The sequence below is a fragment of the Neoarius graeffei genome, chromosome 3 (genome assembly GCF_027579695.1).
Source record: "Neoarius graeffei isolate fNeoGra1 chromosome 3, fNeoGra1.pri, whole genome shotgun sequence".
Classification (NCBI taxonomy): domain Eukaryota; kingdom Metazoa; phylum Chordata; class Actinopteri; order Siluriformes; family Ariidae; genus Neoarius; species Neoarius graeffei.
The window spans coordinates 94,299,391-94,876,106 of NC_083571.1; the positions used below are offsets into that span (position 1 = coordinate 94,299,391).

At 42.1% G+C, this 576,716-nt stretch overlaps 7 protein-coding genes across 10 annotated transcripts in view; 1 reads left to right on the top strand and 6 right to left on the bottom strand.

The window, feature by feature from the left end:
* Positions 1–105,178: 105,178 nt before the first annotated feature.
* Positions 105,179–318,263, bottom strand: kcnh5a (potassium voltage-gated channel, subfamily H (eag-related), member 5a). The gene is made up of 12 exons (XM_060917674.1): positions 318,191–318,263; positions 296,415–296,538; positions 273,294–273,400; positions 272,166–272,294; positions 253,281–253,396; positions 252,435–252,827; positions 239,898–239,978; positions 233,574–234,003; positions 179,665–179,864; positions 176,580–176,832; positions 174,149–174,345; positions 105,179–106,354 (listed from the first exon to the last, which is right to left on the bottom strand). The coding sequence occupies exons 1-12, from the start codon at positions 318,261–318,263 to the stop codon at positions 105,179–105,181; spliced, it is 3,279 nt and encodes a 1,092-aa protein (XP_060773657.1).
* A 3,384-nt stretch (positions 318,264–321,647) lies between these two features.
* Positions 321,648–391,219, top strand: rhoj (ras homolog family member J). Its single transcript, XM_060917675.1, has 5 exons — positions 321,648–322,225; positions 365,477–365,535; positions 380,340–380,504; positions 388,460–388,555; positions 388,650–391,219. The coding sequence occupies exons 1-5, from the start codon at positions 322,018–322,020 to the stop codon at positions 388,794–388,796; spliced, it is 675 nt and encodes a 224-aa protein (XP_060773658.1). The 5' UTR covers positions 321,648–322,017; the 3' UTR covers positions 388,797–391,219.
* Positions 391,220–396,533: 5,314 nt separating this feature from the next.
* Positions 396,534–458,464, bottom strand: ppp2r5ea (protein phosphatase 2, regulatory subunit B', epsilon isoform a). 2 transcript variants are annotated; one of them, XM_060917677.1, is made up of 14 exons: positions 457,869–458,464; positions 409,588–409,748; positions 406,698–406,894; positions 406,251–406,352; positions 406,020–406,112; positions 405,698–405,828; positions 405,519–405,578; positions 405,299–405,407; positions 404,863–404,916; positions 404,729–404,779; positions 404,216–404,335; positions 402,432–402,559; positions 398,077–398,178; positions 396,534–397,967 (listed from the first exon to the last, which is right to left on the bottom strand). In XM_060917677.1, exons 2-14 carry the CDS (start codon positions 409,742–409,744, stop codon positions 397,865–397,867), a joined length of 1,407 nt encoding a protein of 468 aa, XP_060773660.1. In that variant the 5' UTR covers positions 409,745–409,748; positions 457,869–458,464; the 3' UTR covers positions 396,534–397,864. The 2 variants fall into 2 exon arrangements, with proteins under 2 accessions (XP_060773660.1, XP_060773659.1); XM_060917676.1 differs by lacking the exon at positions 457,869–458,464 and adding an exon at positions 445,616–445,786.
* Positions 458,465–470,990: 12,526 nt separating this feature from the next.
* sgpp1a (sphingosine-1-phosphate phosphatase 1a) lies at positions 470,991–510,893 on the bottom strand. The gene is made up of 3 exons (XM_060917678.1): positions 509,859–510,893; positions 489,849–489,938; positions 470,991–473,478 (listed from the first exon to the last, which is right to left on the bottom strand). Exons 1-3 carry the CDS (start codon positions 510,534–510,536, stop codon positions 472,927–472,929), a joined length of 1,320 nt encoding a protein of 439 aa, XP_060773661.1. The 5' UTR covers positions 510,537–510,893; the 3' UTR covers positions 470,991–472,926.
* Positions 510,894–520,803: 9,910 nt separating this feature from the next.
* On the bottom strand, positions 520,804–526,169 carry snapc1a (small nuclear RNA activating complex, polypeptide 1a; the record flags this gene model as incomplete). Its single annotated transcript, XM_060915718.1, is given in 10 exon segments — positions 520,804–521,446; positions 521,560–521,622; positions 521,790–521,931; positions 522,250–522,312; positions 522,445–522,483; positions 522,620–522,763; positions 523,052–523,156; positions 524,012–524,152; positions 524,237–524,396; positions 526,021–526,169. Coding segments are annotated over 10 exon segments (1,044 nt in total), but the record flags the coding sequence as incomplete, so codon positions are not given.
* A 2,346-nt stretch (positions 526,170–528,515) lies between these two features.
* hif1ab (hypoxia inducible factor 1 subunit alpha b) lies at positions 528,516–554,709 on the bottom strand. The gene is made up of 15 exons (XM_060917679.1): positions 554,341–554,709; positions 542,791–542,993; positions 541,912–542,057; positions 541,743–541,827; positions 541,515–541,624; positions 539,776–539,978; positions 534,869–534,975; positions 534,540–534,687; positions 534,167–534,429; positions 532,456–532,679; positions 532,225–532,344; positions 531,793–532,115; positions 531,183–531,288; positions 529,996–530,113; positions 528,516–529,852 (listed from the first exon to the last, which is right to left on the bottom strand). The coding sequence occupies exons 1-15, from the start codon at positions 554,370–554,372 to the stop codon at positions 529,698–529,700; spliced, it is 2,343 nt and encodes a 780-aa protein (XP_060773662.1). The 5' UTR covers positions 554,373–554,709; the 3' UTR covers positions 528,516–529,697.
* A 20,192-nt stretch (positions 554,710–574,901) lies between these two features.
* Positions 574,902–576,716, bottom strand: part of prkchb (protein kinase C, eta, b) — a 78,036-nt gene continuing 76,221 nt past the window's right edge. For all 3 annotated transcript variants that reach the window (XM_060917682.1, XM_060917681.1, XM_060917683.1), the window contains one exon: positions 574,902–576,716. This exon is cut by the window's right edge and continues 1,000 nt beyond it. The gene's annotated coding sequence lies outside the window, so the exon portion shown is untranslated.

Here is a 576,716-nt window from a genome sequence, read left to right on the forward strand (position 1 = left end):
GCTGAACCAACTGAGGATGAAATAAAAACTCTACTCGAAAATAAAACCCTAAAGAATAAAAAAAGCAACAAAATATGGAATAAAAGTATTTGATGGTAAGAACGTACCTTTTTTGTTTTAAGCGGCTAGAGATAATGAGATGAGAAGAATTATTATTATAACATTTTTTACAAATTGCTACTGTCATTTTGCCAGTTTGTTTACATCTCATCTCATCTCATCTCATTATCTCTAGCCGCTTTATCCTTCTACAGGGTCGCAGGCAAGCTGGAGCCTATCCCAGCTGACTACGGGCGAAAGGCGGGGTACACCCTGGACAAGTCGCCAGGTCATCACAGGGCTGACACATAGACACAGACAACCATTCACACTCACATTCACACCTACGGTCAATTTAGAGTCACCAGTTAACCTAACCTGCATGTCTTTGGACTGTGGGGGAAACCGGAGCACCCGGAGGAAACCCACGCGGACACGGGGAGAACATGCAACAGTTTGTTTACATTCTAAGCAGAAATTATTTTGTCAGATGTTTTGTACAAAGTTTTTATTCATCAAATTTGCAAAAAAAATTAAAATGGCTCTGTTTCTCAAAAGCCAGTGAATGTGGATAGAATAAATCAGTTACTCCACTCAATCTCATTGTACATGGCTATGTGACTCTTCAGTTGTCAGCTCATGTATGACTTGATTTCATGGAATAACTGGTTTTATGAAGGGGTTTTTTCAAGCCACCACACACACTTGGAAAAAAAAAATCTTATCCTGACAGTACATTCACTATCGATATTTCCAATGTACTGCTTAAGACATACACAGCAAGTCATCATTGTACTGTATGCTGCATCTCCATAACTGCAGTGGCAGAATGGTACCAGATGGGGGAAGTAAGTTCTTATGGATTCACATTATAGAACAGGTATAAGAGAAACACAGGATTTTGCACATTATTCTCACATGGAGTTACATTTGAGTTAAGGTACAAGACAAAAAGAATCAGAGACACCATTTTATAATTAATTACATAATTTGTATAAACGATATGACACCTCAGCACTGTTACATGTATAACTGACCCACTTATTGCAGAACTTATTGTACACCTCCAAGCTTGCTGCCATGCAGTAAGTCACGATCCACACGCCCCCTGTGTCATGATATTGTGGTGAAATATCATGACTTGTCTCTCTTTGCTGAAATGAAAGTGATGAGTTTCTCAGGTCCCAATATTGTCCAGTCACACCACTCTGGGGAATATACAGATATCCACAAGCAATGTACATGAGATAAAATAAAATAAATATGCCATGAAAGGGGATCTTGACTTTGAATTGGCTAAACTACATTAAAAAAGATGTAATAAAAGAGATAAACAGAAGTATTTGATTAAATCATGATTTCTAAGACTGTTTGTAGTAGTTAAGAGCAAAACTTTAATACTGAGTGTCTTAAAAATGCTGGCCCAGGTGCACCCTGCAATGAAAACACGCTTTCCTGGTGTGCCCTCATATTCTAGGATGATAATACATACTGATAAAATTACTCAAAAGCACTGTGATGAACACCAGAATTAAGTCAAATTCCTTCCACGTATTTGCTGTTCGCAAAATTTAAATATCATGTGATGATCTGCAGTGCAGATGAAAAGTATCTTTACACCTGTTTTATCCCTCAATTAACTCAAATACTTTCTTCATGAACAATGGTCCAATATTCCACCACAAACCATTCAGAACAGCATGACAGCATTCCAAGAAGAATTAAAAGCTGTTCTGGGGGCACAGGATGACCTTGCACTGTATTAAGTGCAGTGATGTTTCTGTGCTTGGTTTGTGGATCCATGGAGCAGTGTTCCAAGTGCTGTTGCCTGGTGGCAATGCAGCAGCTGTAGGACATGTTGTGCCTTTCAGTGGAGCTGTCCTCAGCTACGCCACTGGAGTTACATCTTGACAACTTTTGGAGGACTTTTTTTTCTGTTTGTTTTGTAACTGTAAAGTGACCTTAGGTGTGAGAAAGGTGCTAAATATCCATCCATATGGTACATTATCTGTAGCCGCTTATCCTGTACAGGGTCGCAGGCAAGCTGGAGCCTATCCCAGCTTGCCTGCGAGAGGGGGGGTACACCCCGGACAAGTCGCCAGGTCATCACAGGGCTGATACACAGAGAAATTTAGAGCCACCAATTAGCCTAACCTGCATGCCTTTGGACTGTGGGGGAAACCGGAGCACCCAAAGGAAACCCATGCAGACACAGGGAGAACATGCAAACTCCACACAGAAAGGCCCTCGTCGGCCACTGGACTCGAACCTAGGACCTTCTTGCTGTGAGGCGACAGTACTAACCACTACACCACTGTACCACCCCAGGTGCTAAATAAATTATTCTTCTTCTTATTATTATTATTAAAAAAGTCCTTGATATTAAGATATTGTTACAGGCTTACACTATTTTGTGTCTCACTTAAATTATCATAGCCCCTGGTACTGGCCCATAATGAAAAGTATTGGGGGGGAAGTAGTTTTATAGTATCTTTGAAAGAAAGATCATCAACATTACAGTCTGAAGTTTCTCACTGTGTCTTAATTATGGTCATTTCAAAATCAGAGATGCATGCAAGCCTACATAAAAATAATTATAGCCTGAATAATTAAACAGTCTAGATTTCATGAATAAGAATGACAGTGATCTCTCATTTCTAATACAGCTGAGGTTCGTTGATCTAAATGTAGTGCATGGCATTGTATTACGATGTTAGATAAGTGCTAAGAAATTCAGACAATGTTTCTAATCATGTATTAATCATGTTTTAGCACTTAGATGAAATGATTTTACAAAATTTCAGATAAGAAACAAAAAGGAACAATGTTACTGTTGTATTATCAATTGTATTATCAAAAAAGCATTTGACTACTCATTTTACAGGGGGTGGTGTGGGGGTTGTTGGTTTGAGGGGCGGAACAATGAAGAAACAAAGTTGAAGCATGACTTTGTTTACAAAAGTAAACCCTTAGTGGAAACCTAAATCAACAAGAAGGACACTCGGTAGAGTGCATATCTCCGCCAAGCCACGAATTTGGATTTGCATCAAAATGTAATCAATTGTTCCTTGACCCATGAACCACCTTTTCTCAAAAGTTAATCAAAATCCATTCACTACTTTTTGAGTTACATTGGGAACAGGTGAACAAACAAGCAAACAAACAGAGGCAAAAACATAATCTCCTCCAGAAAAGTTGGTGGAGGTAATGATAAAGCATTTAGTGTGGAAAGAAAGTTCTACTGTTTGATTATAGACATGGATCTGTATTAATTCTCATAAGGATTTACATAAATACTGGCAATAAATACTGGATTTACATAAATACAACCCCAAATCCAAAAAAGTTGGGACACTGTGTGAAACATAAATAAAAACAGAATGTGAAGATTTACAAATAATGGAAACCCTATATTTTATTGAAAATAATATAAAGACAACATATCAAATGATGAAACTGAAAAGAACATTTTTAGAAAAATATATGCTCATTTTGAATTTGATGTCAGCAACACATTTCAGAAAAGTTGGGACAGGGGCATCAAAAGACTGAAAAAGTTGTATAATGCTAAAAAAAAAAAAAACTAATTTGGTTACTTGGGAACAGGTCAGTAACATGACTGGATATAAAAAGAACATCCCAGAGAGGTAGAGTCTCTCAGAAGTAAAGATGGGGAGGGGTTCGCCGCTCTGTGAAGGAATGCATGGGCAAACAGTGCAACAATTTAAGAATAACGTTCCTCAATGTAAAATTGCAAAGAATTTGGGGATCACATTATCTATGGTACATAATATCATGAAAAGATCCAGAGAATCTGGAGAAATCTCTGTATACAAGATACAAGGCTGCAAAGTGACATTGGATGCCTGTGATCTTCAGGCCCTCAGGCAACAATGATATGATATATACACGTTTCAGAACAATATGCTGCCATCCAGAGAAAATCTTTTTCAGGGAAGGCCTTCCTTCTTTCAGCAAGCCAATGCCAAACCTCTTTCTGCACATATTAAAACTGCATGGCTCTATCATAAAAAAGTCCAGGTGCTAAAGTGGCCTGCCTGCAGTCTAGACCTGTCTCCCATTTAAAAAATTTGGCGCATTATGAAGCACACAATACAATAAAGGAGACCCTGAATTGTTGAGCAACTGAAATTGTATATCACGCAAGAATAGTACAACATTTCTCTTTCAAAACTACACTAATTGGTCTCCTCAGGACCCAAACATAATACAGAGTGTTGTTAAAAGTACAACCCCAAAGTACAGATTGTAAATAAAAACGGAATGCAATAATTTACAAATCTCAAAAACTGATATTGTATTCACAATAGAACATAGACAACATATCAAATGTCGAAAGTGAGACATTTTGAAATTTCATGCCAAATATTGGCTCATTTGAAATTTCATGACAGCAACACATCTCAAAAAAGTTGGGACAGGGGCAATAAGAGGCTGGAAAAGTTAAAGATACAAAAAAGGAACAGCTGGAGGACCAAATTACAACTCATTAGGTCAACTGGCAATAGGTCATTAACATGACTGGGTATAAAAAGAACATCTTGGAGTGGCAGCGGCTCTCAGAAGTAAAGATGGGAAGAGGATCACCAATCCCCCTAATTCTGTGCTGACAAATAGTGAAGCAATATCAGAAAGGAGTTCGACAGTGTAAAATTGCAAAGAGTTTGAACACATCATCATCTACAGTGCATAATATCATCAAAAGATTCAGAGAATCTGGAAGAAGCTCTGTGCGTAAGGGTCAAGGCCGGAAAACCATACTGGGTGCCCGTGATCTTCGGGCCCTTAGACGGCACTGCATCACATACAGGCATGCTTCTGTATTGGAAATCACAAAATGGGCTCAGGAATATTTCCAGAGAGCATTATCTGTGAACACAATTCACCGTGCCATCCGCCATTGCCAGCTAAAACTCTATGGTTCAAAGAAGAAGCCGTATCTAAACATGATCCAGAAGCGCAGACGTCTTCTCTGGGCCAAGGCTCATTTAAAATGGACTGTGGCAAAGTGGAAAACTGTTCTGTGGTCAGACGAATCAAAATTTGAAGTTCTTTATGGAAATCAGGGATGCCGTGTCATTCGGACTAAAGAGGAGAAGGACGACCCAAGTTGTTATCAGCACTCAGTTCAGAAGCCTGCATCTCTGATGGTATGGGCTTGCATTAGTGCATGTGGCATGGGCAGCTTACACATCTGGAAAGACACCATCAATGCTGAAAGGTATATCCAGGTTCTAGAGCAACATATGTTCCCATCCAGATGACGTCTCTTTCAGGGAAGACCTTGCACTTTCCAACATGACAATGCCAAACCACATACTGCATCAATTACAGCATCATGGCTGCTTAGAAGAAGGGTCTGGGTACTGAACTGGCCAGCCTGCAGTCCAGATCTTTCACCCATAGAAAACATTTGGCGCATCATAAAACGGAAGATATGACAAAAAAGACCTAAGACAGTTGAGCAACTAGAATCCTACATTAGGCAAGAATGGGTTAACATTCCTATCCCTAAACTTGAGCAACTTGTCTCCTCAGTCCCCAGACGTTTATAGACTGTTGTAAAGAGAAAAGGGGATGTCTCACAGTGGTAAACATGGCCTTGTCCCAACTTTTTTGAGATGTGTTGTTGTCATGAAATTTAAAATCACCTAATTTTTCTCTTTAAATGATATATTTTCTCAGTTTAAACATTTGATATGTCATCTATGTTCTATTCTGAATAAAATATGGAATTTTGAAACTTCCACCTCATTGCATTCCGTTTTTATTTACAATTTGTACTTTGTCCCAACTTCTTTTTTGGAATCAGGGTTGTAGAGGTGATGCAACACCGTGGTAAACATGCCCCTGTCCCGACTTTTTTGAAGCGTGTTGCTTACATCAAATTCAAAATGAGCATATATTTTTCAAAAAACAATAAAATTTCTCAGTTTCAACATTTGATATGTTGTCTTTGTACTATTTTCAATGAAATACAGGGTTTCCATGGTTTGCAAATTATCGCATTCTGTTTTTATTTACAGTTTACGCAGCGTCCCACCTTTTTTGGCATTGGGGTTATATATATGGATCCACATGTTTTTGAAAACTCTGTGATATTTGTATGACACGTCAGCCTATGTAGTAACATATCACTGTGATATTATTATTCTCTTCATCTATCCTCTCCTCATTTCTCTCTTTCAACTTTTAGTTCTACCTGTATATTGTTAATCCTGTCTTCTTTAGCACTTGGTCTCCTGGTGAGAGCAGAGCAAAAGAAAGACTTTAGGTGAGCATGGAAATATTTGGCACTCATTCAAACAGACATTCACCTTCATTCTTTCTGACCACTGGATTACCCAGCACCATGTATTTCTCATTCACTCTCCCACCCCTCTCTCTGTCTTTTATCTCTACTCCTATTCAGCCATTGCTCAGTTGGGGCTCTCCCACAGCTCGCAGCATTGCTCCCTGACCTTTCCTGGGCCGTCTGTTTGCTCTCTCCTGGGAGGCAGGCATGGGTATCCATTAAAGCTCAGTGACTGCTCTTTTACAAACAGCGTCTGCCCCCTCACTCTGTTTTTCCAATTAAAGCACATTAAAGTTTCAACTGAATTGACCTCTTTAAAAATGAAGGAGAGTAAAACCATTGATCCAGTGTCATCCACTGATGACTTCCACTTCAGTAACTGTCATCCAGTGGTTTGATTCACAGCTGTTTGAAGTGAGAATTGCACTTGTGTGTTCTCAAATGTCATAAATCTGAATAAATTGAGCATGAATAAACCTGAGACAAATACTATTGTACTTTATTATACCACAACATGATTAATAGTTAATGGAAATCAGAATAATTTATTTTTGTCCCCATGTATGTAATATTCATTGCTCCCTAGTTTTATTTCATTATTAAAATGATGTATGGTGGTCATGATAAAACTATAGAAAAGTGTTTCTTAATTTAGCACATTGCATCCATAAGAACAATGTATTCTAATAGAGTGCTGAGAAATAGACAGACATGATGGATATCACTTCAGTGTAATTAGGTTGTTTAAACTCATGCCAGATTGCAGAGAATATACTGCTCATAATATAGTTCAGACTGAGGGTCCTAAGTTTAGACTGCAGCCAGTGTGCTCTGCAGGGTCTCATTTTTCCCTCTCCCATATACATTCTCTATCTTTAGCACAATGTAATAAAAAAAAACTGTAGTGAGTGACATCGTATGTTTTAGGTCTGCAAGTAATACAAGATCTCCATATTCCCTGCATAAACCCTGACAGTCATGCAGTGACATGTTATTTTATCACCTCAGAGCTTGCTGACATCTCGAAAGGTCAACAAGGGAAGATCTTCTTGGTGATACTTCTTGATGAATACAACTTTCTTAGTACAACCCCGATTCCAAAAAGTTGGGACAAAGTACAAATCGTAAATAAAAATGGAATGCAATGATGTGGAAGTTTCAAAATTCCATATTTTATTCAGAATATAACATAGATGACATATCAAATGTTTAAACTGAGAAAATGTATCATTTAAAGAGAAAATTAGGTGATTTTAAATTTCATGACAACAACACATCTCAAAAAAGTTGGGACAAGGCCATGTTTACCACTGTGAGACATCCCCTTTTCTCTTTACAACAGTCTGTAAACATCTGGGGACTGAGGAGACAAGTTGCTCAAGTTTAGGGATAGGAATGTTAACCCATTCTTGTCTAATGTAGGATTCTAGTTGTTCAACTGTCTTAGGTCTTTTTTGTCGTATCTTCCGTTTTATGATGCGCCAAATGTTTTCTATGGGTGAAAGATCTGGACTGCAGGCTGGCCAGTTCAGTACCCAGACCCTTCTTCTACGCAGCCATGATGCTGTAATTGATGCAGTATGTGGTTTGGCATTGTCATGTTGGAAAATGCAAGGTCTTCCCTGAAAGAGACGTCGTCTGGATGGGAACATAATTGCTCTAGAACCTGGATATACCTTTCAGCATTGATGGTGTCTTTCCAGATGTGTAAGCTGCCCATGCCACACGCACTAATGCAACCCCATACCATCAGAGATGCAGGCTTCTGAACTGAGCGCTGATAACAACTTGGGTCGTCCTTCTCCTCTTTAGTCCGAATGACACGGCGTCCCTGATTTCCATAAAGAACTTCAAATTTTGATTCGTTTGACCACAGAACAGTTTTCCACTTTGCCACAGTCCATTTTAAATGAGCCTTGGCCCAGAGAAGACGTCTGCGCTTCTGGATCATGTTTAGATACAGCTTCTTCTTTGAACTATAGAGTTTTAGCTGGCAACGGCGGATGGCACGGTGAATAGTGTTCATAGATAATGTTCTCTGGAAATATTCCTGAGCCCATTTTGTGATTTCCAATACAGAAGCATGCCTGTATGTGATGCAGTGCCGTCTAAGGGCCCGAAGATCACGGGCACCCAGTATGGTTTTCCGGCCTTGACCCTTACACACAGAGATTCTTCCAGATTCTCTGAATCTTTTGATGATATTATGCACTGTAGATGATGATATGTTCAAACTCTTTGCAATTTTACACTGTCAAACTCCTTTCTGATATTGCTTCACTATTTGTCGGCGCAGAATTAGGGGGATTGGTGATCCTCTTCCCATCTTTACTTCTGAGAGCTGCTGCCACTCCAAGATGCTCTTTTTATACCCAATCATGTTAATGACCTATTGCCAATTGACCTAATGACTTGCAGTTTGGTCCTCCAGCTGTTCCTTTTTTGTACCTTTAACTTTTCCAGCCTATTATTGCCCCTGTCCCAACTTTTTTGAGATGTGTTGCTGTCATGAAATTTCAAATGAGCCAATATTTGGCATGAAATTTCAAAATGTCTCACTTTCGACATATGTTGTCTATGTTCTATTGTGAATACGATATCAGTTTTTGAGATTTGTAAATTATTGCATTCCGTTTTTATTTACAATTTGTACTTTGTCCCAACTTTTTTGGAATCGAGGTTGTATGTCTTTTCAAATTTTCTCTGCATGTGAGTTACAAAGTGCATTCAGAGTTCAACATCTAAATCTTAGAGTTACATTTAAAAGCTAAGTAGGCATTTGGCGAGCACAGATCTCCACCAAGGGCAATAGTCAACTCTTCCATGACATGCAAATCTGGATATATTTTTAAAAATATTATAATTATGTGCCTACATGTGTTTCCCAGAGGATTACTGGTCCCCATGAATGCAGATTGTGATATCGAGTCATCACATTTCTACATTGGCTATATTTTGTCGCTATTGAACTTTACTGCAGGTGGCACGGTGGTGTAGTGGTTAACACTGTCACCTCACAGCAAGAAGGTCCTGGGTTCGAGACCAGCAGTCGACGATGGCCTTTCTGTGTGAAGTTCACGTGTTCTTCCCGTGTCTGCATGGGTTTCCTCCAGGTGCTCCAGTTTCCCCCACAGTCCAAAGACATGCAGGTTAGGCTAATTGGTGGCTCTAAATTGACTATAGATGTGAGTGTGAATGGTTGTTTGTCTCTATGTGTCAACCCTGCGACCCTTGTCCAGGAGGTATCCTGCCTCTCGCCCACTGTCAGCTGGGATAGGCTCCACCTTGCCTGTGACCCTGTACAGGATAAGCAGCTACAGATAATGAATGGATGAAACTTACTACCATCTACTGGATTTTAAGATGTATGGCATTGTTGAGCACTGACTTCAGCCAAGGGCAAATACTGTAGCTCACAACATTGGTGAAATTGACACAAAATTCATGGATCTGCCCAATGACTCAGATCCACTCCAAAATATAATGGGTTCTTCATGGGCCCATGCTACACCCTTCCACCAAGTTTCATGGAAAAAAGTATATATATATATATATATATATATATATATATATATATATATATATATATATATGCATAAATTTGTACTTAAAATGCCTGGCTGAGTTTTTGTTCCCTCCATAAATAATAAAGGTATTGTGTAAAATATTCTTTTCCACTAGTACTAAAATAGACAAACTTGAGCTTGAGGCCCTTCACTAATTCATTTTGTAGGTGGACATTTACAGTAAGAAGTTTTGTATATACTCCACTATTGGCTGGTGCCTGCAGTTGCCAAGGAAACCAGTCAGCATGCAAGGCTTCATGAAGAAGGCAACACCAAGGAATCAGAAGTTATAGATTAATTAACACCCTTGTTTTGGCTGAATACTGGGCTTTGTGTGTTTTTGGAAGTTTTTTAATACTGCAAACCTGCAATTCTCTAAAATGTCCAAATATATCGTACTGTATACAAAAAGCATACCATGTTCGAACAAATCCTTTGACAAGTTAATTTAGCAATGCAACAAAATGCTGCAAAGTAGAGGTCTGCACGGGACAGAATCTTCAGTCCCGCTCCCGCATTGTGCAGTCCCGCTCCCGCAAAGAATTATGATTTTCAGTCCTGCTCCCGCCTGCGCCTGCCATATTTTGTCCCGCTCCCACCCGCAAATCCCGCATGATGCAGACGTTCGCGTTATTTCTCACGAAAGTTCTTGTCACTGGCTTGGGGAATTAAACATGCTGAGCTTAGCTGAGCTCTCCACTGACCGATCCTTCACCTAGCGCACGTAGCGAGGGTGCGCGTTGCCAGGTGGCATGCGCAGCTGAGGCTTTACAGAGATACCCAACACACCTACCAAAATCTACAGTGGATATTAAGAATATTGTACATTGCACATTCCTCACATTTACATTCTAGGAAATACAAGTAGGCCTATAAGAAATTAATATAATTTAAAGACTCAGCGTGATGGTGCCCCACCCCCTACTTTGAGTGGATTTGAGCATAAATATCTACAGCTCACGTTCAGGGGTGCGTTTCCCAAACAACCAACCAAGTTAGCATTAAACCAATATGGTACGATGCAAGTTTGAACTAACTAACATCCAAAAAACGACTGTTTCCCAAAGCTGTAGTAACAACTTGGTCTGAACCAAGTTGATTTGAACCAACACACTTCAAACCACGATGTTTTCAGATGTGTTCAGATGGTCTCATTTATTGTCGGAATTCAGAGAAACAACCCGAAGTTGGCTCACAGTGCAAACAGCATTTCACCATTAAATGACCGTTAAGCCAAATTTGGTGCGTCCATAATCTTCCCCTGATGCTTGCAACTTGGTGTAGATGCTCATTTAGACTAATATAAAATTGCAATACCCCTCATTTGGAAATCACGTGTAAACAAAAGGCATCTCCATAAATTAAAGCATCATATACTAGTTTTGGCTATAAGGCTATTTGCCCTGATTAAAAATAGCTAAGCAAACTGCTGTGAGATGGCACAGATAACGTTATGTAGATCTACATGTTGTGTATTTATAGGTGGCATTGTTAGGTTTATTGTAAATTTATTGTTTAGACTCTGACATTCTGCTGACACATTCCAAGTTGAGCGCTGCATGCGCTTATGATTGACAGCTCTCGCTTTGATTGACAGCTCTCGCTTTGCGCACTCGCACTCCCACTTCTGAGTCTGTGGCGTTATGATTCCAACCGCAATTTCATTCTCCTCTCATATGAAGTGTTGCACAACCACAACCAGCTCCTCAGATTATACACTGTCTATTTCTCGCTTTAAATTGAACAATCTGTGCAATACACCGTCAAACAACTGAGATATTTAAACATCGAGACATTCCGTCCGCCATGTTGAATGCAGTTGACATCTTCAGACAAAGTTGGTTAGGTGAAACTAAGCACTGAGAGGTGCTGAAACTAAGCACTGAGAGCGGAAAGGAATCGGAAATGTACGCGAGATTAGACCACATCCGCAAATTTAGGCATCTTAAAACGTTTTTATTAATGCCAACTAAAATATCCAGTACAAATTATATATGATAGACATAAATTAATCATTTATAAATTTTATTTTAAACACGTTTTTAGTTAGCGGGACTGCAGCTTATCACCTCTCCCGCCCGTGCCTGCAATGAGCTTTCAAAATTTGTCCCACGCCGCACTGCTTTGCGTTGGGTCCCACGGGACTCCTGCGGGAGTGCAGGGCTCTACTTCAGACAAAGTTGGTTAGGTGAAACTAAGCACTGAGAGGTGCTGAAACTAAGCACTGACAGCGGAAAGGAATCAGAAACGTACGCAAGATTAGACCACATCCACAAATTTAGGCATCTTAAAATGTTTTTATTAATGCCAAATAAAATATCCAGCACAAATTATATATGATAGACATAAATTAATAATTTATAAATTTTATTTTAAACACGTTTTTAGTTAGCAGGACTGCAGCTTATCACCTCTCCCGCCCGCTCCCGCTTTGTGCACTCCCCCTCCCACCCACGCCCGCAATGAGCTTTCAGAATTTGTCCCGCACCGCACTGCTTTGCGTCGGGTCCCGCAGGTCCCGCTGGACTCCCGCGGGAGTGCAGGGCTCTACTGCAAAGGCAAATTCACAAAGTTGTAAGCCATTATTGCTTTGTACTGCACAAATGCTACACTCTCATTCAGGTTTCTCAGTTCTAGACTTAACTGTTTAATCAGTGGAATTTGATTAAGCAAGACAAGATGTGCTTAACCGAATTTGGACACTATGCATGTTTCCTAAAAACTGTTTCCACATACATGGATTCATGACAGCCTTATAAAAGACAGAGTAATGAAGAAGATCCCCATTAATCCTAACCATTTTACTTAAACTTTCATCAGGCTAGAAGGAAATAAAGCATGGAAATGAGCATGACTAGGGTTAATGATCAGCATTATAAAGTATAGTATGTCAAATCTGAAGCATGAAGATTGTTTCAAATTCTGTATGATTTTAATACAAGTACTTCAGACAAGGGTACACTTTTGTCTCATTCCTTAATTCTGTAAGTCAAAAATGTTTGCACTTATTTACTGAAAGCAGAAGTGCTGATAATAGATAATACATGGTGGGAAATTAACACAGGGGCATACTTTTACCTTTTAACATATATTATACATATTTTTTTTTTACCTTTAACATATATTACAATGTTTAAAAACAAAATAAGTAATATAGACATATTGTACAGGCTGTTCTGATACCTCAGCTCTTTCACCATAATTTTTTTTCTTATCCAATTCCCACTCACCAGTCAGCTTACTCCTATCATACAACAGCTACCAACTAGCGAAGGTAAAGGTTGAGAGGTGTTTCCTCTGAAACACATGAAAACAGGCAACCGCATAATTTTGATCTGATCCTACATGATTTTTTTTATTCATGTAAAGTAATGTTATTTTTTATTTGATTGTTTTTATTTCATGAAGATTTAATGATTTATGATTATTTACAAATATTCTGAATCTGGAGATTGAGCTCCTGCTGTGTAACAGTACTGGAATAGGTTTCCGGATAAGATTACACTTTAGGGCTAAAGAGCATGTTTAAAGATGATCTAAGGCAATAAACATTGTCACTGTACATGGTTTTCCCAAACACACCCATAAGATCTCTTAAGAGCAACTTTGCCAAGAGCTTCTTCACAGCACATGTCCTCGCTAAAGGCATTAGTCGTTGCTAAAGCCAGTCGATGAGGTCACATGGTGTTTATTTTTATTCAAAAATCAATTAAATATAAAGTGCTTAAAATATGTTAATATATTGTATCATTAAACATTACATGTGTAATATGGGAATTAATAATTGAAACTATGTTACATTTTTGGACAATAACATTTTATTCCAAGCATGTTTTTTTTTAATTAAACAAACAAGCGTTCACATAAAATAATGAGCAAACAGTAGAGTAGAGTGGGGGAAAAGCCCCCCTTAAGGAAAATTCAGTTTTTCTCCAAGTTGAAATGAACCATGTGTTTAGTTTTAATCATAGTTTTTGACAACAGCGACATGAACAATAATGCCACCTAAAGTTTGCCTAAAGTTAATACTTAATTTTTTTTTTTTAACAAAAACAAACATTGTGCCAAGGGGGCCTTTTACCCCCCCAGTGGGGTAAAAGGCCCCCTGAGGTGGGGCAATAGGCCACCTCACTCAAAAAAAGCTGTTTGGATAGCAAAAGTGTTTACTTAAGCCTATAATGTGAAAGAAACAAGAAAATATCCCTGAATTAATGAATAGATGCATTATTTTATTATATTTTGCATTTTAATTTCAATTTTTTTTAATTTCAATTATTTTTAATATTAAGTTCAAATTACTTGCTTTACTCAACCAGGTAAGCGAGATGTTATTAAAAACTATGTATCTGCTATTCAGAAATGTATGAAATACAGTAATTATGATAAAAGGAAACGATGCCCCCTGGGGGCCATTTACCCCGCCATTAAGGGGGCGTTTTACCCCACAGACTACACTTTTACAAAAAAGGGTCTTACTTTCAAAATGTGATTCAACTTTTTATACCTAATGTATTTTTTTTAATGTACTGACTTGTCTACTCAAACCACATACACAGCTGTGATAGCTGACGAAATAGCAGCTATCTAAATACAGTTTTACTGATATCTGAAAATTATATCACTTACCATGAAATTTGATTTCTCTCCGCTGCGTTGCTGATATGCGATCCACAGTGGATATTTGTATATCCCCGTTGTCAAGCCAGTCCATAGCAACAATAGAAATGTAACTTTGCGCCATCTGGTGGTTATTTTGGGTAAAACAGGCCGGGGGCGTATTACCCCACGGGGGCATATTACCCCACTCTACTCTAAGCGAAATAATTAAGTAAATATTTTCTCTGTGCCTGCTCATTTCATTGTTACCCAATCAAGAGCTTAATTTCCCCTATAAGTCACCATACAGCTGAGTGGTATTTGGGATATGAAGGAGGTACAGTATCCATACAGCCACCTGCCTCCTCCTCCCCAGATCGTAGTCCCCCCCCCCCATGGCCCCACTGACTCCTCATCCCCAGACCCTCTTGGCTGACCACTTCCCAGTCTGCAGGCAGCCAGAGTACAGCCGGCCGAGAGTGTCAGTGCAGCTGGGAGCTGCTCAACACTGAGAAGCAGTGGCTCCAGTTACACTGAGACCTCCATGACCAAAAGGAGTGAATGATGCTTAAACAGACAAAACTAGACCTGTTGGCCTGAAAAGTGGAGCTTCAGAGTGGATTTACTGGAGTGCAGTCATGATTATTTTAAATATTTAACTGTTCTCCACAGTGGTAAGTTAATGCATATATATATATATATATATATATATATATATATATATATATATATATATATATATATATATATATGTGTGTGTGTGTGTGTGTGTGTCAATATCAATGTGATTAGGATGCATGCCTAATAGACAAGCACTTTGGCCTTGATGGTGAGAGAGCTGTTTTCCCACACACACTCTAAGTCTTGACATTGTACCTGCAGCTTTGGCTATCCTTGTACTAACTTTGGTATCTAGGGAGAGGTTCTTGGTAATGATTGAACCCATGTAGGTAAAGCTGTTGACCACTCTGATGCAGGAGCAGTTGATATTCAACATGGGAAGAGCTGTGGTGTTATGAACTAGAATGTTGGTCTTCTTTAGACTAATAGATAATCCAAAGTCAGCATTGCATTGGCAAATTTACCCAGTAGATTTTGGAGATTTGCCTCACTGTGATCACTGTGAGCTACCAAGGCTGCATCATCTGCATACAACAGTTTCCTGATGCACACAGTCTTGACTTTCATCTTAGAGTGCAGCCAGGAAAGATTAAATAGTTTTCCATCAGTCCTCGTATGAAGGTAGACGCCCTTGATTCTGCAAAAGCATGCTGCAGAAGAAATGAAAAGGATATGCCAAAAACAGTGGGCACCAAGACACCCTTGTTTAATGTCACTTGAAACTAGGAAAGCATCAGACATTGCACCATTGAGGCAGATGATGGTGTACATGTCTTTGTAAAAGGATGAGATCAGGTTGAGCAGCTTTGGAGGGCAACCAATCTTCCGAACATTAGAAGGCCCTTCTGACTGACAAGACTGAAAGCTTTAAATGTATTATTACTTCAGTTATTACGCCTATTATTACATTGTTACATTATAATTATTACTTTGTAATTACATGTTATTGCGCCTGTTATTACATTACAATGCCTGGTATTACACTGCTTATTACAATATTTTAAACTGCTTGACATTTTATATTACTTACTAGATTATTACATTGTATTACACTCTTATTGCATGCATTGTATGGTAATACCTGCTATTACACAATTTATTACAGCTGTTATTACATTTGTATTACACTGTTATTATAGCTGTTATTACATTGTTTATGCGCTTATTACAGGGATTGTTAGGCCTGTTATTGCTTTGTAATAACACCTGTTATTACACTGTTATTACACCCTGCATTATCCCACTATTACTCCTGTTATTGCATTATAATTACACTGCTTATTACACCTGTTACACTGTTATTACATCACTTAATAATTAGTGAGCAAATTATTTATGATGTAAGATAATGTATACCATCAAATTAACTCATGCTTCAGGAACTATTTTTAGTGTAGAATTATCTCTGGTGAGCACTTACATTGCATATAGTTTCAAATAAAATCAAAACAACATTTAATTAACATTGAATACCTTTTAATTTGCCACTTAATCACTTGACACTTTAACTTAGTGCATTATTTTGTGGAGTGTACCTACACTAATTCTGTTTCATTCCCCCTTGCTGTATATTGTCGGTGAGACTGGGGAAATTTGCAATGCTTTTTGATTTTCTCTCGGTTACTCAGAGACTATTTGGATGAGCCCGACCAAATGTTTATATATTAAATTTACATGTCTCAGCTAATGACCCATACTGTTATTTTGCTGAGTGTGTGCTAGTGCTGTTTGATTCCCCCTTATATTTTATATTACTCTGTTTTAATAGCCTTACTGTACATTCTATATTTGATAATTTCTTTAAGGTGTTGTGTGTGAGTGTGTTTTGGCCATCTACTACATGTTGTATACACAGTACTGTGCAAAAGATTTTTTTTTCACAAGTCCTGTTATAGATGTTTATTTTAGGATTTGTGCATTATTGAGTCAGTATGAAAAATATTTGTTTGTCAGAAAATAAAGCCACACATTATGTAAGAGATCACTTTTCAGACAACTGCTAGGTTTTACTCCAAAAAATAAGGAGGACATGTGACAGTCAAAATGTCTAGAAGAACTGTGGCTGTGTGGCAGCGGGGGCGTGGTCAAGCACCGGTCTGTGACAGGAGGGCGGAGTCAGGGAAGGTAAGTGGCAGAATCACTACACCTGATGTCAATTAACCTGTGTTTGTGTGTCTTCCCAGTGACCGCGCCCTACTTGAGGAGGGAGAGCGAGAGCAGAGGGAGCTCTTCCCCGAACCAGACGCCGATTGTGTAACAATAAACAAACGCTTTACCAACCTGAACTCTGTCCTGCCATCTTCTGTGCTCCAGATAATCCCGGGTTTCGGCACCACTGTAGCGGTTCTCACAGGAGGGCGGAGCACAGAAGACGGCAGGACAGAGTTCAGGTTGGTAAAGCGTTTGTTTATTGTTACACTTTTCAGTGAACATCTATCATGTAATCACAGACACACACACACAATCAGCGTCTGGTTCGGGGAAGAGCTCCCTCTGCTCTCGCTCTCCCTCCTCAAGTAGGGCGCGGTCACTGGGAAGACACACAAACACAGGTTAATTGACATCAGGTGTAGTGATTCTGCCACTTACCTTCCCTGACTCCGCCCTCCTGTCACAGACCGGCGCTTGACCACGCCCCCGCTGCCACAGGCTGGTTCTATAAGATGCTCAGTAAAACTTGCAGCTCATTTCCTTACAAAACTGTTCAACGTTTTTGGACCAAGGGCTATTAATTCTTTTTTTTTTTTATAAGCAGTGTTGTTACACTTTGTTTCATTCATTACTGTTTAATGCTCCTTATAGTATTTCTGTTTAACAAAATATAAAAACAAATGCATGGTAAAATGTTTAATTTCATAACTTTTGAAGGCATCTTTCATCTAGTGTTGTAATTCTTGAGACCGGTCTCAAGACCACTTTTTGAAGGTCTCAGTTTTGTCTCAGAATTGACCACATTTTTACTTGGTCTTTTCTCAGTCTCAGACATAGAGGACTTGGGATTATATTTCAAGACCAGTCAAGACCACAACTGCAGAGATTTCACTAAATTTCTTGTGCATTGCCTGATTTATTTGTTAACATCATTACTGTGTTTGGATGTAAAAGTTTTCTGCTCCAAATGCAACCAATAATGTGACTCATTGCTAATTTGAAAATTTTCTTCTTGTTTTCAGCTGTCACCCCCCACCACCACCACCACCACCACCTCCCTTCACACACACTGGCATGGTCCTGGTCTTGACTTGGTCTTGCCCTCCCTTTGTCTTGTTTTTGACTTGACCTCAACTTCTCAAAGGCTTGAGCTTGTCTTGGTCTCGATCCACTTTGATCTTGGTCATGACTTGGTCTCAGTTTACGTGGTCTGGACTACAACACTAGTGTTAGCCTTTACCCTCTGAAGTTGGAAGTTGCCATGTGATGGGGAGAAAAATAATTAGACTAATTAATGCCAACCATATTTTCTGTAAACTCTGACATTCTTTTTTTAATAGACTTTCCTAGAAGCAAATATAAGGAATCCTTTTTAGGATTGATAATGTTCAGCAAGATGGTCACACTAGCTCAATCCTAATAGCAGGTGGTTATAAATTAACTGTGTTCTTTGAACACAACATCAACACTATTAATTAACCAATTTCACATCTTGTTGCCTTCAGCAACAACAGCCTTGCCAGTTAATTAAGTTAGAATGGCAAGTTTGGGCTATCTATCTCTGGATGTCAAATGAGAAGAATGGCAGACCTATCTTTTGCTCTTTATAAGAGTTAAAGGTGACACACATACACAAACACACTTTATTAGGAACACTATACTAACACTGGGTAGGGCCTTAAAACAACTTCAATTCTTCGTGGCATGGGTTCTACAAGATTTGAGATTCTGGTCCATGTTGACATGATTGCATCACATAATTTCACTATTATGTGATGCAATTACATGCAAACTCCACACATTTGTACTATGCTTTGTACACAATATAGTTTGTGAAGGATTGTAATTGGAAAAAAAAGTAATTATTTAATCTTTTTTTTTTTTTGCTTGTTACTTTGTTTTCTTCAACTCTTTCTGTCTCCCGAGATGTGTAATGTTGATTATCATACAATGGTTGTGGCATGGTTTTTTTTTTTTAAGTTTTTTTTTTTTTAAACTTTATCCCAATCATGTCACTTTACTGATGTTGTCTTACTGTCTTTCTCTGTAAACCTATACATGTCCATGCTTTACACTGAAGAGGTTCCACCCATGACCATAGCTACATTATAGCACATAAACAGCAACTTCCAGTTGATGCACTGTGACTACTTCATTTTACTTTGATGTCTCAGGTTGACCCTTGTGTGTTTCCTGAACAGCGGTAGAATTGTCTCATGGGTTGAGCCTATAATGGGACTGAACTCTGCAGCCCTCAATGAGTGAAACTCTAAAGATGGATCTATGATTACTGGAGCAGGTAAACAAAGGGGAAGCACACAGTCAGGTCTCATTAATCTGCCATTGCTCACTACACACACACACACACACACACACACACACACACACACACACACACACACACACACACACACACACACACAATATGGTAAAGAAATCAATGGCTTGGGAATATTGTTGAAGCTTTACATGACATGTAAAGTGATGTGGTGCCAGGATTGAGGACTCTATGAGTGAAATCTTACATGGCCAATTCTGATTCTGCTTAAATTTGACAAATAATTAAATGCCACAGTGACAACATAGAAGCCCATAATAGCTCAGAAGCACAGCATGTGCTTTACGTATCATGAACAGCTTGTATATTTTCACAAAAAGCTTGTATATTTTCACAAAAACTAGACTCACAGCTGTCTTTGCACAACTTTTTATGGCTTAGCTATATTAGTAATTCTCTGATGAGCACAGTAATACAAAAAACAACAACAACAACAACTTGCTTGTCTGATTATTTAGCACAGTATTCAGGATCTTTAAGATGCAATTTGTCCAAGTTCAACTTAATGTTTCAACCTTCCATCATTCCACAGTCCATTGAAAGTTTTGAAAAATCTAGCCCCTTTCACATGAAATTCATTATTGTATGAGGTGTAAACAACACAGGATATATCGCAAATTTTCATTCCTACTCAGTCTTCCACAATGGAAATGTAATGGATATCATGTATCCCACCTGACCGTATTTAACAGAATAGCAAGATGTGTTAAACATGCGAGACTGGATATGGTATATCATTCATGAGGTCACAGAAAAAGACCAAGACCTATTTGAGACATGAGACAGGTAGCAGCACCATAGCAGCATGAACAGTACCAGATAACTGATGAGCAATTTCATCTTTGGCATCACTCCAATTTCCAGCCATATCTGCTGAATTTTTTTTCTTGTTACTTTGAGTTTGCAACCGGTTGTTTGAAATTGAGGCAGCATATCACTATATCATCATTTACAACTCCAAATCAGAAAAAAAGTTGGGATGGTCTGGAAAATGCAAATTAATACAGAAACTAATCATTTCTAAATATACTTTGACTTGTATTTCGTTACAGACAGTATGAACCCAAAATACTTCATGCTTTGTTCAGTCAACTTCATTTAATTTGTTAATATACATCCATTCCTGCATTTCAGACCTGCAACACATTTAAAAAAAAGTTGGTATGGGGCAATTTATAGTTAGTAATAAGGTAAAACAATTAAATAATGATGTTATTTGAAGCAGGTGATATCAACAGGTGATGGTAATCATGAATTGGTACAAAATCAGTATCCAGGAAAGGCGTATAGTCTTTGAGGAGCGAAGATGGGCTAAGGATCTCCAGTTTGTCAACAAATACATGAGAAAATTATTGAAATGTTTAAAAAGAAATATATGAAAGGATTTGGATATTTCACCTTCTACAGTGCATAGTATAATTAAATAAGTCAAGGTATCTAAAGGAATTTCAGTGCGTAAAGGGCAAGGGTGCAAGCCTAAGCTGAACACTCGTGATCACTGATCCCTCAGATGGCACTGCATAAAAAAAAATCTTTCATCTATACCTGATATAACCACATGGGCATGGAATTACTTCTTTTCAAGAGATATTTCAAAAAAACAATGCAAAACCATATTCTGCACATATTACAAAGGCATGGCTGTGCAGAAAAGGGTGCATGTCCCTTCTGCCTGTAATAGAGAATGTGTGGAGAATTTTGAAACCAAAGATATGACAACAATAATCTCATACCGTTGCACACCATAAGACTGGGTTGCAGGAAGAATGGGACAAAATAACACCTGAAATGCTTCAGCACTTGGTGTGTTCAGTCCCTAAACATCTTTTAGTGTTGTGAGAAGGAATGGCAGCAGTACAAAGTGGTAAATGCTTTACCATCCCAACTTTCTTGAAAATTGTTGCAAGAATCAAAATTGAAATATGTGTTTATTTTGGAGAAAAAAACAATGAAATTCATGAGGTAAAACATCAAATAATGTGCTGTTGTATTGTTTTGAGTGCAATACAGGTCAAGGATTATTTACAAATCATTGTTTTCAGTTTTTATTTCAATTTCAACACACTGTACCAACTTTTTCTGATTTGGGGATGTACATTGTAAGTCATGACCAGCAATGGCACTGCCAGTTACAACACATTGTTCCAAGGGTTTTGATTCCCACTGGAGCTGTGGCAAAAAATGTCTGTAATTGTTGTATAGAGCAACATTTCAACTTTGCTGTTTTGCCCCCATTCCCACATGATAGATGACAGCATAAGGGGGAAATATACAGTTTTCAGTGTGAGTGTTAATGGAGTATAAGAATACAGAGTAATGAATTATAAGTTTCAAAAAGTAGTTCTCTATTAAATTTCAAGAAAGACACCAGTTGGGTGACACTTCAAGCTCAGCTGGTTCAGGGACTGTGATGCCAAGAGAACAGACATGCTTCAATGCTCCTGACAGCCTTCTAAGTCACAAAGTCAGTTGCAAATGTGTCCTCAGGAACAACTTCTTTCCCAGATTAGGTGCAATTAAATCAAGCAATCAGGTGAAGAGACCCAACTGTCTAGTTCCCACTAAACAGTGGTTATTCGGTCAATTGTGAATTAAAGCAAAGGCTTGCAGCTACAGAAATAACCTCAAAGGCTTGAGATTCCCTTAAATGTCCATGTTAAGTTTCTGAATGTTTTTGCAATTTGATTGTGGCAGCGGGGGCGTGGTCAAGCATCGGTCTGTGACCAGAGGGCGGAGTCAGGGAAGGTAAGTAGCAGAATCACTACACCTGTCGTTAATTAATGTGTTTGTGTGTCTTCCCAGTGACCACGCCCTATTTAAGTAGAGAGAGCGAGAGCAGAGGGAGCTCTCTCCCCACCCAGACAACTGATGTGTGTGCGTGTGTCTGAGTGTATGAAAGAGTGAAGATAGAAGCTAAAAAGCTAAATAAAAAGAATTTTGTGAACTCAGTTCTGGCCTGCCATCCTTCTGTGCTCCACCCACCTATACGAACTGTTACAGTGGTGCTGAAACCCAGGATGAGCACAGAAGAGAACAGCCCCATGGAGTCCTCCCCCTTCGCGGACCTGATCCATGCCCTCACCATGGCCCAACAGAGCCAGCACCAGGCGCTGCTCGCCCTCTGAAAGGAGCAAGAACAACGGTTCGAGGCCCTGGTGCTGGCGCAACAGGAAGATCGTCGGGCATTCCGGCACCTCCTCGCGTCGCCGGGGTCTACCAACGCTCCCACAGTGGGCCCGTCCCCCCTCACCCTAACAAAGATGGGCCCGCAGGACGACCCTGAAGCATTCATTACACTCTTTGAGCAAGTCGCGGAGACCTCGGGGTGGCCGATGGATCAGCGCGTGGCGCGCCTCCTCCTCCTGCTAACAGGAGAGGCGCAGCTGGCCACGCTACAGCTCCCCGCCGACCGCTGGCTGGCCTACGCGGACCTTCGCCGGGCCGTCCTCCAGCATGTGGGGCGCACCCCCGAGCAGCAGCATCAGCACTTCCGCGCTTTGCGCTTGGAGGAAGTCGGCCGGCCGTTCGCGTTTGGCCAGCAACTCCGGGATGCCTGCTGGCAGTGGTTGAGGGCCGACAACTGCGATGCCGAGGGACTCATCGACCAGGTGGTACTGGAACAGTTCATCGCACGTTTACCAGCAGGAACCGCAGAGGGGGTCCAGTGTCACTGCCCGGCGAGCGAGGACCATTTGGGTCCTCGAGCTGGCGGAGGACCATTTGGTGGCTGTCCCGATGGCAGGACAGCAGACAACCTCTTCTCTTCTCTCCTCTCTCTCTCTCTCTCTCTCTCCCCTCCTCCTGTGTCTCCTCCTCACCCCATTCCCCCACCGCGGAGACGGGGGCCGGCACCACCCCAGCCGGCCTGCCACACCCACGGTGCCCTTCCATTTCTCCCTTCTGTGTCTGTCTCTCCCCCCTCTCAGGTGAGTGAGCCCCAGAGCACTAGTGCAGAGAGGAAGCCCGGGCCGGTTTGCTGGTGCTGCGGGGAGCCGGGCCACCTCCAACAGCAGTGCTCGGTAATGGAGGTGGGCGCGGTGGTTTGGATCCCCGACACACCAGGAGCCGCCCCTGATCGGGCCGGAGCATATCGCATACCGGTGAGTATCCAAGGGGATACATATCAGGCGTTTATGGATTCTGGCTGTAATCAGACCTCAATCCACCAAAGCCTGGTGCAAGACGAGGCATTGGGGGGAGCACAATTGGTGAAGGTGTTGTGTGTGCATGGGGATGTTTACAAGTACCCTTTAGTGTCGGTCCACATTCTTTTTCGAGGGGAAAAATTTATAGTGAAGACGGCGGTTAATCCTTGCCTTACCCACTCTATAATTCTGGGGATTGATTGGCCGGGATTTCAGGATTTAATGACACACTTAGTGAAGAGTGGGTCCTGCCATTTAACAGGGGGAGGTCCCGGTGTCGCTTTGGCGGGAGCAGCTGTCACAGAGCTGTCTACGTCATCTCCGCGTCAGAGTGAGGAGCCGCCGGCCCCTCCTCTCTCTGTTGGGGAATCCCTCGTGGATTTCCCATTAGAGCAGTCGCGAGACGAGACTCTGCGGCATGCGTTTGACCAAGTGAGAGTAATCGATGGTCAAACGCTCCAGCCGAACGCCACCCCGTCCTTCCCCTACTTCGCAATTATGAAGGATAGATTATACCGAGTGATGCAGGACACTCAAACTAAAGAGCGAGTCACGCAGCTTTTAATTCCGAAGAGCCTCCGGGAATTGGTATTCCAGGTGGCTCACTTTAATCCCATGGCTGGATACTTAGGGCAGGATAAGACACTAGCCTGAATAATGGCCCGATTCTATTGGCCGGGGATTCGCGGCGATGTCCGTAGGTGGTGTACGGCGTGCCGCGAATGCCAGTTAGTAAATCCAGCGGCCATTCCAAAAGCGCCTTTGTGCCCTCTACCGTTAATCGAGACCCCGTTTGAAAGAATTGGGATGGATCTCGTCAGGCCATTAGATTGGTCAACACGAGGGTACCGCTTTATATTAGTTCTGGTGGACTATGCAACGTGATACCCGGAAGCCATGCCTCTTCGCAATATCTCAGCATGCAGTATTGCGGAGGCACTCTTCCACGTCATCTCCCAAGTTGGAATCCCGAAAGAGATTCTGACTGATCAAGGCACCTCGTTTATGTCACGAACACTGAACGAACTGTATGGGTTATTAGGTATTAAGCCAATCCGCACCAGCGTGTATCACCCACAAACGGATGGGTTAGTTGAACGGTTTAATCGCACCCTCAAGAACATAATTAAAAAATTCGTGAGGACGCACAAAACTGGGATAAATGGCTCGAACCCTTGTTATTTGCAGTGCGAGAGGTCCCCCAAGCCTCGACGGGGTTCTCCCCATTTGAATTATTATATGGGCGTAAGCCGCGCGACATTTTAGATGTGCTGCGAGAAAATTGGGAGGAGGGACCTTCACCAAGTAAAAACGAAATTCAATACGTTATTGATCTGCACGCAAACCTAACCCAGGAGAATTTGCGGCAGGCCCAAGAATGGCAAACCCGCCTGTACAACAAGGGTACGCGCCTTAGAGAGTTTTCACCGGGAGATAAAGTACTCGTACTGTTGCCCACATCGAGCTAAATTAGTCGCCAAGTGGCAAGGACCCTTTGAGGTCACACGGCGAGTCGGGGACGTCGACTATGAGGTGAGGCGAACGGACAGGGGTGGGGCGCTACAGATTACCACCTCAATCTGCTCAAACTCTGGAAAGAGGAGGTCCCCGTGGCATTGGTGTCGGTGGTTCCAGAGAAGGCGGAGCTGGGGCCGGAGGTTCAAAAAGGAACAGTAGCATCACGTACCTCTCCGGTCCCCTGTGGAGACCACCTCTCCCCAACCCAACTCATGGAGGTTGCCCAGTTGCAGACCGAGTTTTCGGACGTGTTCTTGCCCCTGCCCGGCCGCACCAACCTCATAGAGCACCACATTGAGACGCCCCCGGGGGTGGTAGTGCGTAGCCGCCCTTACAGGTTATCCGAGCACAAGAAAAAAGTGGTTCGGGAAGAACTCGAGGCCATGCTCGAAATGGGCATCGTCGAGGAGTCCCACAGTGACTGGAGCAGCCCAGTGGTCTTGGTACCCAAGGCCGACGGGTTGGTCTGGTTCTGTGTAGACTATAGAAAAGTCAACGCGGTGTCTAAATTCGACGCATACCCAATGCCTCGTATTGATGAGTTGCTCAATCGGCTAGGCACGGCTCGTTTTTACTCGACACTGGATTTAACAAAGGGTTATTGGCAGATCCCCTTGACTCCATTATCCCGAGAAAAAACTGCCTTTTCCACACTGTTCGGCTTACACCAATTTGTCACACTTCCTTTTGGGCTGTTTGGGGCGCCCGCTACGTTTCAGCGGCTGATGGATAGGGTCCTCCGCCCCCACGCCACCTATGCGGCCGCATACCTCAACGACATTATTATCTATAGTAATGACTGGCCGAGGCACCTCAAACATCTGAGGGCCGTCCTTAAGTCGCTGAGGCGAGCGGGTCTCACAGCCAACCTGAAGAAGTGTGCGACTGGGCGGGTGGAAGTACGGTATCTGGGCTTCCACTTGGGCAACGGGCAGGTGCATCCCCAAATTAACAAGACAGCAGCAATTGCGGCCTGCCCGAGGCCCGAGACCAAAAAGGGAGTGAGACAGTTCCTGGGGCTGGCTGGCTGGCTGGCTATTATCATAGGTTTATACCTAATTATTCGGACGTCACCAGCCCGCTGACTGATCTGACTAAAAAGGGGGCACCAGATCCGTCCAGTGGACAGAGCAATGCCAGCGGGCTTTTTCTAAGGTAAAGGCTGCACTGTGTGGGGGCCACTTTTACACTCCCCTGACTTTTCTCTCCCCTTTATGTTACAGACGGATGCATCGGACAGAGGGCTGGGGGCCGTTTTGTCCCAGGAGGTGGAGGGGGAGGATCGCCCAGTACTGTATATCAGTCATAAGCTGTCAGTGTGTGAGGACCGCTACAGCACGATTGAGAAGGAGTGCCTGGCGATCAAGTGGGCGGTCCTCCGTTATTACCTGCTGGGATGCCCTTTCACCCTCTGTTCGGACCACGCCCCCCTCCAGTGGCTCCACCGCGTGAAGGATGCCAATGCGCGGATCACCCATTGGTATCTGGCACTCCAACCCTTTAACTTCAATGTGATCCACAGGCCGGGGGCGCAGATGGTTGTGGCGGACTTCCTCTCCCATCGGGGGGGAGTTGGCTGCAGGCCAGACGGCCGCCCGGCCTTAGTCGGGCAGTGGGAGTATGTGGCAGCGGGGGCGTGGTCAAGCATCGGTCTGTGACCAGAGGGCGGAGTCAGGGATGGTAAGTTGCAGAATCACCACACCTGTCGTTAATTAATGTGTTTGTGTGTCTTCCCAGTGACTGCGCCCTATTTAAGGAGAGAGAGCGAGAGCAGAGGGAGCTCTCTCCCCACCCAGATGACTGATGTGTGTGCGTGTGTCTGAGTATATGAAAGAGTAAAGATAGAAGCTGAAAAGCTAAATAAAAAGAGCTTTGTGAACTCAGTTCTGGCCTGCCATCCTTCTGTGCTCCACCCACCTATACGAACTGTTACATTGATTATGGCCATAAATTTGGAGGTGTTTAGAGGAGAGTGAAAATAACATTTACCTTCACTCAGTGGCTACTTTATTTGTTACACCCACCTTGTACACTCATTAGTCATTTTATCAAGTATCATGGGTCTAATTTGTGTGTATAAAACCAAAAGTATTTATAATGCAGGGACATGGACATATTAGGGGCATTTTGTTTGTACAAGGGGTTTCAAAATCCTAGTAGTGGTGCTGCAACCAATATACTTGTACCAGAAACACACACACCACCACCAACAACAACAACAAAAACAGAATGTGGTTTTGCAGTATCTTGTTGAAATATCCCTGGAAAAGATGTCATCTTGAAGGCAGCATATGTTCCTCCAAAATCTCAGTGTACTTTTCTGTATTAATGCTTCCATCACACAAGTGTAAGTTACCTTTGCCAAAAGCAAAAAATATTTAACAAGAAATCAGAGCTCCCTTTTTACAGACTGTGAAAAGAAAAAGAAAAAAGAAGCAAATGGAGGCAATACAAATGTTCATAAAAGTTTAAGAAAATGCTTTTTTCATCTTAATAAAAGCAATGATTTAGTTAATTGGCTATATTTCATGCCAATGTTTAAAAATGTGGGTAAATAATTACTGTTGGTTATTAAGAAAATGAAACAAAAGGTTTTTTTTTTTCAATTGAACAAAATGAATGTTAAAGTTGATGAAGGACAGGAAAATAAATGTTGCATTTAAAAAAAACGACTGAAGTTTTCTTCATTGAATATTTTTTTCAGAAATATCATGAATCAAATCAAGTCATGAATTGGGTGAATTGTTATATGGCTTCTGTTTATTTTGAGAATGTAAATTAAATTCAACAACAAAATCTCACCTTCTGGTTAATATATTCTGGTATCTGGTAGTATATTGTACTACAGCTGTAATTTAACAGAAGTGATTTTTTTTCAAAATTCCTCCCCATGCTCCCTGGCCTCACCTGCCTCAAACATTTATAATACTGAGATATTTCACCTAATGAGGACAAATGCCAGTGCACTGTTCTAGTGGGAACAGGGATGTGACGACAATGCCATGCTGGGTGAATGACAATGCAGTTATTACATCTCTTATTGCACTATTATTATGCCTGTTATTACACTAGTTATTACACCTGTTATTACACTGGTTATTATAAATATTATTACACCTGTTATTACATGCCTATTGTGCCTGTTATTACAGTTACTGCACCACTTACTACACCTATTATTACATTGGCATTACACCTGTTATTGCACGTTATTACATTATTACATGTGTTACTACCCTGTTATTACAAGTTATTACATTGTTATTACATGTTCTTGTACCCACTATTACCTTTTTACATTGTTACATTTCTAACACATTACTGTTATTAAACCTGTTAGTACATGGTTATTACACCACTTTCACACCTGTGATTACTACAGGTGTTATTACATTGATATTACACATTATCATATGTTATTACATTGTTACTACACCTGCTAATACAGATGTTATTACACATGTAATTACAATATTTCACCTGTCATTATACATATTACTCTGGTTGCTATATAGTTATTACACATGTTATTGCATTGTTATTACACGTTATTACCATACCATTACATTACAGTTGCAAATGTTATTATACCACTTATAACACCTGTTATTATTTTGTTATTATACCATTCATTACAGATGTTATGTTTCTGGCTTTTGGACTTGTTGGTAACAGTCTGAGTGGTCTTTTTTGTCTTTGGTCCAATGCACAGGGTATCAGTTTATTCCAAAAAAAGATCTGGAACACTGATTCACCTGACCACAATACATATTTCCAATGTGTGATGGTCCATCCCAGATGCCTCTGAGCTCGGATAAGTTGTTTCTGGACACAGTTACCATAAGGCTTCCTTTTTGAACAGTCAAGTTTTAGCTGGCATTTGTGGATGTAACTCAGTATTATAATGCTTAACAAAGGTTTGTCAAAGTAATCCCAAGCCCATGTGATTGTCAGCTAGTAATGAAGGATGCTTCTTGATGCAGTGCCATTTGAGGGATCAGAGATTATGAGAGTCCAGTTTAGGCCTGCACCCTTGCCCTTATTCATCAACATTCCTCTTGATTCATTGTGAATCATTTATGCATTACTGAATCATATTTTGCACTATCGAAGGTGAAATATCCATATCCCTTCATACCTTTTTTCAAGGAACATTGCTTTTCAACATTTCAATAATTTTCTCATGAATTTGTTGAGAAACTGGAGATCCTTGGCCCATCTTTGCTCCTCAAAGACTAGGCCTTTCCTGTATACTGATTTTGTACCAAATCATGATTATAATCACCTGTTTCAAATCACATCATTATTGTTAGGTTCAACCCAGTTAGAAGGTCAACGTCTCGAGACCACCACCCTTGTGCCACCCAGAGCTCTGGAGGTCAGTCGCAAAGAAAGACAGGAACCCCAATGTAGTTCACATCTTTATTCGCAAGTTCCCCAGTTGGACAGGAATACAGAGGGTTATTATATGTGGATATTATCTGATGAAATGACATCACGGTTTGATATCTATGTGTGTATGTGCATTTTGATATCTGTGTCTATTGTGTGTGTGTGTGCGTGTATATGAGCAGGTCTTAATTACTTCATTGTTCAGACATCTTAAAGGTCATTGCTTACGTACCCCCCTTCAGGTCAGGGCACTATGTACTTAAACACAGATAATATATCTAGTCTACGAAGTCTAGTCAAAGAAAAATACATCAGACATTAATACCAATTTAAACAGCAATAGTTTTTAAAGGATCTAAAAGCTAAAAGATGAAAAGCTAAAAATATTAAAATCATAACTCTTAACACATGAATGTGTGTCTCGTGCTAAGTCAGCAAATTACATCTTGATTTCAGCAATATGTAGTAAGACAATCATAAGCAAAATAACAAACAATTTTAACAAAGATATGTTATAAATATATGTTATATGTTATAAACAAAATAAGAACAAACTTAAACAAAACAGTCATAAGAAAAATAAGAATATGTCTGGCAAAGCAAAGAAATGCTACTTCACCGGAGGACAGGATTCAGGATTAAACTCATAAAATCTTTAACATTAGAATCATAAAGTCTTAACAATCCTAAGTTATATTCTGTAATTATAAAACTAACTTAAAACTATAAAACTAACTTAAATCATTGAATGCATCTTAGATCTAACAATTAAATTTAAATCACTGCCATAGTATATGCAATAATCCAAAAATATAAAGTCTTAACTCTTTGTTCAGCAATAAGGCTACCATTACATCCAACATTAAAGTGTGTGGGTCGATCTGACATCAAAACAGACCTTGGTGTCATTCAGACACATCTCTGATCAAAAATACACATTTCATATCAAAATAAACAAAATGCTCCCAAACAATGTCCAGCCGAGACAGAAGGTCATTTTAACTGAATCCTTAATTTTGTCACCATTTTAATAAATTACTGCCTTCTTGGTCAAGAATAATACTTATATAAACCTAACAATTATTTAATTCTTTTATCTCATTACTATCCCTAAATGACCCTCATCTCAACTTTTTTCAAACGTGTTGCAGGCCTGAAACACAGGAATGGATGTATATTAACAAATGAAATGAAATTGACCAGACAAAACAAGTCAATGTATATTAATTTTTTTTAAATAAATTTGGAAATGTGGTTTTTTTTTTTTTTTTGGAATTTACCATACCACCACAATTTTATTATTTATTTATTTATTTGGGGTTGTAGGTTGTCAGTGTTATTGTTGTGCTTATAATGGTCCCCCAGCTGAATAATGTCTGGTCAGTGACAGTCCTACTCCCACTGAGGCAACAGAATAGAGGTTATCTGACAAATTGTTCATTTAGACAGATGTACTAAAATCAGTAATTCAATATCTGCTTGGTTTTACAATTCATATAGTGTGATGTCTAGCCTAATATAAATATTGTATCTGGCTAAAACTATGTTGGCATGACCAATGGTCATGATCTTGCCTGGGGCTGTGTAAACTCTTGGGCCAGCTCAGCTCATTAAAAAACGTAAACAAAACAAGAACCTGAGGAGTCATATTCAGTTGCTCACATACTGTACCTTATTCATTCCCTCCAGCATAAATCTTGAACATGGGTGTGCTATTAACAAAATGAGAAATAAACAGGATTCCTTAGATGTCCTTTGATCAAGAGGAACTCTAAAAGGGAACACTATGTGTATCGTTCAAGACATTAAGTAAATCATCAGTCTCAGTACCAGGGTAGCTTTCAGACATTCCATTTTCCTTATAGAAGTGTTGAGGAATATGATATGGCGTCCAGTAAAAAAAATCTAGTTTGTGCTACCACTCAAGACACTCTATATTACTACAGTGGCCATGGATGCAGGATACAGTATCTGTCTGAGGATCTCATGTGAGGTAAGGAAGAATAGATAAGAGATAATGAGGAGGCAAGGAAAGATAATGGGTTAGAAGAGACAATAGACGTGGTCCATGCTTGTTTTATACTCGTTGGACTATTATGTCATGTTCCTGAGGTGTAATTATGGGCCAGTTACAGGAGACGCCTTCTGATAAATTAGCTAATTAACATACATACCAACATATCCTACATTGTCTCACAGGTACATCATGACACTTATCTATCTTTTTAAGACAAAGTGCTAAGTAAATCACTGCCTGAAATCACTACACTCATGTAAATTGATCTTTCAGACTGCATAAAAAATACAATATACCTCCACTATACCATGATTTGATTATGGATAAAAACCCAATATTGAGAGATTACAACTGTGCAAAAGAGTTCAAAATCCACCTTCAAAATGTACTTATGTATTATATTCACCTGTTGAAGAAACACTGAAGATAATCATTTGGAAACACCTGCTGGCCAGTGTTTTACAGAAGTGTAAACATTCCTCTATCATTATTGAACCATGCAATGACTTGGGCACAAATACTCCAAGACTCTAGACTCTGACAGCTTCTTCACTAATTGTGGTCATAATTCATAGCAGGATCCAAATCCCCAACAGGCACTGTTGTCACAAGCAAATATATTTTTTGAGGTCCAAACTAGAAACAAAGAGAGAGTGTTCAAAATTGGACAGTCTAAACATAAACTGATGCAGGAGGAAGCCTCCCAGCCCTTATGTCATTGTGATTACATCAGTTTACCTGTCTAAATAAATTTATCTTCATTACTTTAATTACTACAAGGTGTAAATTCTTGTCATGGTGGTTGAACTATTTAAGGCAGTATTATTTGAAACAGCACATCACATGATTATGTTAAATACTTTTCATTTCATACCTTTTTAAATAAGCAAAGTAAAATTACAGTGAATACAGTGAATACAATCTGACACAAATAAATTGAGTAGAAAGAGTTTTAAATAATCTTTTAAATTAATCCACCAAGATTACTTACACTTTGGGTTAATTCTAAAATGCATACTTCAGGTCACTAATCTTCTCCCAACTACCTTGACATTTTTTCCACTTAGGTTTCCTGCCTGTCTAGTATTTCACAAAAAAAAAAAAAAATTACCCAGACTAAAATTTCCAAAATGGTGAAACATTATTTGCAATTTCTGCTATCCATCCATCCATCCATCCATCCATCCATCCATCTATTTTCTTCCACTTATCTGAAGTCAGGTCAGGGTGGCAGCAGGCTAAGCAGGGTATTCCAGGCATCCCTCTCCCCAGCAATGCTTTCCAGTTCCTCCTGAGGGATCCTAAGGTGCTCCCAGGCCAGATGAGCTATATAATCTCTCCAGCATGTTCTGGGTCTACCCTGAGGTCTCCTCTCAGTTGGATGTGCCCAGAAAACCTCCAAAGGAAGGTGCCCAGGAGGCATCCTAATCAGATGTCCAAACCACCTCAGCTGACTCCTTTTGACATGAAGGAGCAGTGGCTCTACTCCAAGATCCCTTTGGATGTCTGAGCTCCTCACCTTATCTCTAATGGTGAGCTCAGCCACCCTATGGAGAAAGCTCATTTCAGCCACTTGTATCTGCAATCTCATCCTTTCATTCACTACCCAAAGCTCACGACCATAGGTGAGGGTTGGAACGTAGACTGACTGGTAAATCGAAAGCTTTGCCTTCTGGCTCAGCTCCCTCTTCACCATGATGGACTGGTACAATGTCTGCATTACTGCTGATGCTGCCCCAATCTGCCTGTGCATCTCATGCTCCATTTTACCATCACTCATGAACAAGACCCCGAGATACTTGAACTCCTTCACTTGGGGCAGCAACTGACTCCCAACCCAGAGGGAGCACTCCACCATTTTCAGGCAGAGGACCATGGCCTCAGACTTGGAGGTGCTGACTCTCATCCCAGCTGCTTCACTCTCAGCTGCAAATCATCCCAGTGCTTGCTGAAGGTCACGCCCTGAAGAAGCCAAGAGAACCACATCATCTGCAAAGAGCAGAAATGCAATTCTGAGGTTCCCAAACCAGACACCCTCCTCACCCTGGCTGCACCTTGAGATCCCATCCATGAATATCACAAACAGGAACAGCAAGAAGGGGCAGCCTTGGCAGAGTCCAACACCCACCAGGAATGTTTGACTTTGTGCCAAGAATTCAGACACAGCTCACACTTTGGTTGTGCATGGGCTGTATGGCTCATAGCAATGGCCCTGATACCCCATACTCCCACAGTGCCCCCCCCAAGAGCCCCCAAGGACAAGTCTTAAGCCTTTTCCAAATCTACAAAACACATGTAGACTGGCTGATCATACTCCTATGAATCCCCCAACAACCCTGCCAGGGTAAAGAGCTGGTCCACCATTCCATGGCCAGGATGGAATCCGCATCGCGCTTCCTGAATCTGAGGTTCAACAATTGGTCGGAGCGTCCTTTCCAGCACCCTGGAATAAATTTTCCCACGGAGGCTGAGCAGTGTGATACCCCTATAATTGGAGCACACTCTCCTTTCCCCTTTTTTGAAAAGCGGAACCACCACCTTGGTCTACCAATTTCTGCTAACTAGACAAAATAACAAGAAACATTTTTGTGAAGAGTATTTTGTAATATACCTGACACTGTCTACCTGTAAGTGTCAAGGTGCAGGCACTTACTGGATACAGATGCAGGGGAGAGCAGGTGCATCACAAACTGGAAACCAAATCCAAGACGTAATCCGGGTATCGTAGTCAGGGGCAGGCTAAGGTCAGTCGATGTGCAAACAGTGTAACAGAGACTAGATGAAATCAAGGTCAGGAACAAACAGAGCAACAAGGTCAGAGTCACAGGAAAATGTTAATGAGAGGAAAGGCTTGGTGAAGTCAGGTCAGAACACTGAGTGATATGTCGCATTGTCCGTTTGTTTGTCTGAGGCTTATAGAGGAGCATAGATAATTCGGAAGCAAAAAACAGGTGTGTCAGTATTCTGGGGAGGAGGGCCGCTGTGGTGCTTGGGTGTTGTAGTCCACTGTAGCCATGTTTGGAGGCTGTTCTGAACTTGTACTTTCTGCACTATTACTGACAGTAAGTAGTTATGAACCATGTATTATTATTCTTATAATCAGCACATTTTACGGACCATACAAAATATCACATTTTATGGTATTGTTTGTTGTGACTAAAATGTTAATAAACGTCTTTAGGTTATTAAAGACCTGAGGGATGATTGAGAAACATCTATCCATTAACAGACGGATGTCCTTGCATATTCAGCTTAATAAGATCCTTCTACTTTGTATGCTTTGTTTGCCACTTTTGCTCACGCAAAGTGAAAAGTGTTTCACATTGCCCATAAAGTATATTCTTTTGATTTATCTTTTCTCAGCCATTAAATATCATTAACCAAATTGAAGAAACCTTTCCAAAACACTGGAAAATGGTAGGTAATGTACAGCAATATGTCTGTCTTATGAACACCAAATGTGTTGCACTGCTTTTGGTGTTTTTAATTTCTAACTTCACCACTTCACAGTCTTCAAAACATCCATTCCAAAAAGCGAGGATAAAAGGTTTGGAAATACTCTTACTAAATGAAAGTAAATTTTGTCCAACTTGTTATAATTTGATATATACTGTAGCATAAGGTGTGGCTATGTAAGAGATTTCACTGATAGCAGTAATTCTTGTTCATCTGCATTCGAGGAATGTTTGCTTTTTATATAGATGGATCAGGTAGATTAGAATGATGAAGATTATGTCACTGTATCCATGAATACTCAGCTGACTGATCAGAAATAATTGCTGTGGTACAATTTGGTAGTGGGTGGCATGGTGGTATAGTGGTTAGCGCTGTCGCCTCACAGCAAGAAGGTCCGGGTTCGAGCCCCGTGGCCGGCGAGGGCCTTTCTGTGTGGAGTTTGCATGTTCTCCCCGTGTCTGCATGGGTTTCCTCCGGGTGCTCCGGTTTCCCCCACAGTCCAAAGATATGCAGGTTAGGTTAACTGGTGACTCTAAATTGACCGTAGGTGTGAATGTGAGTGTGAATGGTTGTCTGTGTCTACGTATGTGTCAGCCCTGTGATGACCTGGCGACTTGTCCAGGGTGTACCCCGCCTTTCGCCCGTAGTCAGCTGGGATAGGCTCCAGCTTGCCTGCAACCCTGTAGAACAGGATAAAGCGGCTAGAGATAATGAGATGAGATGAGACAACTTGGTAGTAATGGCACAGACTGTAGTTTTTGTCTAATCTAAGCTTATTCAAACACTGTCTTGGTTCCATCCATGACAAATGATGTCTTTAAATGTAACCTCATACTCAACCTCATACTGGGTTGCCTGTGTTTGAACTCCGCATGTAGAATCTTATATGGTAAGCTTTCATTTGCTCTTAAACACTTTTTGATGCAAGTCTGGGGACAAAAGAAAGGCAAAAAAGAGATGTCCTTTATAAATAATTGACTTTTAACCTGTTTAAAATGAATGAAAAAGTGCTTGCAAGAAAAGATAGGGTGCAAGGAAAGAGCACAGGGGAACAGAACACAGACCGAAAAGAATTAAATATGAAGGGTTTGTTTACTTACAATGAATACATAAATACATGTACAGTATATATTATTGGGGACATGAGTGAGGATAGAGCTGACACAAACACCATAAGAGCTTGGGCCAAGAGAAATATACCAAGACAGTGCAAAAGAAAAGAAAACAAAATAAAACCAGGCTACTCCTATGGAGAAATGACATGCCAGTGCCAAAAACAAACAAACAAATAAACAAATAAATAAATGATGATTATGATGATGCTTTATGATTATGATTAAGTGACCCTGAGTTTGAGAAAGGCACTATATAAATGTAACTTATTATTATTATTATGCTGATTATTATTATTATTATTATTATTATTATTATTATTATTATTATTATGTGAGAGAGAGAGGATATTACATGGTGGCACGAAGATATGAAGTGTATCTTCAAACAGTGAACATATTCACGAGTGAGCGAAGCGAATGAGTGAAATATTTTTCAACAAGAGAAGATAAACTTCATATCTTCTGTGTAATGTTCTTTATATTATATCGACACATACACAAAAAAAAAAATACGCAAGTTAATCAAAAGAATTTTAACTTTGAACCGGTTCGCCATTTTGACAATGCACATCCAGTCAGTGGGAAAACACTCAGAGTGACATCATTGGAGTGAAATATCGGGAATTATTTTTTCGCGGTGTGGTTTCCATCAAATCCTGCACTCTGATTGGCTGGCGAATGGGTCCGTATCCTACGATACGGACCCCAGTTACAGACCTCTGGCAACTCGCTCGTTCATAACAACAAACATAGTAGCATTTTTTGTCAACATTTTTTATAAGATTTATTTATAAGATTATCAAAAATCTTATAAATTTTTGCCAGCATTTCTCAGGAAAATAGCATTAATTTTACATCATGGACAGTGATAATGACAGTGTTCACAGTGAAAGCAAGTTTTACTACCCTGAGGAAAAAGAAATAAAATAAAACATTTCAGGAGAAAGCTAAAAACCTCTAACTTGCTAATGCCGAGCAAAAACATGGCTGAATCATTAATGACTGCTTATTTTTATAAATAGGGGACTACATAGGCGGCAAAATGTAGTTTTTTTCCTGCCATGGAAGTGCACTTGTATACTGAGGAGGAAGCCATTTGCATTACAGCTGTGAATGAGGATTCAAAATAGCATTAATTTTACATCATGGATAGTGATAACCACAGTCTTCACAGCGAAAGTGAGTTTTACTACCCTGAGGAAGAAGAAATAAAAGAAAACATTTCAGGAGAAAGCTAAAAACCTCTAACTTGGAATGGTGGTTACATCATGAGAAGATGCAAGCTAGGACGAACTCAAGCACCCTGCTCATTACCACCAAGGCCACAGAAAAGTGATTACAACATTGGAAAAAAACATTCAGTATATTAGGCCACTTGAGCTCAACACACAGAAACACAGAGAATAGGAATGTTCATCCATTAAAATTCCCTCACATTACTTTTTTACTTACTGTTACTCATTCCTTTCATGAAAATGCACAATATACAGTATTGAATTAGAACATAATTCAAGATACATAGATCAAAGTGACTCTTTTCATGATTGGAAAGGAGCAGCAAGAAGAATATAATTCTTATTTTTGTCTGCCCCTTAGTAAAACATAAAGAATCTTAGACAGTCTGTAAATTCCAATTACCTACACTGCATATCAGTTACCTACCGGTACACCATCAGCTACATATACCAACAACGTAAAGGAAAAAAATAAACAATAAAAACAAAAATTTATAAGCTCAAAACAATAAAAATGATCATCTACAGTGGTGCTTGAAAGTTTGTGAACCCTTTAGAATTTTCTATATTTCTGCATACATATGACCTAAAACATCATCAGATTTTCACATAAGTCCTAAAAGTAGATAGAGAGATCCCAGTTAAACAAATGAGACAAAAATATTATACTTGGTCATTTATTTATTGAGGAAAATGATCCAATATTACGTCTGTGAGTAGCAAAAGTATGTGAACCTCTAGTTAATTTGAAGGTGAAATTAGAGTCAGGTGTTTTCAATCAATGGGATGACAATCAGGTGTGAGTGGGCACCCTGTTTAATTTAAAGAACAGGAATCTATCAAAGTCTGATCTTCACAACACATGTTTGTGGAAGTGTATCATGGCATGAACAAAGGAGATTTCTGAGGACCTTAGAAAAAGCATTGCTGACACTCATCAGGCTGGAAAAGGTTACAAAACCATGTCTAAAGAGTTTGGACTCCACCAATCCACAGTCAGACAGATTATGTACAAATGGTGGAAATTCAAGATCATTGTTACCCTCCCCAGGAATGGTCAACCAACAAAGATCACTCCAAGAGCAAGGCGTGTAATAGTCACAAAGGACCCCAGGGTAACTTCTAAGCAACTGAAGGCCTCTCTAACATTGGCTAATGTTTATGTTCATGAGTCCACCATCAGGAGAACACTGAACAACATTGCTGCTCATCTGCAGTGCTAAAGATCACGTGGACAAGCCAGAAGGCTATGGGAAAAATGTTTTGTGGATGGATGAGACCAAAATAGAACTTTTTGGTTTAAATGAGAAATGTTATGTTTGGAGAAAGGAAAACACTGCATTCCAGCATAAGAACCTTATCCCATCTCTGAAACATGGTGGTGGTGGTAGTATCATGGTTTGGGCCTGTTTTGCTGCATCTGGGCCAGGATGGCTTGCCATCATTGATGGAACAATGAATTCTGAATTATACCAGTGAATTCTAAAGGAAAATATCAGGATATCTGTCCATGAACTGAATCTCAAGAGAAGGTGGGTCATGCAGCAAGACAACGACCCTAAGCACACAAGTCGTTCTACCAAAGAATGGTTAAAGAAGAATAAGGTTAATGTTTTGGAATGGCCAAGTCAAAGTCCTGACCTTAATCCAATCAAAATGTTGTGGAAGGACCTGAAGCAAGCAGTGCATGTGAGGAAACCCACCAACATCCCAGAGTTGAAGCTGTTCTGTACGGAGGAATGCTCTAAAATTCCTCCAAGCCGTTGTGCAGGACTAATCAACAGTTACTGGAAATGTTTAGTTGCAGTTATTGCTGCACAAGGGGGTCACACGGGATACTGAAAGCAAATGTTCACATATTTTTGCCACTCACAGATATGTAATATTGGATCATTTTACTCAATAAATAAATCACCAAGTATAATATTTTTGTCTCATTTGTTTAACTGGGTTCTCTTTATCTACTTTTAGGACTTGTGTGAAAATCTGATGATGTTTTAGGTCATATTTATGCAGAAATGTAGAAAATTCTAAAGGGTTCACAAACTTTCAAGCACCACTGTACAGTTGATGCCAACAACATAAAACAAAAAATAACCCATAAAAATAAAATTTTACGAGCTCATAACAAATAAAATGAACATCCAGTTAAATTTCATGTGCATATTGTCTCATTTGTCTCTCTTTATACATTTTTTAAAACTGAAAAATATCTGTCCAACACTTTAAATCATTCTGTTGAGAATTCCAAAGTTTTATGTCAACAACAGAAATACACATTTGTTTTAAAGTGGTGCGAGCAACTTGATGCTTAAAATCAAATCTCCTTCTATAATTTTCATCTTCTGAGGTAAACACAAACAACTTCTGCATCTTCTTTGGCAATATTCTGTTCTTGGCTTTAAACATTACTAATAATGTCTGCAGTTTGATTATCTCTTTAAATTTCAATAACCCTGACAATAAATAATCTATTGGTATGTTCTCTAAACTCAACTTTGTGAATTATTCGAATTGCTCTTTTCTGCACTAAAACCAATGGCATTATATTGCTTATGTATGTGTTACCCCACACTTCTACACAATAACTAAAATAAGGCAATATAAGTGAACAGCACAACATTCTCATTGTTTTACCATCCAAAACATACTTGACTTTGTTCAAAATAAAATATTCTTTGACACCTTTTGTTTAACATATGATGTATGAGATTTCCATGTCAATTTTTCATCCATTATAACTCCTAGAAACCTAAACTCAGATACTTTCTCAATGTTAACTCCATTAATAGATAATGAAACTTCATCCTTTCTTTTATTTGCAAAAACCATGAATTTTGTTTTTTCACATTTAATGATAACTTATTTTTATCAAACCAAGACTTAAGTTGAACCATTTCATTTTCAATACTTTCAGATAATGATTTTAAATTATCTTCAGAACAAAAGAAATTTGTCATCTGCAAACAAGACTGTAGAAGCCATTCTTATTAGTGATGCAGTGCACAGCACGCATCACTATTGTTCTACTACGTGTTTATTATTATTATTATTATTATTATTATTATTATTATTATTATTATTATTATCATTATTATTCATCTTCCGTACAAATTTTGATTGCGAAACAGTGAACTGATTTAGAACCTTTTTGGAGTTGATCATAACGTGGATACCTTTTTTGAGTTTGTATTGAAAATGGAAGAGAACATAGAAGAGGAACAGAACATAGAGGAAGAACAGAACTTACAAGAGCAACAGAACATGGAAGACGAAAAGAAACTTTTACAGTTAATTGCCAGCCGTAGGGGAAAACTTGGATACTTGACAAGGAAAAGAAACAAGATTGACGCTTTAATTACGGCTGGAGAAAACAAGGCAACTGTTCTAAAGCAAATTGATTTTTTGAAAGATTCTTTAATGAGTTTAAAGAATTGCAAGCCAATGTACAGAGTTTGATGAAGGAAGAATATGAAAGAGCCGCTGATCAAGCTGATTGGTTTAACCCGAAATTAACTAATTTCAGTACATTTCTGGATGATGTTACTAAATGGGTAATGAGCAGTGATGAAGTGCAGGAGGAAGAAGATCTGGTAGACCCAGGAGACAGCATATCTCAAACTGGCCAAAATGCAAAGAGCAAAGCCCCTAGCGAGCATGGCTCAAGTAGTATGCATAGCGCTGCATTCAGACAGTCTAATGTGCATGTAATGGCTGAAGCAGACTGCGCAGCATTGGAAGCAAAACGCAAAACGTTGAATGAAAAATTGGAACTGGATGTTGAGGAGGCCAGGTTAAAGGCACGTAAAGAAAAACTTGCCATGGACTCCGAGCTGGCTGGCGCACAAGCAAAAGCAAAGGTGTTGCATGAGGCGGAGGAAAGATGCTCACTGATTGGTGCCTATCAATACAACACACCGACCGAATATAAAATCCCCACGACAGCGCAGAGGCCGGTGAAACCACCAGTGCAGACTCCAATGTCTCCGCAAAGACAAACACCTCAAGTACAACAGCCTGTTCCTGCTGCTGAGGGCAACAAACAAATTACTGACGTTTTGAAAAAACAAACGGAAATAACTGAATTACTAGTCAAACAACAAACACTGTCTATGTTGCCAGATAGGGATGTGCCAATTTTTGATGGTGATCCACTTGAATAAGATGTTCATCAAGGCATTTGAACAGTGTGTAGAAAGGCGCACAACTAGTTTGTCTGATTGTCTTAATTACCTCCAGCAATATACCAAGGGCCAACCAAAAGACCTTGTGAGCAGTTTTTTGCATATGGACCCAAATGTAGGCTTCAGAGAAGCAAAAAGGCAACTTGAGATACAGTTTGGAAACTACTACAAAATAGCATTTGCTTTCATGTCTAAAGCATTAAATTGGCCAGTCATAAAACCTGAAGATGGCAATGGGCTGAGGTCGTATGCTCTGTTTTTAAATAGCTGCTACCACACCATGAAGGACATTGACGGCCTAAAGGAACTGCAGAACTCCACCAACCTCAGACAATTAGTGTCTAAACTCCCCTACAGACTGAGAGACAAGTGGCGTGGGCATGTATGTGCATTGCATGACAAAGATCAACAAGTGGCATACAAAGACTTGGTGGACTTCATTGACAAACAGTGCAGGGCAATGCTTGACCCGGTTTTTGGAGACATCAGTAGCACTGTGGATGCTAAAAGGGCCCCTAAAACAAAACAAACTGTGGCCAGTAAATCCAATGCCAGATCCAGCTTTGCAACCACAGTCGATCATGTACCTGCCAACGACAATGACACATCTGGACATAAACAAAAAACAAACAAGAGTGCATTTGGCAAACCATGTTTATTCTGTGGAAAGAACCATACATTTGAAAACTGTCAGCTGTTTACAAGAAAACAAAACAATGAAAGAATTCAATTCTTAAAAACGAATGGAATGTGCTTCGGATGCCTGGAAAAGGGACACATGAGTAAGATGTGCACCAACAGAATGACTTGTGACAAATGTTCATTATCTCACCCAACTGTCTTGCATATTCACACAGGAAAGCCAAAGGATGACGGACAAGCTGATCATGCCTTACCTGCAACAAGTGCTCTGGTGTCTGTGAGAGAAGACCACCTGCAGGACAGTGAGTCACAATGCACCCTAGCCATTGTCCCTGTAAAGGTGAAAGTTGTCAATTCAGACCAATTCGTACATACTTACGCCTTTTTAGATCCCGGTAGCTCCCCCACGTTCTGTACCGAGTCCCTGAAAGGAAAGTTAAACACTAGTGGAAAAAACTGCACAATTTTACCGTGAACAATGGGACAGGAGAAGCCTGTCAGCAGTAGTGTAGTCACTGGCCTGGAGGTCAGTAGCATGGAGGGCAACAAGTTTCACAGACTCCCAGATGTTTACACACAACCAAAATTGCCAGTATCAAAACAACATATACCCAAACAGGAGTCAATACAGAAATGGAAATACCTAAAGGAGGTCAAACTGCCACAACTGGATGCGCAAATAGAATTGTTAATTGGAACAAATGCTGCCAAACTTATGGAACCCTGGAAAGTCATTAACAGTAGAGGTAGTGGGCCGTACGCTGTTAAGACCCCCCTAGGCTGGGTCCTCAATGGACTCATGCAAGAAAGCACATGTGACCTCAAAGGCAGCCATGCATGCGCAGCGGTAGTAAATCGCATTTCAGTGGCCAATCTGAACGAGTTGTTGGTAAAACAATACCATCACGATTTCCCAGAGAAGCAATCTGAGGAGAAAACAGAAATGTCAATAGCGGACAAACAATTCATGTCAGTTATGGAAAATTCAAAAGAATGGAAAAATGGTCACTACTACTTACCTTTACCCTTGAAGGAGGAGAATGTAAATATGCCAAATAATTACCAGCAGGCACAGCAACGCGTTCTTTCCCTAAAAAGAAAATTGGAAAGAAATGCAGAATATCATTCTGAATACACAGCCTTCCTACAGGGAGTGATTGAAAGTGGCTATGCAGAAATGGTACCAGATGATGAGCTAAACATGGAAAATGGAACGGTCTGGTTTATTCCACACCATGCTGTACACCATCCTAAAAAGGGCACTCTGCAAGTAGTTTTCGACTGCTCAGCATCCTTTCAAGGAACATCTTTGAATAGTGCACTCATTCAAGGCCCAAACCTCACCAGCAATCTGGTGGGTGTTCTCCTGCGTTTCCGCCAAGAGCCAGTAGCATTAATGGCGGACATAGAGAGCATGTTCCACCAGGTGAGGGTAGCTGAGAAACATGTCAACCTCTTGCGCTTTCTCTGGTGACACAAGTTAGCCACTCAGACAGTACAGAATGACCGTGCACATATTTGGTGCAATATCTTCACCAAGCTGTGCCAGTTTCGCACTTAGACAAACAGCAGAGGACTTCAAAGATCTCTTCTCTGTTGAAGCAATGGAAACGATAAAGTCCAATTTTTATGTCGATGACTGCTTAAAATCATTGGCAACTGAGAATGATGCAATGTCATTGTACAAGGAACTTGAAACTGCATGTGCAATGGGAGGCTTTCGCTTACACAAATGGCTATGCAATAACAGAAATGTTCTTATGTCCATCCCACAGGCCAACAGAGCAAAACAAGTGAAAGATCTTGACTTGGAAAGTAGCGAATTGCCTGTGGAGAGAACTCTTGGAATTCAGTGGCATGTGGAAAAGGATAAACTTACCTTTGATGTGAGCCTAAAGAATCAGCCACGCACAAGAAGAGGTATACTGTCTGTGATAGCATCTGTCTATGATCCTCTTGGTTTCATCTGCCCATTTGTCCTTACAGCTAAAAACATCCTGCAGGACCTATGCAAACAAAACCATGCCTGGGATAAAGACCTACCAGCGCACCATGTGCAGATGTGGCAGGAATGGCTGACTGGACTGAGGCACATTGGAGAGCTTGCGGTTGCCAGGTGTATGAAGCCCGAGCACTTCGGTCAGGTAACATCTGCACAATTACACCACTTCAGTGATGCTTCAGAGAGTGGATATGGTTGTGTCTCCTACCTGCGTCTTGAGAATGCAAAACAGGAAGTGCACATCTCCTTTGTAATGGGCAAGTCACGTGTAGCACCCCTGAAGCAAATAACCATGCCAAGACTGGAGCTTACTGCAGCAGTGCTCGCAGTTCGAATAGACAAGCTCATCAGAACAGAGTTATAGCTCACACTAGAAAGTTCAGTCCTCTGGACCGATAGCACAGCAGTGCTAAAATGCATAAGAAATGAAAACAAACGATTCAAAACATTTGTGGCCAATAGGGTGCACACAATAAGAGAAATGACAGAAGTCAAACAGTGGAGATACATTGAGACAAAACTTAACCCAGCAGACTGTGCATCTTGTGGGTGTAAAGCCAGTGCACTTACCCAGTCCACCACATGGCTAAGTGGCCCACACTTTCTCAGACAACAAGAGTCTGAATGGCCAAAGTCTGACATTGACCCACAAACATGTGACGATGGTGATGCTGAAGTGAAGAGAGATGTTGTTGTCATGGCAACCACAACAGACCAGAACCCAACCCACAACTTCATACAGTACCATTCAAACTGGAGTAAGCTCATTAGAGCAGTGGCGTGGATGCTCAGACTGAAAACAGTGCTCTTGAACCTAAGTCGAAAAAGAAGAGAGATGCTGAATGTTGATTCTGATGACAAGAAACCATGGAAAATGAAGGAAAAAATGACACTTGAAACAAAATGTACAAACACACAACTTACCTTGGATGAGCTAAAGGCTGCAGAACATGCCATTATTCAATTTGCTCAGAGTGAAAGTTACCCAGAGGAAGTGGAAACCTTGAAGAAGGGCATCACACATGTTAGCCATCATAGCACAATTCGCAAGCTGGACCCTTTCATACAGGATGGACTTCTCCATACTGGAGGAAGACTGAACAGAATGACTATTCCTGAAGATCAAAAACACCCTGTGATTCTTCCCAAACACCACCATGTGTCCAAACTTGTGCTTAGACATATACATGAACAGCTAGGCCACAGTGGAAGAAACCACATGTTGTCCAAACTGCGACAAAAATACTGGATTCCAGCAGCAAATGCTCATGTGAGAAAAATATGCTCAGAATGTTTCCTGTGCCAGCGCAATCATTCCAACTTGGGACAGCAAAAATGGCAGATCTTCCCAAAGAAAGAGTCACGTCAAACTTGCCCCCATTCACCTTTGTTGGAGCAGACTTCTTTGGCCCAATAATTGTAAAGAAGGGTCGCAGTGATGTTAAAAGATATGGCGTAATCTTTACATGTCTGACCACTAGAGCAGTGCATCTAGAAATTGCCAATTCCCTGGACACAGATTCATGCATTAATGCAATACGATGATTCATAAGCCGACGTGGACAAGTGAAACAAATCAGATCCGACAATGGCACAAACTTGACATCAGCTGACAAAGAACTAAAGAATGCCATTAAAGAATGGAACCAAAGCAACAAACTGCAAGTTGCCTTGCAACAAAAGGGAATAGAGTGGACTTACAACCCTCCTGCTGCTTCACACTTTGGGGGGGGTGGTAACGCCTCATAAAACAGATCAAACTCATACTCTTGGCCATAACCAAACAACAAACATTAGATGATGAATTATTACATACTTTCATCTGTGAGGTAGAAGCCATTCTCAATAGCCGCCCACTTACCACAGTGTCTGATAGCCCCACTGATCTCGAACCTCTTACACCTAACCACCTTTTGCTGCTTAAAGGTCAAACTTTGCTACCCCCAGGTTTATTTGACAAGACAGATGTGTACAGTAAGAAAAGATGGAAACAAGTGCAATATTTGGCAGATTTATTTTGGAAAAGATGGGTTAGAGAGTACCTCTCCACTTTACAAGAACGACAAAAATGGTTTACAACAAAGAGAAATTATGTATGTGGAGATATTGTTTTGATTGCAGATCCCAGTGCACCAAGGGGATCCTGGATGTTGGGTAAGGTCATTGATGCTCATAAGGATTCAGAAGGTATTGTTCGCAGTGTAACCTTAAAAACTAGAACAAGTGTCATTGATCGTCCCATCTCAAAGATTTGTTTATTGTTGGAGAGTGACATGTAAATATGTAAATAGATGTGTGATGGGGAATGGTGATTTGTACATACTTTAATGGATATGCTTGTGTCGTGTGTGTGAGTTCACAGGTACATTATCTCATAATGGACTATGCCTCAAACAAGGAGCTTGCATGCGCACATGCTTACACAAACACAGATCCTGCAACGTGCACACACAAGCATACACAAATAAGGACCTGGCAATCTACAACGTGCACACACAAGCGCACACAAACACTGCATTACAACATATTGCGCACACACAAACAAAATGGACTCTTGCATGAGCAATGCCTGTAATGGCAAATGGACTTTATGGACTGAACCTTGAAATCAATGATTGTAAAAAAAAAAAACCTTTGTACAACTTTGATGTTTATTGTGAATGATTGAATTGAATTGTATATGGCTCCATATTTTATTTGGTTTGTTATTGTACCTGTCCTTAGCCAGTAGCAATAATGGGGGGGGTGGGGGGGGGGGGGGTGATGTGTAGGAGCCATTCTTATTTTGTCTTGGCATTTTGGGTTATTCGGTTTTTTGGAATTGTGACACCTGCTGGCGGAAATTTGTACCTGTACCTTGGAATTGGTTAACCTGTCTGGTGGTTCACCTGGCTTAATCAGCCACAGGTGAATAATCAGGCCACAGCGTTTTTAAAACAAAGAGCCCTCCTTGAGCTTTGGGGCTTTTGGAAAGGAACAAAGACATGCCAGCAGGCAAATGATTTTCATTATCGCATACTTATGTTTACTTGACGGTTTTGCTTTTGGAAACTTTGGACTTTGTTTAATTATGAAACTTGGAACCTGGACGAATCTTTAGTTTATTGGAACATTGGAATAAACTGTTTTGTCAAACAATTGAAAACCCTTTGGCGTGTAGATGTAAATGCTTAAAAGAAAACACTACAAAGACAAACTTGAATAAATCTGAGACTTCACAAATGTCATTTATATATAAAATAAAGAGTTTAGGCCCCAAAACAGAATCTTGTGGAACTCCACATTCAATTGTCAAACATTCTGAAGTATTACCTGCAAAATGCACATATTGTTGTCTGTTCTGTAAATAGCTGGTTAACCAGTTAAGGACAACTCCTCTCACACCATATGCATTCAACTTTTGAAATTAAAATAGAATGATCTATTGTATTGAGAATACCCCTATTGTATATTTCTTTTTGTCAATAGCTGTCGTGATTTCTTCTATTATATTCATTATTGCTAGAGTTGTAGACCGTTTTGTCCTAAAACCATATTGACTCTCACTCAGTAAGTCATTATTTTCGATAAAACTATGTAATTTTTGAACAAACAATTTTTTTCTAGCACTTTTGAAAATTGTGAAAGCAATGATACTGGTCTGTAATTATTAAAGTTGCGTTTGTCTCCTGTTTTAAAAAGTGGTATGACATTTGCCATTTTCATCCTATCCGGAAAAACACCAGTTTTAAATGAAAGATTGTAAACATAACATAGTGGTTTAACTATACAATCAATGGTCATTTTTAATATGTTCATATCAATTGCATCACTATCAGTAGATATCTTACTTTTTGATTTAGCTGCCACAGAAATGATTTGATTTTCATTCACTTCACCTAGAAACATTGACTGCATCACTTTATTTTCCCCTTTCCAGACACTTTTTGTTTGTCCACATTTTTTTGTAATTTCATTTGCCAAACTAGGCCCAACATTCACAAAAAAAGAATTAAATTCAAAAACCACTTCATGTTTTTAATCACCTTATTTTCCTTTATAAAAATGCTTGGGTAGATCTGTTGATCCCAATTTGTTCCTTATTTCATTGTTCAATATATTCCATGTACCCTTAATGTTTTTATTTACTAGTAAAATTTTATTATAATATTCCTTTTTCGCTTGTCTCAATATGTTGGTTAACTTATTTTTGTACTTCTTGTATTGTTTTGCAGCAGTCTCTGTTCTCGATTTTATGAAGTCTATAAAGTTTGTTTTTCTTTTTACATGCATTTTGCAACCCTTTTGTTATCCAGGGCTTTTTATTATAACAATGATTAGGCATATGTAAAATTTTTGGACAATGTTTATCATAGAGAGCTAAATAACAATTTAATAATGACTCATATGCAGTATTCATCTCATCTGTATACACCCCATTCCACTCTTGCTTTAAGAGATTATTTCTGAATACATTAATTGCCTCATCAGTCCTTACCCTTATGCATATGTGGCAATTTTCTGGTTTCTTTCTCTGTAATTGATAATTAAATGTTACAAATACAGGTAAATGATCACTTATATCATTTATTAGTAAACCGCTTCTAATTTTATTCTCTAAACCATTTGTAAAAATATTGTCAATTAATATTGCACTACTTGTTGTTACTCTACTAGCCTTTGTAATCAGTGGGTACAACCCTCTACTATATAATACGTCCAAAAAATCAGAAGTTTGTTTATGCGTAGAGACCTTTAAGAGGTCAATGTTGAAATCACCACAGATAAGTGTTTTATTGTCATTTAAACCATTCATTAATTCTTCTAAACTATCCATAAAAGTTTCCACATTTGACCCTGGTTTCCTGTAAACACGTAACAACAATATTTCTCATTCTTTCTAATTCAACTTCCACAGCAATACACTCCATTAAATCATCAATTACAGATGTCATGCATTCAACTGGTCGACATTTTAAGTCACTGGCCACATAAAGGGCCACACCCCCTCCTCTCCTGTTAACTCTACTGGTAACATATAAATCATAGCCATGAATATGCAAATCAATATCTTTCTCTTCATTTATCCAGGGCTCAGATAAACCAACAAGGTGAGGATGCACCACCTGAAGAGCTGCACACTTTAGAGCAACAAGTGGTTCAATTTTTGACTAGTAAAAACATTTATTTGGAGAGTCAACAAATTTTAGTCTGTCACACACTTCCACGTAAGGACAAGAAAACTAAGACCACAATTGTAAAGTTTGTAAATAGGAAGCACAAGGTGGAAGTGTTGAAACAGGCAAAAAAACTGAAAGGTACTGGGGTGTATGTAAATGAACATTTGATGAAGAAAAATGCAGAAATAGCTTGGAATTGTCGTATCTTCAGAAAGCAAAGCAAAATCCAAGCAACTTGAACAAGAAATGGAAAGGTGTATATACGGTTAAATGGACCACCAGAGCATGCTATGGCGGTTGTGGTAAGAAATCTGAGAGACTTGGATAAATACAAGTGACAGTGAATTGACTCAGTGAAATTCTCAGTTAATATATTTTGTTTTTAGTTAATGTTTTGAATTATTTTTTTCCCTTACAAAAGGGTTGTTAAAGAATATCTTTGCTTTTTTCCTGGGAATATGGTGATGAGAGTTGTGAGAATGAAAACAATTAAGAAAAAACTGTGATATGGAGTTAAACATTGTTTTGCAAATTTTTTTTTTTAAATGGCTGATTCATTTAAGAGCCAGGTTTTTTCAAGATCTGAATATACAGAACATAGACTCTGTGATTTTGAAAATGATGTGGATTCAGAGAATTATGTTTTTAACCATATCAATGACTCTTGTGCATATTATACTGATGAGCAAATTAATGATAGTGTTGAACTTGATAAGACATTTTCGTTGATACATTTTAATTGGAGAAGTTTACCTAAAAACTTTACTAAAATTACTGAATATTTGGACACATTTAAAAGTGAATTTAAGTTTTTAGGTAAACTTTCTCAGTATAATAGCATTAATTTTACAGCATGGATAGCGATAACGACAGTGTTCACAGCGAAAGCGAGTTTTACTACCCTGATGAAGACGACATAAAAGAAAACATTTCAGGAGAAAGCCGAAAACCTGTAACTGTTGCTAATGCCGAGCAAATCCAGCAGTTTGTTGAGGAGCAAAGGGCAGAAAATACAACAAAAAAGACGACCTACGACCGCAATGTCTTTGTGAAGTTCTGTCAAAACCTAAATGAAGGTCGAAAGGTGGAAGACATACCTGGCGAAGAACTAAACATGCTGCTGTGCAACTTTTTCATGTCCGCAACAAAGAAAAATGACGATGTGTACAAGTCATCCTCGCTCACGTCTTTCCAGAGGAGTATCTAGCACTATCTGAAATATGGTTTCCCTTTCGGGCACTCTCATTTTCTGTTAGAATTTGGTAAAGAAAAAAATATATATATTATTTACCAGCTTAAGATTGGTCCGTATTGTGAAATGCCATGACCTTGGCCTTGAAAATACTGACTGAGGCCTCTGGGCTGAGGTCAGTATTTTCAAGACCTCGGTCACGGTATTTCATGATATGGACCTCCCAGCTGGTAAATAATATATATTTATTTTTTTCGCGGTCCGGTTTCCATCAAATCCTGCGCTCTGATTGGTTGGTGAGCGGGTCCGTATCCTACGATACAGACCCCAGTTACAGACCTCGGTTACGGACCTCTGGCGACTCGCTCATTCACAACAACAAACATAGTAGCATTTTTTGTCAACATTTATCTTTTTTTATAAGATTTATTTATAAGATTTTTATCAAAAATCTTATAAATTTTTGCCAGGATTTCTCATCATAATAGCATTAAATTTTACAGCATGGATAGTGATAACAACAGTCTTCACAGCGAAAGCGAGTTTTACTACCCTGAAGAAGAAGAAATAAAATAAAACATTTCAGGAGAAAGCTAAAAACCTGGAACTGTTGCTAACACCGAGCAAAAACATGGCTGAATCCTGAATGACTCAATTTTGTATAAATAGGGGACTACATAGGCGGCAAAATGTAGTTTTTTTCCTGCCATGGAAGTGCACTTGTATACCGAGGAGGAAGCAATTTGCATTACAGCCATGAATGAGGATTCAAAATGGTGGCTTGCCTCAGCTCAGCTCGGTTTTCCCTTTCAGGCGCTCTCGTTTTCTTTTAGAATTTGGTAAAGAAAAAAATAAATATATTATTTACCAGCTTAAGGTCGGTCTGTATGGTGAAATACCATGACCTCGGCCTTGAATACTGACCTCAGCCCAGAGGGCCTTGGTCAGTACTTTCAAGACCTCAGTCACGGTATTTCACGATACGGAGCTCCCAGCTGGTAAATAACATATATGTATTCTGTTCCCTTCTAGCGGGTTTTATTCATTTGGTTTGATAACATGCAATATTGTTAGCATATGGCTTATCCTACTTGTATTACGTCACTCTACCCAATGGAGAATAAGTGCTGAATATGGTTTACGATATTGCATGGTTGTCAAGACAACATGACATTGCATGTGGGAGGTGAATGAGAAAGGTTTCTGCTGTGTCTGTACAGAAGCATTCCTTTGCTCACCAGGAAAGAGAAAGACATGTTGAGCACCTGAAAGGCTACCAAAACTTCATTAGATATTCTTCAAACATATTTACAAGAGAAAAAAAATACCAATGGACATCGAAAAACTGGAAAAGAGAGTATGTATATCAATGGCGAACCATTACCATTAGAGCTAGGACTTCAGCTCAACCAAAACTTAGCCAGACACACTATAAAAGCAACAGTGCAAAGGATTTTGCAAGGGATTAGCGGCAGGCTGCCAGGTCGCTCTGTTGTGTGTAGATGTCGATGCTGATTTTTAAAAGTAACAAAAGTAAATTACATAGGTAAATTAATACTTAAGTCTGAGTGAAAAACACTATGGCAAGCATGCGTGGAAGAAGAGTCTGGAGACAGAAATCTTAGTTTCTTGGTCGTTAGTCTCTGCTACTTGCTCTCGATAGCACTGGCTTGACTGCTTTATTAGCATTTGCTAATACTACTGATGGTCCTGCTGACAATAAATCAAAATCTGATTGGTTAATTCATCTCTCACTTCCTACATAAACATACACTGCCACGGCCTTCTGTCCCAGCAATGAAGTCAGAACCAATGAGTGAGCCAGCTCTAAATCCTTCTCTGCTTCGAGACAACAAACAAAAATCTCATTGCATAGCTTTTTTTTCCCATGTTTTCAGGACAGTAACCCTTTCATGTCTGAAACAAATTTGACAGAAAATGAGGTAAAATTAAAATTAGAAGAGAATAATTGTAATGAGGCGGCACAGTGGTGCAATGGTTAGCGCTGTTGCCTCACAGCAAGAAGGTCCGGGTTCGAGCCCCGTGGCCGGCGAGGGCCTTTCTGTGTGGAGTTTGCATGTTCTCCCTGTGTCTGCATGGTTTCCTCCGGGTGCTCCGGTTTCCCCCACAGTCCAAAGACATGCAGGTTAGGTTAACTGGTGACTCTAAATTGACCATAGGTGTGAATGTGAGTGTGAATGGTTGTCTGTGTCTATGTGTCAGCCCTGTGATGACCTGGCGACTTGTCCAGGGTGTACCCCGCCTTTCGCCCGTAGTCAGCTGGGATAGGCTCCAGCTTGCCTGCGACCCTATAGAACAGGATAAAGCGGCTAGAGATAATGAGATGAGATGAATATCATCTCATTATCTCTAGCCACTTCATCCTGTTCTACAGGGTCGCAGGCAAGCTGGAGCCTATCCCAGCTGACTACGGGAGAAAAGCGGGGTACACCCTGGACAAGTCACCAGGTCATCACAGGGCTGACACATAGACACAGACAACCATTCACACCTACGGTCAATTTAGAGTCACCAGTTAACCTAACCTGCATGTCTTTGGACTGTGGGGGAAACCGGAGCACCCGGAGGAAACCCATGCGGACACGGGGAGAACATGCAAACTCCACACAGAAAGGCCCTCGCCGGCCACGGGGCTCGAACCCGGACCTTCTTGCTGTGAGGCAACAGCGCTAACCACTACACCACCGTACCGCCTATATATACATATATATATATATATATGTATGTATGTATACACACACACACACAGAGTGGTGCTTGAAAGTTTTAGAACCCTTTAGAATTTTCTATATTTCTGCATAAATATGACCTAAAACATCATCAGATTTTCACACAAGTCCTAAAAGTAGATAAAGAGAACCCAGTTAAACAAATGAGACAAAAATATTATACTTGGTCATTTATTTATTGAGGAAAATGATCCAATATTACATATCTGTGAGTAGCAAAAGTATGTGAAGCTCTAGGATTAGCAGTTAATTTGAAGGTGAGATTAGAGTCAGGTGTTTTCAATCAATGGGATGACAACCAGGTGTGAGTGGGCACCCTGTTGAATTTAAAGAACAGGGATCTATCAAAGTCTGATCTTCACAACACATGTTTGTGGAAGTGTATCATGGCACGAACCAAGGAGATTTCTGAGGACCTCAGAAAAAGCGTTGTTGATGCTCATCAGGCTGGAAAAGGTTATAAAACCATCTCTAAAGGGTTTGGACTCCACCAATCCACAGTCAGACAGATTGTGTACAAATGGAGGAAATTCAAGACCATTGTTACCCTTCCCAGGAGTGGTCGACCAACAAAGATCACTCCAAGAGCAAGGCATGTAATAGTTGGCAAGGTCACAAAGGACCCCAGGGTAACTTCTAAGCAACTGAACGCCTCTCTCACATTGGCTAATGTTAATGTTCATGAGTCTACCATCAGGAGAACACTGATCGTCAATGGTGTGCATAACAGGGTTGCAAGGAGAAAGCCACTGCTCTCCAAAAAGAACATTTCTGCTCATCTGCAGTTTGCTAAAGATCATGTGGACAAGCCAGAAGGCTATTGGAAAAATGTTTTGTGGACGGATGAGACCAAAATAGAACTTTTTGGTTTAAATGTGAAGTATTATGTTTGGAGAAAGGAAAACACTGCATTCCAGCATAAGAACCTTATCCCATCTGTGAAACATGATGGTGGTAGTATCATGGTTTGGGCCTGTTTTGCTGCATCTGGACCAGGATGGCTTGCCATCATTGATGGAACAATGAATTCTGAATTATACCAGCGAATTCTAAAGGAAAATATCAGGACATCTGTCCATGAACTGAATCTCAAGAGAAGGTGGGTCACAAGACAACGACCCTAAGCACACAAGTCGTTCTACCAAAGAATGGATAAAGAAGAATAAAGTTAATGTTTTGGAATGGCCAAGTCAAAGTCCTGACCTTAATCCAATCAAAATGTTGTTGAAGGACCTGAAGCGATCAGTTCATGTAAGGAAACCCACCAACATCCCAGAGTTGAAGCTGTTCTGTGAGGAAGAATGGGCTAAAATTCCTCCAAGCTGGTGTTCAGGACTATTCAACAGTTACCGAAAGCGTTTAGTTGCAGTTATTGCTGCACAAGGGGATCACTCCAGATGCTGAAACCAAAGGTTCACATAATTTTGCCACTCACAGATATGTAATATTGGATATATATATGTAATATTGGATATATATATATATATATATATATATATATATATATATATATATATATATATATATATATGCTGTAGACCAAAAATGGCCAGAAATGTTTCAACATTACAAAAAATACTATAAACAGCAGTAAGCCATAATAAATGAATCAAAGTCAATATTTGGTGAGAGACGACCCTTTGCTTTAAAAAAAAAATAGTAGTCTCATGTACAGTGAGTGCAGTTTTATAAGGAAACTAGAAAAGCACTCAGAGAGCGCAGACCTCCGCCAAGAATCCTTTAAAAAATTCCGGGATCCAGACAGTGATCCGGATCACCGCCAAAATGTAATGGATTGTTACTTGTGCCCAGTCACACCTCTGAAAAAAATTTTAGAGCAATCCGTTCATAACTTTTTCCGTAATGTTGCTAACAGACAAACCAACCAACCAACAAACAAACAAACCAACGCTACCGAAAACATAACCTCCTTGGCAGAGGTAATGAGCTGTAGTTTTTACTGACCATCTTGCAGAACCAGCCACAGTTCTGGGCACTTTGACTGTCACACTTGCTTCTTACTTTTGCAGCAAAACCCAGTACCCTTCTTTATATTTTCTTTTTTCATCTGAAACGTGCTCTCTTATGGAATATGCTGCTCAGATACAAACTTTTTTTCTGTAACATTTAATTTTGTGCTGGAAAACAAATGTTTGTAACTCTAAAATGTTTTTGTACTGACTTCATAGCGTTGAAGTCACAAAATAGAAATCTATAACAAAGTTTGAATGAAAAAAATAGGATACTTAAGACTTTTGCACAAGACTGAATATAATGTTACAGGCATTGATTTTTATTAGAAATATGAAGAAAATGTAGCACACTGAAAAACAAAATCTAGATTGATTGATTAATAATTACTGCAATGACTAACAGTAAATGCTTCTCCAATGTTAACTCCTGAGCACATGGATTGTCTGGATGGAAACAGTGTTGCACAGTTAACAGCAGAGATCATCGACTGGACAGCATAACATCTTTAAAACATGAAACCGTGACAGGTTGGGTGGTGTAGTAGTTAGCACTGTTGCCTCACAGCAAGAAGGTCCTGGGTTCAAGCCCAGTGGCCAGCGAGGGCCTTTCTGTGTGGAGTTTGCATGTTCTCCCCATGTCTGTGTGGGTTTCCTCCAGGTGCTCTAGTTTCCCCCACAATCCAAAGACATGCAGGTTAGGCTAATTGGTGGCTCTACATTAACCATAGGTGTGAGCATGAATGGTTGTCTGCATTTATGTTTTAGCCCTGCGATGACGTGGCGACTTGTCCAGGGTGTACCCTGCCTCTCGCCCATAGTCAGCTGGGATAGGCTCCAGCTTGCCTGCAACCCTGTCAGACAGGATAAGCGGCTACAGATGATGTATGGATGACCGGTCTAGTGCCCCTGGTGGCTGGCTGCAGTACAGTTTTAGCACCGCTGTTTCAGTGACAAAATAGCCGACTTTCCATGTCATTTTTCTCATCTAAGCTATCTTTCTACCTACAGTCTCTAATTCAAGCAGTTAATTTTTCTTCTGCTGATAATGTGACAACCTAGAGGAATTTTGGCAACATTCTATAGAATGGAAGGTAATGGAGCCATGCCATCAATTTATTTACTTATTTATTTATTTTGTTTTATAGTCATTGGCAGAGATGAACTGAAACATCTGATTGGCTCAGAGCTCTGACTGGCTGAAGGTGTTTGAAAACTAAATTTGTAAAAAATCAATCAATCAATCAATTAATTAAAAATAAATAATAATAATAATAATAATAATAATAATAATAATAATAATAATAATAATAATACAGGCTTTCCCTTCAGTTTTTCCTCTAAATATGTGCTGAATTGTCATGTAACATGACTGACAACCAAATAGCTACATATGCCTCCTTTTTCTCAGTAGTCAGGTGCTGGTGGTCCGCATCATCTGGTAATTTTTTTCTTTGTTTTTTTTCTTTAATATTGTTTTCAGAGCCTGAAAGAGTTTAATTGACAGTTAATGGAATCTGAGAAGAGCCTAAAATATTACAAAATATATTCTGATTTATTATTATTGCTTGAGGTATCACACTGAGGAAGGATGATTTTAAACCAGCAGCTCAGTCATATACACCGCGCTGAGTCAGCAGATCAACTCTCATCAACTCCAACTCCCACTTACTTTTTCTGCATACAAGGGACAGAAGGCCCTGTCATTCAGCAAGACCTTAGATAGCCCTCATTACATTAGTCTCAAATAAGCTGTAACTATTCTTTAACTGGTATCTCCAGAAAAGAAAAAAAACAAACCTGTGAATGCAGTGTTTTCCAAAAGGCGGTTTAGGATCTGATAGTTATTACCATCATCAACTGTACACTAACCATAGAATCACACTGTCATTTGGTGATGCCAGTGTTAAGCAATTCTTATAGTGACATAAAATCATGTTCTTCGGTTAAAAAAAATTATATGTTATGATTAGATAATAAAAATACATTTAGAAGCCTAACAATAGTCTGCAACTGTCTATGTTTTGGATAGTCAGTCAAACACATATGGACATATGTTCTTACAAGGCAGAATTATACATTTAAATTAAAACAGATTTCAGGACAAATCAGACTATAAATGTATCTATACATATGGCACCATTACCAGGATGAATAGCAATATGTTTCACAGAATCGACAGACGTGAAACATTTTGATGTGCTAATTAGATTAAAATAAATCATTGGCCGTCTGCCTTTAGAGATCTGGCAGACAGCACTGCGTCCCACTCAAGTCAGTATTTAAACAAGAATCCTTTCTCTTTCTGCAAAGACTGTGTTATTTGGCAAAGCATGATACAATGTTAAAAGATGTGGGCAGAGCAGGATATTCTGAGAAAATATGATATTCTCTCACACTCTCAACAAACATCTTCCATCACCAAGCAAATAAAGAGTAAACAGTAATTTAATATCAAGGCTGCACTTCTCTCCCTGAAATTATTTCCACACTATCATAACTGTGACAGTGCCGAGCATCACGTAGGTGGTACTTTCAGTTCCTCAGAAAAGCAAAGCTCTAAAAATACAACAATGCGCAAGTAATATGTATTGTGCACCCAGAATATTCTGCATGGAAAGTCCAGAATACTATTTTTGAGAGTTTTTATAGAAGCATGTTCCAGTTTTATATAACGTTACATTCTTTGTCAACCAATTAGGTGGTAAAAGAGAATTAAAACTAGAATGCAAAAGCAGAAGGGCCGGTTTAGCACCACAGTGCCAGAAGTTCTTAAAGGCAAATAATTCACCCACTAGAATGTTCTGCCAAGAATTCACCCACTAGGATTACCTGCAGTACATGCTGCTCTTTATCTCGCTCACTGTTTCTAAATTAAAGACCAGTACAGGAGTGATAACGATGCTGGCTTGTCAGTTTCTGACTTTAATTAGGAATATTAAAGCACCTGCTATCACTGAACCTATAGTGTGCAGTATGAACCTGCAGTGTGCATGTTAAACCACAAAGGGTTTTATGTTAAACCACAAAGGGTTTTATGTAAGCCATCATCATCATCGTAGTTTCCCACCTGGCTTCCCATAGTTTCCGGCCTTGGGGCGCTTCTGAATGGATGGAGGTAGAAATCTGACATCCATCAGTCACAGGAGGGCTGCCTTTTCCATGGCTTTTCTTGCCTGTTGGGCGTCAACTCCCAGTAGCTTTTCAACGTTCGTCCATACTCTCCGAGATGTTCTTACTTCAAAGAGTGCCTGTTTCTGTAGGGCATCTATGTCAAGTCAGCAGATATGGCCAATATACTTCAAATGTTGGCGGTAGCAGAACTCATGGATAGGTAGTGTGTTGGTGATCTCCCGCAGGCATTGGTTTGAGATTGTAAAGCTCCAATCTATCTCTCCTTCAAGCTGGACATCACTCTGTTCTTTTCTGCTTGGGACATTTTTACGCAGGTATCCATCTTTCACCATTTTCCTTAAGAAACCATGCTACAAAGTTTCAATCTTATCCAGTTCCTTCTCCGTTAGAGGTCATGCTTGGATGCTATATAGCAGGCAAGACCACACACGTGGTCAGAAATACCACTCTTGTAGATAACTGTATTCTATGGTCTGTCAACGCATATTTAAGCTCATTCCATTTCTGGAAGGCAGCTCCAATCCTGGCATACAGGAAACGAGAGGTATCTATTTCATCGTTTGCAATGGTGTAGCCAAGGTATTTGAAACTTCGCACATTCTTTATTTTATTGTTACCAACAGTTATCAGGCATTAATGGTTCTTGACTTCATCGTTGACATTGAAGGCCATTGTCTCAGTTTTGCTGTATGGCATCTGCAACCCAAACCATGTGAACGTTTGGTCATAAATTTCAAGGATGTTCTTCAGTTCCTGGACAAAGTTAGCAAAAATGACATCATCTGCGTACAGGAGTTCAGTGACGTGAGTGACACCAGCTGGTGGGACCTTCTTACGATAGTCCCTCGATGACACTTCATTAGGTATGTAGCACTCTACTCTAAGGCCTGCTTTTGGATGTTTCTTCAGTACTTCATTGCATGCAATTTGTACCACAAGGTCTATGTATACCACAAATGTTTCATTTTAGTGCTTAACAGATTTTGGCCTAACCAAACATTCTCTTACTGCAAGATGACTGTAAGACTCAGAAAGCATTAATGTATTATTGTTTACCTACCCAACATTGTGCATATCTCAGACAATTATGTGAACTGTTTTGACAAATGCATGACATTATTATTTTTCAACAACCACAATCCTCTTTGAGATGACAGGAAGGTATGCAAAGACATCCCAGCTTCATTTTAACAAGCAGAAGAGTCAGAGTTGAACAGATCCGCTATCGTGTTCCAGTTAAAGAGTGCATGGAAGAAATGTGACTTATGACAGGAATGCCAAGCTCAGGTCCTGTTAGACCTATTTCTGTTTTCCCTCTTCTAATACACTGAACTCAGCCCATGAGGGTAATTTAGCTGATGAGTTGTGTCAAGTGTGTTGAATGAGGCAGACTCATAAAACTCTGCCTTGCTGAAGCCTTCTAAGACTGGAATCTGAAACCATTATTTTGTCAGCTACAGTGCCATGAGAAAGTTTGGGCACCCCGTCTGAGGTTGTACAATAATTGACTCTGTCTCCACAGAAAAACACCCTAGTGGCATGTCCTTCCTTTGCCCATCAGAGCCAAGTGCTGGGTTGTTTTGCAGACACTGATTTTAATTATTGGTGTATTCCTTTGTATGAAATTAAATCAAATGTGAAAAATAGGCTGTGCAAAAGTATGGGAACCCTTGACATTTTGTTGCTTTGAAAACCTGTAACTAATCATCACAGAGTAATTGAAAACATCAAGTTGGTTAAGTGAGCTCATTAAGCCTTGAACTTAATAGGCAGGTGCATCCAATCATGACAAAGGCTATTTAAGGTGGCCAAATGCCAGTTCTCTTTCTCTTTGACTGTCCTCTGAAGAGCTGCAAGATGGGGGCCTCAAAACAACTTTCTCATGACCTCAAAACGAAGATTATAGAGCAGTATGGACTAGGGGAAGGCTACAAAAAACTTTCCAAAAGATTTCAGCTGTCAGTGTCTACCGTGAGGAACATTGTAAGAAAATGGAAAGCCACAGGCACAGTCCTTGTCAAGGCCAGAAGTGGTAGGCCAAGAAAAATTTCAGGGAGGCAAAGACGAAGGATGCTGAGAATTGTTAAAAACAACCCACAGACCACCACCAGAGACTTGCAAAGGGATCTAGCTGCAGATGGGGTCACTGTGCATAGGGCAACAATACAGCGCAATTTGCATGAGGAAAGACTGTACGGGAGAGTGATGAGGAAGAAGCCCTTTCTTCGCAGTCGCCACAAATTGAGTCGCTTGAACTATGCAAAAGCACATTTGGACAAGCCAGTATCCTTTTGGAATAAGATCTTGTGGACTGACGAAACAAAAATCGAGTTATTTGGTCACAACAAGAGGCAATACACATGGCGTAAAAAGAACACAGAATTCCAAGAGAAACATCTGCTACCCACAGTGAAATTTGGTGGAGGTTCCATCATGCTGTGGGGCTGTGTGGCGAGTACTGGTACTGGGAACCTTGTTAAAGTTGACGGTCGCATGGATTCCACTCAATACCAGCAGATTCTTGAGGATAATGTGCTAGAGTCTGTAACAAAGTTGAAGTTGCGCCGGGGATGGATGTTTCAACAAGACAATGACCCGAAACATTGCTCAAAATCCACTCGGGCATACATGCAGAGGAACAAGTACAATGTCTTGGAATGGCCATCCCAGTCCCCAGATTTGAATATCATTGAAAATCTGTGGGATGAATTGAAGCAAGCTGTCCATGCTCGTAGACCTTCAAACCTCAAGGAATTAGAGATGTTTTGCAAGGAGGAGTGGGCCAAGATGCCTTCGTCCAAGATCCATACACTCATTGGTGGCTATAGAAAGCGTCTAGAGGCTGTAATTTTTGCAAAAGGAGGCTCCACTAAATATTGATGGAATGTTTCTGTTAGGGTGCCCAAATTTATGCACGGGCCTATTTTTGTTTTGCTGCATATTGCACTTTTTCTGTTAGCCCAATAAACTTCTCTTCAATGCTGAAATATGTCTGTGTCTTTTATTTATTTCATATGTCAAGACTAAGTTGTAGAATCAAACACCCAATTATATATGAATGAAAAATACTGGGATTTGTCAAGGGTGCCCAAACTTTCTCATGGCACTGTATTCCTGCTTACATGTATCAGAGATACAGTCTGAACCATCATACTTGTCAAATTGTAAACACATTATACAAAGGACAGATTTGGTTCAGGAATCAAATATCTGGTTGTTTTGAGTCATCAGATAGCTGATTATAGGCTCTGTGCCCTGAGTCAAAAGCTGACGGATCACAAACGTAAGGCAAAGATGATGCATAAACCTTGTCATCAAGTAAATTAAGTGTGCTGTCGGGATATCCTGTTAAAATAATAATCTTAAGATAAGAATCTTGTCTTTTATCTGTTAAGAAATATTATGTTTCTTGTCTTTCTTATAAGAAAGATTCCACTGGATAACTGTGGGTCACTCTGTCAGTTAGTCAAGTTTATTTGTATAACGCTTTTAACAACAGACATTGTCACAAAGCAGCTTTACAGAAAATTAAAGGCTTGAACCATGAGCTGATTTTATCCCTAATTTATCCCCAGTGAGCAAGCCTGTGGTGACGGTGGCAAGGAAAAACTCTCTCAGACAGCATGAGGAAGAAACTCAAGAGGAACCAGACACAAAAGGGAACCCATCCTCATTTAAGTGATAACAGATAGAGTGATTATTTATAATTCGCTTCTGCAACCGTGTCCTATAGAGTCACAAAGTATAAGGTAAATGTCCAGAGCCATCTTCCAAGTGCGACTTTCGATTGTCCATATGGGGCTGTCCTCCACAGGAGCAATGTGATAAGACTCCAGCCAGACATAAGGCATCAGGATGGATCAGGCAGGTCTGAGGACTGTGTCATACAAGTCTTATTCTTTAATGTGCCAAGCAAAGATTTAGAGCAATAGCTTTGGTATTCATTACTTTTCTGATGCTACTTGAGAATCAGGATTTGGACTACTACTGATGTATGTTTCTGCTTAAATCTGCTAATAGTAAATTTTATTTGAATGCTGGATGTACAACACTCTTCAATTTTCTACATAGAACCCAACATCTGAGATTTTCATATCCATATCAGAAATGATTAGTATAACCCTCTTCAGAAGATAAATATGTTTACTTTCTAGTAACAGCATGTCCTGAACACGGGCGATTGCTCTAAGACAACGAGGGAGGCTCAGCCTCCTCTAAAAATGCCCTTATAACTTTAATGTGTGCGTGAGTTTCTCCCCCTCGTGACAGCGCGATGCAGCGCAGCCTCAGTGGACTTCAATGGCATTTGGGAGCTCTGCGCTTTTCAATCTCAAAATGCAAGACGATTATTGGACAAATACTGCGAAAATGCCCGCCTACGGACTCCCACGGACTCCCAGCCTCAGTGGACTTCAATGGCATTTGGGAGCTATGCGCTTTTCAATCTCAAAATGCAAGACGGTTATTGGACAAATACTGCGAAAATGCCCGCCTACGGACTCCGAGCCTCACATGGGAGGGACATGGCAGTTTCCGCGAGGAGACTGGTGATTGGTGAAAGCGGCCGGATATTTTCTTTGATTGACAGCTCGTTTCAAATATAGACAGGCAGCGGTGAATTTCAGTTCAGTCCCATGCGGATTCGCAAGTGCTGTGGTGTATTGTAAGAGATCAGCTTACATTTCGATTTCATTCATTACATACGGTTTCTACCAGCTTTTTTAGCTTGTATATATTTTCATTGTAAATAAAGTGTAAATATAGTGTTGTCAAGTTTGCTATCTTAGTTCCAGAAATGTCATTTATTTGAGTGACTGAACTTGAACTTGAGGGGGCTAGTCAGCTAGCAAGAAAGCTGCGCACGGATGCCAAGCATTGCTGATTTAATTTTGGCGAAGCCATTTGCCAGTCTTCCTTTCAAGGAAAAAATTAAAATTAAAGAGACCAACGCCTCAAACTGACTTGGTGAAAAAGGTAGGGAATAATACTCGTTCCTTTCAGCTCTCCTGGTACAAGAAAGTGAATTGGCTAACAGCAAGTGACCCACATCAACAACAGTAAATAGGCTACTTTAGTAATATGTCATGGATGGACCAAAAATATAGAATCTATTTAAAATGTTTATGCTGAGTATATTATATTGGAATATATATTTTTCTGGATATGAATTAAACACAGCTACAATTTGGAAAACATTTTTAAACAAAAACACAGCCGAGAACATTTCACACTACAGACCTGGATTAAAAGTGAAGGGTTATCAAAATTGTCAATAAAACATTTCTCAGTCAAAATAAGTAAAATATAGGGAAAGTGTCATTGAATGAAATGTGTGGCACCCAGCTCTACTGCTGAGGTTCCTGACAAAGAGCTGCTTTCAATAATGATCAATTTTTAAACAACATGCCACAATTTTAAAATATAAAATGTTAAAATATAACCCCCCCCCCCCCCCCCCCCCCCCAACACCACCAGCATGTATATTGGACAGTAGGCTAATGGGCCAAAAGAACCTGTTATTTCACAGTTTGTGACGCTGCCAACAATCAGCCAGATCAGAGGCAAGAGTATGGGCAAAATTGATGTTTTTTCTTTTAAAATCTGGAAATATCGTAACCGACCAGCCTCCCCTGTTTGAAAGACTACCAGCCGCCACTGGTCCTGAAGTGTATTGTTCCTCTTATTACAGAGTAATTTATACCAGTGATTACATTTTTGTAGGTAATTAAACAATGACAAGTCATCCTTTATAGTTAAGACATCATTTTTAGAGTGATAGTTTACTGTTGTGTAATGTCTGCTATAAATAGTAGTTTACATACTTGGGTGTGCATGTAGAAGAAGAACAACTTTATTTATCTCACACAAGCACATTGAAATTCCTCTCTGCATTTAACCCATTTGAAGCAGTGAACACACACATGCTACAGCCATGCTACAGTACCCAAGGAGCAGTTGGGGGTTAGATGCTTTGCTCAAGGGCACCTCAGCCCAAGGCCACCCCATATTAACCTATAACCACATGAACTGTGGGGGAAACTGGAACACCTGGAGGAAACCCACACAGACATGGGGAGAACATGCAAACTCCACAGAGAAAGGCCCCCTGTCGGCCACTGGGCTCGAACCCAGAACCTTCTTGCTGTGAGGTGACGTGACAGTGCTAACCACTACACCACTGTGCCACATGTACTTTCATGCTGATACATTTACTACAAAGTAATGTGGTACCTATTTAACTTCTGTTATAAAATATCACCATCAGTCTGTCCCTATTCTTCTTGCCTTTTTGAATGTTTTGGAGCTATCTTGTTCACAGTTTGTGACTACAGACAGCACTACAGGTAACCTGTCATCCAAATGATGAATTCCTTCTATCAACCTCTCAATTAGCTCTCAGTTTTTACAGAGGTCTGGTGGTGCGTTGAGCTTTTCTTCTCACATCGTTTCCCTCAGTTTACCGCACTCACTCTGCTTATGCTGTGAGGTTAGTGGCTTCCATGCATCCATTCATCCATCCATTATCTATACTGCTTATCTGTCAGGGTAGTGGGAAAGCTGGAGACAATCCTAGTTGACTTTGGGCAAGAGGCAGGGTGCACCCTGGCCAAGTCACCACTCTAATACAGAGATTAACAACCATTCACACTTCCATTCACACCAACAATGTAGAGCAACTAGTTGACTTAACCTGCATGTCTTTGGATTGTGAGAGGAAGCTGGAGTACCCAGCGGAAACCCACACAGGAACATGGAGAACAAACCCCACACAGAAAGGCCACAGTTGAGGCCTTCAAACGCATAACCTTCTTGCTGTGCTAACCAACAGTGCTAACTACTGTACCACCATGCCACCTAGTGACTTCCATTAATACACAAATACAGGTAGGAACAGGATGCCCTTCATTTTCTCCTGTGTCAGCCCAGAGTGGGGCCTCCCCCTCTTTTTTTTCAGCATTGCCCTAATAATTTGTTCCAAACTGTCATCTTGTATGGAGCCATACCTTGGCTGCCTATACCAAATTAGTAGAACATTTATCTTGGGACATTTATTTCCCTCAAGAGTAATTCCATTTTACTTTTTAATTGTACATAACCATTTGTCTTGAAACAACAGACAACAGAGATCTTGGCACAATCGTCTAATAATTTCAGGAAGAGCATGTGACATTGTACATGCTGTTACCACAAGACTACAAACAAAGAACCTCATGGTGTGAAGGTGTACTGAACATGTGCAGAAGGTTACAGGAGCAGAAGACAATCTGCTTGAGCGGTTACATGGCTAATATTTTCTGATCAAACAGATTATCAGAGGTCTGTACCACCTGTTTCAATCCCATTAAATTCTCAATCAGAATGGGCTATTTCATTCCAGTCAAGCTATTTGCATGAAGAAATTTCATTCTGATTGAACTTGAATTTGATTATTAATCAATTATTCAAAGTCAAACTTAAAGTCCCTCCTGTGTCAGTCTTCTCAGGCAGTCTCCCATCCCAGCACTAACCAGACTCTTAAGGTGCATTGGGCAGTGCTGATCTCTGTTTCTATAGCCCTCAGCCTCTTGCCTATTACATAGCTAGGGTTACAGTGGAGTAACCCTCTGATAACCACAAGAGTTGACTCCCTACTCACATCTGTATTGTGGCGTGCCTTACCAGATGGCAGTTGGTAACATATTTATAATGGTCTTTAGTATGACCCAACCACAAGTACAACTTTCAATCTCCCAGTCAAGAGGTGGACACGCTAACCACTAGGCCAGCTCATGGTATAATGGATTATTAGGATCCATGTAAATATAGCTACTGATAGCAGACTGAAATTGGACGTGATCTCTATGCCAATTTTTTCTCTGAGTTGTTTTTTTTTTTTGTGTGTGTGTGTGTGTGTGTGTTTATTTTTCCCCCTCAGCAATTCATTCAGTTTCCACATTCCTGAAGAAGTTGCCTAAAGAAGTATCTTGTGTTTTCACTCATTTCTAGGTGAATTTCCCTCAGAATTCCACTCCTTGTAGTGAATCACAGAATCACTGGTTCCCAGTATATAGTCTTGGCTCCAAGGGAATAATGAGCTAAAATAAAGGTTTCACACTTGTATGGTCAATACCTGAACTCTCTGGGAGCTGAGGACAGGCACAAGTTCTGTGCTAATGACTTGAAGGTGATCATCTCAGAGAGCAGTTGTCAGAAGAGTTGTTTCATATGCAGAATCCACACCCATGCCAACGCCTACATGGTGTACAGGTTTGGCAGATGTGGACCAAAATTCAAATCTGGCCCAAGCAGTTCAGCCCAAAAGGTAGCCATAAGCACTCCTAGACAATGATGGATGATAAACTACTTAAGAAGCCATGAAAGTGCTTGTAGTCTCTTTTGAAGCATATCAGTGAGATGACATCAGATGTGGCTCAGGTGAAAATCAATGATGTTACAACTGAAGCTGTCAGCGGAGTGCTCAGCATAGCCCAGAAGCTCATTCTGCTGCTTGCTCAAAATCTGTTTTCTCTGCTGAGCTATTTTTTCCCTCACTCACCAAGTTATTCAGCTATCACATCTCCCGACATCTGATGACTACCAGGCCTATGCCATTCTACTAACTCGGTGGGTTTTCCCAAATAGGACACACACTTCATGGTTAACCACTGAGTTAGCTATGGTATTCACTAACTGTGGCATTCACTACACACACAGCCTTGGCTCTGAGTGATTATAGGCCATGCTAAAAAATTTGTACTCCTGCAGCCAGTGCTTAAGCTCTCTGGAAGCTGGAAACAAACATCAGCAATGTGTCTGCTACCTCAACATTGATCATATCAGAGAAACAGTGTGCTTTTTCTAAAATGTTGGTTTGCCAACAGGTTGGTCTGGACTGTGTACCTGCCACTGACACTAGCAGAGCATCACTGTTGGTTTCACCAGAGGAAGCATTATGTTAAGATATACAATGCCCAAAAACTGAATGCAGATGCACTGATGACATTCTGCTGAGGTCTTATGACATCACATATTTACATTTAGACAGTTCACTAATCCACAGCTATCAATCCCTCTGTGGCAGAGCTCAAAGCCTCACTCCTGACAGATACCTAGGACAGGACACAGGATTAATCTTCACCAAATTGGTTTATGGATGATGCAGGCCAGGTTGGCACAAAAACTCTTAAGGCCTTCAGCCAAAGACATTCTGAAAAGAAGAGCAAGGGATTCAGTCTTAAAAACAGCTAGATGGATCATCCAGAGCACCTACAAACTGCCAAAACCTGGCTTATTGGCGAGGCACTCACATGAGTTCTCATCTCATCTCATTATCTCTAGCCGTTTTATCCTTCTACAGGGTTGCAGGCAAGCTGGAGCCTATCCCAGCTGACTATGGGCGAAAGGTGGGGTACACCCTGGACAAGTCGCCAGGTCATCGCAGGGCTGACACATAGACACAGACAACCATTCACACTCACACCTACGGTCAATTTAGAGTCACAAAAGGGACTTTAAAGTCACATTAGGGACAAAATGCTCTGAATGCCCCCCCCCCCCGGGCCAACCCACACACACACCCACCTCTCTTATCCCAGTCTCTACTCACTCCAACCCTTAAATGACAGGTATTCAAAAACCATTCACTGAATCTTTCCCCCCTGTACTGTAACGGAATAGGCGGTTACTGTTATTTTGTATCCTTTAACCGAACGCCATTAAATGTATTCCGTTACTAGAGATGCGCGGATGGCGGTTGCAGCCGCGGAGTCCGCAGATAATCCGCGGATCGGGCGGGTGAACTAGTGAAAAATAAAAATTTAATTCAATTCGGGCGGGTGGCGGTTGAAGCACTGAAATAAATAACAAATATTGAATTTGTGGATGAAGTAGGGGAGTATTCCTCCACAAACTTCCATATCGATGGATCAGCAGAGGAAAATCTACTTTCCTTTTGGGAGAAACACGGGCAGGCATTTCCACGACTACAGCACCTTGCCAAGAGAATTTTATGCATTCCAGCAACAAGTGCTGCGAGCGAGCGCTCCTTCAGCGCAGCAGGGCGTGTTATCGACACAGTAGATGCCATTTTATTCTTGCATAGTGCAAAGAAAAAAATCTAGACACACCTTTTGTTGTTTGTTCTTTAGACACATTGTGTGGTATTTGATGTCGTTTATGTTCTGAAGATTGTGTCGGGTGATTGATAACGGTTTATAAGCTACTGTAGGCACATAGGCCCATGCCGTTTATTTTATTTTATTGTATTAACATATTATTATTTTTTAAAATAAATTCAACAAAACCTAACCTGCATGTCTTTGGACTGTGGGGGAAACCGGAGCACCCGGAGGAAACCCACGTGGACACGGGGAGAAAATGCAAACTCCACACAGAAAGGCCCTCGCCAGCCACGGGGTTCGAACCCGGACCTTCTTGCTGTGAGGCGACAGCACTAACCACTACACCACCGTGCCGCCCCCACATGAGTTCTGTAGGCCTCATATAAGTTCTAAATGTACAGGTGTCACATTCCACCTGACAGATATCTGAGTGACATTGACTTACCTATGAGTCACCAGTAGACTCAAAGTGGTTCCAAGAAATGGATTTTCATTTGGACAGAGGCAAAATTGAAAGGGTAGACCCCATGAACAGATCAATGGGTTCTAGAAGACAGACAGTGGTCTTTGACTGATTATTTAAAAACAACAACAAAAAAAAAACCTTTCCTTTACATATGGCCTTTAGATTTTAATTAGGTTGTGCAACCACAGACAGGTCACATTATTGAGTCATGCTCTTTCATGCCCTCATTACACTGTAACACGGGGGGTTCTTTTTTTTTGGGGGGGGGGGGGGGGGGGACAAACAGCCCTTGCTTCCGACATAAGGGTATATAAGGGTACTCCCATACTTGGATGATAGGTTCCAATTGCCTTCAGTAAGGATCAGTCCAACTGGCACATGCCCACCATCCTAGTACACATTATGGCACTGCACTCCAAACAATAATGGCAGACCATGTGATTCATCACAGTGAAGGTAGATTCATTGGTAATGCTAGCCACTCTACATGTGGCAGAGATTATCTTGCTTGTCAGTCATTTAGGTAGGTTGGTATGAGCTGTTCAGGTTCCTGCTAAAAATTCTTGGACACTTAATTCCAGCTGCAACAACAGTCTACCTAGTGATAATTAGAATTAAGGAATTTGGCTGAACCTAAAATTAAACCATAAATACCAAGGTGGGGACAAATTCTCATTTCAGTGAGAGGCACACCGGCTCCAACTAGGTTTTACCTCAAAACAAGGACACATTAGCCTGTCAGAACTGAAGGTGGAATGGCTGTACTTTCCTCCCTGCAAAGAGACACATCCTGATCCTTTCTAACACTGTAGTAACCAGGTCCGCTGACAGCTTTGGCTGGGCCCGGGACAAAATGCTCTGAATGGGCCCCCCCCCCGGGCCAACCCACACACACACCCACCTCTCTTATCCCAGTCTCTACTCACCCCTTAAATGACAGGTATTCAAAAACCATTCACTGAATCTTTCCCCCCTGTACTGTAACGGAATAGGCGGTTACTGTTATTTTGTATCCTTTAACCGAACGCCATTAAATGTATTCCGTTACTAGAGATGCGCGGATGGCGGTTGCAGCCGCGGAGTCCGCAGATAATCCGCGGATCGGGCGGGTGAACTAGTGAAAAATAAAAATTTAATTCAATTCGGGCGGGTGGCGGTTGAAGCACTGAAATAAATAACAAATATTGAATTTGTGGATGAAGTAGGGGAGTATTCCTCCACAAACTTCCATATCGATGGATCAGCAGAGGAAAATCTACTTTCCTTTTGGGAGAAACACGGGCAGGCATTTCCACGACTACAGCACCTCGCCAAGAGAATTTTATGCATTCCAGCAACAAGTGCTGCGAGCGAGCGCTCCTTCAGCGCAGCAGGGCGTGTTATCGACACAGTAGATGCCATTTTATTCTTGCATAGTGCAAAGAAAAAAATCTAGACACACCTTTTGTTGTTTGTTCTTTAGACACATTGTGTGGTATTTGATGTCGTTTATGTTCTGAAGATTGTGTCGGGTGATTGATAACGGTTTATAAGCTACTGTAGGCACATAGGCCCATGCCGTTTATTTTATTTTATTGTATTAACATATTATTATTTTTTAAAATAAATTCAACAACTTACCAAACCACAAGTGGCTATAGGCAATGCGCAGATATTTTGTTTGTTAGCCGATGCTATGCCATTTATTTTTTGTATTGAGGTATTTCACCTGACGTCACAGGGTCACGTGACGCCCCGGTGTCCGCCATTTTGAACGTCAAGCTACATACTAACGCTGCAGACAGAGAGGGAGAACCGGCTTGAAAAAAAAACGTGTTACAGACACCTAGAATAGATTAATTTGTCAGTAAGCACTCTAAATAACCATGGTGTTTGCTTGTTGTGCTGTGGGCTGCCACAACAGACAGGGACAGCGTGCAGGACGCTCCTTTTACCGGTTTCTAGTGATGGGAATTTCGGCTCTTTTTCGGGAGCCGGCTCTTTTGGCTCTTCTTACTATAAGGAGCCGGCTCTTTCGGCTCCCAAACGGCTCCTGAGATTTTATCTTTGATTTAATTGCTGCAGTTAACTAGTTAATTAATTACATTATTATTTATATTTTATCAATAGGATGTTTTCCATTTTATTTTTTAGTTTTTGTGGCCATTGTAAAGCTTTGTAAAGTATAGCAGTGTAACAACGTTCTAGCTATAGAAATAAAACTTACTTACCAATTAATAAATTATTTTCTCACAAACATAATGCAAAACTGTGTTATATTACCAATATAAAATACACAGCTGATTTTCCCCTCCTCAGGTGCCTCACAGACTCCTCTCCCCTGCGCTCCACAGCTTTAAGCATTACACCAATTTTCGTATTTTCGCAGCTATGAATGACATCAACCCCCCCAACCAAAAAAAGTAGGCATACACCATGCTACTTTTTTTCCTTTGAATGGTAATAGACAACACAAAGACGCAATCGGACAGCAACTTTTTTTGTGAAAGTCTCTCTCTCTCTGAGGCACCTAAGGACAAAAAACTAATTCGGCTCCCCAACTCTGCTCCCACCGAAGAGCCGGCTCCCGTCGTTCACTTCAAAGAGCCGGCTCTTTGAACCGGATCGTTCGCGACCGACACATCACTACCGGTTTCCTACTGACCCAGACAAGAGGGCCAAATGGATTGCAGCTTTGAAGAGACAGGATTGGGAGCCAACAGAGTACTCCAGACTTTGCAGTGTTCATTTCATTTCAGGTTAGTTTATCAGTTAACGCAATTTTGATAAAATATATAGCAAAAAGTAAATGGGTCAGTGTTTGTTAACCCATCTGAGCAGTGAAACAAGGCAGTGTTAATTTGTCTAGGGTTGCATGTAGCAGACATCAGACATAAAACACAATAACAGAGGCTAGAAAGAAACGGGACACAGAAATAAATAAACAGGGCTCCATACCAAGGCTGGGTACAGTGTTTGTGATAAAAGACAGATCCAATTTAACATGAATCACAGCTTACTTTCTTGTTAAAATGTGCAAAGGTCTCCACCATCTCATACCGCCTTGCACTGAAGGACTTAAGCGTGCCGTCCAAAATGGCTGCGTCATGTGACTTGGTCACGTGGGTGAAATACCTCAATTGGCATAGGCCCACCATTATTTTTATTTAGCCTAAACTGTTCAACTACATACGTGGCTATAGGGCATGTGATATATTTTCTTTTGTTAGGCCTATTTATTTTCATGTTTTTCTTGCACGTCATCCCTATTTGACAGATTTGGCATTGCTCGATATCAATAAAGGTTCATCAGTCTTGTCGTGCATTTGGTCTTTTCCGATATTAAACGGAGCACACCCTGCTGCCCCACTGCCTTTGCTAGTACCTGCTGCATCATCCGAATCTTTTTTAAAATATTTATGCAGTGAGCCCCTGAGTCTCTTGGTTTCTTCCTCTCTTTTTCTCTTTTCTTTTCTGTGCTCCTGACTTGTGCATGTTGGCAAATGGCACGCACGCTGATTGTCGAAGCGCTATAATCGAACGATGTCGTTTTTTTCCTCTTAATCAAAGAGTCAGATCAAACCATTTTTGCATTAGGGGTGGTAGGGGGTTCTTGACACCTTTTTCAAAGACAATAAAGGCAAAAGATCTAGAAATCATTTAATGAATGCAAATATAGCACTGTGGCAGCGGGGGCGTGGTCAAGCGCCGGTCTGTGACAGGAGGGCGGAGCCAGGGAAGGTGAGTGGCAGAATCATTACACCTGACGGTAATTAACCTGTGTTTGTGTGTCTTCCCAGTAACCTCCCCCTATTTAAGGAGACAGAGGGAGAGCAGAGGGGAGGCTCTTCCCCGGACAAGAACACAGAGTGTGTGTGTGTGTGTGTGTGTGTGTGTGTGTGTGTGTGTGTGTGTGTGTGTGTGTGTGTGTGTGTGTTTCTCTCCAGTGGTTATTGTTAGACTGAAAAGTGTGGCAATAAAGCCTTCTAATCACCTGAATCTCTGTCCTGCCGTCCTCTGTGCTCCACCCACACCTAAGGGAATTTCTACAGTGGTGCCGAAACCCGGGAGAAAGGTGGAGCACCAACCCAGTAGCCCCATGGAATCCTCACCATTCGCCCACCTGGTCCACGCCCTCGCCACGGCTCAGCAAAGCCAGCACCAGGCGCTCGTCACGCTCCGAAAGGAACAAGAGCGGCGCTTCGAAGCCCTGGTGCTGGCCCAGCAGGAAGATCGCAAGGCGTTCCGGCATCTCCTCGCGTCGGCGGGGTCCACCAGCGCCCCGGCCGCGGGCCCGTCTCCCCTCACGGTCACCAAGATGGGCCCGCAGGACGACCCTGAGGCATTCCTCACATTGTTTGAACAGGTCGCCGAAGCCTCGGGGTGGCCGATGGAGCAGCGCACAGCGCGCCTCCTCCCCCTCCTGACGGGAGAAGCGCAGCTGGCCGTGCTACAGCTCCCCGCCGGCCGCCGGCTGGCCTACGCGGACCTCTGCTGGGCCGTCCTCCAGCGCGTGGGGCGCACACCAGAACAACAGCGCCAGCGCTTCCACGCGCTGCGATTGGAGGAAGTCGGCCGGCCGTTCGCGTTCGGCCAGCAGCTCCGGGACACCTGCTGGTGGTGGCTGAGGGCCGACGATCGCGACGCCGAGGGAATCATCGATCAGGTGGTGCTGGAACAGTTCATCGCCCGCTTACCAGCAGGAACTGTAGAGTGGGTCCAGTGCCACCGCCCGGCGTCGCTGGATCAGGCAGTCGGACTGGCGGAGGATCATTTGGCGGCTGTTCCGGCGTCAGGACAGCCGACGACGTCCTCTCTTCACTTCTCTCTTTCTTTCTCCCCTCCCTTCTGTGTCCCGTCCTCGCCCCATTCCCCCACCACGGAGACGGGGGCCGGCTCCACCCCAGCCAGCCCACCGCACCCGTGGTGCCCTCCCATTTCTCCCTTCTGTGTCTGTCTCTCCCCCCCTCAGGTGGGTGAGCGCCAGGGCACTGGTGCAGAGGGAAAGCCCGAGCCGGTTTGCTGGCGCTGCGGGGAGCCGGGCCACCTGCAACAACAGTGCACAGCAATGGAGGTGGGCGCGGTGGTATGGATCCCCGACGTGCCAGAGGCCACCCTCGATCGGGCCGGAGCGTATCGCATACCGGTGAGTGTCCAAGGGGCTACATAGCAGGCGTTGGTGGATTCTGCTTGCAATCAGACCTCGATCCGCCAAAGCCTTTTGCAAGACGAGGCATTGGGGGGAGCACAGGGGGTGAAGGTGTTGTGTGTGCACGGGGATGTTCACAGCTACCCTTTGGTGTCGGTCCACATATTTTTCAGAGGGGAAAAATCTATAGTGAAGGCGGCGGTTAATCCTCGCCTTACCCACTCTTTAATTTTGGTGACTGATTGGCTGGGATTTCGGGGTTTAATGACGTGCTTAGTAAAGAGTGGGTCCTGCCATTTGACGGGGGGGGCCTGGTGTCGCTTTGGCTGGAGCTGCTGTCGCAGAGCCGTCTACGTCATCTCCACGACAGAGTGAGGAGCCGCCGGCTCCTCCTCTTTCTGTTGGGGAATCCCTCGCAGATTTCCCATTAGAACAATCGCGAGATGGGACTCTGCGGCATGACCAAGTGAGAGTAATCGATGGTCAAACGCTCCAGCCAAACGCCACCCCGTCCTTCCCCTATTTCTCTATTATGAAGGATAGATTATACCGGGTGACGCAGGACACTCAGACGAAAGAGCGAGTCACGCAGCTTTTAATTCCAAAGAGCCGCCGGGAATTGGTATTCCAGGCGGCTCACTTTAATCCCATGGTTGGACACCTAGGGCAGGATAAGACACTAGCCTGAACAATGGCCCGATTCTATTGGCCGGGGATTCGCGGCGATGTCCGTAGGTGGTGTACGGCGTGCCGCGAATACCAATTAGTAAATCCAGCAGCCATTCCAAAAGCGCCTTTACGCCCTCTACCTCTAATCGAGACCCCATTCGAAAGAATTGGGATGGATCTCCTCGGGCCATTAGATCGGTTAGCACGAGGGTACCGCTTTATATTAGTCCTGGTGGACTATGCAACACGATACCCAGAAGCAGTGCCTCTGCGCAATATCTCAGCACACAGTATTGCAGAGGCACTCTTCCGCGTCATCTCCCGAGTTGGAATCCTGAAAGAGATTCTGACTGATCAAGGCACTACATTTATGTCACGGACACTGCGCGAACTGTATGGGTTATTGGGGATTAAGCCGATCCGCACCAGTGTGTATCACCCACAAACGGACGGTTTAGTAGAACGGTTCAACCGCACCCTCAAGAATATTATTAAAAAATTCGTAAGTGAGGACGCACGTAATTGGGATAAGTGGCTCGAACCCTTGCTGTTCTCAGTGCGAGAGGTCCCCCAAGCCTCCATGGGGTTCTCCCCATTCGAATTGTTATATGGGCGTAAGCCGTGCGGCATCCTAGACGTGCTGCGGGAAAATTGGGAGGAGGGACCTTCACAAAGCAAAAACGAAATCCAATACGTTATGGACCTGCGTGCAAAACTCCACAGTCTCACCCACCTAAGTCAGGAGAATTTGCGGCAGGCCCAGGAACGGCAAGCCCGCCTGTACAACAAGGGTACGCGCCTTAGAGAGTTCACTCCGGGAGATAAGGTACTCGTACTGTTGCCCACGTCGAGCTCCAAATTGATCGCCAAGTGGCAAGGACCCTTTGAGGTCACACGGCGAGTCGGGGACGTCGACTATGAGGTGAGGCGAACGGACAGGGGTGGGGCGCTACAGATTTACCACCTCAATCTGCTTAAACTCTGGAACGAGGAGATCCCCATGGCGTTGGTGTCGGTAGTTCCAGAGAAGGCGGAGCTGGGGCCAGAGGTTCAAAAAGGGACATTGGCATCACGTACCTCTCCAGTCCCCTGTGGAGACCACCTCTCCCCGACCCAACTCATGGAGGTCGCCCAGTTGCAGGCCAAGTTTTCGGATGTGTTCTCGCCCCTGCCCGGTCGCACTAACCTCATAGAGCACCACATAGAGACGCCCCCGGGGGTGGTAGTGTGTAGCCGCCCTTACAGGCTACCCAAACACAAAAAAAAGGTGGTTCGGGAAGAACTTCAGACCATGCTCGAAATGGGCATCGTCGAGGAGTCCCACAGTGACTGGAGCAGCCCGGTGGTCTTGGTCCCCAAGACCGAAGGGTTGGTCCGGTTCTGTGTGGACTATAGAAAAGTCAACGCAGTGTCTAAATTCGACGCATACCCAATGCCTCGTATTGATGAGCTGCTCGATCGACTAGGCACGGCTCGCTTTTATTCGACACTGGATTTGACGAAGGGATATTGGCAGATCCCCTTGACTCCACTATCCCGGGAAAAAACGGCCTTTTCCACTCCGTTCGGCTTACACCAATTCGTCACACTTCCTTTTGGGCTGTTTGGGGCGCCTGCTACGTTTCAGCGGCTGATGGACAGGGTCCTCCGGCCCCACGCCACCTACGCGGCCGCATATCTGGATGATATAATCGTTTATAGTAACGACTGGCAGCGGCACCTGCAACACCTGAGGGCCGTCCTTAGGTCGCTGAGGTGGGCGGGTCTCACTGCCAACCCGAAGAAGTGTGCGATTGGGCGGGTGGAAGTACGGTATCTGGGCTTCCACTTGGGCAACGGGCAGGTGCATCCCCAAATTAATAAGACAGCAGCGATTGCGGCCTGCCCGAGGCCCAAGACCAAAAAGGGGGTGAGATAGTTCCTGGGGCTGGCTGGCTACTATCGTAGGTTTATACCTAATTATTCGGACATCACCAGCCTGCTGACTGACCTTACTAAAAAGGGAGCACCAGATCCGGTCCAGTGGATGGAGCAGTGCCAGCAGGCTTTCTCTGAGGTAAAGGCTGCACTGTGTGGGGGGCCACTATTACACTCCCCTGACTTTTCTCTCCCTTTTGTGTTGCAGACCGACGCGTCGGACAGAGGGCTGGGGGCAGTGTTGTCCCAGGAGGTGGAGGGGGAGGACCGCCCCATCCTGTACATAAGCAGGAAGCTGTCGGTGCGTGAGGGGCGCTACAGCACTATTGAAAAAGAATGTCTAGCGATCAAGTGGGCAGTCCTCGCCCTCCGTTACTACCTGCTGGGGCGCCCTTTCACCCTCTGTTTGGACCACGCGCCCCTCCAGTGGCTCCACCGCATGAAAGATAACAACGCGCGGATCACCCGTTGGTATCTGGCACTCCAACCCTTCAATTTCAAGGTGGTCCACAGGTCGGGGGCGCAGATGGTCGTGGCGGACTTCCTCTCCAGCCAAGGGGGGGGGGGAGTCGGCTGCGGGCTGGACGGCCGCCCGGCCTGAGTTGGGCAGTGGGGGTATGTGGCAGCGGGGGCGTGGTCGAGTGCCGGTCTGTGACAGGAGGGCGGAGCCAGGGAAGGTGAGTGGCAGAATCACTACACCTGACAGTAATTAACCTGTGTTTGTGTGTCTTCCCAGTAACCACGCCCTATTTAAGGAGACAGAGGGAGAGCAGAGGGGAGGCTTTTACCCGGACGAGAACACAGAGTGTGTGTGTGTGTGTGTGTGTGTGTGTGTGTGTGTGTGTGTGTGTGTGTGTTTCTCTCCAGTGGTTATTGTTAGACTGAAAAGTGTGGCAATAAAGCCTTCTAATCACCTGAATCTCTGCCCTGCCGTCCTCTGTGCTCCACCCACACCTAAGGGACTTTCTACAAGCACATTTCTCCCCCAAATCAACACATTTTGAAATGAAATAAAATAATCGCAACTTCATGAGAGCCGAGTTCTGGGCCCTCCCCATTCCTGGGCCCGGGACAACATACCCGTTTGTCCCCCCTTGTCGGCGGGCCTGGTAGTAACAGTCATGTACATAAATTGCCAGGGCTCCATGAGGTTAAGTGAATGTTCTATACCTTACACAGAAGCTCCACGAATGGGCACACTGATGGTCAGCCTCACTGAGAGCTACTGACCTACTGGTTTAGCACAGTAGTACAGCAGTCTTACTGTTAAGCAGATGCTTCCTGTGGAGTGACATTTGCACCCAGAGATGTTGAACTACAGTGGTGCTTGAAAGTTTGTGAACCCTTTAGAATTTTCTATATTTCTGCAGAAATAGGACCTAAAACATCATCAGATTTTCACACAAGTCCTAAAAGTAGATAAAGAGAACCCAGTTAAACAAATGAGACAAAAATATTATACTTGGTCATTTATTTATTGAGGAATATGATCCAATATTACATATCTGTGAGTGGCAAAAGTATGTGAACCTCTAGGATTAGCAGTGAATTTGAAGGTGAAATTAGAGTCAGGTGTTTTCAATCAATGGGATGACAATCAGGTGTGAGTGGGCACCCTGTTTTATTTAAAGAACAGGGATCTATCAAAGTCTGATCTTCACAACACATGTTTGTGGAAGTGTATCATGGCACGAACAAAGGAGATTTCTGAGGACCTCAGAAAAAGCGTTGTTGATGCTCATCAGGCTGGAAAAGGTTACAAAACCATCTCTAAAGAGTTTGGACTCCACCAATCCACAGTCAGACAGATTGTGTACAAATGGAGGAAATTCAAGGCCATTGTTACCCTCCCCAGGAGTGGTCGACCAACAAAGATCACTCCAAGAACAAGGCGTGTAATAGTCAGCGAGGTCACAAAGGACCCAAGGGTAACTTCTAAGCAACTGAAGGCCTCTCTCACATTGGCTAATGTTAATGTTCATGAGTCCACCATCAGGAGAACACTGAACAACAGTGGTGTGCATGGCAGGGTGGCAAGGAGAAAGCCACTGCTCTCCAAAAAGAACATTGCTGCTCGTCTGCAGTTTGCTAAAGATCACGTGGACAAGCCAGAAGGCTATTGGAAAAATGTTTTGTGGACGGATGAGACCAAAATAGAAATTTTTGGTTTAAATGAAAAGCATTATGTTTGGAGAAAGGAAAACACTGCATTCCAGCATAAGAACCTGATCCCATCTGTGAAACATGGTGGTGGTAGTATCATGGCTTGGGCCTGTTTTGCTGCATCTGGGCCAGGACGGCTTGCCATCATTGATGGAACAATGAATTCTGAATTATACCAGCGAATTCTAAAGGAAAATGTCAGGACATCTGTCCATGAACTGAATCTCAAGAGAAGGTGGGTCATGCAGCAAGACAACGACCCTAAGCACACAAGTCGTTCTACCAAAGAATGGTTAAAGAAGAATAAAGTTAATGTTTTGGAATGGCCAAGTCAAAGTCCTGACCTTAATCCAATCAAAGTGTCGTGGAAGGACCTGAAGCGAGCAGTTCATGTGAGGAAACCCACCAACATCCCAGAGTTGAAGCTGTTCTGTATGGAGGAATGGGCTAAAATTCCTCCAAGCCGGTCTGCAGGACTGATCAACAGTTACCGCAAACGTTTAGTTGCAGTTATTGCTGCACAAGGGGGTCACACCAGATACTGAAAGCAAAGGTTCACATACTTTTGCCACTCACAGATATGTAATATTGGATCATTTTCCTCAATAAATAAATGGCAAAGTATAATATTTTTGTCTCATTTGTTTAACTGCGTTCTCTTTATCTACTTTTAGGGCTTGCATGAAAATCTGTTTTTGTTTTAGGTCATATTTATGCAGAAATATAGAAAATTCTAAAGGGTTCACAAACTTTCGAGCACCACTGTAGGTCTGGGAAATTCAGAAATTCATTCAGGCACAAACTTCACTTTCTCAAAATCAAGTTAACTCACTCACTATGTTGACATGCACATAGAGATAATCGAATTTCTGCCGTTGCTCGACTGAAATCGAAGTTCAAAATGCCATGTATACACCTTAATTCGGCTGAAATTGAACCGAACTTGATTTCTCGGAATCGAGCTACACGACCTAGTTTATGCGATTTCTGCCGAGCTACTTTGTGCATGTATACCCTATCGAGCTAGTTGTCGAGCTACTTCCGGAAGTGACGAGTGACGAGACCACAAGCGGGAAACACAACAGCCTCGGTCGGCATGACAACAGTAATAGCGAGCAGCAGAAGAGGTCAGGAGGAACAAACGAAGAAGAGAAAATGGCGATGTAGAGCTCTCTGAAGTGTGGGTGGAGCACAGAGGACGGCAGGACAAAGCTTCTGGTACTAATAGGCTTTTTATTGTCAGACTTTTCAGTTTAACAGCCTACTTTTATTCTTGAGAGAAAAAAAAAAACACACACACACACACACACGCACGCGCTGTGTTCTAGTCCCGGGATGAGCTGTCCCCTCTGCTCTCCCTCTGCCTCCTTAAATAGGGCGCGGTTACTGGGAAGACACACAAACACAGGTTAATTACCGTCAGGTGTAGTAATTCTGCCACTCACCTTCCCTGGCTCCGCCCTCCTGTCACAGACCGGTGCTTGACCACGCCCCCACTGCCACAGGCAAGCAGAAACGTGCACTTCTGGAGCAATGAGGAGACAGAGTTCATGCTCATTCAGCTTAAGGAGTTGAATATATTAAAATTCATGGAAGGGAGAAAAACGCGCAATGGAGAACACGGAACTGATAACTTTGTTTACACTCTTGAATAGCTCTTCTTCATGACGGCAACCGGAAGTGTACCAACACGATGGGGCATGTTGCGCCACCTGTGGCTCGGGTGCACAATGCACCTCACACAATAGCCCGATTTCAGTTGTGTGCATGTAGGATTGGATTTCTCTGGCACCCTGCTGGGACCTTCAGCTCGATTACCGACAGCAGCTCGATTTGGATGTGCATGTAAACGTAGTCACTGACAGTTTTGGGTCTCCCTAGTGGGCCCAAAGAGCCCTAGGGATAAGGTCCAGTTGCCCATGACTGAGCTTGGGGACTACTGTATATGGTCACACATCTAATAATGATTTTTCCCACACTACACAAAAATAAATATAAATCTTGCATAGCACATTATAACAGTACATAGAGCACATTCGTCATTGGATACCACTGTGAATAAACAAAAATGTATACACACAAAAAATTAACTCTGAATGCCTTTAAAAAAATTAATTGTGAGATAAGGTCATTTATTTGAAATCTACATGACTGACAGGTTCCTTCATAACCTGCATTGCAAGCTTGTAGTACTCGAGTCCAGGACTCGTGCCCTAATTTTAAGGACTCATGACTTGACTTGGACTTGATCACTGATGGCTTGGACTTGGACTCATCCATTAACTGCATTCAGACTCGTAAATTGGAGTCAAGGACTCAGATTTTTTCTTTATTTTTTGTAACATGCCATAATAACTTGGCATAAGATATTTATATCTACATTAATTTTTATACTAATTTCATGCAAGGGAATGCACATTCACCTGTTCATACGTTATGTTCAGGAACAAACTAACATTTATGGTGCTAAAATGCCTGGAGAGAACGCCTCTAGGATTGTCTGCTTTGCTTATACAGACATCTTGTGCAGTGGGAAAAAATGTACTGCTATGTGTTCCATATGTAGAAGAACTATCAAGGAGACGACAGGGGCAACCTCAAACTTCAATAGTCATTTGGCAAGCCTCCACCCAGAGAAGTAAGTGACATGCTATGTTCATTTCTCTGTTGATAGCGGGGCTTGCTTGCTGACCAATGAACTAGCTAGTGTTAAGCCTCTCTCATGTTATTTGCCCTGTTGATAGTGGGGCTTATGAGTGATGAACTTTTTATCTGTAGCCTATTAACTAAACTGGGGCAGTCAAGCAGTATCATTAGTCAAACATAGTAGCAGAGACTGTTTCACGTAAAGGCAGCAACAGCCACCATCAAATGGTTGGAGTCCTGTTTTCAGACTCAATCAGACTCAACTCAGATCAGTATTGGACTCGATTTGGACTCGACTCAAAATTTTCTTTCATGACTTGGACTTGACTCGGACTTGAACACTGGGAACTTAAGACTGGACTTGAAGTTTAGTGACTCGACTACAACACTGCTGCATTGTAGACAGACATCTACAAGTGGCAAGGCACTCACAAAGGAAGGGGGAGGGAGATATTTGTGCTGCATGTGGTGTAGACTATAGGCCCCCAAAAAAAGCAGCATTCCTAAAAGGAACTAGATATCCTTGATCTGTGCCTCAAGAGTTAGGTATAGGATCCCCCTTGTGATATAGTTCATTATTAACACATCTCTGTATGGACCCTTACAGGATACTGATTTGAGATAGGCACCCTTTGTGCTGGCAATCACTGCACTGGCCCAAAACCTCTATTTGTTCTTCTGTCCACCCAAACTACTCCCCAGCTTTTTTCTGATCTGACTCAGTTACTCACATTAATCAGTAGCTCTAACTCTTCTGTACTGTTATTAGATGATTTCAATATCCTTGTTGATACTGACTCTGCTACTGCAAGGGAATTTTGGTGTGCTTTAATATTAAGCAGCATGTTGACTTCCCCATTCATGTCTGTGGTCATATCCTTGATCTAGTATGTACCTCTGGGCTTGATGTCTCTGTCTCTGGGTCTCTGTATGGCATCTCTGATCACTATCTCATTCAAATCTGTTTTTCCTTACCAATCACCATACACAGACAAGATAAACTTGACTTATCTTCTCCTTCTGAGAGTCTCACTGTGCACAACTCGTCTGTGTCTTCAGTCTTAAATATGCTTGCTGACAAGAAGGTTCAGGTTGTGCCTCCTTCTTGTTCCTCCTCTTGGTTCACTCCAGAGCTCAGGATAATGAATGCAGGAGGTCGGTGTCTGGAGAGGCTTTACAAAAAATCTGGTCTTGTTTTCCACTCACAAGCCTACTCTGATCATATTCAGAAATACAAAATTGCCTTAAATGCTGCCCATGGATCTTACGTACATGTCCTCTGCTATTAGTAATGCCAGCTATAGGCCTAGATTGCTCCTTATTATTAACAAAATTATTTAGCCATCTGTTACTGGTTTAAGTAGTTCTGTAGAACTATCTGATTCTTTCCTACAGTTTTTCCAGAATAAAATAACCTCTATTTACAACTGTAAATAAATGTAACATTGCCTCTTCCTCTCCTGAAATTCTAGTAGAGTGCTCTGTACACTTGCTATCTTCTTTCACTCTCACTACTCCTCTATCTGTTGCTGAGATAATTAAAACTTAAACTCATCTTACTGTCAATTACATCCTGCTCCCACCCTCCTCACAGAAAACCTGATATCCATTATTGCTGAGCCCGTGTCTCATCTGATTAACAGATCCCTTATCTCTGGTATTGTCCCACTTGCTTTAAAAACTGTGGCAGTCAGTCCAGTATTTAAAAAAAGGTCTCAGTCAATCTGATTTTAGTAACTACAGACTGATCTCTAATCTACCATACATTGCAAAACTTTTTGAAAGGGTAGTTGCCTCCCAGCTGCAGTCCCATCTTGCCACTAATAATCTTTAGAAACAATTTCAGCCTGGTTTTCGTCCATCTTACAGTACAGAGTCAGCGCTTCTTTGGGTAGTTAATGATATCCTCTCCTCTGCTGATGCTGGACCTTAGCTGTGCTTTTGACACTGTCAGAAACTGATTCATTCCCATCTCTCTGATAGTGGTATTCCTGGTTCTGCCTTTTCCTGGTTAAAATCATATATACAGATAGACAGCAGTTTCCATCTTCCATCACCAAATATGTCTTCCATGACATCCATCAGTTGTGGTGTCACATAGGTTTCTATCTTAGGACCTCTCCTGTTCACTATCTACAGCTTGCTAGCCCTGGGCCAAATCATCCACCGTCATAGTTTTTCATTGCTATGCAGATGACATGCAGATTTATATCAATGACACGCCTTCTATATCTGCCTAGCTCCCATCCTTCTCAAAATGCATTCAAGACCTAAAGCTGTAGATGAATTTTTAATGCTTAATGCTGATAAAATGGATCTTGTACTAATTGGTTCCAAATCAATAACCTCCTCGAATAGTAGTCTTAATCTGATCATTGATAGCACTGTCATTGAACCTTCACCCACTGTACCTAACTTCTGTGTTATTTTTAATTCTGCCCTCACTTTTGAAAACCACATAACCTGATTGTCTAAGACTGCTTATTTTTTCACTTCTGCAACATCTCGGCATGTTTCTGTCCTGCCCTCAGCACCAAGGATGCTGAAATGCTCATTCATGCTTTCATTACATCATAACTAAATTATTTTAATGCTCTGTTAATTGGTGTCTCAGCCAAGTCCATTGCTCGGCTTCAGTATATTCAAAACTCTGCAGCCAGAGTCCTCACCCACACTGAACACTCAGCACACATCAACCCTATCCTCCATAGCCTCCACTGGCTCCCTGTTCTATATCACATTCAATAAAAAATTCTTCTGTTTACATTTAAAGCACTCCATGACTATTGCTCCTCAGTATCTTATGGAGCTACAGTGCTGAGCGTAAATGAGTACACCCCCTTTGAAAAGTAACATTTTAAACAATATCTTAATGAACACAAACAATTTCCAAAATGTTGACAAGACAAAGTTTAATATAACATCTGTTTAACTTATTACGTGAAAGTAAGGTTAATAATATAACTTAGATAACACATTTTTTCAGTTTTACTCAAATTAGGGTGGTGCACAAATGAGTACACCCAACAACAAAAACTACTACATCTCGTGCTTTGTATGGTCTCCATGATTTTTAATGACAGCACCAAGTCTTCTAGGCATGGAATGAACAAGTTGGCGACATTTTGCAACATCAATCTTTTTCCATTCTTCAACAATGACCTCTTTTAGTGACTGGATGATGGATGGAGAGTGATGCTCAACTTGTCTCTTCAGAATTCCCCAAAGAAAATAATTTCTTTACACCACAAAGGTGAAGGCTACAAGAAGATCAGCAAAGCTTTACTTATCAGTCAGAATACAGTAGCAAAAGTGGTACAAAAATTTAAGAAAGATGGAACTGCAACCGTCTCACAGAGATGTCTAGGTCATCCATGGAAGTTAACACCTCGACAGGAGCGTCTTCTGATGAGAAGAGTTGAAGAAAAGAACAGTGGCAGCTGGTAGTCTTTCAAACAGGGGAGGCTGGTCGGTTACGATATTTCCAGATTTTAAAAGAAAAAAGAAAAAACATATCAATTTTGCCCATACTCTTGCCTCTGATCTGGCTGATTGTTGGCAGGGTCACAAACTGTGAAATAACAGGTTCTTTTGGCCCATTAGCCTACTGTCCAATATATATGATGGTGGTGTTGGGGGGGTATATTTTAACATTTTATATTTTAAAATTGTGGCATGTGGCATGTTGTTTAAAAATTGATCATTATTGAAAGCAGCTCTTTGTCAGGAACCTCAGCAGTAAAAGCAGAGTGTTCTGAAATAGGCACAAGCACTGACCTTGGGGAGCCAAACATAGAGCTGGGTGCCACACATTTCATTCAATGACACTTTCCCTATATTTTACTTATTTTGACTGAGAAATGTTTTCTTGACAATTTTGATAACCCTTCACTTTTAATCCAGGTCTGTAGTGTGAAATGTTCTCGGCTGTGTTTTTGTTTAAAAATGTTTTCCAAATTGTAGCTGTGTTTAATTCATATCCAGAAAAATATATATTCCAATATAATATACTCAGCATAAACATTTTAAATAGATTCTATATTTTTGGTCCATCCATGACATATTACTAAAGTAGCCTATTTACTGTTGTTGATGTGGGTCACTTGCTGTTAACCAATTCACTTTCTTGTACCAGGAGAGCTGAAAGGAATGAGTATTATTCCCTACCTTTTTCACCAAGTCAATTTGAGGCATTGGTCTACCCTGGTCTTTAATTTTAATTTTTTCCTCAAAAGGAAGACTGGCAAATGGCTTCGCCAAAATTAAATCAGCAATGCTTGACATCCGTGCGCAGCTTTCTTGCTAGCTGACTAGCCCCCTCAAGTTCAAGTTCAGTCACTCAAATAAACGAAAGATAGCAAACTTGACAACACTATATTAACACTTTATTTACAATGAAAATATATACAAACTAAAAAAGCTGGTAGAAACCGTATGTAATGAATGAAATCGAAATGTAAGCTGATCTCTTACAATACACCACAGCACTTGCGAATCCGCATGGGACTGAACTGAGATTCACCGCTGCCTGTCTATATTTGAAATGAGCTGTCAATCAAAGAAAATATCCGGCCGCTTTCACCAATCACCAGTCTCCTCGTGGAAACTGCCATGTCCCTCCCACTGTGAGGCTGGGAGTCCGGTGGGCAGGCGTTTTCGCAGTATTTGTCCAATAACCGTCTTGCATTTTGAGATTGAAAAGCGCATAGCTCCCAAATGCCATTGAAGTCCACTGAGGCTGGGAGTCCGTGGGACTCCGTGGGCGGGCGTTTTCGCAGTATTTGTCCAATAATCGTCTTGCATTTTGAGATTGAAAAGCGCATAGCTCCCAAATGCCATTGAAGTGCACTGAGGCTGGGCTGCATCGCGCTGTCACGAGGGGGAAAAACTCATGCACACATTAGGCGAACTGGGGAAAGTTATAACGGAATGATTTCGCACTGTAGTTGGGTTGAGCACATATATTTCTATGATTCTGGATCTGAAATAGCAATGTTATAAGGTCGGCTATAACATAAGCCTAGCGCAATTCATCCTACACGATGTTCATCATTTTTAGAGGAGGCTGAGCCTCCCTCGTTGTCTTAGAGCAATCGCCCGTGCTAAAGAAGTAGAAAGCCAAACTGGGGTGACTATTTCCCATGACACAATATGGCATATACGGCAGAGGAATGGCATGCATGGATGCCGTTCACGAAAGAAGCCTCTCCTAAAGCCCAGGCGCAAAAAAGCCCGCCTAGAGTTTGCCAGGGCCCATGCTGACAAAGACAAAGACTACTGGGACTCTATACTCTGGAGCAGGGGTTAAATTGGGATTGGTTATGTGGGGGGGCTCTGCCTTGTACCCGCCCCTGCCCCCGCCGCCCTGCCCCAATATACTTTTTGGAAAATAACCCTCTAATTTGATAACCATATCATATTGCACAGAGATATACACCTTATCTGTGTGTTGTAGGCCTATGTGTGTCTTGTAGTGCCCCCCTACACATTATGGCAGTTTGAATGTAGATTGGTTGTCCAATGTAACAGATTGTACAGGTTGTTGTACATTGGTTTGAAGGAAATGATTAGTGGGGGGTCTGGGGGTCCTCCCCCAGAAGTTTTTTATTATCATACATGTTATTTGCTGAATTCTGGTGCATTTTAATAAGTTGTTAGCTGACTTTACAGAGGTAGGTTGAGCAATATCATGTTAAATCTTGTCACATGCCTACAGGTGAAAAATGTGAAGGAGAAATGTTCAGTGAGAAAATTTGAAGGCTTGCACAATCTTAAACCAAAACAGTTTATTTATTTTGGAGGATAAATGTTAAATATGCCTAAACACTGTCAGTCAAATTGTCAATCAAATATATTCATGCAGTGAATGCAACCAAATACAAACAACACTATAACATTGGAAGCATTTATTATTATTGTTATTATTATGTATTCAGTTATTTATTTGGCATGTGGTGCTTTTTGTATTGTCTAGAACATACATAAGATGAGCATATTATAGCAGCAAAATAGAAGCACAATCATTTGAATGCAGCAAAAGTTTTGCTGCATTCAAATGATTGTGCTTCTATTTTGCTGCTATAATATGCTCATCTTATGTATGTTCTAGACAATACAAAAAGCACCACATGCCAAATAAATAATTGAATACATAATAATAACAATAATAATTACACTAATAATACACTAATAATATTAACAATAAATAATAATAAATTAACATTAAATTAAATATTAACAATAAATAATAAAACACTAATAATATTAACAATACAGTGAACATAATCATTATCATATTTTTTATTATTAAAAACAAAATATCAAATAATACTGAAGAGCGGAAAAAATAATACTGATCTAAATATGTTGTGTTTTTATTTTTAGACAGTATGTGTTTTGCTAAACACATACTGTCTAAAAATAAAAACACAACATATTTAGATCAGTATTATTTTTTTCCCCTCTTCAGTATTATTTGATATTTTGTTTTTAATAATAAAAAATATGATAATGATTGGATCGTATGCAGGTAAAAGGGGAGACGGTGTACGGAGAAAATTATAAACAAGTCACAACGCTGAAACACAAGCCCAAAAACCCGCAAACCACGACTTCTGATTTTTTTTTAAAGCGAGCTCACAAAAAAAGAAACCCCAAAGTCGCTTATAAAAAGCAGAATTGGCAACCCACGCAGTGTTCCAGAAACCAGAATCTCTGATCGCAAGTTCTGTTCTAAATAGCTTTGACAGGTCGTCTTGTTATCAGGAAAACTATGATCTATCTCATAAAAGTCATGGGTTTATTGATTAATAAAACGATATTTAATTATTCAGAACTGAAAATCGTGAAAAGGGTTTGTTGCTTTTGATGTGTGCGTGATCATATGCCATCCGCTCCAAGCTTATGTGCCGGGGCTCAGCCCCGGACAGCCCCGGCCCAATTTAACCCCTGCTCTGGAGTGATGAGACCAAGATAAATGTTTTTGGAATTGATGGCTTCAAAATTGTATGGTGTCACAAAGGTGAGGAATCGTCTTCATTTTTATTATACTGTCGCTTTCATTTTTGTACTTTTCACTTTCGCTTTCCTTTTTCCGGTTTTTTTTTTTCCGGTTTTTTCTCTTTCTTTTTTCGGAAGAACCCCGAGACCGGAAGCTTTCTTTTTTTCTCCTCCACAAGCGGAGGCCATCTGATCTGCTTTAATATCAACAGATCTTCATTTAAGGGTACGTGAATCTTTTCATCATGGCACACCTTCAGCCTGTTCAGTGTGCTGAGTGCAGGATGTTTAGTCATTCTTTCTCCGTCACTAGCGATAGCTCTATTAGCTTTACTTGTGATAAGTGCAGATTAGTTAGCTCTCTGACGGAGAAGATTTCAGTGCTAGAAGCGCGTGTCCAGGCTTTAGAGCAGGTTAGTGAGCGTGAGAACAGTGTAGTTTCTGTTAGGGAAAGTCTGGACGCCCTAGGTGGAGTTAGCAATCCCCCAACTCCGGCATTAGAGCCCTTACAGCGGGGCGAATGGGTGACGGCTCGGCGGCATAAGCGTAGAGCCAAAGCTACCGCTGAGGCTCGCCCACGGGAGCACCACTCCTCTCCGCGTCACGTGTCGAACAGGTTTGCTCTCCTTAGTGATGCACCCACTGAGAAACCTGAAAGAGCTCTGGTTATAGGGGACTCTATCATACGGCACGTGAAATTAGCTCAGCCTTTAGGGGCACCAGCAGCTTTAGTCAGGTGTATACCGGGAGCCAGGGCGCCGGACATAGCAGGTAATCTTAGGGTCCTAGGCAAGCATAGGTTCTCAAAGATAGTTATCCATGCAGGAGCTAATGATATACGCCTTCGTCAGTCTGAGGTTACTAAGAGTAACTTTGTAGAGGTGTTTAAATTAGCGAAGGCGATGTCCGATGCTGTAGTATGCTCTGGCCCCATCCCAATGCGGCGTGGCGATGTAGCTTACAGCAGGTTATGGTCGCTGAACTGCTGGCTGTCCAGGTGGTGCTCTGAAAACAGTGTGGGCTTTATAGATAATTGGGCTAATTTTGAGGGCACTGCTGGCCTGTTAGGGCGGGACGGTATCCATCCCACTCGGGAAGGTGCTGCTCTCATTTCCTGCAGCATAGGTCATAGTCTCAGAACAGGCCTAGTTAATTTCTGACAATCCAGAGCCAAGGCCAGGGAGCAGACGAACAGGCTAAACCGACTGTCTGCTAGCTGCACAGAGTCGTCACTCAGGGCCCACTACATCGAGACTGTGTCTGTTCCCCGAGCTCAACAAAAAGGTAGAAATTTTCAGAGAGTTTGTTCCAGTAACCTAATCAATATAAAATTAGATCAGACTGACTGTACAGCCGCTGCCAGCACCTTTGATCTAAAGGTGGGGCTATTAAATATTAGATCTCTTACATCTAAAGCGCTAATGGTTAATGAACTCATTACTGATCAGGAGTTTAATGTACTGTGTTTAACAGAAACATGGATTAAGCCAAATGAATATATAGCATTAAATGAAGCGAGTCCTCCTGGATACAGTTATATACACCAGCCTCGTCTAACTGGCAGAGGAGGAGGCGTCGCGGTTATTTATAACGATTATCTAGGTGTAACACACAAACCTGGTTATAAATTTAATACATTTGAAGTTCTTCATACTCATATAATGTATGTAGCCTCAAAAAATAAGTCTACCCAGTTAATTCCATTGCTTATTATTTACAGGCCCCCGGGGCCATATTCTGAGTTTCTTTCTGAATTTGCAGATTTTATCTCAGATTTGGTTATTTCCTTAGACAAAGCTTTAGTTGTCGGAGATTTTAATATTCACTTTGATAACCCAGAAGACCCTTTAAAAACAGCGTTTGTGTCCATCTTAGATTCAGTCGGGATTAAGCAGAATGTCATAGGACCGACCCATAATGGTGGTCACACCCTTGATCTAATACTAACATTCAGATTAAACGTAGACAATATAGTCATACTTCCACAGTCTGAAGTTATCTCAGATCATTGTCTCATCTCATTCAAAATATGTCTGAGTAATAATATATGCACCTCACCACGCTACTGTATTAAACGTACTTTCACGTCAACTACTGCACAGAGCTTTATAAATGATCTCCCAGAGTTATCAATTTTGATTGGGTCATTGTCAGCCCCTGCAGAACTCGATCAGGCAACTGAATGCTTAGAGTCAACATTCCGCCATACTTTAGATAATGTAGCTCCTCTAAAAAGGAAAATGGTCAGAGACAAAAAATTAGCACCCTGGTATAATGATGACACTCGCACATTAAAACAGACCACTCGAAAATTGGAACGTAAATGGCGTCAAACAAAATTGGTAGTGTTCAAATTGGCGTGGAAGGAGAGCTTCCTGAAGTATAAAAAAGCTCTTAGTGCTGCGAGATCAACATATCTCTCCTCCCTAATAGAAGATAACAAAAATAATCCTAGATTCCTATTTAATACTGTAGCAAAATTAACCAGGAATAAGTCCACTATCAACACATGCACACCTGCAGTATGTAGTAGCAACGACTTCATGAATTTTTTTAATGACAAAATTGAGAATATCCGACAAAAAATTCAAACTACTAATTTAAGGTTAGACAATGAAAGCGACCTTGTAGTTAACAATATAACTGTATCAGATCATCAGTTAGAATGTTTTACTCCCCTAAAAGAAACTGAATTACTCTCATTAATCTCTACATCAAAAGCCTCAACTTGCGTACTAGATCCCTTACCGACACATCTATTCAAACAGATAATGCCTGGAGTAATTGAACCGCTTCTAAAAATAATAAATTCTTCTCTTATGATTGGCTATGTACCCAAATCCTTTAAACTAGCAGTTATCAAACCCCTGATTAAAAAACCTGACCTTGATCCCTGTCAGCTGTCCAATTATCGGCCAATATCAAACCTCCCCTTTATCTCCAAGATCCTTGAAAAAGCTGTGGCACAGCAGTTATGCTCATATTTACATAGGAATAACATCCATGAAATGTATCAGTCAGGATTTAGACCTCATCATAGCACAGAGACAGCTCTGGTTAAAGTAGTAAACGACCTACTGTTGGCGTCTGATCAGGGCTGTGTCTCGCTACTTGTGTTGCTTGACCTTAGTGCAGCATTTGATACCATTGATCATTCCATTCTTCTGGATAGACTAGAAAATGTTGTGGGAGTTAAGGGAATGGCCCTCTCCTGGCTCAGGTCTTATCTAACTGATCGTTATCAGTATGTCGATATAAATGGTGATATTTCTAGACGTACCGAGGTAAAGTTTGGTGTTCCACAAGGTTCTGTCTTGGGTCCACTGCTTTTTTCTCTATATATGTTACCTTTGGGCGATATTATTCGTAAACATTGTATTAGTTTCCACTGTTATGCTGATGACACACAGTTGTATGTCTCTGCAAAACCTGATGAGAGACACCAGCTTAATAAAATTGAGGAATGTGTTAAGGACATTAGACACTGGATGCTTATAAATTTCCTTCTGCTTAACTCTGACAAGACTGAAGTACTTGTGCTAGGACCACATAAAGCTAGAAGTAAGTTTTCTGATTCCACAGTAACTCTGGATGGCCTTTCTGTTTCTTCACGTGCAGCAGTAAAAGACCTCGGAGTGATTATTGACCCCAGTCTTTCATTCGAAACTCACATTGATAACATCACCCGGATAGCTTTCTTTCATCTCAGAAATATTGCAAAGATAAGAAATTTAATGTCATTGCATGATGCAGAAAAACTAGTCCATGCTTTCGTTACCTCCAGGTTGGATTATTGTAATGCCTTACTGTCTGGATGTTCCAATAAGTGCATAAACAAGCTCCAGTTAGTTCAAAATGCAGCAGCAAGAGTCCTTACTAGAACTAGAAAATATGACCACATCACGCCTGTCTTATCCACACTGCATTGGCTCCCAATCAAATTTCGTATTGATTATAAAATACTACTATTGACCTTTAAAGCACTAAATGGTCTCGCACCACAGTACCTGAGTGAACTTCTGCTCCTCTATGACCCGCCACGCCTACTTAGATCAAAAGGTGCAGGCTATCTGCTGGTACCTCGTATAGTGAAGGCTACATCAGGGGGCAGAGCCTTTTCTTACAAAGCCCCACTGTTATGGAACAGCCTTCCAAGTAATGTTCGGGAATCAGACACAGTCTCAGCATTTAAGTCTAGGCTGAAAACATATCTGTTTAGTCAAGCCTTTTGTTAATGGTGTTTATGAGGTAAAGGAGTAGATCTGGAGGGTCCTCAGACATAGAGTGTTTTGGTAAACTGGGATGTATGGATGCTGTCAGTCCCCACTCGCTTGCTCACTCGAGTTTGTTGACGGTGCAGTGGCTGGCTGCTTTATGTCCCGGGGCTCCCTCATGCCTGTGTTACCTTCTGGCTCTCTCCTTTTAGTTATGCTGTCATAGTTAGTTGCCGGAGTCCCTGCTTGTACTCGGTGCAATATGTATACTGTTCCTACTTATTCAGGTGACATTGGGCATACCTAACCACCTGTGTTTTCTTTCTCTTCCCCCCCCCCACCCCAAATCTGTCCCTCTGAGTTACATGGAGTCAACAGGAAATCTTTTGGTGGAGACGGTGGGGACCTCGACTGGCTATCGTAGCCTGCAGGGAATCGGCCATCAGACGTTCTGTCGCATGTCCCAGACCCGGTGAAATGTAACTGAATTGTCTTGGCCAGGCCTAAGGGTCCCATCTGCATCTCATCATTGCTGAGGAGTGTGCTCCCATCACCCAATCAAGCATCCAGCCAGAGCAGGTCATGATATATTTTTTACCATATTAACATGCCATTGTGCGTCATGCCTGATGTAAAGACTCTCGTCTCTGTGAGCCTACCACACAGATTTAATACTTGTCATTTTTAGGGCATACCTAACAACGTGTTTTCTTTCTCTCCCCCCCCCATCTGTCCCTCTGAGTTACATGTTGATCCTGGGATTGAGATGCTGGCCTCTTCTGCCCCTCGGACCTGCTTGATCCATCCTGGTGCCCTGTGTCTGGTCGGAGTTTTATCGCCCCACTCCTGTGAAGGACGGCCCCATGAGGACAGTTGAGGGTTATACCTGTTAAAAGTGTTAATATTATAGTCAGGCTGTCTGTTGTTGCCCAAATGAGGATGGGTTCCCTTTTGAGTCTGGTTCCTCTCGAGGTTTCTTCCTCATGTCGTCTGAGGGAGTTTTTCCTTGCCACCGTCGCCACAGGCTTGCTCATTGGGGATAGATTAGGGATAAAATTAGCTCATGTTTTAAGTCGTTCAAATTCTGTAAAGCTGCTTTGCGACAATGTTTATTGTTAAAAGCGCTGTACAAATAAACTTGATTTGATTTGATTTGATTTGAATACAAAGAAAACTGCATGGTGCCTCCAGTGAAACATGGTGGTGGCAGTGTCCTTATGTGGGGCTGCATGAGTTCTGCTGGTGTCGGGGAGCTGCATTTCATTGATGGCATCATGAATTCACAGATGTATTGCTCTATACTGAAAGAGAAGATGCTACCATCACTCCATGCCCTTGGTCATCGTGCACTTTTCCAACATGACCAAACACACATCTAAGGCCACTGTTGGATTTCTGAAGAAGAACAGGGTGAAAGTGATTCAGTGGCCAAGTATGTCTCCTGATCTGAACCCAATTGAACACCTATGGGGAATTCTGAAGAGACAAGTTGAGCATCACTCTCCATCCAGCATCCAGTCACTAAAAGAGGTCATTGTTGAAGAATGGAAAAAGATTGATGTTACAAAATGTCACCAACTTGTTCATTCCATGCCTAGAAGACTTGGTGCTGTCATTAAAAATCATGGAGGCCATACAAAGTACTAGATGTAGTAGTTTTTGTTGTGGGGTGTACTCATTTTTGCACTACCCTAATTTGAGTAAAACTGAAAAAAAATGTGCAATCTAAGTTATATTATTAACCTTACTTTCACGTAATAAGTTAAACAGATGTTATATTAAACTTTGTCTTGTCAACATTTTGGAAATTGTGTTCATTGAGATATTGTTTAAAATGATACTTTTCAAAGGGGGTGGACTCATTTACGCTGAGCACTGTACTATGCTTCAACCCTACTCTCCTATTTACATTCTTAGGTCTTCATCTTCTGGTCTGTTGTCTGGTCCCAAATTTAAACTGTCCACCATAGATTTCAGGACATTTAGGGTTGCAGCCCCCAATCTGTAGAATTCTCTCCATCATAGCCTTCAGGATAGTACGTCTCTTCCCAAATTCGAAACTCAGCTTAAGTCTTTTTCTTCTCTTTCTGCTATCCCTCCTCTCCTGATCGCTGACTGACTCCTTCATGCTTTGAGCAAGTCTGTTGTCTTTATGCCCACATAATTTGTGATTATGTTGTGTTCCTTTTCTCTCGGTCTCTTATCTGTAATGAATTAAATTGGTTGATTTGTTTTTTGTTTGCAGTTCTGTTTTAGTGTCCTTGTGTTGGAGAAATGTGGTTGTTGCAGCAAAGGGTGGGATAAGCTTGCCCTGTATGCATTGGTATCCAGTTGACACGTGGCCGAACACAGGGTTCTTGCATAAAGTCATTTTTCTCAAATTTGAGAACCAGGTGATAGATCTGACTGACCAGTGCTTTGCAAAGAGCTAAGCAGAGTTTGGCCAACAGGGTCAAAGGTCATCACCACATTGTACGAACAAGCTAGAAGCCCAGCATACCAAAAGTAGTTTTCATCCTCATGTCCATTACTGAAAGACATGCCACTGAAATGCAGGTGATTGCTTTAAGACTACACAGGAAGTCTGACTTCCCCTACAATTTTGTTAAAATGCAGCAATGAAATGTTTACAAATGTGTTGATATTATTCATCAATCTTGGTTGAAATGCAATATCATTTTCGATACAGCACTCATTGGACAACAAGCTTTTTAAAGCATCATTTTGAGTTCTGCCCAGATGCACAGAGAGTGAATGGAGTGTGGATGAATGCATTTTTACACAGGAAAAAACATCTCAACATTGATTGGACAGTGAGCTCTTCACCTGACCAGCCTGGATCAGAATAGTAGAAAGAACGCAACAGCTCTGGCCTGGATGCATGGCTTCTCTTATGATGATTGGTAGCTCTATCAAAGAAGTGGAACTTCGTAACCACCTAAGCTAAGCTGTGTGAAAACCTTCTTTAAACACTAGAAGAATTAACAGTTTTAAGATATTCTTCAAGTATCCTAAAAGTTTACGAAATGCTAAATTTCAGTGTATTTACTTATAACTTTAAGAATTCTTAGTATAACTTTAAGTGACTTTCCATGACTTCTTAAATATAAGGAAATGCTGTTAAATAAAATGGTTAAGATGTCACTTAAAGTTACTAAATTTAACATGCAAATGCACTTAGTCATTCCTACTTTTAAGAATACCAATAAAGGGTCTTAAAATTACTAGTATATTTCATTAATTTTAAAAGTTCAGTAGGCGGCACGGTGGTGTAGTGGTTAGCACTGTCACCTCACAGCAAGAAGGTTCTGGGTTTGAGCCCCGTGGCCTAGTTGGCCCAGTGGCTAACATGGAGTTTGCATGTTCTCCCCGTGTCTGCGTGGGTTTCCTGCAGGTGCTCCGGTTTCCCCCACAGTCTAAAGACATGCAGGTTAGGCTAGTTAGTGGCTCTAAATTGACCATGGGTGTGAATGTGAGTGTGAATGGTTGTCTGTATCTATGTGTCAGCCCTGTGATGACCTGGCGACTTGTCCAGGGTGTACCCCGCCTTTCGCCCGTAGTCAGCTGGGATAGGCTCCAGCTTGCCTGCAACCCTGTAGAACAGGATAAAGCGGCTAGAGATAATGAGATGAGATGAATAATAATAATAATAATAATAATAATAATAATAATGGTTTATTTCCGGCTTTCCAAATACAATTTTGGCTCAACTCATCTCAAGTTCAGTAGGCGGCACGGTGGTGTAGTGGTTAGCACTGTCACCTCACAGCAAGAAGGTTCTGGGTTTGAGCCCAGTGGCCCAGTTGGCCCAGTGGCTAACATGGAGTTTGCATGTTCTCCCCGTGTCTGCGTGGGTTTCCTCCAGGTGCTCCGGTTTCCCCCACAGTCTAAAGACATGCAGGTTAGGCTAGTTAGTGGCTCTAAATTGACCATGGGTGTGAATGTGAGTGTGAATGGTTGTTTGTCTCTGTGTGTCAGCCCTGCAATGATGTGGCGACTTGTCCAGGGTGTACCCCACCTCTCACCCATAGTCAACTGGGATAGGCTCCAGCTTGCCTGCAACCCTGCACAGGATAAGTGGTTATGGATAATGGATGGAAAAAGTTCAGTAAACGTACTGTACTTAAATGTACTACTAAATTTAAGGGTTGGTCTTAAAGGTAACTTAAATATGGTACACTACTAAATTTAAGGTTCCTTTAAGGTTGAGATTAAATACAATTAAATTCATATTTTCACCTCATGAAAGCCCCTGACATAGCTGTAACAGACAGCTATTGAAGCTTGTGTATCAGTTAGTGAGTATTAGGTGTTCATGTACTCACTGTTTTAATAAGACAAAAGATTAGCACTCATTGGACAACAAGCTTTTTAAAGCGTCATTTTGAGTTCTGCCCAGATGCACAGAGAGTGAATGGAGTATGGATGAATGCATTTTTACACAGGAAAAAACATCTCAACATTGATTGGACAGTGAGCTCTTCACCTGACCAGCCTGGATCAGAACAGTAGAAAGAACGCAATAGCTCTGGCCTGGATGCATGGCTTCTCTTATGATGATTGGTAGCTCTATCAAAGAAGTGGAACTTCGTAACCACCTACCAGTCAGTAACTTGGGAATGAACTTAAACATACCCATGCCAGCTGGAATTGTTTGTAGCCTGCTGTAGGTGTAAACTGTGAGTTTATTTTTTTTTCCCAAAAAGCAGCTAAGCTGTTAAGTGACAGATAGCTAGCTAGACTTATGACAAATTTCAGTCAAGAATGCAAATAACTAAAGAGAACTTTATACTTATACTTTATTTATGAGATTTATAAATCACACAAATGGCACGGATATGTTTAAGTTCAAAAGTGGAAATGGCAGTCGCTGCTAATGTTGACATGATTATAAAAAAGTTTTTTGATGCTCATGCTCATGAGGAGAGACTGAAAATTAAATAAAAAAGCAGACCAACACCCAAGATTTTAATTCAAAAGTCGGAGGGGGGGAACAAGGTCCTTTTAGCTCTCTTGGTATACTGTAGTATAAAATTGATTGAATGTGTTTATTATTAGCCTTAGGTCCCTGTGGCTATAAAGTTGTGCTAGCCCTATTTTAATAGCCACTGTATGTGCTGCAACTACCTGGTTATGACCATGTACCTGTCCAGGTTCTGCAAGAACAGCATCGCCTGTCCCAGTGGTATGAGGATGGTACATTTTCTGTCAACGCATCATTGCATTATTGCCACAATGCTTACAATACCTAATGCCATTACCAAAGACAGAAATGTGAATTCACAAAATGAACACATGCTGTGCTATCATGGTGGTTTAACATTAAGCTAGCTAGTCAGTGAAGCTCCACCTGACATGCTAGCAAACTCTTTTCAAACTCGAAATCATATTGGGTAGCTAATGTTACTAGAAAATAAATATTTCTACATTCTGTTTATTTGGCAAGGTTATGCTAAAACATATTTCTGAAAGCACTTCAGATAAGTTAACGTTATTCATGTTAGCATAACTCCATTTTTACATGCTAACTAACAGTGTCCAAGTTAACTAGCTATGTGTTAACATTAGCCATGGACAAGTCTATGGCAACTTGGCAGGCAAATCATAGAAAGTCATTTGACTAACCAGACTGCATAGCTATTTCAACATTATCGCTAGCTCTAAAAGCACAGACAACTTCATTGAAAGCTTTCTCTTGGAATAAAACATTTACATTCCTCAATATGCTTCTGCAAGTTGGATGGTGAGTTTTTGTAGGCCATGATGTGGTTCGTTTTTGGCAAACAAAGCAAACATTTAAAATGAAACAAATCTTAAATCCTTTCAGAAAACTGAAATATGGGTTCTAGCTATAGCCATGAGTGTGTGCATTTGCCAGAAAAAAAACGCCTCCTTCCATTCTGCTATCAACTGATCGTGTTCAAATAATGCTGCTGAGAAATCACTGAAGTTGATTTTATCCAGTCTATGGATGAGACATGACCCTAGTGATTACTGATAAGCTGTCTCAGTGTAACCTGCGAAAAAACCAATCAAGTTTTAGAAAAGAAAAAAACATCCACTTTCAAAGCTGCTTCATAGTAACGAGTAATGAGGACCTTGATAGAAATGTAGTGGAGTAAAAAGTACAGTATTTTCCTTTCAAATGTAGTGAAGTTAAAGTCATAAGTTTCCAAAAAAAAATAATGCTCAAGTAAAGTACAGATACTCAAAAAGTGTACTTAAGTACAGTACTCAAGTAAATGTATTTCGTTACTGTCCACCTCTGTTCCAGGTATTGATAGCCATTGACAATACTATTTTATAGCAAAATAGAAAGTATTATGGTCAGTCTGTGACTTTGTGGTAAAGGTCCTTTTTATCCAGTCTCGTCCGTAGACTGGATAAAATCAACTTCAATGATTTCTCAGCAGCAGCAGCATGTCAGTACATCAACACAAGAAGGTATCCACGTGTTTCAACACAGTTACATACTGTACCTAACTAGCATGATTTCTTCCTCTTTGTCCTCCTTGTTTTTCCTAATTAAGCAACACCTTTAGACCCATCAGATTTCTTTCAAGAGTGCTTTAGTACAAATATAGATAACCTGCTTTTCAATAACGCGTATTTTCCAACATATGTGCTTCAAGCTTACAATAAAAAAGAAAATCAATTTCAATAAATCTGATATATTAATGTTGCAAGATAGAAACAAAGAAATGACATGAGCACAAAATTAGCACAATTATGTTTATTTTTAACACCAGTGTAATACACTGTATATAACAAATTATAGTTTTAGTCATGCCAGTGTGGTAAAAATAAACATTTTGTCCCCACCCTCTAATGGTTTTGTAATATCTTTTTACACTCTGATAAAAAGGAAGTCTCAGGTACTTGAAAAAGTGTTTAATAAATGCAGTGTCTCACACAATCCAAAAGGAAGAGCCTGGGCAGAGTCCTTCAGCCAAAGGACAATGTCCTTTTGCAACAAGTAAATGCTGTACCATGCAGCAGAGCTGTCTAGTGTATTAATATGATTTAGAATATGGGGGAGAAATAGCATGCTATATTGTAAAGTCCCCCCTCTTTAGAACAACACCCAGCTATAGATCATTTATAATACTTGGCTGCTGTGTTTGCTGACTATACACAATGGTACAGTATCACTTGCTGCATCGTCTATGCTTCCCAGCACTAAAAGCCTTCTTTTCCAGGCCCCCTTGCATTTCGTACATGTATGAAAAAATTGCAGCAAAGTACCACTTTGGCAGGCAAACATCATTCTCATTGGCATCATGTTTTCTACACATCAAAAATGCAGCATGCAGTCAAACACCCACTTCTTCCCTGTGCAAATTTCTGTAGCTTCATTGTGCACCAGGGAAATGGAGACAGACCTTCCCATTTAGCAGTTCTGATGGCTGCCAGGGCAAAAAAAAAAACAGGCTGGATTTCAAACGGTTTATTCTAAATTTACAAGGGGGAGGCTGACAAGTGAATCAATTAAAAATGAGTGGCCCATTAAAAATGAACAATATTTTTGTTAAAACAAATGATCGTTTAGCATGTTATCTCAATAGCTATAAAATATTAATATTCATGTTATAGTCTTTGTGCTACTCTCTCGTGTCATGTAGAGATAAACAGTAACTCAATTGGAAGAGGACAAGAAGCAAAACCGATGCCCCTATGCTACTTTGTGTTCTCTCAGTGAAGGCAAAGGCCCACAGTAGAAAACATTAACTTCTTTAGATTAGTAAACAATTATGCAAAAAAATGCTTTAATATAGCTATTATTTCTTTAATAAGATAAATTTGCAGCAAAAAGATTTCACTCATTATTCTCTGATCTTATATACCTGTATCTGTGTAGAAAGTACACTCTCAAAGCCTGAGTAAAATGAATCATGAAGAATGATGCACAGTAAGAAATGCTGAGGCAGTAAGTTTATCAAGATAACCTTTATGAAATCGTTAATAACTGCTAACCACATTTATCTTAAAAAGGAAAAATAAGCATTCAATCCCAGAATATCTGACCCAGAATAGAATAGCTGACCAAGTGTATTATGAGGTGAAGATTAAGGTTATGCTGACAGATGTCAGATTTATGAAAGCTATTATATTGTGAAGATATTATCGCTAATCATCCTGTACATATCCACCTCTTCTCCCTCATCTGCACCAACAATTATATATTTTGTTTATGCTATTTTGGTTACTCAGCTTGTGTAATACAATAGATATCACCAGCTCACCCTGGTTTTTGGATGATACCTTTTTTTTCAGCAAAGTCATGACTGTTTTGGTATTCCTACATTAACAGCAATCACATCATGAATCTATGTGCATTTGCACCTTTGAGGGGAAATTAAGCCTCTACAGAGCATCTAATATTTTACATCTGTAAAGGTCAGTGTCTTCAGCATGTATTCTCCCACTGTTAGTTATGACATGATTGTATGTACCCAGGACTCAAAACTAGAGACCAGCACTACTTCAACTGAAAGGTTATTGCTTGTCATTTTAAGGCCAGGATAATTAGGCAAATTTGATGTTTCCACAGAAAAACAATAAGGAAATTTTAGGATGAAGGTTTTGAGAAATATTTGGATTTGGTAAATGGATGGTTCCTCTTACACAAAATTGGGTTTATACTGCATATTTAATTGTATTTGAAATGTCAATCAATTGAACAGCTGAACAATATCTAAAAAAAAAAGTATAGTTCAACATTGTGAATATTGAGTGTGAGCCAGCTGAATTTAGCTCCTCAATTTATGCTAAACTATTCACAATACAGTGTGAATAATATGGGAAATAGAATAAAAAATATACAGGGTGTTTAAAAAAATTTATATCGCTTCAAAATATAATAACTTTGCCAATTCTCATTCAGTTGACCTCAAATTTTAACAGCATGCGTGGAAACAACAGGTCAAAATGTTATATTTAATGTTTTTTGTTTTTATCTTTTTAGGTATAGAAATGCCATTCACTGGAAAAGAAAAGGTGTTTTGTGTGTTAGAGTACGCTCGAACACAGTCGAACAAGACTGTGCAGCGTGCATTTATGAGAGAATTCTCTAAAAATGCACCAACTGCAATGCAGATTTGGACACGGTACAAACAGTTCAAAGAGGAAGGCTGGGTTAGGGATAGGCACGCATATTGAAAATTTGTGAAATCATTCATGGAATCCACATCCCTTTGAATTTCTCATTCAAATTTTGAAGAATAAATCTTATATTGCTCAACATTAAACCTGTTCAGTTTCATTTGCCTCGACTATGTAGTTTCTGGGATATTTCCATCTCAAATAATATCTTTTTTTTTTAAACATCCTGTATTTTAATCATTCAGCTCACTACAACTACAGTCATACTGGGTTTGTGCTGTTACCTTTCTTGACTCAGATTTCTAACAATCTACTTCATGAACTGGAAAAAGGAGAACAACTAAACCTCACCAGCTCCACAAGGAACATGCACCGTGTTGCTAGATAACTGTGCACTGAGGTTACTGTCAACTTTAAGACTTCATTTAAGATTCTAAGCTGCCTTCCTGTGAACCCCATGTGAGCTGAATCAAAGTTTCAAAGCTCAGGTGTTTGCTGAGAGAAAGAAACAAAGCACAATATTACTGTTTGAAGAGGATAGCATGCACATACTGTATTCCTTGCTTTTCTAATTACTGTATAATGTTCCTTAGTACCTTCTTCAGCTACATCACCAAACAAAAACATGAAGTTTCCAGTCATATACTATTCTACAAATTATTTTCAGCTTGTTAAATATTTCAATGTAAGGGTAACGTGAAGCAAACAAAATAGGAAAACAATAGGAGAACAGCTCCATTTACCAAATTAACATCTTCAATGTTACATTAATGTACCAAAAGAAACTATTACCCATGCAGAAAAAAAACATGTTCATGCTTATGATAATATAGACATGGATATGTTCATGCTTCTAAGACTTCTTCCAAAATTTAGCCCATACCAAAGTTGGACATGTTAATTTGTACAACTGAATGATGGCTTTGTTCTTCCTTCCATGCCAATTAATATTACAAATCCAACATGCACTCACATCAGAACGAAACATTTACCCCATCCCGCATTCTCTTTGTGTCAAATTTAATTGAAAATATTGCTTTATGGATATAGGTTGAGAAAAATAAGAGCTACATATCTTTTTTCTTTCTACATGAGAAGATAAAAATAAACTATTTTGGATATCCATCTACAGTCTTCATGCTTTGATTTGTAGGGCTTTAGACACACTTGAAATAAAAATAAAAAGACATGGATACAGTGGTGTTTGAAAGTTTGTGAACCCTTTCGAATTTTCTATATTTCTGCATAAATATGACCTAAAACGTCATCAGGTTTTCACACAAGTCCTAAAAGTAGATAAAGAGAACCCAGTTAAACAAATGAGACAAAAATATTATGCTTGGTCATTTATTTATTGAGGAAAATTATCCAATATTACATATCTGTGAGTGGCAAAAGTATGTGAACCTCTAGGATTAGCAGTTAATTTGAAGGTGAAATTAGAGTCAGGTGTTTTCAATCAGTGGGATGAGAATCAGGTGTGAGTGGGCACCCTGTTTTATTTAAAGAATAGGGATCTATCAAAGTCTGATGTTCACAACACATGTTTGTGGAAGTGTGTCATGGCACGAACAAAGGAGATTTCTGAGGACCTCAGAAAAAGCGTTGTTGATGCTCATCAGGCTGGAAAAGGTTATAAAACCATCTCTAAAGAGTTTGGACTCCACCAATCCACAGTCAGACAGATTGTGTACAAATGGAGGAAATTCAAGACCATTGTTAACCTCCCCAGGAGTGGTCGACCAATCACTCCAAAAGCAAGGCGTGTAATAGTCGGCGAGGTCACAAAGGACCCCAGGGTAACTTCTAAGCAACTGAAGGCCTCTCTCCCATTGGCTAATGTTAATGTTCATGTGTCCACCATCAGGAGAACACTGAACAACAATGATGTGCATGGCATGCTCTCCAAAAAGAACTTTGCTGCTCATCTGCAGTTTGCTAAAGATCATGTGGACAAGTCAGAAGGCTATTGGAAAAATGTTTTGTGGATGGATGAGACCAAAATAGAACTTTTTGGTTGAAATGAGAAGCGTTATGTTTGGAGAAAGGAAAACACTGCATTCCAGCATAAGAACCTTATCCCATCTGTGAAACATGGTGGTGGTACTGTAGTATCATGGTTTGGGCCTGTTTTGCTGCATCTGGGCCAGGACGGCTTGCCATCATTGATGGAACAATGAATTCTGAATTATACCAGCAGATTCTAAAGGAAAATGTCAGGGCATCTGTCCATGAACTGAATCTCAAGAGAAGGTGGGTCATGCAGCAACACAACAACCCTAAGCACACAAATCGTTCGACCAAAGAATGGATAAAGAAGAATAAAGTAAATGTTCTGGAATGACCAAGTCAAAGTCCTGACCTTAATCCAATCGAAATGTTGTGGAAGGACCTGAAGCGAACAGTTCATGTGAAGAAACCCATCAACATCCCAGAGTTGAAGCTGTTCTGTACGGAGGAATGGGCTAAAATTCCTCCAAGCCAGTATGCAGGACTGATCAACAGTTACCGGAAGTGTTTAGTTGCAGTTATTGCTGCACAAGGGGGTCACACCAGATACTGAAAGCCAAGGTTCACATACTTTTGCCACTCACAGATATGTAATATTGGATTATTTTCCTCAATAAATAAATGACCAAGTATAATATTTTTGACTCATTTGTTTAACTGGGCTCTCTTTATCTATTTTTAGGACTTGTGTGAAAATCTGATGATGTTTTAAGTCATATTTATGCAGAAATATAGAAAATTCTAAAGGGTTCACAAACTTTCAAGCACCACTGTATGTGGAGGAAAATAGTGTGAAAAGATGAAAATAGCAAAGTAAGTCTGCAGAGGTGTTTTGTTCAAGCAGTGCTACCAAATACCACACCAAGCCTCCATTACAGCCATAGAGCTCCTGGGTACACCGTGCAGTTCTTCTGCTCTTGAAGATAAATGCCCTGAAATATTAGTCAGTCAAGAGATAGTCCAGCACATGGGGACAGTATAAAAATTGTGTCTTTTTAAATCATTTTGCATGCAGTCATAAATATACAAGCAACTACGATTCTTAAAGTGGACTTCATTGGCAGGCCAGATTCCAGCTGGACATGCATCTATTTACAGTAGAAATTATTTTTACCTCTTCAACAGATTTTTCATTTCTTATTGAAAAGAGGTAATATTATAAATAACCCCGCCAACCTATAATAAATAAATAAATAAATAAATAAATAAATGTTTCTCTCTTGATTCAAAAAGGTCCACCATCTCTGTCTGCCTCAGGAGTAACAGGTCTTGAGACAGTGAAAATGTCCTGACATTTGAGTTTGGTTTTGGGTGTTAAAGTCTGTGGTGGGTTTGATCTCCTCTGCTCTGAGAGCAGTCTTAAAATCTCTCCCACCTGGGCCTCCAGGACAGACAGACGACCACTCAGGGTCTGGATGTCTCCCTTAAGTTCCATCTTAGCCTCCTGCAAGGTGCTTTGAAGCAGAGCCTGCTCAGGCACAGGTAGGAAAGAAAGACCTCTTGTGGTCAAGACTCCTATTCCAGGGCTAGGATGTTCAAATGGGCTCCGCTCCATGGGGCTACGAGTGTCACCTATCCTGTCAATGCGTAAGTCACTTTTGGTGATACCGCTGTCACAAGAGTCAGTCTTGTGTAATGCACTCTTATCATCTGCTCCTTCAGTGCCACCATTTCCACTGTCACTCCCATTTCTGTCTGAACTGACTGTAATGGATCCTTTCCCCTCAGCTGCCTGGGTTTTGGCATCTTTTGGGAGCAGTCTCAGGGGCTGTGCAACATCTCCCCATTCCTCCTCCTTCTGTGGCCAATCTGCATTAGATGGCGGTGTGACTGAGGATCCATTTGCTGTGTTCCTGAGACGCATCCATCCCCGTCCACCGTTACCACCACCACCCCTTGGTCGGATAGGACTGGTGAACTTTCGACAGTTCTGGTCAACCACACTAAGGCTGGGCTTAAGCTCCATGGCCTCATGACAGGCCATCCCACTGGAGTCCTCTGTTTGAACATATGCCAGGGAGCTTTGAACTGGGGTTATCTGTGAAACAGTCACAACTGTGGAGCCACCATTACTACTCCCTCCACCCAAACCAGGAGCCCCATTTTGCATAGAGGGTCCATGGTGATGATGGAGTGAGTGGTGCGCCTGGTATTGGGTCTGAGGATAATGGTGATGCTGATGGTGGTGGGACAATGGATGAAGCTGGTGCTCCATATGGACCTGGTTCCTCTCTAGGTCTGGCAGCAAGGACCCCTGTGCTCTCATCTCTTTCTGCTGTTTAAACTTCTGGAAGAGTTTACGGACTGGATGGTCCACAGGAATGGAGAGTGTCACCTCATTTTTCTGGTGCCTTCTCTCCTCCTCCTCCTTCTTCACATCTGCGATTTTACGGAAGACAATCTGTGAAAAGGCAACAGTTTCTTAATTCAGGTCTGCACACCATTGAAATCTATTTGACTACCACATTTGTTAATGGCAAAAAACATATTTCTAAATCTAAATTAATTATATATACACAAGATAATAAATGTTATATAATGTGTTTAGTATTCTGTAGCATGTGTCTCATTTTACATTTTGACTTTTGACTTCTCCATGTCACTATAGCACCCAGCATGCATTATGGAATTAGTATGAGCACACAACCTCCACTATGAGCCAGCATTAGTAATATATTACCTATAAGAATGCTTGATTTACATTAATAGTATAAATATGTAGTAACTCAACAGCATCCATGAATTTGGAGATGAATCTTCAAAATGTGTCTCCTTTCACAGGTATACTGAGAAGCATCACAGCACATTATGGTTTGGTGCAAACATGGTGGCAACTGGCCTTTTTTGTAAGAAAGATTTTTGAACACGTAAAATAACATGGAAATATCTCACTGCTTTTTCATTCCATTTGATAGTTAAGTACCTATAGTACATATGTACATAAGTAAATTATCTATCTTTTTTAACACAAAAAGTGCTGCATGTATTTCTGCAAAACACTAGTTCTAGAACGCTGACAAGTAATACTTTGTGACACTTGCCCTGTATAAGAGCACCGATTCTCTTTCTATAATGACTAACATGCTTGGAGACATTTGGAGAGAGTTCTTAGTCCACTCCTCCATGCAGAACATTTTAAGCTCCTTTATAGTCTCAGGTGTATGCAGGTAGACTTCCTTCTTCAGACCAATTCAGGTTTTCACTCGGGCTCAAATCTGGAGGCAGAGACGATCTTTGCAACATTGATTTGGTCTTTCTTTAACTATTTTCAGAGTTGCTTTTATAGTAAGACTGGCTCCTCATCTTATTGAAAGTTCTGTCTATGGCAAAGTATGTGCCATACTTTGCCATATACAATATATGGAGACAACCATATATTGGGCTGAAATATCCTGGTGCTTATCAGAATTCATGATGCCATCAATGTTCACAAGAGAACCAAAAACACCAGCCTTAAATTTTTAATGACCCCTTCCACAGTTTACAGTGGGGTATCAGGTGTGTTTTCTTGTATGTAGTCCCCTTTTGTTGCCAAAAGGCTGATGGTGTATGTGACCAAAACATTTGATTTTGGTCTCATTTGACAACACATTGCTAATTGAAGTTCAAATTATGCTTGGTAAAGTTCAGGTGGTGTATTTTATGAAATGCTTTCAGGAATTTTTTTTCTTGCAATGCTTCCAGACAGTGTGATGTTAAGTTTTACAACCTCACAAATCCACCAAACTTTGCAATTCTAAAATGGTGACCTTTTGGCACTCAGGTCTAATTCTGGGTAAATTTCCAACTGATTCATATACAACCCCAATTCCAAAAAAAGTTGGGACGCTGTGTAAAATGTAAATAAAAATAGAATGCAATGATTTGCAAATCTCATAAACCCATATACTTTTCACAATAGAACACAGACAACATATCAAATGTTTATACTGAGAAAATGTACCATTTTAAGAAAAAAAAGTAATTTTGAATTTGATGGCAGCAACACATCTCAAAAAAAGTTGGGACAGGGCCATGTTTACTACTGTCTGTGTAGTATCCCCTCTTCTTTTAACAACAGTTCCTAAATGTCTGGGAACTAAGGAGACCAGTTGCTGGAGTTTTGGGAGAGGAATGTTGTCCCATACTTACCTGATATACGATTCTAGCTGCTCAACAGTCCTGGGTCTTCTTTGTCATATATTTTTTGTGTCATTATGTGGCAAATGTTTTCAGTTAGTGAAAGGTCTGGACTACTTTAGGACTGCAGTTGACTTGCTAACTTTAGGACTGCAGTTGACTTTGGGACTACGGTTGTTGTGAACGGTTTTGCGCTCGGGTTTCCGTCGGTGGGGTGTTTATAGCATCAACGAAGCTGACTTTGTTAGGATTGTTAATGTTATAGTCATGTTGTCTGTTGTTGCCCAGATGGGGAGGAGTTCCCTTTTGACTCTGGTTCCTCTCGAGGTTTCTTCCTCATGTCATCTGAGGGAGTTTTTCCTTGCCACTGTCGCCACAGGCGTGCTCATTGGGGATACAGTGGTGCTTGAAAGTTTGTGAACCCTTTAGAATTTTCTATATTTCTGCATGAATATGACCTAAAACATCATCAGATTTTCACACAAGTCCTAAAAGTAGATAAAGAGAATCCATTTAAACAAATGAGACAAAAATATTATACTTGAACATTTATCTATTGAGGAAAATGATCCAATATTACATATCTGTGAGTGGCAAAAGTATGTGAACCTTTGCTTTCAGTATCTGGTGTGACCCCCTTGTGCAGCAATAACTGCAACTAAACGTTTCTGGTAACTGTTGATCAGTCCTGCACACCGGCTTGGAGGAATTTTAGCCCATTCCTCCATATAGAACAGCTTCAACTCTGGGATGTTGGTGGGTTTCCTCACATGAACTGCTCGCTTCAGGTCCTTCCACAACATTTCGATTGGATTAAGGTCAGGATTTTGACTTGGCTATTCCAAAACATTAACTTTATTCTTCTTTATCCATTCTTTGGTCGAACGACTTGTGTGCTGAGGGTCATTGTCTTGCTGCATGACCCACCTTCTCTTGAGATTCAGTTCATGGACAGATGTCCTGACATTTTCCCTTAGAATTCGCTGGTATAATTCAGAATTCATTGTTCCATCAATGATGGCAAGCCGTCCTGGCCCAGATGCAGCAAAACAGGCCCAAACCATAATACTACCACCATCATGTTTCACAGATGGGATAAGGTTCTTATGCTGGAATGCAGTGTTTTCCTTTCTCCAAACATAATGGAGAAACCAAAATGTTCTATTTTGGTCTCATCTGTCCAAGAAACATTTTTCCAATAGCCTTCTGGCTTGTCCACATGATCTTTAGCAAACTGCACACGAGCAGCAATGTTCTTTTTGGAGAGCAGTGGCTTTCTCCTTGCAACCCTGCCATGCACGCCATTGTTGTTTAGTGTTCTCCTGATGGTGGACTCATGAACATTAACATTAACCAATGTGAGAGAGGCCTTCAGTTGCTTAGAAGTTACCCTGGGGCCCTTTGTGACCTCGCCAACTATTACACGCCTTGCTCTTGGAGTGATCTTTGTTGGTCGACCACTCCTGAGGAGAGTAACAATGGTCTTGAATTTCCTCCATTTGTACACAATCTGTCTGACTGTGGATTGGTGGAGTCCAAACTCTTTAGAGATGGTTTTGTAACCTTTTCCAGCCTGATGAGCATCAACAACGCTTTTTCTGAGGTCCTCAGAAATCTCCTTTGTTCGTGCCATGATACACTTCCACAAACATGTGTTGTGAAGATCAGACTTTGATAGATCCCTGTTCTTTAAATAAAACAGGGTGCCCACTCACACCTGATTGTCATCCCATTGATTGAAAACACTTGACTAATTTCACCTTCAAATTAACTGCTAATCTTAGAGGTTCACATACTTTTGCCACTCACAGATATGTAATATTGGATTATTTTCCTCAATAAATAAATGACCAAGTATAATATTTTTGTCTTGTTTGTTTAAATGGGTTCTCTTTGTCTACTTTTAGGACTTGTGTGAAAATCTGATGATGTTTTAGGTCATATTTATGCAGAAATATAGAAAATTCTAAAGGGTTCACAAACTTTCAAGCACCACTGTATATTCGGGATAAAATTAGCTCATATTTTAAGTCGTTCAAATTCTGTAAAGCTGCTTTGCGACAATGTTTATTGTTAAAAGTGCTATACAAATAAACTTGACTTGACTTGACTGCAGGCAGGCCAGTTCAGCACCCATACTCTTCTACTATGAAGCCATGCTGTTGTAATAGATTCAGTATTCAGTTTAGCATTGTCTTGCTGAAATATGCAAGGCCTTCCTGGAAAAAGACGTCATCTGGATGGAAGCATATGTTGCTCTAAAACATGTATATACCTTTCAGCATTGATGGTGCTTTTCCAGATGTGCAAACTGCCCATGCCATAGGCACTAATGCACGCCCATATCATCAGAGATGCAAGCTTTTGAACTGAGTGCTGATAACAAACCAGATGGTCCCTCTCCTCTTTAGTCCAGAGGATGCAGCGTCCATGGTTTCCAAAAAGAATTTCAAATTTCGACTAGTCTGACCACAGAACAGTTTTCCACTTTGCCTCAGTCCATTTTAAATGAACTTTAAATGAGTTCAAAGACATGCGGTTAGGTTAACATGGCCTTGGCCTTGGGCTGAAGTGCCCTTGAGCAAGGCGCCTAACCCCCAGCTGCTCCCCACGTGCTGTAGCATAGCTGGCCACTACACTGCACCGTGTTCACTGCTTCAGATGGGTTAAATGTAGAGGACGAATTTCACTGTGTTTGAGTGTGTGAATGTGACAAATAAAGGCTTCTTCTTCTTCTGCTTCTTCTTCTTCAGCCCAGAGAAGACAGCAGCGTTTCTGTATCATGTTCATATATGGCTTCTTCTTTGCATGATAGAGCTTGAACCTGCATTTGTGGATGGCACGGCGAACTGTGTTCACAGACAATGATTCCTTGAAGTGTTCCTGACCCCATGCAGTGATTTGCATTACAGAATCAGGACTACTTTTAATGCAGTGCCACCTGAGGGCCCGAAGATCACAGGCATCCAATATTGATTTTCAGCCTTGTTCCTTGCGCACAGAGATTTCTCCAAGATTCTCAGAATTTTTGATTATATTATGTACTGTAGATGAGATATTCAAAGTCTTCATAAATTTACACTGAGGAACATTATTCTGTAATTGTTCCACAATTTGTAGATGCAATTTTTCGCATATTGGTGAACCTCTGCCCATCTTTACTTCTGAGAAACTGTGCCTTTCTAAGATGCTCTTTTTATACCCAAACATGCTACTGACCTGTTGCCAATTAACCTATTTAGTTGCAAAATGTTTCTCCAGCTGTTTCTTTTTAGTACCACTTACTTTTCCAGCCTTTTGTTGCCCCGTCCCAACTTTTTTGAGATGTGTTACTGCCATAAAATTCAAAATGAGCTAATATTTTTCATGAAATAGTAAAATGTCTTGGTTTAAACATTTGACATGTTGTCCATGTCTATTGTGAAAAAAAAAAATGGATTTATGAGATTTGAAAATCATTGCATTCTGTTTTTATTTACATTTTACACAGCATCGCAACTTTTTTGGAATTGGGGTTGTATGTGAAAATTTTTGTTACAGCCATATTTGTGATTATTTATTATTGGGTTTTCATGAATGACAATCTTTTTTTTTTTTCAAATATTTGAAATATTTGTTGGGGTGTCAATAAAATTTTTAGCACAAATTTCTGAGAGAAAATTCTGTTATTTAGAAAAGTAGTTTGAATGAGTGGTTTTGACAGAACAAAGATGAGAGTTTCTCTTTTAGTTTCAATGGTATTTTTTAAATTATTGTGTGTCATGTTTAATGCATATTATTTTTGTTCATTGTCATGAAGGGTGCCGAAGTAGTTTTGCAGGGTTTACAAGACTGAAGCTGCAGTTTAGGAGGGGTCTCTACATTGTGCTGCATTGAACATGCCTGCAATTTTGCCAAACAAAATGCAGTGTTTGCTCAATTCCCCAACAGACAGTGATCTTTTAAATATTTAAACTGCAAATAGCTAACAAGCAACACACTGTCCTTCAAGAAGTTAAAAAAAAAAAAAAAAAAGCAGTACATGAGTAAAACTTCTGTGGGCAAGAAAAAGCAATGCAACCTCTGGCAAGCCAGGACTTCATTTATACCCAGGCTATGGACCTCTCCTTCTATATTTTACCTCTTTTCAACTATGGGTATGCATGTGACAGAAGCTTTGATCACATATGGTATTAATTAGGCAGTGCTAATTAGCCACTTGGGTTTCTCTCTATGTGCCCCAGGGAAAGCTGTGTGGCCCAGCCTGACATACTATAGAAGACATTTTCCACACAGCTTGTTATTTTTAATAAGGTTCCAATCACACTATCTAATAACTATCCCAGATTAAGAATTTGGATTTTTGTTTTTACTTGCCCCCTCTATGTTCTCTGCTTTGGGATACAATTCAAAAAAATTGGCATGCAAATAAATAACTTTCATCTCTGTTCACTGGGGCTTGCAACCAGAATTAATAAAATAGAAGAAGAAAAACCTCTGTCCGCAAGGTTTCAAAAGGGTAAGATCTTGAAATGTATATACTTATCCAATTTCAGTTAGTAGTGAATTATATATGATATAATTATTTGTCACTACACAATAATTCACTGCCACAATATCCAGTGACATTTACTTTGATTATATTACATTATCAGGTATGCCAACCGTTATGCATTTTGCACAGAAGATTTATTTAAGTTAATATCACAGCATGCTAGTAAAAGTTATCACTCAAGAATAGGAGCAGTATTTTTTCTCCCCAGTAAAACTGGAGATTAGCCAATTGACAAATTAAACTTGAATGATTTGCTAAAATAGTGAATGTTTTGATCTCATTAATATGAAATAAAATCAATGTAAATCAATTAATTATATTTATTAATAATGCTACCAAAATATTTCATCCAAAAATGTAACCATTTTTCAATACGGTTTTATTAGCCACCACCCAAGAAGGTTGCGTCAAGAAGATTAAAGTGTTGGCTGATTTTTGTAGCTATTCCGGCATGGTTATTAACCAGTTGAAAACAAATTTTATGGTGATTAATGATACTGATGCAGACAGGGCACTTGCATGTGTATATGACTTGACGGTAGAAAATTGTATAACTTACACATATTTAGGAGTTGTATTTATGCAGGATGGAAAAGTAGAGTCATCAGTAAAAGAACATTTGCTAAGTAAGCAAAAACATCTCAGTAAATTTGCAGCCTTCGTGAAGAAGAATTCTGATTTTCCATTTTGGGTGAAACAAAAAGTTTTGGATGCCGCCTTACTAAGTACCATTCTGTATGGTTGCGAGTCCTGGCTGGGATCAGGTAAGAACGCAGCCCAGTCTGTACATAACACAGCCTTGAAATCTCTCCTGGGAGTCAGACAGACGACGCCCAATTATCTGGTTCTTTTAGAACTGGAGTACCCTTCGTTACGAGCGAAAGTGTCATCACTTTCGCTCGTAACGAAGGGTACTCCAGTTCAGTGAAGATTTCTGTCACGCATGTTAAATAACAGAAGCGGGTTACCTGATGACCTGTTTTATACCATATGGGAGATTTGTAGTAATGCTAAAACGTCTGGTGCAAGGTATCTATAAAGTCTCCTAGATGCAGATGATCATGTGATGGTGGATATAACACGCTGCAAACATTCTGTTATAACGTCATAACAGTCTAAGATGTACTGTAACTTGAATCTAGACTTGTCCTTGCCAGGTATATATACCTCATTTGACATTGCAGATCACAAGAGAATATCAAACACTAGGTTATGCCTTTCAACTTACAATCTTGCTGTAGAGACTGGTTGATAGGCTAGAATTCCACACAATAAACGATTATGCCCTTGTGGTGTAGTTCAAACTGAAGAACATATCCTTTGTAAATGCCCATTGACTGCAGATATCAGAGCAGAGAATTCAGGTATGAACTTTTCAAACATTCGTGATTTTTTTAAAACTCTGATAAAATAAGAGTGTGTAAAGTACTGTATGTGTGAATTCCATGAAACGGTATTAGTAGTCTTTCTCGTGATCCCAGCATTTTCTTTTGAGTAGTAGGGCCTAAGGTTATATCTTGCTGTCTAGCCTTAAATCCTATGAAATTATACTGTTGCAGGTTCATATTTGTAGCCCTTGAGATGTTTTTGTTATTTTATTTGTGCTTATTTCCTCATCTTGATTTGATTATTTTCTTTTTTTGGTAAAAGCTGTAATAGTCATGTTTTTTTGTCCGTCCTGGTTGCTGTACATATATTGGATATTATAGCAATAAACTAATCTAATCTAATCTAAAAAATAAATAAATAAAATAAAAAAAACCCTGCCCTCTTGGTTTAAAACTGAAAGAGAATATGATTTCTGTACAGTGGTATCTTGAAACAATACAAAGCCAAACATTCAGTGCTTTTTTTTCACACATTGAAATTTGAAAACATTACATATTTCTAGAGTCATGGTACTTATAGGGTGACGCTAAAAAGTACTAGCAAATTCAATCATGGAAAAGGAGTCTTTTTGGTTTCTGTGGTTGGACTAAAGAAGGTAGATCGCATAGCCCTGATCCATATATATTGAATTACCTAATATCAACTGTTACTCCCATAAAATAAATCTAGTCTCACCTGACTCAAATTGGTCAGAAGAATGCAGTAAAAATAAACTTTCAGAAATCTCAAAAGTGAAAAGACCAACATCCATTCATCATCTGTAGCTGCTTATCCTGTTCTACAGGGTCGCAGGCAAGCTGGAGCCTATCCCAGCTGACTATGGGCGAGAGCCGGGGTACACCCTGGACAAGTCGCCAGGTTATCACAGGGCTGATACATACCGTAGAGACAAACATTCACACCTACGGTCAATTTAGAGCCACCAATTAGCCTAACCTGCATGTCTTTGGACTGTGGGGGAAACCGGAGCACCCAGAGGAAACCCACGCGGACAACATGCAAACTCCACACAGAAAGGCCCTCGACGGCCACTGGACTCGAACCCAGGACCTTCTTGCTGTGAGGCGACAGTGCTTACCACTACACCACCATGCCGCCCAGACCAACATCATTATTTTTTTTATTTTTTTTGCACAGTCTACAGTAAGACCACCCCAGAAGCTGTAACTAATAGTTAAAAAGCCAACCATGGAAAAATTTAAAAAGCCAACCATGGAAAAATTTGCCAGGGATTTAAAGACAAATTTACCACAGCTCTTTTTTTAGTTACCATCACATGCTGTGTAAAATAGCATCACAGTAGCTTTACTGATTTTAAAAATGTCAGCTCCTCAAGGCAAGCAATGGGCTATGATGGTAAAAATAGAATCGCTGAGAATGTCATGTGACACTTCATTATCCCTATGCAGTCTTCCAGCACACTGCATTGCTGCAATAGAATGTCATTTCCCATCTTTGAAAAGGTAAATAATGAATTTAGCTCCACTTTGCCATCAGATTATTTAAGTACCACTTATAACTGACCCAGTGAGATGGGTGTGAAAGACAGAGTAAGCAAGGAGGAAAGAGGGAGAAAGAGATGGCACAAAGGGTAGAAATCAATAATAATGGAAGACATAAATGAGAGCTAGAAATGATATGAAGTTGCAATTAAACACCCAAAAGGGGGTTCTTGTTTTAGAAAAATAATTGTGAAATGTGAATAAAAATGTGAACAGGAGTCAGCAGTATGACAACCCTGAATCAGAAAAACTTGGGATGGTATTTTGAAATTGAAATTAAAACTGAAATCAATTATTTTGTAAATAATTTTTGAGTTGTACTGCACTCAAAACAATACAACAGCACATTATTTGATGTTTTACCTCATGCATTTTTTTAAATTAACAGTTATTTCAATTCTGATTCTTGCAACACATTTCCAAAAAAGTTACGATGATCAAGAATTTAATCACTTTATAATGTAGCCATTCCTTCTAACAACACTTAAAAGATGTTTATGGACTGAAGATACCAAGTGATGAAGCGTTTCAGGTGTTATTTTGTCCCATTCTTACTGCAAATGGGTCCTAATGTATGCAACAGTACGGGGTCGTCATTGTCATATTTTTGGTTTTAAAATTTGCCACACATTCTCTATTGGGGACAAAGGAGACAGACACCCTCTTCTTCCACAGCCATGCTTTTGTAATGTGTGCAGAATGTATTTTTTTCATTGTCTTGTTGAAATATCTCATCTCATCTCATTATCTCTAGCCGCTTTATCCTTCTACAGGGTCGCAGGCAAGCTGGAGCCTATCCCAGCTGACTACGGGCGAAAGGCGGGGTACACCCTGGACAAGTCGCCAGGTCATCACAGGGCTGACACATAGACACAGACAACCATTCACACCCACATTCACACCTACGGTCAATTTAGAGTCACCAGTTAACCTAACCTGCATGTCTTTGGACTGTGGGGGAAACCGGAGCACCCGGAGGAAACCCACGCGGACACGGGGAGAACATGCAAACTCCGCACAGAAAGGCCCTCGCCGGCCACGGGGCTCGAACCCAGACCTTCTTGCTGTGAGGCGACAGCGCTAACCACTACACCACCGTGCCGCCCTGTTGAAATATCCTTGGAAAAGATGTCGTCTTGAAGGCAGCATACGTCACTCCAAAGTCTCAATGTACTTTTATGCATTAATGTTGCCATCACAGAAGTGTAAGTTACCTTTGCCAAGTTCACTGACACAACCCCATACCATGACAAACCCTGGCTTTTGGACTTGTTGCTGGTAAAAGTCTGGATGGCCCGTTTTGTCTTTGGTCTGAAGCACACGGCGTCCATTTCTTCCAAAAATGACCTGGAACACTGATTTGTCTGACCACAATACATGTTTCCACTGTTTGACGGTCCATCCCTGAGTCCAGAGAAGTCGACGGCACGTCTGGACATAGTTAACATAAGGATTCCTTTTTACACAGTAAAGTTTAAACTGGTATTTGTGGATGTAATTCCGTATTGTCATGCTTGAAAATAGTTTGCCAGTGGTTATATCAGCTATAGATGAATGATGGTTCTTGATGCAGTGCTGTCTGAGAGATTAGAGATCACGGGTGTTCAGATTAAGCTTGCACCCTTGATCTTTACACACCAAAATTTCTCCAAATTCCCTGAATCGTTTCATGATATTATGCATTGTAGAGGGTGAAATATCCAAATCCCTGTGGATCTTTTTTTTGGAACATTGTTTTTAAACAGTTCAATGATTTTCTCATTTGTTAAAAAATTGAAGCTCCTTGGCCCATCTTTGCTTCTCAAAAACGAGCTCTTTCCTGGGTACTGATCATGTATCAAATCATAATTACAAATCACCTGCTGACATCATCTTAAGTAATCATATCATTATTTAATCATTTCACCTCCAGTGACCCTAACACCTCCAGGATGACTGAGAGGGTCAATGACCCATGTGACCTCAATGACTCTCCTTAGGGTTGCTTTTGGTCCACTAGAGGATAAATACCTGGAACTCCCCACTAATCAGACAAAACTGAAGAAGGCTTTAGGATGAGAGGTGAAACATCTTCAAGAATTTCAAGCAAGTCCATTTGTCTATTTTAAGACCTACGGTTTACAATGACCTTGATGACTGAGAACCTTCACAGACATAAATAAGTGAGATGAAGTCACCTTCCCACATTGGTGGGGCATTAGTTAGGCCATAGGGCATTACTATGTAATCGTCATGTCCCTTACTAGTGCTAGAGGTAGCCCTCTTCTCATTAGCTTTAGGAATGGAAATTATCTCATCTCATCTCATTATCTCTAGCCGCTTTATCCTGTTCTACAGGGTCGCAGGCAAGCTGGAGCCTATCCCAGCTGACTATGGGCGAAAGGCAGGGTACACCCTGGACAAGTCGCCAGGTCATCACAGGGCTGACACATAGACACAGACAACCATTCACACTCACATTCACACCTACGGTCAATTTAGAGTCACCTAACCTGCATGTCTTTGAACTGTGGGGGAAACTGGAGCACCCGGAGGAAACCCACGCGGACACGGGGAGAACATGCAAACTCCACACAGAAAGGCCCTCGCCGGCCACTGGGCTCGAACCCAGGACCTTCTTGCTGTGAGGCAACAGCGCTAACCACTACACCACCGTGCCGCCCGAATGGAAATTAGATTATGTTATATCTATATATTCTATCCACATTCACTGGCTGTGAGCAATTGCATGCTCTGATTGGCTACTCTACTACGAGACTATCAGCTCATATACCATGAGTAGAGAAAACAAAACGTCAGAGTTTTTATTTCATCCCCAACTGAGGACGAAATAAAAACTATACTTGAAAACAAACCCCCCAAAAATACAAAAACAAGCAACAAAATATGGAATAAAAGTATTTGATGGTAAAAGCATGTCTTTTTTATTTTTAAGAATTATTATTATTGCATTTTTCACAAATTGCTACTGTCATTTCCCTGGGTTGTCTCATTCTCATCTCATTATCTCTAGCCGCTTTATCCTTCTACAGGGTCGCAGGCAAGCTGGAGCCTATCTCAGCTGACTATGGGCGAAAGGCGGGGTACACCCTGGACAAGTCGCCAGGTCATCACAGGGCTGACACATAGACACAGACAACCATTCACACTCACATTCACACCTACGGTCAATTTAGAGTCACCAGTTAACCTAACCTGCATGTCTTTGGACTGTGGGGGAAACCGGAGCACCTGGAGGAAACCCACATGGACACGGGGAGAACATGCAAACTCCACACAGAAAGGCCCTCGCCGGCCACGGGGCTCGAACCCGGACCTTCTTGCTGTGAGGCGACAGCGCTAACCACTACACCACCGTGCCGCCCTCCCTGGTTTGTTAACATTGTAAGCAGAAATGATCTTGTCCAACATTTTTTATAAAGTTTTTATATATTGAGTTTGCAAAAAATAAAAATTCTCTGTTTCTCAAAATCCAGTGAATGTGAATTGGATAAAACAGTTATTCCACTCAATCTTGCTGTACAAGGCTTATAGCCAACTCAGCACTACACACTTTGTCGGCTATCAGCTCATGTATGACTCGATTTCGTGGAATAACTGTTCAATATACTATTTGCATACTCTTATAACATTATACTATTTGTATTCATCATCAAGAAACAAGTGATTAGAGTCATGTGTGGTGATGTTGAGCTGTTTTCAAAATCCCTATCCATGAAGTCCCCTATTGTTCTGGAGTCTAGGTGGGCGAATGTACACAGAGATTGATCACAGCAGCAAACTGTTACTTGGTAGCAGAAAATATTTGATGGTAAAAGGGGTCAGATGAGAGAAACATATCCCAGATAACATTGTGTGGGTTGTAACTCTCTGGGGAGATACATACATACATGATATAGTCCCAATTCTCATTGTTGTTTTCTAGCAAGTGGCTTGTGACCTCTTTGCAGAGTTCAGTGCTTTTACTCAACCTAAACTGCACAGCCCCATCAGAGCTAATCACTGCCCATGTTCATGGCAAAGTATTCTCAAATATGAAGATTTGAACCAAACAAAAGTGTTCATTTTAAATTGCAAAATTAGTACACAGTCCAACCAACAGGTTAAAGTGCTAGTCTTATGAAAATAGCATCACCCCTGGAAACTATACCTTATAAAACTAGACATGTTAAATACTTTACTATCTAATTTGTATTTTAATACAAGACTGGGAACATGTTCTATTTAGCTGGTAAAGTTTGGCTCTTTGAGTCTGCCATTGCACTAATGTATTCCAGGGGCGGATCTAGAAAAATATTTATGGGGTGGCAAGAGGGGGGCAGGAATTTTTGAGGGGTGGCAACGTATTACAGACGTATATATACTGAATTTAATCACAGTTATCACAGTTTGATGACAAATAGTATGTACACACTACAAAAGGGCACGGGCTGCCATTTACAAACTCATACAGACAAACTTAATCTCATGCTTTTATTGTTCACGAAAAACACACATTCTCAGATGAGGTCTATACCGTTTCTGGACAGTTTTATACTGTATATGCAAAAGAACAGACACTAAAAAACAACAACAATAACAACACTGCTTCAAGTTCAGCATGATTTAAACCATTTACACCAGTGTCACATTTTATAGGTTTTTTTTCCTCACGCTTTGTAAAGGCTCACCAGTGAGCATAACATGAACTTGTCATGCCTACAACAGCTGAATGAGGCGATTTCCATGTTGCTCAGCAAAACGCTTCACAAATTTATAGTTAGCTAAATAACGTTCTCCAACCTGATTTTTATCCTCTCAAAATCAGCATCGCAACTATGCTAGCACTGTTCATTCATTATAATTTCATTTCTTGATAGTTAATCAGCTTTTACCTCTTTCCTCCTGTGTCTCCTTTCCTCGCGACTCCTGGTTCCCTCGCTTCGCGCCTCTCAATTTTCCAAAACAACCAATCTCTGGCGTTATCTAGTGCTGCATTCGCCGCAGTCGGACATTGGAAATTCGCGCACGTAAATGTCAAATTGGCCGTAATTTTTCTTTGAATTCGTCACTGCCAACTGGGGTGGCAGCAGGGGTGGCAAGGCTTTCTTTTAGGGTGGCATTTGCCACCCTATGCCACCCTGGTAGATCCGCCCATGATGTGTTCCTGATAAGCTACTGTTAATTTAAAGGAAGTGATGTCATATGCGCAACGATGTCATATGGCATTTCTGGCTTCGGCTGCTTTGCAAAGCGCAGCACGTTAACAATTTTTTTTTTAATTCCACAACAAAACTAAAACCAAAGCATGCCTCCTAAGAGGTGTGTTGTTCAAGGCTGTTCAAGTGTAGGCAATAAAAAAGTAGACTTTAGCTCTATTATAGCCCAAAGTCGGCAGGACACTGACAGAATGAATAGGTTTGATTTGTACACACAAAGAGAGGTAACTTCAAGCTGACAGGACGGTTTGGTGTCTGCTCCATACATTTTGAAAAAGATACATTTGTGAGGCAAATTCACATAGAAGGATTTGAGTGACATCTGGTACGTGGAGCAGTTCCTACGATCTGGAAACAGAAGTCAAAAGTGCCATCCCAAAGAGCTCACTGCCACACAGGAAGTGTCAAGCTTGTGTTTAACCTGTTGCTTGAATGTATTGGTTGTCCTTAGTCTTCTATCCTTTTAACTGATAGTAGTTCTGAAGTTTTATACAAGGCTAAATAATGGCAGTAATTAGCCACTTTCACTTTCAGTGCTGGAGCTGGCAGGAGTGGGTGGCGCGTTGTGCTATATGCCTTGTGCGCAGCGAGTGTGCAGCAGCCAGGAATTTGTTCAGGTTCACCTCCAAAATTAAGTTGCTCATAAAACTACAACCTTTTCTGGTTCTAACAGTACCATTTAGGACCATGTAGACCCTTTCTATTTTGTGCTACAATATCAAGTATTGTTGTTTGTGTGTGTGTGGAGGGGGGTCAGCGTGCAATTACCATTATTTATTTTTTACCAAAATCACAGTATCTCTGCAACCATAAAAGACTTTTCAAAATTCCAAAACCTATGATCTTGTTCCTGTCACACCTGTGCGCCGTGGTCCAGGGGACCGTTTTTGATATCTGCTCACCAAATTGGATTGTTTGCTTGTTGTCACCTTTATACGGTAAATAAAACCATCTTCTGCACATACATCCGTCTCCAACCCTTTAATCACTCTGTAATAAACTTCCCTGTGTATTTCTGAATGTTGTCATTGCCTTTTTGTCCACTGAAACACATGCGACGTTATATTGCATCTAAAAACATGACTTCAATATCAAATGAATGGACATGCCATCCCGTTATCTCTCTCAACTAACTCATCGTTGTTTTTTTTCTGTATTTATAGGCTCTGAAAGAGATTCTCTCACAACATGAGCGAAATGTAAGAAGATCATAGGTTTTGGAATTTTGAAAAAAAAATCTTTTATGGTTGCAGAGATACAGCAATTTTAGTAAAAAATAAATAACAGTAATTGAGCGCTGAACCCCCACACACACACACACACAACTCTACTTAACATTGTAGCACAAAATAGAAAGGGTCTTCATGGTCCTAAATGGTACTGTTAGAACCAGAAAAAGTTGCAGTTTTATGAGCAACCTAGTTTCAGAGGTGAACCTGATCAAATTCCTGGCTGCTGCACACTCGCTGCGCATAAGGCATATAGCACAACGCGCCACCCAATCCTGCCAGCTCCAGCACTGAAAGTGATAGTGCCTAATTATTGCCATTATTTAGCCTTGTGCCTACCAAGTGAGGTTACAAAGATGACAATTACAAAGAGACACTGCTTTATCATTACTGTAAAAGTTGAACACCAAATCAGTAAAAAAAAAAAAGAATATGAAAACCATGATTTGTGTAATGTATTAACTTCCTGGGTTCCAGAAAACCACTGGAGCAGTTGTTGCTCTGCTTCTTCACGTGCGACTTGGCTTGCATATTCGTCTACCTCTTTCTCCGTGGCTATAGGTTCTAAATCGTCCTCAGACAACCAACCAAAGATTGAGGACGAATTTGAGCTTTCGTCGTCTTTTTCAAAAGAATCAGTATCAAGAACGCACGCCATTGCGGAGAATAGTATAGAGTCTGTGTGGACACAAAAGACGGCAGTGGTGCACATGATGTCATACATGCAGCGCCACTGACTTGTAAATCGCTGTGATCTAATAATGGCGGACAAGCTTTTAGTGATTTTTGGAACAGAATTCAGATGCAAAAAATGGATTTTTCGAACCATTGTTTTTATTTATCGGTGAAATTTACAACCTTTTAGAGCATATCACACACAGAAAACCCAGGATTTTATGATGTAATTTTCATCAGACTAGTACTTTAAGTTGACTGGAGCTTTGGGATGTGGGATATGAATGATCTTTAAACTTAAAAAGTAACTATAAATAGACTTTTACAGCTGCTTATATTTCCTGAATATTCTCATAATCATTTTAAAAGGATGGCTAACCAAGACAAAAGCGCCTTTACATAATGAAATTCTTGTTATACAATTAAAGCTTTTTTTTTTTGTTGTTAACAGAAGCGTCACTTTATGAACACTAATATACTAGTGGCATCATTTTGGTGCCATGATTCATAATTCTGCTGAGCATGTAAATTTTACAACAATTTTATGTCTATTCTCATTTTGATTACAAGTTTAGCATAATGATGCCATTACTGGCACAACAAGAGTGATGCTTGCCAATGCCTATTCATGCAGGATTTGTGGAAACTAATCTTCACCCATGGAATACAAATCCAAACCATGTATAATTCATGCAGACAGATTTAGCAACGCAAGGCAAGTAAGGCAGTGTGCATTTCCAAAATATATAAACCTTTCGCCTAGTCACTCCATTTGTATGCTTTTATCGTACCTACAGTGTCATAAGCTAACAAGCTAAACCATAATGAATGCATTTGCATTACAGATAAACACTGTTTTAAAATGTGATCATATATAATGTGTGTAATACAGCTTTAATTTACACACGATAATCCAAAATCATATACTACACGAACACAGATGTGAGAATTGATATAACAGAGATGTCAATTAATAATATAACAATTGCCTAATGTCTGAATAAAAAGAGGAATTTACACCTTAAATCATACACTGAATAATTAGTTATTCCAGCTATTCATAATTATGCCAATTAGTGCAATGCCCAGGCTCATGTCAAATGAAAAAAAACAAACAAAAATTAAATTAAAATGTCAAGAGCTTTCACTGCTGCATTGGAGAAGAATGTTTAAGTGTGACAATCTTAGTAGTTAAATATTTATAATGATCTCTAGGCATCAAGAGGGAATTTAAAATGAGAATTATTCTTTGCTCATGCTCTCTAGACAGCATTATTATTTTCACAATTTAAAAAACATATATGCAATACAGTATGTTTAAAATCGTTCAGGTAATTTGATTTTTCTTCACCTCAAAATGATTCAGCTGACTGATTTTATTTGTGAACTGCATCACGGCAATATAGCCACCTGGAAATAGAAACTGGTATTGAAGCAGCCTATGTCTGAGAAGAAAAACCATGAAAGAACGAGGTAAGTCATGTCAGCACTTCATTTTAAAAGACACAATCAGACTGTGGTTAAGGATTCAGTGTTGTCAATTATTATATATACAGGCCACTTTTTCGATGCAATAAAACCATGTATTCTCTTCCCTTCTAGAGGGTTTATTGATGGCATGTTATCATATTGCTTATCCTCCGTGTATTACGCCACTCCCCCAATGGAGAATGAGCATGCAATATTGTTACAATATTGTATGTTGTCAAGACAACATGACATCACACGTTGAAGACATAAAACTTCTGCATTAGCAAGCAACAGTGCCAGTTTGTAAACAAACATGGCCACCAGATTTGCTTCGCTAAAAACAGAAGGTTTTGAGAGAATTTTGGCTGCCAGGTCGCTCCGTTGTGTGTAGCTGTCGATGTTGATTTTGAAAGTAACTAAGTAAATTAAACATGGAAAATAATAATAATAATAATAATAATAATAATAATAATAATAATAATAATATTTGGCTTGACTGTGCTAGCACTGGCCTTCACTAACACTACACCACCGAGTCGTGGGTAAGCTAGCATTGGCCTTTGTTAATGCTACTGCTATACTGGCTGGAAGGTAACTGGACCGCTGTGTTAACAGCACCGAGTCGCGGATAAGCTAGTGTTGGCCTTCGAAAATGCTAATATGAAGAGAGTGTGTATGTATAATACTGGCTGGCTTTGAGTAGTCAATCAGATATATTCCATTCAGCTAGCATGATATTGAACTCTTCTTTGACTCATTCACTATCATGCTAGCTGATATACCACACAAAGCCAGCCAATATTATTTAAATCTACAACATTCTTCAGCTTATTCCCAAGATGAAACCAGAGTGATAATGGAAAAAAGCAATTTTCCAATTCAGCCATCTGAAACAACAACTGACACACAAAAGAGCACATAGAACTATATATACTTTTTAAGATCAAGGATAGAAACATCTCATCTCATTATCTCTAGCCGCTTTATCCTTCTACAGGGTCGCAGGCAAGCTGGAGCCTATCCCAGCTGACTATGGGCGAAAGGCGGGGTACACCCTGGACAAGTCGCCAGGTCATCACAGGGCTAACACATAGACACAAACCATTCACACTCACATTCACACCTACGGTCAATTTAGAGTCACCAGTTAACCTAACCTGCATGTCTTTGGACTGTGGGGGAAACCGGAGCACCCGGAGGAAACCCACGCGGACACGGGGAGAACATGCAAACTCCACACAGAAAGGCCCTCGCCAGCCCCGGGGCTCGAACCCAGGACCTTCTTGCTGTGAGGCGACAGCGCTAACCACTACACCACCGTGCCGCCCCGGATAGAAACATAATTAATAAAATAAATCTGATACCACTGTGGTAGCTAAATTAGACAGCTACAAAGTACACAATATCTGATAATCAATAAATGAAAAGGAAGGTGGACACCAAAACACACACTGAGATTAAAGAAAAAGAAAAAAATGGCTGGCAAGGTGCACAAAGAATGAAAAATATCCATATGAAACAACTATTTATGATCAGCCTACAATGTGATTGTGATCATATTTAGCCAGAGGACCTATTTAAAAGTCCACATAAACAGTATTTTAGTACATTTCTTCTTCAGATAACTTGTAACCCTCTGTAAAACTATTATAAGGAAAAGAAACAGCTGCATTTTTTAAAAATTTAAAACAGAACGAACACTCAGCATCTGAGACGCTTGCAGTGTGCTGTAAGTAATTTTACTCTAATCAATATCTAATTTCATGCACATTCAGAGGGGAAAGGTCAGACCTTCAGAGTGAAATGTGTTTATGTTACTCGTTTATGCCTGTGAAATCTGAAATTCCACAGTTATCAAGTAAAGTCGAAAGAGATGATGTACCATGAAGAGAAAACAAAAAACAAAGAAAAGAAAAGTTTTGTTGCAGCCGCCTTTTAAGGCAACACCTGGGAGTAGAGAGGTTTTTTGTTTTGTTTTATAAATGGCATAGTTGAACTGAATGATGTCATCTTATTATATTCCGTTCTCAAACCAGATTTAAGTACAAACTTCAGTGTTCTGTTTAGATTTTCATTTGATACTAACAAACAAACAAATAAAGTGACATGCAGTTTCAGTGGCTAACTACTTCCTTTCATTCCAGAAAACCAGGGAATGTTCTGGAATGAACTTCCATTTGGTCATTTCCTTACCAAGTATCAATAGCAAAGTTTATGACGTTGTGACCATGACCATGATATTCAACACCTATTAAAGGTCCCCACTACATCAGGCTTATCCTCTTTCCCATTCTCGCCTTATCAAGAAGTTGAGGAAATATTGATAATAATCCAAATCTTGTGTGTGTGTGTGGGGGGGGGGTTGTTTGTTTGTTTGTTTTTTATAAATTTGCTTTATCAGGACAGCACATCATATTTATACATCACTTCCTATTTATATAAGGAGACAGAAAAAAAATCTCATCTCATCATCTCTAGCCGCTTTATCCTGTTCTACAGGGTCGCAGGCAAGCTGGAGCCTATCCCAGCTGACTACGGGCGAAAGGCGGGGTACACCCTGGACAAGTCGCCAGGTCATCACAGGGCTGACACAGACACAGACAACCATTCACACTCACATTCACACCTACGGTCAATTTAGAGTCGCCAGTTAACCTAACCTGCATGTCTTTGGACTGTGGGGGAAACCGGAGCACCCGGAGGAAACCCACACGGACACGGGGAGAACATGCAAACTCCGCACAGAAAGGCCCTCATCAGCCATGGGGCTCGAACCCAGACCTTCTTGCTGTGAGGCGACAGCGCTAACCACTACACCACCGTGCCACCCGACAGAAAAAAATATAAAAAATAAAATAAAAAATAGAAACCACCCACCCTTCCACCCCAATTTGTCCAATTTTTACAATGTGAATTAGTGTTTCACAGCATATATATTAAATAGCTAGCACACAAACTCGTGGTCAGGTCATACCAAAGACCATCATAACAATGGTATCTACTGTCATCTGGCAAGGCATGCTTCAATACAGATGTGAGTAGGGAATCAAACTCTTGTGGTTACCAGAGCACCGGCCCCTTACTATAACCCTAGCTATGTAATAGGTGAGAGGCTGAAGGCTACTGAAACAGAGATCAGCGCAGCACCCATGTGCCTCAAGAGCCGGTTAGTCCTGGGACAAGAGACTGCCTCGGAAGACTAGATCCTGATATGGGAGGGACCTTGACCTGACTTAACACATAATTAAACATTTTCAGCATCTTAAAGAATTACAAATACTTGATGCGACTACAGAAGTACAGTTGGATACAAGGTGATATGAAAGTGCATTTCTAAGCAATGTGAACTGCAAATACTTGGTGAAAATATGAAAGTTTAGATTGCCATATAGTGCAAAATTTCTTAGTTGACACTCAGAGAGAATTTGATTTTTTCCAGTTTAAGGATTCACATTGCAACAGTCTGCCAAGAGCATTCTGCGTAAGGCTTAGACCAGGGGTTTTCAAAGTGTGGGAGAGTCAGCCCCCCCTCGGAAAGCAAATAAACAACAGCACCCCCCTCACAATTTTTGTTGTTGCTATACTTAATGTTCCATTCGTATTTTTAAAAAATGGTTGTTGTACACATTTTTCTTTTTTTCTTTTTCACATTTTAAACATCTGTGCTTTTTAAAACATCTTGTTTTACACATTTTAAACATCTCATAGCATCATTAGCTAGCACCTCTTGGCAGAGAACACACTGTGGCAGTGGAGCATCTTCAGATCCAGTCCATGAAAATCCAAACTTTAAAAAATAATCGTGGTCATACTTCCTTCTTTTTTCAGTCCCCCCAGGATTCCGCGGGCCTTTTTTGTGATTGTTGCAGGCTAAAATGTCTGATGTTGCGAGGGGGTTTTCAAAAAATTGCGATGAAGGTTGCGGTGTTTTTTAGGTTTTTGTTGCGATTACATTGCGGGAGGAAGTGAAAGTTGCGAAAAATTGTTGCGATTTTCTCTTTTTGTGATTAAAATTGAGTGATATGTTAAATATTAAGTTATTACTGAAAAACTATTGATTAAAAAAACAAAGACACTGAGAAATGGCCCTATAAACAACTTTACCAATATAAAAGATTACCAGGACTACAAAAATGCAGAAAAATAGGCTTTACTTATCCAAATGCACCTGTTGGTTCAAAAGTTAAAGTGCATAGAACCTCACAGCACAACATGAAGTTACCTTAAAATATAATATAAATGCCTCAGCTTTCATGTAAGAAAAAAAACTATTAATACTATTATGTGCAGGCAGTCTCTTCTGAAGACTAAATTAAACAATAATTATAAACTAATAAAATAAATGGCTTAGGCTTCATAGGAGAAAAAAAACAATTTGAACAGAATCTCACAGTATGATGCTGAAGCTGCCTAAACAATGGAAAATAAAATACCATTTTGGCAAAAATGTTGGCATCCATTAATTTCTTGTATTAAGTAAAAAAAATAATAAAGTGCACACAGTCCTTCACTGTAAACATAACACACTTTCAGTAACAGAATTTAAGCCTACATAAACACTGACTCGCACATCATGCAATGTTGCCAGATACTGCTGATGTTTTCCAGTCCAAAATATGTTCAAAACCCGCCAAAATGCACTTGAAACCACCCAATCTGGCAACACTGCTCGCATGCTGCTTCTCTTGAACGTATACACGGAAGTAAGGCGGAAGGTAGTTTGTCGACATCACCTCAAGACGACACCAACGATTGGTCAAATTTGCGGGAAAGTTGCGGTGATTGGATATAATTGCAACACCGCCCTGAATTCGCGGGGATTGGTTGAATTTGCGTTGAAGTTGCAAATCGCAACATCGCGAAATCCTGGAGGCTCTGTTTTTTTGCTTGGCCCAGACTCTGTCTCCTCACTCACTGTAGCTTTAGGTACTAAAAATCGATCCATTTTGTCTCTGGTAAAGGCTAGCTGAAGTTCGCTAAATGTCCGCAATAGTAACTTATTCTGGTTTATTTTTCCTCACGTCGCGCCCCCCCCCGAAGAACTCTGGCGTCCCACACTTTGAAAAGCCCTGGCTTAGACGATTTCCAGTGTAGGAGGATGCATCGATGGGCGATGAGAAAGGCAAAGGACAGGACATTTCATATCTTTTTAGTTAACTCAGGGTAGATAAAGGGCACTCTAAAAGTAGCAATGAGTGGTCAGAGTGCAATATCTGTACCTAGGACTTCTGACAGGATTTAAAAAAAAGTTTTTCCAAAATCCTGTTAATTTTGAACATGACCAGAAGGTATGGGCTAGACGAGAGGAGGTACAAGCACATTGATTACAGGTCTCACCAGTACCTAGCTTTGCTTAAGTGCATTCTATGGAGCACATTAAATTTTATAAGATTTAGATGGGTATAAGAGGAGGAATAATTAACCTGTAACTTGGCTTTTTCCCACCAGGCATTCTTAAACAGTTCAGCCTCCTGCTCATGTTTGATTTTGGCAAACTGGGGGGGGTGTCATTTGTTTGTGTGTCAACAGTTGGTATTTCAATATTACTTAAGAATATGTATCCATGTTTGAGTCTTTTGAGGGTTCTGATATATAAAGTTTAGAGTAGTATGATTTAAAAGTGCCATTGATTTCCAGGGGACACGTAAATTGGTTTGATTGGTCATAGACCTGAGGGATGCATCATGATGCTTATTGGAGTTTGAGTTGAAAGGACAACTGGCTTTGTCACTGTATTCATAGTGTCCTTTTAGACCTCAGTATAATTTGCTTTGTCATCTATGTGGAGGAAAGATCAAATTGAGTTTGGAAACTCACGTTTTGTTGGTACAGATCTGGAGTTGGATTTATTGCATATTGCTTATCAATATCAGATATTTTATTAGTTATATCCTTTTTTGTCTTTCTGCGTTGTCTATTATGGCAAGCAGAAAATTTTACCCCTTAGAAAACTTTTAGGGTGTCCCAAAGTATTGATGAATTACTCTCATATGAGCTATTAAAGCATAATTTCCTCAACTGCTTATAATTTTCTAAGTGCAGAAAACACAACAGTGTGGCTTCATAGACAGAGTGTGTGTGCTTGACTGGCCTGCTGCCAGTCCAGATCTGTCCCCTGTGGAGATTGTATGGCACATTATGAAGAGGAGAATCAGACAACAGTGACCACGGACTGTCGAGCAGCTAAAGTCTTGTATCAAGCAAGAATGGACAAAAATTCCAATTGCAAAAGTGCAACAGTTAATATCTTCAGATCCCAAAAAGTGTTATTAAAAGGAAAGCTGATGTAACACAATGGTAATAATGCCTCTGTCCCAACTTTTTTTTGAGTGTGATGCAGGCATGAAATTATAACTTCGTTTATATATACAAAAAAACAATTTATTTGGTCAGTAAAACTCTTGAAAATCTTTTCTTTGTACTTTTGTCAGTTAAATAAGCCATGACCTAATGGTTAGAGAAGCAGCTTTGGGACTAAAAGGTTGCTTCCCTGGACCAGCATAAATGGCTGAAGTGCCCTTGAGCAAGGCACCTAACCCCCAACTGCTCCCCAGGCTGCTCTGGGTATGCTGTACATCGCTCTGGATAAGAGCATGTGTCAAATGCCATTAATGTAATGTAAATAAAGGTTCATGTGAATTCACAACTTGCAGACTTTTGTTTTTATTGCATTTTGAAAAATATCCTAACTTTCCTGGAAATGGGGTTTGTAGAATTCTAGTGATAACTTACAATATTGTAATGTGTTGTAATGCAGAAAACATCAACAGACAGTAATGATGTACGGAGTCTAAATGATGTATTGAGTGGGGTGGCACGGTTGTGTAGTGGTTAGTATTGTCGCCTCACAGCAAGAAGGTTCTGGGTTCAAGCCCAGCAGCTGACGGGAGCCTTTCTGTGTAGAGTATGCGTGGGTTTCCTCCAGGTGCTCCGGTTTCCCCCACTGTCCAAAGACATGCAGGTTAGGCTAATTGGTGGCTCTGAATTGACCATAGGTGTGAATGGTTATTTGTCTCTATGTGTCAGCCCTGTGATGATCTGGTGACTTGTCCAGGGTGTACCCTGTCTCTCGCCCATAGTCAGCTGGGATAAGCTTTCCTGCGACCCTGCAAAGGATAAGCGATTATGGATAATGGATGATGTATTGAGTGTAAATTTACAGCTGATGGTCAAGTAATAAATAGGAATGGTCTGATATGACTACTGCTGAATATTCAGACGAGTGCACAGATGGTAGTAAGACTTTGTCTATAAATAAAAAAGCTATGTGATGTACAGCTCTGGCATCTAGGTGTAAAAATCTCCAAGGATCATAATCTCCATCGTCCTTCGTAAATAATGTTAGTGCCACAGCCAAATTCGTGAGCATGGTAGCCTTGGAGTTTGAGTCATCCAGCTGGGTGTTCATAACACAATTTAGGTCTCCTCCAATAATTAAATAAAATGTATCTGTATTTGGAATAGAGGATAGAAGAGTAATCAATAAATTTGGGACCATCAAAATTAGAGGCATATACACATACTAATATAACTGGTATCTACTGCAAAACAGTCTACTCGAGACAATGATGAAATGCCCATTACAATCAGGTACTTTTTTTTTCAGGTGTAAATTGAAGTTTTGGGGTTTTTTTTAAAATCAAAATAGCTGTTCCTCTGGTCTTTGAGTTAAATAATGAATGGAATACCTGTCCCACCTGTCTTCTGTGTTCACTTCATTTAATGTGAGTTTCATGGAGGAAAATAATATTGGCTCTATGAATCTTAAAGGCAGAGTAGGTGATCTTGGAGAAATCAGTAAGAGTTAGAAAGAATTTGAAAGTATCCAACAGAAAAATCCCACCCACCCCCTTCAAGCCTTCCTCTAAAGCCACGCCTCTAAAACACATGAACACATACACTGCTTCACTACTGCTGGAGGGTGAGTCCTCGAAAGAGAGCATTGGAGAAGAAGAGCGTAGTGTGTTGTTGTTGTATCCAACTATCAAAATTTCCCCCAAAAAAACAAAACAAAACAGTTAAACCAAACTCCCTCAGTTGGCACCATTGTTGAAAAGCCCTACCAATGTTCACTCTGGTTTGACCTCTTGCTTTTGCCCCCCTCAAATACTAGTTGGAAGGTCCAGCTTCCCACTTGTGAAGTTGGAATTACAAATATGTCATGTTCAAATGCTTTGCTGTCAGAACGAAATGAAAGAAGCGAACACAATATTCCTTCTTATGAAGCCCCAAAAGGGACATGTGTAAAAAATAAACGAATGAATGAATGAATGAATGAATGAATGGAAAGTATTTGGTGTGCATGAGAAAGTATCCTGTGTACACAAGAAAGTTTATGGTGCACACAAGAAAGTATGTAAAGTACAGTGGTGCTTGAAAGTTTGTGAACCCTTTAGAATTTTCTATATTTTTGCATAAATATGACCTAAAACATCATCAGATTTTCACACAAGTCCTACAAGTAGATAAAGAGAACCCAGTTAAACAAATGAGACAAAAATATTATACTTGGTCATTTATTTATTGAGGAAAATAATTCAATATTACATATCTTGCTCTTCTTACGAAGACATAGTGTGTTTAACTATATAACATGGATATATTTAATTTTAACACGCAACCAGGAGCCAGTTTTCTCACTTATTTGAGAGAGGAGCTGCTGGCCCTGAAAACAATGGGACGAGCCGGGATACGACACCCCATCCCGGCCGAGCTGAGGAGGAAACCCAGGGGCTGCAAGGCTGGAGCTAAGCTAAAGGCTAGGCTAGCGGACAACTGGCGGTGCTACAAACCATCCATTCCCTCTGTTATCATGGGGAATGTGAACTTGCTGCCGAATAAAGTCGACAAGCTTTCCGCTCTGAAAAACCAGCGGATTTACCAGGAGAGCAGCTTATTTATCTTTACAGAGACATGGCTAACACACCTTGTATCATTTATGTGAACAACCGCTGGTGTAACCCGGGACATATCTCCGTAAAGACAGTTTTATGTTGCCCGGACTTGGAGCTGCTAGCCGTTAGCCTGCGGCCATATTATCTGCTGAGGGAGTTCAGTCACGTGATCACCATCTGTGTTTACATCCCTCCGAGGGCAGACACAGCCGCTGCATGTGAGAGGATTCACTTTGTCACAGCAAGGCTGCAGACACAGCACCCTGAGGTATTTATCATCATTTCTGGGGACTTTAATCATGCTACTTTGGACTCTACCTTGGCTGCTTTTTACCAGGCTGTGGATTGTCCAACAAGGAACAACAGGACAATTGACTTGCTGTATGCTAATGTGAGGGATGCATACATAGTCACACCCCTCCCCCCACTAGGGAAGTCTGACCACAACCTGGTTCTTCTACAGCTGAAGTACACCCCCCTGGTTCAAAGGCAGCCTGCAACAACTAGCTCCATCAGGAGGTGGTCCCCTGAAATGGAAGATGCCCTCAGGGACTGCCATGACATCACGAACTGGGATGTGCTGCTTAGCCCACACTGTGAGGACATACCGGTAGAGGGGCTGACACACTGTCTGACGGATTACCTTAACTTCTGTGCAGACGTGGTCTCCCCCGCTAAGACTGTACGGTGTTACCCTAATAACAAGCCATGGGTAACACAAGAAGTCAAAGCTGTCCTCAACAGGAAGAAGGCCACCTTCAGGAGCAGGGATAGGGAGGCAATGAAAGCAGCACAGCAGGAGGTAAAACGCTGCATGAGGGAAGCTAAGGACAGCTACAGGAGAAAGGTGGAGCAGAAGCTGAAAGAGAACAGCATGAGGGAGGTCTGGGAAGGTGTGAAAACCATCACAGGCCACAATACAAAGACCAGAGTCGTTGAGGGGACAGTGGAGAGGGCGAATGAGTTGAATGACTTTTTCAATTGGTTCAACCAGCCCACGTCCCCCGCACCCTCTCCCTCATGGCAGCTATCTCTCCTTCTTCCCTCAACACACCTCCCCCCAGTCATCACAACAGCCCCCTCCTCCCCCACCTCAACACAGACTCCTCCATGCATTACTGCAGACCAGGTCAGAGGTCAACTGAGGAAGCGTCACCCCAGGAAAGCAACAGGCCTGGACAAGGTGTGTCCCTGACTACTGAAGACCTGTGCTGCTGAACTGGGTGAACCACTCCAACGCATCTTCAACCTCAACCTGCAGCTGGGGAGAGTGCCCACCCTCTGGAAGACATCATGTATCATTCCAGTTCTCAAAAAGAATTGGCCCAGTAAGCTGAACAACTTCCGACCGGTGGCACTCACTTCACATCTGATGAAGACGTTGGAGCAGCTCTTCCTCAGCCTCCTCAGACCCCAGGTACAACATGTCCAGGACTGTCTGCAGTTTGCGTACCGGGCAGGTGTCGGTGTGGAAGACGCCATCCTCTACCTGCTACACCGAGCCCACTCGCATCTGGATAAGGGAAATGGCACAGTGAGGATCCTCTTCTTGGACTTCTCAAGTGCCTTCAACACCATCCAGCGCCTATTGCTTCAGGACAAACTGAACAGGATGCGAGTGGACCCCTGCCTGGTCACCTGGATCTCCAGCTACCTCACTGACAGGCTGCAGTACGTAAGGCTGAAGGACATCACGTCTGACACTGTGATTAGCAGCACCGGAGCACCCCAGGGCACGGTGCTGACCCCTCTTCTCTTCACCCTGTACACCGCGGACTTCTGCTACAACTCGGAGCTGTGTCACATTCAGAAGTTTGCCGATGACACAGCCATTGTTGGGTGTATCAGTGACAACAGAGAGGAGGAGTATAGGAGCCTGGTGAGAGACTTTGCTGTGTGGTGCAACAGGAACCACACCTCAACACCTCGAAGACCAAGGAGCTGGTCATTGACTTTGGGAGGTCCAGACCAAGGTCACAACCAGTTCTGATCGAGGGAGTCAAGGTAGAGGCTGTGGATTCCTACAAGTACCTCGGGCTGTGGCTGGACAGCAAGCTGGACTGGACTTGCAACACCAAACACTTGTACAGGAAGGGACAGAGCAGGCTATACTTCCTTAGGAGGCTGCGGTCCTTTAACATCTGCAGGAAACTCCTGTGGATGTTCTATCAGTCTGTGGTTGCCAGTGTCCTGTTTTACACCATGGTGTGCTGGGGGGGCAGCACATCCAAGAAGGACACATCCAGGCTGGACAAACTGATCAGGCGGGCCGGCTCTGTGGTCGGCGTGAAGCTGGACTCTCTGGTAACAGTGGCAGAGAAGAGATCTATGGACAAACTATTGAACATCACGGACAATGCCATTCACCCTCTGCACACCGTCATCAGCAACCAGAAGAGCCTGTTCAGTGACAGAATGCTCCTTCCCAAGTGCAGGATGAACAGACTTCAAAACTCCTTTGTCCCTCATGCCATCAGACTCTCTGGGGGGGAGAACGGGTAACAGGAGGACAGAGGATGGGAAGGAGCAGTAGCCTAGCCTAACAATAAGCAATACCGGACAATGTGCAATATAAGGTGCAATATAAAGTGCAATATCTTTCCTGCCGCGGCCCCCCCCTTTTTTCCCCCCTCCCCCTTCCCCATATCTTATTCTTTTTATATTTGTATATGTAAATAATTTATTTTAATTTATCTCAAAGTTTTCTCTTTTTATTTTCTCTGTTTATCTGTAATGATGCTGCTGGAATCTTAATTTCCCTGAGGGAACCCGCCCAAAGGGATCAATAAAGTTTTATCTAATCTAATCTAATCTAATCTAATCTAATCTAATCTGTGAGTGGCAAAAGCAGGTGAACCTCTAGGATTAGCAGTTAGTTTGAAGGTGAAATTAGAGTCAGGTGTTTTCAATCAATGGGATGACAATCAGGTGTGAGTGCGCACCCTGTTTTATTTAAAGAACAGGAATCTATCAAAGTCTGATCTTCACAACACATGTTTGTGGAAGTGTATCATGGCACGAACAAAGGAGATTTCTGAGGACCTCAGAAAAAGCATTGTTGATGCTCATCAGGCTGGAAAAAGTTACAAAATCATCTCTAAAGAGTTTGGACTCCACCAATCCATGGTCAGACAGATTGTGTACAAATGGAGGAAATTCAATACCATTGTTACCCTTCGCAGGAGTGGTCGACCAACAAAGATCACTCCAAGAGCAAGGCGTGTAATAGTCGGCGAGGTCACAAAGGACCCCAGGGTAACTTCTAAGCAACTGAAGGCCTCTCTCACATTGGCTAATGTTAATGTTCATGAGGCCACCATCAGGAGAACACTGAACAATAATGGTGTGCATGGCAGGGTTGCAAGGAGAAAGCCACTGCTCTCCAAAAAGAACATTGCTGCTCGTCTACAGCTTGCTAAAGATCATGTGGACAAACCAGAAGGCTATTTGAAAAATGTTTTGTGGACGGATGAGACCAAAATAGAACTTTTTGGCTTAAATGAGAAGCGTTATGTTTGGAGAAAGGAAAACACTGCATTCCAGCATAAGAACCTTACCCCATTTGTGAAACATGGTGGTGGTATCATCATGGTTTGGGCCTGTTTTGCTGCATCTGGGCCAGGATGGCTTGCCATCATTGATGGAACAATGAATTCTGAATTATTAAAGCAGTACACTCTCAACTATATGACTATCTTTCTGGCAACAATCTGCTTTCTCCTAACCAGTATGGATTTAGACTTAATTCATCAACAGTTACAGCCTTATATCTTTCCAGTCAAACTACTGTCTGTGGTAATGTCCATTGACCTTGCTAACATACCTATCGGAGCTCCCCAAGGTTCTATCTTGGGTCCACTGTTATTCATCATCAACGACTTGCCTGATGTTCTGGAACATTGCAATGTAACTATTTATGCAGATGACACAGTTTTATATATATCTTCTAAGTCTCTGCATGACATTGAATCTACTGTATGTTAAATTCTGATTTTTCTAGAGTTTGTTCTTGGCTTGAGTCTAATCAACTTACTCTTAGCATTAAGAAATCTAAGTTCATCCTAATAGGTAGTAGCCAGTGCTCAAGTAAAGTGGGTTCTGTTTCTATCTCTGTTAGCAATAATGTTCTGGAAGCTGTAACCTCATTTAGCTATTTAGGTGTGGTTATTAATACTAACTTAAGCTGGGAAGATCATATCGATTTTATAAGTTCCAAGATAAATAAGAAGTTGGGTCTTCTCAGGCGAATTAAAGCCTGTTTGTCTCTAGAGGCCCGGATATTGTTTTTTTTACCAGCTATATTTTTATCTATTTTCGACTATGCTGACATCATATGGGGTGATAGGGGGAATTCTACTCTTGTGGCACAACTTCAAGTTCTCCACAATAAAGCAGCACATATAATCTTAGATTTACCTTTTCCTTCGTCAGAAATGGAGGCCTTAAAAATCTTAAGTGGGTACCGCTTAGCCAAAGACATGCCAAACATCGAGTTATTTTCATTTACAAGTGCCTAAATTAGCTGTTCGCTCAGTCAGGAGTGGCGAGCTGAGGTGAAGTGAGGACCCAAGAGCAGACTCAGAACAGGCAGTGTAAAGAGAAAACTTCTTTAATGAAGTAGATGGCAGAAAGGCAAAAGGTACAGTAGGGCTCAGGCAAAAATCAGTAGTCAAAAAACAGGCCAGGAGGTCAAAAACACAGAGGAGCAGGTAGACACGATCAGGGACAAAAAACAGGACAGAAAAATCTTAATAAAAACTGATGAACACAGAGACAAGGGAAATCCAGGCAGAGGTAGCAAAGGACACAATTCAAAAGAACAGGCAGGCAAAAACAGGGACAAAAAACAAGGAGAAATTCAGGCAGGGGGAATCAAGAAAATACAATGCCAATGAGCTATAGTGAGGCAAGGAAAGTCTACAAGAGGCAGTCTGACAAATGGAGAAGCTCCAAACAGTTCTTAAAAAGCCTTGGCTGACGGGAGAGGAGTGGTACTAGCAGGTGTGGGAGTGCCGCTTCAGGAAATGGCCTTCAGCAAGGCAGGACTGAATTGCTGTCCTGGAGCCGGCGTGGAAGCCCCATAATCTAAGGCATGGATGGACTGGACCGGACTATGACACTCATAAGTTTAATATTAATTTTAATAAGGATTATCATAACTATAACATTAGATTCAACAGTAGTATTCAAAAAACAGCAGTTAATAAAAACTGGGGCCTGTGGACATCCACAAATTTTGCTGTAAATGACTGGAACAAATTAGATAAGTCATTAAGGGAAGAGACATCATTAAGTAAATTTAAAAAAAGGTCTCAGGAATATAGTTTTCTCGTAAAATTAGTAGTGTGATATTCATTAACTCTTGAAATTCAATCTATTCTTTTTAGTCTATTGTGCTTTAGTCATAGAATTTTTTTTCCTGTTCTTTTTTTATTGATTTTGATCGGACCTGGAATTTTTTTTGTTATTGTTGTTGTTTTTCCCCTCAGTTCACTCATTATTCATGGGTTGATGTAAACCACTTTATTAAATTATGTGTTTTTTCATATTTTATTTTGTATCACCTTTATAGTTTATATTTAATTTCTTTGTTATTTATTATTTTGAGGACCCTTCTGTAAATCACTCTGTGACGTTGGCATCCTCAATAAATATAAAAAAATAAATAAATAAAATTATACCAGCGAATTCTAAAGGAAAATGTCAGGACATCTGTCCATGAACTGAATCTCAAGAGAAGGTGGGTCATGCAGCAAGACGATGACCCTAAGCACACAAGTCGTTCTACCAAAGAATGGTTAAAGAAGAATAAAGTTAATGTTTTGGAATGGCCAAGTCAAAGTCCTGACCTTAATCCAATTGAAATGTTGTGGAAGGACCTGAAGCGAGCAGTTCACGTGAGAAAACCCACCAACATCCCAGAGTTGAAGTTGTTCTGTATGGACGAATGGGCTAAAATTCCTCCAAGCCGGTGTGCAGGACTGATCAACAGTTACCGGAAACGTTTAGTTGCAGTTATTGCTGCATAAGGGGGTCACACCAGATACTGAAAGCAAAGGTTCACATACTTTTGCCACTCACAGATATGTAATATTGAATCATTTTCCTCAATAAATAAATGACCAAGTATAATATTTTTGTTTCATTTGTTTAACTGGGTTTTCTTTATTTACATTTAGGACTTGTATGAAAAACTGATGAAGTTTTAGGTCATATTTATGCAGAAATATAGAAACTTCTAAAGGGTTCACAAACTTTCAAGCACCATTGTATATGGTATACACATACCATATACCTGTTAGTTGATTTATGATATACTCAACTACATTTCACGTTCTTAAGATATATATTGTGCATTTTGCCTTCTGGGCGGCACGGTGGTGTAGTGGTTAGCGCTGTCGCCTCACAGCAAGAAGGTCCGGGTTCGAGCCCCGTGGCCAGCGAGGGCCTTTCTGTGCAGAGTTTGCATGTTCTCCCCGTGTCCGCGTGGGTTTCCTCCGGGTGCTCCGGTTTCCCCCACAGTCCAAAGACATGCAGGTTAGGTTAACTGGTGACTCTAAATTGACCGTAGGTGTGAATATGAGTATGAATGGTTGTCTGTGTCTATGTGTCAGCCCTGTGATGACCTGGCGACTTGTCCAGGGTGTACCCCGCCTTTTGCCTGTAGTCAGCTGGGATAGGCTCCAGCTTGCCTGCGACCCTGTAGAACAGGATAAAGCGGCTAGAGATAACGAGATGAGATTTTGCCTTCTCGAATATATCCCTCACTATGGCCATTCTCCTGTCAGAAATGCTTTATTATATTTATGGAGTTCAGGTTTTTCTCAGGTAGTTTCACAAGGAAGATTCTGGTGCACTCCAGATACTTTATATATATATATAAATATAATTTTTTACACATGTTCCATGGGCTCATGTGTAAAAAAATCCCATTTTGATCCCATAACACACATGCTTAGTAGCATTGTTCAATATCAAGTAAAGTGTACACAGATTACAGATTCGATTATGTCCACAAGCAACAGCTAATGATAGTTGTATTGTTAAAAATAAACTTAATGTGTACCATCCACTACTGAAACTGTCCTGTTCTCCACCATGTGGAAAGGCCATCCTAACTTGGGAACTTCCATAGCAAAATTATTTCTGAAGTTCCCACTCAAAATTACAAATTGAGGAGGCATTTATGTGCAATTTCCAAGTCAGCAACTCGTATTTAACATAATTCTGATAACATGTGAAGGCAGTGTTTATCCAGCTTCTTTTCTCATAGCCTTTTCTACTTCAGTATTTCTTTTCTTGCTTTGTTTAGCAGTGAAAGTTGCTATAGTTATAATATTAGTTGTAACTGGAAATTTTGGGTGCTCTTTCTCTGCCATTCTTGTGTCATTAGCTCACTAGCTTTTGCAATATGTCTGCCTAGCCTAGTGGAACACTCCAGTCATACACAGTGAGTGCCAGGGCAGAGTCTGCAAAGGTAGGCAGGTAGGTAGATAGACAGGCATGTAGATGATCCAATCATGATGGAAAAAATGATTGGACAAGCTTTTTACAGCCCTGTGACTGCCACAATTGATGATTTTTTAAAAATTGTCTGAGCATTTGATTCATTCATTCATATCAATACCTAAAGAGAATTTCAAGAAATATAACAAATATGTTTCTGGAAGAAAAAAAAATCTACCATGCTTTTAATGTGTTGGAAGATTTTTGCCCTTTTGATAGAACCATTTAAACTTCTCATGCTCCATGAAATCAGTTTCACATGCAGCTTCTTGGTCATGCTATCATTATTGGTCTCAGCCATGAATCCTATTAAATATAATCAGTGGAAAGATATAATTTACCAAATATATATATATTTAGTGTATGAAACCAGCTGTACTTATTGACATAATAAACACTTGTGACATGTATATCAAAAAGTGCAACCGATGTGTAAATCCCCACATCCCATCCCAAAAATAGAACTAAAAAAGAGCAAGTTTAGCAGCAAGAGAACAAGCTGCTTAACCTTCTAAATCCTATCCTCGTCCTTCCTTAGAAGCAAGTGGCAGATCTCCTTATAATCACACTCTCAATGAACAATGCAGTGTCAAAGTTAACCTAACCTAACAAGCAGCAGGAGAGCTTCCGCGTACATGTTTAGCCATACATTCCCTGTAAACAAGTGCACCTTATATTGGTACAGTTAAAGTTTAGCTATACTTGAGTTTGCATAAATATTTAATGGCCATTAAATACAGAATTTTAGACTTTCCAAGAACCTATACATTCAGAACCAGTCCTTGACGTGTAGTAAGCTATGTGGCTTGCTAGTGGGTGTAGTGTTGGGTTTTTAGCTATTATTCACATAAGGTCCTTCAGAGACATAAAGGAAGTGTCAGATATTGGTATCACAGACATAGCCCTCCAATGGTTTCGGTCCTACCTCACCAAAAGACGACAGTTTGTCACATTGGGTCTACCTAAGTCCTCCATGTCCCCTATTACTCGTGGTATCCCCCAGGAGTCTGTTCTTGGGCCCCTCCTTTTCCTTATATACATCCTGCCCCTTGGCTAAATTATTCGTAACCCTGGTCTTAACTTCCATTGCTACACTTATGACATCCAATTATCTCTCACTACATCTTCCCCCACTGACCCCCCTCTTAGTTCCCTCAATGACTGTCTATCAGACCTAAAGTTGTGGATGCAGAATAATTTTCTAAAACTTAACACAGATAAAACAGAAATCATGCTTATTGGCTCCAAATCTTCATTGTCCAAATCCTCCAGTTTCAGTCTTAACATCGACAGTGCACTTGTTAAATCTTCACCTGTTGTTAGAAACTTTGGAATATTGCTTGACCCCTCACTCAACTTTGATCCCCACATTAAATCCCTCACCAAGACTGCTTTCTTCCACCTCTGGAACATTGCCTGCCTTTGCCCCTTTCTTTCCACTAATGATGTTCAAACGTTGGTCCACTCCTTCATTATGTCCGCCTGGATTATTGTAACTCCCTTCTCATTGGCCTCCCTACTAAATCCCTTCAAAGATTACAATACATTCAGAACTCTGCAGCGAGACTCCTCACCCATACCAAACCATCTGCTCATATCACCCCCATTCTTTCTCAGCTTCACTGGCTACCTGTTCTGTCCCAAATTAAGTATAAAATCCTACTACTCACCTTCAAAGCTCTCTATAACCTTGCTCCTTCTTACATCTGTGATCTCCTGACCCCTTATACTCCATCCTGCTCTCTCAGACCGTCTAGCTATAATCTCCTTGCTGTTCCTCGCACTAGACTCTCTACCCTGGGTGGCAGGTCCTTCAATGTCATGGCCCCCAAGCTCTGGAATTCCCTTCCTCAACCCCTCTGTGACTGCTCTTCTCTTCCTTTCTTCAAATCTCAAATCATTTCTGTTTCATGAACATTTCTCCACCAGTGCATAAACTCACCACTCTTTAGCAACTCTTTGTGTGTGTGCATGTGTGTGTTTTCTCTGACCTATGTAAAGCAACCTTGAGTTTGAGAAAGGCACTATATAAGTGTAACATTATTTTTTTATTATTATTATTATTATTATTATTATTATTATTATTATTATTATTATTATTAAGTGTAATTACATAAAAACATTAACACTTTTAATATCAAAAGCTGCCTTTCCAGCCAGTGTTGACCATAGCACCTTTTAGCCATCTGCACTAATTGGCACTGACCACCTCAAGTTTTCCTTTATCTGTTCGTAGAATGTTTCTGTTGTGACAGGGGTATCGAAGTAGTGTTTCTTGCTGTTAATGATAATGCAGAGACAAGCTGGGTGGTGCAGTGTGAAAATGATTCCAGCTTTGTGTTTAGCCTTGATATTTTTGAACCTGCTGCTTGGCCAAGATTACACTCATATCAGGGAAGAACAGGATCCTGTTGCTGTTGAACTGTATGTCCCATTTGTGTGTCCTGCCTCAATGAAGCACACTCTCCTTGTCCTGAAAGAGTTAGAATCTTACGATGATGGCCCTGGGACATTTGCCTTGGGTAAGCTTTTACAGCGTATGTTCTGTGTCCAATTCCAGTAGTTTGATAATAACAATTGTTATTAATTTATTACAGTGATAGCAGGAGGAGACACTGGTACAGAGTAACATCAGTTCCTCTGGTGAGTGTATGCAGATAGTAGAGTTAGCCATCTTTAATAATCTGCCATCAAAGCAAGTATGAAGCCTCGTAGATAATGTAAATCAAACAACAAATTTTCACAGAGATTAATGCATTATTTAATTTGTGTTTAACTACTTAGCTTTAGAAGCTATATATCCTTGACTTGTAAGTGACGTCAAAGCAAAATAGAAACCCGGATGTCAGCCATGTTGGTGGATATACAAATGCGGGGTCAAGCGACATTCCATACAAAACACAGTCATGCGTGCACAACTCTCTTTGTTTTTCCACTGCTTTAAGTGTTCGTTTAGCTTTGCCATATCATTGTGCTGTATATGGTTGTGGTCACAACAGTACTCTTGACCGTGGCATGTTCCGATTTTTTAGAATTTCATCCAGGATTCGGAAAGAGGGCAAGGAAACTCTGAGGTTTAGTATGGAGAGGAGACGAGCATGGCTGAACAACGTCGGTAGGGCTGATCTAACAAAGGCTAAAACCAAAACAGCTCATGTCTGCAGTAATTATTTTATATCAGGTGAGATTCAAAAGCTTTCTTAATAATATCATGGAAGAATTTAATTTCATGTTGCTAGAATTTTGCAATAAAATGAGCGTTCTCTTGTCGTGGTTCACTCGGCCATTGTTATAATTTTAACACGTATACAGTTAGGCCCATATATATTTGGACACTGACACAAATTTTGTTTTTTTACCTGTTTACTGAAACATATTTAATTTATAGTTATATAATGGGCGGCACAGTGGTGTAGTGGTTAGCGCTGTCGCCTCACAGCAAGAAGGTCCTGGGTTCGAGCCCCGGGGCCGGCGAGGGCCTTTCTGTGCGGAGTTTGCATGTTCTCCCCGTGTCCGCGTGGGTTTCCTCCGGGTGCTCCGGTTTCCCCCACAGTCCAAAGACATGCAGGTTAGGTTAACTGGTGACTCTAAATTGACCGTAGGTGTGAATATGAGTGTGAATGGTTGTCTGTGTCTATGTGTCAGCCCTGTGATGACCTGGCGACTTGTCCAGGGTGTACCCCGCCTTTCGCCCGTAGTCAGCTGGGATAGGCTCCAGCTTGCCTGCGACCCTGTAGAAGGATAAAGCGGCTAGAGATAATGAGATGAGATGAGTTATATAATGGACATGGACATAAAGTCCAGACTTTCAGCTTTCATTTGAGGGTATCCACATTAAAATTGGATGAAGGGTTTAGGAGTTTCAGCTCCTTAACATGTGTCACCCTGTTTTTAAAGGGACCAAAAGTAATTGGACAATTGACTCCAAGGCTATTTCATGGGCAGGTGTGGGAAATTCCTTTGTTATGTCATTCTCAATTAAGCAGATAAAAGGCCTGGAGTTGATTTGAGGTGTGGTGCTTGCATTTGGAAGATTTTGCTGTGAAGAAAACATGCGGTCAAAGGAGCTCTCCATGCAGGTGAAACAAGCCATCATTAAGCTGCAAAAACAGAAAAAAACCCATCCGAGAAATTGCTACAATATTAGGAGTGGCAAAATCTACAGTTTGGTACATCCTGAGAAAGAAAGAAAGCACTGGTGAACTCATCAATGCAAAAAGACCTGGACACTCACAGAAGACAACAGTAGTGGATGATTGCAGAATAATTTCCATGGTGAAGAGAAACCCCTTCACAACAGCCAACCAAGTGAACAACACTCTCCAGGAGGTAGGCGTATCAATATCCAAATCTACCATAAAGAGAAGACTGCATGAAAGTAAATACAGAGGGTTCACTGCACGGTGCAAGCCACTCATAAGCCTCAAGAATAAAAAGGCTAGATTGGACTTTGCTAAAAAACATCTAAAAAAAAGCCAGCACAGTTCTGGAAGAACATTCTTTGGACAGATGAAACCAAGATCAACCTCTACCAGAATAATGGAAAGAAAAAAGTATGGCGAAGGCGTGGTACAGCTCATGATCCAAAGCATACCACATCATCTATAAAACACGGTGGAGGCAGTGTGATGGCTTGGGCATGCATGGCTGCCAGTGGCACTGGGTCACTAGTGTTTATTGATGATGTGATACAGGACAGAAGCAGCTGGATGAATTCTGAGGTATTCAGAGACATACTGTGTGCTCAAATCCAGCCAAATTGATTGGTCGGCGTTTCATAATACAGATGGACAATGACCCAAAACATAAAGCCAAAGCAACCCAGGAGTTTATTAAAGCAAAGAAGTGGAATATTCTTGAATGGCCAAGTCAGTCACCTGATCTCAACCCAATTGAGCATGCATTTCACTTGTTAAAGACTAAACTTCAGACAGAAAGGCCCACAAACAAACAGCAACTGAAAACCGCTGCAGTAAAGGCCTGGCAGAGCATTAAAAAGGAGGAAACACAGCATCTGGTGATGTCCATGAGTTCAAGACTTCAGGCAGTCATTGCCAACAAAGGGTTTTCAACCAAGTATTAGAAATGAACATTTTATTTACAATTATTTAATTTGTCCAATTACTTTTGAGCCCCTGAAATGAAGGGATTGTGTTTAAAAAAAAAAGCTTTAGTTCCTCACATTTTTATGCAATCATTTTGTTCAACCCACTGAATTAAAGCTGAAAGTCTGAACTTCAACTGCAGCTGAATTGTTTTGTTCACAATTCATTGTGGTAATGTACAGAACCAAAATTAGAAAAATGTTGCCTCTGTCCAAATATTTATGGACCTAACTGTATTACCATTTCACTTCTAGGATCGCCAGAAAAATTATACGATAGAAACAATCCAGACTGGACACCCACTCAGAAAATGGGCTATGTTTCGTCCAAGGTTGGTAGAAGCGTCTTATCTTCGGAAAAGTCTAACTTTTTAAAATAATATGGTTCAAAACCACACATATCTATCTTCTCTTTGTATGGAATCTTCACTCAACCGTTCAAATAGTGGTAATACTGAGAAAATTCAGCATTGTTTACAAACACGTTTTCAGTGGCTGCCATCCTAGTTGCTTGTATATCCACCATCATGGCGGACACTCATGACGTTGCACATTTTGATGACGTGGTTGCAAGTCACCTATAGCTATTGCCATTTCTTATTGGATATAAAATAAACACTTGACAGTGTACTCCCAAAATAGACAACTGTAAAAGTCACTACTCACCCACAAGAGACAAACTACAAGTGACACAAGCAACTTGTCACTTGCTAGTGTTAACCTGAGGTTTGCTCTGTTCGGCCTTTATAAGGTTAGATGATGGACATCTTCGCAGATTCTTCATGCAATAGAGCTGAGCAAATGCCTAATCAATTTCATTGCTTCATCCATGCCTAATCCATTTCATCCACACAAGTGAGTGACTGGGCAATTCCACAATGTACTGATTTAATTGGTGAGCTCTTATGTGTACATAAAGGTGCCATATAATAGAAATCTGTATTTACCTTGACATAGTTGAAAAAGAAGAGTTCAGTGCACGGAACTGACATACTGTGATCCTCAAACACTGTTGTCTCTTCTTTCAAATGTGAATCATGCATATGCAAAAGAGGGCAGTAAAACGGGCCAATTCCAGAATTCTGGAGGGTGTCATGACAGTCCAGCCTCATTAATATTCATTACCCAAAATTTGAATACACCAGCTCATATTCTAGCCCAGGCTATATTACTTCCACATCTGGCGCCAGTGGCTGCCTAGCCATTAGCTCTGTCCTAAATTTCCTTCTGGATCAATAAAATATGTATCTATTTATTTATCTATAATAGACCTGCATAGCTGAAACTTCAACAGTTCTGTAGGTATTGTGAAAAACAAAGCAACAACAAACTCACTGACAAATTCACTAGTCATCCACCCCAAAACAAAGTGACACTGAGCCGGACAGCTCATGAAACATGCCTCAGAGCATTTGTGCAAATTTCAGAGACATGGCTTTTGACCGGAATGAGCTCCTATACATCAGGGGCTTAACAGTGTACAATAATCTTCCAGATTTTGTCGGCATATCTGGGGAAATTCTCAAAATAAACTCACTGGCGGATTCATCATCTATCTTCCCCTGAAACAAAGAGGAGTCGAGCCAGTGAGCTCATGGAAGCCGCAGCAGAGTGCTTGCTTGAACTTTGGTGACATGGTTTTTGACTAGAATGAGCTCTGAAACATCAGAGGCTTAACACTGCAAAACACTCTTCTGGGCTTTGCATGCGTACTTGTGGAAATTCTCTGAAGAAACTCATAGGAGGATTCACCAGCTGTCCTCCCCAGAACAAAGCGACACCCAACCGGAGAGCTCACAGGTCACGCCATGGCTTTTTTCCAGCGCTCTCTGGCATACTTCTCTCCAGCTTGCACTCACTCAGTAACAAAACGGTTGAATTGAAACTGCTGGTAAGCATGACAAAGGACTTTTTAACTACTTTCTGTTTCAGTCAGATATGGTTAAATGAAACTACTTCCAATGCCATGGTGGCGCTCCCTGCAGTGGACCACGACCCCACTCTCAGTGAGAAAACCAAAAGTGGATGTACAGCACCAGTCAAAATTTTGAACACACCTTCTAATTCAGTTTTTTCTCCTTTATTTTTATCAATTAAAAGATACTTCATGTCTTAAAGTGATGATGGACTGTTGTTTCTCTTTCCCGAGTTGAGCGGTTCTTGACATAATATGGATTACTACAGTTGTGGAATAGTAATAATAATATGTTCAATTTATATAGTGCCTTTCTCACACCCAAGGTCACTTTACAATTAGGGAAGGAAGGGGGAAAAAAGTCCACCAAAAGATGGTCAGGATGTAATTCCAATGGCGTAGCTACCACAGTCCCACCTAAAATTTGCTATATGTACAGGGCTATTTACTGTATTTGTATTATTTACTATTTACTGTTTTATCTCAAACACATTAAGAAGGCAAGCAATTGCACTAATTAACTTTTGAAGAGGCACAGCTGTTAACTGAAAAGCATTCCAGGTGACTACCTTATGAAGCTGGTTAAGATAATGCTAATAGTGTGCAAAGCGTCATCAAGAAAATATGAAACATATTTTGTTTTTTTGACACCTTTTTTTTTACCACATAACTCCAGATATGTTCCATATGTTATTTCATAGTTGTGATGTCTTCAGTATTGTTCTACAATGTAGAAAATAGTCAAAATACAGAAAAACCTATGGATGAGTAGGTGCGTCCACTTTTGACTGGTACTGTCAGTAGCTAGCCATGCTGTGTGAATTTATTTACTTTTTGATGGTTGAAACTACACAATCTTAAATTGAAAGTTTCATAGTGAGCTAACAACTTTAATTTACTTTGTGTTGTTGTTCAGATCAAAAGCAAGTAGCTAGTATAGGTAACATTAGCTACTAGCAAATTCCAAGTAACTAGTATAGTTAACTATACAGTATGATAGCCTAGCTTATGAACACGGAGGATCATTTTATTTTCCTGCCTACGTCCCATTCAAATAAATAGCCTGCATTTTAATATAAATCTACTGTTATGTTGGCGCCAGACGGCATTTCCAAGCAGCATTTCCAGACTGCATTTCAAAGATCACACTGCAGCTTGTGGACATAGCCACTGCAGACAATCACGCCCTAGTGACACACACCAGTTGCAAACCAGCCAGTCAGAGTGTTCATCAACATATTAATGAGCCCACCAAAAAAGGGAATATACAGTGTCTTGCAAAAGTATTCATCCCCCTTGGTGTTTGTCCTGTTTTGTCACATTACAAACTGGAACTAAAAGGATTTTTGGAGGGTTAGCACCATTTGATTTACACAACATGCCTACAACTCTAAAGGTGCAAATTGTTTTTTATTTTTGTTTTTTATTGTGATGCAAACAATAATTAAGATGAAAAAACAGAAATATGGAGTGTGCATAGGTATCCCCCAAAGTCAATAATTTGTAGAGCCACCTTTTACTGCAATTATACCTGCAAGTCTCTTGGGGTATGTCTCTATTACCTTAGCACATCTAGCCACAGATTCTCAATTGGATTGAGGTCTGGGCTTTGATTAGGCCATTCCAAGACATTTAAATGTTTCTCTTTAAACCACTCCAGTGTAACTTTAGCAGTATGTTTAGGGTCATTGTCCTGTTGGAACGTAAACCTCTGTCCCAGTCTCAAAGCTCTGGCTGACTCAAACAGGTTTTCATTCAGAATTGCCCTGTATTTAGTGCCATCCATCTTTCCTTCAGTCCTGACCAGCTTTCCTGTCCCTGCAGATGGAAAATATCTCACAGTATGATGTTGCCACCACCATGCTTCACTGTAGAATTTATGTTCTCAGGGCGTTGAGTTTGCGCCACACATGGCATTTCCCATGATAGCCAAAAAGTTTAATTTTAGTCTCATTTGATCAGACAATCTTCTTCCATGTGTTTGGGGAGTCGGCCACATGCTGTTGGGCAAATTCCAAACGTGTTTTCTTAAGCAATGACTTTTTTCTGGCCACTCTTCCATAAAGCCCCGCTCTGTGGAGTGTACAGCATAAAGTGGTCCTATGGACAGATATTCCCATCTCCACTGTGGATCTTTGCAGCTCCTTCAGTGTTAACTTTGATGTCTTTGTTGCATCTCTGATTAATGCCCTCCTTGCCCAGTCTATGAGTTTTGGTGGGCAGCCTTCTCTTGTCAGGTTTGTAGTGGTGCCATATTCTTTCCATTTTGCTATAATGGATTTAATGGTGCTCACTGGGATATTCAAAGTTTGGGATATTTTATATAACCCAACCCTGATCTATACTTATCCACAACTTTGTCTCTGACCTGTTTGGAGGCTCCTTGGTTCTCATGTTGCTTGCTTGGCAGTGTTGCAGAGTCAGGGTCCTTCCAGAACAGGTTGATTTATACAGACACCATGTGACAGATCATGTGACACTTTGATTGCACACATGTGGTTCTTAATCAACTAATTATGTGACTTATGAAGTGAATTGGTTGGACCAGCTCTTATTTAGGGATTTCATACAAAAGGGGGTGAATACCTATGCATACTGCAGATTTCTGTTTTTTCATCTTAATTTATTATTCATGTCACAATAAAACAACAATTTGCACCTTTAAAGTGGTAGACATGTAAATCAAATGGTGCTCACCCTCCAAAAATCCATTTTAATTCTAGCTTGTAATGTAACAAAACAGGACAAACACCAAGGGGGATGAATACTTTTGCAAGACACTGTAGTTTGTTTCATTGTAGAGCCAAATCATAGGTTTGTGAATGGGCATGTAAAACTGCATCTGGGCATTTTTTTTTTTTTGCCTTGACCAAAGTCACATACCTTCTATTTAGACATTAGAGAACAATTTAAAATACTGAATAAATGGCATACTATGGCACCTTTAAGTGTACGATATTAAAGTTGCAACCTGATAAAAGAGTTTGCATACTCATCACACTAATTGATGCAGAAGCTCTAGACTTGAGATCAATACCTCTGATAGACAGAGCAGCGGTCCCATAAGGGGAACAAGTTGATGAAGCATTGCACATAAATGCATACAACGTAATGGCACCAACGTAACTTTGCGTGTCTGATTAGTTTTAGTTTAGTTTTGTTTTTAGTTTTATTTAGTTTTACTACATTTACTACTTTTATTCCCTTTTTGGGCATCTTTTTGTCATGTGTTTGTTGAGTGTATGTGTTATTGTTGTGTGTAGGGAGAGCAGCAAAGTAAGAATTTCATTGCATTGTCTGAACCTCCATTTTTACTATGCATATGACAATAAACTTATTGAATCTTGAATCTACCACTGGAATATAAGGGCTGACATCCTGTTTTGCAAAAAATGTGTGGATGTCTGGGAAAACCCATCAGTGTCACTCTGGCTCAGATTTGGAAAACAGGCAAAAAGGACAAAACTGGGGTTTTGACCAAAATTGAGTTTTCTGCCAATTACTGAGTTACATCATTGTGGCAGCGGGGGCATGACCAAGCGTCGGTCTGTGAATGGAGGGCAGAGTCAGTAAAGGTAAGTGGTGGAATCATTGCACATGATGGGAATTAACCTGTGTTTGTGTGTCTTCCCCACTGACCGCGCCCTTTAAAAGGAGAGGAGAGCAGAGAAAGGGAGCTCTCCCCAACCAGAACACTTGTGTGTGTGTGTGTGTGTGTGTGTGTGTGTGTGTGTGTGTGTGTGTGTGTGTGTGTGTTGGGGGGGGGCTGGGAATTGGAGAAAGGCTGAAAAGCTTAAAAAAATAAAGATTTTGTTGAGAACTCAGTTCTGGCCTGCCGTGCTTCTGTGCTCCACCCACCTGGTCGAATACTACAGTGGTGCCGAAATCTGGGAAAGTGCAGAAGGGAACGGCCACATGGAGTCCTCCCCCTTCAAGGACCTGGTCCATGCCCTCGCCACGACCCAACAGAGCCAGCACCAGGCGCTGATCGCCCTCCGGAAGGAGCAAGAACAACGCTTCGAAGCCCTGGTGCTGGCGCAACAGGAAGATTGCCAGGCGTTCCGGCACCTGCTCGAGTCGGTGGGGGCCCCGATCACCACCGCCACGGACCCTCCCCACCTCACCCTAATGAAGATGGGTCGGCAGGATGATCCTGAAGCCTTCCTCGCTCTTTTTGAGCAGGCAGCAGAGGCGTGGGGTTGGCCGGTGGAACAGCGTGCGGCGCGCCTCCTCTCCCTGCTAACGGGTGAGGCGCAGCTGGCTGCGCTACAGCTCCCCTCCGACAGCCGGCTGGTCTACGTGGACCTCCGCAGGGCCGTCCTCCAGTACGTGGGTCGCACCCCGGAGCAGCAGTGGCAGCGCTTCCGCGCGCTGCGCCTGGAGGAGGTCGGCCGGCTGTTCGTGTTTGGCCAGCAACTCCGGGACGCCTGCCTGTGGTGGCTGAGGGCCGACAACCGTGACACAGAGGGAATCTTTGATCTGGTGGCGCTGGAGCAATTCGTCACCTGACTTCTGGAAGGAACCGCGGAGTGGGTCTAGTGCCATCGCCCGGCGTCGCTGGATCAGGCCATCGAGCTGGCGGAGGACCATATGGCAGCTGTTCTGACGGCAGGACAGCATGTCTCCCCTTCTCCCCTCTCTCTCTCTCCCCCCTTCTGTTCCTCGTCCTCACCCCATTCCCCCACCGTGGAGGCGGGGGCCGGCTCCACCCCAGTCGGCCTGCCGCACCCGCGGTGTCCCACCATTTCCTACTTCTGTGTCTGTGTCTTCCCCCTCTCAGGTGAGTGGTCTCTGGAACACCGGTGCAGAGAGAGAGAGCCTGGGCTGGTATGCTGGCGCTGTGGGGAACCGGGGCACCTCCAGCATCAGTGCTCGGCGATGGAGGTGGGCGCGGTGGTCCGGATCCCCGACACACTGGAGACCGCCCTCGATCGGGCCGGAGCGTATCGCATACCGGTGAGTATCCAAGGGGATACGTATCAGGCTTTGGTGGACTCCGGCTGTAATCAGACCTCAATCCACCAAAGCCTGGGGCAAGACGAGGCATTGGGAAGAGTACAGTTGGTGAAGGTGTTGTGTGTGCATGGGGATGTTCACAACTACCCTCTAGTGTCGGTCCACATTCTATTTCGAGGGGAGAAATTTAGAGTAAAGGCGGCGGTTAATCCTCGCCTTACCCACTCGATAATTTTGGGGATGGATTGGCCGGGATTTTGGGAATTAATGACGCACTTAGTGAAGAGTCGGGCCTGCCATAGTTCAGCAGGGGGAGGTCCCGGAGTGGCATTGGCAGGAGCAGCTGTCACAGAGCCATCTACATCATCACCGCGTCAGAGTGAGGAGCAGTAGGCTCCTCCTCCCTCTCTCGGGGACTCCCTCGCGGATTTCCCGTTAAAGCAGTCGCGAGACGAGACTCTGTGGCACACGTTTGACCAAGTGAGAGTAATCGATGGTCAAACGCTCCAGCCAAACGCCACCCCATCCTGCCCCTATTTTTCCATTATTAAGGATAGATTATACCGAGTGACACAGGACACTTAGACTAAGGAACAAATAACCCAGCTTTTAATCCCAAAGAGCCACCGGGAATTTATATTCCAGGCATCTCACTTTAATCCCATGGCTGGACACTTGGGGCAGGACAAGACACTAGCCCGAATAATGGCCCGGTTCTATTGCCCAGGGATTCGCGGTGATGTCCATAGGTGCTGTACGGCGTGCCGCGAATGCCAGTTAGTAAATCCCGCAGCCATCCCAAAAGTGCCTTTGTGCCCTCTGCCATTAATTGAGACCCCGTTCGAAAGAATTGGGATGGATCTCGTCGGGCCATTAGATCGGTCAACACGAGGATATCGCTTTATTTTAGTTCTGGTGGGCTATGCAACGCGATATCCGGAAGCAGTGCCTCTTCGCAATATCTCAGCACATAGTATTGCTGAAGCACTCTTCCACATCATCTCCCGGGTCGGAATCCCCAAAGAGATTCTGACTGATCAAGGCACTACGTTTATGTCACGTACACTGTGCAAACTGTATGGATTACTGGGAATTAAGCCTATCCGCACCAGCGTTTATCACCCACAAATGGATGGCTTAGTCGAACGGTTTAATCGCACCCTCAAAAACATAATTAGAAAATTCGTAAGCGAGGATGCACGGAACTGGGATAAATGGCTCGAGCCCCTGTTATTCACAGTGCGAGAGGTCCCACAAGCCTCCACGGGGTTCTCCCCATTCGAATTACTATATGGGCATAAGCGACGTGGCATTCTGGATGTGCTACAGGAAAATTGGGAGGCGGGACCTTCAACCAGTAAAAACGAAATTCAATACGTTATTGATCTGCGCACCAAACTCCACACACTCACACACCTAACCCTGGAGAATTTGCGGCAGGCCCAAGAACATCAAGTCCATCTGTACGACAGGGGCACGCACCTTAGGGAATTCACACTGGGAGATAAAGTACTCGTGTTGTTGCCCATGTCAAGCTCGAAATTGATCACCAGGTGGCAAGGACCCTTTGAGGTCACACGGCGAGTCGGGGATGTCGACTATGAGGTGAGCCGAATTGACAGGGGTGGGGCGTTACAGATACAGTATACCACCTCAACCTACTAAAACTTTGGAACGAGGAGGTCCCCATGGCGTTGGTGTCAGTGGTTCCGGAGAAGGCGGAGCTGGGGCCGGAGGTTCAAAAAGGGAAACTGACATCGCCCACCACTCCGGTCCCCTGTGGAGACCACCTCTCCCCGACCCAGCTCACAGAGGTTGCCCAGTTGCAAACAGAATTTTCTGATGTGTTCTCGCCCCTGCCCGGCCGCACCCACCTCATAGAACACCACATTGAGACGCCCCTGGGGGTAGTACTGCGCAGCCACCCTTACAGACTGCCTGAACACAAAAAAAGGTGGTTCGGGAAGAGCTCGAGGCCATGCTCGAAATGGGCATTGTCGAGGAGTCCCACAGCAACTGGAGCAGCCTGGTGGTCTTGGTTCCCAAGGCCGATGGGTTGGTCCGGTTTTGCATGGACTATAGGAAAGTCAACGTGGTGTCTAAGTTTGACGTGTACCCAATGCCTCGTATTGAGTTGCTTGATTGACTAGGCACGGCTCATTTTTATTCGACACTGGATTTGACAAAGGGATATTGGCAGATCCCCTTGACTCCGCTATCCCGAGAGAAAACAGCCTTTTCCACACCGTTTGGCTTACACCAGTTCGTCACACTTCCCTTTGGGCTGTTTGGGGCGCCCGCTACATTCCAGCGGCTTATGGATAGGGTCCTCCGCCCCCATGCCACCTATGCGGCCGCCTACTTGGACGAAATTATTATTTATAGTAATGACTGCCGCGGCTGGTCCAGTGTTCCGCGACCAGGACGAAAACCGCATTGTTCCTCCTGGATCCGAGGTTCGACTATTGGTCGAATTCTCCTCTCCAGTACCCTGGAGTAAACTTTCCCTGGGAGGCTGAGAAGTGTGATTCCCCTATAATTGGAGCACACTCTCCGGTCCCCTTTCTTAAAAAGAGGGACCACCACCCCAGTCTGCCACTCCAGAGGCACTGTCCCCGACCGCCACGCGATGTTGCAGAGGCATGTCAACCAAGACAGCCCCACAACATCCAGAGACTTGAGATACTCAGGGCGGATCTCATCCACCCCCGGTGCCTTGCCACCGAGGAGCTTGCAAACCACCTCAGTGACTTCGGCTTGGGTAATGGACGAGTCCACCTCTGAGTCATCAGCCTCAGTCTCCTCAGTGGAAGACATGACGGTGGGATTGAGGAGATCCTCAAAGTATTCCTTCCACCGCCCGACAATGTCCCCAGTCGAGGTCAACAGCTCCCCACCCGCACTGTAAACAGTGTTGGCAGAGTACTGCTTCCCCCTCCTGAGGCGCCGGACGGTTTGCCAGAATTTCTTCGAGGCCGACCGATAGTCCTTCTCCATGGCCTCCCCGAACTCCTCCCAGTTCCGAGTTTTTGCCTCCGCAACTGCCCGAGCTGCAGCACGCCTGGCCTGCCGATACCCGTCGGCTGCCTCAGGAGTCCCGGAGGTCAACATGGCCCGATAGGACTCCTTCTTCAGCTTGACGGCATCCCTTACTTCCGGTGTCCACCACCGGGTTCGGGGATTGCCGCCACGACAGGCACCGGAGACCTTGCGGCCACAGCTCCGAACAGCTGCATCCACAATGGAGGTAGAGAACATGGTCCACTCAGACTCAATGTCCCCCGCCTCCCTCGGAAACTGGGAAAAGCTCTCCCGGAGGTGGGAGTTAAAGACCTCCCCAACAGAGTGCTCGGCCAGACGTTCCCAGCAGACCCTCACCATACGTTTGGGCCTGCCAGGTCTGTCCAGCTTCCTCCTCCGCCAGCGGATCCAACTCACCACCAGGTGGTGATCAGTTGACAACTCAGCCCCTCTCTTCACCCGAGTGTCCAAGACATAGGGTCGGAGATCAGATGACACGACTACAAAGTCGATCATCGACCTCCGACCTAAGGTGTCCTGGTGCCACGTGCACTTATGGACACCCCTATGCTCGAACATGGTGTTCGTTATGGACAAACTGTGACTAGCACAGAAGTCCAATAACAAAACACCACTCGGGTTCAGATCGGGGAGGCCGTTCCTCCCAACCACGCCCCTCCAGGTGTCACTGTCATCGCCCACGTGAGCATTGAAGTCCCCCAGTAGCACAATGGAGTCCCCAGTCTGAGCACCCCTCAGTACCTCTCCCAGGGACTCCAAGAAGGCCGGATACTCTATACTGCTATTTGGCCCGTAGGCACAAACAACAGCAAGAGCCCTCTCCCCAATCCGAAGGCGCAGAGAGGCGACCCTCTCGTTCACTGGGGTAAACTCCAACACATGGCAGCTGAGCTGGGGAGCTATAAGGAAGCCCACACCAGCCCGCCGCCGCTCACCACGGGCGACTCCAGAGAAGTGGAAAGTCCAGCCCCTCTCGAGGAGCTGGGTTCCAGAGCCCAAGCTGTGCGTGGAGGTGAGCCCAACTATCTCTAGCCGGTACCTCTCAACCTCCCGCACAAGCTCAGGCTCCTTCCCCCCCAGCGAAGTGACATTCCATGTCCCAACAGCCAGCCGCTGTGTCCGGGGATCAGGTCGTCGAGGCCCCTGCCTTCGACTGCCACCCAATCCACACTGCACCAAACCCCTACTGCTACCTCTGTGGGTGGTGAACCCACAGGAGGTCGGGCCCACGTCACCTCTTCGGGCTGAGCCCGGCCGGGCCCCATGGGCAAAGGCCTGGCCACCAAGCGCTCGCATACGAGCCCCAACCCCGGGCCTGGCTCCAGGGTGGGGCCCCGGCTGCGTCCTACCGGGCGACGTCACGGTCCTGGATTTTTTCTCCATAGGGGTTTTTTGGTGAACTGCTCTTGGTCTGGCCTGTCACCTAGGACCTGTCTGCCTTGGGAAACCCTAACAGGGGCATAATGCCCCCGACAACATAGCTCCTAGGATCATTCAAGCACACAAACCCCTCCACCACAATAAGGTGGCAGTTCTAGGAGGGTTCTATACCCTTCATAGGGTGCTCGAGGGTTCATGGGAGTTTGCCCAACCAGTCCACATGTGCTTTGTGGATCTGGAGAAGGCATTCGACCGTGTCCCCCGTGGTATTCTGTGGGGGGTGCTTCGGGAGTATGGGGTTCGGGGCTCTTTGCTAAGGGCTGTCCGGTCCCTGTACGAACGGAGCAGGAGTCTGGTTCGCATTGCCGGCAGTAAGTCAGACCTGTTCCCAGTGCATGTTGGACTCTGTCAGGGCTGCCCTTTGTCACCGGTTCTGTTCATAATTTTTATGGACAGAATTTCTAGGCGCAGCCAGGGGCCGGAAGGAATCCTGTTTGGGAACCACAGGATTTCATCTCTGCTTTTTGCGGATGATGTTGTCCTGTTGGCTTCTTCAAACCAGGACCTTCAGCATGCACTGGGGCGGTTTGCAGTCGAGTGTGAAGCGGCTGGGATGAGAATCAGCACCTCCAAGTCCGAGGCCATGGTTCTCGACCGGAAAAGGGTGGCTTGCCCTCTCCAGGTTGGTGGAGAAGTCCTGCCTCAAGTGGAGGAGTTTAAGTATCTCGGGATCTTGTTCACGAGTGGGGGAAGGATGGAGCGTGAGATCGACAGGCGGATCGGTGCAGCCTCCGCAGTGATGCGGTTGCTTTACCGGTCCGTCGTGGTGAAGAAGGAGCTGAGCCAAAAGGCGAAGCTCTCAATTTACCGGTCGATCTACGTTCCGACTCTCACCTATGGTCATGAGCTTTGGGTAATGACAGAAAGAACAAGATCGTGGATACAAGCGGCTGAAATGAGTTTCCTTGGCAGGGTGGCTGGGCGCTCCCTTAGAGATAGGGTGAGAAGCACAGTCACTCGGGAGGAGCTCGGAGTAGAGCCGCTGCTCCTCCACATCGAGAGGAACCAGCTGAGGTGGCTCGGGCATCTTTTTCGGATGCCTCCTGGACGCCTCCCTGGGGAGGTGTTCCAGGCATGTCCCCCCGGGAGGAGGCCCCGGGGAAGACCCAGGACACGCTGGAGGGACTATGTCTCTCGGCTGGCCTGGGAACGCCTCGGTGTTCTTCCCGAGGAGCTGGCCGAGGTGTCTGGGGAAAGGGAAGTTTGGGCTTCCATGCTTAGACTGCTGCCTCCGCGACCCGGTCCTGGATAAGCGGAAGAAGACGAGACGAGACGAGACTGCCGCGGCATGTGGAACACCTAAGGGCCATCCTTAGGTTGCTGAGGCGAGTGGGTCTCACAGCCAACCCAAAGAAGTGTGCGATTGGGCGGGTGGAAGTACGGTATCTGGGTTTCCACTGGGCAATGGGCAGGTGCGTCCCCAAATTAATAAGACAGCAGCAATTGCGGCCTGCCCGAGGCCCAAGACCAGAAAGGGGGTGAGACAGTTCCTGGGGCTGGCTGGCTACTATCGTAGGTTTATACCTAATTATTCGGATGTCACCAGCCCGCTGACTGATCTCACTAAAAAGGGAGCACCAGATCTGGTCCAGTGGATGGAGCAATGCCAGCAGGCTTTCTCGGAGGTAAAGGCTGCACTGTGTGGGGGGCCACTGTTACACTCCCCTGACTTTTCTCTCCCCTTTATTTTGCAGACGGACGCATCGGACAGAAGGCTGGGGGCTGTTCTGTCCCAGGAGGTGGGGGGGGGAGGAGCACCCAGTGCTGTACATCAGCCGGAAGCTGTTGGTCCGCGAGAGCAGATACAGCACGATCGAAAAGGAGTGCCTCGCCATCAAATGAGTGGTCCTCGCCCTCCGCTACTACATGCTGGGGCGCCCTTTCACCCTCTGTTCGGACCACGCGCCCCTGCAGTGGCTCCACCGCATGAAGGATGCCAACACGCGGATCACCTGTTGGTATCTGGCACTCCAGCCATTTAAGTTCAAGGTGGTCCACAGGCCGGGGGCGCAGATGGTCGTGGCGGATTTCCTCTCCCGTCGGGGGGGGGGGGGGGGTTGACTACAGGCCGGACAGGCGGTGGGGGTATGTGGCAGCGGGGGCGTGGCCAAGCGGCGGTCTGTGAATGGAAGGCGGAGTCAGGGAAGGTAAGTGGTGGAATCATTGCACCTGATGGGAATTAACCTGTGTTTGTGTGTCTTCTCCAGTGACCGCGCCCTTTAAAAGGAGAGGAGAGCAGAGAAAGGGAGCTCTCCCCAACCAGAACACTTGTGTGTGTGCGCGTGGCTGGGAATTGGAGAAAGGCTGAAAAGCTTAAAAAAATTAAGAGTTTGTTGAGAACTCAGTTCTGGCCTGTCGTGCTTCTGTGCTCCACCCACCTGGTTGAATACTACAATCATTAATACTGAGAAGAGTACTTTTATTGTATACTCTTGTATTTGTACACCTGAGAGTGAGCAAAGCTTTAAAATGTTTAAATAATGTAACAAAACACAGTAACTTTAGTCAACAGAGCACAACTCAATGAATTAATCAGTGTTTGTTTCCCCATCAGTGTTAGTTGCAAACAGTGATCCGTCAAATGTAGAGATAACAATGATTGTTCTGAAATGCCATATAAGACAAATATGCATGAGGTGAATGATAGAAATATCTGTTTGGCATGCTTGCAACTGGAACCGTCTGTTCTGTTTGCTACTTGTTTTGGTTAGTTAAATCCTTGAGATTGATCTTCACTTGCACATTCTACTCTCTGCTTAATGAAGGTTATGTTGATTAGTAATGTCTTTCTTCTTAGACTATGATCCTTATGGGTGATGTAATTTTACATAATGTCTCTCTTCTTTCATACAGTAGTGTAGTTTAAGCCAGCAATGTAATGCTTCATCACTCATTTACGTTATACATAGATAACTTAGCAACATCAATTAAATCATCATCGTCTAATCACAGAGCTACAACACACTCTTGAATGTGAATATATATTCATGTTTGTCCTACAATAAACTGAGAAACATCTCTGAGCAGCTGTGGTCTGTATCAGTGACTGTTTGCTCCCGGATCGATCCGTGAGGCAGAATCTCTTAGGTGGCAGAGGTCTCCATTCCTAGATCATACGTTGTCAATTCAACCTCCTTCGGTACAGACAGATCAAAACCTAACAGTGAAAAATTAAATAACATTTCTCATTGTAAAAGGATTTAGGATTTTAGCCCATTCCATTCCATCCATTATCCGTAACCGCTTATCCTGTGCAGGGTCACGGGCAAGCTGGAGCCTATCCCAACTGATTATGGGTGAGAGGCGGGGTACACGCTGGACAAGTCGCCAGATCATTACAGGGTTGACACATAGAGACAAACAACCATTCACACACACTTTCACACCTACGGTCAATTTAAAGCCATCAATTAGCCTAACCTGCATGTCTTTGGACTGTGGGGGAAACCCACACAGACATGGGGAGAACAAGCAAACTCCACACAGAAAGGCCTCCGTCAGCCACTGGGCTCAAACCCAGAACCTTCTTGCTGTGAGGCGACAATGCTGACCACTACACCACCATGCCGCCAGATTTTAGCTCATTTTGCACCCGATTTGGTCATTTGCCATTTCCCACCACCAGCTAGCTCTCCTTTATCATTCAGCAGCTACCACCTGGGAAGGATGAATGCTGCATAGATGATTTTACACAAGTCATATGTTCTATTGTAACCTCTACATGCAGACATGTACATCTACGTCTACTTGCAGGCAAGTGGAAAGTTTTCTCAATATGGTGTAAAACTTTAGGCAGAAACCCCTTATCTTGCACTACAAACAATGCTTGGGAGTTTCTGCAGAGTTGGCTAGAAGTGATCTTTTTCAGGGTCTACCCTAAAAGTTGATGTTGCTAGCATTGTCTGTGCACTGGGGACAGATTGGTGGTTTGCCGCTGGGAGCTCTTAAATCAGACAAAACCTTTCTTAAAGTTGAAACAATGGTTCCACTGGTCCACAGTCTGGCCGGGACTTGGTGCTAAGCAGTTTGTACGAACCAAAGGAAGTATATATAAAGGGTTTTTCTCTTAACATGGCCAGCTTTTTTGCTGACCATCATGACAGCCACGCAAATCTTGTTGGTCAATACAGTGTTCAAACGTGGGGGCAGTGGTGGCTCAGTGGTTAGGGTTCTGGAGCAAGGCGTTTAACTCTCAGCTCCTCAGCTCAATTGTACAGTAGGTCACTTTAGATAAAAGTATCTGCCAAATGTAAATATAAATATCACAGTCTGGCTGAATCCAGCATTGCTGCTGAAGGTACTGATGCCATGGTATATTTAGAAACATATTAATCTATCTACTTTTCTACATGAGAATGTGAGAATGTGCTCAGATCAGCATCTGTCCAGTGAGAGCGCTTAAGCGCTATCTGAGCATGAAACTGCCAGCCAGCAGGTCACTGATGAGCTGTTCATCTGTTTGTGTATAAATGCAGGATAGCCTAGGAAATGACTGTGCTAGCACACTTGAACACAGGTCAAGAGATGCCTTAAATGCTAATCAGCGCACACACTATGGCTAGATCCTGGGGAGCAGTGGAGAGTTGACATGGAGCTCACTACTTTCCTTTGCCATATTTTAGACACTGTATATTGCTTCGTCATAGCTCGTGTGATCTGTGGTATGTCTGAGTGAATCTCAGCCCCAAAAGACACTAATCTCACAGTGCTGAGTGATTATTATCCTCAACAAAAAACAACCTTTAAGAGCATTTAATGATTCTTATCCTTAATAGTAAACAGTACCAGAATGTTGAATGTTTCTCAACCACAACTGAGAACACCATCATGAATGCACAAATTTCAGTATCAGCACTTGAGTGATTTTCATCCTCAGTAGGAAGTGGAATCATTAAAGTAGCAGTATCATCAGGAAAATGCACACACACGCACACCACTCAAGGGCTGATACCAGGCTTGTAATACTTGAGTCCAGGACTTGTGCCATAATTTTAAGGACTCGTGACTTGACTTGGACTTGAGCACAGATGATTCGGACTTGGACTCGGACTCATGCATGAACTGCATTCAGACCCGTAAATTGAGACAAGAACTTGGATTTTTTTCTTTTTTTTTGTAACATGCCACAATAACTTGCCATAAAATATTTATATCTACATTAATTTTTATTTTAATTTCATGCAAAAGAATGCACATTCACCTGTTCATACGTCATGTTCAGGAACAAACTAACGTTAATGGCACTAAAATGCCTGGAGAGAAGCCCTTAGGATTGTCCACTTTGCTTATCAAGACTTCTCATGCAGTGGCAAAAAATGCCCTGCTATGTGTTCCATATGTAGAAGAACTATCAAGGAGACGACGGGGGCAACCTCGAACTTCAATCGTCATTTGGTAAGACTCCACCCAGAGAAGTAAGTGACACGCTATGTTCATTGCTCTGTTGATAGCGAGGCTTGCTTGCTGACCAATGAACTAGCTAGTGTTAACCCTCCCTCATGTTATTTGCCCTGTTGAAAGTGGACGGTGCTTGCTGAGCGATGAACAAGCTTTTTATCTGTAGCCTATTAACTAAAATGGGGCAGTCGAATAGTAGCGTTAGTCCAACGCAGCAGCAGAAATTGTTTCACATAAAGGCAGCAACAGCCACCATCAAATGGGGCAGTTGAAGTCTTTTTCTCAGACTCGATTTGGACTCGACTCGGATCAATTGTGGACTCGACTCAAAATTTTCTTTAATGACTTGGACTTGACTCGGACTTGAACACTGGGGACTCGAGATTGAACTCGGACTCGAGATTTAGTGACTAGACTACTACACTGGCTGATACTGAGCCTCAGGCTGAGTGAATATTGGTGAATGATAATCTCGACTTCGTCTCAGTTATTATTGACCGATACGTGTGTGTCTGTGTTTGTGTGTGTGCGTGTAAAAAAATGTAGGGCGGCACAGCGGTGTAGTTGTTAGCACTGTCACTTCACAGCAATAAGGTTCTGGGTTCAAGCCCAGCAGCTGACAGGGGCCTTTCTATGTGGAGTTTGCATGTTCTCCCCGTGTCTGCGTGGGTTTCCTCCGGGTGCTCCGGTTTCCCCCACAGCCCAAAGACACACAGGTTAGGCTAATTGGTGGCTCTAAATTGACCATAGGTGTGAATGTGAATGGTTGTTTGTCTCTATGCCCAAGTTTACATTAGACCATATCAGCGGATCATCAGATTAACGTTTTTAAAACGATTAGTGTGCACACAGCAACACCAATACACGGATACGCTCGGCTCCGCAGGCATCCTGCGCTCCAAATCACTCCGCCCTGAACAGCGAGTGCCCTCTGGAGGGTGCGCACTCCGGCCTTGCGCAGCTCACAGAGCACGCGAGTGTAGTGCACAAGCTGTGATTCGGGACTGAGCCGCTGTGTGTGTGATCCCAGCGCATATCACTTACCACTTGCAAGTGGAAGGATGGCAAGCCTAAAGACAATCATAACTACACAATGGGCAGTATTTGCATCAGTATTTGCAGTATTTTCATACTTTTATACTCTTTAATGAAAGGTGATACAAGGCGGAAGTCCGCGCCGTTTTTCAGCAGTCGCGTCACATGACCAACGCCAGCGAATCAGGAAGGTGGATGTCACAGTGACGTTGTCCAATGACGACGCCAGCTAGAGCTCAGCACAGCGTATCCGCGTATTCTTAATGTTTACACAGCACCGGAGCTGACACGATCTGGATTGAATACGTGGACCCTGGCGGATTCCCGTTTCCCGGCGTTTACAGGCAGTTTAATGTAAACGGACAGTGCATCCGCGAAGAAAACGAGACAGATACGGTCTAATGTAAACTTGGCCTATGTGTCAGCTCTGCAATGACCTGGCGACTTGTCCAGGGTGTACCCTGCCTCTCACCCATAGTCAGCTGGGATAGGCTGCAGTTTGCCTGCGACCCTGTACAGGATAAGCAGTTACAGATAATGAATGGATGGATGTTAATAATGTGAATAATTAACAATTATTTGCCAAAGGCAAAGTGAGTATCGGTCAATAATAACTGAGATGAAGTCGAGGTTATTATTCACCGATATTCACTGAGCTTGAGGCCAATAATTGTTTTAGTACAAATACACAGGTGTTTATTTAAAAAAAATTAAAAATTGTATTAAAAAATCATTTATTTCAATGTTCAAAAGCGGCATGCAAATGTAATAAAGGCGCACACAGACTTGTGTCACTTATCTACACAGACTCACGTAAAATACTTTGTTTTGAAATAGATAAAATAAATCACAATTCCACCTTACCTTTCAGTAGTTTTAGACCAAACTTGATAGCATCTTTAGTGCTTTTAGGAACAGCATTTTCTTTTATAATTTGTAATTCTTCCTCACTTATGGTGACAAAGCGATTGGCTACCATTTTGCTGAATCTCTCAAGGTGATCATCAAGAAATAGTCTGAATTTCTCGACCAATCAGCGTGCGTGATTTTCTATAATCATGTGCATATTTATACTAATTTTTGTTAATACTGCAAGTCAGTATTAGTAAATGGAAGGAATTAAAAAGATGTTGATACCTGTTACCATTGTTCATGTCTATTTATATATGACAATGTACAGTAGGTGCTTCATTATTTCCCCGATGTGCTAAGGCTTAGTGTATGCATTGATTCATTACTCTGAAAGCATTTGTCTATATTTGTATGTGTTCAAGAATAGTGCTTATAACACAGAAATTTCTCTTTGGTGCAGCAATGTATTATGCTAAAGTACCCATTTAATTATTATTTTTTGTTTACTTTGTTTAATTTCTGTCAAAAGAAATTAGCAAAAGTTCATCACCTTGTCACCACAACTGTGATCATACCTGTGCACGGTAACATCTTCTACTTTTGAATGTCTCCTTTGTCAGTTAAATGAAATACTATTTGTTGTCCTATTCCTCAAAAGTTTTCAAATGCCACTTTCCAAACCAGTTACCATTTCATCATAATTAAGAGAAATTCTGGGCACCTAAAGAGCGTGTTCTAGCTGACAGAGCAGGAAGAACAGACACAAAACCAGTCTGACATGAGCAAACTGGCATAGAGGTTTACATCATGCAGAGCTTTATATGAAACTGGTATCAAATTAATTTTCTCTGGGATCACAAAAACCACGCAAGCTGGATTTTATTGAGTAAGATATTACCAAATAGTGCTCAGGCTAACATACATTATAGCAAGCAGGCATCAAGGGTGTAGTGATTCAGAGTTGACACGATACAGTGGTGTCTCAATATGATACATTTACAATAAAACAAAAATAAGCCATTGATTCAAGGTACCTTATGGTTCAATTGATTAAAACACTCAACAAAGTTTTTTGTTTGTTTATTTTCCCTTTACTTAAAATTAAATTATATCCCCAAACAAGTACAACTTAGAAAATTTACATTTAGGAGAAGCAGTGAGGAGCTCGGCATGTTTAGTAACTTTAAGAAAAGTGCCTTTTGGATGAAGCTCCATCATGAAGCTGGTGGAAAAGATGCCAAGAGTGTGCAAAGCTTGATCAGGAATACTGTTATGAATTTAAAGTAGATATATAAACTATATTTGATTTTTAATGCTTTTTGCCTCTCCACAAACTGTGCGTTATTTCACATTGTTATTTTCTTACTTATTATTGTAAAATATTCCATCCAGTCATCCATTATCTGTAGCCACTTATCCTGTGCAGGTTCGCAGGCAAGCTGGAGCCTATCCCAGCTGACTATGGGCGAGAGGCGGGGTACACCCTCGACAAGTCGCCAGGTCATCACAGGGCTGATACATAGAGACAAACAACCATTCACACTCACATTCACACCTACGGTCAATTTAGAGCCACCAAATAGCTTAACCTGCATGTCCTTGGACTGTAGGGGAAACTGGAGCACCCAGAGGAAACCCATACAGACACGGGGAGAACATGCAAACTCCACACAGAAAGGCCCTCATCGGTCACTGGGCTTGAACCCAGGACCTTCTTGCTGTGAGGCGACAGTGCTAACCACTACACCATCATATAAATTAGTCAAGAATAGTTAAAATGAAGAAAACCTTTGTGATCAAGTGTGTGCAATCTTTTGACATCTCATCTCATTATCTCTAGCCGCTTTATCCTGTTCTACAGGGTCGCAGGCAAGCTGGAGCCTATCCCAGCTGACTACGGGCGAAAGGCGGGGTACACCCTGGACAAGTCGCCAGGTCATCACAGGGCTGACACGTAGAGACAAACAACCATTCACACTCACATTCACACCTACGGTCAATTTAGAGCCACCAAATAGCCTAACCTGCATGTCCTTGGACTGCAGGGGAAACTGGAGCACCCAGAGGAAACCTATACAGACACGGGGAGAACATGCAAACTCCACACAGAAAGGCCCTCATCGGTCACTGGGCTTGAACCCAGGACCTTCTTGCTGTGAGGCGACAGTGCTAACCACTACACCATCATATAAATTAGTCAAGAATAGTTAAAATGAAGAAAACCTTTGTGATCAAGTGTGTGCAATCTTTTGACATGTAGTGTATATTATGTGAAATAATATTACATGAATTAGCCTTCTTAATGTAGCCAAAATAGAAAATTCAATGGCCAATAGTCAAGCTTACAAATTCTTTATCAATAACTAGCATTTCTGGTTACTTACATACCACTGGTTTTCAAAGGTACACTGTAAAAAATGATTTGTTTTAACTTAAAAAAGTTAGTACCTGGGCTGCCTTAAAATTTTGAGTTCATTGAAATTAATATAGTAAGTTAACACAACGAGGTGAACAATTTAACTTACTATATGAATTTCAATGAACTCAAACTTTTAAGGCAGCCCGGGTACTAACTTTAAGTTAAAACAACAAATCATTTTTACAGTGATATGCAAATTTGTTGAGATAATTACAAAAATAGTTCAATTGTGTTCATTTATGATATTTATCTGTGGCATTATGGGAAATAAAATATGGAAATTTTCCGCCCACTCTGTCTATATGAGTCTTTTTACCGCAGGATAAAGCCTAAAGGTCTGGAAAACAGAAAAAAAAAATTTTCTTTGCATCCTCTAATAAGCAAAATGTGACAGTCTCTATTAATGAAGCTTGGCAGGTATTTATCCTTTGTTCAACTCCTTACCCACTCAGGAAAGCTTACTCTGGTACCCAGCCCATACTCCATCCTCACACAGTGATAGCAGCCCAGCTAGACTGCGTACAGCACCTCCCACTGCACAGCAGGCCAATCATCAGATTAGCACCTGCCGCTAGCAACCACAGAGAGATCTATTATAGTCTCAATCAGATTCACACATCCATTCTTCCTTATTAAGACATCCTCTAGGAGGCCCACACTGAATGGTTGAAGATGGAGCTTGCCATCTGAAGGACGGGGTATTGCCTTGGTGGAGGTGATGCCATTTAGAATGGCATAAATTAGAGCAGTTTGTTTGGAGATCAATGCCTAGTTTGGACTTTGGAGTATGAGCCAAAATGATGGTGTAATCAATCTGACGATTGTACTGGCTGGCAGGAGTTGAGGGGAAATTCAAAAGGAGAAAGGGATATTTCTGGAAAAGGCCAGTTTAAAGGAAGGATAATCAGAATAAATTTTCTCATTCTCATCTCATTATCTCTAGCCGCTTCATCCTTCTACAGGGTCGCAGGCAAGCTGGAGCCTATCCCAGCTGACTATGGGCGAAAGGCGGGGTACACCCTGGACAAGTCGCCAGGTCATCACAGGGCTGACACATAGACACAGACAACCACTCACATTCACACCTACGGTCAATTTAGAGTCACCAGTCAACCTAACCTGCATGTCTTTGGACTGTGGGGGAAACCGGAGCACCCGGAGGAAACCCACGCGGACACGGGGAGAACATGCAAACTCCACACAGAAAGGCCCTCGCCGGCCCCGGGGCTCAAACCCAGGACCTTCTTGCTGTGAGGCGACAGCGCTAACCACTACACCACCGTGCCGCCCAGAATAAATTTTAAATCTGAAATTTAGTATTGGAATTAGAAATGTATGAAATATCCAAACTGGCTAAATAATTAAATGTACTAAATGTAATATAAATTTGCTTATTCAAAACACACAATCCTGCATCATCCTGTTGATCATTAAATTAGCTTCTTTTCTGTTGTTCTTCATTTTGCACATAAAACCTTTTGTAATTCAGGAACTCGGAGTACTCTTTCGGAACATCTGAAATATTTTCATTAAATAGAATTAGTTGTATCTACATGCACTATGCAAGAGAACAAATTCATAATTGAAGAATATTAAATACCTAAATTCTGCTCAAGTATATAGTAAGAAGACTGTTATAAACGATGTATTCATGTGATAAATAGGAAATATAACTGCATCGTTCAGCTTTTACCAGATACTGAATTTCACTCTAGTTCTTGAGTTAAACTGATTCTTCTAAATGGGATCACATAAACCGCCTGATCTCTACACAATCAGAGCCATAATTATACTTGTCCTGCACAAATACCGTAAATGCAGATGCAACAAGTACTTTCATGGACTAGCTGTATTTTTTTTTCTGCAGTGAATGAACCAATCAACTCACAATAAGTTCTTGCTTGCTGAGCATAGGGTCAGGTAGGCAGCCATTTCCATACTCATTTCTCAAATTCTTCATGTTCATTCCCTCCTGAAGCTCCAAAAGGCATGTGTACATGCACATTATATAGGCTAACTGAGTATCTGCTGTATCTGGAAATTTGTAAGAACAGAAAATGTCTCATCCCAAATATTCCCTGCATCATGATTGTGTACTCACATTATGCAATCTCTTTCAGCATCAAAAATTCAGCCATAGTTTTGAAGACACTCACAGATATGTACAGGTTCTTAAAATTGGGATAGTTTACTGTACACCATGTCCATCAAGTCTTCTTTTAGGACACTTCAGGCTCAAGAAAGATGATACAGCAAGCACATAACCTCCCTTTTGCTGCTTCTGCAGATGTGTGAATTTCGTAAGTCTTAGTCTTTCCCCTTGCTGCTGAAAGAGCAATTCTCTGTTTTCTCATTTACAGTAATGGATAGAATGAAGAACCTGTGCTGTTCAGCTTATTGGCAGGAAGAGTGGTGGTTCCAAGAAGATGCCTTTAAATCAACCAAGAGAGATGGCCTAATTTCTGGAATTAGGTCTTAAACCCCAAACCCTAGTGAATAATAATTACACAAAAAGGTACCTATTTTTGTCTCATCTCATCTCTCATCTCATTATCTCTAGCCGCTTTATCCTTCTACAGGGTCGCAGGCAAGCTGGAGCCTATCCCAGCTGACTACGGGCGAAAGGCAGGGTACACCCTGGACAAGTCGCCAGGTCATCACAGGGCTGACACATAGACACAGACAACCATTCACACTCACATTCACACCTACGGTCAATTTAGAGTCACCAGTTAACCTAACCTGCATGTCTTTGGACTGTGGGGGAAACCAGAGCACCCAGAGGAAACCCACGCGGACATGGGGAGAACATGCAAACTCCGCACAGAAAGGCCCTCGCCGGCCACGGGGCTCGAACCCGGACCTTCTTGCTGTGAGGCGACAGCGCTAACCACTACACCACCGTGCCACCTGCCTATTTTTGTATTTCTGAAAAAATAAGACAAGAGAGGACAAAATAAGATAAGATTTTCTTATACCATATATAGGTTGCAGGCTACTGTATGTAATAGATGAGAAGGATTTAGAAAAATAGTCAAAATACAGCAGTTAAGAAAAGTCTTGGACGCGGATCTAAAAATCAAACTCTGACAGATGGTTTAGCTCGCTGGTCTGTTATATGCCTACTGGCAATTATTTAATCAGTATTTTTCTCCACAAGATGCTTAGCATTTGTAGTTTCACTGGTACCAGGAGACTAGTTGCCTCAGGAAGCCATTTTCTTGGCTTTATAGCCTATATAAAAAATAGCAGTTTAGCCCTCATAACAGATCATCGCAACAGCTACCAACCTGAGAACGTGCTGCCAAACTTGCTTGGAGGAGAGTGCTCATCAATGGTAAGAGAAAAATGCTGTACTTTCCACACTGAGACCAAGGTAAGTTATGCATTCTTTGACTGATGGTCATGGCTGTGACATTTGAATTTGCAAACTCCTGGCAAAAGGGTGTATGCATTTCTTCTGAACCACACAAGAGCCTGGCTTGGGAGTTTACCTGCCAATGTTGCCTATGGCTTGCACAAAACATCTAGTTCTCGGATTATTGATTTGACTTGAATTAGATTAAACTGAGTTGAATTTACAGATAAAGATCAAGAATGTATGAATTCAGCTGTGTATGGTATGAGACTTTCATGCTGTAAAATCTTTATCTGCTGAATAAAATTTCTAGGACTGTTTTCAAAGTGAGCTGTTTTCTGTTCAATTATAAAAGCATTATAGGAGTAGTATGGATTAATCAATTGAGAAGACAATTCATGAGCTACAAAAGATAAGCTCCAACTCCAAACCATATTGAACTGAACAAGATTCATAATCCAAATGGATACCGACTCTGGTTCCAAAAACCTGAAAGACAAGATCCAACTAACCCAGTCACTGACTGATGACTGTAGATACAAGCATTCTAGCCCCTGTCCCAAATGTTTCAGAGTCATGTTTATTTTTTTTTTTCATAAAAGTAACTGGACTACCGATAAATCAATAGGTAATGGAAGGTTAAGTTTTTGGAGCTCTTTCACAGCTAGCCTTTCATTGCAGAGATATTTCTTAAGCTTTCACTGAGCTTTTCCCTCACAGCGAGGACACTGTGAGGAGTGATAAAGAGAGTCACACCATACAGGGTGATGCAAAAAGCTACCAACCAGGGCAAATGGTGCATGGTGAGAGGTTTTGAATGACAGTTAATAGATAAAAGCTGCTCAGTTAAGGCAGTGGAAAAGAGAATGCTTTAAATAAGTGGCATAAAGAATGGATGGGGATTATGTTTGCCCATGTGAGAGTGAATTCATCCAGACAATTATGCTTAATCGTATTGTTTGGGTTTCTGTATATGTATTCTGAATTATGAGAAATATGGCCCCTCAGGTTAATCATATGTAGCATATATAATGTCGGCTTGTTTAATAGTGTACATCCTGAGGGTAATAATAAAACTGCATTTGTGGGCTGGTGTCTGTGTGTCCTTCCCAGTGATCTGACTCATGCTTTATTCAGGAAGTGCTCTGTAGGGGGTATTTCTTCTTAGTAAAGCCAGCTCATCAACCAAGCCACCCAGCTAATAGTGCACAAAGGGGAGGTAGGTTGCCTGTGTAACTCTGGTGAAACACCATTGATCCCTAAAACCTTACACACACACCTCAACTCATATCTCACAACAGTTACTTCTTATTCTATACTACTTTCAACCTACACCACGCAGAACATTGCTCTGAATACATCCTACTTTCAATACATACAAGAACACACAACCACGCCTACTATTTTAAGTTTAGGCATTAAGCACAGAGCAACCTACACCTAGCATGACTCACGTGTTGGTGGAATTTTGTATTTGTATTTAAAATGCAATGGCACTTGCTATAATGTTTCTTAATATTAATTAATATTATAATAATATCAATAATTTCATGTTAAAGGTTGGAAACATCTACTTGATGTTTAAATCAATGAGTATTAAAATACAATACGTAGAATGGACACCTAGCCACATATATCGTTCATGACAGGATCATATCAGCATTATAAACTTTCCAAAAAATACAGTTCCATTTAAATGTGACAAATACTAGCAGATATTCCCTTGTGAGCAAGATCATCTCTTTGCAAGGATTGTGGATCATGGCTGTGGGGATTTGTGATTACTCAGCCACAAGAGTATTATTGAGGTCAGGTACTGATGTTGGGTGAGGAGGTCTGGGGTGCAGTCAGCGTTCCAGTTCATCACAAAGGTGTTCAGTGGGGTTGAGATCAGGGATCTGTGCAGTACACTCAAGTTCTTACACTCCAACCTTGGCAAACCATGTTATCTTGGACATTGCTTTGTGCACAGGGGTATTGTCATGGTGGAACAGGTTTGGGCCTCTTAGTTCCAGTGAAGGGAAAGCTTAATGTTACAGCATACAAAGACGTTCTAGACAATTGCTTGCTTTCAACTTTGTGGCAACAGTTAGAGAAAGAACCACACATGGCTGTGATGGACCGTACACATACTTTTGGTCATTTAGTGTATTTTGACAGTTTTAGGATGATATACTCTAGTATATTTCCCTTTATATTTTCACTGCCTAAATTAATTTTAAAAAATGCAGTTTAGACTGATATTAACAAATTTCTGAAGCCACACTGCTCAGCACTCAATGCAGACTGTCAGTCAAACTGAATCACTCGTGCTTAACCAGCATGAGGTGAAGATTCAAATCCATAACTGGGCCTGACGGCTCTGCCCCATCACTTAACCAGTAATAACATGCCATCATGCCACAGATTAAGGTGAGGACAAACTGCAAACCAAATGCAGATTTTTGGCTAACGGCACTGAGGGAAATACAACCCCAATTCCAAAAAAGTTGGGACAAAGTACAAATTGTAAATAAAAACGGAATGCAATGATGTGGAAGTTTCAAAATTCCACATTTTATTCAGAATAGAACATAGATGACATATCAAATGTTTAAACTGAGAAAATGTATAATTTAAAGAGAAAAATTAGGTGATTTTAAATTTCATGACAACAATACATCTCAAAAAAGTTGGGACAAGGCCATGTTTACCACTGTGAGACATCCCCTTTTCTCTTTACAACAGTCTGTAAACGTCTGGGGACTGAGGAGACAAGTTGCTCAAGTTTAGGGATAGGAATGTTAACCCATTCTTGTCTAATGTAGGACTCTAGTTGCTCAGCTGTGTTAGGTCTTTTTTGTCATATCTTCTGTTTTATGATGCGCCAAATGTTTTCTATGGGTGAAAGATCTGGACTGCAGGCTGGCCAGTTCAGTACCCGGACCCTTCTTCTATGCAGCCATGATGCTGTAATTGATGCAGTATGTGGTTTGGCATTGTCATGTTGGAAAATGCAAGGTCTTCCCTGAAAGAGACGTCGTCTGGATGGGAGCATATGTTGCTCTAGAACCTGGATATACCTTTCAGCATTGATGGTGTCTTTCCAGATGTGTAAGCTGCCCATGCCACACGCACTAATGCAACCCCATACCATCAGAAATGCAGGCTTCTGAACTGAGCGCTGATAACAACTCGGGTCGTCCTTCTCCTCTTTAGTCCGAATGACACAGCGTCCCTGATTTCCATAAAGAACTTCAAATTTTGATTCGTCTGACCACAGAACAGTTTTCCACTTTGCCACAGTCCATTTTAAATGAGCCTTGGCCCAGAGAAGACGTCTGCGCTTCTGGATCATGTTTAGATACGGCTTTTTCTTTGAACTATAGAGTTTTAGCTGGCAATGGCAGATGGCACGGTGAATTGTGTTCACAGATAATGTTCTCTGGAAATATTCCTGAGCCCATTTTGTGATTTCCAATACAGAAGCATGCCTGTATGTGATGCAGTGCCATCTAAGGGCCCGGAGATCACGGGCACCCAGTATGGTTTTCCAGCCTTGACCCTTACGCACAGAGATTCTTCCAGATTCTCTGAATCTTTTGATGATATTATGCACTGTAGATGATGATATGTTCAAACTCTTTGCAATTTTACATTGTCGAACTCCTTTCTGATATTGCTCTACTATTTGTCGGCACAGAATTAGGGGGATTGGTGATCCTCTTCCCATCTTTACTTCTGAGAGCCGCTGCCACTCCAAGATGCTCTTTTTATACCCAGTCATGTTAATGACCTATTGCCAATTGACCTAATGAGTTGCAATTTGGTCCTCCAGCTGTTCCTTTTTTGTACCTTTCACTTTTCCAGCCTCTTATTGCCCCTGTCCCAACTTTTTTGAGATGTGTTGCTGTCTTGAAATTTCAAATGAGCCAATATTTGGCATGAAATTTCAAAATGTCTCACTTTCGACATTTGATATGTTGTCTATGTTCTATTGTGAATACAATATCAGTTTTTGAGATTTGTAAATTATTGCATTCCGTTTTTATTTACAATTTGTACTTTGTCCCAACTTTTTTGGAATCGGGGTTGTAAATACATTTGCTATTTGGGAGCATAACCCCAGTCCAATATTTCTGCAAAGGATTATTTATGGTTATACATAAGTGTGGGCCTTACCCGCTTCCGGAGGTTGCAGGTGAGGATGAGGTTACGCGAGAAGGAGTTGGCGAAAGCTGTGTAGAATTCCAACACCTTGAGCAGGGCCTCTCTCTTGATCACATGCAGGTCACAATAAGTCAGCGCCCGCACATTGGCACATGCATGAGCAAGCGTGGTCTCTTTCCAGAAAACATCACCAAACACATCACCCTTACCTGTGAAAAATAACAAATTGGCAAAAGACTAAAGAAAACACAAAAATGACTTTCGTGATATTTAATGCTGACTACATTTATTGTTGGAATGTAATTGAATCTTGACATGCAGTTTAATTTTGCCACACAGTTTCTATAAAGATCCTAGGTCTACATTTCTAAAACCGAGTTCCTTTGGGCTCAGCCTTAATCTGGTTTCCTCCAATGTACAATGCTGTCTTTTGAAGAGTGGTGTCATTAGGAGCTCAGCAGGTTCAGAGTGCTGGGTTCAAGTAAGTGCCTCAAGCATAATTAACACACAGCATTCTCATTTTATTTTATTTCAAAATCATTAAGGCAGGAGAGCATCTGATCTGCTACGCCATTAGAACAATGAGACTTTAAGTTCCTTATTGCAGCACCCAATCACACCTAATGTGATGTCATTCGATAAAAATAGGGGAATCAACGAAGGGCACATCATATTCTTATGGCAAGAGGATATAACCATTACCGAGTAATGGTTACTCTATTAGAGGATGTAAGAAATGTTGTTTTAGAAAATAAATGTGTGTATTTGGATACAAACACACAGTTCAGAATTGTTCTGTTCTTATTGTTTGGAGCTTGGCCAAATCTCACCATGTTCCTTTTACAGCCGTAATAATCTTCACTCAATTCCTAACAAATGACAAATAAGAAGAACACTATTACCGAATTAGATGTGTAGCATAATAAAATACAAGCAATGAAATGTCTCACATTTAGCAATTTGAGCATTCAAAAATAACAGTTTGCTTCTATGCTTTTTTTTCTATGTTCATGTTCCTCTTCTTCAATGTTCTGCTTAATGGCAGGTCTGGCTCTGATGTCCATCAGAGTTTCTTGGGAACATTACAGTAGTGGTTTTCTGTTACCTTCTACTGGATTATTTATAGATGTTTTCTCCTCTCAGCCATTCACACTTATGGACAATTTAGTAGCCAGTAAACCTAACCACATGTCTTTGGACTGTGGAGGAAACCAGAGCACCCAGAGGAAACCCATGCAGATACGGGGAGAACATGCAAACTCCACACAGAAAGGCCCCCGTCAGCCATTGTGCTCGAACCCAGAACCTTCTTGCTGTGAGGCGAAAGTGCTAACCTAGCATTCATGTTCCTATGTCTACAGAATCAAGTGAATCATGCATGATCCTAGCTACTGGTGATCTGCAGTGGCCAGAGCACAGGTGTCTACAGGTCCATCCATCCATCCATTATCTGTAGCCGCTTATCCTGTGCAGGGTCACGGGCAAGCTAGAGCCTATCCCAGCTGACTATGGGTGAGAGGCAAGGTACACCCTGGACAAGTCGCCAGATCATCGCAGGGCTGACACATGGAGACAAACAACCATTCACACTCACATTCATACCTATGGTCAATTTAGAGCCAACAATTAACCTAACCTGCATGTCTTTGGACTGCGGGAGAAACCGGAGCACCCGGAGGAAACCCACGCAAACACAGGGAGAACATGCAAACTCCACACAGAAAGGCCCCCGTTGGCCACTGGGCTCGAACCCAGAACCTTCTTACTGTGAGGCAACAGTGCTAACCACTGCACCACCATGCTGCCCTAGCAGTCATGTTTCTATGTCTACAGAATCAAGTGAATAGTGCATGATCCTAGCTACTGGTGATCTGCAGTGGCCAGAGCACAGGTGTCTACAGATCACTTATGCAGAATAATTATGCATGGAAAGCAGTGGGGAAAAAACTGTATGCATAATTCACTGTGGTCTGAAAGAGATTTTTACTTGGCTTGGAATGTAACCTTAAGGCAAACAAGGGCTATGCATCAAAAAGTTATAGTCTGAACCTGGAAGACAATCTCGTCTATTCTATGAATTTCCTTACAGAGGGACAGAAACCAGCCAGGTTCTAGACAGAGAGTACAGATTTGTTTAAATCTTTCAGCACACTATTGTACTTGGTGAGTAATTATGCAGATCTGTGCTTCCTTGAATATAATATATATGAGCACAAATTCTCCATCTCAGTAGGATTCAAGGAAATCACACAAAAAAAAGATTCCTAACAAGATTTTCCTATGCTGTTAAAGCTCAATTAATCAGTATGCTGAGCCGGGGCAGGGTTTCTTATAAGACTTTCTCTTGCTAAAATTCTCCGGTGTGTATGCTGACTGCAGTGACAGTCACTAAACAGGTGTCATGTCATTTTTATATAAAGGCCACAAAAGTAACCTGTCTTACCTAGGATGGCAATAACTTCATCATCCTGAATGACCTCAAGTGAGCCAGACACCACAAAGCATAGCGTGTCAACACTTTCTCCAGCATGGAAGATGAGGTCTCCTGGCGCGCAGTGTGTTGTCTGAAACTCCACAGCCAAGGAGCGTAGACAGCCGTCACTTGCCAGTCGGAAGGCAGGATGCTCATTAAACACCTGCCGGTTCAGGTGGACGCAAATGTCTGCCCGCATGTCTTTGGGGCAGATGGACAGCACCTAGGAGAAGAGAGAGGGGGTATATATGTCATAGCAGAGTCGTGACACATTGCAGTGTCAGTTGATGTGTGTGAATCAGGATGCATGAGACAGTGAATCAACACTGTGTAATGAGTGGAGAAGTGTAGACTTGCACTGATTCAATGCAATTTGATGGCAGCAATAAAATTCAAGAAAGGAACAATTCAGCAAGCATCACACCAATAATGTACACAAGTCAAAAAGGTGCAGAGCTATACAGCCGTGTATCAGTGTGTACAGAATTTATGTACAGGACAAGCGCTACACTGGTGGTCAGGGATTTAGCTTCTCGTAGATAAAAGAAAATTGCTCAGCTGCTTTTGGAAGCTGGAAGTGATTTGGAGTTTCTTAGTAGATATGAATATTTCATTTTGGTGCAGTATAGAGCGATAATTAAATCAACCGTCACCTGAAAGGTTTTTCCCCTGTCTTTTTTTTTTTAAATAGAAAGGTACTGTATTATAAAAACAGCAGGCACAGTGGTGCAGAGGAACGCAGGCACAGTGGTGCAGTGGTTCACACTGTCACGACGCAGCAAGAAAGTTCTAGGTTCGAAACTCGCAGCCAACTAGAGCCTTTTTGTGTGGAGTTTACATGTTCTCTCCATGCCTGCATGGGTTTCCTCCCACAGTCCAAAGATGTTGATTAATTTAACTGACTACTCGAAATTACCCATGGATGTGTACACTCACTGGCCACTTTATTAGGTACACCCATCCACCTGTTTTATGCAGTTATTTAATCAGCCAATCCCTTGACAGCAGCACAACGCATAAAATCAAGCAAAGAGCTTCAGTTAATGTTCGTTTCAAACATCAGCATGGGAAAAATTGTGATCTCAAAGTGTGACTTTCGCTGTGGCATGGGTGTTGGTTTGAGCAAGATGGACTGGTTTGAGTATTTCAGAAATTGCTGATCTCCTGGGGTTTTCACACACAACAGTCTCAACAGTAGAGTTTACACAGAATGGTGCGAAAAACAAAAAACATTGAGTGAGCGACAGTTCTGTGGGTGGAAACGCCTTGTTGATAAGCGAGGTCAGAGGAAAATGGCCAGATTGGTTTGAGCTGCCAGGAAGGATATAGCAACTCATAGCAACTCTTTACAACTGTGGTGAGCAGAAAAGCATCTCAGCATGCAACAGCAGAAGGCAACACCGGGTTCCACTCCTGCCAGCCAAGAACAGGAATCTTCGAATCAAGAACAAGTTTCTATTAAAGTGGCCAGTGAGTGTATGGTTGTTTGTCTTTGTGTCAGCCCTGCAGTGGATTGGCAAACTGCTCAGGGTGTACCCTGCATCTTGCCCAAAGTCAGCTGGGACTGGCTCCAGCCTTCCTGTGACCCAGATAGGTAAGTGGTATGGATGATAAATGGATGAAAAATGCTGAGTAAGACAAGACAGGTGCACTTTAATGCTGATCACTGACATGTTCCATATCAAGTATCTAAAAGTTAAAGTTCAGCTATTATAATTATTATCGTGTTGTTCTTTAAAAAGCATATCATTTAGCACTCAGGTCCAAGCAGGACTTTTTTTTTTGTATAAGATTGTATTATGACATTTTCTGGATTGACTTACAGTAGAATGTTATGAAAACATGCTGTATATCATTATTAGACAGTAAATGTTTTGACTTCATTCAACACTCTTCAGTTATTCAGCCATGAATACAGCTAAGCACAGCTGTCAGTCTTATGATATGATAAATGAGATTCCATCTACAAATACAGACAGCTGCATATTCACTCAGTATGCTGTAAGTATACAGTCCTGCTTTCAAAATGTCTTTTACTTAAGCTTCCCTGGAATTAGCTTAATCGCCATAATTTTCAATTTCCTGAGAACAATCTATGTGCAGCTAGTAAAGCTGACTTTAAAGGTAAAGCTAGCCGCACACTACGCCGATTTTCAGCGTACCGAACCAACTGAAGTCGCGAGTCAGGCGTAAAGACTAGTTTTCGATGGTACCGACTCATCTCACAGCCGATTCGAAAAACTAATCGGGAGCCAGACTGATCGGCGAGAGTCGCTAGCAATAGCCAATCATATCTTTCGCATATAACACATGACATCATTAAACACAATTTCTAGCGCGAGAAATACGCGTTGGTAGCACCTAATGCAGGTATATACTGTAATTCCATAGACTGAAGCTTTATCCATAGACACAGTGGGCTGGAAAGCCATTCTGCTCAAGTTGTGTGGCTGAATTCCAAATCGCTTTAACTCCCCTATATAAGTGCACTATTTAAGGTTGGAAATAATAGCTCATGCAGCCTAGATAGTGCGCTACATATTCCATGTTGTGTCATTTGTAATTCAGCCTGTAGCATCTTCAAGTGTTGGATTTAACAGTAACTATATCCAATAGCCAATCACAAAGCTATTAAGTTGTCACGTGATATTTAGCGGACTGTTTGTTATGATGCTTAGTTCGCATAATCTCGTTTGGTGTCGCTTCAATCGCGACTGCACTCGTCAACAGTCGTGAGTTAGTCGGGGATATGTGCGTGCCCTGTCGGGAGTCGGCTCTGAAATGGGTCGGTTCGGTACCGCATGGATCGGCGTAGTGTGCAGCTAGCTTAAGAGCTTCTTTCCTGGTGTTCATTGGAGCTTGTCACTATGACCCACTGCACTTGGGAAAAAAATGGCTTTTTAAAGTTTTATTTAATTTAATTTTGGTTGATCAGATGCTAAGGTATATATTTTAACAACATTAAGTTTTTTTGTTTTTTTTGTTTTTTTCAAAATGTGATGCAAATGGAAAATATGAAATGAATGTGATACTGAAAAGGCCGAGGCTTTCTCACCTTCTCTGTATCAATGCCTTTTGACATGGCCCATGTGGAGACAATGTAGTCCATTACTCTTTCACTCAGGCCTTTTGGCACCTGATAGAGCTTCAGAAAGTCCCGTACATTGTTCAGCATTTCATGATAGCGGTTGGTATTGGTATACATCTGCTGGAAGATGGTGGTCACGTTTCCAAAGATGGTGGCATACAGGAGAGCTGTGAAAGAAAGATGGCCAGCAAAGGCATTGTAATATACATGTGGTGAGGTGAAAAGCCACTCAATATACTACTTACAGAAGAATCACTAATCTAATCGAGAGAAGGTATCTGACCCTTTATTTTAACTTTTAAAACATAGAACTTTACATAAAGTCTTGAGCGACAGCGTGAAAAACTATTGCATATTGTGATTTTAGGAAATACATTTTACCTAAAAATGTCATAGTTTGTGGGTGATTATTTAAAAAAAAAAGTCTTTTTTTAGTTTATAGTAACAATTAATATTAGTGAATGTCAGTGAGATAAGTTTATAATATTACTTACATTCTAACAACTAAACAGTCATTCAAGTTTAAGAAATAAATGAGATTTGCCCTGTTGTAGTTAAAAGAAAGAAAGAAAGAAAGAAAGAAAGAAAGAAAGAAAGAAAGAAAGAAAGAAAGAAAGAAAGAAAGAAAGCGCCATGGTTCTAAAGTTGATTTTTGTGTGAAGAACTTAGTCATATAAATGAAAGATCCTGGAAGATTAGATAAACTTCAAAGAAGCTCACAAACTTTGCAGTGATGCCACACCCGTACAGAGAAAGCACATTTTTCTTTAAAAAGGAATAATCAATAGTAATCAAGGTTAATTGATTATCAAAATATATATTCAGCTGCAGCATTGCAATTTAAATCTGGTGCATCATTGGTGCATCAACACTGACTGAATGTAATCAAACTATCCCTACAAATCACTCACTCATTACCTACTCCCTATATACTGTACAGTAAGTATATGAGACATTCCACCGAATGGGTGCCATTTGCTTGTTGTACCACTCCCAAATTAAACTTAATTTGTTATACCTTTTCAACACTGATTATAATAACACACATACTGTATTTAACTATTCAAAATGTGTATTGGTCAACCTCAAGCTACGTTATTTATTTTTTTACAAGGTTTGAAAGTCAAAGATGGCTGCATACTCTTTATATGAGTAACAGGACTGAAAGTAACAGGACTGAGTTTTTAGCCTAGGATTAGCTAATACATGGAATTAAGCCACATGGCGTAATCGCTAATAGCATGACCACACTTAGCACATTCAGGTGATTTACCAAAAATCTGTATTTTTAAAATAAACAAATATCATCTAAGAAATAATTTAAGTAACAGGACAGTATGTTGACATTGATCTTATCAGTCAAAGTTAAAAAAAAAATCATCAAAGATACAGAAAAGTAAATGAGAGAACTAACTTTTGGTCTTCCCATGGCCTTCAGAAGACACAACTGATGTAACTTCCTGTTGAGCATGTGATTTATAGAAATGTTCCAAATTTGTCAGATGGGGTAATATGTTTGGGTAACAGGACTGAGTGAAAACCCAGGGACACGACTAAAATGTGTATTTTAACTAAGATATTGTGGATTTCTTATGAAAAAAATATATTTAAACCATGGATAGGATATGGAGTCACACAACAGTGCAAAAGAAATACTGTTTCCAAAGGATCTTAATCATAATATTTCATAGTTAAGTATAAAGTTAGAGTGCGGGGACAGGTAACACATGCTATTTTACAGTGTTTTAGGTAGTTTTTATTAATCCTTACAATTATATATCTTAAATTTGAAATCAGATCAATGTGCAGGACATTCTGCGTAATAAGGAAATGTATTTTAAAGTACATTTTTATATGCATTTATACATATAATTTTCTAGGGACGGAAATAGCACCGATTCGGTAGAATGGCTCATATAGTATATAAATTGAGGCTCGGCAACATTATGTAGCAATAAAATGAAGTCAGCTGACTACCTGAATGTACTGAATGACCAGGTTACCCCACCAATGGATTTTTTCTTCCCTGATGCCACAGGCATAAAATTAGGGCTCAAATAGTGAAAGAGTGGTTCAGGAAGTATGAGAAATCATTTTCATACATGAATTGGCCACCACAGAGTCCTGACCTTAACCCCATTGAAAGCCTTTGGAATGTGCTGGAGAAGATTTTACAGTGGGGTTCAACTCTCCCTCCATCAATACAAGATCTCAGTGAAAAATTAATGCAACTCTGGATGGAAGTAAATGTTGTGATGCAATATTATTCATTTATTCTTTCATTCATCTTCAATAAACACTTTGATAACCAAGGTTGTGGTCAACCCAGAGCCTATACTTGGAACACTGGGTATGAGGCAATAATACATCCTAATTGGGATGTCCATTCATCACACAGCACCATGCACAGACACATTAACCCCTTTTACACAGCCTGTTCAAGACAGAATTCTTATGCCTCTATTGGGTGTGATGTTTTTGACATTGACATTATTCTGTCCGACGTCACCCTAGATCACATCTCTGGTTGGGGAACGCCAGCTTGCAATGTAAAAACACACACTGCTTCAGCTTCATGCCAGCTTTATTTGGTTCAGTGTAAACAACCAAAGCCAAACTATTGAGGGATCTTCTTTACGGCAATATTGTGGAATATCTGTGTAAAAAGGGCTATTTAGTACATACTTAACACCTATGGGCAACTTAGGGTCACCAATCCACCTACTGGAATGTTTTGGGAGGTGGGAAGAAACTGGAGAACCTAAAGGAAACCCACACAGTCACAGGACAAGCACAGTAACCCAGGGTCAGGATTGAACCACTGACCCTGGAATTGTGCAGCAGCGACACTGTCTACTGCATTTGTTATAGAATTTATCAGAGAATTATAGGTTTATTGTGGGAAATGAGTTATATACTTATACACTCCCTATATATAGAGGACTATATAATGAGCTCATTGGTAAAATGAAAAAAAAAACCGCTTTTGAACACTAGCCCTTCGCGCTGGTATTCACATCATTAGTGTCGCACAATTAAAACGTGCCAGATCAGTCGGCTGGTGGGTTTTCAAAGTAATAAATACCTACATGTATTTTTGTGATAAATCCATATTATACTGAGCATATTTCCCATGTTAATAAATACAAAGTACCTGCATCTTTCAGTTCTTTTAAATCAAGGCTGAATACTTTCTTCTTTGCCACTGCCTTTTATTAAATCAAATTTGAGACTTTTAATTTGATTTCTTTCAGTGCGACTGCAATGCATGATGGGATATATTGCTTGGTTAGTGACCATCAGTTGTACACTACTTTTTGTGATGCATTGTGGGATACCTAGAGTGCACTATATAGGGTGCAATAATCCTCACTATCGTTTCAGACAGCACTACAAAATGGCGTCCTCACTAGTGCCCTATATAGTGAGTAGGGAGCGATTTTGGACACGGGTATGTATTTAATCCATCGCTATTTTTATTTATCCCTGTTTCATCTTCCTTGAATGTCTACTTAATACGAATAAGGTGGAAACACTAATAAACAGGACATATGCTGTCAGCTTGTAAATAACTGAAATCTGCAGTATGCAACTGGTAGCGGGCCTCAGGATGTTTCCATGGGAACAAACCTAGACCAAAATAGTTCCTGAGCTCTGTGCTTGTGTTATTACCAGAATGTTTACTGGTGCAAAAGAAAGAGTTTAGACCCAGAGAAGATAAATATAAAAAGACACAAATGTGTCATATACCAAAAAGGAAAGGAACAAAATTGACAGTACATTGGATGGTAGATCTGATTACAGTCTACCGCTGTTATAGACCAGCTTCTCTTCAGTTAGTAATAAAAACAGCAGGCTACTGAGGACCAGAATAATATACAAATGTGCGGCAAGTGGAATCTTCTGGATTGAAGGAAGGAGTCAAAATAGAAATAGAACCATATTATGTGTTCTCAAAGGTCACTTCCTTTCCATAACCACTTTGATCCATGTCAGGATCGCAGTGATTCTGGAGCCTATCTGAAGCTCGCTGGGCACGAGCTGAGAATACACTATGGATGTACGATCAGTCCATCACAGGGCACCATACACACACATTCATGGAGCAATTCCCTTGGGACATTTTCATCTTAGTAAATCCATGGACATGGTTTTGGGAGGTGAGGAGAAAAAGCAGAGAACCCTAAGGAAGCTCACATGGACACACGGAGAACATGCACAGAAACTCCACACGGAGAGTAACCCAAGCTCAGGATCAAATCACGGATCCTGGAGCTGTGACCCTGGTGGCAATGCTACCTGCTGCATTGTGTTAACATTTCAAATAATAATTGTAGTGGCTAGACATTTTATATCTTTAACTTAAATCTGAAATTCCAAGGAGCTGTTAGCAGGTCCAGACCCTTGTAACTATGTAGTTTTCCTATTAGTTGCAACTAATATCAGTACAGTACCTTCGTCAGTACCTTTAAACAATTTAATAGCTTGCTTTTTACTTCAAATGCTCCTGAAGGTGCAGATTACAACTCCCATCATCCTCAGCACACAACCTCATCACATGACCGCCAATCAAACTCCTGTCCCCCTCACAGTCACCTGATTATTCATGGAACTCCCCATTTGCAATCACATTATTTCCTTTAACTCTTGCTCTAGCATTGCACCTGTGATGACAGCAAGCCTGTGTTATCCATCTGTTGCTGTTATAGCTGTAGCCTGGCCCATGTTTAATGATTTAGTCTTGTCTAGTTTGCATGTCTAAGACTAATTGCCTGCTTCGCATTTCTGCATATTGTCAAGCCCTCTGGTTTGTCTTTGAAACTTTGTAGCTCAAACAGCACAAACCAGATAACTGATATCCACAATGAGTCCAAGGCTAGCAGTTTTTCAGAATGATATGTAGCAATGCACCACTGAAATCATGTTTTCTTTCGACAGCTCAACCTTTGTTTAGTATGAGTTTAGTTAAGAGTTATTGGTGTTTGTCGTAGATGGACACGAAACTACTAAGTCATTATGAATAAGGGAGCAGGCTGAATTAGAGTAACGGCTTTTGTGTTAAAGCAGCGTGTAATTTAAGTAAGACTTTGCCAATTAACACTGATGCAGATCAACACTGAACCAATAATTCATACTTCATGGTGAACAGAAGCTTTATATATCCATCCATCCATTATCTGTAGCCGCTTATCCTGTTCTACAGGGTCGCAGGCAAGCTGGAGCCTATCCCAGCTGACTGTGGGCGAGAGGCGGGGTACACCCTGAACAAGTCGGCAGGTTATCGCAGGGCTGACACAGAGGCCAAGTTTACATTAGACCGTATCTGTCTCGTTTTCTTCGCGGATGCACTGTCCATTCACATTAAAACGCCGGGAAACGGGAATTCGCCAGGGCCCACGTATTCAAGCCAGTTCGTGTCTGGTCCGGTGCTGTATAAACATTGAGGATACGCGGATACGCTGTGCTGAGCTCTAGCTGACGTCGTCATTGGACAACGTCACTGTGACATCCACCTTCCTGATTCGCTGGCGTTGGGATCACACACACAGCGGCTCAGTCCCGAATCACTGCTCGTGCGCTTCACTCGCGCGCTCTGTGAGCTGCGCAGGGCCGGAGTGAGCACCCTCCAGAGGGCACTCGCTGTTCAGGGCAGAGTGATTTGGAGCGCAGGAGGAAGCGCTGAGCCGCACTGACGTTTATTTACACATTTCAACCTCCTTCAGGCGCTTAAACTCAGTGAGAACATGAACATCACAGCCAGGTGTGTTTATCTGCTGGAGAAGGTGTTCGCTTGCCATCCTTCCACTTGCAAGTGGTGAGTGACTTGCGCATGCCCGATATGCACTGGGATCATGTGACGTGCCGTCTAATTAGTCATGTGATTAGCGTATCCGTGTATTGGCGTTGCTGTGTGCATGCGAATCGTGTATTGGCGTTGCTGTGTGCACGCGAATCGTTTTAAAAACGTTAATCTGATGATCCGCTGATTCGAAGTAATGTAAACAGGGCCAGAGACAAACAACCATTCACACTCACATTCACACCTATGGTCAATTTAGAGCCACCAATTAACCTAACCGCATGTCTTTGGACTGTGGGGGAAACTGGAGCACCCGGAGGAAACCCATGCAGACACGGGGAGAACATACAAACTCCACACAGAAAGGCCCTCGCCGGCCACTGGGATCGAACCCAGGACCTTCTTGCTGTGAGGCGACAGTGCTAACTACTACACCACCGTGCCACCCTATATGGTGGTGTAGTAGTTAGCACTGTCGCCTCACAGCAAGAAGGTCCTGGGTTCGAGGTCGGCGAAGGCCTTTCTGTGTGGAGTTTGCATGTTCTCCCTGTGTCTGCGTGGGTTTCCTCTGGGTGCTCCAGTTTCCCCCACAGTCCAAAGACATGCGGTTAGGTTAATTGATGGCTCTAAATTGACCGTAGGTGTGAATGTGAGTGTGAATGGTTGTTTGTCTCTGTGTCAGCCCTGTGATAACCTGCCGACTTGTCCAGGGTGTACCCTGCCTCTCGCCCATAGTCAGCTGAGATAGGCTCCAGCTTGCCTGCGACCCTGTAGAACAGGATAAGCGGCTACAGATAATGGATGGATGGATGGATGGATGGATGAATAGCAATATGAAGCAGGCATTAGACGGTCATCAGCAGAAAAACACAAACATACAGCCCCACTAAACCAGATTTCCACACAAAAGCAAATCATGTCAGAGCCCAGTGTATATACAGGTCTGATAAGCTAAGTAATTAGGCAGGGATCACCCACAGATTATTATTAATTGATACCACTAACATTTCAAAAGGTCACACAAACGTAGTCAGAAGCCTTTTGCCACAGATCTGGAAAAGGCCAAAGAATAGAAATGTTGAATAAATAGTATGGACTAAAATCATTATCAGCATTTTTTCTCTGGACATTGACAAATAACTGAGCATGGCTTCAATACAGAACACTATAATAAAGGTTTCCTTTTCAGAAAAGGTTAATGATTCTAAAGTAGAAACTCTTTAGAACCATTACCCATCCAAAGAGCCCTTGATGAACCCACAGAAAAGTTGGGAGAGAGAATAGCTATCGTCAAGCTCAAATGAACAGCCTGAAGAGAAATTCTTTTAAATTTAAACAGATTTTCACTTCAACATTTCACTTTCAGCTTTGAGCACATGCTTTATGATTGCCCTAAAGGCACATTCTGGATTTGTGAAAATGGGTGTATAAAAGTTTAATGGTTGTCTTGTAATGACAGTATACCCACAAGTGGAGAGCTTGTAATATCTCCCTGCTTAATAACCAAGTGCCAATGTAATATTCAGCAGGCTGAGTCACCAGTCTAGCACATGTGCTGTAGGCTGGTTCACAGTCCTGAGACAGATCGATACAGAAAGCATACACTTGCAAAACTAGCCATCAAACTCATCTTTACTCCTAAACCCAGACACATTCACCCCCCCAAAGCATAATAACTAGTTTAGGATGAAAGCCAGACAACACCTAGGCATGGATGGTACAAATAAACAGAGCAAACTATTTTAGCAAAATCTAGGACATTAAAATGCCTGAGCCTGGACAGCATGTTCTAAGTGATTTCTCTGAAATTCCTCACTGCTGAGAAGCCTGTAGATGTCCCAGAGGGTTTCACAAAGGCCGTACAGATAGAACATTTTGATGAGTATGATTCTAACTGAGTGAGCCTGCTGGGTTGGCACAAATACATACATAAATACGTACACACCAGCATACGGATAGCAAATATCTAATCCTGACTGAAGCATGCCAATTAAAACATTTACTCTACAACCAGCTGTGGATTGGTTTATTATAAGCTCTCAACCCATCAGTTGGCTAGGGAATTTAGAAATGGATGCCAAATTAAACAAACTCTAGGATTTATTTTATTTGTTATTATACAGATTTCTCAACACTGATATCTGGGAAATATCATTCCATGACATTTTCTGTCGGATATTAGCAGAGAAATTAATCAAGTTGATAACTCATTTCCCACAATAAACCTATAATTCTATGATATCTTCTATAACAAATGCAGTGGACAGTGTCACTGCCGCACAGTTCCAGGGTCAGTGGTTCAATCCTGACGCTGGGTTACTGTGCTTGCCCTGTGACTGTGTGGGTTTCCTCCAGGTTCTCCAGTTTCTTCCTACCTCCCAAAACATTCCAGTAGGTGGATTGGTGACCCTAAGGCCAAGTTTACATTAGACCGTATCGGTCTCGTTTTCTTCGTGGATGCACTGTCCATTTACATTAAAACGCCTGGAAACGCCGGGAAACGGGAATCCGCCAGGGTCCACGTATTCAATCCAGATCGTGTCTGGTCCGGTGCTGTGTAAACTTTGAGAATACGCGGATACGCTGTGCTGAGCTCTAGCTGGCATTGGACAACGTCACTGTGACATCCACCTTCCTGATTCGCTGGCGTTGGTCATGTGACGCGACTGCTGAAAAACAGCACGGACATCCGCCTTGTATCACCTTTCATTAAAGAGTATAAAAGTATGAAAATACTGCAAATACTGATGCAAATACTTCCCATTGTGTAGGTATGATTGTCTTGTAGGTAAGGAGGCTTGCTATCCTTCCACTTGCAAGTGGTAAGTGATGCGCATGCCCGATATGCACGGAGATCACACACACAGTGGCTCAGTCCCGAATCACTGCTTGTGCACTTCACTCGCGCGCTCTGTGAGCTGCGCAGGGCCGGAGTGCGCACCCTCCAGAGGGCACTCGCTGTTCAGGGCGGAGTGATTTGGAGCGCAGGATGCCTGCGGAGCCGAGCGTATCAGTGTATTGGCGTTGCTGTGTGCACGCGAATCGTGTATTGGCGTTGCTGTGTGCACGCTAATCATTTTCTCTCATCTCATCTCATTATCTCTAGCCGCTTTATCCTTCTACAGGGTCGCAGGCAAGCTGGAGCCTATCCCAGCTGACTACGGGCGAAAGGCGGGGTACACCCTGGACAAGTCGCCAGGTCATCACAGGGCTGACACATAGACACAGACAACCATTCACACTCACATTCACACCTACGGTCAATTTAGAGTCACCAGTTAACCTAACCTGCATGTCTTTGGACTGTGGGGGAAACCGGAGCACCCGGAGGAAACCCACGCGGACACGGGGAGAACATGCAAACTCCACACAGAAAGGCCCTCGCCGGCCCCGGGGCGCGAACCCAGGACCTTCTTGCTGTGAGGCGACAGCGCTAACCACTACACCACCGTGCCGCCCCGCTAATCATTTTAAAAACGTTAATCTGATGATCCGCTGATACGGTCTAATGTAAACCCCACCTAAGTTGCCCATAGGTGTTAAGTATTTAAATAGCCCTTTTTACACAGATATTCCACAATATTGCCGTAAAGAAGATTCCTCAATAGTTTGGCTTTGATTGTTTACACTGAACCAAATAAAGCTGGCATGAAGCTGAAGCAGTGTGCATTTTTACATTGTGAGCTGGCGTTCCCCAACCAGAGATGTGATCTAGGGTGATGTCGGAAAGAAGACTGTCAATGTCAAAAACATCACACCCAATAAAGGCGCAAGACTCCTGTCTTGAACAGGCTGTGTAAAAGGGGTTAATGTGTCTGTGCATGGTGTCGTGTGATGATTGGACATCCCAGCTAGGCCTCACACCCAGTGTTCCAAGTATAGGCTCTGGATCTACCACAATCTTGGTTATCAAAGTGTTTACTGAAGATGAATGAATGAATGAATAAATGAATAAGATTGCATCACAACATTTACTTCCATCCAGAGTTGCATTAATTTTTCATTGAGATCTTGTATTGATGGAGGGAGAGTTGAACCCCACTGTAAAATCTTCTCCAGCACATCCCAAAGGCTTTCAATGGGGTTAAGGTCAGGACTCTGTCGTGGCCAATTCATGTATGAAAATGATTTCTCATACTTCCTGAACCACTCTTTCACTATTTGAGCCCTAATTTTATGTCTGTGGCATCAGGGAAGAAAAAAAAAACATTGGTGGGGTAACCTGGTCATTCAGTACATTCAGGTAGTCAGCTGACTTCATTTTATTGCCCCATAATGTTGCTGAGCCTCAACCTTCCCAACTGAAGCAACCACAGATCATAACACTGCCTCCAGAGGCTTGTACAGTGGCCATTATGCATGATAGGTGCATCACTCCATGTCCTTCCCTTCTTACCCTGATATGCCCATCACTGGTTCATTGCACAAAGTGGATGGAATAATGAAGAAGGAGGACTACCTCAGAATTCTTCAGCATAAACCATAGGAAACTTGAACATGACTTGGGACTTACTTGGATGATGAACCCAAACACGCATCAGAGCTGGTTGTGGAGGATTAAGCAGGCTAACATTAAGCTTAAAACAAGTCCTGACTTCAACCCTATTTAAAATATATGGACTGTGCTTATAAGTCGAGTCCATGCCAAGAAAAAAAAAATTAATTGAACGCTACCAATTCTACCATGAAGAGTCATGAAATATCCAACCAGAATTCTGCCAGAAGCTTGTTCATGTTAAACAAAAATGTTTGGTCAAGGTGAATCTTGCGAAGAGACATTTTACCCAAATATTAGGTGTGCTGTACGTATATTTTTGACTCTGAATGTATAATTTTGACCCTGTGTTGATTTCAGAAAACCCAACGAAAATTAAAACTTGTGCACCAAATTCTAGTGTTTTTTTTTTTTTATTAAAGATGTATGTTGTACATTTTGCCAAAGAAAAAGGACAGTTCAAAGAAATTACTGAAAGGCCAAATATTGCCATGACATTCATATCCAAGATGACATTCATGTCACTGTACGGTATGTAAACTTCTGACCACAACTGTAAATCTAATAATCTATCATACATTAATTGCCCCTTTGTGTTCAAAATAGAATAAAGTATTTTAATATTAAACATGGCATGACTATTGGATGGCTTGGACTTCTGAACACAGGCCTTTTATCCTCTGCAAGTGAAGTAATTTATTTTTAATCCATAAATTTACTCGTGCTTGAGTGTGTGCCAAACAGACGCGCAGCTTGTGAACAGGCAAGGCAGGCAACTGCTTGGGTCCCCCTCGAGAGTCGGGGCCCGAGGGCTTATTTATTTTGTTTTTTATTGTTTTTATTGTTCTTTACCATTGTATTTTCACATTTGGAATTTAAAAAACTTTGGTTTCATACATTTTTCGTTGGTGTCAGATTATTTATAACATATTGGTGATGAACACTGGTCAGAAGGGCCCCCTGGAAATTTTTGCTTGGGGCCAAAACAGACTCCAGAATCGCCTCTGGTGCCAAAGAGAGACATTTCAGTTCAGGAAAACCTGTAGATTTCAGAACTTTATATAGTAGAAATGCTTTAAAAATTCATCATGTGAGGGTTTTCCCAGGTGCACACAATAAATAAAACAGTAAACAAACACATCTGTCTTTAATAATTAAATATACTCATCCAGCAGTTAACATCTGGATTGACTTAAAAAATACATTTTAAAACTCATTACGAAATGAAAGCTTTTCTCAATAAAGCTGTGTGTAGCTTTTTTACCATCTCATCTCATCATCTCTAGCCGCTTTATCCTGTTCTACAGGGTCGCACGCAAGCTGGAGCCTATCCCAGCTGACTACGGGAGAAAGGCGGGGTACACCCTGGACAAGTCGCCAGGTCTTCACAGGGCTGACACATATGCCGCTTTTCCACTACAAACGCGGTTGAGTCGGGCTGAGCCGTGCCGTGCTGTGCTGAGTTGGGCTGAGTCGAGCTGAGCGGGGCTGTTGGAGTTGCATTTCGACTACCACCGCGCTGAACCATGCTGGCTGGAAGTGGGTGGACACATTGGGTGGAGTTAGCGAAAGTGGGTGGACGTCACGTGATGTCGTTAAGCGGCGCAAACAGTGACATCAGTGATCTTTTAAGCGGTAGTCTCACGACCCGGATAGTAAATAATAAACATGGAGGACATGGAGTCGTTAGTGTTGCTGGTCTTGGTGCTGTGGCTTGTTGTCACCAACAACGCCAACAGATACTGGCAAGAGCGTATAGATGAGGCGAGGCGCATAAGGCTTCAGAAATTCTTGTAATTCTCCTTCTTCCGGGTTTACGGTGTTTACAGATCCCAGCGCGCTCGCGGGGCGTGTGTGGGCATGTGAGGACACTCCTCCTCACCAGTCAGTGCACAGGGGAGTGTCTGCTCACGCCCCCAGCCTCACTCAGCTCGGTTTGGCTCGCTTCAGCCCTACTCCAAAACGGTGCGAGTTTTGGGTGCTAAGCAGGGCTGAAGCGAGCTGAGTCGTGCTGTTTTGAGATAGTCGAAACGCGAGCCGTGTCGGGCTGAAGTGAGCTGAAGCGTGCTGAAGTGAGCTGAAAAAGGGTAGTGGAAAAGGGCCAATAGACACAGACAACCATTCACACTCACATTCACACCTACGGTCAATTTAGAGTCACCAGTTAACCTAACCTGCATGTCTTTGGACTGTGGGGGAAACTGGAGCACCCGGAGGAAACCCACGCGGACAACATGCAGACTCCGCACAGAAAGGCCCTCGCCGGCCACGGGGCTCAAACCCGGACCCTCTTGCTGTGAGGCGACAGCGCTAACCACTACACTACCGTGCTGCCCGCTTTTTTACCATATTATTAATATTATCCATGTTTTCTGTCCCCCTGATTTTTTTTTTCCTGATTTGAAGTCAAATACTTGTTTAAAATTGTTGGTCTAGACGCTACTGAAAAACCTCACGTCAGACATCATTTTTTATTGATTTTAATAACCTGACTGAGCCAGTGAGAAAATCAGCCTACATCCCTGCATAACCCAACTCTGAATATGTGTAATTTTATCTGCACTATAATACATAGGGCCAAATTACTCAATTCTGATTGGTCAATCAAGGAGGGCTTTTTTCCTTAACACGGGGCTGTATTTCTGAAATGCTATTGGCTAGTTTGTTGCTTGGTTATGGTTACAAAAATTAGCAAATTTTGTCAACAAAATGGCTGACTCAGCAATGCCGCGTTTCGCTATATTTGACGAAGAAATGATAAACCAATTGAAAGCTGCAAGCGAAAATGAAAATACCAAAGAAAGTACGAATTTTTGGCTTTCCGTGTTTAAGAAATGGGCCACAGAAAGACAAATAAACGACTCTCTAGTGGCATATGAATGCTGTGAGTTAGACAAGGTGCTATCGCAGTTTTATGCAGAAGTGAGGAAAGAAAATGGGGAAAACTACGAACCAGACTCTCTTAAAGTAATGCAGGCCGCATTGGATCGGCATCTGAGACAAGAGAAATATTCGGGATCAATCCTGAAAGATGTTAAAATCCTGTCCAAAATCCTCGTGCCGTGTCGCTGTGTCATAATGAAAGACACTTTAGAAACTGATTCAAACGTGCAAGATAGTCTTGCGCCCTGATTGGTTCAGAAAACGTGAATGACAAATGTTGTGAACTTGAATGGCTTCTGAAGTATGAATTTGGCCCTATATATTATACAGTAAACAAGTAATTGTATGGTTCCTTGTAAAATTAAGGATCAATTTCACTCGTGAAATTAATCCTTAATTTTACTCAGCCCCATATGATTACCTATACTTATAAATTGGCACATCTTTTAAACTTGTCGTAAACTCTGAATATAGCCCTAGGAGCGTACAAAATGTTTAAATCCACCCAGGTTATCATCACCTATGCCAAGACTACAGTAGTTCACTGTGTAATTTGTGTATCAAATTGTGCACCATAATTCTTACAAACATGTAATCTATTTTATGTACACGATTCTTACAAATTATGCTATCTATTTCAGTTACAGGTATAGCTGTTGTGTGCTTTGAGATTCTGATTTTATACCAAGTCGTCTAACAATTTACTCACAACCGCGACCAACCCAGGAGCATAAGGACTACGTGAGATTTCTCCTTCATATGTGAACTGGCCACTACATTTTTTTTTTCAAACTAAGCCCACTATGTCACACTTTTGCCGCTTTTCCACTACCAACGCGGCTGAGTTGGGCTGAGTCGAGCTGAGTGGGGCTGTTGGAGTTGCATTTCGACTACAACCGCACTGAACCGTGCTGGCTGGAAGTGGGTGGACACATTGAGTGGAGTTAGTGAAAGTGGGTGGACGTCACGTGATGTTGTTAGGCGGCGCAAACAGTGACATCAGTGATCTTTTAAGCGGTAGTCTCATGACCCGGATAGTAAACAATAAACATGGAGGACATGGAGTCGTTAGTGTTGCTGGTCTTGGTGCTGTGGCTTGTTGTCACCGACAACGCCAACAGATACTGGCAAGAGCGTATAGATGAGGCGAGGCACATAAGGCTTCAGAAATTCTCGTAATTCGTAATTATTCTTCTTCCGGGTTTACGGTGTTTACAGATCCCAGCGTGCTCGCGGGGCGTGTGTGGGCGTGTGAGGACACTCCTCCTCACCAATCAGTGCACAGGGGAGTGTCTCCTCACGCCCCTAGCCCCACTCGGCTCGGTTTGGCTCGCTTCAGCCCCACTCCAAAACCGTGCGAGTTTTGGGTGCTAAGCAGGGCTGAAGCGAGCTGAGTCGTGCTGCTCTGAGGTAGTCGAAACACGAGCCGTGTCGGGCTGAAGCGAGCTGAAGCGAGCTGAAGTGAGCTGAAAAAGGGTAGTGGAAAAGGGCCATTACGGTACCAACACTGTGGAGCTCTATAGACAGCTGTGACACTCTGTATGTTAGAATAAAGTATTGGCATTGAAGTAATGAATTGCAAGTTTAGAGGTGGTGGTACATTTGTGTTACACCTAGAATGGAAAAATGGTCAAATGCAGACATATGGTAAAGAATGCGTGTTGTATTTTTGCAGATTAATGCTTAAATCGTTAAGCACAGTATGATATAACTGCACATAAACCCACAAAAAATGTCTTGCTAAGAGTTTTTCCTCTTTCCAACTTCTTAGCTGCGAGACTTGCAGCAGTGTGAGCAGTGTTTTAAGCTTACTTGTACATCCTTGACCCACCTTACCAGTCTGGTCTCTCTGTCATACATACTGTTTAGTCCACACAGATATCATTACTTAACTCTTCACCCCTTAAAGCAGTTGCTACAGCCACCCTTGTATATGTATATACTGTTCACCCTTAGAACATATTTACAAGAAAAAAAGTCTAAAGACAAGGTTTTGACAAGGTTTTAGACAAGGTATCATATGTCATTATCGGATATACACAGGGTCGTCATATGTCGTTATTAAGGGATATACACGGGGTAAAGAGTTAAAGCTCATAGGCAACAGTTCTAATTTTATGCACATTTGAAACTTTATATGTTAAAAAAAAACCTCTGTAATTTTCTTCTGGTCCCAAGAAGTATTGTTAATAAGTAATAATTAAAATAAGTTAGTGCGGATCGTGGCGAATTTCTGTTCAGCTATTTTCATGACCACTTGGCGCGTGACATCATTTAAGACAAACAAACTGCTTGAGTTGAGTCCACTTCCATGCAACCAGGACCCAGTTTTCTCACTTATTCAAGAGAGGAGCTGCTGGCCCTGAAAACAATGGGACGAGCCGGGATATGACACCCCATCCCGGCCGAGTTGAGGAGGAAACCCAGAGGCTGCAAAGCTGGAGCTAAGCTAAAGGCTAGGCTAGTGGACAACCAGTGGCACTACAAACCATCCATTCCCTCCGTTATCATGGGGAATGTGAACTCGCTGCTGAATAAAGTCGACAAGCTATCCGCACTGAACAACCAGTGGATTTATCAGGAAAGCAGCTTATTTATCTTTACGGAGACATGGCTAACACACCTTGTACCAGATGCTAACGTGGACCTGCGGGGATTCACTGCTGTGAGAGCTGACAGAGACACTAACACATGCGGGAAAAGCAAAGGTGGGGGACTAATCATTTATGTTAACAACCACTGGTGTAACCCAGGACATATCTCCGTAAAGACAGTTTTATGTTGCCCAGACTTGGAGCTGCTAGCCATTAGCCTGCGGCCACATTATCTGCCAAGGGAGTTCAGTCACGTGATCACCATCTGTGTTTACATCCCTCCGAGGGCAGACGCAGCCACTGCATGTGAGATTATTCACTCTGCAGGGCTTTACATTAACTTTTTTGCTCACCGGCCACTGTGGCTAGTGGTTTTCCAGAGTCACTAGCCATTCAGCCTTTTCACTAGCCACAATTTTGTTGCCAGGAAATCGCAGTTTTTTTCTTCACCATGATACGTTAAGTTCAGAAGATCTAGATTTAATTATGAATGACAGCGTATAATGTATCTCTACAGTAGCACTCAAGTATTCAGTGCTGTTAAGGTACTGTAGCTCCCTATATGAAAACATGCAACCAATTCAGACAAAAATATAAACAGAGTATTCTGTTTCTTGAACTCAAATTCAAGCCCCTTACAATATGAAATATCGTATAATATGAAAAATAACATTCAGTACAACTGAACTGATTCTAATATTAAAAGTCCAATTCAAAACATTTATCATTGAAAAACATTTGATGTTTTGATATGCAAGTATTATGTGTATTATCAAGTATTATTATGTATATTATGTATTATCTATTAATAGTGTGTGTGTGTGTGTGTGTGTGTGTGTGTGTGTGTGTGTGAACATGTGTAGAGAGAGACATTAAATGTCCTCATTACATTCATCACCAGATGAGTCTGTATGGTCCATGAAAAATGGTCTTCGTGACCTGAGGCTTCCAGCAGGCCATAAGTTGATAAGTTGAGTGGAAAGTTTCAACTTATGTTTGGCTTGGATAACTTTGCCTAAAACATGGTGGTATATACTGATTTTTTTTCCCAGAATTTTTTTTGTGTGTGTAGGTGTAAAAGATGGCAGATTGTTAATGTTAATTGTTAATTAGTTCCACAGGCTACATGGTTAAGGTATCTTTTGTCCTCATTCCTTGGGCCAGATCAAACCATTAAACAAGCTTAAATTATTCTTACTCTTGCCACATACATGATTTTTTTTTTTCAAAAACTGATGATATTCAGTTCAAACACCATTAAAAGTAATTTCAGGAATAGATCTCTTGTGTGGCGTGTAATTCACCCCTCTCATTTAAATATGTCAAAAATTTTCGGCACGCGCTTTGTGCATCACGGACCTCGGTGATTTTAAAATGCTGCCTCCAGCCCTGCTCGTCTCTGCCCCTTTTTTCCTGAGCAGCAGGATTTGAAACTCCAACTATATGCCACCACATAGTGCGCTTGTCAGTTGGCAGCAACTTTTGTTGCTTCGTTCATTAACCGCAGGTTAGTGTACCACTGATTTTATCTGAGATGTTAACGAACGTTCTAAACAATTCTAACATGTTGTCAGAATGTTTATGCAGGTGCTCATGGGAGTTGTAGGCGCATAATATTACATTGCAATGCGTTTATTATATCAGATGCCTTCAGAGAAAACTACAATTAAAATATATTTTCATACCACAGAATAAACCACCCGCAAAGTGGCTAGTGGGACTAAAGTTATTACCCGTCAAAACCGAATTTTACCCGCATTTGGCGGGTGCTAATGTAAAGCCCTGTCACTCTGTCACAGCAAGGCTGCAGACACAGTACCCTGAGGCATTTATCATAATTTCTGGGGACTTTAATCACGCTACTTTGGACTTTACTTTGGCTGCTTTTTACCAGGCTGTGGATTGTCCAACAAGGAACAACAGGACAATTGACTTGCTGTATGCTAATGTGAGGGATGCATACAGAGTCACTCCCCTCCCCCCACTAGGGAAGTCTGACCACAACCTGGTTCTTCTACAGCCGAAGTACACCCCCCTGGTTCAAAGGCAGCCTGCAACAACTAACTCCATCAGGAGGTGGTCCCCTGAAATGGAAGATGCCCTCAGAGACTGCTATGACATCACGGACTGGGATGTGCTGCTTAGCCCACACTGTGAGGACATAGAGGGGCTGACACACTGTCTGACGGATTACCTCAACTTCTGTGCAGACGTGGTCTCCCCCGCTAAGACTGTACGGTGTTACCCTAATAACAAGCCATGGGTAACACAGGAAGTCAAAGCTGTCCTCAACAGGAAGAAGGCCGCCTTCAGGAGCAAGGATAGGGAGGCGATGAAAGCAGCACAGCAGGAGGTGAAATGCTGCATGAGGGAAGCTAAGGACAGCTACAGGAGAAAGGTGGAGCAGAAGCTGAAGGAGAACAGCATGAGGGAGGTCTGGGTGTTAGGACTGGGGACTGTTTTGGCCTCTAGAGGCTGCTGATATTGCTTTATCTTGTCATGTTTGTTTTGGCCTCTAGAGGCCACCACTGTTTTCTGTGTTTTGTGTTTGTTTTGACAGCCTTTGTTTTCATGTGCTTTTGCCTCACCTGGGGCCTCATGTACAAAGCTTGCGTACGCACAAAAAAGCTACGTACGTCACTTTCTGCGCAAACATTCGCATGTACAAAGATTGACTTGGCGTGGAAAAGTGCGGTACTCTACGCAAACCTCATGGCTGGCGTACGCACATTTCTGGTGCATTTTGGTACTTGGCGACAGAGGCAGAGCAACGCAACTACATTTAGGCCTACTCGGTCAAGAGTCATGACATGGCGATAAGAGGCATCCAAAAATGCATCGGAACATCAGGATGCGTGAACTGAAATGTATGTCAGTCATACGACATTGTCGAGACACATAATGCAAGACTGTTGGGTAAATGCCAACAGATCCATCAACCATCCCTTCCATATTGTAATTACGGGAAATGAGAAACCCCAGCAATATCATTTCGATATTATTCCCATTGACTATTGGTTAATTAATTAAATTAAAGAATGCACATGTAGGACCATGCATTGCAGCTAGCTTAATAGATCTTCCTCGCGCATTTGCCGTGAGGTGTCAGACTGAAATATTATTAGTTGATGTTGCGTGGGGTAGCCTTATCACATAATTACCAAGATCAATATATGAAACGATTTCCAAGTGCGTACAAATCAGACACAACCGCGGTGTGTGGCATGTTACACAATGTGGCGCAGCGGCACGGCGTCCCAATAATGGAGCGAGACCTGCCGGAGGACCCAGACCCTGGGCCTCACAACGAGGTGCCACAGCGACATGGCATACAAACCCGGCAGCGCTTAATAGCCACAATGTGAAAAGGTAAGGACAGACGGGACACCATTCATTTTTTAAGATATTCTTTTAATGTGTTATTCAGTTCCTTCAATTCCTCGCGGATTCCCTCGAGGTTGTCGTTAATCGCCTCTATCCCCTTTAAAATTTCCCCCTGCAACTCAAGGACCGCGCGCGTCAGCACCTGGCCTGTGGACCCGGCGACAGGTGCAGGCGGTGGAGAAGGGGGGCAGGTGACAGTGACGCTGGATCCGCTCGGCTGGGGGTCCTCTTCCTGCTCGGGTGGGATGGACTGGGGGCCTCCTGTTGTTCCCTGGCACCCTGCTAGAATACATTTGTCATTAAAATCCTATTGTGGAAAATATGTGCACATGTTTTATTTCTGGTTACATGTGGCTAGGAATATTGGGCCTACTAAGAGAGGAAGACATTTCCTCAAATACAGGGTGTCCCCGAAAAAATGTACACATTAGAGCACTAAAGGTGTTTTTTTGTTTTCAAAACCCATGTAACTCAAAAAGACACTTATTGTGGCGCAGGCACTGCGGACGATGCGAATCATACCGTTATCTTGGTATAGGCTACATTCACATTCAGTGGCATACAATCAGTGACCGTTGCATGTCTCATAGCATACACTTTGAACATCACTTTAATTGGAGGTGACAGAACAATTAAGTGATGTATGTGAATTCTATTACACTGTGCTAAAGGCAGGGATTAACGCGAATAAATGTTAATATTAAATGTTAATAATAAATGTTAAATGTTAATTTGATTAACGCGAGATTTCTAACATTTAATTAACATTAACGCGTTAGTAAAAGTTGCCATGTCTTTTACCTAACGCGGGCCTTACTGCAGGTCTGTTTATACTAATTAACATATTCAGTGTGGAATAATTGAGGGAGGAGACGGGGCGGGGAACGGGGCTCGTGCATGTGCGCCGAATTCCACGTTGATTGGGATGTACAACAGGAGAGTGCGTGGAAACCTTCGTACACACTGATTGATACATCCGGATTTTTTTGGTCATACGCAAATTTCCCGATTTTGATGTGCGCACATATTTAGTGGGAAATCCACGCAGGTCTTTGTACATGAGGCCCCTGTTCCTTATTTCCTGCCCCGCCTAGTTCTAATTGCCCTGTGTATAAATACTTCCTCAGTTTGGTCCCTAGTCACGGAGTCTTTGTGCTGTTATGTTATCACCTGAGATCTCTGTTTCAAGTTCCTTGCCTTTGTGGTCTTTTGTACTTTGTTTTCTTGTGGACATTTTGGACTTTGTGTTTACCATTTTGGGATCTTCTGAGCGTTTGGATTTTTGCCTTTTCTTTTCTTATCTTTGGCTTTTTGTTTTGACTTTGAACTTTTGGATTTTTTTTTTCTCGTATATCTTCTGAGCATTTGGATTATACTTTTGTTTTTGCCTGGGATTTTGTATATTGTAAATAAACTGTTTTTTCTACTCTACTTTTGCCTCACTCCTCTGCACTTGAGTCATTCCCCTGGTGGCCTAGTGGGGGTTTGCTGGATCACTACACCAGTGACCCGGGTTCGATCCCCAGCAAAACCCTAAAGGCCAATTTATGCTGACAACCCAGTCCTCGCAGACAGTGTCTGCGTAGCCCCCCCACCTTCGCAGATGCTCTGCGTGCACCTCCCAAAAATTGTGACCACCGCAGAAGCCTCGCAGACAGCGCCGCAGACAAGAGGGCTCTGATTGGTCCGCTGTACACGCACTTCCGCTTCCCTACTTTCCCGGTTTGGTTTGTTTTCATAACCGGCATTTTTAAAAACACGAGCGAAGATGGAGCAGCACGAAGAGCGGTTGATTGAGGAAGTATGTACATCTATACGACACCAGTTCTAGTCATTATAAAAAAAAAAAGTTCTAGTCATTATAAGTAACCGGAGGATAAACACTCCACTAACCACACCCACCAACTACTCCTAGCGACTTCACGCCCCCTTGCGTTGTGCCGGTGAATAACATCGCGCACGCCTATTACTCCCTGCTCAACGATAAATTACAACTGTTGCGCCCGGCTCTGCTGTGCTATGGCTGCCTCATTCCTCCTACATATTAGTATGAGTTGCCCAGTCTTCCAGCTCCCAGGCTGCAGGGGGAGCTGATCAACTTGGCTGGCTGGCCATGGTGGCCAATAGGCCAGCTGATTGGTAGTTGGGTGGAGGCGTTTAAAAGCACCTCCTCCAGGTCTGTCGGGGGTCTCATTCGTGCTCTGTCTTGGCTGCTCTGGCCCTGTGGCTACGAGGGCTGGCTGCAGCCTCTTCTTTGACTCTCTCTCTCTCCCTCTCCCTTTATCTTTTTACGCACTACACTGCATGAAGCTGACTTTCACTACACATTTGAGTAGCTTACATTTACTGACTGGGTTTGAATCTCTTTTAATAAATGATCATAGTATAACGTTACGTTCGGTGTGGTCTCCTCTATGTTATCTCCACTTTGAGCCAAGTGGGCATAACATATGGGGGCTCGAGCCGTCTTTGTTCCCGACGTTTTCGTTGTTTAAAAAGATACTGTATGTAGTTCCCTAGAGTTGTGAACCGGCATATGTTTTGACTAGGCTGCTCTCATTGCTATTGGTAGAGCGTGAGGTGTGTAGAGCGACGTCATTGGTCTCAAGTTTTTGTGAATGAAGGAGACGTATGTTTGGCCTGCCGGCTTCTCACAGTGTTTGTTTTGGGGGGATTTACATCGTAAGTGTAACGTTATACATGTTTGATCGGGGAAGAGTTGAGCAGAATAGAGCATTTAGTCCAACCAGTTTTGTTTATTTTGTTTCTTTTTTTGCGAAGTGTATTTGTGATCCCGTAACAGGGTATCAGCGTGCAGAGCCTAGCCATCCCCATTCTAGAGCGTTTCGGCGCTTGGGTAGGCCGTAGTGTCACTGGAGCCTGGACCTTGGGCACCGCCGTGGATCTCCGTGCTGGATCGATTAACGGGACAGCTTGGCTCCAGCGGTATAGGTGAGTGAATCCTTTTGGTTCGCTGATCCTCGGTTCTTGGGCTCAGTGTGAAGATAGGTTAGTCTAGTGGTGGGTAAATGTTTAGGGGGAGCTCTGCTGTTATTTTGTTGCGTGTATTACAGATCACTTTGCCTGTAGTTTATCGTGTTTGGTTGGTTAAGTTAACCTGAAAGGCAACGTGTGTTTCTGTTTGTTGCGCATTTTTTTTTTTTTTTTTGATCGTTGAGTGTTGTCAAATTAGCATTAGAAAATGAGCGTGTTTGATGCTTTCGTTGCGTCCCCATCTGAGGCGTTATTTGCGGCTTTAACTAAAGAACAGTTGAATAGTGTAGCCGACCATTATGGGATCGAAGTAATGTTGCCTAAATCAGCAAAGAAAGATGAACTTGCTACATTTATTTCTGAGCGCTTGAAGGAGAAGGACGTATTGCCTGGTACCAAGCCACAGGAGCAGACGAGTCAGGGGGCGTCTTTATTGAAAAGTCCTTCGAGTCCAGTAATGCAATCGGGGCAATCTAGCAAATTATCTTTCGAGCAACAAAAAGAATTGCTGCAAATGCAACATAACTTGTTAATGGAACAAAAACGATTGGAGGCTAATGAAAGAGAAAAGGATAGTCAGTTGGAGTTGAGACGTTTAGATCAGGTCCGTGTAGTGGAGCGAGAGAAGCTTAAGGTCTCCTCGCCATCGGGCCTGGCTCATATGGTTAAATTCCTTCCTAAATTTGATGAAAGAGATCCTGATGTGTTTTTCTCTTTGTTCGAGAATGTGGCTCTTGATCAGGAGTGGAGTGATGAAGAGAAAGTGTTACTATTACAGACAGCTCTGATTGGGCGTTCGCAACAAGCTTTTATTGCTCTGTTGCCTTCCGAAAGGAAGAGCTATAAATCGGTTAAGGAGGCAGTGTTGAAGTGTTATGAATTAATTCCCGAATCTTACAGACAACGATTTCGTTCATGGAAAAAATCTGATAAGCATACACATGCCGAACTGGCTAGAGATTTGTCTAGTTTTTTCAACCGTTGGCTTGTAGCTGAAGGTGTTGAGTCATTTGAGGCATTGCGCGACTTAATGATTTTGGAGCAATTTAAAAATCTGTTGCCTGATCGTATGTGCACTTATGTTAATGAACATCCAGTAAAAACAGCGTCGGAGGCTGCTGCTCTCGCAGATGGGTTTGCTCTTACTCATAAGAATCAGGTGCGTGATTTTGTGCCACGGCAAGGGTATAACCGCGGGGGGCAGCGCTTTAACTACTTTAATGCTGTACCATCTATGTCTGATTTAGCCACTCCAACAAATTCTGATCAAACACAAAATCGTAACGCAGAAAATTGGCCTGTTTGTCATTTCTGTCTGGAGCCAGGTCATTTCAAAAGAAACTGTGCGAAAATGTTGAACGAACGTAGAAAGAAGAATGAGCGTGGTAAAGTGGGGCTTTGCGCATCTTCTATCTGTGCTACGCGTCAGTGCAAGGGGGTGGTAAAAATTGATGGGCGTTCGTTCGTTCCAGGAAAATCTGATCAGACGTCTTGTGCTGTATCGAACGAGTTCAAAAGTGGTGTAAAGGGGCAGTGTGATGAGCGTGACAAAGCAACTGTGGCCGATATGACGGACTATGCTCCGTTTGTCACAGAGGGTTTTGTCTCGCTGGTTGGTGACACTCGCCGTGTTCCGGTAAAGATCCTGCGCGATACTGGGGCGTCTGAGAGCTTTATATGTCAATCAGTCCTGCCTTTCTCGTTTACTTCAGACACGGGGAACGTTGTGTTAATTCGGGGAATTGGGCTGCAGGCTTTTCCAGTGCCGTTGCATAGAATGCAATTATTTTCTGGTTTTGTGAATGGCGAAGTAACCATGGCTGTGCGTCCATCTTTGCCCATAGATGGAATAGACCTCATTGTGGGAAACAATCTGGCTCGTGATTGTGTTTTTCCCGAGCAGGTTGTGCCGCTGCCAGTGGTTAGAACCAAAGTTTCACCATCAGTTGAGCTAGTTAAGTGCGGTTCAGATTTTCCAGAGGTTTTTCCAGCGTGCGCTGTGACGCGCGCCATGGCGCGTCGGGAAGCTGCGCAACCGTCTGATGAATCTAAAACCACTTTAGCTCGACTTTTCATTCCTGAACTTCCGGCGTCATTGTCTCGTGATGACATTGTTGTGGCCCAAAAACACGATCAGGGGTTGCAGAAATATTTTGATCTGGTTGCTGATAAGGATAATACGGGTCATGGTTATTTTTTGCAGAATGATTTGTTACTTCGTAGGTGGTCGCCTACTGCTGACACTGATGTGGCAGGTCAGGTCGTGCAGGTGGTGATGCCTGAGGAATGTCGGGACAAAGTGTTGGCTACTGCGCATGGGGACATTTCTGGTCATTTCGGGGTCAAAAAGACTTACAATCGTGTGTTGCAGTATTTTGTCTGGCCACGCATTAAAAGGGATGTTGCGCGGTTTGTGAAGTCGTGTCATGTCTGTCAGATTGCAGGAAAATCTGACACTGTCATTAAACCGGCTCCATTACAACCTATAGTGTCGGTGGGCACTCCCTTTGAACATCTTATCATCGATTGTGTAGGTCCTTTGCCCCCCTCAAAATCTGGCTGTGTTCAGTTGTTCACGGTAATGTGCCAAGCCACCAGGTATCCCGCTGCTTATGCGCTTCGAACCATTTCAACAAAATCCGTTGTTAAGAGTTTGACTCAGTTCATTTCAATCTTTGGGCTACCTAAAGTCATTCAAAGTGATCGCGGCTCGAATTTCACTTCAAGGACGTTTGCTGCTGCGCTCAAGCAGTTGAAAATACAACACAATTTCAGCTCTGCATATCATGCGCAGAGCCAAGGCGCGCTCGAACGTTTTCATGCCACACTCAAGTCTCTTCTCCGCGCGTATTGCGTGGAGATGAAACGTGAGTGGGAGGACGGTTTACCGTGGTTACTAATGGCTGCGCGAGATGTGGTGCAGGAAAGCACCGGCTTTAGTCCCAATGAACTGGTGTTCGGCCACAAGGTGCGAACTTCCTTGTCTGTGTTGGCAGATGATTTGGATACATCGGATCCTCCTGAGAATTTGGCCAGTTACGTTCTGGGCTTCAGGCGCAGACTGTTTCTGGCGTGGCAAAAAGCCAGCGAAAATTTGACTGACGCGCAAAAGAAAATGAAACACAACTATGATCGCAAGGCTGAGGTGCGTGTCTTCAGCCCTGGGGATCAGGTTCTCGCGCTGTTACCCTTTCCTGGTTCTCCATTCGTTGCCAAATATTCTGGTCCATATACAGTCGTTCGGCAGGTTTCCGATGTAAACTATGTTGTCGCTACTCCTGAGCGTAGGAGAAATACGCAACTGTGTCACATTAACCTTTTAAAGCCATACTTCTCTTCAGCTCAGGTGGAGAGGAAGGCTGAGGTTAAAGTTGTTGGTTTCGCTGCGGTGGAGTGCGCTCCTCAGGCTCCGGTGGCAGGGGAGGATGGTGTGCGCTCTCCTGATGACGCGATTTTGCATGCACGTTTGAATAATTCTGAAACTTTAGCTGACCTGGATGTTTTTTTCAGTCATTTGGAATTACATAGGCGGGAGGAATTAAAAGTTTTGATTTTGGAATTTTCTTGTTTGTTTTCAGATATACCGTCTTGCACCAACTTGATGGAGCACGACATTGATGTCGGAGATGCAACACCTATACGACAGAGATTCTATCGCGTGGCACCCGACAAGCGTCAGAGTTTAGATGAGAGTGTCCAGTATCTACTTGATAATGGGCTAGCTAAGCCATCGTACTCTAGTTGGTCGTCCCCGTGTTTGCTCGTTTTGGAATTTTCTTGTTTGTTTTCAGATATACCGTCTTGCACCAACTTGATGGAGCACGACATTGATGTCGGAGATGCAACACCTATACGACAGAGATTCTATCGCGTGGCACCCGACAAGCGTCAGAGTTTAGATGAGAGTGTCCAGTATCTACTTGATAATGGGCTAGCTAAGCCATCGTACTCTAGTTGGTCGTCCCCGTGTTTGCTCGTTTTGGAATTTTCTTGTTTGTTTTCAGATATACCGTCTTGCACCAACTTGATGGAGCACGACATTGATGTCGGAGATGCAACACCTATACGACAGAGATTCTATCGCGTGGCACCCGACAAGCGTCAGAGTTTAGATGAGAGTGTCCAGTATCTACTTGATAATGGGCTAGCTAAGCCATCGTACTCTAGTTGGTCGTCCCCGTGTTTGCTCGTTTTGGAATTTTCTTGTTTGTTTTCAGATATACCGTCTTGCACCAACTTGATGGAGCACGACATTGATGTCGGAGATGCAACACCTATACGACAGAGATTCTATCGCGTGGCACCCGACAAGCGTCAGAGTTTAGATGAGAGTGTCCAGTATCTACTTGATAATGGGCTAGCTAAGCCATCGTACTCTAGTTGGTCGTCCCCGTGTTTGCTCGTTAAGAAATCAGACAACACCTTCAGATTCTGTACTGATTACAGGAAAGTGAATGCGGTGACGAAACCAGACTCTTACCCGTTGCCTAGAATGGAAGATTGTATCGATCAAGTTGGTGCAGCACGTTTTGTTAGTAAATTTGATTTACTTAAAGGTTATTACCAGGTTCCGTTGTCTCCTAGGGCTCAAGAGGTGTCCTTTTTCATTACCCCTACTGGTCTCTACTCTTACACCCGCATGTCGTTTGGGCTACGCAACGCCCCCTGCAGTTTCCAACGACTCATGAACCGAGTCGTTGCGGGACTGGAGGGGTGCGCGGTGTATATTGATGACGTCGTTTGGTATGCAGATACATGGGAGGTCCATCTGTCACGCATTCGGGCACTGTTTGAGTGGTTGGTGGCAGCAACCCTCACAGTGAACTTAGCTAAATGTGAGTTTGCTCAAGCTACAGTGGAATACCTTGGTAAGATAGTTGGTCAGGGCCATGTTCGACCAGTTAGGGCCAAGGTCTTGGCGATAGATAATTTTCCACCTCCAGCGACAAAAAAGGAACTGATGCGTTTCTTAGGGATGATCGGGTATTACCGGAGTTTCTGTTGTAATTTTTCTTCTGTTACGGCACCTTTGACTAATTTACTCAAAAGTTCAGTGAAGTTTCAGTGGTCTGCTGAGTGTCAGCAGGCCTTTGATAATGCCAAAGCACTGTTGAGTTCTGCGCCCGTCCTGGCGGCTCCTAGGCTGGATGACCCGTTCCAGTTACAGGTTGACGCTAGTCAGGTTGGGGCGGGTGCAGTTCTTTTACAGCGGGATGCAAATGGTGTGGATAGACCAGTCTGCTACTTTTCCAGAAAATTCAACTGTCACCAGTACAATTACTCTACGATCGAAAAGGAGGCTCTTGCCCTGGTCTGGGCCCTCCAACATTTTGAGGTTTATGTTGGTGGTGGTGTGCACCCACTTATTGTTTACTCTGATCACAACCCTTTAACTTTTCTTTCTTCTCTCCAGAATCCCAACCAGTGCTTGATGCGTTGGGTACTTTTTCTACAGCCCTATGAGTTGTCTATTAGGCACATTAGGGGCGTGGATAACATCATGGCGGACGCCTTGTCTCGGGCGCCCGAGTAAAAGGGGTGTCCTCCTTCGGTATCGTCTTCACCTCTTCTCACTTGGCTGTCTAGGCGCCAGGTTTAGCTGGGTGGATGTGGTGAAGGACTGTATGGGTGGGGGGGGGGACACACTGTTGGGGTGGTGGAGTGTGGGTGTGTGAGTATATGTGTATGCATGTAGTTAATGGCTTTCAGGATAACTGTGTCTAATGTACTGTAATGTTTTTTAATGTTTTAGTCAAGTGTGTGTTTGTATGTTGGGGTTAGGATTGCGTGTGGTCCCTGTCAGAACCCAGGCATGGGTGTCTGTCTTATGGGGGGAGTGATGTTGCGCCCGGCTCTGCTGTGCTATGGCTGCCTCATTCCTCCTACATATTAGTATGAGTTGCCCGGTCTTCCAGCTCCCAGGCTGCAGGGGGAGCTGATCAACTTGGCTGGCTGGCCATGGTGGCCAATAGGCCAGCTGATTGGTAGTTGGGTGGAGGCGTTTAAAAGCACCTCCTCCAGGTCTGTCGGGGGTCTCATTCTTGCTCTGTCTTGGCTGCTCTGGCCCTGTGGCTACGAGGGCTGGCTGCAGCCTCTTCTTTGACTCTCTCTCTCTCCCTCTCCCTTTATCTTTTTACGCACTACACTGCATGAAGCTGACTTTCACTACACATTTGAGTAGCTTACATTTACTGACTGGGTTTGAATCTCTTTTAATAAATGATCATAGTATAACGTTACGTTCGGTGTGGTCTCCTCTATGTTATCTCCACTTTGAGCCAAGTGGGCATAACACAACTGTCTGCGAAAAGCTATCTGCGAAAGCCTTGTCGCAAGAGCATGCAGAGGCCTTAACACTGGGAAGGTGTGAAAACCATGACAGGCCACAATACAAAGACCAGATTCGTTGAGGGGACAGTGGAGAGGGCGAACGAGTTGAATGACTTCTTCAACAGGTTCAATCAGCCCACATCCCCCCCCACCCTCCCCCTCACTGCAGCCATCTCTCCTTCTTCCCTCAACACACCTCCCCCCAGTCATCACAGCAGCCCCCTCCTCCCCCACCTCAACACAGACTCCTCCATGCATTACTGCAGACCAGGTAAGAGGTCAACTGAGGAAACTTCACCCCAGGAAAGCAGCAGGCCCGGACAAGGTGTGTCCCCGACTACTGAAGACCTGCGCTGCTGAACTGGGTGAACCACTCCAACGCATCTTCAACCTCAGCCTGCAGCTGGGGAGAGTGCCCACCCTCTGGAAGACATCATGTATCGTTCCAGTTCCCAAAAAGAATCGGCCCAGCGAGCTGAACGACTTCTGACCGGTGGCAGTCACTTCACATCTGATGAAGTCATTGGAGCAGCTCTTCCTCAGCCTCCTCAGACCCCAGGTACAACATGCCCAGGACTGTCTGCAGTTTGCATACCGGGCAGGTGTTGGTGTGGAAGACGCCATCCTCTACCTGCTACACCGAGCCCACTCGCATCTGGATAAGGGAAATGGCACAGTGAGGATCCTCTTCTTGGACTTCTCAAGTGCCTTCAACACCATCCAGCGCCTATTGCTTCAGGACAAACTGAACAGGATGCGAGTGGACCCCTGCCTGGTCACCTGGATCTCCAGCTACCTCACTGACAGGCCACAGTACATCAGGCTGAAGGACATCACGTCTGACACTGTGATTAGCAGCACCGGAGCACCCCAGAGCACGGTGTTGGCCCCTCTTCTCTTCACCCTGTACACCGCAGACTTCTGCTATAACTCGGAGCTGTGTCACATTCAGAAGTTTGCCGATGACACAGCCATCGTTGGGTGTATCAGTGACGACAGAGAGGAGTATAGGAGCCTGGTGAGGGACTCTGCTGTGTGGTGCAACAGGAACCATCTGCAGCTCAACACCTCGAAGACCAAGTTGCTGGTCATTGATTTTGGGAGGTCCAGACCAAGGTTACGACCAGTTCTGATTGAGGGAGTCGAGGTGGAGGCTGTGGATTCCTACAAGTACCTCGGGCTGTGGCTGGACTGGACTTACAACACCAATCACTTATACAGGAAGGGACAGAGCAGGCTATACTTCCTTAGGAGGCTGCGGTCCTTTAACATCTGCAGGAAACTCCTGTGGATGTTCTATCAGTCTGTGGTCGCCAGTGTCCTGTTTTACACCGTGGTGTGCTGGGAGGGCAGCACATCTGAGGAGGACACATCCAGACTGGACAAACTGATCAGGCGGGCCGGCTCTGTGGTCGGCGTGAAGCTGGACTCTCTGGTGACAGTGGCAGAGAAAAGGTCTATGGACAAACTATTGAACATCATGGACGATGCCAGTCACCCTCTGCACACCGTCATCAGCACCCAGAGGAGCCTGTTCAATGACAGATTGCTCCTTCCCAAGTGCAGGACAAACAGACTCAAAAACTCCTTTGTCCGTCATGCCATCAGACTGTACAACTCCTCTCTGGGGGGGGAGGAGGGGTAACAGGAGGACAGAGGATGGGAAGGAGCAGTAGCCTAGCCTAACAATGAGCAATACCGGACAATGTGCAATATAATGTGCAATATCTCTCCTGCTGCCCCCCTTTTCCCTTTTTTCCCCTCCTCTCTCTCCCCCTTCCTCTCTTCCCCATATCTTATTCTTTTTATATTTGTATATGTAAATACTTAATTTAATTTATCTAGAAGTTTTTCTCTATTTCTTTTCTCTGTTTATCTGTAATGATGCTGCTGGAATCTTAATTTCCCTGAGGGAACCTGCCCAAAGGGATCAACAAAGTTTTATCTAATCTAATCTAATCTAACTTCCATTTACTTACATTGCCGTTCGGCTTGAGTGCAGACGTGCCTTCGGGAATTTCCAAAGAAAAACCATGCCTTATTGTTGTGCAGTGAACTGTAACAACGGGACCGGTTCAGGAAGAAGTTTTTACCTTTTTCCGAGAGAGGAGAAGAGGCAGAGAGAGTGGATTGGCTTTTTCCAGAAGAGGAGAAGAAGCGGCACGAGAGGATTGGCTTTTTCCGAAAAAGGAGACAAGGCGGAGAAAGTGGATTGTGCGCATGAAGCCAGAGGGTTGTTTTTTTTTCTGGAAGAGGAGACGAAGTGGAGAGAGTGGATTGTGCGCGTGAAACAAAATCAAGCAGTCAAAGAAGAAACAGACCAGCAATGCTCAAGCAAAAAGGAGAAGATTGGAGGTAAACATTTTTACTTTCGCTTGCAATTGACAAGTCAAGAATCCTGAGGGATCCTGTACAATCATTGTGGAAATGAGACAAATGGATATTTCCTCGCTAAGAGTAGGCTATAAATATTATAATGCCGCGGATGGCAGGCTAATGTGGCCTACCGGCGCGCTGTCAAGTAATCGTTACCTATATCCACTAGGGAGGGCAGTTTAATAATTCTTCAAAAGGGCTCTTACTTAGTATTACAACAAAAGTAAGAATTTATCATAACTACCAGGATAAATTGTTTGGGCGCGAGTCTTGTTGAGGTCTGGGGCGCCGCGATCAGAGTCGGCCGAGTCGCTGTCTGATTCTGAGGCTGCACGGTCAAACCAGTGAGTCACATTCACAGATTGCTTCACAACGGCCATAGGTTCATACATATATGGTTTCACCTCTCGATATTCAATTTGGAGAGTTCCTACTTCAAAATTGCTTTCGCTTTCAGACATTTTACACAACCTCTCACGACCAAAGTCCATATACGTGTGCTCGGTTCCCAAGTAAACAAAGAACTGCTCCCAATCTGTTTGGCTTAAATGACGTCACGACGACTGTCCCCTGGCGGTGAAAGTGTGCATAAGTGAGATGTAAACAAACCTTCGGAAATTGGGCAAAACAGTATATTTTAACCGTTTTATTCAATTTTAGGGTGCAAATTAGACACTAGGAAGATTGAATTCGCTTTTTGGGTTGTTCTTCTAGACAATAAAGTTGATAGTCTACATTTCACCTCCGACCATTGTCTATGACCTTTAATGTAAGGGGGGGAGCCATGGCCTAATGGTTAGAGAAGCAGCTTTCGGACCAAAAGGTTGTTGGTTCGATTCCCTGGACCAGCAGGAATGGCTAAAGTGCCAAGACACCTAACCCCCAACTGTTCCCCAGGTTGCTCTGGGTATGTTGTACGTTGCTCTGGATAAGAATGTCTGTGTGTCTGTGAATCGCCATTAAAACCTACTACCATCTGGCAAGGCATGCTGTAATACAGATGCAAGTGGGGAAGTCAAACTCTGGCAGTTACCAGAGGACTAGCCCCCCACTGTAACCCTAGCTGTATAAGTGAGATGCCGAGGGCTATCAAAAGGGAGATCAGTGCCGCACCCATACGCCTTAAAGAGCTGGTTAGTACTGGGACAGGAGATTGCATGGGAAGATCAGATTCTGGCATGAGAGGGACTTTTATTCATCACATTTATTTGTAGATGTGCAATAATTAGATGTGCAATAAACAGTTCCTATAAACAAGACATGAAAGAATGGTGTTTTGGTGTGTATGGTGTTTTCTAAATTTTAAAACTGGTTTTGTATACAGTTTTGATTAATTTTGTTGTCATTGGACATCAATATAATGTTATTGCAATACAGCAGTAATATACATCAGCTATGAAAAAATCCAGCAATTCTTTGCTAAATGCAGTAAGATATAAATCTGAGAAGAGGGCATAAGTCCAAAGAAACAAAATCAAGATCTCACACTTCATGAAGATGTTCACACATTCCTCTCATCTCATTATCTCTAGCCGCTTTATCCTTCTACAGGGTCGCAGGCAAGCTGGAGCCTATCCCAGCTGACTACGGCGAAAGGCGGGCTACACCCTGGACAAGTCGCCAGGTCATCACAGGGCTGACACATAGACACAGACAACCATTCACACTCACATTCACACCTACGGTCAATTTTAGAGTCACCAGTTAACCTAACCTGCATGTCTTTGGACTGTGGGGGAAACCGGAGCACCCGGAGGAAACCCACGCGGACACGGGGAGAACATGCAAACTCCACACAGAAAGGCCCTCGCCGGCCCCGGGGCTCGAACCCAGGACCTTCTTGCTGTGAGGCGACAGCGCTAACCACTACACCACCGTGCCGCCATGTTCACACATTCTTCTGAGGAAATAACAAGTCACATTGTCATTAAAAGACGCTCTCACCTTACTTTAAAAAATTGCTATTTTATAAATCATTACTCCATCAAGTGAAGCAAGAGATCTTTTTTTCCTCTGTCCTCGATTAATCATCAGTGAGAGAGTGTTTCATATTGTTCGGTCCCAAAGGACTGGAGGGACAAGAAAGCTCTGAAAAAAAAGTGCCCAGTTCCAGTACACAAAAATAACAGAGTTTGATATGTTATCCGTTATTTCTAAACTATATTTTAAAGACCCCTAGCATGCGATAATTAGAAAAGTACACAAGTCTAGTGCATTGATAAATTTGTCTACGCATGTCAGTATGTGGGCGGCATGGTTGTGTAGTGGTTAGCGCTGTCGCCTCACAGCAAGAAGGTCCTGGGTTCGAGCCCCGGGGCCGGCGAGGGCCTTTCTGTGTGGAGCTTGCATGTTCTCCCCGTGTCCGCATGGGTTTCCTCCGGGTGCTCCGGTTTCCCCCACAGTCCAAAGACATGCAGGTTAGGTTAACTGGTGACTCTAAATTGACCGTAGGTGTGAGTGTGAATGGTTGTCTGTGTCTGTGTCAGCCCTGTGATGACCTGGTGACTTGTCCAGGGTGTACCCCACCTTTCGCCCGTAGTCAGCTGGGATAGGCTCCTGCGACCCTGTAGAAGGATAAAGCGGCTAGAGATAATGAGATGAGATGTCAGTATGTATAATTCTACAGATTAGCAGATCTGCAGATGTCAGTCAAGCAGGACAATAGTTAGGAGTGATGCACATTAGCATTCCTTTTACATTCAGACAGACAAAACTAAGCTCATTTGTTGTTTAATTAATATCCTTCTGCTAGCTTTTCTAACTCTGGCCACAACAACATTTTAGTGAGCCTGAGAGATTGGATACATTTCCATTCATCAGATATGGAAAAGAACTGCAAAAGAAAAGTACTTTTGTGGTTTAGGACAAAGAAAAAAAATGCAACAAAGTGGTTGTTCAGGCTATTAGCTGATTTCTTCCATTTGTATGGTTGGATGCTCACTTCATCACTCTTCATGCATTTATCACACTATATCCCTTATTTCACTGTTCATAAACAGTATTAAAGAAAGTATGGTATTCGGCATAAGACTCAGCTCAGTTTCAGACTGTTGCATGAATTTTCATCATGACAGCAGTTTTTAATGCATCAAGGACAAATAATCCAAGTATATGCCTTCCAAATGACTGCATCTGATGCAAAATAAATGTGGTTCTTTCCAGTCAAAGTCTGCCAATGGGTACCACAAAGATAAACCACACAAATACAAGCAAACAATAGTACATTAGCGCTTAAGTTTGGTGCACAATCATTCCAAGAGATTTTTCTGCAAAGCCTCTTAAGTACAAGTGCATATAACTGCTCACTTGCCTGCCCAATCAATTATATACATACGTAGCCTGTAGTGTCAGTCTTAATGTAGGTTTATTTCTCAGTAGGCTTTATTTAATGGTCCAAAGAAAAACAGATATTGTTTAGCATGAGTACTAAGGACGCCTGCATCCCGCAGGGAGACTGACTAATTCACCCGGGTGCAGTAATTACAGCACAGCCTGCAGCCAGAGTTCATTTCTGTCCATCATGTTCTCTTGTCTCTACCAGCATGAACTTATTCCCTGAGCATTACTTCCCTCCTTTTATTGAACTAGATATCGCCAAAGGACATGACAACCATGCCATCTAGTCACACAGTCTCACCTCTGACCAACTCAGCATTTTATCGATATAGAAAATGGGTCTGGCATTCAGCATTTAGCATGATGCACTTATGTATGTGAGCTTGTCAGTTATAACGCATTATTGCTAGTTAGGAATTAGTTACTAACACTTGACTTAACGGTTGTGTTCATAGGACTATATGATGCCTACACAAATAATTCATGATAACTGGCATAAACCTACAACAAGCCTGATTCAAACAATCATCAACACTCATAATTACTGCTTTTGTCAGTTTCGGTTTAAGTTGACTTGACACATGAATTAAGTGACAGACATTTTTTGACATGACACTTTCAGGGTTGACACAATTACAACTGATTTTGTAGCACAGTGTAATTCCAGCATACCAGAGCACATACGGTACTCATGATGATGTGACGTGAGCTTGCTTAGTGAGGTTAATTTGAAAAATGTAAGACGTGAGCATTTCCAAAGGATGCTTTGCAGTGTCACCTGAACTCAACACTTTGTTGAACATGAACATTAAAACTGCTGTATACAGTGTTTTCATAGTGAAGGTTTTTAACAATGACAATAATTTCAATGTAAGACTTCATTTGTTTTCAAAGATAGTTTCTTATTTCACCTTATAGATTATTTATGAACACTTCAGACAATATCTTGACACAACAATGACAAAGTTATATATTTTTCTGGCCCTAAAGTGTGTTTATTATTTCTGCATATATGTTTTTTCCTGCTTAAAGGTTTTTATGAATTGTCCTGAAAATGTTGACAATGACAGATATGTACAGTGTCCTCCATGATTATTGGCACCCCGTGTGAAGATTAGTAAAAAGAGTTAAGAAAAAAATCCACCTTTGGGTGAAGTTGGGTGAAACCTTTAACTTAAATAAATTCATTCAGACAAAAATAAATCCCTCATCAATAAATAATTATTTTAAAACACACACACACACACGTGCTACCCCTGGAACTTACAGTGAACACAATGTAACTGAAGCATGTTTCCCATTTAAATTGTACATTTTTTAGTTGACTGGAGTGTGTAGGAACTTTCAAGCTGTAATCCATGACTTCCTGAATAACTGGGGTACAAATATGATGTGACACAGAGGCCAAATTCCCTTAGTCACCCATCAATATGAGAAAGATAAGAGAACACACAAACCATGAGAAACGTGTTGAGCTTCATACCGTAAGTGAAGGAATGGTTATTTTAAAAAAGCTACTTGCCTGAAAATGTCCATTTCTACTGTTAGGGCAGTAATAATAAAAAAAAAAAAAGTGGACACCAATTAGAACTGTTACAAACTTGCCCGGAAGAGGAACCAAGTTTATTTTGCCCCATGTTCAATGAAAATGATAGTAAGAGAGGCAAAAAAGAAATCCTCAAGGATCACTATTGGTGAATTACAAGAAAAAGTAAAATCTTGGGGTTTCCAAGTCTCCAAAACCCACCATCAGATGCCACCTCTATGCCAACAGATTATTTGGAAGGTTTGTCAGAAAAAAAGCCTTTTGTCAGTTAACCACAAATGTAAGCACCTTAAGTTTGCAAAACGCTACTACAACTTTGACTGGAACCATGTTCTATGGTCTGATGTAACAAAAATGGAGCTTTTTGTTAATAAACACTCAAGGTGGGTTTGCTGTAAAAAGAATAGCTATAATGAAAAGAACCCAATCCCAAATCCCAACTGTAAAATATGGTGGAGGCTCTGTGATGTTGTGGGGCTGTTTTTCCTCCAAAGGCCCCGGAAACCTTGTTAGGGTACATGGCATCATGGACTCCATGAAATACCAGGACAATTTAAATCAAAATCTTGCTGCCTCTGCCAGGAACCTAAAACCGGGTCATCATTGGATCATCCAACAGGACAATGATCTGAAGTATATGTCCAAATCAACACAAAAATGGTTAGCTGACCACAGAATCAAGCTTGTGCCATGGCCATCTCAGTCCCCTGACCTGAACCCCATTGAAAACCTGTGGGGTGAGCTAAAGAGGAGAGAGCACAAGAGAGGACCATAGACCCTGGATGATCTGGAGAGGTTCTGTAAAGAGGAATGGTCTCAGACACCCTGCTCTGTATCTCCAACCTTATAAAATATGCTAGAGGACAGATTCAGCACTGCTTTACTGACAAAGGAAGGTTATACAAAGTATTAAATGTAGGGGTACTAATAATAGTGGCATTTGTGTTTTTGTTGTAAATAATTATTTCTTGATGAGGGATTTGTTTTTCTCTGAATACATTTATTTCAATTAAAGGTGGGGTACGAGATTTTTTTCGGGAGTATTTTTTACCATATTGCTTGAAAAGCTCCTCACACCCATGTTGCAAGCAGTACAATAGAAGGTTTGACCCAAAAACGAAATATTTTAATCCAGTCTACAGTGTAAAATAAAGGAAAAACGCCATCCAATCCTATCGAGGTACCACCTCAAAATGATTGGATACTGACACGTCAATCAGACTGAAGCCCGCGAGCAGCCCGTCCCTTCTGTGTGTGTGTGTGTGAGAGAGAGCGAGCAGCCCCTCCCCCAACCCGCGCTCTGCGAGCAGAGTGTCACACAGAAAGCGCAGGATTTTCTCAGTGCGCTCCCTCCAAACAACGGGGATTCACATGAAAACGGAAGGAGATATTCACAAAATTCTTTCACAGTGAGTGCCACAAGGCTCTCCTGAACACACTGATGTAATTTTTTTGTCTGTAGTGTAAAAAATTAGGTCACTAGAGTGAGTTAAAAACGAGTGACTTTTCTGCCAAGTTTATAATGGGAGTCTATGGGGCTGCGCGGCTGTCCTCTCCTCACTTTCAGGCTTCTCATTCAAAAACTGCAAGTCCTATCGTGTAGGTAGACACATTGTGTGAATCAGGACAAGTGTGGCTACTACTTTTGAGAAAATTATGTGTGTGGAATGAAAATTGGGGCTGAAAACACAGTTTAAATGAGAAAGTTTGAGCTATTTTTTCAAGCTCTCTACACTCTAACTTAACGAGCTCCGCTGGTGTGTAACGCAATAGACACCCATTATAAAGGCTGACTTTCTCAGGCTTTATAAGGGGGAGGGGGTGGAGACGCGGGGGGGTGGGAGCATGGCGAGGGCGGGCGTGTTTCTTTTCAAAATATGGCTTGCGGGAACCGTTATTCCAAAATCTCGTACCCCACCTTTAAAAGGTTGGATTTTTCTCATTTTTTCAGTGTGAGATGAAGGTACTTCACCAAAAGGTAGATTTTTTTCTAACCATTGTTGCTAACCATTTTTACAAGGGGTGCCAATAATCATGGAGGGCACTGTACATAATTTTATTTAGCCTTAAGTAAGATAAGTTTAATTTCATTAAATATAGGATTGTTATGAATACTAACAACAATGCCATTAGACTGTAATAACAGAGTTATGAATATTTCTCCAATGTTAAATTAAATTTTCAGGGCTGGTGACATCACCAGTATGCTGGTATAACCACCTGTTAGAATAAGCCTTTAATAATATTTATATAGGTTTGTATTAGTTGTCACTGAAGTTTTATGAACTGTATGTGTCATGAAGCTGTATGAGCACTGCCCTTAAGTAATGTGTTACCAGTGATGTGATCTTGGTCAGTACCTCATAAGTACATGGCAAACTATGGCTTAGTGTGTTATTGTGTGTTTGTTATTGGGCTGCTGATGTTATGCTCAGATTACAGAGTACATGCTTTACAGGCATTTGGTCAAAGATGGTTTTATATCAGGGGTGTAGGAGTCACTGCAATGCACTTAAGCAGAGTAAGCAAGGTCATTAAAGTTGGAGTATATAATCACTCAGCTCAGTTTGACCTTTGAGTGCAGATTACCGGTAGGCTCTACAGCAGCTGAAACAACTATTGCACAAGATCCATTATACAAAATCACTCAACCTAGAGGGAAAGCACTGGCATAGACTGGAGATTCCTCAGACATACTATACAATGTGTAAAAACACTAATCTCACTGGGGCGCTATGATTGTGCTTTTAAGGAGCTTGTGTAGCAAACTTGATTCATAGAATGCTGTGAAAATTATATTAAAAAGCTCAAAATGTTTGTGATGTAAAGCAGGGGTTCTCAACCTTTTCTACTTTAAGGCCCACCTATTCATACTTGTAACAAGTTGGGGGCCATTAAAAAAAATCCCCAATTATTTTGGCTCATCTATTCTATTAGAATCTAATAATCTATTGTAAAGTGTATTAATGGGATGCAACATCACACCCTGTTACAGATGGGAGCCCAGGAATTAAATAAATGCAGTAAAACAAACTGTTTTTAATCGTAGGTATTGCATTTAAAACTGTATGAATGTACCAGAAGCCAACATAAAACCATGCACGCAGGGCATTCTCAGTCAAAAGGGGTTAATGATCCAAAAGTGAAGTCTGGTCCATTAACACAAGAACTTATTGCCATGTTTGTGTACAGCACACAAGCAAGTTATTAAAACCAAGAAGTGCACTCAGAAGAAGTGGATATAGGAGCCACTCAATGGGATAGATCCTTACATGTTAACAAAGTAGGATTTTTTTTCCTTTGAGTTGGAAAATCATCCATCCATTGATTTCCCCGACATCTCAAACTACCTCGTGCTGCAGACATCGTTCTACACGGACAAACAGATGAAACCTGGGAGAGCACGGAGGCATACAACTTTTTATATGGGGCTGGGTTAAAGATCTGGGGATTAGGACACTACAAGATAAATCCTGTATCATTTATGCCCAGGTAAGTAGCACTTTTGGGCTCTTTATACGCATCTTCACGATGATTGCTAAGACACTACAAGTTTTATTATCGGGAATAAACAAACCACAGCCGCTCGATTCTCAATCCTCCCTGCTCTTCTCTTCCAGGTAAATCATTCACAAAGATCCACAGAAACCCCTTTAAAGATCTGGGTATTATAGGTATTATATACCTGTTAGTTTACAATATGGGGACCACGATCAAACAGTAAACAAAAACACATCTGAGGACTTAAGTGTCTTCTGAACTTCATGAAAACATCATGAAATAACAGAAAATGGTGAGAAAAGTAATTTGCAAATCCAATCAAAATAAATCAGAGGAATTTATAAACCTTTTGCAAAGTGAGCACTGCAAACTCGAGTGTTCTTTGACTTGGCTCCCTTTGATCGCAGCAAAAGGTTCAAGAGCCACCTTTCTCATCGTGTTTTGGTAAAATCCTTTGCTCTTTCACCCTTCATGGGGAACCCAGAAGAAACTTTTTATCAGTTTCATGGTTTGTTCAATTTGAGCAGCCCAAAACAACGCAACCTTAGGTGATTTTAACAACTAGCAAGGCGCTCCAGCAACAGTAATGCTTTGTGAACAGTGAACTTAGCTGACCACCACTTCATGCCTTGCATCTCTAATGAGGCAGATGTGATGTCAGATGCAACCCAGCAACTGTACCAAAAAAATTAGCTTCAACTTTTTAAAAAAGTGCAGCCCACTAGATGGCGCTTCGCGGCCCACTAATGGGCCATGGCCCAGTGGTTGAGAAACGCTGATGTAAAACACTTATTCTACACTATTTATATAGTGTACTGTCTTTCCATTTTCTATATTCACACCAAGCTTCTCCTGACAGTGAAGAACTCCCTGTACTGTACTGTGTTTTGCTCTGTTTATTAAACCAATAAGTTCCAACCTATATCCTGCTCTCTGTAATTCCACAAACAAGCTCTCTCCCCTATAAATGCACACACACCCCATTAACCACATCATCTCTATCTGCAACACAACACAGATCGATATGTAGCATCGACATACCACTTAGACCCTAAGGCTAAAAATTGCCTAACCCAGCATCTCTAGTCGTCTCTATTCTTCAGTGCACTTCCTTTGGCTTCCTCAGGCTCATCTGTCTCATTCTGTCCAATAACCCCAATGTCTCTAGCGACAACTTCCACACCACATCGCAACAAATTCCTACACACATACCACATGGATAGGGTAAATCGAAACGTGAGCAAATGTACAAGGCAGGTTAGATAAAAGACTGCAAGCTCTCTAAGGCTCCAGTGTCAAGATAGTCAAATTGCCTACTGCTAAAAGAGTGGTTCCATTTATTTGCAGCAAAAAAAAAAAAAAGATTGGTATCTATTTACAAACGTGGGCTGTCTTAACACAGTACAAAGAAAAATTTAGTTTCTAGAACACACTGACAGGTTTAAAATTTGTTTAAAAGTAGTTTAATTAAAAAAAGCAACTTTATCAGTATTAGTAATGGAAAAAATAGAAAAGACAACAGCAGCTATTAAACACTGCGTAGAACAAATAGAATGTATACATAAGTCCAAGTCCCTTTATCCACGTCATTAAAAAAGTATTATAATTAAATTTCAAAAAAGTGAATTTATTGCTTCAAATTAAGTAAGGGAACTCAGCAAATCTTGTTGTAGGTAATATTTTTTGGCCTAAGGTCAGACACTGTATTGCTGCTCCAGTGTAGGAGGTAACCAGCAGTCTGAGAGTTTCTCTATAAACCAAGAGCTTATGAGTTTGAACAGCGATGGCTGGTCGGGATATTACATGGGAGGGATAAAATCTAATATCTATCAATAGCTCCATTAGATTTGAGCAAAGCATTGTATCACAACAATTTCATAGATGGTCTAATAAGAATGATACAGGGAGAACTATTACATACACACACTTGTGCAGTTGCAGTAGTGACTTCTATTTATTTAAGTGTTTTGTGTCTATAATGACCTACTGGGTTCATGCCATGTTTCTTCTGAATACTAATGTGGTGAACAGAAAAGCTGTGACACTTTCATTCAAACCAATAAACACAAAACTTATGTTTCTGTTGTCTGTCTTTTTGTCCATTTAGTCCATTTACTTTTTGTTTCTCCTCTACTTTATGGAAAAAAAGAAGACTAAATAATCCACCTCATGTGCTTTCATTACATTCATCACTGTACATTATATACAAACTGAAAAATATTAGCCCAAATGAAGATCAAATCTGTTTCACTCTGTGTACACATCTGACTTGACTATCACTGATTGGATGCATAAATCTAAAGTCCATCCATCCATCCATTAGCCATAACTGCTTATCCTGTGCAGGGTCGCGGGCAAGCTGGAGCCTATCCCAGCTGACAATGGGTGAGAGGCGGGGTACACCCTGAACAAGTCACCAGATCATCACAGGACTGACACGTAAAGACAAACAACCATTCACACTCACATTCACACCTACCGTCAATTTAGAGCCACCAATTAGCCTAAGGCCAAGTTTACATTAGACCGTATCTGTCTCGTTTTCTTCACGGATGCACTGTCCATTCACATTAAAATGCCGGGAAACGGGAATCCGCCAGGGCCCACGTATTCAATCCAGTTCGTGTCTGGTCCGGTGCTGTGTAAACATTGAGGATACGCGGATACGCGGATACGCTGTGCTGAGCTCTAGCTGACGTCGTCATTGGACAACGTCACTGTGACATCCACCTTCCTGATTCGCTGGCGTTGGTCATGTGACACGACTGCTGAAAAACGGCGCGGACTTCCGCCTTTGTATCACTTTTCATTAAAGAGTATAAAAGTATGAAAATACTGCAAATACTGATGCAAATACTGCCCATTGTGTAGTTATGATTGTCTTTAGGCTTGCCATCCTTCCACTTGCAAGTGGTGAGTGACTTGCGCATGCCCGATATGCACTGGGATCACACACACAGCGGCTCAGTCCCGAATCACTGCTCGTGCACTTCACTCGCGCGCTCTGTGAGCTGTGCAGGGCCGGGGAGTGCGCACCCTCCAGAGGGCACTCGCTGTTCAGGGCGGAGTGATTTGGAGCGCAGGATGCCTGCGGAGCCGAGCCACTGAGGAGAAATTTACACATTACACATTTACACATTTCAACTTACATGCCGTCTAATTAGTCATGTGATTAGCGTATCCATGTATTGGCGTTGCTGTGTGCACGCGAATCGTGTATTGGCGTTACTGTGTGCACGCTAATCGTTTTTAAAAACGTTAATCTGATGATCCGCTGATACGGTCTAATGTAAACCCCACCCAACTTACATGTTTTTGGACTGTGGGGGAAACCGGAGCAAACCCACGCAGACACAGGGAGAACATGCAAACTCCACACAGAAAGGCCCTCGTCAGCCACTGGGCTCAAACCCAGAACCTTCTTGTTCTAAAGCGACAGTACTAACCACTACACCACCGTGCTGGCCAATACCAAAAATAAAACCTTATATTGATGTATTTTATCCTTGAAAGACAAGGGAGCTTAACCCAACCAGCACCTTTACCAGTCTCCCCAGGGTTTGAAACAGTGAATGCTGCACCACATTTATATCAACCTGCTGCACTTACTGAAAAAGATTTTGTTTTTAATCTTAATGTTCATATTGAATAGTCCAATTATTGTGTGTCCTTGGAAAAAAAATACACTGCCTGGCCAAAAAAAAAAAAAAAAAAAAGTCACCATTTGGATTTAAATAATCGAATACTTAAGAGTGTTTGATTGGCTAATTACTGCAGTGATTAATGTTTCAGCTGGCAACAATTCTTTTAACCCTAACTGATGCAGTGAGTAGCTTCTCATTTCTTAAACAACCATGTTGGAAAACACATCCTGTGGTTGTGAAAAAGATGATACTGTTTCAGAAGGTCAAATTACTGGCCTTCATCAACCAAAGAAAACAACTAAGTTACTGAAATTACTGGAATTGGGTTAAAAGCTGGCCAACACGTTTTTAAAACCTGGAAGGATAGTGGTGAACTGTCAACTTGAGGAAGACATGTGGTCAGAAAAAAATCTTAGACCATGATCGGAGATCACTTAAACGCTTGGTGAAGTCAAACCATAAAAATTTGGGAGCAGAACTCACAGCTATGTTTAATAGTGAAAGTAAGAGCATTTCCACATGCACAATGCAATGAGAACTTACAGGATTGGGACTAAACAGCTGTGTTTCCATAAGAAAATCACATGTTAGTGAGGATAATCAGAAGAAAAGGCTTCAATTTGCTAGGGAACAAAGATTGGACTGTGGAGTAATGGAAAAAGGTCATGTGGTCTGATGAGTCCATATTTACCCTATTCCTGAGTCATGGGTGTGTCAGGGTAAGAAGGGAAGTACATGGAGCGATGTACCTATTATGCATCGTGGCCACTGTACAGGACTCTGGAGGCAGAATTATGATCTGGGGTTGCTTCAGTTGGCGATAAAATAATGATCAACTGAAGTTAGCTGATGACCTGAATGTACTGAATGACCAGGTTACTCCATCAATGGATTTTTTTTTCTTCCCTGATGGCATGGATATAAAATTAGGGCTCAAATTGTGAAAGAGTGGTTCAGGGAGCATGAAGAATCATTTGCACACATGAATTGGCCACCACAGAGTCCTGACATTAACCATTGAAAGTCTTTGGGGTATGCTGGAGAAGACATTACAGAGTTGTTCAACTTTCCCATTGTCAATACAAGATCTCAGTGAAAAAATGAATGCGCCTCTGGGTGGAAATAAATGTTGTGACATTACATAAGGTTGATGAAACAATGCAACAGCAAATGTACGCTGTAATAAAAGTTAAAGGTGGTCCAACAAAATATTAGAGTGTGTGACTTTTTTTGGCTGAACAGTGTACATTTACTAGTGCATCTCAAACAATTAGAATTTTGTGAAAAAGTTCAATGTTTTCCATCAGTTATTTAAAAAAGTGAAAAATTTTATATATTCTAGACTCATTGCGCATGAACTAAAATGTTTCAGTCATTTATCTATTTTAATTTTGATAATTATGGCCTACAGCACAAAAAAACATCTCAAAATATGAGAACATTTCATTTTGAGTTTCAGTAAAACAGTACAGTGTATCTCTCGGTCTAGTTCAGTTCACACAACCACAATCATGGCGGAAGACTGCTGACTTGACAGTTGTCCAGAAGACGATCATCAACACCCTCCACAAGCCGGGTACACCACAGTAGGTCATTGCTGAAAAGGCTGGCTGGAAAAGGTGCACAAGCAACACGGATGACCACAGTCTTGCGAGGATTGTCAAGAAAAGTTGATTCAAGAACTCGAGAGAGCTTCACAAGGAGTGGACTGAGGCTGGTGTCAATGCATCAAGAGCCACAACACACAGATGTCTTCAGGAAAGGGGTTACAACTGTCACATTCCTAATATCAAGCAACCACTGAACCAGAGACAACATCTAAAGCATCTTACGTGGACTAAAGAGAGAAAGAACTGGACTGTTGCTCAGTGGTCCAAAGTTCTCTTTTCAGATGAAAGTAAATTTTGCATTTCATTTGGAAATCAAGGTCATAGAGTCTTGGAGGAAGAGTGAAGAGGCACACAATCCAAAGTGTTTGAAGTCCAGTGTGAAGTTTACACAGTCTGTGATGATTTGGGGTGCCATGTCATTTGCTGGTGTTGGTCCACTGTGTTTTATCAAGTCCAAAGTCAATACAGCCATCTACGAGGAGATTTCAGAGCACTTCATGCTTCCATCTGCTGACAAGCTTTATGGAGACGCCGATTTCCTTTTCCAGCAGGACTTAGCACTTGCCCACAGTGCCAAAACTACCACCAAATGGTTTGCTGACCATGATATTACCATGCTTGATTGTCCAAGCCAACTTGGCTGACCTGAACCCCATCAAGAATCTATGGGGTATTGTCAAGAGGAAGATGAGAAACACCCGACCCAAAAATACAGACGAGCTGAAGGCCACTATCAAAGCAACCTGGGCTTCAATAACACCTCAGCAGTGCCACAGGCTGATCACCTCCATGCCACGCCACATTGTTGCAGTAGTTTGTGGTAAAGGAGCCCCAACCAAGTACTGAGTGTGTAAATGAACATACGTTTCAGAAGTTGGACATTTCTGTATTGTAAATCTTTTTTTTTTTTTGACTGATCTTAGGAAATATTCTAATAATTTGAGAAACCGGATTTCTGATTTGCATGAGCTATAAGCCATAATCATCAAAATTAAAATGAAAAAAGGCTTGAAATATTTCACTTTATGTGTAATGAATACATAATATTTGAAAGTTTACCTTTTTGAATTAAATTATGAAAAAATTTACTTTTTTATGATATTCTAATTGTTTGAGATGTACTGGTAAAATATTTATTTTGTATACAGAGCATAAACCTAGATGTCAAATTCACAAACAGTTATGCTTATGCCTTAGTTCAGAACAGATTTACACACCTGCTATGAATCATCACAAACAACACACACATCTTTATGTGTTATCTAGCACACATACTCATGTATGTGGAAGACGGTAGATAGTGCTTTAGTGAAAAAATGTGGTTGGCTGTCTTCATGTGTCCCAGAAGAAGCTTGTGTTAGACTTCACCATCCTCAATTAGCAGCTGTTGTATAATAAGGGTAGATGATGGGTGTTAATTCGCAGATGACCAAAACAGGGGAGAAAAAATGGAGGGGAAACTGGTGACACCAACATATTTTTATGAACTGAGGTAAGGTGGGGATGGGGTTCCTTGTGTTACATCTTGAATTCTGCACATCATCCCTTTTGCAAAGCCCAACCTCAGCTACTACACAGGCCTGCATGAAATGAGATTTTAATTTTCTATTCACAAGTAATTTTCAAGTAAAAGCTAAGCAAATATCACAAAACTAAAACTTTGCTGACTTTAAATTAAGCCATTTTCTCCAGTTAGGTCAGGCCCTCTGTAATTTATCCTGATGCTCTATTTCTGCTTGGTGCTTTCTGTACTTGTGACCCACCTTCTGCTGTTGTGGATGGTCCCACACGGATACTCTGAACTTCTCATAAACAGTTTAAGATGCGATCCTGTTTCAGTGGATAATCTTCAGAGGATACTGTAGATTTGTGCCTTCTAAGAACTGCTGCCATAATCTTTACTGTCCAGTGCTCATCCCAGGACTCCTATCCACAATATGCTCATACTGCACATCTTTTGAGGACTGTTTGCCTTTACTTTTCTAAAGCTGTATACTGTAATGATTATGGGTTATCTTTGGAGTCTGGTTCCTCTTAAAGTTTCTTTCTATACCATCTCAGGAAGTGTTTCCTTAATGCTGTTGCCTTTGGCTTGCTCATTAAGAATCTGAATCTATATCAAATTTATGTAAAGCTGCTTTACGATATTGTCTATTGTTAACAGTGCTATAGAAATAAAATTAACTTGAATCACAACTCAGTTTTAAATATACAGTGCCCTCCATGATTATTGGCACCCCCTGTACAGATTAGTGAAAAGGGTTAGGAAAAAAAATCCAAATTTTGGTGAAGTAGCTTCATCTCACTTTGGAAAAAAAAAAAAGAGAAAAAGCCAACCTTTAATTGAAATTCATTTGTTCAGAGATTTTAAAAAAATCCATCATAAAGAAATTATTATTTTCAACAAAAACACATGCGCCACTATTATTAGCACCCGTGCATTTAATACTTTGTATAACCTCCCTTTGCCAGTAAAACAGCATTGAGTTTCTTCTATAACATTTTATAAGGTTGGAGACACAGAGCAGGGTGTCTGAGACCATTCCTCTTTACAGAACCTCTCCAGAACATCCAGGGTCCTCGGCCCTCTTTTGTGCTCTCTCCTCTTCAGCTCGCCCCACAGGTTTTCAATGGGGTTCAGGTCAGGGGACTGAGATGGCCATGCCACAAGCTTGATTCTGTGTTCAGTTCACCATTTTTGTGTTGATTTGAACATATACTTCAGATCATTGTCCTGTTGGACGATCCAATGATGACCCAGTTTTAGGTTCCTGGCAGAGGCAGCAAGAATTTGATTTAAAATGTCTTGGTATTTCATGGAGTCCATGATGCCATGAACCTAACAAGGTTTTCAGGGCCTCGAGAGGAAAAACAGCAACAAAACATCACAGAACTTCCGCTATATTTTGCAGCTGGGATTGGATTCTTTTCATTATAGCATCGTTATTTTTATACCAAACCCACCTTGAGTGTTTATTGCCAAAAAGCTCCATTTTTGTTTCATCAGACCATAGAACATGGTTCCAGTCAAAGTTGTAGTAGCATTTCACAAACTTCAGGTGCTTACGTTTGTGGTTAACTGACAGAAAAAGCTTTTTTCTGACATACCTTCCAAATAATCTGTTGGCATGGAGGTGGAGTCTGATGGTGGTTTTGGAGACTTGGAAACCCCAAGATTTTACTTTTTCTTGTAATTCACCAACTGTGATCCTTGAGGATTTTTTTTCCCTTTCTTACCATCCTCCTCACTGAACATAGGGGCAAAATAAACTTGGGTTCTCTTCCAGGCAAGTTTGTAACAGTTCCAGTTGGTGACCACTTTTTTTTTAACTATTGCCCTAACAGTAGAAATGGACATTTTCAGAGGAGTAACTTTTTTATATAGCCATTCCTTGACTTATGAAGGTGAACACACTTTTTTTTTTTCCTCCATGCTCTCACGGAAGGCCGTCGCATCTCTGCTCTCCTCTCCTCTCCTTTTTTTTCCTGCTTGTGCTCTTTGTTCGTCTCGTCTGCCTATACTTTTTTTTTTGAGAGAGAGACTCTCTCCACATTGAATTTCTAAACTAAAAAAGCATGGATTTGATAAACTGGTCTCCCAACGAAATTGACACAGTTTCTGGGTTCGGGGGAACCCACCTGTCCTGCCGGAACGTCTGTGGAGGACATTGAAGATATCTACCTATTCTGAACCATGATTACAGGACTTTTGCTGATTGGATTAGGCATTGCCCTGGTATATCGAGGAAATCAGACAACGGTGACAGCTGTTCAAAGCCCCACAAAGCGGCCCGATATGATTGGAGTGGTGGGCAAAGCTGTTTGCACTTGGACTGTGGACATTCAGAACTTTAACCACAAAATGGTTGTTATCTTGGAGCAGCTTTCAGCTTTGCAAGGAATACGTATTTCGGAGACCAAATGGAATTGAATTGAACAGAATGGATGAAATGGACAGATATGGACGAGTGGTGTGGACGTGTAAAGACTGCGTCTGTTTGAAAGACTAAACAATCTCTATCTTATCGACATTCGACTCCCTGAACAGCACTGGCCTTGATCAAGGCTGTTGCTGGGTAACATTTCCCCCAGAAGGTCACTGCTGGGAGACACTCTCGCATTCCTTCCCCAATTTTCCACGGTCGCAGTTTTTCACCCCCAGTGTGACAAGCGGGTGCGTGACCAGCGCCGTTTGCATGGCTGCAGGAGCGGACGGCTGCTTGCTTGCGCTGGGTTACCTCTACCTCCTCCCCTCCCCTCCTACCCCCTTACCCCTTCCCCCCCACCCCTGATTACCCCCTCCTTCCCCCCTTTCCCCCCCTCAAGTCCCATGTTTCAAAGTGTACTTGTGTTATTGTGTGCTTTTGCGGAGGTTTTTAAATGTTCCCACACTGTACTCCTGATAGGAGCATAGTGGGGGGGGGTGTTCTTTTTTCTTCATCTTTCCTTTTTTTTCTTTTCTTTTTCTTTTATCCCTGTCTTGTTCCCCCTCTGTAAGGACAGGTTGATGGTCAATTTCACTGGTAACAGCGACAATAAAGGGTTCATTCATCATCATTCTCCCTCATTTGGTTTGTGTGTTCTCTTATCTTTCTCATGTTGATGGATGACTAAGGGAATTTGGCCTCTGTGTCACCTCATATTTGTACCCAGTTAATCAGAAAGTCATGAATTACAGCTTGAAAGTTCCTACACACTCCCATCAACTCAAAAATGTACAATAAAAATGGAAAATGTGCTTCAGTTACATTGTGAAGCTACTTCACCAAAAGGTGGATTTTTTCTAACCCTCATTATACATACATTTTATTAATCTTTACAAGGGTGCAAATAATCAGGAAGGGAACTGCATATTAGACAATATATTAAATTTATATTTTTCAATGTCAGACATCTAAACCAAATGTTCATGGCCTGCTTCTATTGCAATACCAGTGGGATGAACAGATTCCCCATTTCTTAATCTTCTGATAGCAAAATTATACCTCTCACTTGAAATGAAGGAATATAATGATACACTGTGTAATATGTGCCATTCACTCTCTATGCCTGCCATGATGTATGTATAATGAGGAAATTTTTCTTCTGCTGTTGATGGCTGCATAGTGGGAAGATAAGGCGTAGGTGCAAATGTTAAATTGTTAAATGAAGAGGGACAGATGATAATCACATGTGCATAGATATGGTAAACTGTGCAGCATGATGTAAGATTATGCTTGTATTTTATGTAGTTCCTTTTTTTTCCATCACAGTTTCACATGCTTGTCATGCATTTATCTCATCATCTCTAGCCGCTTTATCCTGTTCTACAGGGTCACAGGCAAGCTGGAGCCTATCCCAGCTGACTACGGGCGAAAGGCAGGATACACCCTGGACAAGTCTCCAGGTCATCACAGGGCTGACACATAGACACAGACAACCATTCACACTCGCACCTACAGTCAATTTAGAGTCACCAGTTAACCTAACCTGGGGGAAACCGGAGTACCCGGAGGAAACGCACGCGGACACGGGGAGAACATGCAAACTCTGCACAGAAAGGCCCTCGCCGGCCACGGGGCTCGAACCTGGACCTTCTTGCTGTGAGGCGACAACGCTAACCACTACACCACCATGCCGCCCGTCATGCATTTATATATTTTCAAAATTCAACCTAGCTCTATGGATGCCCTTTTAGCTCACTGTACTTACTGGTGATTTTCCTGTTCTAGTGAATCTGACAAAGGTAAGACAAAGGTCCTTCTGAGCAGGAGGTGGCATGGGGCTTCATGACATGGATAATTGGAAATGGAGTGGGTGATGTTAACAAGTCCATATGGAGAGGTGGGGCAGGATCTTTAATTAGCCAAGCTATGTCCTAGTCTTCTGGCCAGATCAATGCTTCGACTAACAGGAAATGTATCACTGTTGGGCACCAAATTAACAAGCCTACACTACCGTTGATTTATGAATGCTACCAAGTTATTGACTGAAAGGAAACACACCAAAAAGACTGCATGCTCTCCTGGGCAGTTCTCATCTCATTCTCATTATCTCTAGCTGCTTTATCCTTCTACAGGGTCGCAGGCAAGCTGGAGCCTATCCCAGCTGACTACGGGCGAAAGGCGGGGTACACCCTGGACAAGTCGCCAGGTCATCACAGGGCTGACACAGACACCCATTCACACTCACACCTACGGTCAATTTAGAGTCACCAGTTAACCTAACCTGCATGTCTTTGGACTGTGGGGGAAACCGGAGCACCCGGAGGAAACCCACGCGGACACGGGGAGAACATGCAAACTCCACACAGAAAGGCCCTCGCCGGCCCCGGGGCTCGAACCCAGGACCTTCTTGCTGTGAGGCGACAGCGCTAACCACTACACCACCGTGCCGCCTGGGCAGTTCTTAGACAATGAAATTCATGCAACTGTCTCTCCAAATTTGATGTACTAACTAGATAAACCCACATAACACTGACTCATATATAAAACAAGAAATGGCTTCTGTTACACCTTCCATCTCCTTGAATATCAATCACTTCTATACTTCCAAATTACAATAATCAGGAATAAATCTCAGGGCCAGTCATATTCTACAGTGCTCGTGATTGTTCCCAAAAGAGCCAGCAGAAACACTGATGGCCTGATGAGCATTTTCATCACTACAGTTAAGGTGCAGACCTGTACAGCCGAGTCCAATCAGTTCAAATACAGCTTAACTTGGTGAGACAGCACAAGCAAGTTAGACGAAGGGACAGAGAGAGAAGGAGAAAATTGAAAGAGAGAGAAGGTGAACAATAGGGATGAGATGAGTGATGGAGCAGAAAGAGTCAATTTGGCCAGAGAAAGGACACTTGGAGAGAATAGACAATGGTTTAAAAATAGAAAAATGAAAGGCAAAAAAGCAAAAGAATGAGGGAAAGACAGAAAGATAATTAAATTTGCACAAGGACCTATATAGTAGGTTTTATCCAGATTAGTGATTTTGGAAGTGGAGGAATGTAACCAACACCTGGTAATGATTGCCTAACCTAGACTGTGTGAACATAGAGGAGGTTTTTCCCTAAACAAGATGATAATAATAATAATAATAATAATAATAATAATAATAATAATAATAATACATCTCTGAGCAGGTTGTACAATTTTCTTAAATGGTTTACTGCCAAGCCTCTGACTATTGAAATTTCAGAGGATTTGATTATTCAGTCACTCAGCAAAGCCTAAAACAAAGCTAATTAAACGATAGCAAGCTGGTCTAAAAATGTAGCATGCCAACAGCGGTTCAGTTTTTAAATGAACATGAATGTGTTCTTCACTAACAGCCAGTGCTGCTTCCAGGCTATTCCTAACAGTCCATTGTAAGGCAATCTGTCTGCGAATTTGACCAACAGATACCTGTGTTCTGTTAACATATAGAGGAAGTACATAAAACATCTGTAACCAACTGTGACCCCAGTATATGTATTTGCAATTCCCTTAGACCTGGATCTTTCCTTTCTATTAATTACAGTTTGGTCTCGCCAACTGTATTCTCCTTAGTTTTCAATGAGAGAATTGCCTTGGCATTATCGATGCATCCATGGATGGAAGCACCCATTCTCTATAATGTAATCTCAAGGCAGGCTTGTAGTACTCGAGTCCAGGACTCTGACTCAAGTCCGACTCATGCCTTAATTTTAAGGACTCGTGACTCAACTTGGACATGAGCACTGATGACTTAGACTCGGACATTAACTGCATTCGGACTTGTGAATTGGAGACGAGGACTCAGATTTTTTCTTTATTTTTTGTACCATGCCATAATAACTTGCCATAAGATATTTATATCTACATTAATTTTTATATTAATTTTGTGCAAGAGAATGCACATTCACCTGTTCATACATCATGTTCAGGAACAAACTAATGTTAATGGCGCTAAAATGCCTGGAGAGAAGCCCCTAGGATTGTCCGCTTTGCTTATACAGACTTCTCGCGCAGTGGGGAAAAATGCACTGCTATGTGTTCCATATGTTGAAGAACTATCAAAGAGACGACGGGGACAACCTCGAACTTCAATTTGGCAAGAGTACACCCAGAGAAGTAAGTGACACACTATGTTCATTGCTCTGTTGATAGCGGGGCTTGCTTGCTGACCTAGCTAGTGTTAACCCTCTCTCATGTTATTTACCTTGATAGCGGGGCTTGCTGAGTGATGAACAAGTTGTTTATTTGTAGCCTATTAACTAAAATGGGGCAGTCAAGCAGTAACGTTAGTCCAACACAGTAGCAAAGACGGTTTCACATAAAGGCAGCAACAGCCACCATCAAATGGTGCGGTTGGAGTCTTGTTCCTAGACTCGACTCGGATCAATAGTGGACTCGACTCGGACCCGATTCGAAATTTTCTTTAATGACTTGGATTTGACTCGGACTTGAACACTGGGGACTCAAGACTGGACTCGAAATCAGGGTTTAGTGACTCGACTACAACGTTGCCTCGAGGTTGCCTGGAGCACAGAGCATCACACTCCTCCTTACTCCGTACACATACCATCCTCCTTACCCTTTGCTTGCATTAAAATGTAATGCAGCTCCAGTCAACCGAAATATCCAACAGGACTATAATTAAGTACTCTATAAGTTGACTATTTCCACCAGTATAACTGTGAAGGTGGTCACTGAGAAAAGCATGTTTTATTAATTTCCCAAGGTAGGTCTCTCTAAGTTCAGTGCTGTTGCTTTTTCAAACAGACCCACACATACACAAAATCCTCATCTACCCCCACAGACCTGACGGAGTAAAGGAATGAGAGTCAGAAAGAACAGAGAAGAGAGACACGGTAGGGAATTTCAAATTAAAGGAGTTTTCTGAGCTCTTAGCATTGTGGTTAGTTCAATGCCAAGTTTTCATTTCTTATCGTAATCTGATCATTTGTCTTGTTATCCATTAAAGCCCAACAGTGTGCATAGGTCGAGGATGAATGCTAACAGATTTATTTTATGGCTTATCGCTGACAGCTAATTCAACCACCTCGTACTACTTCATACTAATCATCAATTATATGATAAACCTCAATTCAACTTTTTCAAATCTCACATAATATGGTATTGCTGTATTTGCAGTGCTATAGAACATGGGTTCTTATTCAGTATGTAAATGGGTGCAATAATAATCTGGTTATTTATAGGAGGCATGGAGTTTTTTTAAATTATTATTTTGCTGCATTTACATTTATTGATTTTATTATAATGTTTATCTTTATGTTTATTTGTTAGTTATTACCATATCAAAACCAGGTCATTTTTGGTTTAACTATAATATCATGAAAGTACTCTCTATGCCAATACTATGCTTTCTAAACTTCATGTTTAAGTACAGTACTGACGCAGTAAAAGAACATATTGAAGAATACTTACAGCCCACCATCATCATGGCCACAGAGAAGATTTTCTCGCCATCTGTGGTAGGCGCGATGTTACCAAAGCCAATGGTTGTCAGACTGGTCATTGTGAAGTAGAGTGATGATATGTAAAGGGTGTCCTTACTGGGTCCTCCCTCCCACTGGCCTGATCCGCTGGTATTGTACCGATAAGGTGTGCCGATACTGACTGCTAGCTGATAGAGCCAGCTGTCTGTCTTAATGGTGTTGGTGACTTCATCAATGACCTCGTAATCACCAATGCTGTACCAGATACAGGCCAACCAATGAGCCACCAGGCCAAAGACGCAGACAAGGAGAACCAGAACAGCAGCGCCATACTCCAGATAGTGGTCCAGTTTACGAGCCACACGGCCCAAACGCAGCAGACGTATCACTTTAAGTGAGCTGAAAAGGCTGCTGAGACCCTGTAAAGTACAGAGAGGGAAAATACAGATAATATTTGACCTTGATTGTCCAGCAAAGAAGGGTTTTGCAAAAGCAAGCGCGAATTAACATCAATATCAACATTTCACAATGATTTTCTCTAATATTGTGTAACCACAAAGTATAAATGGTGCTATAAGGTACAGCAGTCTCCACATCCACAATTAAATTGTGAGAAGCATTAGCTTTGGGGTATTTTAAGCAGCTACAGTATCTACTCAAGTTGCTGTCCATGAATAATTCTAATTTGAGCAATGATTCAGCCATCTTTTACTTTGAGCTAATCATTTTCAACCCAGAGAAAGAGGAGAACAAAGGTTGTAAAAAGCAGCTGGACTTCCCCTTCTCTAGTCCCATCAAAGTCTCCATTTCTCCTTCAAGTAGGAGGAAACAGGGGATCATCTTAAAGTCGATGTGTTAGAGAGTGGCCACCAGCCTGAAATAATTTTCAACAGTCTAAAAATAACAACACATCTCATGCAGAAAATCATGGTTTCATTATAATACTGTACCTACTCACTACCATTGCACTCCTCAACTCCTCATAGCTCCATTCTGATTTGTAGTAATTTATGCATTCATGTATTACAATATTTATTCACTGTTACTATGACAGTTTATGTTTGTTTATTGGATTTTTACTTGATGTGTGTTGCCTTTCTTCTGAACTGAATATATATTGGATTCAGTTTCTTTTTATATTCATCCAACCATCCATTTTCTGCCAAGCCAGTTGCGAGATATATACCCTCTACAGTGTGTCCTCGGTCTGCCCCATGGTCTCTTCCCAGTTCAACATGCCCTGAACATCTCACCTAGGATGCATCCAGGAGGCATCCTAGACAGACGTCCGAACCACCTCAGCTGGCTCCTTTCAATGCAATACTCTGAGCACCTCTGAAATGTCTGAGATCCTCACCCTGTTTCTCAGGGTGAGCCCAGACACCCTTCAGAGAAAGCCCAATTCCACCACTTGTATCCCAATCGTGTTCTTTTGGTCATTACCCATAGCTTGTGGCCATAGGTGAAGTTAGGAATATCGATTGATCAGTAAATTGACAGCTTCATCGCTTTTACATATGCTTTGTTAATTGTGTTTCTAAGTATGCTCTGTTATCTGTTTTTAAATATGTTGTGTTGAAATGAACTGAAAAGAATTCCTCTCGTCAAGCTCAGACGAATTAAGCATATTCTGTCAAATCGTCTAGTTTTAAAAACTGAAATTGAAATAGTAACCAGCAAATGGACTACTGTACAGAAAGGCAACATATTGCAAAAGATTTCAGGTTTCATGCTTTTCGTGAAAGACAGAAAAAGGATGCTCTGTTGCAAGTACACCCACACAGACTAAAACAATAGATCCTTAGACAAAACAAAAATTAAATATCCCTTGCCAACCTCAGACAAGTGAAAATAAGAGATTTGAAAGAAGCCAAATTAACTTGCAAAACCATGCAATTCTGGTGTTTTCTTGCTTACTCTTTTAAAAGGCTTAAAGCCATCAAAATAATGGCTTCTGGTTAATACAACATAAAACCTGAATTTCCTTTAATACCAGGTTCCACGTGCACACCTGACAAGATTTATAGGAATAACAAGGGAAATAAATGAACTAGCAGTGGCTAGTCTAAGTGTTGCATCTTCATTAGCATTAGCAAGTGGCAGACTGTCAACCTGGAACTGTTTATAAATAGCTGCATCAGTGTGCACATCACATTTTTAATTAATGTTCCCTCTACCATAGTCCTATGCTTTTTTCTGTTCTATCTGTCAAATAATCATGAGGGCAAATTCTCAAACATGCAAAAGGAGCGATTTTCCCACAACAACGTCGTGTCTGGGGACGCTCAAGTAAAAATAGATGTTTGTAGTATGCAAACACAATACTCCAAGGTTGTTGCTTCTTTATGCTAGCAAATGACAGTCACTGATTCTGCTAGCCAATCAATGTGTTGCCTATGCACACTATGGATCTTTGAATGGAAAGATCTGCATAGTAATTTATCGTTGAGAGAGCTAATTTACATTTATGCATACTTAGCGTTTAGCAAACTGCAACATGATTATTCTTTCCCAGTGAGGTATCTATACATCTGATTTAAGTCTGGAGAGAACAGTGAGGGGCAGTAACTCAGAACTGGTGAGTATTTACAAGTATTTGTTTTATCATGATAAGAAAGGAAAATGATATTGGTGATAATTATTCATAATGTTTTGCTTTGGCAATGTTGAAAAAAAAATCACGATTTTTGGAAAATATGCTTAAAATAGGAATATTTTATTTTAACAACTATATATATATATATATATATATATATATATATATATATATATATATATATATATATATAGGGCTGTCAATAGTTAACACTGTCGACTTCACAGCAAGAAGGTTGAACCTGCCAGTTGACTGGGGCCTTTCTGTGTGGAGTTTGTATGTTCTCTTCCTCCCTGTGTGGGTTTCCTCTAGGTGCTCCGGTTTCCCCTACAATCCAAAGACATATGGATTAGGTCAGCTGGCTACTCTAAATTGCCCATAGGCATGAATATGAATGTGAATGGTTGTCTGTCTGTGTTAGCCCTGCAATTGATTGGCAGTCTGACCAGGGTGAACCCCACCTCTCTCCCAACATCAGATGGGATTGGCTCTAGCTCACCCGTGACCCCCAATGGATAACTGCTATAGAAAATGGATGAATGGCTAATGTATTATTATCCATCCATTACCCGTAACTGCTTATACTGTGCAGGGTCACGGGCAAGCTGGAACTTATCCCAGCTGACTATGGCCAAGTTTACATTAGACCGTATCTGTCTCGTTTTCTTCGCGGATGCACTGTCCGTTCACATTAAAACGCCGGGAAACGGGAATCCGCCAGAGCCCACGTATTCAACCCAGTTCATATTTGATCCGGTGCTGTGTAAACATTGAGATACGCGGATACACTGTGCTGAGCTCTAGCTGACGTCGTCATTGGACAACGTCACTGTGACATCCACCTTCCTGATTCGCTGGCGTTGGTCATGTGACGCGACTGCTGAAAAATGGCGAGGACTTCCGCCTTGTATCACCTTTCATTAAAGAGTATAAAAGTATGAAAATACTGCAAATACCGTATTTTCTGGACTATAAGCCGCTACTTTTTTCCGAGGTTTTGAACCATGCGGCTTATACAAAGGTGCGGCTATTCTGTGGATTTTTCTTCCACCGCTAGGGGCGCTCTAACCGGAAGTAGAATCAAAAATAAGATAGATGAAAAATCAATGCAAAGAAGAATTAGCAGATCTTTAGCAGATAGAACACGCACGACAAATTACTAACTGGTAATTATTTTCAAATCCAGCGAAGATGATTAAAGTGACTTGTGGTTTCAAACACAGGAGAAATGAAGGTAAATAAATACCGGTTATTTTCTCTTGGTTCTGTTCCGTTTTAATCAGCAAAGTTGCTGCCGTGTTAAAAGGCACTGTTCGGAAAGAATCTGTTCAGGTACATACATGTACATTTACAGTAAAAAATCGTTCTGTACATGCAGTAAATATCTAATTTTTCAACATAGATATCTGCGGCTTATAGCCCGGTGCGGCTTGTATATCTTTTTAAAAAAAATTTTTTTTAAATAGAGCGGATGCGGCTTATATACAGGTGCGCTCTATAGTCCAGAAAATACGGTACTGATGCAAATACTGCCCATTGTGTAGTTATGATTGTCTTTAGGCTTGCCATCCTTCCACTTGCAAGTGGTAAGTGACTTGCGCATGCCCGATATGCACTGGGATCACACACACAGCGGCTCAGTCCCGAATCACTGCTCGTGCGCTTCACTCGCGCGCTCTGTGAGCTGCGCAGGGCCGGAGTGCGCACCCTCCAGAGGGCACTCGCTGTTCAGGGCGGAGTGATTTGGAGCGCAGCCGCTGAGGAGGAAGTGATGAGCCGCACTGACACATTTCAACTTACGTGCCGAATTAGTCATGTGATTAGCGTATCCGTGTATTGGCGTTGCTGTGTGCACGCGAATCGTGTATTGGCGTTGCTGTGTGCACGCTAATCGTTTTTAAAAACGTTAATCTGATGATCCGCTGATACGGTGTAATGTAAACCCCACCTATGGGTGAGAGGCGGGGTACACCCTGGACAAATTGTCAAATCATCACAGGGCCAATACATAGAGACAAACAACAATTCACACCTACAGTCAATTTAGAGCCACCACTTAGCCTAACCTGCATGTCTTTGGACTGTGGGGGAAACCAGAGCACCCGGAGGAAACCCACACAGGGACGAGGAGAATATGCAAACTCCACACAGAAAGACCCCCATCAGCCACTGGGCTCGAACCCAGAACCTTCTTGCTATGAGGCGACAGCGCTAACCACTACACCACCGTGCCACCCCCACCCTGTATTATTATTATTACAACACTTTTGTCTCATCTCATTATCTCTAGCTGCTTTATCCTGTTCTACAGGGTCACAGGCAAGCTGGAGCCTATCCCAGCTGACTACGGGCGAAAGGCGGGGTACACCCTGGACAAGTCGCCAGGTCATCACAGGGCTGACACATAGACACAGGCAACCATTCACACTCACATTCACACCTACGGTCAATTTAGAGTCACCAGTTAACCTAACCTGCATGTCTTTGGACTGTGGGGGAAACATTCACACCTATGGTCAATATAGAGCCACCAATTCGCCTAACCTGCATGTCTTTGGACTGTGGGGGAAACCGGAGCACCCGGAGGAAACCGACGCGGGAGAACATGCAAACTCCACACAGAAAGGTCTTCGCCAGCCACGGGGCTCGAACCTGGACCTTCTTGCTGTGAGGCGACAGTGCTAACCACTACACCACCATGCCGCCCTGTATTATTATTATTACAACACTTTTGTATTTCATTCATTTTATAAAGATAATCTAGCTATCCAAATATTACGCTCATTATTTATGTTTGTACAAAATAATGATTATAATTCAGAGTCATGAAGATGTTGGTTCCTGAACATTCCACCAACAGAATACAATCGGTCCAAATGATCTTTTTTTTTTTACGTTCTACTTGTTTTTCTCTTTTTTTTAAGTTCTACTTGTTTTTGCATTATTGAGATTAAATCTATACAATGCAAGTGAAGAATCAAATACACTAACAAATATAAGAACTTTGGTAAATGTGGACTGGGATTTCCACTACTGTAATGAAAAAAAAAAAAAATCACAGATCCCCTGGCTATACTCCTTGGGCCACTGGAGGACTCTACTTTGAGTAACACTGTGAACAGTCAACAGTGTTACTTTGTCAACGGCACCATGGTTTAACAGCTGTTATTTCAGAAATACTGAAGAAACATGTTATAAACTGTGGTAACCATATTCAACCTTCCTGCACAAACGAGCACACACAAATGTATCACATCCAACCCTTGATGCTACTCCAGAACTATGCACCACAGCTCTTCATTATACAAGAAATGAAGCCAAAGAGAGCAGGGCACAATGCTTCAGAAAGAGTTCTAGTAAAATCAACTAGTGTGTGTGTGTGCGCATGCGTGTGTGTGAGAGAGAGAGAGAGAGAGAGAGAGAGAGAGAGAGAGAGAGAGAGAGAGCAGGTGCCTGCAGTGTCTGCTTAGAGAGCAGGAGTTTAATGCGGCAGGCTAATTTGGATCGTCTCGCATCTAAAATCACTTTAGACAAACAAACACATGGGTGAATTGTTCAAAACATCATTAGCATAAAATTACAATACCATTAAATGCCTCCATACTCAATAAGCCGAAGCATAGAGGAGTCACACGCTGCAGGGAGGTGGTGGAAAAAGAATGGTGAGACAACCACGACAACGATTTAAAAAAAAAGAGAGAAAGAAATATGAATTACCGGCAGCACAGAGTCTTCGGTGCGTGTGCCGTTTCGTGCCGCTGGTATGTGGCCCACTGCAGAGGAGTCAGAGATGGAGTCCTGAAATAATGGCGAACATTACTGAAGGTCAGAAAAGTCAAACAAGTAAAATGTGTTTAGCTATCCAGTGTATTTGAGGCAGGATACTCGCATCAAATAAACTTGGTCCATTTTAGAGAATATTTTGCTTCTGAAATTGATGAAATATTAAGGAGAAGGAAAAGCGGTTACTAGTTTTTGACATCAAAAATTTTATACGAAGTAATTTTATACTAAGGTCCATGAAAAGCAATAACTTATTGATAAAGATATTTGTTTGGCATGTTTGCAACTTGTTTGGGCTAATTTCAGTTAAATCCTTGAAGCATATCTTTACTCGCACAGCTGCTCTCTGTTTTTCATAAGTCTATCCTGATCACGAATTTTCCATCACCTACTGAAACTACCTTATCACACTCAAACAACTTGGTTTCCTGAAATAACATATTCCAATCATATCGCTACAGCACACTCTTAAAGGTAGACTGCCTTTCAGATTTTTCAAGTGTAGGTCATAAAAAAAAATTTTCCCTGAGACCCAATTATTTTTGCTTCGTGGACTGAAAGCTACTGAATTCAAATCACAGACTTCCAATTTTATTAGTTTTTTTTAACAGAACAATTAATGAATTTAGGGCCACATGGCCCTAAATTCTCTGTTATTTTTTCCTGCTTCACCATGACCCAATTCAAGATACTACGTCATGAATCACGTGGTGGACTTTCCCCATTTGCATAAGGCATTGTGGGAGACAAATTTGAAACGAGAGAAAAATGGAGAATGCGAATGAAACTGTAAAGAGTGACTACAGTAAAAGAAAGAGAAAAGAAAAGATGTTCTGTTGCGAAGGAAAGGAAACGCAGGACCAAACTAATAAATATCGGCAGTCAGCGAACACCTCGGTGTGATCAGCTGTTCGTTTAGCGACAGAATGATGTAACTGTCAATGCACGGTCAAGGTAAACCTGTAGATGGCAGTAATGCAACACTGGATGCCAGCTGCCATAAAACCCAAAAGAAGAAGGAAAAGAAGAAGAAGCAGGTAAACCTGCGCATGCACAGACGGACTTCCTCTGTCTGCTTGACTGCACGAAGTGAGCGATTTCATGCACATTATCTGCTCAGGAATCCTCTCAAATTAAATAACTTCCCAGCCATAGAATGGTCTGATATTTTGTGAGATATTACAGAAATAAACATATATCACAATGACCAACTTTCAGAGGGAACTAAATTTCACCAATTTCATGAAATCGAATGGCCGTCTTGATTTAAATCTGGACATATATACTCATGTTTGTCTTTCAATAAACTGAGAAACATCTCTGAACAGCTGTGTCTGAGTCAGTGACTGTCGCTCCCAGATCTATGAGGCAGAATACAGACAAATCACAACCTATCGCTTCGCACAGTTCAAGAGAATTTCATTAGCTCCTGGTCAAATAGTCAACACACCCTTCATTGATACATATCCTCACAAAAGTAGTCAATAACTATAAGTTCAGACCCCAAAGCATGTCAGATGAACCCTGCCTGGTCACAACAGTTCGAGGCAGTTTTGTGTTTGTTGGTGAAAATGACTTGATTTATTATTTGAGAGTCAACAGGAGAATGGCTGCTGTGTGGACTCCCACTCGTTCATTTGATCTGCCAAAGTATATAAGATTTGATTGAGTGGCTGTGAAAGGATGAGAAAGAATGTGTGAAAGTATCTGATGCTCCTGATGCAATAAAATAAATCAGTGAACAAAAACTGGTTCAGGTGAGAACACAGGAAATGATTAATACATTAATAAAATGGCCTCAGGCTGCTTCTAGGAAAACTTTGAAAAGCCAGAGCTGTACTGCAATTGGGAAAGGGGATAAAACACAACTGCAGACTAGCACATGACAGCTGCATGCCAAGAAGATGACATGTTGAAGCTGTGTGTTGTGCAACAGCCTCAGAGCCTGTTTTAACATGCATAGAGTCAGTGTTCATATGTGCCTGACATGACCTTTCTATATTCATCAGCAACAGATCGGGCAGGTTGTGAGAAAGAGTTACCGCGGAATGAGCGTAATGTAGGTCTGTCATAGCAACACACGGTGGCTGCACATAACACCTGTCAAGTCAACAAATGTGCTGATGAAATTGACAACCTGTTATAAACTCAGGGGATACAGAATGCAGCAGGGTCACAAGCTGTGACATTTTAACAACATGTGTTTCAGTCACACCAGGTCCATCTCATTGGGCTCAGGCTTCAATAAACAAAGAAACATTCACTTCCCTGAGTCCGTATCTTATATATTAAAAATCTTTTGAAAGCTTTGGGTGCATTTCTGCTGCTCTACAGTGTATTTCATTTTATTTCATTTTATTTCATTTCCAAAACATAGCTGACATTTTAAATCTCTCTCTCTCTCTCTCTCTCTCTCTCTCTCGTATATTCTCTCCATGTCTTGATTTTTTATCGTAGGGACACCATGGATTGGAAAGATTCTCTGAATGCATGCTAGGGGTTGCACAGACTAATCAACTAGTTACCTAATCCATTCACTACTCCTCACTCTTGGGAGAGGTTGACTTCTCAGACAGTAAAGAAAGCAGGTTAAATGGACATTGGTCATTTGAAATATTCCATCCATCCATTATCGATAGCTGCTTATCCTTATCGCAGGCAAGCTGGAGCCTATCCCAGCTGACTATGGACGAGAGGCAGGGTACACCGTGGACAAGTCGCCAGGTCATCACAGGGTTGACACATGGAGACAAACAACCATTCACACTCACATTCACACCTACCATCAATTTCGAGCCACCAATTAGCCTAACTTGCATGTCTTTGGACTGTGGGGGAAACCGAAGCACCCGGAGGAAACCCACGCAGACACAGGGAGAACATGCAAACTCCACACAGAAAGGCCCTCGTCGGCCGCTGGGCTCAAAACTTCTTGCTGTGAGGCGACAATGCTAACCACTACACCACCGTGCCGCCCATTTGAAATATTTCAAACTAATTGAAGCCAGTTTATAATCAACTGCACAAGACCCCCCTGGAAAAGACAGAGTGTCTCCAGGACATTATGCTCATATATGCTCCTCCTTCTCTCCCACCACCACTGGGGCCAGGCTTCATCAGGTACTGGGGTGAACTCTGGTCAAAAGCTGGCTGATTCAAATGATCCAGCAATTCCAGAGGCTAAAGGACACATGTCTCCATCCCGCAATGTGTCCAACATTAGTGGTTCAGCCCTCCGCCAGCCTCCGTCGTCTTGCTTCCTTGCTTGCCATGGAGACCGTAGGTGCTCAAGAAGGCAACTGAACTTGCTTGAAATCCTTGAAGATGTTTCACCTCTCATCCAAAAGGCTTCTTCAGTTCTGTCTGACTAGTGGGGGGTTTCAGGTATTTATCTAGTGGACCAAAAGCAACCCTAAGGAGAGTTGTTGAGGTCACATGGGTCGCTGACCCTCTCAGTCATTCTGTGGGTTGTTAGGCTCACATGATGGCAGAGAGAGCCAAAAACCCACAGATCACTCTAACAACCCTCTTGGCTGCTAATGCATTCACACCCAGCCTCCAGTGGCCCTAACAACCTACAGGATGACTGAGAGGGTCAACGACCCATGTGACTTTTTGGTCCACTAGAGGATAAATACCTGGAGCTCCCCACTAGTTAGACAGAACTGAAGTTGTTTCCGATGAGAGGTGAGACATCTTCAAGGATTTCAAGCAAGTCCACTTGCCTTCTTTAGCACCTATGGTTTACGATGACCTGGATGACTGAGAACCTTCACAGACATATTGCCATGGAGACTTCCATCGGAGAGTGAAGAAGTGTGAGTGATTATTGCACGACCTCTCTACCATTTTTAACAACAACTCTTCAGGCAGGTTCTGTCCTACCTCATGGAGATCGATGAAGATTAAGGTGGACAGCATCATCGTCAAGTAAAAACGAAAAACAGCCAGCAACAGCAGCAGATGGACCATTAACACTGTGATATTACATTGCACGAAGTGTTGAGGTGTGCGTGAGAATTTTTTTAACCTTCTCCTGAAGGAATTCCTCTCACAGTTATTTTTGCTGTGATTTAAAGCGGACTAAAATCTTTGCACCGTGGCATAGTGAATTCCATTGTCACCTGTCCTGTTTAAAAATAGCACTTTCAGAGCCCCACGTTGCACCCCACTGTTCAATCCCACTCAGAAAGTTTAATCTCAGATCAGCAGCACATGCCAGCTCAGAGAGACGGTTTCAGACTCATTTTCAGAGCTTACTAACACTGGAGTTGAAAATGGAGGAAAAAACCTCCAAATGCTGCTGTAGACAGAGCATCCACGAATATGATCATTAAATAGTGTAATGATGATGCACAGACTTGTTATTTTGCAGATTTATTGTTCTGATTTATGTCATTAACAGTGTAGCCTAAAAAGCACTGAAGCTGGAAATTTTATTTGTAGTTTGTGTTACAAATGCTCTTGCCGCTAAAGGTAGACTGCCTTTCAGATTTTTCAAATGTAGGTCATAAAAAGAATTTTCCCTGACACCCAATTATTTTTGTTGAGTGGACCGAAAGCTACTGAATTTGAATCACAGACTTCCAATTCTATTAGTTTTTTTTTTCTAATAGAACAAATATTGAATTTAGGGCCACATGGCCCTAAATTCTCCAGTATTTTTGCCTGTTTCATCATGACCCAATTCAAGATACTACATCATGCATCACATGGTGGGCTTTCCCCGTTCGTGCAAGGCATTGTGGGATACAAATTTGAAACAGGAGAGGAAAATGGAGGACGTGAGTGTGCGAATGAAACATGAAAGACTGACTACAGTAACGGAAAGCGAAAAGAAAAAAACATTATGTTCAGAAGGAAAGAAAATGCAAGACCAAACTAATAAATATCGGCGGTCAGCGAGCACCTCGGTGTGATCATCTGTTCGTTTAGCAACAGAATGATGTAACTATCAGTGCACGGTCAAGGTAAACCTGCACATGTGCACACGGACCTCCTCTGTCTGCTTGACTGCATGAAGTGAGCGATTTCATGCACATTATTTGCTAGGGATTCACCTCAAATTAAATAACTTCCCAGATACAGAATGGCCTGATGTTTTGTGAGATATTACAGAAATAAACATATATCACAATGACCAAATTTCAGAGGGAACTAAATTTCACTGATTTTATGAAATCAAAAGGCAGTCTAGCTTTAATTGCAGAGCAGTTTCAGTGCATGTTCTTTGCTGCGCAAATTAAACAGCCCAAATATAGTGATGCCTTGAAACAGATTTTGTTTTTTCACTATGAAAAAGTCGAGTAATTGGAAACAGTCATGCAATCCCTAATGCATGCAGGATGTATTGGACTATGATGTATTATGACATGTAATCTTCCTCCATAAATCTTTAAATAAATCACCTACTCCATCTTTAAATATGAAAACAAACAAAAAAAATCAAATCATTTAATAATTACATTTCTTACTGTATTTTACAAAATAATGAAAATTTATTTTAAAAGGAATTGTATGATAAATATGATAATGTTCATTATATATAAAGGATTTGAATACTTTGACTCAGTTTCGAAAGGCGGATGAGTGACTTAGTTTGTCCCATTGAGAGAACTCTGAAAGGGTCTATGTAGAACAAGTCAACACAATCCGACTCAGAAGAGAGCACATCCTCTTCTAGGAAACACAAGATCATATGAGTTGAATTATTTCAGCAAGTTTCAAATACTCTCACACACTTTCAGTAACTGCTTTAGTCTGGTCAGAGCCTCTCCGACAACACTAGGCACAAGGCAGGAGAATTCACTGAGGTTGGCACCAGCCCATCAAAGGGCACCATGCAGTCATACATTCACACTTAGGGGAAATTTAGTGGAAACTCACAACCCTAGTTCAGGATCAAACCCTAGACCCTGGAGTTCTTAGGTTGTGGTGTTACAGAAAGACAAAAAAGTACAAAGCACTTGGGAAACAGAGGGGAATCATTAGGGCCTTCTAGGACTTCAGAGATGGCCCAAACATATCAGCTTTTCAAATGTTATATTTAATTTCTTTCATTCTTTAATTTATTTCATTCTTTCACACTTTCATTATAATTATTCCCTTCTAATTTGGCCTCATTTTCTATCAAATTTGCTTCAGAAATGAAAGGGTTACTGTCTTGAAAACATTAAAATAGTGTTATCCAATGAGATTTTTTTGTTTGTTGTCTCTAGGCTGAGAAGAATTTAAAGCCGGCTCAGTCACTGGTTAGGACTTCATTGCCGGGACAGAAAGCCATGGCAGTGTATGTTTATGTAGGAAGTGACAGATGAATTAACCAATCAGATTTTGATTTATAGTGGGCAGGACCAAAAATGTATTGCCTTAGGCCTTTTCGAAGACCAATGTGAGCTTAACCGTGAGTCGGCACCGTCAGTGCAGCAGTGAAATCACCTTCCAGCTGGTGCAGTGTTCATCGGTAGTGTTAGCGAATGCTAATAAAACAGTCAAGGCAGTGCTATCAAGAGCAAGTAGCACAGACTAACGGCCGAGAAACTAAGGTGGGGTTTACATTAGACCGTATCAGCGGATCATCAGATTAACGTTTTTAAAACGATTAGCGTGCACACAGCAACGCCAATACACGATTCGCGTGCACACAGCAACACCAATACACGGATACGCTTGGCTCCGCAGGCATCCTGCGCTCCAAATCACTCCGCCCTGAACAGCGAGTGCCCTCTGGAGGGTGCGCACTCCGGCCCTGCGCAGCTCGCAGAGTGCGCGAGTGAAGTGCACGAGCAGTGATTCGGGACTGAGCCGCTGTGTCCTAGTGCATATTGGGCATGCGCAAGTCACTTACCACTTGCAAGTGGAAGGATGGCAAGCCTAAAGACAATCATAACTACACAATGGGCAGCATTTGCATCAGTATTTGCAGTATTTTCATACATTTATACTCTTTAATGAAAGGTGATACAAGGCGGAAGTCCGCGCCGTTTTTCAGCAGTCGCATCACATGACCAACGCCAGCGAATCAGGAAGGTGGATGTCACAGTGATGTTGTCCAATGACGACGCCAGCTAGAGCTCAGCACAGCATATCCGCGTATTCTCAATGTTTACACAGCACCGGACCAGACACGATCTGGATTGAATACGTGGACCCTGGCGGATTCCCGTTTCCCGGCGTTTCCAGGCGTTTTAATGTAAACGGACAGTGCATCCGCGAAGAAAATGAGACAGATACGGTCTAATGTAAACTTGGCCTAAGATTTCTGTCTCCAGACTCTTCTTCCACGCAAGTTTGCCCCAATATTTTTCACTCAGACTTAAGGATTCGTTTCCCTATGGACTAATTTACTTAGTTACTTTTAAAACCAATATTGACACACACAATGGAGCAACCTGGCACACTGCTACTAATCCCTTACAAAATCCTTTGCCCTGTTGCTTTTTTGGTGTGTCTAGCTAAGTTTTGACTGATCGGAAGTCCCAGGTCTAATAGTAACAGTTTGCCAGTGTTTGGAAATATACAGGTTTTAAACGATAAGAAATCTTGGGCTGAACATATATGAATAGGTTCTAAGCAGAAGCCTTGTAAACAACAAGAACCATCCATCCATTATCTGTAGCTGCTTATCCTGTTCTACAGGGTCGCAGGCAAGCTGGAGCCTATCCCAGCTGACTATGGGTGAGAGGCAGGGTACACCCTGGACAAGTCCCCAGGTCATCACAGGGCTGACACATAGAGACAAACAACCATTCACATCTACAGTCAATTTAGAGCCACCAATTAACCTAACCTGCATGTCTTTGGACTGTGGGGGAAAACGGAGTACCTGGAGGAAACCCACACAAACGCCATTCAAACTCCACACAGAAAGGCCCTCGCTGGCCACTGGGCTCGAACCCAGGACCTTCTTGCTGTGAGGCAACAGTGCTAACCACGACACCACTGTGCCGCCACAACAAGAACTAGTAACCAAAAAGTAAAAAACCTGAAGGGTGTCATTTTTCAAAGAGTGTGTATTTATTCTGAATTAAATAAACATATAAAAATAAATTGCATTGTGCCCAATATTAAGAGACATTCTGAGAAGAGTCAGTGCAAAATTTAAAAAAAAGTTACTAAACTAAAGAGTTTGTAATAAATTTAATTGTTGGAAAATGACAAAAGTAATCATTCATTTCCTCTCATAAGCTCAAGACAAAAGATTAAACTTCTGGCTATTTTTTTTTTACACTTCAGAGTACAAGCTAAATTTCTTTGATTTGTTTGCAGTCAAAAATGTGTTAAATCTTTTAAGGAAAATGTGAAACAATGACTTAACCATTGTCAAACGGATATTGGATGCTAAATATGTACCCTGAAGTATTCTGTTATGTTGTCATAATAATAAATTGTTATTATATTTGTCTGGCTTTTCCCGCACCTGTAGCCTACAGCTGAGTGCTACAGACCCGGAGATAGCTGTGAACAGCCTGCCTTTGTACGCGCTCCTGCATGCCAGTCTCTGTGTCAGACTCTATTGCACTTTAAGCACATCAGATTGATTAAGTCATGCAGGCAGAGCCCCAGATGCCACAGCAACGAAGCTCTTTATTGCAAACCAGTGCACTGCAATTTGGTGGCTTTATTGCGTTCATCTTGTTGCTCAGCCGTACGTACACTGATGGCATCAGCATGATGGGAGATGACGCCTGTTGCCAGGGTGACCATAAAACTGATGCAGACTGGAAGGAAAATGTAATGTTTGCATTATCTATGTATAACACTGTGTGTATTTATAGCATGGTGAAAAGAATAATGAGAACTGAAAATCACACTGTATTTTGCTTCATGGGGCCCACACTGTCCAAGTTGTAGATAAATGCAGTAGGCATGCATAAATTCAGCATAATGCACTGGAATTGTGCCTAATGTGTATTCAAATTTTTTTTTTCTGATGCCCCACAGTGCCATGCAACCTTTTATTTCAAATGTGTAGCTGCATCCTAAGCTCTTGCAACTGAAAATGGAAATGGTCAGCATATATTCAGTACTTACATATAATGCATAGGGCATTTTTAAGCCCCAAGTGGATGATAGTAATCTAACTTGCCATATGCTTTTCCTTGAGTCATTTAATTTTTGGCACCCTCTGTGATATATGCCAGCCCACACCTTATAGTTCAGCCATGCTCTTTCAGGATAGTGTTAAGCTTCTTCAGTTCTTTATTTTGAATCATATTATTCAATAACAAGTATAAATTACTTAGAAACTAATTACTGTGAAACTAATAGGAAAATTAGTGGTTATGGGGATAATTAATGCAAGTCAGAACCTACAGAGAGGTTCTGGGAGTTTAAAAGGTTAATAATTCTGCTGGGCCTGTTCTTCCAACTCAGCATTTAAAATAAACAACAGACTAAGATGCCCTCAAATGACCATATGACCACCAAGCTAAGAAATGCCCTTCAGCCACTGTCCAGCCTGCTTAAAATCACTCTGCATAATGTACTACTTGTATGCGAGTAGCCACTGTAACAGAAGATAGAAATAATGGGAAGAAGTGGGCGTTTTAGACTGCGGAACTCGTACAGTTTAACACATTCCATGCAGAGTACTGTATATACAATAGTTGAATACACATAATAGCCACACAGCACACTGTCTCACACATCCACATATATGTTGCAAGCTTGGGAAGTGTGTGAGTTCACAAAAGGCCTGCAAGAGGCCACTTAACCCTACAGTATATATATCTTGATTTTCACAGAACATAATATAATCAGTAATGACACTAAATGTATAAGGGGTTTGACTATGTGATGTTTTTGGTATCTTTAACTTCTGGTTCATTTGCAAGTAAGAGTCCAAAAAGATGGTTTTGACAACCATTCAGATTAACACTTTAAATGAGTAAAGTGACCACAAATGTTGAAACATGATTAATTAAAACTAGATTGCATTTCCTCTGCAGAAACTGCTGGAGTGTGCTTGCTCAAATGAAGCCACATTCTCTGCTTCTCTTTCTCTCCCTCTCTCTCTCTCTCTCTCTGTGTCTCTCTCTCTTTCTCTACATCTCTCTCTCACCCAATCGCTATCCCCACCAATACACATTGTCACACAGTGTCTTGTTTTAAAAGAAGGATTTCAGAGCACTTTGCGCTCTGAAATCCTTGTTTTAAATGGCTTTGGTCAACAGCTCTCACTCCTTCTCTGGCTCAAAGTCTCTTTCACATCATTTTGAAGGGAGATTTCACTGCGCTCTCCACCCTTTTATATGTTTTTCAATTTAATTCAGAGGTTTTACAGGGTTTAAAACATGGATTTTGGCTGTAAAATCGCAGTTTTAATTTTTTTTTCTGTTGCTCCCACTCTAACGTCTAGAGTGGAGGAGCTCCTTATGACATCATCACTCCAAAGTTCTACCCATTCATTTCAATGGCACGGAATTTTGCTGAAAACAGGAATACCGAACGAATGACAAGGGGTAGTGCAACCATTTTAACTAGCCTGCCATTCCAGATTGGGCCCTATGTTTCAGCGTTGGAACGGTGTCTCTATCTCGAAAGCCCTAGGAGCAGTAGTGGATTCAAAAAACGGGTGAAATGGAATAATAATAATAATAATAATAATAAAACTTAAGAAGAACAATAGTGTGCTTTTGCAAGCACACTAATAAATAAAATGACCATGGTGGCATGGTGGTGCAGTGGGAAGCCTTGCTGCTAAAAAATGGCTTGGAAAAAAGTGTAGAAATGGACAAAGGTATGTTACATGTCGGAAATAAACAAGAAAACTGTGTACTTTTGCTCCCAGCAGGTGGAAAGTCAATTAATAATAGATACCACAATGAAAATAATCATGGTATATATAGTGTGGGCAGCACGGTGGTGTCGTGGTTAGCACTGTCACCTCACAGCAAGAAGGTTCTGGGTTCGAGCCCAGTGGCCGACGGGGAGCCTTTCTGTGTGGAGTTTGCATGTTCTCCCTGTGTCTGTATGCATTTCCTCCGGGTGCTCCGATTTTCCCCATAGTCCAAAGACATGCAGTTAGGTTAACTGGCTACTCTAAATTGTCCACAGGTGTGCATTGTTGAGAGGAGAAAACCTCTATAGAGATCTTGCAGTCACGTGACCGGAAAGTACACAGCCGCCATCTTGTCGGTCAACAGCACAGCTGAATATTGCTGCACTTGTGTACAGAATGGATCAATTTCAACCGACGGACTACACGGCTCATTTTTCTAATGAACAGATAACTAGATATATATCTAAAATAAACAATCTACAGATTAGTGACCCTTATGGCTTTCCGGACGGAGTTTCCACGACCGTGTCAGTGGATATGGAACTGCCAGAGGTGGAATACCCGGACGTGTATAATTACCTCATTAACTTTCCCTCGCTGTTCAGTGGTGAAGCACTGCGTGCTTATAAATCTCTGGACAGTTATCTTTACAGAAATTCAGGATTTGTCAGTGACTCAGATGTGGCATCTTGTAAACAAGAAAATGATCCTCACTGGATGGGTAAGTCACTTAAGTATTGAGTATAGCACTGACCAGCCGATTATAGAATAGAATAAGGTAATTCCAGCTGTAATTCCAAATCGTCCGTCTTGTTTACCTGGCGTTGGAGAGGTAGAGGCTTAGCAGTGGAGATTTGAGTGGCTGTTTTCTGAGCTTAGTCAACAGGCCGGCTCTGCAGCCTCGCTTTTGCTTCCTCTCCCGGCGCCGCCTCCTTAGCTTTGCTTCCAATAACAATCCACGGAGACCCCGCTGGTCTCGCTATCTCGTCTGGAATGTTTTTTTTTTTTCTCGTCCGGAATGTTGTGCATGCAATGGAAATCGCTACAAACCGTCATTTTCTGCTGGAAACCCATGTCCAGTAAGTCCATACAGTTGTAGTGGATATTGAAGTCCGGTACAGACGAACAACACACAAAAATACACACAAAAAACATAAAAAACGTGCACAGGTAGGGAGAGCTTGTAGCCGCAGCCGTTGTAGTAGAATTGTATATAGTAGGGTTTTCCAGAAGAAAAGGTAGAAGTAGAACCAGACGTAGAAGTAGAAGGCGGAAATATGGCGTTTGACCGACAAGATGGCGTCTGTCACAATCTGGATCGGCTGTGACGTCACATGCAAGTGCTCCATAATGATCCAGTAGAAGGCAATGGTGAAACCACTACTGTAATCCTTCCCTAAAGATTTTGATGGCTGGTAAAAGCTGTCAGAGCGGCTGCATCACTGCAGTGATATGCCAAATAGAGAGAGATTTATAATGTATTTATTTTTTATAAAGTTATAGCACTACAAAGTTTTATTGTTATATGAATAGGCCAGTCACCAAAACCAATTTTAACCAGTCTGGCCCCTAACCATGAATAGTAGAAAGTGGTTAAAAAAAAAAAAGGCCCAGACTCTGTAGTGAAAGCTAGAAGTCTGGCTTGTGAGACTACTTACACAGTGTTATAAGGTGTTACTACATCTTACCTCATCCACATTCTCAAAAGCGTTGATGATGTCATACGGCAGGCAGGAAAGCAGGTCTATGACAAACCAGGTTTTCAGGTAATTCATGCGTATGAGTTTAGGATCTGATATGACCTCTCCACCAGGCCCCACAAATGTGGTGTGAAAATTAAGCACAATGTCCACCAGGAAGATGACATCTACCACACTGTCCACCACCAGCCAGGCCAGGTTGTTCTGTTTGGTCTTGAAGGAGACGTTATAGGGCACCATGATGGCAGTATAGAAGGTGAGGATGAGGATGACCCAGTCCCAGGTGGTTTTGAAGGTGCAGTAGTGCAGGATGATATGAGGAGGAGTTTTAGGAGCCTCCTGTTTGTATTGCGGGAGGATGTCTGAGCCTAACTGCAGAGCCTGTATGAGGGAAGAGAGAAAATTATGAGCCAAAGTGTGAGCTGATATCTTGTGTGTCCAACAGCAATGAAACTGCTTATTTGTGTTTTTCATGTGTCGGTTCTCTAGAAAATGAGATCATTTTTCTAAGTGTGGTTCCTCTTTGTAGCATCATTCACTGTACTTTAGGACTGCCTTTAGCTTTCCTCTCTAGAGGTACCATGGTAAATAACACAAAAGCAGTAAAGGGACATAAAGGCTCTTTGAAACACACTTCATATATCAGCACTTAGAAGGAAGTGGAGTCGACTTTCTATAGTCTGAGAATGGTAATGAAGTAAAAAAATTGTGTATGCAAAAGGCATAGACCTTTGAAGAAGGTGACTCATCAGTGATTTTGCTGTCCAATGTAGAAAGCTGACCTTTCTGGTCTGGATCCGATAAAGAGCACTACACAGAGTGAGAGATACTCACCTCAGCCAGTCGTGAGTGCTTGTGGCTCACTTCAGTTTTGTTTAACGGTGTAAGTTGTTGGAGTGTGCCTCGGCTGTTGGTCAGCGCTCTGGTCAGTCTTGCAAATTTGGTCCATCCTACCACAGGAAAATCCATCCAGAAAGCAGATAAACAACCAGAAAATCCTTCCTTTTCAATATAATCCTCCTGTATATGTTAAACACCCACACACACATATATATATATATATATATATATATATATATATATATATATATATATATATATATATATATATATATATATATATGTATGTATGTGTGTATGTGTGTGTGTATGTGTGTGTGTGTGTGTGTGTGTGTGTGGGCCATGAATTATAACAAGTCATTATTTGTGCGTGCAATCTTAATACTAATAAATTATGTGTGGGGTTAGTGAGCATGCTGTGTATGATTTACAAAAAAACTTGTGTGAATTGTGTGAATGACATCAGTGCAAAACAGACAGAAAGAACTATACACTAATGAGGGGGTTTTGTATGCACTAAATGTTTAAGTATCTGTGTCAAGTTTGAATTTCAGAGAGCCTCCAAGAAGAGTAAACTGAAGTTAAAACTTAATTATTACACCAGTTACAGACAGTGAGACACACTGATACATAAAATACAGTTTGCACATATGAATTATGTTAATAAGGTTAATGGGAAGGAAAATTTCAAATCAAATGTTCTTTTTAAATGCTCTTGGCATTGGATGTGTAAATGTGTGGAGAACATGTAATATGAAAACAATGGTAATATGAAGTCATTATTTTGAGTAACTTTCAGTTTGTTTTAATGAGGCACATTATTATTGTATTATCATTAAGGCATAGTAAATGGTATTTTTTTCTTCAGCTGCTGGAAAAGGCCTTCTGGAAATTCAACCCTTTATTTATAGGAATTTGTAGCATTGACTAATCTACAGTATTTGCACTGATATTCCTTGTATTTGACAACTTTAGGCTAGAAACAGCTCAAATGAATTCATGAATATTCCTGAAGCCAAATATGCAAAACATGTGGCACTGGGGGCGTGGTTGAGCATCAGCTGTGGACAGAGAGGAGGTAGGTTAAACTGGCAGGTAACATGTGATGAGTCTCACCTGTATCAGACTGCTGGCAGTTTATTTATGTGTGTCATTTATGTGTAGAGAGAAGCTGTTAACCAGAGAGTGAGAGAGAGCTGAGCATCCTAACACCGTGTGTGTGTGTGTGTGTGTGTGTGTGTGTGTGTGTGTGTGTGTATAAAAAAGCTGGGCATTTCCAGGACTAGTGTCCCCTTAAGGAAGTGGGGGTAATGATCCGCATTTCTGATGCATATCGGGTGCATCACAACAAGTATCCACTGGTGCCTATCATAATTAAATTCCAGGGAGAAGAGCATAGTGTAGAGGCGGTGGTTAGCCCTTGCCCCACCCATCCACTAATTCTGGGGACAAATTGTCCAGGGTTTCAGGCATTAGTCAGAGAAATGCTTGTGGACAGTCCTTGCAATCCCAATACACAGGGGTTTTCCAGCACTGCATTAGCTGGGGAGGCAGACCCAGGGCCATCTACATCAACTCCACATCAGGGGGACATGGAAAGTGGGGAAGGCTCCACCCCCCCATCCTTCATGAAGATTCCCTTTGGGGATTTGCTTCTGGAACAGACTTTTGATAAGACCCTGAGACCTGCTTTTGACCAAGTGAGAGTAACTGATGATCAGAAAACCTAGCTTAATGTTGCACTTTTCCATACATGCTTTTCTATTATTAAGGAAAGGTTACATCAAGTAACACAGGACACTCAACCTAAGGAAGAAATGACCCAGTTGTTGGTTCCAGTTGTTAGTCCCTAAGAGCAATAGGGGACCTTTGTTCCATGGGACTCATCATAATCCCATGGCAGGGCATTTAGGATGGGATAAAACTCCCAATTGGAATTATTGTATGGGCACAAGCCTCATGGCATCTTGGGCATCATTAGGGAAAACTGGAAGGAGGGACCTTCTGCGAGTAAAAATGAAATTCAGTACATTCGTGACCTGAAAGGAAACTCGACACACTAAGTCAGCTAACCCATGAGAATTGGCTACAGGCACAAGAACGGCAATCTCAGCTGTATAATGGGGTGTTTGGCTACAGGAATTTGCACAGGAAGAAAAAGTGCTGGGCGGCATGGTGGTGTAGTGGTTAGCGCTGTCACCTCACAGCAAGAAGGTCCGGGTTCGAGCCCCGTGGCCGGCGAGGGCCTTTCTGTGTGGAGTTTGCATGTTCTCCCCATGTCCGCGTGGGTTTCCTCCGGGTGCTCCGGTTTCCCCCACAGTCCAAAGACGTGCAGGTTAGGTTAACTGGTGACTCTAAATTGACCGTAGGTGTGAATGTGAGTGTGAATGGTTGTCTGTGTCTATGTGTCAGCCCTGTGATGACCTGGCGACTTGTCCAGGGTGTACCCCGCCTTTCGCCCATAGACAGCTGGGATAGGGTCCAGCTTGACTGCGACCCTGTAGAACAGAATAAAGCGGCTAGAGATAATGAGATGAGATGAGAAAAAGTGCTTGTTTTACTACCCAAGTCAAGCTCTAAATTACTTGCAAAGTGGCAAGGACTCTTTGAAGTCACAGAGAGTCAGAGAAGTTGACTATGAGGTCAAATGAACAGATAGAGCACTTCAGATACACCACCTAAAACCATGGAGAGAGGAGGTCCCTGTGGCTCTGGCAAAGGTGGTTCCTGAGAGGGAGGAGCTGGGACAGGAGTTACAGTAAGTCCAAAAAGTGTGGCCCAATTTACCCTGATCCCCTGTGGAGATCAACTCTTGTAGTCCCAGAGAGCACAAGTTGCAAGGAGGAATCATGGCACACCTTCAGCCTGTTCAGTGTGCTGAGCGCAGGATGTTTAGTCATTCTTCCTCTGTCACTAGTGATAGCTTTATTAGCTATATTTGTGATAAGTGCAGATTAGTTAGCTCTCTGACGGAGAAGATGACAGTGCTAGAAGCGCGTGTCCAGGCTTTAGAGAAGGTTAGTGAGCGTGAGAACAGTGTAGTTTCTGTAGGGGAAAGTCTGGATGCCCTAGGTGGAGTTAGTAATCCCCCAACTCCGGCATTAGAGCCCTTACAGCGGGGCGAATGGGTGATGGCTCGGCGGCATAAGCGTAGAGCCAAAGCTACCGCTGAGGCTCGCCCACAGGAGCACCACTCCTCTCCGTGTCACGTGCCGAACAGGTTTGCTCTCCTTAGTGATGCACCCACTGAGAAACCTGAAAGAGCTCTGGTTATAGGGGACTCTATCATATGGCACGTGAAATTAGCTCAGCCTTTAGGGGCACCAGCAGCTTTAGTCAGGTGTATACCGGGAGCCAGGGTGCCAGACATAGCAGGTAATCTTAGGGTCCTAGGCAAGCACAGGTTCTCAAAGATAGTTATCCATGCAGGAGCTAATGATATATGCCTTCGTCAGTCTGAGGTTACTAAGAGTAACTTTGTAGAGGTGTTTAAATTAGCGAAGGCGATGTCCGATACTGTAGTATGCTCTGGCCCCATCCCAATGCGGCTTGGCGATGTAGCTTACAGCAGGTTATGGTCCCTGAACTGCTGGTTGCCCAGGTGGTGCTCTGAAAATCGTGTGGGCTTTATAGATAATTGGGCTAATTTTGAGGGCACTGCTGGCCTGTTAGGGCAGGACGGTATGCGGGACGGTATCCATCCCACTCGGGAAGGTGCTGCTCTCATTTCCTGCAGCATAGGTCATAGGCTCAGAACAGGCCTAGTTAATTTCTGACAATCCAGAGCCAAGGCCAGGGAGCAGACGAACAGGCTAAACCAACTGTCTGCTAGCTGCACAGAGTCGTCACTCAGGGTCCACTACATTGAGACTGTGTCTGTTCCCCGAGCTCAACAAAAAGGTAGAAATTTTCAAAGAGTTTGTTCCAGTAACCTAATCAATATAAAATTAGATCATACTGACTGTACAGCTGCTGCCAGCACCTTTGATCTAAAGGTGGGGCTATTAAATATTAGATCTCTTACATCTAAAGCGCTAATGGTTAATGAACTCATTACTGATCAGGAGTTTAATGTACTTTGTTTAACTGAAACATGGATTAAGCCAAATGAATATATAACATTAAATGAAGTGAGTCCTCCTAGATACAGTTATATACACCAGCCTCATCTAACTGGCAGAGGAGGAGGCGTTGCAGTTATTTATAATGATTATCTAGGTGTAACATAAAAACCTGGTTATAAATTTAATACATTTGAAGTTCTTCATACTCATATAATGTATGTAGCCTCAAAAAATAAGTCTACCCAGTTAATTCCATTGCTTATTATTTACAGGCCCCCGGGGCCATATTCTGAGTTTCTTTCTGAATTTGCAGATTTTATCTCAGATCTGTTTATTTCCTTAGACAAAGCTTTAGTTGTCGGAGATTTTAATATTCACTTCGATAACCCAGAAGACCCTTTAAAAACAGCGTTTGTGTCCATCTTAGATTCAGTAGGGATTAATCAATGTCATAGGACTGACCCATAATGGTGGTCACACCCTTGATCTAATACTAACATTCAGATTAAACGTAGACAATATAGTCATACTTCCACAGTCTGAAGTTATCTCAGATCATTATCTCATCTCATTCAAACTATGTCTGAGTAATAATATATGCACCTCACCACGCTACTGTATTAAACGTACTTTCACGTCAACTACTGCACAGAGCTTTATAAATGATCTCCCAGAGTTATCAACTTTGACCATTTTCATGGTCACTGTCAGCCCCTGCAGAACTTGATCAGGCAACTGAATGCTTAGAGTCAACATTCCGCCATACCTTAGATAATGTAGCGCCTCTAAAAAAAGAAAATGGTCAGAGACAAAAAATTAGCACCCTGGTATAATGATGACACTCGCACTTTAAAACAGACCACTCGAAAATTGGAACGTAAATGGCATCAAACAAAATTGGTGTTCAAATTATCCGACAAAAAATTCAAACTACTAATTTAAGGTCAGACAATGAAAGTGACCTTGTAGTTAATTATATAACTGTATCAGATCATCAGTTAGAATGTTTTACTCCCCTTAAAGAAACTGAATTACTTTCATTAATCTCTGCATCAAAAGCCTCAGCTTGCGTACTAGACCCCTTACCTACACGTCTATTCAAACAGATAATACCTGAAGTAATTGAACCGCTTCTAAAAATAATAAATTCTTCTCTTACAATTGGCTATGTACCCAAATCCTTTAAACTAGCAGTTATCAAACCCCTGATTAAAAAACCTAACCTTGATCCCTGTCAGCTGTCCAATTATTGGCAAATATCAAACCTCCCCTTTATCTCCAAGATCCTTGAAAAAGCTGTGGCACAACAGTTATGCTCATATTTACATAGGAATAACATCCATGAAATGTATCAGTCAGGATTTAGACCTCATCATAGCACAGAAACAGCACTGGTTAAAGTAGTAAATGACCTACTGTTGGCGTCTGATCAGGGCTGTGTCTCGCTACTTGTGTTGCTTGACCTTAGTGCAGCATTTGATACCATTGATCATTCCATTCTTCTGGATAGACTAGAAAATGTTGTGGGAGTTAAGGGAACAGCCCTCTCCTGGCTCAGGTCTTATCTAACTGATCGTTATCAGTATGTTGATATAAATGGTGATATTTCTAGACGTACTGAGGTAAAGTTTGGTGTTCCACAAGGTTCTGTCTTGGGTCCGCTGCTTTTTTCTTTATATATGTTACCTCTGGGTGATATTATTCGTAAACATTGTATTAGTTTCCACTGTTATGCTGATGACACACAGTTGTATGTCTCTGCAAAACCTGATGAGAGACACCAGCTTAATGGAATTGAGGAATGTGTTAAGGACATTAGACACTGGATGCTTATTAATTTCCTTCTGCTTAACTCTGACAAGACTGAAGTACTTGTACTAGGACCACATACAGCGAGAAGTAAGTTTTCTGATTACACAGTGACTCTGGATGGCCTTTCTGTTTCTTCACGTGCAGCAGTAAAAGACCTCGGAGTGATTATTGACCCCAGTCTTTCATTCGAAACTCACATTGATAACATTACCCGGATAGCTTTCTTTCATCTCAGAAATATTGCAAAGATAAGAAATTTAATGTCATTGCATGACGCGAAAAAACTAGTCCATGCTTTCGTTACCTCCAGGTTGGATTATTGTAATGCCTTACTGTCTGGATGTTCCAATAAGTGCATAAACAAGCTCCAGTTAGTTCAAAATGCAGCAGCAAGAGTCCATACTAGAACTAGAAAATATGACCACATCACGCCTGTCTTATCCACACTGCATTGGCTCCCAATCAAATTTCATATTGATTATAAAATACTACTATTGACCTTTAAAGCACTAAATGGTCTCGCACCACAGTACCTGAGTGAACTTCTGCTCCTCTATGACCTGCCATGCCTACTTGGATCAAAAGGTGAAGGCTATCTGCTGGTACCTCGTATAGTGAAGGCTACATCAAGGGGCAGAGCCTTTTCTTACAAAGCTCCACAGTTATTGAACAGCCTTCCAAGTAATGTTCGGGAATCAGACACAGTCTCAGCATTTAAGTCTAGGCTGAAAACATATTTGTTTAGTCAAGCCTTTTGTTAATGGTGTTTATGAGGTAAAGGTGTAGATCTAGAGGGTCCTCAGACATAGAGTGTTTTGGTAAACTGGGATGTATGGATGCTGTCAGTCCCCACTCGCTTGCTCACTCGAGTTTATTGACGGTGTAGTGGCTGGCTGCTTTATGTCCCGGGGCTCCCTCATGCCTGTGTTACCTTCTGGCTCTCCCCTTTTAGTTATGCTGTCATAGTTAGTTGCCGGAGTCCCTGCTTGTACTCAGTGCAATATGTATACTGTTCCTACTTATTCAGGTGACATTGGGCATACCTAACCACCTGCGTTTTCTTTCCCTCCCCCCCCAAAATCTGTCCCTCTGAGTTACATGGAGTCAACAGAAAATCTTTTGGTAGAGAGGGTGGAGACCTCGACTGGCTATCGTAGCCTGCAGGGAATTGGCCGTCAGACATTCTGTCGCACGTCCCAGACCCGGTGAAATGTAACTGAATTGTCTTGGCCAGCCCTAAGGGTCCCATCTGCATCTCATCATTGCTGAGGAGTGTGCTCCCATCACCCAATCAAGCATCCAGCCAGAGCAGGTCTTGATATTTTTTAACCATATTAACATGCCATTGTTGTGTGTTATGCCTGATGTCAAGAGACTCGTCTCTGCAAGCCTACCACACAGATTTAATACTTGTGTCATTTTTAGGGCATACCTAACAACCTGTGTTTTCTTTCTCTCCCCCCCCCCATCTGTCCCTCTGAGTTACATGTTGGTCCTGGGATTGAGATGCTGGGCTCTTCTGCCCCTCGGACTTGCTTGATCCATCCTGGTGCCCTGTGTCTGGTCAGAGTTTTATCGCATCGCTCCTGTGGAGGACGGCCCCATGAGGACAGTTGAGGGTTATACCTGGAGGATGCTCTGGACTCTTACAGTAATGTTTTTATAGCTGAGGACTACAGTTGACTTGCTAACTTTAGGACTGCAGTTGTCATGAACAGTTTTGTACTCAAGTTTCCATCAATGAAGAGTTATAACAACAATGAAACTGTCTTCATGTTAAAACTGTTAATGTTATAGTCATGCTGTCTGTTGTTGCCCAAATGAGGATGGGTTCCCTTTTGAGTCTGGTTCCTCTCGAGGTTTCTTCCTCATGTCGTCTGAGGGAGTTTTTCCTTGCCACCGTCGCCACAGGCTTGCTCATTGGGGATAGATTAGGGACAAAATTAGCTCATGTTTTAAGTCGTTCAAATTCTGTAAAGCTGCTTTGCGACAATGTTTACTGTTAAAAGCGCTATACAAATAAACTTGACTTGAACTAACTAAAAGGGGGGGGGGGGGGGGGGCAGATCTGTTCCAGAGCCATGTGAAGTGCAGACTGGACAACTCCCTGGCCTGAGTCAGGCAGTGGGGCTATGTAGCAGTAGGGGTATGGTCGAGCGTCAGCTGTGGACGGAGAGGAGGCAGGTTGAACCAGCAGATAACACGTGATGAGTCTCACTTGTGCCGGACTGCCAGGAGCTTACTTTTGTATGTCCTTTGCGTGTGTTTGTAGAGACAAGCTAGTAACCAGAGAAAGTGCTGAGCAGCCTAGTGTTGTGTGTGTGTGCTGAGAGTGCATAGAGTGAAATAAAATTGCTGAAAAGCGGAACTAAGGAAGAATATAATGCACCTTGAATTGTCACAAGCCTGTCTCTCATTTCCTTATTTTCCCCTGAACTGCAAGTGTGTTACAACATGCCATTTTGCCCATATAAAATATGCAATCCTCCATAAATCCTGTTAATAAATTAGATTGCATTATCAAAGTTCTTAGTGTTTTTACACACATGCAAATCAGGGCTGAGAGCCTGAAGACCTTCGGCTGAAAATAATTAAACCAATCTTATTTCCCTTGACTGCAGTGTTTCTGACTCCTGCTGTAATCTCTAATCTCTGAGGGGAGTCAAGAGCTATGTTCTTTTGTCTTGTTCCTAGATCTCAGTCCTGTACTACAACCTCAAATCAGAAAAAGTTGGGACAGTATGGAAAATGCAAATAAAAAATGAAAGCCATGATTTCTACAACCCCGATTCCAAAAAAGTTGGGACAAAGTACAAATTGTAAATAAAAACAGAATGCAGTGATGTGGAAGTTTCAAAATTCCATATTTTATTCAGAATAGAACATAGATGACATATCAAATGTTTAAACTGAGAAAATCTATCATTTAAAGAGAAAAATTAGGTGATTTTAAATTTCATGACAACAACACATCTCAAAAAAGTTGGGACAAGGCCATGTTTACCACTGTGAGACATCCCCTTTTCTCTTTACAACAGTCTGTAAACGTCTGGGGACTGAGGAGACAAGTTGCTCAAGTTTAGGGATAGGAATGTTAACCCATTCTTGTCTAATGTAGGACTCTAGTTGCTCAACTGTCTTAGGTCTTTTTTGTCGTATCTTCCGTTTTATGATGCGCCAAATGTTTTCTATGGGTGAAAGATCTGGACTGCAGGCTGGCCAGTTCAGTACCCGGACCCTTCTTCTACGCAGCCATGATGCTGTAATTGATGCAGTATGTGGTTTGGCATTGTCATGTTGGAAAATGCAAGGTCTTCCCTGAAAGAGACGTCGTCTGGATGGGAGCATATGTTGCTCTAGAACCTGGATATACCTTTCAGCATTGATGGTGTCTTTCCAGATGTGTAAGCTGCCCATGCCACACGCACTAATGCAACCCCATACCATCAGAAATGCAGGCTTCTGAACTGAGCGCTGATAACAACTCGGGTCGTCCTTCTCCTCTTTAGTCCGAATGACACGGCGTCCCCGATTTCCATAAAGAACTTCAAATTTTGATTCGTCTGACCACAGAACAGTTTTCCACTTTGCCACAGTCCATTTTAAATGAGCCTTGGCCCAGAGAAGACGGCTGCGCTTCTGGATCATGTTTAGATATGGCTTCTTCTTTGAACCATAGAGTTTTAGCTGGCAACAGCAGATGGCACGGTGAATTGTGTTCACAGATAATGTTCTCTGGAAATATTCCTGAGCCCATTTTGTGATTTCCAATACAGAAGCATGCCTGTATGTGATGCAGTGCCGTCTAAGGGCCTGAAGATCACGGGCACCCAGTATGGTTTTCCCGCCTTGACCCTTACGCACAGAGATTCTTCCAGATTCTCTGAATCTTTTGATGATGATATGCACTGTAGATGATATGTTCAAACTCTTTGCAATTTTACACTAACTCCTTTCTGATATTGCTCCACTATTTGTTGGCGCAGAATTAGGGGGATTGGTGATCCTCTTCCCATCTTTACTTCTGAGAGCTGCTGCCACTCCAAGATGCTCTTTTTATACCCAGTCATGTTAATGACCTATTGCCAATTGACCTAATGAGTTGCAATTTGGTCCTCCAACTGTTCCTTTTTTGTACCTTTAACTTTTCCAGCCTCTTATTGCCCCTGTCCCAACTTTTTTGAGATGTGTTGCTGTCATGAAATTTCAAATGAGCCAATATTTGGCATGAAATTTCAAAATGTCTCACTTTTGACATTTGATATGTTGTCTATGTTCTATTGTGAATACAATATCAGTTTTTGAGATTTGTAAATTATTGCATTCCGTTTTTATTTACAATTTGTACTTTGTCCCAACTTTTTTGGAATCGGGGTTGTAAATTTACTTTGACTTGTATTTCACTGCAGACAGTACGAACCCAACATATTTCATGTTTTGTTTGGTGAACTTCATTTCATTTGTGAACATACATCCATTCCTGTGTTTCAGACCTGCAACACATTCCAAAAAAAAGGTGGGACTGGGCCAAAAACATGTTGTTGATGCCTCTGAGCTCAGAGGCATTTGGGGTGGACCATCACACAGTGGAAACATGTATTGTGGTCAGATGAATCAGTATTCCAGGCCTTTTTTTTTCTGAAAGAAATGGTTGCCGTGTGCTCCAGACCAAAGATTAAAAGGACCATCCAGACTGTTACAAGCAACAAGTCCAAAATCCAGGGTCGGTCATGGTATGGGGTTGACATTGTACTTGGCAAAGATAACTTGCACTTCTATGATGGCAGCATTAATGCAGAAAAGTACATTGAGATTTTGCAGTCACACATTACAAAGGTATGGCTGCAGAAGAAGAGGGTGCGGGTGCTAGACTGGCCTGACCCTGTACTGTTACACACTTTAAGACCTGTTTGCAGGACGAATGGGACAAAATAACACCTGAAACAGTCCATTACTTGGTGTCTTCAGTCCCTAAACATCTTTTAAGTGTTGTGAGAAGGAATGGCAACATTACAAAGTGGTAAATGCTTTATTGACCCAACTTTTTTTTAAATGTGTTGCAAGAATCAAAATTGACGTGTTTGTTTGAAAAAAAAATCCTAGTGGTAAAATATCAAATAATGAGCTGTTGTATTGTTTTGGTGCAATACAAGCCAAAGATTATTTACAAAAAAAAAAAAAAAATCTGTTTTAATTTCAATTTCAGTATACCGTCCCAGCTTTTTCTGATTTGGGGTTGTATATACCTAAAATGGTTTACTGTGTGCTCCCTTTTTCTTCTCAAAGGAATGGACTACCAGATACACCACATAATCCTCATACCTCAGAAAAGTGGCTGTTTTCTGAAAGTCTAACATTTAGCCTACAGTACTGAAGAGATCAAAAGTCATCATCTTGGAACTGGTGCTCTACCCCATGTTTCTTGAGTTTGAAATTGCAGTAGACTAGATTCATTCTGTTTACTCCCTAAAAAGACTGAGATTTACAGTGTCAGACACTAAAAGCAGACTGGAGGAAAGACAGAGATGTACCACCGTTTTCCAATTTAAGTCAGATGAATGTGCAAAAACAACAACAAAGGGAAAAGCAGCACAGAGTGGAGCAGAGCTCTTGTGACCATTTCTTGCATTTCACAGCAATAGTACACAGGGGCACTCTTACTGTGCAACCACATGCCACATGAGAGGACAAGAAAAAGGAAATCAGTCTTGTGTAGTGATTGGCTCAAGCCCTTCCAGCAGAGCATGGAAACATAAAAAAGGGCCTTATGGCAAAGTAGAGAAACCAGACAGACAAGTACTAAGGATTTTAGGATCTAAAATCCTTAGTACTAAGGATTTTGAGTAATCTAAAGAAGATTAATATGAATAAGGTAGAAGTATTTCCACAAGAGATTTGAATATGAATGGAGGCAACTAAAGGGAAGGAGGGAGGTAAATAAGTAAATGAGAAATGCGTAGGTGGCAGCACAGTGATTGGATAAGGAGGGGGGGAAGAGAAAGGAACAATTGTCCAAATGATCTAGCTCTCCCTGAGGGCACGGTGATAACTCAGTGAAACAATCAGAGGACCCATGCAGCTCCCCACTAGGGAAATGATATTCCCTTCAAATTTCCACTAGGTTGATCTTAGCTTTCTTTGCCTGGGTTAAGTAAATCTGCCAAGCACAGGGTCAACAGTAATCATAACAAATAGTGACAGTGTAAGAGATAGAAGATGACACAGAAGGAGAATGAGTGGGAGAGATGACAATGTCTATTTGGCTTCTCTGTTCCCTCTGGGTTTCTGATTCAAGATTTCTCTCAATCTCACTGCTTAACTTCGTAACCTGTCACAGTTGTTGGGGTTGAGCAGCTTCTTCTGTCAAGATTTCATATTATTTCTGCATTTGAGGTCATTTTGATATTGCACAGCTCCTAACAGCCAATGGTAAATGGTTCAGAGATTCAGATACACACAGATGCTGACGCATTCATATATAAAAACTAATAACTTGCATTTGGTACACCAAGAGGTTTAAAGATTTCTGTAATAGTAGGTAAAAAAAAGCACATACAGGTGTTTTGCAACTAAAGGCTATAGCCACAGCGTATACACTGATGTATATTCACTCTACACAGCAAATTCCTCAGTGTTGAATTAACACCCAGAGTGTTTATATTGGTCCAATTGGACCAATATAAACACTTTGGGTGTTAATTCAACACTGGGGAATTTGCTGTGTAACAGTTATGAAAAGCTGGTGCATATTTTAAAAGCACTTCAAGTACTCCAGATCATGGCAGTGCATGCTATCCACGTGGGACTTCGTTTGCTTCTGAAACCAACACACACATCTTGGTCTGTGTACCCAGAGGCAAGTAAAGGAAAGTACACTGTGATATGGAATACAGCTCCTAAAATAGCTCTTTACTACATGACTTCCTAATTACAATGCAAGCTTTATAATGAGCATGTAATAGAAGCTTTAGCACATGAGGAGGGCCTCTTGAACATAACATCAGTAGTAAGTCCACAGACCAGCCTTTCCACTACATTACATTTACTACAAAACAATAGTAGTATACAAGAGTCTTAAAGACAACCTGAAATTAAAACCACCTTTTTTACTTTGTTAGTTAATAGTGTGCATTGATTCATCAGTATCAATCGCTAAAAAGACAAATTTCTTGCACGAAAATGCAATGACTATTTTCTTGCCTCTAAATGTCACATAAACCAGGAAAAATAATAAACAGATTTTCATCAAAACTAGATTTTGCCAAACGTTATGGAAGATTTTTTTTTTCTTCACAGTGAGGAAGCAATTTGAGATGACCAGGAACATGAACTAACAAGGAAGGTGAAGTCCAAACATACACTGCTTCCCACCCAAATTTCCTGTTTCACTCAGAAGTACATCATGTTTTAGAAGAAAAAACTGTGTTGTGTTTCATGTACCTTTATGTTTTATGGTTGAAAAAAATATTGTCACACTGAATATTGCAAAGTTTATTTTTTAACTGTTTGTTTCTTGATCCATTGTAATCTACTGGAAGGCACAAGTGATGCATTCCTGCACTAAAAGGAAATAGGTTCATCGAACCCCAAGCTCCACCCATGCCACTGTTGAAGCCGGTCTAGCTAACTTACTTATACATGTCAACCCCTACGGATTTCCCGTATTCCCTACGGATTTTGGCATTTTAAAAATGGTACGGGCGTAGTGGTATTCAACTACGGATTTTTCTACATTTTCACCTTAAAATTATTTAGATTTATTACCATCAAAAAAATCGTCATGAAATACGAAAATGCATGGGAGCCGCCATTTTCTACATTTAGAATTACTCAGCCGGTACTTCCGCTAGTACCAACAAGCCATTCTGAATGTCTGAGCATGCGCAATTGTGATTTTCCTGCACACCGAGCGGGAAATAACAGCACATGCAGCGTAACAATAGACAGGTCAAGAGGTCAAGATGTCGGCACCACCGAAGAAAAAACTCAAAACATCTAAAACTGGAGGTTGCTTTCTTCCCGAATGGACAGAAACATTCAATGGAATAATTATTGCTTCCAAAATGGGTGCTGAGTATGTCAACTGCACAATTTGTTGTAGAGACGTGAAAGTGTTTGCCTCTGGAATTTACGACGTGAGGGAACACATGAAATCTCAAATGCATGTGAAGAATGCAAACCAGAAAAAGAGACAGCCGTCAATTAATTTCTTCACGCAAAAGCAATCAGGAACATTGCTGAACAATGTGCCAAGTGAACCCCAAATTATTGGATTATGTGAGAAGAGACACTAAATTTTGTTGAACTGATATAGGGTTAAGAAAACACTGACTGTTGTTTAATTGAGTGTTAACAGTACATATGGATGTACAGAAATAAACCAGTGCATATATTAGGTAAGATCTGATACATTTTTATTATGCATGAAATATTACTATGGATTTGGTATGGAAATTATGGATTTCTTTACCAGGGAGTACAGGTGAGAGCCGTGAGGGGTTGACATGTATGCTTACTTCATCTACTTAATTTGGGAAAAACAGTAGTCATCACTGAACATCCCACATAACCCTTGTTTTATAATAAGTATGATTTAAACATTAAAATATTTAGCACGCCAGTTATCTCTAGCTACATACTGATTGTTTTTTTAATGCACACAGTGTTTTATTTAGTCAAATCAAATGTATTTATCTACCTAAAAGAAACTAAACAGACATATTTCGATGATATTGTCTGTGTTCTGCTGAAATTTACCACACAGACCAACTTTTCTGACTTTCACTTCTGAAATGATATGTTTTTCTTTTTACATTTTATAAAGATTATTTACAAATCTTTCTTTTCAGTTTTAATTTCAATTTTAACATACCATTATTGAAATTTTTTCATGTGTTTCACTAATACACATGGAAATGAAAATGGGAAAATACAGCTAAAACTTCACCCAACATTTCACATTACAGTGGGGCAAAAAAGTATTTAGTCAGCCACCAATTGTGCAAGTTCTCCCACTTAAAAAGATGAGAGAGGCCTGTAATTTTCAGCATAGGTACACTTCAACTATGAGAGACAGAATGGGGGGAAAGAATCCAGGAAATCACATTGTAGGATTTTTAATGAATTAATTGGTAAATTCCTTGGTAAAATAAGTATTTGGTCACCTACAAACAAGCAAGATTTCTGGCTCTCACAGACCTGTAACTACTTCTTTAAGAGGCTCCTCTGTCCTCCACTCGTTACCTGTATTAATGGCACCTGTTTGAACTCGTTATCAGTATAAAAGACACCTGTCCACAACCTCAAACAGTCACACTCCAAACTCCACTATGGCCAAATCCAAAGAGCTGTCAAAGGACACCAGAAACAAAATTGTAGACCTGCACCAGGCTGGGAAAACTGAATCTGCAATAGGTAAGCAGCTTGGTGTGAAGAAATCAATTGTGGGAGCAATTATTAGAAAATGGAAGACATACAAGACCACTGATAATCTCCCTCGATCTGGGGCTCCACGCAAGATCTCACCCCGTGGGGTCAAAATGATCACAAGAACAGTGAGCAAAAATCCCAGAACCACACGGGGGGACCTACTGAATGACCTGCAGAGAGCTGGGACCAAAGTAACAAAGGCTACCATCAGTAACACACTACGCCGCCAGGGACTCAAATCCTGCAGTGCCAGACATGTCCCCCTGCTGGAGCCAGTACATGTCCAGGCCCGTCTGAAGTTTGCTAGAGAGCATTTGGATGATCCAGAAGAGGATTGGGAGAATGTCATATGGTCAGATGAAACCAAAATAGAACTTTTTGGTAAAAACTCAACTTGTCGTGTTTGGAGGAGAAAGAATGCTGAATTGCATCCAAAGAACACCATACCTACTGTTAAGCATGGGGGTGGAAACATCATGCTTTGGGGCTGTTTTTCTGCAAAGGGACCAGGACGACTGATCCATGTAAAGGAAAGAATGAATGGGGCCATGTATCGTGAGAATTTGAGTGAAAACCTCCTTCCATCAGCAAGGGCATTGAAGATGAAACGTGGCTGGGTCTTTCAGCATGACAATGATCCCAAACACACCGCCCGGGCAACGAAGGAGTGGCTTCGTAAGAAGCATTTCAAGGTCCTGGAGTGGCCTAGCCAGTCTCCAGATCTCAACCCCATAGAAAATCTTTGGAGGGGGTTGAAAGTCCGTGTTGCCCAGCGACAGCCCCAAAACATCACTGCTCTAGAGGAGATCTGCATGGAGGAATGGGCCAAAATACCAGCAACAGTGTGTGAAAACCTTGTGAAGACTTACAGAAAACGTTTGACCTCTGTCATTGCCAACAAAGGGTATATAACAAAGTATTGAGATGAACTTTTGTTATTGACCAAATGCTTATTTTCCACCATAATTTGCAAATAAATTCTTTAAAAATCAGACAATGTGATTTTCTGGATTTTTTTTTCTCATTTTGTCTCTCATAGTTGAGGTATACCTATGATGAAAATTACAGGCCTCTCTCATCTTTTTAAGTGGGAGAACTTGCACAATTGGTGACTGACTAAATACTTTTTTTCCCCACTGTATTTTTATTACTGTCCATGAACGTCAATTATTTTTCAAAGGGATGTTTGTCTTTTGACCATATCAGGAGCTTCAAATTCAAAACATGTACATGGGAAATGGTGGCACACCTGCTCAAGTGCTGAAAGTTTGACCGAGGTCATGGAGGATAGCAACGGTTACTAAGCATCAATTGGACAAACAAATAAGGCAGTGCTTGGGATCAATCAGTCAGTGATTCTGTGATATGGTGACGCTCCACAAGTCATATGACCATTTATTAGTTAAACACCTGTGCAACTCTTTCACCTTAATAAGAATAGCAGGGGTGAGTTCCAAACTTAATAATCAAATTGGATTAGTACATGTACAATAAAATGACCATGTATCATTTCACAGATATTTCTGGCTCATAAAGTAATGCCCAGTGGTCTATCTGTAGACAATGCACATATGGCTTAACAAAATAATAAAATTTAAAAAAAAAACACAGTGACTCAGGCTGCTATTGATTCAGAAAAGTCGTGTAAAGTTTAAATTACATTTACATTATTTCTGTCTGAGAAAATGATTCAGTTACAAGTAGACTGGCTTTCATATGTTTCAAGTGTAGGTCATAAGAATTTTCCCCGACACCCAATTATTTTTGCTGAGTGGACTGAAAGCTACTGAATTCAAATCACAAACTTTCAGTTTTATTATTATTATTTTTTTAATAGAACAATTTAGGGCCACATGGCCCTAAATTCTCTGCTATTTTTTCCTGCTTCAACATGATCCAATTCAAGATACTACGTCATGCATCATGTGGTGGGCTTTCCCCGTTCGCGCAAAGCATTGCGGGATACAAATTTGAAACAGGAGAGAAAAATGGGGGACGTGAGTGTGCGAATGAAACGGGAAAGACCGACTACAGTAACGGAAAGGGAGAAGAAAAGATGTTATGTTGCGAAGGAAAGGAAACACAGGACCAAACTAATAAATATCGGCGGCCAGTGAACACCTTGGTGTGATCAGCTGTTCGTTTAGCGACAGAATGATGGAACTGTCAGTGCACGGTCAAGGTAAACCTGTGCATGCGCACACGGACTTCCTCTGTCTGCTTGACTACGTGAAGTGATTGATTTCATGCATATTATTTGCTAGGGAATCCCCTCATATTAAATAACTTCCCAGCCACAGAATGGCCTGATATTTTGTAAGATATTACAGAAATAAACATGTATTACAATGGTCAAATTTCAGAGGGAACTAAATTTCACGTATTTTATGAAATCAGAAAGCAGTCTCGCTTTAAATTATCATCAGAGTCTGATGAATGCAAGAAATTGAGCATATGTGCAATGTGTTTCTGTGCACCATTATTTGGTCCTTTTTTTTTTTTCAACAGAGCCATGTATGCCACAGGGGTTTGAATACAGAAGCTGTTTCATGACACAGAAAATTCTTTATGATAATTTGGACAAATAGGTACAACACACTAAGGAAAGGAGCAGCACATAGCAGGTGGAATAGAAAGGATGAGAAAGCAGGTTCACTCCTCATCCTCTTTAGCCTTGGATGTCTATTTGAGTAGGAAGCAGGTGTGATTTCGCCTCATTTCCACAGCTGACACCTTGCACCTGCTTGTCGTTCTGCCAGTCTAACAATGACAGAAACTACCAGCCTACTTCAAAAAACTGCAAGTGTGTGTGTGTGAAGTTTCAAGAGCGTGTTCTGCAAGTCAGGATCATGTCAAAGTTCTGCTTCAACTTAGAAGATTCACAAGCTGATACAGAAAGTAGCCACCAAATAGAGAAGGGCATAGTGGTGGGATCAGAGGGTAAGGAAAATATAGAGAGCTCTGACACTTCCCATCAATCACACACACAAGTGGAGTCCTCCAATGCTAATCCCTGTGCTGCTGGAAAAGAGATCCTTCTTAAACACAAAGTGACATTTCGTCCGTCTTCTGCTCCATTCTGCTAACGCAGGCTGCAGCTCGCAACACTGCACAAATCAGCTCGAAAACAGCATCTCTAATTGACCTTACAATAGCCCTTTCACACTGTATCTCTTTTTAAAGTGGAACTATGTAATTATTAAGACAGTTTTGAATTTGCAGAAGAGGTTGTGAGAGTAATGTGTGCATTGTGAAACCAACATTACCACCAATTTTTTGTTTCATTCTTTGAATGATTACTGGATTCATTGAAATGTTCTGTCAGTAAAATGAATAGGAATCACTAGCTTTAGGTATGAACTGTATTACATATCGTATATTATAGGAAAGGGAAGTAAGGAGTGGGAGATCTGGATGGTACACTCCCAATTAGCCAGTTATGTTCAACTCACAGATCCTTAACCAAATCTCCAGTCCAGTATATTTTACTACAAGTGCAGAACCTTTACCTTCCTGCAAAATTCACATCAAAGATTACATTTTGAGTCTTCTATCATGTGTGTTGTCGTCTTACCTTTGGTGGTCTCATCCTCGATGGGTTGTTTGAAGACGGTTATGTCCTTGAAGGTGCAGAGGAACAGAACCACTTTATCATTTTCATTCCTGATCGGGGCCACTTGCATGTATAGCCATACTGGGCTCCCTGATTTGGCCGAAGAGAGGAAGTATGAAAATAAAAAAAATTGGGATGAGATGATATGAGTGGTTGTACAAGAACCGGGATGAAATAAAAGGAGTAGGAATGAGAAAAGGTAATTTGGTGGATATAATGGTTTTATGGGTTAGATATAGAAAATAAAGGGATGAAAAAAGGAGTGGAGAAATGTGAAACTTTCAGCAGCCGATTCATCAATATGTGAAATCTGCAGTGTAGTTGCCTAAAGTATCCTTACGCCACAGATTACCCAGACAGGCTTATCTTTAGAATGTGTTTTAGGTCTATTGATCCTAATTGCCGACACAGAGAAATGGGACGTGCAAGTTAACCACAGGCCTTAAAAGCATTATGTACGTTAGACTGTCCTGCATGTTCCTTATTACCCAAAATACACAATGAAGAATTGTGGTACTTCTGAAAAATATTATGGAGACTCTCTGAGCTACACCACGAAGTAGCAACAACTAATTCAGAAATTATTAAACCATGAAGAACACACAAATCTATAGGTGCAAATGGATGAATACTGTACATCAATTACTGGGGAAATAGTTTCAAAGAGTCTAAGCACAATATTTGAGTCACTTTAAAAGAAAAAGACAAGTCAGTTCTTGCATTTATTGTTGCTCACATCACTGGATTTTGCCGCATATATTAATTTTTTTTGTGTGTGTGTGTGTGTGTGTGTGTGTGTGTGTGTAGGTACTACTTAATACTAATGGTCCTAGGGTTTTATTCTACAATTCACTGTAATGATCAATTTAAATTGAATCATCATTATTTTTGCTTGTGTCTGCCAGTGCAAGACTGAATTTAGATCTCAGAAAGCTCTTCCTGTAACAGCTAAAGTACATAATAAATAAAGGACGGTTTGTGCTTGAAAGTGCGTCGATAGATTATGCTCCTGTTGACGCTGTACACTGTATACCCAGCTAAAAGCCTTAAAACACAATGATTGCCTGCAGGAAGTCCTGTTATACTCACTGTTCTTCTTATAGAGCAGAACTTCAAAGCAATTGGACTCATAGTTGTCAAAAGTCTGCCTGACTTTGTCTATTGTCTTCTTGTCTGTCAGTTCACCGTACATAAAACTGCCAGAGGTGAGGGGGGGGGGGGCAAAAAGATAAAGGAGAAAGGAAGAATTGGGTGGGTGGGGGTGAGGAGGGGTGGTTGAAGTACAGATAGGAAACAGAGAGCAAGAGAGAAAGAGAAAGAGAGTGAGTTAGGTGAGTGAACACACCTGCATATCACAAACACAAACAGTCACTCAACGCTTTGTCTGTCAGTGTCAGTTAATTTAGTGTGTGTGGGTGTGTGCTGGTTATGGTGGTGATGACACTGGCTGAATGATCCCATAGTTCCACTGTTTGTCTTCATCAAATAAGAGGTTGAATAAATACGCACATGGGCCAGTCTGCTCAAAACACACTGATCTCACTCTTAATTCTTAAAGCCACTTGAGTCTTTTAATGGGCTCATTTACTGCATTTAAGCCTAGTGCTAAAATAAATTACACAGTCAAAAGGTCTCTGCTGAAACCCTCATGGACACGGCTGAATCAGCATGTGCTAAATACATATTTTGACGTTAGTACTCAATAATTTGACGAATATATTAGCAAGGCCATCTCATTCATCTAATTATACAGGTGCTTGTAACTACTGTATTTACCAGCTGTGCTTTTATGATCACATAAAAGAACTTTTCTCAATGCAGCCAATAATGAAGAGTAATAAAACCAAGCCAGGATTTTCATCACAAACTGACTGCAGTGTCACTGGATTCGATGAAAAAATGTACCTCAGGGGTTCCTTGGATGGCTTTCTAAAGGGGGTTTTTGAAGAATCTTTTCTGAAAGAGAAACTATATGGTTCTACATGTAAGGAACAATGTACACTAAGGCTACGTTTACATTAGACCGTATCTGTCTCGTTTTCTTCGCGGATGCACTGTCCGTTTACATTAAACCGCCTGGAAACGCCGGGAAAAGGGGAATCCGCCAGCGTCCACGTATTCAATCCAGATCGTGTCAGCTCCGGTGCTGTGTAAACATTCAGAATACGCGGATACGCTGTGCTGAGCTCTAGCTGGCGTCGTCATTGGACAACGTCACTGTGACATCCACCTTCCTGATTCGCTGGCGTTGGTCATGTGACGCGACTGCTGAAAAACGGCGCGGACTTCCGCCTTGTATCACCTTTCATTAAAGAGTATAAAAGTATGAAAATACTGCAAATACTGATGCAAATACTGCCCATTGTGTAGTTATGATTGTCTTTAGGCTTGCCATCCTTCCACTTGCAAGTGGTAAGTGATATGCGCTGGGATCACACACACAGCAGCTCAGTCCCGAATCATTGCTTGTGCACTTCACTCGCGTGCTCTGTGAGCTGCGCAGGGCCGGAGTGCGCACCCTCCAGAGGGCACTCGCTGTTCAGGGCGGAGTGATTTGGAGCGCAGGATGCCTGCGGAGCCGAGCGTATCCGTGTATTGGCGTTGCTATGTGCACGCAAATCGTGTATTGGCGTTGCTGTGTGCACACTAATCGTTTTAAAAACGTTAATCTGATGATCCGCTGATACGGTCTAATGTAAACTTGGCCTAAGCCAGTCATTATTGTGAAATAAACCCCAATGAGAATTAAAGGTGTCTTGAATCATCCTGAAGGGGTTTACTTCACAATAATGACCGGTTCACTGAACATTATCCTGTTTAGTACATGACTATTTACGAACGAAACCAATAACTTGACAGGAAATATTGATTTTAAAAAGGTCATTAGATTCGACGGTTGGAACTGCATCTATAGGAATGTAAACTCTGAAGTCTTCTTAAGATTAGCCTGTTTAGACTTATAATTCATGCTAAACTGAACATTAAAATTAATATAAGAAAAATCTTCCATGGTGTTTTCTGATGGAGTAAGTTTCTTTTTTTTCCCATAAGGGCTCAAGAATGAGCTGACATTGTTAATTTGATTATTAAATCAACAAAAACTTTCTACAGATTGAAATGATTGGTCACGTTCCTCTAGAATCTAGTGTCATAGCAGCGGTCTACTATTCAAAAATAACAGACCATAGAATCCCATAATTGACCAATCAGTACCGAATATTCAACAAACCCGTGTAAAAGAGTCTTAGGCCCTGTCCACACGACAACGAGATTTTTTTTTTTTTAAATATCGCGTCCACATGGGCAACGGATCAGTAAAATTTCAGGTACATATGGCAACGCAACGCTTGCTGAAAACGATGCAATACACATGCCACACCACTACGTGCACTGTAAGACGGTCCCATCGGAGACACCAGAACAATAGAAGAAGTAGACGCATGCACATAAACCCCTTCTTCTGTAGCATCAGCCACATAAAGTTTTGATTATTAATCAGTAGCGTAAAACGAAAGACGCGGAAAGAGGAATGAATGGGGGTAGATGGAAGCCGGTACGCCAACATTCTGATATCCTCCAGAATTCTTTAATGGTCCGGAATAAATTGAATGCTACACGTTGATGGATTACTTTGTTCTTCTACGCCCTTTTTGAGGAATGTATTGTCGGACTTAAACCAACATCTGAAGAGGTGAGATCGCTCCTTTTTTTTTCCTATGTTTGCTGGCAGGATTGTTTTTGTTTTTGGAAAGCGCACGGGCGGTGCGCGGTTTGGTACTGCTTCTGCAGTGTTTGGACTAAAGACTCTGCCCTAAGGGCTATTCTCTCTCTCTCTCTCTCTCTCTCTCTCACTTTGCACCATTACACAATAAATATTCACAGTGAAAATATTTTGTAAGCGCGTTTCATGAACCAAGTTATAGGATTTGTTGACAACTCGCATCGAGTTCGTTACACTTCTACCTGGCGTGAAGCACTTCTACCTGGCGTGAAGCACTGACAGTCATGTGGTTGTGACGTCATCGTAAACAAATCCGTTCTACTCATCCAGACGACTTTGCAACGGCGCCATTGCCAGATTTTTTTCACTCTGGAATCCGTTCTCAAAAGATTTTGTTTTGGGGCACCCAAAACGCCGGTGCCGTGTGGACGCCAGGCCGAAACGATAAACAATTTTATCAGATTCACCTGAATCCGTTGCCGTGTGGACAGGGCCTTAGAGTACCCCAGAAGGACAACCCAAAGAAAGATCAGTTTCAACTCAGGAGTAGTGTTCCAGAGAACATTAGGAATGCTAATTCAATAACTGGTTTTAAATCCAGATTAAATAAATAGTTCTTTAATCTTACTTATTCCTCTTCTTACTCCTTGGGGCATACTGTATCTTGTTCATTATAATTTTGTCATTGTTCATTATTAATTCTCATAGATTTATGGTAAATTCATTAGTGTTTTCATTTAACCTGCTTAAAGCGCAATTTGAAATTGCGAACTAAACAACGAATAATGAAAAGGCATGAATTTTGGGGAAACCCCCCCCTCAAATTTCACAAAAAAGTTTTTATGCCCACATGGGGTGGTTTATCAGTTGGTTCAATAAAGGAATATTTTGCAAAAGTGAAATGGAAACACTTTTTTTTGCATTTAAGTCACATGACATGACATGAGCAAATGGAAATGCTAGCTTTCTGAAGAAAAAAAAAGTGCTCTGCAAGAGCTATCAGGAGAGCAGAAAACACAACTTTATTCATGCAACATCACTCAATGGAAACACAGACCATTCACATTGTGTTTTGTCAATTTTTTTAAACTATTGCTTCAATTTTGCAATGGAACCCCAGATCAGAATCACTTTTATTGCCAGGTATGTGGACACACACGAGGAATTTGACTCCGGTGTCACTTAGCTCTCATAGTACAAAACAGATAAAAAGCATATACACAAAACAAACAAACAAACAAAAATGGTGCAATAGGTGCATAGTGCAAAGTAATCCAGGTAAGTCAAGTATGAAATAGATAAATAAATATAAAGTATACAGTGTGCACAGAATGACGGTATGAGTGTACAGATATTTTACAAGTGATACTGATATATGAATCTGGATTTTAGCTGTTCATCACAGAAAGGATTTTCCCTTTTGGTGCAATATGGTGCATAGTGCAAAGATGAAATAGTAAATATAAATAAAGTATAAATATAATATAAGTAACAGTGAGTACAGAATGACAGTATGAGTGTGCAGATATTTTGCAAGTAATATTACTGATATGTGAATCTGGATTTTAGCTGTTCATCACAGAGACAGCCTGAGGGAAGAAACTATTCTTGTGTCTGGTTGTTTTTGCATACAGTGATCTATATCGCCTCCCTGAGGGGAGAAGTTTAAACAGTTTGTGACCAGGGTGTGATGGGTCTGCACAGATGTTACCTGCCCGTTTCCTGACTCTGGACAAGTATAGGTCTTGGATGGAGGGCAGGTTAACACCAATAATTTTCTCTGCAGACCTTATTGTCCACTGCAGTCTGTTCTTCTCCTGTTTGGTGACCGATCCAAACCAAACAGTGATGGAAGAGCAAAGAACAGACTGAATGATGGCAGAGTAGAATTGTGTCAGCAGCTCCTTAGGCAGGTTGAGCTTCCTGAGCTGGCGCAGAAAGTACAACCTCTGCTGAGCCTTTTTGATGATAGTGACTGTGTTGGTCTCCCACTTCAAGTCCCGAGAGATTGTGGAACCCAGAAACCTGAAGCTTTCAACAGCAGTCACAGTGTTGTTGATGACGGTGATGGGCAGCAGAGTGGGGGGGGCTCCTCCTAAAGTCCACTGTCATCTCCACAGTTTTGAGTGTGTTCAGCTCCAGATTGTTCTGGCTGCACCAACAGACCAGCCGTTCAACCTCCCATCTGTATGCAGACTCGTCACCATCTCGGATAAGGCCGATGACCATTGTATCGTCTGTAAATTTCAGGAGTTTAGCAAAACGGGTCTCTTGAGGTGCAGTCGTTGGTATAGATAGTTTTCCACTGACGTCACGGCATTCCGGGGAACGCCCCCCAGCCGCCATCTTGTGGGGCAAACAAAACGGACCATCGCCACTACTGGCTACGTTATCTCGGACGAATTAATGAAGTTATATAGTCAGTTTTCTAAAATAAAGATCAATGTCGGCAAAATCAAGCAAACAGAAGTATATAGATACATTGGACGACATCTCACGACAACGGTATGCAGCCAAACTGGCCTTGATTGGGGGAATTGACTCTTACGAAGTGGACAAAGATGCATTTTCAAGCGACTATGCAGGGCTGCCAAAGCCTGAAACTGCCAAAGCCTGCTCCAAAGCCTGAAACTGACTTCATCAAACTTTAAAGGCTGTCTGATATATACAACTTTATATATTCACAGCGCGCCTTTTGGCGGATGCCGCCTGAATCGCGCAGATCCGATTTTTTTTTTTTTTTTTTTGGGGGGGGGGGGGGGGGGGGGCGTTGGAGTGTCTGATTATAATTTCAAAGTAAATTCTGTATTAAAATTACTAAATAAGCAAATCCGTTACAGTCCATGAAACAGGAAGTATAAGGATGAGAAAAAAACAGTTTAAATCGGAAAGCTGTGCACATTTGCGCAGTCCTGCACACCGCTCGGGCTGCGCAAATGTGTGCAGCTTTGCGATTTAAACTGGTTTTTTCTCATCCTTATACTTCCTGTTTCATGGACTGTAACGGATTTGCTTATTTAGTAATTTTAATACAGAATTTACTTTGAAATTATAATCAGACACTCCAACGCCCCCCCTAAAAAAAATCGGATCTGCATGATTCAGGCGGCATCCGCCAAAAGGCGCACTGTTTGCATCCCAAACACAAATCAAATCATACAGAATAGACCTAAAATGTTTTTCAAAAATGACCCTTGCGTGAGTGAAGTGACAAGTTTCAAATAGAAACGTGACAAACGAGCGATATTAAGTGTACATTACAATGTAAATGTACACTCAGCGGTTCCAGTTAGGCATTCTCCAGAGATTGTTCACATGATGTTTTGGTTTCCAAAAACAAACTTAAACACAATTGATTGTTTATTTAAACAACTTACCACTTATAAAATGATCGGAGCAGACTTTGCTGTGTTTGGAAGGCTGATAATCCTTGCGCTTGATTCTCGCAAGCCATAGATTTCTCCTTTGTATGCTAAGTTTGCTTGCTCGCCTTTGTGCTCCCGTACAGTGGGAATTCCATAAAAGCTCCGTTTGACGTCATCATCTGACCTATTACAACAGCCGTGAATACAACAGGTGTGCACCATTGCTAGCTTTAAATAGCCTGCTTGGGTTCTATTGAAGACTTTGCACTCGCGCATTACAATGTGTGCTCAGTCACCCGTACGGTAAGCTTGACCCGCAAGATGGCCGCCACTAGGGAATCCCCGACTCTGTGACGTCATGTGAAAACTATCTATAAAGGGAGAAGAGCAGTGGGGAGAGCACATACCCTTGGGGGCTGCCAGTGCTGATAGTCCGAGTGCTGGATATGATGCTCCCCATCCTCACCTGCTGCTTCCTGTCAGTCAGGAAGTTTGTAATCCACTGAGAGGTGGAAGAGGGCACAGTGAGCTGGGTGAGCTTGGTGTGGAGGATGTCTGGAACAATGGTGTTGAATGCCGAACTGAAGTCCACGAACAGGATCCTGGCGTACGTCCCGCCAGTGTCAAGGTGTTGCAGGATGTAGTGTAGACCCATATTTATAGCATCATCCACTGACCTGTTTGCCCAGTAGGCAAACTGCAGGGGGTCCAGCAGGGGGTCTGTGATGTCCTTCAGGTATGACAACACCAGTCTCTCGAAGGACTTCATGACTACAGATGTGAGGGCAACAGGCCTGTAGTCATTCAGTCCTGTGATATTGGTTTTCTTAGGAACCAGGATTATTGTGGAGCGTTTGAAGCATGAGGGGACTTCACACAGCTCCAGGGATCTATTAAAGATCTGGGTGAAGATGGGAGCCAGCTGGTCAGCACAGACCTGCAGACAAGAGGGTGACACACCATCTGGGCCAGGTGCCTTCTTGATCTTCTGTCTGCGGAAAAGCTGACAGACATCCTCTTCACAGATCTTGAGTGCTGGTGGGGGGTCAGAGGCGGGGGGTGGCAGAATGGCAGGGGGTATAAATGGGTCTTTAATGACTGAAGGGGGAGAGGTGTGAATGTGTCGAATCTGCAGTAAAACACATTCAGCTCGTCAGCCAGTTGATGGTTCACTGCAGTGTTGGAGGATGGTCTCCTATAGTCAGTAATGTTCTGCAGGCTTCTCCACACTGACGTCGGATCGTTTGCTGAAAGGCTGTTTTTAATCTTATCAGCATAGCTCCTCTTAGCTGCTTTCACCTCCATTGTCAGTGTTTTTCTGGTCTGATTATACAGAACTCTGTCTCCACTTTTGTAGGCCTCTCCGTTGTTCTGACGAAGTTGCCTGAGTTTTGCAGTGAACCAGGGTTTATTGTTGTTGTATATGCGGAAGGTTTTGGTAGGCACACACATCCTCACAAAAACTGATGTAAGATGTCACAGTATCAGTCAGTTCATGCAGGTCTGAGGCTGCAGCCTCAAAAACACTCCAATCAGTGCAGTCAAAGCAGGCTTGTAGTTCCACTTTGGCCTCATCGGACCATCTCCTCACCATCTTAACTACAGGCTTAGCAGCTTTCAGCTTCTGCCTGTAGGTCGGGATAAGATGAACCATACAGTGATCAGATAGTCCCAAGGCTGCACAGGGGACAGAGTGGTATGAGTCCTTTAAAACAGTGTAACAATGGTCCAGAGTGTTAGTGTCCCTGGTCGGACACTTAATGTGCTGTTTATATTTTGGCAGTTTGTGGCTGAGGTTTGCTCTGTTAAAGTCCCCCAAAACAATGAGCAAAGAGTCCGGGTGTTTTTTCTCCATGTTGTTTATCTGCTCAGCCAGGTGTTGTAACGCCTCATTAACACGCCTGAGGGGGGATGTAGACTCCAACCAGAATAAATGAGGAAAACTCTCGTGGAGCATAAAATGGTTTGCAGTTTATGAATATCTCCAGATGAGGACTGCATGATTTGTTTAGAACTGTGACATCAGTACACCAACCTTCGTTAATGTAAAAGCAGATTCCGCCTCCCCTCATTTTCCCTGTGAGCTCCGTTTCGTGGTCCGCTCAGTGCAGGAGAAATCCAGGTAGGTGGAAAGAAGTGTCCGGGATGTGCTCACCGAGCCAGGTTTCGGTGAAGCACAAGGCAGCAGATCTGTTAAAATCCGTGTTAATTGTGTTGAGGAGCAGCAGTTCGTCCATCTTATGGGCCAGAGAGCGGACGTTAGCCAGGTGACTAGACAGGAGCGCAGTGCGAAACCCCCACTGCCTCAGCCTGACGAGTGCGCTGGCTCGCTTCCCCCGGTGACTCCGGCGTCCTCGGCGTAATCCATAGAGAGCTGCTGCTTCTCCAACAAGTAGCTCTGGAAAACTTTTGCAGATCAATGAAAGCCGATGAAAAAACTTTACTGGTGGTTATTCCAATGTTTATAAGTTCTTCTCTGGAGTATGTGACCAGCGAAGGAGCACAAAAAACACAACAAATACACAAAAACAGAGAAAATACAAGAAAGCGAAGTACCGAGGCAACCATCCGCGGCGCCATCTATAGATAGTGATTTACATTGGTTCTTTAATGTGTTTTATACCACAGCAATGTGCAATTCTTGATTCTGTGTAGATTACAAGGACTCAAACTCTGTAACATGTGCTGTTAAAGGAAAACTAATCAACAACAGGGTGGTGTGATGTTGGGTGTGTGGACCGTTACCACCCTGAAGTTGATTATTTTCCAATAACAGCACATCCTACAGTGTTTTATTTTTCTTGTACCACAGCAATTTTCCAATGCAAATAAAAATAACCAATTATTTATGGTAGTTATTCAAAAATGGCATATCATAGTATGTTTATAATTTAACATACAAGAAACAAGTTAGTCCTTTTTAGCACTTACATCATAGCACCTATAAACAGTTGTTCCCTCACCAGCCTCTTATTTTTAAGTTTATAAGGGAAAAAAATCCAGCCTGTCAAGTTACTAAGAACCCAGAACAAGCCATCCATCTGAATGACTTCTCTATGTCTGAAAACTTAAAGTTGCAGCTTTACCTCTCACTGTTACAAAGCACTGACACTGAAGAGTCCTTCTAAAAATACTAAATAAACCTCCGCTCACATCATATCAACAACTACATACTTTATTTTTGTTCAGTCCAGTTATGTGAAGCATCTGCCATAACATTAGGTCCCTGTATAAGTTACCACTATAGTAATGATAACATGCATTAATCCATCCATCCATTATCTGTAGCCTATTATCCTGTTCTACAGGGTCGCAGGCAAGCTGGAGCTGATCCCAGCTGACTATGGGCGAGAGGCGGGGTACACCCTGGACAAGTCACCAGGTTATCTCAGGGCTGACACAGAGACAAACAACCATTCACACCCACAGTCAATTTAGAGCCACCAATTAAACTAACCTGCATGTCTTTGGAGGAAACCCCCGGAGGAAACCCACGCAGACACGGGGAGAACATGCAAACTCCACACAGAAAGGCCCTCGCTGGCCGCTGGGCTCAAACCCAGGACCTTCTTGCTGTGAGGCGACAGTGCTAACCACTATACCACCATGCTGCCCAACATGCATTAATATAAACCTGTCATTTGAATTACAGCTGGAACTACCTTCAGCGCTGCTTTTATAAAAAAAAAAAATAATAATAATCTTTTCATCAGTCAGATTTGAGAATCGAACAGTGCTGTGGTATAATTTTCTATAACAGCAGCGTAGTGCCAAATCACATCATTTCTATGCTAAAAGCTGATTCAAAGATGTTTTTTCAATTTTGTTAATATTTGATTAAAATGAATAGGGGGGAAAAAACATATGCTCAAGCTTTGTGTAAGGAGAAGGTTTATTTAAAATTTATGGAAGGAGAACCCAGTGTGTATGTGACTCCACAGTGTAACAGCCAAAGGTAAAACTGCTCAAACTGCTGTGGTAGGAGTTAATATATAATCAAACAGGATATGCTATTACAAGAAAATAGTCAATGATATCAAATTAACTTCTTTTTTTCACAACAGTACATCCAGATGTGTTGTATTCCTCTTCTCATTACAATCACATTTATTTTCTAAATACATTTACATATACTGTACGAGGAATTAAACCTCAGCTTTTGGTTAGAAACAGACCACATTCAGCACAATTACATCTGTACTTGTGATAAGTGTGCATATCATTTATGAGCTACAGTGGTGCTTGAAAGTTTGTAAACCCTTTAGAATTTTCTATATTTCTGCATAAATATGACCTAAAACATCATCAGATTTTCACACAAGTCCTAAAAGTAGATAAAGAGAACCCAGTTAAACAAATGAGACAAAAATATTATACTTGTCATTTATTTATTGAGCAAAATGATCCAGTATTACATATCTGTGAGTGGCAAAAGTATGTGAACCTCTAGGTTTAGCAGTTAATTTGAAGGTGAAATTAGAGTCAGGTGTTAATTTGAAGGTGAAATTAGAGTCAGGTGTTTTCAATCAATGGGATGACGATCAGGTGTGAGTGGGCACCCTGTTTTATTTAAAGAACAGGGATCTATCAAAGTCTGATCTTCACAACACATGTTTGTGGAAGTGTATCATGGCACGAACAAAGGAGATTTCTGGGGACCTCAGAAAAAGCGTTGTTGATGCTCACCAGGCTGGAAAAGGTTACAAAACCATCTCTAAAGAGTTTGGACTCCACCAATCCACAGTCAGACAGATTGTGTACAAATGGAGGAAATTCAGGACCATTGTTACCCTCCCCAAAAGTGGTCAACCAGCAAAGATCACTCCAAGAGCAAGGCGTGTAATAGTCGGAGAGGTCACTATGGACCCCAGGGTAACTTCTAAGCAACTGAAGGCCTCCCTCACATTGGCTAATGTTAATGTTCATGAGTCCACCATCAGGAGAACACTGAACAACAATGGTGTGCGTGGGAGGGTTGCAAGGAGAAAGCCACTGCTCTCTATAAAGAACATTGCTGCTCGTCTGCAGTTTGCTAAAAATCACGTGGACAAACCAGAAGGGTATTGGAAAAATGTTTTCTGCACAGATGAGACCAAAATAGAACTTTTTGGTTTAAATGTGAAGCATTATGTTTGGAGAAAGGAAAACACTGCATTCCAGCATAAGAACCTTATCCCATCTGTGAAACATGATTAGGTAAAACTGGGGGCCATATGTATATTATCATGTGATATTTTATGCCACTCTCGATAAATTAAGTTTTAACTAACTAAACTAACAAACTAACATGGTGGTGTTAGTATCATGGTTTGGGCCTGTTTTGCTGCATCTGGGCCAGGACAGCTTGCCATCATTGATGGAACAATGAATTCTGAATTATACCAGTGAATTCTAAAGGAAAATGTCAGGACATCTGTCCATGAACTGAGGCCCTGTCCACACGGCAGCGGATTCAGGTGACTCCGATACAATTGCTTATCGTTTAGGCCTGGCGTCCACACGGCACCGGCGTTTTGGGTGCCCAAAACGCAATCTTTTTGAGAACGGGTTCCAGAGTGGAAAGATCTGGCAACGTTGCCGTTGTGAAGTCGTCTGGATGAGTAGAACGGATTTGTTTACGATGACATCACAACCACATGACTGTGAGTGCTTCACGCCGGGTAGAAGTGTAACGAACTCGATGCGAGTTGTCAACAAATCCTATAACTTGGTTCATGAAACGCGCTTACAAAATATTTTCACTGTGAATATTTATTGTATAATGGTGCAAAGTGAGAGAGAGAGAGAGACTCTGCCCTTAGGGCAGAGTCAATCCCGCCAGCAAAAATAGGGAAAAAAAAGGAGCGATCTCACCTCTTCAGATGTTGGTTTAAGTCCTACAATACATTCCTCAAAAAGGGCGTAGAAGAGCAAATTAATCCATCAACGTGTAGCATTCAATTTATTCTGGACCATTAAAGACGCCGCCTTCCGCGTAGAATCATACGTCATCCTCGCCGCCATATTGGATAGGTCAAAGTGGAGAATAAAGATTCATGTGCTGCGTTTAACTGTACCAACAGGTTTACCGTCCAAATGAGATCACATGGGATTACCTTTCACAGGTGAGAAACAACAAATTAATCCATCAATGTGTAGCATTCAATTTATTCCGGACCATTAAAGACGCCGCCTTCCGCGTAGAATCATACGTCATCCTCGCCGCCATATTGGATAGGTCAAAGCGGAGAATAAAGATTAGCTGCATTTAACTGTACCAACAGGTTTGCCATCCAAACGAGATCACATGGGATTACCTTTCACAGGTGAGACTGGAAAAATACTTTTCATTGTATTTGGTCATTATAATGTAATTTTACAAACAGATTTTCCTGACTTTGTGGCTAATATGAAGTCTCGCGCATAATAGTTTATGCGCATGCGTCCTTACTTCTTCTATTGTTCTGGTGTCTCCGAAGGGACCATCTTACAGCGCCCCTAGAGGTGTGGCATGTGTATTGCATCGTTTTCAGCAAGCATTGCGTTGCCATATGGACCTGATATTTTACTGATCGTTGCCCATTTGGACGCGATATATTTTTAAATAACATCTCGTTGCCGTTGTCGTGTGGATGTAGCCTGAATCTCAAGAGAAGGTGGGTCATGCAGCAAGACAACAACCCTAAGCACACAACTCGTTCTACCAAAGAATGGTTAAAGAAGAATAATGTTAATGTTTTGGAATGGCCAAGTCAAAGTCCTGACCTTAATCCAATCGAAATGTTGTGGAAGGACCTGAAGCGAGCAGTTCATGTGAAGAAACCCACCAACATCCCAGAGTTGAAGCTGTTCTGTACAGAGGAATGGGCTAATATTCCTCCAAGCCAGTGTGCAGGACTGATCAACAGTTACTGGAAATGTTTAGTTGCAGTTATTGCTGCACAAGGGGGTCACACCAGATACTGAAAGCAAAGGTTCACATACTTTTGCCACTCGTAGATATGTAATATTGGATCATTTTCCTCAATAAATAAATGACCAAGTATAATATTTTTTGTCTCATTTGTTTAACTGGGTTCTCTTTATCTACTTTTAGGACCTGTGTGAAAATCTGATGATGTTTTAGGTCATATTTATGCAGAAATATAGAAAATTCTAAAGGGTTCACAAACTTTCAAGCACCACTGTAAATATTTATACAGTACATACATACATAATATTATGTACTGTATATAGATATGTGTAAAGTACAATACATGCACTATATATTTACAAATGTGTACAATCTTTTGTTATTACATGTAACAGTTATTCCATGAAATCGAGTCGTTCATGAGCTGATAGCCAACGAGATGCGTAGCGCAGAGTTGGCTATAACCCATGTACGACGAGATTGAGTGGAATAACTGTTTTATTCTATCCACATTCACTGGATTTTGAGAAACAGAACATTTTTTTTTTTTTTGAGAATTCGATAAATAAAAACTTTATACAAAACGTCCAACAAAATCATTTCCGCTGAGAATGTAAACAAACTGGCGAAATGACAGCAGCAATTTGTGAAAAATGCTATAATGATAATCCTTGAAAAATAAAAAAAGATACGTTCTTCCCATGAGGGTGGCACGGTGGGATAGTGGTTAGCACTGTTGCCTCACAGCAAGAAGGTCCTGGGTTCGAGCCCAGTGCCCGATGAGGGCCTTTCTGTGTGGAGTTTGCATATTCTCCCCCGTGTCTGTGTGGGTTTCCTCCGGGTGCTCTTGTTTCCCCCACAGTCCAAAGACATGCAGGTTAGGCGAATTGGTGGCTCTATATTGACCATAGGTGTGAATGGTTGTTTGTCTCTATGTCTTAGCAGTGCGATGAGTGGCAACTTGTCCAGGGTGTACCCCGCCTCTCACCTATAGTCGGCTGGGATAGGCTCCAGCTTGCCTGTGACCCTGTACAGGATAAGTGGTTATGGATAATGGATGGACGTTCTTCCCATCAAATACTTTTATTATTTTGTTGCTTTTTTTTATTTTTCGGGTTTTGTTTTCGAGTCGAGTTTTTATTTCAGCAACAGGTTGGTTCAGCAACACGCTCCACTATTTTGTTTTTCTCTACTCACGGTATATGAGTTGATAGCCTAGTACTAGAGTAGCCAATCAGAGCGCGCGATTGCTCATATCCAGTGAATGTGGATAGAATAACATCTCATCTCATTCTCATCTCATTATCTCTAGCTGCTTTATCCTTCTACAGGGTCGCAGGCAAGCTGGAGCCTATCCCAGCTGACTACGGGCGAAAGGCGGGGTACACCCTGGACAAGTCGCCAGGTCATCACAGGGCTGACACATAGACACAGACAACCATTCACACTCACACCTACGGTCAATTTAGAGTCACCAGTTAACCTAACCTGCATGTCTTTGGACTGTGGGGGAAACCGGAGCACCCGGAGGAAACCCACGCGGACACGGGGAGAACATGCAAACTCCACACAGAAAGGCCCTCGCCGGCCCCGGGGCTCGAACCCAGGACCTTCTTGCTGTGAGGCGACAGCGCTAACCACTACACCACCGTGCCGCCCAGAATAACATATTATATACAAAATAACAACATCAACATAGTATAACTTTATTCAAGATTATCTCTTGAAAAATGGTTTCAGAAGGCTTCTTTGGATAGTTAAAGGTTCTTAGCTTCCTAAAATGGTTTTATTTGGAACCCTTTTTGGATCTGGTATGGAGATCCCCTTTAGGCCTGTAGATTCCCTTAGTCAAGCCTTAATGGTATTCGACTTAAGCTTTTTTACTAATGAGGTTCAAATGGAAAGGATGCATCAGAAACAAAGATGCTCCATCATAGACCTCTCACATCTCACTAGCCATCTTTCAGATCTGTCACAAAGTTCTCCAAGTGGTTTTATAAGGAGGAAATCAGAAAGTTGCTGTCCCCATGGCAACTGGACAGAGAGAGAGAGAGAGAGAGATTTAGGACCCAGTCGGAGACTGCAGACAGGTGGCTATGACTCACTACAAAGGGAGACACAGTTATCGTGTTCTCCTCCTTTTATTCTCTCTCCGTTAGCCTGATTATGGTTGGGTAGATAAGTGGTTACAGAATTTTACACGATTTACAGCACTCTTTAGCACAAGGCAGATCCTCTTAAGTTCTTCTCGCTTTAAAAGTTTGTGCTTGTTTTCATACTCCACTCATTACTTTGCCCTCTTTAAGAGTGGAATCACAGGCGTAATGACTTCAGTGAGTTGTTACTGGTGGGTGCTTTCATAGGATACAGTATCAAATCCAAATTAGTTTTATTGCTTTAGCTGACAAGTCTCATGCCAGCTCCATTTCTGAAACCCCCCTCTGCACCCTAAGTTGCTTGGGAAGGCTATCTATTTCAGTGGGTGTTTCCACCCAGGTGACTGGCAGCCTACTGGTCTTGTTGGGGAATAATAAGACACTCCAGTAGGCACTAAAGAGAAGACTGGGGAGTTTAGCATGTAAGTGGCCAGGTGTAATAAAATAGCACAAGTGTGGTTCTAAACATTGCTGGACTGCAGTGAATTTAGAACCACCACTTACTGAGATAGAGGGCAAGAGTGTGGCATTTCCCCATTTGGCACTGCACAGAAAACAGATAATTATGGCTCAACTAATCACTGCTGACCTGGAGAATCAGCAAGTCGGTGCACAATGAAATTGGTCACTTTTAATTTAAACACAGTGGAACATGCAATGGACCGTTAACAACTCCTTTCTGTCCTCTCAATATCAAACCCTGATTTCAGCTTAATGATACTGCAGATTCTCTCCATTTTATAATCGGAGAGGTTTTATATATACACTTACTGGCCACTTTATTAGGTGCACTCATACACCTGCTGTTTTATACAGTTATCTGGATCCCTTGACAGCAGCGCAATGCATAAAATCATACAGATCGGGGCGTCGTGGCTCAGGTGGCTAAGGCGCTGTACCATAAATCCGGGGACCTGGGTTTGATTCCGACCCGAGGTCATTTCCCGATCCCTCCCCGTCTCTCTCTCCCAATCATTTCCTGTCCTGTCTCTACACTGTCCTATCCAATAAAGGTGAAAAAGCCCAAAAAAAAAATCTTTAAAAAAAAAAAATCATACAGATACAAATCAAGAGCTTCAGTTAAAGTTCATTTCAAACATCAGAATGGGAAAAATTGTGATCTCAAAGTGTGACTTTCACTGTGGCATGGGTGTTGGTGTCAGATGGACTGGTTTGAATTTTTCAGAAACTGCTGATCTCCTGGGGTTTTTACACACAACAGTCTCTAGAGTTTACACAGAATAGTGCGAAAAACAAAAAAACAGAGTGAGCGACAGGTCTGTGGGTGGAAAAGTCTTGTTGATAAGAGAGGTCCGAGGAAAATGGCCACATTGGTTTGAGCTGCCAGGAAGGATATAGCAACTCATATCATCACTTTTTACAACTGTGTTAAGCAGAAAAGCATCTCAACAATGCAACAGCAGATCACATTGAGTTTCACTCCTACCAGCCAAGAACAGGAATCTTAGAATCAAGAACAAGTTTCTATTAAAGTGGCCAGTGAGTGTACAGTATATTTAACAGTTATTCCACGAAATTGGGTCGCATATGAGCTGATAGCTGATGAGGTGTGTAGTGCTGAGTTGGCTATAAGCCATGTACGATGAGATTGAGTGGAATAACTTTTATTCTATCCACATTCACTGGATTTTGAGAAACAGAGCATTTTTAGTTTTATTTTTTTGCAAATTCGATAAATAAAAACTTTATACAAAATGTCCGACAAAATCATTTCCACTCAGAATGCAAACAACCCAGTGAAATGACAGCAGCAATTTGTAAAAAATACTATAATAATAATAATTATTGAAAAATAAAAAAAGATTCGTTTTTACCATCAAATACTCATCTCATCTCATTATCTCTAGCCGCTTTATCCTGTTCTACAGGGTCGCAGGAAAGCTGGAGCCTATCCCAGCTGACTACGGGCGAAAGGTGGGGTACACCCTGGACAAGTTGCCAGGTCATCACAGGGCCGACACATAGACACAGACAACCATTCACACTCACATTCACACCTACGGTCAATTTAGAGTCACCAGTTAACCTAACCTGCATGTCTTTGGACTGTGGGGGAAACCGGAGCACCCAGAGGAAACCCACGCGGACACGGGGAGAACATGCAAACTCCGCACAGAAAGGCCCTCGCCGGCCACGGGGCTCGAACCCGGACCTTCTTGCTGTGAGGCGACAGCGCTAACCACTACACCACCGCGCCGCCCCTTAGCTATTTCTGTTTCTTTTAAATATTTGAGAACAAAGTGATATATCTGATATGATGTGCTCTGCCATTTTGTTTTTCTCTACTCACAGTATATGAGCTGATATCCTAGTAGTAGAGTAGCTAATCAGAGCGCACAATTGCTCATATCCAGTGAATGTGGATAGAATAATATATCACACATACAGTGGTGCTTGAAAGTTTGTGAACCCTTTAGAATTTTCTATATTTCTGCATAAATATGACCTAAAACATCATCAGATTTTCACACAAGTCCTAAAAGTAGATAAAGAGAACCCAGTTAAACAAATGAGACAAAAATATTATACTTGGTCATTTATTTATTGAGGGAAATGATCCAATATTACATATCTGGGGTGGCACAGTGGTGTAGTGGTTACCACTGTCACCTCACAGCAAGAAGGTCCTGGGTTTGAGTCCAGCGGCCGGCGAGGGCCTTTCTGTGTGGAGTTTGCATTTTCTCCGCGTGGGTTTCCTCCGGGTGTTTAACTAGGTTCTCTTTATCTACTTTTAGGACTTGTGTGAAAATCTGATGATGTTTTAGGTCATATTTATGCAGAAATATAGAAAATTCTAAAGGGTTCACAAACTTTCAAGCACCATTGTGTGTGTATATACACACACACACACACACACACACCAGCAGTGCCACTGCAACAGAAGAGTGCGCTCTTCTTTTTAATTAAGGGGATACAATCAGGTCATTTTGTTCTAGTTAAATAAACACTAAAATGTTTGTGCTACTCTAAGGCATACATAGTATGTGCAGCCTCAGTCGATCAGACTCCATTCCATGTGGAGAAAAAGTGCTGAACTGAATTGCTATTTTAAACCCTTCCGTTCCGTCTGCAAATCTTAAACATAACATTCATAGTCAACTTGGCAGAAATTGGAAACATTTATAGGCACAATGTATCAGGGTGAAATTTAGACATAGTGGAGGAGAGTGGTGCTTCGGTAACTTTGCTTTATGTGAACGGCAGATTGAGCTGAGCTCTGCTGCTATAATTAGATAAAAATGTAAATCATACTATGGCACAGTGATGATATATTTCCACACTGCTTTATAGAGAAATGAAAATGATAAAACAGTTTCCTTCCACAAAGGCAACTGTTAAATGCACAGCGTGACCTCCAGAATTATTGGCACCCTTCATTAAAACGAGCAAAATGAATCTGTAGAAAAATAACGCATGCAATAAGGGTTTTTTGTTGTTGTTGTTTCTTTGTTTGTTTGTTTTCCAAGGGCCACTTTTGATTTTTAAAATTGTATGTTTGAGGGACGTAAATTTATGTTCCCTTTTTTTTTCCTGCAAAACATTTGTTTAAAATTACCCTTATAGTATATAATGTGTGCCAGTTAGCCTGGAGAAAACTATAGTCTCTTCTTGTAATGTCTAACAAGGTTGGAGACTCTTGTAGAGAGATCTTAGGCTACATCCACATGACAACGGCAACGAGATTTTTTTTTTTTAAATATTGCGTTCACATGGGCAACGGATCAGTAAAATATCAGGTACATATGGCAACGCAACGCTTGCTGAAAACGATGCAATACACATGCCACACCTCTACGTGCGCTGTAAGACGGTCCCATCAGAGACACCAAAACAATAGAAGAAGTAGACGCACGCACATAAACCCCTTCTTCTGTAGCATCAGCCACATAAAGTTTTGATTATTAATCAGTAGCGTAAAACGAAAGACGCAGAAAGAGGAATGAATGGGGGTAGATGGAAGCCGGTACGCCAACATTCTGATATCCTCCAGAATTCTTTAATGGTCCGGAATAAATTGAATGCTACACATTGATGGATTACTTTGTTCTTCTACGCCCTTTTTGAGGAATGTATTGTCGGACTTAAACCAACATCTGAAGAGGTGAGATCGCTCCTTTTTTTTTCCTATTTTTGCTGGCGGGATTGTTTTTGTTTTTGGAAAGTGCACGGGCGATGTGCGGTTTGGTACTGCTTCTGCAGTGTTTGGACTAAAGACTCTGCCCTAAGGGCTATTCTCTCTCTCTCTCTCTCTCTCTCTCTCTCTCTCTCTCACTTTGCACCATTACACAATAAATATTCACAGTGAAAATATTTTGTAAGCGCGTTTCATGAACCAAGTTATAGGATTTGTTGACAACTCGCATCGAGTTCGTTACACTTCTACCTGGCATGAAGCACTGACAGTCATGTGGTTGTGATGTCATCGTAAACAAATCCCTTCTACTCATCCAGACGACTTCGCAACGGCGCCATTGCCAGATTTTTCCACTCTGGAACCCGTTCTCAAAAGATTTCGTTTTGGGGCACCCAAAACGCCGGTGCTGTGTGGATGCCAGGCCGAAACGATAATTTTATCAGATTCACCTGAATCCGTTGCCATGTGGACAGGGCCTTAGTCCACACTCCTCCATGCAGAATATTTTAAACTCCTTTGTATACTTAGGTTTGTGCATTTGGACTTCCCCATTCACTTCAGGCCATAGATTTTCAAAAGCATTCAGATCTGAGACTGAGATCATTGCAATACACTGATGTTGTTGCTTTCTTTAACTATTTCTGTGTTGATTTAGAAGCCTGTTTGGTTCATCAGCATGTTGAAAGCTCAATCTATAGCCTGAACCGTTTGGGCTGAAATATCCTGGTATTCAGCAGGAGCTTTTTTTTTAAGGTGCTATTTCTTGTATGCAGTCCCCTTTTAACATGCTGATGTTGCTCTTAACCACGACATTCAAGTGCTGCATCTTCCTTTTGACACTGTTTCAGACATGGGAAATTTTTTGTTAGGACCCTAACTAAACTATGCTTAATGTTATTTTCTAAAGAGATTATGTATTTTTTAATATTAATTATCTAATTTGTGCAGGTCAACAACCTTTGTGTTGAAACTGATCTGTTTCATTTGTAGTAATGAATGACAAATGTGTGCAACCCCCAATTTATACCCCAGAAAAAAAGGACATGGTTAAAAGCAACAATGGAGATCCTACGGACTGAGAGCAAATTAATTTGAATTTTTTTTTTTTTTTAGAATCACCATTTGTTTTCATTTATTTTATATATTTGACAGGGGTGTCAATAATATTGGTATATACCAATATTACCAGTCAAGTACCAGTCAAAAGTTTGGACACACCTTCTAATTCAATGATGTTTCTTTACTTTTATTAATTAAAGGGTAACTGAAGGCATTTTTTTATTATCAAAATTCTATTTCTCTCATTTTATTAAATATAGGAATGCATTTCTGACAGCTATTTTGTCACTGCTATAGCAAGTTATGAGTGTTTGAAATATGCTATGTAATATATCAGTCCATATATCAAAGCAGTGGCCATAAATGAGATTCGTTGAGACCTGTGTGAGACATCGTAGGACAGAAGTAAAACATACAGCAGAAATCAAAGTGGCCAACATCTGCCAATGTTGTCAAAAGACGCGCACGCCCTCTTTCAAATGCTGATGTAATCAAACTGGAAGTTTTGTTTGTTTTGATAGCAATCAGGAAAGTTTGAAAAAAGTAGGCAGTAATCGTTTTAAACTCGTTTTTGTGCAATAGTTGTTTGGAAAACAGTTTTCAAAATGGCGGCGCTGACACCTGGCTGACACTTCACATTTCAAAGTCTTGCACAAGTCTCGTGAAGATCGCGTGGATAAGCGAGGCCTGCCGTGGACCAAACAAACTAAATTCAACATGGCTAAAAACCAAATAGGCCGATAAGTATAATATTTAATTGCAAATAGTTGCTAATATGAGTCACGATATAAGGTTACTAAAACCGAAAGCGTAATTGAATAACACATTAATTAAGAAATAAAGCAAGTTTAAAAATGACTTCAGTTCTCCTTTAAAAGACACTTCATGTCACTAAAATGGTTTGTTGACGGTGTAGTGGCTTGCCGCTTTATGTCCCAGGACACCCTCAGGTCTGTGTTATCTTCTGGCGCTCCCTTTTAGTTATGCTGTCATAGTTATTCTTGCTAGAGTCCCTGTTGCACTCAGCGCACAATGTATACTATTCTTAATTATTAGGTGACAATGAACATACCTAACAACCTATGTCTGTCTCTCTCTCTCTCTCTCTCTCTCTGTCAAGCTACATGTCAATCCTGAGACACCAGTGATGCTCTTCAGAGCTGCCTGATCCATCCTGATGCCCTACTTCTGGCTGAGGTTCTCATCGTTTCACTCCTGTGGAGGACAGCCCCATATGGGCAGTTGAAAGATACACTTGGAAGATGCTCTGGACACTTACAGTTTTGCTATGATGGTTTAGGACTTCAACTGCCATGATAACTTTAGGACTGCAGTTGTCATGAACTCAAGTCTCCATCAATGAACAGTTGATAACTTCAACAAAATATACTTCATTTTAAAACTATAATGAATTTACTGTTTACACAATTGCACTTTTTGACCATAGAGGACACACTTATAGAAGTGAATTATTTATAATCATGCTATCTGTTATTACCCAGATGAGAATGGGTTCCCTTTTGAATCTGGTTCCTCTCAAGGTTTCTTCCTCGTGTCATCTCAGGGAGTTTTTCCTCACCACCATCACCTCAGGCTAGGATAAATTTATTAGTTCATATGTTTATAATCTTTATTTTTCTGTAAAGCTTCTTTGTGACAATGTCTGTTGGTAAAATCACTATACCGATAAATTGACGACTTGAAACATATTTTGATTTTTTTAACACTTTTTTTGTTTACCGCATAATTCCATACATGTTCCATAGGTTACTTTCATAGTCTTGATGTCTTCAGTATTATTCTACAATCTAGAAAATAGTCAAAATATAGAAAAACCTATGAATGAGTAGGTGTGTCCAAACTTTTGACTGGTACTGTATATTTCTGAAAATATTATTACTTAGTCCCAGTGAGCTCTAATCTAATGTGAGCACAAAAGTAAATACTTTCTCTGATTTGAAGTTTTTATTAAATTAGTGTTGAGAACTCTAATACATACGAAATAATAGTACTTGGAAGGAAGATAGATAGATAGATAGATAGATAGATAGATAGATAGATAGATAGATAGATAGATAGATAGATAGATAGATAGATAGATAGATAGATAGATAGATAGAATTTATTTTCAAAATGACCCTACACATAACAATGGACAGTTAGAATAGTTTTGAACAAAACTGCTGTCCAAATATTCAGGCGAGTCTGAAACTTAATAATTTTCAGGACATCAGCAGGGGGGGCGGCACGGTGATGTAGTGGTTAGCGCTGTCGCCTCACAGCAAGAAGGTCCTGGGTTCGAGCCCCGGGGCCGGCGAGGGCCTTTCTGTGTGGAGCTTGCATGTTCTCCCCGTGTCCGCGTGGGTTTCCTCCGGGTGCTCCGGTTTCCCCCACAGTCCAAAGACATGCAGGTTAGGTTAACTGGTGACTCTAAATTGACCGTAGGTGTGAATGTGAGTGTGAATGGTTGTCTGTGTCTATGTGTCAGCCCTGTGATGACCTGGCGACTTGTCCAGGGTGTACCCCGCCTTTCGCCCATAGTCAGCTGGGATAGGCTCCAGCTTGCCTGCGACCCTGTAGAAGGATAAAGCGGCTAGAGATAATGAGATGAGATGAGATCAGCAGGGGTGAAGAATAGGAGGCACAGTAACATTAAACTAGCACCTGTATGTTCAATCGAGCTGAAATTATATTGATTTATTGTGCATTTTTGATGATAGTTTTATTTGGAAAAACACCACCATCAGCTAGTGAGCTTTCAGTGGGTATTTGACAGGGTTAGCACTGAGCTATCATCCTGAAATTTGAATGGCATGTCCTCCTCGTGACCCTCTAGGAGTGTAATAATGGATTACACTCACCTGCAAGTACTGCTCTTCTGCATGACCTCAGCCCTGTGGTAGCCAGAAAGCTTGCAGAATCCGTCATTACTGTACACTATAGGCCACTCGACGATCTGAGCATTACCCAAGAGAAAACTGGTCTCTGCAAAAGAAAGAGGGAATTAAACTTAAATAATGTACAATAGAGATCCATAGTCGTGCCACTGGCACTGTTTGATAATGAACACCTTCTCAGAGGCATTATGTGGAGGCAAAAATGACAAAAGAGTGCACAGCAAGCACCTGGCATTTGAATATGAATATTACAATCCAATAAAAGAAATATTAACAAGAGCTCCTGCAATTAAGTCGTTAAGATCTGATCTGTTCGGTTATTTCCTAGGAACTCTTACGTCCATTCCAAATATGCCCATACCATTATGTTCATGGTGGCACGGTGGTGTAGTGGTGAGCACTGTTGCCTCACAGCAAGAAGGTTCTGGGTTCGAGCCCAGTGGCCGACAAAGGCCTTTCTGTGTGGAGTTTGCAGGTTAGGTTAACTGGCTACTCTAAATTGGCCATTGATCAAGCTTGGAGAGGGATGGGCTCCGCCAAGTTTAAATGCCCTAGATATACCTAAATGCCCTAGATATACCAATCATGGACTGTTAAAAAATGTCATCAGTGGTGCCTCTATGGCCCTTGCTGGCTATGGGATGAAGAAGATTATGCTCATGGTTGCACCAGTGCAAGGGAAAACAGTTCACACTCTCATGTATGCAAACAGACACACACACACACATGCATGCAAACATTCCATCCCATGTTCAGCACCTCACAGTGTTGGTTAATTCTAACTCTTTACTGAAATAACGTCAATCATTTCAAACTAATTAATGCTCTAAATAGCCAAACGTATACAGTAATTGCAGTTTTGCCATCACAACAAATGAAGCCAGAGGCATCTGCGATAGTGACTGAAATAATACAATAGGAAGGAAAAGAGGACTGATGGAGTAGAAGTACTCCTAGTAAAGCTGAGCTCAGCCCAAAAACGAATCCTTCTAAAGCACAGCCTTAAAAATAGATGAACAACAAGGACATTTTGGCAGAAGAGAAAATACCAGTGCGCATTCTGTAACAGACACATCAAAGAGTATAAATATTCTCAATTCAGCTTGGTCATAAGCCTCAGTGCAGAGAGTCAACCTGCTGAGTTGCACCCAGCCAGGAAGGAAAGGTGGAGGGAGAATGAGAATGACAGAATAAGAGAGGTAAACAATGAGAAATAGAGAGAGAGGTAGAAGTGGCAAGAAAAAAGCAGCGCTCTTGACAGCCATTAGTGGTGGTGGCTGCTTTTCTTCATGGTTGAATACATTCTATTCTGTCCATTCTCCACCTCCCACTTCTGCGCAAGCCTGGCTGTAAGGGGGAAAGTAAAGCGATGGATGCATGCTGGGGCCTTATGACAGAGACCTCCACAAGCAGGACTCAAGTATCAAGTTATCATGGACCAATAGGAAGCAAGCATTCCTAAAGGGCCTGGATGATCCAAATCTTGCAGATAGATTCAGTCCCTGATATACATCTCTATCTGAACAAGCAGACCCTCCTTGCTAATGGAGTCACTTCCAAACATGAACCAACACTGCACGGGGAAAGGGCAGGACAGCAGAACAGAAGTGCATTGTAGAAGAAGCATGAAAGAAGGGTGGGAAGCCCAACACTAGTGATGGCCCAATACTTGATAAAGTCCAGATTACATCCTAAGCGCACAGTAAAAATAACAAGGCTTTTGCAATCTAGAAGTGATGCATGCAGGCCCGCAGTGTATAACAGCCAGGTTCAGATTCAGGACTCCCCAAACCTCACATAAGCCTAAACCAAAGTTTTCCCCCTTATTTTTCTCCTTAATTCCCACCTAAAAGTTAGGTCTTGACTATTATACAACAGCTACCAACCTGGGAGGATGAAGGTTATCACACGCATCCTGCAAAACATGTGAAGCCAGCCAACTTCCTCTTTTCAAACTTCTTCACAGGCCGGCATAACACACTTGAAGGAAAGCGCTATCACCCTTTCCCTTTCCTAGTGTCCCTGTGATCAGTGTTGTAGTCAAGTCACTAAACCTTGAGTCCGAGTCCAGTCTTGAGTCCCCAGTGTTCAAGTCCGAGTCAAGTCCAAGTCATTAAAGAAAATTGAGTTGAGTCCGAGTCAAGTTCACTATTGATCCGAGTCAAGTCCGAGTCGAGTCTACTACTGATCTGAGTCAAGTCCAAGTTGAGTCCACTATTGAGCCGAGTTGAGTCTGAGTCAAGTCCAAGAATAACACTCCAACCGTACCATTTAACAGTGGCTATTGCTGCCTTTATGTAGGCATATCAGGTGAAAATTCAAATTCAGTCTAAATTGCTTATAACTGGTCTCACTGAATTCAGAATTGAATGTAGAACATACTTTTTACATAATTAAAATAATTTTATCCGTTCTTGAGATATTACAAATCAAAGATTGAAAAAATGGCTTAATTTTTAGAAAACTACTGTAATATTATGTATATTAGGATAACATGGTCCAAAATGGGCCTCACTTTTCTATTTTTCAAAATATTTACATGGAAATTGGCAGGCACACAGATGGTTGTATACTGAATGCAAAGTTTAAAAATTAGTCAAAACCAATTATGTAAATTAGTATTTAATTTGTATTAATTATGCTAATTAGGTAAAATGTTAAATCGGTACGCTCTCTTCTTTAAAGTTTCACCAAATTACCTTATTTGTGCAATATAAAGCTGATCTTAACAAATACAGTTATAAAATATGCATAAATAAGCATTGAATGTCACACATCTACCATTCTCTATCAAAATAAAAAAGTAAAAAAAGAATATTTCTAATATCGTTTGTGCTCTGTAGGCCTTTGTATATCTAAGCAGGGCCTACTAGTGTTTATATGAAAGAATATAAATTATTATTTCAATTAATATTCACAGCTTTCAAGGCAAACCTCAAAAAAAACGTGTGAGCCACATCCAATAAACAATTCCATTTAATTGAATTGAAATTGACACTCGCATTTCTGACTTTTTTTTTTAAATCTCATTCTGACCACTAAGATCTCAATATTTTTCATCAAAACAACTACAGTTATATTCTAAAATGGTTGTTTATTTACATTTACAGTTTTATTTTAAAAAATAAGTAGGCAAAACTGTGAAAACTCACTTCAAAATCTCCCGTGAATCATAACAACAAAACTAGCTGATGGAAAATTTTGCTGAATACTTCATCAGAAACAGTGAGAGCGAGAGAACATCCCTATAAAAGTTATCTGATTGATATTCACAAGTAATCCAGTTGGAAATCGATCAGAAGAGAGAGAGAAAGAGAGAGAGAGAGAGAGAGAGCCTGAGCACTTTCCCATGACTCAAAAAGCACCGGCAGTTTCCCGATGTCATGTGAGCAGAGAGTGTACTCTGTTGTACCAACTTCAACCTGCCGTTACTCCCAAAGTACTGAACAGATCTTAAAGAGATACATTTCTTTGGAAAGCAGAAATAAGCTTTTTAATGATAGTACTCATGATATACAGTGGGGCAAAAAAGTATTTAATCAGCCACCAATTGTGCAAGTTCTCCCACTTAAAAAGATGAGAGAGGCCTGTAATTTTCATCATAGGTACACTTCAACTGTGAGAGACAGAATGGGGGGAAAGAATCCAGGAAATCACATTGTAGGATTTTTAATGAATTAATTGGTAAATTCCTCGGTAAAATAAGTATTTGGTCACCTACAAACAAGCAAGATTTCTGGCTCTCACAGACCTGTAACAACTTCTTTAAGAGGCTCCTCTGTCCTCCACTCGTTACCTGTATTAATGGCACCTGTTTGAACTCGTTATCAGTATAAAAGACACCTGTCCACAACCTCAAACAGTCACACTCCAAACTCCACTATGGCCAAGACCAAAGAGCTGTCAAAGGACACCAGAAACAAAATTGTAGACCTGCACCAGGCTGGGAAAACTGAATTTGCAATAGGTAAGCAGCTTGGTGTGAAGAAATCAACTGTGGGAGCAATTATTAGAAAATGGAAGACATGGGGGCGTCGTGGCTCAGGTGGCTAAGGCGCCATACCATAAATCCGGGGACCCGGGTTCGATTCCGACCCGAGGTCATTTCCCGATCCCTCCCCGTCTCTCTCTCCCACTCATTTCCTGTCCTGTCTCTACACTGTCCTATCCAATAAAGGTGAAAAAAAGCCCAAAAAAATATCCCTAAAAAAGAAGAAAGTGGAAGACATACAAGACCACTGATAATCTCCCTCGATCTGGGGCTCCATGCAAGATCTTACCCCATGGGGTCAAAATGATCACAAGAACGGTGAGCAAAAATCCCAGAACCACACAGGGGGACCTAGTAAATGACCTGCAGAGAGCTGGGACCAAAGTAACAAAGGCTACCATCAGTAACACACTACGCCGCCAGGGACTCAAATCCTGCAGTGCCAGACATGTCCCCCTGCTTAATCCAGTACATGTCCAGGCCCGTCTGAAGTTTGCTAGAGAGCATTTGGATGATCCAGAAGAGGACTGGGAAAATGTCATATGGTCAGATGAAACCAAAATAGAACTTTTTGGTAAAAACTCAACTTGTGTTTGGAGGAGAAAGAATGCTGAGTTGCATCCAAAGAACACCATACATACTGTGAAGCATGGGGGTGGAAACATCATGCTTTGGGGCTGTTTTTCTGCAAAGGGACCAGGACAATTGATCTGTGTAAAGGAAAGAATGAATGGGGCCATGTATCGTGAGATTTTGAGTGAAAACCTCCTTCCATCAGCAAGGGCATTGAAGATGAAACGTGGCTCGGTCTTTCAGCATGACAATGATCCCAAACACACCGCCCGGGCAATGAAGGAGTGGCTTTGTAAGAAGCATTTCAAGGTCCTGGAGTGGCCTAGCCAGTCTCCAGATCTCAACCCCATAGAAAATCTTTGGAGGAAGTTGAAAGTCCGTGTTGCCCAGCGACAGCCCCAAAACATCACTGCTCTAGAGGAGATCTGCATGGAGGAATGGGCCAAAATACCAGCAACAGTGTGTGAAAACCTTGTGAAGACTTACAGAAAACATTTGACCTCTGTCATTGCCAACAAAGGGTATATAACAAAGTATTGAGATGAACTTTTGTTATTGACCAAATACTTATTTTCCACCATAATTTGCAAATAAATTCTTTAAAAATCAGACAATGTGATTTTCTGGATTTTTTTTTCCTCATTTTGTCTCTCATAGTTGAGGTATACCTATGATGAAAATTACAGGCCTCTCTCATCTTTTTAAGTGGGAGAACTTGCACAATTGGTGACTGACTAAATACTTTTTTGCCCCACTGTATTTTTATTACTGTCCATGAACGTCAATTATTTTTCAAAGGGATGTTTGTCTTTTGACCATATCAGGAGCTTCAAATTCAAAACATGTACATGGGAAATGGTGGCACACCTGCTCAAGTGCTGAAAGCTTGACCGAGGTCATGGAGGATAGCAACGGTTACTAAGCATCAATTGAACAAACAAATAAGGCAGTGCTTGGGATCAATCAGTCAGTGATTCTGTGATATGGTGACGCTCCACAAGTCATATGACCATTTATTAGTTAAACACCTGTGCAACTCTTTCACCTTAATAAGAATAGCAGGGGTGAGTTCCAAACTTAATAATCAAATTGGACTAGTACATGTACAATAAAATGACCATGTATCATTTCACAGATATTTCTGGCTCATAAAGTAATGCCCAGTGGTCTATCTGTAGACGATGCACATATGGCTTAAAAAAATAATAAAATTTAAAAAACCACAGTGACTCAGGCTGCTATTGATTCAGAAAAGTCGTGTAAAGTTTAAATTACATTTACATTATTTCTGTCTGAGAAAATGATGCAATTACAAGTAGACTGGCTTTCATATGTTTCAAGTGTAGGTCATAAGAATTTTCCCCGACACCCAATTATTTTTGCTGAGTGGACTGAAAGCTACTGAATTCAAATCACAAACTTTCAGTTTTATTATTTATTTTTTTTTAATAGAACAATTTAGGGCCACATGGCCCTAAATTCTCTGCTATTTTTTCCTGCTTCAACATGATCCAATTCAAGATACTACGTCATGCATCATGTGGTGGGCTTTCCCCGTTGAGGTATACCTATGATGAAAATTACAGGGTTCTCTCATCTTTTTAAGTGGGAGAACTTGCACAACTGGTGACTGACTAAATACTTTTTTGCCCCACTGTAAAATATTCAAGAGTTAAGCATTGACAGATTTGGAAACTTAAATGAGTGTCTATATGCACAATATTCACAGCACAGCCAGCAAGCATCTGATATGCCTAGTTTATGTGAAACCATTTACTGCGCGCGCGAGAGAGAGAGTCCGCTTAGTGTGCACGCGCTGTCCGGAGCATGCACGAGAGTCGATCTGATGCACGCGCCAAGTGTGACACTCTTGCATGAAATTCATACAAAAATTAGATATAAATATCTTATGGCAAATTATTATGGCATGTTACAAAAAATAAAGAAAAAATCAGAGCCCTCATCTCCAATTTATGAGCCTGAATGCAGTTAATGTACGAGGCCAAGTCCAAGTCATCAGTGCTCAAGTCCAAGTCAAGTCACAAGTCCTTAAAATTAGGGCACAAGTCGGATTCGAATCCGAGTCCTGGACTCAAGTACTACAGGCCTGCCTGTGATTGACACTGGAGGGAGAGTACGTATGTCCCTCCCACCCAGAGAGCACAGACAATTTTGCTGTCTTTGACTCCTCGTCCCAGATAGCTGTGGCATCATCAGTATTTGAACTCTCAATCTTCAGAGGATAGGGTAAACACTTTGTGCTACCACAAAGCCAAACCTACATTTTTAACTCATCTCATCTCATTATCTCTAGCCGCTTTATCCTGTTCTACAGGGTCGCAGGCAAGCTGGAGCCTATCCCAGCTGACTACGGGCAAAAGGCGGGGTACACCCTGGACAAGTCGCCAGGTCATCACAGGGCTGACACATAGACACAGACAACCATTCACACTCACACCTACGGTCAATTTAGAGTCACCAGTTAACCTAACCTGCATGTCTTTGGACTGTGGGGGAAACCGGAGCACCCGGAGGAAACCCACGCGGACACGGGGAGAACATGCAAACTCCGCACAGAAAGGCCCTCGCCAGCCACGGGGCTCGAACCCGGACCTTCTTGCTGTGAGGCAACAGCGCTAACCACTACACCACCGTGCCGCCACATTTTTAACTGACAGATTTTATTCAAATCATCCTATTCCAGTGTCCCACTTGGACCAACACCAACTTACCCAGGGGGCAAAAATGACATATTGAGATGATATTGCAATTATATTGCTGTGTATGGGGTGACACAGTGGTGTAGTGGGTAGCACTGTCGGCTCACAGAAAGAAAGTCCTGGGTTTGAGCCCAGTGTCCGACAACGGCCTTTCTGTGTGGAGTTTGCATGTTCTCCCCATGGCTGCATGGGTTTCCTCCGGGTGCTCCGGTTTCCCCCACAGTCCAAAGACATGCAGGTTAGGTTAACTGGTGACTCTAAATTGACCGTAGGTGTGAATGTGAGTGTGAATGGTTGTCTGTGTCTATGTGTCAGCCCTGTGATGACCTGGCGACTTGTCCAGGGTGTACCCCGTCTCTCGCCCATAGTCAGCTGGGATAGGCTCCAGCTTGCCTGCGACCCTGTACAGGATAAGCGGTTACAGATAATGGATGGATGGATGCTATGTATGGTGATTTGGTCAAAATTTGCTTTAGGGATCATGCCAGTGCCACAAATTATCAACACACCCATGAAAAGTTGAACCTCTAAGATCAATCAGAATGCTTACAGAACTCATCAAGTTATACTTTTTTAAAGGATCTATTTGCATATTGAAAGCTTCTGCATTATTGTGATAACATTTAATAAACAGTGCCTCATTCTCTAACTGTGGTGAAAGAAAAATCAGGGACAAAAAGTGATGAACTCCTAAAAACGGACAATACAGGTGAATTTCAAGCCACAGTAGTAGCAGTGTGTTATCTGTATGCATTACCCAGCTCAGTCGACACCTGTACCTTTACTGAATTACCTCAATCTATCTTAGTTTCTCAAGACATCACTGTCTTCTCATGCCAGCTGATGCCTACTTAAAATAAACCTTTAATGTATGCACTAATTGCGAGTCTGGTCCCAGGTGAAGCTCAAGGCACTCGTTCTGCACATGCAGGAAGTGCTTTCTGCCTCCAGATGGGATGCTGGCAAAAGCTTATCATTTGTATTGTGAATATGAGCCATATTGAGAGAGATGAAAGACACAGCACCATGGGTTCTGGCTCCATGTGGGAGGCCAACAGGCAGCTCTCCATCGCTGGCAGTTTGTTAAAAAAAGAAAGAAAGAAAGAAAGAAAGAAAGAAAGAAAGAAAGAAAGAAAGAAAGAAAGAAAGAAAGAAAGAAAGAAAGAAAGAAACATAGGTTTCCTCATATAGACACATGTAGTTTGCCAAGCAATTGATACAGATATTAAGTAAATATTCTATAAATGGCATTATGGGAAAGTAAGTCATGGAGTATCTTCATTGGTTTCGCACATATATCACTCAAAAAACCATAACATGGACTCTGAACTCTTGAGCTGTTCTAATCAAGTCAGATAAAATAATAGGCCTTATTTCTCAAACATGCATTCCTTATTTTCTCCTGTTTCAATTGACCCTTTCCATGTGTCAGCATTTCATAAGGAAAAGGGTCTGCTGGCATGTGCCAAAGGAAATAGCCAATGCCAAGAAGTTAGCAGACTGCAGTGAGATGGGTTGTTGAATTATCTGTATACATTCAATCTCCCAACAATCTCAAAATTAGTCATCACCTAGATCTAAAAAGTAAACATTTCCTCAGGTCTAATATCATGTCTAAGCTCACTTTTTTGTCAGCTGTACATTTTAAATCAGAACATATCCCTTTTTTGTATGCATTTGTATAACACAGTATTTTAAATCATATTCTACACTAAAATTAGCAAATAATATTTGTTAACAAGATAATCACAAGTAGGTGGCACGGTGGTGTAGTGGTGGTCACTGAAGGCCCTGGGTTCGAGCCCAGCGGCCAACGGGGGCCTTTCTGTGTGGAGTTTGCATGTTCTCCCCGTGTCCGCGTGGGTTTCCTCTGGGTGCTCTGGTTTCCTCCACAGTCCAAAGACACGCAGGTTAGGCTAATTGGTGGCTCTACATTGACCATAGGTGTGAATGTGAGTGTGAATGGTTGTCTGTGTCTACGGTATGTATCAGCCCTGCGATGATCTGGCGACTTGTCCAGGGTGTACCCCGCCTCTTGCCCATAGTCAGCTGGGATAGGCTCCAGCTTGCCTGTGACCCTGTAGGACAGGATAAGCGGCCACAGATAATGGATGGATAATCGCAAGTACACGTGGCTGACCAATCATGTGTCACTCTTCAAGATTTTTTGGATAATTAAGCAGTGTTTGTTTCCAAAAGTGTTTTTTTTCTTAAAACCCATTCATGTAGAGAACCACTTTATTTTAAGGTTCTTTGTTGAATATTTAAGGGTTCTTACAGAGGGGCAAACTGAAGAATGAGTCCCAATGATGGCACAGCCATCCATGGACTACTCAAGAGAACAACACTAGCAGTGCTCTCTAAGTGGGAGGGATGGTATTTAACAATTATTCCCCGAAATTGAGTCATACATGAGCTGATAGCCGACGAGGCGCTATAGACCTCTTGCAGTCACATGACCGAATCCCGGCTGGAATGTAAACAGCCGCCATTTTGTCAGTCAACAACACAGCTGAATATAACCAACGGACTACACGGCTCATTTTTCTAATGAACAGATAACTAGATATATGTCTAAAATAAACGACCTACAGATTAGTGACCCTTATCAATTACCGAACGTAGTTTTCACGACCGTGTCAGTGGATATTGAACTGCCAGAGGTGGAATACCCAGATGTGTATAATTACCTCATTAACTTTCCCTCGCTGTTCAGTGGTGAAGCACTATGTGCTTATAAATCTCTGGACAGTTATCTTTACAGAAATTCAGGATTTGTCAGCCCCCCTCAGATGTGGCATCTTGTAAACAAGAAAATAACAATCCTCACTGGACAGGTAAGTCACTTAAGTATTGAATACTAGTACTGATACTAGATATATCAGTAGTATCTAGTATAGCACTGACCAGCCAATTATAGAATAGAATAAGGTAATTCCAGCTGTAATTCCAAATCGTCCGTCTTGTTTACCATGGATCTGGCGTTGGAGAGGTAGAGGCTTGGCAGTGGAGGTTTGAGTGGCTGTTTTCTGAGCTTAGTCAACAGGCCGGCTCTGCAGCCTCACTTTTGCTTCCTCTCCCGACGCCGCCTCCTTCGCCTGCCAGACCCAATAACAATCCACGGAGACCCTGCTGGTCTCGCTATCTCGTCCGGAATGTTGTGCATGCGATGGAAATCGCTACAAACCGTCATTTTCTGCTGGAAACCAATGTCCAGTAAGTCCATACAGTTGTAGTGGATATTGAAGTCCGGTACAGATGAACAACATGCAAAAATACACACAAAAAACATAAAAAACGTGCACAGGTACGGAGAGCTTGTAGCCGCAGCATCCCCATCATGCGCCGCCATATGCACTATTATGGTTGAATATTTTATATTATCAGTTAGATCAAGTATCAGTAGTATATCACTATTACTGTATATATGGTATACCTGATAGCTGCAATCCATTTTGCACGCCTGTCAGGGTCCCGTGGCAGCCTACTGTCAAGAGCATCATGGGTTTCCCACACTTGAAAGGGAAGGACTCGGACACAGGATTCCACTCGTCTTATGTTTTATTGATTTTCAGTGGAGTTGACGTTGTAATAGAATTGTATATAGTAGGGTTTTCCAGAAGAAAAGGTAGAAGTAGAAGCAGAAGTAGAAGTAGAAGGCGGAAATATGGCATTTGACCGACAAGATGGCGTCTGTTTACAATCTGGATCGGCTGTGACGTCACATGCAAGTGGTCTATAGGCCATGTACGACGAGATTGAGGAGAATAATTGTTTTATTATATCCGTATTCGCTGGATTTTGAGAAACAGAGCATTTTAATTTTTTTTTTTTGCAAATTCGATACATAAAAACTTTCTACGAAACGTCTGACAAAATCATTCCTGCCTAGTGGACACTGAAACAAACCGGCAAAATGACAATAGCAATTTGTGAAAAATGCTATAATAATAATTTTTTTAAAAATTAAAAAAAGATACGTTTTTACCATCAAATACTTTTATTCCATATTTTGTTGTGCTTTTTCTTTGTATTTCTTGGGGTTTTGTTTTCGAGTAGAGTTTTTATTTCATCCTCGGTTGGTTCAGCAACACATGCCGCCATTTTGTTTTTCTTTACTCACGATATGCAAGTGATGTCAAAGCAAAATAGAAACCCAAATGTCGGCCATGTTGGTGGATATACAAATGTGGGGTCAAGTGACATTCCATACAAAACAGTCACATGTGCGCAACTCTCTTTGTTTTTCCACTGCTTTAAGCATTCTTTTAGCTTTGCCATATCTTTGTGCTGTATATGGTTGTGGTCACAACAGTGTTCGTGACCGTGGCGCGTTCCAATATTGTAGAATTCTGTCCGTGATTCGGAAAGAGGGCGAGGAAACTCTGAGACTTAGTATGGAGAGGACACGAGCACGGCTGAACAACATCAGCAAGGCTGATCTAACAGAGGCTAAAACCAAAACAGCTCGTGTTTGCTGTAATCATTTTGTCTCAGGTGAGATGCAAAAGCTCTCTCAATAATATCATGGAAGAATTTTATTTCGTGTTGCTAAAACTTTGCTATAAAATGAGTGTTCTCTTGTCGTGGTTCACTCGGTTGTTGTTATAATTTTAACACGTGTATTACCATTTCGCTTCTAGGAGCGCCAGCAAAATTATACGATAGAAACAATCCAGACCTGGCACCCACTCAGAAAATGGGCTATGTTTCGTCCAAGGTCGGACTTGATTCTTTGGAATCCAAACCAGATAGAACACAATATCTGGGTACTCGATGGTTGGTAGAAGCGTCTTATCTTCAGAAAAGTCTGACTTTTTAAAATAATGTGGGTCAAAACCACACATATCTACTCTTTGTATTGAATCTTCGCTTGACCGTTAAAATCGTGATAATACTGAGAAAGTTCAGCATTGTTTACAGACACACTTTCAGCGGCTGCCATCCGAGTTGCTTGTATATCCACCATCATGGCAGACGCTCATGATGTAGCGCATTTTGATCACATGGTTGCAAGTCATCTATATGAGCTGATAGCCTAGTAGTAGAGTAGCCAATCAGAGCATGTGATTGCTCATATCCAGTGAATATGGATAGAATAAATATATATGTTATTTATCAGCTGGGAGGTCCATATCGTGAAATACCGTGACCGAGGTCTTGAAAGTACTGACCGAGGCCCTCTGGGCCGAGGTCAGTATTCAAGGCTGAGGTCACGGTATTTCACCATACAGACCGACCTTAAGCTGGTAAATAATATATTTATTTTTTTCTTGACCAAATTCTAACAGAAAACAAGAGTTCCCGAAAGGGAAAACCGAGCCGAGCTGCCATTTTGAATCCTCATTCACAGCTGTAATGCAAATTGCTTTGTCCTTGGTATACAAGTGCACTTCCATGGCAGGAAAACAACTACATTTTGCTGCCTATGTAGTCCCCCATTTATACAAATAGGAGTCATTCAGGATTCAGCCATGTTTTTGCTTGGCGTTAGCAACAGTTACAGGTTTTTAGCTTTCTCCTGAAGTGTTTTATTTTATTTCTTCTTCCTCAGGGTAGTAAAACTCACTTTCACTGTGAACACTGTTGTTATCGCTATCCATGTTGTAAAATTAATGCTATTTTCCTGAGAAATGCTGGCAAAAATTTATAAGATTTTTGATAATCTTGTAAATAAATCTTATTAAAAAAAGATAAATGTTGACAAAAATTGCTACTATGTTTGTTGTTGTTGTGAATGAGCGAGTCGCCAGAGGTCCGTAACTGGGGCCCGTAACTGGGGTCCGTACCGCTCGCCAGCCAGGATTTGGACCGCGAAAAAAATAATACTCTTTATTCTCTGTCAAATCAGAGTGATGTTAGCCAATTGTGGGTGTCTGTGAGATCATATATGCAGAACAGGGTAGACGTCGCTTTCCTCTGAGCAGTAGTTTGAAAACATGCACTTGCTTACTTTGAAGACTTTGCCCTCTCCAGTTCATGTGATAGGAAGAGCTGGCTAGTGACTGCTGAGAGAGAGAGAGAGAGAGAGAGAGAGAGAGAGAGAGAGAGAGAGAACTAGGTCCTAGATTTAATCTTTTTTCTAAGTTAATAGTGCTTTTTGCTAATCTGATAAAATTCTGCTGTTATAAAATCCATAAAACACGAGCCAGCCATTTTTCAAGATATTTAGCTTGTTTTATCAACACCCAAGGCAGCCAGCGTTAACACCCCATTACACATTAATCTTTCATCTCAAACAGTTCTCTGTAGCACCGTTAAGTCAGCAATCATAAAAACAGAGTTCACCAAGTTTATCAAAGGAGTGAAAATGAGGTAAGTTCAGGGGCGGACTGGCAATCTGTGCGTTCTGGAAAAGTCCAGAACGGCTGTCCGGTCTACGGCCGTCAGCCCTGTTCAATAACCAAAATTTTCAGTCTATCAACTAACAACAGGTGGCACTAAGACAATTTATCCGTCAATCATTATTCCATAGGCCTAAAAGCCAACAAAGAAGAGTAACGTTAGTGTCTGTCAACAGAAAGATGGCAAGCAGAAAACGTAAGGAGAAAGGTGGATGGGAAAAGTTAAAACAAAAGCAAGTGAAGTCACTTGAAGAAGAGGCTTCAAAATGTAGAAAGCTCACAGAGCTTTTTGGCAGCAGTGCAACTGCAAGCAGCAGCAGTAACGTTCATGTCACATTATCACCGAGCGAGACTGAGAACCAGGTGGACATTCAACCTGACCAACCGCATGCTGATGATGATAGTCACGATGAGGGGCAGGCAGCTGAGGGAATTTCACCAGAGGAGGTGGTACCGGTAAGTGACAACGACATAAAACCATAGCATAAATCAGGTTACGTAAAGGTCACTCATAGACCCCTCTCATAGTAGGCCAATCTTCTACTGGCTGGATTTGCGGTGTGATGATGAGAAATATGTGGTTTATTGCTGTCAAAACAAACACGTAACTACCAAGCAAGCCAATTATAAATAGATAGGCAAGCACAAATGGCCGCGATTTCAGATGTTCACCTCTGCATAATTCATGCAGATTAGGCTCTTTACGTTCAAGAGAACCAAAGCTAGCCTATCATTAACCAAAAGTTTGAGGGGGAGAAGTGTTTTCCATTTTGGCACTATTTATCTTTGTCTTCTCTTTCGTGGTGCGATGTCTGTGGAATAGGCTACAAATGTTGTTTGAAGGATGATTGGTTGAATGGTATCATAACTAATCACAGCAGCATTGCATTGTGCAATTTGTTAATAGCCTAATTTTAGATCTGTTTGTCAGGCTTACCTACCAAAAAATCAGCATAATATTAAAACTATAAAATGTGTCAAGCAGGCCAGTTCTTACACAGAATAGACCTAAAAGGCTAAAAATGTAATTGGGATTTAGGAAAAACCTCCAAATCTGTTTTATTCTTCTTGTTTGTAGCCTAGGTATCAAATGCTATGTTTATCCAAAGTTTTGGCTGGTTTTTAAAAATAGAATTTTGAGGTATAAGTACAGGCTTAAAGGCTGTCATTCCAAATAATACTATTAAACAAATGTTAATCAAGCATATGTCAGTGCACAGTGTGAAGGGTTTCCCTAGATGCCATTGCATAGTTTAGATATAATCAACAATAGCATTAGCATCCAACTTCATCTTTTCAATTGCTTGTTTATTCAGGTTGAAGATAGTGGCAGCTCAAAAGATGACAGGGAGAGTCCAGGAAAGTGCCAGAATGAGGGATCAGTGCCCCAATATTTCAGCCGCCCCAGTTCAGACAGTTACAGCCTGGAGCAGTTTTTCAGTTATCACCCCCAGCAAAAGCCCAAAAACCTGTTCATCTGTAAATGGGTTTTGTTATGACAAAAAAAATGTTATGAAAATAGTTCATCTGTGTGGGTTTTGTTATGACAGACAATATACCACTAGAGCACTATAGTATAGTATAGTATAGTATAGTATAGTATAGTATAGTATAGTATAGTATAGTGGGCCTATTTGGGGGGAAAGTCCAGGGCCATTTTTTGGTCCCAGTCCGTCCCTGGGTAAGTCAGTGTGTTTACATGCACATAGAGAAAATCGAATTTCTGCCGTAGCTCGACTGAAATCGAAGTTCTAAATGCCATGGAAACACTTTAACTCGGCTGAAATCAAACCGAACTGGATTTCTCGTAATCGAGCTACGCGACCTAGATTATGCGATTGTAGCCGAGCTACTTAGTGCATGTATACCCTATCGAGCTACGTAGTCCAGCTACTTACTTCAGCACTGCCCCTTCCGGAAGTGACGAGTGACGAGACCACAAGCGGGAAACACAACAGCTTCAGTCGGCATGACAACAGTAGTAGAAACGTGCACTTCTGGAGCAATGAGGAGATAGAGTTCATGCTCATTCAGCTTAAGGAGTTGAATATATATATATATATATATATATATATATATATATATATATATATATATATATATACACACACACACACACACACAGTATATATACATATATAAAATATATCTCAATGCTGCTGTCCTCGTCGTCGTCGTTCTTCTTGTGAACACGGAACTGATAACTTTATTTATACTCTTGAATAGCTCTTCTTCATGATGACAACCGGAAGTGTACCAACACGATGTGGCTCGGGTGCACAATGTACCTCACACAATAGCTCGATTTCCTTGTGTGCATGTAGGATTGGATTTCTCTGGCACCCCTGCTGGGACCCTTAGCTCGATTTGGATGTGCATGTAAACGCACTTCTCCTGTATAATAATACCTTCCTTTAAAACAGTGATGTAACCCAGCAGTCGTACATACATCTGAGGGGGTTGATGTCTACAAGCAATGCCTCAGAAGCAGAGGGAGACGCACAATAAATCCCATTAAATAAAATACACCTGCAATTGCACTTCACATTTTAAGTGTTAGTGACCTTTGTGCATGTCAGCAAAGCAAGGGGTATAGACAATATAGCACAGAGTTTTTAAGATGTTAATAAATGAAACATCCAGAGAGCCAGACCTCCTCAACAATCAGGAGCAAACAGGAAGTGACAACATCTCGTTAAAGATTTCCACTTGTCCAGCTCACTCTCTGCCCCCTGTCATTAGTTTCCTTCATTCTTCTTTGTCTGGCTATTGACAGTAGGTATCTTTTGCTTCATTGAAAATATGTCTCTGTGACTCCAAGATTTTTTTAGTCTTTTTGATGGATACATTTCTACCTCCAGCACTCTCTCCTCTTGGCTTGTGTTTTTTCTCACACTCTTGTAAGACCTTGGATTTCCTTTTTTTTATCCTCCCCCCACATCCTCTACTCTAACGGTGCAACTCATCCTCCTCTTCATTTTCAATGTCTCCGTCTTCATTCATGTGTGTGCGCGCCACACACTGTGCCTTCCAAAAGAGCAGGCTATGGATTGCCGGGGAGGCCACATGAGTGAAAAGAGAAGGATGAAATGCCAGAGATAAGGAGACGATGATAAGCAACTAAAAAGACAAAGATTAAATAAATGCAAAAATAAAAAGAAACAAGAAGTCTGAAAAAAATCAACTCCACTTTATACCTGATTCTCAAGCACTCATTGTTTCATCGTATTTAATTTATCTAGGGAACGGGAATCTCTCGTGTCCTCCATCAGTCACAGCTATACATGCTCTCAGCGCTGACACTCTCATTATGTTACCGGTCACCATCACCTCTCCTTAAATAAACACATGGACTCAAAAAAGTACTGGAAGTCCTTCTGCTTTGCGAAGAAAAGATTATGTAAAGGTTAAAAAAAATGCTTCAGGCTGACATTTGTTTTGTTACAGCTATGTATGACTTTTGTCTCAAAATGTACCAAAACACCTGGTCTATGGCCTTTCCAAAGGACTAATACAGACTCATTTCCACAAAACGTTAAATAAGAAGACAAACAAAGCTGGACTAACCACTTTACAAGGAAGCCACATCCATGTTATGCTGAAGTATTAAACTGCACAAAAGGGAGTATACAAAGTGCAGCAAAAAATAGGTAGAAACCAGGCTTGTAGTACTCGAGTCTGACTCGTGCCCAGACTCGACTTGGACTTGAGCACTGATGACTCAGACTTGGATTTAGACTCATGTATTAATTGCATTCGGACTCATAAATTGGAGATGAGGACTCTGATTTTTTTCTTTATTTTTTTGTAACATGCCATAATAACTTGGCATAAGATATTTATAGCTATATTAATTTTTATACTAATTTCGTGCAAGAGAATGCACAGTCACTTGTTCATACGTCATGTTCAGGAACAAACTAACGTTTATGGCGCTAAAATGCCTGGAGAGAAGCCCCTAGGATTGTCCGCTTTGCTTATACAGACTTCTCGTGCAGTGGAAAAAAATGCACTGCTATATGTTCCATATGTAGAAGAACTATCGAAGGAGACGACAGGGACGACCTCGAACTTCAATCGTCATTTGGTGAGACTCCACCCAGAGCAGTAAGTGACGCGCTATGATCACTGCTCTGTTGGTAGCAAGGCTTGCTTGCTGACCGATGAACTAGCGAGTGTTAACCCTCTCTTATGTTATTTGCCCTGTTGATAGTGGGCGGGGCTTGCTGAGTGATGAACAAGCTTTTTATCTGTAGCTTATTAACTAAAATGGGGTAGTCAAGCAGTAACGTTAGTCCAACATGGTAGCAGAGACAGTTTCACATAAAGACAGCAACAGCCACCATCAAATGGTGCAGTTGGAGTCTTGTTCTCAGACCCGACTCGGATCAAAGTGGACTTGACTCGAAATTTTCTGTAATGACTTGGACTTGACTCAGACTTGAACACTGGGGACTCGAGACTGGACTCGGACTCGAGGTTTAGTGACTCGACTACAACTCTGGTAGAAACAACAGGACATCAAATGTATTCAACAATTTTCCAAGTTCAATATAATGATGAGATTTTGAGGGGTCGAGAAGCACTTTAAACTTCCTAGTTAAGCCTTCATTTAACATTTGAAGTGAAAAACTATTAAACTATTTGACAAAATTCCACATACATTGATAAAAAGCTTTTGAAGCATTTTAAAGGCCAGGGAAATGAGTCAGAACACCAAATAAACCTCTGGAAAACAACCAGCATTTTAAACTGAATCTAGACAATAACTACACACAATAATTAGTGATTGTTAGCCACACATCAACTTTAACATCACTAATTCCACAGCTGGACTGCTGCAGAGTTTCATCTATATGTATTGTGTTTATACTTTTTTTGTCAACTTCTTCTTCTTTAGTGTTCTGCCTGATGGCAGGTTCACGTTTCTAGGGAAGAATCACAGTAGTGGTTTCCCGTTGCCTTCTACTGGATTTTTACAGAGGTTTTCTTCTCTCAACCATTCACACACACATTCACACTTATGGGCAATTTAGAGCCACCAATTATCCTAACCTGCATGTCTTTGGACTGTGGGGGAAACCGGATCACCCGGAGGAAACCCATGCAGACACGGGAAAAACATGCAAACTCCACACAGAAATGTCCCTGTCAGCCACTGGGCATGAACCCAGAACCTTCTTGCTGTGAGGCAACAGTGCTAACCACTACATCACTGTGCCACCTTTTGTCAGCTTACCATCCATCCATTATCTGTAGCCGCTTATCCTGTTCTACAGAGTCGCAGGCAAGCTGGAGCCTATCCCAGCTGACTATGGGCGAGAGGCAGGGTACACCCTGGACAAGTCGCTAGATCATCGCAGGGCTGACACAGAGACAAACAACCATTCACACTCACATTCACACCTACGGTTAATTTAGGGCCACCAATTAACCTAACCTGCATGTCTTTGGACTGTGGGGGAAACCGGAGCACCCGGAGGAAACCCACACAGACACAGAGAGAACATGCAAACTCCACACAGAAAGGCCCCCGTCAGCCACTGGGCACGAACCCAGAACCTTCTTGCTGTGAGGCAACAGTGCTAACCACTACATCACTGTGCCACCTTTTGTCAGCTTACCAGTATAATTATTTTTTTTAATTATGTTTCTACCTGAGCAGTTTTTCAGACACATTCTAAACCTCGTCCTAAACTACAGGGCACATGGTCACTACTGAAAAGGTAATGAGACCTTTTTTTTTTAACCTTATGATAAATCAATACATAATGTCTTAGTGGTAAAGAAATAGAAGCACTGACTGTCGACTTCCTTTAAGTGTGTGTGTGTGTGTGTGTGTGTGTGTGTGTGTGTGTGTGTGTGTGTGAGAAGCAGAGGAAAATAAAAAAGATAGCCCTTTCTGTACTGGTAACCGTGTGTGACATCTGCTGGTAAGTGCCTCTAAATGACGGTGTCCAGAAAAACCTGCACACTAAAGCGCTGACAGAGTTCAGCTGCGTACGAGTCCTCATAGACGAGACATAAGTTTCAGATTGACTGAAAATAAATATAAAACTAATAAACAAAAGCTAAACCGATTACATTAATAAATACAAACGTCGCACTGCATACACCTCCTGCAGTTTTACGCACAGCTGATGGAGGACCTCAGCCCAAAGCCTTTAATTAAAAGTATCTGTTTATTCCAGAAACATTTACATTATTTCCAATTTCTTTATTCATTAGTGAAGTACACACTTTTGGGGGATTAATCAGAGCTCCTTAAATCGCATCAGTGTGAACATGGAGAAACCATCTAGAGCACTTTCCCAGTAGATGTCACACATGGTTACCAGTCAAAAGCTCTTTTTTTTCCCTCTTTCCTCTGCTTTCTACACACACACACACACACACACACACACACACACACACACACACACACACGTAGACAGGTCGGAAGGGAAATTCACAGTCAGTCATCCTTCCTGAAGTAAATATCCGCTTCAGCTTGTTATATTCCTATCATCCGTTGCATTGTTCCATTAAAAGTCAGTGAAAAAGTTCAGATGGACTGAGAAATGATCTTGGGTGAGTTTCCCAAAAGCATCACAGAACAAAGATCATCGTTAAATGGTAGAGTGAGCAGAACAATGAACACTCTCTCCTAGTTAAGATGCTCTTAGTGTTAAGAGGCTTTTGGGAAACCCACCGCTGTTCTGGTGCTCTGCTCGGTAGTAAGCAGATCTCACAGCTCCTCTCACACACACTTCCTCCACTCCTTATATGGAAATAGCTCTTCAGAAGTGGAAAGAAGATGAAGGGACTTGAGGTTTAATCAGAAGGACTGACTTACTTACTCTACTGAGGAGGCATTTATAGAGCAGGTTCACTGCAGCACCACAGCCAGAGCAACAAGCCACTGTAACACTAACACTGTCACACTCACTGCATCACACAGCACTTCAAATCTTGAAAAGTAAAGAGTGAAAGAGTCATTTTCATCATGTATCTCTTTTGAATAAGAGAACCGACAGCATTGTCGATATTTCATACATTTTTTTCAGAGAGAACAAAACTAATTTATTCAACACAACCCATTATTATTATTATTATTATTATACTAATATGAATAATAAGTATCCTTATGATGATGATGACAGTGATTATTATTATTATTATTATCCATCCATCCATTATCTGTAGCCGCTTATCCTGTCCTACAGGGTCGCAGGCAAGCTGGAGCCCATCCCAGCTGACTATGGGCGAGAGGCGGGGTACACCCTGGACAAGTTGCCAGGTCATCACAGGGCTGACACATATTATTATTATTATTATTATTATTATTATGTTGTTGTACTCATATGAATAATTATCCTTATGATGATGATGATGATGATGATGACAGTGATTATTATTATTATTGTTGTTGTACTAATACAAATAATAATTATCCTTATGATGATGATGATGACAGTGATTATTATTGTTGTTGATATTATTATTATTATTATTATTATTATTATTATTATGCCTGTTGATGCGTGTATTATTTCTTGTTTTTTTTATTTACTAAACTTTCTTGATAGTGTAATATATTAATATCACCAGGGGGAAAGCTTCATAGACATAAATAACATTAATAAGAAGCGCAAAACATTTGAATTTGGGATTGTAATCAAACCTATAACCCTGTTTCCTCCCTCAGAGGTAAAGCAGAGAGCTTGGTGCTTTAATGGGCTGAATGACTATAAGATAAAAGACTAATTATTTCTAATTATTTATTTAACTAATTATTTCTATGCTGAGCAAGAGCAGTGCCTTCATCCTGTAAATGTCACCATTCTGAAATCAGCACAGATGCAAGGCAAAAAGTAAGTTTCTGTTTTCCGGTGTCCTTTTTGAACCAGAATATTAAACATGATCTGAGTTTAATTCTTGTCCCAGTTGATCTTTTTTTTTTTTAAGACAGTTCCTATCTTTGGAAAAGGCTCAACACGTTAAAATGTAAAATGGGATTGTAGTGTGTTAAGTGTGATCACCCCGAGGAGAAATGCAGATGCCCTGAGGACCCCATGCAGTGCCGCGTGCCTGATCGCATCCCTGCGTTCTGAAGAAAAGGAGTGCGCTTACCGCTCGAGCGTCGGACGATGTTCTCCAAAAAAGTGTTCTGCGGCGCCACCAGTCCTCTCCTTCCCCCGTGCATTCTGCGCTCAAGCTACGAGGTCCCTCACGCTTGCACACTCTGTCGAAGCTGATCGCGGAAAAGAAATGGACCGGCCGGGGATGTGTCGGCGGGATGGAGAAGACCATGGTAACGCTGCGCCCTACCTGGCTTTTACACGAGCTCGTCTGTAGCGCGGACACTCTGCCAGGCTTGGTGAGCTCCGCGCTCCCCAGCGAGAACGCGCGTGCGCACTGAGAGAGAGAGAGAGAGAGAGAGAGAGAGATGGCGCAGGAATCTCCAGCGCGGTGCGCGGTGCCATGGAGACGGAGCGCACGCGACGCAGTCTCAGACACGTGCAGGGGGGGGAACAGCTGGAATGACACATCTGTCGCAGAGAAATGTGTCGACCCTGCCTCGAGCGGCATTAACTACAGACCAGATGTCTGATCAAATGAAATGTTTTATGAACCATAAGTCTACTGTGTGCTGCTATTATGCGCAACGTGATGTCGCGGGTGTGGCACCACTTTATTATATACAGAATAAAGTTTGCAGAAAGAATGGCCACGTAATGACATTACTGTATTACTTTCCTAGGTGTTCTGTGGCTCCTATTACTTATACTATTACTGGTCAAAATTCCATACAATGATTTAAATATATGACATAGAGGCTGCGGGGGTGGGGGGACGACAAATTAAATGAACACCGACATAAAGTGTCTTAGTAAGAAGTTGGGCCAACACAAGCTTCTCGAACCGTCTCAAGTGGGAACACACAACCCAGTCCATTGCAGGACACCATGCAGATACACATTCACACCCGAGCTGTGAGGCATCAACTCAAACCCATCCATCCATTATCTGTAGCCGCTTATCCTGTTCTACAGGGTCGTAGGCAAGCTGGAGCCTATCCCAGGGCTCACACAGAGACAAACAACCATTCACACTCACAGTCAATTTAGAGCCACCAATTAGCCCAACCTGCAGGTCTTTGGACTGTGGAGGAAACCCATGCAGACAACATGCAAACTCCACACCGAAATGCCTTCGCCGGCCTCTGGGCTCGAACCCAGGACCTTCTTGCTGTGAGGCGACAGTGCTAACTGTTTGGGCGGCCTCACAGCAAGAAGGTTCTGGGTTCAAACCCGGCACCCAGCGAAGGCCTTTCTGTGTGGAGTTTGCATGTTCTCCCCGTGTCTGCGTGGGTTTCCTCCGGGTGCTCCGGTTTCCCCCACAGTCCAAAGACATGCAGTTAGGTTAACATGGGGCGGCTTTGGGCTGAAGTGCCCTTGAGCAAGGTACCTAACCCCTGACTGCTCCTCAGGTGCTCTAGTATGGCTGCCCACTGCTCTGTGCGTGTGTGTGTGTTCACTGCTTCAGATGGGTTAAATGCAGAGGATGAATTTCACTGTGCTTGAAGTGTGCATGTGACAAAGATTTCTTCTTCTAACCACTACACCACCTATCAACTCAAACCATATCAGCAAAATGCCGTCCTCCTCCTCCCAGTCACTATGCTTGATTTATTCTGCTGAATTACACTGGAAGACATTTTCAGGGGGCAGCACGGTGGTGTCGTGGTTCGCGCTGTTGCCTCACAGCAAGAAGGTCTGGGTTCGAACCCGTTGCCGGTGAGGGCCTTTCTGTGTGGAGTTTGCATGTTGTCCATGTGGGTTTCCTCCGGGTGCTCCGGTTTCCCCCACAGTCCAAGGACATGCAGGTTAGGTTAACTGGTGACTCTAAATTGACCGTAGGTGTGAATGGTTGCCTGTGATGACCAGGGTGTACCCCGCCTTTCACCCGTAGGGATCTGATTTGGGGTACACTTTAAAAAATAAAGGTGCTTCAGTGGTTCTTCAAATCTCTGGCTGGTTCCATGGAGAGTCAAAACTCTGTGATGAACCATTACATTATGCGAAAGGTTCTTCACATTGGAAATGGTTCTTCAGAGCCTGGCATTCTCTTACCATTTGCTGGTCAATGCACATAGGCTATGTTTACACAAATCTGTCTTCACTGCTCAAACAAATGGTTTAAATGGTTCTTTAAAGAACTGTTGCATGAACGGTTCTTTGAAGCCCCGAAAAAGGTTCTTCTATGGCATCGCCCTGAAGAACCGGTACTGGCCCAATTATTTTTTAGAGCAGGGGTGTCCAAACTGATCCATAAAGGACCATGTGGCTGCAGGTTTTCATTCCAGCCATGCAGCAGCACACCTGACTTGGCTCATTCAATCAACTGAACTGTCTTCACACAGTCAAATACTTGCAGCCACACCCACCCTTGATTAAAGGATGGGTGTGTCAATTGATTGAACACTCTCAGAAAATAAAGTACATTACTGTACCTTTAGGGGTACAGCAGCTTGTCACTGGAGCAGTACCCTAGGTACTTATTTGTACCATTTATAGACTGCTTGGGAACATATATGTACCTTTATGGCCCTATAAAGGTACACATAGTTACCTTGAGGTCCAATGAGCCTTAGGGGGTACGTTAGTGTAGATTGTACCTTGGGGGACAGAAATGGACTCCTACTGTACCCCTGTTTCTGGCAGTGAATAAGCCAAATCAGGTGTGCTGCGGCATGGCTGGAATGAAAACCTGCAGCCACACGGCCCTTTATGGATCAGTTTGGACACCCCTGTTTTAGAGTGTAGGCTTATTTAAGACTGACAGCTGCCACTCTGTGCCACTTACGCACAAAAAAAAAATAATATCACTCACTTTCTCTAATCAAGGCGGCACGGTGGTGTAGTGGTTAGCGCTGTCGCCTCACAGCAAGAAGGTCCTGGGTTCGAGCCCCGGGGCCGGCGAGGGCCTTTCTGTGTGGAGTTTGCATGTTCTCCCCGTGTCCGCGTGGGTTTCCTCCGGGTGCTCCGGTTTCCCCCACAGTCCAAAGACATGCAGGTTAGGTTAACTGGTGACTCTAAATTGACCGTAGGTGTGAATATGAGTATGAATGGTTGTCTGTGTCTATGTGTCAGCCCTGTGATGACCTGGCGACTTGTCCAGGGTGTACCCCGCCTTTCGCCCATAGTCAGCTGGGATAGGCTCCAGCTCGCCTGTGACCCTGTAGAACAGGATAAAGCGGCTAGAGATAATGAGATGAGATGAGATGAGACTTTCTCTAATCACAGCTTCAGATTAGAGCAGAGAAGCTGGGGATTTACACCTATAAAGGTCATTACAGAAAACTGTGCGCTTTCCTGAGTGAGGCTGCACTTGGATTTGGCTGTTTGCCTGCAGACTTATAAGTTTACTGAAACTGCAGGACCTGGACCATGTCTCCTCTTGTTTCTGTTTGTCGCTGCTGCTGCTGCTGGAGCTATTTCTGCCTAGTCTCCCTTGTTAAGTGGATTTGAACAGAGCCCCTATTGTTCCCAGCCCACTTCTGCCTAATATGGCATTCTGGAGGAAAAGCCCCAGTTTCCTGAAACGAGCGACGAGAGAAGCCGGCGGCTGAGTAAAGAGAGTGAGTGACGGACAAAATGTGAAACCCAAGCGTTTCAGGGTCGGACATGGAGTGTAGACAGTGACGGGATGAACGCTGGCGGACTGAGTGTGAATTCACGCGAGCGCGCGGCTGAAGGACGCGCCGGGTTGTCTTGGAAGCGCGTGAAGGGAAACCGTGGTGGCGGATTAGCGCGAGGCGTCTGGAGACATCCTGAGCGCTCGGACTGGCTGAACTGAAGGCCCTCAGCGGCTTGTTTGAACAAACCGAAAAGGACAGGGATTAAAGTATTCCGTGTGCTCGGATAAAGGAAGAGAGAGGGAGAAGAACAGCAGTCATGCCTGGCTGTGGTTCCCAAAGTAAGCAGCGGTCCGGGGCAGAGGACGGAGTGGAGAGCGCAGAGCCCTTCACTACTTCTGTTAAGAAGATGCTGAAATGTGTGGTGGTCGGAGATGGAGCGGTTGGTAAGACCTGCTTACTCATGAGCTACGCCAATGACGCCTTCCCTGAGGAGTATGTGCCGACTGTGTTCGACCACTATGCAGGTGGGACAAATATATTTAAATATTTCTAACTGTATTTACATTACGCACAGGGCATGTCCTATATCCAGTGAGCTCTCTCTCTCTCTCTCTTTAAACCTCTCTCTCACACATTCTTGTAATTCTATCATTGTGGAGACCCTTACTGACAATGCATTCCCCAGCCCCTTCCCTTCTAAACTAAATGCCTTGACCCCAACCCTAATTCTAACCTGAACCCTAAAACTCACCTTTACCCCTCCGACAGCCCTTTGAAGAACCAAAATGTCTTCACTTCCCAAAAATGTCTTTGCTGGGGGGGGAACCAAACAAAAACATAATCCGGTCCTCAATATGTAGCAAGTACGAGCACACACACACACACACACACTTATCCCCCACCATGGCTGGACAGGGCCCCAAGAATAGCCTTCTGATAGAGGAACTGTTTGTTACTGGATACACATAATCCTCAACATAGGCCTGAAGTGCACACCCAAGTAAAAACAAACAGCTGTGACCAAAATGTTTACACACAGCTCCGTAATATACAGAGTAAATTAAAAAAAAAAGATGGTTCTACTTGTTGATTACAAACTGTAAATCGTGCTATTATTAGTGGCAATATCTCCTGTCAGGCCTTTCGATTACATGAAACCTGTGACGGATAACGTCATAGGGTTAGGGTAAATTAAAAAGGCGCGCAAATTAAGGTCAAGCACCCGAAATATGCTCCCAAAAGTTTTTTTAAAAATGTTGATTAAATAAACTTGGCTGCAGTGTCTTGACTTCCTTCTTTAAAAACACCAAAATTGGCGAGAATTAGTACGTATTACTAATTAATTAGTATGTATTACTAATTAATTAGTTCTCCGTCAACGGCAATCGGCACGCCATGATTTCGTGCAGGAGCGAGACTCGCGTACCAGTGACCAGAGCGGGATTTCCACGTTAGTCTGTTTCACCACAGTAGTCTAAAATCAGATAGGCATACTGTAGTTTAAAGGCAGAATCAAAAAACAGGCAGTGATCGAGCAGGCAGGATATCCGAGGTAACACAATACTCACGGGCCAAAAACGCAAAAAGGGTCAAAACCAGAAAAGCAATACAGAATACAAGGCTTGGTAATGTTAGGTGCAGGGTACAGAGCGTATACTTCGCAAAGTCTGTGTGGTACTGAGAGTCCTTAGATGTACTGTGCAAAAGTCTTAGGCATATGTAAAGAAATGCTGTAGATCAAAAATGGCTTAAAAATGATGAAATTAAATGTTTCAACATTAAAGAACAAGAGTGCTCTGAGAGCATAATATCCCCTTCTGGCAACTATGCCATAACGCTGGTAAAATGTGACTGAATTTAATGAAATCGCAATATGCGTGTTACCGACATATAACAAAGAATCCTCTCAAGTTTCATGAAATTCCTCCAAAAATTGTGAGAGGAGTTGATTTCAAAAGGCGAGCACCCTTTCCTGGACGGATGGACATTGCCATGACATAATCCCCCTTCGGGCCTTTCAGCCAGTGGGGGATAAAAATTGTGAGGGAAGTTGATTTCAGAAAGCAAGACACCTTGATGAAATTGCCAAAGTACAAGTTTGTTAATAATCAAGGGCATAACTGGTAAAATTTGCCCTAATTAAATGAAATTTCAATATGCGTATAACTGTCATATAACAAAGCCTTTTGCCAAGTTTGGTGAAATTCCTCTGCAAATTGTGAGAGGAGTTGATTTCAGAAGAACGTACACCCTCGTGAAATTGTAAAAGTACAAGTTATTTAATCAAGGGTCAAAACTCTGGTAAAATTTTCACAAACGAAATTAAATCGCAATACGCGTATTACTGTCATATAATAAGGCCTTTTGCCAAGCTTCGAGAAATTCGTCCAAAAACTGAGAGAGGAGTTGATGTCAGAAGGCAGGCACACCTTCATGAAATTGTGAAAGTACAAGGTTGTTAATCAAGGGCCACAAATCTGGTAAAAATGCGACCGAATTGAACAAAAGAACAATATGCATACTACTGACATATAGCAATGCCTCTTGCCAAGTTTCATGAAACTCCTCCAAAAATTGTGAGTGGAGTTAATTTCAGAAGGAAAACACACTCATGAAATTGTGAAAGTACAAGGTTGTTAATCAAGGGCCACAAATCTGGTAAAATGTGACCAAATTTAACAAAATTACAATATGCGTACCGTATTACTGACATATAACAAAGAATCCTGCCAAGTTTTGTGAAATTCCTCAAAAAATTGTGAGGAGTTGATTTCAGAAGGTGAGTACCCTCCTCGGCTGAACGAAAGGACAGATGGACATCACCATGACATAATCCCCCTTTGGGCCTTTCGGCCAGTGGGGTTAGAACAAAACTGTGGGGGTAGAAACGGAGGCAGAAAATTATCCCAAGCATGAAAATTGGAAGATTGTCAGATAATCAGATAATATTACTACATTTCGTTCCTTCTTCTTCAATAAGCACTGATCAGGGTCATGGTGGAACTGAAGCTCATTATGGGAACACTGGGCATGAGGCAGGAATACACACTGAATGAGAATCCATTGGGGGCATCATGAACACAATGCCAGGACCTGATCTTCCCAGGCAGTCTCCTGTCCCAGTACTAACCAGGCACTTAGCACGACGCCGATCTCCGTTTCTATAGCCAGCCCTCAGCTTCTCTCCTATTACACAGCTAGGGTTACAGTGGGGGGTAACCACAAGAGTTTGACTCCCTACTCACATCTGTATTGCTGTGTGCCTCTCAAGATGGCAGTAGGTACCATTTTTATGATGGTATTTGGTATGACCCAACCGCAAGTAGAACTCACACTCTCCTGGTTGAGAGGCGAACACGCAAACCACTAGGCCAGCTTGTGGTACCAAGTCCACATACCTGCATGTTTTTGGGAGGTGGGAAGAAACCGGAGAATAAACAAACAAACAATCTGATGACAGTGGAGATTGCCGCCATGAACTCCCATTATTATCACCCCCCCCGGGCATATAATGCGGGGGGATATAGCTATCGCTCTGTCCGTCTGTAAACATTTTAGTTTCCGGAGCATAACTCAAAAACTATTAGATTTTTTTTTCACAAAACCTGACAGTTATGTTAAGTGAATAGAGGACTTGTGCTTTTTGATATTTTGGGATTTCTGTAATTTTTATTTTTTTCCGTATTTACATGGCAACCAGTTCAACTTCTGAAAATTTGGAGTGGGGTTTCATGTGGGAGCCCTGTGATGATCTGGCGACTTGTCCAGGGTGTACCCCGCCTCTCACCCATAGTCAGCTGGGATAGGCTCCAGCTCACCTGCGACCCTGCACAGGATAAGCGGCTACAGATAATGGATGGATGGATGGTTTCATGTGGGGGCCGGGGGGATGTGTCATCTCCTGATGACTCTTGTTATTATCCCCCTGGCATATAATGCAGGGGGATAAAGCTATTGCTCTGTCTGTCTGTCTGTCCGTCCATCCGTCTGTAAACATTTTAGTTTCTGAAGCATAACTCAAAAACTATTAGGAATTTTTTTTTTCACAAAACCTGACAGCTATGTTAAGTGACTAGAGGCGTTGTGCCTTTTGACATTTTGGGATTTCTGTGATTTTTATATTTTTCTGTATTTCCATGCCAACCAATTCAACTTCGGAAAATTTTGAGTGGGGTTTCATGTAGGGGCCAGGGGGATATATCATCTCCTGATGACTCTTGTTACATTTGTTATAGTTATTATTAAGTTGTTATAGTTCTTCTTACCAAAACTGACTTGACTTGAAATGAATGTGTTTCTAGTTTCAGTAAAGGATGAGAAGGTTTTGTTCTTTTATTAACATAAAGCTAAAAAGTAATAACTTGAATCTAACTGCAATTTAATATTAAGGTTAATATTATACTTTAACACAGTCTACTAAAACTTAAACACAGTATAATTTGGTTCAGGTTCTGTAGATACAAGGATCAGGCTTAAGAGCTTTATTAGGGCTAATAAATACATTTTATTTATGGTTTTTTTTTTCCATTAGAAGGGAACTCTAGCAGCAAAAATGATGAGAACCACAGTTTTAACACATTTGCAGCCACAACAAATGTTTAGTTATTAAAGCAAATCATTGTGGATTCTTTGGAGTTGTACTTATGCTCTGCTGGTGTGTCGAAGTTATTCAATTAGTCTGCTTTTCTGGTCATTTCTTTGCATGTCCGTGACATCACTGGAAAAAGTGACCTCACTCTTGAAAAAAAGTTCTCAGTGAACAAAAGGACAGAAAATTGGCAAAATTCCAGCCCCCCCCCCCAAGCTTTTCTTTATAATGGAGACTGCACCAAAACATCGTTCAGGTTTCTAATTATAATCTAACCCACAAATGATGAATTAGTTACTCTGTGATCTTTACACACGAGAAAAAAAAGGGCACCTCTTTATCTTCTTAGTCAGACTTGTTACACTTGGGCTTTGACACCATCTGATTTGTGAAATTTTATTGCCTGGAACTGTTCCTGCACGTGGGCGACATTTTACGACAACACCTAATGTGCAATAATGAGCCAGTTCTCCTCCAGGCAAGAACTATGGGGGCGGGGAACACAATAGTGCTATATTGCAGCACCTAGTGTATGAAGCAACCTGTGAGTTGCAGATGTGGTCCAGGTGTGGATGCTAAACCTTGTTTAATGATGACATATTATATCCCTTTTTCACAAGTTGACACAGTTCCCTGAGGTCTTAATGAAATATCTGTGACATGCTTTGGTCAAAATACCACAAGGATAAAACACCACAGCTCCCTTCTCACCCTGTCTAAACAGCCCTGTTCAAAACGGCCGATTTGAGTGCCTGTTCCTTTAAATGATAATGAGCCACTGCTCACCACACCCTCCTCTTCTGTCGGCCAATCAGGTAGCACTTTCCTCATGAGTATTCTTTCACAAAGGCAGTTCTCAAACCATGAGTGGAGATACTCAGATGAGGAGGCAGCGTAAAGGCCTCTGCATGCTCTTGCGACAAGGCTTTCGCAGATAGCTTTTCGCAGACAGTTGTAATTTATTGTTGAGCGGGGGAATAGGCGTGCGCGATGTTATTCACCGGCACAACGCAAGGGGGCGCGAAGTCGCTAGGAGTAGTTGGTGGGTGTGGTTAGTGGAGTGTTTATCCTCCGGTTACTTATAATGACTAGAACTTTTTTTTTTTTATAATGACTAGAACTGGAGTCGTATAGATGTACGTACTTCCTCACTTCCTCAATCAACCGCTCTTCATGCTGCTCCATCTTCGCTCATGTTTTTAAAAATGCCAGTCGTGAAAACAAAAACCGGGAAAGCAGGGAAGCGGAAGTGCGTGTACAGCGGGTAGAGTGGACCAATCAGAGCCCTCTTGTCTGCGGCGCTGTCTGCGAGGCTTCTGCGGTGGTCACAATTTTTGGGAGGTGCGCGCAGAGCGTCTGCGAAGGTGGGGGGGCTACGCGGACACTGTCTGCGACACCGTCTGCGAGGACTGGGTTGTCAGCATAAATTGGCCTTAATTCTTGTGACGTAGAAAGTAGAGCCAAATCTGAATGGCTTGTTGAAGCAGCCCAAAAGAAACTGACTGGGTGTCGTATTTCAGAGTTTGTGGGTTAGTAGGCACTCCAGATACCCAAATGTATGTGCAGAAGCACTGATAGTGAATTTTTCATAAGATGCCTCCTTTAAAACAACGCCACAAGGCTAAAAGGGATCCTCTAGCAGATTTATTCTCAAACGTATTTTAAGTAGTAGCAGATTTCAAAAATAGCCTCAATGAGGCTGTAGCTCATACCAACCACTGTTGTTGTGTACGAGTTTGAAATTTCAGACGCCCATAAAATTGTAAATATGACAGGTGGCGCCACCATCTTGACAACTTTTATACACACCCAGCTAGGGAACATTGTACATGAGTTTCCGATCAATCCTGTAGGAGGAGTCGCGATTTTTGTAAACTGCGGACGGACGGACGACGCATGATCACATAAGCTCATTGATAAGCTTAGCGATTGCAAGTTGAGCCATTTTAAACCGAGATTTTAGAGCGTGCACGCACACACACACTCTACACACACTATGCCACACACATACACACTGTCACACACTTTCTGTGGATCATGTAAAAAAAAAAAGATTTTGCAGCACGAGGTCTCATGTCTGATCCAGTTTCGGTCGGTGACACTTTGCCACAGCTGAGTAAGCACACTTGGCATTTTCTCTGTGGAAACGGAGTCTAGTTCTAGCTTGCGCTTTCTTTTTAGCATCATTTTGGCACTTATATGCTATACAATGAGGCATACTTACTTAAAAACTGATAAATTCGGTAAAATACTTATAAAGCTAGCAAAACTACAACATAAACAGAGATTATAAACAGCCGAGTTGCTCCAAGCAACCACTACATGACGTCATCGCATACGTCACCACCGCAGGAAGCCCATCTGACATTTTAAAGAAAATTCATCTTTTCTCGAACACTATTTGGTCTCTAAAAATGAAAGTTTGATTCTTGAAATCTGCGACTACTTTTACTTAAAATAAGTCCACTGGAGGATCCCTTTAACTGGGTGGTCTTTGCTGTTCTGATACTGTTGGTTCAACTGGTCCCAAGGCTCAAATATACTACAAATGTCAATAAAGTTAGCTGTGGCCTTCCAGAACGGGCAACATAAATTTATAGGACAAACACAAAGCCTCAACACTTGTGAGTTATCTGTTGGAAAATAATGAGAAGACCATATGTTCACAAGAAATATGACTCCCACTCCAGACTTGCTCATTCAGTGACTCCCACTTTAGATAAACAGACAGATAAGTAATGATTAAAAGCATGTCCATGCAGTTTCCGTCATTGTGGTTTGGAATGGAAGTGCTGTTGAAATTGCACAAGTGGCAGCTGAAAAAAAAAAAAAAAACAATCCTACCACATTATTTGAGAGAATGTTATTGCTGATACATTTATGTGGCAGCAAAAAAGCCGAGAGACGGAAGTCCTGAAGACTGGAGGCCCTGTGAGATTTTTTTTAAATTGGTTTTATTACAATGCATTGGCAAACATGTGACCTCGCCACAAATATTTAAGGTCCCTTTTAAAAATTTATGGGCCTTTAAAACCTCACTGGTGGTTAAGTAGTCAAAGCGTGCTGTAGAAATGATGCACTGTATGCAAGCATTTAGATTTTGCACATCATTGTGAAAAGGCAGAAAATGTAGCATGTGCCTATAGCTGTATGAATATTTGGACTGAGAAGCTTGTATATCAAACATGCAGTAATGATGTTTGAGGTATGGTTAGATTTATGACCAGCGTAGATTATTAAGTTATTGGGATTAGGTTGTCGATGATTTGACATGACGGCATCTAAAACCGTTGTTGGAAATATTGTTAAAGACCTCAACTTCATAAACCTGCTGCAAATAAGATTTCATATATACACTGCCAGTCAAAAGTTTTTACACATTCATTCATTCATTCATCTTCTATAACTGCTTGATCTTGATCAGGATCTCAATGGCTCAGGAGCCTATTCAGGAGCAGGAATATACACTGGATGGGGTGCTAGTCTATCACAGTGAACCATACACACGCAGGGCAATTTAGCATAGCTGAACTCCTACTTGCATGTTTTTGGAAGGTTGGAGGAAACCGGGGAACATGGAGGAAACTCATGTGGACACAGGGAGAACATGTGAAACTCCATATCGATAGTGTAGTAAGCCCAGGATTGACCCCGGGGCTGTGAGGTGGCAGTGCCACCTGTTGAAGAAGAAGCAGCCTTTATTTGTCACATGCGCACTCAAGCACAGTGAGTAATGAGCACACATACAGTTGTGTTCAAAATAATAGCAGTGTGTTTAAAAATGTGAGTAAAGCTCAAAATCCTTATAATAGTTTTTATTTCCATGCATTGGGAACACTGCACATTATATTCTACATCAAAAAATGAAGAAAAATGTATGAATATTTTAATTACTTTACAGAAAATGAAGAAAAATGAACATTGGGCTGTTCAAAAAAATAGCAGTGTCTGCATTTTTCATTACAAACTCCAAATATTTACTGTATAAACTGAAAAAATCTTAAGGATTTAGTATTCCTGTAAATCACTAAACTAATATTTAGTTGTATAACCACGGTTTCTGAGAACTTCTGGCACCTGTGAACAGGTATTCCAGCCCAGGATGATTTGACAACATGCCACAATTCCTCTGCATTTCTTGGTTTTGCCTCAGAAACAGCATTTTTGATGTCACCCCACAAGTTTTCTATCGGATTAAGGTCCGGGGATTGGGCTGGCCACTCCATAACTTTCATTTTGTTGGTCTTGAACCCTGATGCTGCTCGCTTACTGGTGTGTTTGGGGTCTTTGTTGAAACACCCATTTCAAGGGCATTTCCTCTTCAGCATAAGGCAACATGACCTCCTCAAGTATTTTGATATATGCAAACTGATCCATGATCCCTGGTATGCGATAAATGGGCCCAACACCATAGTAAGAGAAACATCCCCATATCATGATGCTTGCACCACCATGCTTCACTGTCTTCAGAGTGTACTGTGGCTTGAATTCAGTGTTTGGGGGTCGTCTGAAAAACTGTCTGCGGCTCTTGGACCCAAAAAGAACAATTTTACTTTCATCAGTCCACAAAATGTTTTTCCATTTCTCTTTAGGCCAGTCGATGTGTTCTTTGGCAAATTGTATCCTCTTCAGCACGTCTTTTTTTTAACAGTGGAACTTTGCGGGGGCTTCTTGCCAATAGATTAGCTTCACACAGGCATCTTCTAATTGTCACAGTACTCACAGGTAACTTCAGAACGTCTTTGATCACCCTGAAGCTGATCATTGGCTGAGTCTTTGCCATTCTGGCTATTCTTCGATCCATTCGAATGGTAGTCTTCTGTTTTCTTCCACGTCTCTCTGGTTTTGCTGTCCATTTTAAAGCACTGGAGATCATTTTAGCCGAGCAGCCCATCATTTTCTGCACTTCTTTACAGTATACGTTTTACCTCTCCAATCAACGTTTTAATCAAAGCACGCTGTTCTTCTGAATAATGTCTGGAACGACCCATGTTTCTCAGGTTTTCAGAGAGAAATGCATGTACATGTGCTGGCTTCATCCTTAAATTCGGGCCACCTGACTGACATCTGTTTTTTCACAGAATGAATGATCTCACTAATTGAACTCCACACTGCTATTATTTTGAACACGTCCCTTTCACTTAATTATTCAATTACGCAGACTCAGGAGCATGCATATCATGAATGTTGGGTCTGTTGGTTTTCTATGACTCTACTACACCTACTGGTAAATTATTTGCCATGTAGTAATATAATTTCCACCAAAAACAGTGATTGATCTGGTTAGTCGTGTTGGTCTGCTATTATTTTGAACACAAGTGTACATTCCCAGAGCAGTGGGCAGCCATGCTACAGCGCCCAGGGAGCAGTTAGCACTTCAGCCCAAGGCTGCCCCATATTAACCTAACCACATGTCTTTGGACTGTGGGGGAAACCAGAGCACCTGGAGGAAACCCACACAGACACGGGGAGAACATGCTAGATGCCTGCTAGCACCGTTCTTGTTTCTTCTTTATATAAACAATCTCCCCGAAGTGATGAGCACCAACACCAAAATGGCTCTTTATGCTGATGATGCCAAGTGCTGTACGGTTGTAAGGACGGTTAACGACTGAATTGTTGCAGCATGACCTATGTTCTATGTTTAAATGGACTAAGCTCTGGCGGCTCTCATTTAATGTAGATAAGTGCGAATGTCTTAGAATTTCAAGAAAATGCAAAAGCAACATTCCGTCTATTGCAGCCAGTCCCTATACCCTGGGAGGTCACGTCTTGACAGTTGTGCCTTCCCAGAAGGACCTTGGGGTCACAATCTCGTGCAAGCTTACTTGGAGCTTGCACATTTCCATCATTGTCACAAAGGCTAATTGCATGCTTGTTTTTTTGCATCGTCATTGTAATAGTTTTATAGGGGCTGACCGCAAGAAACTGCTCTACCTGTGTTTTGTGCGTAGTAATCTTGGCTATGCTAGCGAAGTCTGGGCGCCCCAGTCATCCATTACTGATCTTAAGTTACTGGAGAGCGTCCAGAGGCGCGCAACCCGCTTCATCCTGGGGTGCCATCCCTACCATCAATTAAGGCCGGATTATAAAACGTGCTTACTCAAGCTGAATATGCTGCCAATTTCTTACTGGTTAGAATGCAGAGATCTTAGTTTTTTCTTTAAATGTCTAAACAATCTAGTGAGTTTTCATAATAATAACCATTTTCTCTTATCAAGCGGCCGAACCAGAAGTGCATCTACAAATTTAAATCTCAAGTCTATGCCTTTTCGCACCTCACTGTTTAGAGACTCCTATTTTAACAGAATTGTACCAATCTGGAATAATCTCCCTCTCCCAATTATACCCCTTTTCCACCAAATCAGTTCCAGGGCTGGTTCGGGGCCAGTGCTGGTGCTGGTTCACAACTCGTTCAACTTGCGAGCCAGCTGAGAACCAGTTTGCTTTTCCATAGCTCGCGGTGCTATGCGGAGCCACGTCATTACATCGCTGTATACGTCATTACGTCGCTGTATACGTCAGTTACAGTGCCACGTTTACATAAACCTTGGCGCGAATATCAAAGCAAAAACAACGCGGAAGAAGCAGCAGCAGCAGCAACAACAATAATAATGGATGACTTCGCGTTTGTACAGCTGCTGCTTCTCGTTGCTTAAAAATGGTGATCTTTCGCGGTCTTGTTATTGTTGTTGGTCTTAACAACTCTGCCCCCCCGCTGACGTAAGCGGTTCTTTTCTCTGGCACAGCAGAGAGTTGGTGCTAGCCTGGAACCGGTTTTTCTGGCCCCAGAGCCAGTTCTTTGTCAGTGGAAACAGAAAACCCGGTTCCAAACTAAGCACCGGCCCCGAACCAGCCCTGGAACTGCTTTGGTGGAAAAGGGGCATTAGACAATCTGGAAGCTACCTTCTTTTAAAAGACCGTGTTAGAGTTCACTATCTTGAAAAATTAAAATCTGTTTTTGACCCCCAGCGTGTACGCTCCTGGAAAACTATATGCCCATACTGCAGATCAACACATAGAATGAATTGCTGTGCGTGAGTCACGCTGTTATGTTGTATTTTTTGTAGTGTATATAATTTTTATTTTTTATTTTTTATTTTTTTTTTTGGGGGGGGGGGGGTCTTTTTGTGTTTTGTAAATGGGGCTTACCTTATGGGACCTCGAGTCCATTAATTCGCCCCTCATCTACGCGCATATTTAAGTTTTGTTAGTTATTTATTGTATGTCTCTGTCTTTTGTTACTGTGTAAAGTGAGTAGATGAAATCCAATAAAAAAAAAAAAAACATGCAAACTCCACACACAAAGGCCCCCGTCAGCCACTGGGCTTGAACCCAGAACCTTCTTGCTGTGAGGTGACAGTGCTAACCACTACACCACCGTGCTGTCCCCAACCTGTCACCCAGTTTGTGTTTTTTTTTCCAGTTCACCTACTATTGCTAGTTAAATTCTTTCATCTTTACCTCCGCCAACTTTGTTGGAGGAGGTTGTGTTTTCGCCTCCGTTTTTGTTTGTCTGTCCCAAACGTAACTCAAAAGGTAATGAACAAATGTTTAAATTTTGAGGAAAGGTGGCCCATGGCCCACGGAACAATTGATTACATTTTGATGCAAATCCGGATATCTATGTGGATACAGGATTTTTTTTTTTTATCCCCCACTGGCCGAAAGACCCGAAGGGGGATTATGTTGTGGTAAGGTCTGTCCATCCGTCCGTCCGTCCATCCATCCCGGGAAAGGTACTCACCTTCTGAAATCAACTCCTCTCACAATTTTTAGAGGAATTTCACAAAACTTGACAGAATTCTTTGTTATGTGTCGGTAATACGCATATTGCAATTTTGTTCAATTCAGTCACATTTTACCAGAGTTACAGCCCTTGATTACCAAATTTATACTTTGACAATTTCATGAGGGTGTATTAAGCACTTATAGCATAGATATAGTTGCCAGTGGGGGCTATTGTGCTCTCTGAGCACTCGTTTTGCCCGTTTCCAATGTAATTCAAAAAGTAGTGAACGGCTTTTGATGAAATTTGATGTACAGCTTTAGTATTATCCTAGGTTCCAGTGATTTGATTTGATGTTGATATGATGTGGCTTGGGCGGCACGGTGGTGTAGTGGTTAGCGCTGTCGCCTCACAGCAAGAAGGTCCAGGTTCGAGCCCCGTGGCCGGCGAGGGTCTTTCTGTGCGGAGTTAGCATGTTCTCCGTGTCCGCGTGGGTTTCCTCCGGGTGCTCCGGTTTCCCCCAAAGACATGCAGGTTAGGTTAACTGGTGACTCTAAATTGACCGTAGGTGAGAGTGCGAATGGTTGTCTGTGTCTGTGTGTCAGCCCTGTGATGACCTGACGACTTGTCCAGGGTGTACCCCGCCTTTTGCCCGTAGTCAGCTGGGATAGGCTCCAGCTTGCCTGCGACCCTGTAGAACAAGATAAAGCGGCTAGAGATGAGATGTGGCTTGGTGGAGGTATGCACTCTACCGTCTACCCTTCTAGTTATTAACTGTTTTATCCTGACCAGGGTGATGGACTTCCCAGGAACACTGGGAGCGAGGCAGAAATAATACCTGGGTTGGACGTTAGTTCATCACAGTAGTAATTAAATAAGGGGAAAAAAATTAAATAAAATGTTCCATCAAATACTTAGATCGGGCGGCACGGTGGTGTAGTGGTTAGCGCTGTCGCCTCACAACAAGAAGGTCCGGGTTCGAGCCCCGTGGCTGGCGAGGGCCTTTCTGTGCGGAGTTTGCATGTTCTCCCCGTGTCCGCGTGGGTTTCCTCCGGGTGCTCCGGTTTCCCCCACAGTCCAAAGACATGCAGGTTAGGTTAACTGGTGACTCTAAATTGACCGTAGGTGTGAATGTGAGTGTGAATGGTTGTCTGTGTCTATGTGTCAGCCCTGTGATGACCTGGCGACTTGTCCAGGGTGTACCCCGCCTTTCGCCCGTAGTCAGCTGGGATAGGCTCCAGCTTGCCTGTGAACCTGTAGAACAGGATAAAGCGGCTAGAGATGATGAGATGAGACTTGAAGATTGAAATGTTAGTGGAAATGAATGCACTTGTTTGGTGTATAAGATTGTAACTAACTATAAGTCTGTATTTTTCTTGTTGAATCTAGACAGCATCATCAGCTGTAAATAATCCATCCATTATCCGTAACCGCTTATCCTGTGCAGGGTTGCGGGCAAGCTGGAGCCTATCCCAGCTGACTATGGGCAAGAGGTGGGGTACACCCTGAACAAGTCGCCAGGTCATCGCAGGGCTGACACATTTGAGACAAACAACCATTCACACTCACATTCACACCTACGGTCAATTTAGAGCCATCAATTAGCCTAACCTGCATGTCTTGGGACTGTGGGGGAAACTGGAGCACCCAGAGGAAACCCGCACAGACACGGGGAGAACATGCAAACTCCACACAGAAAGGCCCCCCATCAGCCACTGGGCTTGAACCCAGAACCTTCTTGCTGTGAGGCAACAGTGCTAACCACTACACCACCGTGCCGCCGGGCTGTAAATAAGCGTTTGCAATATCAGGTGCCTAATTAGAGTGAGTCAGATGAGCCTTTTCCTGATACATCTAGATTTTTTTTTTCCAATAAAATAATTTTCAAACATTTCTTAGTTTGCTTATACCCATTTCTTACTTAGATTTTCTGGAGTAAGTAATATCTAGACTCTGGACTCTATTTATTGAAGTCTAACCAGAATGTTAATATAGGGAGATCAGAAAACTTTAACTGGCTGTGCATACTGTACATCAGGCCATATTTTAGTTAGTGTTATTTTTAGAAAAGATCAGGTAGGTGGAGTTCACAAGTCCTTTGTATGACTCTTCCTATCTCTATGGATAACTTTAATGGCCTCTGCAAGCCACTGTATCCATTCACATTAGCCAGCCTTTCACTCACTGATCAGGATTTCAAGTGTGAATAGATCAACATGGAAGCATCCAGTTATCTCGGACAGCTCAGTCCAGCGATACGGAGTTCGTTCATTGGTATATTCGAAGAACCAAATTAGCTCAAGTGGAACCATCATCATGCTTAGTAAATGTGTTTTCTTGTCTTGAGCCTTGTTCATATGTGCTACATGTTCGAAACTCGACCAGAGACGTGTTTAAACACAGAGATGGATGGGGAGTTGGGTGAAGTAGAGAAAGCAGGGGGCAAGGGGAAGGGAGAGAGTGTTAGAGGAGAGGGAAAAAAAGACCAAGAGAGAAGAGAAGGGACATTCTTCTGTCTTGCACAGCAGGGCTGAGTGAAAACACAGAGCCCATCAATCGTTCCTATTTAGGTCTAGCCCCATCAGTTTCTCCACATGGAGAGGGCCTCGACACAGCATCATAATAAAATGGGTGAACTGTCACACAGTGCCTTAATGTCTAGGCCAAGAAACACAGCGCTCTCTTGTATGGTGCTGAATGGTGCCCATTGTTGTTGCTATCGCAGTATTAGTGTTAAACAAGAAACGGTCATTATTCTGCTTGCAGTAGTTACTGCAGAAATTGCAATAGGCACAGCATTTTTAAACACATGGTGAAATGGATGAAACAATGCACATAAATACCCTACAGATGGATTAATGTATGCTGACCCTTTAGTCTGATAACCTTCTCAAGCATACCGTGAGAATGCCAAGGAATTGTTATTGATTTTTTTTTAATGCTAACAATGCTCATTATTTTCATAATCTAGCATCCTTAAAGTCTGACTACTTTTGCAATCGGTATACAAATTTCCATTTTAGGATCACAACACTCCTGGGCCTCTTTGCTCACATCATGGACTGTAAAAGACGTAGGGTTAAAGTTCCACTGGTAAGAGAGGCCATGGTTTCCGTTCACAAATCCCACTGGATCAAAATTCTCTTGTCCAAAACAAACAGATTTCTTTCCCAGTCTACGGCATAGAGACTGTTAATGCTGTTGAGATGAATCATTGTCTCGTGTGGCTCCCCACAAATCATGTAATATACCAGCAATATTGCGTTGTTAAGGCATGGGCACACAGAGGACCTAATCGTGGAGCTAATATTAAAATTATAATTAAAATATCCATCTTTGATGAACACCAGTTCAATGCTGTCATGTGGTATAAGGGTAGGCTCTCATTTTGCTGCTAATGTAAAGACCTTATTACAGACAAAAGTACTATTCAGACAGGATAAGTTTACCAAACAAATGCCTGTTATGTAACATTGTTGGAGGACATCTGTAGGAATTATAATTGTTTTGCACGGGATAAGCAATCAGTCTATCCACAGTTTCTCCATAATGTATGCAAGAACATCACACCAAAAATTCCATGAGTACTTTATATACTTCATATATTTTAATATAAAGAGTTTGAATTACAGTTTGATCTTCATTATAACTGCTGATACCACAGTGCTGTTGAATTCTTGAATCTGATTGGCCAGTCGGTGTTAATCTACATAATAAGCGGAAAAGTTTGTTTGTTTGTCTTGAGCTAACGTCGCCATTTCTCGATGGCTTTTCACCAAATTTGGCAAGTAGGTCCAGGGATGACTCGGAATTTTGCAGATATAAACAAAACTCATGTATGGGTTCCAGGGAGTTCCCTGGGGAGCACAACATCCACCTAGCCCCTCCCTCAATGCCTTTCACATTACATTTATCAACACAAACTCTCGACAGATCTTCACGAAACTTGGCACGTAGGTACAGGGGAGTGCCACAGTTTGGCAGAACTCAGAAATTCCATATTTGGGCCCCAGGGGGTCCCCGGTGGGCCCCTGGGTGGTGGATGTTTGGATTTTTGTTTGTCTGGGTTAACGTCACCATTTCTCGGCAGATCTTCACCAAATTTGACATGGAACTCTGGGGGCAACCCAGAATTTTGCAAAATCCGGGCAACACCCAGGTAACCTGCCAGTTTTCTAGAACAGCACGGCTCTAACAGTAGTTACAGGATGTGCACAGGAGATAGTCCATAATATGTAAGCCCAATAATAAGCAAATTAAAAAAAGCATGTTTAACAAATGTGCAGTCTTTGACATGATGCTTTCTGTAAAGAGATGTTATTTAACATTTATTCTGTGGAAGCATATAGTAGCAGGTAAAGCTGTTACTTTAATTTTTCCACCATGGGAGATTCTTATGGATAGACTTGGATTGTCTAACATGACAAGGTGCTTTTTTTGTGTTATTAACTTGTAGATAGAAAAAAAAAGAGGCTGGTGAAAGAATGACTGTTTATAGCTGGTATAATGTACAGAACCAGTCAAAAGTTTGGACACACCTATTCATTGATAGGTTTTTCCATATTTTTAATTTTCTACGTTGTAGAACAATACTGAAGACATCACACATCTATGAAATAACATATAGAACAGGTATGGAATTACGCAGTAAACAGAAAAGTAGTGTTAAGCAAAAAATGTTTCATAATTTAGATTCTTCAAAATAGCCAGCGTTTACCTTGATGACGCGTTGCACACTATTGGCATGATCTTAACTAGCTTCATAAGGTAGTCACCTGGAATCCTTTTCAATTCACAGGCGTGTCTTGTCAAAAGTTAATTAGTGCAGTTTTTTGGCCTTTTCTAATGCATTTGAGATCAAAAAGTAAATAGTAAATACAACCCCGATTCCAAAAAAGTTGGGACAAAAGTACAAATTGTAAATAAAAACGGAATGCAGTGATGTGGAAGTTTCAAAATTCCATATTTTATTCAGAATAGAACATAGATGACATATCAAATGTTTAAACTGAGAAAATGCATCATTTAAAGAGAAAAATTAGGTGATTTTAAATTTCATGACACCACCACATCTCAAAAAAGTTGGGACAAGGCCATGTTTACCACTGTGAGACATCCCCTTTTCTCTTTACAACAGTCTGTAAACGTCTGGGGACTGAGGAGACAAGTTGCTCAAGTTTAGGGATAGGAATGTTAACCCGTTCTTGTCTAATGGAGGATTCTAGTTGCTCAACTGTCTTAGGTCTTTTTTGTCGTATCTTCCGCTTTATGATGCACCAAATGTTTTCTATGGGTGAAAGATCTGGACTGCAGGCTGGCCAGTTCAGTACCCGGACCCTTCTTCTACGCAGCCATGATGCTGTAATTGATGCAGTATGTGGTTTGGCATTGTCATGTTGGAAAATGCAAGGTCTTCCCTGAAAGAGACGTCGTCTGGATGGGAGCATATGTTGCTCTAGAACCTGGATATACCTTTCAGCATTGATGGTGTCTTTCCAGATGTGTAAGCTGCCCATGCCACACGCACTAATGCAACCCCATACCATCAGAGAAGCAGGCTTCTGAACTGAGCGCTGATAACAACTTGGGTCGTCCTTCTCCTCTTTAGTCCGAATGACACGGCGTCCCTGATTTCCATAAAGAACTTGAAATTTTGATTCATCTGACCACAGAACAGTTTTCCACTTTGCCACAGTCCATTTTAAATGAGCCTTGGCCCAGAGAAGACGTCTGCGCTTCTGGATCATGTTTAGATACGGCTTCTTCTTTGAATCATAGAGTTTTAGCTGGCAACGGTGGATGGCACAGTGAATTGTGTTCACAGATAATGTTCTCTGGAAATATTCCTGAGCCCATTTTGTGATTTCCAATACAGAAGCATGCCTGTATGTGATGCAGTGCCGTCTAAGGGCCCGAAGATCACGGGCACCCGGTATGATTTTCTGGCCTTGACCCTTACGCACAGAGATTCTTCCAGATTCTCTGAATCTTTTGATATTATGCACTGTAGATGATGATATGTTCAAACTCTTTGCAATTTTACACTATCGAACTCCTTTCTGATATTGCTCCACTATTTGTCGGCGCAGAATTAGGGGGATTGGTGATCCTCTTCCCATCTTTACTTCTGATAGCCGCTGCCACTCCAAGATGCTCTTTTTATACCCAGTCATGTTAATGACCTATTGCCAATTGACCTAATGAGTTGCAATTTGGTCCTCCAGCTGTTCCTTTTTTGTACCTTTAACTTTTCCAGCCTCTTATTGCCCCGTCCCAAGTTTGAGAGGTGTTGCTGTCATGAAATTTCAAATGAGCCAATATTTGGCATGAAATTTCAAAATGTCTCACTTTCGATATTTGATATGTTGTCTATGTTCTATTGTGAATACAATATCAGCTTTTGAGATTTGTAAATTATTGCATTCCATTTTTATTTACAATTTGTACTTTGTCCCAACCTTTTTGGAATCAGGGTTGTAATACAAATACAGCAAATAGCCCTATTCCACAACTGTAGTAATCAATATTATGTCAAGAACCACTCAACTCATTGTTGCTGTCACTGCCGAACCCGATCCGAGCTTGAGGCAAACCATGTTCGGTTGACTTGGCCAGAATTGCAGTAGTAGGGTGTAGGGGTGGGCAAAAATATCGATACGGCGATATATCGCGATACTTTGTCTTCCGATTCAATATCGATATTTTTTCAAATAATAAATCATGTTTCAGACGGGTTGTAAATCCAGTACGACTTCCGCACCTCCGCTCCGCAAGGTGTCGCTGTGCTGCTACCTCACTGCAAGGCACTCTTCGTCTTCTCTTTTTTTTCCCGGTGGTTGCAGTGAGGAAAAAAAAAACAAGCAAGCATGGCTGTTAACGTAAACCTAGAGACGCCGCCGAACTTTAAGGCAGATGTTTGGAGGCACTTTGGATTCCAAAGGAAAGGAGGAAAAAAAAACAAAAAAAAAAAAAAAAAAAACAGTGAGCTGGACAAAGAGTACGCACTTTGCAAAACCTGTTTCGCTCCAATTAGATATTCAGGTAACACAACAAACTTGCGAACTTGCTTAGCACGACACCACCCCGACATATTAGCTCAGCCAGAGCCGCTGAAACCCGACCCGAAGCAAACTACACTGGACAGCGCCAAAGTCCTCCCGTCTACTTCAGTGATGTGTGACTGTGAACTTAATTTTGTCATTTAAGACCAAAGGCAAGAAGCTGCACTTTATTTTGAATTTTCAATTTTAGTGTGTGAGAGACACTGCATTTTATTTTGAGTATTTACTCCAAGTTCAGAAGAAACATGATTCACTGAGGTTTCAATTCAGTTTCAGTGTGTGGACACTGACCCACACTGCACTTTGTTTCATAATTGTGCTCAGGGAGACTAAGATGCATACATGTCAACCTATACGGAATGTCCGTATTTTATACGGATTTGATTCAATAAACGTAGTATACGGGCGTATGAATAAAGTTATACGGATTTAAAAAAAAAAAAAAAAAAAACTTCAATATTTATTTAGAGCTATAATCAATTCCCACGATAAAAGAGTGCATAACATTTACAAACGTACTGTACACTACAGAAAGCACAGACAGCCAGTAAAGAGTCTTATGAAATCGCACGTTATCTTGTGGTAGCGAGACTTCGTTCCACTTCTGATCATGCACACACCGCATTGCGAGAATCCCGCCAACCCGGCAGTAACATTTTCACCTGAGCGACTTTCACTAGCGACTGAAAAGATTCTGAATGGGCACTCCGGCAAGATCAACACAGACACTCGCTGTGACATGCAGCCTAGTGAGGTATTGGTGCAGACTGCTAAAAAAGCTGTCATGGAGTACAATTCAGAACATTAGAGTGACACTTTGTGTTTTTGTCAAACATTGGAGCTTTGTATTCATTCTGAAGGTTTATTGTTATTAATATTAAATAAAAAGTAACTTGGATATATCATTGTTAATTATCATTCAAATTTTAGGCAAATTATTTTAATTTGCATCTTATACGGATTTTATAAGGGAAATACGGATTTTGGAGGTTGGTTATACAGGTTTGAGTGACCAAAGGTTGACATGTATGAAAATGCACACTGCACTTTTCAATGTGTTCCAGACAGTGTGTTGTTCCTGCAAATATGTTGTAACTTGCGCTTGTATAGTTACAATAAAATGGCATGGATAATTAGAATTACATTGTTTTGAATCAGTTTGTCCCATGAATTATCACTATCATCTGATGTACATACAACTCGGATTTTAAGATGCATAATGCGTTTACATTTTTCAGTGAACTATGTAGAATATCGCAATATATCGCAGTATCGTATCGTGACTCAAGTATCGTGATGCGTATCGTATCGTGAGGTCCTTGGCAATACCCACCCCTAGTAGGGTGGCCATTTCCTTTCTGTGCACTCACTCACTCATATACAATGGGCAATTTAGAGTAGCCAGTTAACCTAACCACATGTCTTTGGACTATGGGGGAAATCGGAGCACCCAGAGGAAACCCATGCAGACATGGGGAGAACCTGCAAACTCCACACAGAAAGGCCCTCATTGGCCACTGGGCTCAAACCCAGAACCTTCTTGCTTTGAGGCAGCATCACTAACCACTACACCACCGTGCCACCCACTACTCAACTAAGTAAAGAGAAATGACATCCATCGTTACTTTAAGACATGAAGTGTCTTAATTAATTTTAAAAAAAAAAACTACTGAATTAGGAGGCGTGTCCAAACTTTTGACAGGCACTGTACACTTGTGCCGTATTTCTGCTAGGAACCCAATAAACCCCAGGAGAACTGCTTCTTTAACAAGTCCTTTCACACATGGTCTACATTATACTTAGCCAGTACTTGGTTTTGGTTTGATTTCTGTAGGAGACGATAGAAAAGAGTGCTTCCTGGAGGATCCCCATACTAATGAAAACTTCCCTCACAGTCTCATTTTGGACATGTTGGTCTGGATACACTGGTTTCCCCACCTCTGCATGTAAAATACCCCTTTTCCACCAAATCAGTTTCAGGGCTGGTTCGGGGCCAGTGCTTAGTTTGGAACCAGGTTTTCTGTTTCCACTGACAAAGAACTGGCTCTGGGCCAGAAAAACCGGTTCCAGGGTAACACCAGCTCTTTGCTGGGCTAGAGGAAAGAACTGCTTACGTCAGCGGGGGGGCGGGGGCGGAGTTGTTAAACAACAATAGCAAGACCGCAAGAGGGCGTCATTTTTAAATAAGCGAGATATCATGGATGCAGTAAAGCAGCAGTCATCCATTATTGTTATTGTTGTTGCTTCATCTTCTTCGTGGTGTTGTTGCTTTGATGTTTGCGCCAAGGTTTATGCAAACGCAGCGACATAACTGACGTACAGACCCTTTTTAAGTCATGTGACCTACGTAAACGCGACCGCCATTTTGGACATGTAGTGGACTTCGTCTCGAATCAGTTTGAATGCGAGGAAGGCGACAAACGAAAAACATAAAAGAAAAAGGAGCGAGATGCAGAAAACACCTTCACTATCCAGCGACGTAGGGCATTTACAGGGCAAGCAGAGGGAGAGGTATTTGCAAAAATTGAGGTTAGCAGGCTTAGAGAACGACGTTTACCTGCTTCCACCAGGATTGTTCACTGACGTACGGAAGTACACAAAGCCCTCGTCTTTACCTGACTTCGGCCCACATGATCTGTATACCTATGTCATTAAAAACCCATCGCCATACACATACACGACAACGTCCGAGGTTCCAGAGTGCGCTCCGGCTTGCTCCAGGAGTGCTCCGGCCGAGGTTCCGGAGCGCACTCCGGCTTGCTCCCCCTCAAATTAAGCAGCGCGCTCCGGAGCAAGCCGGAGCGCGCTGCTTAATTTGAGGGGGAGCAAGCCGGAGCGCGCTGCTTAATTTGAGGGGGAGCAAGCCGGAGCGCGCTGCTTAATTTGAGGGGGAGCAAGCCGGAGCGCGCTGCTTAATTTGAGGGGGAGCAAGCCGGAGCGCGCTCCGGAACCTCGGACGTTGGCTCCGGCAGCTATTTACACTGGATCCGGTGTAAATAGCTGTTGGATCATAATTACAGTAAACTAGTAAATCCAGTAAAGGAAAAACTTGAGACTGAAAGGTTTTAACAGTCATCCAAATGACTGAACGTAAACATTGCTATAGTAACATACTAGCTACTATGTTGTTGACATTAGCTAGTCAACAATAGCTACTACAGAACAATGGGTTATTTTAACTTATTTGGTTACACACTCGCCGCCACAGAATGTTAACAGCAATGTAATGCCTTTTCTGGCTAATTTTATTCGTCTTACCTCCAACAAAGTGGTCACTACAAAAGCGTTGGTATGCCGAGGGCTGCCAATCTTTCCTGTTAATGGCCGCTATCCATCTTCTCCGTCGGGATCCGATAAAATGATAAACCTTGCCTTGTTTGTTGATGATTACTACATCCAGGTGCACAACAATATAGTGGCATGATGGAAGTCTTGCTGAAAGTAAAAACTTTCTTTGCTGCCGTTCCTCAATGTTGGCTGTGGTAAACTACTGGTAGTACATGTCCAAAATGGCGGCCGCGTTTGTCGTGACGTCACGTGAAAAGGCTCCATACAGTGACTTAATGACGTGGCTCCCCTTAGCACCGCGAGCTATGGAAAAGCAAACTGGTTCTCAGCTGTTTCGCAAGTTAAACAAGTTGTGAACCAGCACCAGCACTGGCCCCGAACCAGCCCTGGCCCCGAACCAGCCCTGGCCCCGATTTGGTGGAAAAGGGGCAAAACACAGCTGGTCCAAACAGTCCTTGTTTTGTGCTGAAACTATTCAGATCACCTGGCTGATGGTTTAGTTTGTTGACCATAAGTAGAAATTTGGAATAAATCAGAGTTTGTTGGTGAGTTTGCAATGACAGCAAGTCATTTTCTGTATATAGAAGTCAGTTTGTAAGGTAAAGACAACAGTGCGCTGGATGTCAACTGGACTTGATACCTTAAAAGTTCTTGTTGCAACACTGTTAAATGCAGGCTTTGCTATATCGCTTGACATTGATAAACAAGCTCTGGTTTGATGTGTTACAGTCTGTTGTGACAACAGCGACATGCTGACATTTTATTCCACCACCATGCTTAGATCAGCATCATACCGTACGCTTGTTATGCATCACTAAACATGCTTAATTTGCATGAACACTGCATCCAGACAGTGAGGATGGAGATTGCTGTTAAACCTGAGATTTTAATGAAAGAATCGATCAAAGCAAAATGACTGGGAACACACCTGTATCTCCGCAGCTGAGTACTGAGCGGTCTGCTCCAAAAACTCGTTACACACCGAGTGCAGAAATGAACATTTGCAATTTGAGCATGAAGCACATCAGCACGCTCACTGTACAGTCTCAAAAGGCACATGTTTGCAAACAAAACAAGTGCCACGTGGAACAACTAATGAGCACTCATTTCACATTTGTTTCTAGTCCCAAGAACCATCCCTTTGAGTTGCCTTCTCCAGTCGCTTGTTCACATTGATGAAGCGTGTTTGTAAGGCATGACCTGGTCATGCTATTGGTCCCAATTATGTTGCACAAGGGGTAAAATTAAAACATCCTTGTATGTACCCAATACTATACTTTTTGATTTCCTAATACCCTAAAGTTAACAAATCACAGGGAGTGAGTGCTTAATGGGACCTAGTGCACATTATCCAGTCATCTGAATGAAGCAATAAGAGGGATCTTCTGCTTTAAATAAGAAGGTGGTGTAAACGCAGTGTTTCTTTACCTCGGCTTGTCAATTACCCAAGCAAGGTAAACACACTTTCTTTGAGGCAAAACTTGAAAATTTCAGCAGAATCGGAACACCGGTTACAGAGGCAATTGAAATTCCGTATATGACAAATGTTTACGGAAAATAGTCAAATGAACTTTGGCCAAATGGCACAAGTATGGTTGATGAATGAATCCCGAGTATGGTTGATGAAGCTGTAACTTGTAATTTCCTGCAAAGGATCATTAAAGTATCTATCTAGATCTTAAAATTCTCAGTGTTTCAGAAGTCTGTATATTACACCTATATACGTTAAACTCAGCCTTCTCAGAGAGCATTTTGAATGACTCCAGTTCTTACCTGTTGGGTAAAAACTGTTGTTTGCGGAAAATCTCACATACAGAACCATGGGTTTGCATTGCATCTGGCGACACTGACATTCAACATGCAGCTTGAATCTTACTACACATTTAAACTATCAACTCTCTGTAGTTCAACCAACAAGAAATTGCGAGGCAAACAGGCAAAATCTATGAACAGTTCCTATCTGGTCCTATATCTGCATGCAGCATGGCATACAGCCAAATGGGAAGCTTTGGGTGACTATGGTCACCTGGAAATAGAGCAGAAAAAAATCATTATGCTACCCAAGGTAGTCCTATATGAACACTATTAGGACATATTTCGATTGCGTTCATTATGTCTTATATTAAATATAGTTAGGTTTTTTTTCCTTTTTTATCAGACATCTAGTTTTTGGGTTTGTTTACCTGACGCCCGAGGACTATCAACCGGGATGAGGGAGCATATTAACTATTAGGACATGTTATGCTTTTCGTGATAAATATCTAATATGGTGCAATAGGAGCTCAGACATGACATTTTTTGGAGTGGGACCAATAGTGTGACCAAAGGCAGTCCACAGAAATCAAGAGCTTTGCCTTGTTACTGTTTGAGTACAGCTTCACAGACATCATTTGATTTAATATGAATAAATCAGCAGCAATTTTGCTCTCACTTGACCTGAGCTTTGCTCTTAGTCAGTTTAATCAACTGTACTAAAATACAGCTGAAGAGCTGAAACACTCCTCTTCCTGCACTCTACAATGTCCCTAAAGACACCATCAGTTATTAAATATGAAAGATCAATAACAATAATAATTTTACCTTTTTATGCAAAATTTTTTTGTAGGACATGCTCTGTGTGTGTGGAAAAACAGGTATGGATGTTTGTGTTCACTGAAACAGTGACATTGTGTTATAGTCCTGGGTATGACTTGAAACTGCAACCGGTGGCGAGTCTCCAGTCCGGGAGGACTTGAGTATTGGGGAAAGTAGAGTTACCCTTTAATCACCGTTGCTCCCAGGTCCGCTCTGACCTGGAGTGGTAGCACCTGCCTGGGTTCCAGCTATGGGTTAAATAGTACATCACCAATAAGGTGCTGTCAGCAGGGTGCTTTTCGGTGTAGTGTGGCAGATGAACCCAACAGGGCGAACGGTGCACCACTAGACGGCATGCGGAAGAGTCACTCAAATGGCCAATGGATGGCATCACTTGGCAAGTCAGATGTCACTGCAGGGCAACTTCCATACCTGTCAGGTCTGTGGCACTTTTGTGCATCACTTGGCATCAGGTCTGGAGGTCCAGAGAGCCAACACGATGGGGGCATGACATTTGTCTTACCTTATTGTGCAAGGCGCTTTGTTAGTAGAGGACAATAGTATGCAAGAGCTCACGAAGCCAGACATTCCTTGGCGGCTCGGCCGAGCTGTTCATGCCACCGCTGCAGGCAGCTCTGTTGCGGGCCTCATGGCCCATCTGTGTTTCTGTGCATCCTAATGAAGCAGTCATCACCACTAGCGATGGACAGCCGCCACTGATGACATATTGTGTGTTCTTCACATTTGAAAGAAGGATACACAGTAAAACTGCTGAACAAAAAATTTGGTTCCCCTTGTTCATGAATATTGCATGATTATTGAACCCCAGTGGTGACCGTCGCGACTGTCTGCCACAGACAAGGAATAAATGGAATTCTTTACGACATTTGAAATAAGATTAAATAAAATTATAATTTCAATAATTACGATAAAGGAGTCTGCATTATAGTCCAATAATCAGTGATCCAGTGCATATATACCTTCTAAAATTATTTGTCTGCATGTGAGAACAAATAGACCGGGGGGGCTTCTCGGTCTTCAGTGCAATTTTTAGTCATAAAAATCCACAAGAAATATTTGCCAGTAAGCTACAGATGATGTGCTAGCTGCCAGTAACCTCGAAGCAACTGTGCTTATAACCAGCCATCAAGAAATAGATAAGATCTTTTTAAGCTAATGCTTGAAAGTTACATTTAGCAACGCTATACTACCGAGTCGACAAAATCGCTATTTGGTTTCAAAAGTATTTATCATCATTCTACTGGAAGATAACTAATTCTAAGCACACCCTTTCAGATTACTCTGAAGACTCCACTCTAAGGCTACGTTTACATTACGTCGAATCAGCGGATCATCAGATTAACATTCTTAAAACGATTCGCGTTGACACTAAAACCGTTAGCCGTGCACACAGCAACACCAATACACGGATACGCTCGGCTCCGCAGGCATCCTGCGCTCCAAATCACTCCGCCCTGAACAGCGAGTGCCCTCTGGAGGGTGCGCACTCCGGCCCTGCGCAGCTCACACAGCGCGCGAGTGAAGTGCACAAGCCACGATTCGGGACTGAGCCGCTGTGTGTGATCCCAGCGCATATCACTTAGTACTTGCAAGTGGAAGGATGGCAAGCCTAAAGACAATCATAACTACACAATGGGCAGTATTTGCAGTATTTTCATACTTTTATACTCTTTAATGAAAGGTGATACAAGGCGGAAGTCCGCGCCGTTTTTCAGCAGTCGCGTCACATGACCAACGCCAGCGAATCAGGAAGGTGGATGTCACAGTGACGTTGTCCAATGAGGACGCCAGCTAGAGCTCAGCACAGCGTACTCGCGTATCTCAATGTTTACACAGCACCGGACCAGATACGATCTAGATTGAATACGTGGACGCTGGCGGATTCCCGTTTCCCGGCTTTTCCAGGTGGTTTAATGTAAACGGACAGTGCATCCGCAAAGAAAACGAGACAGATACGGTCTAATGTAAACGTAGCCTAAAGCACATTAAATATGCTTCCAGTATATTGAAATGTTTGTGATGTGTGTTTAGCAATTCTAGTGATAATTTGTTGATTGGTACTGTATTTTCAGTATTCCTGCGAGACGGTGGTGGTTTGCTATCAGCACCTAAAAAAAAGAGCAAGAGCTTCTTTTCACAGTGGCCATTTTTCAGCAACATTCAGTTTCACATTAATGAGAAATCCAACATAGAAGTAGCAGAGACTGCAGGCTGGACTTAAAAGTCCCAGAATACTGTGCAGCTATACAACACAATTGTGCCAAGCTATTCGGCTTGGCATGTATGTGATCTGTGAAATCCATGTGATGAGCATGATGACACTGACAGCAGTATCAACATGAAGTTTGAAAACGTATCTGTTTGAGCAGTTTGTAGAATGGCCAATACGTCAGTGAAAGAAGTTGAAACTAAAAACCATAAGTCATTGAAGTTGAATACTTTTTTCCTTAAAGGTAGACTGCCTTTCATATTTTTGAAGCGTAGGTCATAAAAAGAATTTTCCCCGACACCTCATTATTTTTTGTTTAGTAGACTGAAAGCTACTGAGTTCGTATCACAGACTTCCAATTTTATTAGGGTTTTTTTTTGTTTGTTTAACAGAACAATTAATGAATTTAGGGCCATGTGGCCCCAAATTCTCCACTATTTTTTCCTGCTTCACCATGACCCAATTCAAGATGCTACGTCATGCATCACATGGTGGGCTTTCGCGTAAGGCATTGTGGGATACAAATTTGAAATAGGAGAGAAAAATTGAAGACATGAGCGTGCGAATGAAATGTGAAAGACCGACTACAGGAACGGAAAGCGAGAAGAAAAGACGTTATGTTGCGAAGGAAAGGAAACAAACTAATAAATATCGGTGGTCAGCGAGCACCTCGGTGCGATCAGCTGTTCGTTTAGTGACAGAATTATATAACTGTCAGTGCATGATCAAAGGTGAACCTGCGCATGCGCACACCGGACTTCCTCTGTCTGCTGGACTGCGATTCATGCACATTATTTGCTAAGGAATTAAATAACTTCCCAGCCACAGAATGGCCTGATATTTTGTGAGACGTTACAGAAATAAACATGCATCACAATGACCAAATTTCAAAGGGAACTAAATTTCATCAATTTTATGAAATCGAAAGGCCGTCTTGCTTTAAGTGTATTGAATATGCTTAGTACAGACAGTAGTATTGTATATGCAGTAATCAGTGGTCACTACCTGATTTATATACACAACCCCAAATCAGAAAAAGTTGGGACAGGAGAAAAATGCAAATAAAATACAAAAGCAGTGATTTCCAAATTTACTTTGACTTGTATTCCGTTGCGTTGTCTGGTCAACTTCATTTCATTTGTTAATATACATCCATTCCTGGGTTTCAGGCCTGCAACACATTCCAAAAAAGTTTGGTACAGGGCAATGTAGGCCGAGTAATGAGGTAATATAATTAAATAATGAAACAAGTGATGTCAACAGGTGATTGTAATCATGATTTGGTACAAAATCAGTGTCCAGGAAAGGCCTAGTCTTTGAGGAGCAAAGGTGGGCCGAGGATCTCAAAAGGTTCAAGAACTTTCATTCATCTATAGCCGATATAACCTCATGGGCTCGGGATTACTTTGGCAAACCTTTATCAAGCATTACCTTACAGAGTTACAGCCACAAATACCAGTTAAAACTTTGTGCAAAAAGGGAGCCTTGTGTTAACTGTATCCAGAAGCACCGTCAACTTCTCTGTGCTCGGAGGCATCTGGGGTGGACCATCACACAGTGGAAATGTATATCGTGGTCAGACGAATCCATATTCCAGGTCTGTTTTTGTAAGAAATGGATGCCATGTGCTCTGGACCAAAGACGAAAAGGACCATCCATACTGTGACCAGCAACAAGTCCAAAGGCCAGGGTCTGTCAGTGCCCTTGGAAAAGGTAACTTACACTTCTGTGATGGCAGCATTAATGCAAGAAAGTACATTGAGATTTTGGAGCAACATATGCTGCCTTCAAGATGACATCTATTCCAGGGTTATTGCACCAGGATAACACAAAACCACATTCTGCACACATTACAAAGGCATGGCTGTGGAAGAAGAGGGTGCCTGTCCCCTCTGTCCCCAAAAGAGAATGTGTGGGGAATTTTGAAATGAATAGTGTTAAGACCTGTTTGTAGGAAAAATGAGACAAAATAACACCTAAAACACTTCATCACTTGGTGTCTTCAGTCCCTAAACATCTTTTAAAAGTAGATGGCCTTTCAATTTCATAAAACTGGTGAAATTTAGTTCCCTCTGAAATTTGGATATTGTGATATATGTTTATTTCTGTAATATCTTTTAAAAAAACCCAGGCCATTTTGTGGCTGGGAAGTTATTTAATTTGAGGGGATTCCCTAGCAAATAATGTGCATGAAATCGCCCGCTTCCCGTGGTCAAGTAGACAGAGGAAGTCCAGTGTACGCATGCGCAGGTTTACCTGTCGGCGTCTTTTTCTTCTTCTTCTTCTTTTGGGTTTTACAGCAGCTGGCATCCAGTGTTGCATTACTGCCATCTGCAGGTTTACTTTGACCGTGCACTGACAGTTACATAATTCCGTCACTAAACAAACAGCTGATCACACCGAGGTGCTCACTGACCGCCAATATTTATTAGTTTGGTCCTGTGTTTCCTTTCCTTCGCAACATAACGTCTTGTCTTCTCGTGTTCCATTTCTGTAGTCGGTCTTCCATGTTTCTTTCTTGTCTTCCATTTTCCTCTCCGGTCTCAAATTTGTATCCCACAATGCCTTGCGTGAATGGGGAAAGCTCACCACGTGATACATGACATAGTCTCTTGTATTACGTCATGGTGAAGCAAGAAATAATAGCGGAGAATTTAGGGCCACATGGCCCTAGATTTATTAATTGTTCTCTTTTAAAAATCTAATAAAATTGGAAGTCTGATTTGAATACAGTAGCTTTCGGTCCACTAAACAAAAATAACTGGGTGTCGGGGAAAATTCTTTTTATGACCTACACTTGAAAAACCTGAAAGTCAGTCTACCTTTAAGTATTGTGAGCAGGAATGGCAAAATTATAAAAATGGTAAATGCTTTACAGTCCTAACTTTTTTGAACCATGTTGAAAGAATCTAAATTGAAATGTTATTTTGAAAATATAATGAAATTCATGAGGTAAAACATTTTTTAAAAATGTGATGCTGTGTTGTTTTGAGCGCAATACAGGTCAAAGATTAATTTTTTTTTTTAACAAATCGTTGTTTTCAGTTTTAACTTTAATTTCCCTGTGATGACCTGGCGACTTGTCCAGGGTGTACCCCGCCTTTCGCCCGTAGTCAGCTGGGATAGGCTCCAGCTTGCCTGCGACCCTGTAGAACAGGATAAAGCGGCTAGAGATAATGAGATGAGATGAACTTTAATTTCAACATCCCATCCCAACTTTTTCTGATTTGGGGTTGTTCATTAGAGTGCTTGATACTGTACTAGAATGTCAGGGATTTTCCCACTGACCTTAATAACACTGTTCATAGCCGTTTATCTATTGTGCTTTCCTCTGAGTAGTTTGGTCAGCTAAAGAAGCCATGGTGGCTCTTTAAGCATGCTCGTATTACACAGAGTCACATTGTAAGAGGCCTGGAGACTTATCCACACCCCAAATCACATTACACAACATGTGTGGAGGTTTTTAGCTAAAGGGGGATGATTGGAACAACACCATGCGTGTCTTTTCCAAGCTGTGGAGTAAAACAGCAGGCCCCATGACAAGAGGCAGCTGACCGGATAGAACAGCTGAGGGCCCCTGTACCACCCCCAGATAACCACAATATTTTTTTTTCTCCTTCTCTCTTCCTCTCGGTCTTTGTCCTTTTCCTGCCTCACCGACAGGCAAGAAACGGTGGGGGGGGGACGACACAGGAAAGGAAGATGGTGTGTGTCAACAACCTACTCCTTATTTGGTCAGACCGTCTCAGGAGGCGAGTAGAGCTCCGACAGGAAGCCGTCAGGAACAGCTGATACACTGCAACAGCGACTCAGCTACAAAGCGTGACTTTCCCCACCCCTTTACTCGCCTTTGCAGCTCCAGCTGCAGTCTTTCAGTCCCTCTCCAAGAAACTGATAACCATCAAAGTGCAGAAGTGCCTGAGAAGCAGAGGTCAGCACTTCCTCCCTGCCTCAGTGCTGTTCAGCATGCTGTTGCCTGCAGTATTTGGGATCGAACTCTTGTCTACATTTTTACAGGAAGCTAAATTTAGCAGCAAGCGTAGCAGTCGTTCCTGTGGGTATAAGCCATGACTGATTTGATTTGAATTTCTGAAGGGCTCTACAGTCTTACACAGCACATAGTCACTCATCAGTTCTATCTCTAATTTTTCAAGATTATGCCACATGCTGCCAAGGGATACAATAATGCTTGACATAATGACATGATCTGCGGCGAAGTTTCATTTCACTGGTGCGACTCACCAGCCCTGTGGAGCTTTTAGCATTTCAGCTCATTACTACTGCAGATGAGGGGGAGAAAGATTTAAATTACTGTATTGCCTTTTACAAGCATTGAGCTCGCATCAACGCCCAGAGTGAAACCTCTAGGGAAGAGAGAGACAGCATCATGTGAGGCTAAAGAGACACTTGTTTCTTTAATGAGTGCCAGTTGTTGACAGCCAAAAAAAAAAAAGCATGGTTGCGTCTGGCCATTTTCCTCTTAGCTGTAGCAAAACAACTGCTCTCTTTACATGTATATTATCCCCCCCACACACCCCTCTTCCTGATTACGCTTTTAAAACTAATCATTTTCAACTGTCAGCAGCTGTCTCATTCCAAACCCAGCCCCTTTCCAGCCTCCACAGCTGTTTATAGGGACAATTCTTATAAGTTAATATGTTTTATTAACAGTGGTTTTGGCTAAATTTTAAACACTTCAGAAAAGACTTGATATTACGATCAGAAAACTGTTGTTGTCCTATCACTCCCTCCCTGCCTAACAAAACTATTCTCAGTTATGAAAGCAGAGCAGAGTGAAAGGATGAGTTGAGTTTTCTCGAAATGCTTCACAGTGTAGAAAAAAAAAATCAATGAATTTGGAATTCAAGAAAGACAAACAAGTTGTCATTTATAGTTACAGGTATTATTCATGGAGATCATGAGATTGGAGCTGACTCTGTTGGAAATGGAGCGCTATGTCCTGTGGTGCACCGAGTAGTCTGCATTTGGTGTTGATAAAATGAGCTGTTAAGGGATAACTTAAATAGCACTGTAGCGCTTTTTGAAGTGTGGGTGGAGCACAGAGGACGGCAGGACAACGCTTTAGGTGCAAGAAGGCTTTTTATTTCCAAACTTTTCAGTCTAATCGCCAATTCTTAACCTGCGGGCGTAACACACACACACACACACACACACACACACACACACGAGTGTACGAGTGTTCTTGTCCCGGGATGCGCTCCCTCTGCCTCCTTAAATAGGGCGCGGTTACTGGGAAAACACACAAAACACAGGTTAATTACCGTCAGGTGTAGTGATTCTGCCACTCACCTTCCCTGGCTCCGCCCTCCTGTCACAGACCGGCGCTTGACCACGCCCCCGCTGCCACATACCCCCACCGCCCGACTCAGGCCGGGCGCCCGTCCGGCCCGCAGCCGACTCCCCCCCCCCACCCACCCACCCCACCCCTTGACGGGAGAGGAAGTCCGCCACGACCATCTGTGCCCCCGGCCTGTGGACCACCTTGAAATTGAAGGGTTGGAGTGCCAGATACCAACGGGTGATCCGCGCGTTGGCATCTTTCATGCGGTGGAGCCACTGGAGGGGCGCGTGGTCTGAACAGAGGGTGAAAGGGTGCCCCAGCAGGTAGTAACGGAGGGTGAGAACCGCCCACTTGATCGCCAGGCATTCCTTTTCAATAGTGCTGTAGCGCCCCTCCCGCACCGACAGCTTTCTACTCATGTACAGGACGGGGCGATCCTCCCCCTCCACCTGCTGGGACAAAACGGCCCCCAGCCCTCTGTCCGACGCATCCGTCTGCAACATAAAAGGGAGAGAGAAGTCAGGGGAGTGTAAAAGTGGCCCCCCACACAGTGCAGCCTTTACCTCAGAGAAAGCCCGCTGGCACTGCTCCGTCCACTGGACCGGATCTGGTGCCCCCTTTTTAGTGAGGTCAGTCAGCGGGCTGGTGACGTCCGAATAATTAGGTATAAACCTACGATAGTAGCCAGCCAGCCCCAGGAACTGTCTCACCCCCTTTTTGGTCTTGGGCCTCGGGCAGGCCGCAATCGCTGCTGTCTTATTAATTTGGGGACGCATCTGCCCGTTGCCCATGTGGAAGCCCAGATACCGTACTTCCACCCACCCAATCGCACACTTCTTCGGGTTGGCAGTGAGACCCGCCCGCCTCAGCGACCTAAGGACGGCCCTCAGGTGTTGCAGGTGCCGCTGCCAGTCATTACTATAAATGATATCGTCCAGATAGGCGGCCGCATAGGTGGCGTGGGGCCGGAGGACCCTGTCCATCAGCCGCTGAAACATAGCGGGCGCCCCGAACAGCCCAAACGGAAGTGTGACGAATTGGTGTAAGCCGAACGGTGTGGAAAAGGCCGTTTTCTCCCGGGATAATGGAGTCAAGGGGATCTGCCAATATCCCTTCGTCAAATCCAGTGTCGAGTAAAAGCGAGCAGTGCCTAGTCGAGCGAGCAGCTCATCAATACGAGGCATTGGGTACGCGTCGAATTTAGACACCGCGTTGACTTTTCTATAGTCCACACAGAACCGGACCGACCCGTCGGCCTTGGGTACCAAGACCACTGGGCTGCTCCAGTCACTGTGGGACTCCTCGACGATGCCCATTTCGAGCATGGCCTGAAGTTCTTCTCGAACCACCTTTTTTTTGTGTTCGGGTAGCCTGTAAGGGCGGCTACGCACTACCACCCCCAGGGTCTCTATGTGGTGTTCTATGAGGTTAGTGCGACCGGGCAGGGGCGAGAACACATCCGAAAACTCGGCCTGCAACTGGGCGACCTCCGTGAGTTGGGTCGGGGAGAGGTGGTCTCCACAGGGGACCGGAGAGGTACGTGATGCCAATGTCCCTTTTTGAGCCTCCGGCCCCAGCTCCTCCTTCTCCGGAACTACCAACACCAACGCCACGGGGACCTCCTCGTTCCAGAGTTTAAGCAGATTGAGGTGGTAGATCTGTAGTGCCCCCTCCCTGTCCGTTCGCCTTACCTCATAGTCGACGTCTCCGACTCGCCGTGTGACCTCAAAGGGTCCTTGCCACTTGGCGATTAATTTGGAGCTCGACGTGGGCAACAGTACGAGTACTTTATCTCCCGGAGTGAACTCTCTAAGGCGCGTGCCCTTGTTGTACAGGCGGGCTTGCCGTTCCTGGGCCTGCCGCAAATTCTCCTGAGTTAGGTGAGTGAGCGTGTGGAGTTTTGCGCGCAGGTCCATAACGCACTGAATTTCGTTTTTACTCTGTGAAGGTCCCTCCTCCCAATTTTCCCGCAGCACATCTAAGATGCCGCGCGGCTTACGCCCGTATAATAATTCAAATGGGGAGAACCCCGTGGAGGCTTGGGGGACCTCTCGCAGTGCAAACAAATAACAAGGGTTCGAGCCATTTATCCCAGTTACGTGCGTCCTCACTTACGAATTTTTTAATTATATTCTTGAGGGTGCGATTGAACCGTTCAACTAAACCGTCCGTTTGTGGGTGATAAACGCTGGTGCGGATCGGCTTAATACCCAGTAGCCCATACAGTTCGCTCAGTGTTCGTGACATAAACGAGGTGCCTTGGTCAGTCAGAATCTCTTTCGGGATTCCAACCTGGGAGATGACGTGGAAGAGGGCCTCTGCAATACTGCGTGCTGAGATATTGCGAAGAGGCACCGCTTCCGGGTATCGCGTTGCATAGTCCACCAGAACCAATATAAAGCGGTACCCTCGTGTTGACCGATCTAATGGCCCGACGAGATCCATCCCAATTCTTTCGAACAGGGTCTCGATTAATGGTAGGGGGCGCAAGGGTGCTTTTGGAATAGCCGCTGGATTTACTAACTGGCATTCACGGCACGCCGTACACCACTTACGGACGTCGCCGCGAATCCCCGGCCAATAGAATCGGGCCATTATCCGGGCTAGTGTCTTATCCTGCCCTAGGTGTCCAGCCATGGGATTAAAGTGAGCCGCCTGAAATACCAATTCCCGGCGGCTCTTTGGAATTAACAACTGTGTGACTCGCTCTTTCGTCTGAGTGTCCTGCGTCACTCGGTATAATCTATCCTTCATAATGGAAAAATAGGGGAAGGACGGGGTGGCGTTCGGCTGGAGCGTTTGACCATTGATTACTCTCACTTGGTCAAACGCATGACGCAGAGTCTCGTCTCGCGATTGTTCTAATGGGAAATCCGCGAGGGATTCCCCAACAGAAAGAGGAGGAGCCGGCGGCTCCTCACTCTGTTGCGGAGATGACGTAGACGGCTCTGCGACCGCAGCTCCAGCCAAAGCGACACCGGGACCTCCCCCTGTCAAATGGCAGGACCCACTCTTTACTAGGCGCGTCATTAAACCCTGAAATCCCGGCCAATCAGTCCCCAAAATTAAAAAGAGTGGGTAAGGCGAGGATTAACCGCCGTCTTCACTATAGATTATTCCCCTCTGAAATATATGTGGACCGACACCAAAGGGTAGCTGTGAACATCCCCGTGCACACACAACACCTTCACCCCCTGTGCTCCCCCCAATGCCTCGTCTTGCACCAGGCTTTGGCGGATCGAGGTCTGATTGCAACCAGAATCCACCAACGCCTGATATGTAGCCCCTTGTACACTCACCGGTATGCAATACGCTCCAGCCCGATCGAGGGCAGCTTCTGGCGCGTCGGGGATCCGCACCACCGCACCCACCTCCATTGCTGCGCACTGTTGTTGCAGGTGGCCCGGTTCCCCGCAGCGCCAGCAAACCGGCCCGGGCCTTCCCTCTGCAGCTGTGCTCTGAGGCTCACTCACCTGGGGGGGGGGGGGGGGGGAGAGACAGACACAGAAGGGAGAAACGGTAGGGCACCACGGGTGCGGCGGGCCGGCTGGGGTGGAGCCGGCCCCCACCTCCGTGGTGGGGGAATGGGGCGAGGACGGGACACAGAAGGGGGGGGGGAGAAGAGGAGAGAAGACGTCGTCGGCCGTCCTGCCGCCGGAACAGCCGCCAAATGATCCTCTGCCAGTCCTACGGCCTGATCCAGCGACGCCGGGCGGTGGCACTGGACCCACTCCGCGGTTCCGGCTGGTAAGCGGGCGATGAACTGCTCCAGCACCACCTGATCGATGATTCCCTCGGCATCGCGATCGTCGGCCCTCAGCCACCGCCAGCAGGCGTCCCGGAGCTGCTGGCCGAACCCGAACGGCCGGCCGACTTCCTCCAACCGCAGCGCGCGGAAGCGCTGGTGCTGTTGTTCAGGCATGCGCCCCACGCGCTGGAGGACGGCCCGGCGAAGGTCCGCGTAGGCCAGCCGGCGGCCAGCGGGGAGCTGTAGTGCGGCCAGCTGCGCCTCTCCCGTCAGGAGGGGGAGGAGGCGCGCCGCGCGCTGCTCCATCGGCCACCCCGAGGCTTCAGCGACCTGCTCGAACAAGGTGAGAAACGCCTCGGGGTCGTCCTGCGGGCCCATCTTGGTCATGGTGAGGGGAGACGGGCCCGCGGCTGGGGCGCTGGTGGACCCCGCCGACGCGAGGAGATGCCGGAACGCCTCGCGATCTTCCTGCTGGGCCAGCACCAGGGCTTCGAAGTGCCGCTCTTGCTCCTTTCGGAGCGTGACGAGCGCCTGGTGCTGGCTTTGCTGAGCCGTGGCGAGGGCGTGGACCAAGTCCGCGAACGGGGAGGATTCCATGGGGCTGCAAGGTTGGTGCTCCACCTTTTCCCGGGTTTCGGCACCACTGTAGCGCTTTTTGAAGCGTGGGTGGAGCACAGAGGACGGCAGGACAACGCTTTAGGTGCAAGAAGGCTTTTTATTTCCAAACTTTTCAGTCTAATCGCCAGTTCTTAACCTGCGAGCGTAACACACACACACACACACACACCCCGTGTTCTTGTCCTGGGATGCGCTCCCTCTGCTCTCCCTCTGCCTCCTTAAATAGGGCACGGTTACTGGGAAAACACACAAAAAACATGTTAATTACCGTCAGGTGTAGTGATTCTGCCACTCACCTTCCCTGGCTCCGCCCTCCTGTCACAGACCGGCACTTGACCACGCCCCCGCTGCCACAAGCACCTTATCAAAAAGAAGTGTATTTCAAGTTCATTTTATTAAGTATACTTAAGTTAAAGTATATTTCCTCAAGTATACTTTTGTGTACCAAGTATACTGATATCAATGAACTTAGAATATACTTGTAAGTAAACTAATCTAATACTTCTTGGGACTAAATTGGCGCACTTTTAGTTTATAAAAAAGTATACTTTAAGTCTAAGAGAAGTAAACTCTGCATATACAACTCTTATTTATTTTGTACTGCAAGTATACCACAAGTAAACTTCTATACTAATAGTTTACTAGTTCTATACTTGTAGTCCATTCTAGTTTACAAAAGCATACTTCATAGTATACTGGAAATATACTATGAGTTTACTAGTTCTACACTTCTAGTCCACTTTTTAGTTTACTAAAGTATACTTTGTAGTATACTGGAAATATACTATTGTTTGCTCGTTACACACTTCTAGTCCACTTTTTATTTTCTAAAAGTATATTTTATAGCATATTGGAAATATACTATTAGTGATTATATACATCTAGTCCACTTTTTAGTTTTGAAATATACTGCAATTACCCTTCTAAGTATACTATTAGTTTTCTAGCCCTAAGCCTTACCTCATGCACACTACCAGTAGACAACTTAAGTGTTTTGTACCTTAAGATTCCACCCCAGAGCTGACCACAAACTTATGGTACATGTAGGTTTAAAAGATGGGATTTAAAACATGCTGCCGTATATCACAAAGAAGCCAATGTGTGTGAAAAAGAAGTATTTTATTAGCCTGGGCCCGCCCATCCTAAGCGTGACGCAACACGATGGCCTGTTGCGAGCTTAGTCTGGCCAGGCAAGCTATCTACAGCTCTTCCAAGCTCCCGAAAAATCGGGAACCAAATCAACTTTGAGCATCTCCAACGGCCCTGGGTAGAGGCGTGTTCAAGGCACTGACGTAGTAGAACTGCGACCGGAAGCCATAGATTGTTTACAGAATCTATGCCGGAAGCGCTTCATTCACGCTTCCGCATAGATGCTGTATTGAAAGCATTCAACGGGAAGTTCTCATTGAAAACGGAGCAAAGAGCAGCCCTGGAGGTATTTATTGAAAGGAAGGACGTTTTCGCCTTGCTCCCGACCGGCTTCGGTAAGAGTTTAATCTACCAGTTAGCCCCGTCGCGTCGCATACGTCAGAGGAAAGAGTGATGTGATTGGTTTAAGCTTCGTCACAGCCTTTTCTGGCTTCGACCAGTAGCAAACTGAGGCATTTCAGGGAGGCGGGTCAACCACGGGCTCTGGGAAACGGTTGAGCTTAATATCTTGGCCAGACCAATAGCTCGGAGAGCTTTGTCGCGTTAGCCAGACTAGTATTTTATAGGCTACTATCAAAAGGATAAGCACAACTACAGGGCAAGTAAACTTTAAGGGTTGTTTTACAATCAGGGTACGCAAGCTAAAAATCACATTTAACACTTATCTTCAATATCAAAAGGCTTGACTAAATAAACTTGGTTGTTTATTGTAGCCCTGTGATAGCTCTATTTACCATGCAAAAAAAAAAGTGGTGATAACGTTATTTTTGGTGAACGTATGGCAATGTGTGTCATATTTAGCAAAATTACTCATGTCATTTAGAAAAAGTGCTTTTTTGACCACAGGTAGCTCCAAAAGGGATGCACTTAAATCATTCTTTATGCCATAAAACAATATTTGGTTCCATATCATTGGAAACATGGTTAAGTTTTAATGTTGAATGCCAGTAAGTTTTCAGACTATTTTGATCAAATTAGTACGTAATTGTGTCAAAAAAAAAGTCTTCTCCAAGACAGCTAATTTTTCAATATAAAATAACATATCTAAAATGATTATTTTCATCCTAAAATGTAGTCAAGATATTGGGACATAAATATTAGAGACAACTAACACAAAGCTTACAGCCTTATATTTAAAAGCACTATGGAAGTAGTGGAATCTGAATTGTCAAAAAAAAAAAAAGTCCTCTCCGAGAATCACTTCATTTGTTTCTCCCAGCCCTGCTTAAAGCTACACTTAATCTTGTTCTTTAACTTGTCCTTCACTTAAAAACTGGTACAAGAACCAGTTTGAATTTTGGACCCCTGTGACACAAACTTTATACCCTGATTGTAAAACAACCCTTAAACATATGGCACAAATATTTTAATACTGTATTACACTTTTGTTAAGTATATCTTGATCAAAAGTTTAAGTATAAGCTTAATATACTTAGACTTTTCAATATACTTTTCAATATAAGCCAAGTATACTTATGTATAACTTTATTAAGTATATCTCTGATAAATAAAAAGTAAACTGAAAGCATACTCTCTTATTTTTAGTTTAAAGGAAGTATACTAGAAGCACACTTGAATAAACTTCTTTTTTGTAAGGGATTCCACGATACTGAGTCGTACATGAGCTGATAGCCGACAAGGCGCGAAGCACAGGGTTGGCTATAATCCATGTACAATGAGATTGAGTGGAATAACGGTTTTACTCTATCCACATTCAGAAGAAGCCGCCTTCGTCACACATATACTCAAGCACACAGTGAAATCACTCCTCTGCATTTAACCCATCTGAAGCAGTGAACACACACACACACACACACACACACACACATACCCAGAGCAGTGGGCATGTATGCTACAGCACCCAGGGAGCAGTTGGGGGTTAGGTGTTGCTCAAGGGCACTTCAGCCCAACCTCAGGCTGAATGTTAACCTAACCACATGTCTTTGGACTATGGGGGAAACCCATGCAAACACAGGGAGAACATGCAAACTCCACACAGAAAGGCCCCCATCAGCCACTGGGCTCGAACCCAGAACCTTCTTGATGTGAGGTGACGGTGCTAACCACTACACCACCGTGCCACCCACTGGATTTTAAGAAATGGAGCAGGTTTTTTTTTTCCAAATTCAGTAAATAAAAAAAATTAAAAAAAAAAACCAAAAAAAAACTTTATACAAAATGTCCGACAAAATTTCCGCTTAGACGGACTTCTTAAAAACCTATCAATGGCTGCACAAATTGACTTCAGCGTTGTGTGTTTTTTTTTTTTTTTGTAGAAAGTTGCCGTCTTGCTGTCGTGCCAAGGTATACAATAGCTTCAGACATTTAATTCTTTCTTGGGTATTTCAGTTATGTAATTTTCAAACTTTTGAGCTTTTGAACCAGTCTAAAAAAAATTCAAATTTGAATGCTTAAAGATGAACGTAAACAAACCGGTGAAACGACAGTAGCAATTTGTGAAAAATGTTTCTACACCATGTCTATATTGTCCTTGTACACCACTTGTGTTCAGTATGCAAGTATGAAGCGATGAGAGAGAAAACATACATGTCAACCTATACGGAATGTCCGTATTTTATACGGATTTGATTCAATAAACGTAGTATACGGGCGTATAAATAAAGTTATACGGATTCTTTAAAAAAACTTCAATATTTATTTAGAGCTATAATCAATTCCCACGATGATAAAAGAGCGCATAACATTTACAAACGTACTGTACACCACAGACAGCCAGTAAAGAGTCTTATGAAATCGCGCATTATCTTGTGGTAGCGAGACTTCGTTCCACTTCTGATCATGCGCACACCGCACTGCGAGAATCCCACCAACCGTGAAGTCATAGACATATAAACAGACGCCGCCTTCTGCGTAGAATCATACGTCATCCTCGCCGCCATATTGGATGTGGCAAAGTGGAGATTCTTCAACCGTCTCTAGTATAGATTAATATTGAATAAAAAGTAGCTGGGATACATCATTGCTAATTATCATTCAAATTTTAGGTAAATTATTTTAATTTGCATCTTATACGGATTTTATAAGGGAAATACGGATTTTGGAGGTTGGTTATACAGGTTTGATTGACCAAAGGTTGACATGTATGAGAAAAGGTCTAAAAGAACAGCTAAGATGAGACAGAAAAGAACTATCTGAATGGAGAGAGTCTCATAACTGCACTTTCAATGGCTACTGGGACCTAAAAACGGTCAACCCCATAGATTATACTTCTATTACGCATGCCCAAGATTTTGTGACACCAACTTCATTTACAGCTCAATCCAGAGTGCCTTTGGATGCATATTCGAAGTCCATCTGCAGTGCGTTTGCCCCATCCTGCCACCAAAATGTTGTGAACCTCAACCATGCGCGCATGTCAATGCAGCAACACAGTTAGCTTAATATGTTTCCCGGTTCGGCTGACAAAGCAGCCAATTGGCTTTTTGGGGAGGGGGTGGGATGTGTGCATACAACCACCATCTTTGTCATTATGGATTTTTTCCATAGCTTTCTATTCAGGATTCTCGAATTCTCCACTCTGATAACATCTCTGATTGTAGATGTTTTTGTTCAACAATTATGGCGCAGCACACTCACTACCCCTTTGGAGACTAGCCCTGTATCCGAAAATCACTCACTATAAAGTGGACTATATTGGTAAGTCGCCATTTTGTAGTGCTGTCCAAATGTATAGTGAGAATTATTACATCCTATATAGTGGACCCATAGTATCCCACAATGCACTTTGAAAAGTAGTGTTCAGCCAATAGCCACTAACCAAGCAATATATAACATCATGCATTGCGGTCGCGCTGAAAGGGGGGGGGGAACAAAAAAAGGGTGTTGGGGTGAATGGATGGAGGAAGAAACATTATAAACGGATATTCAAGTACAACTAAAAATAGTAAGAGAATAGAAAAAAGCTAAAATAGAATAAAAGATAAAATATACAAGAATAAAAGTGACAGTGCAGAGCGAGGAATTAATCAAAAGCCTCAAATTTTATTTAATAAAAGGCAGCGGCAAAGAAGAAAGTATTCAGCCTTGATTTAAAAGAACTGAAAGACGCAGCAGACACAAAGTACTTTGTATTTATTAATGTGGGAAATACGCCGAGTATAATATGTATTTATTTTGAAAACCCACCAGCCGACTGATCTGGCACGTTTTATTTGTGCGACAGTAATGACGTAAAAAACGGTGCGGCTGAGTAGTGTCCGAAAGTGTTTTTTCATTTTACCAATGAGCTCACTATATAGTCCCCTATATAGTAATTCCCTATATAGGGAGTAGTGAATGAGTGAGCGATTTCGGACACAGCCATAGACATTCAGAAGTGGAAACAATAAAGGCTTACAGAGGCCTACTGGCGCAAGAGTCTCATTCGATGAACGTGTTGTTTGAGTGGAGCAGCAGTCAGGCCCGTTAATGATATTACCTCTTCAGTGCTTTCACTGATTAGAAAGGACGTGATTAGAAAAGTTTAATCTACCCTGTTGTCTTGTGAATTCAGTAACTAGCTATGATGCGAAGGTGTCTTTGGAGTGCAATTATTAGCAATCAGAAAGGATCATAATTGCACCATTTGCACCACAATTAGCCGAGATTGAAAATGTTCACCTCTGAAAAAATGAGTTAAATGAGGTTAATTAATCAGTGGAGGTGTTGTATCAGACATGTTCAGTTTGATCAGCTCTGGAAATTTTACTCTTTGGCTTTTTCTTCAGCAGTTCATCAGGGCTTGGGGCACTGGCATTTCAACCCAACTTGGTCCTTCTGTTCTCTCACTGAAAATTGACGTACGTAGTTTTTCATTTTGTTCTCTCAACTGTCACCACGGCACGGTGGTGAAAGCGTCACCTCACAGCAAGAAGGTTCTGGATTCAAGCCCAGCAGCCGATGAGGACCTTTCTGTGTGGAGTTTGCATGTTCTCCCCATGTCCGTATGGGTTTCCCCCACAGTCCAAAGACGTGCAGTTAGGTTACCATGGGACGGCCTTGGGCTGCAGTGCCCAAGAGTAGCGGTGCGCAAGTACGCAGCGGCTTTACTCTCCTACGACAAACTCAATTCCGTTGCACATTTGTGCAATGACAAAGGCATTCTATTCTATTCAGAAAAAAAAAAATCTTGATCTGGTAGCCACGAGCTGAAGTCAAGTGTGATAGGCTCTCAACATGTGCTGATCACAAGCTTCTGCTGACAGTAGGATGCATTCAGTAGTCTCCAACAAAAACATAACTCCATACTAGTAGAACCATGTGCTTGTCTAAGAATACTATGAAGCTAAGACTCTTTTAGAAAAGAGGACCAAAGCGAGTTGGCACAGCAACAAGAACAAGGGGTTTTGTGGTCAAGGTTTTTTTTTTAATACTCGTTTAAGTGTTTAGTGAAGAGGTACAGTCAGTTTTCAGTTTACCCAGTAACCATTTTTATTTGCAATTCCTACATATGAATGAACTCATAACTATCATGTTACTTCTTTTACAGTAAACGTTACAGTATCTGGCAGAAAGCACTTGTTGGGGTTGTATGACACAGCTGGACAGGTAAGTCATAAGTCACGTCATGACATCATTTATACTAATCACTTGCGTAGCAGTGCATGAATACGTATAAACTATTCTGAAGATATTTAAGGCCAGAAAATTCATTTATAGTGGACGAAGTGTATCTGAATTCAGATCTGAGGAAGTGCATCTTCTGTTAGACATGTACCTTTTTTTTTTTTTAATAATTTTGACACTTTGATAAATGACCTGAACTGTTTCTCTAATAGATCGCTCTGGGCTGGGTCTGTTTATCATCTAACTGTTCCTGATGGGTTTTATTGCTTTGCATCAAGTAACTCAATATGTCCAATGTAAATAATCTTCTTCAGACGTCTTCTAATAGGGAAGACATGAGAAAGGTGCACACAATATTATTCAGCCTACATCCATCTGGAAGAGAGGGAAGCTGTCAGATGCTATCGACTCAAACTGTTGGCTGCAGTCTGTGGTGTCAGCAAGACATTTAGTTTACCAGTTGCAAACAATAATGGGAGCTCTATTACAACAAGCAGGACATTCACTGGATGGGATGATAACGAACAAAAATGCTGATTTAATATTAATTCTACAAAATGAGGTCCAAGTTGGGACCTACACATTAAAAAACAAGATCAACTGTGAGCAACTGCTCACTTACGTATCCCTCCGCTCTCGCTTATCTCAGAATGCAAGCAATCGAAGGAATAGGACACTTATTATGAATGTTGACTTCAACAAATAATTTACCCTGAAACAAGTAAGTAAAGCGCAGTGTTCTCCCCAGGGATTTCAAATAGCATCCTGGTAAACTGTCATTTTGAAATAGCATTTTGCTTCTTGAAATAGCGTCAAAATCCACCGTGTGTGTTTCGTAAATACATTGTCGGTAAACAGGAAGTCGATGTGCGATAGACCTGAAAACTGTATACACGGTACAGAACCCCAAGCTGAAGCTCAGTACCAAATATCAAGCAGTTATGATTTGTAGTTGCTGAGAAAAGTGTTACGAAAATGTTGTAAATCCACACTATGTTTCGTAAATACATTGTCGGTAAACAGGAAGTTGCTCTAAATTGACCGTAGGTGTGAATGGTTGGTTGTCTCTGTCAGCCCTGTGATGACCTGGCGACTTGTCCAGGGTGTGCCCCGCCTCTCGCCCATAGTCAGCTGGGATAGGCTCCAGCTTGCCTGCAACCCTGTAGAACAAGATAAGCGGCTACAGGTAATGGATGGATAAACAGGAAGTCAATGTGGGACAGACCTGAAAACAGTATCCACGGTATAGAACCCCAAGCTGAAGTTTGGTACCAAGTGGCTATGATTTGTGGCTGCTGAGAAAAAAAAAAAAAGGGTGTTTCCGATGGACAGGACAAAGGTAAACAGTATACCACCCCTCCTTCGGAGTGGGGGTATTAAAAAAAATCCACACTACAGGTAAAAACAAACTGATTTACCTACAATCACCTCACAGCACACTAGCTGATAGATAGTTTTCACTGACGTCACGGCATTCCGGGGAACGCCCTCCAGCCGCCATATTGTGGGGCAAACAAAGGACCATCGCCATTACCAGCTACGTTATCTCGGACGAATTTATGAAGTTATATAGTCAGTTTTCTAAAATAAAGATCAATGTCGGCAAAATCAAGCAAACGAAAGTATATGGATACATTGGACATCTCACGACAACGGTATGCAGCCAAACTGGCCTTGATTGGGGGAATTGACCCCTACGAAGTGGACAAAGATGCATTTACAAGTGACTATGCAGGGCTGCCATCCATATCCTACCCTGATATTGTGAACTATTTCGTGAATAGTAAAAGCGCCTACACACTTGACGACCTCAAAGCATACAAGTCGCTGGAGTCATACAATTATTTTGTCTGTGGCTGGGTCCGTGAAGTCCACCATATAAAAACAAGTGACAGTCGTGTCCTAATTACAGCCAAGGTATGTAAACATTGGAATTTTAGAGCTCTCAACACTGCATATAAATATATGCGTGTGTATAATATCGAGTTGATTTAAGACTATTATGAATACTGTGCAATATTACTTTGCATCGGAAAGCTGCGCACATTTGCACGAAGCTGCGCAGCTTTCCGATTCACTGTTTTTTTCTCATCCTTATACTTTGTTTCATGGACTGTAACAGATTTGCTTATTTAGTAATTTTAATACAGAATTTACTTTGAAATTATAATCAGACACTCCAACGCCCCCCCAAAAAAAAAAAAAACGGATCTGCACGATTCAGCCGTGAAAAAGGCGGCATCCGCCAAAAGGCGCGCTGTTTGCATCCCTGCATACAGAATAGACCTAAAATGTTTTTCAAAAATGACCCGTGCGTGAGTGAAGTGACAACTGTCAAATAGAAACGTGACAAACGAGCGATATTAAGTGTACATTACAATGTAAACATACACTCAGCGGTTCCAGTTAGGCATTCTCAAGAGATTGTTTACACGATGTTTTGGTTTCCAAAAACAAACTTAAACACAATTGATTGTTTATTTAAACAACTTACCACTTATAAAATGATCGGAGCAGACTTTGCTGTATTTGGAAAGCTAATAATCCTTGCGGTTGATTCTTGCAAGCCATAGATTTCTCCTTTGTATGCTGAGTTTCTTTGTTTGCTCACCTTCGTGCTCCCGTACAGTGGGAATTCCATAAAAGCTCCGCTTGACGTCATCATCTGACCTATTACGACAGCCGTGAATACAACAGGTGTGCACCATTGCTAGCTTTAAATAGCCTGCTTGGGTTCTTTTGAAGACTTTGTACTCGCGCGTTACAGTGTGTGCTCAGTGACCCGTACGGTAAGCTTGACCCGCAAGATGGCCGCCACTAGGGAATCCCCAACTCTGTGACATCATGTGAAAACTATCTATAGCCAAGTAGACTATAAGCCATGTACAAGGAGATTGAGTGGAATAACATCCACATTCGCTGAATTTTGAGAGAAAACAGCATTTTTTTTTTTTTTTGCAAATTTGATAACTAACCAGAGACCTGTGCAAGTCTGACCTCAGCCTTTTTCTGATCGGGAGATAGAAGCTATGGTACATAAATAGAAAAAATAGCCTGCTCAGAAATACGGCGATGCCAGGATTTGAACTGACGTTGCAAAATCTGCTCCTTTCCTGGACAGCGCTCTAGACCACTCAGCCACATCACAAACGGAAGTTATGTAACATGGCACTTACATACTGAATACGCAGTGGCGACTGTGGAATCATTATCTGATGCTGGAATGTCAATTACATTCTTAAACACACTCAACCTCGGTTAAGCACACACATACAGGTATGCCTCTGTAGGTGTATACAAAACAGGTGCCTCTATAGGCTTCAGCCAAACGCTGAGCCAAAAACTTTATACAAAACGTCGGACAAAATCATTTCCACTTAGAATGTAAACAAACCGGCGAAATGATTGTAGCAGTTTAAAAAAAAAAAAAACTATAATTCTTGAAAAATAAAAAATACCTTCTCACCATCAAATACTTTTTTCCATGTTTTGTTGCTTTATTTTTTGGGGTTTTGTTTTCGAGTAGAGTTTTTATTTCGTCCTCAATTAGTTCAGCAGCATGCTCCACCATTTTTGTTTTTCTCTACTCACAGTATATGCGCTCATAGCCTCGTAGTAGAGTAGCCAATCAGAGCGTGTGATTGCTCATATCCAGTGGCTGTGAATAGAAGAATAGGTGACTATAAAAGCCATACATGGTGGTGTAGTGGTTAGCAGTGTTACCTCATATCAAGAAGGTCCTGGGTTCGAGCCCAGTGGCTGATGGTTTGAAATATCACAGATACTGAGTTTGCATGTTCTTCCCATGCCTGCGTGGGTTTCATCTCGCAGGCTAAAGACATGACAATTAGGTTCACTAGCTACTCTAAATTGCCCATGAGTGTGAATGGTTGTTTGCCATTATTTGTATCTGTTTAATGCTCAAAATATTCATATCTGAATTAACATTCAGATTTAAACATGACCTGGGCATGGTCTATACTGGAAGGGTTTTCCCCCCTGAAAACACTGGATAGCGGTGAAAAAGGTATGGCTGCTGGGAAGTCATTTTTCGTTCACAAATTATAACAAAGGGTGGCACGGTAGTCAAGTTTTCAAGTTTATTTGTATAGTGTTTTTAACAATAAACACTGTCACAAAGCAGCTTTACAGAATTTGAACGACTTAAAACATGAGCTATTTTATCCCTAATCTATCCCCAATGAGCAAGCCTGTGGCAACAGTGGCAAGGAAAAACTCCTCAGACGGCATGAGGAAGAAACCTCGAGAGGAACCAGACTCAAAAGGGAACCCATCCTCATTTGGGCAACAACAGACAGCATGACTATAACATTAACAGTTTTAACATGACGTCAGTTTCGTTGATGTTATAAACTGTTCACGACAACTGCAGTCCTAAAGTTAACAAGTCAACTGTAGTCCTCAGCCATAAAAGCATTACTGTAAGTGTCCAGAGTGTCCTCCAGGTGTGACTTTCAACTGTCCACATGGGGCCATCCTCCACAGGAGCGATGCGATTCCAACCAGACACAGGGCACCAGAATGGATCAGGCAGGTCCGAGGAGCAGCAGTATCTCGATCTCAGGATTGACATGTAACTCAGAGGGACAGATTTATTTATTTTGGGGGGGGAGAAAACACAGGTTGTTAGGTATGCCCAATGTCACCTGAATAAGTAGGAACAGTATACATATTGCACGGAGTACAAGCAGGGACTCCAGCAACTAACTATGACAGCATAACTAAAAAGGGGAGAGCCAGAAGGTAACACAGGCATGAGGGAGCCCCAGGACAAAGTAGCAGCCACTACACAGTCAACAAACTCAAGTGAGCAAGCGAGTGGGGGACTGACAGCATCCATACATCCCAGTTTACCAAAACACTGTTTGAGGACCCTCCAGATCTTTACCTCAAACAGTATTAACAAAAGGCTTGACTAAACAGATATGTTTTCAGCCTAGACTTAAACACAGACTGTGTCTGATTCCCGAACACTACTTGGAAGGCTGTTCCATAACTGTGGGGCTTTGTAAGAAAAGGCTCTGCCCCCTGATGTAGCCTTCACTATACAAGGTACCGATAGATAGCCTGCACCTTTTGATCTAAGTAGGTGTGGCGGGTCATAGAGGACCAGAAGTTCACTCAGGTACTGTGGTGCAAGACCATTCAGTGCTTTAAAGGTCAATAGTAGTACTTTATAATCAATACGAAATTTGATTGGGAGCCAGTGCAGTGTGGATAAGACAGGGGTGATGTGGTCATATTTTCTAGCTCTAGTAAGGACTCTTGCTGCTGCATTTTGAACTAACTGGAGCTTGTTTATGCACTTATTGGAACATCCAAACAGTAAGGCATTACAATAATCCAACCTGGAGGTAATGAAAGCATGAACTAGTTTTTCCGCATCTAGTAGTGACATTAAATTTCTTATCTTAGCAATATTTCTGCGATGAAAGAAAGCTATCCGGATAATGTTATCAACATGAGTTTCGAATGAAAGACTGGGGTCAATAATCACGCCGAGGTTTTTTACTGCTGCACATGAAGAAACAGAAAGGCCACCCAGAGTTACTGTGTAATCAGAAAACTTGCTTCTCGCTGCATGTGGTCCTAGTACAAGTACTTCTGTCTTGTCAGAGTTAAGCAGAAGGAAGTTAATAAGCATCCAGTGTCTAATGTCCTTTACACATTCCTCAATTCTATTAAGTTGGTCTCTCACATCCGGTTTTGCAGAAACATACAACTGTGTGTCATCAGCATAACAGTGGAAACTAATACAATGTTTATGAATAATATCACCCAGAGGTTTTATTTTTATATAAAGAAAAAAAGCAGTGGACCCAAGACAAAACCTTGTGGAACACCAAACTTGACTTCAGCATGTTTAGAAAAATCACCATTTACATCAACATACTGATAGCGATCAGTTAAATAAGACCTGAGCTATCCAGAAGAATGGAATGATCAGTGGTATCAAATGCTGCACTAAGGTCAAGCAACGCAAGCAGCAAGACACAGCCCTGATCAGACACCAACAGTAGGTCATTTACTACTTTAACCAGAGCTGCGTCTGTGTTACGATGAGGTCTAAATCCTGACTGATATATTTACATAAGAATAACATCCATGAAATGTAAGTATAACTGCTGTGCCACAGCTTTTTCAAGGATCTTGGAGATAAAGGGGAGGTTTGATATTGGCCAATAATTGGACAGCTGACAGGGATCAAGGTCAGGTTTTTTTAATCGGGTTTGATAACTGCTAGGTTAAAGGATTTGGGTACATAGCCAATCGTAAGAGAAGAATTTATTATTTTTAGAAGTGGTTCAGTTACTTCAGGTATTATCTCTTTGAATAGACGTGTAGGTAAGGGATCTCGTACACAAGTTGAGGCTTTTGATGCCGAGATTGAAAGTAATTCAATTTTTTCTAAGAGGAGTAAAACATTAATTGCTGATCTGATACAGTTATATTGTTAACTACAGGGTCACTTACATTGACCTTAAATTAGTAGTTTGAATTTTTTGTCGAATATTCTCAATTTTGTCATTAAAAAAAAATTCACGAAGTCGTTGCTACCACATACTGCAGGTGTGCATGTGTCTATAGTGGACTTATTCCTGGTTAATTTTGCTACAGTATTAAATAGGAATCTAGGATTATTTTTGTTATCTTCTATTAGGGAGGAGAGATGTGTTGATCAAGCAGCACTAAGAGCTTTTCTATACTTCAGGAAGCTCTCCTTCCACACTAATTTGAACACTACCAATTTTGTTTGACGCCATTTATGTTCCAATTTTTGAGTGGTCCGTTTTAAAGTGCGAGTGTCATTATACCAGGGTGCTAATTTTTTTGTCTCTGACCATTTAAGAGGTGCTACATTATCTAAAGTATGGCGGAACGTTGACTAAGCATTCAGTTGCCTGATCAAGTTCTGCGGGGGCTGACAGTGACCCAATCAAAGTTGATAACTCTAGATCATTTATAAAGCTCTGTGCAGTAGTTGACGTGAATGTACGTTTAATACAGTGGCGTGGTGAGGTGCATATATTATTACTCAGACATATCTTGAATGAGATGATATAATGATCTGAGATAGCTTCAGACTGTGGAAGTGTGACTATATTTTCTACGTTTAACCCGAATGTTAGTATTAGATCGAGGGTGTGACCACCATTATGGGTCGGTCCGAGGACATTCTGATTAATCCCTACTGAATCTAAAATGGACACAAACGCTGTTTTCAAAGGGTCTTCTGGGTTATCGAAGTGAATATTAAAATCTCCGACAACTAAAGCTTTGTCTAAGGAAATAACCAGATCGGAGATAAAAATCTGCAAATTCAGAAAGAAACTCAGAATATGGCCCCGGGGGCCTGTAAATAATAAGTAACGGAATTAACTGGGTAGACTTATTTTTCGAGGCTACATACATTATATGAGTATGAAGAACTTCAAATGTATTAAATTTATAACTAGGTTTGTGTGTTGCACCTAGATAATTATAAATAACCGCGACACCTCCTCCTCTGCCAGTTAGACGAAGCTGGTGTATATAACTGTATCCAGGAGGACTAGCTTCATTTAATGCTATATATTCATTTGGCTTAATCCATGTTTCAGTTAAACAAAGTACATTAAACTCCTGATCAGTAATAAGTTCATTAACCATTAGCGCTTTAGATGTAAGAGATCTAATATTTAATAGCCCCACCTTTAGATCAAAGGTGCTGGCAGCTGCTGTACAGTCAGTATGATCTAATTTTATATTGATTAGGTTACTGGAACAAACTCTCTGAATATTTCTACTTTTTTCTTGAGCTCGGGGAACAGACACAGTCTCGATGTAGTGGACCCTGAGTGATGACTCTGCAGCTAGCAGACAGTCCGTTTAGCCTGTTCATCTGCTCCCTGGCCTTGGCTCTGGATTATCAGAAATTAACTAGGCCTGTTCTGAGCCTATGACCTATGCTGCAGGAAATGAGAGCAGCACCTTCCCGAGTGGGATGGATACCGTCCCGCCCTAAAAGGCCAGCAGTGCCCTCAAAATTAGCCCAATTATCTATAAAGCCCACACTGTTTTCAGAGCACCACCTGGACAACCAGCAGTTCAGCAACCATAACCTGCTGTAAGCTACATCGCCATGACGCATTGGGACATCGCCTTCACCAATTTAAACACGTCTACAAAGTTGCTCTTGGTAACCTCAGATTGACAAAGGAGTACATCATTAGCTCCTGCATGGATAACTATCTTTGAGAACCTGTGCTTGCCTAGGACCCTAAGATTACCTGCTACGTCCGGCACCCTGGCTCGCGGTATACACCTGACTAAAGCTGCTGGTGCCCTTAAAGGCTGAGCTAATTTCACATACCGTATGATAGAGTCCCCTATAACCAGAGCTCTTTCAGGTTTCTCAGTGGGTGAATCACTAAGGAGAGCAAACCTGTTCGACACGTGACACGGAGAGGAGTGGTGCTCCCGTGGGTGAGCCTCAGTGGTAGCTTTGGCTCTACGCTTATGCCGTCGAGTCGTCACCCATTTGCCCCACTGTAAGGGCTCTAATACCGGAGTTGGGGGATTAATAACTCCACCTAGGGCATCCAGACTTTCCCCAACAGAAACTACACTGTTCTCATTCTCACTGGCCTTCTCTCAAGCCTGGATATGCGCTTCTAACACTATAATCTTCTCCGCCGGAGAACTAACTAATCTGCACTTATCACAAAGCTATCACTAGCAATGAAGGAAGAATGACTAAACATCCTGCACTCAGCACACTGAACAGGCTGAAAAGTGCGCCATGATGAAAGGATTCATGTACCTTAATCAAAGAGCTGTTGATATTAAAGCAGATCCGATGTGGATGGCCTCCGCTTGTGCTCTTTACACAGGAGAAGAAAAAAAGAAAGCTTCCGGTCTCGGCGTTCTTCTGAAAAAAAGAGAAAAAAATGGAAAAAGGAAACCGAAAGTACCAAAAAGATACTGGAAAATTACTTGTAGAAAAAATAAAGATTAGTAATTAACGCCAACACTCGCTAGAAAAAGACTCGTCGCAAACAACTTGGGAACCAGGAAGTGCATAGCACAGAATGCGCATGCGCAACCCAATCCTGTAGTGTAGTGTACAGCACTGTTACCTCACACCAAGAAGATTCTGGGTTCGAGCCCAGTGGCTGACGGGGGCCTTTCTGTGTGGAGTTTGCATGTTCTCCCCGTGTCTGCATGGGTTTCCCCCACTGTCCAAAGACATACAGGTTAGGCTAATTGGTGGCTCTAAATTGACCATAGGTTGTCAATGATTGTTTGTCTCCGTCAGCCCTGCGATGATCTGGCGACTTGTCCAGGGTGTACCCTGCCTCTCGCCCATAGTCAGCTGAGATAGGCTCCAGCTTCTCCCATGACCCTGATAGATAAGCAGTATGGATAATGAATATTAATTTAAGTAACCGTTTGTCATCATTATTAAAAGAAAATGCATCGTAATGAAATGCCTCTTTATAGGACCCGAGTTTGACTCACAGAAGCACTCCCAGGTGTGTCCAGCTTTATAGAAGATTCAGATAGTTAGTGTGTACAGGGAGCTTTGATGTTTCTGGAATTAAACAAACTCAAAGGCTCAAGTAAATCTAATGAAATAATATTAGATGGTTATTGTCGTCAGGTGTAGCATAAATAATTTCTTTTTTTGAAATTGTTTTGAAACAGTTAGCTTGTTTACTCAGTCACATTAGACAGAAGATAGAAAGTATGCCAGAAAATTTCACTGGCCATCTGGTTCAGGAGTTGATTTAAAATGTATATAGAGTCATTATAATTTCCATCCATCCATAACCACTTATCCTGTGCAGGGGCAAGTTGGAGCCTATCCCAGCTGGCTATGGGCAAGAGGTGGGGTCCTTGGTTGTCCATAGTTTTTGATGACGACACTTTGTATTTGCATAATTTATCTGTTGTGGACTCATGTGGCTGTGGAGTCCAATTCTTGAGCGGCATGAATGTTTACAATGTGGACAAGTGAACTGCCCTGGCTCAGCTGGTGCGGCAGCAGCAGCCTTCCATCGTGCTTCCGTCGAGACCTTTTTTTTTTTTTTTAAACCCAAAAAACAACCAACACCACATTGCTTTATTCATCAAGTCACAAGACATATGGTCTCTCACACAAGAATATCACACAACTGGACCACTAGTGACAGATGTACATTCACCATCCACTTTAATAGGAACACCTGTACACATGCACATTCATGCAGTAATCTAATAAGCCAATCATGTGGCAGCAGCACAATGCAAAAAAAAAAAAATCATGCAGATACACGTCAAGAGCTTCTGTTAAAGTTCACATCAAACATCAGAATGAGGAAAGTGTGTGATCTCTGTGACTTTGACTATGGCATGGATGCTTGTACCAGATGGGCTGGTTTGAGTATTTCAGAAAATGCTACTCTCTCAGGAATTTCACACGCAACAGTCTCTAGAGTTTACACAGAATGGTGTCTGTGCGCACGGGGAGGGAATGATTGAGCGAGAGACAGTTCTGTGGGTGGAAGCACCTTGTTGATAAGGGAGGAAAATTGCCAGATTGGTTTGAGCTGCCAGGAAGGATACAGCAACTCAAAAAAAAAAAAAAAAACAACACACTTTTTACAACTGTGGTGAGCAGAAAAGCATCTCGGCAGGCGCAAAACATCAAACGCAGGTGGATGGGCTGCAGCAGCAGATCATCAAAATGAGGTTCTACTGCTGTCAGCCAAGAACAAGAATCTAAGGATCTCATGGGCACAGGTTCATCGAAACTGGACAGTTGAATATTGTTTTTTTGTTTTGTTTTTTTTGGGGGGGGGGGATAATCACCTGGTCTTTTTCCAGTCTTCAGTTGTCCATTTTGGGAGTCTGTGCCCATGATCGCTTCAGCTCCTTGTTCTTGCCTGATGTGGCATTGTAGCCCATCCACCTCAAGGATTGATGTGTACCGAGAACGCTTTCTGTGCACCATGATTGGTTGAGTAGATAACTGTATGAATGTACAGGTGTATGGATGTTCCTACTGAAGTGGCCGGTGAGTGTACATACACTCACCGGCCACTTTAATAGGAACTCTTCTGCTGTTGCAGAAGATGCTTTTCTGCTCACCACAGTTGTCAAGAGTTACTATATCCTTCCTGGCAGCTGGAACCAAATCTGGCCATTTTCCCTCTGACCTGTCTCATCACCAAGGCATTTCCACCCACAGAACTTTTTTGGTTTTTTTGCACCATTCTGTGTAAACTCTAGAGACTGTTGTGTGTGAAAACCCCAGGAGATCAGCAGTTTTTGAAATACTCAACCCAGTCCATCTGGCTCAAACCAACACCCATGCCACAGTGAAAGCCACACTTTGAGATCACAATTTTTCCCATTCTGATGTTTGAAGTGAACGTTAACTGAAGCTCTTGATTCGTATCTGCATGATTTTATGCATTGTGCTGCTGTCAAGGGACTGGCTGATTAGATAACTGCATAAAACAGCAGGTGTATGGGTGTTCCTAATAAAGTGGCCGGTGAGAATGCATTAAACCAGGTCTATGTGCAAGTCAAGTCTTGTCGGATCCAAAACTAGGTGATTTTTAAATCTCAACTGGATGTAATACCATTTAACAGCTGTAGCATGTAGTCATAGAAACCAAACTTTCCCACAGTTCATTAAGCAGCTCTCAGGCAGCTCGTATCTGTGGAGAGCGTGTAGACAACAGTCGGGCCCCATGCCTATGAAGCAGCGCTGTATAGACACACTGAATTTACTCCATGTGCCGTGCTGCACGGAGTAAACAAGCATTGCGTTTTCACTAAAGAGCATCTCCAACATGCTGGGCTCTTCTCTGATCACTTACCCCGAGATTAATTGCACTTGAGCACTGAAGCGTCTGGCTCTCATCACGGAAAGCTAGTAACAGGACAGAGCTCTCACATCGCCCTGTAAAAATAAGTATTGTGAACATGTTTGTGGATTTCGATTTGCAGAGCCCACTTTATTAGGAACACATCTACACCTGATCATTCATGCAGTTATCTAATCAACCAAACATGTGGCTACAGATCAATGCAGATGCAAGTAAAGCGCTTCAGTTAACGTTCACATCAAACATCAGAATGGAGAAAAAGGTGATCTCGGTGATTTTGACCATGCCAGAAGTGCTGGTGTAAGTATTTCACAAAGTAATATCCTTGGAATTTCACAAACGGTCTATTTGAGATTACAGAATTCCCCCCCCACAAAAAAAAAAAAAAAAAACATCCAGTGAGCTGCAGTTCTACAGGTTAGAGGAAGCTAGCCAGACTGGTTTATGCTGACAGGAAAGCTACTGCTAAAATAACCACTCTTTACAAGAATCATGAGCAGAACAGCATCTTGAAAAGCGGACCTTGAGGTGGATGGACTAAAACAGAAGGCCACACTGTGTTCCAGCCAAGAACAGGAATGTGAGGCTACAGTGGGCACAGGTGCACTGAACTTGAACAACACTGGCAAAATGTTGCTTGGTCTTTTTCCAGTCTTCATTGGTCCATTTTAGTGGTCAGTGGATTGCCAACTCTTGCAGTGCCAGGTTTCAGCAAAATTCCTCAACTCAACTCAAACCACATTCATCTTTTTTTCAGGTCTTTGTGTGGAGAAAAAAATTTCTGTTAAACATTAGGTCTGGACAAAAATCTGAATATGGAAGTAGTGCTAGGCACGATAACAATGAGAAAGCCAACCTGGAAGAGGTCAGAAACCTGGAGATTTGGTACCAGGACAACAACCTCCTCTTAAATGTCAGCAAGACAAAGGAGCCGATTGTGGACTTCTGCACAAAGCAGGGGAAGAACTACAAGCCCCTCAACATCAACTGGACTTCAGTGGAGAGCTTTCAGTATCTGGGTGTTCACATCACACAAGACCTGTTATGGTCTTGCAACATCAATGTCCTGGTTAAGAAGGCCCACCAGTGTCTGTTCCACGCAAAACATCTCTGAGACTTCTGTCTTCCACTGAGGGTGCTGAGGAACTTTTAATCCTGCACCACTGAGAACATCCTGACAGGGAATATCTCCACCTGGTCTGGGAACAGCACAAAGCAGGACAGACAGGCTGTCCAGAAAGTGGTGTGATCAGCTGAGTGCATCATACACACCGAGCTCCCTGACCTGCAACCTATTTACAGCATGCAGTGCCAGACCAAAGCCAGGAAGATAATGAAGGACCTTCAGCCATCCCAACTCTGGACTCTTCTCTCTGAGGTCAGGGAAGCGCTTTCACGCCCTTCAGGCAAACATGGACAGAATGAGGAGGAGCTTCTTCCCTCAGGCCATTCAGGCTCTTAAGACAATAAGAGTTACAATAACTAGGTCTCATCACCACTTCACCCTCATTACCCCCGATCTCTTACACCTCATGTAATTCCATCTAAAGTGCGAAAAAATATATTACACACACTTCCAATAGTACATTTCTTTTGCTATTGTACCTCTTTGTGCAACTTCATGAAAATGCAATACATATTTCAATTTGTTTGTTACAGTGCAATATACATTTCGATTTTCTTTAGTGAAATATATATTATACATATTCTGTATAAGGTATATTCTGCAGCGTTACTGTATATTGCAGAGCTATATATAAAAAAAAAAAAAAAATTCTATCCACATTCACTGGATGTGAGCAATCACGCACTGATTGGCTACTCTACTACTAGAATATCAGCTCATGTACCGTGAGTAGAGAAAAACAAAATGGCGGAGCACTTCAAGTCAGATACATCACTTTATCATCAGGTATTTAAAAGAAACAGAAATAGCGAAATAAAAGATTACCCCCCCCCCCTTCCACACTCCAGCCCAGTTGGTGGCAGTAATGCACCTTTAAGTCAGTTTGCCAACTGCCAAAAAAAAGGAAAAAAAATGGCGGAGCATGTTACTGACGCAACCGAGGATGAAATAACTACTCAAAAACAAAACCCTAAAAAATAAATTAAAAAATGGAGTAAAAGGATTTGATGGTATGTATCATTTTTTCCAAGTATTCTAGCATTTTTCACAAATTGCTACCATCATTGCGCCGGTTTGTTTACCTTCTAAGCGGAAATGACTGTCAGATGTTTAATATAAAGTTTTTATTTATCAAATTTGCAAAAAAAAAAAAAAAGTTTCTCAAAATCCAGTGAAGGTGGATATAATAAAAGTTATTCCACTCAGTCTCATCGAATATGGTTTATAGCCAACTTGGCGCTACGCCCCTCGTTGGCTTTCAGCTCATGTACGACTTGATTTCGTGGAATAACTAATTCATATTCTGTATGTTGTGTATATTCTGCAGAGCATTCTATCACATTTTTTAAAATTCTATTTTTATTACATTGTTTTACCCCAAACCATCTTCACTACTTACGGAGCATTGCAATAAGCATTTCACTGCAAGTCATCCTATGTATGGTTGTGTATGTGACAAATTTGAATTAGATATGAATGTTTTGAGCACTAAACAGATTTGTCTGTAACCTGCACAATTTTATTCATTCATTGCACTGCTGCCACGTGATTGGCCAATTTGGATAATTGCATCATATCAAAGTTACTAGTGTGTACATACCAAGAGAATCCAGCATAGCCACAGTTTTAAAATTAAATGTCTTAATTGTACGATGCATGGTATACATTACATTTCATTCTCACATTTCCTGTACTGTAAGGTTTCATTTTCAACAGTAGACGTGCTTTGAATGAAAATGGATTTCACTTGTCCTCTCCTGTTTGACCTTCTGCTGTTATAGGAAGACTACAACCAGCTGCGGCCCCTTTCCTACCCCAACACTGACGTGTTCCTCATCTGCTTCTCCGTGGTGAACCCGGCCTCTTATTACAACGTGCAGGAGGAGTGGGTTCCCGAGCTCAAGTCGCGCATGCCTCATGTGCCATACATCCTCATAGGCACACAGGTGAATACCACATACACAACAGACGGCACTCTGCAGATTTATATTTATTACAACACGTGCACTATGTACATACAAAATATCAGTATTTATACAATACTCCGTTCCGGTCTACTGATTTGCTCAGTTGAGCAGTGTTCAAAGAGTGCTTATACACTAACTTTAAAAACGCACATTGATAAAACTTGCTGAATTCGTGCTGAGTTTATCTCAAGAAGAAAAGAAATATCACAATGGAAAAATAACTATGTTCTGCCCGAATAAGTTCCAAATCTGTGCTCAAATCAGAATTTAAGGGAGTTGTACTCAATAACGTACAATATGACTCGGGTAGTCTATGACATGGACAGGCTTTAATTTTCAAACAAATTTTGCATACACTGTACACACACAATCTTGCCTATAAATACCCGGGGGAAATGATAGGAAAATTGTCATTATTGAAGATGCCACGCCTAAGCCAAAATCAACGTGAACAGGCCATCGGGATGTTGCATGCCGGAAGTACACAGACAGAGGTCGCCCGGCACTTCGGTGTTCATCATTCGACCATTTCCCGTTTGAGTCAGCGTTACAGACAGACAGGGAGCACCAGGGATCGTCCACGCCCTGGTCAGCCTCGAGTCACGACGCCAGTTCAGGATCAGCACATCAGGCTAGCTCACCTCCGTGACAGATTCCTGACACCCTCAGTCACTGCTGCTGAGACCCCTGGACGACACAGACCCAGAATCTCCAGCATGACGGTCCGAACATGGACCAACTGTCACTTTGAATTTTTTTATTGTGAATTAATTCTTGAGTTTGACAATAAATGTCCTTTATCGATGTTTCAAGATGTGTCCGCATTACATAAAATATCATAAATTTCAAATATATGCATGGATCTAAAGTGATATCGTGTTGAATTCCATTGTGCGTTTTTAAAGTTACTTAGTATATTTAGTATAACCTCACTGGGATTTTTCACTGTGTCTCACTCCGCTTGTCTTTGTTCACCATATAAAATTCCACTTCCTAGTTTGAAACAATTATGACTATAGTCTTAGGATATCAGTGGACATGGCAAATGATCCACTTCAGGAATATAGCTTTTGACTTAAATGATGAAAGCTTATTAGATGAAAAGGAAGAAGAGACTCCAGTTTCACCAGTTGCAGGTTCATACGATATCAAATTCCAGCCATGCTGATATTCAGTGCACCTGTACTCTTTCTTAGATAACATTGCTTAAATCTACTACAGCACCCTGCATAAAGTATTCTCCTTAAACTTTTCCACATTTTTCAGCTCCAGGTGTACAGCCTGGAACTGAAAGAGATTTAACTGGGTTTATGCATCATGAATCTACAGACAGTATCACATAATATTGACAGTGGAGATCAATGTACAGTATTTCAGAATTTATTAAATGACTGAGAAGCTGTAGCATGATTTAAATTCCTGTTCAACGTTCTCCATCCAGTCTGAGAGAGAGCTTGATCAATATTATTATTAATATATTATGGGTTAGGATTATTAGGATCCAGATGTGCAAAGCTGATAGATGTAGCCCAGAAGACTTACAGCAACAAATATCTGCTGTTTCATTAAACTTGGTCACAATTAAAATAAATAAATTTATTATTTCAGTTAGACAGATTGGGTAAATGAAAAAAGTCCAATCAAGTCAATTGCAGTTCCTGGTCCAACCAAACGTGAAATTCTCTGTTCAGATACTGCCAAAATGGTGCCAAGCATGCTATAGGACTTGAGCATTCCCTGTGACTAAATAGAGAAGCAGATGTTACATGGAAAAAGCCCTTATTGCTGCAGTATTTCCATCTGGAATTATAGACTTTACAGACAGACAGGCAGACACTTGGGCCTGAAAATTTGTCAGTTACAGACCAAAATATCCCAGAATCTTGTGCATCAGCAGATAGTTTGTAAAAATTGCTGTGAAGACTGTGACCAAGGGTAGTGTATTTACAAATCATAATTCAGTATTATATTTGTGACTAGAAATAGATGGTGTAGTCATATAATATTCTTTCATTCTTATTCCTTATAGAGCTAACAAACATTTCCTTAAGCCTCGGTCACAACCAGCCGTACGTGCTCCTACGGCCGGTCTACGTGCAAAAAACGCAAGAAACGCACAGAGGGCGCGCGTGTGACGTGCTGATTTTCGAGCCGTAGACTGGCCGCAGAGGTTCTTTGTCATGTCAAACACACACTACGGGCGCTTACGTTTTTTTCAGGTTGCAAGACAAACTTACAGCCAACGTGCGTCTTTCTCCACGAACCGAAAAAAAAAAAAAAAAAAGCAGCGATTTGGGAAACCCCAAAAATCACACAGCCAAAAAATAAAAAATAAATAAATATCGTACGTCCGGTTGTGACCTAGGCTTTACAGGCGTCTTTATAGCTATTTAGGCACTGCATTATTAGGCAAATTGCTTACCTTCTATCACCACAGTACCAACCATTCGGGGTTTCTCCTGTGCTCCACGTACCAGACCTGAGAAAACTAGAGCGGCGGCTACATTAGACACCTCAACGATCTTTTGGCCGTTGCAAAAGTAGAAAAGACTTGAGACTTAAATTGTGCATGAATAGTTACTCAAACCTTCACTGGGGGTGGGGTGGGGGTCGATTCCCAATTACTTAGTGCAGCGTTTCTCAACCTTTTTTCATTCACGGCACCCTTCAGAAGTATGCAAATTCTCAAGGCACCCCCATATAAAATTTGCGCAGTCACACTGACCATACGCTGACTTCGGCAGTGACGTTGTGACATGGGAAAGGGGGCCGTGAGAAATTTTGATGCATGAGGCGGCGATGATCTGCATTAGTGTAACTATCGTTTTTTTGGAATTTTAATTCTTTCTATTCATTTCAATGTTGGAATATATAATTTGACGGCACCCCGGTTGAGAAAGGCTGATCATGTGACACCGTTTCCCAATTATTCACACCTTTATCAACAGTTGGACACCGTTCCACAATTAGACATCCAGATGATTATTTATATAATAAAAATAATCAGTATGTGGTATTAACAGTTATTTTAAAATTTGTTTTACAGACTTATATTTAGTCCAAAATATAATCGATGTGAGTGCTGATGTAAATGAGGAAGTAATTCTAACTTTTGTAAACAAATGAACTGATATTTAACCCGTCAGAAAATCTTTCCATTCCACTAAGTATTTTCATAGATCACATTTATCATTCATTGTTGTTTGCATTAATTTCTAGTTTTGTAGTTTACCAATAAGTGTCAGGCAGTTGACATTGTAACCACATGAAAATCCAGGTCAAAGGTCGCATGTCATTCCTCAAGCCAAAACGCTGGTTACGTAGGTAACCGTGGTTCTACGAGTGGTGGAAGACCGCCAGATGGCGCAGTTTAGACTGTGTGGAAACCTCTTGCGCTAGCCGCATCTCTTTCCGAGAATTTATACCCAAGTTGTCAACTCGTGACGCATGACATGCCCTAAATTATAAAACAGTAGCACGCACATCTATCATTGCCTGGAGCCTTTCTCGCCAGAACCAGAGTCCCGAGTGACTGGTCTACCTGGCGGTCTTCCACCAGTCGTAGAACCATGGTTACCTACGTAACCAGCGTTCTACTTCCTTGTCTCCAGACCGCCAGATGGCGCAGTTTAGACTGTGTGGAAGACTTATGTCCAAGCGGTCACGAGGGCCCAACTAATACTTAAAACATAAAGGAAAAAAAAAAAAAAACACCACAGACTAGTGTTATGCTACTGACTTCACTTTATTGAACAAGTCAGATTAGTTACACTTCTATTATTACATTTGTAACAATCAAGAACTGGTGGAGGCTGTAAAGCTCACACCACCCATGAAAGGACCTGCTGTTGTCCACAGCTAATGAACAGATGGAGCAGCATTAAACACAGCCTGCGTGCATGATGAATAACTAGTAGCAACATTTATCCTGGAGAACCTGGAAAACGTGCAGGCCAACATTCAGGTCGCGGCCGAACAAATATCCAATAGACTCAGACCCTTCAGGGCAGCCCAAGAGGTAGACACAGAACGAGTGGAGTGCCATTTCACTGCCGTCAGCATATCATGGCCTGTAGAAGAATAAGCGTAAGATATAGTGTCTGTAATCCAATGAGCCAACCTATCCTTAGACAAGGCCGCTCCTTTACATCTGTCACTGAAGCACACAAACAATTTGTCAGTGGTTCACTAGTCTGCTGTGGCTGTCACATACTGCCTAAGTGCCCTAACAGGACAAAGGTCCATGTTCAGTGTATTATCTGAAGGATCCAAAGCAGGAATAATCAGAGGCCTGTTAAAATCTGGACCCAACACTTTACGTAGAAAAGTAGGGTTCGGCCACAACGTTACTCGTGAGATCTCTAGCCCCCACTGCAGACACAATGGGCTGACAGTGCTTGCAGCTCACTTACCCTTTTCACTGAGGTAACTGCAATCAGGATAGCAGTTTTCATTGAAAGCCACTTAAATGTCAGCATTCCCCAGAGGTTCATATGGAGGGCTACAGAGACTGTTCAACACGATATGGGAGGTCCCACTGAGGTACGATGCATTTGCGAGGTGGAGTCAAACGTTTTGCACCTTTCAGGAAGGTCAGTGTCATCTTATGCGCCCCGACAGGGTGCCCATCAATTGGACCCCTGCAGGCTGACATCGTAGCCACATATCCTCTCAGGGTCGATGCAGAGCGACCAGCCTCCAAAAGGCCCTGCAGAAATTCCAAAATGTTCTTCAAAGTACTTGCCACTGGGTCAATACTGCGTTCAGAACACCATGCTGAATAATATTTCCATCTGCCACTATACAACAGGCGTGTAGATGGAGAACAAGCATTTAGAAGAGTGTTCCTGACCCTATGAACATTCCAGTATGCCAGATGAGCCCCCAAGGGCCAGACCCAGAGCTTTAGTCTCTGAGGGTGTCTGTGCCACAGACTGACATTCAACTGGGTCAGCAGGTCTGTCTTGACTGGTAGAGGGCTGGGTGGACCGGTCAACAGTGCTTTCAGAAGATAAAACCAGGGACTGTATACACTGTATGGCGTGACCAGAAGCACAGGCTGGTTGGTCATCCGTATGCACTCGAGTATCTGCTATATCAGTGGGAACAGAGAGAATGCATACAGCCTCAGGTTTGGCCACTGATGGGCCAACGCATCCTGCCCCAGGGACCCAGGCTCACCCTGCAGTGAGAACCACTTTGGACAGTGGGTCATCTCTCTGGTGGCAAATGGGTCCACCTCCGCTTGTCCGTATGTTTTCCAAATCATCTGAACTACCTCCTCGTTCAGGAGTCACTCCCCCATGAGGGGCCCACCCCGAGGGAGAGTGTCCACTACACAATTCTTCTTCCCGGGCACATGTATCGCCCTCAGAGATAGCAGGTGTGCATCCGCCCACAGCCAGATCTGCCTGGTTAGGGTGTTCAGCAAGGAGGACTTCGTCCCCCCGTGGTGGTTGATGTGATGTACTGTTGGAGTGTTGTCCGACCAAATAAGGACACGTTTGCATTCCAGCTGTCCTCTGAAGTGCTGTAGCGTCAGCCAGACAGCTCGCAGTTCCAGGTAGTTCATGTGGCAGGACTGGAACCTGTCCTGCCACACACCATGAATCCCCTGGTGATTCCACACTCCGCCCCAGCCGTGTTGACTGGCATCCATGGTGATGACCTCCCTCTGAACTGGGGGTGGTCCCAGTGTGACTCCCCTCAGAAGATCTCAGTGCCCACTGCTTCAGGGAGGCAATGCCCTTTGGTGTCATCGACACGAGCACACACTTTTGGGTCTGAGCTGAGAGTCTCTTGGCCCTCAGCCATGATTGGAAAGGCTGGAGATGAAGCCTGCCTAACGTAATAACAGGTGTTGCAGCCGCCAACATGCCTGCAAGACGCAGCAGCAGGCCGTAGCGGACGGTCTGACTCGACCGGACTTGTGTGGCCAGCCCCAGTACGTTGCGAATTCTTCCCTGAGTCAGGCACGCTTGTAGCGTGATTGCATTCAGGTGAATGCCTATGAAGTTGTCGATGGTCTGAGTCGGTTCCAGCGTGCTCTTCTTGAAGTTCACTGTCAAACCGAGAGCTGAAACATGATTGAGTAGTATCTGAGCATTTGCACGCACTTGCTTTGGGGACCATGCACAAAGCAGCCAGTCGTCCAGATAGGGTAGGATGCGGATGCCCTGGCGATGTAATGGAGACAGGGCCTCGCGCATGCACCTGGTAAAGACCCGGGGGGCCAGTGATGGCCGAAAAGGAAGCACCTTGAACTGGAACGAGCGACCTTCGAAATGGAAACGAAGGAAGAGACTGTGCTGAGGATAAATGGGTACGTGAAAATACGCATCTCGTAGATCCACTGTAATGAACCAGTCTCCCGCCTCCACTGAGTGGAGCACGTCGGAAGTACACAGCATACGAAAGGGCAGCTGCTTGAGGCAAGTGTTTAGATGGCGTAGGTCTAGTATTGGCCGGAGCCTGCCATCTTTCTTGGGTACGACGAAGTAGGTGGAGAACACACTCCGACGTGTCTGGGGGTCTATTTCTTCTATGGCATCTTTGTTTAAGAGGGACCGAGTTTCCGATAGTAAGGCAGAACGCGTTTCCAGGCTTTGAGCACGCATGACACGCAGCCCTAAGTTTAGAGGAGGCTGGCAGCGAAATTGAAGGCGATAGCCACCTTTGAGGGTGGTGTTCAGGACCCACAGGTTTGGTGTTGGCGTCAGATAGTGCTGACGTTTTCCAGCCCAAAATATGTTCAAAACCCACCAAAATGCACTTGAAACCGCCCAACTGGGCGGGAAACCTCCCAATCTGGCAACACTGTGTAGGCACTGCTGATGGTAGTAACACACGTTTGTGCTGAACTGAACACCCAAGAGATTCTTTTAAGCTGGGAAGGGTGTCAAAACAATCCAAATCGAAGTGTTCAGAGCACAGGATGGATGTTGGTGAGGGCTCCCACTTGTCACGAGTGCGCCTGACTTGCTTCACCCACTTCGCATGCAGCTCGGGATCTCTAGGAAACTTGAATAAACTTACTCCATCCTTGTGGGTTTTGGAGCAAAAGCCGGCAACACAACGTGAAGGCATAACATACATACATACATATACACACACACACACATATATATATATATATATATATATATATATATATATATATATATATATATAAATCATGTATAATAAAAATACTAATAATGATAAACTGAACACGGCGGCACGGTGGTGTAGTGGTTAGCGCTGTTGCCTCACAGCAAGAAGGTCCTGGGTTCGAGCCCCAGGGCCGGCGAGGGCCTTTCTGTGCGGAGTTTGCATGTTCTCCCCGTGTCCGCGTGGGTTTCCTCCGGGTGCTCCGGTTTCCCCCACAGTCCAAAGACATGCAGGTTAGGTTAACTGGTGACACTAAATTGACCGTAGGTGTGAATGAGTGTGTGAATGGTTGTCTGTGTCTATGTGTCAGCCCTGTGATGACCTGGCGACTTGTCCAGGGTGTACCCCGCCTTTCGCCCGTAGTCAGCTGGGATAGGCTCCAGCTTGCCTGCGACCCTGTAGAAGGATAAAGTGGCTAGAGATAATGAGATGAGATAAACTGAACACCTGTCACATCAACAACAAACTGGCAAGTTAGGAGGAAGGTTCTTTCACTGACGCCATATAGCTCCTCCTCCTCCTTCGTCTCCTGGGTGCTGCAGCCCCGTCAAATTTGCCCAAATAGACGCTTTTTTTTTTTTTTTTTATCATAACTTGTAAAATAGGCGCCTTCGTGAATTAATATATGGATCATCGGGAATTACTTTTTGTGTTATAAAACATCGCCAAACATGTCAAAAACATGTCATCAGCACTTTAAGTATATTTACTGTGTCTGGTAAATTTTGCTATGCCTATACTATGGCTTTTAATTTGTGATGTTTTGGTTATTGTGTGCGCTTAAGATTGACTTGCGAGACGATCCAAAGACACTGGCCCGTTTGCTCCAGATGAAAGAGAAGCCACTGACATACGAGCAAGGCCTCAAGCTGGCCAGAGAGGTATGAAAATGACAGTCATCTCATCTCCAGCATACTTTTTCCGAAGATGCATACCGACAGTCTGTCATGTTTGTACATGTTTTTGTGTATACAGATTGGTGCGCAGTGCTACCTCGAGTGTTCAGCGCTGACACAGAAGGGACTAAAGACAGTGTTTGACGAGGCCATCCTGACAATCTTCAGCCCCAAGAAACAGAAGAGGTGCTGTATAGCATGTCGGAGCTGTTGTACAATTGCATGATCACAGAACCATGTGGCATATCACGGTGAACATCAGCAAACATCCTGAAATCAGTCTATTTAAGGCAGGAATGAGAGCCAATTTCCTTCAGTCGCTGAAGGGGGAAATGAGACACAGCCGAGGTTCTCTCATGTTCTGTAAAGTACATTTCCTGGACTTGCACAGACAGACATTGACACTTAAACAAGACATGCTTCACTGAATTAGAATGGATATAAATGAAAGCATCTGTAGATCTGCTCCCATTCCTAAGATACAGACTGTGTGATAAAGGAGTTTTCCTTTGGTATTTGGAAACTTAAAACTCTATATATAGATGACTGTTTTATATAAATCACACACACAACTCCGTACAAGTGCCTCAATCAGCCACCAAGCATTCGGTTTGTGCTCATGCCAAAGACAGTTTGGTTTCTAACCTGAAGCTTTAAACAAGGATACAAGTCTCTGAATTGCCACAGGGCAACTTCCCCCAATTACTAACTCACCCCCCCCCAAAAAAAATGAACTCCAACTGTGGGCCATTTTAAGTTTCATACATTATCGACTTTACAAAAAGGCCCATGAAACAAATGTTGGAAACCCATTCCTCCGTGAAGGGCAATTTCCTTGCCTTTGCCTCAGATCAATAACACACTTTTCTGCAGCCATGGTCTGAGATAGTTAAGAGCCAATTCTCAGGAAGCTGGCCAAATCTTCAATAAGGAGAGCAGATACAAAAAAGAGGAGGAGTTGTAGAAATTAGGAAGTACAACCCAATTTAGTTTCAAAGACGGCCATTTAAAATGAGGGTTTCGAACAAGACAAACCCAGTGGTGCTACACAGTAACTTGCTCACCCTCCTAAAAACACAGTTACACAGGTTAAATGTTCTCATATACAAGTATCTCCAAATTTCCATGAAAGAATCTTTTTGAGAACCTACCCAGGATTTCAGTAGCGGAAGTGCCAATGTCTACAACCAATATCTACAGGTTAACCAGAACATCTTTTATTGTTATTGCAGTACAGGAGCCACATGAAAACTATACTCCACCCCACAATTTACCACACACTCTCTAACTCTCTTCTAACAAACCAGGAAGGATGAAGCTAGGAGGCTTCCTCTGAGACACATGAAACCAAATTCCATATAACTCAAAGGAAAAGTGCCATCTATCCAGTTTTACATGCATACACACTCGGACACCTTCCATTAGCTAGTTTCACTGTGACTGACAGTAATGCCCAGCTTTCCCACCTAAAGATGCCGGCAGTTTTGTTTTTTCCTCTCTTAGCCGTGCTCTCAGGATTTCAGCTCATCTTTTGACCTGTGAACTCATGAGCCTCTGTCAATAAGATGGGACTGTGGTAGCTGGTTGTTTAAAAAAAAAAAAACCACCACACATAGAAGGTGCTTATTATTAAGTAGTGGACACCCAGATTTTGTCTTGCTGTATTCTTGACACATCTTTTAAAAAAAAAAAGAAAAAAAAAGCTTCCTCATCCACCGACAGGCCTTTGTTCTTTATATACTGTAATTCAGTTGCTTCTCACTGCTTGCTTGGATTTTCTTCTTGGCACTTCTGCAATAGCAGTGCAATGAAAACCCTCTGGGTGTGAGGCAGATGCTTTTAAATGTCTGCATTTTACAATTGTACATGTCAACAAAGACGAGATTTTACCAAAAGTCCAACCTCTGTTGTAACCAACAAACTGCTCCCTTCCAACAAAGCCTCCTCCTCATTGACCCAATTTAAGAACAACCTAAACACGAAGCTGCATCTTCACCCCTCATCTTTTTCCAGAGAGGTCTTTTGGGGCAGCCAGGGGTCGAGACCATGTTGAAGCTCTGATGTCCTTTCCAGCAAGATGTTGCTTCTTAACAGAAGATCATGAACTATTAAAACAGACGGAACAGTGCAAAAGTTCAGACATGTTCTCACATTCACTCATAGCTTTCCAGTGTCTGAAATGACACCAAAACGCACATCTATATTCCGTGCCGTTTAAATGCCCACCTACACTGGCATTAAGTGTTTAATTGCCTCGTTGTACACTGGTTGCTGTTAAGTGGCACCTCAGGGACGACTTCTGGAGCGAGCCACTTTTTCATGAAGAGAAGGGTCCCTTACACACAGGAAGAATGAGCCTGAATGTGTGCGCCTTCCATGTAGCACATAGTTTATTTTCTTATTTTCAGACACTGTGCCTTACATCATCCTATGCAACAAACTGTATACTGTAATCATAGAAAGCCAGCATCAACCCTGGCCACATTAACTACAAATCAAACTGTGTACTTGTATCTTTTTTTATTATTATTATTTAGAATGGAGTGAGAATTACCTTTTTTTGTTTTGTATATGTATAGGTTTGTGCATCATATATTAAAACAGCAGTTTTAGTTACTATAATCTAATAAACCAGCAACTTTGTGTACAACTGCTTTTCTTCTCAAATATATACACAGAATTTATAACTTGTCCACATGTGTAATTAAAACTTGATAAACTGAATTGTTTAATCTTTAAGATGCTATTTACAGAATTACACTGGCCAATGAATTTTGCTTCTTGAAAAGACGGGTGTAATTTTATGGATTTTGGACTGCACATCGAGGGGGGGACGGACCCTACATTTTCATATCCCCACTCCCAATCATATTTCAAGTCTCCTAGTATATTGCTCACAAAGCAAGCTGCTTTGGTCAGTCCAAGCATGTCATCATATTTGTTGTGCAACGTGCAGTCAACATGAGCTTGGCTCAGAGGTACAGTGGTGCTTGAAAGTTCGTGAACCCTTTAGAATTTTCTATACATTTCTGCATAAATTTGACCTAAAACATCAGATTTTCACAAGTCTTCAAAGTAGATAAAGAGAACCCAGTTAAACAAATGAGAAAAATATACTTGGTTATTTATTTATTTGAGGAAAATTATCCAATATTACATATCTGAGTGGCAAAAGTATGTGAACCTCTAGGATTAGCAGTTCATTTGAAGGTGAAATTAGAGAGTCAGATGTTTTCAACCAATGGGATGATAATCAGGTGTGAGTGGGCACCCTGTTTTATTTCAAGAGCAGGGATCTATCAAAGTCTGAGCTTCACAACACGTGCTTGTGGAAGTGCATCATGGCACGAACAAAGATTTCTGAGGACCTCAGAAAAAGCATTGTTGATGCTCATCAGGCTGGAAAAGGTTACAAAACCATCTCTAAAGAGTTTGGACTCCACCAATCCACAGTCAGACAGATTGTGTACAAATGGAGGAGATTCAAGACCGTTGTTACCCTCCCCAAGAGTGGTCAACCAGCAAAGATCTCTCCAACAGCAAGGCGTGTAACAGTCGGCAAGGTCACAAAGAACCCCAGGGTAACTTCTAAGCAACTGAAGGCCTCTCTCACACTGGCTAATGGGAATGTTCATGAGTCCACTATCAGGAGAACACTGAACAATAGTTTGCATGGCAGGGTTGCAAGGAGAAAGCCACTGCTCTCCAAAAAGAACATTGCTGCTCATCTGCAGTTTGCTAAAGATCATATGGACAAGCCAGAAGGCTGTTGGGAAAATGTTTTGTGGACAGACAAGACCAAAATAGAATGTTTTGGTTTAAAGAAGCAGAGAAAGGAGGGGAAAAAAAAAAAACCCCACACTGCATTCCAGCATAAGAACCTTATCCCATCTCTGAAACATGGTGGTGGTAATATCATGGTTTGGGCCTGTTTTGCTGCATCTGGGCCAGGACGGCTTGCCATCATTGATGGTACAATGAATTCTGAATTATACCAGCAAATTCTAAAGGACAAGGTCAGGACATCTGTCCATGAACTGAATCTCAAGAGAAGGTGGGTCATGCAGCAAGACGATGACCCTAAGCACAAGTCGTTCTACCAAAGAATGGCTAAAGAAGAATAAAAAAAGTTAATGTTTTGGAATGGCCAAGTCAAAGTCCTGACCTTAATCCAATCAAAATGTTGTGGAAGGACCTGAAGCAAGCAGTTCATGTGAAGAAACCCACCAACATCCCAGAGTTGAAGCTGTTCTGTACGGAGGAATGGGCTAAAATTCCTCCAAGCCGGTGTGCAGGACTGATCAACAGTTACCAGAAACATTTAGTTGCAGTTATTGCTGCACAGGGAGCAGGGGGTTGTCACACCAGATACTGAAAGCAAAGGTTCACATACTTTTGCCACTCACATATGTAATATTGGATCATTTTCCTCAATAAATAAATGACCAAGTATAATATTTTTGTCTCATTTGTTTAACTGGGTTCTCTTTATCCACTTTTAGGACTTGTGTAAAAATCTGATGTTTTAGGTCATTTACGTAGAAACAAAAATTTCTAAAGGATTCCCAAACTTTCAAGCACCACTGTACTTGGAAGTCAATGCCATTTGCAATCCCAACAGTTACAGCAAGAACAGAAGGATCATATGACAGACTGTTACTTCTCTCTGACCAATGTATCTGGATTCTCTCCTACAAATAAGAACGCTACTGAATACCCCAATCTGCCTTCAGCCAGGAAACCAGTGCAACAGTGAGTTTGCCAGTACTGATGCCACCAGTCACAAGGAGCCTAGATTAGATAGATAAAGATGCCACAATGCATGATCCAGATGTTTATGCCTGGTCATCTGATAAGAGACTTAACAGAAGGACTTGGTTCAAGATTGCAAGAATGGGGTTTGCCGTCACAAAGTACAAAAATTTCCATCTTCCAGAAACGTCAAGAACATTTAAAACTTCCTTACACAAGTCAACAACCTCCATTTCTACACAGACACTGAGACACTGCTTCGAGCCAAAGTTAAGCCTGAAAGCTATGCTGTGACACAATGGGAAAGTCTACTCTTCTGTATGCTGTACATATGAAAAACCTCAACTGTTATTGAAATACATACAGTAACAATTACAAATGGAACATCTGTGATGATCTAAAAATATTGGCACTGCAACCAGGAACACAGCTGAGATATACAAGTACTGTTTCGGAATAGGATAGTCTTGCTAGAGTTACATTCAATTATTAAAGAACTAGCTGTTCTGTAAGCATTTTGTTCCAGAACAGAAAAGCATGGCACATAAATCACTTGTCAACCCAAAAATATTTCTGCTTCTTCTTCATATAAAGCTCTGTGATGAAAGTTTTTTGTGAAAGAAAAACAAATAAGGTAATTGATTTCACTCCTTGAGACAGATGTTTCCAAGAATAACTGATGTCAGTCAGACCGGTCATCAGTGACCAGGAGTTTGAAGATCTGCTCGTGGGGCCAGAGAAAATAGCATGGAAGGCTGTTATGAAGTTGAACAACTATAGAACACCATACTACATTGAGCTGATGTAAAAATGATGTACATGAAGTGCAACATGTTATTGAAAATTCTTTTTCTGCATTCATACGTGGACTTCTTCCCTACTGATCTTGGTGCAGTCAGGCATAAACGCAGCAAAAGGCTTCAGCAGAACATTGCAACCATGGAAAAGCAGGATCAGGGCAATTGGAATCCATTAATGCTGGCCGACTATTCTTGGACACAGACATGAGAAGCACCAAAGTACAAACGAGAATCAGCTGCAAAATATTTTAAGCTCAGTTAAACTAACAGTGTCAGCAACATGCAATTAAACAATGCAATTTAATTCAATGTTTCTCCAAATTCCCACGTGTGCGTGTTCAACCTGACACTCTTTTATATTGAGGGTTGTTTTTTTTTTTCTATTCCAGGAAACAAAGCTTTGAAAAAAACTGGGTTATTTTCAGCAGATTACACAAGGCCAAGCTGAGAGCCTATAACAAAATGCTATGACAATTTTTACATCATTCATAAGACATTAAAATCACAACAGTTTATCACGGTTATGACAGACACAGTAATTGTGCTGTATCAAAGAGCTGTAAATGTTCAATTTAGATTTCATGGTTGAGCTGCCATTTAGCACTTGTCATATTAAGCCTTCAAAACACATGTGAACTCATCTCTAGCCCAAAAAACAAACACCTTTTTTTATTTGGTTCTTTTGCTGTATTTTGCTCTTCAATGAGTAATTGCTGGAAGTAACAGGATTAAGCTTTAAGCACAGAATTCAAAAGAAAGTGTTAACTAGCATTCATGATAATAGTATGAAGACATTTACACATTATGATTTTTTTTAAAAAAAAAAGCAAAAAAATTCAATCAATCAATAAACTTGGGTAACGGGATAATACTTTCAATAACGACCCATGATCGAAAATAAAAGGGGGGGGGGGAAAAAGAGCACTTTTCTTCCCATGATCTTTAGGAGGTTCTGATGATCATGACACGAGACTCCTAAAATGTACATTTTTAAACACCTACAACAGACAATCCCTTTGGAGAGAACTCTTCAAGCATTAGATATTAAATGGATTTACATGGCAAAATTGTATTTCTGAAGTATTGTAATTACAATTTCAAGGTAAACTGTAGTTCAAGTGGGTTAGGACAGGCAAAAACACTTCTCTAGATAGCCTTTGTTTCTTGAAGTTTTAGATTTATCTGAAGCATGCACAGAAATATGAAGGACAGTTGAGCCAAGCTTAATATCTTTTACATACACATTTATACATGCTATTTCAGTGGGACACTAATTGCGCCCCAATCGTGGAATATCCCATTAACAATCGAGGTATAGTTACTACACAGTGCAAGTCTTACAAAACCAAAGCTTCATTCCTATTCAGAATTGTAGTTAAATTGTATGTGAAATGGAGTCTTCATTGTGGCATTTTTAGGGATAATTCTACAGTCTCTCATATCATCTCTAGCCGCTTTATCCTTCTACAGGGTCGCAGGCAAGCTGGAGCCTATCCCAGCTGACTACGGGCGAAAGGCGGGGTACACCCTGGACAAGTCGCCAGGTCATCACAGGGCTGACACACAGACACCCATTCACACTCACATTCACACCTACAGTCAATTTAGAGTCACCAGTTAACCTAACCTGCATGTCTTTGGACTGTGGGGGAAACCGGAGCACCCGGAGGAAACCCACGCGGACACGGGGGAGAACATGCAAACTCCGCACAGAAAGGCCCTCGCCGGCCACGGGGCTCGAACCCGGACCTTCTTGCTGTGAGGCGACAGCGCTAACCACTACACCACCGTGCCGCCCCGATAATTCTACAATGTCTTGAGAAATTTTTTTAGTCTAGTTCACTACAATACATGGATTTACATGACCAACCTGCGATTTGCTGTAAGTGAAGATAGTGCAGCATTCCACTGAACCTGGTGTAAATGTACTAAAAACTTGAGTGCTTAAAACTGAAAGACTTGTGCATTTGCACGCACTTCTAAACACTTAAGTCTTGCACAATGAAGACTAACAGTTTGACTCCAGGAGTGCATTTTTTCAACTGCATTTTAAATGTTGTGCACTCACCGCCCTCTGCTGGTGTAAAAGTGCTTAAACACAAACGTGCCAAGTCAAAGTGCAACGTTCCAGTTGTCCGAACTTTCCACAGGGTGCACAGGAAACCTGCAGAGCAAATCAGTCTGATTTTTAGGACCACATAAGGTTCAAAGCATAATGGCTACTAGAGAAAGCAGTCAAACATTAATACTGATGGAGACGTAACCGCAGCTTACCTTCAGAAGTTGAACAAAAGCTTTCAGGCTTGTTACAATGAAAACTTGGAACCCCCCAAAAAACAGACGTTCTCTCTCGGCACCAACTTATAATTTTTTTTTTTTTTTTAAACCCTATACACACCACAACAGAAACGTTTTATCACAAAAACAGGTTTATTTAATGTCTCTGTATTTTTTTAAATAATTAAGATTTATTCTGTTCATCAAACCTTAAGTTTCAATCAACATAGCAGGGCCATCAAAGGAAAAAAAAAATTGATGAAGGGACACAGGCCCACAGATAAAGCAATTAAAAAAAAATACATCTTCCTCACATGTAAAATCCACACCCATGATTTTAATTTGGAATAAAACAATAAAAACAAAGATTGTGAGTCCTGTGAACACAAACTCCAAGTGCTTTAGTCCCAACCCATTATAGTGGATGGCATCTCTGTTGAGGAATAAGACTTGATCAGCATTTAGAAATATACCATATATACACACAGGCTTTCATTCCAACCACTCCTTTAAAAATATTCTAGCTTAATCCAAATTATTTTAAGAGCGTCCGACCATCTTAATGTCCGAAGACGAGAGCAGGAGCTGTCAGAGTTGCCTATGGCTAAGAATCCTCCTTAAGATGTTTAAACTTAATTAAAAAAAAAAAAAAAAAACCTTCTCAAATACACTGAATGAAATTCTGAACACTGTTTTACAAGAAAAACTCCGTCTTCAGCAGCGTCCCCAAAAAAAACCCTTTCAAAAGTTTTCTTAAATTCTTCATAAACAGTGAAATGCCAGAATGAAGTTTAACAGGTCTTGAAATTCAAGAAAATACTCCAGCGAGATCATGGTGAGCACTGTGGCTTACTACTCATCAGTGGTACCGGTGCTTGACAGACACCTGTCCATACGCCAAAAGAACTGATCACATTTTTAATAGCCTGTAAAAATAACGCAGGTGAATAAAGGGAATTTCCTGTCAATCGATTTTTGCTATAACTTTTTTTTTTTTTACATTTCTAGACTGATCGTGTATTCACGTTTGAGACAGTAATTTAAAAAAAAAAAAAAAAAAAAAAAAGAGCTCAAGCCTCTGAGGATTTACTTTTTTTTTTGGTGGGTTATGAGACAAAAGATCCTCAAGACTGAATGAAGATGCCAAAAAAAAAAAAAACCCAAACGACTTCTGAGGCAAAGGGTTTTCAAGATTCATCCCTTAATACGGTTGATTATCTTTATTTTAAACAGCAAGGAGTGTATACAAAGTCCCCCCAACTGCAGGTAAGCACACCTTGTCCTTTTCTTCTTTGTATCATTGTCAAAGGAAACAGTGGAAAGAGTTTTTACAGTGCTGGTGGGATAAAACGGATAAACGCAGGAGTGTACAGTAAAGTATGGCGCACAAGGAGCATGGAGATGTGGCGTCCCTGTGGCAGAACATTGGTTGGAGCTTGATGTAGGGATTGAGCTGCATCCATGTTTAGGTGGGAATGATGCCGTCACTGTTCTGAATTCCTCGCCTCAGCTCCAGCTCTTCCAGCTTCCGCCACAAGTCCTCCCGCTCCTTCTCCTTTTTCTTTTCCCTGAGACAAGGGAGCAAAAGGAAACCCAGAGGAGTTGTAGACTTCTTAATGCAGGTGATACACGCATCTACTGTAGTTCCACTGTAGACCAAAATGTTAGGCGGCTTACCTCTGACGTTCTGATTTGTAAGTTGAGGCAAGTTCATCAAACAGGGCGCTGTTCATCTCCATGAATGCTTTTAGCACATTGTAGATTAAAGCAGATATCGCTCTAGTGATAAGAGGATCCAAAAAAAAAAAAAAAAAAAAAGGTAGCAAAGTAAACAAGGACGAAACACATTCATGATTTTTAACTTGTCCTAACATAGCGAATTAATAAACTGCATTGTTCTTTCTTTACCTAGAATTCACACTGGATGCAACACAAGCAAAACGTACATGTCGTATATGGCACTTTTGGGCCAATCCACACTGCTTTCCACAAGCAGGACCAGAAGGAAGAGAGCAAATGACACCATTTAATTTCCATCAAGAAAACTAAATGATATACTAAGCTGAACATGAGTGGTGGGGGCTTATGGAGGTTGTGCCAGCTATTAATTACAACACGAGTGGGAGTAAAAACAGCATATTTGTCCAATATGTTAACATGGGTAACTGGAATAGACCAAGTAAAATTTATTTATCTAGCACTTTTCACAGAGAAAAAGTCTAAGTGCTTTACAAAAGTGCCTTTTGTAAAAAGAAACAAGCCAGCGCAATTAAAACCGTGTTAAAAGACTGCGATTGTAAATATACACCACACAAAGATTTCTATGAATTTACCCTTTATATGGTATGTCCAAAATGGGCAGAATGGATAGGGCTGCACTGTTATGCAAGTCGTTTATCAGGGTGTTCGTGTGGATTGAAAGGTTAAAACTGAAGCATTTTGTTTCATGGGACTAGAGCTAGACAGCAATCACAATAAAATTTTCTTCAACAGAAATATAGCAAGATGTTCGATATTATTCGTTTCCATGCTTGATGTGTAGGTTATTCGTAGTAAATTGTGTTTATACTACTTGATACCAAGGATATCAAAAAAACAAGTCACTGTCTCTTGATGTTTACTCAATATACAAATTTAAATGTATTGTGGTTATAAGGTTATCTTGAAATGAACATTCCCATGATCGGGGGGAGGGGGGCTGCTTCTCACAGCACAACACCGGCTTGTGAATTAGCAGATCTTGCACCCAGTCACTGCAAAACTTGAGTTTCTAGAGTTTTGCAACTTTTAAACTCCATGTATGCACGCAGTCCAGAAACAAGATCATTTACAATGTCCAGGGATGCAAGTCAATTTCCTTGTCTGTCTGTCTACAGTTTTATAGACCCTTCCCACTGACGTCACCGGAAACCAGAAGTAAACAAACCCTGCGCCATATTGGAAGACCAACAAACTCGTGATTAGGGGGAAATAACGGCAGCGCGCGGAATTTAAACCCACGAGGCACTTGATTCATCATAAACCTACAATGGTAAACTTTTGTGCTGTGTTAGGGTGTTCTAACAAAGCTGATGGGAAAGGTGAAAAGAAGTCTTTCTACAGAATACCAGCTGTGATTGAGACACAAGCAAACCAAGGAGCTTTCTGCCAGGAGACAGAGAATAAGTGCATTACTGAGTGTCTCTGAGCAAAGGAGAGCCTGAACGTTGCGACCTCCCTATTGGCTGTTTACTGGCTGTTTGTAAAAATGTATCAATTGTTGCCCTTCATCACGGACTCGAGAGACGAGACCTGACGAGTTAGTTCGTTGGTAGCAGAACAAAATGTCTGGATACAAATCGGGTTTTCAGAAAAGGAAAGAAAATAAACGCAGGGTCGAAAATACAAAAAAGGAGGCAGAAAAAGCAAAACGAGTTAAGGTAGGACAAATGGTTACTTTTCTGAGGCAGCCCGCCGTGGCTGCCTGCAGGCTTATTTATTATAGCCCATTTAGTTAAAATAGTTGATATAAAATCTCATCTCATTATCTCTAGCCGCTTTATCCTTCTACAGGGTCACAGGCAAGCTGGAGCCTATCCCAGCTGACTACGGGCGAAAGGCGGGGTACACCCTGGACAAGTCGCCAGGTCATCACAGGGCTGACACATAGACACAGACAACCATTCACACTCACATTCACACCTACGGTCAATTTAGAGTCACCAGTTAACCTAACCTGCATGTCTTTGGACTGTGGGGGAAACCGGAGCACCCGGAGGAAACCCACGCGGACACGGGGAGAACATGCAAACTCCGTACAGAAAGGCCCTCGCCGGCCCCAGGGCTCGAACCCAGGACCTTCTTGCTGTGAGGCGACAGCGCTAACCACTACACCACCGTGCCGCCCTGATATAAAATGCTTATAGTTATAGTTATGTGATGGTTGTCCTCAGTGTTCGAACTATGCCGATATTTTCGGGGGGGTCCCTTTTTTTCCCGGGGGTGTGTGTGCTTGCGCTTGTCTCGGAGCACGGATCTCCAAACACATGAGAAGCCTATCTTACGCACATATCACACGGACTCCACACCTCCACACATGCATCGCGTCTGAAGTCATAACTCATCAGGGGAAATCGTGTCCGCATTGGCATGTTCAAAAAACAACCTTGCGTCAACAATGATACCACACGTAAGAACAAAAACAGTCAGGCTACTCAACAACCAACCTGGCAGCAGCAGTCGTTGTCATATCGGTTTATTTTATCTTTGATGCAAACAACACTTCGGATATGCAAATGCTTCCCGTTACACACGATTGCTGTCAATAAACATCATTTTGCCAATATTTTAGAGACCCCCCAACACTTCCCAAATCATGTTTTCAAGGGATCACGTCTGTTTCAGGGGATCTCGGATCCCCCGAGTACCCCCGTAGTTCGAATACTGGTTGTCCTGATTTAGACTGGTGTGTTTTTTTTGGGTGGGGTGGGGTGGGGGGGGTTGCGCGATGTTGCACCCGGGTCCAGATTAGGGCAGAACCGGCCCTGGCTACATTTCAGGTGTAGTTTGTTTTATGTATGTACTTGCATAGATGTGTACTTGGTCTTCCAATATGGCGACTACCGAAATCTCGCGGCGCGATGACGTCATGCGGGAAGGGTCTATTGATTGACATCCTTTAAAACAGCCTCTCTCAACCAGGGTGCCGTGTCTGGCTTCGTTAGGGGTGCTGTCAAAAAATTATATATTCTAACATTGAAATAAAGAAAATGAATTAAAATTCCAAAAAACGATAGTTACACTAATGCAGATCATCGCCGCCTCATGCATCATCAAAATCTGTCTCATGGCCCCCTTTCCCATGTCACATTATTGCCGGGGTCAGCGTGACTGCGTACATTTTATATGGGGGTGCCTTGAGAACTTGCATACTTCTGAAGGGTGCCGTGACTGAAAAAAGGTTGAGAAACGCTGCTTTAAAAAGTTGCAATTTGAGGCATCTTGCACACGTACTGCATCACACTGCAGCACTTAATTTTTCGATCAAGATATTTAGTTAGCTGAGGAAAAAGGGATTCCTTAATTTTACTCAGGCACTTTTTGATGTTTGGGGGGGAAGAAAAAAATATTTATGATAATTGTTTTGAATGTTCTACCTCAGATTTGTGAAATGCTCTGCTGTTTGGGAAGTGTTTAACATGTAACCACAAAGAACAGCTTAACATCGCAACCATCTGGTTTCTTCAACTTTCATTCGGGAGCAATAAATAAATAAATAAATAAATTTTAAAAAAGCCTTTAAACTTGAATATGACGACACGATATGATTGTTACTGACCGATATGAAAACATTTTTGGCCACATTACTCAGCCCTACATGGGGCTGAGTCAATGGCTACGTTCACATTACCAGGCTGAAGTGACTCAATTCTGATTTTTGCCTTAATGTGACACAGATCTGATGTTTTCAGGGCCGTGTGGACACAAATCTGAGGTCACTTTCATACGTGGGCTGAGATCCAATCCATGGCCATGCTACATGAATGAGAACAGTCAGATTGGAATTCGTGTGGCATTTTGCCTATATGCGTGTGCCGAGTGTGGTCATCAGCCAGCACAGGAAGCACAGCAAAACAACGGAGGACCGCTACGATAGCTGCAAAAACAGCAAGAGCAAGCTTGCAAACTCTGCCATCCTCCAGAGCAAAATGAAAAGGTGTGTATTAGTTACAAGTGCATCCATATTGTCAGTTTTAATAGCACAAGTCATCTCACAAACGACTTCTGTTGTTGAAGCGGATGACTCGTGCAAATAAACGTGCACATGCTTGCTGTTTCGGAGGACAGATGCAGTCACATTACAGTTAGACACAAGTCACCTGTAATCATCAATGAATTGTCAAGATGGGCAAATCTGACCCAAGCAAAAATCAGACTTGAACAATAAGGCTTGTAATGTGGATGTTGCCAGTGTATCAGAAAGGCTCTGTTAATTGGCCTAAACGATCTCCTGGAAGAACTGCAGGCTGAGACCCAATTCTGAGTACACTTACGGGTTCCAGTGCTCTTTCGAGATCCTGTAGAGACTAGCAAACATGATGGGCAGGATGACACTGGAGTTCTCCTCGATCAGACTCATGATGTACTCATTGTTCCAGTAATACAGGGCTCGCTCAGCCACCTACCATGCAGAAATGAGGGAAGACAATTACATCCATTTGGAATCTGCAGTCATTTTGTTAGAAGGGATTTAGCTGAACAGTATATAATAAAATGTGGGTTTAAACCCCCCACAAGATCAACTGTGAGTTACTGCTCACTTATGTATCCCCCCCGTTCTCACTTATATCAGAATGCAAGCAATAGGACACTTATGAATCAAGCAGTTGTGATTTGTAGCTGCTGAGAAAAATGTTGTAAATCCATGCTACATGCTTTGTAAATACAATGTTGGTAAACAGGAAGTCACTCAGTGCGTTTACATGCACATAGAGAAAATCGAATTTCTGCGGTTGCTCGACTGAAATCGAAGCTCTAAATGGCATGTAAAACACCTTAGCTAGGCTGAAATTGAACCGAACTTGATTTCTCGCAATCGAGCTACACGACCTAGATTATGCGACTGTAGCCGAGCTACTTAGTGCATGTATACCCTATCGAGCTACGGAGTCGAGCCGCTTACTTCAGCGCTGCCCCTTCCAGAAGTGACGAGACCAAAAGCGGGAAAAACAGCAGCCTCGGTCGGCATGACAACGAATCATGACAACGGCATGAATCTTTTCTTTTTGTGGCATTGTTTGCACTGTTAAAATTTAGCTCACTTACTGTATCACCAAATACATCTGTTGCATAGCTGTGAATTGTGTACATAAACAAGTCACTGTATTTGTGTGTATATATATATATATATATATATATATATATATATATATATATATATATATATATATATATATATCTCTCCCCAACATCTGAAGAATGTCAATAAAAACAAAATAATTGAATTTTGTGTGTTTATTAAGACACAAGTTAAATTGTAAGCAAAAAAAAAAAATTTTTGTAAGCAAAAAATGGACTTTAGAAAAACATTGTGCAAAATAAGTTGTCTTACAAAACAGTGGTCTGCGCCGGACAGTTTGTAGCCATACAGTCTGTTAGAGCAAGCCTAACAGCTTGAACACAGAACTGCCAGTGTTGCCAGATTGGGGGGTTTTAAGTGCATTTTAGCGGATTTGAACATGTTTTGGGCTGGAATACGTCAGCAGTATCTGGCAACACTATAGCTCTTCTTCATGACGACAACCGGAAGTGTACCAACACGATGGGGCGTGTAGCGCCACGTGTGGCTCGGGTGCACAATAGCCCGATTTCACTTGTGCATGTAGGATTGGATTTCTCTGGCACCCCTGCTGGGACCCTTTGCTCGATTACCGACAGTAGCTCGATTTAGATGTGCATGTAAACGTACTGACTGTGTGACAGACCTGAAAACGGTATACATGGTATAGAACCCCAAGCTGAAGCTCGGTACCAAATATCAAGCAGTTGTGATTTGTAGTTGCTGAGAAAACTGCTGTGAAAAAATGTTGTAAATCCACGATATAGGTTTTGTAAATACATTGTCAGTAAACAGGAAGTTGATGTGCGGCAGACCTGAACAGTATACATGGTAAAGAACCCCAAGCTGAAGTTCGGTACCAAGTGGCTATGATTTGTGGTTGGTGATCAAAAGGGTGCGTTTTAGACAGACGGAAACATGGACAGAGGTAAACCAGTATTTACCCCCCCACCCCTTCAGCGTGGGGTATTTATATTTATTTTTTTTAAAAGGGCAGACCTGAAAGTGAGGACTGGATACACATCTGGAAATCTGCTTGAACAGAGGCTCCTGGACCTTGACAAACTGTGTGGGCTCAATCACGTCTAGGATCTCCTCTAGCTCACCGAGGAACATAACCTAAGAACATACCGGCATGAGTGTCAAAACAGAGCAGCCATCTTCCTTCACAGGGAAAACAGCAGCTAATCACCACAACCTTGTAACTACTCTGCTGTGGGAACAAAATCAAAGGTTACAGCAGGGCCGCTACTGCAGCAGCCCACTGGTCTCCTCTCTGATGTTTTGCTCTTATCAAAGAGCTCCGTGCACAACTCGACAGTCGGCGTATTCAATGTGAAGCAAGAATTACAGTTCCATATTCATACCGATATTGCATCAGAGAACATCTCTGAAGAGCATCCAATAAACTTCGGTCAAATGCTAAAGAATATTTGAAGTCCCAATTCAATAAGTAAGAGACATTTACCAAGTAACAAGCACTTTTGAATTAAGCATGAAATTTTCATTTACCTCTTTCTGACTGCAGGTTTTTGGCCAGAACTTTAACAAGCCTCTTATCACCTGAAAAGTTCCAAATCAAAATGAGGCAGAGGAACAAAATATATAGACATAAAGAGAAAAGCTTCGAGCAGGATGTCACTTACAGGTTCTGTTAGCATGGGATCTTTCTCTAGAAATTGCACAATACAGTAGGCCAGCTGCAAAAGACAGAAACGTTGATAAGTGTGCGCGCATGCACTGACCTGACAACAGCAGCAGTGGAGAATTTATACAGTCCTCCCTCACTACTCTCCCCCTCAAGGGAATTTATAGACAGTGCACTCATTTACTTAGCGTGTCCTCAGTTTCACCCCTTTTGATGAAATGCAGGTACTGAACAAACTTTATCACCACCAGAAAAATTAACAAAACTTGAATTTTTTTTTTTTTTTTTTTTTGCCACGTATCTCAGATTGGTAGCTTCAAGTGTCCTTCACTTTTCACAGCGTGAAATAAAGCATCAAGTGTCACAAGCATGAACAAACAAACAAAAAAACTTAACTGTAAAAACAGCCAAAGCAGGCACAGGGCCCTGAATACCTGTGCATGGAAGAGTGACAGACTTCTTGCTGAGTGCAGAGGCAGTAAAACTTTTACCAGGAACTGTTTATGTTCAGCTTTCAGAGGAAGTGCAAAGCCATTGATGATACTACAGGGAGAAAAAAGGAAAAAAAAAAAAAAAAAGAGGGGGAGCAAACAAGCATGAACAACATGACAGTGTACATTCTGCACTAATCTAAACGACTAGACAGGCACATACCTTCCCAAGATCTCCAAGAGCTCAGCAACTCCACTGAAGTGTTCCGTTTCGTACACAAACCTACTCCAAACAGAGATGGCATTCAAAAACAAGAGCAGATAAAATATCAGTAATGCAGTATTCAACATTATCTGCATTATCTGATCCATTACTTTGGGGGGTAATTTCACTTTTCTTACCCAAGAAAAATGTTATTGATCTGTTTGCGGATGAAGGCCCTGAGACCGAGGAACTTGCCATAAATTCTGTGCAGGACCGTCTTCAAACAGTCCCTCTCACGAGGGTCCTCACTGTCAAACAGCTCCAGAAGCTGAGAACAAACAGAGCGAGGGCAAGACAGAAGCACTTTATCAACAGGCAGGTTTATTTAGCAGCACCCATAAAAGACATGTTGAACTAGCAACATGCCTTGGTAACACTGAACACAATAACATAACTTCGTAAACCGTACAATACACTACTTATTTCCATGTAACGAGCCCACACTTTTCCAGAACACACCTGGAGTACAAATTTCTGGTCAATGTACTTTTTGGCAATGCTGGGTTGAAATTCTTGACTCTCCAAGAAGCGAATGAAGAACTCGTAGACAAGCTGGAGAGAGACAGACAAGGATTGGGTAACGTTTTTTTTTTTTGCCAAGGATAAAACTTCAGACAAATAGCACAAGATGAACAGGGACAGTCTGACTTAAGTTGGGGGAGGGATGTGCGATGTTTTACTCAGTTCTACCTGCAAGTGGGGCCATGATGCTTCCAACGTAGGCTCATCCTCCTCTGGGTCAAACTCATTACTGTCACTGGGAGGAAGTGTCCGGAATATGTTACAGGACACCTGAGAGAGAGAGAGAGAGAGAGAGAGAGAGAGAGACACAGACTAAGTGAGCCCCTGAGGAAGTGCTGTATCTTAATGAAGCCATGTTTAACCTCCTAAGGCCCAAGCTGTTTTTTTACATGCATTTTTTATTTCTCTTTGCTATTTGGGCTTATTAGAACCTGATTAGAATAAAAACTAAGCATCATCTTTTGATAAGATGTACTTTTAGAGAAGTATGTCCACATGTGTGGATTCTTGTTCCGAATTTCTAAAAAGTGCTGTCCACGCATGTGACCGCTAAGCCCTAGGAGGTTAAAATTACTGAACGTCAACTGAAACTCTGATCAAGACTGTAGCACCAACCATTTTGACAACTTCTGGATACGTCTGTTCAGTGAGGTAACCTCGGCTAACCGTGACATAGTCCACCAGCTCATTCAAAGTAGAGCGCTTGTACTCCTTCATCTTGAGGTCAGACAGTGTGTCCATGAAATCAAACAGAGTACAGCACTGCTGCAACTTCTTTAGAAACAACTCTGGCTGCTCTTGGGCAGACACATCTACAGGGAGAGAACGAGAGATAAAAGGAGGAGAAAATAACAAATGTGCACTTTGTAAATCTTCTGATGTGCATGCACAGACAAAATCAGCAACTTTTTCCTCTTTGATGTGTTACAAGTGAAACCAACCTCTCGACCACTAAAAACGCTTCTCCTGCACCAGTTTTCATTTGTCTTTTCTTTAAACCAAAACTGAACACAAAAACAATGGGAACGGACACAAATGCGTCTTCCAAACTATACTGCGTGACCAAAAGCACGTGGACAACTGACCGTCCCAAAACCATTGGGATTAATATGCCGTTTGTCCCCCTTTTGCAGCCATGGTCTACTCCATTCTTCTGGGTAAGCTTTCCACTAGATTCTGGAGCATTCAGCCAACACTCAAACAGTTGAAACTCCTTCCTGTAGTGGATTGTCTTCATCTCAGAGGTGGTGTGCAAATCTACAAGTGCCTTAATGGATTAGCACCCACTTATTTGTGCAACATGTTCAACAAGAGATCGCAAATTCATGACAACACCAGAAAAAAGGGACTCATTGCACCTCATTAAGTGCAGGACTGCTCTAGCTCAGAACTCGTTTCCTTACAGAGGTGTAAAAATCTGGTACTTGTTGCCCAATGAGAAAAAGTTGCGACAGTAGCCTCTTAAGCGTCAGCTGAGACAACACTTGCTGAGTGATTGGCTTCCGAGTTAATATTTGCATTTTGGAATTTATGGCAGTATTTTAACCAATAATCATAGTTAACCAAGTTTATTATTGATTTATGAGTCATTTTAGTGATTTTTTTTTTTTTGGATTGTAAATGTCACATTCAGAAGTTTGCCAATGACACAGCAAATGTTGGTTGCATCAGTGACGACAGATAGCCCTTTTCCACCAAATCAGTTCCAGGGCTGGTTCGGAGCCAGTGCTGGTTCACAACTCGTTCAACTTGCGAGCCAGCTGAGAACCAGTTTGCTTTTCCATCGCTCGCGGTGCCACGTCATTACATCGCTGTATACGTCAGTTACATCGCTACATTCGCTTAAACCTTGGCGTGAATATCGAAGCAAAAACAACACGGAAGAAGCAGCAGCAGCAACAATAATAAAAAATGACTTCGCGTTTGTACAGCTGCGGCTTCTCGCCGCTTAAAAATGGCGATCTTTCGCGGTCTTGTTATTGTTGGTCTTAACAACTCTGCCCCCCCGCTGACGTAAGCGGTTCTTTCCTCTGGCCCAGCAGAGAGTTGGTGCTAGCCTGGAACCGGTTTTTCTGGCCCCAGAGTCAGTTCTTTGTCAGTGAAAACAGAAAACCCAGTTCCAAACTAAGCACTGGCCCCAAACCAGCCCTGGAACTGCTTTGGTGGAAAAGGGGCATCAGAGGAGGAGTATAGGAGCCTGGTGAGGGACTTTGCTGTGTGGTGCAACAGGAACCATCTGCAGCTCAACACCTCGAAGACCAAGGAGCTGGTCATTGACTTTGGGAGGTCCAGACCAAGGTCACGACCAGTTCTGATCGAGGGAGTCGAGGTGGAGGCTGTGGATTCCTACAAGTACCTCGGGCTGTGGCTGGACAGGACTTGCAACACCAAACACTTATACAGGAAGGGACAGAGCAGGCTATACTTCCTTAGGAGGCTGCGGTCCTTTAACATCTGCAGGAAACTCCTGTGGATGTTCTATCAGTCTGTGGTCGCCAGTGTCCTGTTTTACACCGTGGTGTGCTGGGGGGCAGCACATCCAAGGAGGACACATCCAGGCTGGACAAACTGATCAGGTGGGCCGGCTCTGTGGTCGGCATGAAGCTGGACTCCCTGGTGATGGTGGCAGAGAAGAGGTCTACTGACAAACTTGATCATCATGGACGATGCCAGTCACCCTCTGCACACCGTCATCAGCAACCAGAGGAGCCTGTTCAGTGGCAGAATGCTCCTTCCCAAGCGCAGGATGAACAGACTCAAAAACTCCTTTGTCCCTCACGCCATCAGACAGTACAACTCCTCTCTGGGGGGGGGGGGGGGGGGGGGACGACAGGAGGACAGAGGATGGGAAGGAGCAGTAGCCTAGCCTAACAATAAGCAATACTGGACAATGTGCAATATAATGTGCAATATAAAATGCAATATCTCTCCTGCCGCCGCCACGCCCCCCCCTCCTTCCCCATATCTTATTCTTTTTATATTTGTATATGTAAATACTTATTTTAATTTATCTAGAAGTTTTTCTCTATTTCTTTTCTCTGTTTACCTGTAATGATGCTGCTGAAATCTTAAATTTCCCTGAGGGAACCTGCCCAAAGGGATCAATAAAGTTTTATCTAATCTAATAGGATTTATTTTTACATATAATTTTCTTCTTTATATCGTAAATTGGATATGAAGATCCCATCTGGGAATCCAATAAAGTCTTTTGTATTTCAGCATGGCTATAAGGATTTCCCCGATTGAGCCACAAGAGCTATAGTGAGGTGAGCTCCTGATGACCCTGGCAAACCATGCCTTCATTGATGGGGGCACATCGTGCAGAAACAGGTTTGGGCTCCTTAGTTCCACTGAAGGGAAATCGTAATGTTATAGCATACAAAAGCACTCTATACAACTGCGTTTGGAACAGTTAGGAAGACCCACATACAGGTGTGATGGTCAGATATCTACACAGTTTTGCTCTTGATAAATTGCCATTATCTAAACATGGTGGCTTTGATACCTTTCAGTAGCGGCAGCTGCACTAGCTCAATGGGTTTGTCCTGAGATCTGAATTGAGACGAGCTCTGCGCTCGCTTCTGCCTAGTTTTCCGGACCGACTTCCTGGAGAAGCCATCCACCTTGTCTGCGGATGGGGGTGCGGTGGCTGCCGAAGACATAGCCCTGAAATAGAGAAGGAGGAAAAGAATAAAAAAAGCGTTCAAAATTATAAGCATCCTACTAACCAGGTTTTTTTGTTTTGTTTTGAACTTTGAGTTATCAGAAATACATTCTAGCAAAAACCTCAGTAGTGGCTTCTACGGTTTCTGACACAGCATACAAAACATCCAGGTACTCTTCTAGGAGTACAAGACGAGGCAAGCTTACTTTTGCCAGACCACAGCCTACTATCAGATTAAAAGCATTCACATTACCATAGCAATCACAAGAAAACAATGAATCTTGAAGCATTATATACCAGTTTCACTTCAACTTGATCGGCATAAATATACATTGATGGTGCTGCACAGTGCAAATAAAGTATGTGTAAAAATAAATAAATAAATAAAAGAAGAAAACTGCACCTATGAGGCATCCCTAAAATCAGGCGATATAAAAGTTCATTTCATAAAATGTGTGATATGGGAGAATGCTCATGGAACACAATGTTTTTCCAAGTGCTCATTTGTATAATACAGGCTACTGCAATATTAGTATTGCTAAAATCAGTTTGGCAATAATGACTAATATGCTTAGGAGATTGTGCGTAATGTACCATTGCCCTATGACGCCAATTAACAATCACCAACTGATGACCGTAAGGCTTGTGGTTTTGAGGGAGGAAAAGGGGGTGTGGACAGCAGGCTTTTAGATAGAGGGGCGTCTGGGCGTCTTTTCGACGCCCTGTACTGAAAAAAACAAGAAATTGGACGCCCTACTTTTTAGTACGACGCCCTAAAGACGCCCTAATATTTCCGCCCGTGTTATGTCCGGTAACTTAGCTGAATATGTTAAAAAATCGCCGAGTCTGAGCTTTCCGAGGATCTACAAGCTTTGTTGACACCGCCATTTTGGAAATTTCAGAAGTCTCGCTTTGACAGCTGTCTTTCCCGAAGACGCCCAGGGTTACCATAGCAACAGCACGAGCCCAGAGTACAAAATATAGGCACCCGCCGCAGAGCTACAGAAACGCGCGTTTCTATGGCTGCACTAATTTCAAAGTTGTGAGAGCCCTCGTTATAAATAAATGGGTTATTAAATAAATTTGGTGTACAAAGCACTTGTAATATGCGTTCCCAGAGCAGAGGGGGAAAAGATGTATGCCTAGGAGACACTGGCATAAATATCCAGACAATATAGCCGTAGACTATATTGCCGCAGCTAAATGTGGAATGTAGTCTATAGAAAACCGGCCTTACCTGACATGTTATTTATCCCGAATAAATCCTTTTAACAGTAAATAACATTTTCATGCAGATTTTCCCAACATTACAGGCTACGTAGTGGAGAGTGTGGTAGTCGAGCCGGCGGGTAGTATTTCTAGTAGGCTAAACAATAATCAAATACGACACATTCTAAAGGATGCTGGGATTATACCATTATAATGTTTGAAGACTTAGCCATATTTCCTGTGTGTTTTTTTCTTTGTTATACTAAATCTTTGGACGCTAGCGGCTTTGAAAGCAAAACTGGTCAGCCGGGGTTGGTTGTCACACTGTGTTCGGGGTTGGTTGTCACATGTAATGCAATTGCAATAGGTGCACTACTGACTGAGACAAACACAGCTACAACAAGCTTTATTTATGTAGTATTCTGCGATCAGAAAGCTTTATAGCTAATTTGTCATGCTTAATATGCAACTCCAGCTCAAAAAATCCCAGAAATATACCCATTTTAATAATAATATTCATTAAAAATATACGCAGTTTGCAGTGTATTTTGTTTTGGTGTTCCCAAAGTTGATATTGTATTACCAATCTGTTATACCTACATGTATTTTGAATACATTTTCTTTAACATTTTTACATAATTCTCAAAAATATGTATGTATTTTCGGTTCCTGTACCGCCCCATTGAAATAACATTGTGACAACCAACCCTATAGGGTGTCACAATCTGTCAAAGTGTGTTTGACAGCCCATATCTTTTGAACACAACGACATAAAGTAGAAATACCACCTTCCAGTCGTACCTGAGACTTGCAGCTTCCTTTGTACATTGAAAGGGACCCTATTCATACTATTGATACAAGAATGTTGTAACAAAGGCAAAAACACTTGGCTGTATTGCTCAAAATTTGCTGTCAAAATGAAGGAAATAGCATTTGAGAGCATTAGAAATTTCAAAATTTTCCGGGGGAGTACCCCCGGAACCCCCTAAAACACTCGTGCCAGCGGCGCTCAACGCGCCGCTACACCTCGCCACATACAGTGACACCTGCAAAAAAGTTAGACTCCCTAAAAAAAAATCCTGCCTAAAAGCCTGGTGGACAGACATACGCAACACGCGTCATGCAGAAGTTACGGCATTACATTGGGGGGGGGGGGGGGGGGGGGGATTATACTGGAAGCTGGTGAGAAGGGTTTTTTGGAGGCTTATGCCGCTTTTCCACTACAAACGCGGCTGAGTCGGGCTGAGCCGTGCCGAGCTAAGTTGGGCTGAGTCGAGCTGAGTGGGGCTGTTGGAGTTGCATTTCGACTACAACCGCGCTGAACCGTGCTGGCTGGAAGTGGGTGGACACATTGGGTGGAGTTAGCGAAAGTGGGTGGACATCACGTGATGTCGTTAAGCAGCGCAAACAGTGACATCAGTGAGCTTTTAAGCGGTAGTCTCACGACCCGGATAGTAAACAATAAACATGGAGGACATGGAGTCGTTAGTGTTGCTGGTCTTGGTGCTGTGGCTTGTCACCGACAACACCAACAAATACTGGCAAGAGCGTATAGATGAGGCGAGGCGCATAAGGCTTCAGAAATTCTCGTAATTCTTCTTCTTCCGGGTTTGCGGTGTTTACAGATCCCAGCGTGCTCGCGGGGCGTGTGTGGGCATGTGAGGACACTCATCCTCACCAATCAGTGCACAGGGGAGTGTCTGCTCACGCCCCCAGCCTCACTTGGCTCACTTCAGCCCCACTCCAAAACGGTGCGAGTTTTAGGGGCTAAGCAGGGCTGAAGCGAGCTGAGTCGTGCTGTTCTTTGGTAGTCGAAACGCGAGCCGTGTCGGGCTGAAGCGAGCTGAAAAAGGGTAGTGGAAAAGGGCCATTAATTACCTGTTAACACCAAGGCCAGGAATACTTGCAGAACTCTGCTCATCAGTTTAAAATAAAAATTATATATATTAAAAAAAAATAAAAAAAATAAATAAAATAAAATGCACATGCCATATTGAACAGCATCAGAAAAAGGGGTTTTGTTACTCTACTTTGAAGTCAGACAGCCGGTTAACATTCATACAGGATATACAACAGACTAAAAAGGAAACAGACACAGATGCCATGTTTTCTGATCAGGATTTAAATTGTTCTAATTGTCATATCAGGAATCAAGGAATTCCAGCTGCTACTGTCAATATGCCAAGCTTAATGACTAAAAATGCAAGGCAGTTTGGGAAATCCTGTTGGACATGAGGCTGAATTCTGGCAAGCATTCACCTCCCTCTCACCCCAAAAGAGGCTTTTCTTTTGCCGTTTAATCTCTCTTCCAGCAAAAGTCATGTTGAGCAAGGAGCCCGTTTAGCAAGCGTAGGTTTTAACGTCTAAAACCTTGCTGGATAATGGCAATTTCCTCACAGCGAATGTCACTTTGATCAAGTTGTAAGATAACTATGTAGCATTGGTAAATGAAAATGAGCCTGATTGGTTCGGTTTGCAAATCAAAATACCCAATGTTAAAAATGTCTTATGCGCAGACACTGCTACATCAAAACAGGGGGGAGGAAAAAAGTGCTTATACACTCCGTGCAGATTTAAAATAACCTGAGCAATGGGGGATTTAGCCAAAAGAGTCCACCAACTTAATCAGCAATCATTTCTGCATGGATGTAACATATAACGGGCATTTACATCAAATTGTTCCCCCCCCCAACCCATAAGTCAAATTTAACTTAAACATAGAGGTCGCTAGGGAACATAACCAGTCCGCTCAGGATAATACTAAACCAGGTCAAGATAATTCCAAATAAGAGAACACAGAAATCACACTTCAAGTGCCATTCCACCATTGGATGTATTTTTTTGGCATAAAATACAATATATTTTATGACAACATGACTAGACAGAGAAATCTTTTAGCTTCAAAATGAAACATAAGTCAAACATAATTTTTTGATAACGACAAGTATATTAATTTTGCGACCAAAGTCACCTACCCTTTTAATTTCCGCGTGGTAGTGAAATGTGATGTCATCGGCAGGTTCCCCTTCTTGTGTACCACGTCACGTGTGACGTGGCACAGATTATCAGCAATGGCGGATAGAACGCGATTGTCAGCTTCGGAAAAGAAGCGAAGGAAAATAGCAAGCAATGCCCAAAGGAGACGGTCGATGGTGAATATCGGCACAGCAATCGACAAGTGGAAATCGCGTTCTATCCGCCATTGCTGATAACCTGTACCACGTCACACGTGACGTGGTACACAAGAAGGGGAACCTGCCGATGACATCACGTTTCACTACCGCGCGGAAATTAAAAGGGTAGGTGACTTTGGTCGCAAAATTAATATACTTGTCAAAAAATTGTGTTTGATATATCATTTTGAAGCTAAAAGATTTCTCTGTCTAGTCATGTTGTCATAAAATATATTGTATGCCAAAGAATACATCCAATGGTGGAATGGCATTTTAAAAATGGGGCTTAAAAAAAAAAAAAAAAAAAGTACATAAAGACTTCTACTAAAAATATTCATAGATTAGTAAGTAAGTGATCACCACAGAATGAATACTAGATCAGCTATAAGGCTACAATTAAAGGCTGATTCAGTTCGCGTGGTCATATATTGTGTATATATAAAAAATTAAATACAAATGAAATCAAATAGCAGCTGCTTTTAGATAGGCAGCGTGTCGGCATCTTGAACTGGAATGGAGTCTTTCAACGCAACTGTCTCCCTTCTTGCTGTTGGGAGCAACCAGGCTTTAAAAACACCTTTAAATTCTGAGCAATAGATTCAGAGCTTTATAAAATGGTGCTCTGACAATTTTATTAATGTTAATGCAAGCAAAACAAAAGAAATGGTTATCGATTTCAGACGTATTACAGAAGTAGTACCAAATACAGTCGTCAATAATACAGTGATAGACAGAGTTAACACCTACAAATATTTGGGGGTTGAGATTGATGATCAGTTGAGGTTTGACAAATGTGCCGCTGTCAAAGTAAAGAAACTACAGCAAAGAATGTTTTTTTTAAGGAAATTATGTAGTTTTAATGTTGACACCTGCATTTTAGAGTTATTTTATAAGTCTGTACTTCAGAGTGTCTTGTCCTTTGGCCTGGTCTGTGTCTTTGGTAGTATGCGGAAACAAGATCAGGATAAATTGCAACGCATTATTAAAACAGCTAGTAGGATAATTGGATGCAATCTAACATCAGCTGCTCAGCTGTTTCAAGATATAATACGACATAAGGCTGAAAGTATTATTGGAGATACTACCCACCCTTTACATGATAGATTTCAGTTAAGTAAACGTGGTAAGGGGAGATTACTACAAAGAAAAATAAGAACAACTAGGTTCAGCAGGTCATTTGTTCCCTCTGCAATTAGAATTGTTAATGAAGGCCACAGTTCCTTGCAGAGGACTTGATACTGTGATTTGGTGTGTGTGCGCGCGCGTGCATGTGTATGTGTGGTATGTAGGGAATAGAATTAGAGGGGGGTATTTATCTTTTTATTTTTCATTTATTTATCTGTTCTTAAGCTTTGTCGACTTTGTCTTACGTCTTGTCTGTACATGTAAGCACCTTGACCACTTAAATTTCCCTTCTGGGATAATAAAGTTTACTTTGACTTTTTACTTTGAAAAGAGGAAAAAAGTTCAGGACACCTGTATTTTTCAGAACTCAATATCGTAGAAAGCTTCAGAGTTTTACCACATGAAGCATTTTAAACCATTAAGCAGCATCACAAAAACCAAAAGCATACATGAGCCATAAATTCCAACAACAGTCAGGAGACCGACCGCAAACTGTTGATCACAGTCAAGTGTGTTACATACCACAGACTTGCCTCACAAGTGGCTGGAATGTAAAAGCACTGTTATGGTTATATCTGGTGGTAAGCATTGTGTCCGAGCGAACCTGCTCCATTTCAGGGTTGCCTCACCCTCGGCAGAAGAGCTAGCCCTGAGGTAAAACCCGAGTATCGGTGGAAAACCGCATACAATACAAATGCCACACGTCGGCCATATACAGGCCAGTGAAATACAACACCCATGGCAGGTTAAACGCTGGGTGACATGATTAGTCAGGTGAACAGATGAGGCAGCAGCACGCTGGTCTTCTCTCTGACCGTCAGCACTTACATAACTCCGTACACATCCTCATAAGCCCGGTGGGGATTAAAGAGGTCTAGTCTGACAGGAAGTTTTCATGCTTTAGCTCATTTCTCACACGCACAAGAAGAGGAGGAAGGAACTCCTCACTGCCACATGCGTCTCTCACACAGAGAGACAGATTATGGGCTAAAGCTGCGTGCCAAGGACGTGCTTTTAATAGGAGCACTGACCCTCAACCAAACTGAAAAATGTTCACAACAAGGTTATCAGAATGCCTGTGCTGCACCCGACTACACTTTATTGACCTTACGAAGGTTCATCATCATGCACATGTCATTATCTTAAATTCCTACGCTGGGTGTTGGCCAACAGACACGGTCAACAAACGCCGATTTATAGCAACAGATTTAGTAGAATCAAAGTGATACCACAACAGATTCACATACTCAACTGGTCCTGTCTAGTAAATATTAAAAAACTCTCCACTAGTTTGATGGGGGATGAAGTGCAAAAGAAAGAAAAAGCCTTAAAACAAGGAAAAACAAGATAATCCTGCATTCTCACACACCATGTAGTAAAATTTAGACAGATTAGGCAACAGCAGTGGCTTTTATTTCCATGTCTAGTTATTTCAAATATGCATCATGACAGATCATGGAAAGCAAACGTTTGTAACCGCTACCTCCGTATGAGGGGAAAAGGGCTGTACATGGAAAATTCACATTTAATGTCCAAGTTTGTAAACTACCATTTTTCCTCCTAAATTAAGAGAACAAGAAATCCTAATATTAATAATGTGATTTATGTTTCTAAGGCATCATGCATTAAATTCAGGTCTGTTAGCTTGAAGTTACTGAACCGAAAACTGAGAAAAACACAATGCTAGTTTCCTGTTCAGAAATCAGTGAGAAATCAAACAAAAAGGCAAAATCAGCAGAAATAAAACCACCATCAACCTGTTCCTTCTACCATCAAGCCAGGTTCAACCTCCAAGTTCTGCATTCAGTTTATTCCTTAATAGGTCAGATACTGCACGTTGCCTATAAATGTAATTGCTAAAGGAAAATGGTATACAGCACGTACATGGCATGAAGTCATTAAAAAAAAAAAAAAAAAAAAAAAAAAAAAGGACTTTGATGGGTAAACATAGGTTCAAGCAGGTTCAACTATCCCAGAGGAATCAACATTTGTAATTAGTACTGCACACCCGGTCACCATTTGCATTGGGTATTGCATCTTTTTACTCAATTGAACAGGGTCAGTCCAAAAATTTCCAGGAGCAAGGAGTCCAGTTTCAACTTTACAGAAAGTATTTAAACTAGGGGTCGACCGATAATCGGCCTGGCCGATATATCGGGCCGATATTCTGCATTTTTAGGGTTATCGGTATCGGCCATAATTTCCACCGATATGCCGAAAACATGCCTTTTTGCAGCCATTTCGTTCCTAACGTGACCGTCACTGCACGTCCTTTCCTGCACTCGCCTCTCTGAGTTCAAGAACACAGTCCCGCCCACCACAACATCTGATTTGTTTGGCACAAGAGATATAGCCAATCGACACACGCAGCTAAACACACTGAACTGTTTCAAGGCGCCCGTATCAAGGTAAGGACACACTGCTTTTCCCGCAATAAGTCACAAACACACAAGTTGCAAAAGCACATCATTATATGTTTACATTCTTCATCTACTACTTGTTAAAATTGTCCATTTGCATCTGTGTAGCCAGGCAAACTTAGCTTATGGAAGGAAGCACTTGAATTAGCCTACAACCAACTAGTCTCGCTGAAACAGCATGACGTAGGCTGCAGTCATTTTTAAATCCCCGTCTGGAAACGCTGTGAATGTGTCAGTAGTTCTACTCGAACAGTAGAATGACAGCCATACAGAGAGGTGGTCAAGGGAAGACGAAATAAAACGTAGCGTTTGTGCTCTGTAGGCTAGCGCAAGCCTAGCCTACAGAAGGCTATTTGTTATGGTGATGAGTAAACTTCATGACGTGACTCGTGCTCAAAAAGCGCATTGCACTTGTACATGTTAGGTAACTTTATAAAGCGCTGTTTGAACATTTAAACAAGCCAGGTGTGACTAGTATTTATAATTCTTGCGCAAGTGAATCTCCTCGCTAGCGCTTCCGACTCGGAAAGCGATATACTCTTAGCCCATGTTTACATTAGACCGTATCAGCGGATCATCAGATTAACGTTTTTTTAAAACGATTAGTGTGCACACAGCAACACCAATACACGATTTGCGTGCACACAGCAAGGCCAATACACGATTTGCGTGCATACAGCAAGGCCAATACACGGATACGCTCGGCTCCGCAGGCATCCTGCGCTCCAAATCACTCCGCCCTGAACAGCGAGTGCCCTCTGGAGGGTGCGCACTCCGGCCCTGCGCAGCTCACACAGCGCGCGAGTGAAGTGCACGAGCCACGAGTCGGGACTGAGCCGCTGTGTGTGTGATCCCAGCGCATATCATTTACTACTTGCAAGTGGAAGGATGGCAAGCCTAAAGACAATCATAAGTACACAATGGGCAGTATTTGCATCAGTATTTGCAGTATTTTCATACTTTTATACTCTTTAATGAAAGGTGATACAGGGCGGAAGTCCGCGCCGTTTTTCAGCAGTCGCGTCACATGACCAACGCCAGCGAATCAGGAAGGTGGATGTCACAGTGACGTTGTCCAATGACGACGCCAGCTAGAGCTCAGCACAGCGTATCCGCGTATTCTCAATGTTTACACAGCACCGGAGCTGACACGATCTGGATTGAATATGTGGATGCTGGCGGATTCCCGTTTCCTGGCGGTTTAATGTAAACGGACAGTGCATCCGCGAAGAAAACGAGACAGATACGGTCTAATGTAAACGTAGCCTGAAAGTAGCAGCCGCTCCTAATAGGGAGTGATGCCTACTTTACTGAATGTTTGATTTTACTTTTTAAAAAATGCTGCAGGCAGCTCCCTATACTTGATTTATTTAAAAACTACTTGAAGTTGGTAAGTCTTACTTAGTTCTTAGTGTAAAAGAATACAGAGTGTATTTTCATTTATTTTCCACTGAAAATGGTGAGCTGTAATATAGTAGGGAGTGATTTATTTTTTTTATTGGTGAATATTTTATTATTATTTTATTTCTCATTTTATTCTAACTAATGTTTGACTTTATTGTACAAATGCTGCTGGCATCTCCCTGCACAAAATTTCATGTTCAATTTTACAATTAAACATACATTTCATGGATATGAAGGTCTGTGTCAGTGTGTGCTATGTTTAATTTCATGTGAATTATAATGTTTACATTTATCGGTTGCACATATCGGTTATCGGCATCCCAATTCCATAATAATCGGTATCGGCCATGAAAAAAAAAAAACACATATCGGTCGATCCCTAATTTAAACAATAAAATAGCTTACATTAAAGGTCATAGACATACTTGAAGTGACTAAATATAGGCCTACAGGTTTTACATTTTATTTGAATATTCAAATAAGTAACCATATTCTATACTTTTTGCATTTCTATACCCTTTTGCGCAAACCCCCCCACCCGACTCTCCTATGCATCATATATTTTACAGAAGTAAAAAATATACCGAGTGTCTGTACTTTATTATTCTACTCTTAGTTTTCGAAACAAATCTCTGAACCAAAGCTGACACACACATGCTGTCACGATGACTGAAACTCTTATTTCCTGGAAACGGCACAGTACTAGAGCTCAGTGGAATGCACTTTCCCTCTGTAATATGCAAAAATGTCTGAAAGCGATTTCTTTAGTCCATAGCGGGAGCAGGGAAGTTTTTAAGCAATGGGGTTTAAAAGTGGGTGTGGTCAAAACACCTTCCTTTGCGAACCAAGAAACCATCCAATGACAGCACAGTGTATGGAAATGAGGCCGGTAGTGATCCAATCAACGTGTTTGTGGGAGGAGTCTTTCCAAAGGCAAGGCAAGTTTATTTATATAGACCCCTTCGCAGTAAACGTCATTCATACGTAAGCGGAAATTGCGCGCGCAGCCTGGACCCAAAAAAGACTCAGAAATGCCTAGTTGTTGTGTTGTCAGGTGTCAGAATTGTAGCAGTGATGGGGTTAAAATGTACAGAATTCCAGCAGGATCTCACCCATTCCAAAAAAAAAAAAAAAAAACCTGCCGACGTCTATGACTACAAGCCATCAAACGTGTAGACTGGGATGAAAGCACTATCAAAAATGCACGGGTTTGCAGCACCCACTTCATCACAGGTAAGATCAGGCTATTTATTAAATCTTTCTTTTTTATTCTTTCTAGTCTTCGTTTATTGATGTAGCAAAATACTTTGGTAACGTTTGTCTGATTAGCTGGGTCATAGTTACACAATGTAATGAATATTGTTAGCATGTTAACTTAGCTTTGCATGCAATTGTTTGTTTGTAGGAGAGCTCTCGCTTGACTCAAGCAGTCCAGATTTTGTGCCATCATTATTTGTGTATGCCGAAAATCACAATTTTAAAACAAGGATTTAAAATTTCAGGTTCAGTTTCATTTCTGGTCTCTGCCTCTCGCTTTTTACGCAGCTCTGATTTCTCTTAGCTGCACTCTTTACACTATCATTCCTTTCATGCCATTACCTCCTGCAAATTGCTGTTTAGTGTTGGTATTTGCTGTTGTCGCTAAAGCCACATTGCCATCACATCACTGGCATAATTTGATTAAAACAAAATGAATATGAATGTCCCATTGTTAATCAAGTTGTACATGCCCGCACAATCATATGCGTCTAAAGACTTGTAGGCACGAAGTTTTTCGTGGGTGTACACTGAAGTCTTGTCAATAAGGTACGAGTATATATCTGGCCACTGTAGACCAGGGAACTTACTAACATCGTCCGTCCACTCTTTAATTAAATGCGGATCCGGTAGGCGATGTCCACTTGTTAGAGTTAACTTACTGTATTTATGTAGCATTCTCGATCTTGTAACGACAATTGTTTGGCATAATCTGACAGCTCATAATGCCGGTCTATGGGCAGCGCCATTGTTTCTGGGTCCAGGCTGCGCGCGCATCCTGGCAACGGTCGGTTTGTTTACAAACATGCGAAGGGGTCTATAGCACATTTCATACACAGTGGCAGCTCAATGTGCTTTACAGAAGTAAAAGCAAAACAGTAAGCAATAGAAAATAAAATTACATAAAATAAATGGGGAAGAGAAAAAAAAAAGAATTAAACAATAGTATAAATAAAAAATGAAGTAAAAACAGCAGAATAAAATAGAATAACAGTTTAAAACATGCAGAGACTGTAAAAGTTAAGTAAAGTTTAAAACATGTAAAGATGACAATATTTAATCAGTTAGCAGAAAGCATCTGAGAACAGCTTGGTCTTTAGTCTAGATTTGAAGCTGCCAAAGTAGTCCTCCTGCAGTCCGAGCACAGAAGGGATCCCCTTCTGTTTCTCTTCCCTTCTTAATATAACCTTTTTGGTCACCATGACCTTGACCGGATGACCCTCAAAATGTTGGAGGTTCTATGTGAGACCAGTGCCCATCTATCCTGAAAGTTTCATGAAGATTGGTCCAGCCGTTTTCCCATAATGTTGCCAACAATCCCCCCTGACCAAAAACACCTTGCCCCGCAACGGGTGAGAGGTAATCATGCAGTAAATAGCCCTGTTCCACAACTGTAGTAATCCATATTATGTGATGAACCAGTCAACTAAGTAAAGACAAACGACATCCATCATTATTTCAAGACAAACGGTCATTCTTGGCCTTTCTCAGACCATGACACCTGTGAATAAACAAACTCCTGTAGAAAAGCTGGAAAAAAAAAAATTGTATTTGGTCAAAACTTGAGTGGTTTTCAAGATAGAATTTAAACAAAACACTTTGCATTATAAAACATGCAAGTTGTGCAAAATTATTTCCAGACTACATAGCTCTCTTCCAAGAATAATAGCAAGAGTCCAGGTGTCTGTCTGAAGACAGGAAAACACAATCCAAAACTGGCCCAAAATTCCTATCAAATCATAAAAAATAATCAAGATAAGACTGATCGTGATTCCTACCGAGTTAGCTTTGTCCAAACCAATCCAAACCAAGCAGTAACATCCAGTCATACATCATGCCAGCTTGGACATGAAACATGCGCTGTCACAAATATGCTACATTACAGTACACCTCATCCAGGAGGTCACAAAATCCATTCGTTTTCTACTAACGTTAATCTTAGCTACCTCACCAACACAGCCACGTGCTGTAGCGAGATAACATACATGACCCAAAATCATCCATTCTTAGTTAACATTTAGGCAACCAGATTGATAAAGTTTAAAAAATAATAAATTAATAATAATAATAATAATAATAATAATAATAAGATTGTATAACAAATACAACAGAAATAATACAACCATGCATATAGGTTTGGTGACTGAATATAACATCCTTAAGGTCAAAAGAGTAAGACTTTGTCGTGACCATTTAAAGGGGTAAGAATTTGACATCAATCCACTTGAACTTGGAACAAAATGTAAATTAATGAAGCACAAACCTGACCTCATCTTCCCTTATATTTGGAGAATGTTTTCAAGCAAATGGATGGATAATAGCAGGACTTACAGATTTACACTGGTGAACTGTAACACAGCAGTAATTTCAACTAATCCATGTTTAAAAGGAGGACATGATACAACTTTTCCACAAGCTGACCGTTCCCTGAGGTCTTAATGAAATGGCTGTGACATGCTTTGGTCAAAATACCATACGGATAGAGCACCACAGCTCCCTTCTCACCCTGTCTAAACTGCCCTGTTCAAAACAGCCGATTTGAGTGCCTGCTCCTTTCACTCGTGCCCCTTTTCCACCAAAGCAGTTCCAGGGCTGGTTCGGGGCCAGTGCTTAGTTTGGAACCGGGTTTTCTGTTTCCACTGACAAAGAACTGGCTCTGGGTCCAGAAAAACCGGTTCCAGGCTAGCACCAACTCTCGGCTGGGTCAGAGGAAAGAACCGCTTACATCAACGGGGGGGGGGGGGGGGGGGGGCAGAGTTGTTAAGACCGACAACAATAAACAAGATCGCGAAAGATCGCCATTTTTAAGCGACGAGAAGCAGCAGCTGTACAAACGCGAAGTCATCCGTTATTATTATTATTGCTGCTTCTTCCGCGTTGTTTTCGCTTCAATATTTGCACCAAGGTTTATGCAAACGTAGCGACGCAACTGACGTATACAGCGACGTAATGACGTATACAACGACGTAATGACGTGTCTTCTTTTAGCACCGCGAGCGATGGAAAAGCAAACTGGTTCTCAGCTGGCTCGCAAGTTGAACGAGTTGTGAACCAGCACCGGCTCTGAACCAGCCCTGGAACTGCTTTAATGGAAAAGGGGTATCAGAGGTCCGGGGCCTTTCAGACAGTTTGAGGCAGTCTGCTACACCTTGACATTAAGTTTTTCATCCAACTAAAAACATCTATGCAAAATCGGCACATATAGTGACATTCTAGAAAACCTCAACAATAACGAGTGTAAAGTAAATGCAATGAAATTAGTTTTTACTAAAAATCAGTGTAAACACAACTAGACAAAAAACTATTTTCAAAAAGGTCTTCAAATCTTGTTTAAAAAAAAACAAACAAAAAAAACTATAAATATCTAGTCAAGACTTTTGAAGTTGAACCTTGTAAACGTAAGTATTGGCTACATAAAAGTAAGAGCATTCAGTAATGTTATGTAGTTTCAATACAAATTGCAAAAGAGTCAGACAAACTGAAGCCAGTGGCTATTTCAAATGAATACTGATTAGATGGGTGCATCACACCTGTAACTGCCCCCACCCCCCATGTCACTGTCCATGTGGTGTTGGCTGTCAATGGCTGTCTTTGTCCAGTCCATGGCTCTGCCAGGGCACTGTTGTTACCTTCCCCCAAAGCTTTGCAAGCTACTGCAAAGAAAGTAATGCTGTGTTCACACTTATACCCGTACGAAAGTGGTATAACTGTATCGATACAAAGTATACCGGTACAGTTTAGTGCACACTAGCGAGAAATGTTTGCGGTTTTCTTTCACGGTAGTTGAAATGCGCGTGCGCGAAATGATTCCGTGGTTACCGAGTAACTTCCTTCCGAGAATATGGCGGATGAAACAACGTGCGTGTGCTTTTTGTTGTCAATGTACAGTCTATTTCTGGTGGTCATTTATTCAGTCGAATCGTATAAAACGTGCGAGGCAGTTGAGAAAGAAACAAACGAATCTCCATTCTTCACTATTTTATTCAGCAAAGACATTGATTGAGGTGTGTGACTTTGCGCATACGCATTATATTTGTATCGATACAGAGCCGCTTCATCTGTCCACACTACGCGAAGCGCTACAGCACCGATACTGTACCAGTATAGTTGCTAGTGTGGACAGGTGTTGCAGTACAAAAGTAGTTTCGTATCGGTACAAAATCCCGAGTGTGGACAGGGTATATGCGTCACTGTGGCTCTCTGCTCCCATGTACAGTCTGTCACAGGCAACCTCATTCCAAGTGTGTCCAAATCCAAAAAAAGCTTTTAAAAATTCTCTTCAACTGTACATACTCAAATTGGCAAACCAGTTCCAAAAGTGTCCCCAAATACAAGAGAGCAGCTGAGAGGATCATTGGTGTCTCTCTCCCTTCTCTTATGGACATCTATAACTCCCACCTCACCCGAAAAACCATCAGGATTGCAGGTGACCCCACCCACCCATCTCACAGCCTGCTGCCATCAGGGAGGAGACTGCGGAGTCTCCGGGCCAAAACCAGCAGGCTCAAGGACAGTTTCTTTCACCAGGCGGTCAGGAGGCTCAACTCCCTCCCTGTTCTGCCCCTCCTCCCCCCTCTGCCACAGATTCTGCCCACCCCCCCTCTGCCCCCTGCCACAGATTCTGCCCACCCCCCCTCTGCCCCCTGCCACAGATTCTGCCCCCCCCCCTTCAGCATCTAACGTCACCCTCACAGTCTCCCCCCCAACACACACATACTCTCAACATTCATTCACACACTGAACTCAGGGACTGCACATTTCACTTTACCTCGCTCATTTGCACTATTCTGCACTACCTCACCTTAACAGCTATTAGTTTATACCATTTATTTCCTGTTTACCTGTTATACCTCAAGTGCCCTTGACACTGTGTGTGTGGGGTTTGGGGGGGAAGAGACTGTATATATACACACACCTGTGAGTGTTTAGTCTGTGTCCATTTTCTTATCTAGAGTGTTTATACTGTTTATATTGTTCATCTCATTATCTGTAGCCGCTTTATCCTGTTCTACAGGGTCGCAGGCAAGCTGGAGCCTATCCCAGCTGACTACGGGCGAAAGGCGGGGTACACCCTGGACAAGTCGCCAGGTCATCACAGGGCTGACACAGACACAGACAACCATTCACACTCAATTTAGAGTCACCAGTTAACCTAACCTGCATGTCTTTGGACTGTGGGGGAAACCGGAGCACCCGGAGGAAACCCACGCGGACACGGGGAGAACATGCAAACTCCACACAGAAAGGCCCTCGCCGGCCACGGGGTTCGAACCCGGACCTTCTTGCCGTGAGGCGACAGCGCTAACCACTACACCACCGTGCCGCCCTGTTTATATTGTTTCAGTTATTCTATTTTTATTTATTGCATTGCCTGTTTGCACCGTGGGTCAGAGAGGACAAATTTCATCCGTGTTGTATGCCAAGCACATATAGCATATTTGACAAAGTTGACTTGACTTAAAATATGACAGACTTGTTTATACCGGTGAAATGGGGCGTGTTCTCACCTAGTCCTGCTAGACAATGACCCAATGACACTAATGATTGCCTGAGTGCTTAGCATCTGAATAGACCCTTCCCACTGACGTCACTGGAAACCAAAAGTAAACAAACCCTGCGCCATATTGGAAGACCAACAAACTCGTGATTAGGGGGAAATAACGGCAGCGCGCGGAATTTAAACCCACGAGGCACTTGATTCATCAAACCTACAATGGTAAACTTTTGTGCTGTGTTAGGGTGTTCCAACAAAGCTGATGGGAAAGGTGAAAAGAAGTCGTTCTTCAGAATACCAGCTGTGATTGAGACACAAGCAAACCAAGGAGCTTTCTGCCAGGAGACAGAGAATAAGTGCATTACTGAGTGTCTCTGAGCAAAGGAGAGCCTGAACATTGCAACCTCCCTATTGGCTGTTTATTGGCTGTTCGTAAAAATGTATCAATTGTTGCCCTTCATCGCGGACTCGAGAGACGAGACCTGACGAGCTAGTTCGTTAGTAGCAGAACAAAACGTCTGGACACAAATCGGGTTTTCAGAAAAGGAAAGAAAATAAACGCAGGGTCGAAAATACAAAAAAGGAGGCAGAAAATGCAAAACGAGTTTTAAGGTAGGACAAATGGTTACTTTTCTGAGGCAGCCCGCCGTGGCTGCAGGCTTTCAGTTGTGTCATTGAATGGTTACTTTTCTGAGGCAGCCCGCCGTGGCTGCCTGCAGGCTTATTTATTATAGCCCATTTAGTTAAAATAGTTGATATAAAATGTTTATAGTTATAGTTATGTGATGGTTGTCCTCAGTGTTCGAACTATGCCGATATTTTCGGGGGGTCCCTTTTTTTCCCTGGGGGGGTGCTTGCGCTTGTCTCGGAGCACGGATCTCCAAACACACGAGAAGCCTATCTTACGCACATATCACGCGGACTCCACACCTCCACACACGCATCGCGTCTGAAGTCATAACTCATCAGGGGAAATCGTGTCTGCATTGGCATGTTCAAAAAACAACCTCGCGTCAACAATGATACCACACGCAAGAAGAAAAAAAACAAAAACAAAAAAAGTCAGGCTACTCAACAACCAACCTGGCAGCAGCAGTCGTTGTCATATCGGTTTATTTTATCTTTGATGTAAACACAACACTTCGGATATGCAAATGCTTCCCGTTACACACGATTGCTATGTCAATAAACATCATTTTGCCAGTATTTTAGAGACCCCCCCAACATTTCCCAAGTCACGTTTTCAAGGGATCACATGTCTGTTTCAGGGGATCTCGGATCCCCCGAGTACCCCCGTAGTTCGAACACTGGTTGTCCTGATTTAGACTGGTGTGTTTTTTTTTTTATGGGGGGGGGCGTTGCACGATGTTGCACCCGGGTCCAGATTAGGGCAGAACCGGCCCTGGCTACATTTCAGGTGTAGTTTGTTTTATGTATGTATGTACTTGCATAGATGTGTACTTGGTCTTCCAATATGGCAACTACCGAAATTTCGCGGCGCGGTGACGTCATGCGGGAGCCCTCTATAGCTGAGGGGTGTCTCATTAAGAGGCTGCTACTGCCTAGAGAGCTGAAAATCCTAAGACTACATCCACACGACAACGGCAACGAGATTTTATTTAAAAAAATATCGCGTCCACATGGGCAACGGATCAGTAAAATATCAGGTACATATGGCAATGCAACGCTTGCTGAAAACGATGCAATACACATGACACACCTCTAGGGGTGCTGTAAGACTGTCCCATCAGAGACACCAGAACAATAGAAGTAGACGCATGCACATAAACCCCTTCTTCTACCCGGTGTGAAGCACTGTCAGGAACAAACACACAACAAGATGGCTGCGACTACACGAGGAAATCGTGCCTTCTGTGTGTACAAATTAGTTTTATTAGTGTGCATAGTTTTATATAACTTAATTTTCTTATTGTGTGTGAACATTTTGAAAAGCATTTTTATATAATTTATATAACTTTTTATATTGTGTGTGAACATTTTGAAAAGCAGTCTTATCCAATTAAAAAAAAGAAATTCAAGAAATGGTTCAGTTACTTGTTTATTTAAAAGAAAAGCTGTATACAAAAGTGAATGCAATGCAGTGGTTCATACAAAACAGCGAGAGTGCTGCTTGTTCTAGTCATGTGGTTGTGACGTCATTGTAAACAAATCCGTTCTACTCATCCAGACGACTTCGCAACGGTGCCGTTGCCAGATTTTTCCACTCTGGAACCTGTTCTCAAAAAATATCGTTGTGGGGCACCCAAAACGCCGGTGCCGTGTGGACGCCAGGCCGAAACGATAAACAATTTTATCAGATTCACCTGAATCCGTTGCCGTGCGGACAGGGCCAAAGATTTACTTTTGTCTTTACAGAAGAGCCATCGATAAAAATTATTTTAAACACATATTTGAAAACTAGAAGATTCAAGATTTCTAAATGGTGTCACTTGTGTCTCTCCAGGACAAAAACTTGCACAGCTTCAGATGTGTATCTGGAAGTGTCCTCAATATCCCCTGTGGGGGAGCAGACCTTTAAGCGTTAAATGACAAGCCACTACAGCCCCTCTTCCACCAGCCAATTCTTGGGTTTCAGTCACATGATTTTTCCTAGCAATTTCACTTCTGGTGGTCTAGCAAATCAAAACGGCTGCTGTAGTGCAAACAACTAGCAATAACTTAGAGTACGCTCGTAATCTAGAAGCCACTGCTCGCTTTAGATATATTCAGAAGATTGCTATGTGCAATGGAATCGACCCCTACAGTCTGGGAAAGAAGGATTCGTCATACAATCTCGAAAACTACCCTTCAGTCGAGTTCCCCGACATCTCGAACTATCTGGTGTTGAAGACGTCCTTCTACACCGCAAAACAGATGAAAGCGTGGAAGAGTATGGAGGATTACAACTTTTTTGTACGTGGCTGGGTAAAAGACCTCAGTATCAAGTCGCTGCCGAAAGAATCCTGGATTGTTTTTGCCCGTGTAAGTAGTTAAGCTTTTCGTTCCTGTCTTTACAACAAAGCGCTGCAAGTTGAAGTGTAAACAAACAGTTCACTTGATTCTCACTTGCGTTGGCTCTTATCGCTCAGGAAAATCATTCACAAAGATCAGAAATCCCTTTAAAGACCTGGATCTTAGTTAAACAAGACGGAAAAGTGATCTCGGCGCACTGTAACTATGACTGGGTAAGAATTTTGTCGCGACCTTTGTGCATATGGACTTTGTGAGGAGTAAACAAAAACCACTAGGGACTAGCATTTCGAGACTAAGGCCCTGTCCACACGGCAACGGATTCAGGTGAATCCGATAAAATTGTTTATCGTTTCGGCCTGGCGTCCACACGGCACTGGCATTTTGGGTGCCCCAAAACGAAATCTTTTGAGAACGGGTTCCAGAGTGGAAAGATCTGGCAACGGCGCCGTTGCGAAGTCGTCTAAATGAGTAGAACAGATTTATTTACGATGACGTCACAACCACATGTGCTTCACGCCGGGTAGAAGTGTAACGAACTCGATGCGAGTTGTCAACAAATCCTATAACTTGGTTCATGAAACGCGCTTACAAAATATTTTCACTGTGAATATTTATTGTGCAATGGTGCAAAGTGAGAGAGAGTGTGAGAGAATAGCCCTTAGGGCAGAGTCAATCCCACCAGCAAAAATAGGGAAAAAAAAGGAACGATCTCACCTCTTCAGATGTTGGTTTAAGTCCTACAATACATTCCTCAAAAAGGGTGTAGAAGAACAAATTAATCCATCAACATGTAGCATTCAATTTATTCCGGACCATTAAAGACGCCGCCTTCCGCGTAGAATCATACGTCATCCTCGCCGCCATATTGGATGGGTCAAAGCGGAGAATAAAGATGCCTCATTCATGTGCTGCGTTTAACTGTACCAACAGGTTTGCAGTCCAAACGAGATCACATGGGATTACCTTTCACAGGTGAGACTGGAAAAATACTTTTCATTGTATTTGGTCGTTATAATGTAATTTTACGAACAGATTTTTCTGACTTTGTGGCTAATATGAAGTCTCACGCATAATAGCTTATGCGCATGCGTCCTTACTAGGGTTGGGCGGTATTACGGTAAGAAGGTATCCCGAGGTATCCAAAAGTACCAACGGTATCGGTCTCATTACCGTCATTTAAAAAAAATATATAATATCTAAATAAATATGGAGTACATGAGGTCATAATATAAAATAATAAATTGAAGATCATCCCGAATAATTGTGTGATCGTATTTTCACTAATTCTATCAATTTCCTAAAGAAGTTCTCATCGCATGCAGGGTTGTTTATGTCGTTACCATGGCAACCCTGCGTGACATTGGGAGTCTGACAGAAAGCTTCGCAAGAGACTGAGACCGCGGTTGAAAGATGGCAAGTCAAGATAACGAGTTAGTGGCAAAAAAAAAAAAAAATACAACATCGGCAGTGTGGCAGTATTTTGGTTTCAAACCAAACGAAAACGAAGAGCCAGCAATAATGTAAATGACCGCGCAAAATCGAAAAAAATCTAATATGTCCCCTAAGGCACACCATAGCCTGGGGTACTCCACTTCCACGAGATCTCTCCAATGAGTTGTGTTTTGAGTAGGTTACATGAGTAACAACAAGGTAAAATAATATAACGTATGACATTTGGGATGTGGGTAATAAACGTTTGAAATGTCATCTACTGAAGAAACGGAAGAAAACATCGTAGCGTAAACTGTTAGGTTTCTGGTGGGAATTAGCAATGCGCTTGCTATCTTTGTTGGGTGTTAAACCGTATGGATTTAAGTGGAATAACTGTAAGGAGTTATGTGATCAAGACAACGTTTTAAGCAAGGTAAGGCCATTTGATTATTAATTTCCCCGCCATGGCATGACGTGGGCCCATATGATTTTGCCTTGTGCAGCTATCACGCATTTGAATTAGGTTCGCCTCATTTGCGCTGAAAAATACGGTTTATCGCGCAGTCTAAACGGACTTGGGTGTTGGTTGATTCTTTTTCTTATTTCCCATGCTTGAAAGGGTATGATCCTGCTCATCGTGTACTTTTTTTGATGGAGTAGGTGAAATAGTGCTGCAAATGGCGTTTCAACGCAGACATGTGTAAACGACAGTTGAATGCTATTTTCAAGATGAAGGAAGAGTTGCGTGATGCTTTGAAATATCTCTTAATCCATTCATCAATGCACAAAATTCGCTTTGCTGCTTAATCCATACCACAATGCACATAATTCGCTATGCTGCTTTTAAATAGTACATTTGAGGCATAGGCGCAGGTCTGGACAAGGTCCGCCGGTATAGGAGCACGTTACACAGTAGGCCGAAACAAAATATTTTTTTCTCGGTAATACCGTATACCCCGGGAAAACACAGACAGTTTAAAGGTATCAAAATTTGGATACCGCCCAACCCTAGTCCTTACTACTTTTATTGTTCTGATGTCTCCGAAGGGACCGTCTTACAGCGCCCCTAGAGGTGTGGCATGTGTATTGCATCATTTTCAGCAAGCGTTGCGTTGCCATATGTACCTGATATTTTACTGATCCGTTGCCCATGTGGACGCGATATTTTTTTTAATAACATCTCGTTGCCGTTGTCGTGTGGATGTAGCCTAAATAAAAGTACTGTAAAACACCACCACCACATAGCAAGAAGAGTACTTGGAAAACACTAAGGACATAGCTGAGAGGGAGATACAAACCTTTCATCAAGTGATCACTACAAACTCGAGCATGCTTCGACTCGGCTCCCTTCGAATTCAGCGAGAGGTTCAAAAGCCACCTTTCGACATCTTTTTGTGAAATCCTGTGTTCATTCACCCTTTATTACTTCACAGGGAACCCTGAAGAAACTTTTACCAATTTCACGGTTTGATCGATTCGAACAACCTAAAAACAAACAACGCAAGCGTAAGGCACTTTTTCATGCAAGCAATGCACCTTCTCCATATAAACGCTTTGTCAACTAGCTGGTGGTCGACCAAAGCTCAAAGTTTTGAATAAATAATGAGGCGGATGTGACGTCACGTGAAACCCAGCAATTTACAAAGGCAGTTCTCAAGCCAGGAGTGGAAATACTCGGGTGAGGAGGTGGTATAATTCTAAATGAGCTCCCCTTGTGACAAAGTGGAGCTGAATCTGAACGGCTTGTTGAAGCACACATTTTCTGAAACAGGCAGCCCAAAAGAAACCAACTGGGTTGTCTTATTTCAGAGTTTATGGGTTCATAGGCACTCCAGATACCCAAATGTGAGTGCAGAAACACTGAAAAGGTGAATTTTTCATAACCTGTCCCCTTTAAGGTTTTCCTCAGACCTTCAGTGGATGCTTTGGAGTTGGTAGTGCAATCATTCATGCCCTGTCCACACAGGATATTTGTGAAAACATAATGCCATGATTTTCCTGTGTTTTGACCTCCTGTCAACATGAATTCAGCCTTTTGATCAAGCTGCTTTGTCACATGCTCTGAAGTACAACAAAATACTTCCTTGCATGTCACTGCTCAAAACCATATATAAATGCAGTCATATTCACAACCACAGATAGCGTGACACTTGCCACCGAACCAGCTGGCATGTTCATGCAAGAAATAACGATTTTTGGGTTTTCATGTAGAAATGTTATTTTCAAAAATGCCATACAAGTGAACAAAACTTTTTTTTGAAAACCACATCTTCAAAAATATCCATGCGTGTGGGGACAGGGCCTCAGATTTCCACTCTGACCTACTGTTTTCATCTGAACTGGTCAACGTAACTAATGTTACAAGTCTAAATACAATTATTCAACCCACATTCACCGGATAAGCAATTGCACACTCCAATTGGCTACTCTACTACTAGGATATCAGCTCCTATGGACCCTTTCCATGTGACGTCACGACAAACGCGGCCGCCATTTTGGACATGTACTACCAGTAGTTTGCCACAGCCAACATTGAGGAACGGCAGCAAAAAGTTTTCACTTTCAGCAAGACTTCCATCATGCCACTATATTGTTGTGCACCTGGATGTAGTAACCATCAACAAACAAGGCAAGGTTTATCATTTTATCGGATCCCGACGGAGAAGATGGATAGCGGCCATTAACAGATTGGCAGCCCTCGGCATACCAACGCTTGTGTAGTGACCACTTTGTTGGAGGTAAGACGAATAAAATTAGCCAGAAAAGGCATTACATTGCTGTTAACATTCTGTGGCGGCGAGTGTGTAACCAAATAGGCTAAAATAACCCATTGTAACCTCTTTGTTCTTCTGTAGTAGCTATTGTTGACTAGCTAATGTCATCATCATCATAGCTGGTATGTTACTGTAGCAATGTTTACGCTCAGTCATTTGGATGACTTAAAACCTTTCAGTCTCAAGTTTTTCCTTTACTGTATTTACTAGTTTACTGTAATTATGATCCGGCAGCTATTTACACCGGATCCAGTGTAAATAGCTGCCGGAGCCAACGTCCGAGGTTCCGAAGCGCGCTCCGGCTTGCTCCCCCTCAAATTAAGCAGCGCGCTCCAGCTTGCTCCCAGAGTGCTCCGTCCGAGGTTCCGGCTTGCGCTCCGGCTTGCTCCCCCTCAAATTAAGCAGCGTGCTCCGGCTTGCTCCGGAGCAAGCCGGAGCGCGCTGCTTAATTTGACGGGGAGCAAACCAGAGCACACTGCTTAATTTGAGGGGGAGCAAGCCGGAGCGCGCTCCGGAACCTCGGACGGAGCACTCCTGGAGCAAGCCGGAGCACGCTCCGGAACCTCGGACGTTGGCGTGTACGTGTATGGCGATGGGTTTTTAACGACATAGGTATACAGATCATGTGGGCCGAAGTCAGGTAAAGACGAGGGCTTCGTGTACTTCCGTACGTCAGTGAACAATCCTGGTGGAAGCAGGTAAACGTCGTTCTCTAAGCCTGCTAACCTCAATTTTTGCAAATACCTCTCCCTCTGCTCGCCCTGTAAATGCCCTACGTCGCTGGATATTGAAGGTGTTTTCTGCATCTCGCTCCTTTTTCTTTTATGTTTTTTGTTTGTCGCCTTCCTCGCATTCAAACTGATTCGAGCCGAAGTCCACTACATGTCCAAAATGGCAGTCGCGTTTACAAAGGTCACGTGACTGAAAAGGGTCTATACCATGAGCAGAGAAAAACAAAATGGCAGAGCACATTGCTGAACCAACCAAGGACAAGGAGGAAAAAAAAAAAAAAAAAAAAGGCAGCCTACTAAAAAACAAAACCCCCAAAATTATCAAGTATTTAAGAGAAATGGAAATAGCTAAAAGAATTAGTTTACCCCCCCCAAAATCTCCTGTTCCACACTCCAGCCCAGTCGGTGGCAGTAACACACCTTTACGTTGGTTTGCCAACCACCAAAAAACCAAAAACACCCCCCCCCAAAAAAAAGTATTTGATGGTAAGAACGTATCTATTTTTCAAGACTCATTATAGCACTTTTCACAAATTACTGTCATTGTCGGTTTGTTTACATTCTAAGTGGAAATTATTTTGTCGGACGTTTTGTAGAAAGTTTTTATTTATCGAATTTGCAAAAAATAATGCCGTTTCTCAAAATCCAGTGAACGTGGATAGAATAACAGTTATTCCACTCAATCTCATACATGGCTTATAGCCAACTCGGCGCTCTGCGCCTCTTCAACCATCAGCTCACGTATGACTCAATTTCGTGGAATAATTTAATTATACAACAGTTAGTTCTGGTCCACTAATTGGATTGGTCAAGCAGCATTCCAAGAGTACCAATATTTAGTATGTCAGCAGTGGGATGTTTCACTGTGTTTGCCAAATAATTCCACTTCCTAAGTTGAAACTGATACTATAGTAAAGTCAGAGGCATCAACAGCAGACATGGAAAAAGATACTTTTCAGGAATATAACATCTTTGAAAGCTCATGGGCGATATGGTGCTGCAGTGGTTAGCACGGTCACCTCACTGCAAGAAGGTTCTGGGTTCGAACCTTGCAGCTGACTGGGGCCTGTGTGTGTGGAGCTTGCATACCCCTCCCCGCCTGCACAGGTTTCCTCCCACAGTCCAAAGGACATGTGGATTACATCAACTAGCTGCTCTAAATTGCCTGTAAGGTGTGAACATGAATGGTTGTTCAGCTCTGCGTCAGCCCTGCAATAGTTTGGTGACCTGCACAGGGTGAACCCAGCCTCTCACCCAGTGTCAGCTGGGATTAGCTCCAGCTTCCCCCACGACCCTGACAGATAAGCTGTACAGAAAATGGATAGATGGGTGAAAGCTCAGATGATTAATAGGAAGAAGGGATGCCATTTTTGCCAGAAATCACCTTTAACAGGAACGTACAAATCAACGTAAGCTAGCAAGTTATAAAGTGAATGTGGCTTCTTCAGGATCCATTCCTGCTAGCAGAACAAATAACTTTTGGCCATATGTCGATATCGAGGTCACTTGATATTAATTTCTCATTTATAAAACTGCTGTATAAAAGCATGACAAATCACAGCCGTACTGATTCAGTACAACAGCACACACTCTTGAGATACTACTTAAATATATAGTCTCATATCATCTCTAGCCGCTTTATCCTGTTCTACAGGGTCGCAGGCAAGCTGGAGCCTATCCCAGCTGACTACGGGCGAAAGGCGGGGTACACCCTGGACAAGTCGCCAGATCATCACAGGGCTGACACAGACAACCATTCACACCTACGGTCAATGGAGCACTTGCATGTGACGTCACAGCCGATCCAGATTGTGACAGATGCTATCTTGTCGGTCAAACGCCATATTCCGCCTTCTACTTCTGCTTTTACTTCTACCTTTTCTTCTGGAAAACCCTACTATATACAATTCTACTACAACGGCTGCGGCTACAAGCTCTCCCTACCTGTGCACGTTTATGTTTTGTGTGTGCATTTTTGCGTGTTGTTCGTCTGTACCGGACTTCAATATCCACTACAACCGTATGGACGTACTGGACATTGGTTTCCAGCAGAAAATAACGGTTTGTAGCGATTTCCATCGCATGCACAACATTCCGGACGAGGAAAAAAAAAAAAAAAACCATTCCAGACGAGATAGCGAGACCAGCAGGGTCTCCGTGGATTGTTATTGGAAGCAAAGCGAAGGAGGCGGCACCGGGAGCGGAAGCAAAAGCGAGGCTGCAGAGCCGGCCTGTTGACTAAGCTCAGAAAACAGCTACTCAAATCTCCACTGCTAAGCCTCTACCTCTCCAACGCCAGATCCATGTAAACAAGACGGACAAGCTGGAATTACCTTATTCTATTATCGGCTGGTCAGTGCTATACTCAATACTTAAGTGACTTACCCGTCCAATGAGGATTCTTGTTTCCAAGATGCCACATCCAAGTCGTTGACAAATCCTGAATTTCTGTAGAGATAACTGTCCAGAGATTTATAAGCACGCAGTGCTTCACCACTGAACAGCGAGGGAAAGTTAATGAGGTAATTATACACGTCCGGGTATTCCGCTGGCAGTTTAAAATCCGGTCGTGAAAACTCCGTCCGGTAAGCCATAAGGGTCACAAATCTGTAGATCGTTTATTTTAGACATGTATCTAGTTATCTGTTCATTAGAAAAATGAGCCGTGTAGTCCGTCGGTTGAAATTGATCCATTCTGCACACGAGTGCAGCAGTATTCAGCGGTGTTTTTGACCGACAAGATGGCGGTTGTGTACTTTCGGGTCACGTGACTGCAAGATCTCTATTTAGAGAGTCACCAGTTAACCTAACCTGCATGTCTTTGGACTGTGGGGGAAACCCACGCGGACACGGGGAGAACATGCAAACTCCACACAGAAAGGCCCTCGCCGGCCACGGGGCTCGAACCCGGACCTTCTTGCTGTGAGGCGACAGCGCTAACCACTACACCACTGTGCCGCCCTAAATACACTAGGCTACCGTTCAAAAGTTTGGGGTCACCCAGACAATTGTGTTTTCTCCATGAAAAAGTCACACTTTTATTTACCACCATAAGTTGTAAAATGAATAGAAAATATAGTCAAGACATTTTTCTGGCCACTTTAAGCATTTAATCGACCCCACAAATGTGATGCTCCAGAAACTCAATCTGCTCAAAGGAAGGTCAGTTTTATAGCTTCTCTAAAGAGCTAAACTATTTTCAGCTGTGCTAACATGATTGTACAAGGGTTTTCTAATCATCCATTAGCCTTCTGAGGCAATGAGCAAACACATTGTACCATTAGAACACTGGAGTGAGAGTTGCTGGAAATGGGCCTCTATACACCTATGGAGATATTGCACCAAAAACCAGACATTTAGTAGAATTTAGCTAGAATAGTCATTTACCACAATAGCAATGTATAGAGTGTATTTCTGATTAGTTTAAAGTGATCATTGAAAAGAACAGTGCTTTTCTTTCAAAAATAAGGAAATTTCAAAGTGACTCCAAACTTTTGAACGGTAGTGTATATAGTCATCAATTTAAAAAAAAAAAAAAGAAATATCATGGATACTGGGCTGTCACGCCAGAGTAATATCTGTTGCCAAGCACTCGCTCCATTCCTAGTTTGCTGAATGGCTGTGGCTAAGCGCCAGAGGATTTGTCTTTCCAAGTTTTAGGCACCCAGAACACATTCAATGTGCGTTTTCTTCCACAACATCTTTAAAAACCACAAAAAAAAGATCAAAATGTTAAATTCCAGGAGAACAAATGCCATTCAGGAACACCGATATAAAAATACTTAATATTTTGCTTGAACCCCTGACAACTTAATAAATTTGACACAATTTCAAAGATTTCCTCCGACACAACTTAAGAGAAGACCCTCTTAAAGCAAAAACAATGTTGAACTCTGATTTAATGCATCACTAAGCCTTTGTAAAGACACTCTGGAAAATGACTCCAGAATAGTTTCGCATAAAAGTCTTTCGAATTTCCGTCAACCGGTGCAAAAACACAGTTCTGTGGTTGGAAACACCTTAAGAGAGATCAGAGGAAAATTGCCTAATTGGCCCAAGCTGCCGGAAAGGATAGAGTGACTCACTGTTTACAACCATAGCAAACAGAAAAGCATCTCAGCATGCATGAAAAACACTGAACATTGAGGTGGAATAGCTGCAACAGCACAAGATCACATCAGGACCCACTCCTATAGACAAGAACAGGAATCTGAGACCATCGCGGGTACAGGCTCTCAATCTAGAGAGCTGAAGATTAATGAGGGAGACGGGGGGAACGAGAGCATCACACTGCACTGGATTAGTTTCATCTGACTGCTCGGTCAGTCATATTTTTTATTCCTTATTCAACAATCACTTATCAAGAGTTATTCAATTAAAATGTTTGTGTATTCAGACCAGGATAGTTCGATAGTTCACTTGCTTTGGTCCGAACCAAATGTTTTTTTTATTTTTTCATTTTGGTGCGGTTCGCTTTCACACTGTACATTTTAGTAAGCGGACCAAAATCTGTCAACAAAGCCACGCACCCTGAGGTCGTTCAGCTATTGGTCAGAGACGACACGCGCACAAAGCATTAAGTTCAAAAGTAGTCACGGAGGATAGCGCTGATGAGCGCAAATCATGTTGTGACAGTTCTGGCTCTTCACGCAAGTCGCTAGTACCGCCACTTTTTGAAAGAATGTCCCTGATTTTAATGTAGGTCTGACGGAGTTTCTTCACTTTTAGCCGACATTGTTCTGGGGAGCGCGTGAACCCCTTCATTTTCTCACTGAATACAGCACACACGTCGGCATTTTTGTGTGTTCTCTCCAAAAGCTCAGATATGTGGACATCTGCCCATATATCCACAAGGGTACGCGTTTCTTCCTCGGCCCACGTTTGCCCCCTACTCATTTTTTGTACTCTGTAGTCTAGCCTGAATGACTGAACGCCTGTTGTAAGGTTCCCTTGACAACCGAAACAGTGTTTGCGCTTTGCGGTGGAGTGTCAAGACTCTGTTTCCCATAATGCTCGACAAACGACGGAAGCTCCCGAGGTACAAAAAAGCAAAATTGTCGGATTAGGTCCGGTCTGCTTTCACACCTCCAAAAGGTCCGCACCAGGGTTCCTTTGGTCCGGACCGAGTCCGACCTTGCAGCTCGGTCTCGGTCCGCTTGTTTGGTCCGGATCAGAGTTCGGTGGTTTGTATTCAGACCAACCCAAAAGGTCCGGACCAAGGGAAATTTGGTTCGTTTGGTCCGGACCAAACAACGTAGGTGTGAATACGCCCCTAGTCCAGTGTTCCAACACTGCTGCTTAAAGTTTCACCTGAATTCTACCCAAGGCAAAAAAAAAGCCTCAGCCTGGTCTCGGTGACTGCCTGGTACAGACTGCATTTCCTACAAAAACAGATCATGACTGAAGCAAGCTGTACTAAAAATAGGTAAACATGTTTAGTATTAAAAAAAGGCAATTATAGGAAGTCATGCACGCCGATTGCTCGAGAAAGTCTGACTATTTCTTGATCACCTCAAGCAACTCAGCAAAATGGAACCCAATTGCTCGGTCTCCGCAAGTGAGGAAGAATTAAATTATGAAACAAAATGCTGTTCCTAAAAGCACTAAAGATGCTACGAAGTTTGGTTGAAAACTATTCCAAGTTAAGGTGGAACTGTGATTTAGTTTGTTCTGAAATGGACAAAGTATTTTATGAGAGTCGGCATAGATAAGTGACAAGTCTGCACGCGCCTTTTACGTTTGCATACTGCTTTTGAACTTTGAAATAAATCTAATACTTTTTTTGTTTTAATAAAAAAAAAAGTCAGCCGTGGTGTTGTCGGCTGTCCATCGCTAGTGATGACGGCTTCATTAGGATGTGCAGAAACATAGATGGACCACGAGGCCCGCACCAGAGCAACAGAGTCACCCACAGCGGTGGCATGAATGGCCTTGCTGAGCCGCCACAGAACGTCTGGCCTTGTGAGCTCTCGTATGCCACTCTCCTCTCCCATCGAAGCACTTTGCCTCCATCGTGTCATCTCTCGGGACTTCCAGACCTGACACCAAGCGGTGCACAAAAGGTGCCAAAGACCTGACTGGTATGGAAGTTGCCCTGCAGGGACAACTGACTTGCCGAGTGATGCCATCTATTGACCAACTGAGTGACTTCCACATGCCATCAGGTGGTGCGCCATTCACCCTGCTGGGTTCATCTGCCACATTGCACCAAAAAGCACCCTGCTGCCAGCGCCTTATTGGTGATGTACTATTTAACCCATAGCCGGAACCCAGGCAAGTGCTACCACTCCAGGTCAGACCGGACCTGGGAGCAATGGCGATTAAAGGGCTAACTCCACTTTCCCCAATACTCAAGTCCTCCTGGACCTGAGACTCACCACTGGTTGCAGTTTAAAGGTCATACCCAGAACTAAAATCACCTGTGTACTTGTACTAAAGCTATCATCTCTCCCCCCCACGGTCCTCTTTCCATCAAATCTTGTGCTCCAATTGGCTGGCAAGCGGGTCCGTATCCTATGGACCCCGGATACGGACGTCTGGCGACTACATAGGTGGCAAAATGTAGTTTTTTTTCCTGCCATGGAAGTGCACTTGTATACCAAGGAGGAAGTCATTTGCATTACAGCCATGAAGGAGGATTCAAAATGGCGGCTCGCCTCGGCTCCGTTTTCCCTTTCAGGCACTCTCATTTTCTGTTAGAATTTGGTAAAGAAAAAAAATAAAAATACAGGTAGTCGTCGACTTACGACCTATGCAACTTATGACCGATCGACTTTACGACCGTCTGGTTATGACTGGCAAGTGTTTCCCAGCTGAGCGTACGACAGTTTCCGCCCCACCTCCTGGCAGCACCCAGCATCCAGCCTCTCGCCGCGTACAACAGTTTCCGCCCCAGCTCCTGGTTTATGAAACAAGCAAATCCTCCCGCCAGCCCGAGCGCTGCAACAGCTGATGACGTAGACGACCCACAACCAAGCACCAGTGATGCCAGCGGTCACTAAGTTTTGTATTTTGCTATGTTTTACATTTGTATTTTGGTATGTTTCAAACTAAAATGTTTTCTATTTTTCACACCTGTATTTCATACGTTTTGTTTTGCACATATTAAACGAATTGTACTGTACGCAGTGTAGTATGCAGTGTTTGACTTAAACCAAATAATGAGCCAAGGTAATGAAATAAAACGTTGATAAAATAAGACTAAGATGATTACAATATCATTACACATCACAATATACTTACATTCATTTAACATAGGCCGACCTACGACCAGATCGGTTTACGACCGGTCAGTCGTAACCAAACGCAGTCCTAAGTCGACGACTACCTGGCAGATTCTACCATAACAGAGGCCAGTTAAGTCCCATCTCCTTAAATTACTGAATTGATTATTTTGATCATTCTATTAAGTTTTTCTAGTAGCATTTGGGGTCTTGGACATTCACAGTAAATTTTAGGACAGTAGTCCTGGTAACTAATTAATAAAAGCCTGACATGACAGACATGCTAAATGACAATAGAAACACATCGGTTTCTATCATCAAAATCTGACAGACAAACTAACGTCTACCATCATATTCCGACAGACACTCTAGACGACAATAGCAACAAAACTGTTTCTTACATTATTAATCTGACTAATTTAGTAATATTAAATACCTCATCACTAGAACCAAATAAAATAAAATATTGAAATAAAAAAGATAAAATTTATTTTCAAAATTGAAACATCCACAATAATTGTCAGAACAGTGACGATAGACACGACTGTCACTTTCGCGGGGAAATAACACACTGAAATGGCCTGTCGGCTGAAAGGGTCGCAAGTGGCTCTGATTTCTCAACTTACGATAGTTTTCCTCCAGAAAAAATGTAAATATGAACGCACAAATGTATTCTCAATGTTTCTATCGTCAAAAATTTCTATCGTCAGGATAGCTGACTGAAAATCTTACCTTGATTTATTTGATGAAATCTAGCTGTCAGAACTCCAAGTCTTGCCCGGAAGTAAATGTCTGCTGTCACAAAAATCATGCGCAGTAGAATTCCCTCTTTGCGTCAGTCAACATGTGCGTGGCAAGGGCTTGAATTTTGCTATCGTCAGGTGCATTTGACTGACAGACTGACGATAGCATTTTTTAAAAATAACTGTGGGCTTCTCTTGTGAACGAAATAGTTTTTTCACTGTTAATCTATTTCAACTCTATCTGTTGACACCCAAAAATTATAAAGCCTGTTTCCACACGATAACTACCAAAGATCCATAATGGCTGAGTCTATCGTCAGGTCATCTGACAGAATTTCACTGACGATAGCAACCGGGATAATGAAAGGGATTTTTAAAATGGGAGTTATGTCTGTCAGATATGTCAAAGAAATAGAACTTTATTCTTTAAAAATCTTTTATTGATATACTCAGTGTATTTTTAAATGACACGTGCTGTTTTAGAAGACCAAATACCATATTTTCAATCTTGAAAATATTACCTCACTGAAAAAAGGACAAGAAAAATTTCTTATTTTGTGGGCAAGTGGTTAATGGATCCAGTTACGGTAGAATCTGCCACCTGTGAGTGTATTTTATTTTTACACAAAAAAAAAAAAAAAAAATTACCAGCTGGGAGGTCTGTATGGTGAAATACCATGACCCTGAATACCGACTTCGGCCCAGAGGGCCTCGGTCAGTACTTTCAAGACCTCGGTCACGGTATTTCACGATACAGACCTCCCAGCTGGTAAATAAGATATATTTATTCACCGAAGGCGAAGTGAATAAAGTAATCAAAATGGCCAAACAGACTAACTGTCCCACAAAAACAACTGCAGAACAAGCGATTTTGTTGGGAATGGATTTCTTTTCTTATGCATTAAAAAGAAATTAGCTAGCAGAGTTCATCATTTGACATCTGCGTTTCCACAATTGCTGTTCTAACCCTAAGAGCTCAGCTAGTTAAAACTCATACCTTACAGCAGCAAGCTAGCCCGATAACACCAACATGCTGACTAGAACATAAGCACTTACTGAAGGAGAAAGGACGCTCTTACAATCCAGATACAAGGGACATGAAATGAGCATGTGCAAATGAGATCTGTGTTCACAGGGTTTTACTGGGGTGATCAATTCATCAACTTCAAGAAACAGGAAGACTTCGAATCCAAATTGTGTTCCCTCCCACAGTATTCAGTTTAATAAAAAATAAATAAATAAAAAACCCTGATAAAATGGTTAAAACAAACTAATTTATAGTTACTTATTGATTAGGTGCCCTACATCACTTCAGTTTGATTAAAACACATTTAATGCAAGTGGCAGAGCACAGACAACTGTACAAGCTCCTCTAAAATATGGAAACTACTTACATTTACACTATGCTGCTGGCCTCATAACTTTATTTGTTTGTGGGAATGTGACAAACAGTAGAAGCAAGATGTACTTGGTTGAACCATGTTTATTCAAATCAGCAGCTTTCCTACCTCATCCCGGTTTCTCCCTGTATCACACATTTATGGTCATAAGCAGCTATTTTTCCTACTCTTTCCCCAAAAAAAAAAAACCTTCCCTCATGATACTTCGGCTAATACGTCAATTTTGTATGAAAACTGGAGTTAAAAGTGACTGTCAAATGAACGAACACGGTCTAAAGCCCTTTTGCTCACATGGGCTGTTCCTTAAATATCCAATGCCAAGCGCTAATAAATTAATAATGGAAAGATGACTCAGTTTGAATATAAAATCCATAGTATTAATTTATCAGCACTCAACATTACATATTTAAGAAACTAGCCGAGATACAACTAGCCATTACTTAAAGGAAACTAAAAGCGGATAGTGCATATACATACCTGCCAACCTTGAAAAAATTTGAGTACAATTTTACAATTTCATGAGTACCCCCCCCTCGCGTCAACCTCACCCCAACCGGGCGTGCATGCGCCCCCACAGACCACAACCAGCAGACCAAAAACACACTTTCAATCCAGTTTTATTGACTGACCTTGGGAACATAGTCCAGTTTTGTAAAACATTCCTATTGATAGACTTTGGGAAACTGTTATTGATGGCTCTTGGGAACTTCCTTCCGTTTTGAAAAGCACAACAAACATTAAATACATGTGCAAATGAAATGAAATTAAACCAGAGCCACTCTTTCAAAATAAATAACACATTAAATTAATACAGTATGTAAAAAAAGGCACTTTCAACACAAAACATGGTATGCACAAATTTCCCATGCAATAGGTTTAGACTTTTGCATTTTTTAACATGTTGGAAGTATATTGCATTATACAGTAAAAATACTGCATTATACAGTACACTGCAGTATTTTGTACTGTAGTATGCCTTTTTCATGTGCAAACTAGGGATGGCGAAAACTAAAAAAAAATCTTGACCGACCACCGAGCCTCATTAGCCGGTTAAAGTCGGTTAACCTATGAGTTTAAAACAGGGATGCAAACGGCGCGCCTTTTTCACGGCTCGTGCAGATCCGATTTTTTTTTGGGGGGGGGGGGGGGTTGGAGTGTCTGAATAATTTCATCAGAGTAAATTCTGTATTAAAATTACTACATAAGCAAATGCCGTTACAGTCCATGAAAAAGCCGTGAAAAAGTCGGCATCCGCGCCTTTAGTTTGTGTGGCGAGATATGATCTGCAATAACATGCATTGTTGGCTACAGACCGAAACATACCTTCAGAATGCACTGGCCAAGGCAGGACTAAACTCGATGTGCCTTCTAACAATAATTAAATAAATAAATAAATAAATAAATAAATAAATAAAAACACAGAATAGTACTTTGTAAGCTAAAAAGCCTGTGTCTACACTTTTTTCTTTCGCCGAGTGGCAGCTGTGTTCAACTGGGGCGGGTCATGACTGAATGGGTGTTTCTGATTTGTCAGCTGTTGTCTTTACACCCATGGCATGCCCCAAGCATTTACAACACAGAATTCCAGGTTCTCCGCTCCAAAATCGGCAGCTTCAAAACGATTGATTTTTTTTTTTTCACCGACAACCAAAAAAAATTAAACGGTTGACGTTGATTCGGTCAACCACCGGTCAAACGGTCATCGGTTAACATCCCTAGTGCAAACTATTGCATTTGCATTCGAAATATTGCATTTACTGCAGTAATACTGTATAAAAAAAGCATTTGATACTGCAGTACCACGCAGGTTTTTTTCATAAGAGGGATGACCAATTTTCGAATTCACATCATCTGCAAACATTCTAGGCTACCACTGACAGAAGTTACCGACTGCCCTTAAGATATATAACACGCTACGTTTTGTTGAGCACATCAATAAAGTGGTACTTATCATAGTGATTCAATGAGAGCGCGAGAGGAATTGTAATCAGGTTTCGTTGGTTACCGCATCAAATATGCAACCTCGAGTGACGGCTTCGAAGTTAAATGAAGAACTAGCCTGTACTGTTGGTGTTGTAAATGCACAAAATAACGGCTAGGAAGCTCGAGTACACGTGAAACACAATGGTTTCTGTTACAAATATAAAAATGACGTCTCTAACCGACATTTCAATCCCCGACTCGCTCTAGCCACCTGGCTGCACCGCTGTACTCAGGTCAGAGACGCGAAGGAGGAAGGGGAGGGGGTGAAGAGGGCAGAGTCGCACGCTCTGGAAGAGGGGTGGGGGGATTGGGCAAAGCGTTCCATTCTGGCTTTGAGTTCTCTCACAGATCAGCGGTATCAACTTCAGCGAGAACTTAACTGAAATGCGAGTTCGGACGATATGCGTACTTTTTAAATGTGAAAACGTAGTCGTACAATGAGGTAAAAATTCGTAGCGGCTACGCAAGATGCGTACAGGTTGGCAGGTATGCATATATGATTTATATTAAATTAAAAAAAAAAACCTACATTAATGGCTCCTTTAATCAGACTGTGGGATTGCGCTTTTCCTTTCTCCTCCTGAAAATGTTTTTCCAGGTAGGCAGTGTAGTCAAGGTTTTACTGTCCAGACCAAGTATAAGGTCAAGTGCCTCTTCTAAAAGCATCCATTTTTCATTTCACGATTTGGGAAGTGTTTAATATCTGGAACAGGGACGATCATTTTTCCAACATGAGATGACATCTGCATAGAAAATCAAAAGGCATGTATCCGGACGGAACTAAAATTATCAGAAGACCGCAGAGTTTTTTTTTTTAAAGTAGGCAACTTTGCAATATTCTCTGAAGAAGTCGGAGATAAACCCTGCCAGGGCTGAATTTTTTTTTTTTTTTTTTTTTGGGGGGGGGGGGGGGGGGGGGGGGGGGGGTCCCCCACACAGTGGCACCTGTAGAATAATGAAATTAACCCAGGACCCTGTGTGATTTTAATCCTGCTTGAATAAGGCTTATGAGACATATTTATGCTTTTCTTTTAAATTTGTCTTGCAGGAATTTAATAAATTAGGGTTTGAAAAACAAGTTTGCAGAACCAGTAACCTTGCTTTCGGCCGATTGGACCAACACTTAATATTCTCGTGCTGTGACAACCTGCTCAACGTCAATGTTGTACAGTTAGTGAGCCGGTCTTCAACAGAGCCTCGATAAGCGTTCTGTAATAATGCTAGCTGACTGAAGAAATCTCTCATCTCATTATCTCTAGCCGCTTTATCCTTCTACAGGGTCGCAGGCAAGCTGGAGCCTATCCCAGCTGACTACGGGCGAAAAGTGGGGTACACCCTGGACAAGTCGCCAGGTCATCACAGGGCTGACACATAGACACAGACAACCATTCACACTCACATTCACACCTACAGTCAATTTAGAGTCACCAGTTAACCTAACCTGCATGTCTTTGGACTGTAGGGGAAACCGGAGCACCCGGAGGAAACCCACGCGGACACGGGGAGAACATGCAAACTCCGCACAGAAAGGCCCTCGCCGGCCCCGGGGCTCGAACCCAGGACCTTCTTGCTGTGAGGCGACAGCGCTAACCACTACACCACCGTGCCGCCACTGAAGAAATATTTGAAAGAAAATGTTTTTGGTATCCAAGATATCAATAATCCAGCAGATGAATTAAAGGACAAAATAGAGGATTTGCTCATCAGAATCATTAGTCACAGCTGTACAAATCACGCATCTCCGCCAATATAGAGTTCAAATTTGTTATTCCACTGTAAAAGGTAGAAACAAATTGACTAAAATTGCACGGACAGGCTTTGTGGTTTAAAATTGATGCAATTTTTCTGAAGTGGCCAACACACAAACTTTTGCCCAAGTGAACGCACCTATGAGGCACATGGAGTCAAAATGAATATACAGAGAGCTCAGCATTATCATTCATTCAGTGACCTCAGAACGGCATCCAAGTTTCATAAGACGCATGGCATTAAAAAACTAGTCACTTTTAAAGTCGCAATGCTTTATTATTTGTTCGCCTGCTTACAACTCTACTTTGAGCAAACCACTTTCTTTACTACTACCTTATTATTTGCAGATTTTATGACTGATGATGATGATGATATACCCACAAATCAGACAGGACACTATTGGTCTTCAGTAAAACTTAAGTTGATCTCATTATCTGTAGCCGCTTTATCCTGTTCTACAGGGTCGCAGGCAAGCTGGAGCCTATCCCAGCTGACTACGGGCGAAAGGCGGGGTACACCCTGGACAAGTCGCCAGGTCATCACAGGGCTGACACAGACAACCATTCACACTCACATTCACACCTACGGTCAATTTAGAGTCACCAGTTAACCTAACCTGCATGTCTTTGGACTGTGGGCGAAACCGGAGCACCTGGAGGAAACCCACGCGGACACGGGGAGAACATGCAAACTCCGCACAGAAAGGCCCTCGCCGGCCATGGGGCTCGAACCCGGACCTTCTTGCTGTGAGGCGACAGCGCTAACCACTACACCACCATGCCGCCCAAGTTGATATACTTCCATTATGAAATTCACTTCATAGCTGTAAAAACAAAAAGGTTTACATCAGGCAAAACCAGGACTCTTAAATTGCTCAACAGGCCCTTGATGTGCACCACATCAGATAAGTTTTGCTGTCTGCTATAACAGTCAAGCATTTTACACGGAAACTAAGGTTGCGAGCTAAAAGTGTTACAGTGCATGAATCACGAGGGTACACGGGTTGAAATCTGAGCTCTGCTCTAAATAATGATTAACACATTATACAAGATGCAGAAGTACACTTGTGGTTACAAATTTTCATACGGGGATATGAACGTCATCATGGACATGGTAATATTGGGTTTTCAGGGTTTTCTTTGACCTGTTCTTATTCTGTGTCAGAATAACTACAACATGCACCTTTAATAGAATAAAACAAGAATTTGGTGCACAAGTTTATTTTGGGGTTTCTGAAGTCAACAAAAGGTGTTTTGTTTAAAAAAAAAAAAACACACACATCCTACTGATGATCAGTGGTGCTGAAAGTTTCAAATGGCTTTTAACTTCCTGTTCGTGATCATGATCGACTACAGCTGGCAGCTTCTCTGTGCAAACAGAGTTTGACAGCACTCATTGGATTGACCAACACACAGTACAACAGGAAAGTCCAAGGAGCTCAGTGCAGATCTGAGAAAAAGGATCATAGATTTACACAACTCCAGAATCTCCCTTTGACCAATTTCCAAACTGCAAATTCCAAGATCAGTTCAAACAATTGAATGCAAGTACACATTATTGGGAAACATCGCCACTTTATATAAAAAAATAATTTAAAAAATCCGACCCAAAACCATTACCATCTATGAACTGGTTCACACAGTCAGGAACAGCCCAGGGACCACCAAGGCACAGGCCTGACATGAACTAGAAGCTGTTGGAACACCATCTTCAGTCAAGTGAGTTTTACATCACCATGGACTGAGAGGCTGCTGTCCAAGAAAGAAGTCCCTGCTCCAAAAACAAACACCTTCAAGTTCAACTAAAGTTTGCAGCTGACCACATGGACAAAGTCTTCTGGAGTAAAAAGTTTCATGGTCAGATGAAAGATTGAGTTGTTTGGCCACAATGACCAGAGGTACAGAGGAAGCCCATACCAACTTAAGCATGGTGGTGGTAGCATCATGCTCTGGAGCTGTTTTGCTGCCAATGGAACTGGTACATTGCACAAAGTGGATGAAATAATGGAGGACTACTTAATTCTTCAGCATAACCTCAAACTATGAGTAACTTGGACACAATTGGGTGTTCCAACAAGACAATGACACCACCCGCACATTACAGCTGGCTGCAGAATGAATAAAGCAGGCCAGCATTAAGCTTAAAACAACTCAATGTCAACCGTATTGAAAATACATGGACTGTACAGGAAACAAATTTAACTGAACTTAACCAGTTCTGTCAAGAACAGTAGTCAAATATCCAACCAGAATTCTGCTATTAGTCCCCCCCAAACAGCTACCAAAGATGAAACCTGCTAAGGCAGGGGTTCTCAACCTTTTCCGCTTTGAGGCCCACCTATTCATACTTGTAACGAACCAGGGCCCATTTTAAAAAAAAAAACCCACTCCAATTATTTTGGCTTCTCGATTCTATTAGAATCTAATAATCTATTGTAAAAAGTGTGTTAACAGAATGCAACATCACACCGTTACAGATGGGAGCCAAGGAATTAAATAAATGCAATAAAATAAAATTTTCAATTGTTGGTATTGTATTTAAAACTGTATGGATGTGCCAGATAAAACCATGCATGCAGGTCATTCTCAGTCAAAAGGGATTAATGATCCAGAAGTGGAGTCCGGTCCATTAACACAAGAACATATTGCCAGGTTGCCAGCAAACAAGCAAGTTATTAAAACCAAGAAGTACACTCAAAAGAAGTGGATATAGAAACCACTCAATGGGATAGATCCTTACACGTCAAAAGGATTTTTCCTACAAGTGGGAAAATTATCCATCCGTTGAGTTCCCCAACACCTCAAGCTACCTGGTGCTGCAGACATCTTGCTACACGGACAAACAGATGAAAACCTAGAAGAGTATAGAGGTGTACAACTTTTTAATATGTAGCTGAGTTAAAGATCTGGGGATCAGGACACTACAAGATGGACAGCGATAGACGGCTCTAAATGCAAGAAGAGCATTTATTGGCAGGCATGATATTTACAAAAGTAAAACAAAGCAGAATATTTAAAGGAAACGCACAGAACCATGGCATCACTTTTGTTTATAAATGCCTTGAGACCTCAAGAATGGCATAGGAACAGTTAAGCGTTAACGAATCTAATAATAATTTTTACGATTAAAATGATTCATATAGGTAGCGGTCTGAGTGAATGACCTTGACGACCATGACGTCACCGCAGGAAGACTAAGTCTCATCACCATTTCCGCTATACTAAAACTCCGATCCTCCATTTTGAGCTAATTTATCGCCATGCAACGTAGACGTGTTTCTGGTGGGTGCAGCAACATGACAGAAGGTGGATTTATGTTGCATTCATGGCCCAAGAATGTTCAAACTGCAAGGATTTGGACGCGCTTTACGCGAAGTTCATGGGCACATTGGGCGCCTACAAAGTGGTCTCTCCTCCGCATATTTTACTGAAGACTTGTAAGAAACCTCTGATCTGTTGAGGAGTGTTGGCTATAAGCCCGTACTGAAAGAGGGTGCAGTACCAACAATTAAATAAAGCTACAAGAAAAGGAAAGTTAATTCAGTTGCACCAGTTCTCGCAGAGCGTGAGCCAAGGGTTGTTTAAAAAACCTGGGATGGAACGGGACATATTATCGCTGGGGCAATGACCTTGTTGCTAAAACCAGTGACGTCCCATCCCGGGTTTTAGTAATTGCCTGAGCCGAGCAGTAATGGCGGAGTACTCAGTATGGAGAATGAGTGGAACAGCCGTCTGATTTCTCCGCTAGATATACTTGCCACAGCAGCAATATCTCGCCCTTACGTGGAAGAAGCGAATGAACGGAGAACTGAAAGTCAGAATGTTTCAAAACTATCGGCCACAAGAAGCGAGAACAGATGGGTAAGCTCCGACTCATTTGGATACAAAAACACTCGCTTACCTGCATTTAGATTAACACACGTAACTTGTATTGTGTGTTTAAGTTACCCGTATAAGATTATTTAATTTGCTTCAGAATGTGATTGTCGCAGTTCATCTGATTATTTAATTAGCCTTTTACGTTTTATCAGTGAAAATGCATGCACGTACATGTTATGTTGCATAAGTTATAACACCCATCCTGTTTTAATGAGAGTCAACCCACAATCAATGAAGTCAAATCAGTCTTAGTTGAGCGAGTCGGTAACGGTGTTTCTTACCTTCACCATAAATTTATTTATATGACTCTGATCTATAGCTGTCAAAGGCCTCGGCCTTAAAACCGGTTCCTGCTGTGATGTCACACACTCGGCTGGCTGGCTCAGCAGGGTAGCTCGAATGCCAACTTTGTGGTCGATTTTAACTCAAATTTTTTTTATTCCCATTTATGCAGCATACAAGAGTCAAGGATGGAGATCCTATCCACTTAAATGTATTTAAAAATAAAAGGTTCTGCACATTTCCTTTACACAGCGTTGTAAACATGGCTAGAAACAAACATGGCCGTGACCATGCTTCACCAAGCCTCTGTGAAAACAGCGTCCCTATCTGCTGATTGCACTCAAATCAGTATCAGGTCCCATGAGTGCGCACCAGACTCAAGCGCACAAAGGCACAACAGTCAAGTGTTCACCTACTGTGTGATCACAACTTTTAGCTCACGTGTATATCGCCACCAAAATGCCTCATTTTCATTGACAACCCATCACAAAGTATCGCGAGCTGCAGTGTGACCGTAGCTTAATGAGGCCGATGCGACGTCGGATTGCGACCCAGCAATCGTACCAAACTACGAGTAAAAAATTAACTTCAACGTGGAAAAAAAAAAATTTCACACCCCACTAGATAGTGCTTGTGCTAAGGGACATCGAACCAGATATTAAAATGCGCCGTTTGTGTTTTTGACCCTGGGATGCTTTCAGAAAACACAAAGTAAATTAAAAGTTGTACCAAAACTATTAAGCAAAGATTTGTCACACCAAATAATGAACGATTTATTTCTGTTTAATGCTCTTTTTAAATGTAGAAACACTTAATTTCAGTGAACATAGTCTCAGGCAGAGGTGGACAAAGTACCCAACTTCATGACTTAAGTCAAAGTACAGATCCCACAGCTCAAATGTTACTCCGATACAAGTGAAAGTTGTCCAGTCAAATTTTTACTTAAGTACTGAAGTACTTGTTTTAAAAAATACTTAAATATTAAAAGTACATTTTCTGTCAATGCATCGTTGTATTACTGCCACGACGCTGACAAAACCTAATGCCGTGACCAAAGACAGAAATGTGAATTCACAGAATGAACGCATGCTGTGCCATCATGGTGGTTTAACGTTAAGCTAGCTAGTCAGTGACGCTCCACCTGACATGCTAGCAAACTCTTTTCAAACCCGAAATCATATATTGGGCAGCTAACGTTACTAGAAAAGAAAGATTTCTACATTCTGTTTATTTGGCAAGATTACACAAAAACATTTCTGAAAGGACTTCAGATAAGTTAACTTTATTCATGTTAGCGTAACTCCATTTTTACATGCTAACTAACAGCGAGTTAACTAGCTATGTGTTAACGTTAGCCATGGACAAGGCTAAGGCAACTTGGCGGGCAAATCCATAGAAAGTCATTTGACTAACCAGACTGCACAGCTATTGCAACGTTATCACTAGCTCTAAAAGCGCAGAACTTCGTCGCAAGCTTTCTCTTGGAATAAAACGTTTACATGCCTGAATATGCTTCTGCAGGTCGGGCAGCGAGTTTTTGTAGTCTGTGATGTGGTTCGTTTTCGGCAAACAAAGCAAACATTTAAAATGAATCTTTAATCCTTTGAGAAAACTGAAACATGGGTTCTAGGTATAGCCATGGATGCATGCACTGTCCAGAAGAACCGCCTCCTTCCATTCTGCCATGAACTGATGGTGTTCAAATAACACTGCTGAGATATAATTAAGCTTGATTTTATACAGTCGATAGACGTGGCGTGACCCTAGTGATTATTGATAGTCTGTCTCAGTGTCACCTGCGGAAAAACCAATCAAGTTTTAGAAAAGGAAAAAAAAACAAAAAGACATCCACTTTCAAAGCTGCTTCATAGTAACGAGGACCTTAATAGAAATGTAGTGGAGTGAAAAGTATGATATTTGCCTTTCAAATGCAGTGAAGTTAAAGTCATAAGTTTCCAAAAAAAATTAAATAAAAAGAGTACAGATAGTCAAAAAGTGTACTTAAGTACAGTACTCAAGTAAATGTACTTCGTTACTGTCCACCTCTGGTCTCAGGTACTGGCAAGTTTTACTGAACATCTTGCAGAACCGGCGGCATGGTGGTGTAGTGGTTAGCGCTGTCGCCTCACAGCAAGAAGGTCCGGGTTCGAGCCCTGTGGCCGGCGAGGGCCTTTCTGTGTGGAGTTTGCATGTTCTCCCCGTGTCCGCGTGGGTTTCCTCTGGGTGCTCCGGTTTCCCCCACAGTCCAAAGACATGCAGGTTAGGTTAACTGGTGACTAAATTGACCGTAGGTGTGAATGGTTGTCTGTGTCTATGTGTCAGCCCTGTGATGACCTGGCGACTTGTCCAGGGTGTACCCCGCCTTTCGCCCGTAGTCAGCTGGGATAGGCTCCAGCTTGCCTGCGACCCTGTAGAAGGATAAAGCGGCTAGAGATAATGAGGAGATCTTGCAGAACCAGCCACAGTTTTTCTGGAGAATTTTGACTGTCGCATTTGCTTCTTATTTTTGCAGCAAAACTGTTTTTTTGTTTTGTTTTTTTTTTTGGGGGGGGGGGGGGGGGGGAAGAGGTCTGAAAAGTGGGCTCTTCTAATATGCTGCTTTATTTTACTGACATACAAACGTTTTTCTAAAACAGTTACTTGTGTGTTGGAAAATTAAGACAAGTCTCCATTTTCTGAGACAGCTGAGGTCCTTCAACATCTGCCAAACGATGCTGCGGATGTTCTACGAGTGTGATGGCCAGTGCCAATCTGTACGCTGTCATCTGCTGGGGCAGCGGCTTGAGGGTGAAGGACACTAACAGACTCAATAAGATCATCAGGAAGGCCGGCCATGTTGTAGACATGGAACTGGACTCTGACAGTGGTGTTGGAGAAGAGGACACTGTTTTTATTTTGGGCAATCTTAGGTTGTCCTTCCCACCGTCTACATGAGGAGCTGATCAGCCACAGGAGCACGTTCAGTAAATGGCTGATTCTTCCACGCTGCACAACTGGGAGACACAGGAAATCATTCCTACCTGTTGCAGTCATGCTGTACAATGCCACTGTATAACTGCGGTACACTTCTTACCCTGTATCCTTAACTCCGGTGCAATAGACAGTGGCGCTTGAAAGTTTGTGAACCCTTTAGAATTTTCTATAGTTCTGCATAAATATGACCTAAAACATCATCAGATTTTCACACAAGTCCGAAAAGTAGATAAAGAGAACCCAGTTAAACAAATGAGACAAAAATATTATACTTGGTCATTTATTTATTGAGGAAAATGATCCAATATTGCATATCTGTGAGTGGCAAAAGTATGTGAACCTTTGCTTTCAGTATCTGGTGTGACCCCCTTGTGCAGCAATAACTGCAACTAAACGTTTCCGCTAACTGTTGATCAGTCCTGCACACCGGCTTGGAGGAATTTTAGCCCATTCCTCCGTACAGAACAGCTTCAACTCTGGGATGTTGGTGGGTTTCCTCACATGAACTGCTCGCTTCAGGTCCTTCCACAACATTTTGATTGGATTAAGGTCAGGACTTTGACTTGGCCATTCCAAAACATGAACTTTATTCTTCTTTAACCATTCTTTGGTAGAACGACTTGTGTGCTTAGGGTCGTTGTCTTGCTGCATGACCCACCTTCTCTTGAGATTCAGTTCATGGACGGATGTCCTGACATTTTCCTTTAGAATTCACGGGTATAATTCAGAATTCATTGTTCCATCAATGATGGCAAGCCGTCCTGGCCCAGATGCAGCAAAACAGGCCCAAACCATGATACTACCACCACCATGTTTCACAGATGGGATAAGGTTCTTATGCTAGAATGTAGTGTTTTCCTTTCTCCAAACATAACGCTTCTCATTTAAACCAAAAAGTTCTATTTTTGTCTCATCCATCCACAAAACATTTTTCCAATAGCCTTCTGGCTTGTCCACGTGATCTTTAGCAAACTACAGAGGAGCAGCAATGGTCTTTTTGGAGAGCAGTGGCTTTCTCCTTGCAACCCTGTCATGCACACCATTGTTGTTCAATGTTCTCCTGATAGTGGACTCATGAACATTGGCTAATGTGAGCGAGGCCTTCAGTTGCTTAGAAGTTACCCTGGGGTCCTTTGTGACCTCGCCGACTATTACACACCTTGCTCTTGGAGTGATCTTTGCTGGTCGACCACTCCTGGGGAGGGTAACAATGGTCTTGAATTTCCTCCATTTGTACACAATCTGTCTGACTGTGGATTGGTGGAGTCCAAACTCTTTAGAGATGGTTTTGTAACCTTTTCCAGCCTGATGAGCATCAACAACGCTTTTTCTGAGGTCCTCAGAAATCTCCTTTGTTCGTACCATGATAAACTTCCACAAACATGTTGAGATAAGACTTTGATAGATCCCTGTTCTTTAAATAAAACAAGGTGCCCACTCACACCTGATTGATTGAAAACACCTGACTCTAATTTCACCTTCAAACTAACTGCTAATCCTAGAGGTTCACATACTTTTGCCACTCACAGATAGGTAATATTGGATCATTTCCTCAGTAAATAAATGACCAAGTATAATATTTGTCTCATTTGTTTAACTGGGTTCTCTTTATCTACTTTTAGGACTTGTGTGAAAATCTGATGTTTTAGGTCAAATTTGTGCAGAAATATAGAAAATTCTAAAGGGTTCACAAACTTTCAAGCACCACTATGTATATAAAATCACTTCATTTTGCTTTTACTCAAGTTATTGAACTTATTTAAATTTATTTTTTTATTTATTCTGTTTTCAGACGATTTTATCTTCTATTTTTAGACATGTTTACTACTTCTCTGATTCAGGAGCTTGGTAGCAAATTTGAATTTCCCTCCGGGGATTAATAAAGTAATTCTGATACGTTTGTGTCCTGACCTGACAATGTAAAACCCAGTCATGTAGCTCAAGTCGTCTTCTTTTGGCTGCTCCTGATTAGGGGTCGCCACAGCAGATCTTTCGTCTCCATTGCTCCCTGTCTTCCACATCCTTCTCTACCACACCTGCCACTTTCATGTCCTCTCTCACCACATCCATGTATCTCCTCTTTGGCCTTCCTTGTTTTCGTTTGCCTGGCAGCTCCATCCTCAACATTCTCTTTCCAACATGCCCTGCATCTCTTCTCAGGATGTGCCCATACCATCTCAGTCTCATCTCTCTTAGCTTAATTCCCAAGTGCTTGTTCCTTATCCTGTCCAACCTCCCATCGCGAACCTTAACATCCTCAACTCCGCCACCTCCAAACTTTGCCTCCTGTCTCTTCGTTAAGGGTATGGTCTCCAATCCATACATCACACCTGGTCTCACTACTGTCTTACACATCTTAAGGCCTCTGCATGCTCTTGCGACAAGGCTTTCGCAGATAGCTTTTCGCAGACAGTTGTAATTTATCGTTGAGCGGGGAGTAATAGGCGTGCGCGATGTTATTCACTGCCACAACGCAAGGGGGCGCGAAATTGCTAGGAGTAGTTGGTGGGTGTGGTTAGTGGAGTGTTTATCCTCCGGTTACTTATAATGACTAGAACAGGAGTCGTATAGATGTACGTACTTCCTCACTTCCTCGATCAACCGCTCTTCGTGCTGCTCCATCTTCACTCGTGTTTTTAAAAATGGCGGTCGTGAAAACAAACCAAACCGGGAAAGTAGGAAAGCGGAAGTGCGTGTACAGCGGATGTAGAGTGGACCAATCGGAGCCCTCTTGTCTGCGACGCTTCTGCGGTGGTCACAATTTTTGGGAGGTGCGCGCAGAGTGTCTGCGAAGGTGGGGGGGGCTACGCAGATGCTATCTGGGAGGACTGGGTTGTCAGCATAAATTGGCCTTTACCTTTCACTTTTGCTGGGACTTTCCTATCACAAACGACTCCCGAAATCCTTCTCCAACTGCTCCACCCTCTTTCTCGCCTCACTATCGCAGCACCCATTTTCCTGCACAGTTGACCCCAGGGGCGGCACGGTGGTGTAGTGGTTAGCGCTGTCGCCTCACAGCAAGAAGGTCCTGGGTTCGAGCCCCGGGGCTGGCGAGGGCCTTTCTGTGCGGAGTTTGCATGTTCTCCCCATGGGTTTCCTCCGGGTGCTCCGGTTTCCCCCACAGTCCAAAGACATGCAGGTTAGGTTAACTGGTGACTCTAAATTGACCGTAGGTGTGAATGTGAGTGTGAATGGTTGTCTGTGTCTATGTGTCAGCCCTGTGATGACCTGGCGACTTGTCCAGGGTGTACCCCGCCTTTCGCCCGTAGTCAGCTGGGATAGGCTCCAGCTTGCCTGCGACCCTGTAGAAGGATAAAGCGGCTAGAGATAATGAGATGAGATGACCCCAGGTACTTGAATTCACCAACTTTCTTTACGTCTACTCCTTGCATCTTCACTCCACTCTCATCCCCATCCTCATTGATGCACATGCTTTGCTCCTGCTCACCTTCATTCCTCTTCGCTCCAATGCATCCCTCCATCTCTCCAAACCCAACTCAACCTCCTTTCTACTTTCAGCACATATCACAAGATCATCCACAAACATCATGTTCCATGGTGACTCTTGCCTCACTTCGTCCGTCAAGCTATCCATCACTATGGCAAACAAGAAAGGACTCGAAATGGTTTTTCCTCCTGAAATAAATATAAATATTTCAGAAGGAAAAAACCACGACAATGCAAAGGCCTGAACACTGGTTCTTGGGTTCAGTGGTAGTGAACACGGTGTAACAGGACAGTCTGCTCACTTGCCCCTCCTTCTTCAGAATGACACCTGATTGTGAGCTGGACTCGGAAATGGAAGAAGTCTGTCCAGACAGCCAGTTTAAACCACTACCCAGGATCACATTTTAAACCTCAAAAACACACAGAACTTTAAAAAAATAAAAGTATATTTACCTCAAACCGTCAGCTGCCAATCCTGCTGGCTAGAAACCAGAAACGTGTTCAGGGTGGTGCAGCTAGCACTGCTGCGAATGCCTGCCTGCCTGCTAGCTTTACCTTCGAGTACTAGCACCCTTTAAAACAAACAAACAAACAAACAAACAAAACTCCAACTAGCTTGATAAATAAATACCCGGAGGTCTGAACTGCAATAACCGTCGTGCAGATAGATAATTTATGATTAATGCAAAGCGCTCAGGAGCCGGTGTTTGCACAAACCGACCAGCGAGCTAAGAGTCGACCTGAGCGTGTCTCAGCATTGCTAGCGAGCAGGCTAGCCCGCTTGGAAAAGCTAATCCCTCCGCTACCGTCCCAGCCAGGCTGCGTGAAGCCACATTCAGCAGCGGTCCACCGGCCCGAGCGAGTTCACAAAAACGGGATAAAGTAACCGGCTACATCCCCTACTATCTTAACTCTAACACCAGGCTACGCTTTTAATAATAATTACTCTTAGTCACAATTTTTCTCGTAATATCTATCTGTTTATAAAACCAAACGCTAACAAGCTACCATCCGAAGTTTTTTTTTTTCCTGTCTCAAAACAGAACACGGCAACAAACTTGATTTTTATTTATTTATTTTTTTTACAAAGTGAGTATCTAACGATTGGGTAGTTCGGAACATCTCAGTACAGTGATTGGTCTAAATAGCTGCCAATCTTCTTGTACCAGCGTAGACACGCCCCTAAAATTAAAATACCAATGACGTAGATTAGTTATCAAGTTAGGCTGAGTGTGTGCGTATCACTCACTGAGCTCGATATAAAATCTGGAGACTGTAGAGACGAGCGGAGCTATCTGGCCGCCATCTTACCACTCGCACCGCGTGTATTTGGCTTGTCGTCGTATCAGATCAAATTTGCACCAAGAAAACTCATCTCATCTCATCTCATTATCTCAAGCCGCTTTATCCTTCTACAGGGTCGCAGGCAAGCTGGAGCCTATCCCAGCTGACTACGGGCGAAAGGCGGGGTACACCCTGGACAAGTCGCCAGGTCATCACAGGGCTGACACATAGACACAGACAACCATTCACACTCACATTCACACCTACGGTCAATTTAGAGTCACCAGTTAACCTAACCTGCATGTCTTTGGACTGTGGGGGAAACCGGAGCACCCGGAGGAAACCCACGCGGACACGGGGAGAACATGCAAACTCCGCACAGAAAGGCCCTCGCCGGCCCCGGGGCTCGAACCCGGACCTTCTTGCTGTGAGGCGACAGCGCTAACCACTACACCACAAACTATCTCCTGACTTTTTTTCCCCTTCTCAACTTTACTCACATATCTTTATAGCGCTCCCCTTGTTTATTTTTCCCCTTTTCGAAAAGTAACGATACAGGTCTCTTTCGAGGCCCTGTAATTGGAATGAGCGTATCCTAAACCCATTGGAGGGCAAGTCTGGTGCCAGCAGCTGCGGTAATTCCAGCTCCAATGGTGGCACGGTGGTGTAGTGGTTAGCACGGTTGCCTCACAGCAAGAAGGTTCCGGGTTCGAACCCAGTGGCCGGTGAGGGCCTTTCTGTGTGGAGTTTGCATGTTCTCCCTGTGTCTGCGTGCGGGTGCTCCGGTTTCCCCTACAATCCAAAGACATGCAGTTAGGTTGACGTGGGGCGGCCTTGGGCTGAGGTGCCCTTGAGCAAGGTACCTGACCCCTGACTGCTCCCCGGGCATTTTGGTGTGGCTGCCCACTGCTCTGAGTGCGTGTGTTCACTGCTTCAGATGGGTTAAATGCAGAGGATGAATTTCACTGTGCTTGAAGTGTGTGTGTGACGAATAAAGGTTTCAATTTCCACTTCAGTCTCTGATTATTTTTAACGACTATAATTATTTTTACGGAGGTTATTTCAGGTTTTTTCCCTTATACAGTGTATCTTTCTCTTTCATATATTTCTTCTTCCTTTCTATTTATTTATTTGTTATTGTTTTTATAGCACGGTCGGCTCACAGCAAGAAGGTTCTGGGTTCAAACCCAGGGGCCTTTCTGTGTGGAGTTTGCATGTTCTCTCCGGGTGTTCCGGTTTCCCCCACAATCCAAACACATGCAGGTTAGGTTAATATGGGACGGCCTTGGGCTGAAGTGCCCTTGAGCAAGGCACCTAACTCCCAACTGCTCCCAGGGTGCCGTTAGCATGGCTGCCCACTGCTCTGGGTATGTGTGTGTGTTCACTACTTCAAATGGGTTAAATGCAGAGAGGAAATTTCACAAGTGTGTGATGAATAAAGTTGTGCTTTCTTTCTTTTTTCTTTTTATCATCCATTCATCCATTATCTGTAGCCGCTTATCCTGCCCTACAAGGTCACAGGCAAGCTGGAGCCTGTCCCAGCTGACTATGGACGAGAGGCGGGGTACGCCCTAGACAAGTTGCCAGGTCATCGCAGGGCTGACACATAGACACAGACAACCATTTACACTCACATTCACACCTATGGTCAATTTAGAGCCACCATAAACCTGCATGCTTTTGGACTGTGGGGGAAACCGGAGCACCCAGAGGAACCCCATGTGGACACGGGGAGAGCGTGCAAACTCCACACAAAAAGGCCCTCGCCGGCCGTTGGGCTCAAACCCAGGACCTTCTTGCTGTGAGGCGACAGCGCTAACCACAACACCACACATTATTATTATTATACCAACACAAAGTCTGTACAATCCTTCCTTAGTATTGATGACAGTTGTTGAAACAGGATTATTTTTTCATGTTATTTGCCATTTTCACTTCATTCTCACACGTCTTGACATTATTCATTGGTCACATAATTCAGTGTCATTTTAGACACAAACAATTCAATTTTGATGCTTTTTCTTTTTAAGAACATGTAGTGTTTAGCAAATGGGGTAACCTTTAATGTGGTAAACAAATGCAATGAGAATACAACTTGGCAAACAGCGTGACAAACAAATGCGACTTTTATCAGAATTATGTATGATGTATGCATTGGAAAATTAAATAATTCATGCCTATGCAAGATGAGTTTTGCAGATGTAGTCATTCAGAAACTACATTGTGCAGGGTAAGACCAGTCCTCCACGTGTCCAGTTCTAGACCACATCCAGGTGCAAACAACACAGGCGAAGAAGACGTGCTTCTCATCAGAAGATATGATCTTGAAAACCGCAATCCAGGGTTCCCCCATTTGCTTAACACTGCATGGTCTTAAAAAGAAAAAGCATCAAAATTGAATCGTTTGTGTCTAAAATGACAGTGAATTATGTGCCCAATAAAAAAGATCAGAGACTGGACTCTTTAAAAAAAAAAAAAAAAAGAGTCCAGTCTCTGATCTTTTTTTTAACCTCCTAAGGCCCAAGCTGTTTTTTTACATGCATTTTTTATTTCTCTTTGCTATTTGGGCTTATTAGAACCTGATTAGAATAAAAACTAAGCATCATCTTTTGATAAGATGTACTTTTAGAGAAAAAGTATGTCCACATATGTGGATTCTTGTTCCGAATTTCTAAAAAGTGCTGTCCACGCATGTGACCGCTAAGCCCTAGGAGGTTAAAGTCTAAAGTCCTTCCGACACCATATGGCCACACCAATCTCCATTTCTGTAGCCCTCGGCCTCTCACATAGCTAGGGTTACAGTGGGGGGCTAGTCCTCTGGTAACCACGAGAGTTTGACTCCCCACTCACATCTGTATTGCAGTGTGCCTTGCTAGGTGGCAATAGGTACCATTTTTATGATTGTCTTTGGTATGACCCAACCGCAAGTCGAACTCGCAATCTCCTGATCAAGAGGCAGCCACACTAACCACTAGGCCAACTCGTGGTCAGAGACTGGACTAGAAAAGGAAAAAAACAATAACAGTAAAGGGGAGTGCTATAAAGACATGTAAGGAATGTGGGTAAAGTTGAGAAAATAAGAGGAAGTAATGAAAAGGGAAAAAAAAGTCAGGAGATAGTTTTCTTGGGGCAAATTTGATTGGATACGACGGTTTAACATGATGCGAGTGGTAAGATGGCAGCCAGATAGCTTCACTTTGATGAGCCCTATGAGCTCTCCAGATTTTATATAGAGCTCAGTGATGGTATCTAAACGAAGCAGAGCGGAGCAGAAATACCCAGATACTGAGGAATGTCACCGGTCTGAGCAGTTACTGAGTCAGACGGAACAAGTCGTTGAAAGCACAGCGGTTATTTTTAGCCATTATTGATGCTTCGAATATGATCCGAGGGATTTTATTTCTGAAAAGATACGAAAATCTTTGAACACAGGGTTTCATAACATTCTGACATTCTTTAGACACACCAGTGAGCCTTTCACTTCAGTGATGACTGAAACAGTGGTTTTATAGACTCTGAGGGGAAATGCGAGTTGCCTTGAGGAATATGGATGAAATGAAATTCTTGGTTTGATTGCAGTTCAGATGGATAGCCAGTATCCTGTACAATTACAGCAAGCGATCATTTACAAACATACACAGCTTTTGTATTCAAGTCTGCGTATTTTTAAGAATAAAATTATTAGTGGAAAGAAAAAAACTATTATTCAACACCACAAGGTGGCGGTGTTGTTGCTGTTGTTATTACTATCAAGCATCATCATCATCATCATCATAACCAACATCCATCCATCCATCCATCATCTGTAGTCGCTTATCCTGTTCTACAGGGTTGCAGGCAAGCTGGAGCCTATCCTAGCTGACTATGGGCGAGAGACAGGGTACATCCTGGACAAGACGCCAGGTCATCGCAGGCCTGACACATAGAGACAAACAACCATTCACACTCACGGTCAATTTAGAGCCACCAATTAGCCTAACCTGCATGTCTTTGGACTGTTGGGGAAACCAGAGCACCCGGAGGAAACCCACGCAGACACGGGGAGAACATGCAAACTCCACACAGAAAGGCCCCCATCGGCCACTGAGCTAGAACCCAGGACTTTCTTGCTGTGAGGCAACAGTGCTAACCACTACTACACCACCATGCCTCCCTGTTCCAGTTCATCCCAAATTAATGTAACTATTTAACCGGGTTGAAGTCAAGGCTCTGTGCAAGATAGTTCTTCTATACCAATCTTGCTAAACCATGTGTTCATGGACCTTGCTCGATGCACTGGAGCACTGTCATGCTGGAACTGCTTTGGGCCTCTTGATGCCAGTGAAGGGAAATTGTAATACTACAGATACATGGCTGTATAAGGAGATGAAGCGGCACAGTGGTGTAGCGGTTAGCACTGTCGCCTCACAGCAAGAAGGTTCTAGGTTTGAACCCAGTGGCTGACGAGGGCCTTTCTGTGTAGAGTTTGCATGTTCTCCCAGTGGCTGCGTCAGTTTCCTCTCACAGTCTAAAGATATGCAGGTTAGGTTAATTGGTGGCTCTAAATTGACCATGAGTGTGAATGGTTGTTTGTGTCTCTATGTGTGTGTCAGCCCTGCGATGAGCTGGCAACTTGTCCAGGGTGTACCCTGCCTCTCACCCATAGTCAGCTGGGATAGGCTCCAGCTTGCCCTCTGCGACCCCGCGTGGGATAAGTGGTTACAGATAAAACAAACATTAGGAGATGAAAACGAGGGTGGTGCTGTGTGACATAGGATTCCGCAAGTCTTCCTGGATCCAAGATGTTTGGCCGAATGGCTTCATCAAGTGAAGTGAGAAAACTTTACTCCTGGATAAAGCAGCAAATTGTGCAGTGAGCATTTTACAGAAGATTGTTTTGTGGAGGACTTGTATGAAAAAATCACTGGGAAGAAGTGAGACACAAGGCAGAAACGACAACTCAAGCCAGACGCGATCCCGAATTTGTTTCACCACAAAACACCAGCAGCACGATAGCATACGTTGTGCTGTGGCACGGTGACGTAGTGGTTAGCACGGTCGCCTCACAGCAAGAAGGTTCCGGGTTTGAACCCAGTGGCCGGCGAGGGCCTTTCTGTGTGGAGTTTGCATGTTCTCCCCGTGTCTGCGTGGGTTTCCTCCGGGTGCTCCGGTTTCCCCCATGGTCCAAAGACATGCAGTTAGGTTGACGTGGGGCGGCCTTGGGCTGAAGTGCCCTTGAGCAAGGTACCTGACCCCTGACTGCTCCCCGGGTGCTCTAGTGTGGCTGCCCACTGCTCTGGGTGTGTGTGCGTGTGTTCACTGCTTCAGATGGGTTAAATGCAGAGGATGAATTTCACTGTGCTTGAAGTGTGCATGTGACAAATAAACGTTTCTTCTTCTTCTTATCGTCCGTGTCACGCATCAAATGAATGGAAGATTAGCAGGTAAATAATTTTTTTAAAATAAGCAGGCAATAAACTAGCCACTACTTTATTTTGATTCCTTTTCTAATATTGCATTGCCATAATTTTTGTGGAGAAATGCAAACAAATTGACCAAGAAGTCATGCTAGACCATAATATCATACTATGGTTGAATATACGTAGCATGCACCTCTGCTGTGCTCGCGGAAAATGACATCACACACGATGGAGTTCTAGCAGCCTCCCTGACAAAAAATAGTCTTGTTTGTTTTCATCATTTTAGTAGTTATATTGTTAAGATAAAACAAATTCAACATACAGCTTTTTTTTAATAAAGGACAGACATACGTAAAGACCGCCTTTTCGCTCAATTTGTTTATTCGCGAGATATTTCCTTTAATTTTTGCTTACTTGGCCTAATTTGTAGAAATAAAGAAAAGCTTATTTGCTTCAAATCAGCATATCTGATTAGTCAAGCCTTTTGTTAATAGTTTTTTTAGGTAAAGGAGATCTGGAGGGTCCTCAGGTATAGAGTGTTTTGGTAAACTGGGATGTATGGATGCTGTCAGTCCCCCACTCACTCGCTCACTCGGGTTTGTTGACGGTGTAGTGGCTGCTGCTTTATGTCCCGGGGCTCCCTCATGTCTGTGTTACTGTTTTAGTTATGCTGTCATAGTTAGTTTTGCCGGAGTCCCTGCTTGCACTCAGCGCAAAATGTATATTGTTCTAACTCATCAGGTGACATTGGGCATACCTAACAACCTGTGCCGTTCCCCCCACACGTCCCTCTGAGTTACATGTCAATCCTGAAACCGAGATGCTGACCTCTTCTGCTCCTCGGACCTGCCTGATCCATCCTGATGCCCTACGTCCAGCTGGAGTCTCATCACATTTCTCCTGTACAGGACGGCCCCATATGGACAGTCGAAAATCGCACTTGGAAGACACTCTGGACACTTATGGCCCTTTTCAGCTCACTTCAGCTCGCTTCAGCTCACTTCAGCCCGACACGGCTTGCGTTTCGACTACCAAAAACCAGCACGACTCAGCTCGCTTCAGCCCTGCTTAGCCCCTAAAACTCGCACCGTTTTGGAGTGGGGCTGAAGCGAGCCAAACCGTGCCGAGTGAGGCTGGGGGCGTGAGGAGACACTCCCCTGTGCACTGATTGATGAGGAGGAGTGTCCTCACATGCCCACACACGCCCCGCGAGCACGCTGGGATCTGTAAACACCGTAAACCCGGAAGAAGAATAATTACGAATTACGAGAATTATGAAGCCTTATGCGCCTCGCCTCATCTATACGCTCTTGCCAGTATCTGTTGGCGTTGTCGGTGACAACAAGCCACAGCACCAAGACCAGCAACACTAACGACTCCATGTCCTCCATGTTTATTGTTTACTATTCGGGTCGTGAGACTACCGCTTAAAAGCTCACTGATGTCACTGTTTGCGCTTGCTTAACGACATCACGTGACGTCCACCCACTTTCGCTAACTCCACCCAATGTGTCCACCCACTTCCAGCCAGCACGGTTCAGCGCGGTTGTAGTCGAAATGCAACTCCAACAGCCCCGCTCAGCTCGACTCAGCCCAACTCAGCCGTGTTTGTAGTGGAAAAGCGGCATTACAGTAACGCTTTTATGTCTGAAGACTGCAGTTGTCATGAACAGTTCTGCACTCAAGTCTCCATCAATGAAGTTGATAACTTCAACGAAACTGACTTCATGTTAAAACTATAATGAATTTCCTGGTTTCACAGTTATACTTTGTGACGATAAAGGACACTGTTATAGAAGCAAGTTATTTATAATCATGTTGTCTGTTATCACCCAAATGAGGATGGGTTCCCTTTTGAGTCTGGTTCCTCTCAAGGTTTCTTCCTTGTGTCGTCTGAGGTGGTTTTTCCTTGGCACCGTCGCCACAGGTTTAGTCATTAGCGATATGATATGATAAAATTAGCTCATGTTTAAAGTCTTTAATTTTCTGTAAAGCTGCTTTGCGACAATGTGTGTGGTCCCCTAGTCACTCAACCTTAAAGCAAAAAGTTGAAAGAGTGCAGAGAAGAGCTACACGCTGGATATTACAACTCAAACAAGGCGAACTTTCATATAAAGAAAGACTGATCAAATTGGATTTGCTACCACTTACCTATGACCGTGAGGTCAAAGATTTAGTTTTTCTTTATAAGGCATTATATGGCCATGTAGATATTGATACTAGTTTTATTAAGAGCGTAAGTCATGGTCGTATTCGACGATCAAATCCACCTAGTGATGTAAAATACTTAGAAACGCCCTTATGCAAATCAGTTACTTTTCAGGCCTCTTTCTTTAATCGTAGTATTAAATTATGGAATTTAATTTGTAAATCAATACAACCAACTGATTTTCTAAGTATAAAGACCTTTAAGACTGCTATCATTAAAGTCTATAAAGACGAACTGATTGTTTTTGATGCCAGTAATGTTTGTACTTGGGGCTTGGCCCACAATTGTGGTTAGTAGCTTATTGATAGTTTAGAATTTTTTTTTCTATTTTATTTTTTTAAGGATTATTTTTAGGTTTTATCTGGAGGGTGCCTTGCATGGGACTTTATGTCCCATTTGTACCCCTTTTCCACCAAATCAGTTCCAGGGCTGGTTCGGGGCCAGTGCTGGTGCTGGTTCACAATTCGTTCAACTTGCGAGCCAGCTGAGAACCAGTTTGCTTTTCCCTCGCTCGCGGTGCTAAGAGAAGACACGTCATTACGTCGCTGTATACATCAGTTACGTCGTTGTATACGTCATTACGTCGCTGTATACGTCAGTTACGTCGCTACGTTTGCATAAACCTTGGCGCGAATATCGAAGCAAAAACAATGCAGAAGAAGCAGCAGCAGCAACAACAACAATAATAATGGTTGACTTCATGTTTGTACAGCTGCTGCTTCTCGTCGCTTAAAAATAGCGATCTTTCGCGGTCTTGTTATTGTTGTCGGTCTTAACAACTCCGCCCCCCCGCTGACGTAAGCGGTTCTTTCCTCTGGTCCAGCAAAGAGCTGGTGCTAGCCTGGAACTGGTTTTTCTGGCCCCAGAGCCAGTTCTTTGTCAGTGGAAACAGAAAACCCGGTTCCAAACTAAGCACTGGCGCCACTGAGCCCTGGAACTGCTTTGGTGGAAAAGGGGCACTTTTGGCCTGCTTTATTTTTATTTTTTCTTTCCTTGTGACTTTCAAAGACAATTCAAAATTGTTCTGGAGTTACCATAGGTGATTTTCGTATCAATTTAGGTGATTGTTGTTAAGTATATGATGTAGACCAATAAAGGTGATTTAAAAAAAAAAAGTCTATTGTTAAAAGCGCTATACAAATAAATTTGACTTTTCATTGTAAAATTGCAGGTCACAACACACAGTAAGGCCTGAGACTGCACACAGCAATATATACACACAAGAATACACATATAGGATGTTCAAATACTATATTTATTGTGCCCTAGTTTACATATTCATATCAGTGACATATTAATCTAAAACACAATAAGTGTCTAACGACAGGAGGGACTTTTTGCCAAAATTAACAGCAGTGCATATCACAGGCATTACAATATCACCTCTTAACCACCAAACATTGGTTATGGCTTCCGTACATGGAGTACAAGTACATGGAGCTGGAGTCCATCCATAAGACCTGCACTACACACAGAGCAGAATGAGCGAATCGTTGTTATTTTAGTCGCATAAGGTCTGTGGTGTAAAGTGTGCTGCAAACCAGATATATGAATCCATCTTAAAGGAACAGTCCACCGTACTTCCATAATGAAATATGCTCTTATCTGAATTGAGACGAGCTGCTCCGTACCTCTCCGAGCTTTGCGCGACCTCCCAGTCAGTCAGACGCAGTCAGACGCGCTGTCACTCCTGTTAGCAATGTAGCTAGGCTCAGTATGGCCAATGGTATTTTTTGGGGCTGTAGTTAGATGCGACCAAACTCTTCCGCGTTTTTCCTGTTTACATAGGTTTATATGACCAGTGATATGAAACAAGTTCAGTTACACAAATTGAAACATAGCGATTTTCTATGCTACCGAAAGTCCGCACTATAATGACAGGCGTACTAACACCTTCTGCGCGCTTCGGCAGTGCATTGATACGGAGTTCAGATATCAATGCGCTGCCGAAGCGCGCAGAAGGTGTTAGTACGCCTGTCATTATAGTGCCGACTTTCCGTAGCATAGAAAATCGCTACGTTTCAATTTGTGTAACTGAACTTGTTTCATGTCACTGGTCATATAAACCTATGTAAACAGGAAAAACGCGGAAGAGTTTGGTCGCATCTAACTACAGCCCCAAAAAATACCATTGGCCATACTGAGCCTAGCTACATTGCTAACAGGAGTGACAGCGCGTCTGACTGCGTCTGACTGACTGGGAGGTCGCGCAAAGCTCGGACAGGTACGGAGCAGCTCGTCTCAATTCAGATAAGAGCATATTTCATTATGGAAGTACGGTGGACTGTTCCTTTAATAACAACTCACTCAACATAGCAATCACATATGAACAGTCTGAGATAAAGAGCTTTCCACAACATAATGCAATTTATGCAGAGTAATACTTTCGGACAAATACTGACCACTTTGCAGGAATATATCCATCCAGACCTTCCACCTCTTTACGATATATATTTTTTTTCAGACAGATTAGGAAATACACACATACTGTGGCATGGAGTTGTGTAATTGAAGCAATGGAATTCAAATCAGTACGGACTACCAGGACACATGTAGCATAAACGAAAAATAGTACATCAAGACATTTTCAGTATAACATCGTTCAAGTAAGACACATCTCAGACATGGCTTTTTACTCTATATCCATCAACAGCTTTCTGTAGCCCAATCTAAATCTCTGCAGTCTCTTACAGATTTGCAGACTGAACGTGTGCGTTATTGAGAAAAGCCACTAATTCCACCATTTATCTGGGCTGGAAGAAGGATAATGCAGATGTTTTATTGTCTTTGTGAGGGTGTGCTTGGGATGCAGAGATGAGATGAGACATTCTGGACAAACCAATAAAGAAGATATTTCAGTGGATGGAATCTAAACTCACTGGTTTTTCTGTCAGTAAACACATTCATTCATTCACATATTTGATTAGCATGTGTTACACTGAGGGGTTAGCTCTGTCAACTGACAGCGAGAAGGTTCCGGGTTCAGACTTCGCGGTTGACTGGGGTCTTTCTGTGTGGAGTGTGCATGTTCTCCTTATGCCTGTATGGGTTTCCTCCCACAGTCCAAAGACATGAGGATTCGGTCAAATAGTTACTCTAAATTGCCCACAGGTATGAATGAGTGTGTGAATGGTCATTTGTCTCTGATTTTAGCGATAGATTAGTGACCTGTCCAGGGTGTACCCCGCCTCTCTCCCGAAGTCAGCTCAGATCGGCTCCAGCTTCGCTCATGACTTTGACGGACAAGCAGGAGAGAGAATGGATGGATGTTACACTTATGCTAATCATATATAAGCAGATATAAGAGAGACTGGGTCTGTTGTATTGAAATTGATGATGATTATAATTTCTCCTTTCTCTTGCTCTTCAATTTTCGGATTAAATTACACCTCACATGATTTGAAACATTTCACACGTAAAATAGTTCAAACACAGAAACAAACCCTATGACACTGCATTCTGTCATCCGTATTAAGATAAAAAGTGTTTTACACACACACACACACACACACACACACACACCTGAGTGTTTTAATGGGAAATACACCACTTGTATTTTTCATCTGAGCTACATACAGGACACTGAGAACCAAAACCGTAACGTAAATCTCTACATGTCATTCGTGAGGAAATCTATGACTTTCATAAATTTGAGTACTTTTTGTTCGTGAATGTGTCTATATAATAAAACGAAAAATCACACGTTGGCTTGAAGATATGAAGTTTATCTTCTTGTGTTGAAAAACTCACATTTTTCATATGAAACACATAGCGGATCTGAGTGACATACTGTATCTAAATAATATTGGCTGGCTTTTTTTTTCATGGTATATCAGATATATTCCATTCAGCTAGCATGATGATATTGAACAAGCTGAAGACAAGTTCAATATCATGCTAGCTGAATGGAATAAATCTGATATACCACGACAAAATGCCAACCAATATTATTATAAAAATACAGACATTCCTTTCGGGTGTTCAACGCGTCTTTCTCTTTCAAAATTCTCTCAAAATTTGTATTTAATGAACTAAATCTGGCGGCCGTGTTTGTTTACAAATTGTCACAGTCGCTCGCTAGCGCGGAAATTTTATGTCACATGTCGGAGACATCATGTTGTCTTGACAGCCGTGCAATATCGTGAACCATATTGAACACTCATTGTCCATTGGGTAGAGTGATGTAATACACGTAGGATAAGCGATATGTGAATAATATTGCATGCTATCAAACTAAATGAATGAAACCTGCTAGAAGGGAATAGAATATATGTTTTTATTCCATCGAAAAAAAAAAGTGTCCTGTATCTATAATAATTCCCGACATTTCATTCCGATGACGTCACTCCCAGTGTTTTTGTACTGACTAGACGCGTGTTGTCAAAATTTTGAACCGGTTCAAAATTACAATTCTTCTGATTAACGAGTGAGGCGGCACGGTGGTGTAGTGGTTAGCGCTGTCGCCTCACAGGAAGAAGGTCTGGGTTCGTGGCCGGCGAGGGCCTTTCTGCGCGGAGTTTGCATGTTGTCCGCGTGGGTTTCCCCCACAGTCCAAAGACATGCAGGTTAGGTTAACTGGTGACTCTAAATTGAGCGTAGGTGTGAATGTGAGTGTGAATGGTTGTCTGTGTCTATGTGTCAGCCCTGTGATGACCTGGCGACTTGTCCAGGGTGTACCCCGCCTTTCGCCCGTAGTCAGCTGGGATAGGCTCCAGCTTGCCTGCGACCCTGTAGAACAGGATAAAGCGGCTAGAGATAATGAGATGAGATGATTAACGAGCGTATTTTTGTGTGTGTGGATGTGTCCATATAATATAAAGAACATTACACAGTGGTGAGAAGATATGAAGTTTATCATTTGCTATGCTCACTCGTGAAATACGCTCACCACTCAGAGATAAACTTAATATCTTTGTGCAACCGTGTAATAGCCTCTCTCCTGTATATATAAAAATAAACACACACACACACACACACACACACACACATATAGCGATCTGTAGCCGCTTCAGATAATGAGATGAGGGATATATAGCGATAAAATGTTATCCAAGGAAATGACTCAAGCTGAAGTCCCTTCTCATCAGCCCTGTGGCCTTGCAGGTGTGAAATGATCCAAGAGACTGTGTGAGAGACAAAGAGGCCACAGGGCTGGAGTCCAGAGATTTAGATTGGGCATGTATGAATTTATGCACACACAATGAAGAAACAGGAAACCACCGCCCCCTTTTTTCTTTCAAAAATGATCAATTTAACACAAAATGCAAAGTAAACAAAACAAAACACAGGAAGATTTAAATTTAAGAAACTGCGCACCATCAAGTATGACGACATATCACTAGTCTGAAAACTTCAAACACAAGTCCGACTTTTTAGCTGAGCTGCTCTGAAGTCGGGGAAAAAACAAAAAAAAAAAACCCAAAACATGATTCAGGATCAAGTATTAGGAGACAAAGAAAGACCTAAATAGGGAAAACCCTCAGGGGTGGGTTTGTATTTACAAGTTTAACATGAGCAGACAGAGCTTGCGAGTGTGAGCAGGCTTAATTTGGTGGGAAAGGAGCCAAATGTACTGTCGAACACAATGGTGCAGGATGGGTGTAGGTAGGAAGGCTGTTGAGGAGACGGGTGGAGATAAAACAAACCGGATCCTCACGTGACCAAACAGAAATGGTCCTAAATATTGTTGTTTAATTCTGCAGCAGACGCTTTTGTTCACGTTTGTGACGCAAACAGTGTATTAAGCACAACTGTGTCATAGCTACACCACACCCATACAGATGTGCTGTGTACGTACACAATGACTGACTGTAGCTCTGGACAGTTTCAGTATTTTTCAGTCAAACAGTGCGGCTCAGGAACAAATCCATGTCCTGGCTTAGTGCAAGTCATATAACACTATCCAGTCAGATAACTACAAATCAGGCGGCTCTGTGCGACTGCATTTGACCAATCAATAGATTGCACAATTTTTAGCTCCGTCCACGTCCTAGTTTGTGTCACGTGGTAGAAGAAAGGCAAAGGGAAACAAATTGGTGGAAAAATTAACAAAATGTGGATGCTGCCATATTTTGCATTGCAACAAATGGGCTACAGCCTGAACAAAACATAGCTAGAAGGTATTAGCAATTGGTCAGTACAGTTATGGAGTAAACTGGCAACTCAGTGAATAAGTTTTTTTTTTTTTTTAACAGTCATTAATGAATTTCTGTCCACCTTGCTTTAAACTTCATGATTTCCTTATGGACTCATTACTGATGTTGACCAACCCATCATTCTTCATGTGGAGTTGTGCAAAAAGCTGCCTGATCTAATATTTATCCTCTAGCACAGTCAGTCAATCAATGACACTTTGGTTTATTAAAGAAAGATTTAAAAAGGTTAAGGATAGAAACATTTAAAATTGACATATTAATAAGTGACAATAAAATCAGATAAAAAGGATGGAAGAAAAAAACAAACAAAACCATTTACTTAAAGTTTAGTGGTTTCTTTGCCTTCTAATGCCAGCTGACTCCCAAAAATGTTTTCTGGAAAACTGTTGTGTCCGTCCAGGGTGCTCCCAGAGACTTTATCTGATAAACACATTACTGGCGAAGGCAGAAGCCCAACAGTTTCTTCACGACAGGTTCAGACCGAGGAAGAGCAACGGCACAAGGAAGACGCAGCAAAAGGCCACTGTTCCATAAACCAGGAAGCGGTAAGTAAGCTCCACACGAGGGTTCTGTCGCGCCTTGCGTACATCGTTAGATGGTACGCCGAATAAATGGCAGGCTAGTGGGATGGCGATGGCCTTCATGATTGCACGCACAGCCAGCAGAGCTGCCACACCGATCAGTAAGCGGAGAACAGAGCGTCCCAGCAGTGCTCCGGTGATGGAGGGCATCTTTAGGGGTAGCGAGGAGGCAGGCGGGTCAGGCTGCAGGCTCAGCTGCTGGTTGAGGTGGCTTGCCAGTGCACCCCCTGCACCGGTAGCCAGAGCTTGGGCGGTGTCAGCTCGGGACGTACTCCACGAATCCAGAGCGAAGGCGAGCATGGCCAAGCCCACATGCAGCAGCAGAATGAGTGCAGGAGCCATGCGGTTGGATAAGTAGAATGTGTCGATGTCTTCCAGCACAGGCAGAAAGCCAGCCAGGATCAGCAAGCTGTACAGGAAGCCTGTGATCACCTCCTGAAAGACATGAGCAGTGAACTGAATAGAAATTAATCTCTCTCCATAAACCATTAGCAGTCACTTAGAAACAACATGACATGGTGTTCCAAATGTGATGCGACCAGAGATTTACATGTACATTTATGGCAATTGGTCGACGCCTTTATCCAGAGCAACTTACAGAGCTGCTTTGAGGTCTGCATCAATAAATAAATCCTGACATGGGTTGACTAGGTCACTGACTAAACTAATATCAGTCCAAAAAACTCTGTTGGGAAGGTAACATAGTAAGAAAAGCACACAAACAAGATGTTTTTTAAATAAAAAGTGCGAATTTAAAGGCAGGGCAGATAATTTATTTTAGAAGTATTTTTGCTATATTTCTCCAAATTCTCTTTACCATGTCTTGCAAAAGTATTCATCCCCCTTGGTGTTTGTCCTGTTTTGTCGCATTACAAGCTGGAATTAAAATGGATTTTGGAGGGGGGTTAGCACCATTTGATTTACACAACATGTCTACCACTTTAAAGGGTGAAAATTTTTTTTTTTATTGTGACAGAAACAATAATTAAGATGAAAAAAAAAAACAACAACCCAGAAGTCTGGAGTGTGCATAGGCATTCACCCCCCAAAGTCAATACTTTGTAGCACAACCTTTTGCTGCAGTTATAGCTGCAAGTCTCTTGGGGTGTGCCTCTATTAGTTTAGCACATCTAGCCACTGGGATTTTTGCCCGTTCCACAAGGCAAAACTACTCCAACTCCTTCAAGTTACACCACAGATTCTCAATTGGATTGAGATCTGGGTTTTGATTAGATTAGGCCATTCCAAAATATTTAAATGTTTCCCTTTAGACCACCCCAGTGTAGCTTTAGCAGTATGTTTAGGGTCATTGTCCTGCTGGAACAGGAACCTTCGTCCCAGTCTCAAACCTCTGGCCGACTCAAACAGGTTTTCCTTCAGAATTGCCCTGTATTTAGTGCCATCCATCTTTCCTTCAGTTCCGACCAGCTTTCCTGTCCCTGCAGACGAAAAACATCTCCACAGCATGATGCTGCCACCACCATGCTTCACTGTAGGAATGGTGTTCTCGGTGTTGGGTTTGCGCCACACATGGCATTTCCCATGATGGCCAAAAAGTTCAATTTTAGTCTCATTTGACCAGAGAATCTTCTTCCACATGCTGTTGGGCAAACTTGGGATGTTTTTTGTTTTGTTTTTCTCTTGAAGCTTGGCCACACTTCCATAAAGCCCCGCTCTGTGGAGTGTACGGCTTAAAGTGGTCCTATGGACAGATACTCCCATCTCCGCTATGGATCTTTGCAGCTCCCTCAGCGTTATCTTTGGTGTCTTTGTTGCATCTCTGATTAATGCCCTCCTTGCCTGGTCTGTGAGTTTTGGCGGGTGGCCTTCTCGTCAGGTTTGTAGTGGTGCCATATTCTTTCCATTTTGCTATAATGGATTTAATGGTGCTCACAGGGATATTCAATGTTTGGGGTATTTTTTATAACCCAACCCTGATCTATACTTCCTCACAACTTTGTCTCTGACCTGTTTGGAGGCTCCTTGGTTTTCGTGTTGCTTGCTTAGTAGTGTTACAGAGTCAGGGTCCTTCGAGAACAGGTTGATTGACACAGACATCATGTGACAGATCATGTGACACTTTGATTGCACACAGGTGGATCTTAATCAACTAATTATGTGACTGATGAAGTGAATTGGTTGGACCAGCTCTTATTTAGGGGTTTCATACCTATGCACACTCCAGATTTCTATTTTTTTCATCTTATTGTGTCGCAATAAGAAAACAGTTTGCACCTTTAAAGTGGTAGGCATGTGTGAATCAAATGGTGCTAACCCTCCAAAAATCCATTTTAATTCCAGCTTTTAACGTGGCAAAACAGGACAAACACCAAGAGGGATGAATACTTTTGCAAGACACTGTACAACTCAAGAACAAGGAATAGATCAGATGCTTTGACAATAAAAAGAAAAAAAATCCATCACCGGTGGCAGTCCCAGGGCTGGAAAAATCCAGTGCAATCAGTTTATTCGGTCTGATCTACTTTTAACCACAAAGAACGATTTGACTCGTTTGCAGTACTTAATATTTAACTCTCACGCGCTAAACTATTAACTCATGACACGAACTCAATTCAATAAACTTCTATCACTTTTTACTTATCAGGTTAGAATAAAATGTAAAAAAGTATTAAATGGTTTTTAATCATTTCATTTTACCCGTATGTCATTAATGCTGCAACCTTGCAATGCCACCTTGAACTCCGAGGGCCTAACCTGTCAAAATACAACAACCATGACTTTATCTTGAATATTAGCCAGATTAAACAGACTGCTAGGTAACTGCTGGTTTTTATTCAAAAGGTAAAAACTGACACTGATGCTACTGGTGGTGTTGTAATATTTACTTTGTATTAGTACAACCCCGATTCCAAAAAAGTTGGGACAAAGTATAAATTGTAAATAAAAACGGAATGCAATAATTTACAAATCTCAAAAACTGATATTGTATTCACAATAGAACATAGACAACATATCAAATGTCGAAAGTGAGACATTTTGAAATTTCATGCCAAATATTGGCTCATTTGAAATTTCATGACAGCAACACATCTCAAAAAAGTTGGGACAGGGGCAATAAGAGGCTGGAAAAGTTAAAGGTACAAAAAAGGAACAGCTGGAGGACCAAATTGCAACTCATTAGGTCAATTGGCAATAGGTCATTAACATGACTGGGTATAAAAAGAGCATCTTGGAGTGGCAGCGGCTCTCAGAAGTAAAGATGGGAAGAGGATCACCAATCCCCCTAATTCTGCACCGACAAATAGTGGAGCAATATCAGAAAGGAGTTCGACAGTGTAAAATTGCAAAGAGTTTGAACATATCATCATCTACAGTGCATAATATAATCAAAAGATTCAGAGAATCTGGAAGAATCTCTGTGCGTAAGGGTCAAGGCCGGGAAACCATACTGGGTGCCTGTGATCTTTGGGCCCTTAGACGGCACTGCATCACATACAGGCATGCTTCTGTATTGGAAATCACAAAATGGGCTCAGGAATATTTTCAGAGAACATTATCTGTGAACACAATTCACCGTGCCATCCGTCGTTGCCAGCTAAAACTCTATAGTTCAAAGAAGAAGCCGTATCTAAACATGATCCAGAAGCGCAGACATCTTCTCTGGGCCAAGGCTCATTTAAAATGGACTGTGGCAAAGTGGAAAACTGTTCTGTGGTCAGACGAATCAAAATTTGAAGTTCTTTATGGAAATCAGGGACGCCGTGTCATTCGGACTAAAGAGGAGAAGGACGACCCAAGTTTTTATCAGCGCTCAGTTCAGAAGCCTGCATCTCTGATGGTATGGGGTTGCATTAGTGCGTGTGGCATGGGCAGCTTACACATCTGGAAAGACACCATCAATGCTGAAAGGTATATCCAGGTTCTAGAGCAACATATGCTCCCATCCAGACGACGTCTCTTTCAGGGAAGACCTTGCATTTTCCAACATGACAATGCCAAACCACATACTGCATCAATTACAGCATCATGGCTGCGTAGAAGAAGGGTCCGGGTACTGAACTGGCCAGCCTGCAGTCCAGATCTTTCACCCATAGAAAACATTTGGCGCATCATAAAACAGAAGATACAACAAAAAAGACCTAAGACAGTTGAGCAACTAGAGTCCTACATTAGACAAGAATGGGTTAACATTCCTATCCCTAAACTTGAGCAACTTGTCTCCTCAGTCCCCAGACGTTTACAGACTGTTGTAAAGAGAAAAGGGGATGTCTCACAGTGGTAAACATGGCTTTGTCCCAACTTTTTTGAGATGTGTTGTTGTCATGAAATTTAAAATCATCTAATTTTTCTCTTTAAATGATACATTTTCTCAGTTTAAACATTTGATATGCCATCTATGTTCTATTCTGAATAAAATATGGAATTTTGAAACTTCCACATCATTGCATTCCGTTTTTATTTACAATTTGTACTTTGTCCCAACTTTTTTGGAATCAGGGTTGTATGATATGTTTTAAAGGGATAGTTCGGGATTTTTGACATGAATCTGTATGGCATCCCCGTCAATAGTGTCATGCAAACACACTGACTTACCCCTGACAGCATCCTGTGAGTCCAGTTCTTGTCCAGTTTTGGTCCAGACGAAAGTAGTCCGGCAAGTTTGTTGGGGTCACAAAAGTAAAACGTTTTTCATCTCAAAACAGTATGTGTTCAAAAGAGTGATATAGTTGCATCACAAAACCGTTGCCAAATAAAAAAAGTCAGACCTCGAAATCGCTTGGCACTATTTTCTCTCCCTTCTTATCACTGCGCGCTGCCGGCTTCATCCAGCTGCGGCTCCAGCTTCAAGGATAAGCTGGAGCCGCATAAGTAGGAGTCCCGGCGGGTGGTTTGTATTCGATTCATTTATATCCCGACCTTGCCAGCTGTCAGATTTATGTTCATGGACCCGGTAAGCTGGTAAATAATTTTTTTTTTCTTTACCAAATTCTAACAGAAAACGAGAGCGCCCGAAAGGGAAAACCGAGCCGAGCCGCCTCACGGCTGTAATGCAAATTGCTTTCCTCCTCAGTATACAAGTGCGCTTCCATGGCAGGGAAAAATAAACTACCACTGCTGCATATGTAGTGCCCTATTTATACAAATAGGAGTCATTCAGGATTCAGCCATGACACAGAACAAAAACATGGCTGAATCCTGAATGACTCCTATTTGTATAAATAGGGCACTACATAGGCAGCAGTGGTAGTTTCTTTTTCCCTGCCATGGAAACGCACTTGTATACTGAGGAGGAAAGCAATGTGCATTACAGCCGTGAGGCGGCTCGGCTCGGTTTTCCCTTTCGGGGGCTCTCGTTTTCTGTTAGAATTTGGTAAAGAAAAAAATAAATAAATATTATTTACCAGCTTACCGGGTCCATGAACATAAATCTGACAGCTGACAAGGTCGGGATATAAACGAATCGAATACAAACCACCCGCCGGGACTCCTACTTATGCGGCTCTAGCTTATCCTTGAAGCTGGAGCCGCAGCTGGATGAAGCCGGCAGCGCGCAGTGATAAGAAGGGAGAGAAAATAGCACCAAGCGATTTCGAGGTCTGACTTTTTATTTGGCAATGGTTTTGTGATGCAAATATATCACTCTTTTGAACACATACTGTTTTGAGACGAAAAACGTTTTACTTTCGTGACCCTAACAAACTTGCCGGACTACTTTCGTCTGGACCAAAACTGGACAAGAACTGGACTCACAGGATGCTGTCAGGGGTAAGTCAGTGTGTTTGCACGACACTATTGATGGGGATGCCATACAGATTCATGTCAAAAATCCCGAACTATCCCTTTAAGACCAGTTCTCATACATTCGTATGACCATTGCTGGGAGCTGGAGGTGTTTCCACATCAGTGAACCTGAATGGCCAGTGTGTTCAGTCAATATTCAACCTAAAAACACATCACCAAACATGCAAAGAGCTTCCAATCCTTAGGCCAGCCATGGTTTACTCACATGTACCACTTCCTTTTCATTCCTCCCTCTCTTTCACTCTTGTCATTTAAAACAATTGTAATCAGGTGTCTAAGTACCTCAGGCTTCTACAGGTTATGATATTTTTTTCATTCATCAAGCAACAATTGGATATTTGATGATACCACTGAATCTGCTATAATACAATACAATATTCGGTTTCACAGCCTCTGATCCATTTGTGACCAGTTTTGTTCAGAATCTATCCAAGGGTAGGTTAATTTGCAAATGATGTAGAGAAGGACCATTTTAAAAGTGTCACAGTTTGGACAAATCACCTTGCTAGCCTATTAAATGAGTTACCTATCAGTTTTCACTCAATTTATGATTGTTGCATTGATGAATGTGAATTGCTCCCTTTTTAAATCGATGCATGGATTCAAATCATCATATCGATATATCCATACTGAATATCTTCCCTATTTACCATATAATGCAGACATTTTCTTGCTACCCGAATTCACAACAGACAAATTATGTTCCCTGGCTAGTTCACTATATTATTATTATTACCCATTATTCATCTTAAATCTAGTGTATCCCCACACTATGCACACTACCTCCGCACCATTGTGCACAGTGATTTCTTTCAGCTTAAAGGTAGGCTGCCTTTCAGATTTTAAGTGTAGGTCATAAAAAGAATTTTCCCCGACACCCAATTATTTTTGTTTAGTGGACCAAAAGCTACTGAATTCGAATCACAGACTTCCAATTTTATTAGGGTTTTTTTAATAGGACAATTCATGAATTTAGGCCCATGTGGTCCTAAATTCTCCACTATTTTTTCCTGCTTCACCGTGACGCAATTCAAGATACTACATCATGCATCACGCGGTGGGCTTTCCCTCTTCACACAAAGCACTGTGGGAGACAAATTTGAAACAGGAAAAATGGAGTAACGGACTACAGTAACGGAAAACGTTGTAACGACTACAGTAACGGAAAGCAAGAAAAGACGTTATGTTGCGAAGGAAAGGAAACGCAGGACCAAACTAATACCGTAAATAAATATCGGCGGTCAGCGAGCACCTTGGTGTGATCAGCTGTTCGTTTAGCAACAGAATGATGTAACTGTCAGTGCACGGTCAAGGTAAACCTGTAGATGGCAGTAATGCAACACTGTGGATGCCAGCTGCCGTAAAACCCAAAAGAAAGTGGTAAATCTGCGCATGCGCACACGGACTTCCTCTGTCTGCTTGACTGCACAAAGCGAGCAATTTCATGCACATAATTTGCTAGGGAATCCTCTCAAATTAAATAACTTCCCAGCCACAGAATGGCCTGATATTTTGAGAGATGTTTATTTCTGTAATATATCACAATGACCAAATTTCAGAGAGAACTAAAATTTCACAGATTTTATGAAATCGAAAGGCCGTCTCACTTTCAAATGTACTTTCAGGAACAGCCAACTTCATATATAAAAGATAAATGACAATTTTCTTTCATGAATACTAAAGCCAGCATGTACTTGTTGATGCTGTATTTAATGTATACAACCGTTTCAGTATTTTTGTGATTTAAGCTTGTTTATGTAGGGCGGCACCGTGGTGTAGTGGGTGGCATTGTTGCCTCACAGTAAGAAGGTTCTGGGTTTGAACCCCACGGCCAATGGGGGCCTTTCTGCGTGGGTTTCCCCTGTGTGCTCCGGTTTCCCCCCACAGTCCAAAGACCTGCAGATCAGGCAAAATACCCAGCCACTGGGGTTGTACAAGACAGTGCATACTTAGTGCCAGTTCCAAGCCTGGATAGACTGGGGAGGGTTGCATCAGGAAGGGCATCCGGTGTAAAAGCCTATGCCAAATCAAATATGCGGAACGGATCTGCTGTGGCGATCCCTAACGGGAGCAGCCGGAAGAAAAAGCTTGTTTATGTAACAGTGGGTAACAATATGTCGTTTCTGGCATGTTGTATGAATTCAGTCCAGTTCTTCCCCTCTGTGAATAACAGTCTATATAGCAAATAGTGAACGAGGTAGTGATTTTAAACACAGCTTACATCAGAGTCTCAACACCAGCAAAGTGCTGTCTTGCATCTTTGTGTTCTTATCCAACCAGACTTCCTTAATGACACTTTCACAGGATATACAAAGAGGAAATGAAAATCAGAAGTTCCCCAAACAGCTGTTCTTATACCACTGCAAACTAGTTTTTTCTGTTGTTGTTTTGACAACCAGAGAAACAAAACCATTGCCGTTTTTCTGAGGCAGGTTCCAAGCTGGTAAATAAACCAAATCTCAACAGGCCTCAGCTTTTATAATTCACACAAATATTTTATGAACCTGTGACTCTACAGCCTGAGCTGGAAACAAACAGGCACCATACCGCAGTCTGGATACTTCCTGAGAGGTAATTATGTGCCTGTCGCACTAGCTTCCTGTTTTCACTCACATGGCAGCCTGGGCTTCCTCTTCAAGTGGGCTACTTTACCATTACACATTGCACATCACTTTCTAGTAATGGCTGTTTGTGATATTAGATGGGAGGGACAATTAAACTATTTGGGTTGGCCAATACGTTATAGCCTGATCATCATAATTATCACCACCATGTTGCTCTGGATAAGGATGTTTATTAAATGCAGTATTGTATATAAATCAGAGCCTAATCTAGGAATTTGAAAATAGGGGACAGATCCCTCACTAGTTGTAGAAACAGGGGACAGAAAATATTAACATGGGTAAAAATATCCCTCATTTGTTCCAGTTAGTGGGGACAGAAAAATAAGTAATACATTGGTAGATATTTTCAAGAGTACATCTATAAACAGAACAGTTTTATTAATCTTTACTTTTAGAATATCATTAACATAATACTAAATTGAACTTTCAACAAGAAAAATTAAACAAATTACTCAAAAAAAACCCCAAACTAGCAATCATGTAGAATGTGTAAGATTACCAGGACTACAAAAATGCAGAAAAATAGGCTTTACTTATCCAAATGCACCTGTTGGTTCAAAAGTTCAAGTGCAGAGAACCTCACAGCACAACATGAAGTTCCCTTAAAATATAATATAAATGCCTCAGCTTTCATGTAAGAAAAAAAACTATTAATACTAGTACTGTGTGCAGGCGGCGGCACGGTGGTGTAGTGGTTAGCGCTGTCGCCTCAAAGCAAGAAGGTCCGGGTTCGAGCCCCGGGGCCGGCGAGGGCCTTTCTGTGTGGAGTTTGCATGTTCTCCCCGTGTCCGCGTGGGTTTCCTCCGGGTGCTCCGGTTTCCCCCACAGTCCAAAGACATGCAGGTTAGGTTAACTGGTGACTCTAAATTGACCGTAGGTGTGAATGTGAGTGTGAATGGTTGTCTGTGTCTATGTGTCAGCTCTGTGATGACCTGGCGACTTGTCCAGGGTGTACCCCGCCTTTCGCCCGTAGTCAGCTGGGATAGGCTCCAGCTTGCCTGCGGCCCTGTAGAACAGGATAAAGCGGCTAGAGAGATAATGAGATGAGACTGTGTGCAGGCAGTCTCTCCTGAAGACTAAATTAAAAAATAATTATAAACTAATAAAATAAATGGCTCAGGCTTCATAGAAGAAAAAAAAAAAACAACACAATTTGAACAGAATCTCACAGTATGATGCTGAAGCTGCCTAAACAATGGAAAATAAAATACCATTTTGGCAAAAATGTTGGCATCCATTAATTTCTTGTATTAAGTAAAAAAAAAAAAGTGCACACAGTGCTTCACTGTAAACACAACACACTTTCAGTAACAGAATTTAAGCCTACATAAACACTGACTCGCACATCATGCAGTGTTGCCAGATACTGCTGACATTTTCCAGCCTAAATATGTTCAAAAGCCACCAAAATCCACTTAAAACCGCCCAATCTGGCAACACTGCGCACATGCTGCTTCTCTTGAACGTATACACGGAAGTAAGGCGGAAGGTAGTTTGTCGACGTCACCGCAAGACGACGCCAACGATTGGTCAAATTTGCTGGAAAGTTGCGGTGATTGGATAGAATTGCAACACCGCCCTGAATTCGCGGGGATTGGTTGAATTTGTGTTGATGTTGCAAATCGCGAAATCCTGGAGGGTCTGAATGTTATGTTTGGATGAGACAAAACGATATGTCATGTGCTTTTGGGTATTTTTAAAACACTTCACACGATTGGTTGAGATACACTGTCTTCTGGTTCAGTGACCAATGATATAATAGTTCACAAAACTGTTTTACCCGCTAAATAAACCATTCGGAATACTTCGGTCCTTTCCGATATTTTTCGATTGGTGTGTAAACAACGCTATATTTACCGCAGTGCTTGCTAGCGGGTGCTGACAAATTGATACACACAAGATTCAGTAAAACGCGACTACACGCTCTCTACTTATAAATGCGCGACAAAATGAATAGATACGCGATATCACTCTCGCGCCCAAAAAGTGGATGTGCGACAGACAGATAAAAAACATGTATTATCGCGTATTACGCGCCCTAGATTAGGTTCTGTAAATGTAAATAATACTGGGGCAAATTATTACAAACCGTACTTTCAAGCCTGTCATGTTTTACTGGGTTCATGCATGCTGTGTTTTCACTGAACAGTAAATAGAAAAGCTGAAGCCCTTTTGTTCCAAACAAAAACATTAAACTTTCATGCAATTTGTACTTTGTGTGCTCAATCTACCAACTTTTAGTTTCTCCACCAAACACATTTTTTTGGAGAATAATGATATAGCAAATAATTAACTTTGTTCACAGTCATTACACCTGCAACCTTAACACGACGGCTGATGACGTATAATGGAAGCGTCACTGAAACTGATCGTTATTGGTTTGTTGATGGAAATGGTAATTTTTTTTTTCCATGCATGCCTGTAAAGTTTGGTGTTCCACAAGGTTCTGTCTTAGGCCCACTGCTTTTTTCTTTATATACAGTGGTGCTTGAAATTTGTGAACCCTTTAGAATATTCTATATTTCTGCATAAATATGACCTAAAACATCATCAGATTTTCACACAAGTCCTAAAAGTAGATAAAGAGAAGCCAGTTCAACAAATGAGACAAAATTATTATACTTGGTCATTTATTTATTGAGGAAAATGATCCAATATTACATATCTGTGAGTGGCAAAAGTATGGGAACCTCTAGGATTAGCAGTTCATTTGAAGGTGAAATTAGAGTGTCAGGTGTTTGTCATCCCATTGATTTGAAATCAGGTGTGAGTGGACACCCCGTTTTATTTAAAGAACAGGGATCTATCAAAGTCTGATCTTCACAACACATGTTTGTGGAAGTGCATCATGGCACGAACAAAGGAGGAGATTTCTGAGGACCTCAGAAAAAGCGTTGTTGATGCTCATCAGGCTGGAAAAGGTTACAAAGCCATCTCTAAAGAGTTTGGACTCCACCAATCCACAGTCAGACAGATTGTATACAAATGGAGGAAATTCAAGACCATTGTTACCCTCTCCAGGAGTGATCGACCAACAAAGATCACTCCAAGAGCAAGGCGTGTAATAGATGGCGAGGTCACAAAGGACCCCAGGATAACTTCTAAGCAACTGAAGGCCTCTCTCACATTGGCTAATGTTCACCATCAGGAGAACACTGAACAACAATGGTGTGCATGGCAAAGCTGCAAGGAGAAAGCCACTGCTCTCCAAAAAGAACATTGCTGCTCATCTCCAGTTTGCTAAAGATCATGTGGACAAACCAGAAGGCTATTGGGAAAATGTTTTGTGGACAGATGAGACCAAAATAGAACTTTTTGGTTTAAATAAGCATTATGTTTGGAGAAAGGAAAACACTGCATTCCAGCATAAGAACCTTATCCCATCTGTGAAACATGGTGGTGGTAGTATCATGGTTTGGGCCTGTTTTGCTGCTTCTGGGCCAGGACGGATTGTCATCATTGATGGAACAATGAATTCTGAATTATACCAGCAAATTCTAAAGGAAAATGTCAGGACATCTGTCCATGAACTGAATCTCAAGAGAAGGTGGGTCATGTAGCAAGACAACAACCCTCAGCACACAAGTCGTTCTACCAAAGAATGGTTAAAGAAGAATAAAGTTCATGTTTTGGAATGGCCAAGTCAAAGTCCTGACCTTAATCCAATCGAAATGTCGTAGAAGGACCTGAAGTGAGCAGTTCATGTGAGGAAACCCACCAACATCCCAGAGTTGAAGCTGTTCTGTACGGAGGAACGGGCTAAAATTCCTCCAAGCTGGTGTGCAGGACTGATCAACAGTTACCGGAACCATTTAGTTGCAGTTGGGCACACCAGATACTGAAAGCGAAAGGTTCACATACTTTTGCCACTCATAGATATGTAATATTGGATCATTTTCCTCAATAAATAAATGACCAAGTATAACATTTTTGTCTCATTTGTTTAACTGGATTCTCTTTATCTCCCTTTAGGACTTGTATGAAAATCTGATGATGTTTTAGGTCAGAACTATAGAAAATTCTAAAGGGTTCACAAACTTTCAACCACCACTGTATGTTATCTCTGGGTGATATTATTTGTACGCATGGTATTAGCTTCTACTGTTATGCTGATGACACACAGTTCTATGTTTCTGCAAAACCAGATGAGACACACCAGCTTAATAGAATTGAGGAATGCGTAAAGGACATTAGACACTGGATGATTATTAACTTCCTTCTGCTTAACTCTGACAAGACTTGTACTAGAACCACATGCAGCTAGAAATAGGTTTTCTGATTACAAAGTAACTTTGGGTGGCCTTTCTGTTTCTTCACGTGCAGTAGTATAAGACCTTGGTGTGATCATAGGACTCCAGTCTTTCATTTGAAACTCATATCAATAACATTACCCTGGTAGCTTTCTTTCATCTCAGAAATATTGCTAAGATAAGAAATGTCACTACATGATGCAGAAAAACTGGTTCATGATTTTGTTACCTCCAGGTTGGGTTACTGTAATGCCTTACTGTCCAGATGTTCCAATAAGTGCATAAACAAGCTCCAGTTAAAGTGGGGCAAAAAAGTATTTAGTCAGTCACCAATTGTGCAAGTTCTCCCACTTAAAAAGATGAGAGAGGCCTGTAATTTTCATTATAGGTATACCTCAACTATGGGGGAAAGAATCCAGGAAATCACATTGTAGTATTTTTAATGAATTAATTGGTAAATTCCTCGGTAAAATAAGTATTTGGTCACCTACAAACAAGCAAGATTTCTGGCTCTCACAGACCTGTAACAACTTCTTTAAGAGGCTCCTCTGTCCTCCACTCGTTACCTGTATTAATGGCACCTGTTTGAACTCGTTATCAGTATAAAAGACACCTGTCCACAACCTCAAACAGTCACACTCCAAACTCCACTATGGCCAAGACCAAAGAGACACCAGAAACAAAATTGTAGACCTGCACCAGGCTGGGAAGACAAAGCAGCTTGGTGTGAAGAAATCAACTGTGGGAGCAATTATTAGAAAATGGAAGACATACAAGACCACTGATAATCTCCCTCGATCTGGGGCTCCATGCAAGATCTCACCCCGTGGGGTCAAAATGATCACAAGAACAGTGAGCAAAAATCCCAGAACCACACGGGGGGACCTAGTGAATGACCTGCAGAGAGCTGGGACCAAAGTAACAAAGGCTACCATCAGTAACACACTACGCTGCCAGGGACTCAAATCCTGCAGTGCCAGACGTGTCCCCCTGCTTAAGCCAGTACATGTCCAGACCCGTCTGAAGTTTGCTAGAGAGCATTTGGATGATCCAGAAGAGGATTGGGAGAATGTCATATGGTCAGATGAAACCAAAATAGAACTTTTTGGTAAAAACTCAACTTGTCGTGTTTGGAGGAGAAAGAATGCTGAGTTGCATCCAAAGAACACCATACCTACTGTGAAGCATGGAGGTGGAAACATTATGCTTTGGGGCTGTTTTTCTGCAAAGGGACCAGGACGACTGATCCGTGTAAAGGAAAGAATGAATGGGGCCATGTATCGTGAGATTTTGAGTGAAAACCTCCTTCCATCAGCAAGGGCATTGAAGATGAAACGTGGCTGGGTCTTTCAGCATGACAATGATCCCAAACACACCGCCCGGGCAACGAAGGAGTGGCTTCGTAAGAAGCATTTCAAGGTCCTGGAGTGGCCTAGCCAGTCTCCAGATCTCAACCCCATAGAAAATCTTTGGAGGGAGTTGAAAGTCCATGTTGCCCAGTGACAGCCCCAAAACATCACTGCTCTAGAGGAGATCTGCATGGAGGAATGGGCCAAAATACAAGCAACAGTGTGTGAAAACCTTGTGAAGACTTACAGAAAACGTTCGACCTCTGTCATTGCCAACAAAGGGTATATAACAAAGTATTGAGATGAACTTTTGTTATTGACCAAATACTTATTTTCCACCATAATTTGCAAATAAATTCTTTAAAAATCAATGTGATTTTCTGGATTTTTTTTTCTCATTTTGGCTCTCATAGTTGAGGTATACCTATGATGAAAATTACAGGCCTCTCTCATCTTTTTAAGTCGGAGAACTTGCACAATTGGTGACTGACTAAATACTTTTTTGCCCCACTGTAGTTCAAAATGCAGCAGCAAGGGTCCTTACTAGAACTAGAAGATATGACCACATCAGCCCTGTCTTATCCACACTGCATTGGCTCCCAATCAAATTTCGTATTGATTATAAAATACTACTATTGACCTTTAAAGCACTGAATCATCTTGCGCCACAGTACCTGAGCAAACTTCTGGTCCTTTATGACCTGCCACGCCTACTTAGATCAAAAGGTGTAGGCTATCTATTGGTACCTCATATAGTGAAGGCTACATCAGGGGGCAGAGCCTTTTCTTACAAAGCCCCACAGTTATGGAACAGCCTTCCAAGTAGTGTTCGGGATTCAGACACAGTCTCAGTGTTTAAGTCTAGGCTGAAACATATCTGTTTTGTCAAGCCTTTTGTTAACTTATGGAGGTAAAGGAGTAGATCTGGAGTAGATCTTGCTCATCAGAGATAAATAAATTTATTTAGGATAAAATTAGCTCATGTGTTTAAAATCCTTATTTTTCTATAAAGCTGCTTTGTGCCAATGTCTGTTGTTAAAAGTGCTATCCAAATAAACTGACTGAAAGATTATAGCTCATATTAAACTCATATCTAGGGCACGCGTCACTCTGTTTAATTACCTGGCAAGACGGTCACTGATGGCTGTGCGAGTCTAAAGTGCTGGGCTTGTTAGACTTAACACTTTATACTAATTGTATGTTTTCCTTACAATGTTTTTTGGTTTTTTAAAAAAAAATCCAAAATAATCTTTTGCTAACCGCAAACAAGGCAATGTGGATGCAAAGAAAAAACAAAAACAAAAAACACCTCTTAAATTTTTTTTTCTGTAAAAGACAAAGGAGGCTTAGCTCCTCTATTCGATGGACACAAACCGCTCCTGAAGCTTTCTACTGTATATCTCACGGCACACTTCTGCTCATCATCTGTCTCCTTTGCTTTTCCAGTGATGTCCAGTAAAGCTGCGAGCTCCAGCGGGTTTGGCACTGTTCTCATGCTGGCAGGTGTGAAGTGCATGGCTCACCAGTTCCTCCCTGCTATCTGATCTGGCATGATGTATGTTCAAGGTTGGAAGGAGATTACAGGATAACTTTTAACATATGATAAAGCAGACCATCATGACCTGGCAGCAATTACTATCATGATAGTAAATACGCATTGAAGGCAAGAGAGTAATCAGCCAGAAGTTGCTGACTATAAGAGAAAATGTCAGCCTTGTATACCCTGTTACCAGGAACAGGAACTATAATACCATGTTTTTATCACTAACCAACAGCAGGATCTAACAAAAAATGTTTTATTTCGTCACTGATACTTATTCAAGAGTGCATTACTCAAAGAAATATTCCAGTGTGTGTGAGATCACGCTTATAAACAACACTTTTAACATGGTTTCCCGTACTGAGAAAAGGGAAGCCTAATGGCACCTGTTTGAAAGTAAGATGAAACTAGTGTTATGTAAAATACTGAAAGCACGCAACACTAGCTTTTAAAGGGAAAAATAAATAAATAAATCACCCTGAATGCCTTGCACATCAGTATTTATACTCAATGTTATCTTCAACGGTGCAAAATGATTTTATACTTTACTTGGTCACAAAAGTCTTAAAGATTATTAAAAGAAGGGGGGGGGGAGACACACGCATGCAGACAAGAGGTCTCATTATCGATCTGCGACAGTGCAGCATTGACTATTAACAACTCTATGACAGTCTGAATCCCTGATTTCACAGAAAGCCAAAATGCTGATTGTTAGGTGGTTCTTCTGGGACAGCAAGCGCCCATTCAAAGAAAAACTGATAAAACCTGCTAACAGAACCAGTGTCCTGTGATTAACAGAGTGAAGCAGATGCTACGATGAGTCAGCCATGATGACTCACTGATCTACGGCTTTAGCTTGTGAGCTTCTGCATCCATCCCGAGGGGCCTGGACTGCGGAGGTGTACGAGATAACAGTTATGAGTCAGCTTCTGACTGCAGCTGCTTCATGGTTAACTGTATAAGCACATTACATAGCCACCTTTTCAAAAAGGATGCTATTCTTCATTTTCTTTTCTCTTGGATGGGTCGTTGCTGAAATGGATCATGAGCTCGAAATACGCTCTATTACGGAACGGAACGGATAAGAGAATGAGAGCGAGAGGAACACAATGGCACAAATTGCACTATTATGACTGACTGATCATGATATTGCTCTTGAATCCAGGAAAGACAACAGTTTCTAAATGCTCAAGTCAGGATGTAAAAAATATGAGCTTCCAAATTAAATGTAGGTTTCTGTCATGTATAAAAGTGAATCTCTAGTGAAGGTCTGACTCACCAAGACAGAATGCATTCCCATGTAGATTCTGCTTATGCATACCAGGAAACTCCAGCATGTGGCCACACTCAGTCCAAACAGGAAAGGATACTGGGACACCGAGAGAGGGAAGAAAGCGTATTATACATTTTAAGCAACTATTTCCACTGTTCAGACTGACTGTTTACACTAATTTCAACTGCCACATTTACTACATAATTCACTAATGATGGCTTTGATGGACTGCGGCAGTCGTAATTTGTGCCAGATGCCAATTCACATCCAAACACAACATGAGCGAGGAACAGCAGATTTGTGATTATACTGCCGCCCCCCCATTGCTTTCTTAAGTATCAGTACTGTACAAATTTTATGTTCTGCAACTACAGACACTGAAATGTTGCTTTTGTTATGAAGTGCTCTTAACATGAACAATGGAAATGAAAAATAGAAAAAGTAGGCACAGATTATAAAATAAAAGATAATTACCCTGAGTAAAAACAGTTTTAAAAATGGTATGTAGCAAAATCAGCAATAAAACCATCCTGGATATGGACACAAACGTCTTATCATTCCATCTGGAAGTTTCTGTTCCAGCTGAGACTGAACCGAAGATTTAAAGCAGCCATGGGCGTTTTCCCAAGAATGCTGAGTGTGGCCTGTCCAGCATGGTGAAACTAGGGGTAAGCGATATGACAACAATACAGTATATCACAATGCTTTTTCTAAGATACATGAATTGACCATTCTTTCTAGGTGGGAGGGATGGCACACTCTCTCTCCCACCAATCACGGCAACACTAGCCTACGAGATCATGTACAGTAGAGGGTAGATAGCACGGTCTTCCAAGTGCGTTTCACTGCCATGCAACACAACATGAGCAGCTGTTTCAAAAAGACGTGGGTAGGAGTTGGCTAAGGTTAATTTAGGGAGAAGGGGTGGGGGGGGAATGTAATAAATACAACCCCACTGCCAAAAATGTTGGAACGCTGTGTAAACTCTAAATAAAACAATGTGATAATTTGCAAAGTCATGGAAACCCTATATTTCATTGAAAATAGTACAAAGACTACATCATTTTGAAACTGAAAAATGTAATTGTTTTTTGAAAAAAGATATGCTCATTTTGAATTTGATGTCAGCAACACGTTTCAGAAAAATTGGGAAAGGGGCAACAAAAGACTGAAAAAGTTGTGCAATGCTTAAAAAAAACCCCTAATTTGGTTAATTGGCAAACAGGTCAGTAACATGATTGGGTATAAAACAAGCATCCCAGAGAGGCTGTCTCTCAGAAGTAAAGATACGGAGGGGTTCACTGCTCTGTGAAAGACAAAGCAGACATGTGTCTGTAGTGGAAATCACTGTATGGGTTCAGGAACACTTCAGAAAACCACTGTCTGTGAAAACAGCTCATTAATGCATCCACAAATGCAAGTTAAAACCAGATCTAAACAATATCCAGAAACACCACCACCTTCTTGGGGCCTGAGCTCTTTTACAATGGACTGAGGCCAAGTGGAAAATTGTCCCGGGGTCTGATGAATCAAAAGTAGAAATTCTTTTTCGAAATCATGGACACCACATCCTCCAAGCTAAAGAAAAGAGGGACCATCCGGCTTGTTGTCAGTGCACAGTTCAAAAGCCAGCATCAGTGATGGTAATTCGGAATCCCTTCCAAATTCAGAGTCCTGCGACCTCAACGCCCGCAAGGGGGCGATTCCTGGAACCATTAGTAGAAGGATGAACACAGGCTGAAAGCCAGGCGGTCCAAACGCTCTGGCAATTCCTGTGGCCAACGCAGACATGTTCCCCCATCCTTCCAGGAACCATCATTGGAGGTGCAGCACCCCATCGGACCTGGTCATCCTGCTCCCTTGCTTGCCATCTGGATCCCCAGCGGGGAGCGAAGCAGTGCGGACAAGGACTGCACACCCTTATTACCACCATCAACAAAAAAAATCCTTTGTGCAGGCTATGTCCTCCCTATATCTGTGCGTGTGATAGTATGAGGGTGCATTAATGCACATAGCATGGGTAGCTTGTACATCTGGGAAGGCATATCATTCAGCATTAACGATATACATGTTCCAGAGCAATATGCTGCCATCCAGACAAAATCTTTTTCAGGGAAGGCCTGTCTTCTTTCAGCAAGGACAATGCCAAATTGCTTTCTGCACATATTAAAACTGCATGGCGGTATCGTAAAAGAGTCCGGGTGGTAAACTGGCCTGCCTGCAGTCCAGACCTGGCTCCCGCTGAAAACACTTGGTGCGTTACGAAATGCAAAATACGACAAAGGAGACCCTGAACTGTTGTGCAACTGAAATTGTGAATCAGGTAAGAACAGGACAACATTTATTTTTCAAAACTACAGCAACTGGTCTCCTCAGTTCCCAAACATTTACAGTGTTGTTAAAAATACAGAGGATGCAACACAGTGGTAAACATGCCCCTTTACCGACTTTTTTGAAACGTTTTGCTGATATCAAATTCAAAATGAGTATATATTTTTCAAAAAACAGTAAAATTTCTCAGTTTCAACATCTGATATGTTGTCTTTGTACTATTTTCAATGAAATATAGGGTTTCCAAGATTTACAAATCATCACATTCTGTTTTTATTTACAGTTTACACACAGTGTCCCAAATTTTTTGGAATTGGGGTTGGAATACATTTTACAAGCTTAAAGCCTGACTAAATATTTTTAAGATAAAATCACCTGCTTCAGTATTTGCGAATGCTATTTTTAAGAAAACGTTAGAAAAGTATATCAAATCCTGTGTAAAGTGTATTCTGACATATGATATTACAGTAATATTGTCACGCTTCCCAATCCTGTATAGATTTCACATGAACTATACGGTGTCAGGCAAAATTATGGACACACCTTCTAATTCGATGTTTTTTCTTTATTTTTACTCATGAAAAGACACTTCATGTTTTAAAGTAATGATGGAGGTCATTTCTCTTCACTTAATTGAGCGGTTCTTGATGCAATATGGACGACTACAGTTGTGGAATAGGGTTATTTTACTACATGTTTATTATTTACTATTTGATCTCAAACGCATTAAGAAGGCAAGAAATTGCACTAATTAACTTTTGACGAGGCACAGCAGTTAACTGAAAAGCATTCCAGATGACTACCTCATGAAGCTGGTTAAGATAACGCCAATAGTGTGCAAAGCGTCATCAAGGCTACTTTGAAGAATCTAAAATATAAAACATATTGGTGTATTTTGTAAAAACAAACTTTGTTTGCCACATCATTCCATAGTTTTGATATCTTCAGTATGTAGAAAATAGTCAAATACAGAAAAACCTATGAGTAGGTGTGTCCAAACTTTTGACTGGAACTGTATAACTATAGACCCCTTTCACTGACGTCACCCGAAACCGGAAGTAAACAGACCCTGCGCCATTTTGGAAGACCAACAAACTCGTGATTAGGGGGAAATAAGTGAACCCATGAGAATAAAGTGGAGTGGCAAACGACTTAAACAAATCTGAGCTGTTTCAGGCCCACTTTACACGGGGACGGTATAAAACAAAAACGCAAAAGTCCGTTTTTGTTCTCACTTTTTTCCGCGTCTATACGACTGTTTTCAAGGAGGAAATCTGCGTCTATACGGTGATGCATAAATGTCTCCGCTATGTCTGCACGCATGCGCAACGTCTTCTGTCTTGTCTGATCTGCACTGCTGTTCTGTCAAGTTATCCTACCAAGCCTACTACGCATGCGCGAAATCCAGGAGGGTAGGAAAATTCAACAGTAGTTTTGTCCCACTGATCAGCTGGGCTGATAGAAAATCGGTGAGAATTTCACGCATTTGCCGATTTTTATGTTTTGTGCGTATTGGTCGAGTCTTTGGCCGAGTCAAATAATTTGTAATGACTTGTTTTGAATAATAAAACAGTCTGTATGAGAACTTGCTAGGATAACTTTACAGAACACCGGTCCGGCTGAGGTACTGTAGTGCTCGAGGGAGGAGCAGGAGCAAACCGAAACTCTTTTAATCTGCCTTTATTAAGTAACACTCACTCTTGTTTCGGTGAAGAAGAGAAAAGGCAGTGTCCATCTCAGCAAAATAAATCCGTTCGGCTGCTAGTTTTGTTTTCAGTCTCGGGTTTATTTTTATTTATTTATTTTTTTGTTTATTTAGTAAACCAATGTATATACATGATATAATAAATACAATATGGAAAATATACACTAGTTGTACATGGATAACGCAAGAAAGTTTAAAACTTATTTCCATTGCGGTCCATATGAATGATGACATGATGGCGGGTAAATACTAATTATACATTAATCACATATAATTATCACATATACATATTAAATTAATTAATACTGAGTATGTATGAAAATTTATTTTAAAAAAAAAATGGTTTCACGAGCGGCTTGAATAGGCGGCGCGCGCGTGCGTGTGTGTGTAACTTGGCGACACCAAACTGAGGAGCTCCAGCCGGGCAGGTGAGCAGGAAAACACATCTACTGCATTAAAACACAGAGCAGCTTGAAGGTCCGTTGGATCGATGTAATCAGACATGCTCTTACTTTTTTACTTACTTTCTTACTTCCCGGGCTGGCATGTGCAGTATATAACATGTATGACGTAAACGCGTACCCGACGTGAGCAGATCCGAGCGGAGTTTCGCGTATTGGGTAGTTTAGATGGATATGCAACGGGGGCCGTTTTTAACTTATCCACTCTGGAAGGCGTTTTCAATTTTATCCGTTTTTCAGCCTCGGAAACGCCGTCCTCGTGTAAACGAAAGGCACTTCTGATAAAATATTTAGTCGTTTTTACTAGGGATGTCCCGATCCGATCACGTGATCGGAAATCGGGCCCGATCACGTGGTTTCAGACTCGATCGGAATCGGGCATTACCTCCCGATCAGGGATCGGATATATATCTATATAATATATTCTCATTTTTAACACATCAATAGCTATGCGTTGGCACAGAGTGAGACCAGACCTCTTGTCTCAACACAGCAACATCAACACGTGCGGCATGACATCACTTTGTAGCGGAGACGCTATTGGTTATTGGCTGCCCGTTGCCGGCAAAGTTGAACACGGAAGCAGTTCGAAGCGGAAAGCAAAGCATGTCTGCGGTGTGGCAGTATTTCAAAGTTGATGACAACATTGCTATAGCAAACTGTGAAATATGTAAAGCTGGAATTTCAAGGGGTGGACAGGAAAGGGCCGCATTTAATACAACAAACCTGATACGGCACCTGAAAAACAAACACCCGACTCAATACAGCGAGTTTTTAGTGCTGTTGCAAACGTGTTGGATGACAAAAACAGGCTCAAACCTGAAAGGGTAGAAATGCTTGTTTTCATCAAGAAAAACGTTCATTTCCTTAATTGAAATTACTGTATACCACTGTGAGATGCGTTCTTAAAAGCAAATTACTGGCACTGTGGCAGGTTTTTTTTTTTTATTTGTTTACATTCCTGCCAGGCAGGAGCGCAGATAGGATTTTTGAACTGGGGGGGACTGAGCTGTCAGCAAATGATTCCATTTTGTGTGTGTAGATTATATATATATATACACATACATATATATATACACGGAGTGCAGAATTATTAGGCAAGTTGTATTTTTGAGGATTAGTTTTATTATTGAACAACAACTATGTTCTCAATCAACCAAAAAGACTCATAAATATCAAAGCTGAATATGTATGGAAGTTAGAGTGGGGTGTTTTTAGTTTTGGCCATTTTAGGAGAATATGTATGTGTTCAGGTAACTTTCACTGTGCAGAATTATTAGGCAACTTAATAAAAACCAAATATGTAGCCATTTCACTTATTTATTTTCACCAGGTACACTGATATGACAACTCCAGATTTGCAAATAAACATATCTGACATTCAAACACAAAACAAAAACAAATCAGTGACCAATATAGCCACCCTTCTTCATGAGGACACTCAAAAGCCTTCCATCCATAGATTCTGTCAATTTCTTTATCTGTTCACGACCAACATTGTGTGCAGCAGCAACCACGGCCTCCCAGACGCTGTTCAGAGAGGTGTACTGTTTTCCCTCTTTGTAGACCTCACGTTTATAATGGACCACAGGTTCTCTATGGGGTTTAGGTCAGGTGAACAAGGGGGCCATGTCATTATTTTTTTCACCTTTCAGACCTTTACTGGCTAGCCACGCAGTGGAGTATTTGGACGCATGAGATGGAGCGTTACCCTGCATGAAAATCATGTTCTTCTTGAAAGATGCTGACTTTTTCCTATACCACTGCTTGAAGAAGGTTTCTTCCAGGAACTGGCAGTAGGTCTGGGAGTTGAGTTTGAGTCCATCCTCAACTCGAAAAGGTCCAACAAGCTCGTCTTTGATGATACCAGCCCATAGCAGTACTCCACCTCCACCTTGCTGGCGTCTGAGTCAGAGTGGAGCTCTGTGCCCATTACTGATCCAGCCACAGGCCCATCCATCTGGCCCATCAAGAGTCACTCTCATCTCATCAGACCACAGCACCTTAGAAAAATCAGTCTTAAGATATTTCTTGGCCCAGTCTTGACGTTTTATCTTGTGTGCCTTACTCAGTGGTGGTCGTTTTTCAGCCTTCCTTACCTTGGCCATGTCCCTCAGTATTGCACACCTTGTACTCTTTGACACTCCAGGAATGTTGCAACTCTGGAATATGGCAGAACTGGATGCTAATGGCTGCTTGTTAGCTTCACGCTTGATTTTCCGCAGATCATGTGCAGTTATTTTGCGCCTTTTTTTTCCCCACACGCTTCTTTCGACCCTGTTGACTATTTGCAATGAAACGCTTGATTGTTCGGTGATCACGTTTCAACATCTTCGCAATTTCAAGAGTGCTGCATCCGTCTGCAAGACATCTCACAATTTTATACTTTTCAAAGTCTGTCAGATCTCTCTTCTGACCCATTTTGCCAGAGGAAAAGAGGTTGCCTAATAATTATGCACACCTGATATAGGGTGTTGATGTCATTAGACCACACCCCCTCTCATTACACAGATGCACAGCACCTGATATACTTAATTGGTAGTAGGCTTTCAAGCCTAAACAGCTTGGAGTGGGACAACATGCATTAAAAGGATGTTGTGGTCAAAATACTCACTTGCCTAATAATTCTGCACTCAGTGTATATATACACACACACACTACTGTTCAAAAGTTTGGGGTCACTTTGAAATGTCCTTATTTTTGAAAGAAAAGCACTGTTCTTTTCAATGAAGATCACTTTAAACTAATCAGAAATCCACTCTATACATTGCTAATGTGGTAAATGACTATTCTAGCTGCTGGTTTTTGGTGCAATATCTCCATAGGTGTATAGAGGCCCATTTCCAGCAACTCTCACTCCAGTGTTCTAATGGTACAATGTGTTTGCTCATTGCCTCAGAAGGCTAATGGATGATTAGAAAACCCTTGTACAATCATGTTAGCACAGCTGAAAACAGTTTAGCTCTTTAGAGAAGCTATAAAACTGACCTTCCTTTGAGCAGATTGAGTTTCTGGAGCATCACATTTGTGGGGTCGATTAAATGCTCAAAATGGCCAGAAAAATGTCTTGACTATATTTTCTATTCATTTTACAACTTATGGTGGTAAATAAAAGTGTGACTTTTCATGGAAAACACAAAATTGTCTGGGTGACCCCAAACTTTTGAACGGTAGTGTGTATACATGTTATTTCACCTCCCTCACTGCCATCACCAGGAACTACCTGCAGGCCAGGACAATGATAACATTTTAGCATAGCCTATGGAAATCCAAAGTTTACACATTATCATCACGCACAGAAATTGCAAAACTGCAAAATTAGTTTTAAAACCGCTAAGTTCCAACTGTTAACCATAGCGAGAGGCTGGGCTACGTGTGTGTGTGTAAAGTGTAAACCAGTGCATCCTGACTTTCTAACTATGCCTGTGTGTTGCGTGAGCGGCAGTCGGTCAACAACTCTTCGCAAAGTCTCCTTATGAAACAATATGCTCGCTGAAATTATGGCAGGGAACGCCAGATTAAACATTAAAACTGCCTTCTGAGCACTGTATCTACAGGCTACCACCGAAAGAAGGAGGCTACCAGAAAGGCTTCTCTACTCCGTACGATTTTACTTTCACTACGACATTACTTTGAACAGACTATCAAAAAATTGCAAGGTGATATGATAAAGTAAGGCACAGTTTACTTACAGTCGTTTAAAAAAAAAAAAAAACGATGCAATCGTTTTCTGCCTTTTGGCACCCTTCATCATGCCATGTTGGGGTCCTGAACTAGGAGGAGCTGTCCCCGATATGCCTGTCAAACTTGTGGGTAACCATAGCAACCAAGCTCGAGCTCGCAACCTGTGCAGTCTGCGCAGTTGCAACTATGTACCGGTATGTACTGCTGTGCACCTCAATAAACCGAATGGTAATTAGTCTTTTGATTTTTCCGTGAGGTTTGCCTTATGCAAAGAAAGACAGCATAGACGTTTTTTCCTCCCTATAAGTGGGGGGGACCGAACGAGGTGAATTTAAATCTGGGTGGGACGAATCCCCCCCGTCCCCCCCTATATCTGCGCGTGTGCTGCCAGGTATTTTAAGGTTATGTTTTTAATTTATGTTATTTATTGTTCAAACTACCTCACGTAAGTGCTCTGTTTGCTAACGGAGTTGTTGGATGTTAAAATAAGGTGTTAAATAAAAAAAATGAGTAACATCCTGGATCCGTTTCTTTCCTCGTCTTTATTATTTTTTATGGATTATAAGAAGTATCGGATCGGGACTCGGTATCGGCAGATACTCAAAATCAAATGATCGGTATCGGATCGGAGGGCAAAAAAACCTGATCGGGACATCCCTAGTTTTTACCCGACAGCGTCCTCGTGTAAACGGGCCCTTATTTATGATTTATTGGCCCAACAGTAGACTTGAAAGAAACCTGTGTGAGACTTGGCAAAAAACTGTGGATATAATGGATAAGTCTGTGCATGATCTGCGGACACTTTGAGGTAAGCAAACGCAAGAAATTCAGATTTAAAACATGCTAAAGTGGCCCCAGGTTGATAACTGTATGAGGAGCAAGCCTCCCAGACTTCTACAATTTAATAATAATAATAATAATAATAATAATTTAGGATGGTTTGGGGCTTGCTCGCTGCTGCCAGGTTGGTTGTTGAGTAGCCTGACTGTTTTTTTTTTCCTTGCGTGTGGTATCATTGTTGACGCGAGGTTGTTTTTTGAACATGCCAATGCGGACACGATTTCCCCTGATGAGTTATGACTTCAGACGCGATGCGTGTGTGGAGTCCGCGTGATATGTGCGTAAGATAGGCTTCTCATGTGTTTGGAGATCCGCGCTCTGAGACAAGCGCAAGCGCACACACCCCCAAGGGAAAAAAGGGGCCCCCCGAAAATATCGGCATAGTTCGAACACTGAGTGTAGGCACTGGGTGTAAACAACAAATAGTTTACAATGTCTGGGTAGCAAACAGATGGCAGAATTGGTGTCGGGTCCTCCTTATGTTTCCATTCTCCCTTGCCCCGAGTCTTATCATATGGGTCAAACCCATCAATCACAGCCTGTTTCTCCACATACCGTGCCCTTTCTGCAACTGGTAATGTACTCACATAACCAGAATTATCATCCATCGTGTCACTTTACTCTCGCTCGTACTTTATTTTATATTGTGAGTGCATGTACTTGGTCTTCCAATATGGCGCCTAACAAAATCTCGCAGCGCGGTGACGTCATGTGAAAGGGGTCTATAGAGATCTTGCAGTCACGTGACCGGAAAGTACACAGCCGCCATCTTGTCGGTAAAAAACACCGCTGAATACTGCTGCACTCGTGTACAAAATGGATAAATTTCAACCGACGGACTACACGGCTCATTTTTCTAATGAACAGATAATTAGATACATGTCTAAAATAAACGACCTACGGATTAGTGACCCTTATGGCTTACCGGACGTAGTTTTCACGACCGTATCAGTGGATATGGAACTGCCAGTGGAATACCCAGACGTGTATAATTACCTCATAAACTTTCCCTCGCTGTTCAGTGGTGAAGCACTGCGTGCTTATAAATCTCTGCACAGTTATCTTTACAGAAATTCATGTGACCCCTAAAAGTGTAAAATAATTTTATATCTAGAGACTACATTGATTGTCACACCACTAAAAGACCCAATCCACCCCCCACCCCCGCCCCAAGCCTTTTCTCAGGTTCCCACTTCCCGGAATTTTTTATTAGAGCAAGTCATAAACTTATGTTGCGAATAACCACATGGATATACTGAAATAAATACATGGCGAACCTGAGATGAAATGGTCACTGCACAGGCGCCAGTGATCGTTCTTTCCAGTCGGTTCCCATGCCTTGTTCTTGTTGTTTGCATCGGCCCGGCTGATAGCAGCAATCCACTTTGCACGCCTGTCAGGGTCCCGTGGCAGCCTATGAAACTTTCTTCCCGATTTCTGACCTCTCCTGTTGTGGCATTTATATGCCATACAACTCTCCGGCACTGTGGCACGGTAATATTTGTAGATTTGGGCGAAACAAAAACCAAAGTCAGTGTTGGAAAGACGGCGGAAATATGGCGTTTGACCGACAAAATGGCGACTGCTTACAATTTGGAGCGGATGTGACGTCACGTGCAAGATCTCTATAGCTATATTTCCACCATAAAATCTGTGTAAAACTAATCAAAGATTAAAATAAACTAGTACAGTGTATTTTTTATTACCTTAGTTACCCACCTATATCAAACGTTGTATAGCAAAGTTGATAAACTTGATAATCACTAATGAGTGTTTATTGACTCGTTTTTTGCTCTTGTGCAAAGCTACATTTCCTAAATTATTGCTGAAGTAGAAACAAGGGTCATTCAATCTAACCACAAAGATGTCAAAACACCACTGATGACGATGTGCACTTCAGAAAGAAAATCTACCACAGACTGGGCCTCCATGTTGGAGACAGGCGTATGCTGCTATTGGCAATGTCCTGTGGTATAAATGTGCTCAGAAGTGCCACTCCTTGCTTTGAACTCTACAGAGACATGGCTTTGCATTCGGTTACGATCAAAGCAAATGTGTGCCAAAGTGCTGCGAAGGATTTGCACAGACGTTTGAGAAAAACAAAACGTGTTCTATCTGCTGATTTAAGTCAACACAGCTGACAAGAGACACAAAGAGAAGACAGTCTAGCAATGCCCCAGCTCCATTGTTCTTTGGGTTGTGATATTGCTATTCTTATCTTCTTTGCAAATTTGTGAAAGACAGAAGTCACCTCAATGTCAGGGACTTCATTCCTCTTTGTGGATTAAAAAAAAAAAAAAAAAAAACAGCAGGAATGTAAAATAAGGTCAGAACAGAATATGGGAGCTTGTTTGAACCTCTCAAATATTCTCCTTTAATGGGGGTGTTGTGGCTCAGGTGGATAAGGCGCCATACCATAAATCCGGGGACACGGGTTCAATTCCGGCCCAAGGTCATTTCCCAATCCCTCCCCGTCTCTCTCTCCTGCTCATTTCCTGTCTATACACTGTCCTATCCAATAAAGGTGAAAAAAAGCCCCCCCAAAAAATTATTCTCTTTTAATGCAGACTTTTACAAAATCTGAATTATGTCTGAGGCCAGAGCACAAAGCAGTGATACATGAGGGATACTGAATGAAACAAAGACATTCAGAAACGCTTTCGCTGTGTGGTCGACGTTTCTCGATATTACATCATCTGTAAAACACAAAACCTGACAGGAGGAAGTTTAATTGCAGAGGAAAAATGATAATGGAGTACACCATATAAAAGAAACCTTTCTCCCTTCCAACCTTTAAACCAACGATCCAACCATTAGTACCAGCTGCCATCAATTTTCACCTATTACAAATAATATCTAACTGGAACCTTTGGTATTTGACCAATCATCAGAAACAATATCAAGCATGTCCTTGCAACAATTCCGTTCGCCTTTACTCAATGAACTTTAGAGCTCACACCACCGCGTGTATGACCTGAGTAAACCTTACTGCCTGTACATTACCCAAGAGCTCAGAGGCCATCTGCTGTTATCACGTAGCACCTCAACGCTCATACTGTCTGAATGACAAATACTGAGCACTTGGTTCAGTAGTATGCTACCCAGTAGGCCTAACGTGTAATATAATCCGATTAATTGGTCAAATAATTCACTGATTAATCAATGCACAATGTTGAATTACTTTGTACTGAAATGAAATTGCTTTCAATGCATGTTTCATACTCTGCACTGCTGATTTCTTTGCATCACACAAAGCCAACATAAATGTAAACAAGCCTAGCACCTACTGTAGAAGTCAGAGATATAAGAAAGGATCTCCAATTTGGTACTTTTCCTTCAGGCTAAAAGACAACGCAGAGCCTGAGATACAATTTCAAATGGCAGCATGAAAACATGCTAGCCAGGTATGTAGAAATCCAGCACTGAAAGTGATAAACAGCGATCTGTGTTGGTTTTCTCTTGCAATGGTAAAGCAATAAGCATCAACAGCTCATAAATGCATTTTCAGGACAGTGAAAATCCTGAAAGTTCCTAGCAATGAAGCCTGGTAAGCTTCTGGAATCTGAGAGGTGCAAAATACATTAGCACGCACCAACACATAAAAGGCAGGACTGAATCGCACCTAACACTCAGATACCCCTTTTCCACCAAATCAGTTCCAGGGCTGGTTCGGGGCCAGTGCTGGTACACAACTCGTTCAACTTGCGAGCCAGCTGAGAACCAGTTTGCTTTTCCATAGCTCACGGTGCTAAGGGAAGCCACGTCATTATGTCGCTGTATACGTCAGTTACGTCGCTACGTTTGCATAAACCTTGGCGCGAATATCGAAGCAAAAACAACACGGAAGAAGCAGCAACAACAACAACAACAACAACAATAATGGATGACTTCGCGTTTGTACAGCTGCTGCTTCTCGTCGCTTAAAAATAGCAATCTTTCGCGGTCTTATCAACTCCGCCCCGCTGACGTAAGCGGTTCTTTCCTCTGGCCCAGCAGAGAGTTGGTGCTAGCCTGGAACCAGTTTTTCTGGCCCCAGAGCCAGTTCTTTGTCAGTGGAAACAGAAAACCCGGTTCCAAACTAAGCACTGGCCCCGAACCAGCCCTGGAACTGCTTTGGTGGAAAAGGGGCAAGAGACTACTACAAAAACTACCTTACTCACCACAGTTTTGTATATGCCCAAGCTAAGCGCAACTTTTTCCTCCAAGGTCTCCCTGGCTATCCCTACTGGACTGCTGGAAAATCAGATATCTTACATGTATAGTGTCTTGCAAAAGTATTCATCCCCCTTCGTGTTTGTCCTGTTTTGTTGCATTACAAGACGGAATTAAAATGGATTTTTGGAGGGTTAGCACCATTTGATTTACACAACATGCCTACCACTTTAAAAGTGAAAATTGTTTTATTTTGACACAAACAATAATTAAGATGAAAAAAACAGAAATATGGAGTATGCATAGGTATTCACTCCCCCCAAAGTCAATACTTTGTAGAGCCAGCTTTTGCTGCACTTACAGCTGCAGGTCTCTTGGGGTGTGTGTATATATGTTTAGCACATCAAGCCACTGGGCTTTTTGCCCATTCCTCAAAGCAAAACTGCTCCGACTCCAAGTTAGATGGATTACATTGGTGTACAGCAATCTTCAAGTTATACCACAGATTCTCAATTGGATTGAGGTCTGGGCTTTGACTTGGCCATTTCAAGACATTTTAAATGTTCCCCTTTAAACCACTCCAGTGTAGCTTTAGCAGTATGTTTCGAACAATGTGCGGTGTTTTGTAATGTCTTAGCTCTTTATGTTATTTTATATTTTTAATTTCTCGTTTTCTTTTGTATGTACAAATAGTTACATACATTTTTCATACATGTTCGAAATAAATTAATTCATTCATTCATTCAAGGTCATTGTCCTGCTGGAACAGAAACCTTCATCCCAGTCTCAAACCTCTGGCTGACTCAAACAGGTTTTCCTCCAGAATTGCCCTGTATTTAGTGTCATCCAGCTTTCCTGTCTCTGCAGATGAAAAATATCCCCACAGCATGATGCTGCCACCACCATACTTCACTGTAGGAATGGTGTTCTCAGGGTGTTGGGTTTTCGTCATATATGGCATTTCCCATGATGGCCAAAAAGTTCAATTTTAGTCTCATTTGACCAGAGAATCTTCTTCCATGTGTTTGGGGAGTCGGCCACATGCTGTTGGGCAAACTCCAAACGTCTTTTCTTAAGCAATGGCTTTTTTTCTAGCCACTCTTCTATAAAGCCTCGCTCTGTGGAGTGTACAGCTTAAAGTGATCCTATGGACAGATGCTCCTATTTCCACTGTGGATCTTTGCAGCTCCTTCAGCGTTATCATTGGTGTCTTTGTTGCATCTCTGATTAATGCCCTCCTTGCCTGGTCTGTGAGTTTTGGTGAGTGACCTTCTCATCAGGTTTATAGTGGTGACATATTCTTTCCATTTTGAAATAATGGATTTAATGGTGCTCCCGGAGATATTCAAAGTTTGGGATGTTTTTTATAACCCAACCCTGATCTATACTTCTCCACAACTTTGTCTTGGACACGTCTGGAGGCTCCTTGGTTCTCATGTTGCTTGCTTAGTAGGTGTTGCAGAGTCAGGGTCCTTCCAGAACAGGCTGATTTATACAGATACCATGTGACACTTTGATTGCACACAGGTGGATCTTAATCAACTAATTATGTGATTGATGAAGCGAATTGGTTGGACCAGCTCTTATTTTGGGGTTTCATATGAAAGGGGGTGAATACCTATGCACACTCCAGATTTCTGTTTTTTCATCTTAATTATTGTTTGTGTCACAATAAAATTATAATTTTCACCTTTAAAAGTTGTAGGCATGTGTAAATCAAATGGTGCTAACCCTCCAAAAATCCATTTTAATTCCAGCTTTTAATGTGACAAAACAGGACAAACACCAAGGGGGATGAATACTTTTGCAAGACACCGTACAGCTCAAGAACAACGAATAAATCAAATGCTTTGATAATAAAAAGAAAAATAAATAAATCCATCATCGGTGGCAGTCCCAGGGCTGGAAAAATCCAGTGCAAACAGTTTATTCGGTCTGATCTACTTTTAACCACAAAGAATGATTTGACTCGTTTGCAGTACTTAATATTTAACTCATCTCATCTCATTATCTCTAGCCGCTTTATCCTTCTACAGGGTCGCAGGCAAGCTGGAGCCTATCCCAGCTGACTACGGGCGAAAGGCGGGGTACACCCTGGACAAGTCGCCAGGTCATCACAGGGCTGACACATAGACACAGACAACCATTCACACTCACACCTACGGTCAATTTAGAGTCACCAGTTAACCTAACCTGCATGTCTTTGGACTGTGGGGGAAACCGGAGCACCCGGAGGAAACCCACGCGGACACGGGGAGAACATGCAAACTCCGCACAGAAAGGCCCTCGCCGGCCCCGGGGCTCGAACCCAGGACCTTCTTGCTGTGAGGCGACAGCGCTAACCACTACACCACCGTGCCGCCCTAATATTTAACTCCCACATGCTAAACTACTAACTCAGGACACGAACTCCAAGTAATTCAATAAACTATCACTTTTTACTTACGAGGTTACAATAAGATGCAAAAAGTATTAATGGTTTTTAAATCATTTCATTTTTACCCGTATGTCATTTAATGTTGCAACCTTACAATGTGAACTTGCACTATGGTCAAAAGCATGTGGACAGCCGATCATCACACCCGTATGTGGGTCTGCGCCATAAAGTTGGAAGCACAGAATTTTATAGAACACCTTTATATGCTGTGGGATTAGTTTCCCTTCACTGGAACGAAGAAGCCCAAACCTGTTCTAGCATGACAATGCACCAGTGCACAAAGCAAGCTCCATGAAGACACAGTGTGCCAAGGTTGGAGTGGAAGAACTTGAGTGTCCAGCACAGATCCCGGACCTCAACTAGGGATGGCGAAAACTAAAAAAAAATCTTGACCGACCACCGAGCCTCATTAGCCGGTTAAAGTCGGTTAATCTATGAGTTTAAACAGGGATGCAAACGGCGCGCCTTTTTCACGGCTCGTGCAGATCCGATTTTTTTTTAGGGGGGGCGTTGGAGGAGTGTCTGAATAATTTCATCAGAGTAAATTCTGTATTAAAATTACTACATAAGCAAATGCCGTTACAGTCCATGAAAAAGCCGTGAAAAAGTCGGCATCTGCGCCTTTAGTTTGTGTGGAGAGATATGATCTGCAATAACATGCATTGTTGGCTACAGACCGAAACATACCTTCAGAATGCACTGGCCAAGGCAGGACTAAACTCGATGTGCCTTCTAATAATAATTTAAAAAAAAAAACAGAATAGTAATTTGTAAGCTAAAAAGCCTGTGTCTACACTTTTCTTTCACAGAGTGGCAGCGGGAGGGCGGGACATGACTGAATGGGTGTTTCTGATTTGTCAGCTGTCGTCCTTACACTGCATGGGATGCCCCAAGCGTTTACAAACACAGAATTCCAGGTTCTCCGCTCCAAAATCGGCAGCTTCAAAACGATTGATTTTTTTCTTCACCGACAACAACAACAAAAAATTAACCGGTTGACGTTGATTCGGTCAACCACCGGTCAAACGGTCATCGGTTAACATCCCTAACCTCAACCCCACTGAACACTTTTGGGATGAACTGAAATGCTGACTGCACCCCAGACCACCTCACCCAATATCAATATGCCCGACTTCACTAATGCTCTTGTGACTGAATGATCACAAATCCCCACAGCAACCCACCAAAATCTAATAAAAAGCCTTCCCAGAAGAGTGGAGGTTATTATAACAGCAAAGAGGACTAGATCTATAATGGGATGTTCAATAACATAGGTGTGATGGTCAGGTGCCCACAAACTTTAGGGCATACAGTGTATCTGCCTGGCAGTCTTTGTTATGTTTCAAACAGAGCAATGTACCAAAATGTTCTTTTCAATACTGAACAATGCAAAGGTTTTTTTTTTTTGGCAAACCTACCTGTAATGCCAGGATCAGACCACAAATTCAGGCCAAATTTTACATCATGATGTCATGGATGACAAATTTCCAGCACTGGGCCTAAATCAGGAACAACAAAAAGGCCTTGTAGTGTGACAATCAAAGAACAGCAATGTAGCCTCGGGGATGCCCCATGACACCCTGATGAAAAGTCAACCCAGTCTAGTCAGAATTTTTTGCACTCGATCACCAGTTTGAGAAATATTACAGCATGCTCCTCGATAGCCATGACTGACAATTTCTTGACCCTCCTCCCCAGTGATGCGCAAAGACATGAATGATGACTGATGTGATCAAACTTGTAATGTTGTCAGTCTCCTGACTAAGACATGACAAGCATTTATGGTACTAATCTGTGGTGGGTTTCCCAAAAGCCTCTTAAAGGAGAACTGAAGGCTAATTTTTTTATGATCAAAATTCTATTTCTCATTTTATTAAATATAGGAATACATTTTTAATAGCTATTTTGTCACTGCTATAGCAAGTTATGAGTGTTTGAAATATGCTATGTAATATATCAGTCCATATGTCAAAGCAATGGCTGTAAACGAGATTTACTGAGATCTGTGCGAGACATCGTAAGACCGAAGTAAAACATGCAGCGGAAATCAAAGTGACCAACCCTGTGTCTGAAATCACTCACTTGTTCACTACTCCCTATATAGGGAATTACTATATAGTGAGCTCATTGGTAAAATGAAACTTTCGGACACTAGTCCATCGCGCTGGTATTTAATGTCATTACTGTCGCACAATTAAAACGTGCCAGATCAGTCGACTGGTGGGTTTTCAAAATAATAAGCACATGCATGTATTTTTGTGATAAAGCCATATTATACCGAGCGTATTTCCCACATTAATCAATACAAAGTACCTGCATCTTTCAGTTCTTTTTAAATCAAGGCTGAATTCTTTCTTCTCTTATTAAATCAAATTTGAGACTTTTAATTTGATTTCTTTCAGCACGACCACAATGCATGATGGGATATACTGCTTGGGTTAGTGATCATCGTTGTACAATACTTTGAATGCACTATATAGGGTGTAAATAATCCTCACTAAGGTTTCGGACAGCACTAAAAAATGGTGTCCTCACTATATAGTGCCCTATATAGTGAGTAGGGAGCGATTTCGGACACAGAGAAAGTGACCAACATCTGCCAATGTTGTCAAAAGATGCGCGCGACCTCTTTCGAATGCAGATGTAATCAAGCCAGAAGTTTTGTTTGTTTTGATAGCAATCAGGAAAGTTTGAAAAAAAGTAGGCAGTAATCATCATTTAAATTCATTTTTGTGCAATATTTCGTTTGGAAAACAGTTTTCAAAATGGCGGAACTGACACCTGGCTGACATTTCACGTTTCGAAGTCTCACGCAAGTCTCGTGAAGATCGCGCAGATAAGCGACGCCTGCCGTGGACCGTCCATCCGTTATCTGTAGCCGCTTATCCTGTTCTACAGGGTCGCAGGCAAGCTGGAGCCTATCCGAGCTGACTATGGGCGAAAGGCGGGGTACACCCTGGACAAGTCGCCAGGTCATCACAGGGCTGACACATAGAGACAAACAACCATTCACATTCACACCTACGGTCAAATTAGAGCCACCAATTATCCTAACCTGTATGTCTTTGGACTGTGGGGGAAACCCGGAGGAAACCCACATGGACATGGGGAGAACATGCAAACTCCACAGAGAAAGGCCCTCGCCGGCCACGGGGCTCAAACCCAGGACCTTCTTGCTGTGAGGCAATAGTGCTAACCACTACACCACCGTGCCACCTGCCATGGACCAAATGAACTAAATTCAACATGGCGAAAAACCAAATAGGCTGATGAGTATAATATTTAATTGCAATTAGCTGCCAATACGAGTCACAATATAAGGTTACCAAAACCGAAAACGTAATTGAACAACACATTAATTAAGAAATAAAGCAAGTTAAAAAATGACTTCAGTTCTCCTTTAAAGGAACAGTCCACCGTACTTCCATAATGAAATATGCTCTTATCTGAATTGAGACGAGCTGCTCCGTACCTCTCCGAGCTTTGCGCGACCTCCCAGTCAGTCAGACGCGCTGTCACTCCTGTTAGCAATGTAGCTAGGCTCAGCATAGCCAATGGTATTTTTTGGGGCTGTAGTTAGACGCGACCAAACTCTTCTGCGTTTTTCCTGTTTACATAGGTTTATATGACCAGCAATATGAAACAAGTTCAGTTACACAAATTGAAACGTAGCGATTTTCTATGCTACGGAAAGTCCGCACTATAATGACAGGCGTACTAACACCTTCTGCGCGCTTTGACAGCGCATTGATACGGAGCTCAGATATCAATGCGCTGCCGAAGCGCGCAGAAGGTGTTAGTACGCCTGTCATTATAGTGCGGACTTTCCATAGCATAGAAAATCGCTACGTTTCAATTTGTGTAACTGAACTTGTTTCATATTGCTGGTCATATAAACCTATGTAAACAGGAAAAACGTGGAAGAGTTTGGTCGCGTCTAACTACAGCCCCAAAAAATACCATTGGCCATGCTGAGCCTAGCTACATTGCTAACAGGAGTGACAGCGCGTCTGACTGCGTCTGACTGACTGGGAGGTCGCGCAAAGCTCGGAGAGGTACGGAGCAGCTCGTCTCAATTCAGATAAGAGCATATTTCATTATGGAAGTACGGTGGACTGCTCCTTTAACGCTAAGAGCATCTGTTCATTGTGCCGCTCGCTCTACCATTTAACACTCGACACTGACATGGTGACCTTCGTGAAAGACAAACTTATTGTGTCGTCTGATCCTGGCATAACCTGTCATGCAACAATGATTCAATATAAATAAATTAGACAGAGCTAGTGAACTACACCTCAGTATGAGATTTCAGAACGATCCACATCTACATTTTTGACATTATTCTGAATGCCAGCCCTCGTCCCTGACTGGTACAGGATACCAAGGAACTCAGACTGGAGCATTACCTCCCAGCGGTTGTAAGTGAGCAGGAAAAGACAGAAAGGGACAGAGGTTCCGGTCATGGCATGCACTGATGGCATGCTGTACTCGAAGTTGTAAAAGACCTCCACTTTGACCACGGGTGGAGAAGCAGGTCGTGTCCAGCGCACCAGGTCTTTGGTGGTCTGTCCGAAGAACAGCACCCAGACCCACACAACGATCACCTGCCGGCTCACACATGCATCTACATTCCACATCAAGAAGGGGAAGAACACGATGAAGAACATCTCGTTGCCCAGTTCGGTGCCCATGGTGAACAGGTAGAAGAGGAACTTGTTCTCGATAATGAACTCCTGGCCAACATCATCGGTCAGAGAGTTCTTCCGGAGAGGCTTCACTCTTCCTCTTGAATCTAATTTCTCAGCACCATGGCTACTCACAGGAACCTCCTGGTTCTCGCTGTTAACCGGGTCGTGTTGTTTTAGAGTCGCAGTCTTCCTGGGCTCAGTGTCTCCTTCTGGATCACAGTCACACTGTCTCATACACGCACCGTTAGGAGACACATCCTGCTCGGTCTCCTTCTCGGCGGATCTGCGGGAAAACGTCCCTCTGACCCCGCAGAGCTGCTGAAACCTGGCGACATGGCAAGGGTCCTGCAAGTATCTACAAAGGCGGACAAATAGCGTGAACATAACAGTCGCCATTATAAAAGCAGACACAGCCCTGCTCAGTCCGCGAGCGGCTCCCAGCCCAAGCCTCGCGCGCTGAGAGTGATGAGGTGAGGTGAGGGTGGCGCTTCTCTGAAATACACAAACATACAGCTAGCTAGCTAACTAACTAACTAGCTTACTAACTAGCTAGCTAGCTAACTAACTAACTAACTAACTAACGGCAAGTTACTCTTCGCTTCTTCATGACGCTGCTGTCTGTGTATCTAACGGGGAGAAAAATGCCTGTCTAACGGCTAATCTTCTTTTAAACACCACAAAACTGCTAAAGCTAGCTCGCTTACAAACCAACCCAAGCAGCTCGTAGGCTCCGGCTAGCGCCTCGCGCTCTCGACCACGGGCACGCGCGCTAGCCATGATGTCATAGCGGGTTCCCAAAGACCCTATATGGCCAAAAGTATGTGGACAGGTTATTTCCATAAGGGTTGTTTTACAATCAGGGTACAAAGTTTGTGTCACAGGGGTCCAAAATTCAAATAGATTCAAACTGGTTCTTGTACCAGTTTTTAAGTGAAGTCAAGTCAACTTTATTGTCAAATATGCTATACATGCTCGACATACAGCACAGATGAAATATCAGTCCTCTCTGACCCACGGTGCAAACAGGCAATGCAATAAATAAAAATAGAATAATTGAAAAAAACAACAACAATATAACCAGTATAAACACTCTAGATAGGAACTAGACAGACTAAACACTCAGACAAACAATATAAACAGTATAAACACGAGATAAAACAAGACACAGACTAAACACTCAGACAAACAATATAAACAGTATAAATAAACAGTATAAACACGAGATAAAACAAGACACAGACTAAACACTCAGACAATATAAACAGTATAAACACTCTAGATATGAACTAGACATAGACTCATCTCATCTCATTATCTCTAGCCGCTTTATCCTTCTACAGGGTCGCAGGCAAGCTGGAGCCTATCCCAGCTGACTACGGGCGAAAGGCGGGGTACACCCTGGACAGTCGCCAGGTCATCACAGGGCTGACACATAGACACAGACAACCATTCACACCTACGGTCAATTTAGAGTCACCAGTTAACCTAACCTGCATGTCTTTGGACTGTGGGGGAAACTGGAGCACCCGGAGGAAACCCACGCGGACACGGGGAGAACATGCAAACTCCACACAGAAAGGCCCTCGCCGGCCCCGGGGCTCGAACCCAGGACCTTCTTGCTGTGAGGCGACAGCGCTAACCACTACACCACCGTGCCGCCTAGACATAGACTAAACACTCATATATACATACATATATACACACACACATAAATTGGTTCAAATAACCAAACAGTCAAGGGCACTTGAGGTATAGCAGGTAAACATGAAATAAGCAGTATAAACAAACTAGCAGCTGTTAAGATGAGGTAGTGCGGACAAGTTAAAGAACAGATAGGCATGTGTAATAGTTTGTTTTATAACAAGATTAAGTGTAGGTTAGAGCATTTTTTAACATAGTTACTGGGAGACCAAGTGGCCAGATTTGGTCTCCTAGTCAATGCCAAACCAGCTTCACTGGGAGACCAAATTTTAAACCAAGTTATGTTAGACTGATGCTGAAAGGTAAAACTGAAATGGGATTATGGGAGATGCTTGAATTGCTGGTCCAAATTCATAACTGTTTTCTTTGGATTGGAACGTTTAAGAAATATTGAAGTTGGGTTGTCAAGACTGTTCCAATTTCCAAATTATAGACTAAATATACAGTTATTTGATACTAGGGCTGAACGATCTATCGTTTTTGACCGAAAATCGCGATCTCAGACAACACGATTTTGGGATCGTCAAAGCCGCGGTTTTTCTCAGTGCTCCTAAACTGACCCATGTTTTGTTTCGTCAATAATTTTACACATGTATGCTCTGCGTATTGCCCCAGCATGGTGTAAAAACACTCTGTGTCAGCTACTACTCTTAACCCCTTTTCCACCAAAGCAGTTCCAGGGCTGGTTCGGGGCCAGTGCTTAGTTTGGAACTGGGTTTTCTGTTTCCACTGACAAAGAACTGGCTCTGGGGCCAGAAAAAACGGTTCCAGGCTAGCACCAACTCTCTGCTGGGCCAGAGGAAAGCACCGCTTACGTCAGCGGGGGGGGGGGGGGGGGGGGGGGGGAGTTGTTAAGACCAACAACAATAACAAGACTGCGAAAGATCGCCATTTTTAAGCAACGAGAAGCAGCAGCTGTACAAACGCGAAGTAATTTATTATTATTGTTGTTGTTGCCGCTGCTGCTTCTTCCGTGTTGTTTTTGCTTTGATATTCGCACCAAGGTTTATGCAAACGTAGCACCGTAACTTCCGTATACAGCGCCGTAACTGACGTATACAGCGACGTAATGACGTATGCAGCGACGTAATGACGTGGCTCCGCTTAGCCCCGCAAGCTATGGAAAAGCAAACTGGTTCTCAGCTGGCTCGCAAGTTGAACGAGTTGTGAACCAGCACCAGCACTGGCTCCGAACCAGCCCTGGAACTGATTTGGTGGAAAAGGGGTATCTGTGTCACAGCCTCTCTGTTACCCCTTTTCCACCAAATCAGTTCCAGGGCTGGTTCGGAGCCAGTGCTGGTGCTGGTTCACAACTCGTTCAACTTGCGAGCCAGCTGAGAACCAGCTTGCTTTTCCATCGCTCGCGGTGCTAAGAGAAGACACGTCATTACGTCGCTGTATACATCAGTTACGTCGTTGTATACGTCATTGCGTCGCTGTATACGTCAGTTACGTCGCTACGTTTGCATAAACCTTGGCGCGAATATCGAAGCAAAAACAACTCGGAAGAAGCAGCAGGAACAACAACAACAATAATAATAATAATGGATGACTTCGCGTTTGTACAGCTGCTGCTTTTCGTCACTTAAAAATGGCGATCTTTCACAGTCTTGTTATTGTTGTTGGTCTTAACAACTCCGCCCCCCTGCTGATGTAAGCGGTTCTTTCCTCTGGCCCAGCAGAGAGTTGGTGCTAGCCTGGAACCGTTTTTTCTGGCCCCAGAGCCAGTTCTTTGTGAGTGGAAACAGAAAACCCGGTTCCAAACTAAGCACTGGCCCCGAACCAGCCCTGGAACTGATTTGGTGGAAAAGGGGCATGAGTCTCTGCTCTCAGCGCGTGGGTGTGGGAGGGGCTGCTCGCTCTCACACACACACACACATGAGGGAGGGGCTGCTCGCTCACACACACACACACACACACACAGGAGGGAGGGGCTGCTCCCTCTCAGAAAGACACAGGCTTGTAGCCTCATGGCAAGTCACACATTCACACAGTACAGTGCAGCTCCTGCAATAGCGACTGCTGCGCGCACTGCATCACTCTCACAATTTCCCACAGGGGAATTGTTGGCTCTAGTTATAATTTATAATGCTTATGTACATTCTTTTACAAAAGTGCAATATTTTGATGCTGCTGAGCCATTGATCAACCTTTTTTTTAATGTCTGATATGTTGTAGATGGGAAAAGTAAAAGAAGCAAAAGTTTACTTAAGAAAGATGGCTCTCTTTTTATTTTATTATAACTTGTTCCTCAGGCACTCAATGTTAATAAACAGGCCTACATTTGAAATCTGTTGACCTCAGTTTTCATTCTTGCATTAGCTTTATGGAATTCATTGTATTAATTAATTTGCACTGAAACTCGATTTAAAGAAAAAAAAATCGTGGTTGAAATCGAAATCGCAATATCTGCCAGAAAAATCGCAATTCAATTTTTTCTTAAAATCGTTCAACTCTATTTGATACTATGTTTCACATTGAGCAATAAAATTGAAGATTTTCTTATTTCTTATTTTTCACTGTTTCTTAAAATACATAATATTATGAAAGTTGATAAAACAATAACTTAAACTCAGTGTAATTTTAGTATTTTACCATACTTATGATGAAGTTATGGTAACTTGGCACTGCATTAACTATGTTGATATTATGCTGGCTGAAACGAGGATTCGTAATGCGGCAATTTGCATCACAGAATATGCCGCAGCGGTGCAGCCGCATGGACTCTGGGGCCTGTGATTGTATCGCCCAGGCCAGTTGGTCTCCTAGTGGAAAATCCTTAAAAAATGCTCTGAGCTTTAAGCAGGGCTGGGAGAAACAAATGAAGTGATTCTCGGAGAGGACTTTTTTTTGACAATTCAGAATCCACTACTTCCATAGTGCTTTTAAATATAAGGCTGTAAGCTTTGTGTTAGTTGTCTCTAATATTTATGTCCCAATATCTTGACCACATTTTAGGATGAAAATAATCATTTTAGATATGTTATTTTATATTGAAAAATTAGCTGTCTCGGAGAGGACATTTTTTTTTACACAATTACGTACTAATTTGATCAAAATAATCTGAAAACTTACTGGCATTCAACATTAAAACTTAACTATGTTTCCAATGATATGGAACCAAATATTTGTTTTATGGTATAAAGAATGATTTAAGTGCATCCCTTTTGGAGCTACCTGTGGTCAAAAAAGCACTTTTTCTAAATGACACGAGTAATTTTGCTAAATATGACATATATTGCCATACGTTCACCAAAAATAACGTTATCACCAAATTTTTTTTTTTGCATGGTAAATAGAACTATATACAATAGGGCTACAATAAACAACCAAGTTTACTTAGTCAAGCCTTTTGATATTGAAGATAAGTGTTAAATGTGATTTTTAGCTTGCGTACCCTGATTGTAAAACAACCCATAAAACTTTTATTACCACAAAGTTTGAAACAAACAGAGAATTGTTCAGAACGTCTTTCTATGATGTAGCATGGCATAGAACAGACACCGTCTCAGTGTTTAAGTCTAGGCTGAAAACATATCTGTTTAGTCAAGCCTTGTGTTTATGAGGTAAAGGTGTAGATCTGGAGGGTCCTCAGATACAGAGTGTTTGGTAAACTGGGATGTATGGATGCTGTCAGTCCCCCACTCGCTTGCTCACTCGAGTTTGACGACAGTGTAGTGGCTGCTGCTTTATGTCCCGGGGCTCCTTCATGCCTGTGTTACCTTCTGGCTCTGCCCTTTTAGTTATGTTGTCATAGTTAGTTGCCGGAGTCCCTGCTTGTACTGATACCCCTTTTCCACCAAATCAGTTCCAGGGCTGGTTCGGGGCTGGCGCTGGTTCACAACTCGTTCAACTTGCGAGCCAGCTGAGAACCAGTTTGCTTTTCCATAGCTCGGGGTGCTAAGGGGAACCACGTCATTACATCACTGTATATGTCAGTTACATCGCTGCATTTACATAAACCTCGGCGCGAACATCGAAGCAACAACACGGAGAAGAAGAAGCAGCAACAACAACAACAACAATAATGGATGACTTCACGTTTGTGCAGCTGCTGCTTCTGGCTTTACGGTGTTTCATTGGGATCAGAAAACGGCAGATCCAATATGTTTGTGTTGATCGACAGGTTTTGAGTGGACGGCGATTACGTTCTCGGAGACAGGTAATAACCTAATAATGTTTTGACTCTTACACTGAATGTGAGATGGTTATGTTAGCCTTTGTTATGGGCTAACGTTAGCCAGTGTTATGTCGGCTTTGGCGGTCTTGCTATTGTTGTTGTTGCGGTTCTTTCCTCTGGTCCAGCAAAGAGCTGGTGCTAGCCTGGAACCGGTTTTTCTGGCCCCAGAGCCAGTTCTTTGTCAGTGGAAACAGAAAACCCGGTTCCAAACTAAGCACTGGCCCCGAACCAGCCCTGGAACTGATTTGGTGGAAAAGGGGCATCAGTGCAATATGTATACTGTTCCTACTTATTCAGGTGACATTGGGCATACCTAACAACCTGTGTTTTCTCTCCCTCTCCCCCCAAATCTGTCCCTCTGAGTTACATGTCAATCCTGAGATTAAGATGCTGACCTCTTCTGCTCCTCAGACCTGCCTGATCCATCCTGGTGCCCTGTGTCTGGTTGGAGTCTCATCGCATCGCTCCTGTGGAGGACGGCCCCATGTGGACAGTTGAAAGTTACACCTGGAGGACGCTCTGGACTCTTACAGTAATGCTTTTATGCCTGAGGACTGCAGTTGACTTGCTAACTTTAGGACTGCAGTTGTCATGAACAGTTTTGCACTCAAGTTTCCATCAGTGAACAGTTTATAACATCAACGAAACTGACTTCATGTTAAAACTGTTAATGTCGTCTGTTGTTGCCCAAATGAGGATGGGTTCCCTTTTGAGTCTGGTTCCTCTCGAGGTTTCTTCCTCATGTCGTCTGAGGGAGTTTTTCCTTGCCACCGTCGCCACAGGCGTGCTCATTGGGGATAGATTAGGGATAAAATTAGCTCATGTTTTAAGTCGTTCAAATTGTGTAAAGCCACTTTGTGACAATGTTTATTGTTAAAAGCGCTATACAAATAAACTTGAAACATACCAGTTTCTCTTCACTGCAACTTCAGTACAATGCACAACCTACAAATACAGCTTCAGGTAGCTTTTACATCAACCAGAATGGGATAAATAGCTGATCTCAGTCATATGTCTTCTTTTTCTTTTGGTTGCTCCCGATTAAGGGTTTCCACAGCGGATCTTTCGTCTCTGTTGCTCCCTGTCTTCCGCATCCTTCTCGACCACATCCATGTTTGTTTCGTGACAGAATGATAGAACTGTCAAGGCCAAGTCAAGTCAAGTTTGTTTGTATAGCGCTTTTAACAATAAACACTGTCGCAAAGCAGCTTTATAGAATTTGAACGACTTAAAACATGAGCTAATTTTATCCCTGATCTATCCCCAATGAGCACGCCTGTGGCGATGGTAGCAAGGAAAAACTCCCTCAGACGACATGAGGAAGAAACCTCGAGAGGAACCAGACTCAAAAAGGAACCCATCCCCATCCATGCAACAACAGACAACATGACTATAACATTAACAGTCCTAACATAAAGTCAGCTTCGTTGATGCTATCAACCCCCCACCGACGGAAACCCGAGCGCAAAACCGTTCATGACAACCGTAGTCCCAGAAAAAAGCACCACTGCAAGAGTCCAGAGCGTCCTCCAGGCGTGACCCCCAACTGTCTACATGGGGCCACCCTCCACAGGAGCGATGCGATGAGACTCCAACCAGACACAGGGCACCAGGATGAATCAGGCAGGTCCGAGGAGCAAGGGGCGGCATGGTGGCGTAAGTGGTTAGTACGGTTGCCTCACAGGAAGAAAGTTCTGGGTTCGAGCCCAGTGGCCGGCGAGAGCCTTTCTGTGCAGAGTTTGCATGTGTCTGCGTGGGTTTCCTCCAGGTGCTCCAGTTTCCCCTCACAGTTCAAAGACATATGGTTAGGTTAATATGGGACGGCCTTGGGCTGAGGCGCCCTTGAGTGAGGCACCTAACTCCCAACTGCTCCGGGTATGTGTGTGTACTCATTGCTCAGGAGTGTGTTCACTGCTTTACATGGGTTAAACGCAGAGAGGATTTTCACAAGTGTGTTGTGAAATAAAGTTGTGCTTTCTTTCTTTTTCCTCTTTGGCCTTCCTTGTTTTCATGTGCCTGACAGTTCCATCCTCCTTCCAACATGCTCTGCATCTCTTCTCAGGATGTGTCTATACCATCTCAGTCTCATCTCTCTTAGCTTAATTCCCAAGCACTCCACATGTGCTGTCCCTCTGATGTGCTCGTTCCTCATCTTGTCCAACCTTGTCACTCCCATCCTCAACTCCACCACCTCCAACTTTGCCTCCTGTCTCTTCGTTAAGGGTACGGTCTCCAATTCATACATCACAGCTGGTCTCACTACTGTCTTATACATCTTACCTTTCACTTTTGCTGGGACTTTCCTATCACAAATGACTCCTGAAATCCTTCTCCAACTGCTCCATCGTGCCTGCACTCTCTTTCTCACCTCACTATTGCAGCCCCCATTTTCCTTCACAGTTGACCCCACGTACTTGAATTCACCAACTTTCTTTACGTCTACTCCTTGCATCTTCACTACACTCTCATCCCCATTCTCACTGATACACATGTATTCTGTTTTGCTACTGCTCACCTTCATTCCAATGCATCCCTCCATCTCTCCAAACCCAACTCAACCTCCTTTCTACTTTCACCACATATCACAATATCATCCACAAACATCATGTTCCATGGTGACTCTTGCCTCACTTTGTCCGTCGAGCTATCCATCACTATGGAAAACAAGAAAGGACTCAAAGCAGATCCTTGATGGAGTCCCACCTTCACCTTGAACCATTCAGTCGTTCCAACTGCACACCTCACTACTGTTTCACTGTTCTCATACATGTCTTGCACCACTCTAATATACTTCTCATACAATACCATAACTCATCTTTCGGCACTCTATTGCATGCCTTCTCCAGGTCTACAAACACACAATGTAGCTTTCTCTGGTCTTCCCTGTACTTCTCCATTAACATTCTTAAAGCAAAAATTGCATCCGACGTGCTCTTCCTTGGCATAAACCCGTACTGCTGTTCACAGATTGCTACCTCTCTTCTCAATTTCGCCTCCAGTACCCTTTCCCATATATATATATATATATATATATATATATATATATATATATATATATATATATATATATATATATATATATATATATATATAAAAAATCTTTATCTGTGGCATGATTGTTTGTGCCAGACTGGCTGGTTTGAGGATTTCTAAAACTGCTGATCTGTATGTGTGTGGAAAATCCCAAGAGAAGTCTTTAGAATTTACTCAGGATGGTGCAATAAAGAAAAGAAAAAACATCCACTTAGCAGCAGTTCTATGGACGGAAGCACTGTGTTGATGAGAGAGGTCAAAGGAGAACAGCCAGGCTTTTTTGAGCTGACAGAAAGGCTACAGTAACTCAGATAACCATTCTGTACAAGCACAAGCGTGGTAAGCAAAAATCACATCAGAATGCACAACATGTTAGACCTTGAAGCGGATGAGCTATAACAGCAAAAGACCATGTCAGGTTCAACTTCTGTCAGCCAAGAACAGAAAGCTGAGGCTGCAGTGGGCATAGGATCACCAAAACTAGACATTTAAAAACTGGAAATACATAGCTTGGTCTGATTTCTTGATTTCTGCTGAAGCACACAGATGGTAAGGTCAGAATTTGGCAGCAACAGTATGAATCCATGGACCCAACCTGCTTGGTGTCAACAGTCCAGGCTGGTGGGGGTGGTGGAATGGTGTGGGGAATGTTTTCTTGAGACACTTTGGGCCTGTTAATGCTAATCAATCATTGCATCAAAGCCATACCGTATTTGAATATTGATGATCATATGCATCCCTTCATGGCCACAAGTTACCATCTTCTAACAGCTTACTTCCAATATAATAATGCACCATGTCACACAGCAAAAGTCATCTCGAACTGGTTTCATGAACATCACGAATTTAGTGTTCTTCAGTTGCTTTCCCAGTCTCTGAATCCAGTAGAACAACATGAAAGTGCACCTGAAATATCTGCAGGAATTGCATAATACAGTCATGTCAATATGGACCAGAATCTCAAAGGAACATTTCCAACATCTTGTGGAATCCATGCAATGATGAATTGAGGTGGTTTTGAGAGCTTTATGCAGAATTAATACAGTGTTCTTAATAAGGTGTTCAGTGAATGCAGGCACGTGTTGTTGATGCATGTCACGATGCAGTTTGTTGGTTTCTTTCCACCCTGCCTATTGGTGAAGAGAGTCTACGATTACAGTAGCACCAAGTGGATATTACAGTATTTGAGCAGTGGACTATTCTCAGCAGAAACTCTCACAGGAACATGAACAATGATTCTGGCAAATTTTAAAAATACACCTTCCTTACTTGGTAAAGTACTTTGCTTTGTACACACACACACACACGTTTTATTTTTAGTTTCAAATAATAACTGTCATCAAATGTGATCACAGGCTCAAGGCCAGTTACTTCCCTGTTTATTTAATTACATTTTTAGCTTAATCCCTTAAAGAGCTGCCAGTCACGCAAGCAACCCTGAAACCCTGGGGTCCAATTGTTCATTATCTGATTAAATAGATTTTCAAAGAAAAGGGGCCAAGAAACATATTTTGGTTCTAATAATACACAGGTGACAGTCTCCATTGGTTTGTAGAGCAGACCAGTGGGTCTTTCCAGTAAACCAGTGTTTGACACAACTGATTTCATTGTTTATTCCAACAAAAATTGTTCTATTCCCATCTCTACTTGACAGTGAGAAAGCCAGGCTGATATTTCCATATCAAGAGCTGAAGTCGTCGACGGCTACAAAATAACTTCAACATAGAACGTTACGAAAATACAATTCCGCAAAACTTACTCATCTCATTATCTCTAGCCGCTTTATCCTTCTACAGGGTCGCAGGCAAGCTGGAGCCTATCCCAGCTGACTACGGGAGAAAGGCGGGGTACACCCTGGACAAGTCGCCAGGTCATCACAGGGCTGACACAGACAACCATTCACACTCACATTCACACCTACGGTCAATTTAGAGTCACCAGTTAACCTAACCTGCATGTCTTTGGACTGTGGGGGAAACCGGAGCACCTGGAGGAAACCCATGCCGACACGGGGAGAACATGCAAACTCCACACAGAAAGGCCCTCGCCAGCCCCGGGGCTCGAAACCAGGACCTTCTTGCTGTGAGGCGACAGCGCTAACCACTACACCACCGTGCCGCCCGCAAAACTTACTGAAATCTCTAAATATTTCATTTTTACAAGCATATTTATTCTATTTAATCAAACACGCAAAACATTAACTTTTAGTTGCTGCAAATACAGTCTCTCCAAAAATTAATTAGGTAGAGATCCACTCTGTTTCTATTTCTAAATTAGTTTTACCAACAAAAACCTATGAAAAAGTAAATCACATTTTGTGAGAGAGAAATCCACGCTGACAACCGTGCCATATTTCACCACTTAAATTTGTTCTTCTGTTGGCACTTCTTCACTGAAAGAAGGGGAGAAAGAAAAAAATTAAACAGTAAAATGAATTAAAACAGTTGCAACATTTCCAGAAATCCTAAAATACAATTGCCTCATCTAGTCCAAGCAATTTCTTACAAGCTGCTTTGTCTTCCTCCTTTGTGCTGAGAAGCCAGTGGTGTTGCTTTTGCTTGTCTGACTCTTTGGCATGTCAAAATAAAGGATATTAATTCACAGAAAGCAAATTGTTTGCTGTCAGCAATCATGACATTAAAAATAAAAATGCTTGTTAAATATACTCGTACAACAGAACATGATTTTTTTTTTTTTTTAAATCGACTGTCATCTTTAAATAATATTATATGGACCTTTTTTGCCCAGGTTTTGCCATGTCCTCTGCCTGAGAGAGAGCTGCTTCTTTTTGTGCGGAGACGAAAACTCTTCCACATGGTCTGGCCCAGATTCCGAGGTGTCCATTTCCACCTGTCTGTGTCTTCGTGATTTGGAAGCCTGTGATTAAATTATCACAAAACCAGAAATTAAATGAGGCACACTGTATAATCAGTTACCGTAAAAGGGATCATCAAAGGGTTGAAAACAAGCAGTTGCTGGAGAAGAAGGGGGGAGGATCAGTGGTTTCTACGCAGGCTTTTGAATAATAAAGGGAATGCTGCTCTCTTCTGGAAAAGGAAAATATGGAGTAATGGATTATGTTGCTTTGCAAGTCATATGTAGAATTCACTCAAATTAAACCATGACAGTTTTTATAACTATTTTAATTATAAAATTTGTAAATTTAAAAAAACAAAACAAAAAAAAAGGACCAACCGTTGCTAGATGCCTAGAAGACTTTGACTTTATTGTAGCTAGTAGAGCTGCCCTCTTGGAGCACTGGGGGGGGGATGAAAGGACAAAAAGACCCAATTGCGATTTACTCAAATTTGTCTTTAAAATTCCTGTAATTGGTGGGACTATTAGCAGTCCCAAATACAAGTGGTTGTTGGCCAACATGGCTGGACCCACCTCTAACTGCTCAGTGTTTTCCTTTGCGCCAGAGTTTTTCTTCAGTTTTTGGATGCAAGATACAAAAAAAAGAAATTAACGCCAACATTTAGCAGTCACAAGCAATGCAAATATGTTCGGATAACGGAAACACTGTATAGACTTGTGTGAATGACAAGCCTCCACGCTCACTCACTTTGTTATTTTCCTGCCACTGCTGAAACTCAAGAGCACGTTCCTCAAGTTGAGCAGGAAGGTCAACTGGCGTCACACTGACCGAGGCAGACACATGACAAGCCTGCTTAATCTGCTCATAATGAGCCTGCACATTTGTAATTTCCTGTAAGAACATGTACAAACAAAATATGAATCCGTTATGAGAGTCATAAGAAGCATCTTGATATTTATTCATAGAAAAAAAGGGGTCTTAAAGGGTTAATGGGTATAAATGCATCATATACTTCCAACTAAGTTCTCTGTTGTAGGGTTCTACTTAAAGATGGATTCATTTACTGGGAGTCCATTTGGTAGTGTTGCATATTACCAAATCAAATTTAACGCATTTAAAAGTTCCACGTTTGTATTCTGGATCCCATTTAGACAGATAGTCACAAAACTTTTCATTCACCTCCAGTGTACCTGCATTAACCAGTTGGGTCACTCTGGATGGCCAGTCGTAGAACAAGTCATTGATTTTCTTGTTTTTAAAACGGCGCTTTGCATCAAACATGAGCTGGTGGTTTGAGAAAAGACATAGTACATTGATGCCAGTGGAGTCTTTATGTTCTTTTATGATCAGTCAAGGGAACAGTGTTTAGATGAAATGGTAAGCAAAATCCCTGGTGTGATATGGTGCAAAAAAATCTTGAATGAATAATATTGGCTTGCAACCAGAGCATTTTTTTTTAACATAGTTACTGGGAGACCAAATGGTCTCCCAGTGGCCAGATTTGGTCTCCTAGTCAATGTCAAACCAGCTTCACTGGGAGACCAAATTTTAAACCAAGTTGTGTTAGATTGATGCTGAAAGGTAAAACTAAAATGGGATTATGGGAGATGCTTGAATTGCTGGTCCAAATTCATAAGACTTTTCTTTGGATTGGAATGTTTAAGAAATATTGAAGTTGGGTTGTCAAGACTGTTCCAATTTCCAAATTATAGACTAAATATACAGTTATTTGATACTATGTTTCACATTGAGCAATAAAATTGAAGATTCTTATTTTCACTGTTTCTTAAAATACATATTATGAAAGTTGATAAAACAATAACAAACTCAGTGTAATTTTATTATTTTACCATACTTATGATGAAGTTATGGTAACTTAGCACTGCATTAACTATGTTGAGATTATGCTGGCTGAAACGAGGATTCGTAATGCCGCAATTTGCATCACAGAATATGCCGCAGCGGTGCAGCTGCATGGACTCTGGGGCCTGTGATTGTATTGCCCAGACCAGTTGGTCTCCTAGTGGAAAATCCTTAAAGAAATGCTCTGCTTGCAACTTGTCAAAAAAGATGACGTTTAAGTGATAAATGTGTGTGTGTCTGGTGAGGAAAGGGACAGGATCGTCCTTTGATGTGAACCTGGTTGGGCATGGCCGTATAATAAAAAGCCTTCTCAGAAACCAGCTTCATGTAGACGTAAACAACATCCAGGTGTTGACAGCTGACAGCATCTGAGACAAATTGCTGTATACATATCCAGTCCTTCAGTGCAATCCAGATCTGCGATAGGAATGAAGATATGCATGAAGTCACACAAACAAGCGAACACAGGGATGACGATGATGGCAATGTCCATTGCAGCACCTTTTCCTTTGGCCAGGCAGGCTGTGTAAAGTAAAGGCCATAGAACATGTACAGTGCCCCCACTCGGATCTGAAAGCTGTATGGAGGCAAGTAGTAGTCATATACCGTGGTAAAGACAAGACGACTAAAGGGTCTTTTCTCCCGGTTTGTGGTCATACCACTAGAAGGATGGAGAGAGGAAAGAAAAAGAGAGAGAAGTAGTGATAACATGCATACACATTTTTAAATTAATCATATGGTTAATGGTTAGACTTTATATTTATAAAGCTTTATATTAAAGCAGTGTAGAACAAATCAGTTCTTGCCAAGCTTCCTGTAAAACAGCAATGTGAAAACCAGCTTCACAAATCTCCAGTTTACCCTGCATCCTTAAATCCACAAATGTTACATGAAAACACTGGGGACTTTGTCATGAAGAAAAGAAAAGAGTGATTGAGTGGTGTGATATTCCTACTAAACCAAGTTAGTTCCTATCACATAAGCAATAGCCACAATGAGATTAATTTCTTCACTTTCTAGAAAGACCAGATACAATTATTTATACATCTTCCATTTATTATTTGGCTTCGAATATGCAGCACCTCTGAAACAAGTCCCTATGAATGCGGTTACTTCAGTTTTTTTTTCCAAAAGGATTAATAAATATGGACAAAAGTATGTTGACACCTGACCATCACACCCATACATTGTTCTTTCCCCCAAACCATTGCCACCAAGATTGAAGCCCAAAATCATCTAGAATGTCTTTGTATACTGTAGTATTACAATTTCCCCAAGAACCTGGATGAGAAACTCAAGAATGAGCCAGAAGCCCTCACTGTTCTGGCGCAAGCTACAAGGGACACCATAATTACCTCGCCCAGGATGGAGTCCACCAGGGGGTGAGGTATTGTTTTCAGTGGGGTTTGTTTTTTGTTAATGCTATTATGGGAAAATGGCTGGACCGATCTTCATAAAACTTTCAGGATAGATGGGCATTGGTCTCAAATAGAACCTCCAACATTTTGGGGGTCATCCGGTCAAGGTTTTTGTGGCTACTGCTTCATATAGAGGCAGTAGCCACTACGTCATCGTGCTCCAAGAGTGTAACAGTTGTGCAGTATGGTGTGTTCCAATTAGCTGAAAGCAGCAGAGAATCAGAACCATGTTTATTGGCCAAGTATGTTCACACACAAGGTCAAAAATCAAGGTCAAGGTCACCAAAAAAAAAAAAGTCTAAGTTGTTTTTTTGCGATAGCTTCCTTCATAGTCATCATAAGTGCTACCAGGCGAGGTTTGTTTTGCCTGGCAACGCTTGTTTCCTTTGATTTTGGCAGCCCACGTTAGTATACTTCCTTCTGCACAGTAGGAATACATTATATGGCCAAAGGTTTGTGGACAGCTGATCGTCACACCCATACACGTTTCTTTCCCATTCTGTTGCAACAAAGCTCGAAGCACAATTGTGTAGGATGTTTTTTAGATGCAGTCACATTATAATTTCCCTTTATTAGAACCAAGAGGCCCAAACCTGTTCCAACATGACAATGCCCATGTCCACTAAATGAGCTCCATGAGGACGTGATTTGCCAAGGTTGGGTTGAAAGAACTCAAATGTCCTGCCATGATTTCTGACCTCATCGAACACCTCTGGGATGGGATGAACTGAACTGAAAACACCACACCCAGACCTCTTCACTGAACATCAGTGCATGATCTCATTAACGTACTGTATTTGTGGCTTAAATTTAAGGCTCACCATCACCAAAACACACACATCCAAACACAATTTGGTCAGGCCTTACTAAAACACGCTAGAGAAGTTCATCTCTCTCCATATAACTGCGAAGTCTTCATAGCGCACAGATTGTCTCTGTTGGAAGCGTCCCAGCAGCTCCTCGCAGTCGGTTTTAAACGGAATCCAAAGGACATCACAGGTTTTTGCAAGAGCTTAACACAATAAGATATAGCATTAAAACAACAAACATTCTAAAACCGTGAAAAGCATAAAGTCATTTAACTCACCCACTGCCATCCTGACTGAGAGGTGACAGGTAGGAGCATCTTCAGGGTTAATTCATTAAGCTCACCGGATCAAACACATTCAGAAGCTTCAGCTGGTGGGTGGAGCTGAACAGCTAATTAAATCACTGAACAAATTAGATACCATGAAGACATGTTTTGCTAGAGTTGGTTTGAACAAAACCCTATCATCAACCATCCTGAACACCTTTGGGTTGAACTGGAACACTGCACCCCAGACTTCCTCACCAACACCATTGTCTGACCTCACTAATGCTCAAAAAGCACATCTGGGTGTCATGGTCAGGAGACAACAAACTTTTGGACATACAGTCTAACAGTTACACTTAAACCATAGCTCTGTCTACGCAACAACCTAATATTTGCCCTTATGTTACTGAGCAGCCAGAGCAAACTACATTGCAAGGCAAAATAATTCTCATCTCATCTCATTATCTCTAGCCGCTTTATCCTGTTCTACATGGTCGCAGGCAAGCTGGAGCCTATCCCAGCTGACTACGGGCGAAAGGCGGGGTACACCTTGGACAAGTCGCCAGGTCATCACCATACCTGTCAACTTTGAGGTTTGAAAAAAAGGGATATTTCCCAGATTTTTAACTCAAAATAAGGGAAAATTTCAGAAAGTCATACCCTTCACCAAAAGTGGGTGTGTAGTTGAAGGGGGGGCAATTTTCTATCTAGTATTTGTGATTTCCTGTACTCTGGTGCATGTTGGTGATAGCCAAGACCCAAACTCAATATGCTTATGGTTTATAGAGTGCATTTGTGAATAAACTATACATTTATTTTTATTTGCTTTCAGTGGTACCAGTTATTTCCCAAATTAAGGGCTAAAATACGTATCTTATGTTAAAATAAGAAAGGTCATTATATAACCAGTCAATAAATTCAATTACATTGCAGTTTATTATGGTTTTACCATAGTCATGGCCTCGGAACACTAGATAGATAGATAGAGTAATAAAGAGATGAAGAGTAATATAAGATATTAAACCAAGAGTGATTTAAAATGGGTACGTTTCAGATGGAAAATAAAATAGACAATGAGTGGATAAAACAGTTAATACACCAATTAGTTTACACTAGGCTATTTATGAGGTCTTAGCCAGGACATACTTAATGTAAACATGTGTAGCTTACCTTTGATTATTTGGAAGGCTTTCGTTTTCCCCATGGAAAATTTCTTTGCGATGGAAGAGTCTGGGAACATTCCAGCCACGCACTTGTTGAAATCATCAAAGAAAGAGAGGCTAATGTTTTTCTTAGCTATTAGCATCGCCATCTTCACCTCAGACCTGATCAGTGTGGCCAGATACTGCTGACGTTTTCCAGCCCAAATTATGTTCAAAACCCGCCAAAATGCACTTGAAACCGCCCAACTTGGGCGGGAAACCTCCCAATCTGGCAACACTGGACCTAATCACTTGTTCAGCCTCGCCTCCGGACGGAGTTCTGTAATTACTGATGCCCGAGAGGGCGGGGACGTGAATTCATGGCCCGACTTCCTGCTGTAAGCTCCTGTCAGAGGCGCGTCATGAATTCTGGACCTACCGACTTTTTTATATTGTGAAAATACGGGATTTTTATATAATGTCAAAATACGGGATATTTTCAGGAAAATAAAAAAACGGGAAGACAGCGGGAAATAAGTCAAAATAAGGGATTTCCCGGGAAAAACAGGAGGGTTGACAGGTATGGTCATCACAGGGCTGACACATAGACACAGACAACCATTCACACTCTCATTCACACCTACGGTCAATTTAGAGTCACCAGTTAACCTAACCTGCATGTCTTTGGACTGTGGGGGAAACCGGAGCACCCGGAGGAAACCCACGCGGACATGGGGAGAACATGCAAACTCCGCACAGAAAGGCCCTCACCGGCCACGGGGCTCGAACCCGGACCTTCTTGCTGTGAGGCAACAGTGCTAACCACTACACCACCGTGCCGCCCGGGCAAAATAATTATTGTAAATAGTATGAAATGTAAATTAAGTAATTTACAGAACATTATCACTGTTTTTGCAGCTGAATCAATAAGCTACTTAATGGCAGGTGTTTTATTTAATTTTATTACTTGTAAACGTGGTTTTACATCATATAAAAATCACTAATGCATGATCTCAGGACTAATTGCTTTAATAGCTGACAAAGTCAAACCGTAAATATCTCCTAATGCTTATTGACAAGCACTTCGTAGTTGGCTGTTTTTTTTTTTTTTAAAAAGGCATCAAAGAAAACAAGTACCACAAAAATTCTGGTCCACAATTATCCTTTAATGATTATGGAAAACAAACAAACAAAAAAAATACAATACAATTAGTGTTAAGGAAATGTGTACAGACTGCTGAAATAAATGAAGAGTAGAGTAGAACCACAAAAGCAAATGTTTATCCTACTGCAAAATATACCAGAATAAAAATAGCTGCAGGACAAAGTCGACTGATGAAAGCACAAGGAAAACATGTTCGTTTATGTGAGCAGTAATGTTCTCTATACCATTAGATACTTGAATAACCGTTATCAGCTTTGTAAGATCACACTACATTACGCTTCAAAAGCATAATATTAACATCTACCCTGCTGGATGACATGGGGCAAGCATGAAGTGTAAGCACCCATTAAGACAGGAAAGAAAGGAGGGAAAAAAAAAAAAAGACTGCTAAAAATATTAAAACAAATATCATAAACTCAACATCTGTTTCAACCTCTTCGAGATAGGACAGGATGTAAGAAACATTTGCACATTGCCGAAAATGTCACAATTTCAATTTAGTTCCCTTTTGCACATTTGTGAGAACTGCTTTTACCAGTGCACTTACTGATGAACTACGAGTATGCCCATAGCAATAAGAATATGAATATCTGCAATGGAGCCTATGGATGGGGAAAGAAACTCTTAAATGTAACCATTCACGAACAAGACTGATAAATGAGAAAAGCAACAGAGAGAAAAAAAAATGGTTATAATATTTGTTAAAAGTACATATTTGTTTAAAAAAAGGTTTTGTATATTGCATGAGCTGCTGGTATTCTATCTTACGAAAATAGTTTATTGTGCGACTTTAGCTGCAATACAAAATGCTTGGGGTGTTGGGAGACAAAAACACTGGACAAAAAGGGACAGAGTGTGGGACGAGTGAATATTTGTGTTTAGGGAAGTGTGCGTTTCACATTAAGGCTCTTGACTTTGCTCTTGGTCATAGTGGAGGCTACTCTCCTCTGCTTGGATTTGCGAGAGAAAATGCATCTCTGATAAATCATTAAGGATTTGGCCTCCAGACCATTGGTATGTGGGACACCCGTTAAGGGCGATGGAATATGTAGGGACAGTCAGCAGACTGTGAACAGGTGGGGCAATGGTTCTACTTTGGAAGGTAATGTGTGGTGGGGTATACAGAGGGATACAGTGTCCGGAATTGCTAAGCAAGCTAGACTCAGTTAACTTGGTCTAAAGCACGCAGCAGCTCCTCGCCCTGCAGCAGGGGATGACGGTCCTGAATAGGGGCGTTGACCTCGCAGTCGTAGCGTGTCAGTTGTGGCAACCCTCCGCTGCTTTCAAATGAGCTGCACAGCAAACGACTGGCCACGTCTTCAGAGAAAGACAAAAATAGCCATTACTTTTAAAACAGCAAATAAAAGGCAAAGCATGTCACCTATCGCTCATATTTCAGTATGAGTGATCGAGCTTTTGTTTTGTAACAGATGATCAACTTTGTGGTTCGTGCCACTTACCAGACGGTAGTATCAGAATGGTTTTGTTCCCGCCGAGCAAGCTCGAACCTTTAACCTCCAGCACTTTGGCCCTCTTTCCAGGCTCAACAACTTCATCCACAGATTGGAGCAAAGCATCCTGCGATAAAGGAGACATTAGCGTACTTGCAAATAGGGCTGCACAATTAATCGAATATCGCGATTTTGGCTGCCACGATTAAATTAAATGAAAATCGCGATTTATTTCCATTTAAAATGCGAGCTCTGCTGTATATCTGATCAAGCACTTTTTGACCAGTACTCCGCCAAACCATTAGGGGGCGAACCGACGCATGTAAGGTTTCATTACTCCGCCTAAATAAGCAAGCAAGCAAGCCAAGTGTGCGCAGAGCTTCAGTGCAGTGGTATCTTCTTCAAGGGGTGACAGCGTGAGGGTAGGTAGCAGATTGAGGTGAGAGAGAAAAGCTAACTATGTCGGTACAACAGACTATTTAGCACTGTTTTTTAACAATGTTGTGACCTGCCTTCGCTCATGTTTAAAGCCAGAGCATGTTGATAGGCTGGTCTTTCTAGCTAAAAACTTGTAGGCCTCAGTATAATGCTATGTAATTGTTGCAACTGAGTTTTCAGTTCCTTCATCCTTTGGTAATTTCTTGGATAAATTTCATTTATTTGTCATTTGGAAATCAGAATTTCTCTTTTAAATTTCATTCTGCACTGAAAGCTGTTCATATTGTTTGTTTGAATATAGTGAAATAAAATTTAAAAGTGATTTCCCTAACATCAAGAATAATCGTGATTAATAATCGCGATTACAATTTTGATCAAGATAATTGTGATTATCATTTTTTCCATAATCGTGCAGCCCTACTTGCAAATGTAGAAAGACATTTCGTATTATGAAATGCGAAGTTTGCTGACTAAATGTTTAAATCACTGTTTTAGCTTTAATTACAAGCAATAAAAAAAAAAAAGAGCACAGGATTTTATTGCCATCTTTAAATAAGTTGTACTACGAAAACAAACAGGAATCTACATTATTTTCAGAGCAGACAACTCATTACTTTAAGACTTTCACAACCTTTACAATACAGACATTCATAAAAAAGACTTTTGAATAAAATATGTGCCTGATGACAAAAATGCTATTTTAAAAATGATAATACTCTTAAAAACAACAGACGTGAATAACAGAGTTGAAGACTGACCAGCCCGACAGCCTGAGACAGTGATGTAATCTCCAGTTTTCTCTTCCGCTGGGCATTCTGGACAGTTAACACCTTTTCAGAAAGCCCTTGGTCTTGCCCTTCCATTCTGGAAAGCAGGAGTTATTTTTGTTAATGAATGTTATAATCTTACATCTTGCCACACAAAACAACCATCTGAACATTTCACTTGAGCATGATTTTAGCACGGATCAAAATTTTAAATATAGTTCAGGTAAGTAGGAGTGTTTCTGTTTAGCTTTAGCTGACAAGTCATATTTCCACCTTGAAAAATAAAAATAAACCTTTTTATCTCCTCAAATTTCCCCAACCCCAAAATGCAGCCTTTCCTGTCTTATCAAAAATGAATGCTTTGAGTAACTGACTGTATACAAATGTGTTAGCATACATATGCAGACTAGAAAAGGCAGATCTTGCAGTTTAAATAGTTCCACCATTGTCCAATCAACCAGTTCTGGCATTTTTATTTGTGAAGTACACGTGTTCTATACTACAAGTACGAAGGTGAATTATTTAACTGCTGAAAAAAGGTTCTTTTTTTTTTTTAATCACCAAGATTAAAACAGATGATCAAACTGGGGAGAAAATTTACCTCTTGGCCAATGGGATGTCCACCTGTGGGGTGTTCTTGAGGGTTTGGGAGTTCTCATTGAAGGGTGTGACAAAGATGCTGCTCACTTCCTGCAGCAGGTGGAGGGGAGAAGGGACATGGGATGATGGCTCTGCTTTTAGAGAGCCGTTGGAGCTGGATGTTGAAGACGGACGAGTAGGTGACTGCTGGAAGAGGGAGCTCACGTCAGAACCGGTCTGAGGACCAGAGGGCAGTGGGTCCAGAGGGGAGGGGACATGGAGCTGGAAATCATCATCCATTGGAATATATGGGGCGAGCATCTCGAGTTCAAGGTCACCCATTTCCTTAAAGGCAGCAAATGAGACGACACTTTAGTCTGTGCAGCTTATTCAGAGTAAGCATAACGAAGTGTTGCATGGACAGCGGCAAGTGGAAAATGTCTGTCAGTCTTACGTGCGTGTTAAACTGGGTGTTGGCATTTGTGTCAGTAGCAAACATTTTCTCAACCAAATCCAGTTTAAATTCAGAGCAGATATCTGAATCCACATGGAAGTAATCTGGTGGACTGCTGGGCTGCAGGGACAGAGAAAGTAAACAACAATTTCAGCATATCATCAGAACTCCCCCCCCAGCCATAATGGTATCAATAACAGAACCGAAAAGTAAATTCTGCACAAGTACTACCTCTGAGGAACTGGTGGAGCTGGAAGGAGTATTGGCAGTGTCCGGGGTGCGGCGTGATGAGGACGAGAATGAAAAGTCCTCTCCTCCAGACTCCATTTTCACCAAAGCTGGAGATGGCGTGCTGGGAGCCAGTGGTGACAGCGGCAAAGGGAGTTTCTCAGTGGTGGAGGGTAGCATGACATCATTGTAGAGGGGCACCTCCTTCAACAGCTGCATCTCAGAGTCTGAAAAACGTTAGAGGTTTTGTTGCTCTTGTAATCTTCATGATAGTGTATAGTGGAACTTCAGCGTATGCTTTTAAGCTTATTTGAAATAAATAATTTTAGGAAAAAATGTGTTTTAATATTTATATTTCCTGCTGATAACTGGGGCATCATACCAAATGGCTACTAAATCACTTAATTCATCAACTCGTCAACACTGCAAATGCTCACTGTATGTTCAGCCACGAACATGCACTACATGGCCAAAAGTTTATGGACACCTGAACATCACACCTGTGTGTGCTTATTGAACATCCCATTCCAAATTTAGTCCTCCATTGTTATAATAATCTCCGCTCTTCCGGGAAGGTTTTCCACTAGATTTGGGAGCATGGCTGTTGGGATGTGTCCATTAAGCCACAAGAGCATTAGTGATGTCTGGCACTGATGTTGGCTGAGGAGGCCAGGGGTTTGGTCAGCATTCCAATGGTGTTTAATGGATTCAGGTCTGGGATCTGTGCAGGCCACTCAAGTTCTTCCACTCCAGCCTTCGTAAACCATCACTACGTTCACACTGCAGGCTGAAGTGACTCAAATCCGATTTTTTCGCCCATATGTGACCTGTATCCGATCTTTTATTGACAATATGAACGACACAGATCTGATTTTTTCAAATCCGACCCAGGCCGTTTGGATATGTGGTCCTAATTCCGATTCCTATCCGCTCTTTTCATATGCGACTTCAGTCTGAACCGCCAGGTCGCATTCATCCGACTTACACGTCATCAACAAGCCACAAACGTCACTATTCTGCGCTGAAGTAGGCGGCGGGTCTCTCTCAAAAAAAAAAAAGTTACAACAACATGGCTTTGATGTTCCTTTGAACGGAGGTTGCAGTCACTACCCTGCAGAACGCCTGAGCCAAAACCCTTGCCCTCTTCCTTCTCAACCTCCTCCTTAACATCAGGCTATCGTGCATGTTCTGGCTCTGTCGCAACAACAACTGCATCATCGCCAGGTACTCCATGCTGGCTACTGTCATACACAGGAAACTTTAGGTTACTTCCGTAAACACTGGCCATGCTCACTGCGTGTGACGTCGTCGTATCCTGCAATGCGCATGCGGAACACTTTTAGGTCGCTTTTCGTTCATACCGAGGATCACATACAAGTCGCATATATTTGTTAATGTGAATGACCTCACAAAAAAATCGGATTTCACAAAAAAAATCGGAATTGAGCATTAAGCCTTGCAGTGTGAATGTAGTGCATGTCTTCATGAACTACATGCTTTACGCACACAGGCATCGTCATGCAAGAACAGGTTTGGGCCTTTCAGTTCTAATGAGAAATTGTATCCAAAAGCATCCTATACAATTACGCGCTTCAAACTTGGTTGCAACGGATTGGGGAAAGAACTACATATGGGTGTGATGGTTAGTTGTCCAAACTTTTGGCTATATTTATACTGTAGGCCTACTTATACTGTGCAGAAGGGGTGTATTAACCTTGGCTGTCAAAATCAAGGGAAATAATGGTATCCCCTGCAGCTGGAGCCAAAACAGTGAGGGCTTCTGGCTCATCCTTTAGTTTCTCATACAGGCTCTTGGGGCTCTCCACAGAACACGTCAGTAGGTCTTTCTTGAAGAGCTTCATCATGCCCATAACTGAACTGTCCTCCTGCTCTACTTGCAGGTCCTTGTCCTTCTCCACAGTCTTCTCAGGCACAGTCTGTTGTAGAGAAAGAACCACGTCCTCCTCCACAATACCACTGCAAGACACATCAGTGGCAGCACAAAGATTACATTTCATCGCAATTCGTTTAACAGAGTAAGCAGAAAAGCAACCTTAGTAACAGGAGCAAGTGAAATTATGTTTTACCTGAGAACATAGTTGACACACACAACGCACTGTGGCTGGGAGTTCTTGGGGTTGTAAATGACTGTGGCTTGAGTTTCGACCCATGCATAGCCCGACTTCTTGGCCAGCATTCGATACTGACCTGTGGTAGCTTGGCCCTTTGCAAACACTTAAGATGGAAAAAGGGAAATGGCAAATTTTCTAGGCACAAAATTTATTTTCTGAGCAGTTCCACCAAACATTTGGCAGTTTAGTGTGCAAAAAAACATTGAGTGCAGTTTCTATCATGTAGGTGTCAGCATTATAAGACAAGTAGTGTATAAATGATCTTACATATAAATGAAACTTACAATTATGATGTGTCCTTTTGAGGTGGTCAGAGTCCAGGGCATGATAGTACTCATACACAGACCTATTTAGCAGGTCATCTGGCTCATGTCCCATCAGCTCTGTGATTCTGGTAGACAAAGATGATGATTATTCATATATAGGCCTAAGAAAGATGCAATTAATTCCCGGTACTTTCAGAGAGTAGACAGGATTATCGACATTCTAGTCATATAACACTATAGAGTCGAACGAAATAGCTTTTCCAAGACATTGGTCAATATATTATAGGAAATAATATTAAAGATTACATAAAAACGGAGCGATTATTAATTCCAGAGGCGCTCCCCAGTTTGCATTAAGGTATGTAATGAGAAGATTTAACACTATGTGATGCTACTTATTTAAAAAAGTTTTTGTTATAATATAATTTAATAAGATATTATTAAGTGCAAGCCAAACCCCATTTCAACATGTTCACAGTACGTTAAAGTGCATATTCTGGACCAATTTCGTGTTTTTTTTTTTATATGAAAGTATATCCCTTTACACACTCATCCAGAAGGGTAATTTTGCACAAGGCCATCTGTCTACAGCAGAAAAAAATAAAATAAAACGCGTCTGGAAAAATCCCAAGGGAGTCTGGAGCCAGATTCGTGACGTTATCTGCGGAAGCACGAGCAGGCTGCGTGACCTTTGCACGGTTTCATTCAGTGCACAGCCTGTGTAGACCAAGCACTCCCATTTCTCTCTCATTGTCCAGTCTTTTGGAAAATGACGAGTACTAATCCCATCAAAATTGGTGTTGCTACACCCTCCTACGACATCTGTTAACCATTTTTATAATTGCGCGATAACGTTGAAATTTGCAGAAAACCACCCACAGAGGTAGCAGTAGGGGTTTGGTGCAGTGTGGATTGGGTGGCAGTCGAAGGCAGGGGCCTCGACGACCTGATCCCCGGACACAGCGGCTGGCCGTTGGGACATGGAATGTCACTTCGCTGGGGGGGAAAGAGCCTGAGCTTGTGCGGGAGGTTGAGAGGTACCGGCTAGAGATAGTCGGGCTCACCTCCATGCACAGCTTGGGCTCTGGAACCCAGCTCCTCGAGAGGGGCTGGACTTTCCATTTCTCTGGAGTCGCCCGTGGTGAGCGGCGGCGGGCTGGTGTGGGCTTGCTTATAGCTCCCCAGCTCAGCCGCCATGTGTTGGAGTTTACCCCAGTGAACGAGAGGGTCGCCTCTCTGCGCCTTCGGATTGGAGAGAGGGCTCTTGCTGTTGTTTGTGCCTACGGGCCAAATAGCAGTATAGAGTATCCGGCCTTCTTGGAGTCCCTGGGAGAGGTACTGAGGGGTGCTCAGACTGGGGACTCCATTGTGCTACTGGGGGACTTCAATGCTCACGTGGGCGACGACAGTGACACCTGGAGGGGCGTGGTTGGGAGGAACGGCCTCCCCGATCTGAACCCTAGTGGTGTTTTGTTATTGGACTTGTGTGCTAGTCACGGTTTGTCCATAACGAACACCATGTTCGAGCATAGGGGTGTCCATAAGTGCACGTGGCACCAGGACACCTTAAGTCGGAGGTCGATGATAGACTTTGTAGTCGTTTCATCTGATCTCCGGCCCTATGTCTTGGACACTCTGGTGAAGAGAGGGGCTGAGCTGTCAACTGATCACCACCTGGTGGTGAGTTGGATCCGCTGGCGGAGGAGGAAGCTGGACAGACCTGGCAGGCCCAAACGTATGGTGAGGGTCTGCTGGGAATGTCTGGCCGAGCACTCTGTTGGGTAGGTCTTTAACTCCCACCTCCGGGAGAGCTTTTCCCAGCTTCCGAGGGAGGCGGGGGACATTGAGTCTGAGTGGACCATGTTCTCTACCTCCATTGTGGACGCAGCTGTTCGGAGCTGTGGCCGCAAGGTCTCCGGTGCCTGTCGTGGCGGCAATCCCCGAACCCGGTGGTGGACACCGGAAGTAAGGGATGCCGTCAAGCTGAAGGAGTCCTATCGGGCCATGTTGACCTCCGGGACTCCGGAGGCAGCCGACGGATATCGGTAGGCCAGGCGTGCTGCATCTCGGGCAGTTGCGGAGGCAAAAACTCGGAACTGGGAGGAGTTCGGGGAGGCCATGGAGAAGGACTATCGGTCGGCCTCGAAGAAATTCTGGCAAACCGTCCGGCGCCTCAGGAGGGGGAAGCAGTACTCTGCCAACACTGTTTACAGTGCGGGTGGGGAGCTGTTGACCTCGACTGGGGACATTGTCGGGCGGTGGAAGGAATACTTTGAGGATCTCCTCAATCCCACCGTCAAGTCTTCCACTGAGGAGACTGAGGCTGATGACTCAGAGGTGGACTCGTCCATTACCCAAGCCGAAGTCACTGAAGTGGTTTGCAAGCTCCTCGGTGGCAAGGCACCGGGGGTGGATGAGATCCGCCCTGAGTATCTCAAGTCTCTGGATGTTGTGGGGCTGTCTTGGTTGACACGCCTCTGCAACATCGCGTGGCAGTCGGGGACAGTGCCTCTGGAGTGGCAGACTGGGGTGGTGGTCCCTCTTTTTAAGAAAGGGGACCGGAGAGTGTGCTCCAATTATAGGGGAATCACACTTCTCAGCCTCCCAGGGAAAGTTTACTCCAGGGTACTGGAGAGGAGAATTCGACCAATAGTCGAACCTCGGATCCAGGAGGAACAATGCGGTTTTCGTTCTGGTCGTGGAACACTGGACCAGCTCTATACCCTTCATAGGGTGCTCGAGGGTTCATGGGAGTTTGCCCAACCAGTCCACATGTGCTTTGTGGATCTGGAGAAGGCATTCGACCGTGTCCCCCATGGTATTCTGTGAGGGGTGCTTCGGGAGTATGGGGTTCGGGGCTCTTTGCTAAGGGCTGTCCGGTCCCTGTACGAACGGAGCAGGAGTCTGGTTCGCATTGCCGGCAGTAAGTCAGACCTGTTCCCAGTGCATGTTGGACTCCGGCAGGGCTGCCCTTTGTCACCGGTTCTGTTCATAATTTTTATGGACAGAATTTCTAGGCGCAGTCAGGGGCCGGAAGAAATCCTGTTTGGGAACCACAGGATTTCATCTCTGCTTCTTGCAGATGATGTTGTCCTGTTGGCTTCTTCAAACCAGGACCTTCAGCATGCACTGGGGCGGTTTGCAGTCGAGTGTGAAGCGGCTGGGATGAGAATCAGCACCTCCAAGTCTGAGGCCATGGTTCTCGACCGGAAAAGGGTGGCTTGCCCTCTCCAGGTTGGTGGAGAAGTCCTGCCTCAAGTGGAGGAGTTTAAGTATCTCGGGATCTTGTTCACGAGTGAGGGAAGGATGGAGCGTGAGATCGACAGGTGGATCGGTGCAGCCTCCGCAGTGATGCGGTCGCTTTACCGGTCCGTCGTGGTGAAGAAGGAGCTGAGCCAAAAGGCGAAGCTCTCAATTTACCGGTCGATCTACGTTCCGACTCTCACCTATGGTCATGAGCTTTGGGTAATGACAGAAAGAACAAGATCGCGGATACAAGCGGCTGAAATGAGTTTCCTTCGCAGGGTGGCTGGGCGCTCCCTTAGAGATAGGGTGAGAAACACAGTCACTCGGGAGGAGCTCGGAGTAGAGCCGCTGCTCCTCCACATCGAGAGGAACCAGCTGAGGTGGCTCGGGCATCTTTTTCGGATGCCTCCTGGACGCCTCCCTGGGGAGGTGTTCCAGGCATGTCCCCCCGGGAGAAGGCCCCGGGGAAGACCCAGGACACGCTGGAGGGACTATGTCTCTCGGCTGGCCTGGGAACGCCTCGGTGTTCTTCCCGAGGAGCTGGCCGAGGTGTCTGGGGAAAGGGAAGTTTGGGCTTCCATGCTTAGACTGCTGCCTCCGCGACCCGGTCCCGGATAAGCGGAAGAAGACGAGACGTTGAAATTTGCAGAAAACCATCAGGTCGTTTTCTCAAACAAACCAGCACTGACGTAGGATTCAGAGGGAGATGTCCCGCATGCAACGTCACGAAAATCAATGTTTCCTGGGAAATCCAAATGCCAAGTTTTTTCGGAGGCGGACCAATTCGCCTCAAATTGCTTGATTTCAACTGAATTTTTCTGGTACTGCGCAAGGTTTAAAAAAAAAAAAAAAAAAAAAAAAGGCAGAAAATTACAGATATTTGACCAAAGTTTAATATAAAATAGGAGAATTACATTGATCTTGCTCCTGAATTTACCCGTGATATGCACTTTAAAATCTCATCTCATTATCTCTAGCCGCTTTATCCTGTTCTACAGGGTCACAGGCAAGCTGGAGCCTATCCCAGCTGACTACAGGCGAAAGGCAGGGTACACCCTGGACAAGTCGCCAGGTCATCGCAGGGCTGACACAGACACCCATTTCACACTTACGGTCAATTTAGAGTCACCAGTTAACCTAACCTGCATGTCTTTGGACTGTGGGGGAAACCGGAGTACCCGGAGGAAACCCACGCGGACACGGGGAGAACATGCAAACTCCGCACAGAAAGGCCCTCGCCGGCCACGGGGCTCGAACCCGGACCTTCTTGCTGTGAGGCGACAGCGCTAACCACTACACCACCGTGCCACCCGCACTTTAAAATGCCTTTCATTATTGTAAGGAGATGGTTATTTAAAAACACCACCAGGTGGTGATAAAACTAAGCTTTCCCTTCACATTGTAAATACTCCATGCATGAGCAGAACTAGTTAGGGTTTTAACACAGTGACTCGAAACCTCAAATGCCTAAAAGAATAATAGTTAAAAGACACAAAGGAACAAAAATCCATGGGAGGGAAGAAGAGAAAACATGGCTCTCAAATACAATTCCTCCCCCCCCCCTTTTTTTTTTAAATTACATAAAAACAAGTATATTTTCATGTAGCACTGGTATGAAATAAGTTAGTGAAAACGAAAGCATTAGATTCAATTAGCATAGTACGATTAACTTTCTTCACCTCTCATCACAATATGAGAACTTCATGTCCAGAGTATGGCGGCTTAGGAAAGTTTTGCTATCCAGAGGCACCTCAATGTTGGAGGGGTGAGGGATAGGCTCACAGATCAAAACCAGATAGGTAACGGAGGGCTCTTTAAATCCACCTTCCCCAGATTTATCACCGTCCTCCTGAACACGCACATGTCCTGTGCAGTGAAGAACCTGGAAAACAAGACAGATCAGCATCAGCAAGAATGAGCAAAGATAATTATTTTACAGTCTCACCAAAAATAACATTGCCTCAAGAACTAACAAGACAATGGTTAAAAATCTGACTAGATCTTATACTATTCTGTTAGGTGAGACAAATGAGATAATAGGCTGAGAAAAATTCACCCTTTTCTTGCTGATGTTTGCCCATCCTAGGTAAGATGTAATTTCCAGGGCTGTGAAATGGAAAAAGTAAAATCCGAGGAAAAAAAAAATAGATATGTATATATGCAGGGGGTCGGGGGGGGCGCATGCATTTACACGACAATCAGAGTGGCAAATTAAAAATAAAAGTTATAACACTAATAAACATTTAGTAAAAAGTATCATGCATGATCAACAGACAAGTATGAAAACAAGATATAAATACCTGGTAATCTGTAATTTGACAGCTTTAATTTCACCAGTTCTGCGTGTTTCTTTTCCTACACATGATCTTCCTCCTGATCCGTATTTTACATCCTAATGGCATAACGCACAGTACACCTTGCCTGGTTCCTCGACCTTTCGGAAGTGTTTATAAAGATGGTCGTTTCCGACTTTAAATTCCAGCCACCGCCAATTCCATGGATTCTCGATACCGTTTTCCTTGTCTATTTTTTTCCCCACATTGTCATTATCGCCATCCTCCCTCTGTACAATGTCTCTCCGCGACACAGACATACCGAAAAAATCTTTTATCACTTAATCACAAGCTATATTGACAATGTGTTTGAAAAGAGTAACCCGAAAATGGTAAGAAAGAAATGGCGCCGTCATAAAACGGTCTACGATGTTATGTTTTTTATATATATATATATATATATATATATATATATATATATATATATATATATATAAAAAACTCGTACAACGTCGTAAAATATAGACACCCTGGCGTTAGATTCCCCCCCCCCCCCCCCCCCCCCAATCCAGTAAACAATGTACTCATCGGCGATTACGGTCCCCAATCATTAGCAGAGTACCCCCACCCCCTACTTTTTTTTTTTTGCAAAAATACACAAATTTACAAAAATGGTATTTTTGCGATCAAATGCGTGGATTTTTCACAGCCCTGAATTTCAGATACACCCTGGGATTTTGACCACAAGATTATAGTGACTTACTCTGTACCTGACTCACAATGTTTCCTTAAGTCTAGGTCACAACCGGACGTACGATTTTTTGGCCGTGCGATTTTTGGCGTTTTCCAAATCGCTGCGTTTTTTTTGTTCGTGGAGAAAGACGCACGTTGGCCGCAAGTTTGTCTTGCAACCTGAAAAAAAACATAAGCGCCTGTAGAGTTTGCTTGACATGACAAAGAACCTCTGCGGCCGGTCTCGAAAATCAGCACGTCAAACGCGCGCCCTCCGTGCGTTTCTTGCACGTAGACCGGCCGTAGGAGCACGTACGGCTGGTTGTGACCGAGGCAATAGTTAAACTCCATGCATCATGTGTACATCTGTGCTTAGATAAGTATGGGGTAATTAGTAATGAACACAGACTTACTTTCCAAGTGGCAGACTTGATGTTGACAGTGCGTCCTCTACTAGTGAGCGTGCACTTCATACGCAGGAAGAAGCTTCGCTCTGTGCTTTGCTCCTTGGTTTTCTTGGACCCTGCACAATAAGCAAGGAACACAAGGTCATGCGCTAAAGTCTACTTAAATGTATCTCATTAGTACCAAGAGTAAACTTAACAGCCAACCATTTATATGAGGTGAAGTGAGTGACTCACCAGTTCTGAGCAACAGCATTTCCCTTATTTCCTCATGATCACAGGGATGTGCAAAGTCAAAAATGCTGTGGCCGGTCAAATCAAACTGAGTAACAAGGAGATGAACAAAACAGCATTACACAGACAACCTGAGAACACAAAAGTTACACGAGTTTGGGAAAGTATCTACCTGTGTGAGGCCCATGCATTTGCAGATATTTTCAGAGAGATAGACCATGTCTCCATCCTCAGACAGCACCATTAGGAAGCCTTCCAGGGCCTTCAGGTAGAAGCTGTTCAGCTGGCTCTCCAGCTCAGACTCTTCCTCTGCGTCATCTAAACACAGACAGTTCAGTCTGACTTTTTTTTTTTTAAATCTACCATCAAACTCATTCTTTTGGTGTTTGAATTATTAAATTCCCTACGACACCATTACTAGCAGATAGCTGTTATACTGCTTAAAAATGCAATACACTGAAACATTCTATAGCTAATGCTACCATTAGTTCTTCTTCCTCTTACTTTCACAGGAAAGCTAGTTACAAAATCTAGAAAATAGTGATGTCTAAACACGCACCCAGCAAACAGAGATTGCCTGAACCCACTACCCACATCAGATTTGGATCACATCTCAGTAATGCTGATAGCCTTAACTGATTTAACAATTGCAAGTGCCATGATGCAACACTATGATTTAAGCGGATGTGTTACACCTCTTAACATTTTTGCAAAATAAATGTCTTAACTAGTGATGTTAATGAAATATATGCTGAATATTGGCTCCAATAATCAATCAGTTGACCCTTACTAAGATATTGTGGATGTTGGTGTGGGGATGAGTCCATATTAGCCTATGCATATTAAGTTGAAGTTATACTTCAGCCATGAATTTTTTTTTTTATTTCACTTTCCTTTAAAAAGTCAATTGTCCATAAAGATGTGTTTACTGCTGCCTTGTGTTTATCAATTATTGACCAAGGTAATCCCTTAAATTTTGCAATCCTCATCTTAACAGTTTTGGACTGTCTACATCCCCCGCTACTGAAATGCATTATACATATCCACTGACCCTTGGACTGACTAGAGTTCAGCAATTTTCTCATGCGCAAGTAGCTGATAGTGAGCCTCATGATGGAGGCCTTGTCCAGGTGGGAGGTGACATTGTGGGGCAGGGGCAGCTGGTGTGCAAGCTCGTAGAACACCTCAGACTCTTTGCCCCTGCGACATCGGGCCGCATCCCTGGACTTCTCCTTCCTGCGCTCCGAGCTCACCCTGGAAAGACAAGGAGGGAATTATTTTAGCAGTGCATCTACTGTGCGAGACTCCCACCAAGCCTGACGGAGACATGGGAAGTAAATGCAAGGTCACTTCAGTTGTCTTCCACCATTTCATCTCGTTTGCATAGGCCCTGTATATGGGTAGTTCTTCGGTAATGGAATTACATTCACAGTAAAACGTGGTAACTTTTTTAGCTGCAGTACTCAAGATATAATGGTATTAAATACAAATTTCACACTGTACGGGGTATGTTTTGGCCCTAAAAAAAAAAAAAAAAAAAAAGCATAGAAAAATTGGCTGTTTAACTCTGAACACAAAATCTTTTATGAGGAAAGAAAAGTCAGTAAGGGAATTACATCAGAAAAAAACTGAACTTTAATTTCCTAAAATTCAAACCAAGATTTCTCTGAAGCAACACTGCTATAATTGAGATGATTTTTAAATATGGTTTTCAGCACGTTTGGCCTTGGATTCCACACTTCAGCAAGGTCACTGAGCTGACAAGTTAAGGCAATATTAATAACTTCATAATTTGGCCTCTCTGCTGAAGAATTACCCACATGCAGTCTTCTTGGCCCACCACAAATACAGGAGGAATAATCTAGATGTGGTGGAGTGATGGTATTACAGAATAGATTTGCCAAGATCAAATGGTTGGCCAGTTACAGCCACAGTCAAGTTTAGAAGTTCCCATTCCAAACAGAGAGGAAAAAAACAAAACGTTAAAACAATGCAAGCGAAACAGGAAGTCTTTACAAGTTATTTATCTGGTTAGTCATCTTGTTCCTCACATAATACAGTAAAGCCAGATATGAAAATCAAATTTAACATACTTGAGGAAACAACTGCATACGTCTACTATTTATATGCAAACCATTCAATAGATTTTGTGTATATATAAAAAAGATTTCAGTGCTGTGGAAAGCACACAAAAAGTTCATCTCATCTCATTATCTGTAGCCGCTTTATCCTGTTCTACAGGGTCGCAGGCAAGCTGGAGCCTATCCCAGCTGACTACGGGCGAAAGGCGGGGTACACCCTGGACAAGTCGCCAGGTCATCACAGGGCTGACACAGACAACCATTCACACCTACGGTTAATTTAGAGTCACCAGTTAACCTAACCTGCATGTGTTTGGGCTGTGGGGGAAACCGGAGCACCCGGAGGAAACCCACGCGGATACGGGGAGAACATGCAAACTCCGCACAGAAAGGCCCTCGCCGGCCACAGGGCTCGAACCCGGACCTTCTTGCTGTGAGGCGACAGCGTTAACCACTACACCACCGTGCCGCCCACACAAAAAGTTAATTATTACAATTTAAATAACATCTAAAATATGTAAAAATATAATTTATATATTTCACCAAACAGTAATACACTGCAAACTGTATATCAAATACCTAAATATTCTATAAAACGTGTTTCATGTAAAGCCTTTACTGACTGGCCCCAACGACTTCCATTTGGCTTCCATTATAAGGCAGCTTAAAATAAACGGAAATAGTCTGTGGTAACCACCCACAATGCTTAACTTCAAGTGTCCATGTGGAATACAGGAGCGCTGTCTGTTTTAAAAATAGTCCCATGTCCCGTTAGTCTGCTTCGGAAACCAAAGCAGGAGTTGAATTCCTGTCCCTCCCCCACAAAAGCATAACAAAGAAGAACTGACTTCATCCCTAAGGCAGCCTTAAGTGTCCCAGTTACAAAATTCAGGCATTTTATGGTTTTCGGAGTTAAAAAAAAAAAAAGGAAGATGATCACACAAGGACACTATAAACCTTTTAAGCTAGCTAGCAAGCACAGACATTAATGCTAACATAAGCTGATGCAATAATGTTTATGCATCATTGTAGACACATCAAAATGCTAACTACCACAGAATACACGTTTTTGGTAACGAAATCCCTCCAGAAGCAGAATGACACCACTCAATCTGGCAACACAGAAATAGCAGCTGGTGCTGTTTGATGAGTGGCATCTTTATAATTGTAATCTGATGCTTGTAGTATTTTAATAAAATGATGCCATAATCCCTTACACTGTTTTAAAAGTTGTTGTTTTTGTCCCCCCCTTCCCCCAGAGCATCCAACTGTATTAACTTCAGGCTTCATATGTCCTGCTATGGAGCTACTTGCAACAGTGCTCACTAGGCCATGTTTGAAGATTCAAGAAAGATGTAATGCAGAGGCTGGCATCACGAGATGCAAAATACTCACTGCCCACTCGCATCACTGTATTGTTCTAGCCACAATGGCCCGCAACTGTTTTAAACTACAGCAAGGTTTATAAAGGGTGGCTGATGTCTTGTGACTGCAGTAAAAAGCTTCTTTATAATCCTGCAATTTAATCCCTAGTTTTCATCCCCTGCTGGCCAAAAGGAGATCACGTTGTGGCGATGTCCGTCCGTCCGTCCGTCTGTCCATCCGTCCCGGAAAGAGTACTCGCATTCTGAAATCAACTCCTCTCTCAGTTTTTTGGAGGAATTTCATGAAACTTGACAGGATTCTTTGTTGCATGTCGGTAAAAGGCATATTGCAATTTCATTCAATTCTGTCACATTTTACCAGAGTTATGGCATAATTGCCAGCGGGGGATATTGTGCTCTCAGAGCACTCTTAAGGGGTATTCACACGGCAACTTTTACTCCGGTGTAGCACCGGGGCTGCCCCAGTAGAGCGTTCACACGGTACAAAGTTATACCGGTGTAGCCCCTGAAAGCTGCTTAAACAGGTGCAAATCTAACCCTGCTCGGGAGGTGGTTTAAGAAATTTACTCCAGAGTAAATGCTAGTTTGCGGGGCAGCGCCGATATAAAATGGGACGTCTGATCGCTACAGGGGTAGACTCGCTACGTGTGAGAAGAGTTGATTACATACGGGCATTGCATAATTTGCATCCTGGTATTTTGCGCTTCCAAAATGGCGAATATCAACAACAACAGAACTGCGTGTCTTCCAGTGTTGCCAGATTGGGCGGTTTTAAGTGCATTTTGGCAGATTTGAACATATTTTGGGCTGGAAAACGTCAGCAGTATCTGGCAACACTAGTGTCTTCATCCATGTTGTTTTCCCGGCGCTTGGTGATGCCATGACAACCGGGAAAAGGAAGTACATTTTCACGCATGCGCATATTTCATTTCTGCATTATTACTATCGTATAGCACGGTCGCAAAAACTGCCGTGTGAACGCAAGTGGGGCTGCACCGGTGCTAACACGCTTCTCTCTAGTAAGCAGGTTTGTGACGTGTGAACGCTCCACAAAATTTACACCGGTGTAAGATATATCGCAACAAAATACATCGGTGCAGCATCGATGCAAATATGTGCCGTGTAAACACCCCATTATTTAACAAGTTTCCATGGGAGGACTGAGAAATTCTGAGGCCTGCTGAAAGGAATTTGGGCTACTTCATTCTGCATCAGTTATAGCCGAGTACACATTTTACAAGGCAAAGCTTTACTCCTATGTAATACCAAAATCTATGTGTAGCAGCAGCACCAACAGCCTTATTTGCACACATGTACTAAAAACATGAATATCCAACTCCATTTGCAAGCTACTGGCCTGGACAAAGAACACACTTTTATTGCGGGGTGTGTTTTGATGCTTCTTAAAAAAAAAAAAAAAAAAAAAGATGCAATTCAGAATCTCAGTTACCTTTAAATATAATGTTCTTCATTTCATTAAAAATGATATTTTCTCCCAATTTGGTAATTCAGCCATTCCCACCCAGCCTCCCTTTCCCCTGTCACATAACAGCTTTCCAGCCGACATGGAATAAAATAACCGCATCTCTCCCAATTTCACTCTCTGGGACTCTTGGCTCTGGTATTGTCCGGATTCAAACTCATTTTTCTGCCAATCAGGAATGCCAGATAGTGGACGTTTTAGCTATCACTTCTAACGCAGCCAAGAACAGCTGTTCTTGAACCACTGTAAGCTGCATGCAAATAGTACTGCAATAAAATTGTGTACACATGACAGTCACGCAGGTGACACACAAAGGCTGGAAAAAGCAGTTTAATAATTTATGGTGTTAATATTGGTGCAGGGTTCTTACTGGCACTTGTCATGCTCATCATTGATGAACATAATCCATCAGTGACAAAGAAAATTACTAGCAGTCGTCACAGTGACGAACGTATTTATCATCATAAGTCATCTTTTCTAGAAAATCGAGCGTAAACAATGAGCACACGCTTGTGGCAAATAAAAATCGACTGCACATAACTACCAAACGATAACTACCGTATTTTCTGGACTATAAGCCGCTACTTTTTTCCTAGGTTTTGAACCATGCGGCTTATACAAAGGTGTGGCTATTCTGTGGATTTTTCTTCCACCGCTAGGGGCGCTCTAACCGGAAGTAGAATCAAAAATAAGATAGACGAAAAATCAATGCAAAGAAGAATTAGCAGATCTTTAGCAGATAGAACACGCACGACAAATTACTAACTGGTAATTATTTTCAAATCCAGCGAAGATCATTAAAGTGACTTGTGGTTTCAAACACAGGAGAAATGAAGGTAAATAAATACCGGTTATTTTCTCTTGGTTCTGTTCTGTTTTAATCAGCAAAGTTGCTTCCGTGTTAAAAGGCACTGTTCGGAAAGAATCTGTTCAGGTACATACATGTACATTTACAGTACAAAATCGTTCTGTACATGCAGTAAATATCTAATTTTTCAACATAGATATCTGCGGCTTATAGCCCGGTGCGGCTTGTATATCTTTTTTTTATTTTTTATTTTTAAAATAGAGCGGATGCGGCTTATATACAGGTGCGCTCTATAGTCCAGAAAATACGGTACCAAGCTTTGACCAATCGTAATGTGTCTTAATCGGCCTGGTGTGGTGTTGTAATTGTCTTTGCATGAACCAAACAATGGCGCATTCTAAGCTGATGAAGTTTTTGGGTGGTCTTCTTCAAGCACTGAAGATGATTTAAGGGCTGGAACAGCCACAGGGAGGCACACTCAGAACCCTGATCATCCCCGAGCACATCGGACAGTATCAGTAATACAGGGGTCAGTTTTAAACCAAACCCCGCCATGATTTCCTCAAAGTGGAAATGCCAAGTCTTCAGTCTACCTCCTGAGGTGAATCACAAGACAGCCAACATTCGTTGCAAAAGCAATTAATCATTTCCTACAAAGGACAAACTGCGTCAACAGTCGGTGTAGGTAGTGCTACAGGCAGCAAGGCAAGGAAATGAGTAATATGAGAGTTGTCTCATTACTATGAACCAGATAATCTGTGTCTAAACATGCATATTAAATGAAACAGTAAAAGGGGGAGTGTTTTTCACCGTGGTGAATGCTATATTCCAAATCACCTTGTCTACGAACAGAAAACCAAAAACCTAAATGCATAAATTTACTTGTCTGAATGGGCCGGGTATAGCGTTCCAGAGCTATCCCACCCTGGTACATTAATTTCTAAATGAATCTGCTCAGGCTTGTTATAGATCACCTTCAGGGGATGAGCTTCCAATCAGGATGAGATGTATGCCAAAACATGCTCAGCTCCAGGGGTTGCATTTATCAAAAAGTGTGCACAGAACAAATTTTAAAATTTGTTTGTAACAACCATCAGTATGCATGAGGAAACTGGCATTTATCACACATGCGTGTGCAGAGCCGTACATAATGGATGCCGATAAAACCTACACATTCTAAATAGCTCTGCTTGTACATGGCCATGCTGATTTGCATAAAGACATGCCCCCAGATCACGATATATGGTCAACAACTTCTCTTTAAAAAACAGAGCGTCCTGCTCATGGCACTGTTTGTTGCCGGGATCAGACTGCATGAATTCAGCCTGGTTTTGACACAAATTTGTCATGGCCAACAAATTTCTATTGTCGGGCCCAAATATAAATGTCAGGAATGATAAACAGGCCTTGTGGTGTGACATAACTGAAGAACAGCAATTAAAAAAAAAAAAAAATCTAGCATAGCTTGAGACCTCCTACGACATGTTCCTTGATAGCCATTTCTTGACACACACACACCCCCAACGACACGCAAAGACATGAATGATGATTGGGTGGGGTAAAACTTGTAGTTTTGCCAGTCTCCTGACCAAGACACGGTGAGAATTTATGGCACCATGATTGTCCAATATGACATGGTGACCATCATGAAAGACAAAAATACTGTGTAGTCTGATCTCCACCATTAGATGATAAACTTCAACAGTGAAGCGGAGTAAAACAAAAATGGTTTAGTTTTTACACTTGTGATTAGTTTGTCAAAGAAATGAATATGATTTTTTATGGCTACATGTCTGTGTTACAGGTGATTTTTGAAATCAGGTGAATCCGAGTTCACCTGATTAGGTCGACACATGCTTAAAAGCCATTTTTTAGGGGGTTCAGAAAACAACGAGAACACTTCGACAACCACTCTTCAACTTTCCACCTCATTTCTCACTCACCACACCTCCTTTATATCCTCTATCCTCTTATACCTCTCTCTCCAGAATTGTATTTATATACCTGCCTTTCTAATTTAATTTGCTTTTTTCCCCTCCACTTTTTATTGTCCTTGCTGGGAACTGAACTCGGGACCTGCTGCTTTGAAGTCCACCACTTTACTGCAGAGGATTCAGGCACAACAAAGAAATTAAACATTCCAACAGATCACCCAACCCTAACCCCAATTCACCTCGCTAAAGCTACAATCAACTAGGTGAATCCAGATTCACTCCATTTCAAAAAAAAAAAAAAAAAAACCTGTAACATCTGCATTATATTGCCTCTATTACATTTATAAAAAAATACAAAATGGGAGTGAAGGAAGGGAAAGGAGATAAAAATGCAATCCTAGGAATTTCCCATGCAGAAAGAAACGAAAGGGTAAGTCATTTTAAACTTGTAAGTAAGAAACTTTGAGTCCGAGTTCTTCCCCAAGGTTAACTGTCCTACTGATATCACAAGCAGAACAATAAAAACTTGCCCTCTTGCAGCCTTCACCAACTCACCCCATTCTTATCCAAACAGCAAGAAAACCATAGTTGCTACAACAATGGCATTGTAGGTGGTCAGTGGCCTACAAGAATAGAAAAGGAAGTGCATGAAGGCTATCAACACCCTGCCAGGATGCAAAATAGAAGGTATATTAATTAGAAAAGAAGCTTCGATACAATAGTAAGAAGGAAATTACTTTGAAGAACTTATTTAAAAGGATATTGCAACACACTTAAATATACATGAGGCAACGGCCCTCACACACAGACAGGGGAATATACATAAAAATTGGACAGTATTTAAGAAATGTGAATCGTTAGTTTAAGTTCATGTTTGTTTATGAGGATGGCATGAAAATTAACAAATGAATAACTGTGATATTACAAGCTATAATTTTTTAAAGCTATCACAAAAGATTGGAGTTATAAACTTTACTAAAAAGTGCTCAGTGTTAATATGAGAGTAATTTAAAACACTGAAGTAAAACAGCTGCACTGTTTACGCTGATAAATACGCCCACTGGAAAACAGGTCATGCCAGATATTTTGTAAACAAACAGATTATGACAACACATTAACAGATAAGCAGAACAGCTGTGTTTAAAACTTGTTAAAAAGGCTCAAGATTAAAAAAACAAAAAAAAAAAACCCTAATAGTTTTTACATTTCTCCTTACAATTAAACTGTTTCTCCAACAGCTTTTATTTAGAGCAAAGGAGAAGCAGACAATAAATACTCTGCATATTTGAGAACTTTAAAAGAAGTGTCTTGGGTGCCGTTCCCTCGTGAAACTGATGGTAAAATGATCAGGATCATCAGGAATAAGATATAAAACTAAGACAAACCGAAAAATTCTCATAACTACTCTAAGCCGCACATTAAAGCTATCTACAAAAAAAAAAAAAAAAAAAGCAGCTTCTAAACAGAGAAGTCTACTTGATTTTATATATTATATTTTTGCAATTGAATTATTCAGTTACTTTGAGGAACTATTTCAGCTCTAGGAACACGGTTCTCTACGTTTTGCAGATTTCACTCTGGCACAACACTTTCTATAATGTGTGCATTATCCAAGTTGTTTGTGTGTAAACGTGTTGCATACAGGTAGAACATTCACCTAAACAACTTTACGGTTACATAAAAACAGCTGAGGGTTTTTACAGCCTTTGGTGGTATTCGTGCCCCAAGACTCAGAACCCATTCGTTCAGCAACATGTACTGAAATCTGAAGAGTACCATAAACGCTGACCAGTGGTATAGATTAAATTAAACAGTCGTTTTAGACAGAAAATGAGCACGTTTATTTTCTTTGGCCTGGCCCAAAATAAACATTTAACATTACAATTTAGCTCAACAACACAAATTAAAGTGCCACAACCTTTTAAGAGCACATTTCCTCCGCTGCAGCCTTGTGATAGCAAGGAGGAGAAATCTGTTCGAGCAGTTGACTCTGGCTGTCAAAATAACATTTCACTGATCGAGTGCTAAAAATCTACATTGGAATACTTAATCTGTCATGTTCTACTAGCTCAAAAACCTATAATTTATGACTCCGAGATGAACAAAAGCTTGAACCGGGTGCCTGAAACAACCAAATTTAATGTGCAGCCTCTTTGCCCGGAGGACAAAAAGTTCAATAACCAGAAAAAGGGATTAAGCATTAAGGGAGTAGGGATTTGACTTTAATAAGACATTTTTGGCATGGATGTTAAACTGTATGTGCCTTGTGGTGGGGGTGTGTATTACACACCCTCTGCACTACACACACCTGCCGGGGGCTACTTTGTTCTTGGCCAGTTCCCTCCCACCTGTCTGCTGCCAGCCACACAGTGTCAAGAACAAGCTTCTACAAGATACATGAAGCCAGATGACTGCATCTTTTCGAACAAACTCAGGAAAACGCTATCAACAACCTTGAGCTCACAGACACCTACGATTAGCTAGTGTCACCATCACTGACAGGGAAGAGAGAGCATGCCGTCCCTCGCACCTGGCTCATCTCGCTCTCTTGGACATAGATGATTCGGTACTGTCGGGATTTGAATTCGCAATGCATAAAAAGTGCAGCACAAAGCTGTTATATAATTCTCCTGCTTGTACCATATGCAGTCATCTTGCATTCACAGATCTTCTCTCATCTCATCATCTCTAGCCGCTTTATCCTGTTCTACAGGGTCGCAGGCAAGCTGGAGCCTATCCCAGCTGACTACGGGCGAAAGGCGGGGTACACCCTGGACAAGTCGCCAGGTCATCACAGGGCTGACACAGACACAGACAACCATTCACACTCACATTCACACCTACGGTCAATTTAGAGTCACCAGTTAACCTAACCTGAATGTCTTTGGACTGTGGGGGAAACCGGAGGCACCCAAAGGGTATTCACAGATATCAAAAGGAAAATAAGGATGCTAGCCAGACTCGAATACTATCTTTTATATGCGACAAAGGAAGACTTTTCGTCATGGGCACAAACACAACATGCAGCATTAGACATACAGAAAAGGATCCTTATGGCTACATGCTGCCGTCTGAATTTGCTTCCCTTAGTATATATTAAAAATTTATTTAACTAGCTAACCACCTCACTATATATTAAGTTAACCAACACTTTTAGCCCGAGCAATGCAATCACAGTACTAGGCCGCACATTAAAAACACTCTCGTGCTCAGCAGGCCATAATTTGCCTCTAGTGACACTGGGTCCAATGCAGTATAGTAAAGACGGCATTCAAACTTAATTCATCCAGTTACTCGACGACAAAAATGACCTGCAATGCAAGTCACTGCTTTGTATGATCGTAAACAGACAAAAACAACATGCCTTTAAATTAATATTAAACTTAAAATTAACCAGACACCTCTCTTACGAACATAAATGCTTAATCCCATAGTACAAAGTGACTTTCGTAGAACCTTTTGAAAACAATATACAAGAAAGCATGTTCGGCGAACAGTGACAGGATTACCCATCAGTCATTGACACCATCCTCAATGTGTCAAAAAATTTGACAAGAAGCCATTAAGTAGCTTATGAGGTTGGTTGTAATCATGTTAATCACCTAGCAGTCAATGAGACCACATCTCACACACAAAATGATAATCACGCAGAATGATAGCACTAATCCCAACACATATATATTTTATTTCATTTTTATTTATTGATATGCTGCTGTGATCCGAGCTCTCAAACAGTGTTTTGTTGTATAATGTGCAACGACAAAGAAATCAAACAGTAAGAGAAGAGAAATCATGTGTTGCAATGACATGTATCCTCTTTTCAGTAGAAAATATGTGTAATGTGCTTATCGCAAGTTTTATTTGCAACCTTCACTGTATTGCTCAAAAGAAAAAGAAAGAAAGAAAAGTCCTAAATGAGATCACTTAGATACTACAACTTTTACTATTGACTTTGACCTCTGGCACACAAAAATGTATACCAAAACAGAGAATAGTTAGGAAACAAGACAAGTCACTCCTTTTACTGGTAGAGATCAGGTCACAAGCAGAAGCAGGAAATCCTATTGACGTCAAAGCAGATACTGAGTAAGATAGGAGTGAAAACCACGACCAAAAAAAAAAAAAGTCAGATATTTTCATAAGGCACCAAAAATATGGGTTTAATTGTCAACTCCAGATGAACTCACTCAGTGAAATAAAGCACAGTACATTGTTATTACAGATTAACTAAAAAAAAAAGTTATCGTTTAACATTCACTCAAACTTCCAGAATCATTAACAGGAGGTGGTAGTAGTAGTAATAATAATAAAGCTACAGATAATTATTATTATTATTAGCAGGCTGATTATTGTGCACACTCCACACCAAGTGATGCCACGCAGACAAGAGAACCATCACAAAATATGAAGAAACTTAGTCTCCATTTTCGCTTCAAGTCATTAATATTAATAAAACACATCCTCAGACTGCAAATATAAAAATGCTATAGCTATAATTTTAGCTAATATGAAACAATAAAAGAAAAAGAAGATACAATACATTAATACGCTAACAGGCTAATAGGTACCGAGCTATACAATTCATAACCGTATTTCCAGTATCGTAGTAGTAAAAAGAAAATCGTAGTAGTAAAAAGAAAATCGACTAATACATTCAAAATAAAGCATTTCTGCGGTACAGAGTGAATCGTAGAAGCATTGTTTGTCTTGTGTGCAAAGTTATTGTGAGAGAAATGCTTCAGACAGACCTTCAACACAAAATGGCGACCCGGCTAGCAGAAATGCTGTTGCTAACTTAGTGTTAGCTTGAAGCATCATTGCTAACAGCAGCAGCAAAACAGGCTTAAGGGCATCACGTCGTATTTAACCAACTGAAGTGTAATACAAGCAAGGAAACACGTTAACTCTACCTTTTCTTTTCGGTGACAACTCCAGTATCCATTCCTGGGTGAAACCTCTCAGTGTGTAAGGTTTTACCCCTAAACCACCGCGGCGACAAAACAAGTGGCTAAGCTAGCTGGTTCCCAAGGCCGACAGAACGAAGGACGTGTCCGACTGTCTTTACAAATATGACGCAAGACTTTCCCCCCCCAAAAAAAAAAACAACCCACACACAGAGGAAACACGTGCTAAAAGTATTTTATCCAAGATTGTGCTCAGTCAAATTCAAGAAGTTGTTCGAATCTCTAAAAGCCCGAAAAGCAAAACACTTGTACACAGTTACTACGAACCACCCAGCCAGTGCGCTCTGTAACTACACACTATGATGCGCGTTCATGTGTACGGGAACGCGCAATCACATGCTTCCTTGGCATGGAGACAGGAAACGTCACTAAAACCTCTTAACTGCAGCTCTTTCCATAGGCTCTTTGTAGGCTAAAGATGGAAACAAAATTTAGAGCAAATTTGAAAAGGATCAACGACATGTCACCTCAGTCTAAGGACACTGGTATGAAAGTGGCATGGAGTATGAGTGCACATATACACTACCGTTCAAAAGTTTGGGGTCACCTTATTTTTGAAAGAAAAGCACTGTTCTTTTCAATGATCACTTTAAACTAATCAGAAATCCACTCTATACAGTGCTAATGTGGTAAATGACTATTCTAGCTGCAAATGTCTGGGTTTTGGTGCAATATCTCCATAGGTGTATAGGGGCCCATTTCCAGCAACTCTCACTCCAGTGTTCTAATGGTACAATGTGTTTGCTCATTGCCTCAGAAGGCTAATGGATGATTAGAAAACCCTTGTATAGTCATGTTAGCACAGCTGAAAACAGTTTAGCTCTTTAGAGAAGCTATAAAACTGACCTTCCTTTGAGCAGATTGAGGCCCTGTCCACACGGCAACGGATTCAGGTGACTCTGATACAATCGCTTATCGTTTAGGCCTGGCGTCCACACGGCACCGGCGTTTTGGGTGCCCAAAACGCAATCTTTTTGAGAACGGGTTCCAGAGTGGAAAGATCTGGCAACGTTGCCGTTGCGAAGTCGTCTGGATGAGTAGAACGGATTTGTTTACGATGACGTCACAACCACATGACTGTGAGTGCTTCACGCCGGGTAGAAGTGTAACGAACTCAATGCGAGTTGTCAACAAATCCTATAACTTGGTTCATGAAACGCGCTTACAAAATATTTTCACTGTGAATATTTATTGTGTAATGGTGCAAAGTGAGAGAGAGAGAGAGAGACTCTGCCCTTAGGGCAGAGTCAATCCCGTCAGCAAAAATAGGGAAAAAAAGGAGCGATCTCAACTCTTCAGATGATGGTTTAAGTCCTACAATACATTCCTCAAAAAGGGCGTAGAAGAGCAAATTAATCCATCAACGTGTAGCATTCAATTTATTCCGGACCATTAAAGACGCCGCCTTCCGCGTAGAATCATACGTCATCCTCGCCGCCATATTGGATAGGTCAAAGCGGAGAATAAAGATTCATGTGCTGCGTTTAACTGTACCAACAGGTTTACCGTCCAAACGAGATCACATGGGATTACCTTTCACAGGTGAGAAACAACAAATTAATCCATCAACGTGTAGCATTCAATTTATTCCGGACCATTAAAGATGCCGCCTTCCGCGTAGAATCATACGGCATCCTCGCCGCCATATTGGATAGGTCAAAGTGGAGAATAAAGATTAGCTGCGTTTAACTGTACCAACAGGTTTGCTGTCCAAACGAGATCACATGGGATTACCTTTCACAGGTGAGACTGGAAAAATACTTTTCATTGTATTTGGTCATTATAATGTAATTTTATGAACAGATTTTCCTGACTTTGTGGCTAAAATGAAGTCTCGCGCATAATAGTTTATGCGCATGCGTCCTTACTACTTCTATTGTTCTGGTGTCTCCGAAGGGACCGTCTTACAGCGCCCCTAGAGGTGTGGCATGTGTATTGCATCGTTTTCAGCAAGCGTTGCGTTGCCATATGGACCTGATATTTTACTGATCGTTGCCCATTTGGACGCGATATATTTTTAAATAACATCTCGTTGCCGTTGTCGTGTGGATGTAGCCTGAGTTTCTGGAGCATCACATTTGTGGGGTCGATTAAATGCTCAAAATGGCCAGAAAAATGTCTTGACTATATTTTCTATTCATTTTACAACTTATGGTGGTAAATAAAAGTGTGACTTTTCATGGAAAACACAAAATTGTCTGGGTGACCCCAAACTTTTGAACAGTAGTGCATCATGATCTGCTCAGTGGTGGTCCCTTTAAAACACTCTGAGGTCCTGGGCCTGTCAGACACTCTGTGGCAGTCTGATAAACCTTGACATTAAGTATTTCATCTAACTAAAAACATCCATGCAAAAGTGACACACACGGTTATATTCTGGACACCCTCAGCAATAATAATGAGAGTAAAGTGAATGTAATGAAATTTGTTTTTATTTAAATTAAGTGCAAACAGAACCTTACAAAAAACTATTTTCAGAGTCTTCAAACCTTGTAAAAAAAACACCTATAAATATATCTGCACAAGACTTTTGAAGACTTTTGATATATTTTTTACCATATTAACATGCCATTGTTGTGTGTTATGCCTGATGTCAAGACTCATCTCTGCGAGCCTACCACACAGATGTAATACTTGTCATTTTTAGGGCATACCTAACAACATGTGTTTTCTTTCTCTCTCTCTTCCCCCCCCAATCTGTCCCTCTGAGTTACATGTTGGTCCTGGGATTGAGATGCTGGCCTCTTCTGCCCCTCGGACCTGCTTGATCCATCATGGTGCCCTGTGTCTGGTCGGAGTTTTATCGCATCGCTCCTGTGAAGGATGGCCCCATGAGGATAGTTGAGGGTTATACCTGGAGGATGCTCTTGACTCTTACAGTAATGCTTTTATGGCTGAGGACTACAGTTGTCTTGCTAACTTTAGGACTGCAGTTATCATGAATCAGTTTTGCACTCAAGTTTCCATCAATGAAGAGTTATAACATCAACGAAACTGTCCTCATGTTAAAACTGTTAATATTATAGTCAGGCTGTCTGTTGTTGCCCAAATGAGGATGGGTTCCCTTTTGAGTCTGGTTCCTCTCGAGGTTTCTTCCTCATGTCGTCTGAGGGAGTTTTTCCTTGCCACCGTCGCCACAGGCGTGCTCATTGGGGATAGATTAGGGATAAAATTAGCTCATGTTTTAAGTCGTTCAAATTCTGTAAAGCTGCTTTGCGACAATGTTTATTGTTAAAAGCGCTATACAAATAAACTTGACTTGACTTGAAGTGTGAACCTTGTAAACATACACTACCGTTCAAAAGTTTGGGGTCACCCAGACAATTTTGTGTTTTCCATGAAAAGTCACACTTATTTACCACCATAAGTTGTAAAATGAATAGAAAATATAGTCAAGACATTTTTCTGGCCATTTTGAGCATTTAATCGACCCCACAAATGTGATGCTCTAGAAACTCAATCTGCTCAAAGGAAGGTCGGTTTTATAGCTTCTCTAAAGAGCTAAACTGTTTTCAGCTGTGCTAACATGATTGTACAAGGGTTTTCTAATCATCCATTAGCCTTCTGAGGCAATGAGCAAACACATTGTACCATTAGAACACTGGAGTGATAGTTGCTGGAAATGGGCCTCTATACACCTATGTAGATATTGCACCAAAAGCGTAGCCTGGGCCCGCCCATCCTAAGCGTGACGCAACACGAGGGCCTGTTGCGAGCTTAGCCCATGTTTACATTAGACCGTATCAGCGGATCATCAGATTAACGTTTTTAAAACGATTAGTGTGCACACAGCAACACCAATACACGATTTGCGTGCATACAGCAACACCAATACACGGATACGCTCGGCTCCGCAGGCATCCTGCGCTCCAAATCACTCCGCCCTGAACAGCGAGTGCCCTCTGGAGGGTGCGCACTCCGTCCTTGCGCAGCTCACAGAGCACGCGAGTGAAGTGCACAAGCTGTGATTCGGGACTGAGCCGCTGTGTGTGTGATCCCAGCGCATATCACTTACCACTTGCAAGTGGAAGGATGGCAAGCCTAAAGACAATCATAACTACACAATGGGCAGTATTTGCATCAGTATTTGCAGTATTTTCATACTTTTATACTCTTTAATGAAAGGTGATACAAGGTGGAAGTCCGCGCCGTTTTTCAGCAGTCGCGTCACATGACCAACGCCAGCAAATCAGGAAGGTGGATGTCACAGTGACGTTGTCCAATGACGACGCCAGCTAGAGCTCAGCACAGCGTATCCACGTATCTCAATGTTTACACAGCACCGGAGCTGACACGATCTGGATTGAATACGTGGACGCTGGCGGATTCCCGTTTCCCGGCGTTTCCAGGCGTTTTAATGTAAACGGACAGTGCATCCGCGAAGAAAATGAGACAGATACGGTCTAATGTAAACTTGGCCTTAGTCTGGCCAGGCAAGCTATCTACAGCTCTTCCAAGCTCCCGAAAAATCGGGAACCAATCAACTTTGAGCATCTCCAACGGCCCTGGGTAGAGGCGTGTTCAAGGCACTGATGTAGTAGAACTGCAACCGGAAGCCATAGATTGTTTACAGAATCTATGCCGGAAGCGCTTCATTCACGCTTCCGCATCTATTACGCATAGATGCTGTATTGAAAGCATTCAATGGGAAGTTCTCATTGAAAACGGAGCAAAGAGCAGCCCTGGAGGTATTTATTGAAAGGAAGGACGTTTTCGCCTTGCTCCCGACCGGCTTCGGTAAGACCAGTTAGCCCCGTCGCGTCGCATACGTCAGAGGAAAGAGTGATGTGATTGGTTTAAGCTTCGTCACAGCCTTTTCTGGCTTCGACCAATAGCAAACTGAGGCATTTCAGGGAGGCGGGTCAACCACGGGCTCTGGGAAACGGTTGGGCTTAATATCTTGGCCAGACCAATAGCTCAGAGAGCTTTGAAGTCACGTTAGCCAGGCTACCAAAAGCCAGACATTTAGTAGAATTTAGCTAGAATAGTCATTTACCACATTAGCAATGTATAGAGTATATTTCTGATTAGTTTAAAGTGATCTTCATTGAAAAGAACAGTGCTTTTCTTTCAAAAATAAGGACATTTCAAAGTGACCCCAAACTTTTGAACGGTAGTGTAGGTGTTGGCTACATAAAAGTAAGAACAGCATTCAGAAGTGTTATGTAGTTTCAATACTAATTGTAGAAACTTCAGGCTACATCCACACGACAACGGCACCGAGATGTTATTTAAAAAAATATCGCTTCCAAATGGGCAACGATCAGTAAAATATCAGGTCCATATGGCAACGCAACGCTTGCTGAAAACGATGCAATACACATGCCACACCTCTAGGGGTGCTGTAAGACGGTCCCTTTGGAGACACCAGAACAATAAAAGAAGTAAGGACGCATGCGCATAAACTATTATGCGCGAGACTTCATATTAGCCACAAAGTCAGAAAAATCTGTTCGTAAAATTACATTGTAATGACCAAATACAATGAAAAGTATTTTTCCAGTCTCACCTGTGAAAGGTAATCCCATGTGATCTCGTTTGGACGGTAAACCTGTTGGTACAGTTAAACGCAGCACATGAATGAGGCATCTTTATTCTCCGCTTTGACCTATCCAATATGGCGGCGAGGATGACATATGATTCTACGCGGAAGGCGGCATCTTTAATGGTCCGGAATAAATTGAATGCTACACGTTGATGGATTAATTTGTTGTTTCTCACCTGTGAAAGGTAATCCCATGTGATCTCGTTTGGACGGTAAACCTGTTGGTACAGTTAAACGCAGCACATGAATGAGGCATCTTTATTCTCCGCTTTGACCTATCCAATATGGCGGCGAGGATGACATATGATTCTACGCGGAAGGCGGCATCTTTAATGGTCCGGAATAAATTGAATGCTACACGTTGATGGATTAATTTGTTGTTCTACGCCCTTTTTGAGGAATGTATTGTAGGACTTAAACCAACATCTGAAGAGGTGAGATCGCTCCTTTTTTCCCTATTTTTGCTGGCGGGATTGACTCTGCCTAAGGGCTATTCTCTCTCTCTCTCTCTCTCTCTCTCTCTCTCTCTCACACACTTTGCACCATTACACAATAAATATTCACAGTGAAAATATTTTGTAAGCGCGTTTCATGAACCAAGTTATAGGATTTGTTGACAACTCGCATCGAGTTCGTTACACTTCTACCCGGCGTGAAGCACATGTGGTTGTGACGTCATCGTAAACAAATCCATTCTACTCATCCAGACGACTTCGCAACGGCAACGTTGCCAGATCTTTCCACTCTGGAACCCGTTCTCAAAAGATTGCGTTTTGGGGCACCCAAAACGCCGGTGCCGTGTGGACGCCAGGCCGAAACGATAAACAATTGTATCGGATTCACCTGAATCCGTTGCTGTGTGGACAGGGCCTCAGACTACCTTTGTTTTCTCCAAAGTCAGTTGCCCTTTCAAATGAATATTGATGAGGTAGGTGTAATTCACCTGTAATCCCCCGTCCCCCCTGTCACTGTCTATGTCCATTTGTCAAAGACAAAGCCCCTGGCCCCTGTACCTCCCTGCCCCCACACCTCTCTGTTTGGAAAGTTACTGCAAAGAAAAGAAGCCCAAAAAGCCAAAGCTACATTTCACAATCTTATGCATAGACTTATGCACGGACGATAATAAATCTAAAGTTAGCAATGAAGATAAACTATGACTATGCAGGGCATGTTGACTTAGGTAACTAATTACTGTAAATCAGTAAATCAGTGAAACATAGTTTGGCAACAGAAAAATGTTTTCAAAACTTGACGAAAAAAACACAGCACGTTTCAATCAACTAGTTCTTTCTATTCAAAGATCACCTCCTATCCTAACAACCCACTAACCATCTAACATGCACTCTCTTCTTCTTACGCTATGATTTCCTATGTTTTACTGTAGCTTGATTGTTTTTCTCAATTGCAAGTCGCTTTGGATAAAAGCGTCTGCTAAATGTAATGTAATGTAGTTCTCCCTATACACTAACCGAAAAAGCATGACAACAACCGCTAGTGAGACATCTTCCTTGCGTTGGCCATTCCTCAAAGTTTCTCAGTTGGTATGGAAACAAGTGACCATGTGTACTTGTTTAAACCTGTGAAATGGGGGGTGTTCTCACCTCCCCTTGCTACGTGATGAGCGAATGACGACACTGATGTTCCATGCGCTTAACATGTGAATAGCTGAAGGGTGTGTCGTTAAGAGGCTGCTGCTGGCTGAAGTACTGAAATTCGTAAGAGTTGTTTTTATTCTCTTTACAAAGTGCTAAAGATAAAGTTTGTTTTAAATATATATATTTATATATATATATATATATATAATTTGAAAACTAGAAGATTCAAGGTTTCTTGTGGTGTTACTTGAGTGTTTCTAGCACAAAAACTAACAGAGCTTTAGATGTGTGTTTACTAACAGTCCTAAAAGTCCCCTGTGGGGGGCCGGCGACCTGAGAGTGTTTAAACTGATGGATGAAGTATAGGGCAGCTGATAAACTGTGCATAGAAACAGATGGGCTATAGACAGCACTTCACCAAGAATCAGTGGAAATATCTTGAAGATAGTCAAATTTATCTCTGGGGTCAGCTGTACAAAGTAATGGCAAGTGCAGAAGAGAAGTGAAGAAGCAGGTTGGAATGGATGGAGGAGTGTGCCAGGAGTGATTTCTGAACAGTACCAGGAAAAGTGAAAGGGAAAGTGTACAAGACAATAGTAAGACTAATGATGCACAGTGGTGCTTGAAAGTTTGTGAAACCTTTGGAATTTCCTATATTTCTGCATAAATATGACCCAAAACATTGTCAGATTTTCACGCAAGTCCTAAAAGTAGATAAAGAGAACGCAGTTAAACAAATGAGACAAAAATATTATACTCGGTCATTTATTTATTGAGGAAAATGATCCAATATTACATATCTGTGAGTGGCAAAAGTATGTGAACCTCTAGGTTTAGCAGTTAATTTGAAGGTGAAATTAGAGTCAGGTGTTTTCAATCAATGGGATGACAATCAGGTGTGAGTGAGCACCCAGTTTTATTTAAAGAACAGGGATCTATCAAAGTCTGATCTTCACAACACATGTTTGTGGAAGTGTATCATGGCATGAACAAAGGAGATTTCTGAGGACCTCAGAAAAAGCGTTGTTGATGCTCATCAGGCTGAAAAAGGTTACAAAACCATCTCTAAAGAGTTTGGACTCCACCAATCCACAGTCAGACAGATTGTGTACAAATGGAGGAAATTCAAGACCATTGTTACCCTCCCCAGGAGTGGTGGACCAACAAAGATCACTCCAAGAGCAAGGCGTGTAATAGTTGGTGAGGTCACAAAGAACCCCAGGGTAACTTCTAAGCAACTGAAGGCCTCTCACACATTGGCTAATGTTAATGTTCATGAGTCCACCATCAGGAGAAGACTGAACAACAATGGTGTGCATGGCAGGGTTGCAAGGAGAAAGCCACTGCTCTCCAAAAAGAACATTGCTGCTCATCCGCAGTTTGCTAAAGATCATGTGGACAAGCCAGAAGGCTATTGGAAAAATGTTTTGTGGATGGATGAGACCAAAATAGAACTTTTTGGTTTAAATGAGAAGCGTTATGTTTGGAGAAAGGAAAATACTGCATTCCAGCATAAGAACCTTATCCCATCTGTGAAACATGGTGGTGGTAGTATCATGGTTTGGGCCTGTTTTGCTGCATCTGGGCCAGAATGGCTTGCCATCATTGATGAAACAATGAATTCTGAATTATACCAGCAAATTCTGAAGGAAAATGTCAGCACATCTGTCCATGAACTGAATCTCAAGAGAAGGTGGGTCATGCAGCAAGACAACGATCCTCAGCACACAAGTCGTTCTACCAAAGAATGGTTAAAGAAGAATAAAATTAATGTTTTGGAATGGCCAAGTCAAAGTCTTGACCTTAATCCAATCGAAATGTTGTGGAAGGACCTGAAGCGAGCAGTGCATGTGAGGAAACCCACCAACATCCCAGAGTTGAAGCTGTTCTGTACGGAGGAACGGGCTAAAATTCCTCCAAGCCGGTGTGCAGGACTGATCAACAGTTACCGGAAATGTTTAGTTGCAGTTATTGCTGCACAAGGGGGTCACACCAGATACTGAAAGCAAAGGTTCACATACTTTTGCCACTCATAGATATGTAATATTGGATTATTTCCCTCAATAAATCAATGACCAAGTATAATATTTTTGTCTCATTTGTTTAACTGGGTTCTCTTTATCTACTTTTAGGACTTGTGTGAAAATCTGATGATATTTTAGGTCATATTTTTGCAGAACTATAGAAAATTCTAAAGGGTTCACAAACTTTCAAGCACCACTGTAAGCTATGTTGTATGGTTTGGAGACTGAGTGACACTGACAAAAAGACAGGAGGCTGAATTGGTGGTAGCAGAGTTGAAGATGCTGAGATTTTCATTGGGAGTGACAAAGTTGGACAGGATGAGAAATGAGTTTATTAGAGGGACAGCACATGTAGGAGGGCTTGGAGACAAAGTGAGAGAGGTGAGATTGAGATGGTTTGGACATGTACAGAGGCGAGATCCAGGGTATATTGGGAAAAGAATGCTGGAGATGGAGTTGACAGGTAGAAGAAAAAGAGGAAGCACAAAGATGAGATTTATAGATGTAGTAAAGGAGGACATGAGGACAGTTGGTGCAACAGAAAAAGATACAGAGGACAGGAGGAGATGGAGGAACATTATCTGCTATGGCGACCCCTAACAGGAACAGCCAGAAGAAGAAGTGGTCAAATTTATCTATGTTATTTCTTATGATAAGATTGCAATAAATCCATCCATTATCTATACTGCTTATCCATTGCAGGTCACAGGTGAGCTGGAGACAATTCTAGCTGACATTGGGTGATGGGGCAGGGTACACCATGGACAGGTCACCCTGTGTTATCAAAGGGCTAACACAGAGAGACAGACATTATCCATTATCCAGCATTCACACTTGGAACAGACAATTTACAGTAGCCAGCTGGCTTAATCTGCATGTCTCTGGCTTGTAGGAGGAAACTGGAGTACCCAGAGGAAGCCCACACAGACATGAGGAGAACGTGCAAACTCCACAAAGAAAGGTCCCAGTCGACTGGCAGGTTTGAACTCAGACCCTACTTGCTGTGAAGTGACAGTACTAATTACCGCACCACCATGCCACCCTTACAATCTACTGTATTATTAAACCTATTATGTCTAGACATTTTACTTATTTAAACTTTACATTTTCCCATTCTGGCGGCACAGTGGTGTAGTGGTTAGCGCTGTCGCCTCACAGCAAGAAGATCCGGGTTCGTAGTCTGGCTAACGCGACTTCAAAGCTCTGCGAGCATTTGGTCTGGCAAAGATATTAAGCCCAACCGTTTCCCAAAGGCGTGGTTGACCCGCCTCCCTGAAATGCCTCAGTTTGCTACTGGTTAAAGCCAGAAAAGGCTGTGACGAAGCTTTAACCAATCACATCACTCTTTCCTCTGACGTATGTGACACGAAGGAAACTGCTTGAGTAACAGGAAGAAGATAAATACCTCCAGGGCTGCTCTTTGCTCCGTTTTCAATGAGAACTTCCCGTTGAATGCTTTCAATACAGCATCTACTGCTGTGTCAAAGGCTTGCCACTGCTCCATGTTCGTAATGTTTCTAGTGAATGAAGCGCTTCCAGCATAGATTCTGTAAACAATCTATGGCTTCTGGTCGCAGTTCTACTATGTCACTGCCTTGAACACGCCTCTACCCAGGGCCGTTGGAGATGCTCAAAGTTGATTGGCTCCCGATTTTTCGGGAGCTTGGAAGAGCTGTAGATAGCTTGCCTTGCCAGACTAAGCTCGCAACAGGCCTTCGTGTTGCGTCACACTTAGGATGGGCGGGCCCAGGCTACCGGGTTCGAGCCCCATGGCCGACGAGGGCCTTTCTGTGTGGAGTTTGCATGTTCTCCCCATGTCCGCGTGGGTTTCCTCCAGGTGGTCTATGTGTCAGCCCTGTGATGACCTGGTGACTTGTCCAGGGTGCACCCCGCCTTTCACCCGTAGTCAGCTGGGATAGGCTCCAGCTTGCCCGCGACCCTGTAAAACAGGATAAAGTGACTAGAGATAATGAGATGAGATGAGATTTTCCCATTCTATTTATTCTATTTTTTTTTCCTACCCTATCCAATTCAGAAACATTTGTGTCTTTCTAGAAATACATGCTTTACATCAATGAAAAAATGCTATTTAATGACTGAAATTAGTGTTAAAAAAGTCTAGGCATAGGTTTAATAATCATATATTTTTACTGCAATCATAATGGATAATTCAAAAATAATTTTGACTATTATCAAGCTATTTTCACTTGCTATTTCTTTCTTTTTTTTCCAGTGTAATGTTTTTATCCAAAACATTTCCCCTATTTAGCAAGCACTTACAGTATATCCAAAGCAACTTACAGCTGAATAGATGAGGGATCCAAAAGTGGAAGCTTGGCAGTACGAGGATTCAAATTCACAACTTTCTGATCAGTAATCCAGAGCCATAATCTCTGAGTAACTCAGCAGGTGTACCTAATAAACTGTCAACTAAGTGTAGTTCTGGGTATCACAGTTAACCTTCGTAATCAACATGAAAGTCCTCTATCAGCAAAGTATGTACATGCGTGCCAGGCTGACTTGACAAATGTTGCTGCTTCAATCCAATATGTCCTTCATTTCTAATATATGACTGACCTGTCAGACAGAAGGATAAAGTGAGTTGTATGAACAGATATTTGTTTACAAAGGTCAACACATTTGAGCCGTCTGTCAGCAGTGTTATAAGATAGTGCTAGTATTAACAATGACCTTCACTCATTTCAGTGACATTCATAAAACATATTTTGAATCAGCAATGTGTAGCATTCACCATATGCTACTTTTTGCAACATCTTTTAATGTATATTTTCTTGGCAGAAACACACTCAACTCAGCTATTTTGCCTTTCTGCTTCTTCCAGTCTTTTGCCTTCATCTGTATTTTGGTTCCACATACACTGGAACCTAGTATTCAAGGGCCGTAGAGCATTTAGGAGGTAGAACAGCAGGGTAAAGTGACTGTGAGCTTTAAAGTGCATATTCTGGACCAATTTTGTTTTTTTATATGAAAGTATGTCCCTTTACACACTCATCCAGAAGGGTAATTTTGCACAAGGCCATCTGTCTACAGCAGAAAAAAATAAAATAACAAAACGCGTCTGGAAAAATCCCAAGGGAGTCTGGAGCCAGATTCGTGACGTCACGTGCAGAAGCGCCAGTAGGCTGTGCGAGCTTTGCACAGTTTCAGTGCACAGCCTGTGTAGACCAAGCGCTCCCAGTGTCCGGTCTTTTGGAAAACAAGTGAGTACTAATCCCATCAAGATTGGTGTTGCTACACCCTCCTACGATACATCTCATCTCATCTCATCTCATCATCTCTAGCCGCTTTATCCTTCTACAGGGTCGCAGGCAAGCTGGAGCCTATCCCAGCTGACTACGGGCGAAAGGCGGGGTACACCCTGGACAAGTCGCCAGGTCATCACAGGGCTGACACATAGACACAGACAACCATTCACACTCACATTCACACCTACGGTCAATTTAGAGTCACCAGTTAACCTAACCTGCATGTCTTTGGACTGTGGGGGAAACCGGAGCACCCTACGATACATCTGTTAACCATTTTAATAATTACGCGATAACGTTGAAGAAATTTGCAGAAAACCGCCAGGTCGTTTTCTCATAAACAAACCAGCGCTGATGTAGGATTCAGAGGGAGGCGTCCCGCACGTGACGTCACGAAAATCAATGTTTGCTGGGAAATCCAAATGCCAATTTTTTTCAGAGGCGGACCAATTCGCCTCAAATGGCTTGATTTCAACTGAATTTTTCTGGTATTGCGCAAGGTAAAAAAAAAATTGCACAAAATGCAAAATGTGACAGATATTTGACCAAAGTTTAATATAAAATAGGAGAATTACATTGATCTTGCTCCTGAATTTACCCGTGATATGCACTTTAAAATCCTGGTTGCTGTAATGGGAACATGACTATCAAATTACTCCATTATTTTAGAATAGTATAAATATGGAATAAACTGTTCCATTATCTTCTTCTTTAGTGTTCTGCCTGATGGCAGGTCCACTCTGACAGCTTCAGCCATCAAAGTGTCTAGGGAAGGATTACAGTAGTGGTTTCCCGTTGCATTCTACTGGATTATTATAGAGGTTTTCTCCTCTCAACCATTCACACCTAAGGTCAATTTAGAGCCACCAACTAGCCTAACCTGCATGTCTTTGGACTGTGGGGGAAACCCACACAGACACAGGGAGAACATGCAAACTTTACACAGAAAGGCCCCCGTCGGCCACTGGGCTCGACCCCAGAACCTTCTTGCTGTGAGGTGACAGTGCTAACCACTACACTACTGTGACACCATGGACTATTCAGTAATTCTGAAAATGAAATACCGTGGTACTACTGTGTCAGGGAATTGATATGATAGAAATGAGTAAAAATGCACAACTGCTCGTTTGTATCCATAAATTAATTTACATCAATAACCTCATCTAAGCCACAAACATTATTTATTGCATCGTGATGAATGACAAACACACATGCACAGCAGCTAATAGAGCATGATGGCTCCCATGTCACTGTTTACATGATCATAGGTAAGTGTAAGTGGGTGGATGTTCAACCCTTTCACAGATCAGATCATGGCGTTGTTTGTCTATAAAACACTTTCTGCCTTGTGGTATCTAGTGATGCTAATCAGATTACCCAAGAGACTGACTGTACCAACACACATAGTTTCCCTAAAAGTTATCAGTGATGATTTGCTTATCATAAGGTTACCATCCAGTATTCAAATATAGGCCAAACGTCACATGGCATGATAAAAAATAAAACAAGAAGACAGAGTCATCTCCCGCCCTACATACCAACTATATACCAAGTTTCAAGATATTATTTGTCACATTTTTCAAGTTCTGCTGCAGGAAACCAACCCTACCTCTTTACACTGACCTCAGCAGCCCATGGTATAAGCCCACCGGACCTTTGGTCCAGGTGAGCTAAAAATTAATATTTCTCACATTTCTTAGTATCAAAAGGCACATACACATTACTTAATCAACACATATACCAACTTTCAAGACCATACCACTCATAGTTTTCAAGTTCTGCTCCGGAAACAAAACCTACCCCAAAGACTAACCTGAGAGACTAAATCTGAAATTGTTTCCATGGAAACATGAAAAATTAAAATTTCTCAAATTTCTTAGGATGAAAAGGCACATCTACATCACTTTGTTAACATGTATACCACGTTTCAAATCCATATAATGAATAGTTTTGGATATATGCTCCGGAAATGAACGTTGCTCTTAGAAACTAAGTCAAAATCTATTTTCTATGTAAAAATTTGAATTTTTTTTTCCAAAATCCCAAACAGCAAAAGGCACCAGTTCACATGTTGCTTTATATGTATACAAAGTTTCATAAAGATATCTTCAGTCATTTTAAAAATATGGCCCGGAAACAAAAACGTGACTGGATGGACAGTTGGACAGATGGATGGACAGACGGGCAGACGGACGGACAGACGGACGGACGGAACCCATTTCTATATCCCCCGCCCAACTTTGTTTGGATGGGGGATAACAAATAATCAGATTTACTTCAAAGATAAAGCTTCATTTTCACCCATCTCATTATCTCTAGCCGCTTTATCCTTCTACAGGGTCGCAGGCAAGCTGGAGCCTATCCCAGCTGACTACGGGCGAAAGGCGGGGTACACCCTGGACAAGTCGCCAGGTCATCACAGGGCTGACACATAGACACAGACAACCATTCACACTCACATTCACACCTACGGTCAATTTAGAGTCACCAGTTAACCTAACCTGCATGTCTTTGGACTGTGGGGGAAACCGGAGCACCCGGAGGAAACCCACGCGGACACGGGGAGAACATGCAAACTCCACACAGAAAGGCCCTCGCCGGCCACAGGGCTCGAACCCGGACCTTCTTGTTGTGAGGCAACAGCGCTAACCACTACACCACCGTGCCACCTTCATTTTCACCACCTAAACAATATCCATATAAAACTTACACAACTAGTCACTATATGGTGAAGGATATATGCAGTTTGCCAGGAACGTGGCCTTATACATACAAACCTTTTCATTGGATGCTTTCAACAGTGCCATTACAAGCAGAAGGTCAGATATCTAAGTTATTAATAGAAATCAGCACAGGATATAGAATATCAATGGACTATGAATATCTCAGTGTTATACAATGTAGTAAAGCTACGCAAAAAGACTCATGTGTTTCAACAGACTGTCTTCATTCAAAAATATGTTCATATGCCAGCCCTGCTTCATGTTTTTTCATTCAAATTGCTAGAAAATTCCATAAGCCTACTTCTGTAAAGGACCCAGTGAACTTCTCGGCAATCCAGTGACTCAATATCCTGACTCACACAGACACCAGACAACTAGATTGGTGTAGTTTTTGGCAGTCACACTGCTCGCACAGATAAACTTTGTTTCATTAGCAGCACAATGCTGTCTGAGCCCCAGGAGAAAACCAGTCTCCCATCTTCAAAATGAAATCAAATCAATTCTCACAAACCACCATGTGCTGCTTATAACCCATGACTACTGGGAAATTATATTGTCATACTGCCCAACCCTACTGGACTGTCTCAGAAAGGTTATTCAGTGTAAGAGTAAATAAGGATGAGAGTTTGGATGCTTTCTCCAAAATCAACCAGCAACAACAAATGCGTGTGAAATTCTTGAGAAAGCAACTGCACGAATTCTGTGAAGAAGCACTGTGTCACGGAGAATCATCTTTGATGTAGAGGTCTAAGTGTCTAACACCCTTCATCGGGATATGACACCTTGCTGTCTGCAGCCCTAACACTAGGCTGTTCCATCTCTGTATTGCAGAAAACTGTTAGTAATAATATAAACCCCATTTCCAGAAAAGTTGGGATATTTTCCAAAATGCAGTAAAAACAAAAATCTGTGATTTGTTAATTCACACGAACCTTTATTTAACTGCCAGAAGTACAAAAAAAAAAAGATTTTCAGTAGTTTTATTGAACAACTTAATTGTATTTTGTGAATATAAATTAAGTTAGATTTTAATGCGGGGCGGCACGGTGGTGTAGTGGTTAGCGCTGTCGCCTCACAGCAAGAAGGTCCGGGTTCGAGACCCGTGGCCGGCGAGGGCCTTTCTGTGCGGAGTTTGGATGTTCTCCCTGTGTCCGCGTGGGTTTCCTCCGGGTGCTCCGGTTTCCCCCACAGTCCAAAGACATGCAGGTTAGGTTAACTGGTGACTCTAAATTGACCGTAGGTGTGAATGTGAGTGTGAATGGTTGTCTGTGTCTATGTGTCAGCCCTGTGATGACCTGGCGACTTGTCCAGGGTGTACCCTGCCTTTCGCCCGTAGTCAGCTGGGATAGGCTCCAGCTTGCCTGTGACCCTGTAGAACAGGATGAAGCGGCTAGAGATAGAGAGATGAGATGAGATTTTAATGCCTGCAACACATTCAAAAAAGTTGGGACAGAGGCATTATTACCATTGTGTTACATCAGCTTTCCTTTTAATAACACTTTTTAATCGTATGGGATCTGAGGATACTAAGTGTTGCAGTTTTGCAATTGGAATTTTTGTCCATTCTTACTTGATTCTTGACTTCAGCTCCTTGACAGTCCATGGTCACTGTTGTCTGATTCTCCTCTTTATGATATGCCATACATTCTCAACAGCAGACAGATCTGGACAGGAGACTGCAGGCCAGTCAAGCACACACACTCTGTGTCTACAAAGCCATGCTGTTATAGCCCGTGCAGAATGAGGCCTGTCATTGTCCTGCCGGAATAAGAATGAACTTCCCAGGAAGAAATGTCGCTTTGATGGTGAAATATGTCTCTCTAAAATCCCAGTATATGCCTCCATGTCAGTGGTACCTTCACACACATGTAGCTCACCCATGCCATGGGCACTGATGCACCCCATACAGTACCATCATAGATGCTGGCTTTTGCACCTTTCTCTGAAAACAAACTGAATGGTTGTGTTCACCTTTGGCACGGAGAACTCAATATTCGGTTTTCCCGAAAAGAAGCTGAAATGTGAACTCATTTGACCACAGCACACATTTCCACTGTCTTTCAGTCAATCTGAGATGAATTCGGGTCCAGAGAAATTGGCGGCATTTCTGCAGAGAATTGCTGAATAGCTTCCCCCTTGTGTAATACAGTTTCAGGTTGCATTTCTGGATGCAGCAATGGACTGTGTAAGGTGACAACAGTTTTCCGAAGTACCCCCCAGCTCATGTGACTATATTTGTCACATTAGCATGACGAGTTCTCCGGCAGTGCCGCCTGAGGGATTGAAGGTCATGCACATTCAACAGTGGTTTCCAACATTGCCCTTTACACACTGAGATGTCACAGAATTCCTTGAATATTTTTAACAATATTAGGGACTATAGATTTTGAAAGACCTAAATTTTCTGCAACCTTGCACTGAGAAATGTTCTTTTTGAGTTGACCAACAATTCTCTCATGAATTTTGGCACAAAGGAATGAACCATGACTCATCCTTGCTTGCAAAGACTGAGCCATTGGTGCTCCTTTTATACTAATCATGAAACCCTCACCTGTTACCAAGTAACCTGCTTATTGTGGAATCTTTCAAAATGGCGTTACTTGAATATCCTCTAAACTTTTCAGTCTTATTTTGCTTCTGTTCCAACTTTTTTTTTTATTGTGTTGCAGGCATCAAATTCTAATTTCATTTATATTTACAAAATACAATTAAGTTGGTCAGTAAAACTATTGAAAATCTTTTCTTTGTACTTTTCTCAGTTAAATAAAGGTTCATGTGAATTAACATCTCATCTCATTATCTCTAGCCGCTTTATCCTGTTCTACAGGGTCGCAGGCAAGCTGGAGCCTATCCCAGCTGACTACGGGCGAAAGGCGGGGTACACCCTGGACAAGTCGCCAGGTCATCACAGGGCTGATGCATAGACACAGACAACCATTCACACTCACGGTCAATTTAGAGTCACCAGTTAACCTAACCTGCATGTCTTTGGACTGTGGGGGAAACCGGAGCACCCGGAGGAAACCCACGTGGACACGGGGAGAACATGCAAACTCCGCACAGAAAGGCCCTCGCCGGCCACGGGGCTCGAACCCAGACCTTCTTGCTGTGAGGCGACAGCGCTAACCACTACACCACCGTGCCGCCTGTGAATTAACAAATCACAGATTTTTGATTTCATTGCATGTTGGAAAATATTCAAACTTTTCTGGAAATGAGGTTTTAATAATAATAATAATAATAATAATAATAATAATATGTAAATTGGTGACCTTTCACCCGCCTTTCACCAGTGTCAGCTGGGATTGGCTCCAGCCCACCTGCGACCTGCAATGGATAAGCAGTATAATGAATGAATGAACTAATGAACGGACTAATGAATGAATAATAATATGTAAATTATGTCATGTGTCTGCTGCTTGAAATCCCGATGTACAATGCCAAGTACCCTGTACCTGCCAGACATCACTTTAGGACCTGAAGCTTCTGTAATTAAAACTGTAATGTACCTAATGAGTCATCATTTTGTCCCTACATACTGTACAATACCAGTTTACACTTTCTACTTCAATGTTTTTTTTCTTTATTTTTATAAATTAAAAGACTCTTCGTGTCTTAAAGTAATGAAGGATGTCGTTTCTCTTTACTTTGTTGAACGGTTCTTGGCATAATATGGATTACTACAGTTGTGGAATAGGGCTATTTACTGTATATTTATTATTTATGATGGTGTAGTGGTTAGCACTGTCGCCTCACAGCAAGATGGTTCTGGGTTCGAGCCCAGCGGCTGACAGGGGCCTTTCTGTGTGGAGTTTGCATGTTCTCCTCGTGTCTGTGTGGGTTTCCTCAGGGTGCTCCGGTTTCCCTCACAGTCCAAAGACATGCAGTTAGGTTAACATGAGGCAGCCATGGCCTGAGGTTGGGCTGAAGTGCCCTTGAGCAAGGCAGCTAACCCGCAACTGCTCCCCGGGCGCTGTAGGATAGCTGTCCACTGCTCTGGGTATGTGTGTGTGCTCATTGCTCACTTGTGTGTGCATGTGTGTGTGTTCACTGCTTCAGATGGGTTAAATGCAGAGGAGGAATTTCACTGCGTGCTTAAGTCTGTGCTTGAGTGTACGTGTGACAAATGAAAGCTTCTTCTTCTTCAAACGTATTAAGAAGACAAGAAATTCCACTAATTAACTTTTGACATGGCACACCTGTTAACTGAAAAGCATTCTAGGTGATTACTTCATGAAGCTGGTTAAGATAATGCCTATAGTGTGCAAAGCGTCATCAAGATAAACGGTGGCTATTTTGAAGAATCTAAAATATGAAACATATTTTGTTTTTAATACTTTTTTGGTTTACCATATAATTCCATTTATGTTCCACATGTTATTTTATGGTTTTGATGTCTTCAGTATGGTTTTACAGTGTAGAAAATAGTCAAAATACAGAAAATCTGGGGCGTCGTGGCTCAGCTGGCTGGGGCGCCATGCCGTGGGTCCGGGGACCCGGGTTCGGTTCCAGCCCCGGCCCGGGGTCGTTTCCCGATCCCTCCCCGTCTCCCGCTCATTTCCTGTCTCTGCACTGTCCTATCCAATGAAGGTGAAAAAAAGCCCCCCCCCCCAAAAAAAATACAGAAAATCTGGGAATGAGTAGGGATGTCCGAACTTCACCTTCTACCAGCATTTTGAGCTCAAAGCTAAATCTTTTATTACTATCCCTAAATAGTCTCTGATTGTCAGGTTAGTATGGGTTTGATGTCCCAAAGTGTCTTATGCCTCTAATACCACAGCAATTTGCCAATGATACCAATGTTTAATTAATTATTGAATGATAAATTAGCCAACCACTTCTATTTACATGTTATGTTGTGGAACATTTACAAAACAAGTTAGTTCCCATGATCACTTCCATTATAGTAGCTGTAAACAGTCGGTCCCTCAGCAGATACTCTTTTTTTTCCTCTTTCTTGATGTAAATAAGACAAAAAACACAGCTTATCGTGTTACCATGAAACTGGAAAGTGCAAACTCATTGTCCTGAAGAGTTTTCAGTGGCAGGCTCTTACAGTGTCTGGCTTTTACCGTACAATCTGACACTCGAGACTCCTTCCATAATTGTTAGCATGCTTACGGTAACCATATCAACAATTAGATGTTGTCCACTATATAAGTTCCTGTGAATGAGTTGTTATGACAGAAATGGTACTAGAATGTCAATGTAAACCAGTGATTTGATATGCTGGAACTATTGTCAGAGCTGCTGTTAAGAGTGTTATTTGCTCCAAATATGACTTCTTTCAACACAGGACACAGTTTTCAACCGCCATTAAATAGTGGTCAGTTCATAAACAATTGGAACGCAGGTAATATAAAAAAGGCAATATGATTTATTTGGTTTACACTCAGAGCAGTTGATAAGGCTAATCAAATGTACATAAAATAGTCAACATTGTCAGTCAATTTATAATAAGCAGTCTTCATGAAGTATTTTTTGCAGTTGACATAGTGCTAACATCATGACCAGAATAAGGAAGTGTACCCATTCTGGTGTTTACAGTAAGTGCACAGTTAAGTATACATGTACTAAGTGTACAAAACATTTACGAACATAAAGAAAGAAGATGACGATTTTTATTAAGTGTTGCATTAAATCTACCATAGGGCTGTTTCACAATCCTGGTTGTCTTTTTGAATCTTCTTCTACCTGCTCCCATTAGGGGTCACCACAGCAGATCTGTTCTGCATATTGAATTTAGCATCAGTTTTTACACCAGATACCTTTCCTAACACAACCCTCCCCAATCTATCCAGGCTTGGGACTAGCACCAAGTATGCATTGTCTTGTACAGCCCCATTGGCTGGGCATTTTACCTAATCTGCATGTCTCTGAACTGTGGAGGAAACTGGAGCACTTGGAGGAAACCTACACAGACATGGAGAGAACATGCAAACTCCACACAGAAAGACCCCTGTCAGCCATGGGGTTCAAACCCCTTGTTTTGAACCATGGGGTTCAAACCACCTTCTTGCTGTGAGGTGACGGTGCTAACCACAATACCTAACCATGACATCCATGACAGTGCTAACCACTACTGTGCCTTGGTTGTCTTCTTGGATCACAACAACTAACTCCTGCAACTTGGTCCAGTATATATAGACACACCAGCCCTACCTACAGCAGTAATGTCTTTTGTACGTTCTTATAAATATATTTGTAAGAGTCAAATGAAGGCTCAGTTTTGACCTTGTGGTCATTTCATTTAATTCTACTTTAATTATTACACTTTGATTTTACTGGCTACATTTTTTAGCACTAACTAGGTTTTACTTTGGGACGTATACTTCCATTCACAACAGAAAGATATTTAAATGGAAGTTACATTTTTTGGGAAATGAAGTGCCTCAGACAGGATCCTTTGTCCATCAAAAATGTCCACTCTTGGAAACACTCACCATATGATGAGGTTGTAAATGATTTTTTAAAGAAAATATTTCTCTTTTGAAGCAGAATACTATGTTGTTGCACAGTTAAAACACAGGACTTGAAACAGATAAAAGACACATTAGCAGCGGAGCTTCACACGTGGTTGAAATACAAGTCAGTTAAAAAGTGTCCTCTCAGAAAAACCACAAGGATCGTCACCACGTCAGCTGTTATTACAGTCACCACCGTGTGCAAACATTGCTGCACAGTACTTGGAAATTTGTCCTTAAAATGACATATATTTCAAGAGTTTTTCACATTGTATACCTTAGTCTTGTGGACTATAAGAAAGTGGATCAAATTTAGAAATACACTATATGCTGTCTTCTCACCACAAGTAACATGCCCAGTACATGACCTGTAGCTTAGGAATTCTGTGTGGTTAATTTCCATCTCAAAAGGTATATTTTTTGGCACCAGAGAAACGCAAAAAGCTGAGGTTTGATTTTTGGACTATTGTGGACCTGAAAAGTATAACCTGATTGTGAAACAGACCCTTAAGCCTAGACTCACATGTTGATAGCTGAACAAACATGTCATATAAGCACAAAAACACATTCACATGAGCACATGCAGAGGATTCTCTGCAATTCATAGCCATTACATTGAATCGTGGTGAGCAATATCTTTGTGCTTAATCTGTTTCCAAGCAACAATCCTAGATCATGATGTTTTCTCTCCTATAAATCACATCA

Bases quoted from the DNA above. Each gene is read 5' to 3' on its own strand.
- kcnh5a (XM_060917674.1), bottom strand. From the start codon at position 318,263: ATGCACGGGGGAAGGAGAGGACTGGTGGCGCCGCAGAACACTTTTTTG. The intron at 296,539-318,190 runs GTAAGCGCACTC...TTTCTTTTGCAG, and splicing joins CATCGTCCGACGCTCGAGCG to AGACCAGTTTTCTCTTGGGT. The intron at 272,295-273,293 runs GTGAGTATAACA...CGGCCAAATCAG, and splicing joins TCTGCTCTATAAGAAGAACA to GGAGCCCAGTATGGCTATAC.
- rhoj (XM_060917675.1), top strand. From the start codon at position 322,018: ATGCCTGGCTGTGGTTCCCAAAGTAAGCAGCGGTCCGGGGCAGAGGAC. The intron at 322,226-365,476 runs GTGGGACAAATA...CTTCTTTTACAG, and splicing joins TGTGTTCGACCACTATGCAG to TAAACGTTACAGTATCTGGC. The intron at 380,505-388,459 runs GTGAATACCACA...TGTGCGCTTAAG, and splicing joins ACATCCTCATAGGCACACAG to ATTGACTTGCGAGACGATCC.
- ppp2r5ea (XM_060917676.1), bottom strand. The intron at 405,579-405,697 runs GTAAGAAAAGTG...TGTTTGGAGTAG, and splicing joins ATCAATAACATTTTTCTTGG to GTTTGTGTACGAAACGGAAC. The intron at 397,968-398,076 runs GTAAGCCGCCTA...CCCTTGTCTCAG, and splicing joins TACAAATCAGAACGTCAGAG to GGAAAAGAAAAAGGAGAAGG.
- sgpp1a (XM_060917678.1), bottom strand. From the start codon at position 510,536: ATGGCGACTGTTATGTTCACGCTATTTGTCCGCCTTTGTAGATACTTG. The intron at 489,939-509,858 runs GTAATGCTCCAG...TCGGTGTCCCAG, and splicing joins TCACTTACAACCGCTGGGAG to TATCCTTTCCTGTTTGGACT. The intron at 473,479-489,848 runs GTGAGTCAGACC...CATGTCTTTCAG, and splicing joins TGGGAATGCATTCTGTCTTG to GAGGTGATCACAGGCTTCCT.
- hif1ab (XM_060917679.1), bottom strand. From the start codon at position 554,372: ATGGATACTGGAGTTGTCACCGAAAAGAAAAG. The intron at 542,058-542,790 runs GTCAGTGGATAT...GTCTGTGTTTAG, and splicing joins GAACTCTAGTCAGTCCAAGG to ATGACGCAGAGGAAGAGTCT. The intron at 539,979-541,514 runs GTAAGTCTGTGT...CTTGTTTTCCAG, and splicing joins TCAAGTCTGCCACTTGGAAA to GTTCTTCACTGCACAGGACA.